Source organism: Dama dama, chromosome 10 (genome assembly GCF_033118175.1).
Source record: "Dama dama isolate Ldn47 chromosome 10, ASM3311817v1, whole genome shotgun sequence".
NCBI lineage: Eukaryota > Metazoa > Chordata > Mammalia > Artiodactyla > Cervidae > Dama > Dama dama.
In genome coordinates this window covers 22,452,397-23,029,112 of record NC_083690.1, presented here as the reverse complement: position 1 = coordinate 23,029,112, position 576,716 = coordinate 22,452,397, and the positions used below count along the sequence as shown (strand labels likewise).

The 576,716-nt window shown below is 44.7% G+C and overlaps 3 protein-coding genes and 3 non-coding genes across 8 annotated transcripts; 1 reads left to right on the top strand and 5 right to left on the bottom strand.

Annotated features, from left to right (window-relative positions):
* Window positions 1–18,874: 18,874 nt before the first annotated feature.
* Window positions 18,875–112,988, bottom strand: CACNG3 (calcium voltage-gated channel auxiliary subunit gamma 3). The gene is made up of 4 exons (XM_061153989.1): window positions 112,778–112,988; window positions 31,707–31,790; window positions 25,165–25,305; window positions 18,875–19,386 (listed from the first exon to the last, which is right to left on the bottom strand). The coding sequence occupies exons 1-4, from the start codon at window positions 112,986–112,988 to the stop codon at window positions 18,875–18,877; spliced, it is 948 nt and encodes a 315-aa protein (XP_061009972.1).
* Window positions 33,624–33,696, bottom strand: TRNAG-CCC (transfer RNA glycine (anticodon CCC)). Its single transcript has one exon. It is a non-coding gene; the product is annotated as a tRNA-Gly (tRNA).
* Window positions 112,989–150,923: 37,935 nt separating the features above from the next.
* On the bottom strand, window positions 150,924–518,448 carry PRKCB (protein kinase C beta). 3 transcript variants are annotated; one of them, XM_061153029.1, is made up of 17 exons: window positions 518,138–518,442; window positions 517,099–517,130; window positions 355,348–355,430; window positions 323,089–323,200; window positions 321,562–321,690; window positions 264,198–264,354; window positions 262,648–262,782; window positions 251,920–252,016; window positions 243,242–243,388; window positions 212,388–212,561; window positions 197,255–197,346; window positions 195,396–195,458; window positions 189,973–190,111; window positions 184,465–184,545; window positions 184,066–184,173; window positions 178,525–178,665; window positions 150,924–151,575 (listed from the first exon to the last, which is right to left on the bottom strand). In XM_061153029.1, exons 1-17 carry the CDS (start codon window positions 518,308–518,310, stop codon window positions 151,423–151,425), a joined length of 2,016 nt encoding a protein of 671 aa, XP_061009012.1. In that variant the 5' UTR covers window positions 518,311–518,442; the 3' UTR covers window positions 150,924–151,422. The 3 variants fall into 3 exon arrangements, with proteins under 3 accessions (XP_061009012.1, XP_061009011.1, XP_061009013.1); XM_061153028.1 differs by lacking the exon at window positions 150,924–151,575 and adding an exon at window positions 156,225–157,595 and having other exon boundaries at window positions 518,138–518,445; XM_061153030.1 differs by lacking the exon at window positions 150,924–151,575 and adding an exon at window positions 157,611–159,725 and having other exon boundaries at window positions 518,138–518,448.
* LOC133064047 (UBX domain-containing protein 2A) lies at window positions 187,809–189,022 on the top strand. The gene has a single exon (XM_061153988.1). The coding sequence runs from the start codon at window positions 187,848–187,850 to the stop codon at window positions 188,622–188,624; it is 777 nt and encodes a 258-aa protein (XP_061009971.1). The 5' UTR covers window positions 187,809–187,847; the 3' UTR covers window positions 188,625–189,022.
* TRNAI-UAU (transfer RNA isoleucine (anticodon UAU)) lies at window positions 334,623–334,695 on the bottom strand. Its single transcript has one exon. It is a non-coding gene; the product is annotated as a tRNA-Ile (tRNA).
* On the bottom strand, window positions 335,779–335,851 carry TRNAG-CCC (transfer RNA glycine (anticodon CCC)). Its single transcript has one exon. It is a non-coding gene; the product is annotated as a tRNA-Gly (tRNA).
* Window positions 518,449–576,716: the final 58,268 nt, after the last annotated feature.

The window sequence follows — 576,716 nt, the reverse complement described above, 5'->3', positions numbered from 1 at the left end:
ACCCAATCTCGGGCGCTGGAAGGGGTCCCTCTTCCGGTAATCCTCTCCTGTCCTCTGCTCTCTTCTGCTCATGGGAGGGATGAACTCTGATCTCCATTTCTCCTGGTTTTGTTGCAGAGAAGAAGCCAATTCTGACTCCATGTTGGAAACGGTTTCTTTGACTTGCTCTTCGTTACTTTTGTTATTATAATCACACATAATAGCCTGCCTCAGAGGACCCTGCCTGTCTGCCTGACTGTAAACTAAAGTACCTTTGTTCAGCTCATAGAAACATAATCTGACCCTGCCACTTGTGAATAGCTACAACAAAAAGAAGACATTAATACACTGCTTTCAAAATCTGGCCGTTCCCAGAGATGTTTTGGAAGGCTGAAGACCCCCCACCTCTTCCTCCCTTTCACTTTATTTCCCCACTGCCTGTGCCTCTCTATCCTGCCTTTTGATTTTAGCTCCTCAGGGCTTCTCTCCCTGACCTGGCATCCAGACCCTGACAAGATGGTTACTCTGAGACCTTAACCTGCCATCTTCTTGATGGGCCAGCTTTCTGAATAAAGTTATGCTCCTTGCCTCAACATTTTGTCTCTCAGATTCATTGGCCTGTTGTGTGGTGAGCAGAGCAAGCTTGGACTCGGTCACAGTGTCTCCATGTGGAGAGAAAGAAGAATCCTTTTCCATGAAGAAGGGGTGCAAAGGTAAAGGGGGTATTTTCCAATTCTGCTTACCTTTGAAACAGAGCAGGACCCTGGGGGTGGGTGGGGGTGGGGGTCCTTCTGGGTACAAATCCTTTCAGGGTTTCCCCATTTCTGTTTGTAGGAAATAAGCTTCATTCAGCCTCCTTGAACTTCCCTGAGTTCCAACGGGCAGATTCAAACAGTTGCTTACCAGGGGAGGGAGGGAATGCAGAAACTTAGGAGGAACAGTCAAGAAGCAATAGTGCAGGGTTAAGACTCTACACTTCCACTGCAGGGGTTCCCCTGGTCAGGGAACTAAAATCCCGCAGGCCATGAAGTGTGGCCAAAAGGAAAAGAGACAACATTTCAGGGTTCTGGTTCCTCCTCATGGAATATGCACAGCAAAATACCTTTGAGTTCTTCTGCTGGAACTAAGGCAGTTCCACCTCAAGGTGGAGGATGGTGACTTCAGGCTGAGCATGTGATTCCTAAAGCACTGCCTTTTTACCTCACCACTAACCAATCAGAAGAAAGTCAGCGCACAGCAGAAGATTTGAAGACTTTGACCTGCTCCCCAAGTGATTCTCCCTTTAAAAGCTTGTGTGTGTTGGGTTAGTCACTCAGCCATATCTGACCCGTTGCAACCCCCATGGACTGTAGCCCACCAGGCTCCTCTGTCCATGGAATTCTCCAGGCAAGAATACTGGAGTGGGTTTTCATCCCCTTCTCCAGGGAATCTTCCTGACCTAGGAGTCAAACCTGGGTCTCCTGCACTGCAGGCAGATTCTTTATTGTCTCAGACACCTGGGAAAACTTCATGGTTGAGCAGAATCTTTGTGATTGGTTTTTGAACACAAGTCAGCCTTCTCCCCAGGTTGCTAGCCTCCTGAAAAAACCTAAGTTTTCTTTCCAATTGACTCTCAATATTTGAATTTGGCTTTTGAGTGGCACTCAGAGTTTGGTAACACCTTGCTTTCTCCTCCAAAAGTAACTGAAATCAGACACTACTTGCTTCCCAGAGAATGGACTTCCTATTGAAGACTATCCCCAATTTAGTAGCCCTCAAAAGACTACATGGAGGAAACGTTACAAAAGGAAGAGCAGTATGGGCTCGTGCCAGCTCTGAGTTATTTGGTAGAAATAAAAGATTTATGACTGTACTGACTCCTGCCCAATGTTGTGAAATATTTAAAATCTAATACAGTGAATACTAACATCATTACTGAGGAATATGAAAGTGTTAATGTTTCAGAGCCCTGACGCTACCCAGGCCTAATATTAATCATGAGGAAGCTTAATATTTGAACAGAATTGGAAAGAACTGGGCTGCTTTAAAAGCCTTCCCTTTGTGTTCAAAGAGGACATTATCTTCTGAGGGATGGAATGGCCTCCATTTGCATAATGTCTCTCCTTTTGTTCCTTCTGTTGTCCCAACTAATTGCTTTTGAATACACGACCTCTGCTCTTTCCCCTGTCTTTCCTGCCAATAATGATGTGCCATCCTCTTCCCTCTTGATATGTAAAATGTAGGTAAGTGGGATACTTCAAAGCACAAGACTTCTTGTGAGTCCCCTACAGCTGAGATGGCAATATGGACACATTGATCATGGGGTGCCTGAGAGTGGATAGAAGTAGGGAGACAGAAGCCAGGTCCCTGGGGCTCCCTGCTAAAAGGAAGCATCTTATTATGTTATGGGAGAGGGTGTGTTTGAAGAAAAGATGAATAGATATAGATTGTAGAAGTTCCCCTTCTCGAGAGAGACTTGTAGTGGGGATGTCAGTGTGATATGAAATTCATATTTTATGGCAAGATTAGAAAAAAGTGAACAGAACATGTCCTCTGCCCTTTGGTCTCCTCTCTCCCCTTACTGTGCATTGCGTACCTGCATTATGCATCGACCAAACTTCTCCATCAGCAAAATAGCAGCATTCTCCTAAGACAACACCTTAAAAGGTAACATTCCTTCTTGCTCTTGTAAGGGGTCACAATGATCTGCCACCTTGTACCTACAGATCTGGATTTTATAAACCGTCAGTAATATGTCATTAAACGTACAGTCCTCTATCTCAAAAAACATAAAACTATGCCTTGGCCTCTAATGGGTGAAACAGTTCTTGGAGTTTTCTGAGATGCTCTTCCCAGGTTATTATCCTTGGTTTGGCTCAAATAAAATTTTCCATTTCTTTCTTAGATGGACGGATTAACTTATTTTGTCAACACCAGCTTTGTTGTAGTTAATAAAACTGGTTACATTTCAGTGACTCAGCTGTTCACCTTTCTCAAAATTGTCCTGAGACCACAAGGGGCAAACATACCAGGGCTGGGGATGAAGATCGAGAGGGCGAGTGATGAAACAAAATTCATAATTTATGGCAAGATGGGAAAAATTTGATAGAGTGTTTCTTTGCCTGTTTGGGCTTCCTCCCTACCCTTTAGTACTTATTGTATCTTTTGTTTCTTTGTTTTGTTTTTTGACCATGCAGCTTGTGGGATCTTAGTTCCCCAACCAGGGATCGAACCCATGCTCCCTGCAGTGAAAGTAGAGTCTTAGCCACTGGACTACCAGGGAAGTCCCTTTCATGTGTTGTGTGCATCTGCATGGGGGCTTTCCAGGTGGTGCTAGTGGTAAAGAACCCTCCTGCCAGTGCAGAAGACATAAGAGATGTGGCTTTGATCCCTGGGTTGAGAAGATCCCCTGGAGAAGGGTATGGCAGCCTATTCCGGTATTCTTGCCTGTAGAATCCCATGGACAGAGGAGCCTGGTGGGCTACAGTCCATAGGGTTGCAAGGAGTCAGACATGACTGAAGCAACTTAGCAGGCATTAATCAGACCTCCTTAGGAGATAAACTTCCTCCTTAATCTCATCAAGATTCATTGCTCCTTAGGAGATAACTTTTCTTAATCTTGTAAGGGGCCATAATGACTCATGACCCCCTACTCACTTTGTACTTGTAGATTGTCAAAAACACATCATTTAATGTACAGCCCTCCCTCTGTCTCAAAAGATTGTGTGACCATGCTAAAATTCTCCATTTGGCTTGAATAAAATATTCCATGTCTTTCCTAGATTGGTTAATTTTTCATCAATAGTAGAATTGGTAATTATCTAAGTTCTCAGTTACTAAGCACTGACTATGAGCTGGTCATGTATTCAGTACTACACAAGCATTTGCTTCATTTAGTCCTCACTGCACAAATAGAAGGTGGGTTCTCTTGTGATTCCCACTTTGCAGTATAGGGGAGGAGAATACTTTTCCTCTTACACTGTTTAACTGAGTGGATGGGTCCATGCAAATTAAACTAAGAAATGCTAGGTAACAGAAAAAGAGGCTGTCGGGGAGGAAGACAGTTTCCTTTTCCCTTAGAGGTTCTTCTGGCTGGCCTAAGAATTAAACTGACATGAGACAGATTAATAGGAGAAAACCAAGCAAAAGTTTAATAACAAGTGTACATGGGAGAGCCCAGGAAAATGGAGTAATTTACTAAAATGACTGAAACCTTCACCTTAAATACCATCTTCAGCTTAAGATAGAAGAGGATGTTAGGGGTAGGGATCTGGGACTGCAAAGGTAAGGAAGGTAATTCACATGGATATGGAAAAGCAAATATTTGGTAAATAAATGTTTGCTGGTCCAGGCAGAGGCAGTGGGACACAGAGGAGTTTTAACAAATAGGCCTTGTTATGTTCCTCCCTGTCTGTATACCTAATGTCTTACTATAGTGTCTATGGTGATATTCCCTTGCTATAACAGGTCCTCTATCTACATTCTTTAGGCAGCTAAGGAGGAGGTCAAGGTTCCTTGCTGAATCTTGTTTCTTAACAATCCCTACCACTTCCTCAAAACAGTTGAATAATCTTCCCACTCATTAGCCTATGAAATTCCCCAGTGCATTAAAACTTATATCCCCTATTTTGGGACCTCTTGCTTTCCAAGATGGCCTACATTCTCTCTGGAGTGTATTTGTCCCTAAATAAATCCACTTCTTACCCATCCCTTTGTCTCTCACTGAATTCTTTCTGGGAAGAGACTTCAAGAAGCTGGGCTTCATTAAGTCCTGAGACCAAGTGTGTGGTCTCAGCTAAAAGACCATGGGTTCAAGTCCCAATCTGAGTTGCATGGTTTAGTCTGAGAGGTTATATACCATTTTAACAAAAAGGTTTGGGCTTCTAAGAGCAGTAGATTGTGGGAAGGTAAATATATGGGAGAAATGATGGACGATAAGGGTTATTTCAATTCAATTTCTTTGTGCAAATTCAAGTTGGCACCATCGCCAGTGTGATAAGAGTTGTTTCCTCTTTTTGGTACAGGATTGAGGAGGGGGCACACCTTCACAGAGGGAAATTTATGCCTTTAGGCAGAAAAGAGGAGGATAAAGAGCTTTCTCTGCATTTGCTGTTTCTTGATTGCCTTCAGCTCAAAATAATCCTCTGCCGAAGTGGCATATTTCAAGATGGTATATCCTGATCCCCTCCAGCAGCTAAGTTAAACTGAAGCAGGAAAGTCACTTGTCTAAAGTCACAGAGCACAGACTTGAACTTGATAGGGAAGGTGGGGTCGAGGCAGCAAATGGAACTTCCCAAGGCATAGCGGTCATGGTCATTGTTGAGGAGGGGCAAATTTACCTCCTTCCCCTCTTGAGTTCTTGCAGCTGGACTCATAATAAAATGGACACAAGACAGATTAACTGGAGAAAAAGAGACGAATTTTAATTTGTATGAACAGAGGTCTTATAGAAATGGAATCTAAGAAGTGGCCAACTCAGGCAGCTCTTATACTTAATAGACAAAGAAATAAAGGTTTGAGGAATGGGTGAGACAAAGAAAGTTAGGCTTTGGGGGCTTCCCTGGTGGCTCAGTGGTAAAGAATCTGCCTGCAATGGGGAAGACCTGGCTTCAATCCCTGGGTTGGGGGGATCCCCTGGAGAAGGGAATGGCAACCCACTCCAGTATTCTTGCTGGAGAATCCTATGGACAGAGGAGCCTGGTGGACCACAGTCCATGGGGTTACAAAGAATCAGACATGACTGAGCAACTAACACTTTCACTTTTCTTAATTAGTGAATTACCTAAACAGAGTTTGGGCTTGGGGAAAGTAAATTAAAGAGGTAACAAGACTTGTTTATACAGTTTTCTCACCTCAAATCCCTTGTTTCTGATGATAAGGGTGTCCTTTTTACCTCCAGATGCAGGGAATGGACCTTTCCCATGAGAAATTTAATGATTGATATACTTATTGATTGACTGATTTTCTTTGACTTGGGGATTCTCTGTCCTCAAAAATTCATTTATTTGTTTTTAATGAAGTATAGTTGATCTACAATGTTATGTTAGTTTCAAGTGTATAGCAAAGTAATTCAGCTATATATATACATGAATATCCATTTTTTTTCCAGATCCTTTTCCCTTACTGGTTATTACATGATACTGACTATAGTTCCCTGTTCCCTTGTTGGTTATTTATTTCATATATAGTAGTATGTGTCACATGGGAAGTTTATTTGCTGCTTCCAGAGAGACACAGCAGAGGGTCTAAGTGTCCTCTTACATCAATTGTTTCTTAACTTTAATTCAACATAATCAGTATATAATTGAGGCCTTCTTTGGGGGCAGTTGGTCCCGATGTCATGTGTCTCAACATTTCTGCTCTCCCAAGCTCTTCAGCCTTAAGGATGCCCAACGTGGAAGAAGAAACAGCTAGCCATCTAAGGAGGCAGGTGTTGGCTGGAAACAAAGATCCAGGGGGATGCGACAAATCAGGAAACGCCCCCCAGGGGGGCCTGGGGAGTCAGGACTAAAGGGTCAGAAATCAGAAATGAATCACCACAGGAGTGGGGAATAAAACCTAGAACTTATGTCTTTAACAAGAGGTAGGAAGAAAAGGGAAAGCAGGGAGGGGTAAGAAATGGACAGGTAAGGCTGAAAAGAGTTTTTATTATCAGTTATTACTTTCACTATTCCTTTAAATATTTATTATTATTATATTTTATTCTTGGCCACACAGTACAGCGTACGGGATCCGAGTTCCCCAAGCAGAGATCAAACCTGAGATCCCTACAATGAAAGTGCATTGAAAGTCTTAACCACTGGACCACCAGGAAAGTTCTTGTAAAGAGATTTTTTGCCTGGAATTGGCTTATGTGATTGCGGGGCAGGCTGGGCAAACCTGAAATCTGTAGCACAGGCTGTTAGGAAGGGCAGCCTGGAAACTTGGGCGGGAGCTGATGCTCCTGTCCTCAGGAAGAATTTCTTTTCTTTTTTTTTTGGCCATGCCACACATCCTGCATTATCTTAGTTCCCTGATCAGGGACTGAACCCAGTGAACCCAGTCCCTGGCAGTGAAAGCACTGAGTTATAACCGCTGGACCACCAGGAGATTCCCCAGAATTCCTTCTTCTTCAGGGTAACCTCGGCTTGCTCTTAAGGCCCTTCAACTGATTGCATCAGGCCACCCAGATTGTTGAAAATAATTCCTTTTATGTAATGTCAACTACAGATGTTAATCACATCTGTAAAATCCTTCAGAGCAACACCAAGATGAGTGTTTGAGGAGGCTACTGGGATATTCACATGAAATGGACCGTCACAGTGCTCAATAAACACTGGCTGAATTAACCAGTAATAATAAGCCAATATTTATAGAGTAGTTAATAGATGCCAGGCACTGTTCTGAGAACTTTGTATGATTAATTTGTTGACTATTCCCAGCAAACTTATAAGGTCAGTATTGTTATTACTCATGTTTGACTTTAGTGCTGTTTGTCAACCAATATTTCCTCTTCTTCTTTCTTTGGGCTTGTGGTAGGTTTTCACTTTGTTGTCCCCTTTAAATTCAGTATAGCCACCTAACTTATTTGATCAATGAAATATGAACAGGAATGACATGTATCATTTCCAGGCAGAAACTTTTAAGGGCCAGTTTAATACCTCTGTATTCTCCTTGTCATTTTGACCAGCAATATCCAGATGGTGGACCCTCTACTGAGCAACATGAACAAAACCCCAGCTGACCCCCATCAGACACAGAGCCTGTATTTTAAACTATTAATATTTGGGGGTCATTTGTTTCCACCATAGAACATAGTTTATCCTGATTATCTCCCTTTAAAGATAAGGGAACTGAGGCATGGAGAGATTAAGTCAGACAAATAAAAATGAAGGAGCCAGGATTCACATCCAACTGTCTAATGGTCCTTGCTGTCTAGAACCCTACAAGGTCTCAGAATGATGCCAGAAACGCAGCCCCTACGCACTGGTGCTGAATAGAATAGAGACAAAGTTTGGATGAAGTAGAAAAGACGAGCTTTATTTCTTTGCCAGGCAAAGGGGAACCCAGTGGGCTTGTGCCCTGAAGAACTGTGTATCCCAACCTGGGAGGATTTGGTGAGGAGTTTTATAGCAATGGTTCAAGCATGGGGTTGCTGATAAGGATTAGGTGTGTGCAGGGCTGGAACTCCTTTAATCTGGCTTCAAGTGGTCTTCTCTGGAATGAAGAATGCTAACATCTTCCATTTGTTGGGGGCTTTATGGCTCAGACGGTAAAGTGTCTGTCTGCAATGTGGGAGACCTGGGTTCAATCCCTGGGTCAGGAAGATTCCCTGGAGAAGGAAATGGCAACCCACTCCAGTACTCTTGCCTGGAAAATTCCACGGATGGAGGAGCCTGGTAGTCTACAGTCCATGGGATTGCAAAGAGTCGGACATGACTGAGCAACTTCACTCACTCACTTAGTTCTATAAAGAGCTCAAAGATATTGTTATAGGTACCCCTTGAGGGGGAACCAGAACCCTGCCTCAAGGTTGCACCACTGTTTCTAGACTGTTCCTTCCTTATCTCTGCAGGCCCCCCTCCATTCCCTGAGTAGCAACAACTTGAATCTGCCCTCTGGAACTCAAGGAAGATCATGGAGACTAGAGTCTGCTCCCTATAAACAAGGAAGGAATGGGGGACACAAGTGCTTCCAGGCCCAGGAGCCCCACAGGGTCCTGCTCTGTTTCAAGATTGCCATCTTTTCTCAGGCTTCATCCTTAAGCCTTTCTGTTAGGAGCAGCTTTGAATTCCCCCACCCCCACCAAAAACTTCTACCATTGTCTGGAGACATTCTGGGTTGTCACAACGTAGTGGGTGGGGCAGGGCAGTTGTGCTCCTGGCATCTGGTGGGTGGAAGCCAGGGCTGCTGCTAAACATCTTGCAATGCTCAGGGCAGCACCAGAGCAGAGTTATCCAGACCCCACTGCTGCTTGTACCACCGTTAAGAAGTTTTGCCTTGCACAAAATTCCTCTGTTGTTTACATTAACCGCAGCTGGCCACTTGCGCTTGCCACCAGAGGCTTGGTTGGGTTGTGATGAGTTAGTTAATCAATTAATTGAAAACAGCGGGGTGTCAGTGCTGGGCTGGGTCTTCGCTGACATTTGCCTGACTGATCCGGAGGAGTAAGTGGTGAGAGCGCCACATGCGCCGGTGACACTTCGCTGTGCCAGGGAGTGAAATGCCAAGCCGCTGGCGACACGTCGTCGCAGGAAGAGCTCACCAGGCTGCGTGAGTGGGCAGAGGAGTTGCCAGGGATGAGCTTTCAGTGTGGGCAAGTGCAAGGTGCTGCATTTGGCAGAAAATAATCCAAGCTATACTTAGAGGCTGGAAGAGGATGGAGCAGGATAGAAGAAAATGAATAGAAATGGAAAGGATTACAGACGCCGAGTCCCGAGACTGATTCTAAGACTCACCTGAGCTCCGGATAATGACACTGATGCCAAGGCCCTTGCCTTGGATGTACTTGGTCAGAGTTCTGGACTCTATTATCAGATCTACTTTTTATTTTCTGCAGGAATACAGACCCTGCTTCTCCAGATTTTCAGATTTTTAAGAGAATTTCAAAATCCTGGCTTTTATATGTAAGTTCCCATCACCCCCCTTTTTTGTAACTTTAAATTTTGATATAATCTCAAGCCTATAGAAAAAAAATCACAAGAATGAAAAGAAAGCTTCTTCCGCTATCCTTTATCCAGATGCACCGGTTGCTATCATTTTCCCCATTTGCTTTATCACTCCAAGTTCCCAATTTTTATAAGCATCTCACGGATCAAGCTAAACAAGAATGTAAATGGACTTGGTTCCTTAATCTGTCATTGGCGACTACTGAAGCTCAGGCCCCCTTTCAACGAATTAAGTTGAGAGCTGCTGGGGTGTCTGAACATTTGTATTTTAAAAAACGTCCTGCAGATGGTGCTAATGGGCATCCAAGGCTAAGAACCACTGGTCTGGATCCCTCATGGTAATTTTATTCCCCTTATCGGTGACTGGCTTATGGGTGGACATGTGGCCCAATTCTGGCCAAAGAGAATAAGGGGAAAATCTAATGGAGTAGCTTCTAAGAAAGATTTCTTCCCTCTTAAAGACACACAGTAAAGAGGCACCATCTCGATTCACCTGTCTATGATGGGATATTGTACCTGGGTATGATGGATAATGGCCCAAGGATGGAAGTCTGGAAAGATGGAAAGTCATTGGGTCCTTGGATTTATCTTTAAGCTGCTGAATTAACTAACCTGTGTGTGTGCGTGCTCAATAGCTGCAGTCATCTCTGACTCTTTGTGACCACATGGACCGTGGCCTGCCAGGCTCCTCTGTCCATGGGATTTTCCTGGCAAGAATACTGGAGGGGGTTGCGATGCCCTCCTCCAGGGGATCTTTCTGGCCCAGGGATAGAACCCACGTCTGCTGCATCTCCTGTGTTGCAAGTGAATTCTTTACCACTGAACCACCAGGGAAGCCATTAACTAACCTGAGGGCCTCTTTATCTTGAGATTCTTTTTTACAAAGGCAACATTTTTTCTTACTTAAGTTGAATGGCAAAGATGAGCAGTCACTTGCTAAAGATCAATCCCTGCCTTACGTCACGTAGCGTTATTACTAGGAAGCAACTCTCCAGCCATGGATGATGTTTTCAACATCACTTCCCCTGGAATCTAGATGGAGCCATGTGACTCTTCTTACTAATGAAATGAATGGGTTGCTTCTGGGTCAAGGTGATTGAGTTTAGGGGCATGATCCTTCGCTTTCTCACCACCACCACTCTCCCCTCCCCATCCCCCATCTACCCAGGTGGATGAGATCAGGCCACCCTGAAGCCACAAGATGGTACAACTGCAGGACAGAAGCAGCTTGGTCCCTGAGTTACAGCTTGGAGCAGAGTCATCCAAGGAGTGTGACTCAGCCAGAAACACCTGCATTGGACTTTGTGTGAGTGAGGCATAAAGGTTTATTTAGTTAAACCCTAGAAATTTGGGAGGTTATTATGATAACTTAGTTTACCTGATCAATACAATCTAGTTAAGTTAGAACTGAGTATTACTTGCAGCCAAGAGGTTTTTACTTAAAGCATCAGAGAAAGACCTCTAAAGTCCAGATCACCATCTCTTTTTTTTTTTCCCCTGTGCCACGAGGCTTGCAGGTTCTTAGTTCCCCCACCAGGGAGCAAACCTGTGGCAGTGAATGTGCTGGGTCCTAACCGCTGGGGCACAAGGGAAGTCCCCACAGACCACCATCTTAAAACTGGTTTTTGTTTGGTTGGTTTTGTTATTCGCAAAGAAGGAATCAGCAGTCCACAAATTTTACCTAACACCCAGGAGGTGCTTGCTTTCAGCTAATAACATGGCCTTGCCATTGCTTTTATGGTGGCTTTGATTTTAGGCTCATGATTTACTGGCCCTCAGACACTGACCCTTGGTTTCTGGTCCCCGGTTCTTTCTCAGTCTTGGTTGTTTCTGAACCAAACTGGCTTTGAGGTTCTGACCCCTCTTCTAGAAACATCCTGACTAAATACTATTCTGGTCCAGCTATCCTGCTGTCCCCAAGAGGGACTCTCAGCTGCTCCCAGATGGCTGGGTGTTTCCCAGCTCTGGATGCTTCAGAAGTTCTAATCAATATTCACTTGGTGACTAGGAACAGAGACCCACTCAAGCTTGCTTGAGGAAAGAGGAGATTGTTGAAGGAATTTAGAAAAAGTCTCCCAGAGATCTGAGGACTACATCTGCAATACGACTGGGCCAGGAGGAAATGGGACAGAGAGGCTATTAGAATCCAAGAAAGCCACTCTTTCCTCTCCTTGGGCTACCTGCTTTCCCCTAAATGGTACTTAATGCATTTTTTTTTCTTTCCTTCACGTAGAGCACTTACCAGCTGAAAAGCTAGAACAAGACAGTTAAGGACACTGGTCTCACATAACTTATCTTCTAGTAAGTAAACAAATACACAAAGGATAAAATGTTACATCCTTCTGAGTGATCAAGGGGATAAGTATGGACTATAATAAAGAATAACAGGGGATCTGCTTTTGAGAGTTGGCAAACAAAGAGATGACTTGTCAGCTCAGACCTGAAGAATGAGAAGAAGACAACCATGTAAAGAGAGAGATTTCAAGCAGTGGTAACATTGGATGCAAAGGCCCTGAGGCAGAAATATGTTCGGCTGGATCAAGGGACCGAAAAGGGAGGACATGTGACTGGAGTGTAGGCCACAACATGAAAGGTGGCATGGAATAAAGATGGATAGGTTAGTATGGTCTTAATAATGCAAGACTTTGGAGATCAAGGCAAAACTTTGGCTTTTATCCAAGTGTAATGGGAAAGCTTTGCTGGGTTGTCTCCTCATGACCCAACAGTTTTGTCTTATTTTTGAAAATAACTTCAGCTTGCCTTTGCCCCATTGTTGCCACCCTAGTCCCAAGGCTTCCTTGTATCTTTTCTGTTTTGCTGCTCCTAGCCAACTAGCAGCTGATTTCTGTGGCTGTTAGTTAAAATTTCCAGCAGAGATCATCTGATTGGTTCAGTTTACCTTTAAAAGTCAAATCACAAGGCCCAGGCCACCGGCCTCCCTATGAATGAGTTGGCCAGCCTTCACTCAGAAGCAAACTGTGACTCAATCGGATGTATCTGGCAGCAAGTGTGTGCATGTGTGTGTGTGTGTGTGTTAGTCATTCCGTCGTGTCCGACTCTTTGCCACCCCATGGACTACAACCTGCCAAGCTCCTCTGCATCTCCTGCAATGGCAGGTGGATTCTTTATAACTGCACCACCTGGGAAGGCCCCATCCTCCAGAGACCGTGCATAAAGCAAGCGATGTAAAAGCTATTAAAGAAGTATTTATTTCTACAGATGAGATTTAGGAAACGAGTATTTCACTAGGTGCCTAACATATAAAATTTCTGAAAATACATGTGAGATTGTCTCTAACGTATACCTAAAATTAAAATTCTCTTTTTATGCTTCAAAGTCTTTAAAAGTTTTTCTAGATTTTTAACTTTATTTTTAAGTTGAAGTATAGTTGACTTACAACATTGTGCCTATCTCTGGTGTACACATATAGACATTCTTTTTCTCATATTCTTTTCCATTGTGGTTTGATCACAGGATTTTGAATATAGTTCCTTCTGTTGTACAGTGGGACCTTGTAGTTTGTCCATCCTAGATGTAATAGTTTACATCTGCTGCTGCTGCTAAGTTACTTCAGTCGTGTCCGCCTCTGTGCGACCCCACAGACGGCAGCCCACCAGGCTCCCCCGTCCCCGGGATTCTCCAGGCAAGAACACTGGAGTGGGTTGCCATTTCCTTCTCCAGTGTGTGAAAGTGAAAAGTAAAAGTGAAGTTACTCAGTCATGTCCGACTCTTAGCGACCCCGTGGACCGCAGCCTACCGGGCTCCTCTGTCCATGGGATTTTCCAGGCAAGAGTGCTGGAGTGGGGTGCCATTGCCTTCTCTGTAGTTTACATCTACCAATCCCAAACTCCCAGTCCTTCCCCACCCCACCCCCCCTTTCCCCTTGGCAACCGCAAGTCTGTTCTCTATGTCTGTGAATCTGTTTCTGTTTTGTAAATAGGTTCGTCTGTGCCATATTTTAGATTCCACATATAAGTGGTATCATATGGTATTTGTCTTTCTTTTTCTGACTTACTTCACTTAGTATGATAATCTCTAGTTGCATCCATGTTGCTGCAAATGGCATTATTTCATTTTTTTTATGGCTGATAAGTGGCTTCTGAATGTACTTAGCGTCAAAATTCCAAATCTTTTACATGCTTTTAATTCTCTGTCCTCTGGATGCAGCTTTTCTCTTGGTTTCATCTGATGCCACCCTTCCTGTAACCTGTATATGTTCCAGTTTTACTGACTTGTTTGGAGTGGGTGGGGGTGGGGGGTGTCTCTCCAGTCTCAGGGCCTTTGCACATGCCGAGGTTTTTTTCCCTCCATGTGTCCTTCTTTCACTTGGATAACACAAATGCTACTTTTAGGTATAACTGTAAATGCCAACTCCTGATACTTGACACTCCAACAAAATTAGAGCCCCCTCTTTACATGCCTTTGTACTTTTGCTCTCTATTTTCCCTTTATGACGTGGATCACAACTGTAAATGATGTTGATTTGTGTGTCTACTTGTTCAGTACTTGTCTCCCATGCTGGACTGAGAGTGGCTTGAGGACAGTGGTTGTATCTGTGGGGATTATAGCTGTTTCTGACACATAGTAGCATCGTAGGTACTTGGTAATAAGTGCTAGATGAATGCATGAAGGAATGAATGTTGTGAAGTGAGAGATTATGTAGCCCAAGAAGCCCCTGAAGACTTCATGGAGGCAGATGAGGCTTGATTTTGCTCTTGAAGAATGGACAAAACTTGGAGTGGGCAGGGGGAAACACTGTAGGCAGGAATGACACTCATCAGCAAAGGCAGAGAGTTGGGAATAAGTATGTAGATGTTGGGGCATCCCAGGTGGCCCTAGTGGTAAAGAACCCACCTGCCCGTGCAGGAGACATAAGAGACATAAAAGGTTTGATCTTTGACTCGGGAAGATCCCCTGGAGGAGGGCATGGCAACCCACTCCAGTAGTCTTGCCTGGAGAATCCCCATGAACGGAGGCGCCTGGGGGGCTATAGGAAATAGTGTCGCACAGAGTCGGACACAACTGAAGTGACTTAGCATGCAGGCATGCATGTAGATGCTGGCTTGATTAGAGGTGTGTGTTGACACAATCTGGAAAATAAGATTGGATCGGTGGGAAATGATCCAGTAGGGACAATGTAAATCTGAGAACAACATTAAATATTAGGTAACCTGATAGCTCAGTTGGTAAAGAATCCACCTGCAACGCAGGAGACCCCGGTTTGATTCCTGGGTTGGGAAGATCCCCTGCAGGAGGGCATGGCAACCCACTCCAGTATTCTTGCCTGAAGAATCCCTGTGGACAGAGGATCCTGGTAGGCTGCTGTCCATAGGATCAGAAAGAGACAGACATGACTGAGCAACTAACACAAACTAGCAAGTTTCATATAGTGCATATTTTGTTTCAAGTATATTTCCAAGTGCTTTATGAAAATAAGCTCATTGAATCCTTACCACAAACCTATGGAGTAAGGATTATTTTTGTGTCCCTTTTACAGCGGGGAAAGCTGAGGCACAGGGAGATTATCTTGTTAAAGTCATCATGACTGATGAGTGCAGAGCTGGGATTCACATCTGGGCAGAGCAGCTACAGCGTCTGCTTGCTTGAAAGGTAGAGACAAAACTTGGCTCTGAGGGTTGCAGAACAGAGACAACTCTGGGGGCTGCAGAACAGAGATACATGACAGAGAAGCCCCAGTGTTCTGGTCATGAAATTGGCCGTAGGATGTTGCTGGTCCAGAAATGAGGGGACTGGGAAGGGGAGCTGCATTTGGGTGAAGGAAATGGTGGGGGGGGGGGGGTAGTATGCGGAACTCAGAGGTGGAGCAAGAGATTTGAGAAGTGTGACCCAGAAGGCTTTGTGAGTGGCTATTGCGTAGGGTTTAGAGTCAGGTAGATGCTGGTCAGAGTACCCGCTTTGCTGTCTCTTTGCAAGTTTCAACATCTATCCAGTGGGTTTAATGATAGTACATACCCTAGATGTTAGGATTAAAAGACAAATTAAGAGAACCTCCTGACACGTTGCTTGGCACACACAGTGGGCGCCTAGTGAATGTGAATACTCTTCACAGGACTTTGGATGACCAGGATTGTCCTGGGTCCTGGCTGTGAACCGGAAGGGTGGATATGAATATGTACTTGATGCCAGCCAGCCCGGTGCATCTGAGCAGTCTTCACGCAAAGGCACTCTGAGGTCTCACGCACCGAAACCTTGCAGGGAGCAAGGAGGTCCTTCCAGGGGTCAGGTGCCCGCTTCTCTTCTCCAGCTCTCTGGCCTTCGCAGAGGGCTTCGTACTGGGTCTCCTGAGCAGACGTCCAGTTAGTTAAGCCCCTGGGTCTTTTCTCTCCATCCCTCATCAGCTCCCCACATGCCCTGTTTTTGGCAAACTCCTGGTTCTCAGGGCTGCAGGTCGCTGCGTCTTCCCTTCACGGTATCCATCACCTACCTGCTCCATCTCTTAGATCCTTCACTCTCCAAGAGTGCCCGGAGCCACTCCTCTCAAAGTGTTGGCTGAGATAATTTGACCTGACACATGGCCGCAGCATTAGAGAGCAGTGTTAGTGAGGAGGTTTTCCCCTTGCTGCTTCTCCCGATTAAGCCAAGGGAAGCATCTTCTTTGTTGCTAGAGTATCTTAACATCTTTCTAACATTTTGATTATGTCCTTTTTTTACAAAGAGCAGGCAGCCGGTCTTTGGCTTACAATAGGCAGCAGCTAGAATATGGCAGGATTGTATTGCTTTTTACTGTAGTTATTCTCCCAGTTACCATTTGCTTATGGTAAGCAATTCCAGTTTTCTTTTTCACAGTAGTGATATAAAGTTCACTTTCAAGATATATTTATTGAAGTAAAAAGCGAGTCAATTTAAAGAGAAACATTAAATAAATAATGGCCGATGTGGTACGTGGATATGAAGCACTTTTGCAAGGGTTGAATTCAAATGTCTGAGGTTTGGGAAATGCGATTGGAGGGAGGACATTGGTCAAATTAGGAAGCAGAGTCTTGGCTCTCAATGCTGGCTCTGTTATCGGCACCTAAGACACTCTCCTCGAGCCTCTATTTCCTCACCTGCTGAAATGCGGATAATAATTCTTCCTACACGTGGGTTGTCTTAAGGATTCAGTGAGATAATTTGATGTATGGGTGTAATTTGCAAGCACTGTCTCTCAAGTGTCAAACAAAACAAATTGTTACTAGTCTGCGCTCTACAATAAAATTCACCGTGGGTGTGAGTGTGGGCACGTGACTAGCTTCCCAGGACTTGGAGCCTGCAGCGAGAATGAAGGCTGGACAATCACACACCCTCTCTGGCCTCAGTTTCCTGCTTGGTAAAATGGGATATTTCTGGGAAGATTAAATGATGCAATATGTGTAAGGTTCTAGAACACTCCCTGGTACTTAGCAGAGTCAGGTAAGCATGAGCGCCTATGACCATAACTCTGTCCCCTTGAGTGGCTGGAGCTGGAAGTAGGATGGAGGTGTGATGAGTTGGTGTGTGCCACACTCACCCCAGGAGTCACTTCAGGCAGGGATGCTATCCATCTCTCGTGTTTTCTGATGAATATTCAAAATATTCAAATGTCCTTCCACTTCACTCCCCTGAGCTCCTCAGAGACTGTGCAAAGTACACCCTTACCCCCAAAAGAGACTCCCTCCCATTTGGCTTCAGTCTTCCTACAGTCGTGCTTGCTGTGGACTGAATGGGATCCCTCCCTGCCATCCAAATCCACACACGGAAGCCCTAAGCTTCAAAATGATGACATTTGGAGATGAGGCATTTGGGAGGTAATTAAGGATCAAGCTCAAGCTCAAGTGTGCATGCTCAGTCATGACCCCATGCTCTTTGTGACCCCATGGATTGTAGTCCATCAGGCTCCTCTGTCCGTGGGATTGTCTAGACAAGAATACTGGAGTGGGTTCTCTCCAGGGGATCTTCCTGATCCAGGGATTGAACTCACACCTCCTCCATCTCCTTCATTGCAGGCAGATTTTTTTTTTACCACTGAGAAATCGGGAAAACCCTTAATGAGGGTGGGCCCTTGTGATGGAGTTAGCGGCTCTGTCATGTGAGGACAGTGAGAACGTGGCTGTCTGCAAGCTAGGAGGAGAGCCCTCACCAAGAACTAACTCTGCTGTCACCCTGATCGGGAACTCCCCAGCCTCCATAACTGCAAGAAATAAATGTCTCGTGTTTAAGCCACCTTGATCTATAGTACTTGTTATGGAAGCCCAAACTCAGATAATGCTCATTCTACCCAGAATTCATCCATAAGGTAAAAAGCATACATACTGATTATGTGTAATGTGCTAATCATTTTTTTTGTGCTAATCATTTTATACAAGATGTTTTATTTAAGCCTCACAACTCCGTTGAGGAGAGTACTGTACCATGCTCCATTTTACAGATGAGAAGGCTGAGGCTTGAAGGTCAGGTGGACCTTCCCCAGTTCCTAGAGCTACTTGGGTACCAGAGCTAGATTTCTGAACACATGTTTGCCCCCAGTAGCTTCTGAGGATTCAGGTGAGGGTTACAGACTCTGCCATTGGTGAGAGCACCTTGCTGTTCTCAAGAGGCGAAGGAGGATCCTTGTGACTGGAGTGTGGATGAGCAAAGCTCAGCTTTCAACATGGACATGAGTCAGCTTGCGGGCAGGACAGTGAGTTTGTGTAGGAATTCCCAAGAAGAAACAAAGCACCCCAGCTCCATGAGTTACAACAAGGCAAAACCTTTAATACATGAGTGCTTATTACATTAGCTGCTTCGGGGCTCTGACATCTTTGATTTCTGGTCATGTTATTCTAACACAGAAAGGTGAATGCCTCTGTCTGGGCCACCTGGGCGGTTAAGTGGCCTGAGGATTTGCATGAGTGGACAATGGGGACACCTGTGCACACACCTGGGGATTTGGAGACCCCCCACACCGCCCCCCCTCCCCCAGCCACCACCTGTGACTTTGAGTAAAGTCCTCTTCCAAGGAGGGAAGAATGAGGAGGTCCTTCCAGTAAAGAAGGAAGAGAGGAAAACATCTGTCACAGATACACACAGAGAGAAACGACATCATGGGATTGGCTTGATAAGTGGAGGAAGGGATGGACCGGTTAGGACCTGGGCGGGGAGGAGCGAAGTGTGGGAGAGGGCTGAGTCCATTTGGTTTCATTCTTTGTAAAAAGTAATACCATCACGAGGACCATGCCATGCAACCTCAGAGACTCCTCTGTCCACTTCCCCCCGGGCTGTGCTGGGGTGGAGGGCAGAGGGCCGAGGTCAGTTCAGACCGGCGTGGTGCGCCTGTTGGCCGGATTATTATGCAACGACTCTTTGAACTCTTTGGGCGTGGAGTTGTGGAACTGTAGAAAAGCGTGGTCCCGGTCGGAGTTGAGGAGGGTCCCCATGGTGATCTTTGAGGGGTCCCGGGAGAGGGTGAACATTGAGATGTCGGTGGAAGGGATGGTGTGGAAGCCTTTGCTGATGGGGGACAGGTCTCGGGATCTGGGTTCCGTGGAGCGGGAACTCGACCGCCTCCGAAATCTATACCTGTAGGGTGGAAGGCGAGCGAAGGTAGATTTCTTCAGGAGCTCCGAGTGGGATTTGGCACGTAACTGCTGATGCTTTTCTATATAGATGTGCACGGCGACAACCCCCACAATTTCCGCGATGATGAAAGAGAAGGCTCCGAAATAAAAGGACCAGCCATAGGAGTAGCTCTTTTTGGAGTCACGCTGCCCAGGGTCTCCAGCGTTGGCTGATATATAAACTATGATGCCGATGATGTTGCTTAACCCTAAGAGAAGGGGAAAGAAAAATACATCCTTTATAAACCTCAGAGGTAACTGTCACTTTTAGGCTTGAACTATTTATTTTGAAAATGTGGAGATGACAGGGAGAGAGGAGAATGGATTTATGGCTGGAAATCCAGCTGCTGAACTCTTCTTGCAGGGTCTGTCTGTGAGGAAATGAAAAGGATGGATCTGCTGATCCATCCCCGGTGGGAAGCATGTAGCTCAAGAATACACCGTACTCCTCCAACAAGTGCAGAAGAACTCAGAGTGCACATATTTTCCCTTAGAAACAATTCATTCCATCAAAACTTAGTCTTTGGCACTAAGTCATGAGAATGGTAAAATGAACGAGATACAGATCCTTGCCCTTGAGTTCCTCACCATTAGTAGGAAAAACTGACATGTAAATGCAATTACAGCAGAATACAGTAAGGGCTCCACCAGAGACACATGTAAAATGGTTCAGGAGCAAAAAGAGAGGATGACTAAGCCACTTTGTCCTGAAGACAAGGTGACGTTTGAGCAGATCCTGAACAGCTCCTGGCTCACTGGGAGATGAAAGGCTATTGACAACAGAGTTGAGAATAACTTAGAGTAGAAGTCTCGCCTGGATGATGGGAAGGTTGATGGCAGCTTGAGCCTCAATAAGAGGCAGCAGAGAGAAGAGGCTTAGAGAAGAAGAGTGGGGTTAGAAGTGTTTATTGAGAGTCCAAATAGGGCTGCCCAGTGGATATTTCTGGGTCTGGAGCTGCAGTTTGGAGAAAGAATGATCCATGGGTAAGGGACAGTAACTAACTATATCTTTTTATCTGCACAGGGGGATACAATAATGTTTTAAATTAGCTATTGTTCAAACATCAGAAATTGGGGAATGTGAAGCTGTTGTTCCCAGCAGGCAAGGTCTGCAGACTTGGTGTCCCCAAGTGCCAACAGGATAGTTCTGGAAAGAGCTGCCCAGTCACTTGGAGAGAAATTGATTCTCTAGGGAGTAGTAAGAAGGAATGAAAGAACCTGAGGGTCTGTGGCTGCTTCTCTCACATGATTGTCCAAAGATGACGATATGTCTTTGTGTCTCTTTGCTTTAAGGGCCTCATCTGAGCCTTATACCAGTAATGACGCAGGGAGGCTTGTACATCAGGTGGAGTCTCCTAGCCTACAAACCCAGGCTGCCTCTAAATGGGAGTTGTCCCTTGTTACAGTTCCCAGTGCATACGTGCTAAGTCACTTCAGTCATGTCTGACTCTTTGTAACCCTGTGGACCGTAGCCCACAATGTTCCTCCATCCATGGGATTCTCCAGGCAAGAATACTGGAGTGCATTGCTGTGCCCTTCTCCAGGGGATCTTCTGGACCTAGAGATCCAACCCAAGACTCTTATGTCTCCTGAATTGGCAGGCTGCTTCTTTACTACACAGTTCCCTGTACTAGTTGGTAAATAACCATTTCCACTGGCCTGCTGAGTATCCCCACCATTAAATACCTCATACTCTTCCTGGGGATCCTCAAGATTTCCCCAGAGTCCAACAACCAAAGAGTTAAAGTGTGTTTTTTGTTGTTGTTGTTGTTGTTGTTGTTCTTTTTAATTGGGGTATAGTTGCTTTGGAACTTCCCACTAGTACTAAAGAATATGCCTGCCAATGCAGGAGACCCAAGAGACGTGGGTTTGATGCTCTGGAGTGGGAAGTGGCAACCCACTCCAGTATTCCTGCCTGAAAAACTCCATGGACAGAGGAGCCTGGCAGACTACAGTCTATGGGGTTGCAGAGAGTCGGACACGACTGAGTGACTGAGCAGCATAGTTGCTTTACGATATTGTATTAGTTTCTGCTGGACAACAACATGAATCACCTATAGGCCTGCATATATCCCCTCCCTCCTGGACCTCTCCACCTCCTACCACTACCACCCATCTAGGTCACCACCGGGCACCGAACTGAGCTAGTAGGAACCTACAGTAGGTTCCCACTAGCTATCTGCTTTATGCATGGCAGTGCACATAAGTCAGTCCCAATTTCCCAGTTCATCCCCACACCTCAGATCCACACGTCCATTCCCTACATCTGCGTCTCTACTCCTGCCCTGCAAATAGGTTCATTTGTATAAAGGGTTAACGTTTGGCACAGCAAGGCCATTCCATTCTACTGCAGTGCTACCGTTCTGATTGGCTGGTGCTCATGCATTAAAGGGATTCCTATTTTGAATATGACCTCTGGTCACACTCCATCTAGGACTCTCCCCTAGAAGGCAGGGCCAGGGTCTGCTTCTTCCCTGTCTCCTCTTGGCTTTACCCAGCACAGGCACTCAGCAGGTAGGCAGCGGATTCTAATCACTGAGCTATTTCTTCATATGGGGGTTGACACGGCCAGCCCTGTGTCAAGCTGCAGAAAACCACAGGGTGAAAAAAAAAAAAAACGGCTCCTCTTTCTGGAGTGTCAGTTTGGCTTGAAGATGAGTAGGGAAGACACATTCTTTTATATTAAAATGAACATGGATATAATAAGGAGAAGAGAGCAGAATTCACATGAATTTTTAAGTATAAATGGGAGACAGACTTCAAAGACATTTCAGCTCATGGAAGGCAGCTTCTGGTGATGCCCCCTGACTCCCCAGGGCCACATTTTTCACTCTCCTCTGCCTGCAGGGAAATTTTGGTGGCAAAGTTTGAGAAGCCCTGGAAAGAAGTCTTGCTGGAAAAAAAAAAAAAAAGCTCAAAGAGATACTCGGATGTCATCGCAGGCTAAAGGAGGTGACAAGCCAAGCGAGTTGCCGCTTATTTCTAGGGCATTGATGATATGCCAGGCGTTGTGCAAAGTCTTTACGTGCATGATCTCAATTAATCATTGCAACAGTCCTGCTTTAAAGAAAAACAAAAAACCAAAAGAACTTTTTTTACAGTTGAGGAAACTGGGACACAGAGAAGATAAATAACTTCCCAAGTCAACACAGCTGGGAAATGGTGTGTGTGCTTGTGCTAAACTGCTTCAGCTGTGTCCGACTCCTTGCGACCCTTTGGACTGTAGCCCACCAGGCTTCTCTGTCCATGGGATTCTCCAGGTAGAAATACTGGAGTGGGTTGCTATGCCTTCCTCCAGGAGATCTTCCTGACCCAGGGATTGAACCAGTGTCTCTTAAGTCTCCTCCATTGGTTCTTTACCACCTGGGAAGCCCTGGGAAATGGCAAAGGTGGAGTTTGAACCCTGGACTGTTTCTTAAAACCTCCTTGAGCGTAGATCTAGCTAGGTTTCTTCATTGCTCTGGTCTTATCTCCTTGCCCAGAGCCTGACCCAAAGCAAGAGCAGAGTACATATTTGTTGAATTGAATCAACATGAGCATTAAATGGTACAACGTATATAATGCCAGCTATTGTGCATCCTAGGTGGTGCTAGTGGTAAAGAACCTGCCTGCCAATGCAGGAGACATTAAGAGATGCAGGTTTGATCCCTGGGTTGGGAAGATCCCCTGGAGAAGGACGTGGTGACCCACTCTAGTATTCTTGCCTGGAGAATCCCAAGGAGAGAGGAGCCTGGTGGGCTACAGTCCATGGGGTCACAGAGTCGGACACGACTGAAGTGACTTAGCACGCACTATGCATCCCACAGTTACTGCCAGCTGGATGCAGTTCTAGGCATTTTCCACATACTAACTATTTACTCCTCTGAGCAGGCTTAAGAGGTAGAGCCATTATTACCCCCATTTTTCAGATGAGGAAACTGAGGCACTGATTGGTTAAGAGACTTGCCTGAGGTTACCACCCAAGGAAGTGGTAGAACCACGATTTGCCCCGGGCAGCCTGACTTCAGAGCCCATGGTCTTGAGTATAATGCCCAGTTCCTGGCACATAGTAGATACTCAATAAAGGGTTGTTGACTGCTTGCCAGAAATCATTGAACCTTAGAATAACTGAGGAAAAGAGCCTTAGGGAGTGCTGAGTCCTACTTTCCTTTTGTAGGTGGAAGAACTGAGGCTCTTTAGGGTCCCCAGGGAGGTCAGTGGTGGGGGGATAGCTAGGATTAGACCCCCAGCTTCTGGCTCCCCCTCAGGGCCTTGTTGCTGCCCCTCGTGTTCCCCGGTTCCCGTGGGTCTATTCTACCTGCTGTCTCTCACAACACCCTTTGTGACAAGACGTTTGCTGGTGACACACTCTCCCTTCACAATCCCCTTGGGGGACAAAATAATGATCTTCTCCTGTTTAGGAAACCCTCATGTCAGCACAACACAGCATCCTCTGGGTCAGAGACCGGGAGGTCTGGAGGGGCCCCCGACAACTAGAACGTGCCTCAAAGCAATGCAAGGCCCTGGGTTTGCCAGCTGTTAGCGTCTGTCCACACAGAGTGTCACCTTTAATAAGATCATAGGCTGATCTTATTCTCCTGACAAGATGGTCTGTGGCTCGAGTTGCTTCCCAGACACTCAGCACTGGATTCCGCCCACCTTCCCCATTTCCGAGAAGGGAAAAGAGTAGGGAGGAAACAAAAAGATCCTAGAGGGGGCTGGGCTTCCAACTTCAGAACTATTGTGTTGCTTTTACCTTGCTGGAAAATAATATTGTGCTTTTTACTTTCAACCTCCTTCCAACAGCCCTATGAAATAAGTACTGGTACTTTTACCCCCATTTCACAGTTGAGGAAATCAAGCTACAGGGAGTTGGTAACATTCCCAGGGCCCCACAAGTTTAGCCAGAATTCAAATCCAGGCAGGTAAGCTATTCTTTTTCTGTGGTTCTTGTTTCGTCGCTAAGTCGCACCTGTCTCTTTTGCAACTCCATAGGCTGTAGCCCGCCAGGCTCCTCTGACCATGGGATTTCCCAGGCAAGAATACTGGAGTGGGTTGCCATTTCCACCTCCAGGGGATCTTCCCCCCCCAGGGATAGAAACCCACATCTCTTGCATTTCCTGCATCGGTGGGCGGATTCTTTAGCACTATCGCCACCTGGAAAGCCCCCATCTGCTTCTACCCCAGTAAATATTCTGCCATTATGGGTTAAAGTCTGGAGGTCATCATCAAAGAGTCAAGCTCTATTCCCTCTTTTCATCTCTAAAGCATTTCATTCAGATGGCATTGACTGAAGGCTGGGGTGGGAAAAGACTGTAAAGCGATGGAGGCGTGGAAACCCAAAAGGGAGGAAGATGAGGGGGGTGGAGGAGGGATGGAGATAAAGAAGGAGAGAGGAGGCAGAAACAGGACCCGTTCTCGAGAGTTTCTCATCCTCCTTACCACCCTCTGCCACCTTCCAGTCAGAGGGGCTATTGATAAGATCTTCCCTGAGAGCATCTGAGGCTGCTGGGTTTTCTGTTGTTCCCAGAGATGCTCTGGACAGCCTGAGGATTTGAGGGCTTGAAGAGCTGTGACCAATAGTTCACCAGCAAACCCAGGTCTCACAGGGCCAGAGATAGTGTATGACCATATCCAAGTGAACAGAAAGTTGGACCCCTTTGCAACACACCGGACTCATCTCTCGGGTCACGCCTTACACACACCATACACGCTCCCTGCCCACTCTTGAGCAGACATACAAGGCACACTCTTATTAATCATTCTCCCATCTCTGAGCTGACCTAAGTACCTCATATCCTCCTCATCTTCCCTCCGTCCACTCTCCAGCTAGATTGTCAGCATCTTTGGTTCTTATTAAAGCCTTTGGTTCTCATTCTTAGCACACAGGTCGAACATTGTCTTGCCCCTTCCCTGGAGGGAACCCTGAATAGCATGGCTTTGTCCTTCTGGCCCTGGCTCAGGTTTGGTGTCTGTGATGCTCTCCGGGCGGAGGCCAAGGTGCTCACCTGCAGAGACAAAAAAGATGCCCGCGCTGAGGATGACATTGTGTCTGCTGCGGTGGAACTCGCTGGCTGCCACGCAGAGCCCGCCGAAGAAGAGCAGAGTGACGCTGAGGATGGGGAAGACGCTGGAGGCTCTCACAGCCCCTGCAGAGAGAAGGAGAGAGGGTTCTGCCTGCACCCAGCCAGCCCTGGGATCCCCCTCCATGGGCATGGGGGGTGACTGGTTGGAGGACAGCACATGAGCAGGAGGAGTCTACATCTAACACCCTGGGCTTGGGGTTAATGGTCTGTAGTCATCATCCTGAAATGTATAATAGCCTTATCTTTGAATGTATTTTTCAAATAAGTCTGATGGGGCAATGGAGCATGCGCCATGGGCTTCGAACCTTGACTCACATGGCATCCCACTCCCAGCCACATTGCTACCTCCCGTTCTCCTTGGGGTGGTTCCTAGCTGCCCCCTCCCCCACGCAATCAGTGACCGCTGCCACCCTTGGCTCCTGGGCATGGACACGGGGAGAATCAGGGTTGGGTGCAAGCCCTGGGCATCCTTGAGAGTCCTCATGCTGGAGGGAGAGTGACATTACATAGCAAGTAAAAGACACCAAGACGGGTGCAGAGAGAGAAGGTAGAAGAAGGGAAACAGCATTTTTGGCCTGCGTTTTGAACCAGAAACCCAGGATTTTCATTTTGCCCTGGGCTCTGCAATTTAGGTAACCAGCAGGGCATCCTGGGATTCCCAGTAGATCACAAGCTCTCTTTCCCAAAACACAGGTACATTCGCTGAGTACTGAGTCTGGCAATGACCATGCAATATCTATTTAGTCACTGGATAAACACACGAATTTAGATATTCATTCATCAAGGCTTCTTGGGCACATACAAAATGCCAGGGGCTCAGCTGGGTCCTGGCATACTGGCAGAAATGTTTAACTACCCCAAGGGGCACAGGTGTGGCCCTTCAAAGGGGAAAAAGGGGATGCTAGCTGAGGCCCAGGGCAAGTCTTTGAAACAAGTGTGTTAGCTCTTGTTGCTGGATCACAAAGAGGCCCTAAGGTTTTGGCAGAAGGGGCTTTCAGGTGGGGATCCCAGTATTTACCCAACCAGCATTAGAGTATTTCGTAGAATACTTGGGCCAGAATTATTCTGCCTTCACTGAGGTACAAAAGAGCTAAGGTCTCACCCTTACAGGGCTTACATTCTATCAGAGATGACGGGTAGGAGCTGCTACCTAATTTGCAGGGCCCTATGCAGGATGAAAATGCAAGGCCTCTTATTCTAAAATTACTAAGAATTTCAAGATGGTATGGTGACTAGACTTATCACGGCAATCATTTTGAAATGTATAGAAATATCAAATCATTTTGTTATGTAACAGGAACCAACATAGCGTTGTAGTTCAGAAAGTGAAAATCACTCAGTCATGTCCAATTCTTTGCGACCTCATGGACCCCAGTCTATAGAATTCTCCAGGCCAGAATCCTGGAGTGGGTAGCTGTTCCTTTCTCCAGCAGATCTTCCTGAAGCAGGGATCTAACTGGAGTCTCCTGCATTGCAGGTGGATTCTTAACCAGCTGAGTTACCAGGGAAGCCCCAATTGTAGGTCAGATCTACTTCAAAAACAAACTCAGAGGAAAACAGACCAGATTTGTGGTTACTAGAGGTGGGGACTAGACAGAGGGGGAATGAAATGAAGGTGGTCAAAAGGTAGAGACTTCCAGCTTATAAGAAAAATAAGTACTATGGATTTAATGTGCAGCATGGTAAATAAAATTAACACAGCTGGACATTATACATAAAAACTGAGAGAGTAACTCCTAAGAGTTCTCATCACAAGGAAACATAATTTTTTCTGCTTCTTTAATTTTGTGTCTATATGAGATGGTGGATGTTCACTAAACATACTGTGGTCATCATTTCATGATGTATGTAAGTCACACCATGATGCTGTATACCTTAAATCTATACAGCGCTGCATGTCAGTTATATATAAATAAAACTGGGGAGGGGGAATGGGATAAAGGTGACTATCAAAGTCTTCTGTAAAAAAAGAAGACTTCCAAGATAGAGCAGAGCATGGGTCCAGGTGGGGGCTCTTGAAAAGTGGGGCTGATGTGGCTGAAAGGGCTGTAAGCACCCAGACTTGAGCTGACCGTGGCATGGACCCGGTTGTAGATGGGTGGTGAGAGACTCAGGATGTATTTTGCAGGCAAATCCTAAAGAACTGACAGGGGGATGTGATAGAAAGAGGTGTTGAGAGTGACTCGAAGGCCTGGTGCTTAGTGGCTGAGCAGACAGTAGCGTCTTTAAAATCATGGTGCATGTGCAGGAGAAGTAGGGCAGCAGAAAAAGGTGGTCAGTGCATTTTTGGCTTTGAAGTTCAAGCTCAGTGATCGGAACTTCTCGCCCCGGGGGGTTTTCTCACGGATTCAGCTGCAGCCCTTCCTATTGCTACAAAGTGGCAGTTCGCACATTCCAAATGCAGCGGGCTGGCCTCTGCTTTTGTTGTTGCTATTGTTTTGTTTTGTCTTTTTCTCAGAAAAAGTTTTCTGCAAGTTTGGTAGCTGATTTGGGATCTGCCTGGGAAGTCCGATGGAGCAGAACTAGGGTGGGTACATTCTCTTCATGAAAAGAAGAAAAGGAAAAAATTCTAGTTTTGTTTAGGGATGACCACTCCAAGTCACCCAGGGTTGGGGTCTGGGCAGACCAGGATCCCAGTAACTGTCCCCTTTGTGATAGGGAAGTTTTGGGAGGGGCTTCAAACTACCTAGAAACCTCGATAGGAGACCTGAAGCATGAAGGGAGGGGTTCTGGCTGTCCTGACCGCTGGGAGGGTGATTAGATCAGTCCCCATTCTGGCTTCAGGTCAGTCAGTCACTGTTCAGGAGTCCTGGGCTAAGCCTGGCTTGCCCTGCACATCTGGGGTCCCACACAGGCTTGCAAGAGGCAGGACGGGTCCTGGTTCCTCTAGTGTCCATGTCAAGGGGTATCCTGGGAAGTAAGCTCTGGGGTCTTTGGCAGGCATAGCTTATTTATAGCATCTAAATATTGACCCACATGGCCTATGAGTTTCCACGTGAACCTTGGCCCTGGGCCCCACAAATATTAGGAGTGGGTCTACCCCCAGTGATATCCAGCAGTCGTTAGGAACTCTTGCACAAATCTCTAAAGCAGCCGTTTGCATTGTGTCCTTGATGGGAATTGCTGGAATATTCAATGTGATGAGTTCAACTGATTAAAGGAGAGCACCTTAAAAACAATTTTTTAAAAAAAATTTCAAAGTATGATTACAGCGTGATTATGCCCGAAGGAGATGATCTGAACGTTGGAAGCTACTGAATTGCGTTGGTTGTGTGTATTTGCGATGTGTGGCTGTGAGATGTGGGAAAGTAGTTGCTTCCTATGTGGGGTGGGAACCATCTGGAAACCACGTGGTGGCCAGATCCCATCTCTGCCCCACAGGCAAGATCAGAGCAGGTTCTAAAGACTGGCTATAGGTGCCAGCCTCATACAGGACGTGCTCTGCTCCCACTTTCTCCTAAGTCAGGTGGTCTACCCTGGATTCATTCATTGTTTTTTTCTTTTGGCTGTGATGCATGGCTTGCGGGATCTTTGTTCCCTCACCAGGGATCAAACCCCAGCTTCAACAGTGAAAGCGCCAAGTCTTAACCAATGAACCGCCAGGGAATTCCCAACCTTGGCTTTGGTTTATCCAGATGAACAAGAAGGTTTTTGTTTGGCTTCAGGACAATTAAAGAGGTCTTACTGTCTTCTTTCCCTGTTTCTCCTTCCTAATCTATATGGGGCTAAGCTACGGTCCTAAGAGTGGGGAGGGAAGCTTGTTCCAGGGTAATTTCACCTTCGGAGTCTGAGCAGGGCTTGGCCAGGTCCAGTGCTATGTTAGGGATTTCTCTAGTCTAGGGATCCCCAACCTACAGGCCCTGGACCACTTCCCATCTGTGGTCTGTTAAGAACCAGCCTGCACAGCAGGAGGTGAGCGGCGGGCCAGTGAGTGAAGCTTCATCTGTATTTACAGCCGCTCCCCATCACTCGCATTAATGCTTAAGGTCTGCCTCCTGTCAGATCAGTGGCGTTAGATTCTTATAGGAGCCGGAACCCTATTGTGCTTGAATCTTCCTGAAACTATCCCTTCCACCCCGCTATCCTTGCTGTCCATGGAAAAATTGTCTTCCACGAAACCAGTCGCTGGTACCAAAAATGTTGGGGACCACTGCTCAAGTCAACAGGACCTGTGGACTAGTAAACCTTCTGGTGTAGGTTTAAGCTGTAACCTCCCCAACCACATATGAGAAAGAAGAAAGACCAGACAAATCAGTGTGGAGATTCCCATCCTCCTGGGGTGTGGTCGCAGCAGGAGCTGACAGCATGTGGACTGGATGGGCTGGAGACCCCTGGCCCCAAGTGACCGGGTCAGGGATTCCAAAATTCCCAGCAGGAAATTCGTGTGCTTGGGACGGTCCCTCCTTAACCTGGTTCTGTGGCTGATGGTGAGGACCCTCACCTTCCAAGAGGGGAGAGATATATTTTGTTGGAAAAGAGGTGCATCTCTTAGAAGAATTTAAAATCAGTTTTGCAAGTTGTGAAATAGAAATCACTGTTCTGTTTCATCCCCAACAGGGCAAACATCAAAATAGGGAAGGAAAATAAAAACTTAGGTACTCTGGTAAAACCCCACTTGTGATGGCTTTAGCATCATTCTTTTTTGATGAAGTCCAAGTATTAATAATCTATGTCATCCCCCAAACTCTGGTCAAGTTCCCTCTCTAAATGGGGCTTCTATTCCCACATCAGATCTTTTTGAGCTGCTCATATAAACCCTAGGCAGCATTGGACAAATCCAAGTAGTTGAGAAAAGAAAAATAATATGTTTACGTTTTAAAATTTAGCTTAGAAGTGTCTGTTTCTTTCAAACTGATCCCCCAGCACCACTTATACTGTTATGTGATTAAAGGCTCATATGAATACCCACAGCCCCTCTGCAGACTAGAAAGCTTGAGTAGAACGAAAACTGATTTTAATTGTAAAACACTCTGCTTGAGTTATGAGTTACAGGCATAATCAGAAAACCACAATTTCTTGAAGTTTTTATTGATATTACTGTAGTAGTTTTTAAAAAAATGTTACATTTAACACTCTCTAATAGTAAATTAGTCAGTGCCTTAAAGATTTCCCTTTGAGGAAACTCAGGCTCCCTGTTGAAGAAATTCTATTTAAATTACATTGTTTCCAATTCTCTCTGTGCCAGGATCAATGTCAGGCCCTTGGCTGCCATTGGCCTTGGCTGTTGTTCATCCCATGCCACAAAAAAGAGCCAACACGTATGGTTTCAGGCGGAGTGTAATGTGCATCAGCTTATTTAATTTTCGTGACCCTGTTGAATGGATGACGTTATAGTCTTCATTGCTGACTATAAAGAACGGTGAGAGACTTTTTGATGATGTAGTTTTGATTTGCATTTCTCCGATTATTAGTGATGTTGAACATCTCTTCATGTGGTGGTTGGCTATCTGTGTGTCTTCTTTAGAGAGAGGTTTATTTTAGGTCTTCCATCCATGTTTTGATTGTGTCGTTTGTTTCTGTTTTTTGATATTGAGCTACATGAGTTCTTTGTATGTTTTGGAGATTAATTCCTTGTCAATTGCTCTGTTCGCAAATATTTTCTCACACTCTGAGGATGGTCTTTTTGTTTTGTTTGTGGTTTCCTTTGCTGCGCAAAAGCTTTTAAGTTTAAGTAGGTCCCATTTGTTTATTCTTATTTTCATTATTCTAGGAGGTGGTCAAAAAAGATCTTGCTGCGATTTATGACAAAGAGTGTTCTGCCTGTTTTCCTCTAAGAGTGCTATAGTGTTTGGTCTTACAATGAGAGGTGAAGCAACTTGGCCCAGATCTAACCTAGTTAGTAGGGCATCAGTGGAGTAAAAGCCCTGGTCGACCAGAATCCATAGCCCTTGCTCAGCATACCCTACTGCCTCCTACATTCTGTGTTCATGACAGTTCCACATCATATCAGGGTTACTGACCTTGGGACAATCTATGGGGAGACACTGGCCCTGCCCCAATGCTGTTGAAACTGAAGAAGGGTGAACCTTGGCTTACGTTTATTCTCCCAGGCCTTGCCCCTTAGGACCTTGCCCATTAGCGCTTCATCCATTAGCACCTCACCCCTTAGCTCTTTGCCCATTAGCACCTCAAATCCACCCTCTGGGGCAGGTGAAAACTTGTACTCAAGTTGAAGAAAACCCTTAGATTTTCTCATAAGTGGACTAAAAAGAACTTTTGAGGTTTGATTCACCTTTTTTTTTTCTTTTCCTGTTTCTAGTTCCTTGAAATGAAAGAGACTCAAATATCAGAACTGCCTGGATGTCTCTGTCTATTAGTAAAGATTTTCCTGAAGCTTCATTGCACATATCTATTTCTGAGGCTAGGTATTGGGGAGCCTCAAACTCAAGACAGCTGGGTGACCGCAGGGCACCCCTCCTCACCACCCTCCCACCAGGGGGACCCTGGAAGTAGGGGAAACTTACGCAGGAGATACTCAGCTGTATCCTGTTCGTAGTCAGCATCTTCGGGGAAGTGATCAATTTTCTTGCACACGCCTCGGAAAGTCCCTGTGGAAACAAGTGTGGCCCTGAGTCGGGGGAGGGGGGCAGAAAGAGCACCTGGGCCCAACCTGGGGCTTCTCTCCCACAGACTTGTGGGCTCTGCCTTGATGGGTCCATCAGCGTCTTTCTTGGGGCACAAAAAGGAGATTAATAGAGGAAAAAAATAAATAAAGCTGGAGACGGAAACTTTCTGTTTAGATTTTGCATGGTCCTGGGTTCTATTTCGAAGGGCAAAGAGCTAGGAAGCATAAGCATTCATCATGAGAGCTGTTATTTTTTTCCCAGTCAATGAGGGGAAAGGGGAAAAGAAAGTGGAATATACATGTGTGTGTGTATGTGCATGCTAAGTCACTTCATCACATCCAACTCTTTGCAACCCCATGGACTGTAGCCTGCCAGGCTCCTCTGCCCATGGGATTCTCCAGGCAAGAATCCTGGAGTGGGTTGCCATTTCCTCCTGCAGGGGATCTTCCTGACCCAGGGATCGAACTTGTGTCTCCTGTGACTCCTGCATTGTAGGTAGATTCTTTACTGTTGAGCCACTGGGGAAACCCAGTGTGTAGGCATATATGTGTGTATATATATATTTATATATAAAAACTTATCTTCCCATTTTACAGATGAAGCAACTGGCCAATAGCATTGTGCTTAGGGACTTCCCTGGTGGTCCAGTGGTTAAGAATCCAACTTGCAATGCAGAGGACTTGGGTTCGATCCCTGGTCAGGGGAACAAAGACCCCCTCATGCTGCAATGAAGCCCCAAGGAGCCAAATAAATAAATATTTTGGGGGGGAGTGGGAGAGAGGCTTACAAGGGAGGGGATATATATTAATATATAGTTATGACTGATTCGAGTTGTTGTATGGCAGAAACCAACACAACATTGTAAAGCAATAATCTTCCAATTAAAAAACAAAACAAAACTGTGCTTGCGCTCAAATGCGTAAGTGGTGAGCCAGGATGCAGTCAAGGTCTGCTGACTCCTCAGTGTGGATTCCAGGCATGGATTTGGAGTAACCCACTCTCCCTGAGAGATAACACAGGATAGTCCCCTTTGACGATCCCCTTGCCTGGAACCACAGCTTGCTGGGCTCTGCTGTGCGGCTCACTCCTTCAGGAGGACAGAATTGCGTGGGTATATCCTGGGGAAGTGACTGTCAGCATTCTCTTCCCTTTTCTTCCCTCGCCACCAGCCTGAGTTAACTCTTTGCTGGTGTTTGATAATCGTGGGTGTTTGCTAACCAGCCAATTAGCCAGTCTCTGGGGCAGTTAATGGCTCTGCCAGTTCTCATAAATGACAAACAATTTCAGAACCTCTCACCACAACACAGTGTGAAATTATGCCTTATTGTTCTTGTCTCTGCCCGTAGAGATGGCGTGGAGGTGAGGGGCCAGGTGGTGTCGAGGACCGCAGACAAGGCTTATATTCACACACAGCTGGGCTTATATTTTCAGAGTAGTACTGTAAGAATGAAATAAGATCATATATGAAGTAAGATAATTTTTGCAAAGCTCTAGGTGCATCATTATAATGGCCAGCACCTTTGAAGTGCTTCCAGTGAGCAAGGCACAGAGCTGAAACCCACATTCTTCTCATTTACTCTCATCCACACCCTAGGAGGTAGGGACTATTCACACTGACATTTGATGATGAGCCAATGCAGGATCGCAGCGGAGAGAGTGTTATCACAGCTGGCGAAGGGAAGAGTCAATATTTGCATCTGGCTTTACCATTACACCATGTCTATTATTACCTGATTAGGAGCCTATGCATTTTAAAAAACATTTTGTTTATTTATTTGGTCCCACAGGATCTTAGTTGTGGCATGCGGGATCTAGTTCCCTGACCAGGAATTGAACCTGGGCCCCCCGCATTGGGAGCACAGAGTCTTAGCCACTGGACCACCAGGGAAGTCCCGTGCCATGCATATTCTTAAATTTTTATTTTATTGAAGTGTAGTTGATTTACATTGTTCTGTTAGTTTCTGCTGTTCACCAAAATGATTCAGTTATACCTATATATATACAATTTTTCATATTCTTTTCCATGATGTCTTATTACAGAATATTAAATATAGTTCCCTTTGCTATACAGTAGGACCTTGTTGTTTATCCATTCTGTATGTCGCAGTTTGCATCTGCTAACCCCAGACTCCCAATCCATCCCTCTCCCTACCACCCTCCCGACCCCGACCCTTGGCAACCACAAGTCTATTCTGTATGTCTGTGCATCTATTTCTGCCTCATGGAAATTCATTTATGTCATATTTTAGATTCCACATATAAGTTATATCATATGGTATTTGCCTTTCTCTGTCTGACTTACTTCACTTAGTATGAGAATCTCTAGGTCCATCCATGTTACTGCAAACAGCATTATTTCATCCCTTTTAATGGCTGAGTAACATCCCATTGTGTATATGTACCACACCCTCTTTATCCATCCCTCTGTTAATGGACATTTAGGTTGCTTCCTTGTCTTGAGGAGTGCCATGTATTCAACCCACACTACAAGTATGCTCCAAGCCAGAGGCGTTTCACAGAAAATGCAATGCGATATGAGCCCATTCTCTCGGTTCTGAGTCTCCACTTACCCGGCAGAGAAGGGAGTCAGAACCAAGAAGGGGAGTCTTGGAGAGAAGTCTTGAAGACTCAAAGAAATTCTTGGAAGAAGGACAAATTCAGAACTCCTTCCCTGATATTGAGAAAAGGCCTTCCTTTTTCTTGTTTGGATTTGAGAGTTTCATCCACAGATTGCTGTTTGTTTTTAAGTCCCATCCCCTTCCATCCGGCTGGATAACAAATCAGAATAAGTCATACACGTGAAGTACTTACCGTATGTCACATGCCGTTCTAAACACTTTACAGGCTTTATCCTCTCTAGCACTCAAGACAGCCTGGTGAGGTACCTGGTATTATGAGCCTTATTTTACAGATGAGGAAATCTATAAAGTAGGTGATTTTCCCAAGGACACAGCTATTAGTGGCACACTCAAATATAAGTCTTTCAGACTCCAAAGCCACGGTCATAATCACTACTCAGAACGTCACTCTCTTCAACACATTTTAGAGTTGTAAGCAAAGTCCTTTGCCAGATGGCTCTGTGACCATTTCATGGTCCACACACTGTTATAAACCAGACCATAGGATGGTGGTTTTTCCATCCACTATGCTTTTTCCAGGATTTACATCAGGGGCCACCGGGCAGGGCAAGAAGAGTGGCTGTGGGACCACCTATTAATAGCTGTTTCACATTCTCCACAAAAGATTTCATAGGAAGGAAAAGTTCAGCTGAAGATTAAATGTGAAAACTACTGAAACGGGACTAGAGAACTACACACACGCCCGCATCTGCTTGTGAAATGGGCCTTACCTAAGGTGGCTTAAGGCAGCTTGAAACTAGGACGCAGAGCCAGCAAACACCAGTGGCTCCTGGAGAAACGGTCAAGAATTTTAAGTGGTCTAAAGCGTCACACCACCTGTTTTGTGCAGCCTACGAGCTGAGGCTGGTTTTTGCACATGTAGATGGTCAGAAAAATCAAAAGAAGAATGTAGTTTCATGACACATTAAAAAAAAACTAGATGAAATTCAACTTTCAGAGTCTGTAAATAAAATCGTATTGAAACACAGCCATGCCCGTTTGTTCACGGTTTTTGTGCCAAAATGGCAGAGCTGAGTAGTTGTGGTAGAGACAGCAAAGCCAAAATTATTGACTGTTTACCTAAGGAGGCTTCCAAGGTGGCTCGAGTGGTGAAGAAGCCACCTGCCAATGCGGGGGACGTAAGAGATGTGGGTTTCATCCCTGGGTTGGGAAGATCCCCTAGAGGACGGCATGGCAACCCACTCCAGTATTCTTGCCTGAAGAATCCCATGGACAGAGAAGCCTGGTATGTTAGAGTCCATGAGGTTGCAAAGAGTCAGACACAGACTGTGTACAAACTGGTGGGGGGTGGGGCGGGGGGCAAAAGTGGGAAGCAAGTAGGAATTTGGGCCCTCTTGGGACTGGAGAACTTAATCCAAGCTGGCACTTCTGAAGCAGATAGTGTTCATCTAGGGCAAATATGGACTATTTGGTGTGTTTGTTTGTTTATGTTCGGTTTTTCACTTGTAGTATTTTATTGTGTTTTGATTTTAAATTTTATTACTATTTTTAAATTAATTAGTTAATTATTTTTGGCTGTGCTGGGTCACATTTGCTGCATGTGGGCTTGCTCAAGGGCTTTCTCTAGTTGGGGAGACTTGGGGGTAGGTGACTACTGTCTTTGCAGCAGCTTCTCTTGTCGCCGAGCATGGACTCTCGGGCCCGCGGGCCTCAGCAGTTGTGGCTTCTGGGCTCTAGAGTTCAGGTTCAATAGTTGTGACTCATGGGCTTAGCTGCTCCTGAGCATGTGGAATCTTCCCAGATCAGGGATCGAACCCATGTCCCCTGCCCTGGCAGGTGGATTCTTTATCACTGGACCACCAGGGAAGTAGTTAAGTGTATCACTGCAATTTAAAATTCAGGATATGTCCCAGGAAAATCTGATTTGCAGCTTCTCTTAAACAATGGGGCGCTCTGTCCCACATGTCCATGTGAAAACAGTCCCCAGCAACTGGGCATCAGTAGCCCCTCCGCCCCTTTGGACTGGATGTGAGCTCTCTAGTTGGCCAAAGCCCCCACCTGACTCTACATCACTTGAGCTACCTGTGGCAAATCACCTCTCCAAATCTCAGTTTCTTCTTCTCCTACAGGATGAAGGTAATAACAATAATGACTTCATGAGGTTGTCATGAGAATTAATCGAGGCTGTGATAGTCGTGCTGTACTCAGCAGTTTCTACAGAACTCTTTTAATCAGGCAATGATGTAAGGCACTTAGTATAGTTCCTGGCACATAGTAAGAACTCAATAAATGATAGCTATCTGTACCATTGGCTTGGGGAGGTATTTTAGGACCAGAAGAGACACATTGGTGCCATGATGAGATTTTAAAAAGCAATATAAAAGGAAAGGGAATCAAGAATTTCCCTGAGGAAGACTCCACACTGAAAATGAAGCTGCTGGCACCATAAGTCATACACTCATCAAAAAGTGAACTTGGCCATTCGTACAAGTAGCATATTGCCAGCTCCCAGAAATAGCCACTGTTTAGCATTTCTGTATGTTTCCTTCCAGCCTTCTCCCCGCACCCCCCAGGCTGTAACACACAAATAGTTTTTTAAAAATCATGATTTTGCTGTTCTTATTCTCACTTATATTTTCTCATCAGTATTTCCCCACATCAGTAAAATCTAAGGAAAACAAAGGATGGGATTGGACTTGCCCATGAATTGCAGAGGATGGAGCCCAGAGAGATGCTGAAAACAGGTACCCTGCAAGGATGAAGTCAGGATACAGAGATAAGCACTGTCCTAGTACAGCTGAGGCTAAGACACGGGGGCTGAGAGAAGCAGAAACCAGGAATATGTTCACCAGGAGAGGACTCAGTGGTGGTTGGTCTAGAAGACAGACCAGTGGTTACAGGCGAGAGGTGATGGGGACCCCAAGTAGAGAACATAGGGAGCTTGGCTGTGAGAACTCACAGACCTCAGGACCCCAAAAAGAGCTCTGGAATGACAGGGAGACCCGACGAGATTTCCTGAAGTGTTGCAGTGTAATTACAGGGACTGGCTTTGGGGTGACAACAAGCCCCATCCTGCAGAGAAGTTTATACTAAGGGCTCATCTCTGGCTCTGACAATAGTAGAATACTTCTTTCCTATGAGGAAGGCACCTCCTTTAAACCAACAATCCTTTTCAAAGGTCAAACCCTAGAAATAGTCCCATTACAATCAAGAATGAGATATGAAGGCCCACAATTGCCTCTATTATGTACCATGGTTCTACAAGCTCCAGTACAAGAAGGAATAAAACAGAATTAAGAGTTATGCACAATAAAAAATAGGGTAAAATTATCATTTCTTTCCAGGTGATCGAATAGTCTATTTGGTAATGGAAGCTGGAGGCAATTTGCTATGAAAAAATAGTAGAATGAATGAAAGAAGTCAGGAAGGTGGCTCCTGGTAAGATATTAAACTGTAAAACAAAGCTGTAATAATTAAGTCATTGTGGTACTGACATTGACAAAGTACATTTATTAGGATATTTTTTCAAAGCAGAGAAATGTTACAAAGAAAATAAGAAGCAATCCATTATTCCGTATTCAGATAACCCCTGTTAAACTAAACGAATATATGTATGTAGTTAGAAAATTCAAACAGTATATATAGAAAAGGCATAAGATTAAAGTAAAAGCGCTTCCTTCATCACCAAAAATTCTCTCACTTGATAACTTCGTTGAGTGATTTTTGCTAACTGAATGTTGAATGAAATCATGTCTAAACTGAGATCTGAAGGTTAATTAAAAGTTAATCAGAGTAAGGGAGGTGTGTGGCTCCAGGCAGAGTGGAATAACTTGTGAGATGATGAGAGGGAGTGAGTGAAAGAAAAACTCATCTGGGTCCTCGGAGTAATTCAGGGTGTTAAGAGGATCAATGATGGCTGGTCTGGGAGACAGATCCAGTAGCCACTGGTGACAGGTGATAAGGTGATGGATACCTGGGGTAAGGCAGGCATGAGAACTGGGCTGTGAAGATTGATGGCTTCAGCCTCCCCCTCCCTCCCTCCCTCCTTCCTTTCCTTCTTTCCATCCTTCCCCCAAATTTATCAAACACCCACAGTGTACCAGAGTTGTTTTAAGTCCTAGGAATTGACTAGTGGCCAAGACAGAGAAGATTCTGGTCCTCAGAATTTATATCCTCGCTGGAAAAGAGAGTCTATAGATTATTCAGTCAAAGCATAAGAAAACTTTGCTATAAAGGAACACTACAGGGTGATGTGATGGTGGGGGAGATGGTTGGCAATTTGGGGCAGGGTGGTCCAGGGGAACATATGAGCTCAGACCTGAGTACAGAGAAGGAGTCAGTGGTGTGAATAGCCCGAGAAAGGGCTTTCCAGGCCAAGGGCTGTGCAAGTACCAAGGCTCTGGGGTTGGGAATGAGCTTGGGGAACAGAAAGGAGGCTGGTGGGTGGAAGAGGGCTTCTTGTGGGGTTGTTACTGGGTCCACCAGCTGCCCTTCAAGCTGTCCCTTCAGCACTGAGGTCTATGGAATATCTCGGAGGTTGGGTTGCACAAGGACCAAGGTCACCGCCATCTCTTCCTTAGGGTCAGGGTAACCTAAAGGATCTACATGGCCTTGAGGGGCTTCCAGACATGCAAGGGAGGCAGCCAGGCTGGGGAGGGAGCCCGGAAAATAGGATGTTTGTGTTTTTAACTCATAAACCCCTTGTCACATGTCTTCAGGGAAAGTGGTGTTTCCACGTTCCCTGGCTCAGTCTCCATCCTGAGTATTTCCTTTCAGATCTGAGTACCGTGGGCACCCAGCCTGATCTTGGGAAGTGGCCATCAACAATCGTGAAGTGGGGATTAGGCTGCTTTGCTTGGAATTCCTTTTTTTTTTTTTTCAAGTTTTTTTAAAATGAAGCATAGTTGATCTATAATGCTGTTAGTTTATACGCACACACACATGCATATATATCCATTTTTTTCTCAGCTTCTTTTCCCTTATAGGTTATTAGAAAATATTGAGTATACTTTTCTGGAATTTTTACAAACAAGTCAGATTCTTATAATTTGGAGAAATAAACGCTGTACCCTCTAAGAGATGGGAATACCAGACCACCTTACCTTCTTCCTGAGAAACCTGTATGCAGGTCAAGAAGCAACAGTTAGAACCGGACACGGAACAATGGACTAGTTCCAAATTACTCCCTTGATGAGAGTACATCAAGGCTGTATATTGTCACCCTGCTTATTTAACTTATATGCAGTGTACATCATGTGAAATGCCGGGTGGAATCAAGATTGCTGGGAGAAATATCAATAATCTCAGATATGCAGATGAGATTGGCACAAAGTGAAGAGAAACTAAAGAACCTCTTGATGAAAGTGAAAGAAAAGAGTAAAAAGTTGGCTTAAAACTCAACATTCAATAAACAAAGATCATTGCATCCAATCCCATCACTTCTTGGCAAATAGATGGGGAAAAAATGAAAACAGTGACAAACTTTATGTTCTTGTGCTCCAAAATCACTACGGACGGTGACTGCAACCATGAAATTAAAAATGCTTGCTCCTTAGGAAAAAACAACTATGATGAACTTAGCATATTAAAAAGCAGAGACATCACTTTGCCAACAAAGGTCCACATAGTCAAAGTTACGGTTTTTCCAATAGTCATGTATGGATGTGAGAGTTGGACCATAAAGAAGGCTGAGCACCAAAGAATTGATGCTTTCAAATTGTGGTGCTGGAGAAGACTCTTGAGAGTCCCTTGCACTGCAAGGAGATACAATCAATCAATCTTAAAGGAAATCAATCCTGAATATTTATTGAAAGGACTGATGCTAAAGCTCCAATACTTTGAATCACCTGATACGAAGAACCGACTCACAGGAAAAGACCCTGATGCTGGGAAAGATTGGGGGCAGGAGGAGAAGAGGGTGACAGAAAATGAGATGGTTGGATGGCATCACTGATGGACTTGAGTTTGAGCAAACCCTGGGAGATAGTGAAGGACAGGAAAGCCTGGCATCCATGGGGTCACAAAGAGTCAGACATGACTGAGCAACTAAACAACAACCTCTTCAGCAGGTACATATTTGATTTAGAAAGAGGTTGTCCAGTGGCACAGTCATAGGAACAAAGCTTTGGAACCCTCAGGCCTGAGTTCAAATCTCTGTTCCGCCACTTACTAACTCACTGGTTGAGCAACCTTGGATGAGTTATTTATTCTACTGAGACCCGGTCTCCTGTGAAAAACAATAACGTGCAAATAACTTCTCAAAGAAGTAAGTATATTACCCGCTGTTTGTTTAGATGTGCCCTGTGCCACGCATCAAGTTAAGGGATCTTTGTGTAGTGCTTGCAAACCCATGAAGCAGTCACACCTGCTGGTTGCAGACTGGAGTGAGGAGTATGGATCCTGGAGCCAGACTGCCTTGACTGTGAGTGCTGGCTGTGTTGCAAGTTACTGAACTTACATGTATCTCAGTTTCCTGTCTGTAAACTGAGAATACTGGTGGTATATAGCTCGTGGGGTTTAGTGAGGATTAAAAGAGTTAATATTTGTCTAGAGTTTTAGAGGGATGGTTACTATTATGTGTTAATCCAATCAATCCATTTATAGACAGGAAACCTGAGGCCTAAAACCAAGGTCTGTCTAACTTCAGAGCCTGAGGTCTTAGCAAAATCCCCTAAATGGTACTAACGTAGTGCTGAGCCCCAAGAAGACATTAACAAAGGACAGCTACTGGGACTTCCCTGGCAGTCCAGTGGTTCAGGCTCAAAGCTTCCAATGCAGGGGACACAGGTTCAATCCCTGGCTGGGGAACTAAGATCCTGCATGCCGCATGGTGTGACTCCCATCGCATCCCACCCCCGCCCCCCCAAAAAAAAAAAAAAAAACCCAAACTAAGGGACAGCTATTAATGTCGTTCTTAACTATTTGGGGCACGGGGGGAGAAGAAGCCATGGGGAAGCTGGAGATCATGTCTCCTCCCTGCCACCCTCACAAGGACGTGTCTACACATGCACAGGCCTGTGTGTGGGCGTGTGCACACGTGTGATCCCACATAGAGATGAGCCAGGCAGGAAGCCCAAGGAGCCGTCACACCCCAACAGGAACAGGCCTAGACCGCCGGCTGTACCAAGTTTGGGCAAGGGCCTGACAGAGCTTTTCTGGGTCAGCTAAAGACAGCTCTGATTTCAGTGTTTTGGGCTTTAAGACGGGAAATGCCAGACCCAGAGCAGAAAGACCAGGGGAAGTGAGAGAGTCATTCAAATCAACCATCCTTTTTTCAAGTTTGCAGTCCTGAAGGGAGACCCTGAATGGAGGGCAGTTGTCTCCAGGGTGTCCATCCTCTGAAGGGATGAGATCGGACTGGCAGAGCCTCTCATTGGTCTTCAGGCGGGTCCCCGCCTCCCGGGGACTGTGAGCAGCCCATGTTGACAGTCCTGGGGCAGAATTTGGTGGCCGTGGCACCATCCGACCTGACAAAGGATTACTTCTGAGCAGTCTCTGGACAGTGACCATGTGCTCAGGGTGAGGGTGGATGCTCCTAGCCAGCCCCACCCAGCCCAGCATCAGTGCCCAGGGTCCAGCCCAGAAATACAGCCAAGCCAGTGCCTGGACGTTGGCACCCATTCCATTTTGCTGCTGTGGCCAAACGTCAGGCCCCCAAACTCCAGCTCAGAATGAAAACCAAGGCTCACTTGAGACGAGGGATCTGGGTCCAGTGATATAGGTCTTTTGTTAAGTGCTCATTGCGATGAATCTGCCTTGAGAAATCAGGAAAGAAGAACAAACATCAAGTTTGTGCCCCGAAAGTACTTGTGTTAAGAAAGCAAAAACCACCACCTGATGGTAAGGATGTTTGGGTTCCTGGTGTTAAAGCAGATCTTTATTACTGAGGATAAGGGTACATTGAAACGGCGCTTCCCAACATGGGATGCACATGGGGATTTCAGGGGCTGAGGGCACAGCTGGAAAATACTGACCTTGGTTCTACCTCTGAAGATTCTTACTTAATGAGCCTGGACATCTGGAGTTTGCTAAGCTGCCCAGATGAGTATAACTGATCAACTAAGGTTGAGACTCAAAGCCTTCAGGGGAGCTCACTTAAGAATAGGGGCCAGGACTTTCCTGGTGGTCCAGTGGTTAAGAACCTGCCTTGCAATGCAAGGGAGGCAAGTTCACTCCCTGGTCCGGGAAGTTCCCACGTGCCTCGGGGTAACTAAGCCTGTACGCCACAACTACTGAAGCCCACATACCCAAGAGCCCATGCTCTTCAACAAGAGAAGTCACCACAATGAGAAGCCTGAACACTAGCCCCCAACTGCCGCAACTAGAGAAAGCCTGCGAGCAGCAGTGAAGACCCAGAGCTGCCAAAAATAAATAAATAAAAACAAGGACCGTTATTTCATAGCAAATAATAAAATTCAAGGTTGTTCTTCCAGCCTTATCTTGAAAATAGAATCATCACTTGTGAGACTATGTTTATTTTGTCTTGTCTTTTCTAACTACACACTAGGATGAACCCAAAAGTCGGTTATGTGGATTTTTGGTGGGAGGGGGCATCCTTTGTCTGATAAAATCGCATGATGGTGCAATAAGAAATCCTTTGCTTTCCCAGCTGGATTATAAAGTCTGACTTTCAGAGCCGGATTGTAAAGTGGGTCATTTTTGCGAAAAATGTTTGAGCATGTCATCATTTTCTCAAGGGCTCCTCTTAATCCTTTGATATTCAAATGGCTGGGATGCGCCTATCACATCATCACTCTTGTCGGTTTTCTCTTCTCCTATTGTTAACCGGTGCCCTTCTGCGGGCTCTTGGTCGCCCTTGGCTGGCATGTCACCCCACACCACCGAATCCCCAACATCCTTCACATCCATCTCATGAAGTCCTGACTATGCTGCGAGACACCCATTCTCACTTTGCAGCCATTTTTGCCTCCTATTTGCGTTGTTGGGTCACATGTTGACATGAGCTGGCAATCAGAGAGAGGCTGCCTGGGCATGACCATGAACCACAGGGTATTCAACAGGGGTGCGGTGGGATGGGGTTGGGGGTGTGTTTGAGCAGAGGTTGATTTTATGAATGGTCAGGTCACGTATTCACAGTAAGATGGGGTTTGCTGGCTCATCCGTGCAGCCTCGCGTGCGCAGGATTTGGATAATGAATTCACCGATAATGAGGACCCTGAACTAGGTGTCTTTGAGCAAGACGCAGCACTTGGGGGTACAGCAATTATGGCTCATGGCTCCTAATAGGAATGAGCGAATTAAGGAGAAATAAACAGGCTCTTCTGAGGCTCCTGAACTGCTGTCGGTGCACATCCGGACTCAGTCTTTTGTTCAACAGATGTCTGCCAAGGTGCCTGGTTTGCATTAAGCTGTGTCCTGGGCACACCAGATTCATCAGTGAATGAAACAGATTAGGTTCCGGAGCTCAAGGCTGTTACAGCCTAGTGTGGAGGGACCAACAGTGAATGAATAAATAAATGGAACAAAGGTTTCTGTAATGGAAAAGGCGATTTCAAATAGTGGTAAATGCCATGAAAATAATAATTCCCAGAGAAAGAGAGTGTCTTGGGAGGAGAGGGCGAGAATCGTAGGATTGGGTGAACAGGGAAGTCTTCTCTGCGAAGATGACCTGAGTGACAAGATTTGAAGATGTGAGGGAAGAACTTTCTAGGAAGAGGACACCCCAAGTGCAAAGGCCCCAAGGCAGGGTAGTACGGAGCATGTTTCTGGAATCAAGAGAAGTGCAGGGAGCAGAGTGAGTAAGGGGGAGACAGGATAAGACCAGGTCCACGAAGGACCCAGAGGATGGAGTCCCTTCGAGGTCAGGGCTGGGAGTTGGAGAGGTGTATGGTCCGTGCTTCCGGAGGGCTTTACATACGTGAGAAACACAATCTGATTTATAGTTTTAGAAGATCTCTTCGAAGGTGGCAGGGGCTTGCAGAGGAGCAGGAAGGGAAGAGCATCATCAGAGGAATCACTTAAAGCTATCATGGACCTTCTGAAGAAGTAACTGCTGATGGGGAAGGAACAGTGGTCCAGCCAGAGTCCAGCCACATCCACCCGGAGAGAGATGCCTGATCAAGCGAGTGTCCTGCTTTAGAACCAAGTGTGGAAAGTTGAGCTCAGAGCAGGGGCCTGTGGAGCTGTCTGTCCTCCTCTGCACCAGTTCTAGGTCTGATTTATATCTGTAGAGCCTGGCATTGGGCATTTTGCTTGACTAGCCCCTTTGCTGAGTTTGGGATAAAATCTTTTCCTGGTCTCTAATTATTTGGTTGATTGCAGGCCCAAATGGAACACCATTCTAACCCGAAGCCTGGGTCTTAGCTGGTTCTGAAATGCAGAGTCAAGAGCCTGGCCCATCCTAGCCAAGACAGCAGTTCTCTCCACTTCTGTATTTTGGATGCCCACTTCAGCACCTGGAACTTCACAGGCACTGGTGTGGAACACCTAGTTCTGCCAACTAGGCAGAATAAACCATGTGTTTGGGGTACCAGGAAAGCAGGGGTAAAAAGAGAGAGAGAAAAAAACGAGAATGGGAAATTAACTGATATTTGACTTTTACAAAATATCATTGAAAGAGCCAAAGAATTGATGCTTTTGAATTGTGGTGCTGGAGAAGGCTCTTGAGAGTTCTGTGGACAACACAGATCAAACCAGTCAATCCTAAAGGAAATCAGTCCTGAATATTCATTGGAAGGATTGATGCTGAGGAAGCTTCAGTACTTTGGCCAGCTGCAGAGGTGACTCATTGGAAAAGGCCCTGATGCTGGGAAAGATTGAGGGCAAGAGGAGAAGGGGGTGACAGAGCATGACATGGTTGGATGGTATCACCGACTCAATGGACATGAGTTCGAGCAAACTCTGGGAGATGGTGAAGGACAGGGAAGCTGGTGTGCTGCAGTTCAGGGGGTCACTGAGTCAGACTTCGTGACTGAACAACAACAAAATTAAAACAGCATGGAAAAAATCCTGAAACGTATTGTCCTTCCTTATTTAACAGCTTAGTATTATTATTTTAACATCAGATTATCTATGAGGGTGGGGGTGATCCCCATAATCATTTTAGTGAAAAATCATCTTAATCTCACCTTGGCAAGCATTGGCTGGAGTCAAAGAACACATCAATTTCCAGACCAAACAGATGGCCATGAAAAAGGTTCTGGGGAAAACCCTTTATCTCTGGATTCCTGAAAAGCTGGGCGCACCCACATGAGAATCACCTGGGCTCTTGGTAGGAAAGAAAGAAGTGTATTCTTGGGCTCTCTACACAAGGCAGTGAGTTAGGGAGAGTCCGAGAAACTGCTTGTTAGCAGGCTCTTGCAGGATTCCGAGGCTCACCAGGGTCTGAGAGCCACATTCTGCAGCCAGACAGACTCGCGATCATTGTCACACACACAAAAGACTTGACCTCTGTGGGTTTGTGAGACCTTGGCTGTGGAGCAGGTCCAGATAGGGTTTGCGAGCGTTTGTGGAAAGCCATCCCTCTTACAAGGTTGAGGTTGAGACCATACAAGTGTTTGGTTCTTTTTTTCAACAAGGGAGCATCGCACAGCCCTGAGTCCCTGCCCTGAGCGGGGAGCTCAGAGCAGCCGATCCCTTGGACTTGGCCTCCGTATCCCCAGGTGCTAGCAGCTCCCAAGGGCAGCGCCACACAGCGTCACAGACACGCTGGCAGACCTGAGAGACAGCCATTGTGCCCCCCTGGAACCTGCTCCTGGCTCCCTGCGTGTGTTCTTTAACACGCGTAAGCCGCGTGTAAATGGCACACTTATGCGTAACAGGTGGAGGTGTGGGGTTCAAAAAGTTATTGTTATTTTTTCAATAGATTGTACTTTTTAGAGCAGTATTAGGTTCAGAGCAAAATTGAGGGGAAGGTCCAGAGATTTCTGATATCCTCCGTCCCTACACACTCACTGCTTTCCCTTTATCTGCATCCCCACCAGAATGGTACCTTTGTTATAGCCAATGACACATGGGTTACACTGTGTAACCCACACTGACACATCGTCGTCACTCAAATTCATAGTTTACATTCTATTTCATTCTTGATGTTGTATATTCTTTGGGTTCCGACAAATATGTAACAGTACGTATCTATCATTAGAGTATCAGACAGAGCAGTTTTCACTGCCTTAAAAAATCCTCTGTGCCAGTGAAGTAAGTCAGAAAGAGAAACACCAATTCAATTTATTAATGCATACATATGGAATTTAGAAAGACAGTAACGATGATCCTATATGCAATGCCCCAAAGGAGACACAGATGTAAAGAACAGACTTTTGGACTATGTGGGAGAAGGCGAGGGTGGGATGACTTGAGAGAATAGCACTGAAACACGTATATTACCATATGTGAAATAGAAGGCCAGTGCAAGTTCGATGCATGAAGCAGGGCACTCAAAGCCGGTGCTCTGGGACAACCCAGAGGGGTGGGGTGGGGAGGGAGGTGGGAGGGGGTTCAGGATCGGGGGACACATGTGCACCCATGGGTGATTCATGTCAATGCACGGCAAAAACCACCATAATACTGTAAAGAAATTATCCTCCAGTTAAAATAAATTAATTTTAAAAAATCCTCTGTGCTTCACCTATTCATCCATCTCTCTCCTGACCCCTGCCAACCACTATTCCTTTTCCTTTATCCGTTTGCTGTGCTTTTTCCAATGTTGTATAGATGGAATGTCATATAGTTTCTTTCACTTAGCAATATGCATTTAAGAGTCCTCCATGTTAGTCCCAACCCCCCAATTTATCCCACACCCTACATTACTATGTATAAAAAAGATAATTAATGAGAACCTACTGTATAGCACAGGGGGAAATAAAAAGAAGATACAGTCTGTTTGTAGGACATATGTTAAGTTAACTTTAAAAGTGCATTCCAATATACTTTAGGTGCAGACAAATACTGCTTGATTCCACTTGTACGAAGTACCTGGAATAGTCAAACTCGTGGGATCTGAAAGTACATTGATATATACATATGACTGAGTCACTCTGCTGAGTACCTGAAACTATCACACCATTGTTAATCAGTTATACTCTAATATAAAATAAAAAGTTAAAAAAAGAAAGCACATTGGTAGATGCCAGGGGCCAGGGGATGGGGAAGGGAGAATGGGGAGTTAGTGTTTAATGGGAACAGAGTTTCAGCTTAGGAAGGTGAAAAATTCAGGAGATGGATGATGGTGAGAGAGGTACAGCAATGTGAATGTAATTAGTGCCGCTGAATTGTACAGTTACATATGGTTAAAACAGTGCATTTCATATTATGTGACTTTTACCACAACAAAAAAAAATTTTTTTTAAAGATTCCTCCATGCCTTTTCATGGCTTCACGGCATTTTTCTCTTTACTGAACAATATTTCATTGTTAAGATGTGCGACAGTTTATTTATCCACTCACATGCTGAAGGATGGGTTTCCTAGGTGGCACTAGAGGTGAAGAACCCAGCTCCCAGTGCAGGAGATGTCAGAGACATGGATTCTATCCCTGAGTCAAGAAGATCCCCTGCAAGAGAGCATGGCCACCCACTCCAGTATTCTTGCCTGGAGAATCCCATGGACAGGAGAACCTGGTGGGCTACAGTCCACGCATGGCACAGAGTCGGACACGACACGCATGCATTCATACTGAAGGACATCTTGGTTGCTTCCAGGTTTTGGCAATTGTGAACATGGTTGCTATAAATATCCATGAGTAGGTTGCTGTGTAGATATAAATACCAAGGAGTATTTGGATAAATACCAAGGTATATGATTGCTGGATTGTCTGGTTAACTGTATATTTACTCTGTAAGAAAGCATCAAACTGTCCTCCAAAGTAGCTCTTCCATTTTGCATTCTCACCAGCAACGCTTCCCAGGTGGTGCTGGTGGTAAAGAACTCACCAGTGCAGGTAAACATAAAGAGACACAAGTTCGATTCCTGGGTTGAGAACATCCGCTGGAGGAGGGCATGACAACCCACTGATCCCGTGGACAGAGGAGCCTGGAGGGCAATAGTCCGTAGGGTTGCAGAGAGCTGGACAATACTGAAGCGACTTAGCACAGTACAGAAGCAATGCGTGAGCGTGTCTGCTGCTCATCTGCTTTTGGTGGCGCCAGCCTTCTGGATTTTGGCCATTCTACTAGGTGCTTGGTGGTATCTCATTGTTTTAATTTGAGTTTAGTGACAACGTTTGTTATAGTTTTTGGCCCATTTTAAAATCAGGCTCTTTGTTTTCTTAATGTTGCTCTTTAAGAGTTCTTTTTTAAAATTAATTAATTGGAGGATAATTGTGGTGGTTTTTGCCATACGTCAGCATGAATCAGTCATGGGTGCACACGTGTCCCTCCCATCCTGAACCCCCCTCCCACCTCCTTCTCCACCCCATCCCTCTGGGTTGTCCCAGAGCATCAGCTTCGAGTGTCCTGCTTCATGCATCGAACTTGCACTGGTCATCTGTTTAACATATGGTAATATACGTGTTTCAAGAGTTCTTCATATATTCTGGGTAATAGCCAGACGTGTCTTTGGCAGATACTTTCTCCCAGTCTGTGGCTTATCATCTCATTTTCTTGACATCGTCTTTACAAAAGGCTGTTTTTTCAGCACTAATTTGGCATTTTATTCACTAAAAAAATAATCCAGAAAAGTTTACGTGCATGTGTGCTAAGTTGCTTTAGTCTGTCCAACTCTTTACGACCCCATGGACTGTAGCCCTGCAGACTCCTCTGTCCACGGGATTCTCCAGGCAAGAATACTGGAGTGGGTTGCCATGCCCTCCTCCAGGGGATCTTCTTGACCCAGGGATGGAACCCAGGTCTCTTACATCTCCTGCATTGGCAGGCAGATTCTTTACCACTAGTGCCACCTGGGAAGCCCTCCAGAAAAAAAAAAATTTTTTTTAAATATAAAGTGACATCTTTTAATTCTTGAGGGACCTGGACTTAGATTTCCACCCCCTGCAATCTCTGAGAACATGTTGCAGGATCAAACCCAAACCTGGAGTCTATGTAGAAACCATCCATGTACAAATCTATACTTTTTGACATTTTGTGCTATTCTGACTCCACTAACCTGAAAAGGGCGAGAGAGAGTCTCCTGCATCTGTTTCCAGCTACCCTGAACTGCTCATTTCAACCTTCACTGGGCATCTCTGCCCAGCCCAAGCAGATCTGCTCCCAGCAAATCTATCCTGGGCTCTGACATTTATCCAGCATCTTTAACTCTCTTCTAGTCATTAAGCATGGGTGGTTGCCACAGCAACCATTAACTGCACCTGACATCCAGGAATAGTTCTGGCGTTTGGAGCAAACTCCATCCTGGGATTTAGTTCTGCAAAGTACAGAGCCTGGCTGCCTCCCTGTAACCTGTGTGGATGTGATGGTTTCTCCCCCATCTCGGCAGGAGAAGGAAGGTGTGGCCTCTTCCTCCAGATCCTCCATTCTCCCTGCCCACTCACCCACTGGAATCTTTCTAAGTTGCAGTATGATGGGGGTGAGGCAGGGGTGTCTCTGGGTGGGATGAGTCTAAAGGCAGGTGTGTGTGTGTGTGTGTATGTGTGTGTGTGTATGTGTGTGAGAGAGAGAGAGATGGGATAGGGATGCCCCTACCTACCCTGAGGAGGGCATCTGAAGTTATCAGTGCTTAATCCTTCATTTGTGTCCTACTCTTTGCAACCCCATGGACTGTAGCCCGCCAGGCTCCTCAGTCCATGGGGATTCTCCAGGTAAGAATATTGGAGTGGGTTCCCATTCCCTCCTCCAGGGGATCTTCCCAACTCAAGGATCAAACCCATGTTGCAGGCGAATTCTTTACTGTCTGAGCCACCAGGTAAGCCCGAAGTTATCAGAGGTGGGTGCAAATATATTTTAGAAAAGCAGGGAATGTAAATGGGCCTGGTACCCACATGTGGATGTGGCTGCATGCCCGTGTGCTGTGTGTGTGTGTGTGTGTGTTGGGGTGTGGTATATGGGTACCTGTGCTGTACTTGGAATGAAACGAGGCCCCTAGAGTAAAGCCCATCTGACCTCCTCTCATCTCTCCAGCCCCGTCTTGTCCTACCTCTACCTCTCTCTCTCACTATACTCTGGGTCAACCATTCTCAAACTTTAACACGGGCACCTTGTAAAAAATGCAGATTGAAACTGGTAGGTCTGGGAGAGGGCTTGAGGTTCTGCCCCCTCCGGGATTTCTAACCAGCTCCTAGGTGGTGTGGCTGCTGCTGGTCCTTGGACCACACTTTGAGTAGCCGGGTCTGACCCAGGGGTTCTCAGTCCTGGCTGACCCCAGAACCATCCTAGAGGTTCTTAAATAGTATTGGTATCCACACCCTACTGCAGACCAAAGGAATCAGAATTTCTGGATGTGGGGGTCAGCCTTTTTTAACTCTCCCATGTGAGTCTAAAATGCTGCCTCTTCCCAGGTGGCACAGTGGTAGAGAAACAGCCTGCAAAGCAGAATACTCAGGATTGATCCCTGGGTTGGGAAAATCCCCTGGAGATGAAAATGGCAACCCATTCCAGTACTTTTGCCTGGGAAATTCCATGAACAGAGGAGCTTGGTGGTCTACAGACCATGGGGTTGCAAAGAGGTGGACATGAGTCAGAGACTGAGCATGCGCAGGTGATTCTAATGTGCGGGAGCTTGAGGAACACAGCTTTCTGCCTGCACCACTCTCTCCTGGCCCTTCTTGGAGCTGTCTCATTCCCAGCATTTAGGTCTCCACCTGCCTCTAGTTGCTTCCTTCACAAAGCTTATGATTATGTATGATTGTGTTTACTATCTTGTTTATATTTATTGTTGCTGTTTAGTCACTCAGTTATGTCTGACTCTTTTTGCAACCTGTGGACCATACTCCTCTGTCCATGGGATTTCCCAGGCAAGAATACTAGAGTGGGTTGCCATTTCCTCCTTCCGGGGATCTTCTCGACCCAGGGATCAAACCCAAGTCTCCTGCATTGCAGGGGGATTGTTTACCACTGAGCCATCAGGGAAGCCCTTCTTGCCTCGTTTAATTTCTGACTTCTTCACTAAAATATAAGCACTGCTATATCTCAGACACCTTGTACAAAGTCTGGTACATAGTAGGTGATTCATCAGTATTTATCAAATGTCTGTTTGTTGTGTATTGTACCTGAGGGAATTTTAGACAAGGTGGCTTCCTGTTGGATAAGGACAAAAGTTCTGCACAGTCCTGTGTCATCTGGCCCCTTCCCAGCTCCAGATTCTTCTTCCCATACTCCTCTTGCACCTGCCTCAGGACCTTTGCACCTACACTCTCTCTGCCTCATATATCCTTCTGTACCCATTCTTATTTGATTAACTCCTCCTGCCCTTAAACTCTTACCATCCACACATACTCAGGCTGATACCATTTGATTATTTGCTCTCACAGCACCCCATATTTTTTCTTTGGGGGGGGGAACATATTATAAATAATTAATTATGGGTTTAATTATATGTCTGTTTATTCTATGCTACCATAAATTCCAAGAACACACTCCCTCTTGTTTACTGCTGTCTTCCCAGTTCCTGGCACGCAGTAGGTCATTAAGTCAATAAATAAGTCAATGAAGGGATAAGTATGGAGTATTTCCTCCAAGTCTGAATTCTTCCCTAAGTTTCTTGTGTTAGCGTCTCTTCACTGCTTGAGACCCTCTTAATTCCAGAGCCTTGCAAAATCTGGGCCCTTGAATTGCCTCCTTGCCTTTTCCTTCTCCAGGACTGGGGCTTTATCTCTTGGGGTCCTCAAGCCAAGCCCACTCCTTAGAGACGTGCATCTTTCCCCAGGAGGGATGTTGAGGTTCACAGCACATTCACTGTGTCCCCATCAGCTGGCAGCGCTGTCCCCTGGCATGGTCAGTCAGCCTCAAGCCTGGAGCCTACAGCCAGCTGTCATTAGCTAGACTGGCTCAGGATCAGGGCATGGTAGGGAGAGCTCCCAGTGGATCTCTCTGATGATCAGGGAGGCTGAGGTCAGTCCCAGGGCTATGGAGGGCACACCTGTTCTATCTGCCTGAGGAGGGTCTATAATCTGGTCTTTCAGTATCAGCACCCTGATTCCACTGTAGGAAATAATTTCTCCCTCACCTCAGCCTGTGTGTTGGGGGTGGGATGAGAAGAGTGATGACTTTATTAGCTTAGAGGTGGACATGTGATAACTGATCAAAATTCCAAATAGGTCTGGCTGTTGTGGTTGGCTGAAGCGGAGAGCACGTGACTTAGGTTTGACCAATCAACACATTCCATCTCCCTGATCAGAGTGATTGGTTCAGGGATGGGCCAGTGACCAAGTTGGTCTAGTGAAGAATGGTCTTGGCTCAAACTGTTAAGGAAGAAAAGTGCTCTTTCCCACTGGGTTGCTAAGGTAGTAAGCTGGAACTGGAGTTTGGCAAGGACCCACCTTGTAGAGGGCAAGCCTGAGGGTGAAACAGAAATAAGAATGTAGAGCTCAGAGGTGTTGAAGGTCTGAATCTTGTTGACATCATTTGAACCCCTGGATGCAGAAATGTCTGAATTAAGTAAACCATTGGGTATTTCCGCTACATAAGCCAGTAGCTCCTCATGTATGCATGCTAACTCACTTCAGTCATGTCCAACTCTTTGTGACCCTATGGACTATACCCCGCCAAGCTCCTGAATCCATGGGATTCTCCAGGCAAGAATACTGGAGTGGGTTGCCATGTCCTCCTCAGGGGATCTTTCTAACCCAAGGATCGAGCCCACATCTCTTACATATCTTGCATTGGTAGGCGAGTTCTTTTCCACTAGTGCCAGCTCTTCGGTCTGTTTATAATTATTTGGGACGGATTTCTGTCATTTACGAATGAGAGTCTTCACAAACATAGGATCACCTTCTTGGAACAGTAAAAATCCTGTTATCTGCCAAGTTCAGTTTTAAGCACATTTGATCTAAGCCTATGAGATAGGTACTCATCTTATTGATAAGCAAACTGGTCATAGAGAAATATGTAACTTGCCCAAGATGACACATCCAACCTGTGGCAGACTCAGGACTCAAGCCCAGAGACTCATTCCAGAGTCCATGCACGTACCCCTCTCCTGCCCTGCCCGTCCCTCTCCTACACTGACTCTACTCCGTCTTGGCCACACATTATTTCATCCTTACACCACATCACTTTAAAAGGATGAGCTCTTGTCATGGCCACATTACAATCTGTAAATTGAAGCCCAGAGAGGGTAAGTATCTTACCCAATTAACACAGCCTGAGAGGGGCAGATCGACAACTTAAATGCAGGTTATTCTGACTCCAGAATATCAGTGTGCTTCCTCGTGACTAACCAAAGAAGGATTCAATAACCAGCCCTTTTCTTGGTTCTCACCGGCTCTAATTCCTCCACAGGGCTTTCCCTGGCTGTGAGAGTTCTCAATCATGTCACAGTCTAAGCCTGTGCTGACCACCTCCCCCCCACTGGCCTCCCCCCCACCCCACACAGGCGCTTGTTTCACCAAGTATAAGTCTCACCCTAAGGAATCCAGATTCTGTTTCTTTACTCAGTAAATGTTTCTTTCATAAATGAATGAGTGTGCCTCCTGCTGGAAGGGTTGGATTGACCATCAGCAGTTACTGATATGTCCAGGAGGTGAACCTGATTCAGGCATGGCTGGATCCAGGGTCTCAAATGAGGTCATCAGGATTTGATTTCTCATTATTCCTCTGCGCTTTCAACTTTCAGCAGCTGTCTGAAAAGCTACCCATTGAATAAAATTGGTGAACCCCAGAGCAAAGCACATCTGTCTCTCAACTTCAGGTTTGCCCCAAAACCATGTTGCAAACCCAGGTAACTCATACAACCATTTCTGGTCTTGGTGTTCACGTTTGTGAAATGAGGATCATCAGTCCTACCTGTCCTGCTTCCCAGGCTTTCTGTGAGAATCAGTGAGGCCATGGCACAGGAACGGTGCTGAGCATGGTTCCCCAGGAGCAGAGCTCACTGGCTTGGGTGAGGCTTGTGTATCTCTGAGGTCTGGCAGCTGGGACTCAGGCTACTGAGTGTGCTGGGTCTCAAGTGTATGAAGGAATAAAGTGGGACAAAGCTGTGTGGTCAGTGACTCTTCTGCTATAAATTAAGTGATGTTCCCCAATCCTTTTATCCCGTCATCCTTCCTTTCACCCCAATGAGGTGAAAGAAATGAGAAAACCTCAGCAGATGGCAGCATGCAGGCAAGATGACCCAGACCAGACATTCCCAACTTCCGAGCTTAGATGCCCTTCAAGGCATCTAAGGAAAGGGATTGGCTGAGATTAAATCCTTCCTCCAATGGAGCAGAGCTCATAACAGAAATTCATTCATGTCACTCAAGAGATAGCTATTAGGGGACTTCCCTGCTTGTCCAGTGGCTAAATCTCCACTTGCCCAATGCAGAATGCTTGGGTTTGATCCCTGGTCAGGCTTCCCTGGTAGCTCAGCTGGTAAAGAATCCTCTTGCAAAGCAGGAGACCCCAGTTCAATTTCTGGGTTGGGAATATCTCCTGGAGAAGGGATAGGCTACCCACTTCAGTATTCTTGGGCTTTCCGGGTGACTCAGATGGTAAAGAATCCACCTGCAATTCAGCAGACCTGGCTTCAATGCCTGGGTTGGGAAGATCCCCTGGAGGAGGGCATGGCAATCCAGTCCACTCTTCTTGCCTGGAGAATCCCCATGGACAGAGGAGCCTGGTGGGCTACAGTCCATGGGGTCACAAAGAGTCGGGCATGACTGAGTGACTAGGCACAGGGAATTAGATCCCACATGCTGCAACTAAGATCCAAAGCAGCCAAGTAAATAAATATTGAAAAGAAAAGGAATAGCTATGAGCCACCTACTAGTTTCCAGGCCTGCAACTACTGCACTTCCACTACTGTTCTGTGACTCAGAAAGCACCCCAGGCCCTTCTGGAGGGTGGGGAGGATGAATGAACAAGTGACTTCGGACAGTGATGGGAGCGGTGAGGAATCTCGAGCAATGAGGGGCTTGGGAGTCACTGAGGGTGACGATCCATCGGGGTGTCTCTGAGGGGGATGTGTGGCCTGAAGACTGAATGGGCAACGAAACAGTCCTATCTCAGGCAGCGGGAAGAGGAAGCACTGGGCCCTGAGGTGGGAGTGAGGCGGACTGTGGAGAGACAGGGAGGACCCAGTAAGGAGCGGGAGAGGAGAGTGGGGAGGAGATGCAGGCTGAGTCCATGGAGGAGGGGAGAAGAGCTGGGGGCTACACAACAGCGCTGGGGTCTTATTCCAAGTATGGGGGGGCTTGGGGAGAGAGAGTAAGTGGGAAAGTGATGTGACTGGATGGACATTTTAATGATGCCTCAGGCTGCCGGGCTTCCCTCGTGGCTCAGCTGGTAAAGAATCCGCCTGCAATGCGGGAGACCTGGGTTTGATCCCTGGGTTGGGAAGATCCCCTGGAGAAGGGAAAGGCTACCCACTCCAGGATTCTGGCCTGGAGAATTCCATGGACTGTATAGTCCATGGGGTCACAAAGAGTTGGACACGACTGAGCGACTTTCACTTTCAGGCTGCCAGGTGGAGGATGGTCCTGACAGAGAGAAGCCTAAAAGCTGGGGCCATGCGGTCCTGGGGTGGGAGTGATGGATGATGGCGACTTGGACTAAGAAGACAGGTCAGGAAGTGGTAGAAGGGCTTGGTTAATTCTGTATTTTCAAGGTAGAGCTGAAAAGATTTGAATATTGGATGGAGAAAAGAGACATCGAGGCTCCCTGCAGTTTTTGACCTGTGAGAGCGCGGTAAGTAGTGGTCCCAGGAAACAAGATGGGAAAACTGGACAGGGAGCATGTTTCAGAAGGAAATTAAGACACTAAATTCAGCTGCAGAAAAATACAATTGTGTTCATGCAGACTTGGGTTTGCGGGCTGAGATCTGTATTCGTCTAGAAATAGAAGCAAAGAAGAAGGGGGTTGGGACCCGGCTCCACCACTTCCGTTCTGATCTTGGGCAGTTTCTGTTGCCCTTGAATTTCAGTTTTTTATAAACAAAGACACTGGTATCTTTCCTAAAGTCTTTACTGTTATTGCTTGTCTTTGGGGGCTTTCAATGAAATAATGTAAACAAAGAATCCAGCAAAGTGCCGGACATACACTAGGTGATAAATAAAAGTCGGCTTTAGCTTTCTTCCTTTTGCCTCTCTAGGCAGAAGTCAGGTTTCCTTTGGTGGATTTTTTGATATCAACCTGTGGAGGTGATAATCTTGTCCCATGCTCAGTATCAACATAAACATGGAGTTCTACATGAACATGGAGTCAGACTGGCCTGGGAAGGCATCTGGACTTAGTCACCTACTAGCTATCCATCCTTGGGTTTTCCTACCTCTCTGAGCTTCAGTTTCCACAGTTTAAATAGGGTATACTGATGCTTTCCTCAGAGGGCTGCTGTGAATATTGAAGGGATAATGTATGAGCTGTAAAACGTGGAAACATCTTAGATGACTCCCATGATGGGGAAGGTTGGTTTCATTGAGGTGTAGCCATGCTATGGACTATCAGGCAGTCTTTGCTCTGACATGAGTCCATTCAAACAGGTGTCCATAAAATTGTGGTTTAATATAGAAGGCTTTATCTCTTTTACCTAATGTGAAGAGCCATCTCATTGGAAAAGACCCTGATGTTGGGAAAGATTAAGGACAGGAGGAGAAGGGGGCAACAGAGGATGAGATGGTTGGATGGCATCACCAACTCAATGGACATGTATTTGAGCCAACTCTGGGAGACAGTGAAGGACAGGGAAGCCTGGAGTGCTGCAATTCACGGGGTGGCAAAGAGTCGGACATGACTGAGTGACTGAACAACAATACCATCTCATTTTAGTAAGGCAAAAAATAAGTGTAAGTGGATTATAAGGCAGTTTTAAGATTTATAAGAATGGTGGCTCTAGGAGTTGAGCAGTACACCACCTAAGCAACTGTATAGAGGCTATTTTGTGGATCAATAGCTAAATATGTAGTTATTGATTTAGACATAGAATAGTCATAGATATAGATCTGGACATAGATATGTCTCAGCAAGGATAGGAAAAGATTGAGAGGGTTACTTTCAACAGTGGTTACATCTGTGGGGTGTGGAGGGGGTAGAATTTGAGTGGCAGAATGGGTTGGGGAGAATTTTCCCCTCTTACTCTGCATTTTAAAGTGGATCATGGATGAGTTTTACATTTTTGGTTTCATTTCCCTATATTTTTCAAACTGAAAACTCTTCTAAAAACAGAGGTGGTGGTGGTTTTAGTTGCTAAGTCATGTCTGACCCTTGCGACCCCATGGACTTCAGCCCACCAGGCTCCTCTGTCCGTGGGATTCTCCAGGCAAGAATACTGGAGTGGGTTGCCATTTCCTTCTCCAGGCGATCTTCCCAACCCAGGGATCAAACCTGAATCTCCTGTGTCTTCTGCATTAGCAGGTGGATTCTTTACCACTGAGCCACCAGGGAAGCCCCCCTCCAGAAACAGAGGTGGTGTATAAGAAAATGTTTAGCTGGTCAGTGTCTGGCATAGGACTTTTATGTTCAATAAAAATGGCAACCAGGGAGGAAAAGAAGCAATGGAGAGTATGCCTGATGGGGAGGGGCAGGTCTGAAAGCTAAAAGAAACTGTGGCCATGAAGCTCACAGCTTGTCTTGGCAGCTTCTGGCGGGTACCCAGGGTGACCAGGGCTCCCTCGAGGTGCTAATGAGATCATAGAGCTGTTCTCAGGCACTGGCTGGGCTTGTTTCTCTTGGGCATCTGGAGACGGTGGCTCTTTTTTCTCACCTAGCTAAGGATTGATGCTGATGTGAGAATTTCAGTGCTAGGAGAGTGGGAATCATCAATAGGTCATGGAGTGGCCATGAGGGTGGATACAGCTGAGTTCCAGGTCATTCTGCCCTCCTCCTCCAGTCTGTCTGGCTTCCAATTCAGGTCCCACTATCATATTAGCTGTGTAACTTTGTTTCCCTTTGGGTTTTTTAAACAAATATTTAATTTATTTATTTCGCTGCACTGGGTCTTAGTTGCAGCATGTGGAATCTTTTTTTTTTTTAGTTGCAACATTCGAAATCTAGTTCCCCAACCAGGGATTGAGCCCTGGGCCCTCGGGATTGAGCCCTGGGCCCTCTGCATTGAGAGCTCAGAGACTTGGCTACTGGACCACCAAGGAAGTCCCACTATCTGTGTAACTTTGGCAGGTGGATTAACCGCTTGAGGCCTCAGTTTCCTCATCTGGAAAATGGGTATGATCACAGTCCTTGACTCTTGGGGTTGTCATGAAGATTAAATGAGATCACACAAGGGGAAGCATGTCACAGGGTGAAATGCTCATGGGCTCCCATTTAGGATTTGTATGAGTGTTATTTCCAAGGTCTACAACTCCTTATCCAAAATTCTGAAATCCAAAAAGCTCTGAAAAAAAAGAAAAGTTCCTTGCTGTGTATTTGGTAACAAAACTGTGAGGTCATGACATGGACTCAGTTGATGACAAAAGCTGACCTAACAATCTAACTTGAGAAAGTACCCGTGGTCTTTACAAATCTCACTTGTTGGAACTATTTTGAAGTTTTGCCGCAGAGTGATTAATGCATCTGACTGCAGGGTGCTGCCCAGGGTCATAAAGCCATCTATGGTAAATGTACCCTAGTCCCTTTCTAAAATTCTAGACACTCTGATGCATGAAATGTACCTGGGTACAGGACTGTAGTACAACTATAACAAACTGTGAGTTCCCCAGCCTTTATGGCCTTCTCCATATGTTTATACCACCTTTTAGTATTTGTCTGATACGTCTCTTTAAATCAAGTTACTTTTTTAAAACCCAATTTTATTTAAAAAGAGGCTTTATAATCTGACTGTAAATGGAGAACTAGTATTGCTGGCCATAAATAGAAGGCCACCTCGAAAATAAACACAATGAAAACAAAATGATGTTATTAAATTCCAGCTAGACACTGTGAATTGAAAAGCAAATAGCTTTCTCGCCATGTGGTAAGATGCTATTTAATGCCATGTCCAGATTCCAGGCATCAGCCATGGTAGCTACCCTCTGCGGCTTGGGAGCCTCTGTGGGTGGGCTGTCAGGTAGCCCCCAGGGAGAAGGGAGGGGCTAGGTAACCTCATTTCATCTAGGCTGGGTGGCACTGATTTTCAATGCCTCAAGGAACAGCCTTAACAAGGGCCCTTTATGTGATTTGCTGTTTTTGCTTAGTTGCCAAGTCGTGTCCAACTCTTTTGTGACCTCATGGACTATAGCCCACCAGGCTCCTCTGTCCATGGCATTTCCCAGGCAAGAATGCTGGAGTGGGTTGCTGTTTCCTTCTCCAGGGGATCTTCCCAGCCCAGGGATTGAACCCACATCTCCTGTTTGGGCAGGCAGATGTTTTACCGTCTGAGCCAAAATGTTCCCTAAGCCACCCTAACCACCCTGTAACAGGCCATTTCCGCCTGATATACAAGGCCCCTCGGGCCTGTGTTGCTGAGACTTTGTGTTGAAAGGGCTATCATAGAATAACCAGACGGTAGCAAGCCTATAAGCTGATGCCAGGCAAGAAGCTGGTTTTTTTTCACTCACTCATCCATAAAAGTGTCTACGGAGGGCCTACTGGGTGCGAAGCATCACACTTGGCTCCAGGAATGCAGAGAAACATTAGATGAATCAAATCTCTGCCCTTGTGGATATGGGGGAGAGAGAGAGAGAAAGAACAAGCCTTTCTTGTTTTAACAACATAGCATGAGGCGGGCCGTGCTATGAAGGAAATCAGCAAGGTGTAACACGGCCAGTCACAGCGGGAGGAGAGGGAAGCTTCTGGAAGGGGCATCTGAGCTGAGGTTGGATGCAGAACATGAGCCAGCCATGCCAAGAGCAAGAAGGAGAGCATCCTGGTTAGGGGACCAGCAAGTGCAAAGGCCCAGAGTCTGGAACCCTTGAGAGCAGCACTTCCCAAACTTCAGGGGCACAGGGTCCCCTGCAGGGCTTGTTACAATGCAGATTCCCGAGAAATTCTGACTCAGCAGATCTGGGGTGGCTTTGAGATTCTACGTGTCGAACAAGCTCCCAGGAGATGCTGCTGCTGCTGGTGGTCTGGGGGCTCCAAAGTAGCCCCCAGGGCTCACCCAACCCTGTGAACAGTGGCTCCTTCACATTCTGTCTGTCGTCTTTGGAGCAGGCTGAGGAACACACCCATCCCCTCCACTCTACCCATTTCACTTCCACCATGTGATTCCATGGGTAGGTGGAGTCTAACTGCCTCAGAGAGGGGCCTCCAAGGTGGCGCTAATGGTCAAGAACCTGCCAGCCAATGTAGGAGATATGAGACACGGGTTTGATCCCCGGGTCGGGAAGATCCCCTGGAGGAGTGCATGGCAATCCACTCCAGTATTCTTGCCTGGAGAATCGCATGGACAGAGGAGCATGGTCCATGGGATTGTGAAGAGTCGGACACAACTGAATAGACTTAGCCTGCACGCACGCGATGGTCTCACAGAGAGCCAGCCTGGCAGCATAACTCAGTGGCTAAGAGCTCAGGCGCAGGCATAGCCAACCTCACGCTGAAACCTGTCTCCTCTCTCTGCCCCTTCTTGCCCATGCAGCCTTGCTCGAATTTCTCAGCCTCTCCAAGCTGCAGTTTCCTCAGCTGCAAAGTTGGGATGGCCAATTAAATGAGATAATATAAATAAAGCATGGAGCATGTCCGTGGGACCTAAGCTATGTGGGCAATAAGGGTGATGATGGTTACTCTGCAGCCTGGTGGGTCACTTATGAGATCCCTTCATTCACATTCATTCATTCACGCATTCCCTAGTTTTGGAAGCTGGTCCTACCTGTCACATGATGTCTGCGTCCTAGGTACTAGAGAAGATATTTCCCCTGTTATGTTATCACTATGTCATAAACCAGTCAATCCTAAAGAAAATCAGTCCTGCATATTCACTGGAAGGACTGATGTTGCAGCTGAAGCACCAATACTCTGGCCACCTGATGTGAAGGACTGACTCATTAGAAAAGATGCTGATGCTGGGAAAGATTGAGGGCAGGAGGAGAAGGGGATGACAGAGGATGAGATGGTTGGATGGCATCACCAATTCAATGGGCTTGAGTTTGAGCAAGCTCCGGGAGTTGGTGATGGACAGGGAAGCCTGGTGTGCTGCAGTCCATGGGGTCTCAAAAAGTCAGACATGACTGATCGATGGAACTGAACTGATGCTATTATTTGTGCATTTTTATCCATATTTCACTAGTGAGGGGACTGCAGATCAGGGGAGTCAAGGAATGCTTGATGATCTAGCCAAGTAGCCAAGCTGGAATTTGGACCCAGGTATGTTCATTTCCGCTCCCCATGTGGTCATCACACCAGGACTTTGCAGGGGGTGCCAAACTGTCCCCCACTCCGAGGATCCAAGGGCAGATCAGGGACAGCTTGGAGTGAGCTGAGGGGCTCCAGGGCCGCTGGGGGTGGGGTGGAGTCTTGGGTGTCTCAGTCAGACTGCTGGGAGAAGTTCTGGGAAGATAGAGCAGAACAAAGCCATGGATGGGCCAATCCTTTGTCACCCCAGCAAGTGACACGGCTGCCTGCTCCGCACTGGCTCTGTGGGGACTCGGGGAAGTGGGCCAGAACCTTCCCCAGGGAGCTCACAAGCACAGGCTCACAAGCTGGAGTGAGATCCCATGGGTTCAGAGCTGCTCGCAGCATGCTGGGCATTCAGGCAGAGGCCCAAGGAAAGGCTGACACCAGAGCTCGGCCAGGGCACTGGTGGGGGAGGGCCCGGGGCATGTGGCAGGGCGGGCACTGCCCAGACAAGCAGGAGGGGCTCCTGCCAGGGATGGTAAAAGGGAGGCTGTTCTGCCCTTGATGTCTCAGGATGGATAAAGTCCAAAGGGTCCCTGAGATCCTCCAGGTGGCGAACACCTTAAGCTGCTGGTCCAGCCTGGCTCCCAGGCTGTGGGGCCTCAGACAAGTTACACTTTCTGAACCTCCGTTTCTTCCTCTGTAAGACAGGGGTAATAACGGTACCACCTCATTAGATGTACCATGCTGTCTGGGACAGACTATGTGCTCAATAAACGCCATCAATCCGATGATACTGCTGATGGTGAGGGTGGTGATCAGAGGAGGGAGCAGTAAAGTGGCCAATGTGTTTTGACAGCTGAAGAAGCACCGGTGTCCCTTCCTTGGATTCAAAGAGCCCCTCTCTTGGGCTGGGAGAGACACAGAGGTGGGTGAATCTCCACCCAAGATACAAAGTGAGTCGGCAGTCTGACAAGTGTGGCCTGGCTTCGGGGATGCGTTCGATGAATACCTGTTGAATTAGTAGAGTTCCAAAAATAATTCTGCAAGGCCCAGAGGAGAGGCCAGGGCTGCTGAGTGAGGGAAGCGCCAGCGTGAGTGGGGCGGGAGTTGGGGGTTGTTTTGGAAGCTCCCAGATGGAGCCACCTCCTTAGGATCTTCAGGTGGGCAAAGCCGCTCCCATGTTCTGGGAACTTCCCAAAGAACCTGGTAGAGAATAAAAATAGCCCGCACGCACCCACAGCTTCCTAATACGGCAGCCCAGGGGGCTCCCACCCTTACAGACTCTCTGATTTCTCAATCACGTAACAGTCAGAGCCCACGGCTTCCATTTTCCACTTCCTTCCTACCTGGATTTCCCAATTGTGGGGGCTTCTGGATGGCGTGAAGGTGAAGGAGGTTGAGTGAGGGGATGAAGGAGGAGAAGGAAAAGGAGGAAAAAGAGGGGCAGAGAAAGGGACAGGGCGCCCCTGGGGGAGTTTGCTGGGTTTCAGAATGAAGCTGGGTTGCTGGGGAATCTGTGGGGACACAGAGATGTCTAGCAACATCCATACTGTAAGGATGGGGGGCGTCCCATACATACAGAACATTCTGATGGCTGACAAATCCTGGGGAAAGAATGGGGCTTTGGCTCACAGCATGGTGCCCTGGGGTGAAAGGTCAAGGCCACTCACAACCCCTCAGTTGACACGGTTCGGCCAGGGCCATGGGGCAGCCCTGCAGGTGGAGTGGAGCCAGGCCACAGCTCACCAAAGCTGGAGTGGGATGTAGATTGTTTTGATGGGCTGAGATGCTGAGCTGGGTTCACACTCCGATCCATTTTAGACCTGAAGCCTCCCAGCCAGGGGATCATGAAATGCCAGTGCCTGGAATCTGCAGCCAGACAGCCCAGGTTCAAATCCCAGCACTCTCACCTCCTAGCTGTGTGACTTTGGGCACATCGCTTCACCTCTCTGTATCTCAGTTTTCCCCATCTGTAAAAGGGGATAACATTACCTTCTCCCTCGGACCGCTGTGAAGCTGAAAGGAAGTATTAACATACAGGAAGTGTTGAGAACAGTATTTAGCAAACGCTGTTTAAGCGATAGCTATTTTCATTGTTGGTCTTCCTTATCTCAGGCAGGTGACTTTTTGATAGATTTCCCCTCACTCTCAAACATCCAATTTGTTATCAGTGTCTGTCAACCCAATCTCCAAAGCATGCTGCTGTTAGGAATGCTTCTTCCTCACACTGGTCCAGGCCACCATCCCCTCCCACCTGGACGTCTCCTCCGAATGGTCTCCTTGCTTCTGGTCTCTTTCACTTCTTTCCCACAGTGATATTTTACAAAGAGGATCACTTCATGTCTTCCCCTCTGCTTTAAAGTCCTCCGGTAACTTCCCACGATGTTTAGAACTAGGCTTCCCTGGTGGCTCAGAGAGCAAAGAATCTGCCTGCCATGCAGGTGACCCGGGTTCGATCCCTGGGTCGGGAAGATCCCTTGGAGAAGGAAATGGCAACCCACTCCACTATTCTGGCTTGGAGAATCCCATGGACAGAGGAGCCTGGAGGGCTACAGTCTATAGGGTCACAAAAAGTCATACACGACTGAGCGACTAAACCACCACCACCACTACATGTAGAACTACATCTGATGTCCCAACTGAATTCCATGATGTCCTCCATGATCTGGTCCCTGTCTACCTTCCATCCCTCATCTCCCACCATGCTATTCCATGGATCAGCATGCTCTGGTCCCTCCAGCTACAAATACACAGAGCTCTTTGTTGCCCCAGGGCCTTAGCACATACCGTTCCTTCTTCTTGGACTGTATCTCCCCTATATTCTCACATGGCCGGCTTCCTCTTCCCTGAAGCTTCCCTCTTGAGCTGCAGGTCTCAGCTCAAATGTCACCTCCTCAGAGAGGCCCTCCCTGCCATCCCTTGGTGGGAATGATCTGATTCACTCTTTGGAGATCAGTTCTTGCTGCTTTGTGGAGAAATCATTACGTATGCAACATGTCCCTCCACTATTTCTATGAAGTCCCACCAGACACGCCTGCATGAAAGTACGTGAACTATGATTCATCTGCTCACTCAACAGGCTTTGTGCTAGGAAGTGTGTGTGGAACCAAGACAAGCAAATATTATGTGGGCCCACCAGGAGGTCACAGCCTGAGCGAGAAGCTTATCTGGTGGTTTTCTCATGCTGAAAGCATTTCATTTCTCTAAAGAATAAAGTTACTTTAACAGGTATCAGGAGGTCTGGGTTTGAATCCAGACAGATGGATGCCTGCTGTGATGACCTTGAGCAAGTTACTTAACCTCTCTGAGCCTCCCCTATCTCACTGGGCAGCTATTGGGAGAAAACGTATTGGAAGGTACCTAGCACATATTAGGCACTAAATAGCATTTGTTTATTGCCTTCCTTTTCTACCCTATCTACTCATCAGTCCTTTTTTCTTTGTCCAAATCACCCTAACTTTGCACACACTGGGGAGATACAAAGTGGTGCTGAAACACTTGCACTCAGAGCCTGACTGTACTACTTGATTAGCTGTGTGACCTCAGGCAGGTTGCTTGACATCTCTGTGCCTTAGTTTCTACCTCTGCAACATGAGAACAATTCATAGAGCTGCTGTGAAGGTTAAATGAGTTCATTCAGGAAAGGTAATTAGGCCAGTGCGTACTTGCTCAGTCACTTCAGTCACATCAGACTCTTTTCAACCCCGCCAGGCTTCTCTGTCTATGGGATTATCCCAGCAAGAATACTGGAATGGATTGCCGTGCCCTCCTCCAGGGGATCTTCTGAACCCAGGGATCAAATCCTAGTCTCCTGTGTCTCCTGCATTGCCAGCAGATTCTTTACCTGCTGAGCCATCAGCAAAGTGCTAATTAGGCCAGTGGTACATAGTAAATGCTTCAAATGCTTATCGTTCGCTTTTACCATTGATAATATCAATCTATGAGGTGCTCACAGTGAGATCAGGCCTGGACAAGAAGATGTGGGAATCCAGACATAAGTAAGACAGGCCGGCGGCAAGGACAGCTTGCAGAGACGATGGATGGTGTGGAAGAGACAAGGGCCCAGCCAGCGAAGCTGTACATGCTGCGCAGATTCCAAAGTGCAGAGGAAGGAAGTGGGCGCGCCGCCTCTGCCCTGGCCACTGCAGACACTGGTAGAGCAGATGGCTTCAGGAACAGCCACACCCAGGCTCGAAGCTGTGAGGTGTGGATCTGCACCCTCTTCCTCGGGGGTGGGGACCAAGGTCACCAATGAACGGGGACACGGTGTTGGGGGTGATCCACCATCTCCCCCCCAGCACGTGGGGGTCCTTCCACCTTTATCGGCCTTCCTCCTGGGTCCCCAGCTCATCTGTTCATTCAAGCAAGGTTTTCGGAGTGTCCACAGAGTCAAAGGCCCTGATGGATGCCCAGGAGTTTCAGATACAAATAAGGCCCACTGGAGAGTTCAGAGTGGAGCTGGGGAGGCCAACACACCAGCAAGATGCCCATCAGGGAACATAGATCTCATGCCCCTGGATAGGCACAGGGAGATCCTTTTCTTGCAGGTCTGCATCTGCTGGAGGGATCATGGCCTCTCCACCCCACCCTGTATTTGGGGAGATGCCATCAGCCACCAGAAGTAGAGCCGCGAGTCAGAAAGAATATCAATGCAGTGAAGTCCTCAGGGGATCAGAGTGCCTGCCTATCACACCCCAGGAAAGATTTCTTCCCTTGTCTCATAGTGTCCTACACCATTAAAAAAAAACATTTATTTTTATTTATTTGACTGTAGCAGGTCTTAGTTACAGGACATGGGATCTTTGATCTTCCTTGCAGCATGAGGGATCTTTTTTTTTGTTGTTGTTGCAGCCTGCAACTAAATTCAGGGATTGAACCCAGGCCCCCTGCAATGGAAGCATGGAGTCTTGGCCACTGGACCACCAGGGAAGTCCCCCTACAATCATTTTGTTATAAGTTATGCTATGTTTTGTCTCTCAGTCCTGTCCTACTCTTTGCGACCCCATGGACTATAGCCCACCAGGCTCCTCTGTCTATGGGGATTCTCCAGGCAAGAATAGTGGAGTGGGTGGCCATGCCCTCCTCCAGGGGATCTTCCCAACCCAGGGATCGAACCCAGGTCTCCTGCATTGCAGGTGGATTCTTTACCATCTGAGCCTCCAGGGAAGCCCTTTGTTATAAATGAGAACATCCAATTTTTCCAAGAGGCGCATGGAGAAGAGGCAGGCTTGGGTTGTTTTCCCGTCTCTGCCTGCTGGGTACTGGGCTGGGAAAACCGTAGGTAAAGTTTACAGACCTCAGAGTCTAGTGTGTGCCTTGGAGTTGTCGTAGTCTGTATTCCCAGACACAGATCCTAGAGATTTGCATGTCAGAGGCTTTTTGGGATGAGTCCCTGGGGATGTTCCCGTGTGCTGGGGGAGTAAGGGAAGAAGGGCCGGCCAGAGGACGTGAAACTGTGATGTGGTTATGTGATCTCAGTCCCCTTTATGGGGACTCTGGAGCTGAGCTGACATCCAGCGATGTCCTGAAGGAAAGCAAGGGGGCAGGGTCTTTGTACCCCATACTTTAAGCAGCTGTTGGATGTGGGATGCCCCTTGGGAAGGGCATGTGACCTTGGCTGAGGCAGCTCTTTATACTGAGGGCAATTTCCAGAGTGAGGTTCAGCTATGAATGGGCCGTGTCTGCAGGTGCAGTCCAGTAGCTGGTCAGATGCTGTCCAGCATCTGTCATTCAGGTCGAACAGACGAGGGTGCCAGTCTTCACTCTGCCACTTACTAGCTGAGAGACCTTGGGTAAGTCAACCTCCAGGAGCCTCATTTTCCCCATCTGTAAAATGGGGATGAGGCCAGAAGGGGCTTCATAGAGCTGGGATGGGGACGAAATGAGGGGCCACTGGTGAAGTTGCAGCACAGGGCTTGGCCGTGTTGTGAGAGGTTGTGGTTATGCCTGAGATGGAGCCAGACATCACACCTAAGGCAAACTGTGGAATTTGTGTTTGTGTGGGGGGAGGGGCAGGAATTGGGGGTGGGAAGAATTGTGTCCAGGAAATCTTCTCACAGCTGGGGACAATTGAATTCTGAAGGCATCGTGGTACCTGGACACGCAGGCAAATGTGTATGTGTTGGGGGTGGTTAGCCAATGGCTAGCCGCCCGGAGGAGGGCACGAAACCCACTCCAGTATTCTTGCCTGGAGAATCCCCATGGACAGAGAAGCCTGGTGGGCTACAGTCCACGGGGTCGCAAAGAGTTGGACACGACCGAGTGACTAAGCCCAGCACAGCATCACAGCCAGTGGCGAGAAGGAATAGTTACCAGCACAATGGTGAGCAAGAGGCCACGGACTGCCGGGTGGTCCTCGAGTTTTGGGGTCAGTGCCAGCGCCCTCTTCCCTTTGTCCCACATGCCTGCTGCACAGGAAACCGTGGTTTAGTACCTCTCTGCTTCTGAAACTGCAATTCAACCTTTTTACCTCGCTCAGCACGGTTGCTTCATCAACTAGAAGGGAAAAAACGAAAAGCAGAGAAGGAAGAATAGGAACCCTGAGTTTCCATGAGGTGAAATATAAGCCCCAGTTAAATGCAAAGAAACCCAAAGGGCAGTGACCACAGTGACGCCAAGAACAGCCTAGCAGTGTGATAATTCCCGCTCCTGCTGACGGGCGGTGGTGCAGGGGGATGGGTACCGTCAGGGGTGGGGGGCAGGCGCCAAAGCAAACCTGCCTCCCTGGTTCCATCAAAAGGCTCACAGACCAACTGGACCTGGAAAATGTGCCATCCATTGCTGGCATCCTAAAGGAGACTGAGGTCAGCTCTGAGCTGACCAATGTTTTTTGGGCATTTGAATTACACATTCCAGCCTCTGAGAGCTGCCCTCTCTGGATTCCCCAGCAGGGGGATGTGCATGGAGATAATTGGAGGAAGTAATTAATCAATGAGCCAATTCATTTATTCAGCAAACACTGATTGATCGCCCAATATTTGCCAGGCACTGTTATAGTCATGGGGCCATAGAGGTGACAATGTTGGGTTAGAACTTTCCAAAAACTGAGCCTATGCTGAATGAGGGCTGACAGTGACCAGAAGGAGCATGAGAGAAGCTTCTAGAAGCTGATTGGTGATGGATACATAGGAGTGTTCAGTTTATGAAACTTTAGTGAGTTTAGGATGCATTTCTCTGTATGCATGTTACACTTTTCGTGCATTTGTGCTAAGTCACTTCAGTTGTGTCTGACTCTGCAACCCTATGGACTATAACACACCAGGCTCCTTTGTCCACGGGATTCCCCAGGCAAGAATGCTGGAGTGGGTTGTACTTTCATTTTTTTAAGTTTAAAATTTAAAAGCTCTAAGTACTAAAAAGATGATTGGTACCTTTTCCCTCTTGTATTTTTTTTTAACTATCTTAAAATATGTATAAGGAAGTACAACAGAGTCTAATTTTTTTCCATGATGACTAACTTTGGTCAGCTTTTGAAATATCAAATCTTGTTTTAAAAAAGCTTTTCTTTCTGTCACTCTCCCCCCACCACATGTTCTTGCGCAAAACACGTCCTTAGTTTACCATGAATCCAGCCTTGATGGTAAATAAAACCTGCAAGGTCTCAGTCTTCCTGAAACTGAAATTCTAATGAACAAAAGCAGCCATTTCACGGGCCAAGAAATATAGAAGCATGTTCATTAACTGCAGATAGCAATAAATGCTCTGAAGGCAATCGAACAGGGCAGTGGGGTACAGAGCCAGTGGGCAGTGGGGCTGACCAGGAAAGGGGACCTGAAACGTTGATGTTGAAGTAGAGTTCTAAACAATAAGAAGACCACAAGAGGAGCTTTCTACGCAGCAGGAACATGAGGGCGAGAGACTGGGGCATTTTTAGAGGATGAAAAAAAAAAGATGGATGTGGGGACCTTGGGGGGATGAAGCTAGAGGGGCAAGCAAGGGTCAGAACAGGTAAAGCAGCTTTTTTGACCCCTAGTTGTATCTTACAACCAGCTGGGGAGTTTTTTTTGGTGGAGGGCAGCTCTGGGTCTTTGTTGCTACGCCCAGACTTTCTCTAGCTGTTGCAAGGAGTTGTTGCAAGGAGTCGTTGCAAACTGCTCTCTAGTTGAGGTGTGTGGGCTTCTCACTGCGGTGGTTTCTCTTGTTTCGGAGCATGGGTTCTAGGCAAGCGGGTCAGGAGTTGTGGCTCACAGGCTTAGTTGCTCTGCCTAATGTGGAATCTTCCCAGACCAGGGATTGAACCCATGCCCCCTGCACTGACAGGTGAATTCTTAACCACTGGACTACCAGGGAAGTCCCACCTGGGGAGATTTAAAAAAATATACCAGAGCCTGGAATCTACCACATCCAGATGGGGGCTGGGCAGGATGTGCTCAAAATCTTCCCAGGTGACTCAGTAAGCAATCAGGGCTGAGGACTACTAGGGTGGCGCCTGGAAGCCCAGAGGTTCTTCAGTTTTGATGTGCAGCCCAGTCACCAGAGGATCTTGTGAAAATGCAGATTCTGGTTCAGTAGGTTGCATTCAGCAGCTGCATTTCTAACAAGCTCCCAGATGATGCTGATGCTCCAGGTCCAAGGACCACACTTCCGAGTAGCAAGGTTTGGGGCTGCGATAAGAAGGCTTATTTTTAAAAGAACCTTGGGAAGCCATTGGAGAATATTAAGCAGAAGGAGAGCTCGACCTTATGGGTGTTTTCAAAAGATTACTCAGGAGACAATGAGGAAAATGGATTAGAGGGAGAAAACAGTGGGAGCCAGAAGATAAGAGATGAGGGAGAAAAAGGGAAAAGCTGAGTGCCTTCTCTTGCTTTCCATGTGCCTGGGTCCTAGGGATCCCTGGCATCAGGATAACAGAAGAAAGAGTCAGAATTTACAGTGTCCCCAGTCTTTAATTTAGAATCCCTCTCTAAGACTTCCCTGGTGGTCCAGTCCAGCGGACTCCTGGTTAGGAGTCCACCAGCCAGAGTGAGGGACATGGGTTCCATCCCCGGTCTGGGTAAGTCCCACGTGCCACTATTATTCCATGAGGAATTACTCATCCCAGTAATGACTTTCAAAGCCAGATCTATGCCCTGAACACAGGAATCTAGGAAGCAGAAAGGAGATGCCGATTTAGGGAAGTCCAGAGGACCAGAAGAAAATACAGTTGTTTAAAAACTTAAGAAAATGATCATGAACATCTCAGCTTTTTGGTTGCCAACTAATAGTGTTCTCTTGGGTGAAAGAACATGGTCTGCATGCCAAGATGAACAAAGAAGTATGGTTTTCATTTGGAGGCTTAATCTTGCTGGAAGGATAATAATTCCCTCGGCTCCATTCCCTGCCTTATGGGATGCTTTTAAATCAATCCCCCACAGCCCTGAAAGACTCATGAGTCAGAAAAGCAGAAGAAGCAATGAAGACCACAGAGGGTGGGCGACATGCCTTCACAGGGTGGGCAGAGGTCCCTCCCTGTCCCCACACCTCTTGTGACTATTTTGGATGGTGGTAGGGGAGTCACATTTCCCCCAACACCCCATGAAGTTGACCTGGCTTATTCTGCCACTAATGCTTTGCTATGTTCCAGTCTTCATCCTTCAGCCTCCAGAGAGTCTGAATTCTAACTTGTTTGGAAACTCACTGACCCAGGAAAGAAATAAAAGTGAATGTTTTCCCACTGGCTATCTTCTGTATAACACAGGGAGCTCAGGCTGGTGCTCTGTGGCAACCTAGAGCAGTGGGAGGTGAGGGAGGGGACAAATGTATACCTATGGCTGATCCATGCTGATGTACGGCAGAAACCAACACAATATTGTAAAGCAATTATTCTCCAGTTGAATAATAAATAACATTTTTAAAAAGTGAATGTTTTGCAGAAACAGACTCACAGAGAACGAACTTATGGTTGCCAGGAGGAAGGATGGGGGAAAGGTATAGTCAGGCAGTTTGGAAAAGAAATGTACACATTATTATATTTAAAATGGATAAACGACAAGGACTTACTGTATAGCACGTGGTGCATATGTGCGAGCTAAGTTGCTTCAGTTGTGTCTGACTCTTTGCAACCCTATGGGCTATAGCCCACCAGGCTCCTCTGTCTGTGGGGATTCTCCAGGCAAGAATACTGGAGTGGGTTTCCATTTCCTTTTCCAAGGGATCTTCCCAACCCAGGGATCGAACTTGCATCTCTTGTCTCTTGCATTAGTAGGCAGGAGGGTTCTTTACCACTAGGGCTTCCCTGGTGGCCCAGACAGTACAGAAACTGGCTACAATGTGGAAGACCCGGGTTCGATCCCTGGGTCGGGAAGATCCACTGGAGATGGAAATGGCAACCCACTCCAGTATTCTTGCCTGGAGAATTCCATGGACAGAGGAGCCTGGTGGGCTATATAGTCCGTGAGATCACAAAGAGTCAGACACGACTGAGTGAATAACAGTTTCAGATTCAGTGCCACCTAGGAAGCCGATGGAACTCTGCTCAATGTTATGTGCCAGGCTGGATGGGAGAGAAGTTTGGGGAAAAATGGATACAAGTATATGTATGGTTGAGTCCCTTTTCTGTCCACCGGAAACTATCATAACATTGTAATCAGCTATATCCCAATACAAAGTAAAAAGTTAAAAAAAAAATGAATGCTTTTGCAAGATAAAGTAATCCAGTGTTATTTGAACTTTGTTTTATGTGGGATCCCTTTATAGTATAAAAAGATGGTCATGGATTCCCACGTAATTGACTTGTTAACGGCTTTCCTATGAACAAGAGAGTGCCAATACCAAAGTCTCAAACAGGAATTCTGAAGGTCATATCTTGCCAGAGGACATATTTTGGCTGGCTCTGACAGTGTTTTGGAAAGATTGCCAATCATCACCACCATTTAAAAACTGCAGGGGTTCACACAAAAATCTAGATTTCTGGCTTCTTCAAAAGAAATCAGAGGGCCTGGTGACACTGGGCCCACATTTCTATAACCAGGCCCTGGGTTTTCCAGTTTGCCAGCACTCTTTACCTCATGTGTGACCCACCTGGTTCGGTAGGCACCTGAGTTTTGTGACCCTTTATACATAGATTCCATAGTCCATTGTTTGCCCCATGAGGTCTCAGGTCCACAAGTTGGGAATAAAAGACTAACTCTTTATCTGGACTTAAAAGCAGTTTGGAAGCCACTCAGATCAAAAGATCTTAGTCATGGCTCAAACACGTACTCTACAAAGCAAGAAATAACCACAGATTTCCACCTGGAGCTCTTCTCTGATGTTAGTGGTCTCTGATTCTCAAAGTGGGCAAGTTGTGCACACAAGTACTTTCAGATTTTGATCTCTTCAAGCAAAAAGGAACTTCATATCTCTCATATGGCACAAGAACTGTTAGCTTGGAATGTGTCATTCTGTGCTGTGTGTGTGATCAATTTTATTCAAACCTGATTGTCAGCAAAGAGGTTCAGGGCATACTTCTCTAACTCCTGTCCTCCCCCCCAAAAAGAAGTTCTTGGAAAGCAATATGGCAGTATAAGTCAAAAGCCTTTAAAATATAGCTATCTTCCAAGCAAAAACACTAATTTGAAAAGATATATGGACACCAATGTTCACTGCAACATTATTTAAAATAGTCCAGATAGAGAAGCAACCTAATTGTGCATCTATGGATGAAAGGATAAAGAAGATATGTTTTATATATATATCTCTAAAATGGAGTACTACTCAGACATAAAAAAAATGAAATCTTGCCATTTATACAACATGGATGGATCTGGAGAGTATTAAGTTAAGTGAAATGAGTCAGACAGAGAAAGAAATGCCATATGATCTTACTTAAACGTGGAATCTAAACAAACCAAACAAATAAAACAGAATCAAAACAGACTTATAGACACAGAGAACAAATGTGTATTTGCCGGAAAGAAAGGGGTGTTGGGGCGGGGCGCAAAATAGGTGAAAGGGATACAAACTTCTGGTTACAAAAGAAGCTACAGGGATTTAATACGCAACCTAAAGAATATGGTGGTGAATAATCCTGTAATAATTCTGTAGGAGGACAGATGATGACCAGATATATTATGGTGATTATTTCACAATGTATGCAAATGTAAAATCACTATGCGTACATCTGAAACTAACATCATACTATATGTCAATTATATTTCAATTGAAAAAATATATAGCTAATGGCAAAGAAGAAAGCTAAAGCAAACCATGTCGTACTGGACTAGAACTGGAGACATGAATATGAACTCATGTTTAGCTTAAAAGAGATACAGGTAGATAAATATAGAAATAATTACAGACACGTCCATACACATGGCTTAATGCACACCTACGTTTTCAAGCTCTGTCTGCCAGGAGGGCCTAGAGCAAAGAGCAAAGTGCATAACCAGCACCCCATCTTGGTTTCTAATGCCATTCTCCTGTGAAAGGAACCGAGAATTCTCGGAAAAATGACTTCTTCTGGGCAGAGAATATACAAGATGAGCCCAGAACATCCTGGAGGCCAGAAAAATAAGGAGGTTCTCAGACACAAACCGATGGGAGAATATCAAAAGGAGAAAGGAGCCAAGTGAAAGGGCTCCCAATGGCTAGAGCTGGGACAATTGGAGGAGCAAAATAAATAATGGAGTCATGAATTATAATCCACAGTATAAAACACATGTCTGTGCATTCATATTGATATGAATGAATGAATGAATAAGGAAGCATGGACATTTCTCCTGTACAGAAGGATTCTACATAATTGATGTAGAGACTGCCGCCTCACGGAAAGGGAGCATGACTCTCCACTCATTAAGTGTGGGAGTCAGAGTAATTGTGTGCAGAGAAACTTCCTTCCAAATAACACAGTACAGGAAGTGGGGGGAGTAACTCTATAGTAGAGAAACCTGATAAACACGACCTCAGCCTGGTGATCAAGGTCAACACCAATAGTGGTGTCATCTGGACAGCACGTACCCTTGATATGATGTGACGAGAATGGCACTTTTAGTGGTTTTTCCTCTCAAAGCCCCATAGTCTCTGATGTGATCATGAGGAAAACATCACACAAAGCCAAACTGAGGGACATGCTACAGAATACCTGGTCAGTACTTCACAGAACTATGAAGGTCATCAAAAACAACAGAAAACTGTCACAGCCTGGAGGAGCTTAAAGAGATGTGATGACTAAACATAATGTGACATCCTGGATGGAATCCAGGAACAGAAAAAAGGACATTAGGCAAAAACTGAGGAAATCAGAATAAAGCATGTGGTTTAGTTAACAATGTACCAATACTGGTTTATGTTACATGTTGGATGCTCAGTCATGTTCAACTCTTTGTGATCCTGTGGACGGGATCGCGAGACTCCTCTGTCCATGGAATTCTCCAAGCAAGAATACTGCAGAGGGTACCCGTTCCTTTTTGCAAGGAATCTTTCCGACCTAGGGACTGATCCCAGGTCTCCTGCATTGCAGGTGGATTCTTTACCATCCAAGCCACCAGGGAAGCCCGATATTGGTTTATAGTTGGAGCAAATATATCATAATCTGAGAACTTAACCACAGGGGAAAATGAATGTGGGAACTCTTTCTACTGTCTTTGCAGCTTTTCTGCAAATATAAACTGTCCTAAATAAAAAGTATATTTTAAAATATGTTTTGACCCAGTGATTTCAGTTTTAGAAATTCTTCATAAGGAGATTATCATGAATGCATGCAAGAATTTATTCATTGCAATGTATGTGTGTCTATTGCTTTTAACTGGAAGCAAACTAAATACCCAACACGAACAGATTAAATTAGTTATGGCACAGCATACAATGAAATATTATCCAGTCATTAGATGATAAGGGAAAACATTTGTCGATATAGAAAAGATGATCATGATGCTTTAGTAAGGGAAATCAGTTCAGTTCAGTTCGGTCACTCAGTCGTGTCTGACTCTTTGCGACCCCATGAATTGCAGCATGCCAGGCCTCCCTGTCCATCACCAACTCCTGGAGTTTACTCAAACTCATGTCCATTGAGTCGGTGATGCCATCCAGCCATCTCATCCTCTGTTGTCCCCTTCTCCTCCTGCCCCCAATCCCTCCCAGAATCAGGGTCTTTTCCAATGAGTCGACTCAGGACACTATAAAAAGTGCATGGTGGGTTTCCCTGCTGGCTCAGATGGTAAAGAATCTGCCTGCAATGCAGGAGATCCAGGTTTGGCCCCTGGGTCAGGAAGATCCCCTGGAGAAGGGAATAGCTACCCACTCCAGTATTCTGGCCTGGAGAATCCCATGGACAGAGGAGCCTGGTGGAGTACTCAAAGTGGGCGAGTTGTGCACACAAGTACTTTCAGATTTTGATCTCTTCAAGCAAAAAGGAACTTCATATCTCTCATATAGCACAAGAACTGTTAGCTTGGAATGTGTCATTCTATGCTGTGTGTGTGATCAATTTTATTCAAACCTGATTGTCAGCAAAGAGGTTCAGGGCATACTTCTTTAACTCCTGTCCTCATGGAGCCAGTCCATGAGATCACACACACGTTGGACACAACTGAGTGACTAACACACACACACAAAATGTATGGTATAACTCCATTTGAGTTAAAAATAAGGGATAACTAGAAAATATAGAAAATGTAAACATATACATTCAATAAGGGTTATATCTCCAGGTATAAGGGATAAGAGAATATAAGGATAATTAATGTTACTTTCAAGCTAACTTTTATTATCTAAGTTTTTTACAGTGAATAGTGTGTTGCTTCTACAGTAAAAGAGCCATTATACATCATAGAGTGAAAAAGTGTTAGTTGCTCAGTCATGTCTGACTCTTTGTGACCCCATGGACTGTGTAGCCCACCAGGTTCTTCTGTCCATGGAGTTCTCCAGGCAAAATACTGGTGTGGATAGCCATTTCCATCTCCAGGAGATCTTCCCGAGTCAGGGATCAAACCCAGGTCTCCTACATTGCAGGTCAATTCTTTATTGTTTGAACCACCAGGGAAGCCCCATAACACAGTAGTAGTTAAGGAGGGTTAATGATTTGATACCTTCACTTAAGAGGGAGGGAGGGAGAGAGGAGATGGGAGGAGAGGTTATGGGGGGACCTGTAGGCCTGGAAACATCCACCAGCATGAGCACTCGTCCCCAACAAACCCAGCCTCCCTTTGCATGGAATGGCTGAGGAGTGTCTTCAGAGATAACAGCAGTATCACCGCAGCCCCCTGAGCTTCTCTTCTGCAGCTCTTATCTCAAAAGTAATTGATTAATTTTTTGTGCACAGCTGGGTGTCTGGTGAGGAAGCGGTTTAATTTTGTTTTCTGCAAGAGAAACTGTAGTTCCGGAAGAGCTGCACGTTCAGAGGACACATTCACAGAAGGAGCCCAAGACGTGAAGTTGTGGAACGCTGTTCAGTGCGAACTGGCCCAGCTGATGGTGCAGAAGGGTAAGCGGACTCCTAGACAGAAGTGACCCCGGAGTGGGGCAGGAGCGGGGCGGGATGGGGAGGAGACAGGACCAGGACTGAGGGCGTTAAGTCAGTGACTGGTGGACGCTGAAAACACCCCTGACCTTGTCATCCTAAGGGCAGACTGGAACTTGAATCTAAGATCTGTATGTCCTATTTTGGTATATGATGGAAAATTCTCCTTCTTAGCGCCTCCAGGAGAGGTTAGTAGTCAGAGGCGATGGCTCTGGTTCAGATCCTGGCTCTGTTGCATAGAGCTGTGACTTAGGAGGGTCACTCCTAGCCTTGGTTTCCTCACCTGTAAAATGGGGATCATCCTAATACTGCCCTCTTTTCAATTTGAGATTGAAAGAGTTACTGTATGAAATATGCTCAGGATAATACCCAGTTTATACATTGATAAATCAGTCAGTAGAAATCAGCTGTTTTATTATTCACACCTTAAAGGATCAGAGAAGCCTTGGTAGAAATCCCACCACCTCTGGGGACTGAGATCTAGCTGCCAATGGTACCAGGAGTAGCAAGCTGAGACTCTACTGGGAATGTCCCCCTCCCAGCAGCAGGCTGGGGGACTTGGCTGCATGGAGGCCCATTTTGAAGCTGGCATCTCGGGTGGCAGCTGTGACATCCCCTCCTCCAGGGAGCACATCTGGGCTCCAGTTCGAGCTGCAAGCCTGGAGGAAGCTGAGTGACCGTTCGGGCCCCAGGAAGCAATCTGGAGACTTAAGAGACTTAAGGAAAAAAATTGTACTTCCAGCTAACCTGGCAGGGGGAGGGCTAGGATGTGGCCTCTGGAGGGTGGTCTGGAGAAACCATTCCTCAGCTCAGGGCACACCTGCCTTCCCCACCTGTATATAAGAGCAGGTACCCCCTAGCACCATCCTATCTGCAACTCCTGGCATCTAGAGAACACGCAGCCTCCATTATTTGAGTAAATAAAGAAGTACAATATATTCTCCCAAATCTTTTAATACCTAGCATCTCATTTAATTCTCATAACAACCCCAGGAAATACACAGAGCAAGAATCACTTATCTAATCTTGCCAGATAAGCTGGGCTTCCCAGGTGGCTCACTGGGTAAAGAATCTGCCTGCCATGCAGGAGTCGCGGGTTCAGTCCCTGGGTTGGGAAGATCCCCTGGGGCACGGCATGACAACCCACTCCGGTATTCTTGCCTAGAGAATCCCACGGACAGAATGGCCTGGTGGGCTGCAGAGTCGGACAGGACTGAAGCAACTGAGCGTGCATGCCAGAGAAGCCAGCGCAGGACTCCTAACTGGCAAGATCCCCAGATATCGACCCCACTTCGTACTTTCTACTAGAGCATGCTGCTTCTCAAATATCTTTCATTTGTTTATTTTGCCAGGAGTTAAGAACAATATGGTTTCATCACTATCATCTGCCTAGACTTCTGGGGGAGGGTATAAAGTCACTTGACCTCCTTGCCAAGCATCCCCTGGCTATAAAGACAATTATCTCCTCCAGTGCCCTGGAACCTGGACCTTCTGCCCGTCAAAGCAGACGGACTTCTCCCACAGCCTGTGGGCAGCATTAATGAACAGCGACTGGGCACCCTGGGGCTTTGGCATAGGCAGCTCTGCTGCCAGTAGGGATGCTGTTATGTCCCTTCACACTGAATAACTCAGGGGATTTCTCGTACCCAAGCCAAGAGGATGCGGGCCCAGCTGCCTGGAGGGGAGATATTCTAGTGTCTTCTTCCGATGTCCTAAGTTAAGAGTTTGCAGAGAAGCAAAAGGAAGCAATTTTACTACCCAGATTTGCCTTCTTGTCCCTGCACCTACGATCAGGTGCACAAACACTAAGTTTGTGGGACAAATATATCTTTTCAGAAGCAGCAAATTTTCTCAGAAGGGAGATAAGGCAAAAGCAGTTTTCTATGAGAACACGTTCCTGCAGTGGAAGAAGAGGCTGTTGATCAGACGGATGGGGATAAGAGGCAGGAGGATTGGAAAGCTCTTGATTCAAGGGCTTGATTTTTTTTTTTCTCCCCTCCACCCATAATGTTTCCAGTATGAATCCCAGAACCAGATGCAGGGTTTAGGAGTGAGAGAGGACTTCCCCTCTCTAGATCTCCCTTGACATTTTCAGTGACACTCAAAAACATCTGTTGGCTGATTTTGGGCAGATAGTCGGGCCTCTCTGATCCTCAGTTTTCTCAAGCAAAGCTGAAATGGAACCAGATCAGAAGCGCCAGCAAATCTCAGCTGCAGAATGTTTCCCTGTCAATTGCAGAAGACATCCCAAGAATTTTATTACCAATAACAGTGTAAGTTCTGAAATATGCATGGGATGTACATTTTATTTTTATAAATCAGGGTAGGTTCTATTCTTACTCAGTGGCTTCCTGATAAGCTTTGTTGAGTGGGATGGGGAAAACAAGTGCAGTGAAAAACCGTACTGTTATCCATTTTACAGATGAGGAAACTGAGGACTCTGAGAGGTAAAAGTAATGTGTGCAGATCCACAGCTGCCAGGGACGGAGGCAATATATGACTGCTGGCGATGTGGTTCCAAAGATCACACTCTTAGCTGGCTGTCAAGTGGAGCGACAAGGACAGAGAGAACCAGAGGCTGAAGGTCACAGTTGGAGGCCTCTTGAGGTTGCCTAGTCTAATCCTCTTATTGTGTAAAGAAGGAAACAGGGGCCCCAAAGGGAATGGTTTATTCCATAGCATAGAGCTAAGGGGCAGAGCTGAGGCTAGAGCTAAGATTCTGGCTTTTCCAACAGAAAAGACTTCAATATTTTCCTGACAGCTCTGGGATCTTTAAATCCAGAGGACAAGGAAGGACTTCTTTTTTTTGGTTTGCCCTTCTTTTTTAAAGAATTTATTTATTTTGAGTTGAAGGATAATTGCTTTACAATGCTGTGTTGGTTTCTGCCACATGTCAACATGAATCAGCCATCGGTACACACATGTCCCCTCCCTCCCGAAACTCCCTCCCACCTCCCACCCCATCACACCCCTCTAGGTTGTCACAGAGCACCAGGCTGAACTCCCTGCGCTGTGCACCAACTAAGGAAGGACTTCCTGACTTGGGATGAGGACCAGGGTGGCCAAGACCTGAAAGGTCAGGACTACACAAGCAATCATCCACACGTTTCCAAGAGCTGGATGTTTGACAGGGGATGGACTTGACTGCCCAACAACTGAACAGATGTTTTACTCTCTCTCTGCTGACTTTCAGGTCTTCTAATCAAACACCTTGGCTTGGTTACCTCTCCAACACACTGGGGTGACATCCTCTCTGTCTTTCCTCATTCTACACCCTGTCCCGGCAGGTGAGGCTCTCTTCCCAAATCCATTTCGTCGTTCAGGATTATTGTCTGGTTCATTCTGGCTTAGATGGTACCCAAATTTCTTAGGACTGACTCAAAGGAAAAAGCATTTTGTTAAAATAGATGCATTGCTTTTAAACAATTTGTCCTCCTACTCAGTTTTTCTTTTTGGAAGACAGAAACTGAATATAGATTTGTGGGAGAGAGATAGAGGGAACCAGAGAAGAGGGGTAGAGAGGAAGAAGGGGAGAGGAGAGAGGCTGGGGAGGGGTGGGGAGAGGAGGCGAGGGGAGGGAGGGCAGGACCGGGGGGATGTGAGTTTCAGGGAATGTACCAGGAAGTGAGCCAGGACCCTTCCCCACTTCTGATTGTGTACAAGCTACGACCCCAAACCAGGCCTCCTTGATGTCAAAAAGGAATCCACTCCCTGCCGATCCACTGCCCCAAACGCCTAGTTTCACTGGACAAAAGGAAGGAAGGCCCCTTCTCTGGTCCCCTGACGGGGGCGGGCAGCCAGTGGCCCGAACCCAGGAGAAATGGGCACACACAGCCCCCTACAGGGGGATTCCTGCTGACTCTGTTTCCCCATTCATGACTCCCTGTGAGGAGCGATTGAAAACCCCAGTCGTTTGGCACCGCGGGAGGACAGTTCATGCATATTCAAATCCCTCCCTTCCAGCGCTAAACTTAGCTGCCACCTTGCTCATCCTGAATGCCTTCCTCCTCCGCAGGCCCCGATTATCCGCTCCACCTGTGCCCAGGAGCCGAGCTTGTCTGGCCCCGGGTCCTTACCTCATCAATAAGCACCCCTCTTTTACCCAAGTCTCCCTCTCCACGGCTCACCCTGGAGTTCCATTCTGACTCCCTTCAGGAAGGACAACCCCCTTAACCCTTTCCGCCACCCCCATAGCGTCTTCACGTTCTCACCTTTGGCACACTCCGTGATAAAAGCAGCTAACACTTAGCCTGGTCCTACTGTGTGCCCCTGTCCAGTGGCATCTTTCGGATTGCTTAATCCTATCATAATCATATGAGGTTGGTGCTGTTATTATCTGTCCCCTTTTGTTTAAGAAATGAGGAATCTGAGACCCAGAGGGGTTAAGTAACTTGGTCCAGGTCACACAGCCAGTAGGTAGCAGAAGAAGGTCTTGAACCCTGAACAGGGTGGTCCCCAAAGCTACGCTCCTAACCATGAAGGCATAATACCTCAGTCCTGACCTACTGGCTTTCACCAACACAACTGTTCTAAGGTGGATACCGAAATGACCATTTATTCAGGTCCAGGCCCTTCGAGGGCACTTCGTCCTCTCCAAAAGGATCCTTCTACCCTTCACTTGATTTAAGCCTACATGGCTTGTCCTCAGTTGACAAGATAAAATAGTTGAACGGTTCCCTGAAAAATGCAGTCTGTAAGTACGTTATCACACAGAGGAGACACCCCGCCAAGCCGGTGGGATATGCAGACCACACACCTACCAGCTATTCTGGGTGTCCCTCTGGACAAAGCCAGACCAGCAGAGATGAATCAGTGCTGTCAACATCAGCAAAAAACAACATCAGGGCCACGGAGTGCTACCTACCTGCCCAAACGATGCCAAATATCTTATCAATCATTATCTCATTTAATTTCTATAACATCCCTATAAGGAAAGCATTGATAGTAGTCTTTTGCTCTTTTACAGACGTAGAACCCAAGTATCAGGAAAGTGAAGCAAGGGGTCCGAGGTCTCACCACCAGTAGCAGCAGAGCTAGAACTTGAACCTGTATTTCTGTTGTGCTCCTCAGGGCTGTGCGCTGTGGCTTTGGGGACTTTGCCATCCTCCCCACGATGAGGATATCATGTTTTATTATGTGAAACAGCATCCTTTTAGGAAGGGAGACAGTCCGTTCTGAGCTTGGTATCAAAGAGAGTGGCAGGTATCTGTAGATTCTGAAATTTACTTATTTTGACAATGATTTATTGGACACTTGCTAAGTGGCTGGCCCTGTGATAAGTGTTTTTCATCTATTATTCCAATTTACACTTGAAATACCCCATGGCCACGCTTAGTGTCCCATGACAGGTGAAGGAACTCCAACTCCAAGAGGTTAAGTAATTTACAAAGGGACAAGCCTTGAAGCATGTCTCGGACCCCAGGTGGGCCTGATCAAAGGTTTCCTTAGCCATCAGGTTTACCTATATTCTAGTGCTGTGGTCATGCATTTGACCAAGCTTCCCCTACTTCAAGGAAGCCTGGTTTATGAGCAGGCTTATGAACCACTTTTCCAAGAACGTATTTCATTATGAGATGCATTTTACTCTCACTCTTGGCTCGGTCCTGTCCCCAATTTTTCTTAATCCAGTTAAAGTATTGGACCTATCTTTTCTTATGTTATGTAGCTAGAAACTGCCTTAAATTCTTTCTGGAAGAAGATGATTGTGCTGTGCTGTGCTTAGCTGTTCAGTGGTGTCTGACTCTTTGCGACCCCATGGACTGTCGCCTGCCAGGCTCCTCTGTCCGTGGGGATTGTTCAGGCAAGAATACTGAAGTAGGTTGCCATGCCCTCCTCCAGGGGATCTTCTCAACCCAGGGACTGAAACCAGGTCTCCTGCCATTGCAAGCGGATTCTTTCCCAGCTGAGCTACTGGGGAAGCCCAAGAAGATAATTATAAATCAACAAATGTGTTAAATATTAATTTTGAATCCCCATAGAGCTTTTGTCACATAGTAGGTCTTGATTATACCTATGATGATTTTTGGCCTGACCTCACCCCTGACTGGCTAGAGTCTAAGCTTCTCTAACCCCTCAGCCCTGGGCTTCCCACCATTTTTAGCCACAAGCCCAAATCTTTTTTTGTGGTTGCATTGTGTCTGCTAATAAATAATAGCCAGCATTATTAAATGTTTCCCAGGTACTTGCTACTGCTCTAATGCACTTTCAAGACATAACTCACTTAAAGTTATGTCATGAGATAGATATTGTTCCCATTTTACAGATGAGGAAACCAAGGCACAGAAGAATCAAGTAACTTGAATAAGGTCCCGGAGTTTATAGGTCATGGAATCAGTACTGTAAACCCAGGTGGTCTGACTTCACAACCTGAATCCTTAGCCAGATGCTGTGCTCCCAGACACTCTGAGGGCAGCGGGGCAGCCTTGGAGGGCTGAGTGGACAGAGCCCCAGAAGATGAGGTCTGCAGGAAGCTGGAAGGGAGGCAAGGACCCAGGCACAAAGGGCCCCCCTGAGAGTGGGTGGCCACCCATTGTGTTGATGGCTCAGGCCCACAGGCTTCATCAAATCCCTCTGAGATGCAAGGCTCCCACTCTTGTCAAACTGAACGGGCTTTGCAGATTTCAGTTTCAATCCTGCCAACTTGAAAGTTTTAGCATTTCAGCTGTTTCAGAATTATAAAAGCCTACAAATGCTAAGGTGCTTTTTTTAGAGTTTTAAAAAAATGTGTCTTTTCCCCACCATCACATAACAATCTGAAGGGTTTTTTTTTTTTTTTTTTTTTCAGATTCTTGCCAAATGTGTATTTTTAAAGATTGCATTTGGCCAAAGACCAGAAGTGGAGACTCTGGGAGGAACGTTGAGGATGTTCTAAGACACGTTCAGAAGGGAAGCTCTTTCCTCGCTGCATAACCCAAGGTCTGCTGGGGTGATGCTGTTTATTTCAGCTTTCTCACTCCCTTGGGTGACAGAGTGCATCCCTAGGACACTGACATTTCAGTGAGTTGGGTGACCCAGAGGACATTAGAACAGCAACTGTGGCCAGGGAAGACCACCATTGCTGTGTGAAAAGCTTCCGGTTCAGCGACTGTCATCAGGAGCCAGATGGCCCTCGGTGGACAGTTACCGCACCCACTGGACCAGGTGCCAGCTCAGTCTTCACTAATTAAGTGTCGTGTGCATGTGTATGTGTGTGTGTTTATGTGTCAAAGACTCTCCCCCGGTGTGAATCAGCTCAATCATCGTTTTGCAGTGTTTCAGCTTCAGATTGCAAACATCTACCAACAAATAGGAGCCTTGCTTTCTAACGAGCTCGAGATGTGTGGAAAATAGAATCACTCACAGTAGTAGGGAGCCACAGATGTTCCAGGGAGGCAGCAGGCTGTGCCAAGCACAGACGGTATGTGTGCCCACGAGACAGGATGCAGAATCTTGCCATGCAAGTGATGCCCACACACCTCAAAAGATGAAGGGATGAAGATGGGTGGGATGCAATCTGGTTCCTTCTTCCAAAGGCCTGGGCTTCTAAACAGCTGCATGACGCAACATTTAGATATGGTCCAACAAGTTGAATGTTTAAATTTGAATAACTGCCACCAAGGTCTTCACTACCAAAGGAAGGGCAAGGTAAGCTTCTAAGGAATCTGAAAGACTTGAGTTCAAATCCCAGCTCCCACACTTATTGAGTGCTCTTGAAAAGCCATTTAACCTTTCAGGGCCTCAGTTTTCTCATCTGTAAAAGGGGTTAATAATAGGGTTCACATGTTGGATGTTTGTTAGGACCGAATGAGGGTGCAAACAAAGTTCTTGACGTAGTACTGACTCACAGCCAATGCTTGATAAACAGTAGTCATCACAACCATCACCATCATTTCTAGTCTGCAGTCCTAGGAAGATGATCTGGACTCTGCTGAGTGTCATTTTTCTCTTCTGTATGATGGAAATAATGATGCTTATGTCACAGAGTTGAGCCAATGTTTACTAAGTTCCAAGACAGTGTTCAATACCTTGGCCCTCAAAGGTGGATTTGTTTCCCTTCTCGCCTGTCTAGCCTTGAGTCTTACTAAAAAACATCATCAGATCTAATCACTGAGAATCAATATTGGCCCAGCATGATGCAGGTTCCCTCAGGACCTAAAAACTGAGAGGCATGGGCATTGACTGGTCCCCAAGGAGATGATGCTCTAATAGGTAAGACAAGACACTGAGGGGGGTGTTTATGCTGCCAGGGAGACCAGGAGGCTTAGAGAGTCTCATGAAACTTGCTGGAGGATAGAGAGCAGGTTGGTTTTCAACCCAGGTCATTCTGACTCCAGAGTCTATACTTTTAACCATGACTGTGTGTTGGCTATCACGAGAGAATGGAGAGAGGTAAAAAGTTCCCAGTTTCTCTTAGTTGCTTCAGTTCTCTGTCTTAAGAAAGAAAAAGAAAGAGAGTAGGGAGGGGAGAAGAGGAGAGAGGGAAGAGGAGGAGAAAGCTGGCTTTGGAGTTGTGTGCAGGGCAAACAAACGTGTCCACTTAGCATCCTGGGAGCTCACTTCTCACTCAGCTCCCCTTGAATAAGGAAGTCCAACGTGAAGGTCAATCAAGCTCACGGCTGTGTTCCTCCTTCCCAGAAGGAGGCACAGCTTAGCCTGTTCAACATGAACATCAAAGGTCACATCATTTTGGGGCTCAAATAAAACAGTGTCCGCAAAGGCATCCTCGGAAGAAATCCCATATGCTGGTTGAGAGCACAGGTCCTGGAGCCCCACAGAACTGGAGTCAGATCTCAGCTACACCACCTACTAGATGGGTGACCTTGAGTACGTGACTTCAACTTGCTAGGCCTGTGTCTGTTTCCGGAAAGTGAGGACGGTAAAAAACAGTATCTGTTTTCTACGGCAGCGAGAGTGAAATGAAAGATGTGTGCTTAAGGTGCTGGCTGATTACGTGGGAACGGCTCAGTAAATGGTTTTGCTGTTGTTTTTACTGTTCTCAATGACTTCCCTGGTGGCTCAGACGGTAAAGAATCTGCCTGCAGTGCAGGAGACCATGGTTCGATCCCTGGGTCGGGAAGATCCCCTGGAGAAGGAATTGGCAGCCCACTCTAGGATTCTTGCCTGGAGAATCCCATGGACAGGGGAGCCTGGCAGGCTACAGTCCATGGGGTCACAAAGAGTCTGACATGACTGAGTGACTAACAACAACAACAGTTTCTGTTCTCAGAGCAGTGCCCCCTGGGTTTTGTGCGTCCAACCAACCCATTCTGGAGAGTTTCCTTCCAAACAAGTGTCTTTGAATTTGTGTGGGCAGGCAGTATTTTATTTTAAAAATTATAGTATTTTTCTGGTAACCATCCCTCACTTGCTAAAATCTTTCAAGATTTTCAAGTTTGTCAATACCTATTAAGATTATAAGCCCATACCTCTATCCGGCAATCTCACTTTTGGTAATCTAGCCTATAAAAATAAAAGCGACATGGCGACATATGTACATGGTGACATATGTGTAAGAATGACTAGAAACAAAACAAAACTGGAAGCAAGGTGAATGCTCACCAATGGGGAAATGGTGGAATACACTGACGTGATTCCATTCTATGGAATGTGATATAGCTATTAAAAGGATTGAGTTATATCTGTGTCTATTGACCTGGAAAGAAACCCATGATGGGTTGAAGGAGAAAAGCAAGTAGCAGCTTATAGCTCATTCAATTTTAAAAATAAAAAATTTCCTCTCCCTTGTGCATATATGTGTGTGTTTTGAGGGTGAAGAAGATGTTGAGGAAACATATCTAGCTGTTAACACAGGTTGCTTTTGAGTAGGGTAATGTGGAGGTAGAGTTGGAATTGAGCAGGGTATATTATTACCACCTTTTCTATGTTTGGATAGTTTCACTGATTACAGTAAACATGATACTCTTGTAGTTTTTGAAGGGGAAACTTTGTGTTTGCTGACATAAGAAAAAAAATAGTGGTGTGAGGCAAGCTTGTGTGATCACATAATTTAAGAAAGGATTTTCTTCACAGCCTAAGTGCCCGAGGAAAGGGGCCACATCTTTTCAGCTTTGCGTGTCTAAGACCAGCAAGGTGCCTTTCTTACCCAGAGAAAATACTCAATGAGTGTATAATAAATGAGTGAATAACACTTAACTCAGCCAGCGTTAGGGGCTCTGGCTTTTCAATGAACTCACTGAACTTGAAGTGAGTTTATATTCAGATGAATCTTCCGATGATCATTAGGCTTAACTAATTCTTTACCACAGATCTGCATTCTTGAACTTTTCCTTTTCAGTGGTTTTATCAGTGACTCTGTGAGAATCAGATTGGCAAGCTAGTCAATCACATTGGCAGGTGACACTTAGCTGGGAACTCCAGTGCCTTTGCTGGATGAGTTGGGATCCCTAAAAGGACTTCTTCCCATTAAAACCTGCCAACCTGAACAAGATGAAACTTTAAATCTGGGTTAAAAAGTCCCAAGAGAAAAAACATGTTGCTCAAAATGCATTTGGCTAGCTGCCTTCAAACAGTTTTTCCCAGCTTCTTAAAAAATACATAAAAAACCAGAAAGAGATGAAACCTCAAAGCTGAAAAATTGAAGGCTGAAAGACAACTCAATGGCATAGTGTTGAAAAAAACAGAACCAACTGTACATGCAGTTGGAGACAAAATGATAAACTAGAGAGGAGAAAAGATAGACTTGGAAAAACACAAGCTTTAAGTGATCACAGTGTTCAACTCTATACCAAAACATTTATATGTTTCTATGAAGTGAATTATTTTCTAGGAAACATAAATGACTCCAAAAAAGGCCTGATACAAACAAATAACACATGAAAGATATTGTCAAAGAACTACTTTCAAAAAGGCCCCAGGCCCAGAGGGTTTTACATGAAAATCTCCATGTCATTCAATCTATTTCAGAGCATAGCAAATCATTTTATCGAACTGCCACAACTCTGATATCTAAGCTTAACATAAATAGCATACAAAAGGCAGACTGCAGATAAATTTTACTGATCAATATAGAGAAAGGTTCTAAATTATATATTAGCAGATTTATTTCAGCACTATAAATCAAAAGTAAAATAAAGCCCAAAAGGATTTATTACAAAAGGCATTAACAGGGTGGGAGGTGGGAGGGAGGTTCAAGAGAGAGGGGACCATTTGTGTACTTATGGCTGATTTATGTTGATACATGGCAGAAACCAACATAGTATTGTAAAGCAATTTTCCCCCAGTTAAAAAATAAACAAATGTTGGAGAAGGAACTGGCAACCCACTCCAGTACTCTTGCCTGGAAAATTCCATGGACGGAGGAGCCTGGTAGGCTAAAGTCTATGAGATCACAAAGAGTCGGACACGACTGAGCAAATTAACTCACTTGAGCTCAGAGTAGGTCAAAGGTATACATATATTGGGGGGGGGGGGTGGAATAAAAAATAAATAAATAAATAAATAAATTTAAAACATATTATTAACAAGTCAAGGGAGAAAAAGCTTGCAATCTCAGTAGATATCAAAAAATGTAAACCTCCAAAAAACAATGTAAACCTCCATACCTGTTTTAAGATTCTTAGTTAGCTAGATATTGATAGAAGCCTCCCTAGCATATGAAGAAAACCTTTCTAAACCAATAGCAAAAACCATGCCTCTTGGTGAAACACCGAAGAGCAGGATTAGGCAAGAAGGAATCACCCTAGGAGTTTGCTAAAATGCAGATTAGCAAGTTTGCATAAATTTGGGGATTTATACCAAGATAAATCACTTTGAGAACTACAGTCCAAAGGCATTTATAGTGAGGGGCAAGGCAAAGTGGTCTTTAAGCACTACCATTGCTGGCCATCATCCTCTGGGGCTCAGTCAAAGGTAAGTGAGCAGGAAGAAAATAAGTTCTATCTATTACTTGCAGATGTCATAATTGTTAACCTGGAAAACCAAGTGAAATTAATATAGTGCAACTGGCAACAATAAGAAAGTTCAAGCAGCTTATAATTGCAAATCAATACCTTCCTCACATACAAACTATTTAGAAAATATCCTGGAAAAGGTACCCATTGACATTAGTAACCAAGAATATAAATGCTACCTGAAAATAATATATACCCAATGAATGCACAAGCTTAAGTGTGGAAACTGGCACAACTTCTCTAAAAGACCTGACAGGAAATGTTAATACATGGGAAATTTATTACTTTTTTGTTGAGGAAGATTTAGTGTTCTGAAGATGTCGATTGTGCCCAAATAACTCTATTAATTAAATTTTTCTTAATATTCCATATCTCTGGCAACTTGACAGAACGGTCAGAAAATTCACTGGGAAAAATCAAAAGAACTGAAAATGTACTGGAAAAGAGGCAGAGAAGGACTTCGCAGGTGGTCCAGTGGCTAAGACTCCCACTTCAGGGTGCCAGGGTTCAATTCCTGGTCAAGAAACTAGATCCCACATGCTGCAACTAAGAGTTCACTTGCTGCAGCTAAAGATCGTGTACACTGCAACTAAAAAAGATTCCCAGTGCTACAACCAAGACCCAGTGTGCACCTAAATAGATATTTTTAAAAAGGTAATCAAACCACTCTTAGGAAAAAAAAAACCCAGCAGCATAATAAGGAAGCACATGCCCTTCTGGCAATAAGAATCTTAAAAACCTGTGGTATTAAGTCAAACAAAAGTATGATAGAACCTCAGAAATAGAAGTATTGAAGTGAAGAATATATAGTCCAGAAACAGATACAGATTTGTTGTGTGTGTGTGTGTGTGTGTGTGTGTGTGTGAACGGAATCAAAGAAAAAGGCCATAATTCAATGTGGATGAACTATTTTATAAATAGCTTAATTTGCAGTTTAAATATCGAAGGAAACTTTGTGTCCAAGTTCTTGAGATTCTCTTATCTGCCAACAACAAAGCCAGAAGGAAATTAACATGATGGTAGCTTCCAGGAATCAAGGGTTCAGGACCAGCCGGCAATGAGTCCAGTAAAGTCTCCAGGCTTTTTAAATATGCACTAAATTTTGAGTGAACTCTGGGAGTTGGTGATGGACAGGGGGGCCTGGCGTGCTGCAATTCATGGGGTCGCAAAGAGTTGGACACGACTGAGTGACTGAACTGAACTGAACTGAACTGAAACTGTCAGGGTATGTAATTGCAGGGTTAGAAAGGATGGCTGTGGGAACTTCCCTGGTGATTCAATGGCTAAGACTATATGTTCCCAGTGTAGAGGCCTCAGAGTCAATCCCTGGTCAGGGAACTGGATCTCACGTGCTTCTATTAAGAGTTCTCATGCCGCAACTATAAGTTGACACGCCTCAACTAAAGATCCTGCAAGCTGCAACAAAGATCAAAGATCCCATGTGCCACAGCTAAGACCTGGCACAGCCAAATAAATAAATAAAATAAAGTAAGAAAAGAAAGGTGGGTGTGGGATTTTAGACCCTGTTCCACTATTTACTTGATGTTTGACCTAGAGCGAAATCACTCAACTAACCTGAACATCAATTTTCTCATCCAAAAATGGGGCTAATGCACCCAGGTCCTGACTCATTCGTAAGGCAGTGAGGGAAATTGAAGTATATATGAAAGCCCTCTGTAACAGTGAAGTGTTGAGTGAGTGTTGAGTGGACATCTAGCAGCCCTACTCTTAACTTAGGGCGGTGTCACAGAGACTGGGCTAAGAGCCCACATGCTGTGGTGAGAGGCTGCCTGAGTTTGTTACATTGTGGCTCCATCATCTACCATCTGTAGATTTGAAGAAGGTTCCTTCACCTTTCTGAACCTTGCTTTTGTCATTTAGCAGCTGTGGGTTCTTGAGAAAGTTACTTATGTTGGTGGTGTTTAGTTGCTAAACTGTGTCTGACTCTTTTGTGACCCCATGATCTGCAGGGGCCTCTGTCCATGGGATTTCCCAGACAAGAATTCTGGAGTGGGTTGCCATTTCCTCCTCCATAGAATCTTCCCTCACCCAGGGATCGAACCCGCGTCTGCTGCATTGCAGGCAGATTATTTACCACTGAGCCACCAAGGAAGCCCCAAGTTACTTAACCTCACTGTATTTTGACTTTCTTCATCATTAAAAGGGTGATATCCATAGTACCTACCCCAAAGGTTGTTCCAAGTAGCAAATTAAAAAGCACGCATACTGCTTAGACCAGTGCCTGACATGTAGTAACTGATGCCTGTTGTTCATCATCATAATTATCTCTGGGATCTGTGCCTTTCCTACTCCAAGGTTTGACCACATAAACCAGTCAGCCCTTCGGGACATCTTGTCTACAGTGATTGGTTCAGTAACAGACATGGACCTTATCAGAGCCAATGAAATGCAATGAGGTTTATACTTGCTGGGCAAGAATCTCCTACTCCTATGTTGAATTCAAGCAAAGAAGCATTTAGCCCTGAGAGTTGCTATTCTGTACCTGTTTCCGAGTCTCTAATCCATTACTCTGAAATGGCGTCGAGAAGAAGTAGAAGAAAGAATGGTAAGAAAAATAGTGTTACTTGTGAATTCAGTACATCAAGTCATACCTTTACTGTCCAGGCATGTGACCTGGTAGAATCTCTCTCTCAATTGGAATTGGGTTTTCTGTCACTTGCAATTGAATGAATTCTAAGTGATACAACAGTGTTATTGGACTGTGATGACCTCAACCCAAATGTTGTCAGGTTCTCCAGAAAAGAACAGATTGGGTCGTGTTAGTAACAGAAACTCAACACTTCATATGTTTTTCATCCTCAGTGTCTGGTCACACAATTATGTATGACAATCCTTTATCCAAATGATGAGCATGTAAAGGATAAAAACAACACTGCCCTTTTCCAATTCTGGTTGAGAGCATGGGGCTAGAAACAAGTCAAGAGCTTCAAGCTCATGACCTTCAAGCAGCAGCCCCAGGGCTGGAATGGAAATTAACCGGAAACCATCATTTCAAATTTCAAAAGGTCACCATTATGAAAAGATTCTTTAATGTTCACCCCAAATCATATGATAAGTCAGCAATGGAAGCAGATGGGGTTGAAACAATGGTTTCACACTACTTGCTTTCCACGACCCAGTAAACTCTATCTGTGCCCAGTTAGATTGGCAGTGACCTCCTGATGTTGAAATCAGACTTTTAACATCAGTTAATCTGTCACGCAGAACCTCATTGAATGACCTGTCCAGGGTGACTCTATTAGAATTAGCAAAGGTTGAAAGGCACACATTTGTTTTCTGATCAAAAAGCTTAGCTACACACATGGAGAAGTAATTAGACAAGACATCTCTTATGAGTTCAGGATGAGCGTATTCAATGACCTTCTTAACGCCCCCAGCTGAATGCTAGATGAGAAGCTATAAACTCAACATGTTCAAAACCAAACTCACCATCCTCCTGTACAAAATTTCCATCAGTAAGAGGTATCATTGCTCATCCAAAGGTGAAGCAAGAAGCACAAGACTATAAAGTCCCATGACTTTATTTTTCTTCACATTTGACAAGCAACAAATAGGAACATCTGTGGATTCCAGTTTTTACACATCTCCCAAAGCAATGTGATTCCCCATCACCAATAGGGGAAATCCATCATTACTCCTGGATTATTGCATTAGAGCCTCTCAACTGGCCTTCTCTTCTCCCATCCACTGTCCACACTCCATCTGCAATGAGCCTCAAAAATGAAAACTTTATCATGTCAGATTTTTTTCTTAATATTCATCCATTTATGTATTTATTGGCTGTACCAGGTCCTAGTTGCAGCAGGCGGGAACTTAGTTGTGGCACGTGGGATCTATTTCCCTGACCAGGGATTGAACCCAGGCCCCCTGCATTGGGAGCATGAAGTCTTAACCACTGCACCACCAGGAACATGCTTCATATAAGTTTTTTTAACTCTCACTTTAAATTTTCCAAAGGATTCCTGTTGCCTCCAGGATAAAGTCTAACCTAATATACTCTCCCCGGATCTGCATGACTTGGCGCCTGCCATTTGTGCTCTCAGCCCACCTATGAGTGTGTAGCTTTCTGCAGCCATTACTGAGTATTTTAGTTTCCCTGTGGTGCCAGCCTCCAGACATACACACCTGCTGTTTCCCCTTCTTGGAACACTGTTCTATCCTTCCATTTTCCGATTCACATTCATCCTTCAGCTCCTGTGAAAGTTGTAGTTTTTATCTTAGAAAATTCTTAGACCAGGAAGGCAGCTTGGTAGTTAAGGGGGAAAGCGATATAGTCATATCTTTTTAGTTCTACTTCTGTCTTGGACAATAGCTAACTGTGTGGCCTTGGGCCAGTTACCTAACCTCTCTGTGCCTCAGTTTTTTTAATCTGTAAAATGGTGATGAAAGCTTTGATAAATGGGTTAAGCGTGATCACGTAAATGACTTAGCATAGTGACTGGCGCATAAACTGTCAGACAATGTTAGATATTATCATTATTTTACGTGCCATACATGGGTGACTTCAAAGGCTCTGTCTTTGGTTCTATTCTATTATCTTTCACAGCCTTATTGGAGGCTATTATTCTCATCCAAGTCTCTACGCTTTGCCTCTGATGATTTGCAAATGTTTATTTCCAAATCAAACTTCATTCCAAACTTCTAGAGTCTCTCACCAGGGTTATCACAATAGCACTCCCGCACCCACTCCCTGTTCCATGCTTTCATCTCTAAAATCTGTTCCCGAATGACACCTGACTATAATTTTTAAAACATCAGTTCAGATCGCATTACTCCTCTGCTTAAAACCCTTCAATGGCTTCCTATTATCTTTCAATCAGGGCTAGCAACCCCTGCTCTGTTGACATGTAGAACTAGAAAATTCCATTGTGGGGGCTTTCCTGTGCATTGCGGAGCATTTAGCAACATCCCCTGATGCCACAAGATGCAGGAGGACTCCCCCACACTTCTACCAAGTCGTGATGACCAAAAATGTCGCAAGACATTGCCAAATGTCCGTCCCATGGGGAGCAAAATTATCCTATATTGAGAACCCCGGCTTAGCCTAAATTTTCTATGACAATTGCCAAGGTCATTCCTGAGTCACATGCTCATCCAGAGGGCCAGGCTGGAGTCAGTTCCTCTCAAATCATGTGGACAGAGGATAGAGTGATAGGGTGACATGGTAACCCCCCCAAAAAAATCAGAGTACTGTTACCAGAAGAAGCGGGGTGGATGTGGGGCTGGCAAAACAACACACAAACAGGAATAGCCATTTCTGGAAGCATCCCCAAGCCTCCCTCTGATTTCCCATTTCCCTCGTTTCCCAGTGCTGAGCAGTGGGGCTGGGCATAGGAAATGTTTGTTCAGTGACTGTCCCAGTAGTCCCTTCCATTTCTGAATTTTTTCATCTTCACACATGGTCTCTTTTAATTTGAGATAGAAGACAGACAATCTATCTATTTAAATCCTTACCCACAGAATCCTGAGGACTCACAGCTCAGTTTTCCTGCCCTCTGCTTGGTCTCACATGTAAGGAATCACACCACAAATCCCGAGCTTTCACCTCTTTGTGAGGACATGGCTAAGCTTTGTCAGCGTTTGTGAACAAAGACGCAAGACTCAGTGAATCCTTCAGACCCTGTCAAACTTGATACCAGCAGGGTTGCATTTTAATCAAAGACACCTCTTTCAGCGCCTGCTGAAATCTCACATTGCCTCTTACATCCCATTGATGGGGGAACAATGGCTGAGTTTAGCTGCAACCAAAGAGGACTCAAAAACAGAGAGACCAGAACGTGCCATGGTCCCAAGACCATGTTTTAGGTCCCAGTGGAAAAGAAAAGACAGAACTAGCAGGAAAGCTTCTGACAAAAGTGTGAACATAGCCTCTTTAGTTTCTCTTCTCGACCACTCGAAGTTTGTCAACAAGAGTAAAAGTTAATCTATAAAGAGATTCTCTTGTGTTTTGGTCTCAGGACTCCTATTACACTTGTGCACATTATTGAGATATTTCTTTCCATTAAATCTAACAGTATTTCCTGTATTAGAAAATAAAACTCAGAAAAATTCATATTCATTTGAAAACAATGATAGACCCAATTGCATGCTAACATAAATAACATATTTATATGAAAATAGCTCTATTTTCTAAAACAAAAAACATGAGAAGAGTGGCACTTGGTTTTACATTTTTGCAAATGTCTATTGTCTGGCTTGATAAAAAAAAGAGGTAAGTTCTCATATATGCTTCTGATTAGATCTGTTGTCAAATGTTTTGTTGAAATATATGAAGAAAACCTAGCCTCATACCAATATGTAGTCCGCAAAGATCAATGAATTTGAATAGCCTTTGAAGATGATCATGGATATCTCCTTTGCTAGTATGCCAAAACTCATCAAGCAGTTTTTTTAATGGCCAGTTGCAATGTGGAGTTTGAAAACATATGCATTAACTTTTTATGCTCTAGTACATTAAAATCCATGGCTCTTTCTAATCCTGCATTTTGAATGAATCATTTTTCCAGGGATCATTTTTAACATCATGCATTGGTCATTCGGGAAATATCAGCTCACTGAGTTATACAAACCTTCCAAATTTGGCACATTTCATTACAAATAGAAAAAAAAAAAAAATTGCATTCACTTATGGGGGCAGATCGAAACAAAATTGTAATTTTACTTGCAACCTTGAATTTTTTTTCCTTGGCAATAAATACTGTCAGTTGCTTTCCTTGAAGTGACAGGCTCACTTAGCTCATTTTCGAGAAAATGTCTGCCAAATACCGAAGTCTGAATAGCCATAATTTGCCTGTCAGTCATCCTTTCAAGTAAATAGGGTGTTTCATGGGGGAAAAGCAGCTAGTTCAGCTCGCAACTCAGTGGTACAAGTGCCTTTGTTGGAGATCAGCGGTGGCCTCTGGTTTATGGTGGGAGAACTTCACCTGTCCTTCCTGTTTTTTTACATACGGAGTGAAACTAGCGCTTTCTTTCACGGGGAGTGAGTGGCAGTGGTGAGCACGATGACGCCTAGACCCACTTGGCACCATTGCCATTATTCCAGACTCCAGGAGTTATCCACCTTTGTTTTTGCATCATCTGTGCAAATGTCGACACAGTGAAAAAGGCAAATCACATTTTATTATCACTATGAAATCGTTTTGACTGTGCAGATCCTATGAAATGATGTTGGGAGGCTCCGTAGTTAACAGCACACATGTTAGGAACTCTTGACAGCAGCCTTAAGGACATCAGTTTTCAGATTTAAAAGACCCAGAGTTGAATCTCACTTCTATGACCACTCACTAGTTGTGAGAATCTGAACAGTTACTTCTCTGAGTTCACATTTGTTCATGTGTGTGCTAAGTTGCTTCAGTTATGTCCAACTCTTTGCAACGCCACAGACTGTAGCCTGCGAGGCTCCTCTGTCCACGGGATTCTCCAGGCAAGAATACTGGAGTGAGTTGCCATTCCCTCCCCAGGTGATCTTCCCGACCCAGGGATCAAACCTGGGTCTCCTGCATTGCAGACAGCTTCTTTGCCATCTGAGCCTATTTGCTCATTGGTAAAGTGGGTATAAATACCCCATAGTGCTCTTGAGAGGGCTAAGGGACATAATGCATAAAAGTACTTAGTATGCCTTGCTACTGTTATTTATTAAGTGCTAATGGTTCCTCACTGTGGCTCAGTTGGGGGATATTCTTGTATACATATTCCCTGACATTTTGACCACCTACATCAACCAGTATGAAAGGAATCAGGTCCAAGATGTATCATCAAAGATCATGAATTTTGTTTCTCGAAATGGTCTGCATCAGCTATATCATTGGCTTTGCCTCAGGGAAGGAAAGACTGTGAAAATTCTTGGGGACTAACAGTACAATGGTAACTACAGCCTGGGTGGGTCCTTGCTATTGGCAGAACAATGCCGATGGGCAGATTTTGTCTGATCTGTTTATCACAGGAGGGTGGTAACAACCAAAACCAAGTTAGTACTTCCGTGTGCCAGGCACTGCTCTAAGTGCTGTATAAGGATTAACTCATTAAATCCCTGAAACAGCCTTATCAGTAATAATCACCACTTTATAGATGAGGAAACAGACACAGAGAGATTAGTTGACACATCCAAAGTTATGCAACTGTATGTGGTTGACCTGGGATTTGAACCCAAGTAGTCTGTCTGACTCAGTCATATCCGTCTCTTAATAACCTGTCCATGGGGTCGTTAAGAGTCGGATATGACTGAGCGACTTCACTTTCACTTTTCACTTTCATGCATTGGAGAAGGAAATGGCAACCCACTCCAGTGCTCTTGCCTGGAGAATCCCAGGGACAGGGGAGCCTAGTGGGCTGCCGGCTATGGGTTGTACAGTCGGACACGACTGAAGAGACTTAGCAGCAGCAGCAGCAGACTGTAGGAGCTGAGTTCTTAACCACTACCCTGTACTGAGGAAACAGGAAAAAAAAAAGAAGGAGGGGTGATTTTTCCAAAACGTTCCTTTCCCTGCCACAGGGCTTCTGTTTAAAAAGCCTAATTTTGCTCTTAAATGACCTGTTAGAAAACTCTTTGAGTCAATCAGAAACTCCAGGAAAAATGAAAACTGTAGCAATAATACATGGCATGATTTTGAACAACTAGTTGAGCGTTAGAAAGGAGACTCCATAAGGACATTTATCTTTGAATGACTCAGAGATTTCAATGACATTGAAACTATAAAGAAAAACATGTAATCCTAGAAAACAACTTAGCTTTGTATCAAACATTGTCTACATAATCATAATAATGTTCATTTGGTTTTCAAACTCCAGAATCAATCTATAGCCCCAGCATGGAAGACATTAGCATATTTATAGAATAGAATGTAAATGGAGTGAATCTTGACCATGAAAAAGTCCAAATATAACTGAGAGACATGGGTGGGTAGGAGGGAGGGTATATGTACATCCTCATTCTGCAAAGTGGGAAGCAAAGATGCTCTCCCCAAGGTGGCTGGAAAAAGAAATGAAGATTAATGTTATTTTTAGAAATTAGAAAGATAATCAATACAAAGGGTAGAGTGAGTTAGCTAAATCCTTGACTATTATGGCAGGAAGTCAATAGATTATAAATCAAAAAATGTTTATAATATGTTTATCAAGGAAGAAACATACTATTTAGAGATGTGGATGTAACCACCAGAGGAACTGAATCAGAAATGTTTTTTGTTTTTTTTTTTCTAAAAAAGCTTGCTCTAAGGAGTGGTACTTGAAATGGGGAGGGGTGAAGCCCCTTGAAGTCCATGCTTGTCATTAAAAGCTCTTCTGTATGATTTGATTTTTAAAACATAGTGTGCACGATTAACTATCTTAATAAATTATAAGATACTATTTTAAAGCTTTGGAGTTAATCATGAATAATTTGAACTGGAAGAGAAAAATATATGCATTCTAATCTCCTTGACATGGTAGACCAAAAAAAAGGGAAATAATATTTATTAGAGATTCATCAAACTGAAGTAGCAATAGCTTGGGGGCAAGAGGATGAGAATGGTGTAAGAGCCCAGAGGAAACCTTGCCTTGTCTATTTTATTTTAAAAGTTGATACTGAGGATATGTTTTTCCATTATTTTTATATTCAAGGTGTTTTAACTAAGAAAATACAATAGGAAAAATACGCCACTCAAAAGAATGTGATAAAAATCAAATATCCAGGATTATTTGTTTTTTTAAAAGTTCAAAAAATTTAGAAAAAGAGACAGATGTGTCATCAGTTAGTCTCCATGGACCTTTAGGTAGACTGTTTTTCTGTTCTCTTTTCCCTCTGCCGAAGAATAAAAAGCCCCGGGCTCTGAATTCATTTTCACTCCAGCCCCCAGCACCTGGCAAGGGGCAGTTCTCCTCTGTGTGCCCTCCACAAGTTTTTTCGTGCATTTGACAAATGTGTTTTGAACACATATTGTAGGCCAGGCACCTTGGGGACACACAAGCCCTAAGAGAACATTGCTGTGACAGTGATTAGTCCCCCTGCCTAATCCAGGATCCCCTAGTCTATGTCCCGGGAGCATCCTGAACGTTCATCTAGGTGCACTCAGCATCTTTCCTACACAATTGTGAACTTACTGAAGATGGGAACTTGCCTATTTTCTGCTGAGTCCTGGGCACCCAGAACAGTGTCTGGCACATAGTGGGTGCTAAATAAGCCCTCATAGAGCAGGAGGCAGACTGGAGGTTCCCCCAAATGCAAACCACTTACTTCGAAGTGTCTTACGGTCTCTTTTTGTCTTATTGCCTCTCCAGGCTGAGAAGAGGGACCGGAGCACAGGAGAAGATGCCAGCCTGACGGGGATAATCTGTGAGTCAGGAAGGGGTTACCCAACAGGAGTGATGACCCCGAGAGCTTTGTAAGATCCGGAAAGCATTAGAAACTTCTGCATCATTGTCATTTCATTTAAACCCCATTTCCTCACAGTGAGAAATACAATACTGAAAACAGTGAGGGACCATGGCTTGTTTTCAGGAGAAGAAGGAAGAGGAGGCTGAAGAGATGCTATTCCACTGTGCCCAGTCTTAGAGAAACATGGGGACCAAGTGGGGCGGAAGTTTTAAAGGTTAGAGCTGAAGCTCTTGCCTGGTGGAAGCAAGGAAGGTCACAGTTCAAAGTTCCCCTTCTATCAAGCAGCAAATAATGCAGGTGAGGCAAAGACTCAGACATGGCAAATCCAAGAATATGTCATTCCTGGGATTCAACTCCAGAGATTTCCCTGGTGGTCCAGTGGTTAAGAATCTGCTTTGTAATGCAGGGGATGTGGGTTCGATCCCTGGTCAGGGAACTAAGATTCCACATGCCTCGAAGCAACTAAGCCTGCCCATTTTAACTACTGAGCCCAAACACCACAACCAGAGAACCTGTGTGCTGTCACGGAAGATCCTGTGTGCCACGACTAAGACCCAACACAGCCAAAGGATTAAATTAATTAAAAACTCTTCCAAAGGCTTCCAGTTCACCCAAAGTCCAAGTTCCCACAGCTTCCTTCCGACCTCCAACTCCCTCACCTGTTCTCTCTTCCTCCTCACTCATCCTGTTCAGTCACACTGACTTCCTTGCTCCTTAAACACCCAAGGCACATCCCCGCTCAGGGCCTTTGCACAGGCTGTCCCTTCTGCCTGGTCGGAATGTCCTTCCCACCTGACTTGGTTCCTTACCTCTTTCAGATCTGGGGCTAAATGTCACCTTCTCAGGGAAGCCGACCTTGACCATGCTGTTTACAATTTCACCCTCCCCTCCCACCCCATTCTTCTGCATGCTTTAAGAGAGTTTGGAGAAAGTCCACGGTCTTGGGCTAAGACTCTCCATTTCCTATGCTCAGCCCCAGGGACTCCAACTGGAAAATCATCTTTGGGGGTGGCCCAGAATGAATTTTCCTTGGTTCAGACCTTATTATCTCTGAGAACCCAACCCCTGCCATTTCCCCACTGCTCAGAGCTAAGCCATCACTCACCACAGAGTGAAAAAGCAGAAAAGAGCAATTATGATGCTGTGCAGAAGGCCTTTGACTCAGATTAACATCATTGCCTGTTGATTTGATCTTTTTCTTTTTCTCTAAACACTTAAGGCATTTTGATTGCAAGCCAGATTCATCTTTGGTGAAAAGCAATATTTTGAAAAGCCAGGACTTACTTGGTAGTACATATTTTAAGACATTTTAAGCTGATAAACAGCTAATTGGTTCTGCCCTCCTGTGATTCGCAAAGGGTCAGAATGATTTGTTGTAAATATGCATCTGTATTAATGGCTCAATGCCAAAATCAATTTCCACAGGTGACAGTAGAATTTTGTAATAGATGAGGTGATGGAAGACACCTCAGCTGTTACCCATGAGGTTCTGAGTCACTTTAATTTAACAGGTAGGTATTATTGTATTCCAAGGCAGCTATGCGTGATGCTGAATAGCATATGCTGCAGAATATAGAGTGGTGGAAATTCCATTTCCTAAATATGCAGGTAACCAAATATATACAGAATCTGAAGCACAAGGAATAGAAACAGTGCCTGCCGGATCTGTACACAATATGTCTCACACAACATGTATTTTCTTTTCTCCTTCCCCAAGTTTGCACCCAGGATATGGAGGGAAATTTTAAATGAGACAGTTAAAATATTCTGGATCACCTTTGAGGGAAAAAAAATGGAAAATGAGTGAGTTATGGACGAACAATATTGAGATCGTCAAGTCAGACTTGTTCAAAATACAGACTGTTGAATTACTATTCATTGTGGCAGGGATTATAGGATATATTATTTTAAAAGTAGTTTGTAAGCACTTAATGGCAGAATGACGATTGTCAGGGATTAGCATAGATTCACTCAGAGAAACTCAAGGTAATGAAATTACTTACTCACAAGCAATAAATTCAATGTATATTTATTAAGCATCAACTGTGTGCCAGGCTCTTGTTCTAGGCAGTGGTTCAGGGAAAAGTGGTGGGTAAAGAGTGTCCAGGAGACTTCCCTAGTGGTTCAGTGGTTAAGAATCTGCCTTGCAATGCAGGGTAGGCAGGTTCAATCCCTGGTTGGAGAACTGAGAACCCATACGCCATGGGGCAACTAAACCCACGCGTTGCAACTACTGAGCCTGTGTGCCACAACTAGAGAGAAGCCCATGTCCCACAACACAGATCCTGCATGCTGCAACTAAGACCTGATGAAGCCAAAAATAAATTAGCAAATAGTTAAAAGGAGTATTTGGAGAACAAAACGTATGTGATAACATATGAGATAGATAACATATGTGATAGTATTTCTCACAACATGAAAATTAAAAGGTGGATCGATGATGTTAAGTCTTGCTGCCCCACGCTCACCTCAGCAGCCCATGGTGAGCCTACTCACGCCCAAGGTCGCTAAGAACTAGAGCTGGTGGTACAATAGTCTTTGGCATGTCCGGTGTGACTCAGGTGCTCTTCAAAGGTGTTTTTGGCCTTGGGTGCTGCAGACCCTAAGTACCAGAGTTACCCAAGTCAGACACCTTGACTCCTCCTGCCTGACACAGAATGTAAAGCTCAAAGAATTGAAATAAATGATGTGCCCAAGTCTAATCCTCAAGAAGTGGGACACCCACGAATCTAATGGCACTCTTAAGCTTGCAAACACCACAAATTCAATGTAGAGGATGCAAGAATCTCCAATAGTTTGCTTATCTGCTTCTAATCAAACTCTGGAAAAGAAACATTGCTCTTCTTCCAAATGTTTGGTGTTGCCTTTTTATTTTTTTCAATTTACCTTTGATTCAGAGGTGGTGTTTCTTCAGAACCTACTGCTACAATATCTCAGTCTCACTAACTCTACCATATCTTTCCCTTGATCTTGCTTCTGGTTTTGTAATAAAAATTGGCAAAGGTTGGGTTAATTATTTTTCACCGCAGTTCCATTTGCTGAATGGTTCAGAGCCAATGACTAACATCAAACTCTCCTGGATGCAGGAGTGGGAAGGTTAGAGAAGCCCAGCCCGCCAGGCTGGAATCTTATATTAAGACAGTGCAGTGTGGAGATGAGGGTGAATTTTCTGGTTCAAGTCCCAGCCCGGCCACCACCTAGCTGGTGATCTTCAATTCTCCAAGCCTCAGTGTCATTATTGGTGGGAGAGGCCTGCCAGTTGTCCACAGGGCTATTATGAGAATCAGTTCCTTCTGTCTATACTAAGTGCTTAGCCAAGCAGGTCAGTTCAGTTGCTCAGTCATGTCTGACTCTTTGAGACCCCATGGACTGCAGCATGCCAGGCTTCCCTGTCCATCACCAACTCCCAGAGCTTGCTCAAACTCATGTGCATTGAGTCGATGATGCCATCCCACCATCTCATCCTCTGTCAAGCAGGCCAAGCAGATAGAGTACAGTAATGAAAGGCAACACAGGGTGGGATTGGAATTTCAGTTCTTCCTCTTATTAACCACATCCCTTCTGGGTCGGCATCCTTTCATTTGTAAAATGGGGAGACTAGTAATGGCTACCTTCTGAAGAAGGCATAAGGATTAAATAATGTTTGTCAAGTGCTCACTTATAACAGTGTTTGGCATAAAGCGTATGTCTGTTAAATGAACAAATAAATGTTCGGGAGTTAGCCCCTAGGTGAATGCTCAGTCTGTCCCAGTAATCGTAGCCTCGTGCACAGAAGGTGTTCATTAAGTGTTAGCTAATTATTATTTTACTATTTCCTTGGCACTTCTTTCTGGGGTTCTCATGACCCATTCTCTCCTTCAGCAACTTCCTTACAAGCATTCTCCAGAGTCCATATTGACTTCTCACCTGCTTACGAATCCCAGAAGGAAGGGCAGACTTACCCTGGAAGCAGGCCCCTTTGTGGGACCCACAAACCCAGGAAGTAGCCCACTGATGTTGACTCTCTGCCTTGCTAGGAGCTATCCAAGCCAGATAGCTTCTAGTACCAGATGTTTCTGCTCATTTGCATTGTTTTGGAGCAAGTCTTAGTAGACTTCAAAATGGTATTTAAATCCTGAATTCTTTCTCCTCTTCAATTCTGTTTTTTCTGGTTGTTGTTGTTTTTAAATTTTCACAGGTTCCTCTGATCCACGGGGCTTCCTGATGGCTCAGATGGTAAATAATCTGAGTGCAGTGCAGGAGACCTGGGTTCGATCCCTGGATTGGGAACATTCCCTAGAGAAGGCAATGGCTACCCACTCCAGTATTCTTGCCTGGAGAATCCCATAGACAGAGGAGCCTGATGGGCTACAGTTTATGGGATCAGAAAGAGTCAGACAACCGAGGAAGTAACACTTTCACTTTTTTTTTCTGACCCTTGCCCCATAGTATTAATGTTACTTAGAGGGGTTCTGTCAATTTCCCTGTTTGTAGTCAACTGGGGTTTCTCTGCCATTTCTTATGTACTCTCATGTCTTCAATTACCATCTATGGGTGGATGATCCTAAGTATCAACCCAGGTTTCTTCTCTGCCCTAAACTCTGTATTAGTGGTTCTTAACACTTTGGGAGAATGAAACTATTTCTTAAAAAGTGCCCATTCATATAATATTTTTCTTGGAGTTTCATATCATATGAACCTAATTCTTGGAACTATATGGATGAATAGCTCTGTCTAGATTGTCAATACCAGCTGCCTCTTGTGGACCTAATTTCTTCACCCTCACTCACCCAGTAACCATGTCTGATTGAGTCTACTTCAGTCTGCCTCTAGGATCTTTTTTTTTTTTTTTTTTTTTTCATAGCCACCAGAATACAGGTTACCAAAGCTTTCTTCTCTTGCCGGCTCCAACAGATATTTTTCCCTACCATACCTTGGCAGGGGCTATCTTCCTTAGATACCATTAGAGAGCAGAAGAACTTGTTGACTTTCTTTCAAACTTTTCATGGCTCAGAAGGAGGACAAGAACTGCCTGGGCAAAGAACTAAATAAGAGTTTTTCAGGAAAGAAAAGAGGACACAACAGAATACCTGATCAGGTGAACAGTCTATGATAAAGCCAACATAGTACCAGAAAAAAAGAAAGAAATTCAACACTCTTGGGAGTACAAAGGGTACTTCTAGAAATAAAATGTTATTGTAGATTCCTACATATCTCTGCAGTGAGGTATAGCAAGGATTGGCAAACTACTTTTTCTTAAGGGGCCAGACAGTAAATATTTTAGGCTCTGCAGACCAAGCAGCAAAATTGAGGATACTATATTGGTATTAACATAACAGGAGAGAAAACAAATTTCCGTAATTTTAAAATATACAACACTAAGAGTTATATACATGCTGAAATTTGAATTTCTTATCATTTTCATGTGTCGTGAAATATTTGGGGATATTGTTTAATTTTTTCTACCATCTGAAAATGTACAAAATAGTCTTAGCTTTTGGATTGCACAAAAATAAACCATGGGCCAAATCTGACCCATTGGGTGTAGTTTGCCAACTCCTGAAATATAATTATGTATCATAGTACAGACATCATTGAGTTTTCAACTTTTAGAATTTTAGAGACAAACTGTGATGACATATTTCCTATTTATTGATAAGTCTCAAATAAGTGGCATATAAAGAGGCAACTTTTATTTTGGCTTTCAACTGTGTTATGTCCAGTCCCTCATTTTCTTAGTGATATTTTGGGCAGATTTCATAACTTTCCCAGCCACTGTTGGTTGTTAAAACTTGCAACTGCATACCTAGTTGCAAACTATTTCCCTACTCTTCCCTCTTTCATTTCAGAGGAAATTCAGTATGCTGTGGCCAAGAACAGGAAGGAAAAGAGGCCAAAATGCCTACTTCATTTAGTAGGTGGGTTTGCAAAGCATTACTGTTCATTGCTACTGTTCTTCTAGCTGACACTGATGGTCATGTTCTCTGCACGCAGGAATCGACACATTGACTTCCTATTAGAAGCATGTGCATTGGTTATTGGAGGCCCTGTGGACCATCCACTGCAACTTCCTTCCCTGATGTGAGAGACCTGAGTCTGGTCAGTCTTTGCCATCCCACCTTGGCTCCCATCACTGGCAACTCATGGCCCCATGCTGCTGGGCCTGCAGTTGCCCCATACAGAACACTTCTGCTTTTAAAGCTCCTCCTGTCTTTGGATAGACTCAGTTCTGGATCAACAAGTGTGGTTTGGGGATTGGCACATGGACTGACTCTTAACCCCTACTTGACCCCTTGGCCAGGAAGCACTGTGCAGGGCAACAGACTGCAGGGCAATCTTCCTGAATATCATGTAGCCCTGTCTAGGGTCTGCTTGCCTAACTGGCTATTCTCTTGGGTGGGATAGGGACAAAATGGCATAAGCTATGGCGGATCTATGGTGGTACCACCATAGATCCACTGAACTCAAAAGACCTCTCCCTTCCAAACAGGCCGCCCCACTGCCATTCTCTCTCTCAGCCCTGGTCAGAAGCCCTTGCCTTCTGACTTCCTTGCTAAAATATGCACATGAACAGATGAGCAGTTGTGCTGCCTCAGCTAGTATCCAATCCAGGAATGAGATGCCAGCTGCCCTCAGTCTTTATGAATGATTCTTCCTGGAAAGCCACAGGTAACTCATTGGGGAACTAAAAGTACTGAAGGAAGGGTAGTGGTATAAGAAAGCAAAATATTTGTCTTAGAAAATGCATCTTGTCTAAAACGCATGAATCAAGGGCTACTAATCAACATATTATTTAGAGGTATGAAGGAACCATAAGACATAAATTAAGAACTAAGAAAGAAATAGGTGAAAGTGCTTGCTACTTTTGCTTCCTTGTTGTACAGGTAAAGAAGCTCATGCTCAGAGGTTTAGCAATTTCTGAAGTCTTATAGCCAGAAAATGGCAGGATTCAGGTAATAAAGCAGGTCTATCTGAGCCCAAAGCCCCTGCTATTATCTAATATTCTTTGGGATCTTCCATAAATTATTACAGGCCCATTTGCTTCTATATTGAAAAATGAGCTCTTGGCAGGGTCATAGAATGAGGGGAAAAAAACAATCTTGGGGTTTTGTAGACTTCTTTATAATCTCAGAACATTGGTTTTATTGGGAATACTTTCACATGTTGGGATAGAATGTTCAATTGTTAAAAATATAATTCTCCTAAAACACACAGTGAGCTTATGTCAAATTTTATTTAATTCATCAGTGAACGGAACCAGCAGAATGACAAAGCTGACTCAAAGGAAGATGTTATATTTTTTTAGATGGAAAAAACTGAAATAATATTGTTAAGTTATATATAAAACTGATTAATGTCTTAGGGAATGGGCAAATCGTCCACAATATTTAGAGTTATCTCCTCTAATGAACAGAAACTATTTGTACCTCCACTGGAAGAAAAGATAAACGTTCATCTTCCCAAGTTTTCTACAAGTAAACATCTAGCCATACAGCTAGACCTGGCTCTATAATAAAAGCTAGGTCAAACAAAGGTACATTTCCAGGGAATTAGATGACCACTTAAGTAAGCTTGTCAGACACTGCTCTATGACATTAAACATTAAAAGGGCATACCCATCTTTTTTGTCTGATTTCTTGTTGTTTTTTTCTCCATATGTGCTGGTAACTCACACTAATCATCCACCCTACTAGCCCACATTGATCACCCAACCTTGGATTGCAGGTCACTTGCCTTTATTCCAATCCAGAGATAACATCTCAAATGATGAAGCAAAAAGTATTTCTGGGCTATCTACTTTCTAAGATGGGTAAAATGCTAGATTCAGAAAGTAGAAGTCTGGATTTAAAGTAGAAAAAAGAGCAATTCTTTCCATCAAGAATGTAAGAGTAAGATTCAAAAATATTTAACCACCAGCAGGACCTAAGATGAGCCAGTTATAATTGATGCTTCCATAGGACTGGAACACGATCATGATGGCCCTACTGGGCCAGCTTTTTACTTTTTACTTGGTGGATCTAATGGCTGTTCGAGAGGTTCCAGGAAGGGCTAGTGGTGGGGGTTTGGTGAGGACTGGTTTTATTGGGGATATTCCACATGTTGGAGTATAATGCTCAAATTGTCAAAAACATAATTCTCTTAAAATACACAGTGAGTTCATGTCAAATTTATTGAATTCATCAGTAAAGGGAACCAACAGATACTATTTATCAACAGATAAGGAAGTATTTCTGCATTTTAACGTCCAGTATGGCTATATAAACATCTTCTGGCTGAATGTTAGTCATGCTCCCACCTCAGCCTCTGCCACTTTCCCAAATCCTAACCTGCCCCCAAACATGGTCAGTCTCTCCCATCCTGCCTTAAGACTCCATCCTATTTCTCTCTTTTATCTGCCTCTTGGATTTTTAAGATCAAGGAAGAAAAGTGGAGAGAAAGGAACAAGGAAGGTCAGGGGTAGGAAAGAGTTCTGATGCATTCTGCACCCACATTTAAGGGAAGGTGCAGCAATAATCTAGGACAGAGGAGCAGAAGTGACTACTTGGTACTGTTTCTAAGCTCTAGGGATATAGTAGTGCCCCCAGTAGGCCAGAATCTCCATCCTTATGGTGTTTATATTCTACTGGGGGGCAGATAGGAGATGTGAAAATTGTAAATTAATATAGGTAAAAGTGCCTAGAATGGGCTTGGTACATGGGAAATATTCATGTCCTTCTCCCATCCCTGTCCTCAACCACATCTTCAAAGCTTCCCCGAAGGCTTCTGAACACATAAATAAAGCTGGAACCCCATCTGGCTGAAAAAGTCAACCATCTGGAGATTTGGAAATATGGGGGAAGTTCTAATGACTGGCTAATTTTTTTTCTCCAGTTTTTCAGCCAGATGTTTGATACCATCCAGGCCCATCTGTAGCAGAAACATCAGTTTATTGAACCTCTTTTTTCATAATTTTAAGTTCCCTATCGTAAAATCCTAAGTGGGTTTTTTTTCTTAGTAGAAACTTTTTAATGAGTTGAAAAAGTGACAGTTCACTTAATGAAGGACAACTTCATTAAGGAAAATATCAGAAATTAGGATTTAAAGGGCCTTTTAGATCATTTTCAGGGCTCAAAAGGTACCCCAAAGGTCAAATTCAGCCATAAAGTGAGTTTGGTTTGGCTGGCACTGTGTGTTTAAAAAGTTAAGCCAAAAAAAAGAAAAGTTAAGCCAGTTGCCCACATTTTAAAAGTCAGACGATTCAACATCTGGCTTTTTAAAATTTGGAGTATTGGGCCAAGTTTGGTATCCATTTCCCCAGAGTAAAAATCAACTCAAGCCACATGGCAATTGTTTCGTTTGCTGCAGTCCCCACCACTCTCTGTTGCCCCCACATTGAGACAAGTTTCAGTTACTGTATATCTTCTCATGGGCTTCCCAAGTGGCACTAGTGGTAAAGAACCCGACTGTCAATGCAGGAGATGTAAGAGACATGGGTTCGATCCCTGGGTCAGGAAGACGCCCTGGAGAAGGAAATGGCAACCTGCTCCGGTATTCTGCCTCGAGAGTTCCATGGACATCTCATATCACTGTTACCCCTCTTCTCACCACAATATAACTGAGCTAAGAGGACTGTGAAATACTTGCTTCACACTTTATATTATTTGCCTAGTCCACGGGGATGTTTGGATTTGTTTCTTCCTAATCTTACCTGAAGCTCTCTCTTTAGAACTGGGTAAACTAAGGTCCAAAGGAGGAAATAACATACACAATTCACATATTCAACTGCTGTGTGTACTAACATGCACAACTGCTAGGGATAGGACTGTGATTAGCACCCGGTAGCATCCTTCCTACAAGGCCAGTGGTCTTTCTGTTATCTAAATGCGTCCCTTTGATGATCTCTACAACTTCAAGAGGTTTCTTAATGAGAGAATCACATATTGAACATGTTCTCATTCAAATTCACATGCCGCCATTGAAAGCTCACAGCAGGTTGGGGTACCGCCTTGTGAATGCCTAGAGTGCTTTCCAGCTGATGAGTCAGGCATTTGTTCTGGCTTCTCAGTGTGGGTGTCTCTACATAGGTCGATTGGTTTTTCATTCAGGGTCCTTTCCTGCCTCGGAGTTTTTGCCTCTCTGGTGTCTCCTACACCCCTGCAGATGCTGTACCGGCATGGTGGGATCTGGGGCTTCTGAATGTAAAAACCTACGTGTTTGGGCTCTCTCACAGGTTAATATTTGTACCAGTAGCAACCTATCCTCTGCTGGAGCATGAATCAATGTTCTCTAGGAAGTGCTAGGTGGAGCAACATGGCTTAGGCAAAGTAGTGTCTGCTGAGTTTAGGCATGAGACCTTGGGCAAGTTCTATAACTTCTCCTGGCCTCAGTTTTCTCATCTACAAAATGAGGCTAATACTTATACCCACAACACCGACAGCCTTTGAAGATGAAGGAGTTAATTTTTCAAAGTTCTTAGCACAATCCTAGCACATAATAAGTGCTACATATATATGATGTTCTGCTGAGTTACAGAAAGGAAAACTGGAAACATCTCTTCTCTCACTTGAGAGATGTGATCCTTCCTAACACACATAGTTATTTCCAGACCCATTGTAAATACTCAATGTGGCTTGGCATTAATATCATATATTGCTTGGAAGACTTTTAGAAAATTGAGATTCCAAGTGACCTACCGGAGACCCATGGAGGCCAAGAACCTAGTTGTGGGGGCCTTATTATCTACTTTTAAAATCTCCCCATGTGAATCTGATGACTAGTTAAATCTGGAAACAATTAATGTAGTTTTCTTATACTTGACTATTTTTGGTGGTAGACAACTCATAACCTCTGAAAGCTTCTTATGCCATATTGGAGAGTTACTTACACTGAGGTAAAACCTGTTTTCCTCTAGCTCCTACTTCTATCCTCTTGAGGCCACATAGAACATTTTGAGTCTCTTTTCCATATGACAGCCCTTCAGATATTTGCAGACAGCTGTCGTGTCCCTCTGGAACATTCTCTCCTTCTTGTACGAAATAGTCATATTCTCTCATGACTCTTAAAAAAGTATGGATGCCCTCTCCCACCCAGTTATCCTTTGACACTTAAAGGGCCAGAAAAATGAAGATGCTGAGGCTTTGGAAGACAGGAGATATGGAACAGGAGACGGCTGTACACCTTCATTCCAGCAGAAGATGGATGCTGCCTACTGCATGTGGCTTCCCATGCAGAAAGCAGATGCTCCTGCAAATTCCTTGAACACTTGATATGTTCATTGCATGAAGGAAAATCTTAGCTTCAGATTTCAGCCAAGCCTATTTTGGTGTTGATTATATGGGTGAACACATAGCTAAAATTTCATTGTGATTGTTGGTGCGGCTCACTGTATTAATACTTCAAAAAGGTAAAAAATAAAATACCTGGGTCACATTGCATGGAGACTGCAAGAAAATTTTCTCAGAAGAATCCACCTGACCAAGAACATATCTTAGAATAATCCAATTTCTTCTTGATTCAAATCCTCACTTCTCCCACTAAGCCCACATAATGCCTGGGTGGGGTTCTAATTCCTTGTACAAACTGTGGGTGTAGGACATGATGTTGGAGAAAAGAGAAACCATCAGTTGAGAAATTTTGAGCAAGGATTCAGGAATTTTAGGACCTAATGAGGGAGGCCAAAATTGGTGCTTAATTGTGTATTCCCAGATTTACATCAAAGAGGCAGAAAATTTGGAAATAACTGAAATATGGTCTACCTGTATGCCATTTTTGGCTTGGAAGCCACCTCAGATTTTTTTTTTTTTTATGTCATCCTTAGAATCACATAGGCACCAAAACATCCACCAAATTGCAGCTTTATAAAGATGACTCAATTCCTTATTGTTAACATAGGAAAGAGAATTACGGCATTTCCCTGAGGTAAATGACTTCACGATATCTGACCACAAATAGATTGTTGTCAATGTTTAAGAAAGAGTTTCCATCAGTACATTGAATATAATAAGACTTTTGGATAGTGCTAATTCCTGAACACCTACCCCAAATTAATCATCTACCAGATTAATATGCTCAGGGTTGGATAGGTAAATGTCTTGGCCAAGGTCACATAGTTTGCAGCATAACCAAGGTCTTCAGACAGCAAGTGTAGTAATCCTGTTGCATTTAAATCATCCTTTCCTACCTGGGCTTCCCACCAGTTGCAAATTTGCGGTGGAAACAGAATCAGCTCTAGTAGTGCTACAGTCAGGAGAGCAGTTGTTCAGAGTGTCAGATCATGGGAGGAAGGCCAGGGAATGATGCAATATTACACTAGCAAGTGATGTCATAGCATGATTTCCTAAGCAATTTACGTAAATGCAACTTCTCAAGAAGCCCTGACAAATGCCAGCCAGTGGGAATGCAGGCATGGAGAACCAATGGCAGGCAGGGGAGGAAAGCACATAGGAAACACAGATTTCCTTGCTCATCACTATGACAAGCTTCACAGATTCCTCAGAAGCCTGAGAAAACTCCTTTCTGCCCCTCTAATCCAGTTCCTTCCCTCAGGCACACAGTCTCTAAAGAGCTTTGATTTCCTTCTCTATTTTTTGATTTACTCCTACTGACATCCAGGCATTGCTCAATGATGCTGAGAGTGACTTCTTGTGTTCTGAAGGCAAGTTTAATAGTGAGACAGGCTTGACATTCTAAGATTGGTTTGTCCTCTTCATTGTAATTTAGAACGAAGCCTCAATTTTTTGAATGAGAAGTGGTATGCTGTGATTCTTGAGAATTGGTCTTATGCAAATGTCATAGAAATATACATTTTGGCTTTGCAAATGCTTTAGGAAAGAAGACAGGTGGACACTAAATACCAAGACTTCAGTTTTGTTTTGATCCCAAATGGAGAAATATGTATTAATGTTTTCATAAAATGTGTGTGTGTGTGTGTGTGTGTGTAGAGGTTCATATAGGTTAGTCTGGAACTGACTGGCAATGGAAGTTCATGAAAATATCTAGTTAGACCAAACTCAGAAGAAACTGATAAGACTGTGTTGAGAAATCAGGAAATAGCTTAGAGTCTGCCAGGCTAGGTCATAACCAATCTCTCGCTCTCCCCCTCCTGCTTTCCCTTCCTTCCCTTCCTCTCCTGTCACCTCTTCTCCACTGAAATGCAATTTAAGCAGAGCCAGAGACCCCATCTCAAGCCAGAGATCAAAGCAAAGTAGTTCACAATATGCTTGGGGATCTTAGATTTGAAGACTTTTCTCAACTGCAGAAGCTGCCTGGAGAGCCACAAAATCTCATCTCATGAAGCTCATACCAAAAACAACCAACAAGACCCAACCCTTTCATCCCACACTGCATTAGTCTTGCTTGGAACAGTCTGGACATCTGCAAATTCTCGGCAACAATTCGAACTATCCTCTTTCCCCGTCACTGCCTCTGTCTCCCCCAACCACACACTGGAATAGCAAAAAATCAGAAACTGGATTGTTAGGGGCCGTTGAGAGGAATTAGTAAATACCTTCTAGGCAGCAGGTCCTCCACAGCCCGGAATGGGTCATTACTTCTTCATTCTTCCTGCTGGTTTCATTATCACTTGTAGATTTAGTCCTGCACACACCTCTGGAATATAACCAGTAGTCCGTGCCCACTGCAATGGTCATTAAACTAAACGCTGCGAAGGCTCCCACAGTAGTGATCAACATCTGGACTCCTCTGTCACACATCCTCATAATTCTTCATGGTACTCTGGACGGCTGGGGGTTGGAGAGGGAGATTCAATGCCAGAGGGGAAAAATCACTCTGCAGCTGGGTAACCTAGGACAGGCTCTTCCAAAAATTCAGGTCTCCTTTTGTCGGCATCCACAGGGACTTTGGGAAAGCTGGGTTTTCCTGTCTGGAGCTCTCTCCAGTCCCCTGGGTCGCCTATGGCCCTCGGAAGGGTGCAGGCTCCCGGGGGTTGGTCCACATCACTGCTGCCTTCTGAGGGTCCCTGGTTTCCTTTCATTCCTCGGGAGCTTGGTAAGGATGAGGGTCCGTGCAGGGCATGGCTCTGGAGCCTGGAGCTGCCAGCTCGGTCTGAGATGCGCCTGGCTCCTCACAGCCCCGGGAGACTCAAGGCAAAGAAATCCAGAGAGGACTATGTGTGTGTGTGTGTGTGTGTGCGTGCGTGCGTGTGTGTGCGAGCGCGTGTGCTGGGGGTGAGGGCGGATGGCAAAAAATAGCACTGCTGGGAGGCGAGTCGCTGAGAAGAGTGTTCATTGCTTCCCCAGCCTCCCAGGAAAGCTCACCGCCTGCTCCCGACACCCCCGCTCAAACTGGAGAAAAGACAGTCCTGGGGCGGGGGCCGAGAGGTTTCATCGGAGGGCAAAGGTCCGCGGTGCTGAAGGGACGGCTCCCCGCCTGTTGCCCCGCCCCCGCCTTCCTAAGGACCAGGCTTTAGGTCCGTGGTGCTGAAGGGACAGCTCCTCTGCTGCCGCTGCACCCGCGCCTTCCTAACGCCCGGGCGAGAGACCTGGGATACTGACGGGTGGGTCTTCCTCCCGCCCCTCCCAGGCCAGCCCACCTGCTCTTCTCAACCTAGTCAACCCACGCTCCGCGCAAAGTTTCGGGAGCCCAGGGCAGTCAGCGCCCCGGCTCCTCAGGCGCGCTGCAGCACGACCCGGTTCCCCCGCTCCCCGCTCCCGGAAGGGTTAAGGAAAGGGGAAGGGGAAAGCAGCCTGCAGCGCGCTCTGGCGCGCTCTCAGCTCCCACCCAACGCGGCATTTCCCCCACCACCAATGAGCCAGGCAAGTTTGCCTTTTGCTGCGGGCGCCGCTGGAGCCCATTGGGGAAGACCGAGTCTTCTTAAAGGGACCGGCGACTCGGGGCAACGGTTCTATGGCTCACTTGGGCGGGCAAAAAAGTGTTGTCACAGGAACATCTGTGTATAGTCTGACTCAATTTGGTTCCCCAGAAAACAAACCAATATGTCTACCCTCCTTTCTCTGGAGCTCTGGTTTACAACGGAGACAACGTGCTCAGATCAGACCCGGAACTGTTCATATACATATGATCATGTATTCCTAAAAGGCAGAAGGAGCCAGAAGTATGTAGACTCTATTATACACATATTAGGGATTTGGGCCCAGGGAGTGTGAGATATTGATCTCTAAACACACATATATTTTCACAACCGTACATTTTGAGGGTGGTGGTGGTGATGGAGTCAAGGTGGGAGAGTCGCTGAAAATGTCAGATTCTCTTCAAAGGTCCCTTGGATGATCATTTGTTAACGTTCTTGTCTAAGTTAGACAGGAAGCAAGTGAAGTTAGGTCTGCTTTCCTTGTTAGTCCCAAGTGCAAATGTTGGTGCACACCCGAAAGCTAGTGAGACTCTTCCTTGGAAATAGTCATTGTTGCAAGTGTTAGTTGCTCAGTCGTGTCCAACTCTTTGCTATCCCATGCACCCAGCCTGGCAGGTTCCTCTGTCCATGGAATTCTCCAGACAAGAATACTGGAGTAGGTCGTTATTCACTTCTTCTGGGGATCTTCCCAACCCAGAGATCAAACCTGGGTGTCCCACATTGCAGGCAGATTCTTTACCATCTGAACCACCAAGGATCAGCATTTAATTCATCTAGCTCTTTATCACCATGTGTCCTGGCATATACTTGAGCATGCCAAGTAGACTAAGTCCACAGAATGCCCTCATTATTTCTGTCCTGTGGCATGATGGGACAGATACCCAGAGGTCGGGCGTTCGAAATCGAGGCTGCTTGGGTTGTTTCTGCAGTCCCTGAGATGTGTTCATAACCAGCTGTCATATTTGAATGTTATTTAACTGGACAAAAAGATAATGGTAGGTAATCGCAGACACGTACAGTCCCCTGGTGACATTTCTGGCTCTCTGTCTGAGAGCTTCTATCCAGAAGACTGAATAGCAACAATTCACAGAAGAGTTCTCAAATGCAGCTCACGACTTCTTGGTGACTTTGCTACTTTGCTTGTATGCTTTTGCTCTTAAATTCACTTAAACATTTGGTTCTTGGTGTTAGATATACCTGCACGTGCATGTGTAGATTTGAATGCATAGTAGTCATCGTGTGATTGTATTTAGATGTTTACTTGTGCTATGTCCAATTTAGTTATGAGTTCTGAATGCCTGGGAATTTGTTGTAGAAGTAAAGCATGTATGTATATATATGTATGTATGTATATATGTGTATGACAGTACCTGCTTACAGTGTTATAAGCCTATTTGTTGCAAATGCATAGCTGTATGCATTTGTGGGTGTACATGCCTAAGTATAGGTGTAGTGTAGGTTTATGCACCTACATAGACTTACTTGCATATGCATGTGTTGTGGATCACAAACACTGATTTGTAGGCAGGAAGTAGAAATACTGAAAGCTTGCCACATAACCAAAATGGAACAGATAAACTTGGGGCCAAGACCACAGCTAGTCATATCCCAGAAGAACGATAGGAGGTAATGGGGGAAAATGCACCAAACCTTCTATAAGTTATTTATTGTTTTTTCTTTCCCGAAATGAAATTTGCTTCTCAATAAAGCTTCCTTTTTTGTTTTTTGTTTTTTTTTTTAAAGGAAAAAGCCCTACGTAAGATGGAGGTGAAGCTGGTCTTCCCTGAAAAGGGTTGCTAGGTTAGTGAAATTTCCCTTCCCCATCTCAAAAACTTAAATAATATGAAATAACTAATAATGACCAAAGCAACTACTCCAGGATCTGTTTTTGCCCTTCCTCTGATAGGAGTGAGAAAGGTCTTTTCCCAAAGCAGGATCACGTGATTGGAAGGTCAATGGGCTTTGGGAGAGTGTGCTGCAATCAATTCATTCACCAAACTCACAGTAAAACAACATCAGTCCTTCTCTCTACCTCCGTGATCTATAATATAAGCCCAGACACACAAGGTGTGATTCCCAGAAGGTCCAGGAGAATGGAATCAAACATCCAGGCAAACTGTGTGGGGTTGGGGAGAAGGGTCAGGAGCTCAGGCAGATGAAGGTGATGATCACGGCTCAGGATGTGGACAATTCTAAAGGAGAGAAGGATCAATATAACAAGAGTGAAAATGTATACTGAGCTTTTGGCTTGGTGAAGCAGGGTTCTCCCCTGCCTCTCCCCTCCCCTGTTCTCCCCTACCCAGGTCCAAAACTGATCACAGACTAGTTCAAAGTTGATCACAGACTAGTTCAAAGTTGATCACAGAGTATGGGAAGACCTGAACTTGTGTTTGGAGAATCAGAACACCTGAGTGGAGTGGGAGTGCAGAGGCAGGAAGGCCGTCAGTTAGTTCCTGATGATGCCTCCCCACTTACTAGGGGGTGACCTCATCCTTTCATTCAACTGAATGTGTAGGTGTGTGTACATGGGTGTGTAGCATCAGCTTCTAAGCCTAGATGTAATTGCTCGTTTCTTACCACTAGAGGGCTCTTTCACCAGATCCATCAGGGACCCGTGATTCAAAGCACTATCTTTTTATAACAGTGATGGAGCCAGGCTCTTTCTGTGTTTGCTGATGACCTTCTTTGATCCAACTAATGTGGCAGGAGACCTGGAAGCACTCAGACAGCTTGCAACTGTTGTTTGAGACTCTTATTAAGGCTTCTTTTTATCAGCTTCCTTTGGATTCTTAGGGGTTTCCGTGATGGCTCAGATGGTAAAGAATCTGCCTGCAATGCAGGAGACCTGGATTCGATCCCTGAGTTGGGAAGATCCCCTGGAAAAGGGAATGGTTACCCATTCCAGTATTCTTGCCTGGAGAATTCCATGGACAGAGGAGTCTGGTGATTGGATTCTTAGCTAGTTGAGTAGCTGGCAAGGTACATCTGTACTTTTTTCTGTTCTTCTTCTCCTAGGTCAGAATTACCTCACCTCAGGAGAGGTCAGGGCCCCTGAAAGTGGTTGTGTCATTTAGGAATGAGTACCAGCAGCTGATTCAATTCAATAAATACTTTGTGAGTGCCTACTATGTACAAAGCATTCTGCTTAGCAGTTTGAAGTATACATAAATGTTTCCTACCTGCCCCTCAAGAAGCCCATTATATAGTAGGGGATATTTTGCTAGTATATTTTGGCTGTAAATAGAAGAAACTCATTGGAGTTAGTTTAAGGGATTGGAGTTTTGATATGAGGATATGGTGCTGCTTCAAGAAACCTTTAAGCAAAGACATTATCAGGCCTCAGCAAGGAGATAAAACCAGGGAATAAAAGCCATCAGGAGTCTTGACAGTCACTCTATTTTTCATCTCTGCCTCTTTCCATATTTTTAGTTGGAAAAAGATTATTTTGTCTTCTCTCCTTGTTAATCCTCAAGAGGGAAGCTAGATGTTGAGGTTTTATGTCTCCTCTATCCAAGAGATCCACCCAGACTCAAAAGGGCAGTTTTAGTCTCAATTAAAAACTTCCAGGGGAAATAAACTGATTGTGTCATGTGCCACTTTCCAGCCCAACCTGCTGTGATCACGGAGACAGGGTTGTGGTAGTATGGACATAGTTACTGGGACCAGCTCCTATGAGTTGAGGGAGGGAGGACAGTTCTTAGAGTAGGAGGAACTTTCCAGACAGCTCAAAAGATTGCTATGAAAAATCCACGTGGTTCACTTCTGGAGCCACTCTGATGATGCCCAGGGGTTCAGCAGTAAAACATGATCATGAATGAGAAGATAACATGTTAGGATATAAGGCTCTGAAGATATTGGAGCCTCTGCCAGAGGTAGAACTGGGCTGAGTGTACCCCCCAAGCTTCACCTTTGTCTATGCCCTTCTTCCAAGGAACATAAGCTGAAAGAGAAAAACTCGTCTGTGGTAAAGTCACCCACATGAATGTAAGTTAAGGAAATGGTGAAAACTAAGCAGATGTGGACCAAGGGTGCCCTGTCTGCCATCCCATAATTCCCCCTTTATGTTCTCACATAGTCTAGTTACGGGTTTTTTCACTTCTAGATTCAAAGTGTTGAAAATGAAATATGGTTATAGAACACATCCTCATGTTATTTAAACTTTAGCCTTACTGACCTTCTTTCAGTAACCAAAATCCCCTATTCTCTTGCGCTCAAATACTTGAAAATTAGGTCCCTCCTATCTGCACCTGTGATAGGAGTTGGATGATTGGAGGAGGGAAGGAATGGTGGGGATGCAACATCCAGGTATTACATAGAGAACAGCCAGGGTATGCTGTCAATAGCTGATGGAAGTTCTAGAGGTTGGAGTATGTCATTGAAAGTTATGAAGGTAATCAATATAGGAACCATAAAAATTCAACAACTGTGTTTGGAGTGGGCTTTCCTTGTGGCTCAGCTGGTAAAGAATCCACCTGCAATGTGGGAGACCTGGGTTCAATCCCTGGGTTGGGAAGATCCCCTGGAGAAGAGAATGGCTACCCACTCCAGTATCCTGGCCTGGAGAATTCCTTGGACTGTATAGTCCATGGGACCACAAAGAGTCGGGCATGACTGAGCGACTTTCAAGTCAAAGCAAAGTGACGCAGATGGTAAAGAATCTGCCTGTCAATGCAAGAGACCCAGGTTCAATCTCTGGGTTGGGATGATGCCCTGGAGAAGGGAATGCCAATCCACTCCAGTATTCTTGCCTGGAGAGTTCTATGGACAGAGGAGCCTGGTGGGCTACAGTCCATGGGGTCACAAAGAGTCAGACATGACTGAACAACTTTCATTCACTCAAGACGAAAAGTTACCAGCTATCCATGGTAACTTTTGGGGAGAGGAGCAGGAGTGGGACCAGGAGCTGCTTTTCCTGACATCCCCTTTGATCCTATTTGATTTTCAGAAAATCTTGAGCATGTATACTTTGATAAATGTTTGAAGTCGATTAAAAAATAAATGAAAGCATTAAGTAGCATGCCACTTGTCCATCTCTTCCAGCCTCCTCCTACTTTATCAGTATAGAAATGCCAGGTGTTTCCTGTGATTCATCCAACCATTCCCTGGAATGCTCTCCCCCGAGATATCCTTTTTATAAGAAAACATTTATTTTGAAATAATTTTGAATTCACATAGAAGTTACTTCCACCAGATGTTCCTTCTCGTGGTTCAGTCCCTTACTTCATTCATATCTCAGCTCAAATGTCGCATTCTCAGAGAATCCTCTTTAACTGTTCTAAAATAACACCTCATTCTTCTCTCTGTCCTCTCCCTCTGCTTTTTATTTCTTTATAGCATTTTCCAATATCTGACACAATCTTATATACATATACACATATGTTCATATGTATGTATATGCATCTATGTGTTTATTGCCACCTCCCCACTAGAGCAAAAGAATTCACGTCTAAATTACAAGACCCTGGGTCAGTACCCAGGATATCGTAGGTGCTCAATCAGCATTTGATTAATCAATTAACTTAATAAATAACTATTACATTTCACACACCACGATAGGCACTGGTAAGTTAATATTAAGCAAGAAAGACTTTGTTCTTGATCACTCGGAACTCAGTCTAATGGAGAGAACAGAAATAATTGAACAAATAAGAACAATTGAAACGGATGCTGTTAGTATCCCATAGATGCCTAGATTCCCTTTGCTAGGTTGGTGCATTTGTAGCCCCAACCTTCCTACCCCTCTGCCAGCCCTTGGTTGTCCCTTCGTGGAAGAACTGCTCTTAGCTGATAGGAGCTGCCTCCCCAAGGGATCCTTACCCCAGGGACAGCCTGCAGTCAATGAGTGGCTGACACAGGGATGCAAAAGTCGTTCTTCTTGCCAAAGGCAGAGAGAATTCTGCGGTGCAATTTATGTTCCAGAGTCCTCTGTGGGTCAGACCAAGGCTAGATTTTACCTGGGACCACATCCTCGTTTGACTTTGTCCCCTCTCACTGTGATTCTCAAACTTGAGTTGTGCATCACTTACAAGGCTGGTTAAACAACAGCTTATGGGACTTTCCTGGTGGTCCAGTGGCTGCGAATCCACACTCCCGATGCAGGTTGCCTGGGTTCAATCCCTGACCAGGGAACTAGATCCCACATGGCACAACTAAGATCCAGAGCAGCTAAATAAATAATTTTAAGAGTCAGCTTACTGGTTCCATTCCCAGAGTTTCTAGGATGGTTCATGAAATCTTTCATTTCTAGCAAGTTCCCTGGCAAAACTAATACTGCTTCTCTGGGAAGTCACAGGTGGGTACTCACTGCCTCTCTGTATGCTGGTTCCCATACTCCACTAGGTTTTTCTTAAAGAACACTACTTCTAGAAGTTACCTGCATATGACTCCCTGCTTCAGGCTCAGCTTCTAAGCAACTCTACCTAAAACATCAACAAAGACTAGTTAGCACTCTGCTAGGGGCAGTGCAAGTCAGCGGCAGTTCATGTCACTGGAAGTCATTGGAAAAGGCTTCACAGAGGAAGTTCCATTTTAACAGAGCCCTTAAGGATGAGTAGCCAAGTAAGGATCAGGGAAAACTGTGTTCCAGGCATTTAGATTGGTATGTGCAATGCCCTGGAGCATAAAGAGCTTGAGGAAATGAAAGGAGTTTAGTATGATTGGAGTGTGATGTGGCATTAGTATGGCATACTCTTCATGCTTGTATATTATGTACAGAGGAGATGTTTGGCCATGAATACTCTTCCAGAAAATGTTACAAATTTATTTGCTTTTTAGAGGAATTATTTTGCCAACTATATCCTAAGCTTGGGTAGCAACCTTTAGACTAGGACACCTCTAAAAAGTAAACTCCTGAAAGATTCTTAAGTCCAAGAGGAAGCATGTTCTCCCTGAATTGATGAGTCCAGGGAGAGAGATATGGACAAAGAAGAATCTTCCAGAGGTCAGAGAGAAAGTGATGGAAAGTAACAGATAAAGGAGTTCCTCCTTGTTAGCCAAAAAACTTCTTCCATTCCCAGAAAAGAGAAATTTTGTTATTTTTATTCAGTTGGGTTGGATAATTTCTATGAACCCATGGATGCTCTATATACCTGCCTTTGCCTTTAGAAGAAGCTCTTAATGTTTACCTGGTTCCACCTGCAAAATTAAATAATGGGTGAACTGGTAGCAAAAGTGTTATCCTTTAGTTTAGATCAAGAGCAGACACACCCAGATCTGTTGAAGAAGACTACAAATTGCCCAGAAATCCTAACCTCTCAGTGAATAAGAGTTTGTGATTGTTTCCTTTGGGAGGATGTCAGTGTGTTCTATTTATGGAAAGACATTCACTGGCATAGGGGTGGACTGTTGCAGAGGCTGATAGTTGCTTCCTTAATGACCTTTCTTCATTTCTTTTTAACTAGTAAAACTCCAGTTGTAGTTGGGGATGCTCTTTGTCTACTTGAAAGAAAATCACACTTTTCAGTCTTCCTTGAAGAGAAAGGTGATCCTGTAACAAAATTCTGACCAATAAAATGTAATTAAAGTGTTTTCCAGACCATAGCCAAAAGGTGTAAACAACACAAGGGTCCATCAACTGATGAATGGATTAACATATGTGTTCTATACATACAATGGAATATTATTCAACCATAAAAAGAAATGAAGCTTGGATACATGCTACAGCATGATTGAACCTTGAAGACATTATGCTTAGTGAAATAAGCCAGACACAAAAGGACAAATATCATACCATTCTGTGTAGAAGAAGTACCTAGAATAGGCAAATTAAATAGATTAGATGTTATCAGGGCGTAAGAGGAGAGGGGAATGGGGAGTTATTGCTTAATGTTTAAGAAACTGTTTTGTGTGATGAGATGTTTTAGAAATAGATTTTGGTGATGGTTACTTAACATTGTGGATGCAATTAAGGCCACTAAATTGTACATTGTACAATTGTACAATGAAAATAATTGTACAATGAAAATAATAATTGTACATTGAAAATAGCAAACTTTATGTTACATAAATTTTACCACAACTTTTTAAATGGGAGAAAAAAAGTTGTTCTGTGGTGTGTAAAATCTCCTTCAAGGGAGCTGGTGGTCAGACTTTACGAACCCACAGTGTGCTGTCCTTACCTTATGTTTCTTCCTGCATGGACCTGGAACTCAGTTTCAGAGGTTGACCAGATGACTTGTTACTGGAAGATGGCAAGTACATGTTTAAGATATCTGAAAATAAAATGAAGTTGGAGAAGCCTGGGTCCATAATAGCATTATGGAGCCACCCTCTAAGGTGGCTTTGATTATGTCCAAAATTATTATCACACGACAAAAACAGACTTCTTAATTTATTTCACCTTTTCAATTTTAGCAGATGAGCATACAGTTGATTCTAGAACAATCAAGGGGTTAGGGGGTGCCACCACTCTGTTCAGCTGAAAATCCACAAAAAACCTATAGTCTGCCCGCCTACACATAAATGCAGTTCCTCTGCATCCACAGATCCACCCAACTGTGTTTTATATAGTACCATATATATTTACTGTATATAGTAAATATATAGTATATATTTACTATTGAAAATAGTATGCAAGTGGAATAGAACATTCAAATCCTGTTGTTCAAGGATCAGTGGTAATTCCTAATTTATACAGATGAAGAGAAGTAGAATTAGAGAGGTAGCTTATTAGTCATGAAATTTTTATTTTATAATATTTTATTAAAGTAGTTGATTTACAATGTTGTGTTAATTTCCAATATACAGTGAGGTGATTTAGTTATATATATATATTATTTTTAATATATAGCTTCTTTTTCATATTATTTTCCATTATGGTTTAATCATGGGATATTGAATATAGGTCCAATAGGACCTTGTTGTTTATCTATCCTATGTATACTAGTTTGCATCTGCTAATCCCAAACTCCCAATCCTTTACTCCCCCACCCACCACAAAGCTTCTGATTAGAACTGACAGAAATCCAACTCAAAGGGTGTACAAAAAGCAAGAGCAATCAATCAGTGCCTGTGACTTAAAAGCACAAAAGTAGATAAGCTCATGAGCAACTGAACCCAAGGCTTCACACAAATGGCATCCAGAGTCTGCTTTTTCATCTTAGCCCTGTCTCCCTCTCCACTGGCTCCATCCTCAGCCTGGCTCTCTTCTCATGTACAAAGAACTCCTGGCTTGCCTTCTACCAGCTGAGCAACCCTAGAAGAAATAGGATATGTCTCAATCAACAGAACAAACGTCTTGGGGATGGTTTCTCATTGACCCATTTAGTTCAGATCTACCTGAATCAATTGTAGTAGCCAGGAAATGAGTTCACTGGTTTTCAGGTCTGTGTTATCAATCTGCCTCTGGACACACAGGGAGAAAGACAAAATTCACCTTAATTTGTGTGAACTGAGAGTCAGTAAGGGGCTGATTCTTTGAGGAATTTGAGGGTGCTGTTACTAGAAAAAGGAAGATTAAAGTGAGATGTTTACTGTGTATTACGGATAGGTAGACCCCAAATCAGGGCCATTTTGCCACGCAAGATCATTCAACAAACATCTATCATGACCCACTTGTTTACCAGGTCTTCTGTAGGCACTGCGGATCCAATGGTGAGCAACACAGATTCCCTGCCCCCAAGGAACTTGCATTCTAGGTTAAGGAGACAGCCAATGAACACATAAGCACACCAAAAAAAAGTAGTGGTAAATACTGTGAAGCAAGCAGTGATAAGTACTGTGAAGAAAAGAAAAGAAAATTGGGTAACTCAATACGATACAGCAGTGTGGGCAGTGGCAGAAGGAATTATTTAGGGAACACAATCAAGGAGGGCATTCCGAGGGGGTGGCTTGAGCTGAGAAAAATCAAAGCTGGAGAAGGAGTCAGCCTAAAGAAGAATCAAGGAAATTGTTCCCAGAAGAAGGATCATCAAGTGCAGAAGCTCTGAAAGGAGAATAAACATGACTTGTTGAAGGACAGAATGGACAGAGTGGCAGGAATCTCATGAACAAGAGGAAAAATCCTAGCCAAGAAGGTCAGCGAGGTGGACTGGGGCTCGATCATATAGAGCGAGTGGGCCAGGGTAAACAGCTTGAGCGTTTCTTTTTTTTTTTTGCCCAATGGTTCAAGACAGTCAGTCAGTTAAGTTGCTCAGTCGTGTCCGACTCTTTGCGACCCCATGGACTGCAGCAGGCCAGGCCTCTCTGTCCATCACCAACTCCCGGAGCTTGCTCAAACTCATGTCCATTGAGTCGGTGATGCCATTCAACCATCTCATCCTCTGTCGTCCCCTTCTGCTCTTGTCTCCAATTTTTCCCAGCATCAGGGTCTTTTCCAAAGAGTCAGTTCTTCGAATCAGGTGGCCAAAGTATTGGAGTTTCAGCTTCAGCATCAGTCCTTCCAATGAATATTCAGGACTGATCTCCTTTAGGATTGACTGGTTGGATCTCCTTGCAGTCTAAGGGACTCTCAAGAGTCTTCTCCAGCACCACAGTTCAAAAGCATCAGTTCGGTGCTCAGCTTTCTTTACAGTCCAACTCTCCCATCCATATGTGACTTCTGGAAAAACCACAGATTTGACTAAACGGACCTTTGTCAGCAGTACATCAAGACAGTACATCAAGTTTTTTTTTTTTCCTTCTTCTTTTTTTTTTAATTTTATTATTTCTTCTGCTGGGTCAGGTCTTAGTTGCAGCATCTGGGATCTTCACATCATCTACATCTGTGTCATGTAGATCTCTCATTGAAGCACACAGACTCTCTAGTTGTGGCAATACAGGCTCCAGAGCGTGTAGGCTCAGTAATTGCAGCTTGAAGGCTTACTTGCTCCATGGAATGTGGGATCTTAGTTCCTCAACCAGAGATCAAACCGTCATCCCCTGCATTGAAAGACCATTCTTAACCACCAGACCAGCAGTGAAGTCCTGGGTATTCCTTAACACTGTAAAGTCATTGCATGGGTTAAGCAGGAGAGTAACAGGAGCTGACCCACACTTTGGAAATTTCATTCTAGCCACTGAATGGCCAATCTCCACTGGGGCAAAAGTGAAGACCAAGAGATAAATTAAGAGGCTATTGCACTAAACTTGGGCTAAAGATGTTGGCATCTTAGATTAAGTTGCATGTGTGCTATCAGCATAGTACACATGAGAAACATAGGAGACATTGAGAATCATGTTAAATCACATGATTTTCCTGAGGGAGGTGGGCAACTGTGAGAGGTTTTAGCAGGAAGTGACTTGATCAGGTTTGTATTTTTCAGTGATATGTCAGAGGCTTGGCTCTGCTCCATGGGATAGAAATGGTAGTGGAGACCAAGAAGATGAAAAGAAAATCATAGACAGAGTCCTTTGTCTTTTGGCCCCAAGCCTCCCAAAGGCATTTGCCTCCCTTCCACCTTCCTGTTCACTTTTATGGGAGAAGGATACTGGCCTTTCTCCAAGACCTAAGGAGATCAGACTCAAGATATAAGACCCCCAAATGGTGTCTTAGACAAACCTCACCAGGAGAACCAGGTCCTCCCCTCATCCTGCACAGATTTGTGAGATAGAGGCTTATATCAACGGAAAGACCAAACATTGTAAGCAATTGGCAACTCACTCCAGTATTCTTGCCTGGAGAATCCCATGGACAGAGGAGCCTGACAGGTTGCAGAGAGCTAGACATGACTGAAGAGACTAAGCACGCATGCACATACTTAATGCATGATGGAAAGTATGGGGTTTGGAGTCAGGGAAACCTGGATTTGAGTCCCAGTTGCATCACTTGCTGTGTGACTTTGAGAAAATGGCTTAATCCTTCTGTGCCTCTCTTTTCTCATAAGTAAAATAATGGGGCCAGTTTCTAAGGTCAGCAGGACTTCCTTATTGTATAATGAGGATTACATATAAGTGCTTAACATAGTTCCTGGCACATACGAAGTCCTCAATAAACCTCAATGTGGCTATAAATAAACCAATGATGCCAAAGAAGCCAACTCTCTTAATGAGATTTGTTTTAATCTGCCACCTTCAGAATAACAAACAACTGGCTGTTAGATGGTTAATCACTTTCCATGGGACACATGTGCCAGGAAAACAAAATGGCCCAAGAGGCAGGTAGAGATTCAAAAGGTGTCTTTTTTGAGAGATGAGATAAACACCTCGACAACTAAGAGGCTTAAAAGCACTTTGGAAACCCTCCTAAAATCAGTAGAACAGGATGTGGTTTAGGGCTTTTCCTGTTGGCTTGGAATGTTGGCCAATGCCCCAAAGCTGAAAACAATAAGCATAAAATATTCCCACATCCAGAGCCAAAGAGCTGCCAAATGACGCCCCAGGGCTCATGAAGAGCTGGCCAGACAGGTCCTGCAGCCCTCTCTCCAGTGACTTCCATGCAGATTACACAGACTGAGGACTGGCGTTCAGTGAGGTGGGGAGACAACCAACCAGGAGCCTGGGGGAGGAAGGTGCTCTGCCTCTTTGTGTCCCGTCACCCTGGTGGAGGAGTAGGTGGCTCTTCGCCCATCAAGTCAAGGGAGAATGGGCCCAATCCACTCACGGATGAGTTGAGGGACCTGCAGGAAGGGAGACTGGCCAGGGCTGCTGATGTGGAGGCTCTAGGCTGGCAGCTGGAGCAAAATGCACTGGGAGGAACCCTGGAGTGAAACGAAGTGTCATCAGGTATATGGAGCACACGTGAACACATGAACACAGAGGCTGGTGCCTGGTTCCCACTTGGAGAACCATGAAGGCATGAGGCTGGCTGGAGCAGCTGTCAATTACAGGGTGAGGAGGGAGGGTGTCAGGAAGGCAGTCTCGACTCCCAGGGTCTGGTGTGGCAAAGATGCACTGAGTACCATGTGGATACCAAGGAAATTAACTCAGCTCAAACTCTCTGCACAGGACCATATATAGGAGAGTTTCAAATGTTGTTTTTGAATGACAGCAATGCAGAGAGCTTCAGCAGTCACAAAAGAACCACTGATGACACCATCTAAGAAAAGTTTCATCTCCTACCCCTTTTCCCCCTCCTCAGCCCCAGTGTAGCCAGCGACAGGAGAGGAGGGGGAAGCAGGAAAGGACATCTCAGCTGCCTCCCCCTCCCACACGGAGCACCTCCACTCACGGTCAGGCTGGGGCTGGAAACAGGGAAGACTTGGAATTGAATGTGGAGTTCATGTTTGACTTCAGCTGAATTGGACTTTAAAAACCTTTCCACTATGAAAAAATTTCAAGCATATAAAATTGGGAGGAATGTATAGCAGATGAATGAATGCCCTTGTGCCCACCACCAACTACAAGAGCCGTCGACCCATGGCCAATCCTGTCTCATCTCTATGTCCCATTAACTGCCCCTCCCCATTGACTTATTTTGAAGCAATTCCCAGGTCTCATGTTATTTCTGCATTGGGCTTTTGAATGCCTAGAAGTGAGTACTCCTTACAAAACTAAGGTTCTTAACATTGAAACTGACCAGAAGACCCTGAGTTTTGCCCATTGTTTATTTTTCACAAACTCTTGAACATAAAGTTCACTGAGGGCAGAGAATTGTTCTATTTTATTCACTACTTTTTTTGTTGTTCAATTGTTTGGTTGTGCCCAACTCTTTGCAACTCCATGAACTACAGCATGCCAGGCTTTCCTGTCCTTCACTATGTCCCAGAGTTTGCTCAAACTGATGTCCATTGAGTCAGGGACGTCATCCAACCATCTCATCCTCTGTTGCCCATTTTCCCTCCTGCCTTCAATCTTTCCCAGTATCAGGGTCTTTTCCAATGAGACTAGTCTTCCTATCAGGTGGCCAAAGTACTGGAGTTTCAGCTTCAGTATCAGTCCTTCCAGTGAGTATTCAGGGTTGATTTCTTTTAGGATTGACCGGTTTGATCTCCTTGCTGTCCAAGGGACTCTCAGGAGTCTTCTCCAGCACCACAGTTGCAAGGAATCAATTCTTTGGCACTCTTTGACTCTGCATTACTGTATCCCCATGCTTACAATATTAATAGCACATGACACACAGTAGGTGCTTAATACATAATTGTTGATTAAATGAATGACTAAATTATATTTTTACCAGAATCGTCCAGCTTGCCTTTGTCAAAGCCAAAGAGGTGCATGGGTTAAGGCAAAAGATGAAATCTTTGTTTTATCTTATTCAATTGACTTGCCTCAGTGCCGACCCAAAGTTATTCAGCAACATATCCCACCCTGAAGCACTGATGGGGGTAATCCTCTCTTCTGAGAAACAGTTTTCAAAGTGATTCCAGACAATGGTATAGAGGTCGTCTCTTCCTAAATCCTATGTATTTATAACATTTCCAGGAGAACTTGCAAATTGGTAGATCATAGGTTCTGTTCAGCCTGCTGATGCTTTTCTTCCCATCTGGTTTTTACAATCTGTGCTGCGCTGAGTTAAACTGTGGGCCCACATTCCAGGCTGCCATTGGTTGGAGGAGTAGCATCTGCTCCTTTAGTGAGGCTCACCCACTTCTCTTTACCCCAGTCTCTAGTCCTCTCTAAGGTCCTCCACCTGTGTCACTCCTAGGCCACCTGCCTGGCTCCTGCTGGACCGCTGGCTTAACCAAAACAGAGACGGGGAAGTACAGATGCTGCCAACCCCTTCTGGTTTGTTTAACTGTATGGTCTCACCCATGGAATCCACTGAGCCCATGGTCGTTCTTATCTAGTTTTTCAATTTCCCCCATGGTTTTGTATATTATTCAGATGACTTTTTTTTTTTGCCATGCTGCTGGTTTGTGGGACCTCAGTTCCCCCACCAGGATGGAAGGATGGAACCCATGCCCGCTGCAGTGGACATGCAGAGCCCTGACCACTGGACTGCCAGGGAGTTCCCTTTAGTCAGATCTTTTCATCCTCCCTTTGGAATCAATTATTTGGCCCATATATGTTTTTCTATAATATAATCTATTTCATCCAAATTTTCTAATTTATCAATATGAAGTTATGCATAATGTGTTCTGCATTTTAAACTTATTTTCCTTAACTGTAATTCTGGTTTTGCTTACTCCTAATGACACCTGTCTTTCTTCCTCTCCTTGATTAGATTAACTAAGCATTTTTTTTTTTTTTCTGGTTATCTCCAACATCACCAAAGATCCAGTTTTAAATCTCGTCTCATCCATATCACATTGGGAATAAATATTTTAAAGTTTCAAATATATGGATGGCAGTCCTCTGTAATTGTCAGCACAGATAAAGCTTTACCCTTCATTTTTAAAAAAGAAAAAACATGACACAAATGAACCTATCTATGAGACAGAAACAGGCTCAGACACATCGAGAGCAGACTTGTGGTTGTCAAGGTGGAGGGGGGCTGGTTGAGGTATGGATTGGGACTTAGGACTGGCAGGTGAAAACTACTGCATATAGGATGGATAAACAAAGTACTGTGTTCAATATCCTGTGAGAAAGCATAATGGAAAAGAATACGAATCACTTTGCTGTGCAGAAATTAACATAATGCTATAAATCAACTATACTTTGATAAAATAAAATTTTAACATATATAAATATATATAGTATACATATATATACATGTGCATGTATGTGTGTATATATATGTATATATATATATATATTTGCTTCACAAGTGGCACAGTGGTAAAGCCGCTTGCCACTGCAAGAGACTCAAGAGACAAAAGGTTTGATCCCTGGGTCAGGAAGAGCCCCTGGAGAAAGAAACAGCAACCCACTCCAGTATTCTTGCCTGGAAAATTCCATTCACAGTCCATGGGGTCGCAAAGAGTCAGACACTGAGCATGCACGCACTGCAGACATATATTAATACATATATGAATATGTATATTTCAAAAGGAGAATCAAGGAGAAGGGAGAAGCAGGTACATATTAGATGCCTATGATCAAGTGATCAAGCTGCCTTCTTACTCAGAACTGTGCCTAGATTGTTTATTAGTTTTAATTAACTTTTACTTTATATGCTTTAATCAATCTGGAATTTACATTGATGTATAATGAGATGAAGATTTAATTTTGCTTTGTTTACCCCCAACATTAATCAATTGTCCCAGTGTCACTGAATATTTCTTTTCTCTATAATCTTGGATGGCCACTTTGATTATCTAATAAAGTCATATACATGAAAGATTGTCTCAGAGTTATCTGCTCTGTTCCATTGATCTATGTTTCAATATTTATGTACTATGCTATTTTAATCTTTGAAATTTTATAGTTTATTTTAATATCTGTATTCAGCGTGTTCCCTAATTACTCTTCACTTTTAGGTTAGTCTTGGCTATTTTGCCCATTCATTCTTCTGGATGAATTTTAGAGTCATTTTGTCAAATTTCTCCTTCTCCATCAGAGGAAAACAAACATAACAAATACAAAAGAAATTGAAATGGGGATGTTTATTAGAAATGTATCAAACCCATGTGTTTATTTAGGAAGAACTGACATTATTAAATAATTCTTTAATTCCATTCATCTGATCTTGTTTTAAATTCCCTTGATTAACTTTTATTTTTCTTTAATATACATTCTGCATACGCCTTGTTATATTTATTTCTAGACAGGGATTGTTTTTTTTCCCATTTTAGAAGTGAATAAGTCAGCCATAATAAAAGAATGAAATACTGCCATTTGCATCAACATGGGAGGACCTAGAGATTATCATACTAACTGAAGTAAGTCAGGAAAAGATAAACATGATATGATATTACTTATTCATGGAATTTTAAAAGTGATACAAATGAACTTATTTACAAAATTGAAATAGACTCCAGACATAGAAAACAAAGCAAAGGAGAAAAGGAGAGGTATATCCAACCGAAGGCAGAGCTCCAAAGAATAGAAAAGAGAGGTAAAAACACCTTCCTAAGTGAGCAATGCAAAGAAGTAGAGGAAAACAATAGAATGGGAAAGACTAGAGATCTCTTCAAGAAAACTAGAGATACCAAGGGAACATTTCATGCAAAGATGGGCACAGTAAAGGACAGAAATGGTATGGACCTGACAGAAGCAGAAGATATTGAGAAGAATTGTCAAGAATTGTCGAACAGAAGAACTGTTCGAAATAGGTCTTAATGACCCAGATAACCATGATGGTGTGCTCACTCACCTAGAGCCAGACATCCTGCAGTGTGAAGTCAAGGGGGCCTTAGGAAGCATTACTACAAACAAAGCTAGTGAAAGTGATGGAATTCCAGCTGAGCTAATTATAATCCCCAAAGATGATGTTGTTAAAGTGTTGCACTCAATATGCCAGCAAATTTGGAAAACTCAGCAGTGGCCACAGGACTGGAAAAGGTCAGTTTTCATTCCAATCCCAAAGAAGGGCAATGCCAAAGAATGTTTAAACTATCGCACAATTGCACTCATTTCACATGCTAGCAAAGTAATGCTCAAAATTCTCCAAGCTAGGTTTCAACAGTATGTGAACCGAGAACTTCCAGGTGTTCAAGCTGGATTTAGAAAAGGCAGAGGACACAGAGATCAAATTGCCAACACCTGTTGGATCATAGAAAAAGCAAGAGAGTTCCAGAAAAACATCTACTTCTGCTTCATTGACTATGCTAAAGCCTTTGACTATGTGGATCACCACAAACTGTGGAAAATTCTTAGAAATAGGCATACCAGATCACCTTATCTGCCTCCTGAGAAACCTGTATGCAGGTCAAGAAGCAACAGTTAAAACCAAACATGGAACAACAAACTGGTTCAAAATTGGGAAAGGAATATGTCAAGGCTGTCTATTGTCACCCTGCTTATTTAATTTACACGCAGAGTACATCCAAAATCACTGCAGATGGTGATTGCAGCCATGAAATTAAAAGACGCTTACTCCTTGGAAGGAAAGTTATGACCAACCTAGACAGCATATTTAAAAGCAGAGACATTACTTTGCCAACAAAGGTCCTCCTAGTCAAGGCTATGGTTTTTCCAGTGGTCATGTATGGATGTGAGAGTTGGACTGTGAAGAAATCTGAGTGCCGAAGAATTCATGCTTTTGAACTGTGGTGTTGGAGAAGACTCTTGAGAGTCCCTTGGACTGCAAGGAGATCCAACCAGTCCATCCTAAAGGAGATCAGTTCCTGGGTGTTCATTGGAAGGACTGATGCTGAAGCTGAAACTCCAATACTTTGGCCACCTCATGTGAAGAGTTGACTCATTGGAAAAGACCCTGATGCTGGGAGGGATTGGGGGCAGGAGGAGAAGGGGACGACAGAGGATGAGATGGCTGGATGGCATCACTGACTCGATGGACGTGAGTTTGAGCAAACTCAGGGAGATAGCAAAGGACAGGGAAGCCTGGAGTCTACGGGGTCACAAACACGGGGTTGCGGACATGACTGAGCAACTAAACAGCAAATAGAAAAAAAATCTGTGGTTGCCAAGGGGAAAGGGTGGAAGAAGAAATTGGAAATTTAGGATTAACAGTTACACATTACTATATATAACCTAGATAAACAACAAGGACCTGCTATATAGCATGGGCTTCCCTGCTGGCTCAGCAGTAAGAATCTGCCTGCATTGCCGGAGACACTGTTCGATCCCTGGGTTGGGAATATCCCCTGGAGGAGGGCATAACAACCCACTCCAGTATTCTTGCCTGGAGAATTCCATGAACTGAGGATTCTGGTGGGCTACAGTCAGAGGGTCGCAAAGGGTCGGACACAACTGAAGCGATTGAGCACATGTACACACACTGTGTACCATAGGAGACCATGTTCACTATCTTGCAATAACCTATAAGGGAAAAAAATCTGAAAAAGCATAGATAGATATCTAACTGAATCACTTTGCTCTCTTTGTGACACACACAAACTCTCAAGGACGAAAGGCACAAATTATCTCCATCATCATCGTTGTTGTCCTCATTGTTTAAAAGCACTGTCAGAAAGGTAGGTGGAGAGTTGCCCAGATGTGATTTTGTAGGATTGGAGTTTATTCTGTTTGTAATCAAATCATGCAAGTCAAGAAGCTCATTTTTAATTTAATTTTAATTTTTGCCAGAGCCCAAGAATGGATCTTTTTTTTTTTTTTTAAGGAACTAATTCACAATAACTGTTCCTAATGACAATCATTTATTATCGTCTCTCACTGTTCTGGGAATTGACTGAATCAGCTATGTGGTTCTTGTTCAGGGTTCATCTCTGGTTGCAGTTGGGTGGCTGGGCCTGGAATTATAGCAAAGTCTTTCCCATCTGCACCTCTGATGGTTAATGCCGGCTGAGAGCTAAAACCTGAGAAGGGGCTTCTATAGGGAGCACCGCCATGTGGCCTCTGAGGGGCCTGGGCTTCCATGAAGCATGGCAGCTGTGTCCCAGTGGGCATCCCAGGACGTGCGGAGCCTGGCAAAAGTTCTGTATTCTAACCTAGCCTTGGAAACCACAAGGCATTGCTTCCATTACCTCACTGTATCCTTTAGAAGCTAACCCATATTCAAGATGAGGGAAATTAGTTCCATCTCTCAATGGGAGGGATGTCGAAGAATCTGTCAACATGCGTCATTTAACATGTGTCATGTCAACATTTAAGACCATCAAACTAGTCATATTAAGAGGAGATGGATGTATGGATCAGATGATTCTAACAATTAGCAAAAATAAATGCAATTGTCAAAGGGCTCAGAAAATTCATGTCAGCTCATCAGTGCATTCTGTCTCCTGGTTGGCATTATAGTATGGTGATGAAGTTAAAGTGCTAGATTTATAGCCTCGATGTTCAAATTCTGGCTCTTCCACCTATCAGCCTTGTGACTCAGGCAAGTTTGTCAACCTCTCTGGTCTTCCTTCTCTGTAAAGCGAATGTTATAAAAGTATGTGCTCAGTCAGGTCCAACTTTTTGCAACTCCATGGACTGTAACCCACCAAGCTCCTGGAATTTTTCAGGCAAGAATGCTGGAGAGGATTGTCATTTCCTGCTCCAGGGTATCTTCCCAATCTAGGGATCGAACTCTTTGTCTCTTGTGTCTCCTCCATTGGCAGGCGGATTCTTTACCACTCAGCCACCAGGGAAGCTCCCATACTACACTTGCTCTTAACCAAAAGGTTAAGATTAACTATAATGATTGGCATTATAGTATGGTAATGAAGTTAAAGTGCTAGGTTTATAGCCTCGATATTCAAATTTTGGCTCTCCCACCAATGAGCCTTGTATGACTCGGGCAAGTTTGTGAACCTCTCTGGGCTTCCTTCCCTGTTAGGCTAAAGTGATAAAAAGCATAACATGTGACAAATGCTGGTCCATGGGGAGTATTTACCATGTGGTGATGAGTACCATAAGCTCCAGGTCCTCCTCCAAGTCCTTTACTGTTACAGACGCTCCTACCAGACGTGAAGCATGCTCCTATCAAAGGAGTGAGCCAGCGTGGAGGGCACCTCGCCCACACCTGGGTCACTTCTAGCACTTTTGAGTTGCACTCTCCTCATAGTTCCTGCAGCTCTCAAGTGAGCCCCTCTAAAGGCTGGCTTCCAGGCTGCTGGGGTGGGTGGGCATGGCAACAGCCCCATCGCAGCCGGCGCGTGGCCAGGGACTCAGATCTGCCAGTGTGGGCGCAAACACTACCTCCCCAGAAAAGCTGCTTGAAGGCATAGACGAGGGGAAGGGAAGGTTAAAAATAAAGAGTGGTCATGTTCGGTTTTGAAATTAAGGAAAGCCTGAACTCCAGGGGCCCTTCAGTGCTCTTGCTTTGGGAAGGGTGTCAGAGCATTGAGGTTGGGGGCATCATGTTGCTTCCAAGATCTGAAATTCACCGAAACACTTGAAATTGGGCAACCGGACCTCCTGGCTCATAGCTGTGGTCTCACCTGAAATATTCGTGTCTCAGTTGTTTTCTGGAGGTTGGAGAGCTTGTAGCTCTTGCCCTTATTTTGCTTGTCCCTCACAGAGATATTAAAATTTAAAGCTCGAATGTCTTTGAATCAGGCTTTTGCCCTTCCAGTGTCTCCAGCACTCCCTATTATCTGTGTCCAGACAGCTCAGCTGAATAGTCCTGAATATTCATTGGAAGGACTGATGCTGAAGCTGAAATTCCAAAAATTTGGCCACCTGATGCAAAGAACTGACTCCTTGGAAAAGACCCTGATGCTGGGAAAGATTGAAGGCAGGAGGAGAAGTGGGGGACAGAGGATAAGATGGTTGGATGGTATCATTGACTCAATGAACATGAGTTTGAGCAAGCTCCGGGAGTTGGTGATGGACAGGGAAGCCTGGTGTGCTGCAGTCCGTGGGGTTGCAAAGAGTTGGAGACGACTGAGCAACTGAACTGAACTGAACTGAGTCAGCTCAGCTACATCAAATATTTTACAGGCCCTGCTAGACACTCAAATTTAGTTTCCATCACACTTGTTTTGGCTTTTCTGGCTTTTCCAACACCAATAATACTTACATGTATGACGCACACATGTTGTTCCCAAAACTGTGCTCAGTATTAACCAGCTATAACCTCAGTTACTATACTGAAGTCCCACAAGAGAAAGATTTCCCCTCCATAGAGGGGGCAATGGAAGATCAGAGGGGTTAAGAGGTTTACCCAAATGATATAGTTTGTAAAAATGGCAGGGCTGCTATTTGAATCCAGGTAGTAGCCGTCCCTGGGGCTCAGATGGTAAAGAATCCACCTACAAAGTGGGAGACCTGGGCTTGATCCCTGATCGGGAAGATCTCCTGGAGAAGGAAATGGCAAACCACTCCAGTATTTTTGCCTGGAGAAATCCATGGACAGGGGAACCTGGCGGGCTACAACCCATGGACTCGCAAAGAGCTGGACACAGCTGAACAACTACCACTTTCACTTTCAGTAGCAGTTGAGTAGGTGTTTTTGAGTTGCCCGTGACAGAAAATCCATTTCAAATTGGTTTAATTCACAAAAGAAAAGGATAGTGATCAGTTAGCTTAAATGGAGTATGTCTGGGTCCAGGGGCTCAAATTCTATCTCTCAGCTCTGGTATTATCTGGGGGCCAGAACTATTCCTTCCATTGGCAAGATGGCTTCTAGCCTCTCCCAGCCAACAACCGACACTTTCACAAACCCCTGCTGAAAAGAAAGCTTTTCTTTCCCCCGCAGTCTTTCTTTCTTTCTTTTTTGAATGCCCAGGATATGATGACTCTAGTAAGAATCAAATCATGCAATTATCTCAGAACCAATCATATGGCCAAAGGTATAAGACAGGTTTAGGTTTGTGCTTGAAGTCTTTGGTGGATAAGCCCTGCCTGAACTATATGACTGAGAATGACAGATGGATAGAACCATGAGGAATATTGCTCTTTCCAGAAGGGGAATTGTCCATACATATGCTAGCAAACAAGTTTATTGCCTTTCTTATAGGCTTCAGAGACACTGAGAACCTTCCAGTAAAAGTGAGGTAGGTCATATGACCCAGCAATCCCACTTCTGAGGAAACCAAATTTGAAAAAGACACATGTATCCCACTGTTCATTGCAGCACTATTTACAATAGCTAGAACATGGACGCAACCTAGATGTCCATCAACAGATGAATGGATAAAGAAGTGTGGTACATAAACACAATGGAATATTACCCAGTCATAAAAAGAACTCATTTGAGTCAGTTCTAATGAGGTGGATGAACCTAGAGCCTATTATTCAAAGTTAAGTACGTCAGAAAGAGAAAGATAAATGTCATACACTAAAGCATATACATGGAATCTAGAAAAATGGTACTGAAGAATTTATTTGCAAGGCAGCAATGGAGAAACAGACATAGGAAATAGACTTATGGACATGGGGAGAGGGGAGGAGAAGAGAGAGTGAGATATATGGAAAGAAAAACATGGAAACTTACATTACCATATGTAAAATAGATAGCCAACCGGAATTTGCTGTATGTCTCAGGAAACTCAAACAGGGGCTCTGTATCAACCTAGTGGGGTGAGACAGGGAGGGAGATGGGAGGGAGGTTCAGAAGGTAGGGGATATATGTGTATTTATGGCTGATTCGTGTTGAGGTTTGAGAGAAAACAGCAAAATTCTGTAAAGCAATTATCCTTCAATAAAAAAAATTAATTAAAAAAAATAAGTGAGGCAGGTAATGCATTAGGGACTCGATGGATGTGTGCCTATAATCTTAGCGCCCAGAAGTAAGTGACTGTACAGTCTGAACTTTTACTAGACACCTGTTATTATTTCCCAGACCCCATTTCCCTTTCTTTTAAAAATTATATCACCAGGCTTCCCTGGTGGTCCAAAGGGTAAGAATCTCCACATTTCTGTGCAGAAAACACCAGTTTGATCCTTGGGCCAGGACGATCTCACACACCGAGAGGCAATGAAGCCTATGCTGCAACTACTGAGCCCACGCACCCTAGAGCCAGCGCCCTGCAAGTCGAGTCACTGCAATAGAGTGTAGACCCCTCTCACCACAACTAGAGAAAAGCCGGTGAAACAACAAAAACCCAGGACAGCCAAAAATAAAACAAAATAATTAATTAACCAAATTTTAAGAAATCATATCACCATTTTCCTCTGGGAAGCCACACCTCCCCGTGTGATTCAAAAGAACAGGGGTGAGTATGTGACCCAGGCTTGGTAAACGCGATATCTATCCCTCTAGCTAAGATAATTAAGTTAGAGATGGCTATTGAAGCCAAGTCAGTAAAACTCAGTCTTGTAGTTTTTATTGGGGCTATTAGAAAAATTAAATTTTCCTCTCATTAGTATTACTGAGCTCTGGGGGTAGTGATTGGAGCTTCTGGGGGCCACCAAGAAAATGAAGAAAATTAGATGCAGGTAGAAAGGGACAGCTTCTGATTTTCATGAGTCCCTGGACCCATCTGTAGATGAAGCCAGCAAGCTCAAGGCTCTTCTAGTTACGTAAACAAACAAACAAACAAATGATTCTTTTTCTTCTAATTACTCCACTTCGAGATGTGTTTTGCCACTTGTAAACATAAGAGGGTCCCACATATAAGTTCAACACCCAGGTTTGGGGATCCAGGAGGTAACAAGGCAGAAGGAGGTTCTTCACATTTAGCCAGAGGGATAAGGGAGGGTCCGTGATCCTCTGGTTTCAGGGTGCAGGGTGTCTGAGGGGTGTCAGGCACTGTTCAGTCATGTGGACTTCTCTATGGAAACTCCGTGGAAGTTACTCCATGGCTGATTAACAATTAGTCCTTATTCTAGTTTTTTCCACCTCCCTTCACAGAAGTCATTCTGGAAGAAACAACTGCCTGAACATTTTAATGTGAGGCTTAAACATTGAGGCTGTAGAATTCAATAGACCTGCATTCATGCCCTCATTTGACCACTTACCGGTTGTGTGACCTTATTCAAGGCATCACTGAGTCACAGCTTTCTCATCTATAAAATGAGTTAAATAATAACATCCAGCTCCTACAGTTTCTATGAGGTGATCATACAATTAACACCGATGGAACCTAGGGATAATCGCCGCTTCCCAAAGCTAGCTATTGTCATCATTACAAAGTAAACTATATCTTCCCCCCCACCTCCAATGTTCAGTTTTGTCTGCAACTTAATGCTAAATCTCTCCTTTGCTGTGTTCTTTCTTGCTCATGGACATTTTTGCAGTGGAGATAATCACAGGTAATTGACATTGTTAATTGATATATGAACGAAATGGAGTAGCCAAGTGCATAGACGGAGAAACTGGACAGCCTGGATTCAAACTCTGCCCCAGTTCGTGGCTGTGTAGATTTGGACACATGGATCCATCTCTCTGTGATTCACCTTTCTCCACATACAATGGACATGATAGGAATAGTATCTGTCTCATTAGGGATTCCCTGGTAGCTCAGATGTTAAAGAATCTGCCTGCAATGTGGGAGACCTGGGTTTGATCCCTGGGTTGGGAAGATCTCCTGGAGAAGGGAATGGCAATCCACTCCAGCATTCTTGCCTGGAGAATTCTATGGACAGAGGAGCCTGGTGAGTGACAGTTTATGGTGTCACAAAGATCAGACATGACTGAGCAACTAATACTTTCACTTTCACTGGGGTTAGGTAATATTCACAGGATGTTTAGAACTGGGACTGACATGTGGTGAGTCCTCTACAACGGTTTGCCATCATCTATGTGATTAATTTAATGTCAGACCAATTACAAATACGGTCAGGGACCATGTACTGACTTCTGGTGGGCACAAGCAACTCCGTCTACATGACAAGGCTCTGCAGAGCTCTGTTTGCTGGGGTCCTCTCATGGTCCTGCTAACCCCAACATCACTCAATGATATATACTATTATAAATACACATTTTGGTGACAGCTCTGTGTGGGTTTTACATCTTTCATGCGATTTGTAACAAATTTTTAAAAGCCAGCTTGTGTTCAGAATCTGGTTCAACCACCTTCTCTTTTGCTCTTTTGTCTTGAGCAAGTTACTCATCCTCTGAGCTCCAATCTTTTCCACTATAAAATGGCAAGAATAATAGTACCTACCTTATAGGGCTGTTGTGGGAATTGAATTATCATTATAAAGCCCTATGATAGGGCATAGCATATTGCAAGTGCTAAATTATTATATCATAAATAATAATGAAAGATGAAATACTCTCTCCACCAGATATCCTTAGAAGCCTTTTAAAAGAGCTGAAAATGGGCATCTGTTGATCTTGTACATTTGAGGTTTCAAGCTTGTAGCCTGCCTGACATATGCATTTAATGGGCATATTTTATTTGCACAGCCAGAGTTTCAAGCTTCCCAGGTGGCTCAGTGGTAAAGAATCCACATGCAATGCAGGCGATGCAAGAGATGCCGGTTTGATCCTGGGTCAGAAAGATCCCCTGGAAAAGGAAATGGTAGCCCACTCCAGCATTCTTGCCGGGAGAATCCCATGGACAGAGGAACCTGGCAGGTTACAGTCCATAGAGTTTAACAGAGTTGGACATGACTGAAGTGACTTAGCATGCATGCACACATACTCTATAGTAACCCCTTTAGTTTAACCGAGGCAAGGTTTTCTGCAGTTATATCAATGAAATGAAAAGCATGTTCCAGGAGGTCATTATTCAGTTCTCATGGTCATGTTAGCCAAGAGGGCTTAGTTATGGGTGCCTAGGGTCATGATTTGGGAATTAACTATGTAATTTCCGTGATACCCAGGGACAGTCCTACTTAGCATAGATGCTCCTGCTGGAAGATATTGAAGTTGGAGGGTCACCCTTATGTCTCCCAACTTAGCCCCTGAACTGCAGGGCGTGGAGGACAAAATCTATCCCCCAGAAGCTGGTTCATTCTGCTCATCATTTACAACCACAGACACACTGTTTTCTAGGTGGCTGTACTTCTAGAAGCATTTCTAAGCATTCTGAGAATCAAGTCAAGGTAACACATCCTTTTATTGAAAAAAAGCAACAAGCGTCCCTTTCTGATAAACATAAAAACTCACCATGGCCAGGAAATTCCAGTAAACCCCTATCCCAGACCCTGCGATTCTTGACTGAGAAATTCCTCCATTTCTACACAGCCTTTTTAGCAAGATTTGGTCAAGCTTTCCTTCCTGAAGTCTGTATTATAGAAACAAGACATTTTATTTCCCTTTTCCGGTTATAAAATTATACGATAATATTTAAAGATGTTGTTCAAAATACAACTCATCCCTGATTCCACACCCTGGAGAATCACTGATCTCTGAGAGATCCTCCTGGATTTTTAAAAGAACGTCTTTACCCAAATGGTAGCTTTTGAGATAATGCCTGACAACTGCTATCAAATGCTTAACATTTGAAAATAAATTCACAAAACACAGAAGATGAACAGATGGTCTGTGAGTTTTGTCCATTCTCTGTAGCTTTCCACCACTCTCTGCAGCATCAGACATAGAGGCGTTTGAGCCAACCCCAAGTGGGTGTATTGTCGGGGGAGGCAAGTTGTCCCCAGGCTTGAACCATACAGAGCCAGGGCTGTCTGTCTTCAGGGGCCCCACAGGAAGGCTTCACCCACAGAGGCAATTTGAGAGGGAAGGGCAGTGCCAATAGAAGGGGTTTAAAGGCATCAGAGTTCCCTGGCTGTCAGAGTGACCTTAGCTTCTTCTCATCTTGTTTCCTGGGATGATGGGGAATCCATCTCTGACTTCACCTGCCTGGGGGCATGCCCACAATGGAATGTTTGCTTTCAGAGTTCTAGTTTGGTCAATTTACCAGCACCTGAGTCAAACTTTACATTATGATCTGGTCCCCACCAGATGAATTCATTTCTTGGGGATGCTATAACAAATGACCACCAACTGGGTGGGTTGAAACAACAGAGATCGGTCCTCTCACCGATCAAGGTGTTGGCAGGTTGCACTCTCTCTGGAGGCTCCAGAGGAGAACCCATTCCTCACCTCTTTCAGCTACCAGCCACTGTGTTGACATTCCTTGGCTTGTGGCCATACACTTCTCTGCTCCATCTCTGCTCTGCCTCCCCTGTGTGTCTGGGTTATATCCTTGTCTCTCTTATAAAGATACTTGTGGTAGCATTTAGGGCCCACCATGGTAATCCAGGGTGATCTCTTTATCTTAGGATCCTCAATTTCATTACATCTGCAAAGAGTCTTTTTCCAAAGAAGGTGACTTTTTACACATTTCAGGGTTAGGACTCAATACCTTGGTGGGAGATTGGGGGGGTGGTGCATTCTTCAGCTTACTTGACCAGATTTTCCCCATCACTGCTAAAGCCCTTTCCCCGCTCATCCCCTGACTGGTCCCTTATTCCCCCACAGCCCTTTATTCCAAGTACCACCCACGGACGGGACCAATCCCCACCCTGCCTATGTCACTGGAGGGGATGTTTCTCTCTCTTCCAGTCCAGGCCTCTTCCCTTCAGAAAAGCCACGCAGACCCAAGTGGTCTCTGTAGAGACTGGTGCTGGGCTAGTTAAGTGTATTCAGCTGGGAGTCAGCATACCAGTTTGGCCAGTAGTCTGAATCAATCATTGTGGTTTTCTCTCTCATCTCTATGACGACCTCAGCAGTCAAAGTAAACTGTACCTTTGCCTCCCCCTGCACTATTGTGATGGCTTCATTGATCTTCCTTTCTCCTCACCCCTATAGACCATGTTCTCTAAGGTCAACCAGATCACATCAGCCCTCTGCTTCAGGTGTCTGTGGGAAGACAGGATAAAGTTCCTCTAAAGGTGTCCCCTATACTTCAGGGATATATATGCTTCAGTGTCTATATATATATAGACACTCTAATACTTTGGCCACATAATGCAAAGAGCCAACTCATTGAAAAAACCCTGATGCTGAAAAAGATTGAGGGCAGGAGGAGAAGAGAGCGATAGAGGATGAGATGGTTGGATGGTTGGATTGCTGATACAACGGACATGAGTTTGAGCAAACTCTGGGAGATGGTGAAGGACAGGGAAGCCTGGCATGCTGCAGTTCATGGGGTCACAAAGAGTTGGACACAACTTAAGTGACTGAACAACAACGTGTGTGTGTGTGTGTGTGTGTGTGCGGGGTTATATATGTATATATATAAGCTCAGATGGGTCTTCGCTCTGATGCATGGGCTCAGTAGTTATGTTATACCAGCTTAGTTGCCCCGAGACATGGGCTCTTAGTTCCCTGATCCAGCGTTGAACCTGTGTCCCCCTGCATTGCGAGGTGGATTCTTAAACACTGGACTACAAGGGAAATCCCAACCTATTAATATATCATCTTACATGGTAAAAGAGACTTTATGGATGTGTTAAGGATCACGAGATGGGGAGGTTATCCTGAATTATCTGGGTGGGTCCAATATAATCACAAGGAAGGCAGAAAAGTTACAGGTAAAAAAGATATGCCAATGGAAGGAGAGGCTGGAGTGATGTGCTTTGAAGATGTGACAGAGGCCACGGGCCACAGGATGCAGGTGGACTTGAGAAGCTGGAAAAGGCAAGGAAATAGATGCTCCCCTAGAAGAAGCTGTCAGCTCTGTGGACAACTTGGGTTGTCCACAACCAAGTGGTTGTCTCCCCAGCTTTAGTCCAGGGAGACTGATTTTGGACCTGTGACCTCCAAAACTACAAGAGCGTACACTGGTGTTGTTTTCAGCCACACAATTTGTAACACTTTGTTAGAGCAGCAATAGGAAACTAATACAGTGTCCAAGGGATTCTCCCTGAACTTAGAACAAAGTTAAACTTCTCATCACCATATACTAACACCTACAAGATCTGGCCCCTGCCTTGCTCTCTGGTCTCATCTCTCCCACTTTGCCGAGTCTGGCCTTTCTCTGGTGATATGGGCTGCTTTCCGGTCTTTGGAAGTCCAGGTCTCATGCTCTGGCACTTGCTGTCCCTTCTGTCTGGAATGCTCTGCTGGATCCTTGTCACTGACCTTAGACTACCAAGGAGGTCTTCCCTGAGTGTTCGGGCTAAGAAGTTGATGACTCAGTCATCCCCACCCCTGCCAGTCTCTTTCCACCACCCCGCTTTGTTTTCTTCATAGAAGGTATGGCTATCGGCACTGTTATTCACTGTATTTAATACGTATCCCTCTCAGAGCATCGACTGCATGAGAAAATGACCTAGGTTCTGTTCCCTATCTGGAATAGACATGAGTCCTAAAGAGAGATGTGATGAATGAATGAAAGAAATCTATTCATTCATATTCAGGTCTAATGATTTCTCTCTGCAGTCATGGGCTGCCTGACATAGTTTCAGCCTTTGAAGCATAATAATGAGTAGCTCATCCTCAGGCCCGGGTTTAAGCAAAGAGATGAGGAGGATGAGATCTGTGAGCTTCTTCTGCTGGCTCCTCTCTCCATTCAGAGTTTCCTCCCCCTTCACATCACATTTTAAAATATTTCACCTTCTTTCCCTCTAAGCCTTCCCCTGGGCTCTGTTCACCCACAGCTAGTAGAATTTCCTGATGATGATCTCGGGGTCAAATATCCCCAGGAGCTCCTCAAACTAAAGTTCCATGGTGCCTTTCAGCTTTCTGATGCCCGATTAGGGCAGAGATGTGAATCCAATGTTGCTTGTGTTTAGGGGGATTCAAGGAAACTACAGGAGTACGTCAAGGCTGTATATTGTCACCCTGCTTATTTAACTTATATACAGAGTGCATCATGTGAAATGCCGGGTTAGATGAAGCACAAGTTGCAATCAAGATTGCCGGGAGTAATATCAATAACCTCAGAGATGCAGATGACACCGTCCTTACGCAAAAAGTGAAGAAGAACTAAAGAGCCTCTTGATGAAAGTGAAAGAGGAGAGTGAAAAAGTTGGGTTAACGTAACATTCAGAAAACTAAGATCATGGCATCTGGTCCCATCACTTCATGGCAAATAGATGGGGAAACAATGGAAACAGTGAGAGACTTTTTTTTGAGGGGGCTCCAAAATCACTGCAGATGGTGACTTCAGCCATGAAATTAAAAAACGCTTGCTCCTTGGAAGAAAAGCTATGACCAACCTAGACAGCATATTTAAAAGCAGACACATTACTTTGCCAACAAAGGTCCATCTAGTCAAGGCTATGGATTTTCCAGTAGTCATGTATGACTGTGAAAGTTAGACTATAAAGAAAGCTGAGTGCTAAAGAATTGATGCTTTTGAACTGTGGTATTGGAGAAGATTCTTTTTTTTCCATTTATTTTTATTAGTTGGAGGCTAATTACTTTACAATATTGTAGTGGGTTTTGCCAAACACTGACCTGAATCAGCCATGGGTTTACATGTGTTCCCCATCCTGAACTCCCCTCCCACCTCCCTCCCCATCCCATCCCTCTGGGTCATCCCAGTGCACCAGCCCCGAGCACTTATCTCATGCATCCAACCTGGACCGGCAATCTGTTTCACACTTGAGAGTCCCTTGGATTGCAAAAGATCCAACGAGTCCATCCTAAAGGAAATCAGTCCTGAATATTCATTGAAAGGACTGATACTGAAGCTGAAACTCCAACACCTTGGCCAACTTCTGTGAAGAACTGACTCATTGGAAAAGACCCTGATGCTGGGGAAGATTGAAGGCAGGAAGAGAAGAGGATGACGGAGGATGAGATGGTTGGAAGACATCACTGACGTGACGGACATGATTTTGATTAGGTTCTGGAAGTTGGTGATGGACAGGGAAGCCCGGCGTGCTGCAGTCCATGGCGTCGCAAAGAGTTGAACACGACTGAGCTACTGAACTGAACTGAGGCTCCATGTTGAGATTAAGGGTGCTTCCACTTTGTGGGATTAAATAAGTGCTGATTTATGTGTTATTTATGAAGGACTCAAAACTTTTGATGAAAGAAAAAGAGTAATATTCATTCAGATGAATGGTGACAGCCTGGCCACCCACACCAGCTCAGAAACTCCTAATCAGGGAAAGGATGGTCATAGTGCTTCTCATCTTCACTGCACCTCTAAGGAGGGTGTTGGTCTGGTTGATCAAGATCGAGCACATCCATTGGACACAGTGCTAAGACCTCCCCAACTTTGTCTTTCATTGTTTTTGTTCAGTCGCTAAGTCATGTCTGACTCTTTGCAACTCCATGGATTGCAGCATGCCAGGCTCCTCTGTCCTCCATTATCTCCTGGAGTTTGCTCAAATTCCTGTCCATTGAGTCTATGATGCTATCTAACCATCTCATCCTCAGCTGCCTCCTTCTCCTTTTGCCTTCAATCTTTCCCAGCATGAGGGTCTCTTCCAATGAGTCCCCATATTACTTCTCTTACAGCAAGGGTCCTCAACTTTCTGCCTGATGTGGAACTGATGCAGTAATAACAGAAATAAAGTGTACAATAATGTAATGTGCTTGAAACATCTCAGAGCCATCCCCTACCCCTGGGCCAGTGAAAAAATTGTTTTGCATTAAACCAGTCCATGGTACCAAGAAGGTTGGGAACTGCTGTATTAGAGGATACTCTTTATACTCATGTGGTAGTATATGATATGACTTCCAGTGGTCTCCGCCTCACTCATGTATGTCCTTATGTTCTTCTCCTTAAGAGTAGACTGGATCTAATGATTTGTTTGTAATGAAGAATACAGCAAATGATGTACTATCACTTGTGTGATTAATTTACAAAAGAATGGAACTTCCCTGTTACTGATATTCTTCCTATATTGCTTTCTTAGCTTGTGCGCCTTGATGAAGCAAGCCAACATTTTGGAAAGACCCATTTGGCAAAGAACTGAGGGCAGCCTCCGGCCAAGAGCAAGTGAGGAACTGAGGTTATCAATCTGATAGCTTGCAAGTAGCTGAATCTTGCCAAAAACCATGTAAGCAAGCTCAGAAGGGGATGTTTCCCTAGTTGAATCTTCACGGAAGATCATAACCCCTGTCAATACCTTGACAGAAGCTTATAAAGCATTCTAAAGCAGAGAACCCCACTAAACTGTGCCTGAACTCCCAACCCACAGAAATTGTGACCTAGTAAATATGGGCTTCCCCGATGGCTCAATGGGTAAAGAATTTGCCTGCAATGCAGGATACACAGGAGATATGGATTTGATCCCTGGGTCGAGAAGTTCCCCTGGAGGAGGAAATGGCAACCCACTCCAGTTTTCTTGCCTGAAAAATCCTATGGACAGAGAAGTCTGGCGGTCTACAGTCCAAAGGGTCACAAAGAGTCAAACACAGCTGAGCACACACACACACAAACGTGTCTTAAGTGTTAAGTTTGGGGTAACTTGTTAATAGCAATAGGTACAAAACACAACCCACCTGATAGGAATTCTCCACGCAATCCAAATCACCTTAGGGTTAGGATCCCACATTGGGATATGAAGTCAAATCTTCCAATAGTGATCAACTTTTCATCTACTAGGCATTTTCTTCTATTCATTTATTTCTCTCTTAGACTGGCTGAAAACAGAATTGAATGTTCTTGCATCTTTTGTCCAAATACCATTGTAATCTCACCCTGACATCTGGCCTGATATTGGCAGACCATATGCTAGGAAGACTAGCATCTTATGGGACAAAACCCATAATGGGTTGAGTGTGGTTCAGTCACTGGGTGAGATGTCTAGACTGCAAACCATTATTGTTTTGGGAAGTCAGGATTCACTTTTGGAACCACCATTGCTTGTCTGGGCTTCCCAGGGGGCACTAGTGGTAAAGAACTCACCTGCCAATGCAGGAGACATAAGAGACATGGGTTTGATCCCTGGGATGGGACGATCCCATGGCGGAGAGCATGGCAACCCACTCCAGCATTCTTGCCTGGAGAATCTCACAGACAGAGGAGTCTTGTGGGCCACAGTCCATACAGCCACACGGAGTCAGACACAACTGAAGCGACTTGGCAGCAGCATCGCTTGTCTAGGAAGTGATGAACAGCAGAATTCCATGTGTGTCAAAGCAGTTTCACACCAAAACCAGCAAAGATATAAGACCTGAGCTATTTGGCTTTCAGATTTTCAGAACTAGAGATTGATAGGTGGTAGTGGATTGGGTGTCCCAGATTTGATTATCATTTATCTCGCTTTTCATTCCTCCCTGAATTCTCCAGCATCTTGGCGTGTATGTAATTTGAGAAAAAGAACCAAGGCAGGAGTAACACGTGAATACTTCAGAACTTTGTCCTCCTGGGTATGAAGAACCTATAGCACCAGTTCTCAAGCTGACTCATTATCCAATTAACCAGCCTGAACTCTGGCACTGTGTCTGTATGTTGAGATTGAAGAAACAGATTTCTGGTGATCTAAGTGGCCTGACCATGGTGCAGCCCAAGATGTTCCCGAAAATTTTTTGATCCCATCTATCTTAACTCTTGGAAGCCCCCCAAGTTCACGAATGGTGCCACTGATGGACTCTGCGGTAGATATAAAGCTGGTCACACACTTCCCCATCATTCTATTTGCCTTTGCAATGTGTTTTTATAGTGCCTCCCATCCAAAAGTAGAGTCCATTTCTCCACCCCTTGAATTTCCCTTATGGAGAAGCAGCAACCATGACATAAGATGAGCCGTATAAAGCGCTTGTGCCCTGGGTTTGCTTCCCACTGCTGCTCTTCAATGGTCGTCAGAACCACCGTATGAGGAAGGCTATGTTCTACCCTGTGTGTGTGCTAAGTCACTTCAGTCATGTCCGACTCTCTGCAAGCCCATTGACTGTAGCCCGCCAGGCTCCTCTGTCCATGGGATTCTCCAGCAAGAACACTGGAGTGGGTTGCCACGCCTTCCTCCAGGGGATCTTCCCGACCCAGGGATTGAACCCACGTCTCCTACACTGCAGGCAGATTCTTTACCCACTGAGCCACCTGGGAAGCCCCATGTCCTACCCTGCTGGAGGGTAAATAGAGCACGTGGAGCAAAACCAAACCATCTCTAGACGGCCAGTCTGTCAAATGCTGTATATGTGAATGAGGTCATCCTAGACCATAAAGTCACCAGCTGTCCTTCTAGCTGACTGAACATCACAGGCAAGTCCGTCAGAGATAAGCTGGGATGGCCAGACCAGAAAAACCATCACTGTGAGTTAAACAAATGGTTGTTGTTATTGTTGTTGTTTTTAAAGACACTAAGTGTTGAAGTGGTTTGTCACTCAGATAATTGATCTTGTATCATGTGTATGTTTCCACCAACTCATCTTCTTGGTGGATTTTTGAGTCCCTGGAAGGCCAAGACCATAATTCACCTGAAGGTCAAAGTCATGCTCTTGTCTTTGGTGGTGAACTTGGCAATGGGGACCTCTGTGGACCAAATGCAATGACAAGTGAGTCATTCCTTTAATTTCTTCTCAGTGTTGACCAGTCTCCCATACATCACCAACCTTAAGGAATCTTTGGGGCTACCCCAAATTTCCATCGTCAGAGAATCCACCATTGCAGTTTGTCTCCTCAGAACACATTCCCCTTGTCCCAAGAACAGCTTCCAAAATTTTTATCCAGAGAGTGGTCCCTCACCCAGCCTTGGTTAATGTGGTTTGGGTGGCACTCTACACATAGCGCCGGGGTTGGAGCTCATGGTGCATGTGGCAGCAGTCTCCAAGATGACACCTAGAGGCCCTCACTTCCTGGACCCCTCACCTTGTATAAGACCCTCCCCAGAGTACAGACTGGGTCGATTGATTTGCTTCTAAAGAACATAAAACAGTAATATGATGAGATGTCACTTCTGAGACTGGGTTGCCACTGAGACTCGATGGCTTCCAGATTAGACTCTCACTTGATTCATTTTCCCTGGGGAAGCCAAAGACACAGTTCCTAGCCAGCTGCTTATCTGGCTAGAAACAGAGGGTGTCAGCATCGTGAGATTAAGCTTGAAGTGAATCCCATGTCCCCCAGTGGAGCCTTCATTCGTAATGCAATCCTGGCCAACAGCTTAACTGCAACCTTGTAAGAGGCCACACCAACCAGATTCTTGCCCACAGACAAGAATTTTGTGTAATGAGTGTTTGCTGTTTCAAAGTTTTGGGGTAATTTGTTACACAGCAGTAGATAACTAATACAATTTAGGCTTGACCAATCAAAACACCCTACCCATGACCTCTCTCCACCCCAGATACAGGGCTTGGTTCAAGGATGTACATGGGACCAGGCAGAGCCACTCAGAGGAAACTGCAAGGCTCTTATAGGAGCTCCCAGCCTTATTTCACTGGATGTGATCCCAGGAAGATGAAAGGCTGGAACCTCTGCAGTCTTCTTGTGCCTGTGTGTAGAAAGTCTTGAACTGTCTTGTTGGTCTCTATATCCCCAGCACCCAGAACTATGCCTGGTTCAGAGCCTGTGGTCAATTATTTATGAAATGAAAGGCAGAGGGAGGAAATATGCAGGGCTGGCAAGAAATAGGGAGGAATCAGAAGTAGCGATAGCAACTTCTGTAATATCATCTTAAATGGAACATGCCATCACACATCTATAGAAATTCACATATTTTTGTTTTCTGAATGTGAGGCACTGAACACACAGTTTCTTCTTTAAGTTGGCTTTACCCAGTGTAACTGGCAGAGCTCTGGAAATTCTGCACAATACACTAGGATCAGTGGTTTCACTGTATCTGCTGAATGCCCACTTCCTGGGGGGTCTTCCAAGGAGGGAGGAGAAGAATAAAGTCTGTTGAGTCATGATGAACTTGCAGCAACAGATCTGCTCTTTTCTGCAACCCCATGACATTAGCAGCTTCAAAGGCAGGTGTTATTGATTGGATTACTACAGCTTTCAAAAAGAAAACAGAAGCCTGGTTTCATTCATTCAGAGAAGGTGTCAGGCTCACACCCAGTGATTCAGTAACATTCTCTGATCTCAGAGAATGGGTCTCCTTATCATGCCAACAGTTTTAGAAGCAATCTCCCTTATTTTTTTCCCTCCTCTTCTGGCTTCTTTGGATAAGTATGGCTGTTGAGAAAAGGGCAAACCCCCGTTTGTTTTGTCTGTTGCAGATATGGACCTAGGAGAAAATATTAGAGGGTAAGCAGTTTTACAAATGCGGGTGACATCCTCACAGACCACAGAAGTCTTCTGTCCTGATGCCAACCTCCCTGTTGACTTCTGTCATGAAACTGTGTCATGTACTTTGTGTTTGAGGACTGACTACATACCAACCACTCAACTGGATGACTGAGCAAAAAACCTAATTATGGGCACAGGAACGTATTAAGGTCATGAAACCTGTGACTGGCAAACAGCAGAGATCTTTACCTCAAAGGGCCACAGCATCCGGGGAAGTGGATGAGAGTGAAGGACAATAGGGGGTGGTGGAGACTGTGGTAAAATGAGAGGATGCACTGCTTTTAAAGAGACAGCAATTTCTCAGTTCTGTTGAATTATTTCCACATGGAAATGTAGGCCCAGTGCTGTCAGTCTTCTGATTTTTTTTTCAACTGAATCTGAAAGCCCAGAAATCTACATAAAAATTCCATTTTTTAATGTTGACAACAATTTCAATTAAATGAAATTCTGTGCAAGTGAAACAAAGCTCATCTATGGGATCTGGCTATGACTTCCCAGTTTGTAACCCCTGTACCAGACTCTATTTAAAAGCAGACATGTAAACAAGATTTGGCATATATTAACTCAGTTTAATCATATCAATTCTTAAACAAAAAATTTCCTCCAAGAGACAATAGTTCACAGTAACTGCAAAGCTTACTCACAATTTTTAAAAATACCAGTCATGCTTAGCATTCAAGGGGGATATTATAGAATAACTGTAAAAACTTTTACCAGGAACATTAGCTTCTGACTTTAAAAATTACAAATACTGAAGCATTTTGGTATCAGACACAGTAGTTTTGACATCGTCTGTTTGTTTGATGAGTTTCTGGAAGTTTGGAAAATTGTACCTCTAATATTGGATAAAGCGCTTATTCTAAACTAAACATTTTCAGATGTAGAAAACAAACTAGCAAGCTACACATACAAAGAAAAGCCCTCTAGGACAAGCTCTCCATGTGTGGAATGCCAGCATATGCACCATGAATCCTGGAAGACTAGAATTGATACATACACTTGGCCTGAAGTCTTACACTCCAGGCTTACAATGGAGTTTGCATTCACCTACACATTAATGACAAACTCTGGGTTAGTATAGGAGAAGCCAGCAAATTCATTTTGGTCCAAGTTCATGATGAAGAGTTTATCAGTAGGCGTGAGTTCCACAGGCTGTCTGGTGAACTCTTTGTCGAAATTGGAGGTGTCTCGCTTGTCTCTCTGCCAAATGGAAAGCAAACACATTAACATGGCATGAGGAGGAGGAAATGTGACCGAGACATGCCAGTTAGCGGGAAGCTGATGACGTCTCATGGGCAGAGTCGGGAGGAGCCCTGTGCTGACCGGTTTTTGCAGCTGCACTGCAATACTGTTCCCTGGCTTTCATTTCACATCGAATGCTGGCTTCTGGAGAGAAAACTTGGTGGACATTTTCTAAGAAAGGAAATGAGACATTGACTTTCTTTAAGGATTGCCAGAAAACATGGGGTGTGTGTGTGTGTGTTGTTTTCTTCGGCTTTGAGATAAGTTGGAAAACTACCTCTTACAAGGTATAATGTCACAGAAATAGTCATGCGGTAGAGTGTCCAGGAGAAAATCATTCAAGAGCGCCCCCTGTGGCTAGGAAGCTTCTTTCTTTAAAAAGGAGAAGAGCTCACAACCACTCAGATCCCCAGAAGGCAGAGAGGCAAGAATGGGGACATCAGATCGCTGCTCAACGAAAGGGGGGGATCACTATCCATCCCACATTCCCTGGTGCAATTGAGGCTTTGAAGGGATGCTCAGAAATCCACCCACAGACTAGAATTTGAGTCTTCATCAGACAGAGGTTCTTCTGATGATCATCAGAGATCTTCTGATGATGCATCTGGTTAACAAACTCAGTCTGGAAAGGCAGCCTTAAAATATTCTATTCTCCTAGTTAGTCTGGAGTTTCATTTTTGAGGGGTGAGGGCGCGGAGGGGACATCAATCCCAGTTTACTAACTATAGTTTGGGCCAAGTTTCACCAGGGAATGTCAGGGTGTGGGCTCATGAAAAGATCTCACAGCTGTATGATGCTCTCACCTCTTCAGGGTCCTTATCAGCCTATGATCTTCCCAGCCTCACCACCCACCTGGGGGCAGGCAGAGCTCCTCGCCCCCAGTGCTCTGACATACGAGAAAACTGAGGCACAGGAAGGTAAAGTGACTTGCCCAAGATTGCACAGAGGGGTAGTGACTTTTACCTGAACACACAATTCCCAGTTATGCTTCACCTTAGCCTCTCTGACTAGGGGACAGTTTGATGGCTGGTGTATTGCAAGGATAACCAAGGATAACGCATGGGTTTCACTGGTACTGGCTGAAGCCAGAGTGGTATCAGATTGTCAAGAAGGGAGAGAACTGACTGATTTGCTAGAGTTTGGCCGATTATCCCTGCTTTAGGTTTAACCCCTAAAGGGCACTGACTGACGAGGATTTCTCATTGCTGGCCTCATTGCCCTTTGCAAAATACCTCTCACAAGAATGCCTTCTTTTTGACTGCTCCCCTGAGACAGATAAAATGTCCCCACGAAGTTCCCCACTTACTCTTGTGGTGTATGTGTGGCGGTGTGGAGTGAGGGGAATATGAGGAATTCAATTCAGTAGGTGTGGTCAGAGGGGAGTGAGCTGAAGATGGTGGTGGAGCTGATTTTTGGGTGGTGGGCATCTCCTGCCATGCCCCACCCACTCTACTTTTTTCTCGTCCTGCCAGCTTCCAGCCTGTCCTGTGCTGTCCCAGGCACTGAGTGCATTCTTTCCTGTGTTCAGAGAAAGGCTTGAATGCCAGCTTTTCCTTTAATACTGTCTGTGCCTCCCTCTCTGAACCCCACTAGTCATACTTAAGCATCTTTCTAATTGTCTTCATTGCACTTGCTGCTGTCAGAAATTGTCATGACTATTTATTGCCTCTTTGCAGGAGGGTAAAGTCCTTGTCTGTATATTTCCACTGCCAAGACTTGGTACATGGCAGGCCTTCCACGATTATCTGCTGAATGAGTGAACTGATGAATGAAGACTTAATGAAAGATGAGCCTCTTGGCTTTTGACAACTTACAGTTGCCCCCAAGCTAGAGATCTCACTCTAGAGCAAAATAATGGAATTTGTTCCCACTGATCCTATGGGTCGCTCACATGGGCCCTTGTCCACTGTGAGCCCCAATATGGATAGAACTGTGTGAGGCTCCTTCAAGATCTTAGAGCTTCAGGGATGGGTGTGGGCCCTGGGAATACCAGAGGCTAGAAGGTAGGCAGCTGCCTCCTTTCAGGTCCCCTGGCTTTCCCTGCCTGTGGGCATCCAGCAGAGGTTCCCTTTGCATCATCCCCATTTGTTGTACTGGTGATGCTTCAATCAGCCACATGGTCCAAACAAGACTTGCCATTGTGGGCAGATCCTCAATAGCAAAGACCCCTGAACTTTACCCTAGAAGTTGGGAAAGAATGGGCCTCTCTGTTGGGAAAATTCCTTTCCGGGCCGACAGTATCTGAAGTCACATGAAAATATTGCACTAAGCCCAGGAAGGTTACTGAACCCGGGTCTCCTGCATTGCAGGTGGATTCTTTACCGTCTGAGCCATCGGGAAGCCCCACTAATTCCACTGGCTTCCTAGTAATTCCCCAAGATGGTCACTGTGACCATGGCCCTGTGCTTTCTTAGAAGAGAAGGTCAGCCAGGAGTCCAACAAAGGAAAAGAGGGATTCTAAGATCCTGGGAGACAACTAGCCATGGCTACCCTGGACTGTGTTCAGGCTTCTTTGGATTTTCTTATTTAGTTTCTTTTTACAAAACGACTCTCCAATTTAAGTTCTTCTGGAAAACATCAGCCTGTCTCATCTAGAAGAACCAGGTGGTGTCAAGCCAGGGGCAGTGTCTCCTTGAGGGCCCGAAAGGGTAATGCCTGCAGGAATCTGGACTAAGGACTTAGAACTGAGTTCTGAAACTAGTTCCCTCTCATCATACTGGCATCTGTCCGCTCACATCTTGATTCTGTGATCAGAACAAATATGGAGACTGTGCCTTTGGCCTTCTAGAAGGAAACTCACCCCAGCTCTTGTCTCTCTTTCCCCACCTTGGCACTATACCACTGGACCAGAAATCTGGGTCGAGAAGGTGCTTCTGTGTCTCCTTTAGCCTCCAATCTGGTCTCCAGAGAGAAAGAACCCCAAAGTCTTCTGATGACTCTTCCTTTCTTAAAAGACGTGTTCCCTGATTAACCTAGAGACAAGTTATCTCTAGATCACATCATGCTTTTAATGACTTGTTTAATGACTGCCTGCCTGGGTTGCATCTTCATGCTCCCCACCATGCTCCCGGCACCCAGGATAGAGCCCAGCACACAGTCAGTGCTCACTAAATGCTGCCTGGATAAATGAAAGGAGGGTGGAATACATGCACAGTCACAAAAATTAATTTAAAAATCTTTCTTGGATGTGTTTGCAAAGTATTCCGCTGAGATTACATCTGTTGAAAGCTCTGCTTCCCAGTCTCCTCTGCACTTGAAATGTTGATGGAATAGGCAACTGCAAGAATTCTAATGATCCCTCCCTTTCACAGAAGGCTTCCCTGAACAACTCTCAGCTCGGTGTATTAGGGGAACAGAGGCTTTGGCTTGAGTATCTACTTCTGCAAACTATTAAACTTTTGAAAAATAATGGCAGCAATTTGGAAAATGTAGAGTGCAGTAAATATAATACATATATATATACACACACAGTATATTCTTTCTATTTATATCTATTTATCTCTATCTATCTACCTATTTATATCTATTCATCCATCCTACATTGTTCTCTAAAGTTGTCTCTAATGACTTGTCGATGGCCCAATGTTTCTCCTTGGTTTTAATCTTCCTGAGAGTATATCCAAGTAAAGGCTTGGTGACCCAACAGCCAGATGAAAGACCTCAAATAACCTGTCTGTTGGTGGGCATGGCTCAGAGACGGCAGTCACAGAGGAGGAAGACCCACAGGGAGAATCAGGAAACTGGGTTTGCATTCCAACTGGCTGACTTTGGGCAAGTCACTTCCTCGCTCCTGATGCCGGTTTCCCAAAAATACAATGAGGAGGCTCTTACCCAGTTTTCCTCCTTCTCTTGCCTCCTAAGCCTGAGAGCTAGGGCTTCGTGTCTGCTTCCCTTGATGTCTAGATTGTGACCCACAACAGTGGCCACAGGGATGGTCCCCAAGCCCCCAGCAAGGAGACAAGAGCAGGCAGAAAGGAGTGAACAGCAGGGGGCTTTGCTCAAGTGGAAATCAAATAACAATTTTCTTAAAGATGAGAAGTCTCCCTTCAAGGACATTTGTCAAGTGTTTTAAGTTTCCTTGATGGTCTCTTAGAAGCCCTGGCGCTTGCAGAAATCACTTGACTTGTGACAAGAGTTGCCTTCATGGCTGCCTGAGGACAGCGGGGAACAGGAGGCTGGGATGGGGGACCACCTGCTGTCCTCATGGAATTTCCCCAATCAAGGAGTTTCCCTGGGCTTCTGGGGGCTCGTGAAGCTATTTGCTAGAAAGAATGAGTCTGAGCTGAGGGGCGTAGTGATTTTGGTAACAAACTCAACAGCCCCAGCCCTGCCCCTAGCTGGCCCCTAAACTTGCCTCTGGTGAGAATGTGGGCCTTGAGCTCTGATCTCATTGGAGACCCCCCCAGTCAGCTCATCCCACCTCATCAAAGGCCCCCAGGAGTCTCTAAATGATCCACAGTTTCAGTCTCTCTGACTGGCTGAACACTGGGGCCAAGATTAAGCTCTAGCTCTAATTTTTTCTGTCCTGAAGCCTCAGGAGGCCCCATTCTTCAGTTCGGGTCCATGTTTTTCATAGACAGCCGTTTTCCTTGAAATAGTATTTCTTCTTCTTTCTTGCTTTTTTTTTTTTTATTGTATCTCGATGCTAGAAGAAAAATGGCACATAACATATCCAGATACAAACATTTCCACAAACATCTTGCAAAACATCAAAGTGAAGAATACAACTGTCTATGCTTTCAAGACATGGTGTCTTTCTCAGAACACTTAATGAGCTTTCCGAAGCCAGCAACAAACCTAGACAAATCCCATCCGAGCAGGCGTGGGTCTGCCAGGCTCTAGAGCCGTCTTCTCGGTAAATCAAAGCAGGTCATTGTGGTTAATAACATTTGGACACGTATTTCAAAGCATGTGTAACAAAAGTGAGTAACTTTTTTTTTTTTTTTTTTGCATTTGAACAACAACAGAAATAAAACCCCAAAGCAAATAAAGTTTGAAATGTAATGTAAAACCATGGCCCTTTGGGACTTTGCTAAAGTGACCATGTCTTTTCAGGGAGTGAGTCCAAATGCCCTGTTCAAGTAGTTTGGGGATGAAGGTGATTGGGGGACACAGGGAACCAGAAATTATAGCATTAAGGTAGCACCCAAGCTGGTTGCCTTATGACTCCTGGAGGTGCCCTTAGATTGAAACTTTCTAAAAGCACACTCTTGGAATTTTAAAAGGGCTTAGATAATCTTCTTAACTTTTGAGTTAAAAAAATAAAATAAAATAAAATATTATTTTTAGCGTGTTTTTTTCCCAAAGCTCCTGGGGCCTCCAAACCAGGAAGAATGGAGGAAATTCCCCCTAAGGCAAAGCAACCATCTACTTGGATACAAGCCAAGCTCCAGGACTGGAAGTGGGAGAATACTGCTAGCATCCGATTATCCACTTGTTTGGCAGGAAGAAAATCTGGATTGGATGGTTGGCATTGGAAAAGGGATGAAAATGGCAGCGCAGGAAAAAGGGGGGGAAAGCAGGCATGTTCTGTCCCCGCTGGATCTACATCGCTGACATGCTGGGGAAAATAAATGCTACAAGGACTTCGATAATGTGCTAATTATGCAGCCACATTGTCAACATGCCATCTGCATAATCCCATCTCACAGAGATGCTCCAAAACTACCTGAGGACATTTGGGTCCTGAAACATGGTCACTCTAGTTTCATCAGCAAATAAAACATGGATGCAACTTTGCAATGAAAAAAAAAAAATGTCACCACAATAGCCGTTGAGCTTGAATGACAGAAATGAAGGACGGAAATCTACACAGCTACTTAGCTCTTGACTTCAGGTTTTAAAAATTCAGAGTTAACAAAGGAAAATCCTTCGAATTCTGATTGGTCAATATTCCTGATGACTTCCTGGTCAGGAGGTGTTAGAACTGGTGGATGGCGGGTGAAAAATCGGTCGAAGTTTTCAGCATTTCGCCCACACTATGAGAGGGGAAGAGAAGAATTTGTGGTGGGTGGAAAAAATAAATGAAACGAAACTGGAAACAGAACAGAACCAAGTGAAACTGGGTGCGGCTTCTCCAAGCCCTTCCCTTTCACTCCCTCGGAGAGATTGTTTCGATGATCAGAAATGAGAGCAACATAAAATGCAAAATTCTCATGACCACAGATTGGCAGGTGACCCTGCCTCCCGACCTTCAGTTCCTGTAGCTCCTGAGCTGCCCGTGGTGTCCTTCTGGGCAGTCAGGAGCTGGATGGCAGCGTGGGATAGTGGGGCTGGTGGCATGTGGCATGTTCTCCCAACTCCACCCCAAGGAGTTGGCCAAGCTCGTTCCTGAAGGAGATGGGATTAAGGTCCCTGAGATATCTTTTGTGGTACAAGATTTGAAGTAACTACCTGTTTATACTTCACCTTTGAGATTGCCAATATTAAGCAGCAGGTCCCTTAAAGCGCTGTCCTTTGGCTCTCAGACATCTCTGGAGACATTCTTCTACTCCACAGATACAAGAGTTTACACACTCCAGTTAATGGAGAGAAACATCAAGACCTGGGTTTGGTGCCTGCAATGGCGGGGCCACCACGAGGCCCTGGTTGGAGGGAGAAGTCATTGACCCTTAATTACAAGGTACCAGGAAGGAAATGTGGCCATTCTCCCTCTAGATGGTGATCTCCCCAAGCTCTCAAGAAGAAATCACCACCATTTCTCATGCATTCTGTTGAAGGTCCTGGTCTGAGGCAGAGTGATAACACGTGTGTGTGTGTGTGTGTGTGTGTGTGTGTGTGTGTGTGTGTGTTACATATGTTCACTCATGCGTGAGTACATACTCATGCACACACCAGTTCCCATCTAATGAGAAGAGCTGAGTCACTAGGCCTGATCTTCCCTCTTCACCAGCAAACCCATTTGCATGAAATCTCTAAGTATGTCAGTATCTACAGGAGGCAACCACAGCCTGATAACGTAGTGGTAGTAATGACAATTGCGATGTGTATGCATGCTCGGTCGCTCAGTCCTGTCTGACTCTTTGCAACCCCATGGATTGTAGCCCACCAGGCTCCTCTGTTCATGGGATTATCCCGGCAAGAATAATGGAGTGGGCTGCCATTTCCTTCTCCAGGGGATCTTCCCCACCCAGGAATTGAACCCGAGTCTCCTGCGGCTCCTGCATTGGCAGGAGGATACTTTACCACTGAGCCACTTGGGAAGATACTAATATTTATGACAGTTAATGTTTATTATGCATTTGGTAAGTTCCAGGCACACTAGAATGCTGTTTCTTTGTATTCCTTTTATTTCATCCTCCCAAAGACCCTATGAAGTGGGTATTAACGGCCATCCCTATTGTATGGATGAGGAGACTGAAGCCAAGGAGGTGATGTAATTTGTTCAGGGTCCCACTGCTAACGAATAGCAGCGCTACTGTATCAGCCAGGTTTGTCTGTCATCAGAGTCCAAGCTCCCGGTGCCATGTTGCTGGGCTGGTGACTGACCACATAGAGTGTGGGGTAAGGGTGACATAGTTCAAATCCTGACATCACTGCCCCCTAGGTGTGCCACCCTGGCCAACTCCCTTCAAGCCTCAGTTTCCTCTTTTGTACAGTAGAGACAACTCTCATTTTTCTCAAATGAGGTCTTGATGAGGATAAAACGAGATCCCGTGTGTGATTGACACCATGCCTGGCACCGAGTAAGCAACCAACACAGCCGAGCTGTGAGCATCGTTGGTTCTTGTTTTCCACTACAATTCCCCCCAGACAGCATCCACTTTCTGTGATGGCGTGTTTCCATGATGCTGAAGTTTTAAACGTTAAGGAAACAGCCTTGCATTTTTAGAGACTCATGTCAGACTTGGAGAAGCACATTAGTTTATTCCAAACTAAATTGTTTCAGCTGTTTTGACAGCTTGGCTTCAGTACCGATAAGGGACCCCCAACCACATGATCAAGACTCAGGTTTTTTTCTGCTGGCCAGCAGGGGAAAACTTTTGTCCACACAAAACTTGCCGTCAAGGTCAACACAGTGTGTTCAGGATTACTGTCCAGATCCTTTCATTGTTCATTCATTTTCTCATTCATGAAACACTTCTTGAGTACCTCCTATGTGCCAGGCCCTGTGTTAACAGTAAATCATAGAAAATCCATGCCTCACAGAGCTTACATTTTACTGGAGAAGAAAGGCAATCAATAAATACATAAAAACATAACTGTAAATGTATATTTTAAGGGCAGATGAGGAATGCCCTGACAGTTGGGTGGTTAGGACTTGGTGCTTTCCCCACCAGCACCCCGATTCCCTTCCTGGTTGAGGGAACTGACATCCTACAAGCTGTGCCGCATGGCCAAAACTCCCCCAAAACAACAAAAACAAAACAAAAAAATTAATAATGCCAGATGGAAATAAATGACATTAAGAAAAATAGAGTCTGGGTAAAGAGTGAAGATGATGCCATTTTTGATAAAAGTCAGCTTGGAGGTGACGTTCTGCAAGCCTCCAGCCAGGAGGAGCTGTGCAAATACTGGCAGGAAGGGCATTCTGGGTAGAAGGAGCTGCAGAGGCAATGGACCCAGGACAGGAGCTTGTTGGGCATGGTCACCGAACAGCCACGAAGCCAGTGTGGCCAGAGCAGTGACCAAGGGGTAAGCAGGAGTCTGAGAGTTCAAGAGGGGATTAGGAGTCAGATCACTGGTGGCGCCAGCCCTGTGAAGACAGAGGCATTTCAGCTCAGCTTGATGAGAAGCGGCTGGAGAATTCTGAGCACGGAGGAGGCAGGCTCTGACTTACGTTTAAGCAACATCACTGGGACTATGTCCCAAACAGACTGATGGGTGAATAGGGGGAAAGGTGGAAGCAGTTAGACCAATCAGGAGGATGCTGCAACAGTCCAGGCAAGAGAGGATGGTGGCCTCGAGGAAGGTGACAGTGGGGAAGATGGCAAGATGCACTGGACTGGGGAGGGGTCTACTCTGAATTGTGAGTTGATAAGATTTGGTGATGGATCGGCTGTGGGGTATGAGAAGACTTGTAGTCCGAGCCGCTTGGTGAGTGCGTGACACTTGGGGTAAAGCATGTTTGGTTGAAGAAATGCAGCCTTGGTTTCATTCATGGTAAGTTGGGGAGTCCAGTGGAGATGTCAAAGGTCAGACAGGAGTCCCCTCTCTGGGACTGGACTGATGGCGAGGCAGCGGGGAGGGTAGAAGATGGCTGTGATCATCCAGAGGAGAGAGATAGTGGACAGGGTTGTGGAAAAACAGGGAGCAGAAGGGATGGAGCTGGAAAAAACAAAGAGATGTCAGCGGCAGGGACTGGAGGAGTGGGATGGCGTGTTACAAGGCAGCCCTGTGCTGGGTGTTGGGATCCCAACCAGCCAGCACAGGAAGCTGAGACACAGAGAGTCTTCAGGGGCCATTCTTCCTAAAAAAAGAGAAAAACCCATCCCTTTCCCATCCACACCAGAAGGCTGTTGCTTTGCTGGGGCCTCCCCAGAGGCTGTGATGGGAGTCAGAGAAACAGCTTCTGGCAGTTCTGCAGCCTCCTCTCCCATCCCTCCCCCCACTGCCTGGAGAACAATGAAATCTTTAAGTGAGATAGCAGAGAGGAGATGCAGGAACAGGGGTTAACCAAGGGGGCACAATACAGCGGGAGCGTGATTTCCCTGCTAATAAGCAGCTTACGAGCCTGGCAGATCACAGCCTCCCTAAGTGTTTCCGTGTTTTTCAAATGGAGCTGTCACTGCCCATTAGCTTCAGGAGCGCTCCCTAAATGGAGACGTCAGCCCTTGGGAGGCACAGCCCGATCAGCTCTGTTCCTGCTGTGTCCTTGGAGAATGGACAGCTCCGCGGCTGGGATCTAATTACAAACGCAGCGTGGACCACACCTGCTTCTCTGGCTGGGGACGCTTCAGCCTCACTCAGAAGAGAACCCAACCCCCTGTCATCACTGGGGCTCCTGGAATGGGAATGGGGCCAAAGCCAACTAGGTTCTTTAAAGTCACACGGAACCTCTTCCATGATTGGAGAGGGAAGTGAGGATCGTGACGTGTTCACTTGATCCCCCAAATTTAAGAGCCAAGACCTCTTGAAAATCTTATCTGTGAACTGTTACATGTGAGCTCTTTTTTTCCCTCTTTTTCTTCCCTTCCTTCTAATTTTTGTTTCCTTGTGTTAATAACAGCTCCAAGCCGAGCTGTCAAATGTGGAGTTGGCTCAGTCACAGCAACCACAGGGATCTTTCAAAGACGCCAACCTGGATATGTCACTTTCCTGCTCTTGTCTGTGGCTGCTCCCCATGGCCCAAAGCCACACTCCTCAGCATGGCTTACAGGCTGTTTAGGACTTGGCCCTGGTCACCTGACCAAGAGCCCCCTCACTGCCCATGTTCCCCTAGCCCAGCTCCCACCCCCAACACACCTCCAGCTGTGTTGAAAGCCTCCCAGTTCCTGGAACGCTCATGCATGCTCACCTCCAAGCCTGAGCACAAGCTGTCTCCTCCACCAGGAAGCCTTGCCTCCCACCATGTTCCCTGCCATTGCCTACACGTCCTCTGTCTCCAGTCACTTCCTCCAGGAGCTTTTCCTGGAGCCCTCCTCTATACACCTGGGTTTAGCCCATCGAAATACAGGAAGAGACTCCCCTGGTGGTGAAGGGGTTAACGCTCCACGCTTCCATCCCTGGTCAGGGAACTAAGATCCCACATTCCAAGGTTCCAGAGACAGAGTGTTCATCAAAGAGTTGTAAGAGGGGAAAAAAAAAATTTTTTTTTAAATCAACTCTTGACCAATAGGGAAAAGAGTTGAATAAATAATGATATAACTATTTTTATGTATTACCATGCAAAACACTTTTAAAAATTAAAATAAGATGTAGAAGAATCTCAACAGTTATATATAATTAATAACAATGTGTACAATATGTTCCCATGTTATAAATTATAGACATAAATGTGTATATACTATCTGCATGTGTATTATATATGTGCTTGTGGAGATTAGGAGAGTTACAGACTGTTTGATTTTTCTTTTTTTTATGCTTATTGTGTTTTTGAAAATTTAAATAACAGCCAAGTAGTAGTATTAATAAGTATCTTTTTAAAGATTTTTTTTAATGTGGACCATTTTTTTTAAGTCTTTATTGAATTTGTTACAAAACTGCTTCTGCTTCATGTTTTGATTTTTTGGCCATGAGGCATGTGGGATCTTAACTCCCAGACCAGGGATCAAATCACACCCTCTCTGTTGGAAGGCAAAGTCTTAACCACTGGACTGCCAGGGAAGTCCCTACAAAGCCTATTTTAAATGAGGGAGCTATTGCAGTAGAGAAAGGGGAGAAAATAGGAATAAAGGGAATGGAAATATTTAACCAAATTGCTAAAATCTGCCTGGTGCTGTTTAATGAGCTTCATGTTAGTTAAAAATCCTAAGATTTCCCTAATAGCTGCCCTAGTGTGTATTTTGGTGCTAACGGAATGATGACGAAGGCTAATATTTAGCTTATCTAAGTGGGCATCTTCCATCTACTGATGTGCTGGGTACCAGAAATAAGGTGGCATATAAGACGTCCCTGTCCTTGTCATCATGGAGCTTCTAGTCCAGCAGTGGAGACAGATGCACACATGGATGGCGTGGCGTGGTGTGGTGTGACACGTGCTGCCACTGGGTACAGAGATGAGGGGCCTGAGAAGACTAGCTCAGGGAAAAAGAAGAAAGTCCAGGGAGACTTTCTGGAGGAGGCGACATCTAAGTTGAGTGCGATCAAAAAGAAAGTTATTGCTTCTTTGGAGGAAGGAAGGAAAGAATCCAGGGAAGAAACAAGTGAAAAGAGATCAGTGACAGCAGAAGACACTGGAGAAATGGATAAGGGTCTGCCCCATAGTTCTCGCTGCTTAACCGGGCTTGACAATGTGAGACCAACGGCACAGGGGAGCTTCCTGCCCAGCTTCCATCAAGACATCAGGGCATCTTCAGGAACTGAGCCTAGGTCATGATGAAAAGATACCCAAGCATACAGTCTGAGTAAAAGACAAAGGAGTCTCTCTTTTTTTAAAATGTGCAAATTCAATGAAATTCGGGATCCTTTTTATGCTGTATGGTTCTCTGCAGCAGGAGAGCGCAGGAGGGTCCCACCCAGTGAGCAGCCAGCCAGCCACGGACAGAGCCGCACACACATTTGATCATTTTTAAAAGTTGTCTGTAGACCAAGGTTTTTCTCCCGAGCAGAGTCAGACAATATTCCAAACGGTCTGGCCTTTGGCAAAGAAGGAAAGATTAAAGCCTCCTTTTCTGATAATGAAGGTCCCTTACTATGGGGAATATTTGATCTCTGTGTCTATTTAGGAAGAAGTCGGCAAGAGAGAGGTCTTCCGTGCGAGATAGCAAGTTTCATTTTTTAACAAATTTTCATTTAAAAAACATGCAATGTTTGTTTTCCCTCAGTCTCAATTTAAATGCTACCTCCTCAGAAAAGCGATTCCAGATCACCTCCAAGTAAAGGAGCTCCCTCTTTTCTCCTCTTCCTGTTATTCTCTCTCAGAATAACCTGTTCATTTCTTCCATAGGAAATAAAATGTGTGAACATCCACATCTACATGTTTATTTCTTTGCATATCTGTCGTTGTCTATACTCCCATCTAGATTGTATGAGCTACTGTGTGACTTTACAATCTCGATGGGAATACAGATGATGACATGGCAACCCACTCTAAAATTCTTGCCTGGAGAATCCCATGGACGGGGGAGGCTGGTGGGCGACAGTCCATAGGGTTGCAAAGAGTTGGACATGATGGAAGTTACTTAGCATGCACACACACACGAGAGCTGAAGCCACATCTGACTGGCCCACACCTGAATTTCCAGATCCCAATACGGAGCTGGGACTGAGTGCTGTTCAACGGATAAAAGGTAGTATATATGAAGTGCTTATTTTTAGCCAGAAACTGTATAAGTGATTTACAAGCATGATCTCATTTAATCCAACAGGTCTATGAAGTCTGCTCCACAACAAGGAACAGATTTAGAGCTTAAGTAACTAAGATTTGTGCTCAGATCTGACAACTGATCCATTTATGCAGAAACAAACAACTTGTTCACAAGTGTCAAGAGAAAGAAACAACAGTCCTTTATAATTCTACCACCCCAATACCTTCCTTATGTTAACATTTTGGTCTATGTCCTGGATGGCTGGGTGAATTGATCGATGAATGCTTTCTACTCTCTAAAACACGTAGAATCGTTACTTTATTCTTTAAGCTGCTTTTAAAAACTAGATGAAATATACTCTAAATGCTTCCCCATGTCAACAAAATATCATATTGTTCTTATCCATTCTTTAAAATTCATCCTAAACCTAAGCTGCTGCTGGCTTCAAATAAACTAGCCCTCAAACAGTAATTGTCCCTTTTACTTGCCTATGTTTTTATAGCCTTGATTCTCACACATCTTTAAGATAGGCAGGAAAGATTATCTCCACTTAACAGAAAATCTGAAAAGTTAACAACTTGGTCAGGGTCATACAAGGTAAACGAGGAGAACCAAGATTCAGAGTCTGGTCTGCTTGATTCCAGGGACCACAGGGTGTCAGCGACATCTCACTGCCTTGCAAATTGCATCTGATCAAGTAACACAGACTTAAAAGTTAAGTTGAAAAAAAAAAAAGTTAAGTTGACCTGGATAATAATCTTAGCACCATCAATCTGCAGATAATCTGTAAGCAAGTTATCTAAATTCCCTTGGCCAGGTTTCCTGCTTTGTCAAATGGATCTGTCTTGCAGGGTGCGGTGAGAATGATTTGACAAAATGCACATAAAAAAATCTGACATGGTAGCTGGTAGCTGCAGTTGAGTTCTGACTCAACCAGTGCCATCCAGTGAGCTAGTCTGATGGGGGTGGCTGTACCCTGGCAACAGAGGGGTCCTATGGACCCTGCCACACCCCAACCTACCCTAGTGAAGTGGGAGGGAGATGGGCCCCTGCGCTGGACAGTTGGAGTTTGTCCAGCAGAGTAAATAGGAGATCTGTTTTCCCTAGACCTCTGAGGACAAAGTGGCAGGAGCTGAGCTCTGCTGGAGCGAAGAGATAAAACAACCAAAAGGAGGGGTGGCCACCCCATAATAGATGCTGTCAAACCTCCCACAGGCCTCTGCGCTAGAATCCATCTTGGCCAAAACCTGTGCAAGCATACTGGGGAGAGCCCCAGGCCAAGTCAGGTGTGGAAAAGAAAGAAGATAGCCAGCCAAAGGTAAACAAAGACCCAGAAGAACTGCCCTATATAAATGATTTAACTGCCTCTTTACTAGGGCTCCTCTCCATTAGGGAAAACGCCCACACCCTCCGGGGTATGTCTCTCTGCCTTGCTTCTTCTGTCTTAAAGAAACAAACTGTTTCACTGTGTGCTCTCCCCCACATGCTACGCTGTGTCTCCGATAATAAACTTTGTACCTGTTTTTACAGTTTTTGTCTGTTTGAGAAATTCATTTTTCAACAGGCAGGAGGGCCAGGGGAATTTTGCTCCAAGCCTCTAGCCCCTGGTGGACTAGCAGCTAGGATTCCTGGTTTCCATCCAAGCCACCCAGGTTCAATTCCTGGGCAGGGAACTAAGACCTCTCTTCAAGACCACTCACTGCTGTCTCTCTGAGATCACCAGAGTATTACTGTTAACAGTTACAGGCACTTAAGACACAAAAATCTGTCCCACCGAGATTGGCAGAGTATGCGGGAAGCCACCAGGTGAAGTCGGGCCCTGGGCTCCTAGTGAGAGACAGGGAAGAAAATATGGACCCAGGCACAAAAGGGATACCTCCCGTCTCCCAACCAAGCCTCACTCCCTTGGAAAGACACTTCAAGCAGATTCACAAGCCACCTCTGAGTTGTTGTTTTTCATACCCTAATTGGAGGGCATTTTGTGATTGTTTTTAAGAAACTGTACTTGTAAATAAACAAGAAATACACTTTGGATCTTTCCCTCTCTGGGTCATGGGCTTGTCTTGGTCCTCCAAGTTCTACTGTCATCAGAAGTCTTCATGGGACTCTGCTCAATGTGATGTGGCAGCCTGGAGGGGAGTTTGGGGGAGAACGGATATATGGATATGCATGGCTGAGTCCCTTTGCTGTCCGCCTGAAACTACCACAACATTGTTTATCAGCTATGCCCCCAATACAAAATGCTTTTGGTGATTAAAAGAAAAACAAAAAACTTAAAAAAAAAATAATAAAGTCTTCATGAAGTCAGTTTTTCAACCAGGAAGTAGGAGGAAAGTCAGCCAGCTCAATGCCATGAAAACAAGGTAGTACTGATTAAAAAAACAAACAAACAAACTTCCAAAATGGAAGGGAACAAATCAAGGGGTGGGAATTGAAGATGAGCACTGACACCCTCATGTGTGACGTGGAGGACCTCTCCAGAAGCTCACCCAGGACGCCGGTCACAGTGGGTGGCTCTAGGAAGAAGAACGAAGGAGCCTAGTTAGGGGTCTACAGGGAGGTACTTAATTTCCCTGCACAGCTTTTGATGTGGCTGGAAGTTTTATACTCTTTCCAGATTTTTTTCTTAAGGAAGAAAGATCAAAGTACCCAGTTTGATGAGGTCAAGAAAGAAAAGACTAGTCTACAAGAGGAGGCAATTTTGAGGTCACTGCTGACTCAATGAGAGGGATTTCAATAGAATGGTGGGGGCAGAAGCCAGATTGCACTGAACCATGGAAAGAATGAAAGGTGAAAAAATGGAGGGAGCAAGAACTCCATCCAGTTTGTATGAAAAGATAGAGGAGCAGTAGAATGGAGAGATCCCAGTCTCAAGGGAAGAGATTTTTTAAGATGAGAGACTTTGCATGTTTCTGTGTTGAACAGAATGAATCAGAAAAGAGCCAGAGTGGGCATCTGCTTGGTTTGCAGGCACAGCGAGCAGCTTTATTTTTCTGGGAGAATCCACTCCTTCCCCTCTGCAAGATGTCTGCTTTAGACAGGGGCAGACCCAGCCCCTTGACAGGTGCCCTGGACCTGGCCAATCAGAACATTCCATCTCCTGGGCACAGTGATTGCTTTAGAGATGGACATATGGCCGAACATCTTCCAACAAGATTGAGTTCCAGGTTGCAGGAAGTTTTAGGAAAAGGAAGCTCTCTTTCAGCAGGAATTGCAAAAATAATGGGACGTAGGTCTGGAGCAACTATGTGCCCAAGAAAAACTTTGGAGAATAAAGAAATCAACAGAGAGGAAAGCAATCTTAAGGGATACAGAGAAATGGATTGCTTTTGACATGGTCCAGACTCTGGATCCAGTCACAACTAAATACTGTTAAGTCAGTTTGAATTGGGTTCCTATTTGCAACCCTAGGAGTTCTGATTACTATATGGAGAAGCTGTGGACACAGACTGGCCAGAGTAGACATGCAAAGGACATGGGAGAATGGGGGTTCATAGCAGAAGGGGAACGTCTTCATGGGGGCACCTGTTTGTTGGAACACAGAGGGAGGCAGGTCAACGAGGTCAAGATGACTGTCCAGGAGCAGGAAAGCCACCCCCCCAGGGGCCTCCATTTGCCCCCAACATACGAGATGGGGCTATCAGCTGAGACCAAGATGACCGGAACTTTAGTTGGGGACCTTCAGGAAAGAGAAGGTTTGGCGACTTGCCCAGGGGACTCAGAGAGGGACTGATGGGGAAGGCTTAAGAGTCTGGCTGAGATCAGAGCATCTACAATCGTGGAGGCTCAGAGGGGTGCAGCTACTTGCCCACCTTCACTCAGCTGCTAAATTGGAAGGCTGATGTTTTGTTTGTTAGGTGTTTTTTTTTTTTGGCTATGCCGCATCATTTGTGGGATCTTAATTCCCCAACCATGGATGGAACCCAGGTCACAGCAGTGAAAGCGCTGAGTCCTAACCACTGGACTGCCAGGAGATTCCCAAAGCTGGCGTTTGAATCCTGGCTCCGCTGACTCTCTGTCCGTATTCCTTCTGCTTGACCCAGTCTCCTTGGATCCATGGGTTCATCTCCTCGAGTTCTCCCAACCTTTGGTCAACAGCTTTCTAGGGCACTGTGATAAGCATTTCAACCTGGGCAGGGTTGATAGTAGAACTGAGGAGCTAGACTTTACAGACATTCACCAACAGTGCCCATCCCCCAGGAATGTATTTAAATTTGGGACTTGACCAAGAGCAGTTCAAATCCCACATCTGTGTAGCCAGGTTGGGAGATGAGAGAAGAAACATCACGGAGGCAAGAATATGGGCTTCGGAGGTAGACTGATAGGATTTCAAATTAAACTGGCTTGTGACCATGGGCAAGTTACTTAACCACTCTGAGCCTGTTTCCTTACCAATACAGGGGAGGTAATAACAGCATCTACTTCAGGGGGTTGTTGTGAAGGTGAAATGAGATGACTAAATTAGATAGTGTGCTCCACTTTCTAGTAAAATTGAATAATTTCACAGAATATGGCTGACCCATTTTATTGTTACTGTCATAAATAGTTGTTATTATTAAGGTCCTGCATGCATTCAATGGAAGGCTAGTTATCTTGTTCTGGTTCTGTCATATTCCCCATGTAAGTCCCTTGGGCAAAACTCGGCCTTTGCTTGCTCATCTACAGCATGGAGGGGTTGAATCCCACTTCTAAAGTATTTTCAATTTTTGACTGCGGTTATATTTCAGTGGTCATGGCCAGATATATCCTAACAGCTTCATGCTCTCTCCAGCATGTGACCTTTCCACCTACCATTTCAATCAAACCACTGGCTCCTCTGCCAGGGACAGTTCAAAGTCACGCACCTGGCAAATGACTTAGAAACTTCATTTGGCCCAGGGACCTGTCAACTTGAACCATCTTTCAAAGGGAGTCCGGCTGAATCCGCAGCTTAAGTAGGTTCTCCATGGACGAATGGAAAGGGAGATAAAGAGATACACAGACTCTAGGCTACGTGTCCTAAACAACTCTTGGCTATTTGTTAGTCGGTGTAGGAAGGTCGCCTAATATTTTGATTAAGATCTCTGCAAACTCCACACTCTGAATAACCAAGAGAACAAACAACTGGGTGGGGAAATGTCTACTTCTTAATGAGCCTGTCCTGAAGGCCTCATTTCAGATGCTGCCATGCCCCGCATCCAGGGGTTATTCAATGTCTGCTGTCTTTGTCAGCCTCGAAATCAACACCTTAAGGAACAAGTGAGATTTGCATCTTTTAAAAATCCTGCCAGAAAATTGTAAAAGGTGTGAATATGCTACTTGTTTGCTGCAATATTTTAAAATAAATTTTAATTCATTTGAACTGTAAGAATACTTCGTCTTTTTCTATTATGTAACGGACACCATTAGATGCTGTTATCAAGGTTCTCTCCCATCAATGCAATCACAGACCTTATTAAAAGGGGCTCCAAGTGCTTTTAATAATTTTTCCAAGATACTGGGCAGGTGGAGTCCATGGGTCCACCTCCTAGCTGCTGGACCTTGAGCAGATGTCCTAACCTTTCCAAGTTTCATGCCCTCATATCTGCAATACGGTGACAATGACACCTACCTCATCGGGTTGTGAGAATTAAATGAGGTAATGCCTGGAAGGCCCTTAATACAGTTGCCTAGCTCTGCCGGAAGAACTCTGTTTTTTCCAGTGTATTTGAATAGCACAGGTTCTACAAAAAAGTATTTTAAATCCTAATATTCAAAAAGGTATTATTCTCTTCAGCATTTGGTACCTTGGGGGAGCTAAGTTCTATTCTTAAATAAATCATATTAAGTAAAAGTTAGCTCCCTTTCTTAAGCCTTGAATTTGGAGTTTTAATAGCAAACATACAAAGGTTATGCTTTGTGGCTTCAATTCAGAAATGTCAGCACATCAAACACACGTTCAGATACACACACAGAGACACTTACTCACACGGTGTAAAGGGCAATTGGCTTTGGAGGAGAATGTCACATGAACAGAATTGCAGCTCATTAAAGCAGTGCTTGACGCTTTTGACCTCAGCTACATAAACAGTGTTTTCAGATGACAGAATTACTAAGAAACCAAGTCCTGTGAGCACGACTGAGTCTCTGAAGCAGTTCGGCATTTAGACGCCCAGAAGATGCGAGTAATGCTATGTGATCCAGTAAGTAACCTATGTGGTATTTTGGAAACAATATTAAATGAAAGGCTCAATAAAATACAATGGGGGATAAGGGGCTCTGTTGGGTTTTTCTGCTTGTTTTTTAGTTTGCAAGATTCCAAGATGTTCCAGCTATGCAGATGCCTCAAAATTCTACAGGGCTTTACAAAACGTGATGAGACTACAGAAGAGGTAAGCAGAGCAGGGATGATTGGCGTCAGCCTGGTGTACGCGTGGGGTTGACACCTGCCACCGAGGCTGGGAGGGAAGGAAGGAGGGGTGAGTAGTCTGATCACCTCTAGATAGTAACCAATGGCCAGGGTTGGGGTTCTTCTTAATGTCTATGTCCCGCCCAGCTGTACTCAACTCCCGCCCAGAGTGAACCGATGATCGGATATGTCTTAGAACAAGAATGGAGCCAGTTCACTAGTGGGCAGATGGCTGTACACACCCTAGCGATGAAGGCTCTCTGGACTGTAACGAAACAGGACATCTTTGCCTTGTTACCAAGACTTTTCTCTCCTTTTTCAATGAGCTGCATTGCCCGTTGGCTAAGTTGACCCAAGGACTGCCTCCATGGGGCAGCTGGAGCCTCAAGCCCGAGGTCGGTGTCCCTTCCTTGCCTTCCCAGTGAGCTCTGCATGAGGTGTCATGGACACCAGTGGACATTACCCGTTCAGGCATTTTGATTTAAAGACCTTATGCTAGCCTGGGCTTCTCTGGTAGCTCAAACGGTAAAGAATCTGCCTACAGTGCAGGAGACCTGGGTTTGATTTCTGGGTTGGGAAGATCCCCTGGAGAAGGAAATGGCAACCCACTCCAGTATTCTTGCCAGGAGAATCCCATGGGCAGAGAAGCCTGGCTGGCTGCAGTCCATGGGATCGCAAAGAGTCGGACAGACGAGTGACTACCACACAGAGGCTAGCCTATCTTGCTAACATCTGTGAGACTATAGCACCTCATACTACAAATTCTCCAATAAAACATGCTCACCAGAGTGGCCTCAATGCACCCTCCACCACAGCACAGCCAAATTCCGAGCTGATTACCCAGAGGGAACTTCCGGTTATAGCCCTTGGCACATGGAGCTTCCCATATCATGACGTCATTCACACGGACCCGAAGAAATATAACCTGCTGGATGACCACGCTCTGCTCTATGCCCTCAAGCTGGCACTCTGGGCTCCAGAAGCTTCCTTGACTATCCATTTCATCAGTTCACCCTACTTCTCACCAGGCCAAACACACAACCATCACTTTATTCCTGAGGGCAATTATGCAGGTAGTCTGGAGTCGTCTTCATCCATTCCTTCATGCCCCTGGGGTAATTACTGAGCACCCACCAGGTGCCAGGAACTGGGGAGGGACTGGGGAAGCCAAGATGAACTCAACTGGGAGGCTAGAACATCATCCTGTCCATGTGTTGAGCACCTCTCACCTGGATCAGGAACCTACCCTTGTCCCCACAACAGTCAGATCAAGCTATTTCTCAGCCCATCTTAGTTGGAGTAAAAGCCAAAGATCCTCCAACGGCCTGTACCATCTGCTCCTCCCATGGCCTCTCTGATCTCATCTCCATTTACTCTCTCCCTTGCCCACTCAGCTCAGCCACCTGGAGTCTCTGCTCTTTCCTGAATGTGCCAGGCAAGTTCCTGCCTCAGGGCCTTTACACCTGCCTCAGGGCCTTTGCACCTGTTAATACTACCAAACCACTTTCACCCCCAGATACACACATGGCTCACTCCCTCCCTCACCTTCTTCCCATCTTTGCTGAAATACCATTTTCTCAGTGAGGCTTTCCAACAACCCTATTTAAAACTGACCTCTTGAGGACTTCCCTGGTGGTCCAGTGGTTAGGAATCCACCTTGCAATGCAGGGGATGAGGGTTTGATTCCAGGTCAGGGAACTAAGATCCCATACATCTCGAGCAACTGAGGAGCCCACACACTGCAACTTCTGAGCCCGAGTGCCACAACTAAGACACAATGCCATCAAATAAATAAACAGAGAAACTATAAGACTGACCTCTCTGTGACCCACCCCTCCATAATGCTTTCTAACAAACATACCCACTGATTTCTATGTTTATTATTTGCCCACTCCCTCTAGAAGATTAAGTTCCACAAGGGCAGAGATTTTTATTATTTTTACTGTTGTGTCTCTATTACCTGGAAGAGCACCTAACCTCAATAAACAGGTGCTGAATGGATGATCCATAACACCCCCACTAGAGGACAGAACCAGAACACACCGCTTCTCAGCCCACTGCCCCACGACACACCCAGTCACATACTCTGCCCTTTGTCCACAAACCAGCACCTCCCACCCACCACACACTGACCCAGAAGACCCTGCCGGGCGTCTCAAGTCACATACCGAGAACACTCTGTACTGAGGCCTCTACACCCCTTCAGCACAGCCTTCACCATGCCACAGGGCACACCAATTATAACAGGATCTACCAGTCAGCTCGCTGGCTGGTGGTACCCCTGCTAGGCCGTGGTTCAGCGGCAGTATCTCATCTGGGAGCATCATAGAAATGCAGCATCTCAGGCCCTATTGTAGACTGGCTGAATCAGAACTCATATTTTAATCACATGCCCAAAAGACCCTGTGTGCACATTAACGTTAAAGAAGCTCTCCTAGGCTACATCATGGCGCATGTACCATTGGCTGGGCAATGACAGCTATGGGAGTCACAGTCCTCCCCATCCAAAGTGCAACAATTCATGCATTGCATCATCAGATCTTTCATCACACAACCAAACGATGCTCTGACAGATACAATTCAGTACCCAAATTATAGCCCTTTATAAATAGGGTAACTTACACAACAACCAATTTATTTGAGCTTCGCTGCTGGGCTTGACAAAAACCCACTCTGTGCTCTAACAAATATCCCTAAAGAATCCAGTATGTTCCTCAGCACAGCGCACTGCAACATCTTATTTGACAGCCTTTCACTGAATCATTCATTTATTCAGTAAAAATTATTAAGCACCCATTATGTGCTCAACCTAACGCTAAGCACTGGGACCCAACAATGAAAAAGACAGTCTTTTAGTCTCTCCAGAAAGACAGACCTTACACGGAACAATTACAACAAAGTGTGATGAGTTTGTTGATAGGACTTTAGCAGATGATCCCTACTCGGCAATTGACAAGAGCTTCCCTGAGTGGGTGACGGTTTACTGATTTGATGAGGAGGAAGGAGGAAGGTACCAGGAGGGTGAGGGAGGGAGGGAGCATGGGACGGCTCTGGGATTTCAGGGTGGCTGGCTCTGCCTGGGAAAAGCCAGGAAGGGAAGGAAGGCACTTCGAGTTTAAGGAGCAGAACGACACTCAGCAATGCCAGTTCTTGCAGTTAGGAGCCTGGGGAGGCAGTAGAGGTTGGTTCAAGGAAGACCCTAAAAGCCATATATGCTGAGGAACAACAGACATTATCCCAGGGGTGGGCAGAGAGCCATTGGTGGAGCACGTTCGGTGGGGAGGGGGCCGGAGGGGGGAGATTTAAGCAAGAGAATGACACAATCGGATGCACATTAAAAAAAAATCACTCTTGTACCCTGAAACAATACATGAAGCCAGTGCATTTCAGTAGTTTCCAACAATACTATGTGAACAGCTCCTGCCACAATAAAAGATGCACTGAGAACGACTTTAAAAATCCATTTAAAATTATTTTAATGAACCTTCAATAATAGCACCCTTCACTGGTGTTTGAATATAATCCTCTGTTATTGCCCCGTGGTTTTTCTTTCTTTTGCTGCACTCTATTTAATAGCATGCATGAGTCAGGAACGCTGACAGATACGTGCACGCTTTTCAATATCCTGAGAGGCACATGGAACTCTGCACACACTCACCAGGGCCTTTCAGAAAGTGTGGGGAAAGGGAAAATGTGAAATCCTCAGGTGGGGGCTGGGGGCTCTAGGGCTGGCAACTGCTATGTGGAAGGCATATACCCAAGTCGAATCGAATGAGTGTGTGATGTATACATTGTGCTGTGTTGTGCTTAGTCGCTCAGACATGTCCGACTCTTTGTGACCCCATGGCCTGTAGCCCACCATGGGCTGTCTTCTGTCCATGGGGATTCTCCAGGCAAGAATACTGGAGTGGGTTGCCATGCCCTCCTCCAGGGGATCTTCCCAACCCAGGGATTGAACCGGGGTCTCCCACATTGCAGGCAGATTCTTTACTGACTGAGCCACAAGAGAAGCCCAAGAATACTGGAGTGGGTAGCCTATTCTTTCTCCAGGCGATCTTCCTGACCCAGGAATCGAACTGGGGTCTCCTGTATTTCAGGCAGATTCTTTACCAGCTGAGCTACCAGGGAAGTCCAGTGTATACATTATTATGTCTATTTTGAATTTACCCTAGGAATTCAAAATTCTTTATCCAGTGTCTCCTCCCCTTAGAGGTGATGGTAGAACATCTTGAAGTCTACAGCCCAGTCCAGTCACTGTACTTTGAAGGTCATTGTTAAAGCACACAAACATTTCAAGACATCAGCTGGTTGGAAACCATATCCAATACAGAACAGTTGAAGGATCCTATGGATCATCACTAGCTGTTGTAACCGTTTTGTGTTACCAATGATAAGAACAGCTCATTTTTCCTGAGCACCCTCTGTGAGCCAGGGTAAATATTCAAAGTATTTAACCAGCCAAAGTGGACTCCGGTTGTAAGTAACCAGCACTTATGGGACCCAGCTAAACATCAACCAGACTCTGTGAGATCGCTACCCTAGAGGTGATAAACTGACAGCCACATGTGGTTCATGGGTGTTTTATTTGACTGGAGTTGTGTTTAATTTTTAAAATGTTGTTGCTGATATGTTTTTTTAAAATAGTGAGATTTCATACAAAGGTCCTGAGGAGGATGCAGCACTGCAGAGCCTGCATCGACCACAGGACCGACCTGGCAGGCCCCTTGCCTGCCTCATAGAAGGTCCCCAGGGAAAGATCACGCTTACTTTCATGAATAAGATAAAAAGAAAATAATAATAATCAGTGATGATCCACAGGACCCTCCGACTGGTCAGCTGGAGATGAATACCCACCTGTTGAGCTTTGAGAACCACCAGCTCCCCCGTCTGCCCCTCCTTAAACCACTCCCACCTCCCTCACTGACATTACCTGCTTGGCCTCTGTAGCCATCTGAGTCTCTGACCTATTCCTGGAAGGCGCCCCTCCTCCCTCAGAAAACCATTGTCTTCCCCTTAAAGAGACTTCTCTCCCTACCACGTTCCTTTGGCCTCTGTCTAGCTTCCCTGAAAGAGCTTTTGACCATGACCTCCACAGCAGTGAGTCCCAGCCTGGAGCGTCCATCAGATTCACCTTGAGAGCCCCACAGCAAGGCTTCTGATTCAGGAGGTCTGGGGTGGGAGCCTGAGAATTTCATTCCTAAAGTTTCCAGGTGATACTGCTGGTCTGGGGACCACTCTTTGAAAACCACTGCTCTTCAAGCAAGGAATGAACCTCAAATGTTCATTTCTGTGGTTCAATTCTGGTGGGGATGGGGGCATGTACATCTCTCCTCTAGCCAAGTGGAGAGAGGTTGATCTGCATATTGAGACCTCATGAATAGCCCCGCAAAACCCAAATAGGGTGTGTGTGCCCCCTCAAGTTCTCAGTTTCCTGACTAGAGAACCCACTCTTGTCTTTCAGATTGCTTTTTGATCTTTTCTTACGTATAATAAAAATGATGATACTGCCTATGACATGCAGGTGTACACACGAACCCCAAGTGCACATACGGACATTATCTTACGGACTAGCACAAGCAGGACCCTATACTGCTCTGCCCCTTCAAAGACCCTGCACCTGAGACACTGACCAACACATGACATGTTGCTAACAAAAATCATCAACTCTCCCAGAGTGCCTGCTGTTTACCAGTCATGTACTGAATGCTTTATGCATCATGACCCTCCCCCGATAGAGAAACTGTCGTCATCCCTGTATTACAGAGGAGCAGAGAGGGGAAACGACTTGTCCAAGTTCTCCAGATGTAAAACAATCAAGAGATGGTTTACTGGACCCACTGTATTCATGAGGGTCAGACACGATTAGGAATACTGTGCTCAACCCTGTGTCTGCATTTCTTTTTTTTTTTTTTCCATTTATTTTTATTAGTTGGAGGCTTTCATTTGAATCAGTTCTAATGAGATGGATGAAACTGGAGCCCATTGTACAGAGTGAAGTAAGCCAGAAAGATAAAGAACATTACAGCATACTAACACATATATGGAATTTAGAAAGATGGTAATGATAACCCTATATGCAAAACAGAAAAAGAGACACAGATGTACAGAACAGACTTTTGGACTCTGTGTCTACATTTCAAGATGGATATTGTTAACCTGGAGGACAACAGGTGATGTCATATGGGACATGCTTACAGGTGGAGAAGGGGCGTGTTGAGCCCAGAAACTGCAGGTTTCCGGAGTATCAGAGAAAGAGACTCTGGTTGACAGAACAGGACTCAGTGATGGAAATTCTGAGGAGGCTGATTTGGTATCACTATATACACTGGCAACAATCAGAAGGACCACAATGTAGAACTCGCTGCCTCTAAAGGACCCCATGACTGAACACCAGGAATTGTCCAGAGAGAAGTAGGACTCATCAGGGACTCTGTGAATCTAATCATTTGAGGTGTGCAGGGCTGGGAGATGTGAGAAGCACCTGGGAGGCTTCCTTCAACTACAAGTCCTTTGCCCCAGGCATCCTGGTATTGCTTCTAACGGAGTCAGACTCTCTGAATCCTCACATCCTCACACACTGGCTGAATGAACTTGGACAGAACACTCAACTTTTATGAGCTTCCATTTCCTCTTCCATGACATGGAATAACAGCACCTGTGTAACATTTTGTTTTGAGGGTTTGCTTAGATGCTATGTGTGAACTGCTTAATATGGCCAGATAAGTGGTCATGAAATTAATAGTATCAAAACAAGCACCACTTTCACTATCATTTTTCACATTTGAGATCCTCATGACTTCTGGTTTCGATGACAAAGTTTATGTTCAGGCTTACTACTTTTCAGCCTTAGCCAGCAGTTACAACCCATAATAAAATCACCAGGTCTCCCGTGTACTTTAACAAAGAAATATCCTTCTAGTAGAATCACGGTCCTGATTAATCCAGAAGAAAACTACTCCTCCCTGCTGAGTCCTTGGGGACAAAAGCGCTCCTGCATGCACATGACCTTGGGAAATGTGAAATTTTCACTCTTAAAACAATTCCCCAAGAGCCATATCCACACCCAGAGCCTCTGGGAGAGCTTTACGATCACGCCAGCCTTTGCTTCATTCTGGTTCGCCTTGGGTGGGAGCTGGCTTGGGGTTCTATCCTCTTTATTGACTCAGATGGAGTATATATTTCAGAATTAAATTTAAATACTGTTGAGATAAACAACATGACCTTTTCAATGTCAGTTTGAAGAGAAAATGACACAGTCGAACCAAGGAAAGACCGAGGGCGAAATTAGATTCTTTATCACAGTCCAAAAATGGATCTGAACTCGGCTCACCCGAAAACCATTCCCCCAAAGCTGCCAGCTCAGACGGTTACAATAATTGAATCAATAAAACAAAAACACAACATCCATGGTCTTTCCCGCATATATCGAGACTGTGCGGACAGAAATCTCCATTTCTGTACCCACTGCCTTTGAGTGTAAATATGAGCACTTGTAGACATGTTCATCGAGGTCCACCCCTCGGAGGGCAGCAAGGGCACACACATCGGAGAGAGGAAAAGAGCCTGTTATGACGTGGACCCAAAAAATGTTATGATGTGGACCCAACCACCTTTAGAGAACAGTTTACTTACGGCTTTCGGCTTATATGGGGGCTGAATCTCTTTGCGTTCAAGTTTCTCCCAGTCAATATACCGGAAAAACGCATGCTCTTTGATGTCACGTTCACCTTCAGGTCCACAACCCAGACGTTTGCCTGGGTGTTTGGTCATCAGCTTCAAGAGAAAGAGAAATGTAGAATGAATTTCAGAAGAGGAGATGTGGGACTCTCCGAAATGATCACTCCTATGAATGAGGGAAGACAGCGCAAAGAAGAGTCCCAACTAAATCTTTATTTTTGGCTTTTCATCCCAGCAGTAATTTCCCAGCCAGGTCTTTCTAATAGGAAGACCCAAGAGTAGTGTCTGCTGCTCCCGGTCCCAGAGCAAAGCCCCTTACAGCTAAGTACACTTCAGCCTGACTGTGGTCCTGAACTTCAAGTCAGAAATATCACATGGTGCATTTTGATTTAAGAATGATTTCTACGCAATTACTGATGCATTTAATGAGAACAGTTTCAATATCTTCAAATTCTCCTCCTGCCACCACGAGGAAACGGGAGTTTGACCAAAGCAAAGGGCACGTTCATTCAGATAATATTTGCATTTCTCAGTAAAGCGCTTGTGAAAATGACAAGACAGAAGAAAAAATATTAGTCAAATGGACCCAAGTTTCAAGTAATTACTTTCCGAAAGCTCATTAAACAGTCAAAACCTAGGCCAGCTCATTTCCCTTGTATCACACATTACACTAAACTCCGCTGAGGTTTCTTTGGTGTCCCATTTAAATTACTTAATTATCAAAACCCTCCATCTTTGGGTCTCTGAGCCAGTGCTAAATAACAAGATGAAACCAGACAGGCTCCCTCTTGTAAATGAGTCCAAAGCAGCAGGAAAATATCTCTGATCTCAAGACTTAAGCAAATGCACAGAGAGTCAAGACGGAGGAGTTGATGATTAATTTTTTAAAAAAGAAAGATCAGCAAGAGGCCATCAAAAGAAGAAACAAAACAACTGAAACACACAAGACCATGAAGCTTCCTGGAGTTGACTTGACACCAAGAAGCCCATGACATCAGACTCCTCAGATTTTTGCCCAGGGCTTGAGGATTATGGGGGGAAGGGGTGAATTCAGCAATTCACACCTACTCTGTTGGACTTTCAGCTCAGCCTGATTCTTGCTACAGATAATCTGTCATCAGAAACTACCCTTCTACACCCACACACAGAGAAGCACATACTTTCCACATATGCTTTATCTTCTAGGGGAAAAATAACCTGCACTTCTGTTTCTAAGCTACTTCTTTATAAATTGTATGCCTAGTCTCACCCGAGTCTCACAATGACCCAATGAGTTGGGTGTTTTAATTTTTCCCCACTTGAGTGACAAGGCAATTGACACCCAGAGGGTTAAGCAACTGGCAAGGACTCACAGAGACAGTAGATGGCAGAGCTAGGATTGGATCTTATCTCTGCTGACCTCTAAAACTCAGACATTTAGACATAGATTCCATGTGGTTCCCCAGGGATGATCTGTGGTCTCGCTTGGTCAGGAAAAGTTTAGGGAGGGCAAGGAAATTGGGCCAAATCTTGACTTTTGTGTAGGATTAGAATGGGAGGAAAGAAAAGGTTACGAGGCTTTGGTTAGCACAACCAGCTTTCCTATCCACAACAGCTCCTGGGGCTTCCCCGGTGGCTCAGTGGTAAAGAATCTGCAGTCAATGCAGGAGGTGCGGGTTCAATCCCCGGTCTGGGAAGATCGGACATGCTGCGGAGCAACTAAGCCTGTGTGCCGATACGACCGAGCCTGTGCCCTAGAGCCTGAGAACTGCAACCGCAGAGCCCACGAGCCGTAACTACTGAAGCCTGTGCACCTAGGGCCCATGCTTCACAGCAAGAAGCTGTGAGTGAGAAGCCAGTGCACTGCAACTAGAGAGCAGCCCCACTCCCCCTAACCAGGGAAAAGCCCGGGCAGCAACGAAGACCCAGCACAGCCAAAAATACATACATAAATAAAATCACATATGAAAAACTAGCAGCTTCCGTGTCCATGTGCCGGGCTCTGTGCCTCAGGCTTCCCAGCTATTTATTACCCGTTACTCTTTCATCTTCACAGCATTAAGGCCCCAGAAACTATTATCCTCATTTTCCACATAAAGACACCGGGTCCAGAGAAGCAGACATCTGCCTAAGATCACCCAGGTAAGTAACAGAGCTGTGCTTTGAACAGATCAGCCTGACCCAGAGTCTTAAAGCTCCATCTTACAGTTTCTTAGTGTCTTCACCCTAATGTATGGCCAACTGGGGCTTCTGTCTGCTTTAAGTTTATTCAAAGGGGGAGTGGTGATCTAAGCAAACTGTATACTAATTTTTTTTTTTTTTTTTATGGTGGAAAATAGGGTCTTTAATGGGATGGATAACAGCAGTCTCCAAACTTTTTGGCACTGGGGACCAGTTTAAAGGAAGACATTTTTTCTGCGGATTGAGGTGGGGGCATGGTTTGGGGATGATTCTAGCGGATTACATTTATGGTGCGCTTCACTCATTATTATTACATCAGCTCCACTTCAGGTCATCAGGCATTAGATCTGGGAAGTTGGGGACCCCTAGATAATAGGATATTTTCAAATGGAATTAGACCTTTTTCAAAAACCTAGCTCACTTTCCATGTAAATAGGAGACTGCTAAGCAAAGTAAAACCACTGCAGAAACACCCCAGCACTAATGCGAAGCTGTGCTCAGCTCTTGCACACTGTGCTCCGGCGCCCAAAGCCAACCATGCAGACAGCTGGACTTAATCACTCTTCCGATCTCTGATCACCTCCCAGATGCATCCCCTGGGGCCCACGGTTCAGGAGGAAGCATTTGGCTGTTCACTTGAGCATCATTCCTTCTCTGGAGCATCAACCTTGAAGAAAAAGCCCACACGGAGCCTCAGCCAACTCAACTCAGAAAGGTCCCCAAACCCAATAGTAAGAAAGTCACCCTCGCTAATCCTGAAGGTTATGGGTCTGAAATTAATAGAAATCTGCTCTACCAGGGAAACTGCTAATTGGAGCTGAAGCTGAATGCAGCTGACCTGGAAAACCCTTTTCTCCATGACCCACTTAGAACCCCAGCTGTCTAGGCAGGCAGGGCTGTGAAGGGGAAAGTCCTGAACATGCATGGAGCACCTACTATGTGCCAACGCTATGCGAGGAGCTTCCTCTTCTGTTACCTCATCATTTAACACTCTTCCAAAATTCTGTACAGTGAGGATTATTATTCCATCTTCGGAGATAAAGAAACAGAAGCCCATAGATGCAAAGTAATATGCTCAAGACCGTGCACCTAGGAAGCGGAAGGGTTGAAATGTACAAATAGTCTTGAGCTCCCAAATCCCCCACTTTAAAAATCCAAGTCACAGGGAATGCAAACTCGAATATCGAGAGGGGGTTAGCGTGTAACATGGCCGTGCCAGCATTAGTAACAGCAGGAGTCGTAACCCAAGGGTTTTGGAACAGAGTGCCAGACTCTCTACTGAGTTCCTTGTATTAACTCATCTCATGATCAGAGAACCCTGTGTGTGGTCCCATATGTGTGTCCCCAGTCTGCAGATGCGGTGGAACAACTTCCCGACTGTCACAGGGTTAATAATGCTTGGACTTGAACTCAGATGCTGGTTTCTTCCCAGAAAAATCAGGAGAGGAGGGGACACATTCTTATCTGAAGGAAAGACTGGCTTCCAATACAGTCTCCCCCTCTCTCCCCACCCTGTATGATGACTGCAGGGGTTTGCCCTGGCCTTGTTCTATGCTCTTTATTTGCCAAGGGCTTCGTTTAAGCTCCTCATGAACAGCTCAGCTGGTAAAGAATCCACCTGCAATGCAGGAGACCCCAGTTCAATTCCTGGGTCGGGAAGATCCCCTGGAGAAAGGATAGGCTACCCACTCCAGTATTCTTGGGCTTCCCTGGTGGCCCAGATGGTAAAGAATCAGCCTGCAATGTAGGAGACCCGGGTTTGATCCCTGGATTGGGAAGATCCCCTGGAGGAGGATATGGCAACCCACTCCAGTATTCTTGCCTGGAGAATCCCATGGACGGAGAATCCCATGGACAGAGGATCCTGGCGGGCTACAGTCCATGGGGTCACAAAGAGTCGGACACAACTGAGTGACTGAGCAAGCACATGAACCTCTCCACGCCCTGTTTCCTCCTCTTCCCTCTTCCTGCCTCATACCCTCAAAAACTATTTTCAAACTATAAATTTTAAGATGTTAGGGACTGAGATGAATTCACATATGCCTTCCCCAGGGATATTTGCATCCTAACCTCTGCAGCTGACAGAGCTTAGGTGATTCACTGAGAGTGGGAATTTAGGCAGCAGGAGAAGGTGCTTCTAGATGGAGGTTGGCCCAGCTGTTACAAACCTCCCGAGTTCAGCTTTCCCTCACTCAGGCCAGCTCACACGCCATCTGATGGGTTAGGAAGGGCAGGGCTGGGCTGGGCAATGAGAACTCTGCAAACACCATGAGGATCTAGAACCAGCAGCCCTGGGTTATCCAGACACACAGGTGGGCATGCTCTAACCCTGAGCCATGCTGGCACTGCTGACTGGTGGGAAGGAAAACTTCATAAAGGCAGCATCCCTGACTCCTGTTCCCTGGGGTCTCACAGTGTTACTTTCATACTTTCATCAGAGTTGAAGAGTTACCGCATTCAAATAATATACTTAAAAGGCAGTGGTTTTTAAGCAACACGGGGACTTTTTCACAATACAGATGGATGCCAAACTTAATCTCTAGGGTGGAGGCTGAGGTGTGTGCCTTTGAAAAAAGCACCACAGGTCATCCTGATGGTGCCAACAGGGGGGACCACTGGTCTCCAGGGATTCACCCAGGTCACTGTGAGCATGTCCTGGCCAAACATGAGATCAAAACAAGCAATCCTTACCCAGAACAGGTGTCCCGCTTTGTTCACAGGTTAATGTGCATACATCACAATGTACAAATTTGCAAACTTTTCAGTCATTTGTGGGTTAGGGGGAGAGTGGGGGTTGGGAGACATTCAATTTGGGTCAACTTATCTAGAGGATCCTTTAAACTCAATACTGTGATTATTTTCTTAGGACAAAAGTCACACGTTCTTACTATTAACTAGACTCGTAAGCCCCAGCGCTGAGTGAGGCTGACCGATCATGCCGCACCCCTCTTGGGTACCTTCCCCGGGTTCCAGCTCTTTGGCAAAGTTTCTGGGCTCCCCACCTCATTCATTCCAACACCTCATTCATTCAGCACTCTGAGGCTCCCCACTTCATTCATTCAGCACTCTCTGCTGGCCTAGAGCCTGGAGCCCAGCCAGCAGCAACATGCTATTGCAGGCAGGCCTCTATGGTGCTTCTGTGTGAACCAGAAGAAAGCTCCCTTTCCTCTAGGAGGCAGCAGGTCTTTACCCAGCTCACAGAGGGGCCAGTGGACCAGGGGTGGCGTTTGACCGCCACTACCCCTCCCCCGTCCCAGGCGCAGCATCCTTGTGCAGGGCACCCCTGCACCCCTGTAGGCGGTGGTCCTGGCTGCCAGCTTTAAGGGGCTCACTCACCCCTTTGCAGATGGCCACAGCTTCCTTGGACATGGACTTCGGATAAGCCACGTTGTGTTCCATGATCGACTGGAAGAGTTCATCCTCATCCTCCCCTTCAAACGGTGCCTGTGGAGGGAGCACAGGGTGGGAGGAGTCCTGCATGAACCACCCCCCGCCCGACTGCCCCAAACCAGCAGGCCCAGCTTCCTGGGGTCCACAGCCAAGCCAGCCCCAGGGCTTCCAGGAAGAGGATAAGGAAAGCTGGTCAACAGACAAGGGTAACCCCAAGGTCATGGAAATCACAGAGGTTCAGAGCTATGTGCTGGTATCCGGCTGACACACTCTCTTAAAGAGAGATCCCCACGGGGATGGGGGTGGGGGAGGACTTCCCTCACAAGTCAGTTAAAATTCAATTACCTGCCCAGCCAACATCTCATATAGCAGGACGCCAAATGCCCACCAATCCACGGACTTCCCATAGGGCTGATAAGCAATTATCTGGAAAACAGAAGGCATCCGTCAGGGAGATGTGCAGGTTCTTGCAGTGGCTGAGAATGAATATGCGCTTCTCTTACAATAAGAGTGGGGCATCCTTGGGGGGTGGCGGGGTGGGGGGAGAGCTCTTCCTTGGCCTGACACCCGCGCATTGTGAAAGATTAAATTGGCCGTCACAGTCCCAGATGTGGGCCTCTGTCTAAAGGAGTGAAGAGGGAGTCCAGGGCCCACCGAAGCTATTTCTTTACCTTAAGAAGATGGATATCCTTTACAGAGATACCTGCAGGCGGGGAAGGCATCTGTGTATGTCACATTGCCTTTTCAAAGCACTTAGTACAGTTGTGTTATTTTTAATTTTAATACAGTGAGCACGGCATTTTAAAGGAGAAAACTCGTCCTTCTTTCTCATGATAAAAGTAATAGCATTTACACAAGAATGTGAACATACGTAAGACTACTGAACTTAGAAATGGTTAAGATGGTGATGTGTTTTTTTGCCACAATTCAAAAATTTTTAAGTTAAAAAATGTAATAGCAGTTATTATTATTTATTTAAAATATAGATAAGCTACGAGAATGCAATTACAATAGTTCTTTATCAAGAGAGACATTATGATTGATATTTGGTCTATTTTCCTCTAGATTTTTTCTATTAGTATATATTAAACTCTGTGTGTATGAGTGTGCTTTACATAAATACTTTAATATATGGAACTTTAATAAAGCATTTTATTCATTTAGCATTTTCATGCTAATACCTGTACATCAACATAACCAGCTTTTACTTCTGCATAATGTTCCATTGGATGGATATACCAAACTCTATTTCATCAATACCCAACTGATTAGGTTCTTCCGTGTAATTAGATATGTGGAAATCTGTCCAATTTTCTTTCCTTAAGATAAACTCCTAGGAGTAGAACTGGTGAATCAAATGGTATATATATAATTTTAAAGGTTTTCATACTTAAGACCAAATTGCCAGAGCATGGTAAAGTCTAGAACAGCTGTGTGACCATCCATTAGGATATAGGGGTGAAACCTAACTGTATCAAAGGGATTAGTTAAGGAGCTGGGGATTGACATGTACACACTGTTATACTTAAAATGGATAACCAACACGGACCTACTGTATAGCACATGGAACTCTGCTCCATGTTACGTGGCAGCCTGGATGAGAGGGGAGTTTGGGGGAGAATGGATACGTGTAGATGTGCGGCTGAGTCCCTTCCCTGTTCACCTGAAACTCACAACATTGTTAATCGGCTCTACCCCAACACAAAATAAAAAGTTAAAAAAGAAAAGAAAAGATTGGAAGGTGATACAGCAAAGGTTAAGAGGTTGAGGACTGAGGGCCACACAGCGCAGAGATGGGATCCTGACTGCTGTTGCCCAGCCTGTGACCCTGGGAGACGTTACTCAATGTCTCGAAGTCTGTTTCTTCATCTACAAAACCAAGTGTATAATAATATCTATGTCATAGAGTTTTAATAGGATGAAAGAGAAATACGTTACCTCAACATAATAAAAGCTATATATGACAAACCCACAGCAAGCATTACCCTCAATGGTGAAAAATTGAAAGCATTTCCCCTGAAATCAGTAACAAGACAAGGGTGCCCACTCTCACCACTACTAAGAGAAATACGTGCCTCTCACATATTATGCCCTCAAAATGTCAGCCATGACTTGAAAGTTCTCTAATTCAGTGATAGTTGGTTTTACTCAACAAATGTGTCTGAGCAAGCCTGCCTATAAAGCTTGGCTATAAAGTCTGTTTATCCACCTCCATCTCCCACCTTGGCTTCTGCCCTGAAATCACAAGTGTCCTCTGAGGGGAACTGCCTGCAACGGATGAAGGAAAGCTTTCTGTGAGAACACTTATTGAAAGTGTTTTCACACTTTTAAAGTACTTCATGTCTCTTTTGATCCTCCTGACAACCTAACAAGTTAATCCTTTTACAAAGGGAAATAGAGCCTGGGAGGTGAAAGAAGCTGCCAGAGGCGAGGGGGTTAGTTAATGGCAAAGCAGGGGGAAACCTGACCTGCAGTTTATTCCTCCCACCAGCAGGCTGTGGGCTGCAGGCTGGAGGAGGATGAAGTTTCCCCGGTAACGCAACTTGGGGCTTTACGGGCATCCAGGAATCTTTGAAAACCACATATGTAGGGGCCCACTCTGCAGTGATTCTGATTCCATTCATCTAGGGTGATGCCTGGCCATCCCCATTTTAAAAGCTCCCCAGGGACTTCCCTGGCCATCCAGTGGTTATACACTTTGAGTTTCCAATGCAAGTGTTCTATTCCTGGTTGGGGAACTAAGATCCTGTGGTGCTGTGTGGAGGGGGAAAAATTAATTAATTAAAAAAATAACAAAAGCTCCCCAGGTGATTGTAAAGGGCAGCAGGCCTTGTGAACCAGAGATCACTGAACTCACAGCAGATCAAGGAACTGTATCTGATATCCTAACTAATTAACACAATGATAATAAAGCAATGTATGTCACACAGGAAAAACTCCATTGGGTCCTAATAAAGGGTTAAGTGCTCAAAGGATTACTTTGCAATTCCTTTACAATTTACTTTTCCTTTGCAATTACTTTGCAATTCCTCAAGTAATACACAAATACATTTACCTTGTGGAAAATTAAAACAGTATACCAATTAAGCTAATTTTCCTTTACAATGGCCTTACCCTCAGAGGTAACCAGTGTTGTAAAAACCAGTCTGGACTCTTCATGCATTTCCTATACTTCTGCATGCATATCTAAATACTTGTAAGAAACATATAGCAGTGTTCCTTGTGTTGTTATTTACCATAAATGGCATCATACTGTATTTATCATTCTGTAGCTTGATTTTTTCCTCTCAACAATATTTCAATATCTGCATATACATCTCATTCACTTTTTGAATTGATGTCTAATAGTATTCCACACTGAGGAGGTCATGGCAACCCACTCCAGTATCCTTGCCTGGAGAACCCCATGGACAGAGGAGCCTGGTGGGCTACAGACCATGGGGTCACAAAGAGTTGAACATGGTTGAACGACTAAGCACAGCACAGTATTCCATACTATAAATCGTTCAGTCTATTGTCCATCCCTTGATTAACAAACACTGTTCAAGTTAGTACAGACAGGTGTGTTCTGATCTTTACAAGGGCTGCATAATATTTCTTAATATGAATTGCAACCCTTTTCCTTCACTGGTAGTCACTGAGACTGTGTCCTATTTTTCACTATTAAAAATAGTGCTGCAGCGGCGCGGCCCCCTCCAGCGGCCGCGCCCGGAGTAAAACAAAAGAGAATGAAAGAAGTAGATAATCTTGAAAGTATAAAGGAAGAATGGGTTTGTGAAACAGGATCTGACCACCAACCTCTTAGTGATAGTCAACAAACAAATTGTGAATATTTTGTTGACAGCCTTTTTGAGGAAGCTCAGAAGGTTGGTGCCAAATGTTTGTCTCCCACTGAACAAAAGAAACAGGTAGATGTAAGTATAAAATTATGGAAAAATGGATTCACTGTCAATGATGATTTCAGAAGTTATTCTGATGGTGCAAGTCAACAGTTTCTGAACTCCATCAAAAAAGGGGAATTACCTTTAGAATTACAGGGAGTTTTTGATAAAGAGGAGGTGGATGTTAAAGTTGAAGATAAGAAAAATGAAATATGTATGTCAACAAAGCCTGTGTTCCAGCCCTTCTCAGGACAAGGTCACAGACTGGGAAGTGCTACACCAAAAATTGTTTCTAAAGCAAAGAATATTGAAGTTGAGAATAAAAATAAGTTGTCTACTGTCCCACTAAACAATCTGGAACCCATCACTAATATACAGATCTGGTTAGCCAATGGGAAAAGGATTGTCCAGAAATTTAACATTTCTCATAGGATAAGCCACATCAAAGACTTCATCGAAAAATACCAGGGATCTCAGAGGAGTCCTCCCTTTTCCCTGGCAACTGCTCTTCCTTTCCTCAAATTGCTAGATGAAACACTCACACTGGAAGAAGCTGATTTACAGAATGCTGTAATCATTCAGAGACTCAAAAAAACCGCTGAACCTTTTAAAGAACTTTCATAGCATTGATTTTTGATACACTAAATGGAAAGTTTCCCAAAAAATGATGGTCATAAGTGGACATGCAAATCAAAACAAGGGAAAGTCAGATTTGCTGGGTTTTGCACTGTTTAATTCCCTGCTGATGAGATTTTAAAATAAGTACAAGTTAGGAAAGTAAACTATTACTGGAAACTATATTCAGTGAACTCTTTCCAGAAGGCTACTCAGAAAGAAAAATATACTTATTTTCAAATACCATTTATTCAACATAAGATATATTCAATAACTATAGCATCTAAAATCTTAATATGGTATAAAGTAGGAAATATGTGCATAGCATCTTTCATTCAAATATCATTCCCAAACAGCAATGATGTGTTTAAATGTTAACTGTCTCAGATTTTTTAAATGGCAATACATTAAAAAAAAAAAAAAAAAAATAGTGCTGCAATGAAGAAAGGACTTTGAAGACACATCCTTCCGAGTACGGTGTGTGTTTGTGTGTCTGTGTGTGTGTATGTTGCAAACTAGATTCCTAAAAGAGGAAGAGCTTTGGTAATAGAATAGGTAGGTTTTAAATTCAGTGCCAAGCTACTTAGTGACACGGGTCCTCCCATCACCATTGTTACATATGAAACCTGAACAGTCAAGAAGAGAGGAATTCTAGAATGTCCATTTCCAAGACTCTATGCCAAGCTCGCAGTTCCTTGCCATAAAAATCCAGTAACAGATTGCAGGATGCCACCTTCCTGAGCACCAATTCAGAGAAAAAGGGAGGCCATCATCTGGCACAAATTTTTGTACCATGACACGTTGGGGAAATCCATTCTGCAACTGACCGCTTCCTCTGGGAAGGGAGGGGGAGGCACTAAAATAAATCTTCACACTTTCATTTATATCTTAATCATAGGAAGAAAAATGCTGAGTCTTTTAGGATTGAGCACAACTTACTGCATACCTATGAACACACAGAACCTGTCTCGGGAATCAATCTCTCTTTCTCTTACTCCTCTGCCTTTCCCTCTCCCCTGAACACACGTTTCAGTGGCATAATTAGGAGGTATCATATGGCCATGAGCCATAGCAGCTTGGCGAAGAATCTTACTGATGTGTGGTGGATGGTTCTTTTGAGTTTTATTTAAGTTTTCTCCCAAACCTTGATGTATTTTGGGTCTGAGCTTCTGGGATGTGTGCTAAGTTAATTTACATGTGTGATCGCAAAGGAACGAGTTAGAGTCTAGGAGAAGGACCAGCCCGAGGTCCCGCTTGTCTGGTACCCCTTGGACTCACCCAGCTGCAGTGTGGCCACCTAGGGCTCAGGGAAGGCATCAGTACAACAGACACGCCTGAGGGGTTGGCGTCAGCTCACCTCGGGGGCGATGTAGTCTGGGGTGCCACAGAAGGTCTTGGTTGTCACCCCGTCCCAGATGTTTTCCTTACACATGCCAAAATCAGCGATCTTGATGTGGCCCTCGGAATCCAGCATCACATTGTCAAGTTTCAGGTCGCTGTGGGGACACAGATTTAGGGACTGAATTTAATGCTATTTCTTTTGAGTCAACCAACATCCACTCACTACGTGCGGAACGCTGTACCATGCCTGGTCGGGGCACAGCAGTAAGCACAACCCAGTCCTCACCCTCCGATAGCTTATAATCTGGCAGGGAGACACGAGGGTCTGCAAACCTCTGTGCTTTTCTTTTCCTGCAGCGGCAACTGTGCCAAGTGTCTCGGGAAGATGCAATGAGACAGCAACTCTGAGAAGAGCGATCCACAGACAGCTAAATAAAATAGAAGCTTCCTCCATCTGGGCAGAGCATCCACAGAAGAGTCCTTTATGTGGGGGGGCAGCTCTAGAGTTGACCTTTGCAACCTCAGGATCCCTTACATTTCATAGGAAGGTTTTACACAAAACTATCATTTAAAAAATATCTCTGAAGAGCATGGAGAAAAAAAAACCTGATTGAGAGCATCTTGTTTACCACCAAGTACCCCAAGCTCCCCTAAGCCAGTTTCTAGGTCATGAACCCAGGGGTTTCTACTGACTTCCAATCAAAAAATATTTGTTGCACACCTACTTTGTGACAGACACTACACTTGGAGCGAAGTATATATTATGAACAAGATAATCAAGCATCTTGCTCTTATTCAGATTAAATTCTAGTAGAGGGATAAAGTCAATTACCAAGTATTCAAATCTACAAGCATGCTTATTGCAGCTTCTGATGAATGATATGAAGGAAATAAGAAGAATGATGAGGTGGACAGGAACAGGGGAGATTACTGTAACAGAGGATCAGGGAGGTATCACCTTCAAAGAGTGATGCCCTAAACGACACGGGCTCCACTCATCCTGTTTCATCTGTGTTGATGGGGAGAGTTTGGTGTCTGGGGACCCCTGCACATTTCCAGCATATCTGACGACTCCAATATCATTACATTTTCCCTTAACACTGATACCAAAGTCATCACTTGGGTGTTTCAGCACCCATGAATAGGTATGATCTACGGGCCAGACTTCCTCAATCCCATTAGAAATCCAACTTCCTGAGAGGTTAAGGGATCTACCATTCAATTCAGATCTCTCCCTCAAATCACCTTCGCTGGGTGGTGGACATCTGTGGCTCTGCCTATTCTAGCATCTTGGGGTGAGAATATCCTAATATTTCTTTGAAGAAACAGCTTCCTTGATTTTCAAGCCATATGAAGTTGGTGATGCTGATCTTAATTCCTGGTTCCAGGAGTGGTCATGTGGGCCTGTCTTGGCCAGTGGAAATACTCCATCCTGCTAGTCACAGTGGATCACAGTTCCTGGTCACAGTTCAGGAATGGCCCTGTGACCCCATATGAGCTGATCAAAGCCTCTGAACATTAACATCAGCCCCAATATTTTTGCTGGCACCATCAGGAAAGAGATGAACTCTTTTTACATCAGGATTGCTCGGCTGGTAGAAACTAAGTCTAGATGCGCAAGGGGTCACCGGGTGGAGAGAAGAAAGCTACTATAGATATAGCAGAACTCAGAGGAAGCGAATAAATGCTCATAACGTCATATGAACCCCAGTCCTAGACTTTTCAGCTATGTCAGCCGTAACACACCTCTTTTAACGAAAGTTCGTTTGAATCGAGTTGCTGTCATAATTTCCAACTAAAAGAATACAAGCTTAAAATATATCCTGGCATCTCCTATCAGTGTCTGTGAGGTCTCTTCACCCAGAGGGAAGCCCATTTGTACCCCACTGTTTACCAACAGCAACATCCTAGGATCTCTAGTGCGGTCCATGGTACTACCCACATCCAATCTTCATGCTTCTCTACAAGCCACAGTGATCTCTGAAGGCCAGGTTAGAACTTAGAAAAGCTAGACTTGGAAGCAATAAACATACCAGGTCTGCATGTGATTTGATTAACAGAGACCCATGACATTTCCCTCAGCCCGACCACATGTCCCTAAACAGGCAGTTGGGGCAACCCCAGAAGTGATGACATCTCCGTCTATTATAGAAAAGGAGCTTCAGGTGCTACGAGCCAACAGGTCATGGGGCCAGAGAAAACTGTCACATAATAATGTCACATAATAATGTTTTGACAGGCCACTCCATTCTTCTGTTTAACGTAATAAATCCTCATCTGTGCTTCTAAAGGGGGCTGGCCGGATGTCTTCATGTTCACAAATCCAACAGGAGCAAAATCAAGACACACTCCAAAGATGGCGATCTACAGATCAGACACTAAGTTTGGAAGGCTTTCCTCTTCCCCTCACCCAGCATCTCCAGCCATGGTCCTCAGAGAGGACAAATCTCCTGAGTCCTCATCCTCTTTACTTAAGAGCTGCCGACATAACCAGAGATCCAAATGAAGAAGAAGGGCATTTATAATATTTAAAAAGACTGTGCATGTGCTTAGTTGCTCAGTCACGTACGACTCTTTGTGACCCTTTGGACTGTAGCCCGCCAGGCTCCTGGGATTCTCCAGGCAAGAATACTGGAGTGGGTAGCCATGCCCTCCTCCAGGGGATCGTCTCAAACCAGAGATCGAACCCGTCTCCTGCATTGCAGGTGGATTCTTTACCCGCTGAGCCATCAGGGAAGCCTCTAAAAAGACTCTGCCACCATGAAATCAATCTCTGTGAGTTTATAAAACCATTTATCTTCTGTCATGTAAATTTTTTGCAGTTTTCATTTGATTATCAATTGCTGTCTCCACCAAAGTTCCTGATTGTGAGCAAAAAAAAAAAAAAAAAAAAAAACCAACTCTGACTATTTCAACCAAAAAAGGAGTTTTTAGAAAGGAATTGGGGGAGCGCTGAGAATCTCCAAAAAGGCTGGAGAACCAGACTTGGAGGCTAGGCAGCCATGAACAATGACTAACCAGCACAGAAATGACCCAGTGAAGATGCCACTGATGTCACCATTGGGTATAGACATTCTCCCTTGTTCCGTGAAGCCCTAATGCTGGACTCTGGATGCTATTCCTAAGAACCACTTCCCCTCACGCCTCTGGAAAATAGACATAGCTGATGACTCCGTCCACTCTCCATTCTACAGGCTCTGCTTCTTGGTCACTAACTTCTGATTCAAGGTCTTCAGTGAATGTGACGAGCATCAGAGTCTGAGTTGTGTGTCTGTTCTTCCTATAGGGAGGCTACAAAAAGTATCTGGTGTGTTAAATCTTTAGAGGAAGATATGGACTCCATTCCTACCCATAAATGAAAGGGGTTCAGAGGGTGAGTGGCTTAAAAGAATGACAAATACAATGGAGGAGGAAAGGAAGAACGTACAGTTAGGAGAAAAAGCTTTGCATTTAGGCACGGTCTAGCACCTAGAATCCTAACCTTTGGATTTTATGACCTGGACCAATGGATCCCAGATTCCAATCTAGTTCCCTGATATATCAGAAACCTTGCCTTGAACCCCAGCCCTGTTGGCAAGAACTCAAATAATTTCCTGTCCTGGTTCCTCCCCTGGGACTGAGTTTTCTTCTAATAAACTTACAGTCCCTTATTTTATCTTCTCAACAATGCTTAAGTGCCTGATTCTATTCTGGTGGAAGCCCATCCCATAGAGGAGTCAGATTCAAGTGTCAGCATGTAAGGAGAAAATCGTGTAGAGTGAACAATTACCTATGATCCCCTGGTTCTTTGGTTTAAGCACTAGCTGAAGTCATCAGCTTGAATGTAGGGGTCTTCATGTCATACGGGAGATAATGTGTACCTTTCAATACCAGAAATACATTCAGTACAACAAGATGCTCCCACTCTGACAGTCAAAGGGGAAACTGGGGGAATCAGAGGCTTCACGGGTCCCATTTCATGCATACATGGTAACACATGTTCATTGAGGGTGAGCATGGGTAGAATGACTACACTATTTACAGCTGAAATTATTCTGATTACTCGCTGTTTCTATTTCTTTACTGAGATCAGGATTGTGCCAGGTAAAGCCACTCTGCTTCTTGACCTTCATTCCTCCGTTATCAGGAGCACAGGCAGAGTGGGGACTCAGTGCACTCAGGATCTGCTACCTCAAGGAGTGAAAAAAAGCCCCAGGACTCCGCAGGATTCTGGCAAGGCCCCTCACCTTCCATCCCTCATACCACCAGGGCCCACAGCCTCACTTCCACCTTCTGCCTTGAGATCACCAAGCTAATCTCTTTATGCCTTTTATTTCCATGTCCTTCAGTTGCTTTAGGAAGACCAGGCTTCTCAGGGTCTTCCCTAACTCTTCAGATTCCAATCTCATGCTCTCTATGGAATGTCAGGCAAGCACCACCACCCAGCCCACCTCAGCCCCATCCCCTGCTTGACTCTCCTCCATAGCACTTCTCACTACAGACAGCATTTTTACGATTTACGGGATCTGTCTTCCACCACTGGACTATGAGCTCTACAAAGGTTGGCCTTTGTTTTCTTCACACTGCATCCCCCCACCTAGAGTAGAGGCCAGTATATGATATGGTGGGCTTTCAATAAATGTTTGTCAACTCAGTGAATCAAATGGACTTTGATGACTCTTCAAGATTGTTTAAACAGACCCTCGCCCGGGCCAAGTGTCCTTTGGAAGCCCCGTGCCACATGCCAGCCTCCCTTGTATAACAAACCAGCCCGAGCCTGCACTGGAATGTTTGCATCCATGTGGTATAAGGAGAATTATACACCCTGGACTCACTGACAAATAGCAGCCCCAGGCTCCACAGTCTGCCTTGCATGAGATATAAAGTGGGATGACTCATCCGACTATGATCATACACTTGCTCCTCCAAAAACGAGCAAATGCCAAGTCCTGAACTTAATCCTGTCTTTTAGGGCAAGCTACTCAGAGATCCATTCCCAAACTGTAGTTACATAGCACAAAAAGAAAGAAAGAAAGGGAGAGAGAGAAAGAAAGGAAAGAGAAAGAAAGAAAGAAATTTCTTTCATAATAGTATGATCCAGCACATTCTGCCAGCCCAGAGTCTTTGCTTGCTTCCCAAATGTGGGGTCCACGGGCAAGAGAAGGACGTGCTGGGTCCCCAGTGGTTAGCCTCCTTCTCTTAGAGCAAATGGTCTCACATCTGAGGCTCCGAACCATCCCTGGAGGCAGAGTCCGTCAAGATCTTCTATCATCATACAGAGCTGCCCAAACTTTGCCAGGGCAGTGGGCGATGCTGCCTGGCAGAGCACATGCCCAAGTTAGTACTGGAGGATTCCTCCCCCACCATGGATTCTAATTTTAAAAGCAGTTAAAGAAAGAGGCAGGGAAGGGAGGAGCCGAGGGAGCCTAGGAGATGGAAAGTACAGCAGTGTTCGCTTACCGGTAAATGATGCCCTTGCTCTGCAAGAAGAACAGACCGATGGCAATTTCTGCAGCGTAAAATCTGAAATTAAAAAAAAAAAAAAAGCAATGGAGAAATTCAAGGACACCATATGCCTGGCAACTCTCAGAATTCAATACAATATTGAACTGGGCGTAGGGCATGAATGTCTCACTATGGATGGTCAACCATACATCTCATAAAACGAAGTATGGGAGTCTGGACGGATGAACAGGGTTTGGAGAGCTATGAGGCTGCTTTAAGGACCAAATGGGGGTGGGCAGAGGTTCAGCAACTGTTTAGTGGGGAGGAGGCCACAGGATATGATGAACTGGCTGGAGAAGGATCGTTTCAGACGATAACAAGTTAAAATATCTCAATGACAACACCTAACATCTGTTGAAGGCTTACCATTGACCTTGTATCATTTCAGGTTATTATCTGATTAAACCTTAACAATAATCTTATAAGGTAGTGGCCCTGTGGTAAAGAATATGCCTGCCAATGCAAGAGATGCAGGTTCAATCCCTGGGTTGGGAAGATCCCCTGGAGAAGGAAATGGCAACCCACTCCACTATTCTTGCCTGGGAAATCCCATGGACAGAGGAGCCAGGCAGGCTACAATCCATGGGGTCTCAAAAAAGTCAGACACGACTCAGCGACTAAACAACAAGGAGGTGCTATAATTACCTCCCTGTTCCTCAAATGAGGAAACTGAGGCTTAGTGACATGAAATACCCTGACCAAGTCACACAGCTAATAAATAGCACAGCCAGAATTGGAAACAGCATCTGGCTGAAGTGTTAGCTTTTCATTTTCAAAATCTAAGAGAGAGATTTGGGGAGAATCAGAAAACCCGGTTATAAAGGCTGGGCAGGGCTTCGGGGAACTCTGTAAAGTGTTCTGACAATGTGTCTCATGGGATAATGGAATGAAGGTCAGTGGTCAATTAGATATTAGAAGTCCTTTTACTTCTAACCAACCCATTAGAATTGTGCCAAGACACGCAAATGGCATGACCTGGAAGCATGGAAATGGTAACCCTCCCAGAATCAGTGCTCATGACCTGGGCAGCGGGGAGGGGAGGGGGCAAGGCTGAGCTGCACGGGAGCCAGGAGGCCTCTGCAATGACAGGATGGGGCCCTGGGTGAGCCCCATGGGCTTCCTAGAGGGGACAGTAGGAGCCCAGCAGCCTCCCTAGGAGAGGTTATCGCTGGCGATCCTGTGACTTGCCATGCTCCTATTCACCAACTGCAGGGAGACACAGGATGAAATGTGTTCCAGAAAAAAGAGACCGGCTGCCTTGTGGACTGAAGGTGATGAAACGGACTCAGGAGGGGAAACAGATCTCCAAAAACCCAGAGTCAGTCTCCCCACTCCAAGAGTATAGTCACTATGCAGCTTGAGCTTTCATCTCCCTGGAATGAGGACAGCTAGGAGGGAGCAAGAACGTGAGCAAGGAAGATCTGGGTCAGAATTCTGGGTCTGCCTCACACGAGCTCTGTGACTGTGAGCAAGTCTCTCAAATCTCTGAGCCTGGCACATGGAAAGCTCTCAACCAATATGGGCAAAGGAAAACACAAAACCTACAGTGACATTCCCCAAGGAATTTTTAGGGCTTTCCTTAAGAGCCAGGGGCAAAATGTGGAGGTCAAGAAATAGCTGTGGTTTTCAAGCTTCCAGCTCTTAGCAGGTGTTAAGCAAGAAACAAGTAGCCCATCTCAGCAGAACACCCTCTGTCCCGGCCACGCATTTCTCTTAAAGAAGCCCAAGATATTTAAAATTCTTATTTGGCTAAAAACCCAAAGGAACTAACCACCCACTCATTCATCCCATGGGAAAAGCAGAGCACCACTTACACGGCGTGAGGCTCCTTGAACCGGCCCACTTGCTGGATGTGGTACATGAGGTCACCGCCGTTCACATACTCCATCACGAAGTACAGGCGATCCTGGAGGAGACAGCAAAGAGTAAAGTCAGCCTTCTGGAGTTTCTTGGGTCCCAGATGGAAAGCAGGTAATAGCTGAGATTTATGATCCAACCCCCTAGGACTCCACGACGGGCCAGGTGCCTTGATTCCCCAAATGGAGTATTTGTGCCACTGGAAGTACACAAGTGAACACAGGAAGAATGTGAAATTTTTAAAAAAATCTTTTTGTTTATTTGGCTGTGCTGGTTTTTAGTTGCGGCATGCAAACTCTTAGTTGCAGCATGTGGGATCTAGTTCCCCAATCAGGGACCGATCCCAGGCCCCTCGAATTAGGAGTGCAGAGTCTTAAGTCACTGGACCACCAGAAAAGTCTCTGAAATTTTTTAAAAAATGAATAACACTGGACTTCCCTGGTGATTCAGTGGCAGAGAATCCACTTTCCAGTGCAGGAGATACAAGTTCAAATCCTGATCTGTGAAGATCCCATATGCCGCAGAGCAACTAAGCCCATGCGCCATAACTACCGAGCCTTGCTCTGCCGCCTTGGAGCAGCAACAAGAGAGGCCACCGTAATGAGAAGCTCACACACCGCAGCTAGAGAGTAGCCCCCACTCACTGCAACTAGGGAAAAGCCCGTGCAGCAATGAAGACCCAGCACAGTAAAAAATAAATATTTAGGAAAAATTAATAATGCTAAATTTACTCGTTTGTACTGGAAAATACAATCAACACATCAACCTTGTGACTTAATGGCCATCATTTCAGAGAAAAATAGTTTTGATAAAGAGTGAAGACTATTACGTGAATAATCGTATGATAGGTAATAGGCAACCGTTGGAGCCAGCCTCCACGAGGCGCCCCCTCCGGTGATTTTCACTGCCTGATGTTCACATCCTGGTGTCGTCCCTTCCCTCTACGAACTGGACTGACTTCTGTAACTAACAGGATCCTGTAGAAGTCCTGTGTGTGGCTTCCAGGACTGGTCATGTTGTGAAATATGTGTTTGGGTTTTATTTATATGTTGGAGTGGCGGGATTGCCAATTTAAAAGAGGGATTTGCTGTCAGAAGTCATGAAGCTATTGTGTGGGGCTGTTATACCAGGAGCGGAGTTAGGAGAGAAGTGATGTGTAGGGCAAAGGGTCCCGATGAAATCAATACAGGACTTCAAGTCTCTCTCCACCATGTATTAGCTCCGTAACTGCTGTTACTTAACCTCTCAAACATCCAGCTTTCTCTCTGCCTGTAAAGTGGACATGATTCACCTGTCCTATGGAGTAAGTACATATATAAAGTATTTAAACATGAGGAGAAGGGGGTGACAGAGGTTGAGATGGTCAGATGGCACCATCAACTCAATGGACATGAGTCTGAACAAACTCCAGAAGACAGTGAAGGACAGGGAAACCTGGCGTGCTGCAGTCTATGGGGTTGCAAAGAGTCAGACACAACTGAGCAACTGAACAACATGATGGTGGCCTTACAGCAAAGGTTGAATCTACCGTTAAAAAACATCTTCCTTACAGCACACAGAACTTGGTCTTATATATAACAGTCATATGTGAATTTGTCAAATGTATACTGAGTGTCCAATAATTAGAATAACAACCATTCAATAAAGCTGCCACCTGTGAGCACTTGCTATGTGACAAAGCGCTTCATATATTTTATCTCATTTATCTCTCTAAACAATTCAATGTGACAAGGATTATCATTTCTGGCAGGATTTGAACCTGGGCAGGTTGGTTTCAGAGTCTACACTTCTAACCTCTTATTATATACAGCTTCCTGTGTGAGGTTCTCACCCAGACACTGCATGGATGTGTGGCTGTGTCCTCCTGTCTAAGAGCTCTCTGTCCAGGGGGGAAGGGAGGGGATATATAAGTCCAACCATGTGTCAGCCACGGCAGACCACAAGGGAAGGGTACGGGTTAATCAATTATTTTTGAACTATCGTAGGACTTTCTCACCCCGATGCTACTTCACCCTCTCAACATCTCTAATGAGAGACAGAATTATCACTTCTGTTCTCAGTGTCCAAGGCATATGAGATTTGCAAAAAGGTCACTTACAAGTTAGTGGCAGAGTGGAGACAGTCAGCCAGAACTGCCGACAACCAACCTCTGGTTCTTAAGGGGTTTTTTGATAGAAAACAAGCCTAAAAATAGCATCTATCTTTGCTGCATGTTGAAGAGAACCAAAACACTTGCTTTTAAAAATTATTTTTAAAACTAGCAGATGGCATTGGCCACAGAGAGAGAAGTGAGGGAGAGATTTCAGGAGCTTGCTTACTGCTTGAAAGAACTCAACTTGCCCCCCACCCCCACCCCCAAACTCATTAGTTAGAATCCCAACATCAGGGAGAGAGCTCCAGGGTGGATAATGCCATGTTCTGTGGTCTGTTTCCACCTTGAACTGTATGTGGGGCCACCCTGAGATCTGTCGTCTCTGAACTGTACCGAGTGTGGTGTTGGCACACTGGCGCTTCAGCTATTAAACGTTACGGCTGGCATCTTGCTGTCCTTTCATTTTCTGAGCAAATACTTAATGATGCCCACTCTATGCCAGGCTCTTCTACTGCCAGAAATGCTGCTGTGAATGATCCGTGGTGCCCGACAGTAAGGATTCCCCAGGCAAGTGGGGAGACCAGATAAACCTCCAAATGGCAACGTTTCCTAAAATGGGGAGGGAGATAATTTTAGGTGGGCTATGGATACATATGGTTTTACCTTTATAGTTCTGTGTTTATTTTGATGCGTACTGTGAAAAAATATCACTAGCACTTGAAGCCCCTGATTTTACAGCTACTGATGTGAAGAGCCGACTCACTGGAAAAGACCCTGCTGCTGGGAAAGACTGAGGGCAGAAGGAGAAGGAAGCAACAGAGAATGAGATGGTTGGACAACATCATTGACTCAATGGACATGAGTTTGAGCAAACTCCAGGAGATGGTAAAGGACGGGAAGGCCTGGGGTGTGCAGTCTATGGCGTAGCAGAGAATCAGACTTGTCTGAACAACAACAGCACCGTTGGTGAGGGAGAGTAGAATGCATGGAGTTCCAAAAGAGGAGTGGGGCCATCCACCCAAACTTCAGTCTTCTCACTTTAAACTGAGTATGTCATCTAACTCATTTACTAAAATTTACTTATTTTGAAATATTTTCTCATTAACTCACTTTTTTTTTTTACTTAAACACAGTTACTTAAAAATTTTAAAACTTCATATCAAATTCACAAATGGAGATTCACTATTTCCTCTGTAAAAAAAATAAATGTCTACTGGGACTCTGTTGATTCTACACTATAACCAGTCTGCTTTTGGTACATCAATCCCTTAAACGCCTTATTTTAAAAACAAACATCCCTGTACCACCAAGTTCATCTCCCACTCCAGAGCAAGGAAGATTAAAATTTGGAAAACACTGCCAAGGGCAACCTAGAGCCCATCCTGAGCAGGGAAGTGAACTTTTTCAGAACTTTTACTGAGCATTTATTTTTGTAAGTCACGGTGTTAGGAGTTAAAGGAACAAAACTGATAAGATGCAGGTCTTGCCTTCAGAGAATTCAGAATCTTGGTTAAGACAAATACATGACTAACTCAAGCCATCATCTAAAGTAGGATGTGTTCAGAGAAACTGCACGGCAGGTACAGAGAGCGAGCTCTGGGGACTTCAGCTCACGAAATGGCCTTCAACCAACACCTCCAATTCTACCATAATTATTCCCCCCATAGATAGTTTGCTCAGTCGTGTCTGACTCTTTGTGATCCCATGGGCTGTAGCCCGCCAGGCTCCTCCATCCACTGAAACCAGAATTGGTAGCCATTCCCTTCTTCAGGGGATCTGCCCAACTCAGGAATCGAACCTGGGTATCCTGCATTGCAGGCAGATTCTTTACCATCTGAGCCACCTGGGAAGCCCGTTCCCCCCCCCCACCGCCCCCCTCCCCCCCATAATGTCCTAAAATTTGACTTTGTTCTCCCACTGTTCCTATAAAATTATTCCAAGGTTTTAAAGATCCTTCTCCTAGTCACGTGCAGTGGGTCTGGATCAGGACCTATGTGCTGGCCTCTCCTACGTGGACATTAGAAAGTATGTATTGAGTCTGGCAGCTCAGACGGTAAAGCGTCTGCCTACAATGTGGGGGACCCTGGTTTGATCCCTGGGTCGGGAAGATCCCCTGGAGAAGGAAATGGCAACTCACCCCAGTATTCTTGCCTGGAAAATCCCATGGACAGAGGAGCCTGGTAGGCTACAGTCCATGGGGTCGGAGAGTCGGACACGACTGAGCAACTTCACTTCACTTTTTTCATTGAGTCTGGACTCCAAGTCCAGCTTGACTCCTGCTACTTGCTCTGTTTTCCAAAGAGGACTTGTCACAGCTCAAAACATCAACTCTCACTGCTCTAGGCTGATGAATCTTGACTTGAGTTTCTACCCTCTCCCTTCCTCCTGAGCTCCAGTCAGCTCCAGCTGGCTACAGGACGTTTCTACGTGGGTGTTCCACTGTCAACTCCAATTAAAGGCTCCGAAAGGCAAGCTCACCATCCTTCCCCTCAAACTAGCCAGTCTGCTCAACTCTCAAAGTGTTCCTCCCTAATTGTCCTCGTTATTGTGGTGATTTTTCATTTACACACTGCCCTTGTCCCTGAAGCGTGAAACGACTTCAGTTAATTTTAAATTTCCTTTCCCCATGACCTCTCATGTTCAATCAGTAAATAAATTAAATATCTGTCTGTCACTGCAGCGTACAAAATGGTTGGATAGCATTTCTCAAATTTGGAGTGTGAGTATGAGGATAATGACTGGGGACTTCCCTGGTGGTCCAGTGATTAAGACTCCATGCTCCCAATGCGGGGGGCCTGGAGGGGAAACTAGATACCACATGCCAGAACTAAGACCCAGGGCAGCCAAAAAAAAAAAATTAAAAAAATAAAATAATGGCTGGGCTGCACGTGCAGAATTCACCAGGGGGCTTATGGAAATGGCAGGGCATTTAAAGAGATAATCACTGTTCCTCTAAGTCAGCTGAAAGTGGGATGTGACACAATGCCCATGGGACTGCCAGGAGGACACCTGGAACTTTTAATAAGGTGCCCTGGACAGAAAAAATCAGCAACGTGGGCAACTCCAAGTGTGTACCCTCTCTAAGGTGAGTGCAGAAAGTGTTAATCTATTTAATGATCTTTAATGATTTTCCAAGCTGGTCGGTTAATCAATCCTGTCTGTAAACTGTTCTCTTACTGCAGAGATCCATCTGTTTCTCCCAAGACACTGTGCAGTTAAGGGCTCTAGCTGCGGCATGAGCTTGTCTTGAGTGCAAATCCTAGGGATCCTGCTTACTCTGAGATCTTGCATTAGTTACTTAAACTTCCTCTGCCTCCTTGAAGGGACAGGAACAGCTTCTCCTCCAAACGGAATTTGCAAAGATGTAACAGATGAGGCACAGGGAGTCTGTGCAAACTGGTGGAGCCTCATTCATATGAGGGTGTGACTCCTTATTTTCTCTGTATTCTGTAGCCTAAGAATCACTATCAGAATCATGCAATCTGATGCTCCTCTAACTGTATTTTCAGCTTTCTAAGCTTTGCCCTTCCACATAGAAAACAAAGTTCTCAAGTTCAGTTCAGTCACTCAGTTGTGTCCAACTCTTTGCGACCCCATGGGCTGGAGCTAGGCCTATCTCTCTTCTTCCTTGGAATTCTATGGACCTTTGATTACTGAATGAACACACACAATGACAGTGAAAGGTCACCATCAAGAGGGCAGACAGAAGCAGGCTGTGTCCATTCCTGCCGACCCCGGCTCCGCATGCCTGGGTTGCATTCCTGGCTCCTTTCCGGCACCCAAGATTCTTGGATGGCTTTAGCTGCCTAAGGCCCAGACACCTATCTCTCCAGCTTCCTCTCCTTGGAGACACTGAATACCCTATTTGTACTGTTCACAGCAGGCTATATCCCGCTCCAACCCAATCGATCTCCTTGGACTCAAGATGCTGTCTCTCACCTGACAAGAGCACCAGTTATTCCTTCCCTGTAGATACAACTCCTTCTTAAAGTTTCCTACTGGGCTAGTAGTCAATTACCAGGTGATTGGACTAGGAATAAAACAACTGACCTATACTGAACCTATCAGATTCTCTTTCCTGAGTATGAACTGGAAGGAATGTGGGGAATTTGGTGGACAGACAAACAAGGGGCTAGGGAAGCCATGTTACCATAAGCAGGGAAGAACAAAGAAAGCAAGGAGAAAGAAACAGAGATTTAGTCTAGAAAGCCTTGAAGTTACAGATTCTAGATCTTCATGAGGCTCAGGTATTGCCTTTCGGTCGTTTCTTTCCAATATTTTCTTTTATAACAGCTAATTTGAAGGAAGGGTATTCTATTTCTTGCAACTCAACCAGAGAGATTACTGCCAAGAGCTTCCTACGGCACTCTTACATCAAACCATATCCTTGGATACCGCTGCCAACCCAAACTTGACACCGAATTACAAGGACCCCTTAGACACTCTTCTTAGACACTCAATGGACATGCCATCAGGGGCCAGCTCTACAAGCGAAATCATCCTCATCCCCTTCACTGTCCTTTTTTGCATTCTGGGTTGACGTTCCTCCCAGCATGCCTTGCAACTGAGTTCTTGCTGGGCCACGACAGCAAATTTGGGGAGGAAGTAACTTCTGTCCTTCAATGACTCATGAAATCTAATTCTATTTAAAAAAAAAAAAGAAGTGCATATGTTCAATTGAAAAGAAAACATTTAAAATAGATGTTTTGCTAAGGAGACTCAACTGCCTGTGCCCACCGGCAGTTGGGAAATTGCATGAATGTGCTGGGCTGTCAACTGTCCCTGGGAAACACTGCAAAAAGGCTGGAGGAAATGCAATCCTTTTGTGCCCAGGCAGCCAGGTGCCCCTACAGCACAGCTCAAAGGGGTAGCCTCATTTATTATTTGTTCTGCACTTTGTATACCATCTCTTTTAATCTTCACTTCTTATGTCACTTTAAAGATGATGAGACCAATATTCAGATCTGTTAAATGAATTCCTGGAGGTCACATAGCCAGAAATCTCAGACCTAGATTTATTTGACTGAGAAGCTCCTACTTATCCCTTTGTACTTCTAGAAAAATGGGCCTAAACCCCATTCTCCTAAGACCAGTTCCTCTAACGAGCAATTCGCTAAAAATTCAACCCCCTTCTGATGGCTTTTGCATCTGTGTATTGATGCTGAAGCTGAAGCTCTAATACTGTGGCCACCTGATCCAAAGAGTCAACTCATTGGAAAAGACCCTAGTGCTGGGAACGACTGAAGGCAGGAGGAGAAGGGGAAGACAGAGGATGAGACGGTGGGATGACATCGCTGACTCAATGGACAAGAGTTTGAGCAAGCTCCAGAAGACAGTGAAGGACAGGGAAGCCTGGCATGCTATGGTCCATGGACTGCAAAGATTTGGACACGACTTAGCAATTGAACAACAATGTCAGTATTAACTTTTGCCACCTTGTAGTACATTCAACACTTTTAAGGTATTTTATCACAGACCCTCATGAAGTAATATAAATTCAAAATTAAGACAATTACCCACAGGCCCCTCCCTAAATCAATGTTTTGATTTGTCTATATCTCTGATTCTTTTCCATGTGCAAATCCAATTTTAACACATTTAGAACAATCTCTTAAATAGAATTTGATATCTTACATCTTCTGTTAAATTGAGCCATGCATATTTTTCAAGGATTTAAAAAATCCAGTTGTCTAAGAATACTTCTGATGTAACTTTGCTTTTCTAAACAAGTTTTTTTTAATTAAATTTGCATCATTTTAAGGATGACAAAAGCTGTTTCGTACATTGGTGGGGCGTCTTTTCCCCTTTTATCTATTCTGACCACCATCAAGATTCTTTTTCTTTTATTAAGAATCTTTTATCTTCCAAATTCTGTCTATACAAGAAAAACACAGCAAGTCTGCAGCATGATATACTAGATCTGTCATTTTTTTTTTAAAAGGTAGCTGATTCATAAAGGAATTCTGGGTCACAAGATACAAAATGACACTCCACTCGGGCTACACTGGCCTGGTCGCTGCTCCTCAAACACGCCGAGCATGTCCCTGCCTGGGGCGTTTACACTCATTCTTCCTGCTGTCTAGAACACTTTGCCCCGAGATATCCACATGCCTTGCTCCCTCATTTGCTCTGGTCTCTGCTCAAATGTCATCCTTATCAGAAATACCGCCCCTGATCATCCAATCAAAAATAGCATCTCTGTCTTCATCCATCATCTCTTGCTCCCTTATTTTTTGTTATTATTGTTTATTGTCTGTCTCCCCCACTCAAATGTAAATTCCAAAGGAACAGGGGACTTTTATCTCTTCTGCTCATGGATGCATCCTCCCAGTGGTGCAGCTGGGTCCTGACACGTTTATGTCAACAAATAAATACTTGTTGACAGAATCAATAAGCATTAGTACTGTCTGCAGACTGGCAGTAATGATCTGACTTTCAGGGATGCTGGCTTTAGGGATATTGTCTACTCCAGCTCAGGCTCCACCTCCAGAGCACCAATCTGGGGTCAGGGGAGATGTAATTCCAGAAGGTAACGATGACCACCTTCCTGGGCTTTCCTGCTCACCTGAGTGGGCTAACAGTGCTCTGTCTCATCTATATGCAGGGCTCCCTAAATCTGAAAATCACTCCGACCATAAAGTCTTTCCAGTCATCATAATATCCTTGTGAGACAAGTGGGTGATGCTTTCCCAGTGAAACGAACACCTGAAGGGGCATTAGGTCACTTGCCACTCACAGTGTCAAAAATCAAAGTCAAAGTGTTAGTCACTCAGTCATGTCCGACTCTCTGTGACCCCATGGATGGAAGCCCGCCAGTCTCCTCTGTCTGTGGAAGAATACTGAAGTGGGTTGCCTTTCCCTTCTCCAGGGGATCTTCCCGACCCAGGGATCAAACCCAGGTCTCCTGCATTGCAGGCAGGTTCTTTACCAGCTGAGCCACCATGGAGACTAGTGTCACTTACAGTGTGACCTGAGCTATTGCAAATTTCTGAGGGTTGGCTTCCTTGGAGGAAGTGTCAACAGTAGTATGTGCTTATGGTGTCTTTGTTAAAATCAGACGTGATCGTGACAGTGAAGATAATTTAAAAGCTAGAAAAAGGAGTCTGGATGTAAGAGGCAAGCTAGCAAGGCTTCAAGGTTGAGGGTTCTAGAGTCTTACAGAGCGAATCCCAGCCCCCCAGCCCCTTTTCACAGATGACAGCACTGTGAATAGTAGCTGGGATTACCATTCCCCTGCTCCCATGTGGCAATGCTCAAGTTACTTTTCAGAGTATCAGTGCCCTTATCTCTACACTGGCGGCAGTTCCAGGGCTCTCCCAGGGTGGTGTCAGGAGGATAAAATGAGAGGTTATCTGTAGAGTATTGAGCACAGAGCCTGACACTCTAACTGACATGCTAACGCCAGCTGCCGCTTTTTATTGTTTTTATCTGTTAAGGCCATTTTGGTAGCGACTCAACATAACCTATTAGAAAAAACTTGGATTCTGGGTTCAGCAGTGCTGTGTCGAGGGCAAACTACCCTCCACATCCCAGATCCTCAATCCTTTCAGCTGCAAGGTGGGATGTCAGATAAATCCTTCCACTGCAAGATTCTTTGTGAGGCTGGAATGAAGCAGAGTATTCACAGGCCCACACGATGGTAGACGCTCAGATGGACAGTCAGGTCCACTGCAAGGGTGGAAAATTGGAGGGGGGTAGCAGGGCTGGTATTTTAAGGAGCAGGTGAGGGATGTGGTTGAGCCCCCGCTGGGGCCGAGAGACAGGCAGGTTGCTGGCAGTTCCACCCCAGGCGAGTCAGATGAAGTGGGAATCAGGGAACACACACTCAGAAGACCTCACCGTGTAGTGATGAAGTATAAAGCCCCCTGGAGCCTGGCTGCCTGGCTTCCAATCCTGGCCCTGAAATGTACGAGCTATATGTATGGCTTCAGTGCCCTCGTCTATGAAATGGGGGTGATGCTGGGACCCATTCAGGGACCATCATCCATGTGACTTAACATGACTGAACCTGTGTCTCATGTATTGTAGAAATTATTCTTGTTGTTTAGTCTCTAGGTCATGTACAACATTTCTGCAACCCCATAGATTGTAGCCTACCAAGCTCCTCTGTCCATGGAATTTCCCAAGCAAGAATACTGGAGTGGGTTGCCATTTCCTTCTCCAGGGGATCTTCCCCGCCCAAAGATCGAACCCAGGTCTCCTGCTCGGCAGGCAGATTTTTTTTTTTTTTTAACCACTGAGCCACCGGGGAAGCCCTATTGCATTATTAAATCTCTGAAATAAGTTGATGCAAACTTAAAATACAAGTGCTTAGCCAAAGGAAAAAGTAAACAAAAACATTTCAATGGGGGCCTTTCACTCAACAAGCATCTGTTGAGTGATGTGGTGTTGGATGTGAGATAGGAGGAGTCTTGGCTCTCCTCTCAGCTGACCCTGCTCAGCCCCCAAGGGCCTCATGCTCAACTGGCAGAAGGGCATCTCCCTGAACCAGGCATAACTCTGCTATTTAAAGTTACAGGTTTTTGTTTTTTTTTCTTAATTTTGGCCACCCCACAAGGCATGTGAGAAGTTACATTTTTTTCCCGCAAACAATACAGACAGGATAACGATTTCATCTGATCCTCACCAACCAGAAAGCAACCAGTTCCATCCCCAGCCTTGCTGGATGGGGCCAGTCTTTAAGAGGAGGCTTTTCTCCCCACACAGGACTCGAATCCATTCAGTTCTCTTGACTGTTAACCTCTCTTCCCTGGCGGGTGTTGGCTCATGGAGGGGACCCAGGATGTTGCACCGTTTCCATGAACACCCAGGCCCTACTCCCCAGTTCCAGAAAGCATACTGAAATTCAAGACTCAGCATTAAAAGAAGAGCCTCAAATCCACTCTATCATGTTTAAAATGGTAAATTACAAATGAAGATACTTTATTTAATGAGTATTAGTCATCAGTGATCAATTTCCCCCAATCTCAACACATCCAACTGAAATTGAAAACTGCTCCTCAAAGACAGCCCAGCCTCTTCCTTGAGAACAAGATCTCCTTCTTAGTCTACCACTGAAACTGTCCTTCATCTGGTGATCTCCACGAATCAGTTTAGGAACTGTCAATGGAAAACAGAGAAGACGCGGGGATGAGGGAATCTAGAGGTCTAAGGGTCTAGTGGTGACTTGAATACCTCCAGGCTTTAACTCCCCAAGGTAACATTAGAGATTTGGACTTGTAAGATTCATGCCCTTCTCCATCTCTGCCAAGTCTCACATGATGTGAATTGTTGCTCACTTAACATTTTTCTTTACAAAGACTCTATTGTTTTACTCAAAAATTTTATTTTAAAAGCAAACTTTAGTCACCTTTGGGGCATAACAGTGAACCAATTCATGAAAACTGTCAAGTAACAGAAAAGTCTCATTTATCTATCCTGATTTCTAGATGAACTGTATCACCAGGGGACAAAAAAACAGGTGAGGGAAGTCTCTCTTTATAAAAACATCCAACTAATAAAGAAAAAGAAACGATAGAATTAGGAAATCACCACCTCACAGTCCTTTATGAATTCACGGACCCAGACACAGAGCATCTCTGGTTGCCAACATACAAAAAGAGAGGCGACTGGACATTATGTGCCTTTGGATTAAAAAAGCCACCTATGGTCTTACCCAAGGGATCAAACTTGAGTCTGGCCAAGCCTCTAGGTCCAGATTCCAATTTTCAAAAAAACAGGGGACAGAGGAAACAGATACAGCAGCTCCCAGACAGCAATCAGCAAAATTCGGACTGTGAAAATGCTGTGGGTCAGACAACCCAGGCTCTTTAGCAGGTAAAAGAAAGGATGGAAGGAATGGAAAAGGAAATCATTATATTAAAGACACATCAAATTTCTACAAATGGGAAAGAGTAAACTATCTTATCAAGGGATGATAAAACTTAAGTGATAAATAAAACTATAGAGACAGGCAAGGAAGTCAAGCTACCATTTGTGGGGAGATGGGAGATTAGGACACAGAGAAGCTTTTAGAGTGGCTGCCAAAGTTCTTTCTTGACCTGGATGGTGGTAAGGAGCTTAACTCTGTAAAAACTCATTATTAAAACACTAATTGTGTGAGGTTTCTTTATGTTTGTCTTATAATACCTCAAAACTTAAAAGTTAAAAGACTTTATAGTGCTGTCTTAAATGAATGAAATCTGTAAAAAAAAAAAAAAAATACATAAAATGAAAGCAAAACAATGACTTAGAAACTGCTACTTAGGGACTTTCCTGTGGTCCAGTGGCTAAGACTCCATCCTCCCAAAGCAGGGAGTCTGGGTTCGATCCCTGGTCAGGGAACTAGATCCCACATGCCATAACTAAGAGTTCCATGCTGCAACTAAAGATCCCGCATGCTGCAATAAAGACCCAGCACGGCCTAAATAAATATTTTAAAAGAAACTGTATACTTATGGCTGATTCATGTTGACTACAGCCAAATAAATATTAAAAAAGGAAACTGTATACTTATGACTGTTTCATGTTGATGTATGGCAGAAACAAACACAGCATTGTGAAGTAATTATCCCTCAATTAAAAATAGGTAAGTAAAAGGAAACTACCATTTGTCAAAGCTCAGAACCTGACTCCTGGTCCTCTCCCTCTTTGTGAAAAAGGCAAGTATTAGAAAGATGTTAATGGCCATGCTAGCACCAAATAGAAACATTCTCCTCGAGGTACTCAGAAGAATGTACAGCGAACTAAAAAGAACACAATTTAAAATTCGTGCAGCACCCAAAATCACCCTTCAAACTGCCCAGCATCATACTGCATGGTGGTACATGCTTCACACTTTGGTAAACATGACTTCAGCTCTTAGTCTTGCCTGCAGTGGAGTGAAAATCTTCTTATAGCCTGTTTTCACCAGCAGACCCCGAAAAGAGGCTGGTGGGTCAAAATCCCCAAAAGAAATACTGTACACATTTGCCAAGAATGTTCCCTCTCTTGATGACTTGTGGCAGGGAGATTGGGATTCAGGGAAAGGCCCCCAGCAGAAAAACCATCCCTTCACCCAAAACGCAGATGCCGCTGTGGCATCAGGGAACAACCTAGGGATCTCTTTACTTCTCCAGATTCTGCTATCACAGCATCATTACATTGTTCGGTAATATCCCCCTGTCTGTCGCCTTTGCTTTCAGAGGAGAAAACAGGACCCAGCTTCTCAAAAAGAGGACTTAGCTTCCTCAGCTCTATACCTCAGGACCAGTCTAGGCCAAGGCCAATGTTAAATGTCTGTGAAGTGGATAACCAGTGTTTATGAGTGTTTGGGGCCTTCCCAGGAGGTGCTAAAGTAAAGCAACTGCCTGCCAATGCAGGAGATGTGGTTCAATCCCTGGGTCAGGAAGATCCCCTGGAGTAGGAGGTGGTAACCCACTCCAGTATACTTGCCTGGGAAATCCCAAGGACAGAGGAGCCTGGCGGGCTACAGTCCATGGGGTCGCAAAAGAGTCAGACACAACTGAGCAACTGAGCAGAGTGCTAGAGTGTTTACCAGGTAACAAGCACTGCATTAAGCACTTCTCACATGTAATCGCATTTCCTCCTCATAGCAACCTTGGATGCAGCTACTATTATCCCTTTTACATATGGAGAGGCTGAGGCCCGGGGGGGTTGCATAATTTTCTCAAGGCCACTCAGCCAGAAAATGACAAAGCTGAGATGTGAACCCAGGTCCCTCTGAGCCCAACAGGTATCAAGAAACTCTCACAACAAGGAAGGAGCCGGGTTCTGACTCTGCCCCTCTCACCACAGGGAGTTTTACCCCTAGGGTACAGCCTGCACTGAGAAAACCCACCCCAAACCCAGTTCCGGGTCTTTCTAGGCTGGCGGGGGACTCAATCAAACTTAGCGGAGCAGAGGACTTGGGGATGCTGGAGGAGAAAAGAAACTTTAAAGCACACACAGCTTGCAATGGCATCCCATCACGCACAGGAGTTGGGTTCTAAAATCAGAACGGAGGGTGCAAACTGGAGCAAGTCAAAATAATCTTGAACACGCCCTTAAAACGTCTTTAAGACTCTGAGGCCTTTGGCCCTGAGAAGCTTCCAAAGCAAGAATTAACTCTGTATCTCTTTGCATTTGGGCTCTGCCCTGCCTTCCTTCCCCTACTCCCACGCCCTCCACACACACAGTGTCTGGTACCTGGGAAAGGCTCACAGATGAGGCAGATGGCTGAGAAAGCTAGGTCCTATTTCTGAGAAGGTCGTGCTCTTAAAGCAAAGGAGACAGACAGGGGGAGAGTTACCAGTCAATGCTATGGGGGCTGTGATAGCAGAGCCCGGTGAGGTGAATGGGTCCCCAGATTGTGGTCTGATCGCCACAAGCACCCGCTTAGGGATGGAGACCCAGGTCTAGTGTGCAAAGGGGAAGGTAAGAGGTTGTTCAGAGGATGTCTCATTCTCACAGATGAAAGCAGAATCACGGTGAATAGCAGATAGTACACAGATTCCCTCTTCTTCTTAGAAGCCTGGCTCTGAGCTCACCAGCCCCTGCCCAGGCTGCGCCCCCTGCCCCAGGAGTCCTATGAGGGCCATGGAACCTGCAGCATGGAATCACGCATTTATCTGAAGGGTCTGGAGGCCTGACTGTGACCCTGTAGGGGCACCCGTGAGGACCTCTGCCCTCATCCCCATCTGTAACTGCTGCTAGAACATCTCAGATTGTGGGACTGAAAGTCCTGAGTTCCCGTCCCCAGGTCACCTCTTGCTGCCAGAGGAGGGCCCTGCTCAGTTGGTTATAAAACCAATTGCCTGAGTTCCTTCCTTTATCTTTTTTGAAACAGCATCTGCCTCAGGGGAGAGCGTTTCTCAGTGGCAACCTCAGAAAAATCCTCCGCGGCCGTCCCTGGGCCTGACAGCTTTCTGTCTCCAGGATGGGAAGGGCCCGGGTGCCTCTTTGGGGTGGCCAGTGCTAGAACCGCTCTGGCCAAAGCCTGGAAGCCTGGAGGTGGAGGGGCCCGGCCCCCAGGTAGTTACCATGGTCTGGAAGCAGGAATGCAGCTGGGTCAGGAAGGGCGGCTTCCCGGGCAGGGCCAGCACCCGCTTCTCCACCATCGTGCACTCCACGTCATCATCTTGGATGACCACGTCCTTTTTCAGGATCTTCACGGCATATAGTTCATCTGTGCCTTTTCGCTCTGAGAGCATGACCTGCAAGACAGCGGGCGTGTCAGTGTAGTTGAAGGGGCTCCCAGTGAAGCCACGGTGGCTGAGGGTCATTCAGATCCATTCCAAGCTTCTTCCACACCCCCTCAGTGGACGCTGGTAAGATACATGAAGTTTCCCACGGACCTTGAACCTTGAATGGCTGAACCCAATCGTAAAGAGGGTGGTTCCAAGACAGAGATAGACTCACCGGCAGAGAAAACAAATTTATGGTTACCAAAGGGGAAAGCGGGGGTGGTGGGATAAATTAGGAGCTTGGGATTAACAGAGACACACTGCTATATATAAAATCGATAAACAAAAGGAGGCTTCCCAGGTGGCTCTGTGGTAAAGAATCTGCCCATCAAGCAGGAGACTCCAGTTCGATTACTGGGTCAGGAATATTTCCTGGGAAAGGAAATGACAGCCCACTCCAGTATTCTTGCCTGGGAAATCCCTTTGACAGATGAGCCTGGCAGGTATAGTCCATGGGGTTGCAAAAGAGTCAGACACAAGTTAGCATCTAAGGAACAAGAAAAAAACAGGATCTACTATACAGCACAGGGAACTATATTCAGTATCCTGTATTAATAATAACCTCTAATGGAAAAAGAATCTGCACAGGAGTATAGATAACATAAACTGAATCACTCTGCTCTACACCTGAAACTAACACAACATGGCAAATTAACTATCCTTCAACTTTTTAAAAGAAAAAATTTAAAAATGGAAGACGGTTCCAAGAGTGATGAGCAAGATATCCCTCGGGGATACGTATCAATGCCCAGGCAAACATAAACCCCGCGAGGGCAAGCATCTTTGTCTGTTTTGTTCGGTGGTATACCCCCAGAGCCTGGAATAGTGTCTGGCACACAGCAGACGTTCAAGAAGTATTTGTTGAAGGAAGGAATGATTGAATTCCTGATAAAACTGAATTGGGCTCAATGGTTCTCTTATTCTTTCAGTTATTTAATATTTACTAAGAGCCTGCTAAGCATGGAGAAACACCATTAGATGAGCAGGCACGTTTCCTGACGCTGCATTCCAGGGAGGAAGGAGGACGCTGGACATTAATTACAGGGATGATTAATGTAATATTTTAACATCCCCTCCTGTGGTCCTGGGGCTTCCTTCCACACAGCCGTGGCCGCAATCAGAGCATGTTAATCAGCATGGCTCGTGACACATCATTATTTTCACTGGTTGTGACTATGCCAGACGGAGGAGTGACCACAGGTACCGTTCTCAAGAGGCCTCTTAGGAGCATTGGGGCAGGACCATGTTTTTCAAGACCTAACCTGGTCTGGGGGCTTCTGAGAAGGCTTCCTGGAGGAAGAGGCAATCAGATCGAAGTAAGTGCACACTGCACGCACTGGGTCAGATATTTTGCAGTCAATAATATCAATCGCCACATTGTTTTGAGTACCATGTGCCTGACAATGAGTGGTTCTCATGTATTATTTCTCATTCACTTTGCCTAAGACTCTGGGAAGTCAGTACCATTAACAACTGCATTTCATAGGGGAGAGGCAACATAGGGGTGGGGGATTAAGAAGTACAGACTATTAGGTATAAAATAAGCTACAAGGGTATATTACACAACACAGGAAAGACTGCCAATATTTTATAGTAACTATAAATGGAGTTTAACCTTTAAAAATTGTGAATCACTACAATGTACACAAGCAACTTATATAATATTGTACATCAACTATGCTTCAATAATAAACAAATAAGAGTTTTAAATTAATGAATTAAAAAGAAAAGAGCTCTATCTCATAGGTGGCTCAAGGAAGGTAAGTGACCTGTGACACCAAAAATTCAGTTAGGGACAGTGCCAGGATTTGAACCTGGTCTACCTGAACTAGAAGAAATGGAATAGCCATCAGAGTTCACAAAAGAGTCCAAAATGCAGTACTTGGGGGCAATCTCAAAAATGACAGAATGATCTCTGTTTGTTTCCAAGGGAAACCATTCAATATCACAGTAATCCAAGTCTATGTCCTGACCAATAATGCTGAAGAAGCTGGAGTTGAATGGTTCCATGAAGTTCTACAAGACCTTCTAGAACTAACACCCAAAAAAGATATCCGTTTCATTATAGGGGACTGGAATGCAAAAGTAGGAAGTCAAGAAATACCTGGAATAACAGGTAAATTTGGCCTTGGAGTACGGAATGAAGCAGGGCAAAGGATAACAGAGTTTTGCCAAGAGAACACACGGGTCATAGCAAACACCCTCTTCCAACAAAAAAGAGAAGACTCTACACATGGACATCACCAGATGGTCAAAATGAAAATCAGATTGATTATATTCTTTGCAGCCAAAGATGGAGAAGCTCTATATAGTCAGCAAAAACAAGACTGGGAGCTGACTGTGTCTCAGAACATGAACTCCTTATTGCCAAATTCAGACTTAAATTGAAGAAAGTAGGGAAAGCCACTAGACCATTCAGGTATGACCTAAATCAAATTCCTTACGACTATATAGTGGAAGTGAGAAGTAGATTCAAGGGATTAGATTGGATAGACAGAGTGCCTGAAGAACTATGGATGAAAGTTCATGACATTGTACGGGAGGCAGTGATCAAGATCATCCCCAAGAAAAAGAAATGCAAAAAGGAAAAATGGTGGTCTAAGGAGGCCTTAAAAACAGCTATGAAAAGAAGAGAAGCAAAAGGCAAAGGAGAAAAGGAAAGATACACCCATTTGAATGCAGAGTTCCAAAGAATAGCAAGAAGGGATAAGAAAGCCTTCCTCAGTAACCAGTGCAAAGAAATAGAGGAGAACAACAGAATGGGAAAGACCAGAGATCTCCTCAAGAAAATCAGAGATACCAAGGGAATATTTCATGCAAAGATGGGCACAATAAAGGACAGAAATGGTATGGACCTAACAGAAGCAGAAGATACTAAGAAGAGATGGCAAGAATACACAGAGGAACTATACAAAAAAGATCTTCACGACCCAGATAATCACAATGGTGTGATCACTCACCTAGAGCCAGACACCCTGGAGTGTGAAATCAAGTGGGCCTTAGGTAGCATCACTACGAACAAAGCTAGTGGAGGTGATGGAATTCCAGTTGAGATGTTTCAGATCCTGAAAGATGATGCTGTGAAAGTGCTACACTCAATATGGCAGCAAATTTGGAAAACTCAGCAGTGGACACAGGACTGGAAAAGGTCAGTTTTCATTCCAATCCCAAAGAAGGGCAATGCCAAAGAATGTTCAAACTACCACACAATTGCACTTATCTCACATGCTAGCGAAGTAATGCTCAAAATTCTCCAAGCTAGGTTTCAACAGTACGTGAACCAAGAACTGCCAGGTGTTCAAGCTGGATTTAGAAAAGGCAGAAGAAACAGAGATCAAATTGCCAACATCCGTTGGATCATCGAAAAAGCAAGAGAGCTCCAGAAAAATATCTACTTCTGCTTTATTGACTATGCCAAAGCCTTTGACAGTGTGGACCACAGCAAACTGAGGAAAAGTCTTCAAGAGCTGAGAATACCAGACCACCTGACCTGCCTCCTGAGAAATCTGTATGCAGGTCAAGAAGCAACAGTTAGAACTGGACATGGGACAACAGACTGGTTCCAAATCAGGAAAGGAGTACTGTCACTCTGCTTATTTAACTTATATGCAGTGTCCATCATGAGAAATGCTGGACTGGATGGAGCACAAGCTGGAATCAAGATTGCAGGAAGAAATATCAATAACCTCAGATATGCAGATGACACCATGCTTATGGCAGAAAGCGAAGAACTAAAGAGCCTCTTGATGAAAGTGAAAGAGGAGAGTGAAAAAGTTGGCTTGAAACCCAACATTCAGAAAACTAAGATCATGGCATCTGGTCCCATCACTTCATGGCAAATAGATGGGGAAACAGTGGAAACAGTGACAGACTTTATTTTTTGGGCTCCAAAATCACTGCGGATGGTAACTGCAGCCATGAAATTAAAAGACACTTGGCTCCTTGGAAGAAAAGTTATGACCAACCTAGACAGCTTATAAAAAGCAGAGACATTACTTTGTCAGCAAAGGTCTGTCTAGTCAAAGCTATGGTTTTTCCAGTAGTCATGTAAGGATGTGAGAGTTGGACTACAAAGAAAGCTGAGAGCCAAAGAACTGATGCTTTTGAGCTGTGGTGTTGGAGAAGGCTCTTAAGAGACCCTTGGACAGCAAGGAGATCCAACCAGTCCATCCTAAAGGAAATCAGTCCTGAATTCATTGGAAGGACTGATGCTGAGACAGAAACTCCAACACTTTGGCCACCTGATGCAAAGAACTGACTCATTTGAAAAGACCCTGATGCTGAGAAAATTTGAAGGCGGGATGGGAAAGGGATGACAGAGGATGAGATGGTTGGATGGCATCACTGACTCAATGGATGTGAGTTTGAGTAAACTCCGGGAGTTGGTGATGGACAGGGAGGCCTGGCGTGCTGTGGTCCTTGGGGTCACGAAGAGTCAGACACGACTGAGCGCCTGAACTGAACTGAACTGAACTGAACCTGACCTCAAGGTCTCTGCCTTTATACGCTCCACTTGTCACAGCTCCAGAAGAATCCTCCAGGAGTTTAGGTAGCTGAGGAAACGAAAATACTCACCCCTGACTTGGCTGGAGGATCAGAGACAGCAAGAGAGGCCTGGGCCCGAGGGAGCCTCGGGGCAGGAGGGCAGGTCCCAGGCTCCTTGGGCTCCTGCCTGGATGTGAGAGGCTTCCCTGGATTCCTGCAGGAAGCTCTGGGCTGAGCTGCCCACCCCTCCCTGTGGTCTCCTGGCCTCACCATTTTCTCTCTCATCATGGCCAGGGGTGGCCGTGGGTGACACAGATCCAGGAACTTAGAATTCTTAGGGAGAAAGTCCCTGACACACATACTTCCGAAGCAAGAGGGCTTTTGCAGCCTCTTTCTCCCCCAGCCTCGCCACAGAAATACGAGCTGCCAAGCTGAGCAGATCCTCCCAGGAGTTGCTTGGGCAGAGCAGGGCTCAAAGTGCTGGAATGTGTGTCTGCACACACATATTTCCCATCTCTCTTTGCTCCCTCACAGGTACCCAGAGCCGTTTTTCCTTCCCTAGCCCTCACCAAGGCAGAAACTGTGACTCCACTAAGATGTAAAGAATAGGCTGAAGACAGGGGTTTTCTGCTCGCAGATTCCCCAGGAGGCCAGGGCTGGGACAAGAGCAGGGAGGGCCATGACCAGAGGTGAATGTGTAGCGGGAGTGAAGCCGAGCCGTCAGCTGGGAGGACCCCCCAGGACTCAGGAGGGGCTCAGCGCTGTGAGTGTGGACAGACCTGCTGTCCCGTCACCACTGCTGAATGTACAGTCTAACAATCCTGAATACTGTGAACACCCCACCCCACCCACCCACCACCACCCCAGAACCCAGGAAAGGGGCCCTGGGCTTCTTGAAAGTCAGTGCAGCCCCCTGCCTGGAGGAGGAGCAAGACAGATGTCTGGGAATTTCCCCAGGCACCAGGGGCAGGCAGCATATGTCTGTCTCAACTACCCCCATTCTACAGATAAACAAACTGAAGCTCAGAGAGATGAACCTGCTCAAGCTAGTGACGGTTTAGTCCAGGTTTGATGCACAAGACAGGGCTCTCAGGGCCAGTGTACTGGGATGACCCAGAGGGATGGGATGGGGAGGGACGTGGGAGGCGGGTTCAAGATGGGGGACACGTGTACATCCGTGGCTGATCTGTGTCGATGTATGGCAAAAGCCACTACAATATTGTTAAGTAATTAGCCTCCAATTAAAATAAATTAATTAATTAAAAAATGCAAATCTGACCAGGCTACTCAAATGCCTTAAGTCCCTCAGTGGCTCCCTCAAGTGAAACAATTCCATGGCCACGTCCTGTTCTCTCTTTCCCTGTGGCTATTCTATTCCCGCTGCCTGCAGCGTCCTCTCATACTCGTTCATTGCCCTGAGAATCTGAGATTCCACTCAGATGTTACCTTTGTCTATATCCCTCAATGATCCACGAGACCAAATGGGTCACTTCCCTCCTCTGGATCACGGGACTGCTTTGCAGCTGTGTCAGGGACGTTATGCAGGTGTTTCCTAACTTCAGTCACCATTCATGTGCCTTTTTTTTTTTTTTTCACATTTTTCCTCTACCACATAAACTGGTATTTCATCAGTATTTTTAAAACCTGGTCACATCTTTACTTAACCACACTTATCTGAAAAGGAAACTCTGGATCATCACCATTAATGGCAAGCCTATCGCATCCTTAAATGAAAGATGAGCAGAAAAATAAATACGAACAAAGCAGCACTAGGAGATTCTAGCTGGATGCTTCTGGCTGCTGAAGTTCTGAGCCAGGTCCTGCGTTTGCTCCTTGTTTAAGGGAAAAAGTGATATTAGCAAATGTTAGCTATCAGCGGCATGTGGTCAACAAATGAGGCTCTCTGGTTCAAGTAATTAGAAAGACTAAGAGAAAACATAAAAAGAGAGACTAACCTTATCATGCTGCAATTTAATTTTATTTCATATTGCATCTGCTTACCACCTTTAAAAACTCAAATTACTAAACTAAAATCTTCTTGCAAATCATCAATACTGTGTGCTTTACAACTTAGAAAATACTGTTGCATTTGGAGTTACAGTTATTTTTTGTGTGAAGATTCTCAGTGCCTTGCTTTGTCCTAAGCTACAGGGGTAGGGGGAGAATAAGCCAGAATCAGAAGACCATTCACACAAGTGAATAGTGTGGCTGTGTCCCAGTAAACCTTTATTTATAAAAACAGGCGGTGGGTCCAGCACTGGTAATTTGCTGATCCCTGTTCTAGAACATGTATTTCAAAAAAGATCGATAAAAATCAAGAGTGACTACATTATCAAAAACAGCTGAAGTTTAACTTGGAAATGGACCCTAGCATACTTCTCAGTTCTTCCAGATCCTTACCAGAATCTTCTGATTGGGCAGGGGGACCTATCTGGCCACAGCTGATTGGATCAGAGGTAGAGAACTGACCAAGGTCGAGCCAATCAGATTCTCTCATTTAAGAATGTGGAATTAGGATACTCCCAGCAGTTAGTCTGGGGTCCTGAAGAGAGAAACAGACAGATCTGCCTAAAGTGGTCTTTTCCTACACTTGATCTTAGCTAAAAGGCCAAGAAGCAATAAGTGTTCCTTTCCTGCCACACACAGGCAAAGAAAAATGGCCCAGATGTGGTGGTGGGGGTGTGGGGTGAGGACAAGAATGTCAGGGAATGATCAAAGGCTTTGCTTCCCAGTTCTTGGTTCCAATCTCTCAGGAGGCTTGGCTGTTTCCATAGAAACCTCTGTGTCTCCCCAATAAAGTTATTATTTTATTTATACTACCTTGAATGGATTTTTATTTCTTAAAGATCCTGTAAGACAAAATTATTGCTTGAGGAGCTCAAATTCTTAATACAAAATAAACATTTTGGGAAGTCAAATAGCATCAGGTTAGTACATGATGTAAAACAAGGCAAATTCCATTCTTTATAAACAACAGTGCCTCCAGTATTCTTGCCTGGAAAATCCCGTGGACAGAGGAGCCTGGCAGGCTACAGTCCATGGGTTCCCAAAGAGTCGGACACAACTGAGCACACACCGCACAGATACCCGCCTATCTCAGGATTAAGTGGGGATATCTGTTTACAAGACAAGGTGCCAAGCACCACCTCTGGTCTAGAAGCTCTCACTGTGGCCTGGGAATGAGCATTTTAACAAGCACCTCCCCTTGATTCTAATTACTAAATTTGTTGCTCTGAGGAACTGAGTGTGTGTGTGTGTGTGTGTGTGTGTGTGGTGTGTTAGTTGCTTATTCATGTCTGACTCTGTGTGACTCGATAGACTGTAGCTCTCTAGGCTCCTCTGTCCCTGGAATTCTCCAGGCGAGAATACCACAGTGGTTTGCCATTCCGTTCTCCAGGGGATCTTCCAGACCCAGGGATCAAACCCAGGTCTCCCACATTATGGGCAGAGTCTTTACCATCTGGGCCATCAGGGAAGCCACTGAAAGTCCAAGATATTCGCTATTTCTCAAAGGGCAGAGTCTGTACCCTGTCCATGTGAACATGGGCAGCCTCTAAGGCACTATCAAATCGACTCATTTAATACAAGAGCGAGGACGTTCTACAGGTAAAACAGAACTCTTTTGAGTTTCCCAACACTTTTTCTGCAGTCAAAGGAACTGTAAGACAAGTCAAGTTAATATAATCAAGCTTTCCTTTCAACAGGAATTCTTCTGTCCTTGGAGGGCTTTTTGAGAGCTTCCCGGGAGCTTTCCTCACATCACGAGGGAAGTGATATTCTGTGATGGTTTCAAAACATATCTACAGATATCTGCTGTTTCTCAAAGGGCAGAGTCTGTGCTCTGTCCCCTTGAATGTGGGCAGCCTCTGTGACCGTTCCAGTGAATGGAACACTCTGTGACTCGGGAGGCAGCAGCTTCTGTCAGTTTCTCCTGGGACACCTGCCTTTGGAGACCTGAGGCCACCGTGCCAGCAAGGCTACAGAATGAGGCCATGTGGAGAGGAGAGGCCTGGGGAAAGGGCAAAGAGCTTGCTGTCCAGACAGCACTGGGAGCTCCAGCCCTAGCCATCCCAGCTCCAGCCACTGCAGGACAGACCCCAAACCACAACCTACCAGGGGCTGTTCCCAATCTTCTGCCTGTCAGAAACCATGAGAGGTAATAATATACGAGTGGTGTTGTTTTGGGATTTTTGGGCTTCTCTGGTGGCTCAGACGGTAAAGAATCTGCCTGCAGTGTGGAAGACACAGGTTCGATCCCTGGGTTGGGAAGATCCCCTGGAGAAGGGAATGGCTACCCACTCCAGTATTCTTGCCTGGAGAATTCCAGGGACAGAGAAGCCTGGCGGGCTACAGTTGTTGTTTTAGACCTCTGAGTTTGGGGACAATTTGTGGTACAACAGGAGCAACTAGAATAGATTCATCTAAGTTCACATGTGCCCTAAAGCAACCCAGCCTTGTCAGCTGTGGCCCCTGTTACCTGGCTTTATTTATGTTCTGTGTTTAGTTATGCACACTCTTTTCAATCAAAAAATGTTTAAGGCTTCAGTGGAGATGGGTAACGGAAATAGAATTCATTCTGCCTTCCAAATGAATCACCTTTCCTAGTTTCATCCAGGACTCAGAAGACTGGCCAATTCATTCATTTGTTCAGTAAACATGAGTTAAGCATCTGGGATATTCTGGGCGCTGAGGATGCAGAATGACAATGCCTTCAGGAAGCTTACACACCAGCACAAATGATTCCCATTCAATTATGATTAAACTCCTGAAAGAGAAATGCATGGCGCCCATGGTGAATGTTCACATGGAGGACTTAACCTGATTTGGTGGGCCAGCAAAAGATGCCCTGGGGAAGTGATGGTTAAGCTGAGACCTGGAGAACTGCCAGGACTAGCAAGGTGGAGATGGGGGAGGCATATTCCAGGCAAAGGGAAGCAAACTGTTTCCCTTCAAATTAACCAAAGCTGGATCCATAAACCTTGATAGGAAGTGAGTGCTCAAGCTCTAGAATTCAAATTCCAGATTCTAACTCCCAGCTCTCTGAGATGTAGCAAACAATCATCTGCAACAGACAGAGCGGCACTGACACCAAGATGGGGTGGTGGCTGGACAGAGAACAGGGGACGTTCAAAGGGAATGGGCCCGTGTATGCGCCAGGAAGAAAGCAGGCCATGTTGGGGGACCAGCACATAAGGGAAGGTGGCTAGTTTGGGGCTGATAATGATAACTACCCCGACTTCTTATTTACATGGTGCATCATCTCCTATAATTCCACACAGATGGAGGGCAGGCCCTGCTACTGCCCCTCACAGAGGAGGAAGCCAGGGCTTAGAGAAGTGGGGCGAGTGGTCTAAAGTCACTCTACTAGGAAGTGACCCTTGGAGCTTATCTGTCTCCAAAGTCCATGCTCTTAACCATCTGATTCTCTGAGCCCTACGAATCAAGGGTTGAGTCATGAGGCTGCACTGTCTGTATATTATTGCTGGAGTATTTCAAATCTGACTCCAGATCCTGGCCCTGTTCTCCTTTCCCTACCCACCTCACTTGTTGAGGCTTCGGCCCCTATGGTCTAACTCACGGCCAAAGACAGAACAGTAGGTCATTTCTCCATTTCTTATACAGCCACTAACAAATTAGTCATCTCCTTGTCAAGATGAGCTTAGTCTGAGTTAGTGCTGCGGCCATGATTCCAGTTCATCCATCCAGTCCATGAGCTTTCCCGGGAATTCTGTGTCAGCCAAGACGCTAGGCACTGGTGATGCGCCTACAAATGGGATTGACATGGCCCTACTTCTAAGCAGTAAGTGGCTGAGAAGATCTTACCCCCCTCCACCTATGCCCTCAAGTAGAGTTGGAACAAGAGAAAGAAATGGCAGAAAAACAGCCGTAGCACCAGCAGTGGCAATGGACATGCTCTAAAATGTTCCTTTCTGTAGACATGATTTTTTATTGTCTGCAGTTTCTGGAGCTTCCACTTCAGTTAATACCATCATTGAGGGCGTGGGCTGTTTGTTCAGCTGTCCCTCCATCTCCCGGGTGAGGATTCCAAACAGACTGAAAGACTGTGCTGAAGTGATGTTCTTATCAAATTCCAAGCCACATCTGTTCCCCGAGAATCTTTTGGGAGAGATGTGATAAACAGCAGCAGCTCCAATGATAGCAGATAAAATGGAGAGTAGCCCAGGGATTCCTAACTGGAAAGTCAGTGGAGATGAACTTTACTGGGAAATCCAAACAGCAAAATGTGCCTGGAACCTTGGCTCTTGGGGGATGGGACAAGATGGCATTATGGTTAGGTCACGGACTTTAGAAATAGGAGACCTGGTAAATATCCAAGTTCCACCACATACTAGCCGTGGGGCCTTGGGAAAGTCACTTACCTTTTCTGAACCTTAATTGCGTCATCTATAAAACAGGGAAACTACCAATGCTCAGCTTTGGGTGGTGCTAAGGAAACTCGAGGGGATAAAGTAGGAAAACGGTACATGTGAATTCAGCACCGTGCTGGAGAAATGTGGAGTACTTAGGAACTGGTACTAGTTATAATAACAAAGAACCAGAAGTCTATTCTTGCACACTTCAGGAGACCAGAAATTGAGGTAGGGTTGGTTCCTCCTTAAGGTTTTGAGGGATGATCAGTTCCAGAGGTCTCCCCCAGCTTCTGCAGTTGCCAGCAATCCTCAGCCAGTGGACACACCACCAGAGTCTCTTCCTCCGTCTTCACATGCTGTTCTTCCCTGTGTCTCTTTCTAAATGGCCTTTTCTTATAAGGACATCTGTCATTGGATTAGGGCCACCCTGAACTCATCTGAACTTGACATCTGCAAAGACCCTCTGCCCAGGTTGGGCTTCCCTCATAGCTCAGTCGGTAAAGAATCTGCCTGCAACGCAGGAGACCCGGGTTCAATTCCTGGGTTGGGAAGATCCCCTGGAGAAGGAAATAGCAACCCACTCCAGTATTCTTGCCTGGAAAATCCCATAGACAGAGGAGCCTGGTGGGCTACAGTTCATGAAGTCACAAGAGTCGGCCACGACTTAGCGACTAAATCACCATCACCAGGTTAGGTGGAATTCACAGGATCAGCAGTTAAACTTGAATATATATACTGGATGGAGACAATTCTGTCCACTAGCCTTGCCGGTTATCTCAGCTTCATCTTTTCAGAGAATGACCAAGGAGACGGCTTGTGAGCCCTGAACACAACTCTCAACTGGCTGAGGAGCCTGGCCCCAAGGGAATTGTGGGTCTGTGTGCTTATTGACAGGAGAGGGCAGTGATAGTTGGAGACCAAGGCCCCACTCCCTACTCCTCCAAGTTCAACCGACGCCTGCTGAAAGCTCAAAGCCGAACTGAGCCTCCCTCAATTGTGCTCTCTTCCATCTGTCATCCAGTGCATCAAGTTTTGTCAACTATACCTTCAAAAAACATCCATCCCCCACCTCCTTCCTGATCTAAGCCACCATGATTCTCACCCTGGTCTCTTGCAATTGCCTCCTGCATAATCCTCTGTTTGCACTCTACCTGCTCCCAACCTCCACGGACACTCCCTGCAGGACTCCTCCCTGGAGATGCTCAACAGCGTAATTTCTTACCTCGTTCAGTGTGACTTCCTCGCAGAGGTCCTCCCTGACCACCTTCTCTAAAGTGGCAGCCCCTCTGTCACTCCCCACTCCCTTCCTCTTCCCAGCACTCACCACATCTGGCATCTTGTTCATTTCCATTGGTTTCTTTTCTCCCTCCCTAGAAGGGAAGCTCCAGGAGAGCAGCTGTTGGGTTTGACTGCTTCATTGTCATGTTACCAATATCTAGACACTCAATAAATATTTCGTGAATAAATAAATGAAAAGATCTGAGTGAAGGGTGTGCATTCTGAGTTGTTTCAGTCATGTCCGACTCTTTATGACCCCACGGACTGTAGCCAGCCAAGCTCCTCTGTCCATGGGATTCTCAAGAACACTGGAGTGGGTTGCCATGCCCTCCTCCAGGGGATCTTCCCCACCAGGGATTGAACCTGAGTCTTGTATGTTTCCTGCATTGGCAGGCGGGTTTTTTTTACTACTAGAACCTGGGAACCTAGGAAGCCCATGAGTGAAGAGAAAAGAATTTTTAAAAAAATCCCTAGGCCTAGGTCACTAAAAGTCTCTAGTGATTTAGCTCTCAGCATCATTTAATTTATCTATGGTTACATCCAACTTATAATTCACAATATATTTGAGGCGGCATTCAAGATTACATAATATTAAACAAGTGGACTTTATGTTATGTTAATTATACCTTGGTAAAGCTGGTTAAAAATGATTATATAGCATATACTATGTATTTAAGAATGGTACAGAAAAACCCAAATAAACTTTTTTCCCAACCCAATATATGTGTGTATTTTATAAATATAGTATGTGTGTTTGTATGTGTTGTACTATTAGCTTCCTAAAGGCCAAAGCAACCAGAATTACATGAAATGATGACAAAAGTTTATATTTCCTATAAGGAAAATCATTGGTTGCAGAGAAAAATAAGTTTTCCCTGGAACTTAGGTCTAGAAGAAATGTCTCGTGTGGATCATGAAGATGCAGCGCTGCCATGGATGATGTTCTTAGCAGCATCTCTGCGACAGAGTCAGAGGAGGTAGAAGTGAGACTGTACCATCGAGCATGGTCAGTGCCCACAAGCTTGACTAATATACAAGGGTCAGGAAAAGACAGTAACTGGATGAACTCAGACGGTGCATCTGAAAGAGAGAGAGAGAGACACGTCTGGGGCTCACAGAGTCCCCAAGCAGTACTTCGGAAGGAGAGGATCTGTAAGGTGCAGGGAGCTGAGGGTGCACGGGAGAGGGATGCAGAAGCACGTTAAAGCAGAAGCACGTTAAAGGTATGTGGAGTGCAGGCCTCCAGGGGGACCCTGAGCCCCTCTGCCCTCCTCTCCCACACCCACCACAGTACAGAGCTGGCTTGTGGACAAGGTTGGATGCGAGTCTGCGGAGGGACGGTGGGGGGTGGTGGTGTGTGGAGCTGATCTCTGGCAAGCGTGAACCCTCCTCTATTTTAGGGTTCCATCTCTTTGAGGGTCCCCTTGCTCTCTATGAATGTCTCCTACTTTGGCTCCACTCTTTCCCTCTGAAGAGCTAGAGTACTTTAGACCAGCTCAATTCTGTCTTCAGGCAAATCCAGTCTCCCCCCACTCCCCTACCCTTTGCTTGGCTTTGCCTCGCATGTCTGCTTATACTGAGCTCCTGTTTCTCCAGGCTGGACACTGGAACTCCCTGCAGAGCTTTTACAAGCTGATGTTTGGACCACACTTCAGACCAATTAAGTCGGAATCTTCTAAATATCGGGGGCCTTCCTGTGCCAGGCCTGGACTGCCCTAGGGGAGGATGAGGTGGTGAGTTGGCAAGAGGCCATCAGGATGGTACTGTAATCAGGGGCTGGAGCGCTGGGCAAACACTGGCCACTGTTCTTCTTGGGGCTTTCCCCCACTCAGGAGGAGGATTTTGAGAGAGACTTGGGTGCCGCCGGGTTACAAGATGAAGGTGAGCGTCCACATCCTCTTCTCTTTACAACACAGCAGGTATCCTGACAAGCTCTTTGATGTAAGAATGAGACTGTGACCTTGACAAAACTGATAAGCTCGAAGTTTATATCTAATTAGAGCTGTAAAATCACAGTAGGTACAAGTTCAGTTCTGAATCCAAAGCATCGCTCTATCACGCACTTGCTATGTGATCTTGGGCAAGTTACTCAACCTCTCTGACTCTTGGTTCCCTCATACATACAAAAGGGGCCTAGTGACAGTCCTCCTTCCTAGGGCTGTTGTGAGAGCAAGTGACATAACTCAAGTGAAGTTCAGAGTCTGGCACATATCAAGCCAATTTTTTTTTATGGCTCAGACAATAAAGAATCGGCCTACCCATGTAGGAGACAGGGGTTCAATCCCTGGGTCAGAAAGATCCCCTGGAGAAGGGAATGGCAACACACTCCAGCATTTTTGCTTGGGAAATCCCATCAACAGAGGAGCCTGGCAGACTACAATCCATCCATAGGGTGGCAAAGAGTCAGACACGACTGAGCCAGTAAGCACAGGTCTTAGATGCGGCATGTGAACTCTTGGTTGTAGCATGTGGGATTTAGTTCCCCATGGAGCCTTAGCCACTGGACCACCAGGGAAGTCCCAGGCAATGTTGTTAAAGCGAAAGAATAAATACAGAGAATAAGAGGGATGCTCCGGCTCCTTCAGTGGGGACAGCAGTTCCTTCCCACATTCTCCAGATGGCAAGGAGTGAACCAGAGCCATAGACCAAAATTTCTGCAAAATCTATTTCCCAGGAGATCCTTATGAGCAGCCCAGAGTGAAAGGCAAGGTCGTACTGTCTGTGTTTAGAGGTGGGGCTGGCACGAGCTCTCCTGGAGAGGCTAAAAGGACTCTCCCGCAGGGAGCGGCATGTTCAGGCCAGACGGGACTTCCCCGCAGAATCAGCAGACCATCTGTCATCTTCTAACATTCTGAACGGGAAAGCGATGATACACCCTGAACTCCAGGCCCCTCTAGACTCATCTTCTCTGGCAAAGCCCACCTTCAGACTGGGCTGGGTTTGAAGAGTTGGCTTAGGCCCCCCAGCATCTGATAGCCAGAGGCATGGAATGAGGGACAGAGCCATTCCAACCAGGAGACCCTGGAGGTGGATGTGGGGGTACATGTAGACCACAGTCTATCGTCACAGGGTCGTGAGAGTGATTCAGTGATACACAGCATCTTAGAGAGAAAGTGTGCATGCTTAGTCGTGCCTGACTCTTTGCAACCCTATGGACTGTAGCCCACCAGGCTCCTCTGTCCATGGGATTTCCCAGGCAAGAATACTAGAATGGGTTGCCATTTCCTCCTTCAGGGGGTCTTCCTGACCCAGAGATCGAACCCACATCTCCTGTGTCTCCTGCATCTGCTGCATTGGCAGGTGGATTCGTTACTGCTGGACCACCTGGGAAGTCACATGTCATCTTAAGAGCTTAACACCTAGAACCAGAACTCAATACACCATGCTCATCATGGTTAATGAATTGTTTCTTTACCTTGTGAGGTTCTCCCAAATTTCAACTTTCACCAGACATGAGGATGTCCTAACATATTCTAGGTTATCATGGAGGCCCTAATTTAATTCTTCAAAGTGTACTGTTATTATTTAAACTTTGGGTCATATTTTCTAAGCATAACATATCCACGCATATGTGTGTTCAAATTTTGTATTTGATGGTGGACTCATAAAATAGAATACAAAATCATGTGGTTTAAGGGAATTAAATACATTTGCTTCTAGCAGCAAACTGGAAGTTAGCCATCTAGAAATGGTTTCTGGCTTCTAATAGCTCCTTTTGGAGGAGCAACTTGGGTAGACTTTCAAATTGAAGAAGTGCTTCAGGAAAAATTGAAAAGTGGTATAGTGGGGAAAGGATGCTAATCGGGAGTTAATAGAGTGGATCTGGGTAGGACTGCATCACTTTGTGGATACAGTGTTCAAGTTGGCAAGACAAAAATAAGAGCAGTGATACTCAGCATGCAGATCAACTGGGTTATTTCATGATTTATTATGTAAGGTTTTCCTTATTTAAAATAAAATCTCTTTATATGGTTACATACTGTATGATTCCAACTATATGACATTCTGGAAAAGGCAAAACCATGGAGACAGTAAAAAGATCAGTGGTTGCTAGGGGGTAAGGGGGTGGGAGGGATGAACAGGCGGAGCATAGAGGATTTTTAGGGCAGTGAAACTACTCTGTAAGATACTATAATAGTTGATGCATATTGTTATACATCTGTCTAGACATGTAGAATGTACACCACCAAGAATGAACCCTAATGTAAACTGTGGATTTGGGGTGATAAGGACATTGACCATGTGGGTTTATTGATTATAATGAATGTACCACTCAAGTGGGAGATGTTTATAATGGGGGAAGCATGGAGTTGAGTGATAGATAAATTGAGTTTTCAGATCAGAGGTCAGGATGACAGGTGGGATTAAGATTTAAGCCTTTTAAAATGATGCCATGTCACCCACTAGATTTAATCAAGTGTCAACTTTTTCCCCACTAGCAGAGAAAGCCAATGGAAGTGTGAAATGAAGTTTAGAATGGAGGTACTTTTGGCCTAGTCATCTCTGGCTCTTGTGGACCTGCTATTGTTAGGCAAATGTCACTACACCCATGGAAGGAATGACTCATAGTCAATGCTGGGAAGAGGAGAAGGAATATGAAGATTTAAACCTGAAACGCCGAGCCCTTGTGTTTTAAATGAAGATGGTTCACTGGATTCCATAAGAAGTGTCTGACTGGGCTGTAATAAGAAATTCAAAACAACTATTATACTTCAAAACTCTGGCTGTATTACTTCTAATTATTCATATCAGAGAACTGATACAGTGGAAATGATAGGTATCAATTCGAGTTACTGACGTGCTCTCTTGAGCTCAAATCAATGTTGGTGACCTGTAGGTTGGCTTAGTTAATGTTCTTTGAATCATCCATTGTATTTGACAAAGCTAGATGGTTAAAATAAAAGCAGATTTAATTCAACTGCTTTTGAAACAGTCTCAGGGAAGACAAACCAACAATTGATGCCTTTCATCAAAAGAAAACACAGTGAAACCCTTAAGGGTTCATCATTCATTTCAACAATTAGGCGGACAAAGGAATCCCATTTCTCTATAATCTGATGTGCTCTGCATACACAAGCCTCCCTTTGTGGCTGGTGTCACAGACTGAGACAGAACGGGCTTTCCCCGAGGGGAGCGGAGTATGCTGAGTGCCCTAGAGACTGTGTGGCATAGTGGCTATACATTCAGGAGCCAGACTCAGGTTTGAACCTGCATCCACAGTTGCATGATACTGGAGCCTCTGAGCTCAACCCGGAGCCTCCACTCCCTCATCTGCAAAATGGGAATAATGACAGCACCCACCTCCTAAGATCATTGTTAAGATTAAATGAGCAATGCATATAAAACACTTAGACAGGTTCTCAGTGCTCAGAATATATTATCAATCTCTGCAGTGATGTTCAATGAGGTCAATGCATGCATATATGCTAAGCTGTTTCAGTCGTGTCTGATTCTTTGTGACCCTATGTAGCCCACCAGGCTTCTCTGTCCATGGGGTTCTCCAGGCAAGAATACTGGAGTGGGTTGCCATGCCCTTCTCCAGGGCATCTTCCCGATCCAGGGAGTGAACCCGCATCTCTTACATCTCCTGCATTGGCAGGCGGGTTCTTTACCACCAGCACCACAATACATAATATGAAATGGAGCTGAGGGACGGGTAAGGATTGAACAAACTATGGCATGCTTAGTTATATTAACCATCCATACTTGGCATTCAAAATATTTACCACGGGCATTGGATGATTATAATCTATAGGCTTCTGCAATCATGTTTGTTGTAGAAAAGATTATGGGTTACACTTAGTAAACAGGGATTCATCTTAACAGGGCAAGAATTTCTGAAATAGCATGTAAAAATGCGGCTGAAATGGATATGCAGAGGGTGCACTATGACAGCACAGTAATTGGACCAGAGGCCATGAATTATCGCCTGAGACAGAGATTCCATGTTAATAGGCTCTATCTGACCCTTCAGTAAGAGAACTAGATTTAACTTCTTATTATTTTCCCCAAAGAGCCAGGCAACGTTTTGAAGAATATACAGATTTGAAGGAAACACAGGCTGTGTGCCATACAGTCCAGTATCTTCTTCCTTCTCTTTGAGGAACTTCCCAGACCACAGCTGCTTTTTGGAGAGTCCATTCCTGTTGTCTTTCCTGACAGATGGTTGGAAAAGTGACCTGTCCTCCTGGCCATAGCTAACTGGATCTCATGAGCCCTGAGCCATACTGGCCCATCAGTCTTTTTCCTAGGGCTTTAAATTCTAGGCTATTCTAGATTTGGGGATTCTATTGAGAATGGAGAAGTGCTAGGGGCTGAGTGAGGTGTTGCTGAGGCACAGTCACAGCAAGAGACATCAGCAAGAAGCTGGGGTGACAGATGGGGGGTCCCCAGGATGAAGACAATGATGACTGGGTTCCTGGAAGCTTCTCATCCCAGCTGCACTTCCTGCCTTTGGAAGCTGGGAGATACACAGAAAACATGCCGTGTCTGCCCAATAAATCCGCCCCCCCCCCCCTTCATCACTCTGGCTTGACAAGAAAGCTTGAAATCCCAAATGTTTCACTTTCTTTGATATAATTAATTTTATCAGGAAAATAGACTCTTATCCTTTCTTGTTCTGTAATTTACTATCTCCTGAGGGGTGAATTGGGGCTTACGTGGTGGCTCAGTGGTGAAGAATCTGCCTGCCGATGCAGGAGATGTGGGTTCAATACCCGGGTCAGGAAGATTCCCTGGAGGAGGAAATGGCAACCTACTCCAAAATTCTTGCCTAGAAAACCCCTTCAAAGAGGATCCTGGCAGGCTACAGTCCATGGGGTCGCAAAGAGCCGGATATGACTCAGAGACTGAACACCGCACACAAGGGGTGAAAATAGGGGCCACAGAAAAGCAGCAAGTCACTTCATTGATGAGAGACCTGGACGATTTCAGAAAGTGACTGGGGAAGATGAGTTGGCAAAAATACTCAGCAATCAGAATTGCATACGAAAGACTGGGGGCTGGGAGGAAGGAGCCATAATTGGGATAGAACCAAAGAGAAGGCAGGAATCCAAGATCAGACAGCCAATGTCAAAAGGTTCTCTGGAAAAGGATTAAGGGAACAGGTAGCAAAGACTTTGAGCTATCTGTGAACCATATGATAAAAGGACTCACCATATGGTGCAGGCAGATAGCAGAGCAGGTTGAAGTAAAGGGAAGAGCTTTTGTCTGTAGGATTATATAACCACCTCTAATGTATGGACGTATATGTGTACGTGTGAATCCATACCGCTAATGAGATTAAAATTAGGATAGACTCCCACAACGGGAGCTCCGAGACTTTAGAAAAGGCCTTTGTTACTGGTAGAAACTAAACTGCCTTTTCATCTCTTCAGGCAATTTCTTCCTGGGGTAACTCAATGCTTTACTTGGATCCAGAGGAAGACACTGGAGTCTGGGGGTGGAGCTCTGCATTTTTCTCTCTCGTGCCCAAACTCAAAGCACATGCTAGTTAAGCACCCCAGTAGCTTTGAGGGAGAGAGCTTGAAGGTTGCACTATTGGGGCAGGTGTCAGCAACCAGGGCCAACTTCAAGCACACTGGGGACCATGATCTTTTCAGGGGCTCAGGAAAGTATTTTTCATTTCTTTCCAAATCACGAGGGAAAAAGAATTAACTTTTAGGCTGAAGAAGATGCTGTAACATGCAGTGTTAATATATTTGCCTTTGTATTAGTCATAAGATAGAGTTTTTCTTTTCATGATGTAAGGAGGAGCCATAAAGTCTTCGTTTTAAACGGTTTCAAAAAAGACTAGCAGTGTGGTGGAGATAAGTGGACCCCAAAGTAGAGAAGAGTGCTGTCAGAGATGGAAAAGAGGCAACTGGAATCATAAAACCTGATTTCAGGTCCTGGTCCTACCTCCTCCTCGCTGTTCAAATAGGTCTAATAGGGTTAACATCAGTAACTACCTTGCAGGGCTGTGGTGAGAATTAATACATGTGATCCATGTAAACCCATAGCTTGGGGGCTTCCCTGGTGGCTCAGTGGTAAAGAATCTGCCTGCCAATGCAGGAGACGCAGGTTCGATCCCTGGTCCCAGAAGATCCCACATGTTTCAAAGCAACTGAGCCCATGGGCCAGAACTATCGAGCCTGTCGTCTAGAGCCTCTGCTCCACAACAAGACAGGCCACTGCCGTAAGAAGCCTGTGCACCACAATCAGAGCAGCGCCTCCTCACCACAACTAGAGAAAACCCCACAATGAAGATCCCGCACAGCCAAAAATTAACAAATAAAATTATTTAAAAAAAAATAGCATGGTCCCTGGCCATGCTCAATAAAATTTGGAGGCAGCGGAGATAGGTGAGTGGAACTGTACAGGGCGGGGATGGCTGACAGAGCTGGTGAGGGTTAGAAGAAATGAAAGTTGACAGTTGAAAAGAAACCAGCTGAAAAGTTACTACACACACTAGAGAGGCCTCAAAGACTTGGAGGATCCCACGAGCAAAGCCTGCAGAGGAGGTAAGAAGGGAGGACGCTAGAAGAGAGAAGTAAACTCTCAGGAGCCCTCCTAGGAATCCCTGCTGACGAGCACTGGCACATAGACAGGTGATCGACAAACACGAAGAAAGGAAGGAGAACAGAAGGCCGGGAGCCTTCCATCATGATGGGCATGCCGTCTATCTAATAGCAGAGGCTCAGTCTGAAAACAAGGCATGCAAACTCTGCTTAGACTCGGAGGGAAAGAGAAAGGGGTGGAGGATGAGAAAATAAGAGGGGTAAACAGTCAACTTTCTAGAATATACTTGTGACATGGTGAGACGACTGCTGTTGAGACTAGAAATGCAAGTGTTAAAAGTATCAAGCACTTAAAAGCCTCCGATCATAAGTATTCAAACCAAACCCGGTCTGTTAAATGCCACTGACTAGCTCTCTGACATTTATTTCAACTGCCTGCATCTCATTTCCTCAACTGTAAAATGGGGATATTAGCAGCTATATTACAACAGAAACATGAGCCAATATATACAAAGCCCTTACAACAAAGCTGGCATAGAGTGAGGACTCAAAACGTTAGCTGATAGCATCAGCCTCTTCACCACCACCACCATGAGAATATATGTTCCACGAGGGCACATAATTTTGCCTGTTTTGTTCACAGTCATTTTCTCTGCACTTATGGTACCGTGCAGGGCCCTGTGGGGCTCCTAGGCACAAGGTCTTTCTGTGGCCCCCACTTCTTTGATTACAGGAAACAGCCTTCATTTGACCTACATGACCTTCCCTGAGTTCCAATGGGCAGACTCAAGCAGTTGTTAATTAGGGAAGGGAGGGGATGCTAGACCAGGGAGAAACAGTGAAGAGCAGCCTTGGGGCAAGGTCCTATATCTGCATCAAGGGGTACACACAACAATATCTTTGAGCTATTTTGCAGATACTGAAACCCTGTCCAGGTGGGAGAAGTTAATAATTAATGATGGTATGCTGCCCACAAGCATGCAGACCCCAGACAAGCTGGACTGAAGGTCGGTGATGTTGACTCCTACCTATCTCACCACCAACCCATTGGAAGAATATCCACAAGCTTGATCACACCCTCTGTGAACAATTACTGTAAAACTTATCAGTATCTTCCCCAAGTCGGGGCACTTGGTTCAGAAGGCATTAACCTGCTGTGTCCCCCTTTGCCTGGAAAAGCAATAACCTATCCTTTTCTACTTCACCCAAAACTCTGTCTCCAAGATTTGATTCGGTACTGGTGTACGGAGAAGCTGAGCTTTCAGCATCACCTAGAAGGGTGCCTGACACATAGTGAAAGATCAATTAATACCTGTTGAATGAATAAATCCTTAATTACGCTGTCAGCAGGCAGTTATTATAAAAATGATGACTTCTCCCAGGTATGGGTTCCAACCTTAGCCCCAATTCCTTTCCCTCATGTCTGCCCGCTGCTTTCATAAGCAGCCACCATGCCTCACACTCAGATCTGGAGAGTTAGGAGTTACGAGATCACTGATAATGGGTGAAACAGAGGTTCCTGAGGGTAGAAGTCACAGGTGAGTGGGAAGGAAGTGGAGGCAGCAAATCTCAAAAGAGCAGTTTGATTCTCCGATACAGTCAGTGAGTAAAAGACAAGAAAGGGAAAGTCAAGATCACAGAAAACATCTTTAAGGATTCAGGAAACAGTGAGCATGAGGAAAGGACATAGGGGAGAGGAAAGATCAGAGACTTTCCGTACCTTCTGGATATAAACAAAAATGCAACAAAAGACTTCATGTTCTTAGGAATACAATGGTAACTGAAGTACCAAATTGTCATGTGAGTGAAAGACCTTTAAGACAGTTTTCTTTTTGTAAAATGTGGTATTTGTACCATCAGCAATACAAGGACAAAATTACTTTTCTTTTAATAAGTTCTCCAAAGATATATTAAAACAAATATGTAACTGCTAGATCAAGCCTGGGATTTCACATACATTATTACTTAGGGCAATGCTAAGAAGAAGATAAGGAAGTCAACTAAATCATTTAAAGAAAAAAAATTTAAGATAATATAAAGGAAGTACATACATGTTAAAAAAAATTACAGGTGCATGAATAGCTAATAGCTGGGAAATTGGCCAAGGCTATACTCAACCCTGTTATACAGTCTGAATCTTGAGCTATGGGTGATGGCGTGTACCACCTTGGAGGGTGGTACACAAATACTGAGTCTCCGGGGGCCACTGGGTTAACCCTCAACAGCTGCCTCAGTGACATCCAGGCACTCAGTATCATCAGCCTCTTGGTCATTACTCGAGGAAAGTCAAACACCAGAAGAAGCTTCATGGTTTTGCCTCTCGCTTCTTGGCTTTTTATTTTTGATCATCTTCGATGCATTTAAAGCAAAAGACCTGAATGGGGCTTTTTGAAGAGATAAAAGTAATACCTGCTTTTCCAAAGACTTTCCACTTTTCCTTTTCATTTCATAAGCTGTTGACTTCTTCCTACTTGATTTATTCCTGGCTTATGCTATGCTTCAGGAAAAGCAGCAGTAACACCTGGCATGTTCCATGATGTGAACACAAGGAAATGTCATCAAGAGAGGCTTAATGTTTTTTGTTTGTGGGGAATGAAAAATGGGGCGTTCTAAAGGTTAAAGTCAGAAGGTCTTTCCTGTCACCAAGAAAAATTCCAATCAGGCTGAAAAGTGGGGAGCATGGCTGAGGCCACTATCCTTCCACCAAAACTGCTCTCCCAGCATCCCTTGCTCTGAGGCACGTGACTGAATTTTCTGTAACAGCGTGTAGGCAGCAGTGACGGGTACCACATCCACACCAAGGCTTTTAAGAAGCAGCTTGTGCCTCCTCTGTGCACTCTTTCCCCCTCCGCTCTCTGAGTACAGACAAAAACAAGGCTGTAGGGACTGATGGAGCCGTGTAAGGCAGAAGGAACCTGGGTCACTTAATCACCATATGGAGAGCGTGGGCAAGGCCAGAAACACCCGTCTGGGACTTTGCATGAATGAACACTGAACTTCTATTGTGTCTGAATCGGCACAGATTTAGGGGGTCTGTTGGCTATGACAACTGAACCCACCCTACCTAGTTTATGTGCTTGGCTGCCACACAGATCAAACAGGCCTGGTCTTCAGTGGGGTCAGGAAGAAGAGACCTTTTTTTTTTTTTTCATTTTTGGTCATGCCACACATGAGATCTTAGTTCCCCAACCAGGGATTGAAACCGCGGACCCTGCATTGGAAGTATGGAGTCTTAACCACTCGACCACCAGGGAAGTCCCAGAAGAGACACTCTGAGATTTTCCACTTACTCCCTCCCTTCTTGGCACAGTTAACTTAGCTCATCCTTTAGAAAAAGCTCAAGAGCCTGTTTCTCCAGGAAGCCTTCCCTGACTGCAGCCAGAGCCCAGCCCACTCCCTCAGGCTCTCCCAGCATACAGCAAACATCACAGTTGTACTTTACCTGTTAGTGTGATATGTTTTGATTAATGTTTATACTCCCATTAGGTTTGTAAGCATGCATTTTTCAAAATTCACAGAATGACACAATACTTCATGCATTTTGTTGTATGCAAATTTTACCTTAAAATGATCAAAAACAAATATTGAATTCTGGTGAAATGAGGTGCGTGCTGAAGAGTTCAGGGGTCAAGTGTACTGATGTCTGCATTTTGGTTTGAAATGCATTAAAGATAGGTTGATGTAGAGACAAAAAGAAGGAGGGACATGTGATCAAGCATATACACAGTCAGGGACTTCCTGGGTGGTCCAGTGGTTAAGAATCTACCTTCCAAAGCAGGGGATGCAGGTTCAATCCCTGGTCAGGAAACTAAGATCCCACATGCAGCAGAGCCACCAGGCCCCCGAGCCATAACTAGCCAGTCCAAGAGCCACAATGAAAGATCTTGCAAGATGCAACTTAAGGCCCAATGCAGCCAAACAAACAAATAAATATTTAAAAAACAAAAAAGTATATATAATCAAATGCTAAATGTAGAATCTAGGTATCGGGTATTATGGATGCTCACTGTATAATTCTTTTAACTTTTCTGTATTTTAAAAAAATTTTTCCTAATAAAATGTTGGGGGGAAGTTCAGTGAGAGTAGGGGCTCTGACTATATTACCTAAATGAAATGATTCTGTGTACAGTTTATCTCTCACTACTAATCATAGCATTCTGTGATTTGCTTCTATTTTTACTTGATACTATGTCATGGATGTCTGTCCACAATGACAAATAGCAATATGAAAGACAGAAAGACCGTATTCTTTTTGAAAGTATCATGGATACACCATTATATGTTTAACTTTCATACTACTGACGAACATTTGGGCTATTTTCATTTTTTCTATTTCTGATCACTTCCTGTGATAGATCTTTTGTACTGCTGGATTTGAGCTTTTTTATGTTACCTATATGTCCACCATGACATGTACCTGCCCTCCCTACACCCCCAAGCCCCCAGTTGGCCAGTACCTTTCATGAGCAACAGTCCACAAGTATAAGGACATAATAAGAAAACCCTCACTCAAACTCCCCAGCATAATTTTCAAAAAAGATCTGGATCAGACAATTCATTACCACAAGTACATCGGAAGTGTCAGAAGGCAAGTGATATTAGCATTAATTAAATATTCAATGGATATTCATCACGGTGCAGGCATGCATGCGTGCATGCTAAGCTGCTTCAATCATGTCCGACTGCATGATCGTCTGGACTGTAGCCGTCCAGGCTCCTCTGTCCCTGGGATTCTCCAGGTAAGAATATTGGAGGGGGTTGCCATGCCTTCCTCCAGGGGATCTTCCTGACCCAAGGATTGAACCCATGTCTTTTATGTCTCCAGCACTGGCAGGTGGGTTCTTTACCACCAGCACCACCTGGGAAGCCCATTTATCATGGTAGTACTTCAGAATTAGGGGAATCAAGTTTGTAATGTAGACCTTATCAGGTCTTCCCAAGTGGCTTAGTGGTAAAGAATCTGCCTGCAATGCAAGAACTGCAGGAGACGCAGGTTTGATTCTGGGTTGGGAAGATTACTGGGAGGAGGAAATGGCATGGAGACTCCCAAGGACAGAGAAGCCTGGCGGGCTACAGTCCACGGGGTCACAAAGAGTCGGACATGACTAAGCGACTGAGCTGAGCACACACAGACCACACACACACACACATACCTTATCGGGGACTTTCTCTGTTCACTTTACAAACTCCACTTGTATAATTGGTCTGGACAGTGTCTATCTGTCCAATTTACACATTTGGTGCACCATTTTAACCACAGAACTCACTCGACAACCACAGAGGTTAAATTCTTGTAAAGTGTAAAGGTGGGCAAAGCAAGAAATCAAAGATTCAAGAAATCATGAAAGGGACTTTCCTTGGTGGCCCAGTGGTTAAGAATACATCTTGCAATGCAGGGGACAAGGGTTCGATGCCTCGTCGGGGAAACTAAGATCCCACGTGCTGAGAAGCAACAAAGTCCACGCGCCGCAACTACAGAGTCTGCGCGCTGCGGTGCAGATGCCACGTGCCACAGCTGAGACTCGACACAGCCCAACAGATAAGCAAACATATAAAAAAAGAAATCATAATAAATAGAGCAAAGGAGCAAACTATAAAAATTAACGTTAAACAACAAAAGAATAACACATGCAAATGCTCTGCAACAAGAGTTCTGGAGGGCATCAGTCTCCAAGGAAGGCAGAGATGCGGAGTGCGATGACCTAGTATGATGACCCTCCCGGGCAAACACTCTCTCAGGGCCAGGAAAGCAAACTAACTCTCCCAACTGTGTCTCTTCTTCAAGTTCTTGAAACAGGGTTTACTCATTTGGAACTCAACGGCCTTCACACTTGTTTTGTCCCTTGCTTCATTTTCACAGGTCTTAGCAAAACACTTGTGTCACTCCCAAGTCCCTCCACAGATCAGGGCTGTGCTGAAGAGCAGGTTTTTCTGAGCCATATCTGACACTATGGGCCTGGGAGAGGGGAGGCGTGAACAGATTACCCCAAGGTCCACGTCTTTCATCTTTGGAAGGGGGAGCATTACTGCTGCCGTGTTCTTCCACGTATGGGGTTTGATGTATACAGCCTACAAGATTACAAAATGGTAAAAAGCAGACATTCAAATATAAAACCACATGCATTTAAAACCGTGGTTGGCAAAACGCGAGTTGCCCAGGATTGCTCTATGTTTTAACGGATGGCAGAGGTTTTTGTTATCCTAGTTGCTTTCATGACACATTGTTGTTTTCCTCCGTGATTCATTTGATGCCACATCCCAGACTGGAACAGAACTCTCAATTATTATAACCGTTTCCATGGAAACACATGATTTATTCTCTCTAATTCCCTCACTGTTCCCCAAGGACCTGCTCTCCAATTTCTCTACATGCCCCCCTTCCCCAAACCTAGTCCTTTTTGCAATACCCTCCAGAACTTCCACTCCTCAGGCAAAAACTTTCCAATCAGGGCTTCCCTGGTGGCTCAGCGGTAAAGAATTCACCTACCAATCTGACACAGGTTTGATCCCTGGTCCGGGAAGATCCTACATGCTGAGGAGCAATTAAGCCCGAGCTCCACAACTACTGCGCCTGGGTTCTAGAGCCCAGGAGCTGCAATGACTGAAGCCCAAGCGCCCTAGAGCCCAGTGCTCCACAAGAAGAGAAGCCACCCCAAGGAGAAGCCTGTCCACCGCAACCAGAGAGCAGCCCCTCCTCGCCGCACCTAGAGAAAAGCCCACACAGCAATGAAGACCCAGCACGGCCAAAGAAAAATCTCTCCAATTTGTTGAGTGAACCAAAAGGTGAAGAATTGTGTGCAGTCTGCTAACTTTTCAGACAGCAAGGACAAGAATAAACATGCATATTTATATTTGTTAAATGAGCAGGGAGAACACTGGAAAGATGCAAATTAAATCAACAGAACAGCTTATATATGGAGGGGCAGTGGCAAGGAGGGGGCACAGCAAGATGTGAACCTGGGTGGGAGCCAGACTTCTCAGTGTTCATCCTTCCAATATCCTTTTAATTATGAACCATGTGAATATACTGCTTATTAAATATATAATTTAATTTTTAAAACTGCCTGACAGCCTCAGCTTATTAGAACCTCTTCTTCATGTAGGCCACCTTCTTCCTTGTCATCATGGAAATCACCCCATCTTTGAAATCCAAATGCCCCTAGTCTTTCTAGCATTTTAAAATCTCTTAGCCTTGGGACTTCCCTTGTGGTCCAGTGGCTAAGATTCCATGCTCCCAATGCAGGGGACCCAGGTGCAATCCCTCGTCAGGGAAATAGATCCTGCACCCCGCAACTAAGTGTTCGAACGCCGCAATAAAACCCCCTTATGCCCCTGGAGAAGGGCATGGTGACCCACTCCAGTGTTCTTGCCGGGAGAATCCCCATGGACAGAGGAGCCTGGCGGGCTACAGTCCATGGGGTCGCAAACAGTCGGACACGCTGAGTGACTAAACACAGCACAAGCCACAGCGAAGACTCAATGCCACCAAATAAATAAATCTTAAAAACTAAAACTAGAAAGCTTCCAGAAAGAAAGAGTAGAACATCTACAAAAGAGCAAGAATCAGGGTTTTAGAATCTAACCCTTTTCTCTTTATAAAAAAAAAAAAAAAACTCCTGGCCTCATCCCCTTGTTTCTCATCCCTAGGCCTCCAGACGTCTTTCCCACACCAAGGGGATAAACCTCTTCCTGCTACGACTTCCTCCGGTCTAGATGCCACTGTTACTCATTTATTCAGTACAGTTTTCCCGAGCACCTGCTAGAACAGGCTCTTGTTGGATCTGCAGTGGACGTCCCTCTCCCCTGAGACCCTGACTGCCTTATTACCGTGATCTTCTAGGGCTAATCCCCATCCTTAGCTCAAATCCACCATCTATTGACGCTACTCCACCTCCACCCTCAGGCCGCTCAGAGCTGCTGGCAAAAAGCACACAGTGGCATGGACCTCTACCATCACCACTGCTGAGTCTCTAGCTTCTCAGACCTCCAGTCTGCTCAGCAATCTTATTCTGGGCTCCTGCTCTCTATTCCCACTCCCTGCCAAGGCTCTTCCACCTTTGGGCCACCAGCTCAGATTTCTTGCTCCACCGCAGTATCAGGACGGACCTTGTGGCCCTTTGAGAAAATTCATGCATTCAGTCTAGGTCCTGAACGAATTTAACCCACAAGCACTGGAAGTAGGGTGGTGAATATGACACAGCTCCTGGCTCTTGTGGAGCTCAGATCTTAGCATGAGGAGACAAATTAACAGACAGGCAAGGGAAGTATCAGTTGGTGGTGGGTGCTGGGAGAGTTAAATATAAAGGAGAACAAGTGCATGGCTCTTTGAGCGGTGGTCAGGGAAGGCTTCTCAGAAGAGGTGACATCTAAGTAGAGATGGAAATTACCAGAAAGAGCCAGTTCTGCAAAGAATAAAGGAAGGGAACAGCATCACAGAAGCGCTAAGAGAGGAAGGAGCTTTGTACGTTTCAAAGAACCTCCATGTGGCCCAAGCACAGTGGGTGATGGGGAGAAGGAAAGGAAAAGAAGGCGTCAAACAGAGAACAAGGATCAGAGTTTAAAGAGCGATGTAAGCCAAGGACACAGGATAGAATGTATTCTGTTTATGAAGCCACTGGAGGATTTCAAGCAGGGGAGTGATTTGACCTAGTGTAAAGTTTTTAAAAATAACTATGGCCGCTGCATGGAATCGGATTAATTACAGGACACCAGAGTGGAAGCAGGGTAACCAGTTGGGAACATTTGCAGTGGTCCAGGTGGTAATGTATGGTATAGATTAGGACTGAATTAGTGAAGATGGAGATAATTCAGTAAATTCATGATATGCTTTGTAGGAGGACCTGTCTAGACTCACTATTATGCAGACCTGGGGTAAGAGGGGGGCCAAGGAGGAGTAGAGGATAATTCCCAGATTTCTGACTTAAGCTATGGAGATGAGGAAGAAATTTGATATTTTTCGCACACCTGAGTTCAAGGAATGAGATTGATGTGAGACGTGTTGGTGGCACACACAGGGATTAAAGGACTCAAAACAACACTAAACAAGTCAGGAATACTTATAACACAATCTCAACTTCAGTAAAACAGCATCTCCTGGTGTCTATAAAAGCATCCAGACTCACTCTATGAGTCCCAGGGACATCCTTCAACATGCAGCTGTTTGAAAAGAACCACTTCCATTCTCAGCTGCAAGAGTGATCTTCTCCAAAACCGAATCTGATCATGCCACTTCTCTGCTTAAGATTCTCAATGGCTCCCCACTGCACTGTGAATCAAATCCAAACTCCTCATCACCACTCTTGAGGCTCTGCAAGATCCGGCCCCTCCCACCTCCGCAACCTCACATCACACAAGCTCCCCCAGCTCATGGCGTTTTGGCCCCAGCACCTTCTGACAGTGCCGAGAATGTGCCCAGCCCTTCCCTACCTCAGGGCCTTTGCACTTGCCATTCTCTCTGCCGCAAACAATCTTTCCTAGGTCTCTGAACGTATGGCTGGTTAAGTCTCATCCTTCAGGTCTCAGATTCTACGTCACTTTCTCAGTCTGAGTAGGTCCTTTCTTTTTTTAAAACTTTTTAATCAGAGTATAATTGCTTTACAGTGATGTGCTAGTTTCTGCTATACAACAACGTGAATCAGCTGTAAGTATATATAAAAGCCCTCCCTCTCGAGCTTGCCTCCCACCCCCCCCCCCCATCCCACCCCTCTAGGTCATCACGGAGCACAGAGCTGAGTTCCCTGTGCACTGGGGACCACTAGCTAGCTATTTTATACATGGTAGTGTATTTATGTCAAAGATACTCTCTCAATTCATCCCATGAGTTGGTCCCTTCTTTATCTGCCTGTGACATAGCACTCCATTTATTTCCTTCACAGTACTGGTTACCAACTGGAGTGTAGCTCTATTTACTTTTCACTCTCTCCCTCACTGGAACATAAGCCCCATATGAACAGCAAATGTGCCTGCCTTGTTAGCTGGTTCCTTATGCAGCAGGTGCCTCCACCCAGCCACACTGTACCTTGCCAAAGCTGCCTTTTCCCAGCACCATCAGGAAGTTAAAATCGGTCAGTTTCATCCGGTCCCTGTTGCCGTTGTTGTCAAATTTGGAGATGGTGTTGGTCGTCTTTTCTTCAGGGGTCTTGGGCCCAGGACCGATCTTGGCTCTCTGGAAGGGGAAGCACACAGAAAATATCATCAGAGTTTGAGGATGTCTGTGTTAAGTGTGCAAACTCCAGCACGGAGGCAAGCTATGGATCCTGCAATTTATGCCCTGACTCGGTGAAAAGCATGGCCCGTATCCACAGTGCAAACTCAAAATGTGAAGGCCAGACTTGGCATCTCCACTTTTCTTTTATCCCTCGTGTCTCATCCACCACCAGAAACAGTCATTGCTTCCTCCCAGCTGTCTCGAGAATTCCTTCTCCCTTCCATCTCCACCTGTCACCATCTCTCACCTGGACAACCCACCCAGGCTCCCTCCACACTGGGCTTTACATGCAGCAGCTGTGACTTTCACGGCCTCTCTGGTGGTTCAGATAGTTAAGAATGTGCCTGCAATACAGGCACTCGGGTTTGATTCCTGGATTGGCACTCCAGTGTTCTGGCCTGGAGAATTCCAAAGACAGAGGAGCCTGGCGGTCGCAAGGAGTTGGACACGACTGAGTGGCTAACACACACACACTGTGACTTCCGCTTCTTCACACTCAACCAAGTCAACCAAGCTTAAAATGCTTCAGTAGTGACCCATCATTTTTAAGATCCTCAGGGCTTTCATGGGCCCAGACGACCCAGTCTGATCAGGCTCTACCCGCTTTTCCAGTCTCTTCACTTCTTGGGTCCTTCTTCCCTACAACCCAGCTTCATTGTCCTTTCGCATCCTTGAGTCCCAGGGCCCTCCTACCTCAGGGCTTTTACACTTACAGTTGCCCCTGTGTGGATGACTATTGTCTCCCCTTCACCAACCTGGTTACCCCCTGCTCCACGTTCTCACTTCCTCAGGGAAGTCTTCCGGGATTCTCTGTCTGGGTAAGATGTCCGTATCTGCTCCCTTCATCCACCTCACTTTCCATTTATGCTGCAGGTAACTGTCTGTTCACTTATTTCCCAACAGACCGGAAACCTTCCGGGGCAGGGAGTAAGTCTTATATTCCACAGTATCCCAGACAACCAGCAAAGTTTCTAGCTAAATATTTTGTTGGATGAATGGATGGATGAGGCCCATGTTGGTCCTCAGTGCAATCGGGGAGAGGCTTGCTGTTGTGAGTAGCAAAATGATGCCTCCGAATGGCAACAAATTCCGTGAAATCAGGGGACAATAGGAGATTATCATATTTATAACTGGAGTCTAAAGTTGCAGGGGGAATGTCCTATAGGACTGAGCCCTTAACCTATGAGGTTTGTGCTGACTCTGAGTAGCTAGTGTCCAAACTGAATTAAATTGTAGAACACCTAGTTGGTGTCCATAGAGAACTGAATAATTTCTTGGGATAGAAAACCCACAGGCTTGGCTTTGGATGTACTGTGAGAATGTTAAGTTTTCCGCCATGGGGTATGTAGTTTTTCGCGCCTGGCTTCTCTCACTCATCATAATGGTCTTGAAATTCACTCATGTTGTTCGCTGCATGCACGAATCAGCAGTTTGCTTTTGTACTGCTGAGTAACATTCACTATTTAAGTTCAGCCCTTCTCTTATTTACAGGCATATGTCTTGTCTCAGCATTTTGGCTACTAGCAAGGTATTCGAGAGGATTCTTGGTCCAGTTATTTTTTAATAAAGATCTGTCGAGATTTAGATGTCTCTGGGACAACCCAGTGAAAATAAATACCCAGTGAGCTGTTGTATCATGTGGGTTTCAGGTTAAGAAATGACATAAGAACTGGAGATGGATTTGAGGGTTAAAGCATGGAGGGGGTAGTTAAAAGCAGATCGCCAGGGAAACTGCAAACAAGAAAAGTGTAGGGACCTCCCTGGTGGTCCAGTGGTTAAGACTTCACCTTTCAATGCAGGGAGTGTGGGTTCGACCCCTAGTCAGATAGCTAAGATCCCACAGGCCTTGGGGCAAAAAAACCGAAACATAAAACAGAAACAATTTGTAGCAAATTCAATAAAGACTTTTAAAACAGTCCACATTAAAATTAAAAAAAATTTTTTTTTTTTTAAAGAAAGAAGAGAGTCTAGAACAGAAGCCACATTGCTTTTGGAGGCCATGTCCTCCCATCATCCCAAATCCTCACCCTCCAGCTCCCAGACATTTTCCCAGGCTGTCCTGATCCAAACACGTCCCCTCCCTTCCTCCTGCCCCACTATCTCCCTCCCACCCCACCATCCCCTTGCTTTATTATGATGTCTCTGAACCCTGACTCAGGGCCCACCTGATTCACACACTCCAATCTCCAGCCCATGAAGATCCATGTCCTGACCATGCCTGGTCCCCAGTCCCTGTTCCAGCCCTGAGATTTGCTTCCCTCCACCTGGAGGGCCCAGCACGCCCCCCTGAAGGGGAAGGAGTGAGGCATGCTCACTTTCCCATTTCTCCCTTTGATTGCTTAGAGGAAATTTTTTTCCCCTGTTCTTCAAGGAGCAGCAAGAGGGAAACAGCTTCATTCCTCAGTCCTGCAAGCAACCTTCTCTCTTCTGAATTCCACACCCCATCTGAATTTGCTTGTGTGACTTTCCTCTTAGGTAAAGTGGGCTTATGCTATAGACAGATGTCTGTGTCCTCCCCAAAGCTGACACATGTTGACATCCTAACCCTCAAAGGTGATGGCGTTAGGAGGTGGGGCCTGTAGGAGGGGATTAGGTCATGAGGGTGGAGCCCTCATGGATGGGATTAGTGCCCTGATTAAAGAGACCCTGGAGAGTTTTGCCCTCACATGTGAGGACACAGTGAGAAGACGGCTATAAACCAGGAAACAGAACCTCACCAGACAACAATTCTGCTGGCACCTTGATCCCAGACTCTCCAGCCTCCAGAACTATGAGAAATAAATGTTGCTTAAGCCACTCAGTCTATGGCTTTTTTGTGATCAGAGCCTGAACTAAGGATGTTATCTTAGCCTCTAGAGGCTAGATCAGAAGTCGAATAGCCTGTTGGCCTGGTCCGCACTAATATTTAAATTGCTTGACATCTGTTAAAAATTAGGAGCTGCTGCTGCTGCTGCTACTAAGTCGCTTCAGTTGTGTCTGACTCCGTGTGACCCCATAAAGGGCAGTCCACCAGGTTCCCCCGTCGCTGGGATTCTCCAGGCAAGAACACTGGAGTGGGTTGCCATTTCCTTCTCCAATGCATGAAAGTGAAAAGTGAAAGTGAAGTTGCTCAGTCGTGTCCTACTCTTAGCGACCCCATGGACTGCAGCCTACCAAGCTCCTCCATCCATGCGGTTTTCCAGGCAAAAGTACTGGAGTGGGGTGCAGATGTCCTATTAAAAACCCAAATCCCTGCTTCTAAAGAAGTAGATCTGGCAACACTGGGCCATCCATAAGGCACAGTGCCTGTAGATGGGACATACGGGCTCCAGTTTATCTCGTTTACCGCTCTCGCCACCAGCCCTGCTGTCTCATACAAAGCTCTCCTCCCCTTATTGTTATCTGCCCAGATCCTAGACACATTTGGGCTTGTGATCTTTGGAGGACAAGAATCCTGTCCTGTGTCCCTTGGAACTTCCAGCCACCTCATGCTTAGCAAGGTCCTCCATCAAACAGCAAACACATTTTAAAACTGAGGCCAGCCCAGGTTGGATGCATGAGACAAGTGCTCAGGGCTGGTGCACTGGGAAGACCCAGAGGGGTGGGATGGGGAGGGATGTGGGAGGGGGTTCAGGATGAGGAACACATGTAAATCCATGGCTGATTCATGTCAATGTACGGCAAAAACCACTACAATATTGTAAAGTAATTAGCCTCCAACTAATAAAAATAAATGGGGGAAAAAAAAAAAACTCAGGCCCAAATTTAAATGATCTTCTGTCTTGCTGGGCTGGATATACCTTCAGAAAGAGGAATACACTAATGGTTGCCTTTTCATGTCTGCAATTTAGAGCCCCAGGACTCGGTGCTCAAATAGAGCAGACAGAGGCGCTTCTGAGAGACAGCCCTGCCTCTTGCCAGGCTGTGCCAGGGGAGAGTGAAGGCACCTGGGCTGCCAGGCTCCAGGGCTCCGTTTCAGATGAAGAATGCCTGTCTTGGCTTAATCTAAACTCCTCTACCACCCCTACCCTCTGCAAGGAGCTCCTAGGGCACTTCCGTACCCAACAGTGGTGGCAGAGACTCCAGTAGGTTACAAGTCTATGTTGATGCTCCAAACCCCCAAGAAGCCCTTCCAAAGACCAGGAGGAGCAGGTCTGCAACATTATTTATTCTGTATGTATTCTGGGAGGATGACAATGATGCGCTGACACCTGAATAATATCACACGCCAGGCTAGTTTATTTATTCTTTTTTTTTTTTTTGGCTGCACCAAATAAAGGTCTTAGTTGCCACATGCGGGATTTAGCTTCCTGACCAGGGGTCGAACCTGGACCCCCTGCACTGGGAGTACAGACTCTTAGCCACCGGAGCACCAGGGAAGTCCCCAGACTGTTTAAAGTGCCTCATTTCATTTACTGCCATAGACCCTCGAGAGAGCAGAAGTGTCATGATACCCCCCCCCACCCCTTTGCAGATGGGGAATCAAAAGCTCAGAGATAAAGTAACTTGCCTTCAGCACCCAGCAAGGAAGGGACAGGGCTGGGACTCAAATGCAGGCAAGCTGGCTCTTGAACCACCTGAACGGCACAGGCTATGCTGCACAGATGTAGCCCCAGTCATCCAGCCAAGACACATCGGCTCCCCGCCCCTCCCCTCTACACCTGGGCTGCTGGCCGCTGACACCTGTGACTCTGTCTCCAGGCTCATTTCCTGACTGCAGGAGCAAGCATAGTCACTGGCAGGCCAAGTTGAAATTGCTGGCAAGTTAATTCCCCAGAAGCAGCCAGTGATGGAAGGGGGACTGGTGGATAATAATTCAGCTGCCTGCTCCTTGACTGGAAACCCTGCGGCCCATGCTAAACCCCAGCTAGAGAAAGATTAAACCCCAGTTGCCCACAGTGGTAATTTGCTGATAGTACATCCTTTCCCAACTCGCTTCCTCTCCCTGCCTCACGTCCTCACTACGCTAGATGCTTACTTGGGTCACTGCCAAGCTCCTCTGTCCATGGAATTCTCCAGGCAAGGATACTGGAGTGGGTTGCCACGCCCTCCTCCAGGGGATCTTCCCAACCTAGGGATCAAACCTGAGTCTCTTATGTCTCCAGCATGGCAGATAGGTTCTTTACCACTAGTACCACCTGCTGCTGCTGCTGCTGCTAAGTCGCTTCAGTCATGTCTGACTCTGTGCAACCCCATAGACGGCAGCCCACCAGGCTCCCCTGTCCCTGGGATTCTCCAGGCAAGACACTGGAGTGGGCTGCCATTTCCTTCTCCAATGCATGAAAGTGAAAAGTGAAAGTGAAGTCGGCTCAGTTGTGTCCGACTCTTCGCGACCCCGTGGACTGCAGCCTACCAGGCTCCTCCGTCCATGGGATTTTCAAGGCAAGAGTACTGGAGTGGGGTGCCATTGCCTTCTCCAAGCACCACCTGAGAAGCCCCTAAAGAAACCATGTGTGCTTGAATCCTGATAGTCTGTTTCTGGGGAAACTCAAAGTGAGACAGTGACCAGCTGAGGGATGTTAGAAAGTTGCTTAACCTCTCTGGGCCTCAGTTTCCTCATCTATAAAAGATAAAGGGGGATGATAGGAGTACCAACCAATCAAGGTGGTTGTACGGATTGAATTATATGAGTTAATACTTCTAAAACACTTAACAAATGGCACATAGTGAGCACTTTATTAAATCAAAAATTGCTATGTAAATAGATAGCCAATGGGAATTTGCCGTATGACTCAGGAACTCAAACAGGGACTCTGGAATAACCTAGAAGGGTGGGAATGAACGGGAGGTGGGGAGGGAGCGGGAGGGAGATTGGAGAGGGAGGGGATATATTCATGTTGATGTGTGACAAAAATCAAACCATTATTGTAAACCAATCATCAATCAATTAAAAATAAATAAACATTAAAAAAAATAAAACAAACAACCAAAAAAAAAAAAAAAATGTCTACGACTGTCAGAAGACCCATTTGGAGCCAAGCAAAATGGAGCCTTCCCCGGCTGATCAGCAAGGCCATGGCCGGACAGAAGTCCCTAAACAGCCTCTTCCGATGTCCTGAAACAGACCACGAGTAGTAACTTCACCAAGCTCACCCTACCATGAAATTCTATTACGCCAATTTCTGCAGCTCGATTTTACCGTCACTCAGAATTTCTCCAGATAAGAGGCTTGAAAGTAATTTCTGAGTCATTCTGGGTGCTAATTGGTTATTGCACAGGGATTACATTTCTCACGTTCAAGGTCAACTGAAATTCCTCTATGTGTCTGGGAACAATTTTCAGTCTCTTGGAAACATTTTTTTAATCAACAAACTATGGTGTGGAGCGATTACCACTCAGGCATAAACAAGCGTTTGCAGGCTCTTGCGGGAAATAAAGGGACACGTTTTGTTGCAAGCAGATAAAACAACCCTTTCCTTCAAGCCAATAACTGGCCCAGACAAATGCTCTGTGCATGTAAGAAATGTTTTCCTGGGTGTTCTGAAATGTCACCCCAGCTGCCCTAAGACAGAAGAAATCATTTTGCAAAACTGAGACTTCATTTTATATAAGAAAACACTGGTCTTTTTTTTTTTTTTTTCCATCCACAAGAGGACATTTTTAACTCTGCAGGAAACGGACACCACTCCATCAGAAAGTTGAGAGAAGGAGCTGGAAAGAGCTCTGTGGAAGGCCTGCCCTCCAATCCTACCTTTTTTAAAAAAAAAAAAATCAGTGTCCAGCTCTTATTTATTTATTTTTGGCTATGCTGGGTCTTCGCTGCTGCACACGGCGTTTCTTTAGCTGCAGTGAGCAGGGGCTACTCTTTAGCTACAGTCCTCGGGCTTCTCACTGCGGAGACTTCTCTTGTTGCGGAGCACAGGCTCTAGGGAGCGCAGGCTTCAGAGTTTCAGCACACGGCCTCAGTAGTCATGGTGCTCAGGCTTAGCTGCCCCGCAGCATGTGGGATCTTGCCAGACCAGGGATCAAATCCGTGTCCCCTGGATTGGCAGGCGGATTCTTAACCACTGGACCAGCGGGGACGTTCCCAGTGTCCAGTTCTTAACTCTCCTAGGAGGGAAAGTCCTTCCATCCACTCATTTGGGCTTGAGTGGCCCTGTGAGGATGAAGCTGTGATCAAGTTCCCTGGAGAATGACTGAGGAGCCCAAGGCCAACATGTTTACTCCACTTGCTTCCATGATAGGAAGTCCCACTGGGTCAGAACCATCAGCAGGTTTTATGGAGGGTGCAGGCTCAAGACAAGGGTCAGGATCCAAGTACTGTTTCTATCTAGCTGAGGGGACTCTAAGAGGGTTCTTGGAATAAATGCCCAAACCCTTGCCAAAGCCAGCACAGTCCTTCTACTCTGACCCCCACCACCTCCCAGCCACACTTTGAACTTACACTTTGCTCTCTCTGCTCCAGCCACACTGGCCATCTTTGAGCATTCCATAGTTGCAATAGATCGCCCACCACAGGGCCTTTACACCTGCTCTCCTCTTGGAATGAAAGGCTTTTTTCCCCTCTTTACTTAGTTAACCTCCCGTGTTTCCTCAATGGCTCCTTCCCTGTCCTCTCAGACGACGTTATATTTCCCTCTTACGTCGTCTTCTCAAAGCACCAAGGACCTCTCTGTCACAGAACTTTACCTGGTCACATTCAGCCTCTATTTACTTGTGTGATTACTTGATGAATAACAATGACAGTAACCTATTTCATTTTAGATACTTCATACATTTTTTCAGTTAGTAGGCCATCACTGCTTATCTAGAATTGATGATTTCCCATCAGACTTCGTATATTAAGTTCCTGTGAACAAAATAATGTGTTTTCCCTTATGAAACTACTTTAGAATCACTCAATACACACAGATTGAAAGAACTCAAACCTATTTCCCCAAAGCATTTTCTTTGTAAAACTGGGATATGTCCTACACACCTTCGCGTCCTATATATGCCCCAAACTCCTGGAAAATGGAGTTTATGTGGCCCCACAGGGGAGAAGGGGTCTGCCTGGGGTAGAAACGGGCCAGCACTGCTGCCCAAGGTCAGAGCCAAGGGCTCTTAATCTTGGGAAGATGCACCTATAGGTATTTCAGGGAGTTACCAGCACAGTCAATTCCATTTGTTAACACAGCACCATCCCACCGACAACAGATCCAAATCCAGATTCCAGACCTCAGCAAGCCACTTGACTCAGCTTCCAAAATAAAATCACTACCCTATCCACTGTTTTCATTCATTGTTACTGACATTCCTGTCCAAGCCACCATCCGAATGACCCAGGCAGCGAATGAACACTTTAAGGAACGGTCTAAATCTGACTGAAGACAGGAAGGCAGAATGATGTCACAAGGCAGGGAGCACTTAATTGAGATCGTGAAGGATAAGTAGTTTTCTGGGAGGTGGAACCACATTTCAAAGGCCCAGGATCGTGTAAGGCCTTGGTAGAAATCACACCATGAACAAGAAAAACAGCACAGAGGCAGACTCAGCCGGGTCCCACTGATGCTGAAAGAAAGCCATCTCACCTCAAATTTCTGTCGCAGCTCCTCGTTGCCCTCACTGCCTTCCGGGGGCACGGGCACGTTGAAGTACTCTCCTTCCTCCTGACTCAGTAACTTAAACCTAGAGGGAGCAAAGGAAAGACAAACTCCATGATGCTACTTAATATTCTGATGACTTGGATAAAGGAGGGGTCTACAGAAAACTGCTTTAAAAACATGTGTTGATGGGTTTTTATTTCGGGATGTATCTCTCTCTCTCTGTGTAGCTAGATATACTATGTGTATGTGTGTATATATATATATATATATATTTATATATACATGAGCAGAGAAACTTTTGTTTGGAGCAGAGAAAGGTTTATTGCAGGGCCACACAAGGAGAACAGGTGGCTCATATACAAAAAACTCAAATTCCATGTTGGTTTTCCAGGAAGAGGTTTTCTTTTCTTTTTAACTTTTTGTTTTATATTGGAGTATAGCCGATTAACAATGTTGTAATAGTTTCAGGTAGGTGGAAAAGGGACTCAGCCATATAAATATATATATATATACACACACACATACATGTATTCATTCTCCCTCAAACTCCCCTCCCATCCAGACTGCCACATAACATTGAGCAAAGTTCCCTGTGCTATACAGTAGGACTCTGTTGATTATCCATTTTAAATATAACAGTATTTGCATGTCAATCCCACACTCCCTATCTCTTTAATTTATATTTTTATAACCATCAGAAAGACATCATGAAAAATACGTTTATAGAATGCAAAGTTCTTTGTCAGCCTCTCTTCACACACATAGACACACAGGATTTTCTTGGTTATAACACTCAGTGTTTCTATCCATTTTTTTTTTTTTTTGGCCCATTAATGGATGTTAAGAGTTGAACCATAAAGAACGCTGAATGTCGAAGAACTGATGCTTTTGAACTGTGGTGCTGGAGAAGACTCCTGAGAGTCCCTTGGACAGCAAGGGACCAATCAATCCTAAAGGAAATCAACATTGAATATTCATTGGAAGGACTGATGTTGAAGGTGTAATACTTCAGCCACCTGATGTGAAGAGCCCACTCACTGGGAAAGACCCTGATGCTGGGAAAGATTGAGGGCAAGAAGAGAAGTTGAGATGGCTAGATAGCATTACCGACTCAATGGACATGAGTTTGAGCAAACTCCAGGAGATAGTGAAGGACACAGAAGCCTGGCGTGCTGCAATTCACAGGGTCGCAAAGAGTCGGACACAACTTAGCGACTGAACAACAACAAAGTGCTTTCTGATTCTGAAAGAAGGCTGAGGCTCTCCCACCGTATCACGTGTCCCAGCATTTCTACCCCCTTTCACTGTAACACACTGCCACCTGGCCACTCAGCACTCGGCAGCGCTTGGAAGACTATGGACTTCACTCAATGATGCTGTTTTTCTACACAGACACCTTCCCAAAGTGTCTGGTAGTCAAGCTACTGAGAAAGTACACAAGTCCTGGAGTCAAACCATGCCTAGGTCCAAATTTCATCTCTTCCTTTGCCTCTTAGGGTGATTGAATAAGCTAGGAAGATCCCTCAAGCCTTGATTCTTTTCATCTATAAACAGGAATAAAAGCCTTTTCCATAGGATTATGGTGAAGTTGACACGTGATAATGTATGTAAGATGATAAGCCTGGTGGCTGGCATTTTGTTGTTGCTCAGTCGTGTCCATCTCCTTGTGACCCCATGGACTGCATCACAGAAGGCTTCTCTGCCCTTCATCATCTCCTGGAGCTTGCTCAAACTTATGCCCATTGAGTCGGTGATGCCATCCAACCATCTTGTTCTCTGTCGTCCCCTTCTCCTTCTGCCTTCAATCTTTACTGGCATCAAAGTCGGCTCTTCACATCAGGTAGTCAAAGTACTGGAGCTTCAGCTTCAGCATCAGTCCTTTCAATGAATATTCAGGACTGATTTCCTTTAGGATGGACTGGCTGGATCTCCCTGCAGTCCAAGGGACTCTCAAGAGTCTTCTCCAACACCACAGTTCAAAAGCATCAATTCTTCGGCGCTCAGCCTTCTTTATCGTCCAACTTTCGCATCCATATGTGACTGCTGGAAAAACCATAGCTTTGACTATACAGACCTTTGTTGGCAAAGTAATGTCTCTGCTTTTCAATATGCTGTCTAGGTTGGTCATAGCTTTTCTTCCAAGGAGCAAGTGTCTTTTAATTTCATGGCTGCAGTTACCATCTGCAGCGATTTTGGAGCCCAGGAAAATAAAATCTGGCATTTAGCAAGTGTTTAATAAAAGGCATCATCATCATTGTTACTGATATTCATATTATTATAATAAACAAGATGGTTTCAATTTGTTTCTAGACCACAAAGATATTTTCATCTAGTCAGACTGAGATGAGCGCGAGGAAGGAAGAGGGACGTTCCGAAGACAATTAAGTCATTGGGCGAAAAAAGAACCCCAAATTCCTCACTCCCAAAGACTTCCTAAGCAGAATTTACAGTTTTCATCACAATGTTTTTCTCCATTCACAAATCTTCCTCAGCAGCTTCTAAAAATAGACAGATAGGTGACTCAAAGCCAAGATGCCAGTTTGAGCCCAGATGCCTCCACATTTAATAGTCAATGCTCATCTTCCAAACTTCCACTGAAATTACCAAAGAAATATAAAAATAAGAGAACATCTGTATCTTTGCTGGAAATCAAGAAGGGTGCTATCCACAAAGCAGGAACTTCCAGGAAGTTCCACAAATTAAAGTACCAGTAAAAGAGCATGGAACAGTCTTTGACAAACTTCATCCACCTTTGTGGATTTTGCTAAATCTGGATGTTATTATCAACTTAATGTTTTCATTTAATCGTCTCTTTTTTAAATAATAAACTCACTTTAAAAGGACACTCTATATCTCTTCCTTGTAAAGAAAATCAGTATCATTGGTTAAGCAGAAAATACATATCTGTGAAAAATTAAACATATGCAAATCAAAGTTACTCATACGTGTGGCTGATTCACTTTGCTGTATAGCTGAAAATGACATAACATTGTAAAGCAACGATACTCTAATAAAAAGTGGAAAAAAACAAACAAACAAGTAGACGGTATTGCTTACCAAAGGCTCTGAGACTAACGCCAGCCCCTCTACTTTGTTAAAATGGGAGCTCAGCAAACAGCAAGGGTTAAAGTGCATTTAGGCTACATCAGGGCCCTCTGAGACTTTCTCTGCAGTAAACTCAAGAACTGAGAAGGATAGCTTTGTCCCGTTACGGTTCTATATGGCCAACACCTCAACCATGCACTACCTAATCCATTTGGGGTAGAAAGTATTTTGGAAGATATACATTAAAGGGGATTGACCAGCTGTGATCAGTCAATGGGAACCTCACAGGACCCCACTAGCAACCCTGGATCGGACCACCAGAGATAGGATGAGGGTCACCAATCTCGATCCATATTCAGGAGGTGCAGGACACCCCAGCACCTGGGGCACTGGTCAGAGCAGGCGCCCCCCACCCCTCACACTGGCTGTGGCCAGGACGCTGTCACTATGGCCTCTGGATATGGACAGTGAACCCATCAGAAAAGAGGAACAGGGGTCCCTTCCAGCTTTGAGACACACAAACCCAGCGGGCAGGAGACAGCCCACCATCAGGCAGCAGGGCTGCCTGCCGTGTAGCTGTCTCAGGCCATGGCCCTCCCCCCAGTATCTACAGGACCGGGACCCCAGACCTGACAAAGAACAATTTCAAAAATACAAATGACTTCTTTGTCCCTTCATCTGGATATGATAGATTAGAACAGGACACTCTGGTTCCTTGGGCTTCCCTGGTAGCTCAGACGGTAAAGAATCTGCCTGAGATGCCAGAGAACTAGGTTCAATCCCTGGGTCAGGAAGATCCCCTGGAGAGGAACACGGCAACCCACTCCAGAGTTCTTGCCTAGAGAATGCCATGGACAGAGGAGCCTGGAGGGTTACAGTCCATGGGGTCGCAGAGTGTCGGACACGACTGAGCGACTAACTCATACACACACACTCACACTTCTATGTTCATCCTTCCATATGGAGGGCACGGGAAGAAACTCACTCACATAAAGTGAAACAATGAGGAATTCAATTTCCAAGAAACAGAACCAGTGTCAAAAGAAACAAAATTCCAAAAAATATCTAACTCATATTTTCTGTGAGTTCCAAGAAGTGACTGCATCTATGAAGCAGGAACAATTTGAACTTAGGAAAAACTACTTTCAGAAAAAAAATATATAATTACTAAGTTTTAAAATCCACTGGAGACAGTGAACACTAGGATGGATAATCCAGTAAACAATTAGGGCATTAGAGGACAAACTTGAGAACTTTTCCTGGCAGTTGGCTTGATATTTATTATGCTAATTAGATTTGAATGGAATGTTTTATATATCACTAACAAAAAAAATGCATATTACCAAAATTAACATACAACATGAAAGAAGGGAATATTGCAACCTATATTTCAGGAAAGACAGTATTATCCCTCTTATATAAAAACTTCTAAATTAGTAAGAAAATGGTAGGCAAAACACAGTACATAGTCACTTATGAAAACAAAATAAAGGCAATATACAAATGAAAGTATTCAACGTAATTAGTAACAAATGTATGTAAATAATAAATATTTATATTATAAAAGTATATATAAAATATATATCCCATTATGCATGTATATTATCTAAATATGTATATATAATTAGTAACAAAATATGTATAGCTTCTGCATCATCTTTCAAATTTATAATACCAGATGTTGACAAGCGTGGGTGAAACTAAAAGTCTCACACAGCACTAGTGAGATTGTAAATTGATTGAAAAAAATGATAGAACTATATGGTAAATACTTTAATAACGCATATATCCTCAAAGCTATTGATGCCAGGCTTAAGAATTTATTAGGAAATAATTAAGGCAAGGGCTTCCCAGGTGGTTCAGTGGTAAAGAATCTGCCTGCTAATGCAGGAGACACAGGTTTGATCCTTGCATCGGGAGAAGGAAATGGCAACCCATTCCAGTATTCTTGCCTGGAAAATCCCATGGATAGTCCGTGGGGTCACAAGAGTCGGACACGACTTAGCAACTGAGATATTTAAAGCAAAGATTTCACTATAAGTATGTTTACGGTAGGATTATTTATATAGGTAAACACTGCACATCTTATAATAATATTATTATGTAAATTGAGGCATAGCCATAAGAATGGACTATGTGAGGCTATTAAAAAGATGTTGCCCAAGATTACAAATAGTAAATATAATCTTTCTATTGAAATGTACACAGAACAATTAGCAACATTGACCATACACTAAGCTAAACTGAAGAAAAAAGAATGGCAAGGAAAACATGAAAAATGCACAGGCCATATTCTCTGGCTATAAAGCACGAAAACTGTCACTGAACATTAGTAATAAAAAGGTAAATAAAAAGTTAGGACTAGAGGCTATAAAACATGACTAAGGAAAAGCACGTTAGAAAGAAAATTATAAATACAACTGCAGACTTCGAGTAAGCCACAAAAGCTCAAATGCAATGTATCAAAACAAAAATTTCTGTTCCCGCCAATGCTTGCTTGTTATTTTTAAAGAGCAGAGTAAGTTAAGAGAGAAAAAAATAAATTAGCCAAATATTCAACTGAAATTCAAAGACAACCACAAAACAAACCTACGGGAAAGAAGAAAACAGAAACACAGAACTGATATACAAATCCCAGACTCTTTGAAGAAAGAAAAAAAAACAACAACAGTGAAACAGATAAACTTCTGAAAAAACAAGGGGAAATAAAGAACATGGTATAAAGACACAAAATTAGAGACAAAGGAGGGGGTTTGACAACAGACACAGAACCGGCATCAGAGCAGCGGATGGGGGCCCGGGGCTGGTGCGTCACATCTGGACGCCTTCCTTGCTGTTTCTGCCAGGCGGCCTTAAATGAGAACCACAGAAGAGCAGGGAGCGCTCAGCCCCTTCCAGAGGGGCACATTGAGCCTCACAGAGGGAATGGGACACACCCTAGATCATGCAGGGTTAACAGAATTCCTGGGTCGGGACTTCCCCGGTGGCCTGGTGGTTTAGAATCCACCGTGCAATGCAGGGGGTGTGGGTTCAATCCCCATTCAGGGAACTAAGATCCCACACGCCGTGGAGCAACAAAGCCCCTGCACCCCAACTAGAGAGTTCGTGCGCCACAGTGAAAGATCCCACATGATGCAACTAAGACCCGATGCAGTCAGATGAATAAATATTTTTTAAAAATATATCTGTTTAAAAAAAAAATTCTTGGGTCAAGAACCCAAATTTCTAGTATCTGGTATATTTCAAGGTAAGATAGCATCATAGATGTCTTGGCCCTCAATCTGAAGAGGACTTTTATCTACAGCATCTGAAGAGGGCTTTTATTTTTGCAGAAGTTCCCTTCCTACTATTATTTCATCAACTTCGCAACTATCCCAAGAGATAGATGGAGGCGGTTGCTGTAATTACTCCTGATGAATGGAATCAGACCTGCTAAGCAGCCTGTGGTACAGGCGGCGGAGTCTGAGGTCACAAGGCGTCTCACCGGTCAGAAGAGCCAGGCTTCCAGTCTGCCTTTTAGGCCTCCACCACACCAGGGGGTAGAATGGGATGTGTAGGTGCTTAGATGCTGGCATCACAGAGACCCGGACCTGATCTCCAGCAATGTCACTCAGGTCTGTGTGCGCCGCACCAACTGATCAACCACTCTGATCCAGGGAACAATGTTCCACCCAGCAGTGCTGGGAGAAGTAAAGGCTGACGGAAGTGTAAACGCAGTCATATTGGACTTACTCCTCGTGGCCCGTCCCTTATCAGCAAGCCATTCTGTCTTCTCTGCACTCTGCTGTTTGCTTCAGGGGGGAAGACATGGCAGGCGCTGGCCCAGGAAGAAGGATGTGGCCCTTGCGGGAGACAGCCCTGCCCTTGGGGGCCTGGAGAACCACAGGAAGGAGACAGGGGAGGATGGGGTGAAAGCAGAGGGTTTGGGGCCGCTGCCTCCAGAGCCCTGGGCAGAGACCTTCATGAGGGCCACAGCATAGCAGCAGCTACAGGGGGAAAGACAGAGGGATCCGAGATGGAGCTCCTGGATCTGCACGCAGGAGACTCAGAAGTGAGAGGCCATGGAAGCGCTGAGCAGGGTGGGGCCTGGCAGGGGCCCACGCGGTGTGACAAAAAGGACAGGCACTGCAAAGGGACCTCACAATCAGAGGCAACAGCCGAGGACCTGGGACTCCAACACAAAGCCAGAAGGATGCCCCCACAGCTGGGGGACTTGGGGGAGAACTGTCCTGCCTCTCTGGGTGCTGGTTCAGGGACCAGGCAGGGTTGATCACTCTGCAGCAATGAAGCCCAGGAGCCACTATGTGCAGTGAAGGGTCCCTTCTCCTCGGCCGCCAAGAGGTCACAAAACCGCATAAGAAAGTCTAGGTCCATTATAGAAAATAAAGCAGCTATATTTTTTCCTCACATCTGACTAACGCTGTATCAATGCATGATTTCAGGACACCTGGGAAGAGATCAGCCCAGAGCCTGGCACTAGAAAGAGTCAATAAGAGGCAGCTATTGTTATCATAATTATTATTATTATGTTCTCTCCTGTCTCATTTATACCCTCAGGGATCATGCATTCTTTCTGTTTAACCTCTTTACACTTGATTTAAAGAGGAAGGAACAAGCAATCTGAGTAGCAACGCTGAGAGCCTGCAAAGTCAAATGATCCGGATGTCAAGAAAAATTATCCAGAACTTGGGAAAAAGGCAAAAGGATGATGGTGTGACCTTTTAATGTCATGCCTGAGCATTTTCTAATTAGTTATCTCCTTCCTCTTGGTTCTATTATTAATTATTCACAATCCAGTAAGATACAGATGGTCTCCCAAGTCTGCAAAGACAGATGTCAACTTTTAGAAATCCGAGGTGAGATTTTGTTCTTCAGTCTGGTAGATACGATAACCTCCAAAATTGTGATTTTACTGCCCTGTCTAATAGCAGCCAGTTTTACATCTAACTTAGCCAAGTTATTTCAGCGTTCCTTTGTCTGAAAGTGTAAGTGAAAGTGTTAGTTGCTCAGCTGTGTCCAACTCTTTGTGATCCCATGGAATACAGCCCACCAGGCTCCTCTGCCCGTGGAAGTCTCCAGGCAAGAATACTGGGTAGCCATTCCCTTCTCCAGGGGATTTTCCTGGTCCAGAGATCAAACCCATTCTTTACCATCTGAGCCACCAGGGACCAGAGATCAAACCCATTCTTTACCATCTGAGCCACCAGGGACCAGCCACCAGCCCAACAAAATTTCCTCAAACCTATGGAACCAGGCATTCATCTTCCCACCTTCCTCACTCATGAGCTAAGGAAAACTTTAACAAATGTCATTATCTTTTTTTATGAGAATTATGTCTTTTAACTTTTGTGATTGGGCTTTAGCACACTTCTGTTTAAAATTTAAAAAAACTTTTTTTGGCGTATAGTTAATTTATAATGTATTAGTTTCTGCTGAACAACAAGGTGAATTAATTATACATATACCTATATCCACTCTTTTTTAGATTCTTTTTCCATATAGGTCATTACAGAACACTCAGTAGACTTCCTTGTGCTATACAGTAGGTTCTTATTATTAATAGTTATCTATTTTATATGTAGAATGTGCATGCCTGCTCTTTCATGTCTGACTCTGTGACCCCATGGACTGTAGCCAACCAGGCTCCTCTGTCCATGGGATTTTCCAGGCAAGAATACTGGATTTTCCAGGCAAGAATACTGGAGTGGGTTGCCATTTTCTTCTCTAGGGTATCTTCCTGACCCAGATATCAAATCCACGTCTCTGGCACTGGCAAGGAGATTCTTTACCAGTGAGTCACCTGGGAAGCCCCATTTTATATACAGTAGTGTGTCTATATCCATCCTAGTCTCCCAATTTATCACTTCTATCCTTCCCCCCCACCCCCAGTAACCATAAGTTTCTTTGCTGCTTCTGTAACTCTGTTTCTGTCTTGTAGATAAGTTCCCCCAAAAAGGGTACAAGTGAACTTATCAGCACACTTTTTCTATGGTCTCAGCTTCTGCATTCTTTCACGTCTCTCACCATGTTATCACTGATTAGTTATTTGTGTAATTTCTTCTTCAAGGTTTCTCATCCTTTTCCAGAAGCTAAGTTCCATGAGGGCATGTCTGTCTTATACTTGATGCATTTCTAATGACTAGGATGGAGTGAGCACAAACAAATATCTGAATAAAAGCCTATGATAAACGTGCAGGAGAGACAAGGAAGTTGTAAGGTGGACAGTGGAAAGGATGTGAGGTCCCTTGTGAGGTCCTGATGATCCATTCTCTTTCTTGCTAAACCGGTTTGATTCTGACTGTCTTTCACTTATAACTGAAAAAGTCCAGAGCAAGGACCATTCAGAAATGAGACAATTTCTCTTAAAGAGACAGGAGCACCCTCCCTACCCCTGCCAAATAACTACTTCTCCCATAGTTCTAGTGACAAGGTGGACCATCTCTTCTGACTCCTCTGCTCAGATAACTGGGAAAGAAACAGTCACCAAAGAGGACCTATCCAGCCTCTTCGCTGGGAATACTGGGCAAAGATTTTGTTGTTGTTAGAAGCAAACATGGCAGAACAAGGGAGATACTGCAGCTGACTGTGAAAGTAACCAGGGCTTCCCAGGTGGCGCTGGTGGTAAAGAACCCACCGGACAATGCAGGAGATATAACAGATGTGGGTTTGATCCCTGGGTCAGGAAGATCCCCTGGAGGAGGGCATGACAACCCACTCCAGTATTCTTGCCTGGAGAATCCCCATGGACAGAGGAACCTGGCAGGTCCACTAGGTCACAAAGAGCTGGATACAACTGAAGCAACTTAGCATGCGTGACAGTAAGCCCCCAGCACTGTAGCCAGGCTTGGTAAGCAGTCCCGATGAAGAGGCATCTTCTTAAGGAGTCAAAATCTAACAGTGAATTAAACATACCTTTTAAGTAAAGTGTGAGAGCCATTTTAGTGCCCATGGGCCTCTCAAGTCATACAGTTGTGTAATGTGGGACAGATGTAAAACAATAGGGACTATTGAGGACCGCAGCAAATGGGCTTCCCTGCTTGCTCCATTAGTAAAGAATCTGCCTGCAATGTAGGAGACCTGGGTTCAATCTCTGGGCCAAGAAGATCCTGTGGAATAGGAAATGGCAACCCACTCCAGTGTTCTTGCCTGAAACATCTATCTCATAGACAGAGGAGCCTGGTGGGCTACAGTCCATGGGGTTACAAGGACTGGACACGACTTAGCCAACTAGACCACCAGCACCACCACATCCTGTCAAAAGTAGGTGTTAACTACTCAACTGTCTGTATTTGTTACCCTGTAGGCCTAAATTTTTATGGGAAATTTCCTGAGTTTGAAAATACTGACAACTAATTCTTCTTTCTTCTTCTTCTTTTTTTTTTTTTGCATGGAAAAGTCTAGGAAAGTGAAGTCGCTCAGTCGTGTCCAACTCTCTGTGACCCCATGGACTGTAGTCTACCAGGCTTCTCCATCCATGGAATTTTTGCATGAGGACCAAATTAAATGTTATCTATGTGGCAGAGCCAATCTACCAGCTTTCACTTGTGATTCTGCTTTAATCTTTAGGACAAAAAGGAGAAACATTTAGGAGAAAAAGGGAACCATTCTTGATCTCATGTTTCGATGGATCAAGCTGTACTGTTGCTCTCAAAGTGAAAGTTTCCTTACCAGCCATCAACACCAGCTTTCTGCAGTTCAGAAATCCCAAACGACAAAGATCCCATGAAGTCATTCCTGCTGGTCAGATCCCAATCCCAAATCTCTACAGACAGTCTCCTGTCTTTGTCCGACTCTTTCAGCTGGCTGCAAGAAGGAAAAAAGTCAGTGATTACAGTGATTTCTCAAGCAGATGAAATGTACAAGAGGACAAAGCCCAAAGGTAGGAATGTTTAAAGATTACAAGCTGTTCCAAGAAACAGATTCAGTTTTCATCCCTGGCAAGCTCCCCAGGGAGGCAGAGCTTTTCTGTTCTACAGCCTGTGGTTAAATAGGAAGAGGACCCAGGCCAGCTCTGACCAAGCAGTTCTAACCACTTGCACTGCCTTATGTCCAGGATCCACGATGTTTAGGAAATCCTATTGATACAGTCACTCTAAGAACTATGAATGCCAGTCAGGTAATCATGTGAGTGTTTCCACACATGCAGGTTGATGACGAGGTTGAGGAAATGTATGAAGGAAAGAGCCTTGCTGGGGCCAGTCTGGGGACAATTGTTCTAGGGCATGTCCTTGATGGAGGCTGAGATGAGCCCCCAGTTTTGCTCTGAGAGGGGAAAGAGGAAACGGGGCACCGCAAGAAGTCATGCTTTTGGCCCATGATCCCTGAAGCTGGAGGGCTTCCCTGGTGGCTCAGAAAGTAAAGAATCTACCTGCAATGCAGGAAGCCTGGGTTCTATCCCTGGGTCAGGAAGATCCCCTGGAGAAGAGAATGGCTACCCACTCCAGTATTCTTACCTGGGGAGTTCCATGGACAGAGGAACCCGGCAGGATACAGTCCATGGAGGTCGCAAAGAGTTGGACACGACTGAGCGACTAACACCTTCACTTTTCCCTGGAGATGGACTGTCACTGAATCCCATCCTACCCTGTTCTTGCTGTGGGACACTGGCCTGTTCTTTAACCTCTTTAAGCCGCATTGGCAAAATGGGGATGAAGTGACCAGTGAAGCCAGATCACTTACTACAGTGCTTGCTATACACAGCACACGCTCAGTAACTATCAGCTGATGTATCTCATAACTGTTAGCTCAGATGCACCAAAAAGTGATCCCATGTTCTTGGAGCACTAGCCAGGGAAGACCCTGCCTGGCAGCTAGCAGGTGGCTGGCAGCTGGCCCAGCATCATCCACACACACAGCTCTAAGCAGGTCATCCCCACACCCTATGGGTTGCATTCTATGTTTGCTGAGACCCAGAGCAACTCCCACAATTTGGCTTCGCCTAGCAACACATCACAGTATTTTCCACTCCCCCACATCAGAGACATTCTCAATATTGTATATGAAAAAAAGTTCCAATTTTTACTTGGCTTGCAATGCAAAACTGCAGGTGGAGAGGAAGGAAAGAAGGAAAAAAGGAAGAGAGGAAGGGAGAAAGGGAGGGAGAGAAGGAGGCAGGGAAGGATGGAAGGAAAGACAGGCTGGTAGAGGACCTTCCCAACCTCAGGTGGCCCACAACCCAACCTTGCCACCCAGGCTGGGATGCAATAATCTTAACTTACAATCTAAATGTCTCATTCCACTCGGGGTTGAGGGAGCACTTGATGGTCTTGGTCTTCTGCTTGCTCTCACTCTTGGGATCAGGAATCAGCTTCAGTTTCACGTAAGGATCTGACAAGCCATTAGGATCCATAGGTACAAGGTTTTTAGCATCTCTTACTAAAAACAGAAAGAAAACAAACAAACCAGTTTTAGCATTAATAACCATAAAGAAAGCTGAGTGCTGAAGAATTGATGCTTTTGAACTGTGATGTTGGAGAAGACTCTTGAGAGTCCCTTGGACTGCAAGGAGATGCAACCAGTCCATCCTAAAGGAGATCAGTTCTGGGCGTTCTTTGGAAGAACTGATGTTGAAGCTGAAACTCCAATACTTTGGCCACCTGATGCGAAGAGCTGACTCATTGGAAAAGACCCTGATGCTGGGAAAGATTGAGGGCAGGAGAAGAAGGGGACGACAGAGGATGAGATGGTTGGATGGCATCACTGACTCAATGGACATGGGTTTGGGTGGACACTGGCAGTTGGTGATGGACAGGGAGGCCTGGCGTGCTGCGGTTCATGGGGTCACAGAGAGTTGGACATGACTGAGTGACTGAATTGAATTGAATATCTGCTTGCATGAATATATCCAATTTTGTTTATCCATTCATCAGTTGATCAACTGTTGACTATTGTAAAAGGTGCTGCTATGAACATGTGTATACTCGGACATAAACATTTACATATTCTATGATTTCATTTATATGAAACATCCAGAACAGGTAAATCCAAAGAGACAGCAGACTCGCAGCTGCCAGGAGCTGGTGGTAGGTGGGATGGGGAGTTACCACCTAATGGTTATAGGGTTTCCTTTACAGGTGACAAAATTCCTTGGAACTAGATACAAACGATGGTTGCCCAAAATTGTTAATGTAGTAAATGCAACTAAACTACACACTTAAAAATGGTTAATGGTGCATGTTATCTGAATTCAAAAAGAAAAATAGACAACTGATGTGAACATACAGTACCGCATGGGGAACTCTACTTAATGCACCACGGTGACCTAAATAAGAGGGAAATCCAAGAGGGAGGGGATCTATGTATATGTATAGCTGATTCATTTTGCTATGCAGTAGAAGCTAATACAATATTATAAGGCAACTACACTCCAATGGAAGGTAATTAATAAAAAAGTAAAAGCTATTAATAAAAGAGAAAGAATTGCCCTCTAAACCAAAATGCACCTATTATCCAGGCAGCACCCGTTAACTAGCACCTAGACAGCCAAAGGAGAAAGGGCTGGAAAAATAGCAGCTTTACAGCTAGGCTCCACCTGAAACCAAGAACACCTTGGGTAGAGGAGGTTTAGCAGGGAAAGGAAGAAGAAGGTCAACAGTCTGGGATGCAACTGAGAATAGGAAGGATGAGGTAGCATAAGACATCAGTCTGGAGAAATGGGAAGAAGTTAATTAGGAGTCAGTTCAAACACCAGTAACACAGATGGCCAAGGGGAGGAGATAAGAAAATGAGGTCTAGATCTTGAGGATACTGTGCCAACCATCTCACTTGTGATAGGAAATCCCAAGGTAATATATTGATATTAGCAGACTGAATCAAACTATCTGCTAAAAGGCTAATAAACAGTGACTCCTACCCAGAATGCAAAGATGGCTCAACCTCAGTAATCTACTATTAAAATATTCATCACAATTATAGGTCAAAGGAGAAAACCATAGGATCATTGCAATTAGCTAGAAATAACAGGAAATCTCCACAGAACAAAGGACATCTGAAATAATAGCACCAAAGTTAATGGTAAATGCAATCTCATTGAAGTCAGGAATATGACAAAGATAGCCATTACCACCGCCATCATTCAATATTTGCTCTAAGTGTTTCACAAGTGCAACAAGTTAACAGAAAAGTAAAGAATAAAGCATCCCCTTCACTCCCTGAAACCTCTGCTTCCACCTCATCACAGTCACCCCCTTCCTGGTGCTCATCATCCAGAAGTTACACTACTTTCTTAAACTCAACTTCATGTACCCCACAATCTATGCTACTTCCCATTTTCCAGTTCATTAACTAACTCTAGTACCCCACTGCTACAAATCTTTCATCACCAATCAATCTATTGAGCCCAATACATTTTCTCTTTCTCCTCATTCCCTCTTGTCTTTATTCCATTCACCCCCAGCTTAAAGTTTTGGGGGCATTATAGTCACTCCCCCAAATTACTCTCAACTCCCTTGCTCCTCTTTCCTTTCATTTTATCTGACAACTAACCACTGCCTGGGATGGAGTGGTTGGGGGCTGACTTGCCTAAGATTATATAGCTAGTGAAGGGTTGAGACTGAATAAAGGGAATGAAGAAAGGGCTGAGTGGACTGTCAGAGGAGTGACAGGGACCCCAGGAGGCAAGCTATAACTTATTCTTCACTGACACCATTCTGTAGTCTAGCACGTGGCCCCTTCTTCTATTTATCCACAGACTGAATTCCTACTCCATGTCATCTTGCAAGTTGTATCTCATTTTTGTACCAAAAGTAAGAATTTTTCCTCTTTGATTCAGTTAAGTTCAATAAGCAGGTCCCTAATGTGTTTGGCATTCTGCTAAGTACCGGGGACAGGGGTGCCAACATAACATGTTGATTTTGTCTTCAATATCTTATGTTGACCCCCTGTCCCCAGTACCTAGCAGAATAAAACCAAGTTATTGAAGGGAATTTGGGGATCACGAAGAGTCGAACGTGACCTGGAGACTGAACAACAACAACAAATTCAAAGTAGAGTTGATTTCTAAGGACACAGTAGCCAGGTCATATAGTATAGTGGATACAGGGCTGTAAGAATCCAGGGTCTGCATCTTGCCTAGCAGTTATTTCACATTTTTGAACCTCAAATTCTTGATCAGTGAAATGGAAAGAATATACCTTGTTTGGTTGTTAAAAGGGTGCAATTAGATAAAGAATATATATTGTTAGCACAGAAACTGGCTCCAAGGGAATAGTCAATAAATGCTAGCTATATTATTGCTTCCACTTTCATATTATTGCTATTTCATTGTTATTACAATTAATATTCAGTGCCCTCTTTTACTACATTGGTTTATTTTTATTATGAAGACTTAATCATTTCCAAATTTTTTCTTGAGAATAAAGCATCAGACTTTTCTATTTGAACCCTTCCAAAGGAATGCTTCTCAACCCTTAGTGTGGACAAGGGTCATCCAGATGACCAGTGAGACGCATATTCCTATGACCCACTCCCACAGACAAGATTCTGATTCATTAAGTCTGGAGTGACACCTGCTCATCTGTTTCTCTAACAAGTTCCCAAGTGATGCCGATACTGCTGGCCTATAGAGCACACACTAGGTAAAACTTTCCTAGATGATATAATTTCTTAATATGCCCATACACTTTCCCCATGGACTACATACAATCTCCAACTGTTACTTTCTCTCATTCACTGAGCCTTCCAAGGAAAACAGCATGTGCCAGTTTCCAGGCTTGGATATTGGAATGACACATCTATCACCCCAGTGAGCTGCATAAAAACATGATTTGAGAGGCTCTGAAGTGCCAGAAACGTGTCTGTCTGGTTGATTGGCAACACATATGCAAGTGAAAACAGCTTGTCTTTCTTCAAAGACCACACACTCCCTCCCCTGTCTTATAAATTGACAGCATAGGACAACCACCAGAACATTCTTCTATTGTAAGTATGCAACCTCACAGCTCCTTCAGAGTACTCTTTGTAGGACAAGTATTCTTGAGCCAATCTCATAACTAATGGTTTAAGAATGACCTCTCCCTGGCCATCTACTTCCCATGAACTTTCCAATCCTAACTGAGGCATGATTCCATCTCTCCCCCAACTCTTATAGACCTTTTCTTCTACTTCTGTTCCTTTTGGGTCTATCCTCTCCCAAAAGGGCCAAAAATTTCTATGAAAAGGAACAAAGTGGAATTGATTCTGGGACTGTCGGTATTCACATCCCCAAGTGCTCTGGCTACTAAAGTCACTGTATCATGAGCAGTTGAAAGTAGCTGCAGGCTAAGATCCAAAGGCCTGTCCCTCCTGAAGCTTTTCAAAGTAGAGTCATGTTTCCCAGCAGCAAATCTCTCTAGACCACACTTGGCGAGACTGACTTTGATTTTTCTTGATAAATGTTTCTTTACTATCTCTGTTGAAATTCAGCCAGCCCAGATGGTACAAAATGCTTCACACAAAGCAGAAATAGCAACTGTCCCCCCTGGTGGAAGTTTGCTAAGTGCACAGGAGAAAAGTGTCCCAATCAAGAGAACATTGCTTGCCTTGGGAGTGAAGCTGGTTGGGGGGTAAGATCTGGCTGTTTCCATCAAAGGGCCTTCAGAACAAACAAGGCCTCTGCATTCTGGTGCAATCACCTAATACAGTGCTGAATCCATAAAAGATAGCACTACTGTTAACTATCTTCCTAAGGATTGCTCTTCACCAAGAACTTTCCTAGTCTTTTTTTTTTTTTTTTAACAACTATTGGAAAGTCTGAATAACTGTGTTACTTTAAAGTCATCACAATATACTATGTGAACCAGGAGCTTCTCTGTATTAAGAACGTCTCCTTTTGAAGGTACTTTCTTCAACATCATGAGTCTTTATTTGTCCTCACTATAAATGTCCTTAGAACAGTCATCCAAAGCAATCCCCACTAGCATTCAGTTATGTTTGAGGATGTTTGCAGAGATAAAAAGCAGGAAATGCAAATTGATACAGCCACTGAGGAGAACAGTTTGAAGGTTCCTTAAAAAATTAAAAACAGAATTATCATATGACCCAGAAATCCCACTACTGGGCATATACCCTGGAAAAAACAAATTTAAAAAAAACAAAACACATGCACCCCAGTGTTCACTGCAGCACTATTTAAAATAGCCAGGTCATGGAAGACACCTAAATGTCCATCAACCAATGAATGGATAAAGAAGATGTGGTACATATATACAACAAAATATTACTCAGTCATAAAAAAGAATAAAACTGGGTCATTTGCAGAGATGTGGATGTACCTACAGACTATTACACAGAGTGAAGTAAGTCAGAAAGAGAAAAATCAATGTTGTATACGAACTCATTTTATCTACGTGGAATCTAAGAAAATGGTACAGATGAACCTGTTTGCAAGGCGGAAGGAGAGACAAGACGTAGAGAACAAATGTATGGACACTAAAGGGGGGAAGGGGGTGGGATGAACAGGGAGACTGGGGTTGACATATATTCACTAGTATGTGTAAAGCAGATTATTAATGAGAACCTACTCTATGGCAGAGGGAACTCTACTTAATGCTCTGTGGCGACCTAAATGGAAAGGAAATCCAAAAAGAGGGGATATATACACATGTGTAATTGGTTCACTTTGCTCTACAGTAGAAACCAACACAACATTGTAAAGCAACTATATTTCAATTTAAAAAAAATAGGAAATAACGTGAATGCCCATCAACAGGGGAAGGGGTAAATAATCTAGAGCATGTTCACACTGTGAAATATTATGTATGGGTCTATAACACTGGGCTATCTACATGTACTAACATGTTAAACAAACCCGCAAGATGAAGATTGACTATTACAATGTAATACTTCTTTGTTTAAAAAAAAAAAAAAAAGCCAGCAGTTCAACTGAAGATCAACAGCAGTGATCTGGACTGAGACTATGAATTAAACAGGTCAATATTAGGTTGCCAGAGTTGGATAACTGTACATATGCAAGAGACTGTCCGTGTTCTTAGGAAATATACACTAAATTATTTAGGGGAAAATGGGGACCATGATTCCAACTTATTCTCAGATGGCTCACAAAAAAATATACACGCATATGAAAATATTTAATAGAGAGAATGATGAACCAAATGAAACAAAACATGAACAAATGGTAAATCAGGTAAAGAGTATACAGAAATCCTTGTGCTGTTCTTGCAACTTTTCTATAATTTTGAGATTGTGTTTAAACAAACAAGGCTTTCGAAATCTTTGAGACAAGTATAATAAATTTCCTATAAGGTCACATGTGAATGCAAACATATAGAAAAGAGTCTAGAAGGATAAATCCAAAATTGGCTTGAAGAAAGGGCTACATCTGTGGAAGAGGTAAAGGAACTGGTTTGTGGGCAAAAGAAACTTTAGCCTTAATTTTCATTTTCTGAAATTATTACAAAGAGAATGCATTCTTGTATTAACTATGTTATTAAAACTTAATTAAAAAATCAATTCAGCTGTGGTCCATTTACAGCCACCAAGAATCCATTGTTCTGGCCTTCAAAGACCCCTATTCTCTTCCCCAGAGACTTTACAGAGCAACCGAATCTGCAAAGATCCTGGTCTGAATGGCTGAGCCCTAGGTGAACAGACCCAGGATGGCCTTACTGACCAGCTGGACGCCCCTGGCACACACACCCCAGGACCAAAGCAGGACTGAAGCAAAGAGATTGATCAGATGAAAACTTTGGGAGCCATCCACCTGTTTTCGCTCTCCTGCTCTGCACCCACCTCCTTCTCTTTCAGTGACCTGATGGATGACAGTTCATTGGGCCTTTGGTTAACCCCAAGTCCCTCCCCACTGCCCTGTCACACTTCTTTAAGCTGAAGCTTCTTCAGCTGTCTACTCCTAGACCTGCATCTTTTTGAGTCCTATTCACTTATCATGGGCTTCCTCAGCGGCTCAGTGATAAAGATTCTGCCCGCTATACAGGAGACTCGGGTGCAATTCCTGGGTCAGGAAAATCCCCTGGAGGAGGGCGTGGCAGCCCCCTCCAGTATTCTTGCCGGGAAAAATCCCATGGACAGAGGAGCCTGGCAGGCTACAGTCACAGGGTTGCAAAGAGTCAGATATAACTGAAGCGGCCGAGCAGCAGCAGCATTCACCCATTGCTTCTTCTAATCCCAAACTTCTCTGATGCTATAGCTTTTGTGAGCCCTGGATCCATCAGCATCCCCTCCCATCATCTTAACTGGCCATCCCCGGCCTCATCTGATGGAGTCTGATTACAAAGTAAGCAAACCTGGGGTCTCTGGGTAGCCCGCACTCAGGATGTAAGGCATCTCAAGTGCATTGTGGCCCAAGGCTCTGAGAGCAGCCGGCTTCCTGTCACTGCTGGCATCGGCACAGTCATCACACATCGAATCATCTGTGTTGAGACAGACTTCCAGCTGGGACCGTCATAGTGTCTGTCTGGAAGGGAGCCTGTCAAGCCAAGGCAAGTGAGATGATGATGGGGAGCTAATGCAGGTGAGCCAGGAACTAAGTTAGCAACAGTTAGACTTCAGAGTCACACACACCTGGGTCTGAATCCTGCCTCTGCCTTTGACTCTCACTAACTGGACTTCCCTGGTGGTCCACTGGTAAAGAATCCATCTTCCAATGCAGGGGACACAGGTTCAATCCCTGGTCCGAGAAGATTCCACATGCCACGGAGCAACATGTACCATGCCAATGTAGTGCAGCTCCTGAATCTGCATGCAATTACTGAAGCCTGCCTTAGAGTCAGCGCTCTGAAACAACAGAGGCTACCGCAATGAGAAGCCTGTGCATGCAACAAATACCCAATGCAGCCAAAATAATAAATAAAAAAAGACTTCTCTGAGTCTGAGTTTCCCTGTCTCTGAAATGCTGATAAAGTCACATACAACTCAAAAGGATGCCTGATAATTATAGGACTGCCATCCATGCCAGTTTACCCAGAACAACCTCAGTCTCTATCTGTTGTTCTTTTACTCTCAACAGAGTCTAGTTCGGACAATAAATTACATGGTTCCTCTAATTACAGAGGATAATGGTGTTGAAGTATAGTGAAAAGCACATGGCAGAGACTCAACAAATGTTGATTTCCTTTCTCCTTTGAGAGAATTTAGATCAAATTACATAACTATTAAGATCAATTTCAAGGCTAAAAGAGTATCTCTCCAAAGTGATTTTCATATAAATGAACCTGGAGGAGGTAGTCAGAGAATGATAGACGATCTGAAGCCAACTGTGATAAATTCCTCCCTTCCTCTAACATTATGGCTTCCTCACCATTCCAGTTCAGCCACCTGGAGTCTCACCTGGAAAGGCTCTTCCTCTGAACTCCCCAATAACCTTTTATCCTTTTAATCCTCTTTTCCCTTTACACCATTTTTTAAATACACATCAAACCCTTTGATCCCTGAACTCTTTCCTTTCTTCTGGTCCACCAGTGCATTTCTGTGATGTTACGTTTCCTCCTAGCCCTGCCAATATGGAAAGCCCCTCCAAGCACTTCTGGCCATGGGCTTCAATATTTTGTCTTTTGAACAACATCCTGTCTGCATACCTCTGACTGTCAGCGACATACGGCTTCGAGAGTACACCTGAGAAAAGAATCATACGTGGAGAGCTTGATGCATGACACACCCATGACCTCCAACCACCACCTGGCAGTCCACATCACCTGTCCACCCTACTGGGCATGCCTGGTCAACCCCTCCCACTCCCGACAGAAACAATCTCAAGAGCTCATCATTTTAAGGCTCCCGTCTGATTTCTGTTCCATCTTGTTCACACAATGATCTTCTGTATTATGTCTGTGGCATGGATTTCTAGTTCTATCACGTTTTCATCAGAAGATGTAGGCTGAGCCATTTCTGGGGCATTTTGTGAAGAGGTCTGCTTTGCAAGTTAACATATCATCAATTTTGTGCATACTAGGGAAAAGGTGAGTCTCTTAAGGAAGAGTTCAGGCTTCAAGACAGAAGTATTTGGCACTAGCTTTAATAATATTATTTAAGTTATTTATACTCATATTTTTTTTACCTCTTTTATCTGTCAAAGACTGACACAGTATGTTTTAAAACCCTCCCTCAATGGTATTTCTATAAATTTCTCATTTCATTTCTAGCAGTTCTTGCTTTTATGTATTTGACCCTGTGTTACTTGAGGCACGTGACTGTTTTTTTAATATTGGATTTTATGTTTTATTCTTTTAAAAATTCTTTTTTGTACTGTTTACTACTTGCTTGTCTTGAGCTCTGCTCTCAAAATAGGTGCTTTTCCATTTGCCCTGGTTGTTTCTGCAGGAACACCTGATTCCATTTACCTGTGGATCCATGCTGTTTGTCTTCCACACCTTTTTTTTCCCCATAATTGTAGTCATCTCTTTGCTCCTTTCCCCTGCCACCTGGGAGTATTCCTTAAGCCTATTTCCATTAGACTGATTATATTTTCTGCAGTAAGCATTCCTCTGTTAACTGTTTCTATGCATTTTAATTTACTTTATTTTTTAAATTATTTTTTATTATCACAATAAGATATCCTTCTTGCTTACACCTTCCCCTTAGCCAGCTCCTCTTTCATCTCATGCCTACTGCCTTATCCTTCTGCCCTCCCCCACTCACAGTCTCTCTCTCTCCCTCCGACCCACCTTTCCTCTCCTTGTCTTTTTTGTGTGTGTGTGAAAGTTTTTTTTTTTTTTAATAATTATTTATTTTTGCCTGTGCTGGGTCTTTGTTGCTGTTTGGGCTTTTCTCAAGTTGTGGGGAGCAGGAGCTATTCTCCAGTTGTGGGGCATGGGCTTCTCACTGCAGTAGCATCTCTTGTTGGCGATCATGGGCTCCAGAGCATGCCTGTTTCAGCAGCTGCGGCACATGGGCTCTAGAGGGCAGACTTGGTAGTTGTGGCTCACAGGCTTAGTTGCCCTGCAGCATCTGGGATCCTCCTGCGCCAAGGATGAAAGGTCTCCTGCATTGGCAGGTGGATTCTTTACCACTTAGCCACTAGGGAAGCCCTCCTTTTCCTGTCTTTTATTTGTTTATTTTCTGTCTATGGCATTTATTTAACCAGCCTACAGTAATACTGACTTTTTGTATATATTTTCGTTAATTTTAATGTATGTATAGAATCATGTAACCACCATTCTACCAGGACACAGAACAGTTCAATCACTCCAGAAAAATCCTGTGAGCTGCTGCTTCATAGTTACAACCCACCTGCTACCCTCAGACCCTAGCAATCGATGCTCTATTTTTCATTTACTATAGTCTTATCTTTTTAAGAATGGCATATCTTCCATATAAATGTGTAATCAGACAGGATGAAACCTTTTGAGATTGGCTTCTCTAACTCACTAAAGTGCCTTTGAGAGGCAGCCAGGTTGCGTGTATGAATAGTCATTACTAATTTCTTTCCATTGATGAGGAATATTCCACTGTATGGATGAACCACAGTTCATTTATCCATTCACCTGTTCAAGAACATTTGAGTGGTCTCTAGTTTTTGGTCATTATGAATAGAGCTGCTACAAATAGTCAAATGTGAACATGAAGTTTCATTTCTCTAGGGTAAATTCCTAGGAGTCGGATCATTAAAGCATATGGTAAGTGTGTATATACATACATTTATATATATATATATATATATATATATATATACATACATGCACACACATAGGTTATATATATGTATAAATATGTATGTTTTATAAATATATACCAAAAGGTTTTCCAGAGAGACTGTACCATTTTCCATTCCTGCCAGCAATAAATGAAAGTTTCTTTCACCTTGCATCCTTGCCAGCACACTGTATTCACAGTATTTATTACTGTTTTTTAATAATTTTATTTATTTATTTTTGGTCGTGCTGGATCTTCGTTGCTGCCTGGGCTTGCTCTTGTTGTGGCGAGCAGGAGTTCCTCTATCATTGCGGTGCACGGGCTTCTCCTGTTGCACAGCACGGGCTCTAGGGCACATGGGCTTCAGTCGTTGTGGCGTGTGGGCTCAGTCATTGCAGCTGCTGGGTTCTAGACCATAGGCTCAGTAGCTGTGGCACATGAGTTTCATTTCTCTGTGGCATGTGGAATCTTCCTAGACCAGGTATCAAACCTGTGTCTCCTGCATTGGCAGGCAGATTCTTTACCACGGAACCACCAGGGAAGCTCTATCGTTATTATCTTAGCCATTCTTATAGGTATATAGTGGTATCTCATTGTAGCTTTAATTTGCATTTCCCTGATTTCCAGTGACACTGAACCTCTTCTTGTGAGTGAATCTGCCATCCTTACATCATCTTTTGTGGTATTTTGGCCCATCTTTTTCATGGAATTGCTTGCATACTTAAGACTCTGAGAGTTCCTTACTCTGGATTCAGGTCTTTTATCAGATATGTGCTTTGCAAATATTTTCTTCCAGTTTGTAGCTTGTCTTTTCATTATGTAACAGTGCCTTTTGCAGAGCAAAAGTGTTTTTTTTTTATTTTAATGAGGTCCAGTTAATCATTTTTTCTTTCATGAGTCATGTTTTTAGTGTCATGTTTGAGAACTCTTTGTTTAACTCCAGATCATAAAATTTTTTTCTCCTATGTTTTCCAGTTCTATACCTTTACATTTTACATTTAGATCTATAATCCACTTAATGTTAGCTCTTAAATAAGGTTATGAACAAAAGTTGAGGTTCATTTTGTTTGCATACGAATGCCAGTCATTCCAACATTATTTGTTGAAAGACTGGGTAGTCTTTCCATTTCTTTGTTTTTATATCTTTTTTTAAAAAAATCAGTGGGCTTTATTTGTATGGGCATACATCTACACTCGCTCTTCTGATTCAGTTATTTATGTATTTATCCCTTTGCCAAAATTACACTGCCTGATATCTGAAGCTTTGTCTTAGGTCTGAAAACTGAGTACTGTGATTCTGCCAACTTTATTCTTCATCTTAAAAACTGTGTTGGCATTCTAGTTCTTTGGCCTTTTCATTAAATTTTAGAATCACCTTGTCCATATCAATAAAAAATCCTGCTGAGATTTTGATTGGAAATTTAGTAAGTACATAGATCAATCTGAAAAACTGAAAACTTTACTATATCCTGGGTCTTCCAATCCATAAACAAGGCATATCTCTTCATTTATTTAAGTATTCTTTGATTTCTTGCAGTGTTTTATAATTTTCAGCATACAGATTCTAGACATATTTTGTTAGATTTATAATAAAATATTACATTTGTTTTGAAGTTATTGTAAATGATATTTTAAAAACTTTAGTTTCTATTGATATATGAAAATACAATTGATTTTTGTGTGTTGACCTTATATATTGCAAGCTATTTAAACTAACTTACTAGTTCTTGGAGGTTTTTTGGTAGATTCTTTTGGATTTTCTACATAGACAATCATGTTTTCCATGTATACAGGCTGTTTTATTTTTTCCTTTCCAGTCTGCATTTCTAAACCTGTTTTTCCAATTTTTTGCTTCTCTTTATCATCTTATTGCACTGACTAGATCTTCCAGTATGATGCTGAATAAACTGGGTAAAGGTGGGTGTCCTTGTCTTGTTTCACAGCTTATCGGGAAAGCATGCTATTTTTCATTACTAAGTATATTGCAGATTTTTCTCTAGATGTCCTTTAACACCTCAAGAAAGTTCCTCTCTATTTCTAGTATGATGAGAGCTTTTATCATAAATGAATATTATTAATAAATCTATCAAATGCCTTTTCTGCATCAAACAATATATTTATATGCTTTTTCTTTCTTTATTAATACAGTGGAATACACTAATTGTTTTTTTTTTAAATTATTGAACCACACTTACATTTCCAGGATAAAATTCACTTGGAAGTGTTAGTTGCTCAGTCGTGTCTGACTCTTTGTGATACCATAGACTATAGCCTGCCAGGCTTCTCTGTCCATGGAATTCTCCAGGCAAGAATACTAGAGAGGATAACCATTCCCTTCTCCAGGGGCTCGTCCCAACCCAGGGATCAAACCTTGGTCTCCTGTATTGCAGGCAGATTCTTTACCATCTGAGCCACCAGGGAAGCCCATTCACTTGGTCGTGGTGTATTCTTCTTTTTACTTATTTCTGGATTTGATCTGCATAATTTTGTTGAAGGTTTTTGTATTTATAGTCATAAGAGATAATCATGTGTAGTTCTCTTGTGCTGTTTTTGTCTGACTTTGGTATCAGAGTAATGCTAGCCTCATACAATAAGTTAGAAGTGCTCCCTCCTCTTCCATTTTCTAGAAGAATCAGGGTTATTTCTTCCTTTGATGTTTGGTTGAATTCCACAATATAAATTTCATTTCAAGCACTTCTTTATCTGGATTCCACAAATTTTGGTGCGTTGTATTTTCATTTTCTTTCATAGATTCAAAATATTTTCTAATGTTCCTCGAGATTTCCTCTCTGAACTATAGATTAAACATAAGTTTACTTTTGAATTTCTACATTTTCCCTACTCCCATGATTTTTATTATTACTGAAAGCTCTTTACTGAGCTTTAGAACAGAATATGTAACTATCTACCATATATCTGGTACTAAATGCCCCACAGATACATCATTTCCAAGAATACTCATCAACTCCTTGTCATGAACCCCACCCACCGGCATACAGATCAGAGCATATCTGCTCCCTCTCCTCAATGCCATTCTTGATGAGTGCTTAACCATTCACCCAATTGCAACAAGAAATCTGGAAATCACCCTGGTCACCTTCCCTTGGTACAATCTCTGACTATATACGATTCCTTCTACCTCTTTATCATTTCATGTACCTGAGCCCTTTTTCTTCTTCTTTTGTATTTTATTTATTTTTTTTTATTTTGACTTCACTGGCTCTCATCACGGCGCACCAGATTTCTCCAGCTGCAGCACACACGGGCTTCTCTCGTTGCACAGGTCCAGCTCTAGAGCGCACAGGCTCAGTAGTTGCGGCCCGCAGGCTTAGTTGCCCCACGGCAGGTAGGATCTTAGTTCCCAACCAGGATCAAACCCCCATTCCCTGCCTTGGAAGGCAGATTCTTAACCACCAGATCAACAGAAGGGCCCCTGAGCCCTTCTTACTATCCACACTGTTATCTAACCTCAACAATAATCATTGTGTCATAGGGTTATGTGATTACTGAGTGACATTTGAAGCCGGTAAACCACCTGATGTTGTCCTTGCCAGGTAACAAGTGACTGGTAAACCGCAGTCACGCATGTGGTTGCCGTGTGAACATTCCCTTGCTCTCTCCTAGCTGGTTTCTCGCCTACAATCTTGCTCCATCCTGCCCTTCCTCCATGTCCCTACATCAAAGCGAGCTTTCAAAAACTCAAGTCTGATTACAGACTCTCTAAACAAAACCCTTCATAGTTTTAGAAAATCTATTAATATTATCCACTATAAAACTAGGTCAAAGGAGAAAAACATGTAATTATCTCAAAAAATGACAAAAAGACAAGCGACAAAATTCAATAATCATTCTTTTTTTTAACCCTTAGAAAAACAGGAAGAGACACATGTTTTTCTTGGCATAATAAATGCATGGAAGGTTTTCATTGTGCTTACTAGTGAACCTCTATAGAGGCATGTCTAGTTCCCTTAAGGCCACAATCAAATTAAAAATGCCCACATCACCACTATAATTTAACATCATTCTGGAAGCACCAACCAATACAATTACATAAAAGAAAAATATTAAGCGGCTTAGATATTGGAAAAGGGAGACAAAATGAGCTTGCATTGTCTCAGCTGTACCTTTCAGAAATTCTTTAGTGGTTCTGGCAGGCGATCGACACTCTCTGGTCTGCAGTTCTGATAAATTTTTCCCATTTTTAATCTCTTAGTCATTCAGTGGGGATTCAGAAGAAGGAGAAGTTAAATATATGGTCTCTGTTGAGCATGAATTACTTTTTTAATTAAAAAAAAAGTTACTCTAAGATGACCAAGAAGAGTGAGATGGTGCTGGTGGTGTGTGGAAGGGAGGATCAAGGGGGAGGGGACAGATGTATACTTCTGGATGATGCACAGCAGAAACCAACACATCACTATAAAGCAATCATCCTCCAATTCAGAAAATAAGTTATTCTAAATCTGGAAGAAAGAATTCTTGGCTTAATGGGAGGCCAGTCTTGTACACAACTACTCTCAACAAACTGGAATTGGATACAATGTGGATGACACAATCAACTAATTCCCCCAAGTCTGTACATCACTGCCTAAACCATGCAACTTTCATGCTCTGTAACTGGTTTCATCTCGGAACCAGAAACTTGAAAAGCCAACCTTCTATAATCCATTGAACCCACTTTAGTGTCATCTATTTTCTACAGAGGGCTTCCCTGATAGCTCAGTTGGTAAAGAATCTGCCTGCAATGCGGGAGATCTGGGTTCCATCCCTGGGTTGGGAAGATCCCCTGAAGGAGGGGAAGGCTACTCACTCTAGTATTCTGACCTGGAGAATTTCATGGACTGTATAGTCGCAGTCGGACACGACTAAGCAACTTTCACTTTCACTTCACATTTTCTGCAGAGGTTTCCCTAGTCATTCAGGGCCTTGCAGTTTCCGGGGCTGCTCTGCACCTGCTATGACCCTGTAGAGCCTCAAGACCTAGAGGTCCAGAGACCATTCCCCTCCCTGGAGAGGATGTGAGTTAGTCACCCTTTGGGGTCTCACAAGTACAGTCTCCAAGTGCCTGATACGCCCCGATTGTGTGGGCAATGTCACCAGGTCCCTCTGGTGATGCAGGGAGAGTATGCAGGGATTCAGGCAGATAGAGGGGATGCTCTGCAGACCAAGCTCTGGAAAAACAAGAATAAACCCTGCCCCCATGAACATCTGTTCTCCTCGGGCCAGCCCTGGGGGGGGGTCTTCCCTTATGCCCAGGACAGATGGTTTGTGAGTAAGACACCCAACAAGCTAGCTTTATTTCTCATTTGGAGACCACGTCAGGCCTCCAGTTGGGAGAAAACAAGGACGGACAAGGCTTACGGCTTCTTCGCCTGCATCCTCAGGACAGGAACCCTACCGGGTTCCTAGACGGTGTGCCTATTCCCGCTCCACCAACCCATGCCGAGGAGACGCAGCAGAAGCGCCAGGCGGGTGACGTTCAAACCCTGAGCTGCAGTAGCTGCTGACATGGCTTTGGGCGCTGCTTCACAATGTGATTATTTCTAAAGATGTGACATAAATACTAACATGGGGTCCCTGGAGCTGCAGAGTCGCTGCTTGGCAGCTTAATTTCGACATTCAATCAAAACTGTCCGTCGGCAGCTTTGCGCAACCCAAGCAGCAGTGGCCAGAAGCCCCACAATCTGCTCTCTAAGTGATGGCTTTAATTTCCAGAGGCTCTGGACAAAAGACCCCCCAGCCCCAAGGAAGGCGGGCTTACTTTCCTTCTCTGGAGAACCAGTGCATATTTTCTCATTTCTTCAGTGGGCTCCCTGCTTTGATAGAAGAGCCCTATCTACATTAACCACATCACTGAATCATGGGATCCAACGGATTTTTTAAAACCTGACAGCCACATTCTCATGCCATGTTCCCCAGGCAGCCAGAGGAGAAGGCTGTCATTTGAAGATAAGTTTTCTGTTTCTTCTACTGTCATCTGGGGATGATGAGGGAAGAAAACATCTGTTCAGAGAAGTCCCAACAGAGGAATGTTCCCCCTTAGGTACTGTCAAACATCCTCAATGGCACAGAAGCACTGAAAGAGGGAGAATTTTCCTGCTGGACCTATTTGTCCTAAATGGATGGATGGATGGATGAATGGATGATTAAAGCAATGGGTCTTAACCAGCCTTTAGGAAACAGGCATCCTTCCCACTTTCTATTATAATTTTACCAAAATATTCATATCTCAAGCTCATTGAAGCAAATACTGAATCCTCCCCACTGTGTGTACGTACCTATGTACGTACTAATACAAACACTTACACATACGTGCTAAGTCACTTCCATCGTGTCTGACTCTTTGTGACCCCACAGACTGTAGCCCAGCAAGCTCCTCTGTCCATGTAATTCTCCAGGCAAGAATACTGGAGTGGGTAACCATTCCCTTCTCCATACACACACACACACACACACACACACACACACACACATTATATGCAAAATAATTCCAAATGCCACAGGTAACATCTCACCAGTACTGATGCCATCATCAGCATCAGAACAGGGTCTTGGAGGTCCCTCTAGATGCCCAGGTGTGAACTTTAGCTGCTGGGCTGGGAGGAGGTCCAGGGAGGGACTCAGGAGAGCCACTGGGACTGTGGGACAGCCACCTGAGGAGGGTCCAGCTATTTGCTGGCTGGTACAGAGAACATTCTGGAGTGACAGTTGCTCAGTCATGCCTGACTCTGCAACCCCAAAGACTGTAGCCTGCCAGGCTCCTCTGTCCATGGAACATTCTGGAAGAATGTCCTAATTGCTCTCACACATATCCGATGAGCATACAGAAAAGGACTCACAGCTGGCGTGGGGCAAGTTTTCCTGCTTCCGGTCTATCACAGCCCCACCCTAGGTCTCTGCCAGATACTCCAAGCTCAGCTCAAACCCGGTGAACATTTCAGGGACCCTGCCCATCAGCGGATGCTGTCCCCTGGCTCACTGAGAACGGACTCTACGATGTTTCTGCAGCTCAAACCGTGGGTGTGAGGCACACGGGCGGTGGGTAGTAGGGATAATACGTTGAGGCTTTAAGTGGCGCGCTTCTCCCACTTCCCGCTTCATTGATTTCTGAGGCCCTTATACCCTGAGGCCCTTCCCCCCACTCCCACCCCACCCTGCAGCTAGACATGAATCATTGGTGCCTCGGGGAGAAAGCTGTCAGCGGGGGACCGAGGGACAGACACGGCACGTTCTCTTTCTCTACCGTCCTCTCCAGCAGACGTCAAAGTAGACTCCAGGCTGGCAGGCAAGCACAGGAGCTTTCGGGGATCACTCCTCGCTACCGGATCAGTCCCTCTGTCCCCAGATTCCAAAAGAGACCCACTTACTCCTCCTTCAGCAAAGGCTCCTATACACATCCCTTCACAAGACAGACCCCCCAGCAGCACCACTGCCTGACTGTCTCGGGAAGAAACTCAGTCCACATCCCAAACAGGCTTAGCTGGGCCATATAAACAAGACATACAGCCATCAACAAGCTCAAAACAACTCCCCTTCCTTCTTTAAGGAGTTTGGGATGGACACGTACACACTCATATTTTAAATGGATAACTAACAAGGACCAACTGTATAGCACAAGGAACCCTGCTCAATGTTACGTGGCAGCCTGGATGGGAAGGGAGTTTGGGGGAGAATGGATACATGGATATGCACGGCTGAGTCCCTTCGCTGTTCACCTGAAACTATCACAACACTGTTTATGGGCTATATCCCCAATACAAAATTAAAAAAACAAAAAACCCTTCCATCACACCAGGAATTGAAAACTGCTGATCCAGAGAGTGGGCTCTGCAAGGGAGAAAGCAAAGGTGTCCCAGACCGGCAGGATCAACATCTCCTGGAAACGCGATGGAAATGCAGATTCCCAGCTCCCCGCCCCGGACCTGGAAACTGACAGGAGGGGGAGGGGATACCCAGGGGAGGGGGAGGGGAGCCCAGCAATCTGGCCGCTAATGCACCTTCTAGGTTATCCTGATGCCCACTCAGGGGTGAGAACCTCTGCTCTCCACCAGCAGCATCCAACAGCACCTCCTGGGAGGATGGAAGTGTTCGCTGCCCCACGTGGCATGTCACTTAATGTTCATTCATTTAAATGTACGTAGCCATGCATGACCGGGGGCTGATCAGTGGCTGCCATACTGTGAGCCACGCTCAGACTACCGTGTGAACCTCCCTTCACCCTCTCTTCCTTCTAGGTCAGCCTGCGAGCTGCAGACAAATTAATCTTCCCAGAGCAGAGACCTTATCATGTCATTCTCACTCTCAAAAAACCCTCACTGACTCACCAGTGCCTACTGATTTTAAGTCCATGTTCTTTTTGTTCTTTTTTAGGAAGCCAAAACACGATTTATTCCAAAATATGATAGAAGTCAAGATTAAATTCTAATAGCTAATGGCAAATGAGCTCTTACTATGAGCCAAGCACTCCTTAAGTGCTATACACAAACTACCTTGTGTAATCCACACAGAAATCTTATGACGTGCGTATGACTCTTTTCCCCCATTTTAACAATGTGGAAACTGAGAGCTGAGGAGGTTAAATGTCTTGTCCAAATGGTTAACAGTAGAAGAGGGCTTTGAACTCAGGCTGTCTGGCTCCAAACACTACACCCTTAACTGTGACATCACACTGCTGCTGAAAACCCATTCGTTAGAGAGAGTCCTCGAGCAGCAACAATGACCCAGAGCAGCCAAAGACTTAAAATGAATAAATAAATACTTTTAAAATAGAAAACCATTTTAAAAAATGATGGGGAGGGGGAAATACTGAACTTTAGATTAAGACATTTAAAAAGATGATACACCTGTTGAAGGCAGGTGGGATGCAAAGAAGGGAGCAATGGAAGGAAGTCTTTGAATTAGAAGAGATTGTTACATCTGCAAGAATTTGAATGCTCTCCTCAGCCACAGGGCTAACAGGCAAACATTGAGCAAGCAGCGCTACCCAGCAGAATGGACACAGCCAAAGCCCTGGAGTGGATCTGAATTCTCCCCTTGGACCAGACGTTCACCTTTTCACGGGAAAAGGTTTGAGGGGTCCTGGAGAGGAGACCAAGGAGACAGAGGGCATTGGGCATACTGATGATTTGCAAACTGACGAAGAAGTAATTTAGATGTTGTGACAACCTGCCCTAGATGGGGGTCCCCAACCTTTTTGGCACCACGGACCAGTTTCGTGGAAGACAATTTTTCCACCAACTGGGAGGAGGGGGATGGTCTCGGGATGAGTCAAGGGCATTACATTTACTGTGCACTTAGGCTTCACTGGTGGCTCAGACGGTAAAGAATCTGCCTGCAATGCAGGGGACCCAGGTTTGATCCCTGGGTTGGGAGGATCTCCTGCAGAAGGGCATGACTACCCACTCCAGTATTCTTGCCTGGAGAATCTCATGGACAGAGGAGCCTGACGGGCTACAGTCCATGGGGTCACAAAGAGTAGGAGACGATAGAGCAACTGACACTTATTTCTATTATTATTACATCAGCTACACCTCAGAACATCAGGCATTAGATCCCAGTGGTTGGGGACCCCTGACCTAGATAACCAAGCATTATGTTATTATCTTTTTCAAAGGTACTTGAGGTACCAAATAGTTTTGTTTTTAAACAGTCTTAAAAAGAGAGAGCTCAAGAAAGCCGATCAATGGTTGCCAGGGGCTGAGGGCAGAGGGGAATGGGGAATAACTGCTTAATGGATGTGGGGTTTTATTTCAGAGCAATGGAATGTTTTGGAAGTAGACAGAGGTGGTAGTTGCACAAATGTACTAGATGCCGCTGCTCACTCTAAAATGGTCAAGTTAATGTTACGTGAATTTCATATCAATACATTTAAGAAACAAAAGAAAGAGCTAGAGAGTGAGTTAACCTTGACCCAAATTGCCACGAGCCCAGAAGAGAGCAGCAAGCTGCGTCGGGCACCTCTGTGATGATAATAGCACCAGGCACAGGGCCCAAAGATGCCCATGGTCCCTCCAGAATGTGTCCATCTCGCTGATTTTGGGAAGAGCATCTCAGGTACTTGTTTGGAAACTGGTGATTTTAGAAGAAGCCACTGGTTTAGGATTGCTGGTTTAACAGTGGGTTAGACTCCCCTGGTGGCTCAGACAATAAAGAATCTGCCTGCAATGCAGGAGACCTGGGTTTGATCCCTGGGTCCGGAAGATCCCCTGGAGAGGGGAATGGCAACCCACACCAGTATTCCTGCCTGGAGAATTCCATGGACAGAAATGGTTGCTGTAGTCTCTAGATCCCGGACATCAGCTCAACACGTCCAGCCTCCAGCCAACCCTATTTGCTTCGGACTGAATCCCACAATCCGAACTGCCTCTCTGGCCAATCTGTCCTGTTACTGTTTGTCCTGAATTCACTGGTTTTTCTGTAGTGACAAGACTCCCTCTGTTCATCTCAAATCTGAAGTCAATGGAGATTCTGTCAGCAACCAAGGACCTCTGTTCAGTTCTGAATGGCGGGTTTTTCCTCCAATTCCAGGGCCTGGCCCTATACTTGTAAACCTAAGTGTATAGCTATGCCATCCCCTAGATTGTCTAATTGTTGAATATACTGTGTAAATACATTGCACCCTTAAAGCTGACTGTCCATTTACCTTTTTTTGGCCACACTGTGTGGCTTGCAGAATCTTAGTTCCCTGTCCAGGGACTGAACCTGGGCCACAGCAGTGAAAGCCCAGAATCCTATCCACTAGGTCACCAGGGAACTCCCTGTCCATTTATTTCAAAAATCTAAACATACGGACAGCATATTCTTAAGCTCATTTTTGGTGAAATTTGAACATCAGTAAAATAGATACCCTTCTCTAAAGAATGTCCATCATAAAAACTGGCTCCTTTCCCCATGATAACTCTCCCACCTTCCCTGCCCCTTCCTCCTCTCATGGATCCCGAACTCCTGCCCTGCTTGACCCCTTGCTGCTCCCTGCAAGCTCCAGTCTCTACTGGAGGAGATGGACAGGACCAGGATCATGTCCATCAGCAACTTCCCAAGGGATCCATGCAGAGTGCCTGAGTCAAGCAGATGTTCACTCTTTCCTGCAAGATCACCTTTATTCCAAATCACAGTACAACCAATGGCCCTGGAGAGCTGGACTGCCCTAGAGTTCTCGACTCTAGACACACGTAAGCATCACTGGAAATTGGACGAGCTCCTTTTGCTTCCTTTCTCCTAATCCTGTTTGGCTTCTTGGCGACCCAGAGGATGCAGTGTGTCCCAGGAAGAGGATAAGCCCAGGCCTCTCTCTACACCAGCCATATGGAGCTCTGAGAGACACAGGAAGCCTCCAATAGAAGCCCAAGACAGAATATTAAGGGTGTATCATGATGATGAAGTTGTTAAGCTCCTCCTCCTCTCCCTGGACCCCACCAGCCCTTGAGACAAGGCTTAGGAACCAAGAGCATCAGCCTGGTCCTGAGCCCTGACCCACATCCCCACATCAACCCAGGAGTAGAGACGAGCTTCCAGCTTCCCCCTTGGTGGTGGCTCAGGTGGTAAAATCTGCCTGCAACGCAGGACACCTGGTTTGATCCCTGGATCAGGAAAATCTCCTGGAGAAGGAAATGGCAACCCACTCCAGTATTCTTGCCTGGAGAATTCCATGGACAGAGGAGCCTGGCGGGCTACAGTTCATGGAGTCGCAAAGAGTTGGACACGACTGAGCAACTAACACTTTCACTTTCCAACTCCCCCCAGAGGCCAGCGTGTACACCACCCAGCAGATTCCCTCCCTTGGCCCTTCGCTCCTCCTTACAGATAGCTCTCTAATGTCACCTCTTCCTGGAAGCCTCTCCTGACTTCACCTGACCCACCCAGTAGGATTACTCCTTTCTTATGTTCAGCAGCACAGTATGCTTTAAAGATATGTGCTCTTGCTTTACTTATCCTGTAATATTTAATAGAACTCTTGAAGGGAAGGGATTGTGACTTTCTACTATTTCTGGAAGGAGCATGGTACCATGGCTAAGAACTTGGCCTCACACAGACCTGGATTCGAGTCCAAGTGATACCGTTTTCTAGTTGCATGAATCCTTGAAATTTTTACTTAACGTAAGCCTCAGTTTTATTTACATTTTATTTAAATTTTACTTAATGTGAGCCTCAGTTTCCTCATCTGTAAGACGAGAATGGTCACTGTGCCACCTCACCAGCTTGGGAGGGTTTAGGGGCCACTGTGCAAGCTAAAGGATCAAACCTATTACACACTCAGCAACGCCTGGCTGGTATTATTATACTGACCCATCAACTGCCTAGGACTGGGTTAAAGACGTAGTATCTATAGGTGCTCAATAATCTGGTCATTAAATGTCATTATATTCTCTGATTTCACACAAGGTTAAAAGCTTCATTAGAGGGTGGTGGTCCAGGGGTTAAGAATCTGCCTTCTGCTGCAGGGGATGTAGGTTTGATCCCTGGTTGGGAAACTAAGATCCCACAGGCCTCGGGGCTACAGAGCCCACATGCCTCAACTGGACAGAAGCCACACGCCACAGTGGAGACCCCACGCAGCCAATAAACAAACAGCTAATTTTTTAAAGCTTCATGAGAGGAGAGTCTGTCTGTGGTCACTTTTGTACTCCCAGGCCGAGCACGCATCTGGCATGTAGCAGATGGTTAATCAGTGTTTGAGGGATGAACTGATACAGGATGAGTGAGGTGTTCCCTTCCCTCTCCATGCCCCAAAACCACTGCAGAGCTCCAGCGGCAGCACGGGTCGGCGCCCCTCCTGGGGTTTCTTAGAACATCTCGTCCTGTTGCCCGGCACAGCACATGTAACCCCTGACTGTGGTTTTCCATGGACCCGCCTGAGTGATGGTGGTGAGCCCACAGCCCAGCACAGCCCAGCACACTCCTGAAGGGGAGAAGGACCGTGAATCTTGTCACCTTGGGAGGAGCCCAAGGCCTCAAGCCCAGAAAGAATTTACCAGTTCTGTGATTTGGGTTGTTTGGGCCAATGATGCCGGTGATGCTGACAACAACATTCATTGAGCACAAGTTATATGACTGACTGTATACACACACTGCTCGTCCCTGGAGCCGAACTTCACTGCCACACTTCACTACCTCTCTCTGGGAGGCAGGAGTCCAACCTGTTCAGAAAAGGCAAGGTCTTGACTGATTTAAGAACAGACTGTTCTGAGAATTTCTGCTTCATTTGCCCCCAGATATGGGGACTGGACGAAACTTCCTCCAGCACAGCACCTCCTGCATTTTAAGTACCTTTATCTGATCTAAAGCCACCGTCCTGAGCAAACTAGGAGACTGGGCGGGTGGCAAAGAGCTCAGGCAGAAAGCCAGAGATCCTGGGCTTTAATGCGAGCCCGGCCACCTAGCGCTGGGTGCCCGACATGTCACCTAACTTCCCAGGGTCTCGGTCTCCTTGTCTAAGAAATGGGGCTAACCTAAGGATGTGATAATAATTACATGAGTTGATGTTTGACAGAAAACATCAAAATTCTGTAAAGCAATTATCCTTCAACTAAAAAAATAAAGTTTAAAAAATAAATAAAATAAAAAATAATTCCATGAATAAATGGAATGTCTGGCACAGAGCAAACATTCGGTAAGTTTCGTTGTTACTATTGGCTGTCATTCTGGTTTTGTTCATTTGTTTGGGCTGCGCTGGGCCTTCCTTGAATTGTGCAGGTTTCTCTACTTGCAGCATATGGGTGTCTCTTGTTGCAGTATTCGGGCTTCTCTAGTTGTGGCCAGCAGGCTTAGGTGCTCCATGGCATGTGGGATCTTATTTCCCTAACGAAGGATAGAACCTGCGTCCCCTACATTGGAAGGCTTCATTCTTTACCACTGGACCACCAGGGAAGTCCCTTGACTATTCTTCTGTATCAATACTCCCAGAAGATATTTAGTGACTTTAACCTCATTGTCTTCATTCCCTAGAGTTCTTAGGGTCTCCCTACCAGCACCTAGAAGAAACAGGCATTCTTTACAGTATCATGGATACTCTCACCACCTCGTCTTTTAAAAAAATTTTTTTAAACTTAATTATAGATCTAACAGAATCCAAAGCAAATATTCTCTTTGATCTTATCCTAAAATCAAATAAATGCTTTAATTTGTAGATTCACCTTCTAGTCTTCACCCACATTAACATTCAGTTTGTACATAATTATAAAGCCATACATCTATTTTATATTTTACATTTTCACCTAACATCACACTACTTTGGTGGTGATGAAGTAGCTCACAGAAGCTCAACTCTCCAGCTGAGAACAACTATAAAAGCCAGATAAACAAAATATTTTTTCAAGGAACTGGAATGTTGAAGGAATTGGAATTGAGATAAGCACATTATTCTGTGTGCCACTTTTTCCTTAGGGGCAGAAACCATTCTCTGCACAGGGCAAAAGGCTGAGAAGCCAGGCAGAAGGCAGCTGCTAAGAAGCAGTTAGAAGCCTTGGAGCCAGGAATAGAGCTGCCAGGGAAAGCGGGACTTGGGGGGCTGAGATCCTGGCGAGAATGGAGGATCAAAGAAGCTAACTTGACACGAGGCGCTGGTTCTTCCCCAGGGGCTTTGCCAATTCAAAATCAGAGGTTGAGACACAACACAGAAATGTGCTGCTGATTTCTGGTGCTAGAGAAACAAAAACTGGAGTTCAGGACCTAGTAAGGAGGAGGGCCCGAGGAAGTCTGCAGCCTCACAGTTGGAAACCTCTAGTGGCTCCATCACTGGACTGAAAATGAGCAAGAGGAAGAAGATAACTTCATCCAAAGCTCTATAATTTGATACATGAAATGTCTGGAATTCAAACCAAAGTTACAGATATATCAAGAAACAGGACCAGAAGGAAAAATAGGCAATAGGACAGACCCACAGGTGACCTAGTCACTGGACCTTAAGAATAACTATGTTCGAGAGGATTAAAAAAGGGGGGGATGACAACATAGAGAACTTCACTAGAGAGCTAAAACCTATTTGAAAAATGTGAACTTAAGAACTAAAAATACAGTAATTCCTGAATTGAGGGGAAATCTACAAAACACCTGACTGGAACTCCTCAAAACTGCCAAGGTCATGAAAAACAAAGACTGGGAAATGGTCATGAACAAAAGGAAACTAAGAAGATAACGACAACTAACTAAAATTTGGTATCTTGGATGAAGTCCCAAAACAGACAAAGGATGTTAATGAAAAAACTAGTGACATCTAAATAAAATCTGGAATTTTGTTAGCAGTAATGTACCAATTATTGTTAATGTTTGCATTTTGACAAAGGTACAATGATAAGGTAAGATGTTAATAATAGGGGAACCTGCATGAGGGGTTTATGAGAGCTCGGTACTGTGTAACTTTTTTTGTAAATCTAAAAGTATTCTAAAACAAAAAAGGTTTAAAAATACAATAATTAAAATTAAGAATCCAGTGTAAGGGTTAAATAGCAGATTAGAAGCCATTCAAGGGCATATAAGCGACTGGAAAAATAGTTGTGGGATGACCTAGAGGGGTGGGATGGGGAAAGGGGAAGGAGAGTCAAGAAAGAGGTAATATATGTATGATTATGGCAGAAACCAACATAACACTGTAAAGCAACTTTCCTCCAATTAAAAAATAAATTAATAACTGTTTGCCACTTAAAAAAAAAATAGCTCACTTAGATCTATCAGACTAGGGAATTCCCTGGTGATTAAGACTAGTGGTTAAGACTCCACCTTTCCACTGCAGGGGGCATGGGTTGGATAGCTGGTACGGGAACTAAGCTGCCCAGCGCAGTCAAAAAAGAAGGAAAAAAATACAGAATAGAATCATCAGACTAAAGCACAGAGGATAAAAAGGATGGAAAGCACTGAATACAGTGTCAGAGACGGTAGGACACAGTGAAAAGGGCTAATCTACGTGTAATTGAAAACCAGGATGAAAAGAAGACAAGGAATGGGGCAGAGAATGCACAAGAATTTTCCAGTACTGATGAAAGATGTCCAGCTAAAAATTCAGGAACAGAATAAATATACACATATGCGCACGTGCGCACGCACACACACACACACACACATTACTAAGAACACCATAATCAAACTGTTGAAAATCAAAGATAAAGAGAAAATCAAAAGAAGCCAAATGAAAAAAAGGCACATTACCTTCAAAGGAATAGAAAACAAGAATAAGAACAATGGGGTAACATCTTAAAAGTGCTGAAAACAACTTCTAATTTTGAATTCTATACCCAGCAAAAACATTCTTCAAAAGTAAATGTGAAAAAAAGATATTTTAAAATTTATTTCCAGCAGGCCCAGACTAAAGTAAATGCTTAAAGGGGTTCTTTATAGAGAAAGAGAATGGTTCCAGATGGAAATGTGTATATGCAGGAAGAAACCAAAAAACAACGAAAAGGATAAATATATACTTAACTCTAAAGGAATATTGATTGTACAAAGCAATAATAATGTATAGTTTAAATGACATGTAAAATTAAAATAGGGTGGGACAGGGTAAGTGGAACTAAAATGTTTAAGGACCTAGGGTTATTTAATAATATGTTGTTGTTTAGTCACTAAGTCCTGTCCAACTCTTTGTGACCCCATGGACTGTAGCCTGCCAGGCTCCTCTGTCCATGGGGATTCTCCAGGCAAGAATACTGGAGTGGGTTGCCATGACCTCCTCCAAGGGATCTTCCCAACCCAGGGATCAAACCCAGGTCTCCCACATTGCAGGTGGATTCTTTACCATCTGAGCCACCAGGGAAGCCCATTTAGTAATATAATGGACACTATAAACTGTCAAGGATGGGACTTCCCTGGCATTGTGGTGGTTAAGAATCGCCTTGCAGTGGGAACTAACAGTCCATGAGCCTCGGAGCAACCAAGACCTCACGCCACAACTAGAGAACCCTCACAGTGAAACAGAAGACCCTGTGTGACACAGCAAAGACTCCATGCGCCACAACTAAGACACGACGCAGCCAGATACACACATAAAATAAAAACACATCAGTGATGTATGCTGAGCTCTTCAGACCAACATGAAAATAATAATACATGGTTAACAAGTTAATGGACGTGAAATGATAAAATAGACTCGAGTGATTCAAAATGAGGCAAAAATAAAAGAGGAAAAGGAACGTAAAACACACGGGACCGATAGAAAATAAATAGGAAGATCACATAAACTAAAATATATCAGAAATTGCATTAAATGTAAATAGTCTAAATGCTCAAATTAAAAATCAAATAACTGGATTTTTAAGTTATGCTTACAAAAGACACATCCTGAATCTAAGGATTGAAAGCAAAGGGAAAAGAAGATACAAATCTTCTTCCTTTTCAATCATTTTCACTTTACATATTTTTTCTCTTTCCTTTCACTTTCAATTTTTCTGTATCCCTACATTTGGGGTATTTTTTCTTTTCACTTCCAGTCACTCACTGTCAACCACTTTCATGAGAGAGAGCTCACCAAACAATAACCAAAAGAAAACCTGTATCTTTATATGAGACAAAGAGGCAGTAAGGCAAGAAGTATCTTTGCAATAAAGAGATACATGGTAAAATGACCAATCTACCAAGGAGAGAAAACAATGATAATTTATGGTAATAACACTGCTTCAAAATACATAAAGCAAAAATTGAGAAAACTAAAACTAAAACTCTTGCAGTCAAAACAGGAGACCTGAACATAGCTCCTTCAGGAACACAACAAGCAAGCAAAATAAAGGTCAACAAAGATACCGAAGATATGAATAACACAATGACACAACCTTAACCTGATCTGCCCACGTGGATACTGCATGCAACCACTATGGAGGAGATATTCTTTACAAGGGCACATGGAATATTTACCAGAGTTTCAAGAGAATGAAATGATGTGTGCTCTCTGACCACAGGGGAAACAAACTAGAAATCCGTAACAAAAGATAACAAGAATATCCACAAATGTCTGAAAATTAAACATACACTTTTAAATAGCCCATAGGAAAACGAAGATATCATAATATAAATGCAAAAGCTTCAAACCTTGTGAAAATTTGCTAAAGCTGTGCTTAGAGGAAAAAGTTCATCTGAAAATCCATGATCTAAGTATCTCAAAAAGTTAGGGAATAAAAGAGGAAACTCATGCCTACTTTCCCATTGTGCTTTTTGCTCCCATTCTTTCACATGCTACCTTCTCCTCCGCCCCACATCCCAATCCCCCTCCCCAGCAAACCCAGGCTAGCAACCTGTGTTTATCCTTCCCCACTTTCCCCTTGCTGTGACAACTGCCTGGAAACAAAGGGATCGGGAGAGTTACTCCACAAAAATGGAATCAGTTAGCCGGCAAAGTGCTTTTCCTACCTAACAATACATCTTGTCTATTTCTCCATGTCAGTCAATTGAGAACAAACTCGTTCTTTTCAAACTGCCTATTATACCACCGCATGCCTGGACCACAAACTATTCAGCCATTCATTCTTTCATCAACGGGCATTCAGGATGCTATTAGCTTTTCGCCACCACACAGATGCCAGAAACACCCCTGAATGCCCTTGCCAGAGTCCTCAGAATTCCGCGAACAGAGCCCAGACAATGCCAACCCTCACCCTCCAGCGCTGAAGTTCTCAAACACTCTTCCTGCCACACAAGCATCTATGGAGGCTACACACTCCTCTTCGTGGGCATGCCCAGCAAGAAACTCACTTCCTCAAAACACATCCTGCAAACTCTATTTTCTTCTCTTCTTATAAGAAAATATAACCGAGTGAAAGTATATCCACATAGGCCTGAGCAGGAAACAGAATCCGATTCAGATGGTTCAAGAGGCTTTAAATAAGGAACTACCCAGAAAAATGAGGCCACAGTTAAAGGAATCAAGAATGGATGGGACTTCCCTGATGGTCCAGTGGTTTAAAATCTGCCTGCCAAAGCAGGGGACATGGGTTTGATCCCTGGTTCAGGAAGATTCCGCATGCCACAGGGCACCTAAGTCCATGTGCCACAAGTACTGAGCTCACGTGTAGCAACTACTGAAGCCTGCATGCCGAGAGCCCAAGCTCTGCAAGAAGAGAAGCCACTGCAATGAGAAGCCGGCACACCGCAACTGCAGGAAGCCTGCACACAGCAACGAAGACCCAGTGCAGCCAAAAATAAAGTAAGTGATTTTTTAAAAAGAATGGATGGTGAGGCACCCAGAGACTAGCACTGATGTGAATGTCACTGCCAATCTTAGGCTGAAAGGCAAAAGGAGGAAACAGTGTTACCAGAGCCTGGTGAACCCTGCAGCTGGGACGCAGAGCAGAGAGATGGGGGAAGAATACCTGGTGGTTCAGACAGGACAGAATCTGCCTGCAATGCGGGAGACCCAGGTTCAATCCCTAGGTGGGGAAGATGCCCTGGAGAAGGGAAAGTCAACCCACTCCAGCATTCTTGCCTAGAGAATTCCTTGGACAGAGGAGCCTGGCGGGCTACAGTCCATGGGGTCGTAAAGAGTCAGAAATGACTGAGCAACCTCACCTTTGCTCTCTTGCAATCCCCTTGCCAGCGCTTCTTACTGCATGAGCTCAAGCAGAAGCCAGAGGGCCCAGATGATGCCCTCCACAGGGGTCAGTCTCCCGAGGCACAGGGAAGAGCAGATGGGAGACTAGACATGCAAGCAGAGAACAACCCTCAGGGCAGGCAAGTGTGAGTAGTAACTGGTAAAAGAGGAGCATCGCTCCAGGGCTGAGTGAGGGGCCAAGACCCTAACAGACCCCCAGAGAGCTGCCCTCCTGGATGTCAGGGTGGGAGAGGGATTGAAGGAAGGGGAGGCCGCATGCAGCAGCGCAGGCTGAGTTCACTCACACTGGCTGGTTACACAGTGGGTGCTTAGCTTGCTGTGTGGCCTCAGGCCAGTTGCTCAACCTCTCTGATTCTCAGCTTATTAGCTATACAATAAGACTACTCACCACCTTCCCTGCCTACATTCTCCTATTTATGCCAGTGAAAGAATAAATGCCTAATTTTTCTTTGAATGTAGACTTGGTCATGTGAATGCCTTCAGCCACCAAAACATTGGTCAATGTGACACAAGCAGAGTCCTAAAGGGGCTTGTGAGGTGAGGCTTGAGTTAGATTGCTCTCACTGCTTCTGAGACACCTATGACTACAGCCACACCAACCAGCTAGAGCTAGCCTGCGGAATGATGAGAAACACAAGGCTAGGTCAGCCCTGCCGCTTCAGCTGACACTGAGCTAACCACAAGGCATGAGACTGAGGTCACCCTAGACCCGTCAGCCCCTGACAAGTCAGCGCAGGTCAGAGGGATCTCTGGGCAGACTCACCATGTGGGCAGAAAGAATGTTTGTCTTTTTAGGGCCACTCCCTTTGGAGTGATTTGTTACACAGCAAAAGCTTACTGATACAATTACTAATGACATTACATTTCCTCCAGTAGCAACACAGGAGAAGCAAATCATGGGGCAATGCTCTAGAATGTCCCATGAAGCTGTCTCTAGTGAACCTTCTCAACAGCATGGGTGTTTTCAAAGTCTAGCAAGACTCAAATTAGAAGAAGGAGAGAGAGAGGAAAACAGATACAATCTAAATGTTTAGATTGCTTTGCCCCTCCAGGCTTCTTGTTCTTCTCTTTTTTAATAAATTGCCCAGTGTAAAGAGTTCTTTTCCTTCTTCCCTCCCGGGAAGTTATTTATTTTTATGGGCTTCTTTGGGGAAATAAAAATCAATTTTGGGTTGCAAGTGATACATTTTACTCTCCCAATAATGAAAGTTAGAAAATTAAAGGCCCTAAGGAACAACCTCTCTGCACAAAAATGATGTTGATGCAGCCCTAATGTTCCTGTGTGAACATTTTATAAATTGTGACCACTGTTTGCTGATATAAATTTGAAAATCACTCACAGAAGACACAGAACTATTGAGAGGGATGGCTTCCCACAGGGTGGCCCCAGGCAGTCTCACGTGCCCACAGAAAGGCACTCGTGGATAACGGTGACCTGTAATTCACACCTCCGGAAACGTGTATGTATCAGGGCACTCCTGTGAGTGTGTGTCTAAGAAATCAGTTCATTCATTTCTTCAGCACGCAATTAATGAGCATCTATTACGTGCCTAGAACTGCTGATACAATGAACAAGATAGACATAGTCAGTGCCTTCAAGATGCTTACAGTTGAGGGGAAAGATGGAAACACTATACAGGGAGTCTTAAGTCAAGTTCTCTAAAAAGAGACTCTGAGATGGAGATTTGTGTGCAGGGATCTTGTTGGGTCTTCTCCTTGGGAATAACCCCTGCAGAGAATGACAGAAGCAGAATAAAACAGGAGGAGGAGTGAAATGACAATGAAGTTGTAACAGGCCTCACCCGATCTACTGGGGAGTTCTGAGGTCCGGGTGTTTTTTCAGACTATCCCCAGTGGACAGGTCTGTACCCAACCTCCACCAGCACCCAGTCACTGGGTGTGGGCTGCCCCTTGCGATGCGGCTCTCCTCGGGGCAATTCCTGGAGGACTAAGCCCTGAGTGGTCAGCTGCCAATGCTCCGCATGCCTGGGCAGACGTGCTTCCGTTAGGAAAGGGGGGTCGGGGTAGCACCTCATGTTCTCCACTGTGCAAGACTCTTGATCACTGTCGTGAGTTCTGAGTTTAGAACCGGAGCCACCTAATTCGAACTAAGGGTTAACAAGTATCGCTGAGGTCTCTTCTAAATGGCATCTATAAAGGAGTTTGGGAAGAGTCCAGTACCTCAAATCTCCCCAATAACTAGGTTCTGTAAAGACCACGATACACTCCCCCGGCACTCCTGACCCCGTGAGGCATATGCACTCGCTGTTTGCCAGACCAGGAAGCTGAGTCTCTGAGGAGCTGACTCACTTGCCCAAGACCCATGGCTGGTAGGTGGCAGAGCTGGGATCGGAACACCTAACTATGTGACGACAAAGGTCTAGGACCCCTTCTGCCTACTTTCTGCCTCCGTTTCCCACGCATCCCGAGCCCTTCCTTCACACTCTCTTCCATTCACACTATAAAAATGACAGAGTTTTTCATAAATAACTTTCTCTCCAGCTTCCTTTCCTGACCCCTTCCTTTTACAGCCCACATTTTCTTATGAGTTGTCCACACCTTCCTTTCCACCTCCCCCTCCTAGCACCCAGCATCCTGGCTGTTCCTCCCACCAGGCCATTGAACAAGCACTGTCCAAATCCCTAAACTGAATAATCGACTCCCAGACTGTCTTCATGTTTAGCCTGTTCCTGCGACCATTTCCAGTTGGTAGCATCTAACCGGCTGGCCACATTCACCTTCTTGAACTCTTGCTTGCTTTGGTTCCTGTGATCCTCAATCCTTCTGCTTCTCCTTCTTTCTCTCAAAGCACCATTTTTTCTTCTCCTTCAGTGGCTCCTCTTCTCCACTCACCCTTAAAGTGGCTCCATTTCCCAGGGTCCCAACCCTGATGTACTTCCAACTCCCCTCCCTCTTGTATCTGGCATGCACAACCACTCCGTCTCCACTGTTAGGCTACTGGTGCCTAAACCTATGCTATCTGCTCTGTTTTCCCAGTTGGGTGTCTGGATATCTAGTTCCATCCACCTGCTGGACATAGTCACCCCTGTGAGCCCGAAACATCGAAGACTCAGCCTCTTTACAAACCCAAGAGCATCGCCTTTTCCTCTAAGCGAGCTTCTTTGATTTCTAACCCTGCTTGCTTATCACTATGCACACATCTTCCTGGGCCACCAATCTCAATTAATTCTTGACTCCTCCATCCTCTCTGTGATTCTCCACATCAATTTACTCTCATCTGTCCATTTCTGTTGTCACTTCCTTAACTCAAGTGTGCATCTTCTCATCCATCCTCCTGAAATCCTTCTCGTTCACTGTCACCCGCAATATCCAGATTAGGTAATCACCACCCCCAGTGAATGGCTCATCAACTACTGAATAACATCCAAAATCCCTAGAATGCGTGAGCAAGGTCTTCTATGACCTGGCATCAATCACTCTTCATAGACACACGCCGTATTCTCAACACATCAGAAATCCAATAGCCCTTCATGGCCAGGGTCTTCATTCATGTGGCCATTTCATCCTGACAGCTTTCTATTTAACCTACTTTTCCACCTATTTAATCACCTGTTCAACAAGCATTTATTGTGTATCTGCACAGGTGCTAACACACAGTGGTATAAAAAAATAAGACGAGTTCTTCCCTCCCTCCAGTGGAGGGAAACAGGTAAGAAGCAAAGAAACAAATAAACAACATAATAACAACATGAGACAAATACCATGACAGTACCAGAGGGTGTGTGTGCATGCACGCTCAGTCATGTCTGATTCTTCCCGACCCCATGGGCTCCTTTGTTCATGGACTTTTCCAGGCAAGCATACTGGAGCGGGTTGCCATTTCCTTCTCCAGGCAATCTGCCCAACCCAGGGATCGAACCCAGGTCTCCTGCATGGGATTCTTTCCCAGTTGAGCCACTAGACAGGGTAAAGGGGGAGAAAACCTGGGAGGAGATTCATTCTTTAGAGAAGGCTCCGCAGTGGCCTGAGAAGGTAACTTTTGAGTGGACAACTCGGGGGTGACCGGAAGCCATCGCGTGTATGACTCAAGGAAGGACAATCCAGGCTGAGCGAAGATCAGCTGCGAGAAGGAAGGACACTCACGTGGGGGAGAAGCGAGGAGGTTATCACAAAGGACAAGGGAGGACAGAGAGGGAAGATGAGGTTGGAGGGAGGCTTACTGGGTGATGCTGCTCCGGCAGGCTCTCAGAGCAGGGACCGCGGGTCTGGATTTCAATGGAAAACTCTGAGAGGCCTCGGCCTAGTCTAGGCAGAGGAAGGGCACAGTCCGATGATTTACATTTTAGAAGGATCCCTCCGGCTGGGTGTGGAGAGTGGATTTCAGAGGGCCAAAGCCCATGAAAGCTTCTATTCATCTTTCAAAGTAAGAAACAGACAAAGCTCCTAGCTGAGTCCTAGCAGGGGGCTTGTCCTCCCCTTCCAGAACGAACTCCGTTGCCTTTGACTCTCTGAAGCCTTTCCCAGCCTCATAGGTTGGAATACTTCCCTCCGCAGCAGGGACCTCCCACAGCGCGTGCCTTCAAGCTGGGTTATCACTTCACCCACGCCCCCGTTAGAGTGAGGGCTCTCTTCCTCCCTCTCTTCTAAGTTGCGAAACACTCTGGGCAGAAAGGGCCATACTCATTCACAGAGCCCTCTTGGTGTCTGGCACGTGGCCTCCCACACCAGAAAGACTCAAAAAACAATGGAAAGAAGGAAGGGAGGGAGGGAGAGATCAAGGGAAGAAGGAAGGAAAGGTGGAAGGGAGAGAAGGAGGGAAAAGGGAGGGAGAAAGCCTAAAAGAAAATACCTTTGTGTTCCCCAGGAACGCTGTGCATTAAGAACCTAGGTTTATAATCAGTCACATCTATATTTTAATTCAAGCCCAGTTTCTCCCAGCTGCAGGAATTTGTGCAAGTAAACTCACCTCTCTAGGCTGCACTCTCTTCTGTAGAATTAGAGTAATAATGGGAAGGGGACAGGTATTATCTCACAGGGTTGTCGAGAGGATCTAATGAGACCAAAGAGATACTAGTGGCCCTTCCCCTTCCCAAAAGTTTCCATTTGGGAAGGGCATGACGGCACAATCTAAAACATGGCCCCATGGCTATACGATACTGTTGATGAGGTTCTGTCTTCTTGTTCAGAGTTTTGTTTTTAACAAATGTCTGTTGAGTACTAGCCACGGACATCACTCCCATGATATCTGCTATAAACACTTGCACGTCCGATGTGCTCATGAATGAGGGTTGAGTCTAGCCCCTGTCAACGTGCCATGGACCCAAGAAATGTCCAGAGCAAGGCCATGGCAATAGACCCGTCACATTTCAGACCCCAAACCTCAATCACCAGGCCCTCCCTGGAGACCCAGCAGGCAGCCCCTTGCTGAAGAAATCTGGAGACACGACATTTCAAGCCCAGGATCTGCCTCCCTACCCATCACGCCCATCTCGGCACCCTGTAGCCCTCAAGCTGTCTCTTGAGCTAATGATGAGCAGAGACAGTGACGAGCCCAGGTCTGTCTCTCAACAGGAAGCCTGGATGAGGAGGCCGGGAAAATAATGAAAGCTCACACAGCCCTCAGCTGAAATCACCGTTTCAGTTCCTAAAGCCTCAATTTGTCACAGTGGTTAAGGGACCTGGGATTCAAGGGATCAAGCATCAGTTCTGCCACCTCCTAGCCAAATGACCTTGGGCAAGTCAGTTAAGCTCCCTGGGTCTCAGTTTCCCTACCTGCAAATGGAGATTAAATGCACTAATGCAGGTAGAGAGTTCAGCAATGTGCCTGGCACTTAGGAGGTCCTTGCTGTGTGCATTTTATATTTGCATTTAGAAAGATGTTAATGATTTGGCCAGGGGAACTGCACGGTGCAAGCCCCTGCAAAACAAGAAGAAATAAGCCGAAAGATGCCATGGAGCATCCTTTGGAGCTGCTGGCTCTGTGCATATACCCACGTGTCTTTCTCCACTATTTCATAATTTCCTGCTGTTTTGTTCAGTTTTCTTTTCTCGCTTCAAAAGGCTGCTTGGATTGGGATTTCTCAAGCTACAGGCGAAGACGGTGAGTTAGATTGGAAGAAGAAATAAAATCAAAGCATCATTGATCCTCAGCTGGGGGGGGGGGGGGAGTGGGAGGGGCAGGATAGAGGAGAGACAGGCTCTTAGCTCTTATTCCAAGTCCCTGGGGAGACCCATTCTCTGAGCCTAGGCAGGCAGCCAGTGAGGACCACAGAAGCTGGCGTGAGAGCCCCAAACCCAGCCATCCGTGGCTGCCTCACGCAGCTCCACAGGGGAGGAGGAACAGACAATAGCAGTCTGTTAGCGCCATTTCCCTTCTGCCCCAGCCCTTCTCAGAGCCCAGCAGGCAGCTGATGACAACTCAGAGGAGTCTGACAGCCCGTGCAAAGTGCACCATCTCTCCAGCTTCCAATCACCAGGTATCTGAAGAGGACGCAGGAACAGTCAGCTTCTGCCCTCATTAAGAACCCTTTGGTGGGCAGAAAGGATGACCGTCAAAGGACCTGCCAGGTTCATCAGCCTACTGATGAGGAGGAGGGCAGAAGCCCCCAGCGCTCTGACCTCCCCACCCAGCCAAGGCAGCCCCTTCATTTGCATCTCATTTGCATTGCATACTTAACAGGACTCTAGCTTATACACACTGGGAGAAATCATTCTGTCACGGGCTGAAAAGGGGCTCTGCCATCCTTGTATTTGCACAAATGATCCCTTGGGAGCAGGGTCTGCAGAGCAAGTCCACAGAGCCGTCTCTGCCCTCCAGGAAAACAAGACCTCAATCAGACCACGGTGATGCAGGCAGATGTAGATCTCGCTATTCTGGGATGGATGACCAACTAAATAAAGCCACGGTTACATCATGCACAAGGCCAGACAGAGGGAAAATTCCAAATGTTTTCAAGAGACTGTGTTAGAACGATTCAGGCTAATTGCATGCAAGTCTTGTACTATGAATGTCAAACTACACCACCATCACATAAATGAGCTGTCAGAGGCTTGGTCAGAGTTCCCACAGAAAAGAACCTTTCCCCTCTCTCAGAATACTTCCTGTTTTGTCTGACTGATGCACACACCCTTGACAAAGGTTTTGCATTTTATTATCCAAAAGCCACAGGTTCCCCCAGTCTTCCTGAAGGATTACAGTATTGCCTGTCAGGATACTGTGGGTGCTAAGATCTCTAATAAAGGCAGACCTGGGTTCAAATCCCAGCTCTGGCACTTACTAGTTGTGTGGCCTTAGCCAAGTCAATGAACCTTTCTGAGCTTCGGTTTCCTCTTCTACTGAATGGAGAAATATTAGTCTTTATCTCATAGGAATTAAATGAGGTAATGCATGTCAAGGGGCTGCCCAGGTGGCATTAGTGGTAAAGAACCCACCTGTCAATGCAGGAGACGTTAAGAGACGCAGGTCCAATCCTTGGGTCAGGAAGATCCCCTGGAAGAGGGCATGGCAACCCACTCCAGTATTCTCATCTAGAGACTCCCATGGACAGAGGAGCCTGGTGGGCTACGGTCCATAGGGTCACAAAGAGCCAGACACAACTGAAGCAACGTAGCATGCATGCAGGCAATGCACGTAAAGTGTTTGTACAATGCCTGGTACCTCTGACAAAATAAAGTCAAGAGGTACCTCTTATAGTTGAGGAAACAAGAAATGGAGTTGTAAATATACATCTGGCCCTCTGTATTTGCAGACATGGGTCAGGAAGGAGAGTCGACTATAAGGAATCTGAGCACCTGTTGAGCACCTGTAGACTTTGGCATCTACCAGGAGTCCTGGAACCAATCTATGCAGATACCAAGGAGTAAGAGGACTACTAGAGCCACAGTGTGCTCTGGGAACATATTACTGTGGCTCAAATTCCTTGCAAGGGATTGCAAAAACTTCCAGCAGCGGCCTCCCTGTCACCTGGCCGCCTCTCCTGCTCTCCCCACCTTGGCTCACTCCGCTCACACTCAAGAGCCTGCTTGCTGTTTCCACAAGCATGCGGAGCCCGACACTGCTACAGGGTCTTTGTACTGGCTGCACCTGGAATACTCTTCCACTAGGGAGCTGCGTGACTCCCTCCTTCATCTTCCAAAGTCTTTACTCAGGACTTCCCTGGTGGTCCAGTAGCTAAGACTCTGTGGTCCGAATGCAGGGGGCCCAGGTTCGATCCCTGATCAGGCACCTAGATTCCCCCATGCTGCCACTAAGAGTTTGCACGCCGCAACTAAGACCCAGCGCAGCCAAGTAAATTAATAAATATTTTTAAAGTCTTTATTCAATTGTTCCCATCTCAGTGACATTTTCCTGCCACCCTTATCTAAATCTGCAAGTCCTGCCGCCTCTCTCAGACTCCCAATCCTCCTTTCCTGCTTTATGTTTCTCTTAACCCTTGCCGTCTGACATACTGTATATTTTAGTTCTTTATCTACTTTATTTTTTTTGACAGTCTTGCATAAGTTTATTGCAGTTAGGATTTATTTAGATACATAGGCTTTCTAAGATGTCATATGAACTAGGGCTTCTAGAGGGACTCTGCTTGAATTCCATGCAATAACTTGATATAAGAACTTGTAGATCTCTTCTGCTTTCTTTCTGTCTTCACACTTAAAGTAATTAGCCTCCAACTAATAAAAATAAATGGAAAAAAAAAGCAAAAGACAAAAATACTAGTTCTTTATTTACTTTAGAATCCGCCTGCCAAGGCAGGAGATGCAAGAGATGCAAGTTCAGTTCCTAGGTAAGGAAGATCCCCTGGAGTAGGAAATGGCAACCCACTCCAGTAGTCTTCCCTGGAAAACTCCCTGGACAGAGGAGCCTGGCGGGCTACAGTCCATGGGGTTGCAAAGAGTTGGACATGACTGAGCACACACATCAGACTTACTTTATTGTCTGTCACACACCCTACAACAGAGGTCTAACTGCAGCCTGCAGACCAAATCCAACCCATCACCTGTTTTTGTAAATACGGTTTTAGTAGAACAGAGCCTCGCCTACTCATTTACATACTGTCTGTGGTCACTTTCATGCTATAGCAGCAGAGCTGAGTGACTCTGACAGCATCCACACGGCTCCAAAGTCTATCAGGTCCTTAAGAGGTAAGGCCCGTGGAGCCTTGCACTAGAATAGAAGCTCCATTGAAAGCAAGACTGTCTTGCTCTCAGGCAACTCCCAGCAAGCAGGTCAGTGCTTACAAGATGCTGGATAACAAGACCCTTTTGCTGAAGGAGAGAACTAGAAGTGGGGACACACCTGTGCTGCAGGTATGTGGGGGAGGGCACCAGAGGGATGCTGTCAGAGAGCTAAATTCTGCTCAGGATGCTGGAACCATGAAGTGAAGTGAAACGGTGACAGAGCGTGTCATTAAAACCTAGAGCTCAGGTACCAGAGGAAATGCAAATGATGCCCTACAAGGCAGCAGTGCTCAGAGCACTTCCAGGTTCCCTGGAAGGATCCCCTGGGAACTCACTAGAAATTCAAGTGCACCCAGATCTGCTGAAGCAGAATCCCTGGGACACTAGGACCCTCTGCGGGTGATTCTGGTTTCAGGAGCACCACTCTAAAGAGTGGAACTGGGGTGGGCGAGGGGACAATGCTTTCCATCATAGACTCTGCAATGTACATTTGGGTTTGTTTTTTAATTTTATGAATAATTGCACCTATACAAGTGTGATGATACCATTAAATAAAAACGGACTTAAATGTATGAATCATAGCTTTTTATTTTCTGTATTTCTGTTTTCTTCGACACCTGGGGCCTTGCTGACCCAGGAGAGACAGTGCTTCCCAAGGTGGCCAGTTCCTAGAGGTAATAAATTCAGCTGCAGGTATACCTTTCCCACCACCTCCCTCGTGGAGCTCTCTCCAGCCGCCATTCGCTGCACTGATCGGGCCAGGGCCAGACAACTAGAGACAGCCCCTACACTCCAGAACCTGCTAAAATTATCCAAACTAACCAGTCCCAAAGGAAATCAATCCAGAATATTCATTGAGAGCACTGATGCTGAAGCTGTAGCTCCAATACTTCAGCCACCTGAAGCGAAGAGTCAACTCATTAGAAAAGACCCTGATGCTGGGAAAGACTGAGGGCAGGAGGAGAAGGGGACGACAGAGGATGAGATGGTTGGATGGCATCACCAACTCGATGGACATGACTTTGAGCAAGCTGCCGGAGATAGTGAAGGACAGGGAAGCCTAGCGTGCTGCAGTCCAAGGGGTCTCAAAGAGTCGGACACAACTGAGCGACTGAACAACAACAAAAGCCAGCCCCAAGTCTGCTTCCCCTGCCTCACCCACCCCTCCCCATGGAAGCCACAAGAAAGGCCGTCTCACTGGCTCTGCCTCCTGACCGATCTGGGTGCTTGCCCAGGTGGCCCTGTGTGCCGTGACATTTCCCCTTGTTGTTCAGTCGCTAAGCACCACAGTTGGCAAGCACCAGTTCTTCAGCGCTCAGCCTTCTTTATGGCCCAACTCTCACATCCATACATGACTACTGGAAAAATCACAGCTTTGACTACAGGGACCTTTGTCAGCAAAGTGATGTCTCTGAACTATAAGTTATAAACCATCTTTTCACTGGCAACCTCCTGATCCACTGGCTTCACCATGCCTGAGTAAGACCTACATTTTAAAACAAAAAAATAAACAAAGATGGGGAAGGGAGTGGAGAAATGGCAACAACCTGATACAAAGAACAGTGTCGGGGTAAGTGGCATTCAGAAGACTCTGGCCCAGGGTGAGAGGTTACACAAAGCTCCCCATACCACCCTACAGCAAAGATGAAATCCAATAAGATGAAATGCATCTGGCCCAACCTCATGTCTAAAAAAAAACAAAACAAAACTAAAAAGCAGCAAAGATGTAGGAAACACAGGTTAACAGCACCTGGTGGAGTTGGCATAGGCAGTTTAACGGACTGTAAACCTAAAATAAATCAATGGTGTGATGTGGCTGGCCTTACCCTGAGCCCCAAAAACAACAGTGTCATCTGAGGACACAGAAAGAGAATGATGCGGTCCAGAGCAGTGTTGTTCAAACAACGTCACGACGCACCTGGCGATGGTTGTTGAAGAATTCAAAACCTGAGAGTCAAGACCATTTTTCTTATAGGATTTCTGAAAGGAACAGGGATAGGACAGAACAGAATAGAGGTGACACTGTACCCGAGCGTCCACTGTGCGTAAGTAAGGGTGAGGATTACTTCATGATGCCTTGGCTTCAGCTGCGAGTGTGCACGTGTGTTGTGCGTGGTGGGTAAAACCTGCCTCTCGCAGCAAGCTGCCGTCAGCAAAGCATGAGATCGCTGATCAAGAACAAGGAAGGTAACGATCCCTCTCTCCTCTGCCACCTCTGGGGGGTTCTGTCTCAGTCAGGCCAGGCTCGATAAGGACGCCACTCTGATGAGCGCTCTGTCTGGGAGGAGCTCTGGGTCTGTGTTGGTGAGGGGACACACAGCTCTGCGGTGTGGTGTCTGAAGTTGTAGTTTGTGGATTAGGGATTAGATAGCAAGCTGGAGCTTCCCTGGTGGCTCAGACGGTAAAGAATCTGCCTGCAGTGCAGTAGACCCAGGTTCGATCCCTGGGTAGGGGAAGGGGCCTAGAGAAGGGAATGGTTATCCACTCCAGTATTCTTGTCTGGAGAATTCCATGGACAGAGGAGCTTGGTGGGTTACAGTCCATGGGGTCATAAAGAGCTGGAGACCGCTGAGTGACTAACACACATGCAGAGAGCAAGTGGCTGGGAGTTGAGGCAGCTGTACCTGGGAAGTGAAAGATTCTGGGCCCCCCAAAACTGTCCTCAAATGAGTAAGAAGCTGCCAGCCTACCTGTACTGGGTGACCCATCGGATGATGCTAGTAGAAGCGTCATGAGGTTAATTAATAGACCCTTTGGGCTTCCCTGGTAGCTCAGCTGGTAAAGAATCCTCCCTCCTGCAATACAGGAAACTCCCATTCAATTCCTGGGTCGGGAAGATCAGCTGGAGAAGGGATAGGCTACCCACTCCAGCAGGTGGCTCCGCTGGTAAAGAATCTGCCTACAACATGGGAGACATGGGTTCAATCCCTGGGTTGGGAAGATCCCCTGGAGAAGGGAACAGCTGCCCACTCCAGTATTCTGGCCTGGAGAATTCCATGGACTGTGTAGTCCATGGGGTCGCAAAGAGTTGGACATGACTGAGCAACTTTCATTTTCACTTCTTGGCAGCCTGACTGAACTCCCTACCAACTGCACCTCATCTGCCTGAACCACTCACCACTCTTCCTCTGACCCCAACACACCCTTCATATCCCCAGCTTCTCCAAGCTTGTGCAAGGTCAAAGGCCTCCAGTGAATCCTTTGTTCCAGGGTCTTCGTGGTGGCTCTGGTTCCCTGAACAATGCAGGAGCCTTGCGAGGCCCAGCATCCCTGATGCCAGCTGGGAAGTGGGTTTTCCCGAGATCTTCTTCGCCCAGAAGCTGAAACCACTTTGTATCTTGATGTTTCCCTGTGTAACCTGAACACCTTTTTATTTTAAAGTGAAGACGCTTTCTCAAGATAACTGCTGTGAGCTTTATTCTACCCCCTCCCTCTCTCCTTCTGGATGCCCTCAATTCCACCAGCTCAGGCACCCAAGGAAGCAGGACAGGGCAGAGGTTAGGAGCCCAGGCTCTGGAATCAGACAGCCCGGCTTTGACCATGGATCTGCCACTTCACGACTCTGTGACTTTAAATGAATTACTTAACGTCTCCAAGCTGCACCTTCTTCACCTGAACAAAGGGGGTAAAACCTCCAGGGTTCAGGTATTGAATGTGATGCTTCTTTCTTAAAGTGCCTGGCACACAGGAAGTGCTTACTACATGTTGGCTGCATATATAACTGGAACGTGTCTTAAAGTGGCAGGCTTAGCACCCAAGTTCCCTGAGCTCCTCAGCTGGGCAGGTACCCCCTCTCAGATCATTTCAGGTATAGCCAAATGCCTCCCTTCCTCATCAAAGAGTCAGATTAAGTGTAAATCTTCCAGGACATACGGTACCCAGGAGGGTAACAAGTGAGGTAGAGCTGATACCTATTAGGGTTTTCCTGGTGGTTCAGATGGAAAGAATCTGCCTGTAATTCAGGAGACCCGGGTTCAATCCCTGGGTCAGGAAGATCCCCTGGAGAAAGGAATGGTAACCACTCCAGTATTCTTACCTGGAGAATCCCACGGACAGAGAAGCCTGGTGGGCTACAGTCCATGGGATCACAAAGAGTCAGACATGACTGAGCAACTAACACACTGACCCCTCTCTGCCCACCCATTACTGACTGGGTCTCCAAGAAGCCGGACTTCTCATCTAAGAAACCACGTCCTGAAAACATGCCACTCTGGGAGGAAATAAAAAGGTCACCAAACAGGAAAGTCTGAATTTGGCAAATCCAGCAAAAATCAGCCAGGGAATTCGTACAGGGCTGGGTAAACCATGCTGAGCAGAGTAACAGCAAATACATATGGCATCCCGACTACGTCCCAGGCGGTGTTCTAAATGCTCACACACATGGCCTATGGCATTCCCACAGCCACGCAGTTCTCAGGTGGGTCCTTCCACCAGCCTCATCTCATCCTCCTGAGCCACCCAGGTACTCCTTACCTTCCAAGCAGGAAGGGAGAGCCCCTGGCCCTTCCACAGTGAGGCCGAGAGAGAAGGCCTCCCCCACTGGTCCACCTCTCACAACCGAGGGATCCAGCCAGACTCTTGGGTAGGTCTTGGCCAATGACGCTGGCCTTTCTGCAAACAGGCAGGCCGACCTGAAGAAGTGTCACTGACATCAGCCTCACAGCCCAGCAAACACTGGCTCGCATACGCTCAAAGGAGAAAAGTGGGCAAGTGGAAGATACTAGAAAAACGGAGCCCTAGGAAGCAAAGTCTCCATCAGCAGAAGGCAGCTGAGCTCTGCACCGATTCCTCCTTGGCAGCCCGGGGAGAGCTGCCCTAACAGCGGAGGTTGCGCTCGTGGAGTTGGGCATGGCCGGCACACAGAAGTGTTCCAGAAAAGAGTTGCTGCTAGCGGCACCCACCACTACCTCCCCCCACCCCTGAGGGGGGACAGAGAAGGGACAGAGGGCGATCAAGAGCCTCATACTCTGCAGGGACTTCCCTGGGGGTCCACTGGTTAAGACTCCACACTTTCACTGCAGTGGGTGCAGGTTCAATCCCAGGTCAGGGAGCTGAGACCCTGCATGCCTCACATTCATGACCTGACACCTGGGTTCACATCCCAGCTCTACCCCCTCGGAGCCGTGGGACTCGAGGGAGTTACGAACCTCCCTCTCTGTGCCTCTGCTTCCCCACCTGGAAAATGGAGACGGTGTTAGTAACTATCTCATGGGGCGTTGGATAGGATTACATGAGAACACTGGGAAAGAGCTAGCCTTCTGCCTTATTTCATCTCCTTCACAGCCTGGAGTAGGAAATGGCAACCCACTCAGTATTCCTGCCTGGAGAATCCCATGGACAGAGGAGCCTGGCGGGCTACAGTCCACGGGGTTGCAGAGAGTAGGACCCGACTGCAGCGACTTAGCACGCACGCACACACAGCCGTTATCACTACGGGGAAGGGACTCTGTTTGCTCAGTGGTCACCTCCCTCATCAGAGAGAACACGGGACAGCAGGCGCTGTCTCGTTCGTGATGGCAAGCGGTGCCCAGCACCCAAGAGACATCAAGAGATGAGCGTTTGCTGAAGAAGTGGGGGAGGCAGCATTCGAACCAGGCCTGACTCCAAAGCCCCTTGCTCAGGCTCTGTGATCCTAAACTCTGTTGGCGTGTCTGCTGGGCTACACTGTACAGACTTGCAGCAAGTCAAGGAGAAGAGCAGGTGGGGCTGTGACTGGAAAAGGAAGGTGCGCCTTCTCCCCTTGCAACAGGAGACAGAGGCAAAGCAGAGAGGGGCTCCGGGTCATGTTACAAGAGCCAGGCGCTCTGTGCTGCAGGGGGATATCCCAGGGCACGCAGGCAGGTTCAGATCGTCTATGAAGGGGGATTCTGGGCCCAGAGATGCTGACAGGTGAGATGTCCTGGCCGCAGTGGGCTGGGGGCACTCTCCACCCAGACTTGCCACTTGTGGCCGCAGAGAGCGGTAAAGCCTGCCACCTAGTGGAAGAGATGCATCACTGAGCTTGTCTGCAGTAAAAGTGTATGGAATTTTAAAGGGCACGGGTATCTGAGGTTGAGCTGCTTGTGTATTTTAGAAATTAAAGCAGCTCAAATGGCAGCCCACTCCAGTATTCTCGCCTGGGAAATTCCACACACAGAGGAGCCTGGTGGGCTACAGTTCATGGGGTCACAAAGAGTCAGACACAATTGAAGCGACTAAGCATGCATACCTGCAGCTCAACAGAGAAACCAACAATCCAATCAAAAAATGGACAGAAGACCTAAACAGACATTTCTCCAAGAAGACATCCAGATGGATAATAAACACATGAAAAATATGCTCAACATCGCTTATTATTAGAGAAATGCAAATCAAAACTACAACGAGGTATCACCTCACACTGGTCAGAATGGCCATCATAAAAAAATCTACAAACAATAAATGCTGGAGAGGATGTGGAGAAAAGGGAACCCTCTTGCACTGTTGGTGGGAATATAAATTGATACAGCCACTATGGAGAACAGTATGGAGATTTCTTTAAAAACTAGGAATAAAACTACCATACAACCGAGCAATCCCACTACTGAGCACATACCCTGAGAAAACCATAATTGAAAAAGACAAATGTACCACAATGTTCACTGAAGCACTATTTACAGTCAGGACACGGAAGCAACCTAGATGGTCAACAACAGATGAACGGATAAAGAAGTTGTGGTACATGTATACAGTGGAATATTACTCAACCATAAGAAGGAATGGCTTGGAATCAGTTCTAGTGAGGTAGATGAACCTCGAGCCTGTTATACAGAGTGAAGTAAGTAAAAAAGAGAAAATATATCATATATTCACGCATGTATATGGACTCTAGAAACAATGGTACTGATGAACGTATTTGCAGGGCAGGAATAGAGACTCAGACATAGAGAACAGACTTATGGACAACAGCAGGAGAAGGCGAGGGTGGGATAAGTTGAGAGAGTAGAAATATGAAATATATACATTACCATATGTAAAATAGAGAGGTAATGGGAAGTTGCTGCATATATAGCGCAGGGAGTTCAGCCTGGTGCTCTGCGACAACCTAGAGGGGTGGGATGGGGTGGGAGGTGACAGAGAGGCTCAAGAGGGAGGGGACATGTGTACACCCATGGCCGATTCATGCTGATGTCTGGCAGAAGCCAACACAAGGTTGTAAAGCAGTTAGCCTCCAATTAAAACAAAGTGTACACGAATCATACAGGGATTTTGCTGAAATGCAGATTCTGACTCAGCAGATCCAGAAGGAACCCAGGGTTCGGCCTTTCCAGCCTCCTCCCAGGGGACACTGATGCCGCTGGTCCACAGAACACACTTCGTGCAAGCAGGTTCTACAATTTCTGAAGCCTAACACCCCCAACTTGGAGGCTTGGGGAGGTGACACCATGGGAAACAGAGTCAGAAGTCAGAGTATTTGGAGTTTTTTAAGTCAAAGCAGTTAGAGACCTGCAGGTGGGGTTGAGAGTCAGGTCAGCGTGGGCTGCCTCCTGGAGAAGGCAGAAGGGAGGCAGAAAAGAAGAGGAGGCGGAAGGAAGAAGAGGACGTATTGTAGTGATGCTGGTGACGAGAGATGCGAGATGGTGACAAATGGGAACACCATGAGGGTCACAGAACGGGCCAGCTTACAGGGTGGATGCTACCCAAGATTCTCACTGGTGAGGATGAAAGCTGGAACGCACACTCTGCCCCAGCTGAGGACCGCCCCAGCTGAAAACTGCCCCAGTCATCCTCAAAGCCACAAACACCCATCACTGGCATCAGCCACTTGGTTTTCACTCCAATTGCTGGTGGAGACATTATTAAATTAGTTTTTTCTATTTAGAGATTTTTCTGGTTTCATTTCCTCTTTTTTCAAAACTTTAGGGGCTTCCCAGGTGGCTCAGTGGTAAAGAATCCAGATGTGGGTTTGATCCTTGGGTTGGGAATTTCCCCTGGAGAAGGAAATGGCAACCCACTCCAGTATTCTTGCCTGGGAAATCCCAGGGACAGAGGAGCTTCGTGGGCTGCAGTCCATGGGGTCACAAAGAGTCAGACATGTGAGCATGCACGCAAGCAAGACACATTAAGAGAAGATATCCAGGCTCTCCCAGCCCAGCCTCTCTCCACCCCCACCTCCCCAATCCTTCTGTGATCCTAGATCCTAGCGTTTACAGCCTGCTTTGTACCCTTCCATACCTTTCTTCCCACCCTTATAAAAACATCCAAACATAACTTCACACATGGGAAGTGCTCTGGCTGTTATTTCTTGGAAATGAGATCATACAAAATATATTGTTATGCAACCTAACCCTCTCACTTAATAATACATCAAAAATGTGCCTCCAGGTCAGGGATTGGCAAATGTTTTCGGAAAGCACCAAAAAAAGAAAAATAAAAAAAAATACTTTTGGCTTTGTAGGCAATACAGGCTCTGTCACAACCACTCAATGAACTGACCACTGTGCTACCGAAGCAGCCAGAGTCAATATGCAAATAATGGGTGTGGCCGTATGCCAATAACACTTTATTTACAAAAACAGGCAGTGGGCTGTCTGTTCCAGGTCAATAGCTATAGCTCTAATCCATTGGTGTTTTATATTGACTTTGATTATTTAGAATTTTATTATTTAAACTTCTCAGTTAATAAAAGTATACTATGAAGAATAATATACATATAGAAAAGTGTACAAATCATAATGGCACAATTTGATGAATTTTCACAAACTGAAATATTTCACAAAGTGAAATACATATATTTTGTGTAGCAAGCTCCCACATTAAAAAACAAAATGACCTGCTTCACAGAAGCCCTACACACCAATTTTGATTCACTGTTTTCAACAACTGCATAATATCCTATAAAATGGATATAAGCCTAATTAGGCTGATTCCAATTCTTTGCTGCTGCAAAGAAAACATCAATAAACATGCTTATTCTGGACATTATTTCCTTACATGCTAGTGTTTTATTTCGATAGGCTAGATTCCCAAAAGGGAAATTTGAGAGTCAGAGTGTGCATAGATATACATATTTTAATAGATATTGCAGGACCACTTCCCTCAAAGGCAGTAAAGAGTCACAGCTCTGAAGGTCCTGGCTCCATCCCAAATCATGCCATTCAGCAGGCATTTAGGAACAATGACTGCATACCCAGTATGTGCCCAGTTTGGGGGCCTCAGACAGTGGTCTGGGCTTGACCTTTCTCATGAGACTTAAACATTCAGGGGACAAGAGGAGGAACACTTCAGCTCCCTCCATCTCCTCAAGCCAACTCCATCTCCTTCAGTGTCCAGAGACCAACTCCCACCTCACAAGTCAAGGCTTCCCATGACGGGTGGGCAGGGAAGCCTAGCCTCAGGGGTGAGCAGACAACTATCTATAAACTTGTTTAGAAAGATGGTTCCACAGACAGAGATAGGATTTAACTCAACTTCATTACAAAAACATTAAAGAGAAGCAAAATAATGTGGGTGTCTTGATAGGTTTGTTTTAAGGGAATTTGCTCTCTAATGAGTACACAGTGAAGTGTTCTGAACAAACCTATTTTACTGCATTACAACTTATCCCCCCCCCAAAAAAATTAACAATTACTAAGTGTGATGTAATCTAAAAGATCTGAAGCCCTAATTATTGAAACTTGGAGGGGTGTGTGGGGGTAGGGGGCCATGCATATCTGTACAAAAAGGAATTTCTCTGAGAAAGGTGTTCACAGCTTTAACCAGATCTTCAACGGCAGCTGTGACATTGAAAAGAAAAAAAGGATTAATATCATAGGGGTTCAATTCAGTTCAGTCGCTCAGTCGTGTCCGACTCTTTGCGATCCCATGGACTGCAGCACGTCAGGCTTCCCTGTCCATCATCAACTCCCAGAGTTTACTCAAACTCATGTCCATCAAGTCGGTGATACCATCCAACCAGCTCATCCTCTGTCAGCCCCTTCTCCTGCCTTCAATCTTTCCCAGCATCAGGGTCTTTTTAATGAGTTGGTTCTTCGCATCAGGTGGCCAAAGTATTGGAGTTTCAGCTTCAGCATCAATCCTTCCAATGAATAGTCAGGACTCATTTCCTTTAGGATTGACTGGTTTGATCTCCTTGCAGTCCAAGGGACTCTCAAGAGTCTTCTCCAACACCACAGTTCAAAAGCATCAATTCTTTGGCGCTCAGTTTTCTTTACAGTCCAACTCTCACATACATACACGACTACTGGAAAAACCATAGCTTTGACTAGACGGACCTTTGTTGGTAAAGTAATGCCTCTGTTTTTTAATATGCTGTCTAGGTTGGTCATAGCTTTTCTATAGGGGTTAGGGCTATACACATGTCAAAACTCAGCCACTGGTATGCCTAAGATAACGGCATTTCATTGTATGTAAATTTTACCTCACAAATTTAAAGAAACTACAAATTTGTTTTAAATTCTTGAGGATGATGTGCAGGCTGAAAGGTTTAGGGGGAACTGAACTGATGTCTTCAATTCCCTTTGAAATGTGTCAAAAATAAGACAAAGTGACGGATGGAGAGCGAGATGGATAGATACATGATTAAGCAGTGTTAATGGCAGGATCTAGGTGATGGATAAATGACTGCTGTAAAATTCTTTCAACTTTTCTGTATGTTGGACATTTTTCATAACAAAATGTTAGAGAAAAATAATAACCCGTAATGTATTAAAGGCGTGAGAAAACCCAAAAAACTGAGTCCTATCCCCACTCCAGGATGTGTGACCTTGAGATATTACTTTCTTTTTCTGAGCCCCATTGACACAGCTGTTTAGCGGGGGAGAAGATGGCTAACTATTGCTGTGAAACCATCCATTATGGACAAAGATGGTGGTCTGCAAATCTGGGCATCTCCGAAAAGAGAGCCTTTGGGAAGGAATGGCTTTGAAAGCAAAGACTGCCCTCTAGTGGGCGCTAGCAGCCTAGCTTGTGGTCATTTTACCTCCTTGTAATTGTGGGGTGGTATTTTGAGATATTAGTCATTTTGAGATATTAGTCCACCTGAATTTTTCTTCTTTACATTTCCTTTTTCCTCTCTCCTTCCCTTTATCCTTAAATCACAGAACCATCTCGGGGAAGAATGTGACAGGGCAAAAGGCAGAAATAGCCTTCAGGTCTTTAGGAGTTTTCCAAACTCCCAAAGCACAAAGGTTTCAAAGAAAAATGGACGGAGAGTGTCTGAAAAAAACTCAAAGGGCAAGGAATGTAACCTGACAAGAAGGACATTCTCCATGGCGGACAAAAGGAAGAAAGATGAGAAAAAGTTCCAAGAGTCTCTTGCAATTGGCAAGACCCCAGTTGTGATGTTTGTCCAGGAAAAGAGATTTGATTTTCCCCATGCTGGGTCCCAAGTGTCTAGAACATGCCTGACAAGCTGTGGAAACTCGAGACACATTTTCAAAGGATTTTTTGGGTTTTTTTTATGTGGGCCATTTATAAAGTGTTTATTGAATTTGTTATAACATTGTTTCTGTTTTATGTTTTGGTTTTTTGGCCAAGGGACACGTAGGACCTTGAAGCAAAACCGGCGCCCCCTGCATTGGAAGGAGAAGTCTTAACCACTGGCTCACCAGGGAAGTCTCTCTCCATACACACCGTTAATGAGTAAGTGAATGACTGGGAGAGTGAGTGAAGATTCTAGAGGAGCTTATAACCAGAACGAAGGGAAGGGAAGCCACACTCAGCCACTAACAGCCTCCCCCACCCCCTGCCATTTCCAGCTTCCAGACTTCTGTGCACCATATTCCCTCTGCCTGGAACTCAGCATCCCAGTGGGACCCAGGGCCATGGAGCCGGGCTGCCTGGGCTCAGATCTGAGACTTACCACTTACTGTGTGATTCCAGGAAAAGTTACTTAACCCATTCCATGTGTCAGTTTTCTCACTGGTAAAATGGGGACAATAATAAAACCTCCGACAGAGGATTGCTCTAGAGATTAATGAGTTGCCGTCTGTAGAGCTCCTGGCATGTAAGAAGAACTCAATAAACAGAGCTGACATCATTTTTCTTCTTTTCCTTGACACAAAGCGGCCCAGATAAGCCTTACACATCTTATAGAGTCAACTCAGCCACGGCTTCCTTCAAGCAGCTTCGGGTGCCCTCTGGGTGCTCCCGGGGTACAATCACATCATTCGCCACACTGCGATGTAATTATGTGCCTCTGTCTCTCCCGCTAAGCTGTGAGCTCCCCGCGGGCAGAGATCAGCTCTTCTCTGTCCGTGGATACAATCTGGTAGTCAGCCCCTTCCTGAATGAACATCTATGCTTCCTGAGCGCATCCCTCCCTCCTACCTGGAACATGCCACCTTTCTCACACTGTGAACACCCGATCACTCCCAACTAACCCCACCTCCCATACACCCCTCAGGTACAGACTGCCTTCTGCTCTTCCAGTCTGGTTCTGCCATATTGGTTTTACACCACTGACCATCAGCGAAACCCAGTCTAAACTAGAGAGCAAGGGTGCTAATTGATACAAACCACAGAGGCTTCCCTGGTGGCTCAGAGGATACAGAATCTGCCTGCAATGTGGAAGACCTGGGTTCAATCCCTGGGTTGGGAAGATCCCCTAGAGGAGGGCATGGCAACCCACTCCAGTATTCTTGCCTGGGAAATCCCATGGACAGAGGAGCCTGGCGGGCTACAGTTCATGGGGTTGTAAAGAGTCAGACAGGACTGAGCAACTAAACCAATCCTTTCACATACAAGTTAGGCAGTTCTTTGCATAACAAGAGGGACTTTACATAACAAGAGGGGCTTCTTACATCAGTTTCCTTTCTCCTAAAAAGGCTTTTAAAAATCTCTCTTGGAGTCTAGTCTATAGATGGATGGGAACCTCACCCTTTCCTAATAGTCTGTCAAGAATTTACATCTCTCTGATGCTCTTTTTTTTTTTTTTTTTCCCAATTTTTTAAAATACTTTTTTGGCAGCTCTGCACAGCAAGTGGTATCTTAAGTTCCCAAACCAGGGATCGAACCTATGCCCCTTGCAGTGGAAGCTCAGACTCATAACCGCTGGACCACTGCTCTTCTTTTGATGTGTGGATGTCAGATGTTGGGAAGTATTTAAACACAAAATACTGGGAGTTCCTAAGTCATTCCGGGAGATGGTTTGGTGTAAGGAGGTTTTGTACAGCACAGTGAGAAGAACACTGAATGGGTGTTCCAAAGAGAAACATCCAAAAAATCGCTCCTTCTGCTTTATGTAAGGACAGTCCCAATTTCTGTGAGATAAAACTATGAATATGGCTAAGGACTTGTAGATGGCTGCAATGTAGACAGAAATATAAATAATGGGACATTAGTTGGTGTGTTAATAGGGAGATACTCAACTGAATGGGGGGGTATTTTATACATAAGGACATGGGCTTCATAACCTCCAGGAGCATTTCACAACTCTGATCATGGCTTCTGATTGTACTGCCTCCCACCATAATACCACAGGGAGTCATGATGTTCAAATGATTACCCATGATTCTACAATATCCACTGTTTTGTGTTTTTTCCCCATTACCCAGGAATAAGGGTGGTCATCATTCCCCAGGGTGGGTTCCAGTCCCCGTAACTCGTGCTGTTGATCTTGGACCTGATCCTGAGGACTCTGTGTGGTCTCCTTCCTCTAAGAATAATGCTGTGCAAATTACAAAAAACCAACAACAACAACAAAAAGAATGCTGGCATTGATTGGATCATCTAAATTGCAGCTCCTCACTTTAGAAGGCACTGACTGGGAATCATCTGTGAAGCCTGGGTATCTATCAGGATCCTCCAGTGTTGTCTCCTTCATACATACACCCACTGACGCCCCAAATATTTAGTGACGCCCATCATACTAGGTGCTGGGACAGAGTGGTGTGGAAGCCAACACAGCCCTGTCCTCATGGAGCTTAAATGTCAGTAGGAGAAGCAGACACTAATCAACCCAACATAAAACCACAACTGACACAAGTTCAAGTTCAGGATACAGAGAACGTCTACAACAAGTGGAGATCCAGGGAAGGGTCCTTGTCTGTGAGACGGAGCTGAGACCTACAGGAAGGGGAAGAGCAACTGCTGGAAAAAGACAAAAGGGCGGACACTCCAGACCAAGGGAGCAGAGTGTGCAGATGTCCGATGGTGGGTGGTGGCCTGGAGAGGATGAAGGATTAAGAGACAGGATAGACGATGAGATCACCACCGTACATTTCGTCTGCCCTAAGAGCAATGAGGGGGCTTCCCTGATGGCTCAGACGGTAAAGAATCCATCTGGAATGCGGAAGACCCAGGTTCGATCCCTGGGTCAGGAAGACCCCCTGGAGGAGAGCATGGCAACCCACTCCAGTATGCTTGCTTGGAGAACTCAATGGACAGAGGAGCCTGATGGGCTACACAGTCCATGGGGTCGCAGAGTTGGACACGACTGAGTGACTAATACACACACAGGGGCAACGAGACACCACTGATGAGCTCTTCAAAGAAAGAGAACTGATCAGATTCCCACCCTGAGCTTTGCCCTGCAAGATCCTTGACGGCAGATACGAAGCCTGGATTTCAGGAGCCAAAGGAGATGAGGGAACCCTCAGATCTTTCGGAGGCACGTGTAGCCTTCTGTCTCTGGAGACAGCGGGATTTCAAACAGCATGTGACATTCAGAGCAGATGACTGATCTGTCTGCCTGAGATCAAGGAGCAGGGCCTGGAGTCCCAACAATGACATCAGAAGGATGCTGGGGAGATCAGAGGGATACCCAGGTGACCGGACTCCTCCCAGGTCCCCTCCACACTGGCCACCGCGCCCAGCTCCCAGCTGCAGTTGAGTGTTGGCTGTTAGTGGCTCAGAGCTGCCCCGTGTCCAGAGAGCTGCCCTCAGCCACACAGAAGCCGCAGGGCCTGGGAGGCAGCACCTCCCTCCTGCTTTCAATCCCAGTAGCTGGGAGTGAGGTCTCAACAAGCCCAGCCTGTAGTAAAATACCACCGACTGGGCGGCTTAAATGGCAGATGCTTATTTCTCACAGCTCCGGAGGCAAGAAGTCCGACGTCAAGGTGCAGGTGATGGTGACAGCCCCCTTCCGGGCTTGCAGGTGGTCACCTCCTTGATTCGTGTCCTCCTGTGGCCATAAAGCCACCAAGCCCCTCACAAGAGCCCACCTTCGTCTAACCCTAATTGTCTCCCAAACACTCCAACTTCAAACACCATTTCACTGGGTTAGGGCTTCCACATGTGAGTTTTAGGGGGACACAATTCAGAACAGCCCTCCAGCCTCTAGGAGGGGCTGACCCTGCACTGTCACACGTGTTCCCGAACTCCACGGGGTCTGCCTGAAGCTGGTCTTCAGCGGAGATCACACTCTCATTCAGCATTTCCCTGCTCCATCCTCACTCCTCATTTCCTGAGCAGCTCCAATAAATCACATGAACAAAAATCTCCAACTCAGGTCTATATTTAGAGAACTGCAGTCCAAGCATTGGGTTCTTCTACCATCAATCAATCAGCTTTCTCAGGCCAGGTTCGGACCGCGCCGGGCATGGTGAGCTAGTCCTAGCAGAGCCCAGCGACCTGCAGGCAGGAGGCTGGGTGCTCATCCCTGCTTTGCACGTGACATCAGGCAAGTTGTCTTAGTTTCCTTGTCTGTATGTTGGCAACCCCACTACCTGCATCGGATGACCCCATTATCAAATCACTTGGAAAATCACAAACTGCTATTAATACCCTGGGAGCTACTCAGTCAGTGCTAGCAGAACCCTGAGTATGCAGATATTCCGTCCCTAACTTTAAGGGAGCCCCCACTTCCCTTCCTTCCCCTTGTTATAGACTGAACTGCGTCCCCCTAAAAGAGATGCTCAAGACTAATCTGAATGTGACCCTGTTTGGAGATAAGGGCTTTGCAGATGCAATCAAGTTAAGATGAAGTCAGACTAGATTAGGAGCTTCCCTTGGTGGCTCTGATGGTAAAGAATCCACCTGCAAAGCGGGAGACCTGGGTTCAACCCCTGGGTTGGGAAGAGCTCCTGGAGAAGGAAATGCCTACCCACTCCAGTATTCTTGCCTGGAGAATCCCATGGACAGAGGAGCCTGGTGGGCTACAGTGCATGGAGCCGCAGAGTTGGACATGACTGAGCACAGCGGTGTGTAAGTCAACAGTATACAATGTATTGATTTGATACATTTGCATAATGCAATATGATTACATCCCTGTATTAGTTAAGGCCTATATAACGTCACATAATTACTTATTTTTTTATGGTGGAAACAATGGATGCACCTTGAGGGCATTATGATGTGCTTTGGTTTTAAGCACTGTGAGTTCAACAGGTTTGGTTGAAGATGGGGCTGTCCATAGTAACATATGAGCCAGTGTAGTTCCTAGAAAATTACAGTAGAGGGCAGCAGAGTCTCATTTTTGCCCCGTCTGCCCAGGAAGTTTATAGACAGTGGGGGAGTTCAGCTTTTCTTGAGGCTTATACTTCTTGAGTGAGTGATAGTTACTTAGTCGTGTCTGACTCTGCAACCCCATGGACTGTAGCCTGCCAGGCTCTTTTGTCCATGGAATTCTCCTGGCAAGAATACTGGATTGGGTTGCCATTTCCTTTTCCAGGGGATAGTCCAAACCCAGGGATCAAACACCCGTCTCCCGCATTGCAGGCCGATTCTTTACCATCTGAGTTACCAGGGAAGCCTACTACTAAGAGACATTCTACTCCTTGGGGACCCTCAGGGATTCCACTGGGACAAAGTCAGCTGCTCACCTTCCTTTCAGAGGAAAAAGCACATCAAATGAAATACACATTCCTTAAGAGCCCACTGGGTGTCAGGAACCTCACTTTAAAACAGTTTATATTTTACAGGGATATTTTTCAACTTTTACGTGGTATAGGCACAATTCTTCAGAGCAGCTGAACCATTCTGGACCCTGAGATCAATTTTTGCAAAATCAATCCCTTCTATGATCAGTCTCCTAAGATACTAAGTCACAAAACCTTGTTTAAATTAATTAGTGATGAAGTCTAAGAAGTTTAACACAAGCCTTGGGGAGAGAATTCCTTCAAAGTCCCATTATGACCCAGTTCAGTATTGGATTTATCACAGCTCTATGGCTAGGTTGGGCTTCTCCAGTGGCTCAGAGGTAAAGAATCTGCCTGCAATACAGGAGGCGCAGGAGACGTAGATTCAACCCCTGGGTTGGGAAGATCCCCTGGAGAAGGGCATGCAACTCACTCCAGTATGCTTGCCTGGGAAATCCCAAGGACACAGGGGCCTGGCTGGCGACAGTCCATGGGTTGCAAAGAGTCGGGCACAACTGAAGCAATTTAGCACACCCACGTATCACACGTGGCTAAGTTACCCACCCAGCCAGCTGCATTTTCATTCTGTTTGAGCTGGATGTGTCTGAGCCCCGTATTTCCTGAATGCTCCATTAGGAGGGCCAGACACCATGCTGCACCTCTTCAGCAGGCTTTATTATCCTTCTTTCTTATATTGTAGCATGAAGTATTTCAGAATTGCAAAAAGGATGGAGAATAACAGAACAGGACCAGAGTGGTAACCATCAGGCTTAAGAAAGAAACACTGCAAATACCCAGAAAGCCCCAGGGATGAATACCGCATCTCTTCTCTTCCCCAAGATGTAACACTCTCCCAAACTGGTTGTTTATCAGCAAGACTCTATTTTCCCACTGGAAAAGTTCGGGAAAGAACCAAGCATCCGTTCTCTGCTATGGTAATAAAGGAGACAGAACTGCACGCTCCAAAGATAAGGAGTGGAAGAGAGAGGCCGGGGGCGGTAGAGAGCGGAAAGGAGGTGGGGAACAATAAAGAAGTTGGAAACATTCCCCCCCCCCCCACCCATGTAAGAGATAAACCAATTGCACTGCCCATCACTATGTTATACAAAAATCTAGAAATAATAGATCTGCAGGGTAGAAATAAATGAAAATTAAGAAGGCAACAGAAATAATCTAAATTCGAATAATATGTCACTGTTATCAGCTACAGTATCTGGCTTCAGAGTAGGTTTAGTCCACCGGCCAGAGCCTGCCATAAAATTAAGGTGTTCAGCATCTTGTCTGCTTTACTGGCTCGTGACAACACCTCTGAGGTCTTGGAGAAAACCAACGTCCTCCCGCGGCGGCTCCAGCACTGAGCTCCAGCGCACAGGAGGTGCTGAGAGCCTCGCCCTGCGGGGTGCAGTTTCTAAGGGTGCCAAGGGGGAGAGGCTGGAATGGGGTGGGGTGGGGGCGGGGATCGAGGCGGAAGGCCGCATCGCCGCACCTCCCGCCGCGCCCCCGCGCCGCCCGCCTCGCCTGACTCGGCGCTCCAGCCGGGTCCGGGTCCCGCGGAGCCGGCGCGGGGGCCCTAGCGCCACCTACCGACAACAATGAGGACCTCCCTCTCGATGTGGGCTTGGATGTAGATGCGGCCCCGGCGCTCCGTGTGGTCCGTGCCGCAGAGGCTGGGGACGTTCATCACGCAGCGCTTGTGGACGTTCATCATGCAGGCTGCGGGGACACAGGCAGGGCGCGCGGCTCAGGCTGGTGCAGGCTGGACCCCTCCGGTTCCCCTCCTTCCCTCCGAGGCGGGCGGAGGCCAGCCTGCCCTGCCCGGGTCTCATCCGAAGGGCTTGCTTCTCCAACTTCCCGGCTCCCAACCCCCGACACCCCAGGCCCTCATGGACAGAGGAGGCGGAAGGTGTCTGTCCTCCCGGAAGGTTGGGGTACCCGGGACACCCGCAACGGCTCTGAAGCCAGAGTCACCAACTCCAGTGACACCGGGTTGTCTAACATAGTGAGGGAAGGTGCGGGTGTGGTGGTCTTGGACAACTTGAGGGCACAGTGGCGCAGGGTGCCCGCCCAAAGTTGCCAAGATTTTCCCATTTTTCAGGCTTAAGCAGGAATCCTGATCTCTCCCGATTTTTAAATATTGACGATAGGTTGCTTCCCCGAAAAGAGCCTGAGAATGGGAGTTGTGAGCAGATTTACAGTGAGGGGCTCTGTGGGGAGAGGAGGAGCTGGCCCATGAAGATGCCCTGAGGCTGATAGGAGGAGGGACTTGGGGGCTCAGATGATGCTTCGGTGTTGTCCCAGATTGCCGCAAGAGGGCCAGGCCTTTGCCCCTGCACCTGCCAGTCTGTGGTCATGAACCAGCCCTGGGAGGGGCATCATCTTGGAACCTGAGCTGAGCCTCCACAGTACCCACCGTAACTAACTGCAAGAAAAAAACTTAAGACCCAGGGCAAGATGAATAGAATATGTCTGCAAACTGAATCTGACCGGCTGAAGTCTCCTGTGTGATGTGATAAATACTGGCTCCCTGCCCACACTCCCGGAGCGCCTCTGTGCTTCTTTCAATGGGTGGCTGGTTTCCCCTAAGCCCCATGGCTGCTCCAGGCATGCCTGGAGTCCCGCGTTCACTAGGGGTCCCTCGTATCAGTCTGAGAAGTCAGGAGAGGTTGGATCATCCCATGGGACATTTCAGGGGACTCCATGGGAGCTGGGGGCACGGCACTGCAGGGACGGGGGTGGTGAGGGCATCCCTTCTCAGCCCACCCAACCTCCAGGAGGCAGCAGGCAGATTAAAAAACTGGAAATGAGTTGTGGGGAGAGAAGGATGGCGAAAGGATGGACAGCCCCCTGGAACCTGCGTGCCCAAGTTCAGGGTCCTGCGTCAGCACCAACTTGCTAACCCACCACACAGGTATGAGCAAGGCCAATCCAGGCCCAAAGGAGAGCCTTGAATCGTGCCCTAAATAAACGGTTATTGCTGGTTATTGTTACTCAGCATCACACAAGGGGTACCCAGCCCACCCAGGACTTGGGAGAATGTGCTGCAGACTCGGGCCCCAAACCATGAGGAAGCAGCCTGGGCAACAGAGGCTGCCCGAGGGCACATGTACTTACTGTCACATTTCATCCCCTGGTGGATAAGTCCATAGAGCAGTGACCCGCAGTGGTCACAAAACGTGGGGCTGGAGTATGTGTGGATCTTGAACTTGTGTTTGCTCCGGGGGTCCTGAGGGCCAAAGAAACAACAAAAGAGGCCGGCGTCAGTGAGGCATGCCAAGGTTTCACGCTGCACTCAGCATCACTGGAGGACTCGCTGAGAAAAGAACTTGGCCCCCAACATCCATCACACCTGCTGGGGCCATCGCAGGAGCGCTGTACCCAAACACCATGCTTGATAAGCAGTCACTGAATGACTAAGATGGCTGATGGCTCCCATTCTCACCCCAGCACACACACTCACCGTGCCTGGAAGCACTCCATCGGGGAACCCAACCTACTGACTCCTGCGGGCAGCAAGGGCTGCAGAGACAGCAAACAAAACTCCTGATGCATGAAGTAGAAGGGTCGGTCCCCTTGTCTACTCTCTCCTTTATCTTCCGAGCAACTTCCAGATGATCTAAAACCCAAGGCCTGAAACCTCCCCACTTAGAGGCCATTTGCTAGGACCTCATCATCTAGTCTTCCCTTGTAGCTCAGTTGGTAAAGAATCTGCCTACAATGCAGGAGACCCACGTTCAATTCCTGGGTCGGGAAGATCCCCTGGAGAAGGAAATGGCAACCCACTCCAGTATTCTTGCCTAGAGAATCCCATGGACAGAGGAGCCTGGCGGGCTACAGTCCATGGGGTCGCAAGAGTCAGACATGACTTGGCAACTAAACCACCACCACCATCATCTACAGGACAGAGTTCAAAGTCCAGTGAATAGTCTGCAGGTTGTGTCAGGGACTACTAGTTTTCCACCAATACCCAGTCTTCCTTTGAATAAGAGAACCCTTGAGTTGCAGCAGAGCGCATGGCTATCCAACTATAGACCACATTTCCCAGCCTCCCTTGCAACTTGGTATATCCATGTGATTGAGTTCTCACCAATGGGATGTATGTGTTTCAGTCATTCCTTTAAAAGGAAAGTGTACATCCTCAGGCTTCCCTGGTGACTCAGATGGTAAAGAATCTGTCTGCAACGCGGGAGACCTGGGTTCAGTCCCTGGGTTGGGAAGATCCTCTGGAGAAGGGAATGGCAACCCACTCCAGTATTCTTGCCTGGAGAATCCCATGGACAGAGAATCACATGGCTACAGTCCATGGGGTCACAAAGAGTCAGACACGACTGAACGACTAAGCACATACATCCTCCCAGGATTCGCAGGTGGCGCTACTGGTAAAGAACCCACCTGCCAATGTAGGAGATGTAAGAGATGTGGGTTCGATCCCTAGGTTGGGAAGATCCCCTGAAGGAGGGCATGGCAACCCACTCCAGTATTCCTGCCTGGAGAATCCCATGACAGAGGACCCTGGTGGGCTACCATGCATAGGGTTGCAAAGAGTCAGACACAACTGAAATGACTTAGCACCCTGCATGGTACAGCCTCCCAGGCCCCTTCTTCCATTCCCACTGGCTGGAAGATGGTGAGAAGTGCAAGTGACCACCTTGGACCCACTGGCCCTGCACTTTGTCCCTTTAGACAGACATCTGAGAGAAAACCTACCTTCTGTCTTATTCAAGTCACTATATTTGGGGGTTATTTGTTACAGCGGCTTCCATGGTTCCCTAACTAATGTACCCTTTCTAACCCGGCAGTGTAGTACAGAAGCTAAAGGTACAGACTTAGGATCATAAACTGCCTGGGTTCTTCTTAGATGCATAATTTTGAGCAAGGTATTTAATTTCTTTGTGCTTCACTTCCCTTGTCTGGACAATGAAGAAACTGATAATGCTGTAAGCTTACAGGATCATTGGGAATAATAAATGAATTAGCCTATGGAGAGATCTTAGAACCGCCCGGCACACAGTAAGCAGTGAAAGCTTTTGCATTATTATTACACCTCCCATGTGATCCCAACGATGCCTCCAACACACACTATGGTTTTCGTACACAGGATTGGTTCATACTCCCAAACATGCTATGCCCTTCATGACTCTGGCTCCACATGATGTCTGTCTCCTTCAAGAGATGCTCTAATTAAAAAAAAAATTTCTTCTTCTCTTTCCCATCCCAGCCTGCAAGTTGCTTCTTCCATGAGAGAGTATATTGCAGAAGAGAAGACAAGGGCCCCCGGTTCCAACCCGAGGCTGACCTGACATTCTAGCCTTTGTCATAAGCTACCCATCTCTTCCCTAATCCATTCATTCATCCGTTCACATGTATTTATTGATGCAAGTGCCTTTCCAAAACACATTCTAATAGAGACAGAAAATGAACAAATAAGGAAACAGACACAATAAGTAGAAATTATATTATGTGCTATAAAAATAATGAGCATTTCTCCTTAGGAAACTGTTATTTTCAAAATGTAAAAATAATCTTTATATCTTCTAGGATGGCTAACATTTTAGGAAACTGATAGTGACAATCCCAAGTGCTGATGTGGAGAGAACAGAACTGGCACTCTCTGACAATATTGGGGGGATGCAAAATGGTAGAGTCACTTTGGAAAGTAGCATGGCAGTTTCTTATGAAGGTAAACATCCCCTTATCATGTGTGACGCAGTATTCCCACTCCTAGGTGTGAAATGAATACATGAATCTACAGAAAAACCTGAAAGCTTATAATCACCTTATTTATAATATCCAACGTCTGGAAACAACCTAAGCACTAAACATTTAACATGTGAATCGATAAACAACGTGTGGTGTAGCCACACAATTGAATACTTCTCAGCAGTAAGAAGGAATGAACTTCTGATACAGGTAACCTTTCTGAATCTCGAAAGCATTAGGGTAAGATAACGATGTCACATACATGCTGTTTAATTCTGTTTAAATGACATTCTAGAAAAGGCAAAACTAAAAAGAAAAGAAAAAGCATAATTATGGGGACAGAAAACAGATCGGTGGTTAAGAAGGATCAGAGGAGAAAAGGAAATTGATAACAAAGGGACAGAATGTGGGAACTTTTATGGGGTGACTGGAATGAGCTATATTATCAACCATGTGAATTTTACTGTATGTATGTTTTAAAACGTGAATTTCGCTGCATGAAAACTCTTTCAACAAGTCTGCCTAAAATATCCTCCATCCCTGAAGGCTTTTGTTGGCCTGCATCTTCTTAATGAGCTACAGTGTTTCTTTCCTGATTTTCCAAGCCTCTGCGGCCAGGTCAAGCGGGTGAAGGGCCGACCCTTGCACAGCCCTGAACAGCCCAGGTGAAGAGGCAGGGTCAGCTCTGCTGTGGGGCCCCAGAGCTCCAGGATTCAGAAGGACCCCAGCCTCCACGTCTCCTGCTCGAGGACTGAGCTGCTACCCCACTAACAACAGCAGGGCTGGGAAATCACAAAGCAAAAACTACAGGCTCCCAGTCCATGGCTTAACCAGCCATATTTCCATCCTTGGGCAACGAGGCTAAAAAAAAAAAAAAAAATCAGGTTCCTGGAAACAGTCCCAGTGCTCTGTGCCATAATATGCTTCCCGCTGCCTGCCTCATGTGAATCCACCTTAAAAGGTGAGAAATGAGTACCTCGAACCCACCTGTTCATGACCCGCATTGCCCTGAAGGGGGAGCTCAAGGCTTCTCTCACTCCCCTCGTGGGCTCAACTCTGCAACTCCATAGACTGTAGCCCGCCAGGCTCCTCTGTCTATGGAATTTTCCAGGCAAGAATACTGGAGCAAGTTGCCATTTCCTACTTCAGGGGATCTTCCGGATCCAGGGATCGAACCCGGGTCTCCTGTGTCTCCTGCACTGGCAGGTGGATTCTTTACCACTGTGCCACCTGGGCTTCTAAGGAAGACCAGAGCCAGTCTGGTTGGTCAAATTCCAGGACGCTAACTGGTCCGGCCTCAGTGGGTGGAGCTTTCAGAGGCCTTAAAGCCACGCCCACTTAAAGGTGGGCGTGGCTTTCTCTTTCTCACCTGTAGCTCCCGCCTCTCCAAGAGGCGGCTGGGTCCCGGTCCCATGGTCTCACACTAAGAAGGGTGGGCATGAGTGAGTGGCCTGGACCAACTCCACTCCAAGTCCTGAGGCCAGGTCTCTCTCTCCTCTTGGTTCCTGTGCTCCCTTCTGGGTTCCCTGATATGTTGACTTTATAGGAGCCAAGAATTAGCTTTGAGGATGTTTTAACTGCCCTTAGGCCTACCTCATGCTGAAGCTGAAAACTCCAATACTTTGGCCACGTGATGTGAAGAACTGACTCATTGGAAAAGACCCTGATGCTGGGAAAGATTGAAGGTGGAAGGAGAAGGGGACGGCAGAGGATGAGATGGTTGGATGGCATCACTGACTCAACGGACACGAGTTTGAGCAAGCTCTGGGAGCTGGTGATGGGCGGGCAAGCCTGGCGTGCTGCAGTCCAAGGGGTCACAAAGAGTCAGACACGACTGAGCGACTGAACTGACTGACGAGGCCTACCTCTACTGAAAGAAAGGAGCCCCAGGGGCCTCATGAGCTCTACTCGGCGATCTGAGGCAGAACTCCACTAACAATAAAGCTGCTCTTGGCTGGCACTGCACTTTCCCCCATGCATGTCTCTAGGTGGGGAGTCTCAGGGAGAAGGATTCAAGCACTCCTAACCAGACACTATGGAAGGGAAGAGCAGAAACAACAGTGCAGCCTTCAGGCAGGGTCCTGGTTCAAGATCACCTGAGACCGGATTAAAGCGATGTAGAGCCTGCACACCCTCATCCTATCAGCAACCCCACCCTTGAACCATCGCTATAAAACTCCTCACCAAAGTGTCCTGGGTTGGGACACACAGTTTCAAGGGCAGGAACCTGCTATGGCCCCCTTTGCCTGGCAAAGCAACAAAACTATTCTTTTCTACTTCACCCAAAACCCTGTCTCCAAGGTTCAATTCAGCACTGGTGCACAGAGGCCAGGCTTTCAGCATCACTATCAGTAAAACAGATAATTAGTGAGAAGCTGCTATATAACAGGGAACCCAGACTGGTGCTCTGTGATGACCTGGAGGGGTGAGATGGGGGGTGGGAGGGAGCCTCAAGCGGGAGGGGATATATACATATAGTTGTGACTGATTTGCACTGCAGTACAGCAGAAATCAACACAACATTATAAAGCAATTATCCTCCAATTAAAAAATTTACAAAAAAAAACAAACCCTCTCCATCTTAGCAAGTCTCTGCCGCATCAGGAAGTGCCAAGATGCACAAAGAAAGAGGAGGAAGAAAACACAGTGATTGCGAGCTGTCCATATGCCCAGAGACGGCCATATGGAAGGTGTTACTCATCCTCATTTCAGTGACGATGAAAGGAACCCAGTCTAGAGAGAAGAACCTTCTCCAAGGTCAACCAGATGGCCCCTGGAGGGCTGGGACTCACCCCAGGTCTGCCTGGTTCCAAAGTGGGTTTACAGCAGGGTATTCTCTCTTTCATCTGCAGCCCCCAACTTCATTAATGCCTCATCCTTCAGGTTCAGCTAAAATAGCACTTCCTTTCTGCTTTCCTTTGTTCATTCACCCAGTAAGTGTTTCCTGAGAGCAAGGTTCTTCCCAGGCACTGAGGGTACAACTGTGAGCAAAGGAGACAGTTCCTCTGGTGGAACTTATGTTCTAATGGCAGAGAGAAAGCAAAAAGAAATAATTGCCATGACCCTCACCCCTTTGGGCTTCCCAGGTGGCTCAGGTGGTAAAGAATCTGCCTGCAGTGGGTTTGATCCCTGGGTTGGGAAGATTCCCTGGACAAGGGCACACCAATCCCACTCCAGTATTCTTGCCTGGAGAATTCCATGGACAGAGGAGCCTGGCGGGCTACAGTCCATTGGGTTGCAAAGAGTCGGACACGACTGAGTGTCTAACACTCATCCCTATCTTTCCCATCACGGTATTTATACCACTGTGTTGTAGCTGTGTGTTTAACTGCATTTCTCTCATGCTTAGCTGCATGCAACATGAGGGAATTTTGCTCTCCATGATATCCCAGAGCATATATTGTACTTGGCATATAGAAGGTACTTGATAAATATTTAATGAGTGAGAGTTAACATTTATTGAGTGTTTAATTCATGCCAGGAGCCACTTGCAGGGACTTATCAGACATTAACTCACTTAATTGTCATAACACCTCTGTGAAGTTTGTACTGCTTACTAACCCATTTTACAGATGAGGAAATCAAGGGACAGAGACGTGCAGTGACTTGCCCAGGGCTCCCCAGCCACTGCGAGCGCTCCTTGTCACACAGTAAGTGGCACATATTTAGAGGTCAGTGAGCTGTGATGGCAGCAGGGGGTCGCAGTCATCGCTACGAAGCACAGACAGGCCCTAGATGATGCATGTGGCCTGGATAGTCCTATGCAAGATGAATGACACCAGACAGGAGAAAGAAAGGCCACTCAGGCAAGATGCAGAGGAAAGTCTGTTTCTCTGTGGTTTATTTAGAGGCTGACGGAGGCTCCTCCAATCTCATTCCCTTGCCTCAGCTTTTAAGGAGGGCTAAGGCTTGTAAATACCAACTCCACCCATCCCCACCCCCACCCCCACACCCGCTCTCATCTCTCAGACCACCCAGAAAACCAGGTCATCTCCTGATTGATTTTGGTCCCTTCCTTCCACTTGGGAGAGCTTGGAACAAAGCCACACGCCCACAGCTGGGGTTCTTAGGACCTTCAAGGAGAACCATTCAGGGTGCCTATCTATGTCGGCCCAGGCCCAAGGGGCAGGTCTGCACCTGGAGATGACCCTCCCCCAAACCCGTGGAGAGGTGGATGCTCGGCTCAAGTGTCAGGGGCCGGGCAGTGAGGACACGTGGAGCCCTGGGGCTGAGATGGTGATTACTGACAGCAGGCTCCAAGGAGAAAGGAACAAAGACAAAGGCTTCATGACCCCAGGGATGGAGCTCCTGGTTGCAGTCTCCTAGGGGCCTGGCATCATGCCCTCAGCTCCATCTGACTCTCCTGTGTCCTCTAAAATTTCTCCTTCGTGCTTAAGCCAACCTAAGCAGGCATCTGCAACCTGCACTGGGAGGAGGGGAGGGGGTGGAATCATTGTCAAGATATTTACAATCACTTTGGCTCAAGTATGGGCACTACTGCCCACCTACCGATCAGAATGGACTGCAGATCAGAATGGGCTGCAGAGCCTAGCTACGCTGGGAGTTAACCCTTTAGTTGCCCGATCATGGCAAGGTGGGGTGGGGAGGAGCTGCTAGGGAAAGAAGTGGGTGGGTGGAAGGTGGGAGGGGGAGGTTCCGAGGGCCCAGTAGCTATTCACCAATCAGCAGGTAAATACTTCATCATTTTCACAACTAGTCCAGTCGTGCTGGTGGATACAGGTTAAATGGCAGCCCTGCCTTTAGCTGAAGTACATTCCTTTCCCAGCCTCTGAGGCTGTGGCTACTGACCAGGATGAGGTCAGGGATCCACGTGGCCTCTAAGTCAGAACTCTCCCCCCAGGTCTGTCTGGATCCCAGTCAAAGAGGCAATGCCCACCCCTGCTTCCTTCCCTCCCCGACCTTGTTCTACCGTTGGCCTCCCCAGCCCAGCCCATACCGGCTGGACCCCCTCAAGTGCACCCGCAGCCCAACCCCATTCCTGGCCCGGGTCCTTCTTCATGTTCAGAGGTTACCATCTGGATGCCAAGGGCCACACCAAGTTTACAAACAAGCGGTATTTGGCCCATATGGAGCGTCTTAAAAGTATTTTAAAAATCCTGAAATGTCAGACAAAAATGTAGATTTCTGGCTCCTTTGGAAAACTCACAAGTTGGGGCAACTCTGGACACAAGTTCCTCTGGGCAGAGCAGCACTGGCCCTCTTTAGATGAAGGATAAGCTTCCTCGTTCTCCACAGTCCCCATCACTCTCTATTGTCTCACACCTTGCCTGCTTCACTCTCTTCCCTTCCCCACCTGGCCCCTGTAGGAATTTGGGTTTGTGACTTTTGCCAGACTCCCCATCCTCTCTCCCTCGGAGTCCACTGACTGGGTCCTCTCTCCCTAGCAGTCACTGGCTGGGGTCCAACCACATGTGGACATAACGTCATACTCCTGAATGATGAGTTCATGCGACTCAGTGCCAAGAGCTTTCAGAAATTGGCTTGAAATTTCTGTATCCCTCCCTCAGCATCACCACTTGACCTCCAGTGTCCCTGGTCATCTCTCCCACCCCTAAGAAATCGGGTTCTCACAGGATCCTGGCATGATGCCTCTACCCACTGTTTCATGGCGTTGAGCTCTATCATGCTTCATACTAGGCAAACGGGGATTTCCAAGTTTTCTTCCACTTCTGATGCTGATGCAAGAGATTGTCAAATAACAACAATAAAACGATAATCAACTACTGTGACTCTCACTACCACCATGAATTCAGCACTCTGCCAAGCACTGTGCTAAGGGTTCCACATCACATCATTATTGTTGTTGTTTAGTCGCTAAGTCCTGTCTGACTCTTCGTGACCCCATGGACTGCAGCCCACCAGGCTCCTCTGTCCATTGTCCCAAGCAAGAATACTGGAGTCAGTTGCCACTTCCTTCTTCAGGGGATCTTCCTGACCCAGGGATCGAACCCTGTGTCTTTTATGTCTCCTACACTTGTAGGCAGGTTCTTTACCACTAGCACCACCTAGATATCATATCATTAAACTTTCGTAAAGGCCAAGGACATAGGAGTTATAGTCCTGGTATTCCAGATGACCAAATTGAGGCTTATTGAAGTAACTTATCCAAGGTCACAAAGCAAGAAAGAAGAAGAGATAGGACTGTAATCAAGTTTGTCAGGTTCCAAATATGCAGTAACAGAGAGGGGACACCTGAGTGTCACCTGGTTGCTCCTCAGCCTTCCCGGAGGGTCTCCCACCCAATAGGGAGTTACAGATGATGACACCCCTCATCCCACACAAATGCAGCACCAGCCACCTTCAGGTCATTCGGAACTCCCCACCCCCACCGCCAAACCAGAGTCTTCACTGCGAACACCTACTCCCCAGGACCAAAGGACAGGCCCATCCCAGCTCAGCATCTTCCGCTCATCACCTGACTCCAGGCTCATGCAGCTAAGGATGAAGGAAGCACAGATCAGGGGGAAAAAAAGAACTTTAAATCTCTAAATCACAACCTAAAATAGCCTCTCTCAGTCTGAATGGGCTGTGTGGCTTTGTGCACAGGTGGGCTGAAATTTGGCTGAGCTGAGGCAAAGCTGCAGGAATACGGAAGCTGCATTGAATCGCAAAGGTCAGGAAAGCACACACCAACAGCATCAGTCAGAGGAGAAAGTCAGGGCAGCCTGTAAATTCAGACTGTGTCGTCCCTGGCCCTTTACAGGTCACAAAAGCCTCGAAGGTATGTTTCCCAGGAGGTAGACAGGCAAGGCGCACCTGGAGACGGCAGCTGGAAATAGTGTCAGAACAAAAGGAAGCTTGCAAACCTGGGCTCTGGAGTTAACTGTGAGGCCTCAGGCAAGTGACTTAAGCACTCTGCCTCTCTGCCTCCTTGTCCATAAAGCGCAGATAAACACAGTACCTACCTCATTGACTGGATGTGATGACTAAAGCTCCCAGCACAGCGCCTTGCACGAAGGACGTACAGGCTCTGTATTATTCCAAAGCGAAAAGGTAATCATGGTAACACTTCCCAAACTTCAGTCTTGAGCTGTCATATTTTAGCATGCCTACATTCTACCTATAAAATTATTTATTAATACTTGGCGCTGTTTTTTCACTCAGCATGCCACTTTTACCTATTTTTAAAACCTATTTTAACCTATTTTAAAATAAAACTAAGAGTGTGAACTTGTGGGATTGGTGTGCAAATTGTGTTTTTTTCTAACACACCTTAAAAAATGAAATAGACAACCCTTACAATGAAATTTTAAGATGTTCATCCCCCTGGACTGCATTAATAAGCTATGGAAACACAGACACACATATGTGCAGTGAGTAGGCCGATCGGCATTACCTTGTCGGGGCAAATGGGCATGCATATCAAAAGTCCAAATGCTTCTCTCTTTTTGACCAAGCCGTCCCACTTCTGGGAATTGATTCTGGAGATAAACCCACATACATAGGAAATTTTATACACACGTGATTGTTCACTGCAGCATTGTTTATAATAGTGAGAGATTTTAAATGAGCCAAATGTCATAGGAATGGAGATGCTCAAATAAATCTTACTGCAGTTATACAATGGACTACCATTCAGGTGTGAAAATGAAGTTTTCTGCACTAAAGTGGACAAAATCTTAAGGGTATATTTTTAAGTGAAGTCAAAAAAGAAAAAAAAAATAGCAGAACTCAAGGTGCAGAACTATGCTGCAGGCAACCTTTGGGTTAAGAAAGTGAGATAGGATAAGAAAGTGTATTTTAAATTACTCAGATCTGCAAAAACAAATGCTAGAAGGAGAGGCTGCAAGAGAAGTTAATAAAAAAGTGTTTCTTTAGGAAGGCAGGAGGGAACAAAGTGGAAAGGAATACGACTTCTCCTTATATAGCTCTGCAGAGTTTTGATGACAGTAGAATATTTTCGTGTTTATCTGGATACCACGAAATTCCCACAGCACGTACCAGCCCGCTGGGTAACCCAACAGCATCGCCATGTCCCAAACTGCAAACAAAATGCGGAGAATTCCCGAGACACAAAGAGGCAGGGAAACCTTAATTGGGACGATGTGGATTGAGATTTTGTGCCCAAGAAATGCGTAGAATGTTAGAAGCTGTAATTACACAGTTGAAAGGGGGACACTGTAATTTGGTGAAGATCTTTCATTGTGTTCCCGGAGAGCAGAGTGAATAGTGCTTATGAGCTGTTGTAGATGCTCCAGTGCCTGCGGAAGGGTGTGATACCCACGCCTGCTACAACCCCCGCCCCGTGGGCAAAGAAACAATTGTTCCACTTAAAGACAAGCTTCCGTTGTGTCAACTTCAGTAGGATTTTAAATATGATTTCCTGGGTTACAATCTGCAATGGAGTCAGTGTCAACATTAGGGGTTAATTAATAGCCACATTCAAATTTAAGACACAGCTCTCATAGTTATTAGCTTCTGGACTACAAGGCAAATTATTTAACCCTTTCTAGTTTTAGTTTCTACATCTAAGAATTGGATAATAATAATAATTACTGCCTAAGTTGATGGGAGAGTTCAATGCATTACTGCCTGAAAACTGCCTAATAGTCATTGGTGGAAGTAAATATTCTTAAATGTTCACTGTTATCATTCATTTTCTGTCCACAGCCTTTGTCCATGTTTAAATTCAAGTTTGCTTCTTTCTAAATGATTTGTGACAAGCTTCCCATACAACTCAAAGAACATTACCCACTCACCTATGATATACACAGTAAATATTTTCCTGGTTTTTCACTTGCCTTTTAAATTTTGTTGATATTCTTTCTTTCAAGATCTAACACTGCAAGTGTGTTTGTGTGTGGGGTTTGTTTTTTTTTTAATATTTATTTTTATTTTATTTATTTGACTGTGTTGGGTCTTAGATGCAGGACATGGAATCGTTAGTTGTGGCATGCGGACTCTTGGTTGAGGCATGTGGGATCTAGTTCCCTGACCAGGGATCAAACCTGGGCCATCTGCATTATAAGCACAGAGCCTTACCCACTAGACCACCAAGGAAGTCCATGTGTGAGTGTGCATGCTCAGTCGTGTCCGACTCTTTGAGACCCCATGGACTGTAGCTCACCAGGCTTCTCTGTCCATGGGATTTCCCAGGCAAGAATACTGGAGTGGGTTACCATTTCCTTCTCCAGGGGATCTTCCTGACCTAGGGATCGAACTCGCATCTCTTATGTCTCCTGTATTGGTAGGCAGGTTCTTTACTACTAGCACCACCTGGGAATGATCCACTTATTCACCAAGTATTTGTTGAGTGCTTGGCATGTGTCAGAAGCTGGATGAACAAAAGCAAACACAGGTTCTGCCCTGATGGGCTGCCAGCCTAGCTGGGAGGAGACAGTGAAAAGGTACAAACAAATGCACACTTCTGAGTGCCGTGCAAGAGAAGCTCGAGGTGCTTAAAGAGTTTATGGTGAGGGATTCCGGCATCAGATCTGGGAGGCTTCCCCGAGGAGGTGAAGTCCGCACTAACTCTGAAGGACAGAGGGTGGAACGCTGGACCTGGGGCACTGGACAGGGCCCCGCACGCCCTGGGGGCTACTATTCAGCTGCAGGCATCCTGCTTCAACACAGGCAGACCGGGCTGATCCACCCCTCGGCCCCCTGCCTGGCTCCAAGCTCTGCCTCAGCCCCCATCCCCTGTCTTCAGCTCGGATCCCTCAGCCGTGAGACCCCAGCCCCCATGAGAGGGGACTTAGTAGACAGCTTGTGAGCCAGAGCCTCAAGGTAGATGGTCCAAATTCTGTCCCAGCTCTGCTACTTCCCAGTCATGTAGCTTTGAGCAAGTTCCTCAAGCTATATAAGCCTCGATTTTCTCACCTGTAAAATGGGGAGACACTACAGCAGGATGGCACATACTGCAAGGCTGGGCTTCCTGGACGGAATCCCAAGCTTAACGACTTCTCATGCGACTTGGGGCAGATTACCTAACATTGCTGTGCTTCCACCTCCTCATTTTCTAAAAGGTATTTATCTATTTGGCTGTGCTGGGTTTTAATTGTGGCATGTGGGATCTTCGATCTTCTTTGCGCATGCAGGATCTTTGTGGCATCAGAACTCTTAGTTTGGGCATGTGGGATCCAGTTCCCTGACCAGGGATCGAACCCGGGCCCCCTGCATTGGGAGTGCAGGGTCCTAGCCACTGGACCACCAGGGAAGCCCCACCTCATTTTTAAAGTAGAAACAATAATAATAGCACTAAATGTTCACAGGATCATGAGATGCTATTGAGTTAATTTTTGTAAAAAGCTCAGCCCGGTGCCTGGCAGGTAGTAAAGACTCTATGTGGGTGGAATACAATAAATAAACACGTTTCGGCTTTTAGATTTGTGAGCATTCATGAAATCATGATTATACCGTGCTTATCAGCACAGTGACTGGCAGACAGCGTGCACTTGACTGATGTCAGCTTAAAATAAAAACTACACCTACGATCTTGGCCAAGTCACTTCCATGCTCTGGTCTCAGTTCCCCCTTGCGAAAACAAGGGAGTTAAGCTGGGTATTCCCCAAGGACCCTTCAAGTTCTTAGACTCTGCCTTCCGGGCTGTTCACACAACTCTGCCTTGCCTCTTCCTGTGAATTCACTGCTCAGAGTGTACAGTAGCCTTTCAGGGACCAGACACACTGCCACAGATCACACCCTTGCTTTATAAATAAATCCTCCATCAACCACAAAACATGCACACCCAGCCTCTCCCCTAGCTTCCCCTGTCCCCCGCAGTGCCATCAGCCAACAAAGGGAGGGGTACCCCGCTCCCTGCTGTGTGCAGGTCACCCAGATGCAGGGCCAGGACACGAGGTTACTGAGGTTACTTAACTTGAAAGATGCTTCAGCTAGATTCCTAGACTCAGAGCACCATGCCAGCTTCCTGACAGCTTCCTCTGCCACAGAAGCCCTGGGCACCCCCATGCCTGCCTTTCGAAAGAGCTCTTACGTAGAAGGACATGCAGGACGCTGTTGAAGCGAATGCCTGCCGGGCCACCTGGGACACTGGACAGCACAAGCCCGTGTAGGTCTGATCCTAACGACTCTAACTCTGGGCAGTAGAAACACGGATCCTAAACCAATAGGTCCATAGCGACAAGGAACCTAACTGAAGTAGACAAGTCCTGTGCACGCCAACTGATTACCCTGTCACCAAGAACATCACTGGGACACCACTCTGTCAGCAGTTATTAAAGAGCTCTCATGTGCCATGTGCTGCCCCGGGGCGGCGGTGGGGGGGGGGGGGGGCGGGCAGCGATCCAACAGCAGACGCTGACCCCGCCCCTAGGGCTCTCTAGATTCCAGTGGGGGATAACCACCATCATCACCATGATCATCATCATAGTAGGAGCTAATGCCAGACACTGTTCTAAGAGCTAAGGGCTAGGTCACTTCAGTCGTGTCCGACTCTGTGTGACCCCATGACCGTAGCCCACCAGGCTTCTCTGTCCATGGGATGCTGCAGGCAAGAGTACTGGAGTGGGCTGCCCTGCCCTCCTCCAGGAGATCTTCCCGACTCAGGGATCGAACTCTCATCTTGTATGTCTCCTGCATTGGTGGGCAGGTTCTTTACCACTGGCGCCGCCTGGGAAGCCCTGTAAGAGCTTTACATATAATTAATTCATTTGACCCTCATTCACCTTGTACAATAGGTTTATTATTCTCATTTTACAGGGGAGAAAACTGAGGCACAGAGAAGTTAAGTGACTTGTTCAAGGTCACACAGCTAAGCTCTTGGTCATCATACAAATTAGTGACCCTATGGTGCCTAACAGTAAGGAGAGGTGTGCGGGGCTTTGGGAGTGCAAAACAGGCAGAAGTGACCTGATCAGGGAGGGCTTCCCTAAGAAGCTGAGCTGTGGCCTAGAGGATGAGCACAAGTCAATCAGGGTTTTTAAGGCTCAACGCACATTAAAATCAACTGAGAGGCTTTGAGTCAATAAAGTCTGACTTCATTTGTCTGCAATGGGCCCAGGCACCGGCATTCGGTTATAAAGCTCTGCAGATGATTCAAACATGCAACCAGAACTGAGACTCACCAAGCTCAAGGGGAAGAAGAGACAAGAAGCCGCTGGCAGAGAGAAGAGCAAGGCATGTGCCTTGTGGGGGAAGAGCTGTTGGGGAGGACAGGAGACTGAAGGAAGGAAGCTCAGTCTCGGGGTGATGAGAGAGGGGTCAGGAAGAGGCTACAGGGATGGATGGGGCCACAGCATGCAGGGCCTGGGAGCAGGGCGACCACATCCTTCATCTCCCAGAGGGGACCCTTGTGAGCACAGTGGGAATAGCAGGGGCACACATTCCTTAGGATCCCAAGGAATAAGCAGGTGTGTATGTGGGCCAGTGTGACAAAGAAGGATATATGAAGATCCTGCTTATGGACCCATTAGAGCATCAACTGTGCCTCTAAAACTGTGGGAAGCACTGACGTGTTTTCAGCAAGAACGATGACAAGATCACATCCGGTTTTTGGAAAGATGACTCCGCAGCAATACGGAAATGACAGGCTGATGAGACAGAGAGGAAGCAGGGCGTCGGGACAAGATGCAGCTGGTCCAGGGAGAGTGGGCAGGGCCTGGCCAAAGGTCCTGTCTGTGTGGATGGACAGAACTGTCTGTGGGGGGTGTGCCTCATTTCACTTTATTACACTGCAAAAAAGTTTCTTACATATTGAAGGTTTGTGGCAATCCTGCATCAAGCAAGTCTATCGGCGCCATTCTTCCAACAGCATTTGCTCACTTTCTGTCTCTGTCACATTTTGATAATTCTCACGATATTTCAAACCCTCCACCCACAAAACGATTACGGCCTGCTGAAGGCTCCCATGATAGCATTTTTTAGCAATAACATATTCTAAAATTAAGATATGTACATTTTGGGGGGGGGGGGGCTACCCTGCTGACTCAGATGATAAAGAATTCCCCTGCAATGAGGGAGATCTGGGTTCAATCCCTGGGTTGGGAAGATCCCCTGGAGAAGGGCATGGTAGTATTCTTACCTGGAGAATCCCATAGACAGAGGAGCCTGGCAGGCCACGGTCCATGGGATCACAAAGAGTTGGACACGACTGGGCAACTAACACTCACTTCATTGTTTTTTAGACATAATACTACTGCATACTTAATAGGAATACCATAGAGTATGAACGTAACTTCTACATTCAATGGAAAATAAAAAAATCCATGCGATATTTGCATTACTGGTGGTCTGGAACTTAACCCACGGTATCTCCAAGGTACGCCTGTAAATGTTAGCTTTGATTATTATGTAGGAGGTACAAAGCAATGCAGAGAGTATGAGGGTGGGGAAAGTCTAGGAACACAGAAGAGGCCCAAGAATTGACCCACGCTCAGGAGAATTTTGGAGATCCACAGTTAAGGGGGGAAGAGGATCAAAGGCAGAGAATTGCACAAGGAAGGGCTGAGATGCAGAATCAGAGGAGAGTCAGAACCGATGGGCTGAGTTTGAACGCAAACAGGTCCAAGATTCTGAGTCAAGCAAACACTTACATAACATGCAAGGCGCTGTTTTAAGCTCTTTGCATGAACCAACTTATTTCACACAGCATCCCCACACAGTAGATAGATTATTGTCCTCATCGTAAAAATGAAGCAACTGGGGCCCAGAGCAGTTAAGCGGTTTATCCAGAGTCACGCAGCCAAGATTTGAACCCAGGCAGGCTGGCTCCAGCGTCCATACTTTCAAACAACAAGCAGGACCAGAAACCTGAACCTGAACATTTCACTCTACTCTTACCTCCAAACTACTGCTGAAAGTACCAGAAGGAACTGTTTAAAAATAGGAGAATCTATTTCAGCCCAGAAAATCAGGGGAAGGTGCCAAGTAAAAGACAAAAACTCTTGAAATGTTTCTCAATATATAGAAAAGGTGAGGCTTGAATTGAGGGAAAGGCATCATGGCCCAGGTCTCCCTATTCAAAAAGGATGGCAAGGTCTGATGCAGGGTGGGGGTAACCGAACAAATATAGAAAGCTGAGTTGAATCCTTGCCGAGCAGTCCCTGGCAGCAGCAGGCACTTAATAAATATATGGAATGATGAATGATTCCCCTTGAAGACTGCATGTAGGAGAAGCAAGCAGCTGCCAGATACCCCACCTCCAAAACACTACACCCCAACCCCGCCGCAGGTCCCATTGGACACAGAGAGTTCAATCAGCAGGGGGATGCTGCAGCAGCAATTTCCTTAATCAGGTGACTATATTTTTCCTACTCTCTTCATTGACTAGGCTGGGGACATGAGACATGACCTTCCACCGACAGTTCCCACCTTCAGAGGTTATAAACTGGTGGTAGACAGGATGAGGACTTCACTGCTTAAGAATTCGTCTGCCAATGCAGGAGACATGGGTTTGATCCCTGGTCTGAAAGATCCCATGTAAAAGGAAATGGCAATCCACTCCAGTATTCTTGCCTAGAGAAACCCATGGACAGAGGAGCCTGGCAGGGTGGGCAGGGATAACAGTCCATGGGATTGCAAAGAGTTGGAGACAACTTAGCAACTGAACGACAAAATATTCAGAATGGAATCCAGTCCAATCATGTTTTTTTAAATACACCATACATGTCGTTCTCGAACTATCTGTCACCACCCACATTTGGGGGATTCAGACGTCTCTTTAAAAAAATTGGAAAACCTGGATCTTAGTTGTTTAAAGAACAGGAATTAAAAAAAAAAAAAAAAAAGGAGCTGCCCGTTTCAGACAGAGTGCACACACTCTAGATGCAATGTCCCTGTTATCACACACTTGACTCATTTACTTACGTGCCCGGTCCTGGCTGGCTTTGAAGTGAGACATCCTGATGAATGCATGGACCCTTTCACAGTCACGTGGCCATAAACAAAACATCAAGGAAGGCAGCCGGACACAGGAGAGGGTCTCTCCACGTGTACGGAGTTCAAAGCAGGCACTCTCCTTCTATAGCGGCTGCACTATTTTGCATTTCCACCAAGAGTGAGCAAGGGTTTCTCTATGCCCTCACCAACACTTTTCTTCGGAGTTTGTTTTGATAATAGCCAACCTGTCAGGTGTGAGGTCTCACTGGCGGTTTGATTTGAATTTTCTGATGAATACTGAGCATCTTTTCAGATACCAGTTACCCACCTGTATGTCTTCAGATAAATGTCTACTCAAGTCCTTAGCCCGTTTAGAGACGGCTCAAAAAGTAAAAAAGAGAAATACCATATGATCCAGCAATTCCAGTTATGGGTATTTATCCAAAAATAACTGAAATCAGGATCTTAGAGAGACTTTACAACTCCTGTGTTCACTGCATCATTATTCACTGGTGAGGAAACAAACTGAATGCATACAGATGAATGGATAAAGAAGACAGGGTATATACATACAGTGGACTATTACTCATGCTTAAAAAGGAACGATACACTGCAACATGGAACAACACGGATAAACTGTGAGGACATTATGCCAAGTGAAATAAACCAGACACAGAAAGACAAATACTACATAATTCCAATCATACCAAATTCACAGAATCAAAGAGTGGAATGATGGGTCCTAGAAGTTGGAGTAGGGAAAATGGGGGAATTACTAATCAATGTAAAGTAAGATGAGTGAGCTCTAGAGATCTGCACCCCACTGTCTGCAGTAAACAATACTGTATCATACACTTAAGAGTTTAAGAGGGGGGCTTTCCTGGTGACTTAGTGGTTAAAAAAAAAAACAAAACCCACTTGCCTATGCAGGAGACACAGGTTCGATCCCTGATCCTGGAAGATCCCATGTGCCATGGAGCAACGGAGCCTGTGTACAACTACTGAGCATGTGCTCTAGAGCCCGGGAGCTGCATCTACTGGGCCTGCGTGCCCTACAGCCTGGGCCCCACAACAAGAGAAGCCACCGCAGTGAGAAGCCTGAGCACCACAAGTGGAGAGTGGCCCCCGCTCCTCCTAGCTAGAGAAAAGCCCAAGCAGCACAAGCAGAAATCAATCAATCAATAAATGTTTTTTTAAGTGTATTAAGAGGGACTTCCCTGGTGGTCCAGTGGTTAAGACTTCACCTTCCAACACAGGGGGTGCAGGTTCAATCCCTGGTCAGGGAGCTAACATCCCCCAGGCCTCTGGGCCAAAAAAACAGAACAGAAAAACAATAGAAGCAATATTGTAACAAATTCAACAAAGACTTTAAAAAAAACCTTAAGTGTATTAAGAGGGTAGATCAGATGTTGTGTTCTCTCCACAATAAAATGAAATAAAATAAAACTAAACAGCTCAATAAAATAAAGCAAGCAAGTAAACGGCCACTGGCCTGGGTAGTGGCTACCTTGATGGAAGGGGCTGGAGATATAGGGATGACAAGGGTGCACAGGAGGGCTTCTGGGGTTCTGGTTACAGAGAAATGTTCACTGTGTGAAAATTCATCAAGATGGACCCTTTCCTGTACAAGAAACAGTTTGCAAAAACCGTGTGACCAGCCCGGACTAAAAGCAGCGCCTCTGAATCCAGATTCTAAATTCTTGGAAGAAGGAGTCTGATGGGTCCAGTTTGGGGTAGGTGTCCATGTGTAGCTGGACCCAGCGGAACCCAGGCCACGAGGTCAGACAGTCTCTGGGGGCGCGGATCTGGGAAGGCGGTTCTGGAGAAAAGGGCTGTCTGCTTCAGTTAGCTTTTCCAAGTGAACGGGGCTGAAGTAACGAGGCAGCCTGGGTGCTGGGTAAGAACAGGAGCTGGGCCAGACTGCCTGGGTGGGAATCCTGGCTCAGCTACTCACTGGTCATGGGACCCTGGGCAAGTCCCTCAGTCTCTTCAGAGCCTCAGTTTCCTTATCTGTAAAATGGGGCTGACAACAATGGAATTCACCTCCTAGAGTGTAACAAAGGATAAAGAAAGATTCTTAAAAAAAAAAAAAAAAAAAAAGGATTCTACGGAAAGTGCTTAAGACAGAATCTTATCTATGAATGCTAGCTCTTGGATATTATTATTTAAGTAAAACATTGCTACTCGGACATCCCAGGAGTCCAGACCACTGGAGTTGGAGGCAGAGCCTTTCTGACTCCAGGACCAGCGCCTTTCATGTGAGGGATGTCTCTTTCTGGGTCAGCTACCTTTGAATGCTCTATTTCCCCCACCGTCTGCAGCCTCCACAGGCTGAGGTCTTCTGGGAAATTGCCTTTATCAGCCTCTGAGGCCGGTCCCTCCCCTTAGGCAGGAGAAGTCAAAAATCATTCATAAGACAGGACATGCCTGCCTCATTTAGTCTCAGCACCTCTCGTCTTTGTGCACCGGAGAAACAGCTCTTTCCATCCTCCAGACGCTGCACACTGGGGACGTGCTTCCTCCTCCACAGCACGAAGTTCTGTGTCTTTCTGACAGTGAGGGACAGAGGGCTGCAGAGAAGCAATTCGCTCTGACCTTTACACGCAGGCCCCGCACTGCGGATGCCATCAGTGGCACATGGCAAATGGGAGAAGAACTGGGCAGAATTCATTTCACCGACAAAAGAACTGCATTTCAGCACATGACCATCATTTTCGTTAGACTTTCCCCCTCAACCAGCTCATGGGAGGTGCCTTTGTGTATCCATTTTGTGGCAAGCAAGATGGATGCATACCATGCCAAAAATAAGGCTCTCAGTTCAGTTCAGTCGCTCAGTTGTCTCCAACTCTTTGCGACCCCATGGACTGCAGCATGCCAGGCTTCCCTGTGATGGACAGGGAAGCTTACTCAAACTCATGTCCATTGAGTCAGTGATGCCATCCAACCATCTCATCCTATGTCGTCCTCTTCTCCTCCCACCTTCAATCCTTCCCAGCATCAGGGTCTTTTCCAATCTTAAACTCACATTCTAAGATTCAAAGGGACCACTGGTGGTAGCAATATTAACTACCACTTACTATTTGCCAGGCACGGTGAGAAACCCTCAACATGGATTAACTCATTTAATCCTTGCCTGAACCTTGTTAGGAGGATGCTATTTTATCCTCTTCTTACAGATGAGAAAACTGAGGCAGAGAAGTTAGGTAACGAGCCCAAGATTATTTACTCAGCTAGTTAGTGGCAAACCTTGAATTCAAACCCCACCATTCTGGTTCAGAACCTTCTGAGATAGGACCTTTTGCTGGCTTCCAAACTTGGCTCCCCAGGAGAATTACCCAAAGGACATCAAAATGCAGATCCCCAGACCCTTGTCTGTATCTCTTTAGCTGAGGTCTGTTCTGAGTGGGCTACCCAAATACTCCTTAAGCATTCAACCTGTCTGTATTCTGCAAAGTAGCATTGAGAAATTGTAGTGGACATGTGTTGTTTTGACCTGCAAACATCTCTGCCTCAGTGATGAGGCATAAGTGTCTCAATTCTCCTTCAAAAAGCCACCCACCCCAACGTATTTAGTTCCCTAAAGAGGGAAGACTTTAAAAGCCCAAGAAAAGGGCTGGTTAAGTAACTTAAGCTTCAGAGAATAATGTTTCTTCTTCTGGAATTTGAATTTAGGGCCAAAGCAACACAAGAACCAGATACAACTGATTTGGTTGTTTGGGGAAGTTTCCTCCAGTTCTCTAAAGTACGTTATACCTTTTTCAATAAATTTCACTGTGTTTGTGTGTGCTCCGTGGTTCAGTGGTGTCCAACTCTTTGCAAACCCCTGGACTGCACCTGCCAGACTCCTTTGTCCCTGGGATTTTCCAGGTAGGAATACTGGAGTGGGTTGCCATTTCCTACTCCAGGGGATCTTCCTGACCCAGGGATCAAACCCATATCTCTTGCATCTCCTGCATTGGCAGGTAGATATTTAAGCTAACTCAAAGTGGCTCTGCTGCATGTAACCAAACAACATTAGTAAAAGAACTGTGGAAGAAACCCACACCTACTACAGATATCCATCCCCTCTACAACTGGTGACAACTGGTCTTTGTTCTACTGGGATGAGATGTTAATATTCTTAAATAGGAACCAGTGAGTCAGTTTAGACTGTTCTTCCTCAGCCTGCACAGATGGTCCTCAGGCCTGTTTCTGTCTTCCGAAGTTACATCAAAAATCTATATAATAGCTCTTTAAATGTTAAATGGAAGCCTAGCCTTTGAGCAAGTCAGGTCAACTCTCAGACTCTGCCTTGTAAACTGTTCTTTTCTCATTTGGAACATGCACCCTAATTATTGAACACTTTCATCGTGAATGTAGAAGTTATAGACTACAGTGTTAAGTAATAAATAATAGTCCTGGTGCCCTGCCAGACTTAGATAGGTAGTAGATAGATGAGAGAGAGTCTGCAGTGTTTATAGACTGAATTGCCCCTGGTACTATTTATCCTTGAGAGATACAAATGAGTTCTGCTATCAGGTGATGACGCGATCGTACTATGATGCCAAGAGGGATGTTCAACCCTAACTGTTGCTTCACCTCCTCGAAGAGCCAGATAGCCTTGGAGCATCAGCAGAACGGAATGGTGGGGTGTCCCTGCCTGGAGTTATGTAAGACTAAGCAACCCAGGCTTTGAGAAGAGTGCAGCCAACTGGTACATGGCTTTCTCGGAGCCAGAGAGACCAGACAATGCCAAGGAAGAGGAGGTGGGCCCTTTATCTGAAGACAGGGCTGTCCGACTCCACTGGTGCTGAGGCAGGAAGTGAGTGAAACTCAGACTGGCAGAGCTAGGACCTCCCTCCTTGGGGGCCAAAGGTGAGTCCACCAGTGGGGCCAGAATCTTACCAGGAGCACCTGAAGAGGCCCATGTGGGGGACTGAGCTGGCTCCCAGCTGATGGAGTATCTTAAGAGTGACCACATCCAGAAGCAACTATAGTTACTTACAGTTATACCCAAGCCTTCACTCAGGTTTGATTTTAATCAAATTAAGCAGGAAGGAAGCCTGAGTCCAGGCTGGAGGTGAAGTGGCACCAAAAACAAGATCACAGGAAACAGTTACAGAAATTCCCAAAGTGATCTTCAGAGTTCTGCCAGCAGTCTGGAATAAGATACTGAGAAGAATTGACAAGGGGACATCAAAATGTGTTCAGAAAATGTGGCCTTGTGTTTTCACATGAGTGTATGTTTGTAGACATATCATGCCATATATGGGCTTTGTTGTCTGTTTTCTTCATAATGACTACATAGTCCTATGTCAATAACATTTTAATCAGGTGACTTTATTGAAGTATCATTGACATACAGTAATGCACAGACTTTCTTTTCTTTTTTAAATTAACTTATTTTTTAATTGAAGGATAATTGCTTTACAGAATTTTGTTGCTTTCTGTCAAACCTCAACATGAATCAGCCATAGGTATATATGCCCCTCCCTCTTTTAAGCACACAGTTTCATGAGTTTTGAATACAGTGTGCATGTATATAGCCGCCTACTCAACAAGACACAGAAAGAACATTCCCATCACCCAGACATTGTAACATTTAAATCACCACGCAGCCTCCTGTCACACGGATATGTTTTATTTACATAAACCCTAATTTCCAGCCTTTTAGATTGCTTCCAATTTTTTGTAAATATATACACATATCCTTAAATAATTTCTTAGCAAAATTCTTAGACTAAAAAGGTCATTAAGGCTTTTGATACATGTTGGTAATTATCTCTTGAGGAAGATTACATTGGGTTGGCCAAAAAGTGCATTTGGGTTTTTCATCACATCTTACAGAAGAATTCAAACGAACTTTTTGGCCAACCCAATATTCATTTACATTCATATCACCAGTAATATATCAGAGTGCACTTTCCCCCTCTTACTCCTGTTTATGCTTTTTACTTTGAATCCTATTTCTTTTGATATTACTATTAAGATCATGTTCCACATGTACGTGTATTTTTGGGGGGGGGGCGCTATATCTTTGACTCTTTTATTTTTAACCTAATACATTTCTTTTGTACAATGCCTAGAATTATATATTTCTCCAGTCTGATTAGTCTTTGCCTTTTAGTAGAGAATTTCAGCCCACTTACGCTGGGTTAGTTCCTGATGGCTCAAGCAGTAAAACATCCATCTACAATGCAGAAGACACAGGTTCAGTCCCTAGGTTGGGAAGATTCCTGGAGAAGAAAATGGCAACCCACTCCAGTATTCTTGCCTGGAGACTTGTATTGGCAGAGGCTACCGTCCATGGAGTCGCAAAGAGTCAGACGCGACTGAGTACACATGCACAGGCAACTGATAAACTGAAATTTTTCTTCCAAGATTTCACAGTTCCTTGGCTAATTTTTATCTTGTTCCTATATTTTGTTATATTAACCAAAATTTTTCATTATTTTCTATCTCTAAATTGTTTCTTTCATTTTAAAAAAGTCTACTTGAACCAGTAAGTCTATGCCAAGAATTAAATAGTATTACATGTCTTATTTAGGATCTTTAAATTTACACTCTAAGTTTACTACAGTTTAGTTTTGTGAGCCAGCCTTATTGGGTTATGCTGGTTACCATGGTCAAGATAGCTTATAATAATAAAGTGTGGCAGCTATTTATTTTGTCAGCTCCTCCAAGTCTCCCATTCCTTCTTCTTATATGTTGTTCTCTGAGTCAGAGGGATGCTAGATGGTCCAGACCTGGTAAACTATAAGAGTTCATTCCCCTAACAACTGAGGACCAACCAATCAGAACCCTTTTCTGGGACTGATTTATGAATGCAGGAAGAAAGAAGGCCACTGTGTCAACTAGGGCTTCCATCTCTCCCTAGGGTCAACTACAACCATGTCGTCAGACATTTACAGGCACGTCCTGTCTCCAGTAGGAGCAAATAAAGCAAGGACAAGTCAGCTGGGGTCCTGGCAGGAAAACAAATGGCATATTCAGATTAGGAGAGTTTAAGGCAGGTTTCATAAAAGGACTGTTTAGAAAAGTGTGGGCATGCTGTTGAGAAACCCAGAGGGAGGGTGCAGTGACTGAGGGCCAGTACAAGCAGAGGGACAAGAGAAGAGAGTAGAGGCCTCCTGGAAGCCAGGAAGGGAGACTGTGTCGAGGTGTTTTTGGGAGGGAACAGCTGCAGACTGCCTTAGGAGGGGAACACTGTCAAAGGGTAAAGCCAAGAAGACCTCATGACAAACACCCTGGGCTCACCCTCCAGTCTCCTATCAATCCCTCGTCTTAAGCCCAGCTAGAAGTCAGAGAGTAAGGGAACCCCCACTGATGCATCCCTTGCAAGTCAGTCTCTCAAGGAGAAAGCAGAGATGATCTGGAAGGACCAAGGAGACAGCTGGCACAGCAGACGAGGGCCAGCTGCAAAATGGTAGACTGCAAAATGGCCACAAGTCCCCACTTCCCACGTGCTTCTCTACAACGAGACTTTGCAGCCCCTACCATCCAGAGGTGAAGTCTGTTTTTCCACCCCAAATCTGATCTTGGCCACAACCACTGTGACACAAATAAAAGCTTGGAAGACACCCATGCTGTGGGGGTTTTCCTTCTTGCGGTGCTTGGAACCCTGAGACCAGTGCGCAGATGAACCTAAACTAATGGAGGAAAGGAGACCACATGGAGGAGGAGGAACAAAGGGCCCCAGTCAAGAGGCTGCCAAGTGTCAATCACGTGCCTGAGGCCACCCTAGGTGATCCCACACCAGGCAAGTCACAGCTGACCAAGTGCACGAGAGAGCTCAGCAGTGATCAGCTGAATAGACCCAGATCAGAAGAATGACCCAAGAGGCCTGTACAATCACGGGACGTAATAAATGTCTTAAGCCACTAAATTTTGGAATGGTTTGTTACGCAGCAAAGCTGACTGATACAGCCAATAATGAGAAAGCATCTTACAAGTATTGTATCCTCAGTTTTAGTGTCTGAGACTCTTATCCCTGAAGCTCTTAATTCTTCTCAATGTCCTTCCCATGAGCCAATCTCTTTACCTAGTACCAATCTGAGTTGGCTTTACCTCACTTTTGATTTTTTCAAATTGTGAACATTTACTTTCTCTCTATAATTTGATATAGTTTAAAATGAACAGATTAGGTATAAGATAAGCTACAAGGATATATTGTACAAGACAGGGCATATAGCCAATATTTTATAATAACTATAAATGGAGTATGGGCTTCCCTGGTAGCTCAGCTGGTAAAGAATCCACCTGCAATGCAGGAGACCCTGGTTCGATTCCTGGGTTAGGAAGATCCCCTGGAGAAGGGAATGGCTACCCACTCCAGTATTCATGGGCTTCCCTGGTGGCTCAGATGGTAAAGAATCTGCCTGCAATGTGGGAGATCTGGGTTTGATCCCTGGGTTGGGAAGATATAGGAGGGCATCACAACTCACTCCAATATTCTTGCCTGGAGAACCCCCATGGACAAAGAAGCCTAGCCAGCTACAGCCCATGGGGTTGCTAAGAGTCGGACACAACTGAGCAACTTAGCGCGTGCGTGCGCGCACACACACACACACACACACACACACATAAATGAAGTATGACCTCTAAAATTGTGAAGCATTATATTGTATACCTGTAATTTACATAATATTATCCATCAGTTATACTTCAATAAAAAAGTAAAGCATGTCACAAAAAGGAAACAAAGATATTTTAAGACAACAGGCTCACTGTTATGAAAATCAAAATCAAATCAAATGAAGAGAAATTCTTCATTCTTCTAAAGTTTAAAATAATTTACCCATGAAGCCTATTATTCTGGAGCTTTGGGAGAAGAAAAGCAATGTTCTCATTTCTCTCGATTATTTGCCTGTTATGGTTTTCAATTTCTTCTTGAGATAAAATTGCCAATTTAAAATTTCCTGGAGAATCATCCCTTTCAACCAGATTTTCAAAACCATTAGCATTTATATGCATATTCTTTCAATACGTGAATTTTATATATTCTTTTTAGATTTTCCTTTATTTCTCTTTTATTAAGTCTTCAACATCTAATGCATGATTTATCATTTTTAATATATTTCTTCATAAAGTAAGACTTGATTAAGAAACACAAAACGATATACTCAACATTACTGCCTGCATCTTTCACTGACCTGATTTAGTGATGGAATCAGGAAGGTACAGCGCATAACAATGAGTTTTATTTGGTACTTTGACCATGAATGATAAGAAATTATTATTCCTAAAACCATAAAATGCTGGAGAAATTATCTTTAGATGAACCAGCTAAAGAGTCCTTTTATACTTTTGTAATGCCTGGCGCAGAACCTCTGCTCAAGAAAGTTAGCTATTATTAGCTATTATTCCTTGGCAGGTCAGAATGTAACCTGCATCCCTTCTTGAGTAGGAGAGACTCCTCCAGGGATTAATCATAATTTAGGAACCATTTTCCGAGTGCCTTCTTTGTGCCAGACACTATTCTGGATGTGATTCAAGTAGCTTTTCATTGAATACTCACCCCAAACCTATGATTTATGTATTATTTGCCCCATTTTAAAGACACAAACTAAAGATCACAGAACTGAAATAATTTTACCAAGATCAGTGGAGCTGGAAACTTCAGCACTGTATTTTGACACCAAGTTTTCTGGCTGAAAATCTAGGTTCTTTTCCTCAGCATTGCATTGCAAAATTTCAGGTTTTGTATAAAGTAATGGAAATGGAAGGGATTCCCAGGCTTCCCAGATGCTAGTGGTAAAGAACCCGCCTGCAAATACAGGGGATGTAAAAGGTTCAGGTTCAATCCCTGGGTCAGAAAGATCCCCTGGAGGAGGGCATGGCAACCCACTCTAGTATTCTTGCCTGGAGAATCCCATGGACAGAGGAGCCTGGTGGGCTACAGTCCACAGGGTTGCAAAGAGTCAGACACGACTGAGTGACTTAGCACTCACACAATGGAAATGAAAACACAAGTGCATGGTGTAGGTGGGGGAATGGAGAGAACTATCAGTACATCCATGATTAGGGAGATTAATGGAAATGCCATCAGCTACCTGCACCAAAGGCTTAGGACCTGTGCACACTGCTGAGTGCTTTACACAAGGGCTTCTTAATCCATCTGTGGCTAATCCTTTTGATGCTGGTGTAGTTAGCTCTTTTTCATTTTAAGGTTTTTTTTTTAAATTATTACAACAGATCTATGTGGTTGGTACTAACATCCTAGTTTGTGGATAAGGAAACTGAGCCACAGGGAAGGAAAAAGACACATCTAAGATCATCTCATGTGTAACTGACAGAGTCAGGACCTGAACTCACGTATGACTGACTTCAGAGTCCACATCCTTAACCACCATTTTCTCTGGGTGGTGTGTGTGTGACTCAGTCGCTCAGTTGTGTCTGATTCTTTGTGACCCCATGGACGGTAGCCAACCAGGCTCCTCTGTCCATGGAATTCTCCAGGCAATACTGGAGTGGGTTGCCATTTCCTCCTCCAGGGGAACTTTCCAAACCAGGGATCAAACCTTTGTCTCCTGCATCTCCCGCATTGGCAAGAGGAATCTTTACCACTGAGCCACCTGGGAAGCCCATTGTCTCTGGGAGTGATCCATAAACTGCCCAACTTTCCATTTGTAGATGGAGGGGGCTAAGTCAGTCAGGGACCGGGGCAGGGAATACATGAGGTCTGTTGTCCTACTAAGGCTGTCTGACTCTCTAAACCACCGTGAGACCTGAGAGTCCTTTATGAAGTCCAGTGTGATGGCCTCCAGGGATTCTGTTTCACAGTGACCACCTGAGTCAACATGATCTGCAGTAGCTTGACCAGAGATTCTTTCCCTCCCATGATGAGTGAAGTCTGTTTCTTTACCACTTGAATTTGGGCTTAGCTATGAGACTACTTAGGGGCTTCCCTGGTGGTTCAGTGGTAAAGAATCCGCCTGCCAATGCAGGAGACACAGATTTGATCCCTGGTCCAGGAAGATACCTTGGAGTAGGAAATGGCAACCCACTCCAGTATTCTTGCCGGGAGAATACCATGGACAGAGGAACCTGGCAGACTACAGTCCATGGGGTCGCAAAGAGTCAGACACGACTGAGCTACTGAACAATAACATGAGACTACTTGGTCCAGTGGGACATTATCAAACATGATGCATGAGCTGGAAAAGCACTGGTGCATCGGGATGTGCTTATTTGCTCTTCTTGGAACCCTGAAACCACCATGTGAACAAACCAGAGCTGGTCAGCTGGAGGATGAGAAGCCATGTGGAGGAGAATCAAGGCACCTAGGCCAACAGCCAGCTCACTGCCAATCATGTGAATGGGGCCAGGCTAGATCATCCAGCCACCAGGCAGACACAAGCAAGAATCCCTTAATCTTTGTGCCCAGGGCAAGTCCCTCACTTGACTTATCCTAGTCCAACCCCTCAGAGGCAAGTCTTCTCTTTCTCATTCTGAGAAGACCTCAGAACCAGCAGGATCCCTACAGATGATCAGAAGTACCACCCAGGAACTCTGCCACGTTTTGAGGTCCCCCAGTGGTGGGTGCCCATATGAATTGTCTATTCCCACTGGCACTGAATGGTTGGGTCAGCAGCTGGCTTCACCAGGACAGAGCTTGATTCACAAAATTCCCTCAGGTTGCCTAATATGCCATGATGGAGACCTAGAAGGCTGCCAACCACACAAAGATCTACTAATACCCAGAATATTCCTCAACTTAGGTTGGACTTGGAATAGCAGGGGGCAGAAGACAAAAAGAACAATTCCTTTTTCACAGATGGAGGCAGCGCTTTTCTACTCCATGAGCTCGCTGCATACCTGCTCCTCCAAGGTCATACAAGAGGAGGGCACCCCTCCTGATCTGCATGAGCCTCAGAGAGCCTGGCCAGGTAGGCGAACAGGTGTGGCCAGATATTTAATCATGTCTCCAACCATGGACAGAAAAAGGTCAATGAACCAAGTCAACCCAGTTCAGGAGTCTGGACCAATTCATCATCCTCGGTGCCAACCGGCCTTCTTGGAACTGTGTCCAGAGATCGGCTGCCAAATCCTATGCACGCCGGCTGCAGGGAGGACTCCCTACTCTCCTCGTGCCCAAGGCAATGAATGGCTACACCATTCCATTCACACAGAGCAGGGGCCCCTACAACTTATGGCGCCTACACATGCCTAGGAAGGATGACTGCCAGGTGGCAGGCAGAGGACCTATTCATTCATCAGACTTACCTGGCAGACATCTGTCCTCACTGTCTACCCAGCACACATTCACTGTTATTCATTACCATTGTCATTATCATCTTCAGTATGTACCAGACACTGTCCTAAACATACACACCAGATACTCCTAGCAAGGTTATTAGGTAGGAATGATTGTTTTATTCATTTTCAAATGAGCAATCTAAAGCATAAACAGACTGAAGTACTTTGCCCAAGGTCAAGCACATCAGAGCCTCGAAATGCTGGCTCCATCCATAGTGTAAGTTTAACCAGTACACAACACTGCTTCTCTAATTTTCCTCCGAGGGACCGACCGCCTCTCTCCCACTCTCAGACCTCTCCAGTGGTAAGCCCCTAACCAGGCCTGCCAATCAGCATAACCATCCTCAGTTATATATGACCCAGGATTTACTGAGACCTCAGCTCTTGTCCCTAGAATTGCAGCACTGACAAGATATGAAGACTAAAGGTACCACAGCCAGCATGCTCCCATAGGAGAAAAGCCTTCTTGAAACAGGAACCATGATAGAAGAAAACTGACCCAAGAAGTGGAGAAAGAGATCCCTAAAGAATCTCATTTCGCCACCTTGATTCACTGGGTCGAGCTTTTCAGTTTCAGGGACCAAAATTTCCCTTTCCACATAAAACAGTTTGAGCTCTTTCTCCCTCAGGCAACATAAAAAGCCAAGGAATAAAGAGGGGCTATGGGAAACAGCATCCTCCTGGCTGCTCTCTGAGTATCATGCCTCGGTCTGCATGAACATTCAGAGCTGCATAATAGAAGCAGGCTGTCCCCCAAACTTACCTTCTCTCCTGGGGACACAGGAAGGGATTGCACTAAAAGGGTCAGGGAGTGTGATCTGAGAGAACAAAACAGGCCTGTGAGGGTTTTGGTTGTTCTCTGTTGCCTGGAGTTCTTAAACCCAAATAGCACAGTCCACAAGCAAAACAACTGCAGTATCAGCTCTAGAGGGTGCATGGCCTGCCCCTGATTTGCAGCAAAATGGCAGATGACCACTATTAGAAGGCCAACAAGAGCACGTGTAACAACGGAAGGCAGTGACTACCCACTTCGAGCAAGCTGAGATCAGCTGTCAAGTCTAAGTGATCAAGACAGGACCAGTGGGAGACAAAGCCAATGGGGAAAATTCCAGGAAGGTGAACCAAGGCAGGAGCAAAATAAGAGAAGTAGGGGTGACAGATGCACAGAGTCCATGACTGGTCCAGCAGCAGAGTGTGCATGGTAGAAGGTCCAGGACAGTTTCAACTGCATGGAAAAGAATACCCTACACTGTGAGACTTTACCAATAAGAGGTGCTTCTTATCTCATACACACAGTCTGAGCATAAGAGAACTCAGCGTGGGCTCAGCAGTTCATCAATGTCATCCATGACCCAGCTTCCTTTAACTCTTCCACTCGGCCCTGCTCAGGATATCAGTCATAGCTTTCTCATTGACCCGAAGGATTGCCACAACTCCATGCATTATGTGCTCACTCAAAAACGTCCACTAGAACAAAGAAAGGAATATCTTCCTTGATCAGAAAGGAAAGTCTTTCCTAGAAGCCCTGCCCAGACTTCCCCTCAGGTCCCACTGAGCAGAACTGGGTCACGTGCTCACTCACTAGCTACAAAGGAGCCTGAGAAAGAAGCAGCAGGCATCTTCAACGTCTATACTGAGAGGTGGCCTTTGCCAGAAAGAAGAGGGTGAGGGTTAGGAAAGGCTGTTGGATAGGCGATCCACATGGTACTCCAAACTTTAGGCAAAAGTGTTCCAAGACTTTAGCCACAGAGCACTCAAACATAGTACTCAGGCTGTCACTCACTTAATATTTTCCTTAAGTCAATTTATCTTTTTCAATTTTTATTTATCTATTTTTGCCCACACCACACAGCATATGGGATCTTAGTTCCCCAACCAGGGATTAAACCGGCGCCTCTTGCACTGCAAGTGTGAATTCCTAACCACTGGACTGCCAGGTAAGTCCCTATCTTTTGAAAGTGAAAGCGAAAATGAAAGGCACTCAGTCGTGTCTGACTCTTTGTGACCCCATGGACTATATAGTTCATGGAATTCGCCAGGCCAGAATACTGGGTAACCTTTCCCTTCTCCAGCGGATCTTCCCAACCCAGGGATCAGACCCAGGTCTCCCACATTTTGGGCAGATTCTTTACCAGCTGAGCCACAAGGGAAGCCCTATCCTTTGTTTAACCCTAAACACCTTTACTTAGGTAGGAAATTTTATATCCTCACCATAAATGACAAACCACTACTAGATACATTTTTCAAACCATATTAAAATAAAGCAATAATGATCAAAACAAAGTTTATTTGCCAGTTTTACCCAGTAATCACATTTTGGGTTGAATGGAGCAGGAAAATCTTAATTCCTCCTAATTCTTGGGCCCTGACAAAGAGTTCATGATTTAACCTCTGCCCATCAACCTCATGCCTCAGCCATAAAGATGAAGACACTGTGCTAAATCATAGTAGAGAGACTGGTTTCTTGAAGTCATGCACCCCTCTCAAAATGTTTTGTTTTGTTTTTTCCCATTAAGATAAAAATAGTCTCAGAGGCTGGAGGGACCGTGACACACTGACTTTATGACTCCATATACTCAGTCACCCAAAAGGATGCATTGACTGTGGACAGAGAGGTGACCAGTGCCCGATACTTACGTCAGAGGCTGGGCCCTTGTCAGCGCCCGGGCAGGAGAAGGTGACAAATTCATGGCACCGCTTGTGCACGACAAAACAGCAGACTGCAAAAGAGAAAATGAGGGTAGGAGGGAAGGGAGAGGGGAAGTGGGGAGCAGGAAGGGAGGGGAAGAGAGGAAGACATCATTAGGCCTGGACTTTGTACTCAAAGGCTTTATAATCAAATAAACAATGCCTTTAGCTTCTGCCCCTTGTCTTCTATTGAAGTCAAACTCCTGGGGTACACTGGTGCCACAACTTGCAAATTACTAATTATATTGATGACTATGGATGACATGGTAGTGACAACTACATTTAGAGAACCTACAGCTATAAACAATGGCTTTTAGTTAATAACAATGTATCAATATTGGTCCATCAATTGTAACAAATGTACCACACTAATGCAAGATTCTTTAAAAGTGCTTTACATATATTAATTCACTTAATATTTCTAACAACACTCTAAGGCATGCTATTTCATCTTTTCACATTTTTTAATATTATTTTCCATTATGACTTATCATAGGGTACTGAATATAGTTCTCTTCATTTTTTAATTGACGTATAATTGATATAACCTTATATTAGGTTCAGGTGTATAACATAATGATTCCATATGTAGATTTATAAATGATCATCACTATAAGTCATCAATATCCATCACCACACATAGTTGTAAATTTTTTTCTTGTGATAAGATTTTTTAAGATTTACTCTCTTAGTGACTTCCAAATATACGCTGCATGCTCAGTCGTTGTGTCCGACTCTTCTGCAACTTCATGGACAGGAGTCCGCCAGGCCCCTCTGTATGGGATTTCCCAGCAAGAATACTTGAGAGGGTTGCCATGCCCTCCTCCAGCGGATCTTCCCAACCCAGGGATTGAACACGTCTCCTGCATTGGCAGGCAGATTCTTTACCATTGAGCCACCAGGGAAGCCCAAATATACACTACAGTACTGCTAACTATAGTCACCATGCTATTTATTACATCCCCTGAACTTTTTTATTTTGACCACTTTCACCCATTTCACCTGCTCCCCACCCTAATCTCTGGCAACCACCAATCTATTCTCTGTATCCACAAGTTCACTTCTTGGTTTTGGTGTTTTGGGTTTCTTTTTTTTTTTAGATTCCACATACAAGTGAGTTAACATGGTATTTCTCTTTCTCTTTCTGATTTATTTCACTTGCAAATGTTAATAATAGGGGGAACTAGGGTGGGAATGAGATTGAGGGAATGTACAGAAACTGTATTTTCAATCAATTTTTCTATATGCCTAAAACTGCTCAAAACACCAATAATAAACAAACGAAAATAGAAAACTGCAGGAGGAAAACAGCAGGGCAGAGTAGGAACATAATAAAGAGATTTTAAAAAGGTATTAACTAAACACAATATGTAGACGTTGTTTGGGTCCTAATTTAAATAAACTAATAGTTTTTTTAATAGTTATGAGACAATCAGAAAAATGAATGTATTCATTTTTGATAATATGAGGGAATTTTTGCTATTGGTATTAGGGAATTATAATTTTTTATATAATAAGAGTATTATGATTTTTTTGTTATTCTTACTTCTAAGGATACATCCTATAATCTTTATGGATAAAGTGATTCAATTCAAAATAATTCAATATGACAGAAAGGAGACAGAAAGGGTAATAGTTGGGAAAAAAACATTAGTCTTGACTGATTATTAGTGAACCTGGAGGAAATTCCCTGGTAGTCCAGTGGTTAGGACTCCATGCTTCCACTTCCAGGGGCTCAGGTTCAATCCCTGGTCAGGGAACCAAGATTCCACAAGATGGCAAAACTAAAGAGAAGAAGAAGAGTTCCAAAGGGGTCAATTTCTTTCTCCTCTTTCTGTTATTATTTATTGCATTTTGTAAGTAATATATGCTTTGTATAAAGACATCTGTGTCAAACAGCATATATATGTTTCTTGTGAGTGGCGAAGTCCTCTACGCCTATATGTCTGTGAATGTTGAGAGTAATATATGAGCAGTGGCCAAAAAATGCCAATGATGGTTATCTCTGGGCAAAAGGACTACAGATTATTTTTACTATACATCTATACATCCCTTACATCTATATTGTTTGAAATGTTGACAAAAGAGTATATGTTAATTACATAATATCAAGGGAAATAAGCCTACTTTCATTTTGAAACTAAGAGTCAAAGAAAAACAAAGATCAGGAAATGAAAAATACGATTGCCCAAACTGGAAATTCAGTGGTTGGGCTGATACAAAATGGAGGACAACTAAAGAGGAACTTAGCAAATTGGAAGTCTAATTTGAGTGATTTCCCCAGAATTATGCAAAAAAACAAGAAAAAAGAAAAAAAGCAAGAAAGAAAAAAAGAAATGACTCAAAACATGCAGAACAGATCTCAAAATTCTAATATCTATACAGAAGGATGTCCAGGAAAGAACAGAAAGAAAAGTAAAGAAGGTGTAATTGAAGAAAATGAAAGGAAATTCTCTAAAGATCAAGAGGGATTTGAGCCATTAAATGGAAAGAAACTATCAAGTGTCAATAGATATGAATAAAAAGAAAAATGACTATAACAGTGAGAATTACCACAGCTCAGATATCGCTGTGAGGATGTGTCCAGCCGGGATAGGAAAAGAAGACAGGAAAGTTACTGACAAACGAACAAAAATAATTTTAACATCAGATTTCTCATCTGCAACTCTGAATTCTCGGATACAATGGAGGCACTTCCGACTGTCAAGAGCTCACCTTCTAAGGCAGGGGGTCTGAGTTCGAGCTCTGGTTAGGGAGCTGAGATTCCATATGCCTCGCGGCCAGAAGACCAAACCATAAGACAGAAGCAATACTGTAACAAATTCAATAAAGACTTTAAAAATGGTCCACATTAAAAAAAAAATCTTAAAAAAATTTAACTAAATTGATTGTGGCAATCATTTTTTTTTTAATTAAAAAAAATAGAATACAGTGGAGCAACATGGTCAAAGTTTTAGGAAAAGTCATTTGAACCTAAAATCCCATACACAGCCAAATGAGCATTCAAGTGAAAGAACAAAATAAAGACATTTCCAAAATACAAGAACTCAGAAAATTTACTTCCCACAAAGTAATAGAGAATATACAGTCCACAAAAAAAGCAACAAAATGAATCAAAGAGGCATAAAACAGTGGTAAAAGAACAAAAACAAAAGCAAGGTGAGCGTGGGGGAACAAGTTCTAAGAGACAGAGATGGGAAAAAGACTATAAAATTGCAACATGCTAAGATCTTTGTCTTATTCCTCAAGAGTTAATAGGTATGGAGAAACTGCATTTAGGACATTGTAAGTTTAAATAGTGTGCTAACAAGAATAACTTGCAGACTACCAAAAGAAAAAAACTGGACAAAGAAAACTTAGTCCAACTACACTTCAAAAGGCCTTCCCATATGATCCAAATTCCTATCAATACCATTCTTTTCTCCTTACTTTTATCTGGCATCATATGCACTTTAAACTTTCATCGATTTGTAATTTTTTTTTTTTTGTATCTGAAATGACATGGGAATTCAACTTGCCATTTTTTTCCCAAATAGGTAATCAATTGTGCCAGCATCTTTTATTGAATAATTCATCCCCTCATCACTGATTTCAAATGCCAACCTAATTATGTACTAAATAATTATATACACTGAGGTCTGTCTTTGGGCCTGCAGTTTTGTTCCACTGATCTGTCTTATAATAAAGCAATACAGGATTTAATTATAGTAGCTTTATAATATGTTATATCTTGGCAGGGCAAGTCCTCTCTCATTATCCTTATTTTCAATATTCTCTTGGCAATCATTGCAAGTTCCAAGTGAACTATAGAATCAGTTTATTAAGCTTTTAAAAATACCAATGGAATTTTTATTGGAATTGTATTTAGTCAGCTCCCTACCCTCACCCCCAGAAAAAAATTTATTGGGTCTTTGATAATTGACACTTTCATAACAATGAGTACTTCTATCAGGAATAGAGTGCCCCCTTGTTAAAATTTTATTTTATGTCTCCCAGTAAAGTATTTAATGTTCTCTATGCGTGTGTGTGTGCTAAGTTGCTTTGGTCGTGTCCGATTCTTTGCAACCCCATGGATTCTGTAGCCCTTCAGGCGCCTCTGTCCATGGAATTCTCCATGCAAGAATACTAGAGTGGGTTGCCATGACCTCCAGGGGATCTTCCCAATCCAGGGATGAAACCCATGTCTCTTATGTCTCCTGCATTGGCAGCTGGGTTCTTTACCACTAGCGCCACCTGGGAAATCCAATTTTCTCTATAGTTCTACATATTTCTAACTTAGTATTATCTGAGAAGTCCTACTTCTCTGCTATTGTGATTTTGACATCTTTTCCATTTTGTTTGCCAAGTGGTTATCATTTACAAATAGGAAAGCAATAAATTTTCAGAGTATTTATTTTCTAAGTATTTCTAAAATTCATGAGAGTTGCTGTGGGATTTCAGTTGCTTCCTTTGAGTTTTCCAGGTAGAGAATCATATTATCCCCAGTAATAACATTTTTCTTTCCTCCTCCCTGATAGATATGCCTCTGGTGTTTCCCTTTATATGTCCATATGTAAAATTTCCAGAACAATGTGGAATAAAAGGGATGACGAGCAAAGAGTCCTGTCCCGCTTGGAGCTTTTACCAGCTTCGTTTCTCCCTCACGCTCTTCTCAAACTAACTTTGGGAATTTATATTTTCCTTTGGAATTATCCACAGTGTTCTTCTCCATGTGTTTCAACTGCATCATCTTATCTGAGATGGTGCCATGCCCTTTCTCAAGCTTTCCTCTATTATATTGTTGAGGAGTCTCTCTTTTTATTTTTTTCAGAGGTTTATCTTCCTTAGTGTCCATTTTATTATTCTTTCATTTTAAAGAAGCAAATGATGAATATATTTCTCAATTTTACTTTTTCTTACTTGACTGTTAGTTTCACTTTTACTTGTCCTACTTATTTTATTTGTACTTGTTCTTATATTATTTATCAGGTTGCAAGTATGAATTCTGGAGTCAGATGGCCAGGTTTTGATGCTGTTTTCATCATTTGCAAACTATAATGTTTGGGCACATTATCTTATCTGCCTGTACTTCAGTTTTCTTTCTGAAAAATGATGGTGATAATTGTAATAATACTCATATCACAGCAGTATTGTCAGAATTAAATGAGATAATCCATGCTCAGAACTGAGCCTAACATACCATGAGTATGCAACAAATGTCTCCTGCTGTTATTCATTATTCATCGTAAAGCTTCTTTTTTTTTTTTTCTTTCTTTTTTTTTTTTTTTCATCGTAAAGCTTCTTGAACTGACTGCTCAGTTAATTTCTTCCCGTTCTTCTTCATTAAAAGTTTAACATCTTAAGGCCAAAAACTTTCAAGCACAGCTTTGGCCACATCCTATGTTTTATACTGCCACCATTGTTGTAAGTTTCTAATTGGCCTGTTACTGAAGTTTTCACTTCTCCCTTAACCCAGAAATGTTTAGGAAAGTTCCTCTCCCCCCAGCACACCACTGATAAGCAATTACTTTAGTCTAGAGCCCTTCTTCAGAATATCTAAAATATCAGTTATGATGTTATCCATCCTTACTCTCTTTGAGGGAAGCTCATCTCTCGCTTCCTAGTGTCTACCACATGTCCTGGCACATACTGAGTAAATAAATATTCGGTGAATGAATCAACAAAGAATGGGCATTATCAGTCACACAAACAGAAGAAAACCCAATCAACTTAATGCTAGCTATAGCTCCTGGCTGGCCTTCCACATTCTACCACCATGGTCAAGGGTAGGACTACATTAGTCATTGACAAGGTCTCTTCGGGCAGCCTTCCAATTAGCCATGAAAATAAACAATCTACCTCCACCTGGGTGGACTCAGTATGCCAAGGGTCTTGGCTATACCCCAGCGTGCTCTACAGAGAAGCTGGGAACAGGCTGGGAAGTTGATGAGCTTCTAGTGCAGGCATTTACTTTACATAGCGTGTTTCTGAAAAGTTCTGCAAATCAAATTTCCCATTAACTAAAACACTTCAAAGAAAAGGAGTAGGGCTTAGGCTATTTAAAGAAACAAACTAAATCCTTTTGTGATACAAATAAACACCCCCTCATTTCTGTTTGGCAAATTCAGGGTAAGACTAGCTTTTCTTAAATAAGAGCCAGCATTCACAGAAACTGCTGAAACACGTACCAGGTCTTGCTTTCAAACAGGTACCTGGTAAGAACCAAGAATTCCTAGATGCTTCATGGTTTATGCAACAACTCCATGACCCGTAGAGGTTAGAAGCCTGCAGCCTATAGCCTTCTGAATCTAACTAGTAGTCATGCTTTATTAGGACTACATGATGCAGTCTCAAACCCAAATGTATATGGATCAGATGAGCTCTGCAAATGTCTGAGTGTCAGGTGGGAGAATGCATGCAAGACCTATTTTAAAAGGGGAAACTGCTGGGCATCCCTGGTGGCTTAGTGGTGAAGAATCCACCTGCCAATGCAAGAGACAAGAGTTCGATCCCTGGTCTGGGAAGATCCCACGTGCTGCAGGGCAACTAAACCCATACACCTCAGCTCCTGAGCCCGTGCTCTAGAGCCCACGCCCTGCAACAAGAGAAGCCACCGCTCTGAGAAGCCCATGCACCACAGCTAAAGAGTGGCCACTGCTCTCTGCAACCACGGCAAAGTCAGCACAGCAATGAAGACCCAGCAGAGCCATAAATAAATACATTTTTTAGAACAAGGGGCAGGGAACTGCTCCTTGGCTCCTGCAGAGAAAGAGATCAACGTTCCAAGCACCATTTATCTCCAATCCTCCCGCTACATTAAAATCATGAGGGTCATAGGCCTATAGGTAGAATAACGTCTTCCCCCAACCTCCCCAAAGATGTCCACGCCCTAATCCCTGGAATGTGTGAATGGTGGCTCAGACAGTGAAGAATCTGCCTGCAATGCAGGAGACCTGGTTTTGATCCCTGGGTCTGGAAGATCCCCTAGAGAAGGGAATGGCTACCCACTCCAGTACTCTTGCCTGGAGAATTCCATGGACAGAGGAGCCTGGCAGGCTACAGTCCATGGGGTCTCAAAGAGTCAGACATGACTGAGCGAATAACACTAACACGTCCTGGTGGGTTTAATGCAATTACAAGAGTCCTTTTATAAAAAGAATACTTTTTTCTTTTTTTTTCCTCAAAATTTATTTACTTGGCTGGGCTGAGTCTTAGTTGCAGCATGCAGGATCTTCTATCTTGATTGTGGCATGTGAGATCTTTACGTTTAGCATGTAAACTCTTAGTTGTGGCATGTGGGATCTAGTTCCCTGACCAGAGATTGAACACCCAGGCCCCCTGCATTGGGAACATGGAATCTTAGCCACTGGATCCTTATTAGAGGGAGGTATGAGGGTCAGAGTCAGAGAAGGAGGTACAACTACAAAAGTAGAGGCTGGAGTGATGCCACTGCTGGAAACGAACACACGCCAAGAAATGTGGACGGTGTCTAGAAGCTAGAAAAGGCAAGGAACAGACGGTCCCCAGAGGCTCCGGAAGGAATGACGTCCTGCTGACAGCTTGACATCCTGCTGTCTTGATGTTAGCCTCGTGAGACCTATTTTCAGACTTCTGACCTCCAGAGCTATAAGGTAATAAATCTGTTATTTCAAGCCATTAAGTGTGTGGTAATTTGTTATTCCAGCAATAGGAAACTGATATGCCAGCCAAGGATCAGAAACACTTGGATGATCCCAGAAGCAGAAGACTACAGACAAAAGCCCAAGAGACCTCTCTGGAGTATCTGCCCCCAGGAAGCAACGGGACCCAAACTCTGCCTCATACTGCACCCACCCCCAAATGCCCAGCTCCAACCATTACAATTTATTTGTTGTATCCAGAGGAAACTAGATCAAGTCGTTACAATTTTTCTTTTCTCTCTTTGGAGTCGATCCATCTCTTGTACCCTATTCTCACTAGAGTCTAAAATGGGCAACTGTCATCTTTTGGAAGCAATCTTTGTCCCTGAATCCATACGAACTGGAGGTAGACATTCCAGCACTTTCTGCAGATGTCTGTGTTGGAATAAGAGACAGAAGGGCCTTCAGCACCTTCCTGAGCTCTCGTCTCTCTCTGGAAGCCCCAGACAGCCATTCCTCAAGAGAGAAATACACTGTCTGCAAGACTTCCAGGCCAGGCCTCTGGATCAGATGAACTTCAGTTTGAACTCCCATTAAAAAAAACTTTTTTTTTTTAATTTACTTATTTGGCTGTGTGAGGTCTTGGCTGCAGCACGTGGGATCTTCACGATGTCATGCAGGATCTTTCGTTGTGATGCACAGACTGTCTAGCTGTGGTACTCGGGCTCTGGCGCGCACAGTCTCAGCAGTTGCAACTCGCAGGCTTAGTTGCTCCATGGCATGGGGGATCTTAGTTCCCTGACCAGGGATCGAACCCATGACCTCTGCATTACAAGGTGCATTCTTAACCACTGGACCACCAAGGAAGTCCCCTGAACCGCGATTTTATGACCCACAAGCTGAAGGACATCCACCCAATTACTGTGCCTCTCTGAGCCCCCATCTCCTCCAAATGGGAAAGATAGCATTATCTACTCTTAGAAAGTTGTGGTGAAGGTCAAACGAGACACACACACAAAGTTCTTGGTGGAAAGGGGCATTTGAGGTGGAGGCATCAGTGTGCAAATGTTGCTTTGCAATGGGTGTGCAGGATCCCTCTTTCCTCCTGGGTCAAAGACGATTCACAGGCATGAAATTCTGCCCAGTGTCCAAGATGAGGTGGTGCTCCCTCACATGCTTTCTGGAACCATGATCAAAGGCAGACAGGCCTGGTCACCACCTCCACAGAGCCTCCCTAGCATTCAGAAGCATGACGTGATCACAAGACCCATGGACTTGAATTGGCAAAGGACTTTCACATCCATGGTTATTACAGCTTAGCCCCATCACAGCCCCCAGGGGAAGGTGTTTTGATCCGTGCTTTAACAACAGGGATGCTGACGCTCAGAGGGGAATGACTCGCCCAAGGGCATCCAGCTAGTCAGTGGCCACACTTATATTTGAAACCACGTTTGTCTTCCTCTAGAGCCCACACACTCTCAGCTCATACATACAGCGTGGCTGCATTTGTGTTTGTCACTCATCTCACTGTTCCAGAAGAAATCCTCCCCCGCTTTCCTCACCCCAGCCATCCAGTCAGTTGCTAAATCCTACTGATTCTTCCTTCGCAACATCTTTTATACCATATCCTCCTGTACACTCCCGGCTGATTCCACCCTAACTGCCCTCAGTAACTCAGAAATGGAATTTTGCAATGACGCCTTAACTGGTTTCCCCCGAAACTGATAAGCCTGCCTTGATGTCTCATCTCTATGAGCCAAAGCTTCCATAATCACAGAGGAGATAAGGTCATCAGTGTTATGTGATTGCTATGAAATCTAAATGAAACATCGTGTATCAATGTACAACATCAGGGCACAAAGGAAGTTCTCAGTGAAGGTTTATTTACTTCCTTCCAGGTTAGAGAGGTTTACAGTCTGAACTCTGCAGCCAAGCTGCCTGGACACGATACCAGGCCACACTATTTATTAGCTCTATGACCATAAGTTCACTGACCTTGTTGTGTCTTGTTTTCCTAGCCTATAAAATAGAAAAAAATAATAGTGCTTTTCTTACAGAGTTGTTGTGAGGGTTAAATGAGGTCATGTGAGGACAAAGTAAGTGCCTAACATATACTAAACACCATTAATTATTATTTCTGCCTACTTCCCTCACCCCATACAGCCTCCATACTCCTGAAAAATTCATCTTCTGAAAACTCAGCTTGATACTATCTCCCTGCTCCAACACATTCATTGGCTGCTTATCGTCTAAAGTTGCACTGTCCAACATGGCAGCCACAGGTGATGTGGGGTTATGCCAATTTAAATTAATTAAATGAAATTTAAAATTCAGTTCTTGGGACCTCCTTGGTGGTCAAGTGGGTGGCTAAGACTCCATGCTCCCAAAGGAGTGGGCCTGGGTTTGATCCCTGGTCAGGGAACTAGATTCTACATGCTGCAACTAAAGACTCTGCATGCCACAATGAGGATCAAGGATCCAGCATGCCCCAACTAACATCTGGCACAGTCAAATAAATAAACATATGTTTCTAAAAAATAAAGTGAACAATCCATTGTTTAAAAAATACTTCAGCTTTTCATTCACACTAACCACATTTCAAGTGCTTACCAGTCACATGTAGCTAGAAGCTACAGTACTGGCCACTCACTGTAGAAAGTATTACTGGACAGCACTGGCCTAAAGAATAAAGTTCAAATGCAACAGGCTGGCATCCATTCACAATGAAACCACCGTCCAACTTTACTCTTACCTCCTCTCGCTCCATTGCCCCACATTCCTGCCAGGCTGGATGACTGTCCTTTTCTATATTTCACTCATTCTCCACTGTGCAAATCTGTTCCATAAATACATCACTACCAACAGCCCATCCCCTGATGGCCACGAGGAAATTTAAAGGCAGAGAGCTTAGTTCTCCAACCAGCAGACCGAAGGCCAGATTGGAGTAGAAATGATATGCTCCACAGGATAATTCAGCTTGAGAGCCCCAGGGGACAGGTAATGGTTGGGTCATCCTACCTACTTCATTGGGCTTCCCAGTGAGCTCCCCATTGGGCTTACTCAGCAGTAAAGTGTCCATCTGCCAATGCAAGAGACACAGGTTTGATCCCTGGGTCAGGAAGAACCCCTGGAGGAGGGCATGGCAACCCACTCCAGTATTCTTGCCTAGGAACTCCCACGGATGGAGGAGCCTGTCAGGCTACAGTCCATAGGGTCACAAACAGTCAGACATAACTGAAGGGACTTAGCCCACATGCACCTACTTTATTGCAAGGGTTATAAACTTAAAACCCTACAGACGCCAGGCTATGTGACTGAGTGAAGCCAGTCTGGTGTAATACAGCAAGGAAGGGTGGCTGGGATGAACTGGACAGCACACGCCCATCCCTGGGATACTCAACTCTGTCCAGCAATGGCCCTGGGCGCACTGGTCCAGTGTTGCCAGATGGGATTTTTTGAAAACTCCATGCCAACCATCCAAAGACATCTGAGTCCTGCCAGTTCACAATCTCTGTTTTAGCTAGTCTTCCTGATCCAAATATTATCACCTTGGTTACACATTATCTCTGAGCTCAGATATCCCCAACCACAGAATGGGGACAAGATCAGCTACTGGTTCGATCCCTGGATCAGGAAGATTGCCTGGAGGAGGGAATGGCAACCCACTCCAATATTCTTGCCTGGAGAATCCCATGGACAGAGGAGCCTGGTGGGCTCCGTGGGGAGTCCATGGGGTTGCAAAGAGTCAGACACGACTAAGCGACTGACACTTTCACTTTCACTTCATGTATAGTCATGAGGATGAGACCAGATTCCTTTGCTTGGCACATCAGATACCCCGTATCTGATTCTTAATAAAAACATGAATGAGTACATTGACAATGAATGAATAAATAAATGACTGGGCTTTTGGTCACCTCTCTCACTCAAGAAGTCACTCTCAACAGCTGAGTCAAGAGGAAGGCAGCTGTGGCTGGGGTGGTGGGTGGTTTGTGCACGTCTGTGGGCACGTCTGGTCCCAGCACAGTCAAGCTGCATGAGCTCAGAGTCATCTCCCAGGCCTGCCTGGCCGGCCTTGGGTGCGCAGTTAGGATTTCTTTTTTAAACTGTTTTTCATGCTTAAGGCTTAAAATTCGAACATTACTGATGAGCATATGTTTGAGAGTCAAGGCTCTACCCCACTACCAGAGGGAACTACTCTTTCTCATTTCTTATCTGTCTTCTAGTGATATTCTCTGCAAGTGTGTGAGCACAGATGAGTCCCTGCCTAAATGTGGAGTATAATTCTCTACTTCCTCTTTGGTTTCATCTATGCCCCTTTAGTTTCATCCATACGATTATAAGACTACACCCTTGGTTCTCAGCCCGGGCTGCATGCTCAGCCACTTGGAGCTTTCAAAACAAAACAGGGCTCAAGTTCCACCTCCAGAGATTCTGGTTTATTGGGAGGAAGACTGGAGAAGCTGGGAGGGCTTCCCAGGTGGCCCTAGTGGTAACAAATCCACCTGCCAATGCAAGAGACGCAGGTTCAATCCCTGGGTCGGGAAGATCCCCTGGTGGAGGAAATGGCAACCCACTCCAGTATTCTTGCCTGGAGAATTCCATGGACAGAGGAGCCTGGTGGGCTCCATGGGGAGTCCATGGGGTTGCAAAGAGTCAGACACGACCAAATGACTGAGCACACACAGAGAGGGTAGGAACAGGTTATTCCAATGGTGCAGAGCATTGCTGATCTGCACGCTCTCCTCATGCTTTTTCCCAAACTAACACATCTGGAGGCCCATGCCATCTCAACATGTAGACAGTGACCTCATCCTGTCTCCACAACTGCATCTTACTCCATCATATGGGCTGCCGACCATTTACCCAGAGTTAAAGCGAATTCACAGAGTTCTAATGATGGTGATTTCCTCCCGTAAGAGATGGAAGCAAGAGCAAACGTCATTTCTTTAGCAGCAGCCTGGCACTACACAGCAAGAGCCTTGCAAGGGTCAGCAATTGCAGGAAAGGAATGCTTTCGTTCACAACATTACCAGACTTATTTAACTAAGCCAGACAAAGCAGTGGAGCCAACAAGAGGTAAAGGATAGGACTCAGAAGTAAACAAACTTATGAGAAGAAAGTCCCCCCTCCCCCACTGCTACCACCTTCTGCTATAACCCTGGGGAGAAGGCGCCTGGGCAGGACAGCTGCTGGGAATATCCTGCTTGTTTGGATAACAAATGGAGACTGCTCTTGACCCCATGGCCTCCCAGCTTTGATCATGCCTCAAAGGCGGGGGCAACAAGGTAAAAAAGCCAAGGCCTAAGAGGAAACATCAACATCCCTTGTTCACCAGACACATCCCGCCCTAGAGCTCTCACATCAGGAGGACCAGGAGAAGAGCTCGTCCCGAAACCAAGTGTGGTGAACATGCCCAACCAGCATCCATCCTCTCTGCTTCTATTTGGGGTATCAGACCCCCAGTTTCCATGAGCTGGCTAAGGATGCCCTCCCCTCTCCTGGACGCCAGGGGGACCCAGGACCCCAGCCACAGCATGGATTCAGGGATGGGCATGTGTCTCAGCCACCCAGTGAGAATCAGCTTTAGGACTCTTGCTAGAATTTTTAGGAAAAAGGATTTATTTTCCAGGAGTACTGCTCAGTTGGGTGGGGAGTAAGTCTGCATCTGCCATCTTTGGGCTTCCCAGGTGGCTCAGTGGGTAAAGAATCCACCTGCAATACAGGAGACATAGGCAGATGTAAGTTCGATCCCCAGGTCAGGAAGATCTCCTGGAGGAGGGCATGGCAACCCACTCCAATATTCCTGCCTGGAGAATCCCTATGGACAGAGGAGCCTGGCTAGCTACAGTCCACAGGATCGCGAAGAGTCAGACACGACTGGAGCAACGGAGCTCACATGTATGCATACTGCCATCTTTATTATCACAAAGGAAAAGCTCTTCTAAGAATGAAGCCAACAAGGAGAAAAGCAGAGCCAAGAGATATCTGACAACCACACAGGAGCACCTGGATCCAACCACGCCTGAAGGGAGAACCCCTCGACTTTTTTGTACATATCAACAAATCCCTCTTTGTCTAAACCAACTTGAATTGGGTTTGTGGTTCTTGAGACCAAGAACTTACGACTAATAAACCAAGGATGAGAAGTTGGAGGGTGGACAGTGAGGGCCCCTCTTTTCTCCTGTGTTTCATGTGTTCCTGTAGATATATCTCTTTTCCTTTTTATTTAGGGAGTTGATATTAAGAACACGCAGGTGGATCAGTCCATGTTGGTGAACTGAGGAAAGCTGTGATACAGGGTTTCATCCTCCCCTTATCCTCTAAATAGTGTTAGTTGCTCAGTTGTGTCCGATACTTTACAATCCCACGAACTGTAGCCCATAAGACACCTCTGTCCATGGGATTTTCCAGGATACTGGAGTGGGTTGCCATGCTCTCCTCCAGGAGATCTTCCTGACCCGGGGGTCGAACTCATGTCTGCTTGTGTCTCCCGCATTGCAGGCAGATTCTTTACCCACTGAGCCATCACGGAAGCCCATTATCCTCTAAATACTGCAGTCCTACAAGGATGGCTGCACTTAGAAGCTTGCTCAGGTAAGAGAAAGTGCTGGAAGGTATAAGATTTGACAGGTCTCCTGTATCCACAGATGCCAGTTACTTGGGCTTCTTTTTAGTAAGTGCCTGTAGGATGGCCACACCCACCTCACTGATGCAACAGAGATTTACACCATCTGTCTACTACCAGCTCCTAGCCTTGCTCATGAAGGAGGGGCCATATAGCCACAAGGCCAAGTCTTTTCTTGACTGTCATGTCAAGAAATAACATGAGTCTTATCTGCCAAACTGAGCCTCCAGAGCTAGTGGCTTGAAGCCCAGAGATAAATTCATGTCAATCCCAGTCCCCATACTTACTCTAAAAAGCAAACAGAGAAACTTAATCCTCTAGCAGGCAAAACAGTAGCAACAGCTCTGCAAGAAGGCAGGGCCTGTTATGGGAACATCACAATATCATCCAGTCCAAGGCAGGGCTGTGGAGTTTACAGTGGGCATCTGTGGGTTTTGCCTGCACAGTAGCCACTCTCCCTTATGGTAAGTGGCATCTTGACTTTCCTTTGGGAAACCAGCCTGGCTCCATGATGTCTAGTCTTGGTGGCGCTGTCAGTCAAGGTGCCCAGCTCTCCCCCTGGCCAGGAGTGGCATGTGACCCAAAATCAGCCAATCACACTCGTTCTTCTGGGAATTTGATTCTTGAATCAGTAGTACTGCCATAAGAAGGTGGCCCCTGAGTTCCTGCCACCTAGAGCCAAGAGCCACTCTGGACCCTGTTCTTTCTAAAGCTTGGCCGTGACATGAATGTAGAACTCCATACCCTTCCACTTGGTTTTTAAGACACCTACAGTCAATTGTTGCTTACAAAGAACCAAAAACCTCTAGCCAATTCAAAGATATCTGACCCCACCCCTTTCTACAACGTCCCTGAGCTTCCCATTTCATTGCAGGACAAGGAGCGCTCCACCTCCTAAGGACAATTCTGATACTAGAAAGTCCTTTAGACTGCACAGAACTCTGCTTCCCTATAACCTCCCCATCCTGCCCTCGGGGCATCTCCTACCTTTCCCTGGCTCCTCCTCCTGTTTCCCCCCCACCGTTAAGCTACTGGAATTCCTCAAAGATCTATCCCAGGTACTGGTCTATTCCCTGTGAACACTCTCCCCGCAGGCCACCTTGTCAGTCTACAAACTTCATAAATTTGTTCTTGCTGGTGGCTCCCAATTGAACCTCTCAGTCCAGAGCCCTCCCCTCCTTGCTAAGTACCACCATTTGGATCTCAAACTGAAAATGCTTCAAACCAAATCCTTGTTCTTCTGCCTCATTTCCTGTTGTTTGTTTTTTTTTATAAAACAATTTATTAAACATGATGGAATATATACTTTAGAGGAAATGACAACTACATCCTAAAGTCTTAGAAAAATATGTAGTAGCCAATTTTTAAAATTAATAGCAGTTACATTCCTTCTCCTTCACCCTGTTACTAGACAAGTTTGAATTCATATAAAGTAAGATATCCATAGAGACGAATTTTTCCCAAGCATACTGATATATTTTTCTTTATAACTCTAGCATAGGTAACAGTGAAGCTATATATATCCAGAAAACTAAGTCCCTTGTCTCCATCCCCACTTTTTATTTATGCTTTCCCGACTCTACAAAAGGGATCTGAATATTCAAATGTGTGCATGTTCAGTCACGTCCGACTCTTTGGGACCCCAAGGACTGCAGGCCACCAGGCTCCTCTGTCCATGGGATTCTGCAGGCAAGAATACTGGAGTAGGTTGTCATTTCCTTCTCCAGGAGATCTTTACAACCCAGGGGAAAAACTGCATCTCTTGAGTCTCCTGCATTGACAGGCAGATTCTTTACCACTGTGTCACCTGAAAAGCTGAACGTTCAACTAACAGTATCCTATCTCATCAAAGATCTGGGGGAAGTAAAGAGGGAATTTTAGGAAAATGCTTGGTTTTTCAACTACTTTAGTCTCCATTTGCGTCCACCTTGTATCAGTTCCACATTAGAAACAAGTGTGTTGAGGGAACACACTGCTCTATTTCAGGGGTACACTTGTAGTTCTTTACATTAGACACTTATAGCACTTCACCTCTGAACCCAACCTTAGAGAATTAACTAAACAGGATTTCCCCAGTGGTCCAGTGGCTGAGATTCCACATCCCAGTACAGGAGGCCCTGGTTCAATCTTTGGTAGGGGAACTAGATCCCACATGCTTAAGAAAGAATTCGCATGGTGCAACAAAGACCCAGCGCACCCAAACAAATAAACAATAAAGATTTAAAAAAGAATTAGCTAAAGGCTATAAAATCAAGGTTTTTCAAATTTTCAGAAGTTCATCAGTGTTCACAGAAAAAAAAATTATGTTGATACTATCTGAAAGTAGTATTTGTATTTTTGACACAGCGGGAAAATAATCAAGAGCTTTGGTTAGAATTTAAATGCTACTTAAACTTCTGCCTTACTTCTGATGTTTCCTCTCACTCACCCTAGGAGCCACCCTTGACTCACCTCAGCGTCACTACTCACTTCCGGTCACCAATTCTGTCCAATCTGACCCCAAATTATCACTCAAAACCAGCCTACTTCCCTCCATGAAAAAAAACAGCCCCTGTCTATGTTCTCTGAAGCCGGCATTGTTTTTCTCTGATGTCTGTCATCCTTCAGATCGCACGTGAAATGTCATTTCCTCAGAGTCTTCCTGACCTGCTAGCCTAGGTTTAATCTGCTTACTGTACAATCCCGTTTGAAACGTTCTAAGCCACTTTATTCTTTTCAATAATAAAATGAGGATTAGAAAGAGTACCTACTCAAAGACTACTGGTAGATTAAATGGAACAACATATTAAAAACTTGAACAGAAAAATTAAGCCTTAGTGCCTGGCACATAGTAGGTTCATAATAAATAAATATTAGTGACTGCCATTGTCATTGTTATTATCACTATTAATAATAATACCTTTCCCTCCCAGACTAACTCCATTCAAGCAGAGAAACCACATGCTTTATTCACCTCTGCACTCCTAGTGTGGGCTCATGAAAAAAGCTCAATAATATTTAACTGACTGATTGGTTAAGATTTGAAGCCAAAGACCATGCCCCCATCCCACCCATTTCCCCAATCTGTCTCCTTCAGCAGACCAAACATTTTCATTTCCTTCCAGTATATTTGGGATATAGGACACAAGCTTCTCACCATCACTCTAGGTGCCTGAGACAAGTAAAGTCATAACAAAAATGCCACAGGATGGAGACTTTCCACTTGCTTTCCTTTTTATTTGAATAAGACCACTGAGGGTGGAAAATCTAAGTACAGAAAAAAACTGGAATATACATGTGAAATGTTGGTGGTGGGAGTGATCTCTGGCTGTAAGGACTTTGAGGTCTTGATCTTCTTTTTATAATACTTTATTTCCCTAATATGTTTAAATGATAAAGCAAATGCAGAATTTAATCAACTTCATGAGGTTAGGGGCTTTTTCACTAGACAAAGAATTAAGCAAACTTATATCGAAGCTTAAATTATCACACAGAAATACATTTCCACTCATTTAAGTCCAATACCATGAAGCAAGAAATTACGGCCCTCAAATTTTCCCTCCCTTATCATGTGTTGTTGGGTCACTAAATAGTATCCGACTCTTTGCAACCCCATGGACTGTAGCCCACCAGGCTCCTCTGTCCATGGGATTTCCCAGGCAAGAATACCGGAGTGAGTTGCCATTTCCTTCATCAGAAGATCTTCCTCACCCAGGGATCAAACCCAGGTCTCCAGAATTGGCAGATGGATTCTTTACCACTGAGCCACCAGGGAAGCCCTATATACCAGCAACAAACATTTAAAAAATAAGTTACACAATAGTATCATTATACCTAGGGATACATCTAAAGAACTGTGTGAAATAAATCTGCACAGAAACTGTAAAATATTGGGAGAAATTAATCTATATATACCATGTTCATGGATCAAAGGCTCAGTATTGTAAAGATGTCACTTGTTCTCAAACTGACCTATATATACCATGCAATCTCAGTCAGAATCTTAGTGCATTTTGCACACATATTTGCATTTCACACACATTTGCATACACATTTGCATTTCACACACACATATACACATGTGTGTGTGAAAATGAATATGCTGAGTCTAATATTTATATAGAAATGCAGAGAACCAAGGATGCCTGAGGAAGAAGAAAGCTTAAGGACTTAGAGCACCATATATCAAGTACTATTATAACTCTGCAATGATGAGACAGCCTGGTATGGTGCAAGGACAGACAAACAGACCAATTGAACAGAAGAGAGAATTCAGAAACAGGTCCACGAATATACATGTTGTTGTTTAGTTGCTAATTCATGTCTGACTCTTTTGCGACCCCATGACTGTAGCCCACCAGGCTCCTCTGTCCATGGATTTCCCAGGCAAGAATACTGGAGTGGGTTATTTCCTTCTCCAGGGGATCTTTCTGACCCAGGGATCAAACTGGGGTCTCCTGCATTGGCAGGGGAACTGTTTACTGTCTGAGCCACCAGCGATGCCTAGCAGATGTATTATACCCATGTAAACCCACAGTCAAGAGACAGAACATCTGAATCATCCCAAAAGTTCCTGTTTACAATTAAACCCCTCACCCCAAACGCTGCCCTTCACAGCCATCTATCTGCTCTCTGTTAGCACAGATTAATGGGACCACATGGTATAAACTATTTTGTGCCTGCCTTCTTTCACTCTGAATAATGTTTTGATTATTAATGATTAATAATGCAGTTGTCAATATCAGTAGTTCATTTTTATTCCTGAGTAATATTCTCTTACACAGTTATTCCCCAGTTTGTTTATTTGTTCATCTGTTGATTGCTGTTTGGGGATTTTTTTCCTCCAGCTTCTGGCTATTATGAATAAAACTGCTATAAATATTCATTTGCACGTCTTTGTGTGGGCATATAATTTAACCTATCTTGGTAAATACCTAAGAATGGAACTGCTGTGTCATATAGTAACTTGATGTTTAACTGTATAAGAAACCGCCACTTTTTCCAAAATGATTGTACCACTTCAATTTTTAGAATGAAAACAATTCAATACATTATTTTTTAATAGGTTTATAGGTCTCTTGGAGTCTCTGTGGGAAATAGAATTCACTCTAGATATTCAATTAAAACACTAAAAACTGTGGAAAATTGTTACCACAACCTAGGGCTTCAGGTATAATCTAAAGAAACAGGGTAACAAGAGCCCAGTGAGAGCTGAATCAAGGAAGGACCACCGGCCAGGAGCTGTCACTGCAGGAGAAGGGCAGAGATGGAGGGAGGGAGATGAGCGTGGAAAGAACCCCAAACCTCCCGCATCCAGCCCTTCAGCCTCTGGCTTCCACCTCCCATTGGCCCAACTCGGGACAAAGGCTGTCAGCAGGAGAGCCCAGGAGATGCGGCCCACAGAGGTCTACCTCCCCAGGCACAGGGCAGGGGAGAGAAGGGTGGACAATAGCGGCCCTAGAAAAAGGATCATGTGGAGAGTAATTAGACACTGTCTGTGCTCAGAGGAAGGGAGAAGAAGAACAAAGATTTGCAACGCTGCCAGAGGCCAACACTCACAAACCAACGGAACCCTGCTGTATCATTACTGCTGTTATTACCACAACTGCAACAACCACCAAGACTACTGTTGCTACCACCAGCAATCCTGCTAACAGTAACAACAACCGTACTGTACTGAGCGCTTACCATCTCCCAAGCACGGGCTGAGTACTTATATGGTTATCTCATGTAACCCTCACGACAGCCATAGAAAGCAGGCCTATGATTATCCCCACTTCACAGACAGAAAAAGGGAGACTTACTAGGCTTGGAAAACCTGCCCAAGCGACTCCAGAGGGTAGGTAAGCCCTAACCACTACTCCATACGGCGTCCCTCCGAGGAGGGCCCAAAGACTCGGGCACCACTGCTCACCCTGGGGTGAGTGGTATGGGCAAGGTACTCACCGCCTGAGTCTCCCCATTTGTGGAAGGAGGTCTACTGATCCCCCTGGGCCTATCTGAGCACTGAACATAACAGGGCAGTCCCACCAAACTGTTTTGAGTCCCAGGGACCCTGTGACACCATGATCTCTAACCCCATAAGGGCTGCAACAATTCTTTTCAAATGAAGAAACAGTGGTTCAGAAAGACTCCAGGAATCTTTTTCTTTTTTAATTTATTTTATTTTAATCGGAAGATAATTGCTTTACAATGTTGTGTTGGTGTCTGCCATACAACAAAGCGAATCAGTCATGACTACATGTATATCCCCTTCCTCTTGAAGCTCCCTCCCACCCCCCAACCCACCCCTCTAGGATGTCACAGAGCACGAGAATCTTAAAGCCACTTGCCAAAGACTAAAGAGCTAGTACGAGGCACAGAGGGCTTCCTAGGCAGTGCTAGAGGTAAAGAACCCACCTGCCAATGCAGGAGACATGGGTTCGATCCCTGGGTCAGGAAGATCCCCTGGAGGAGGGCATGGCAACTCACTCCAGTATTCTTGCCTGGAGAATCCCATGGACAGAGGAGCCTGGTGGGCTACAGTTTGTAGGGTTGCAAAGAGCCGGACACAACCAGAGCAACTTAGCATGCATGCAAGAGGTAAAGAAGGGACTGAAACTCAGGTCTACCTGCCCCCAAAGTCATTCCCTACCCTTCAGGAAAGAACAGGGAGGGTAAATAAAACATGACATTTCTAACACAGTGTGTAAACAGTGAGGGTTTGGCGCCTTCACGCTTAGATGCACGTATTCGCTGCACACCAGGAGACTCCAGTGTGGTTTTGGGCTTTGCATCAGCAGCAAAGCTTTGGGGGCATCGGTGCTCCCGGGCTTCCCTCCATCGCCAGCTGCTTCACCCGCAGCGCCCTGTGGCCCGGAGCCTGGAGTTGCCCGGGGCAACCACCCACTCATTCTGGCATCGTTTCCTGATCTTTCGGAGTGTATTTATGGTGGGGGGAGGGGGAGCGGAATGTCAGCGGGTGTTTCTACCCTTTGGTGCCTTCTTAGAGATGACGTTAGCCTTTGGCACCTCCGCTGATTTCCCAAGAAATCCAACGAGGGCTAAATACAAACGCACAAGCTGCTGCAGTCTGGAAACTCAGCATTCTTGTCATGTCTTAATACCCTGTCATCTGAGCAACACTCATCCTCCATGCACTTTGAAATCTCTTTTGCTTTACATTCTGCCAAAAGGTTCCGATGTTTCCGTACTGGCATTGACATGATGGAGAAAGGAACATGTGAGGCATGAAGGCTTCAAAAATAGCCTGGAACTTTTCAAGGAAGGGGCTCGTAGTGGGATGACAGGCAAGCTATTCTGCATAACAAAGCACCGTGTCCCCAGAGTCAGGCACAAGCCCACCCTCCCCCACGTACACACACACACACCCATCAATCACTCCCTGAAATATCATATCTGTGGGAGGACGAGAGGATTAATGGTATGATCAATGAAGCTCCCAGGAGAGCTGGTGGATGGACTCCATGCAATGGGAAATTCTTTAATGATAACAGGTCAGTTTTGCTTAATGCACAGTAGGTAAGGGTTCCCAGGAGGCACCAGTGGTAATGAACCCATCTGCCAATGCAGGAGACCTAAGAGACTCAGGTTCGATCCCTGGGTCAAGAAGATCCCCTGGAGGAGGGCATAGCAACTCCAGTATTTTTGCCTAGATATCTTCCCATGGACAGAGGAGCCTGCCAAGCTACAGTCTATAGGGTCGCAAACAGTCAAACAGGATTGAAGTGACTTAGCACGCGGGTACTCAACCCACAGTGATGGTGATGGTGATGATGGTGGTGGCGGCGATGATAGAAAAGTAGAGGGGGGAGGAGGAGGGGAAGATAGCAACAGCAGCAATAGCTACTATCTATTGATTGTCCATTATGTTCCAGGCACTGCTTTAAACTCTTTACATTTAATCCTAACAACTCTGATTCAGGAATTACCAACAGCCCCACTTCACAGATGAAAAAAAATGGACCTTGAGAAGCTAAGAGATCTGACAGCAAGTGACAGTCAGGCTAGAACCTAGACTATCTGGCTCCAGAGTCTTAATTCTTACCTGCTACCTTCCACCTCACATGCTCCCCAAAAGAAGCCATCATCCCAGGCTCTCATTACAGGGGATGGAGGGGAAGATTTCTTCATCCTAAAACTGTATGACAAGACAACATACAGAACACTTCTCTCTGGGCTCTTGGTCCCTAGGAAGGCCTTGTAACCCACAGAGATTCTCAGCATTTACTGGGCAGGCACCCTGAGGGAGTATTTTCACCCCAAGAACACTCCGAGGTAGGCAGCCATATTATCCTCCACTTTCAAAGTTAGGAAACTGAGGATCAGTGAGCCCGTTTTCCTTGCTTCTCTCCCAGATCCAATCTCCACCTGCCTCTGCCGTGACCCGAGCCCTGGGAGGCTGACCCCTACAGAATGAATCATCCAGGCCCCTTGCCTCCTGGTTTCCAGCCGGCCTCAGACAGGTGGAAACAACAGGTGACTGGAGAGGAGGAGAGAGGCTAGGTACCTCCCCCGCTTCCTCCTTGAATTGATGGTACCACCGGGAAGCAGTTATGTCCCTTCAGGACCACCACTGTGCCAACAATTCCTTCTGCCTCAGGCTCCAGGGTCCCCACAAGTTACCTCCACATGTTTCTTCCTCCCTGTTGTTGGTGTTCAGTTGCTAAGTCGTGTCTGACTCCTTGAGACCCCATGAACTGCAGCACGCCAGCCTCCTCTGTCCTCCACTATCTCCCAAAGTTTGCTCAAATTCATGCCCACTGAATCAGTGATGCTATCTAACCATCTCATCCTCTGTCACCCCCTTCTCCTTTTATCCTCAATCTTTCCCAGCGTCAGGATCTTTCCCAACCAGTCGGCTAAGGGCATCAGGTGGCCAAAGTATTGGGGCTTCAGCACCAGTCCTTCCAATGAACATTCAAGGTTGATTACCTTTAGGACTGACTGGTTTGATCTCATTGCAGTCCAAGGGATTCTCAAGAGTCTTCTCCAGAGTCTTCCCCGCTAGAGGTGTCAAAGAACCCCTTCACTGAAGGCCTCTGGGGGAATCTCGGTTTCTTGCTGGGATCCTGACAGGTGCCATCATAGAGGCAGAAGAACTTGTCCAGAGTTACACAGATAGTACAAGGCAGATCAGGCTCATTCTAAGCCTAGAGTCCACCATCTCAAGCACTCTGTCACATGGCCTCCACAGAGCAGGGGCCACCAGCTCTAAGACCTATGAAGGTAAGGACAGAAGCTAAATGAGTCAAACAAGTGGGTGAAGTACAACAGTGGGAGGTGGGGGACAGAGGCAAACCAGAGAGTCCATGCCCCACTTAGGGGTAACCACCTATAAAAGCTAGCCTCGCAGCACCGTGCTCCCCGAACACAAAGCACCTCCATAAGCATGTCTCACATTTTCCCAGGAATCTCACCACTCTCTCCAAACCCTCCCGCTGTTAGGAACCGCTCCTGGTAGCATCTTCAAGTTCTTTCCTCCTCAATCCTATTCCCCATCCTTCCCACACAGGCTTTTAGATCAGTTCTCCACTTTAACAAAGATTCAGGGAACAAACATAATTAATTCTCTGGCTTCAAAGGCTGCTTCCTGGACCCACTGCATTTTCTCCACGTCGCCACGGTCACCGCCCTCTTCCCCCCACGGGTAACTACGGACGCTGCTTCTGTTCTCTTGATACAGGCTGTATGGGGGCTGGGAACAGGAAGGATGAGAGAAGGAATATTCACACTCGCTGCCTGCAGTCTGCAGCATGGCAGCGTCATCTGTGCTGTGGGCAGAAACGCCACGGGAACCTCCCTGCAGGATGGGGAGGAGACGCCCTCTGCCCCGATGACCTTGACATCAGCCCGGCTGCTGGTGTGAGGAGCAGAGACTCCCCTCCTCCCAGAGCCATCTGGGGAGCACCTCACAGCAGGGGCTGCCAACTGGAGGCCTGGGGATCCCAGTTTGGCCCACACTGCTGGCTCAGACAGTAAAGAATCCGCCTGCCACGCGGGAGACCCGGGTTCAATCCCTGGGTTGGGAAGATTCCCCCGGAGGAGGGCAAGGCAACCCACTCCAGTATTCTTGCCTGGGGATGCCCCATGAACAGAGGAGACTGGCAGGCTACAGTGGGCTATAGTTCATGGGGTCACAAAGAGTCAGATATAACTGAATGATGAAGCATAGCACCATGCTTCACAAAATAATATATAACCACAGCCAGTGCTTAAAACCATTGATGGTTCATAGCTGCTGTTGTTGGTTTTTAATTTTTTGAAGTATAACTGATTAACAATGTTGTGTTCATTTCCGCTGTATGGCCAAGTGAGTCAGTTACGTATATTCTCTTTCATATTTTTTCCATTACAGTTTATCACAGGAGAGTGACAACAGTCCCTTGTGCTCTATAGTAGAACACGCTGGATATACTAGTTTGCATCTGCTAATCTCAAATTCCCTCAGGGTTTTTAAAGAATCCAGATTTCTGGCTTTTCTTTCCAAAGAGCAGAAGTAATGGCAACGGTGGGCCCACATTCTTGTATGGTGACAAAGCCATTAAACCTGAGTCCGCTAACACGTAAACTGCAAGAGGGCAGAGAGTTCTGTCTGGTTCATTCTCTGTCTCCACACCTAGAACAGTGCTTGGCACATGGAAGATACTCAATAGACAAGTGTTGAAAGCAAGAATAATTGCTCACCCTCCCAGACCACCTTGGACTCTCCACTTCACAGCAATCCCCACCCAGCTCAACTCGCTCAGTTAACTTTCCTTCCAGACCCCTGCAGATGACTGAGTATGAGATTGCCCCAACTCACAGCATGGGATTTAAAGGCAGGCAAGACACAGTCCGCGCTCATCGGAAGGAAAAGATTAGGGGACAGGATTATCATCATCCCTTACAGAGTGGGTACAAGGTGCCAATAAAGCAGGCTGAGCACCAAAGAATTGATGCTTTCAAACTGTGGTACCGGAGGAGACTTCTGAGAGTCCCTCGGACAGCAAGGAGATCAAACCAGTCAATTCTAAAGGAAATCAACCCTGAACATTCATGGAAGGACTGATGCTGAAGCTGAAGCTCCAACCCTTTGGCCACCTGATGTGAAGAGTCAACTCACTGGAAAAGACCTTGATGCTGCGAAAGATTGAAGGCAGAAGAAGGGGGTGACAGAGGATGAGATTGTTGGATGGCATCACCAATTCAACGGACATGAACTTGGGCAAACTCTGGGAGATGATGAGGGACAGGGAAGCCTGGCGTGCTGCTGTCCATGGGGTTGGGAAGAGTCACACAGTTTGGCGACTGAACAGTGACAACACTAGATGCCAAGCACATATTGGCTCCTTTAATCCTCACAACAGCCATGTGGTAGGTCCTACTCTTATACCTGCTGTGCAGGAAAAGAAGGTGAACTCAGGAAGAGAAAGCAACTTAACCGAGATCACACAGCATCAGGCTAGGAGGGCAGGATTCAAATCCAGGCAGGTGAGCCCCAGAGCACATGATCATAACCCTGCAATGAAAAGGGAACATCCAGGCCACAGAGATCCCCCTGCGATGTTGAGAAGGGAACGTCCAGACCACAGAGACCCCTTGCCTTAGTCATCAGACCCCTAAATGAAGCCACTGCCCAGCAGAGATGGAATTCTGGGACTTCACGGCTGGAAGCAGCGATGCTCTGGATTCATTTAATGCATCTTTGACTCAATTCAATGGGGAAGCCACTGTGAGCAGATGTTCTACCAGGAGCCATCTGAGAAGATGTTTAAGGCACACAGTTTCACATGGTCTCTGGCATCTCAGCTGAAGATACCCCCACGGTCCTCTGAGTTTCTATCTAAGAAAAACATCAAATCACAGATGGTCTTTCCTCAAACCGCAGGAGCTGCAGTGGCCAAGAGGGAGATCACTGCAACTTGGCCGACCTACTTGGACCCAAGGGCCTCAGCAGGAGCAAGGAAGCATCCGGTCCAAGAGCACCACAGAGCAGCTGAGGCTAGCAGCTGGAGATGAAGACACGCACAACTAAACAACCATCTGGCTGCAGCAGGGGGTGGTGCATCCCCGTTCTGCATCTGGGCAGCTTCCAGAGGGGGCGGAGTGGTGGCGGGGAAGGTTCAGGAAACACACAGACGACTCAGCTAAAACCCCAGCTTACACATCCAGCCGCACGTCCTTCTGACAAGGCAACTCCCCTCTTGAAGGGCCTCTGTTTTCTCCTCTGTACAATGGAGCTGATCAGATTTTTGTATTTGTTCGTAAAGACATTACAGGGCCCAATGGTAAAGAACTTGCCTACCAATGCAGGAGACCTAAGAGATGTGGATTCCATCTCTGGGTCAGGAAGAACCCCTAGAGGAGGTCATGGCAACCCACTCCAGTATTCTTGCCTGGAGAATCCCATGGACAGAGGAGCCTGGCGGGCTACAGTCCATGGGGTCGCAAAGAGTCAGACATGACTGAAGCAACTTATCCTGCACATAAAGTTCATTTACACATTTACTCATCGATTCATTGTTCATCAAACATGCACTAAATGTCTACTGTGTGCTAGGCACTGACCCAGATATAAGGGTAAATGACAAGTGAGATGGGTAAGATCTTTGCCCCCCTGGAAGGTGCTGTATAGAACTACAGTCCCATTTCCCCATCTCTGAGATGGAGAGAATAATGACTTTGAAAGGTTATCTAGGGAACTAAAGTTATTTTTATATAAGTAAAAAATAGCACACATTTCCTTATCAAGCACAAGGCCAGAGGTCAGGAAACCTTTTCTTCAAGGCTAAGAGAGTAAATCTTTTAGTCTCCACAGGCTCCTCGGTCTCAGCCGCTACTGCTCAAATCTTCCTTGTAGCCCAAACAAGGAGCCACAGACAACATGTGAACTAACAGACACGGCTATGTGCCCCCAAAATTCTGTTTACAAATTGAGCCAGGAGATCCATGAGCCAAAGTCTGCCGACTCCTGCTCTAGACCAGTCCTGCCCAGGAGGTCTTCCTGCAATGAGAGAAATGTTCTCTATATGCACTGTCCACTTGGAAGGTGGCTACTGTGACTGACAATATTGTGTCAGCAAAGACATCACTTTGCTGACAAAGGTCCGTCTAGTCAAAGCTATGGTTTTTCCAGTAGTCACGTATGGATGTGAGAGTTGGACCATCAAGAGGGCTGAGCACCGAAGAATTGATGCTTTCAAACTGTGATGCTGGAGAAGACTCTTGAGAGTAACTTGGACTGCAAGGAGGTCAAACCAGTCAATCCTAAAGGAAATCAACCCTGAATATTCATTGGAAGGACTGATACTGAAGCTCAAGCTCAAGCTCCCATACTTTGGCCACCTGATGCAAAGAGCCGACTCATGGAAAAGACCCTGATGCTGGGAAAGACTGAGGGCAGGAGGAGAAGGGGACGACAGAGGATGAGATGGTTGGATGGCATCACCGACTCAATGGACATGGGTTTGGGTAAACTCCGGGAGATAGTGAAGGACAGGGAAGCCTGGCGTGCTGCAGTCCACGGGGTCTCAAAGAGTCGGACACGACTTAGTGACTGAACAACAACAATTGTGACTGAGAAACTGGATTTTTTCATTTTAAAGATTTAAGTAACCGCATGTGGCTTGTGGCTACCATAATCCACAGCACAGAGAGACATGCCTTGTAAGGCATTTAATCCTCCTGGCAGCCCTAAAGCCCTCGAAATGTCAGCACGCTGTCACAAGCACACCCTCAATAAACCCTGGAGAGGGTTTACTATAATGACAAGGGTGATGCGGGAAGTTCTCAAACTGAGAGTCAAGTCCAAGGATGACCCATTCCCGTGGCTGGCCAGAGGGAGAAACATCGTGTAGAGATCTACAGCAACTAATTGAGACAAAATGAGTCAAGGGGACCTCCTCACGCGGCCACCCCAGGGAACCCTTGGAAGTCCTTGGAAACATACCCCTCACCAACCTTAATAAGCCTCTTCCCCAGAAGGGGCAAGGCCACCCTCCTTAGATCAAACAGGCCAACAAGTGCTGGCGACACTCCACCAACCTGGACACCCCAGCGACATCAGAGAAGACCACCTCCCATCAGAAGGGCAGGGGCCTCCACCCCCTAAATGAGACTCCCCTGGCCCCCGTCAAGGAGAGTAACGAGACGGCTGCTGCTCACTGATGTGCCGCAAAGCAGGCATCCCAGCCTCTCCCTCTCTGCCCTGAATTTTCAAAATGCAAGTTTCAACTCTCCATGAGCCTGCGAAGTTTCAGTTTCTGCCCCAGGCTATTAAGAGCTGCCACTTGTTGAGAGTATATTATGAGCTCAGCACTGTTCCTGCTGCTGAGTCGCTTCAGTCCTGTCTGACTCTTCGCTACCCTTTAGCCCACCAGGCTCCTCTGTCCATGGGATTCTGTCCAGGCAAGAATATTGGAGGGGTTGCCATGCCCTCCTCCAGGGATATTTCCAACCCAGGGATCGAACCCGGGTATCTTATGTTCCCCTGCATTGACAAGTGGGTTCTTTACCACTAGCACCACCTGGAAGCCCAGGGAGACACTGAAAGTGCCTAAAATTGAGTAATCAAAAAAAAAAAAAAAAAAAGAAGAAGAAAAATCAGTGAATGAGAAAGAAAAGGAGGCAGCAGAGGAAGAAAGAGAATCATACCAGGCGTCACAGAAACTGCAAAGGGGAAGAATTTTAAGAAGGGAAAGCCATCAGTCATGTCAAATGCCATAGGGAAGATGAAGACATAAAAGGCTATTGAAGTTAGGATCCTGGGCCACGGTTTGGGACACCCCAGAAGCAGATCCTAAGATGCTGCCTGAAGGACAAGCAGTTCCTCTGAGAAGTGATTCCCGGGAGTACCAGTACGGAGTCGGGAAGTGAGACGAGGAGGGAAGGTGGCCTAAAAAGGATGCGTTTTCAAGCTCGTTACCACTTTGGGCAACTAGATCCTCGTCCTGCTGGGGAACTCTAGGAATCACAAGCCTCAGAAGTATTTCTCCCTCAGGCTCATCAGTTACTGTTGGGAACTGCTCCTGGGGGAGGCGTCACGCTTTGCCTGTCCAGCCTAATATGCAAGTAGACAGAATGAGCCAATGTCCAGAGCAAGCCCTCAGACAAACAGATGCAGGCACTGCCAGGCGGGAGTCAGGCCAGAATGCAATGACATGGATGGGGGAGGGACACGAGCAACCCCCGGCAGTGTCTGCCACGGCATGTTGCCAGTCTCTCTGCACCTCAGTGTCCTCATCTGTAAAATGGGGGGGAATATCACCCAGAACTGCTGTGAGGATTAAATGAGGATAAATCCATACTTAGCCCAGCACCTGGGAGATGGTGCTAATAAACACATGCTGATATTTTTACTTGGGGTGACCTCTGGGGAAGTGGTTTCTATGCAGGGTTATGGAAAGGGAGACGACAAGGGGCAGCAGAGAATGCAGACTGCTAATTTGAGGTGGCATCAAACCCAGGAGGCTCCGACTGGATAAATAATAATTGCTAATATTCTATTTAAACAGCAAGCAAACTTGTGCCTATTTGTGTTCAAAAGTCCTCAATTTAGCAAGAAGGCTTTCCTGCTAGGCTCTGCCTGTCCACCCATCCCTTTGGAAAACATCACTCACTCCCACTACTGGAAGCTAAACAGCAACAGTACATTCACTCAGTAATTTTTTTTTTTTTTTTTGGTCCTATCCCGAAGATGCATTAGTGAAAGGTTTTAGAAGATCAAATAGAGAGGACAAAAAGAGATTCAGAAATTGCCCCCACGGTGTCAGCTTCTCAACAGTTAGAGCTCCTTTTTTGGCCGGGGTTGATTCTAAAAGCAAAATGGAAAGTGTCCAGGCACATAATGATGAATCACCATAACACCTCTCACATGCACACAGCTCACCAGGGTTTTCAGCATGCTGTTTCCTTTATCCTTGACATGATCCACAGGGGGTCAGTAATGTATCTAAGTGTTTATTTTGTAATTATTCTAACAAACATTTATATAACACTGACAATGAGCCAGACAGTCTTTAACTGTTTTATAAATATTAATTTGTTTAATCCTGGTAAGAACTATATTAGCTTCCATTATTATCCTCATTTTGCAAATGATGAAAATAAGGCACAGAGATGCTAAGTAATTTGCACACAGGCGGAAGCGGCAAAACTAGGAGCTGAATGACGGACGGCAGTCTGGATCCAGCGTCTGGCTCTGAACCACCACTGTTACCCCTAAGGCAATGAGTGAACTTGAGCTCTCCCTAAACCCTAGCGCGAAATCAATCTATTTCTGCAGGCATCGGTAAGGAGCCACTTAAAGTAACAAAGAAAGAGAAAAAGAAAGAACCATCGCCAATAGCTAACATTTATCAAGCATTTCCTAAATGCCAAGTGCTACACTCAGCAATAATCACAACAACAATCTTCAGAGCAGTGCAAGGAGGCAGGACTATTTTGAACGTGAAAGTAGTCGCACAGTTGTGTTCAACTCTTTGCAATACCATGGACTGAAGCCGGCCCTGCTCCTCTGTCCATGGAATTCTCCAGGCAAGAATACTCGGGTGGGTAGCCTTTCCCTTCTCCAAGGGATCTTCCCCACCCAGGGATCGAACCCAGGTCTCCTGCATTGCAGGCAGATTCTTGACCAACTGTGCCACTAGGGAAGCCAAGGCCATTTTATCCCCGTTTTACAGATGAGGAAATGGAGGTTTAGAACTTTTTATAAGGTCATTCATCTCAAGAGTGGGAAAGCAAGCACTGGAAGCCACATCTGCCTGCCTCCTTCTAAATGTACTGCTAACTTTAAGATCAGTGGGCCCTGCAGGTACAGAATAACGGAGCTAGGAGTTGAAGGAGAGTGGGTCCATCAACCACCGTTCCCCGGTGATAGCCAGACAATGTGTTCGACTCTTTGTAATGTTTTGGACTGTAGCCCACGAGGCTCTTCTTTCTATCGATGGGATTTTCCAGCAAGAGTACTGGAGTGGATTGCCATTTTCATCTCCAGGGAATCGAATTATTTACCCACTGATCCATTGAGGGAGCCCTTACAATGGGGAAAGTTTAATACAAAGAAGTGTCTTCAGGGCGGATTCAGAGGATGGTACAAATACTGTGGTGCATGGTGGGGAGAGGGGGTTTGCTAAAAACTCCAGGAACAGCCTGAGAGACCCAGACTTCAAGAAGGACAGGGAGGCCTGAGGTTTCAAGTAGGACCAGGCACGAAGGGAAAGGAGCTCTGTGTTCCCTGAGAACTAGAATGCGTGGCTGAAGCTTTGTTTTGATGGAGTGTTTTTGTCTCCTCTCTCCTGGGACAACTGAGGCTTTGGGTGGGTACTCAACTTGTTCAAAACAATAAAAAATAAAAGAAACAGAAAACGTTTCCTTCCTTTTTCTTTACTCTTTCAGAGCTTACTAGGTTTAGGGGCCATACAATTTTTAGCTTATCATCCAACTCTACTTAGAATAAAAACCATAGACTTTCAACCCTTGACCAGTGTCCCCTGGACATGTGTATGTCCTAAAACTTTTTTCTTTTAAAAAACTATGCAAATGTTTATAGCAGCTTTTTGAGGTAGCTGATTTACAATATTAAGGAAGTTTCAGTTGCGCAACACAGTGGTTCAAAAATTTTAGATTATTCTCCATTTAAAGTTATTATAAAATGTCTATCTTCCCTGTGCTGTACAATATATCCTTGTAGCTTATTTATTTCATACATAGCAATCTGTACCTCTTAATCACTACTTCTCCCACTTTCCTTCTTTCCAACTGGTAACAACTAGTTTGTTCTCTATGTCTCTGAGTCTGCTTCTCTTTTATTACATTCACTACTTTATTGCATTTTTTAGATTCCACATATAAGTGATTAACATACAGTATTTGACTTTCCCTGTATGACGTACTTCAGTAAGCACAGTGCCCTCCAGGTTCATCCACATCGTAGTAAATCGCAACATTTCATTTTTTTTTTTACATCTGAGTAGTATTCTACTCTTATGGATACCACATCTTCTTTATCCACTCATCCATTGATGGATACTTGGGGTGCTTCCGGATCTTGGCAATTGTACATAATGTAAATAATCACATTAACATAAACACTGGGGTGCATGCTGTTGTTCAGTCACTAAGTCATGTCTGACTCTGCAACCCCATGAACTGCAGCATGCCAGGCTTCCCTCTCCTTCACTAAATTTCAGAGTTTGCTCAGACTCATGTCCATTGAGTTAGTGATGCCATCCAACCATATGTCACCCCCTTCTGCTCTTGCCCTCAATTAGTGTTTAAAAAACTTATTAACTTCAACTTTATTCATACTGGATACCATTGTACATTATCTACTGGGTCTATTTTCAATTGTATCTCTTAATTTAATAAGCAATTCATGAATACATTCTCCTTCCAAAAGCTTAGATCATTTTTACAAAATCAAAAATTAGTTTTCTAATCTTTTCCTTTATGGCTTCTGGGTTTCCCCCACTCAGGCTTACCTGTATATGCTCCTAAAATTTCCTCTAATATTCTTTATATTATTTGCACTTTTTTTTTTTTTATTAGTTGGAGGCTAATTACTTCACAACATTTCAGTGGGTTTTGTCATACATTGATATGAATCAGCCATGGATTTATATGTATTCCCCATCCCGATCCCCGCTCCCACCTCCCTCTCCACCCGACTCCTCTGGGTCTTCCCAGTGCACCAGGCCCGAGCACTTGTCTCATGCATCCCACCTGGGCTGGTGATCTGTTTCACCATAGATAGTATACATGTTGTTCTTTTGAAATATCCCACCCTCACATTCTCCCACAGAGTTCAAAAGTCTGTTCTGTATTTCTGTGTTTCTTTTTCTGTTTTGCATATAGGGTTATCGTTACCATCTTTCTAAATTCCATATATATGTGTTAGTATGCTGTAATGTTCTTTATCTTTCTGGCTTACTTCACTCTGTATAAGGGGCTCCAGCTTCATCCATCTCATTAGGACTGGTTCAAATGAATTCTTTTTAATGGCTGAGTAATATTCCATGGTGTATATGTACCACAGCTTCCTTGTCCATTCATCTGCTGATGGGCATCTAGGTTGCTTCCATGTCCTGGCTATTATAAACAGTGCTGCGACGAACATTGGGGTGCACGTGTCTCTTTCAGATCTGGTTTCCTCAGTGTGTATGCCCAGAAGTGGGATTGCTGGGTCATATGGCAGTTCTATTTCCACTTTTTTAAGAAATCTCCACACTGTTTTCCATAGCGGCTGTACTAGTTTGCATTCCCACCAACAGTGTAAGAGGGTTCCCTTTTCTCCACACCCTCTCCAGCATTTATTGCTTGTAGACTTTTGGATAGCAGCCATCCTGACTGGCGTGTAATGGTACCTCATTGTGGTTTTGATTTGCATTTCTCTAATAATGAGTGATGTTGAGCATCTTTTCATGTGTTTGTTAGCCATCTGTATGTCTTCTTTGGAGAAATGTCTGTTTAGTTTTTTGGCCCATATTTTGATTTGGTCATTTATTTTTCTGGAATTGAGTTTCAGGAGTTGCTTGTATATTTTTGACATTAATCCTTTGTCTGTTTCTTCATTTGCTATTATTTTCTCCCAATCTGAGGGCTGTCTTTTCACCTTACTTATAGTTTCCTTTGTAGTGCAAAAGCTTTTAAGTTTCATTAGGCCCCATTTGTTTAGTTTTGCTTTTATTTCCAATATTCTGGGAGGTGGGTCATAGAGGATCTTGCTGTGATTTATGTCGCAGAGTGTTTTGCCTATGTTCTCCTCTAGGAGTTTTATAGTTTCTGGTCTTACATTTAGATCTTTAATCCATTTTGAGTTTATTTTTGTGTATGGTGTTAGAAAGTGTTCTAGTTTCATTCTTTTACAAGTGGTTGACCAGTTTTCCTAGCACCACTTGTTAAAGAGGTTGTCTTTTTTCCATTGTATATCCTTGCCTCCTTTGTCAAAGATAAGGTGTCCATAGGTTCGTGGATTTATCTCTGGGCTTTCTATTCTGTTCCATTGATCTATATTTCTGTCTTTGTGCCAGTACCATACTGTCTTGATGACTGTGGCTTTGTAGTAGAGTCTGAAGTCAGGCAGGTTGATTCCTCCAGTTCCATTCTTCTTTCTCAAGATTACTTTGGCTATTCGAGGTTTTTTGTATTTCCATACAAATTGTGAAATTCTTTGGTCTAGTTCTGTGAAAAATACTGTTGGTAGCTTGATAGGGATTGCATTGAATCTATAGATTGCTTTGGGTAGAATAGCCATTTTGACAATATTGATTCTTCCAATCCATGAACACGGTATGTTTCTCCATCTGTTTGTGTCGTCTTTGATTTCTTTCATCAGTGTTTTATAGTTTTCTATGTATAGGTCTTTTGTTTCTTTAGGTAGATATACTCCTAAGTATTTTATTCTTTTTGTTGCAATGGTGAATGGTATTGTTTCCTTAATTTCTCTTTCTGTTTTTTCATTGTTAGTATATAGGAATGCAAGGGATTTCTGTGTGTTAATTTTATATCCTGCAACTTTACTATATTCATTGATTAGCTCTAGTAATTTTCTGGTAGAGTCTTTAGGGTTTTCTGTGTAGAGGATCATGTCATCTGCAAACAGTGAGAGTTTCACTTCTTCTTTTCCTATCTGGATTCCTTTTACTTCTTTTTCTGCTCTGATTGTTGTGGCCAAAACTTCCAACACTATGTTGAATAGTAGTGGTAAGAGTGGGCACCCTTGTCTTGTTCCTGATTTCAGGGGAAATGCTTTCAATTTTTCACCATTGAGGGTGATGCTTGTTGTGGGTTTGTCATATATAGCTTTTATTATGTTGAGGTATGTTCCTTCTATTCCTGCTTTCTGGAGAGTTTTAATCATAAATGAGTGTTGAATTTTGTCCAAGGCTTTCTCTGCATCTATTGAGATAATCATATGGTTTTTATCTTTCAATTTGTTAATGTGGTGTATTACATTGATTGATTTGCAGATATTAAAGAATCCTTGCATTCCTGGGATAAAGCCCACTTGGTCATGGTGTATGATTTTTTTAATATGTTGTTGGATTCTGTTTGCTAGAATTTTGTTACGGATTTTGGCATCTATGTTCATCAGTGATATTGGCCTGTAGTTTTCTTTTTTGGTGGCACCTTTGTCTGGTTTTGGAATTAGGGTGATGGTGGCCTCATAGAATGAGTTTGGAAGCTTACCTTCATCTGCAATTTTCTGGAAGAGTTTGAGTAAGATAGGTGTTAGCTCTTCTCTAAAGTTTTGGTAGAATTCAGCTGTGAAGCCATCTGGTCCTGGGCTTTTGTTTGCTGGAAGATTTTTGATGACAGTTTCGATTTCCTTGCTTGTGATGGGTCTGTTAAGATCTTCTATTTCTTCCTGGTTCAGTTTTGGAAAGTTATACTTTTCTAAGAATTTGTCCATTTCATCCAAGTTGTCCATTTTATTGGCATAGAGCTGCTGGTAGTAGTCTCTTATGATCCTTTGTATTTCAGTGTTGTCTGTTGTGATCTCTCCATTTTCATTTCTAATTTTGTTAATTTGGTTCTTCTCTCTGTGTTTCTTAATGAGTCTTGCTAATGGTTTGTCAATTTTGTTTATTTTTTCAAAAAACCAGCTTTTAGCTTTGTTGATTTTTGCTATGGTCTCTTTAGTTTCTTTTGCATTTATTTCTGCCCTAATTTTTAAGATTTCTTTCCTTCTGCTAACCCTGGGGTTCTTCATTTCTTCCTTCTCTAATTGCTTTAGGTGTAGAGTTAGGTTATTTATTTGGTTTTTTTCTTGTTTCTTGATGTAAGCCTGTAATGCTATGAACCTTCCCCTTAGCACTGCTTTTAAAGTGTCCCATAGGTTTTGGGCTGTTGTGTTTTCATTTTCATTCATTTCTATACATATTTTGATTTCTTTTTTGATTTCTTCTATGATTTGTTGGTTATTCAGAAGTGTGTTATTTAGCCTCCATATGTTTGAAGTTTTAACAATTTTTTTCCTGTAATTGAGATCTAATCTTACTGCACTGTGGTCAGAAAAGATGACTGGAATGATTTCAATTTTTTTGAATTTTCCAAGACCAGATTTATGGCCCAGGATGTGATCTATTCTGGAGAAGGTTCCGTGTGCACTTGAGAAAAAGGTGAAGTTGATTGTTTTGGGGTGAAATGTCCTATAGATATCAGTTGGGTCTAGCTGGTCCATTGTGTCATTTAAGGTTTGTGTTTCCTTGTTAATTTTCTGTTTAGTTGATCTATCCATAGTTGTGAGTGGGGTATTAAAGTCTCCCACTATTATTGTGTTACTATTAATTTCCTCTTTCATACTCGTTAGCGTTTGCCATACATAGTGCGGTGCTCCTATGTTGGGTGGATATAAATTTATAATTGTTATATCTTCTTCTTCAATTGATCCTTTGATCACTATGTAGTGTCCTTCTTTGTCTCTTTTCACATCCTTTATTTGAAAGTCTATTTTATCTGATATGAGTATTGCGACTCCTGCTTTCTTTTGGTCTCCGTTTGTGTGAAATATTTTTTTCCAGCCCTTCACTTTTAGTCTGTATGTGTCTCTTGCTTTGAGGTGGGTCTCTTGTAGACAGCATATATAGGGGTCTTGTTTTTGTATCCATTCAGCCAATCTTTGTCTTTTGGTTGGGGCATTCAACCCATTTACATTTAGGGTAATTATTGATAGGTGTGGTCCCGTTGCCATTTACTTTGTTGTTTTGGGTTCAGGTTTATACAACCTTTCTGCATTTCCTGTCTAGAGGAGATCCTTTAGCATTTGTTGAAGAGCTGGTTTGGTGGTGCTGAATTCTCTCAGCTTTTGCTTATCTGTAAAGCTTTTGAATTCTCCTTCATATCTGAATGAGATCCTTGCTGGATACAGTAATCTAGGTTGTAGGTTATTCTCTTTCATTACTTTCAGTATGTCCTGCCATTCCCTTCTGGCCTGGAGGGTTTCTATTGATAGATCAGCTGTTATCCTTATGGGAATCCCTTTGTGTGTTATTTGTTGTTTTTCCCTTGCTGCTTTTAATATTTGTTCTTTGTGTTTGATCTTTGTTAATTTGATTAATATGTGTCTTGGGGTGTTTCGCCTTGGGTTTATCCTGTTTGGGACTCGCTGGGTTTCTTGGACTTGGGTGGCTATTTCCTTCCCCATTTTAGGGAAGTTTTCAGCTATAATCTCCTCGAGTATTTTCTCATGGCCTTTCTTTTTGTCTTCTTCTTCTGGAACTCCTATGATTCGAATGTTGGGGCGTTTCACAGTGTCTCAGAGGTCCCTGAGGTTGTCCTCACTTCTTTGGATCCTTTTTTCTTTTTTCCTCTCTGCTTCATTTATTTCCACCATTTTATCTTCTACCTCACTTATCCTATCTTCTGCCTCCGTTATTCTACTCTTGGTTCCCTCCAAAGTGTTTTTGATCTCATTCATTGCATTATTCATTTTTAACTGACTCTTTTTTATTTCTTCTAGGTCTTTATTAAACATTTCTTGCATCTTTTCAATCTTTGTTTCCAGGCTATTTATCTGTAACTTCATTTTGTTTTCAAGTTTTGGATCATTTTTATTATCATTATTCTAAATTCTTTTTCAGGTAGATTCCCTATCTCCTCCTCTTTTGTTTGACTTGGTGGGCATTTTTCATGTTCCTTTACCTGTTGGGTATTTCTTTGCCTTTTCATCTTGTTTAGACTGCTGTGTCTGCAGTGGGCTTTCTGTATTCTGGAGGTCTGTGGTTCCTTTTTATTGTGGAGGATTAACCCAGTGGGTGGGGTTAGACGATTGGCTTGTCAAGGTTTCCTGGTTAGGGAAGCTTGCGTCAGTGTTCTGGTGCGTGGAACTTGATTTCTTCTCTTTGGAGAGCAATGGAGTGCCCAGTAATGAGTTTTGAGATGGGTCTATGTGTTAGGTGTGACCTTGGGCAGCCTGTATGTTGATGTTCAGGGCTATGTTCCTGCGTTGCTGGAGAATTTGCGTGGTATGTCTTGCTCTAAAACTTATTGGCTCTTGGGTGGTGGTTGGTTTCAGTGTAGGTATGAAGGCTTTTGGACGGTCACTTATTACTTAAAGTTCCATGTAGTCAGGAGTTTTCTGGTGTTCTCAGTTTTTGGGCTTAAGTCTCCTGGCTCTGGATTTCAGTTTTATTCTTCCTGTAGTCTCAGGACTTCTCCAACTATACAGCATTGATAAGAAAACTTCTAGGTTAATGGCTAAAAGATTCTCCCCCGCTAGGGACACCCAGAGAGGCTCACAGAGTTACATGAAGAAGAGGAGAGGGAGGAGGGAGATAGAGATGAACAGGAGGAGAAAAAGGGGGACTCAAGAGGAGAGAGACAGATCTACGCAGCTGTCTGTTCCCAGAGTGTTCTCCGTAGCCCAGACACCCACAAAGATTCACAGAATTGGATTGGGAAGAGAAGGGGAAAGGAGGAAATAGAGGTGTTCTGAGATAGAAAACAGAGAGTCAAGATTGGGAGAGAATAATCTTCGGTTAAAAAATAGGGCTTCTCTTTTTTTTTTTTTTGTAAGGTTATAGTGTATTGAAAATGAAAATTAAGGAGTAGTAGAGGAGTACTAGAGGACTTTAAAAGAAATAAGAGAAAAAGAAAAATAGAAAATAGAAGAGAAAAAGGAAAGAAAAAAAATATTTGTACTTTAAAATCATTACTCTGTCTATAATTTACTCCACCCATAATTTCCTTTTTTTATAAGATGTGAGTTAGGAGTCAAATTTTGCATGCTTCCATGTGGCCATCCAATTATGCCAGCACCATTTATTAAATAAACCATTCATTTCCCATTGATCAAAATGTCACCTTTTAATACATTAAGCTCCCATGTTTCCCAAGACCTTTCAGTCCTTCTGGGACGCTCACATCTTATGCCACAGCTGGAAGAATTTTCAGTAATTATTTGAAAAGTGTTTCATGGCTTAACAATAGGTATTTTATCTTTTAAAAAACATTTCTTAGAGGCACTTTCACACACTGCCAGTGGGTGCATAAATTGGCACAACCTTTTGGAGTGCAATTTAGCAATATCTACTACAAGTGAAAGTGTTCACATCCTTTGCCCTAAAAATTCTATTTCAAAGATTGCTCTACAGAAATAGTCACTGAAGTGACCAAGAATGTTCACAGATTCATGCTCAAAAAGAGAGAAATTGGATCCGATCCAAATGCCCATCAATAGGATATTGGTCAAATTATAAAATAAATACCTAAGATGGTAGCCATCCTAGTATGAAATACTCTATCACCATTTAATAAAGTTGAAAGTGAAAGTCAGTCACTTAGTTTTGTGTGACTCTTTGTGACCCTATGGACTGTAGCCCACCAGGCTCCTCTGTCCATGGAATTCTCCAGGCAAGAATACTAGAGTGGGTTGCCATTTCCTTCTCCAGGGGATCTTCCTGACCCAGGGATCGAACCCAGGTCTCCCACATTGCAGGTGGACTCTTTACTGACTGAGCCAACAGGGAAACACCATTTAATAAGGTAGATCTAAATAAGGTATTCATATAGGAAAAAGTCCAAGATATAACAGCCCCCCTAAAAAAGGAAGGCTGTAAAAATTGCATATAGGATATGTTTTCATTTTTGTTAATTAGTAATATATGTTTATATTTACAAGTAAAACATTTCACAGGATAATACAGCTAAAGGTTAAGTCTGCACGCTCTATAAGGTAGAAACTTTCTATCTAGGCTACATAGTTATACACTGTTACATTCTTTTATAATAAATGTGTCTTCGGTGACCAAAAATGCAGAGATAACTAAAAAACACAAAAACAGAAATGCAGACCACAGCCTACGAATGAGTGAGTACGAAGTAGTCCCATCTGCTGAATGAGGATCCCACGGCACCAGAGGTCAGTGTGGGACACAACTCAAATTCAAAGGAAAAGTCCTATCGGCCCTGCCAAGCAGAGGCCACCCCGGCCCACAGCATGTCATCCCCTCGGCAGGTCAACCTCTCTCTGGCCTGGCTCCAGCTGCGTGGCCTTGGTTATCCCACATCTACCAGGCTCGCCTCCATCAGGACCCCCTAGTCACTCGTGGGCAGTTCAGGGCCGAGGCAACAAAAGGAGAGGTAAGATGACCCTTCCCAGGTCTTGCTCATAGTGAGAGAAGTAAATGCCTCACTGCAGCCTGCTGAGGGCCTCAGTAGCACCCAGTGCAGGGGAGCAGATGGGCTGAGTCCAACACTTCTCGATACCCAACCCTGGAGGGCCAGGGGCCTGCATCTCATCTCTCCAAGTGCTTTTGTGATGGTGTGTGTGTGTTCAGTAGCTCAGTCATGTCTGACACTTTGCAACCCCATGGGCTGTAGCCCACCAGGCTCCTCTTGTCTATGGAATTTACTAGGCAAGAATACTGGAGTGGGTTACCATTTCCTCCTCCAGGGGTTCTTCTTGACCCAGGGATTGAATCTGTGTTTCCTGCATTGGCAGGCAGATTCTTTACCACTAGCACTACCAGCGAAGCCCTCTGTGATGTTACAGTCAACCTTAGTCATTACTCTGCCCGCCAAAGAATACATCACCTGCCCTAATGCACACATATCCCCCGATACAGAACACTGGGCCAGGCTAAGACACTGTGCTGTGTTGGTGATGGGGGCAAAAATGGGGCCACAGAATCAGTGAAGAACCTGCCTGAGAACAGTAATAAACTGAAGTACTCAGATAGGAAAGATAAGTCTTTATGTATCATACATATGGGACGAAAGGCCACAGTTACGGTCCACCAAAGAAAGAGCTGTCAAAAGCAGACAAGATTGGCTGACACCATATTAGCAATCATGATACTCAAACTAATGACTGACATTTAATAAGTACCTACCTTCGTCCTGTGCCTGGCATTGTCCTAAGTGCCTTATATCAACTCACTGAATCTTCTATCACTCTAACCCTATGATGTGGGTATTTTATTCACAGTTTATAGACAAGGAACCGAGGCATGAAGCCACATCACACAGCAGGCGGTACAGCTGAGTTGAACCAAGGTGTTCCGGCTCTAGTGCCCACGATACACTGTCAGTTCAGCGTGTGTGCGCTCATCACTGACCACTCCCTAACACTTTCATTCCTCTCTTTACTCCGTATCATCTAGACTGACTCTCATGAAAAGGCAAAGGTAAGCTTACCCTCATTGGGGAAAATCTTCAACCGCGGGTTGGGTTGATACCTCGATATGACATCTCCCAGAGGAAGTACACAGAGCCTGCAGAGCCCAATCCCGCTTCTGAGGAATTCCCCCTGGAAGAGCCCCTGGGACTTCTGTTCCATGAAACTAACAAAGCTCCCCTGGACACAAAAATCAGCCTAGGAGGCTTTCCACCCATCCATGTCCCACTTGTAAGTCTCAGGTTTATGTATTTCTTAGTTCTTTATGCCATTCATCACATTTAATGTCTGACTGCCCTCTGACTATATACTCTTTAAGAACAGTGACTGTAGCTGTCTTATTCATTACTGTAATCCCGAATCCAGCATAGTGTTTGACAGATGAGTAGGTGCTAAATTTACATTTGTTATGGAACTAGATGGATGGATGGATGAATAGACAAATAGACAGATGGATGTATAAATGGATAATGTGGCATAAATTATCCATACTGGATACAGTCTAAGTAAACCAATGAGGGCCTCTCTTGGGTAGAGGATAAGAAACGCAAGCAGATAGCTTTGGTGAGCTAGAATGTACATGGGTAGATGCCCACAGTCCCAGCTCTAGAAGAGGGGTGGTAAAGAAGTCTGTCTTGGGGTAACCATATGGCTGAGGAGAATGTTGTCCCCTCCATCCCATTTCCCCATACACATCTGCAGTTAATCCTCACTCCACCCAAGGTATTCTAGACAAGTCTTTCCTTTGCAACCTGAAGAATCCAGCTAGCACTCAGAGATATTTCACTGTATTCTAACTTCAGACCAAGATTCAAGCCAAAGGAATAAGTTTAAGGAGAAAAATTTCAAACAGAAGGGAGCCTTTCTAAAAGTCCTCAAAACACACCAAGAGAGATGTGCTCTACCAAATAAACCTAATAAAGCTGCTCCTTAATGGCTGTAAAATGATCTCTGTAGCCCCCAATGCTGCCCCCAGACTTAATTCTATTGTACCCCATGGGGCTGTTTTCCCACCAACCTGGTAGCCCTGTGCCCAAGAGAACTTGGACCAGGAGATACAAATGACTGTGTGATTTTACTTATGGACTGAGTATCACCAAACACATACACACACACACACACACACACACACACACACACACACACTGCTTCAGCCATACTGAACTCTCAGGCATTCTCTACACGTACCAGGCTCTCCCTTCCATCAGCCTGAAATGTTTTTCCTCTAATTATTCTTTGCTTGGTTAACTTGATTATCAGTAAACATCCCCTCTTTTTGGAAGGCCTCCCTGATCTATCCCCAAGATGTGAATAGATGTCCTCTTGTACACTCTCAGAATCACCTGGGAGCACCTCAGTCATGGTATTTCTGCATTGTTTTGTAATGCTGATTTACATCTTTCCCAATTAGATAGTGAGCTCTTTGAAGGAAAGACTATTGTCCATTGTAACTGCAGCATCTAACTCTCAATGAACATGTTGAATGAATATACAAATGAATGAATGAATACATTAACACATCACATCTCCTGTTGAAGCCCTTTCTTCCCGCCATGAAGTTCTTCATTCAACCACTCACAAATTCTTGAGACCACAGGAAGAAAATCAAATAATCCCCAAAGCTCTAATTGGCAAATGAAAACAACAGCTAAAATGAAACATCATTTCTAACAGGATGAAAAGCTCTCAGTAGCAAATTCTCAATTAATTCCAACAGCTCCTGAGTGTGATGCTCAGATCTCACCCAGCTGCAACAGGAGTGGGCCCAGTGCTGACTGGAGAGCAGGCGCCCCAGCTGAATTGGGCAGCCTCTCAGGAGCAGACGCTCAGGAAGAGAAGCCCCCAGCCAGCAGCCAGCTCATCCACGTTTTCAAGAGAAGCTGGAAACAATCTATGGTTTCTGAACATTGGCAACAAATCCAACATTGGAAAACAAACCCACTGTGGATGGCTAGATAGCTTCCTCTGGAGTAAATCATGGAGAAGGCTTAGTGGTGAAGGCTCAGGCTCTGGAGAATCATGGTCATGGGACTCTCCCATTCACTGACTGAGTCCCTTCCACAAGCTGTTCAAGCTCTGTGCCCCAGGAAATGTGTCAGTCACTCAGTCGTGTTCAACTCTTTGCAACCCCATGGACTGTAGCCTGACAGGCTCTTCTGTCCATGGAATTCTCCAGGCAAGAATACTGGAGTGGAAAGCCATTCCTTTCTCCAGGGGATCTTCCTGACCCAGGGATTGAATCCAGGTCTCCTGCATTGCACACAGATTCTTTACCATCTGTGCCCCCAGGAAGCCAGGAGGATAATGGCATCTCACAGGGCTGGTATGAAGATGAAATGCAATAAGGCACATCGAAGGCTCAGCACAGTACCCTGCACGTGGTAAGCAGTAAACAAATGCCCTCTCTCTACAGGCCAACTGGGGACCAAGGTTTGCAGCCTCACCCAATTGCACTGCGATTCCAAACCCACAGCGCTCACTCCTAAACCTGCCAGCTCCAGCTGCATCACGTCCAAACGCTCCCCTAGCTCCTGAGCTAGCTTCCCTCCATCACCCAGATCCGCGTGCAGAGCATTTCCATGGCAATAACCTGCTCCACAAAAGGTACAGTAAATATTTACTATTTTTTTCACACATTTCCACTTATTTGGGTCTAACAATCTAACTGGCACTCTCCACGGCTTTGGAAAATGACAATGGAGAAGCCAAGCCTCTGGGAACGAAACGGAAGCGCCTGCTGCAGCGGGGACAGCAGCCAGCCACGTGGCGGAGGAAGAGCATCACGTGGCCACAGATCCAGAGATTTCAGGAAGCCGGGCTTAAGGATACCTCCCAGAGTGGCTGAACACCCTCCAGCCGCCCCATCTTCCCAGCGGCAAATGCAGTAAGCAGTACGTGGCAAAGATTCTTCACACGCCCCCAGCTCTCTCTCTTCCTCTCCACTCAGTGTCCCCAACACCCACACACAAGCACAAGTCCTCTCGGAGAATGTTTCAGCCTTGTTCACACACAGAGAATGCAAGACCTACTCAGTTTTAAGTGATAAATGCCCTACATGTGCATGCATGTACACACATACGCACAATAACCAGCAGAGCCGCACTGTGCCTGCTCAGGAAGTGAGTTGAGGGTGGGGGAGCTCCCTGGAATGAGGGGTCTTCTTTGCTCTGCTCTGGGTTCTTGAAATGTCAGTTGAGCCAGGGAAGAGGCTCTGATTCACACCCTGACTCACTCCCTTCTCTGCAGCAAGACCCCATCTTTGCAGGGAGGGCAGCATACGGCTTTTTCATTCACTCCCTCATTCAGGCATAAAACCTGTTTTCAGAAAAAAAAAAAGGGGGGGGGGCGGCAAACTCATTCAGGCACAAACTCTGTGCCCAGCCTTGCATGGGTCCCTGAAGAGACAGACATGAAGACATGAATAAAATGTAGTCCCTGCCCTCAAGTTTCTCACTGTCTGGCAGACGGGAAACAAACAAGTCAGCACAAATTACAGTGCTATCAGAGGGGAGACGAATCCAGAGCCATTCAGAAGACTGAAACATCTGACCATGAAAGTGACAGGTCCACGTAGCGAAACGATTCATAAACAAAAAGGAAAGACATGCGGCAGACCAGGGGGATTTATTGTTAACATATAGCACAGACGAGGGTCTGGTCTCCACTATATCTAAAGACAGCTAGTATCCATCAGTAAGAAAAAGCCCACTAGAAAAATGGACAAAGTAATATGAAGAGGGGATTCCCAGAGAAAGAAATATGAATGGGCAACAAGTGCATGAAGATATGCCAAACTGCATGAATACCTGGGAAATGCAAACAAAAACAAGATACGTTTGCACCCATTCGATTGGCAAAAACGGAGAATAGTAAAGTCCCAGCGTTGCCACCCCTGTGGGCTGACTGAATGGTGATCGGAGGAGTACAGGTCCCGTCAAGCCCCTCACAGGTTGGGGGATGGATATTCCATTTCTTTTGCTACCTCTCCCCCTCCTCCCACGTGCTTTGAACATGACAGATACTCAACAGTCCTCTGTGAATCGGGTGAAATGGAACGTTTTGCTACCTATCTGAGCTGCAGAGGTTTCTTATTATTCAAATGCCCCTCCCCATTGCTCTTCTGGGATTGGGGATGACTCAAGGAGGCTAATGGATCTGGGAGCCGGAGCTGGAGACAAGGAAGAAAAGGGCTTTTTACCCAGGGACCCGAGTGTTCTTTCGATGATGGCCACTCCCCCGTCCTCCCCAGAGGTGAATCAGGGTGTTCTGGATGTCTCTCTCTCACAGACAGAAATGGGGACCAGAAAAAAAAAGGGGGGGGGGGGTTGTGTGTGATTGTCCACCATGGAGAATAGGAAGGAAATAGACCAAGAGACAAAGCAGAGAGCAAGGAGACGCCTTTGCTAAAATGAAACTGCAGGGAGGCCCCGCCCTGGAAGGCAGAGAAAAGCCTTAGACATGGGCGTCCTAGGCCTGAGGGGCCTGCAGACACCAGGAGAGATCCCTTCTGTTCCACCCAGTAATGGAAATAGCCAGCATTTATTATTTACTGTGTGCCGGACACTGAGCTAATAAGACCTTCGGGTGCCTTATCCCTACAGCCCTCTGATGTTGGTACACCCATGCTTATTTCACAGAGGAACTCAGAGAGGTTAATTAACTTGTTTGAGGCCATACAGCTTGTCAGAGGTAGCACTGGGATTTGAGCCTAGGTCTGTCCAACTCCAGGGCCCCCTTCTCTTAACCACACTGCTTGGCTTTTAGCTGGTCTAGTACTAGGAACTTGGGTCTCAAGCAGGAAGTCTTGCCCAACAATGAGTTAGGACTGGAAGGAGGTTTATCTACCAGAGGAAAAGCAGGAACACAACAGGGTGGGTGGGGATTCTGGGGGGGTATCTAGGGGGAAGTTGGGGCCTCCAGTGGCCCACACATTTCAGAAGGGAGTCTGGAACCTGGGGTACTTCCGGGCTTAGGTGAGTATGGGTGTGCCTACCACCCTCCCCACCCACATCTGTTTCCCCTCGAGGGATCAACAGGAAAAAAAAAAAAAACAACTTCACTTCAGAAGGGCTGAAGCTGCTGTTGGCAGAAGCAGCAAGGAAGTGGGCAGCCGGGGGGACCACATCCGCCCCACAGCCAGGCTCCTTGGGACATATGGGTGGTGGTAACAAGGGGAGAGGGAAGGAGTCTGGTCCGTCGGCCCAAGTGAAGAAGGAAAAAAAAAGGCTCAGAGTCCCATTCCAGGCTGAGATGCAACCTGGAGTTGGGTTTAGTTGGATTCCTGTGGCTCTGACAGAGCTCAGAGAGATCTGGTCCTAACTGTGAGACCCTGGGCAGCTGACTCAAGCTCTCTGGCTTCAGCTTCCTCATCAGTGAAACAGGGATGTGAATGGTCTATTCCCAGGGAGCAGAGTTAGGACTGCGGGTGGAGATACCCCTGAAAACAGCTTATACCTGCTGGCTTTGTGCTTACCAGACCACCTCCTCTGCCACCAAGTCAGACACTATGAGAGCTTGTCTGCCCACTTCACTGCTCTGCTTCAACACCTACAACCAAGTGTGGCACACAGCATGCACTCAATAAACATTAGCTGAATCAATAAATACCAGATGTGCAAAAATATTTATTGAAGAAAACTACAGGAGGTGTAAGAAGGAATGAAAGGAGATAAAGAAAAAGAGGAGAAGGCAGGAGAATGAGCCCCAGGAAAATTCCCAGCCCATGAGAAACAGTGGAGATCGACCAGTTAGCCAAACCACTTCTTTTGGAGTTCTCCTCTCAAGGGTATTAAATGCTTTGTCATAGTAAACAGTACGGCTGATTAGTAGGTGGCAGCCAGACTTACTTTCTAACCAGTCTCTGAGCAAAGACTTCCTTTCCCCTTCTTTTCTAAGAAAGCCCCAGAGGGCAGTTCTTTCTTTCCCCTCTGATTTTTGATCTCATTCTCAGCCCCCAGCATCCACCCATAGACTCTGGAAGAGTATAATCATCTAATGTTCGCAGAGTGCCGAGTGCAAGCTCTGTGGCAGAGTGTATAGCTCCAGGCCAAAGTCAAGTGTACATGCCTAAATCACTGTCATTAGAACAACCGGCTCTATTACAACAACTCCTCAGGTAGTCAGTGAAAACCCAACAGATGTGACCAGGCCTGGATCTGAGGAAGCCCATACTATTTACGAATAATCTACAAGGGCCTTTCCACATCCACAAATCTCTTACAGTAGATAGATGGTGGTTTAAAACATGGACTTTGGGGCCAGATGCTTTGGACTCAAATCCTGGTTCCTTCACTTACCAGCCATGTGACCTTGGGCAAGTTAGTTCACCTCTTCAGTTGTAAGAAGAGGGTTATTACCATATATTACCATGCTGTTGTTTAATCACTAAGTCATGTCCGAATCTGCAACCCTGTATACTGTAGCCCAGCAGGCTCCTCTATCCATGGGATTTCCCAGGCAAGAGTACTGGAGTGGGTTGCCATTTCCTTCTCCAGGGGATCTTCCCATCTCAGGGATCTAACCCATGTCTCTTGCATTGGCAGGCAGATTCTTTAATACTGAGCCACCAAGGAAGCCCTCACAGGTAAGAATACTGGAGTGGATTGCCCTCCTCCAGAAGATCTTCCTGACCCAGGGATAGAACCTGAGTCTCTTATGTCTCCTGCATTGGCAGGTGGATTCTTTACCACTAGCAACACCTTGGAAGTTTGGTTATATTATCATGCAAGTGAAAGTCACTCAGTCGTCTCCAACTCTTTGTGACACCATGGACTATAGAGCCCATGGAATTCTCCAGGCCAGAATACTGGAGTGGGCAGCCTTGCCCTTCTCCAGGGTATCTTCCCAACCCAGGGATCAAACCTAGGTCTCCCGCATTGCAGGTGGATTCTTTACCAGTTGAGCCCCCAGGGAAGCATATTATTATATTATTAATACCTCACTGGGCTACCATGAGACCATGCATATTAGAGTGCTCTCAACAGCTAAGATTCTTATTTACAAAGAACGGAAACCCACTCTAACCAGTTTAGGCAGAAAGGCATTTAATCTCTGGGAGGCTAACAGAATCTGACTGGAGGCCCCACAGCCCCGAGGAACATCTAAACCACAGCACAGAACCCATCCTGAGAGGAGTCACTGCTGCCACCCTAGAACCTAGCCCACTGACACTGTGAATATCCAACGTCCACATGCCGCACATCCTGCTGGAAGCCTTTCCTCAGCTGCCTGCCTGGTCTGGACATACCTACCACCTCTCTCCAGAATGGATCGCCAGTGTCTGCTTATTCTCATCACTGGAAGCTGATTCAAAGTCCGACCAAGATGCAACCAACTGGCAGACCCCAGGTCACGTGTCTCTGCTCTAAGCTGCAAGGGGGGCTGGGAAAGTGGATTTCTGAAATCTACATTCAGGGGGCAGGGGTTTATAAGGCTGGGAATCCCCCAACATAAAAATGATGCTTAAGAGTCCAGAAAGCATGACAATTGTCCCCTTTTAGTTTGTGGCACAGCATCTGGCACATATATACTCAATAATTAGTGGCCATTCCCTGGAAATGTGGTTTAGGCCCCAAAGCAAGGAGATTCCTGTGCCCTAACATTTCCCCTCTACCTCCTGGCCTACCTGTCATCTTTACAGAAAGTCTGGATTAAATCCTTACCCTTCCTCCCCCTAAGCCCTAACTGTACTCCTCTAAATGCCTTTGGAGACCCTACTGGAAACTCAGAGCCCAGGAAAGGAGTCCAGTTCTTCTTATGACCGAGAGGTAGAACGCACCAACCAGCTGCAATCACAGATTCACAGAACTTCAGAAGCCCCGATTGGAAGGTCACTTTGTCCTACTATCTTATTTTGCAAATTTAGAAATTAAATCCTTTAAAAAAAAAAAGAAGAAGAAGAAGAAATTAAATCCTAAAGAGGAGAAGGGATTTGGCAAAGATCTCACAGCAAAGCCCTGGCAGAACCAAAACTAAGCTCAAGGAAAATGAAAAAGAGGGGAAACCAGATTCCCCGCAGCTAGCTGGTGCTGCAGCACAGAAGATGCCCCTGGAAGGCTGAGCAGAGGGCTGCTCAAAGGAACCGGGATCCCGCCCTGTGAAGAGTAATCTTGGAGGTCCTGGGGAGAGACGGCAGAGAGTTTTAGTAGCAGGACACCAAAACGCCGTGTCAGGGTGTCCCAGCCCCTGGCGACTCAAAGTGTGAGCTGTGAACCTGCTGTGTGTGTGCGGAGTCGCTTCAGCCGTGTCTGACTCTGTGCGACCCTACGGACTGTAGCCCGCCAGGCTCCTCTATCCTTGTAATTCCCACCATCTGCAATCCTGTTTGAAATGCTGAATCTCAGGCCCCCCCACCCCAGGCCTGCTAAATCAGAATTTGCATCTTAACTAGATCCCCAGGTGACCCAAATGTATATTAAAGTTTGACAAAGCCTGAAGAGGAATTCAAGTAGAGAAATTCTGCTGAAAATCAGCATTTATGTGAATCCATTGATATTATGCGGCAGGCATGATATCAAGTGCTTTACATACTTCTCACATTTAATCCTCTTAACAAGGCTTTGAAGGAGAAGTTCAGTTTCCCCCTTTTACAGATGGGGACACTGAGGGTTAGAAAGGAGATATAACTCACCCTTTACCACTGTACCCACCTGGTAACCCAGGCAACTCTGTGCATTCTTTGGTCACCTCTTTAGCAAAGCCATCCCTGAATAAAGCCTCTCTCCAATACTGTGTTGGCAGAATTAGCCAGCTCTGCTAGTCTCTAATATCCAAAGGCGCCCTATGAAACTCATCCTGTGACCTTGAGCTTGAGTCTTGATGGCTCAGTGAGTTGAGTAGAGAGGACACGGGCCTTAGAATCCACTCTGTTGCTGGTTACAATAGCAGATACATTATTTAACCCCTCTGAGCCTAGGATGCCCCCATCTGGAAGAGCAGGAGGGAAATCCCAGATTCCAGAGTTACTGCAGGGATAAACTGAGAGGGCATACGCCACGCGCACAAAGCTGGGCTGGGAGGGAGCCTGTGAGCTTTTGACTGCTGTTCATGTTGCCCCATTCATACTCCCTCCTCCAGGGGTGTGCTAGAGGCTTGCGCATCTTCTCAATTCGGTATTCAGGCACAGCACATGAAACTGACCAGGGCAGGATATTTACACCGTGGGAATTGGCAATCAGCAGGTGGCTCAAGTGGTAAAGAATCTGCCTGCCGATGCAGGATCTCCTGCCTCAATCCCAGGGTCAGGAAGATCCCCTGAAGGAGGAAATGGAAACCTACTACAGTATTCTTGCCTGGAGAATTTTATGGACAGAGGAGCCTGGTGGGCTACAGCCCATGGAGGTCACAGAGTCTTACATGACTAGGCACACACAAATCTTACAACACCAGAGTTGCGTTTTTGCTTTTGTTTTTTAACCAGAGAGCCAATTACTGAACAGTTATCAGATGCCACTGCTTCCTCCATCCCTCATTGATCTCCAGACCAGTAGGCCTCCCCAGCATTAAGATTCTACAGCTCCTCGTCTGTGACTTCCAGGAAGCCAAGCAATCACTCAACAAACCCTTCACTTACTCATCCAACCAATAATTACTGGACACCTATTCTGCGCAGGCATAGCCTATCATCCCTCCATGAGTGTTGCAGGTGCCCTGCCATCTGTCATCCATCAGATCAGAAGATGGATTTTCACAGCTGTGACAAGCGGGGAGAGGAAATTAATAATAAGTCCCAAAGGTGGCAAGGGAAGGATCACACATATCATTTCCAGATCATCCCCCATCAGTGGTAAATTACCTCCTGACAACAGGATAACCTTCCCCCGAGCTCACCCACACACACCACACACAGCAGGAATTGAGTGAAATAAAGAAAGACCTAGCCTTTCATATTCCCACAGCCAGAATTGTCAAGCTGTCCCCGAGGTGCCCGAAAAGTCCAAAACTTAATCTTTGGTCACTGAAATGAGGGGGCTGCTGCCCCGTGCTGCTCAGAACCCCACTCTCCACCCCCTCATCCTTCTCCACAGCCTCCTCTCTGCCTCCAGCCCCTTCTCTTTTTGCTCATCAGCACCCCTCCTTGCCCCTCAGCCCCATCCTCACTCTGCCCTTCACTACCCCCTCTCATTGCTTCTCAGCCTGAAACTACAGGGAACTGGGATGAAGACAAATCAGACAGTCCCCAAAATGCTGATATGAAACTAGTCAATTCGAATTAATTTCAGCAAACTGACTTTTAGAAGGTTGACCTAGAGTTGCACCATGAACTAGAACCCATGAGAGTTTACGAACAGGTGATGGAGAAAAATTAGTGAACTCCCAGAATCTAGTCTGTCAAGACCTGTCTCTGACCCCTGAACGCTGTCACCCTTTGTAGTCCCCCTCCAGTCACTCGAGGACCAGCGCCAGCAGGAAGGGGACCTGGCTGGTGTAATGCCTGGCATACCAGAGCCCACCTGCACCTCTAAGCCCTACCAAGAAGAAATATTTGGCCAAACAGCACCATCTGAGACCATGAAGACCTTGGCTTCCGCAGGACCGCCAGAGTGCCCTAACATTTGACTTGGATGACTCAAGCAAGCGTATGTCATTTCAGCTCGCCCACAGCCGGGTGAATAAAAAAAATCTAAAGATTTAACTTAAAAAAAGTTTAACAAGTTAATTTTCTAAATTTAAAACGTTTCAGAAAGACACACAACCTACAGAAGGGTAATTTTAAGCTATATTAAAGCTCAAAGATGACATCATGGGATTCTAATTATACAGACTTTGAGGCAATACAGTCAGGCAACCTTTCCGGATACAGTTTGAAATTTTTCACAACTTGCCAATACTATGTTGGTATCCCATCTTCTGGATACACTAAAAGCCCCTCTTGTAGATTATTCGGGAAAGTGGAAGTAACAGCACCCTTCTGAGACTGCAGGCAAGCCTAGAAGCCTCCAGCTTCAGTGTTTTCTCCAAATTTTTCTCCTAAGATAGGAGTATATCTCAGCGCATACAGGAAGATGAGAGTTGAGACCAGACCAAACCAATCATGCATTTAATCCAGATCCATATGGAAAGAAGCTGCTACCTCCATGCCAGCAGTGACCTGTTGCAAAATCTGAAGACCCAGTACCTTTCCCCTACCATCTCTTTCCCTCCATGTTGTGAGGGGGGAAAATGAATTCATTAACAAGATCCTAGAACAGCACCTGACATGTAGTGAACCCACAATAAATGTTAGGTTTGATGATACTGATGATGAAGATGAAGAAACAAAAGATGATAAAAGCAGGGGGAGGAAGAACCGCATTCCTAGATGCCTGTGGGGTTTAAGCTCATTGTTATTTTTATTTTTTTTACACACGTAAAATAAGACATTTATTATGCTAAAGAACAGGTTTTATTTTTCATTTCCCCAGAACACTAACATAGCACATGGCAGAGTAATTTAGCACACAATATAAACTGATATATGCAATCAATAATTCCGAAAATGGGGACGTCTTACTCTAGGACTCCTTAGAAACTTCTGCTCTTCAGTGCCTTTTATCAAAGTCATCAACACACGGCAAAAGGAGTTATCTCAGAAAAAATTAGTGTAGGAGATCTCTCAACTCCTAGAAACTGGAGACCTTCTATAAGGGGAAATACTTGCTTTTTTTTCTCTAGACTGAGCTCCAGTGGAGCTCATTTTTTATTGTGGGTAACACTGCCAGGGTTCCTAGTTTGAGGAAGGGTTATCTAAAGGTAATGTTAATATTGCAACTTTCACCGTAGGGCCTCCATGTAAATTGCATGTCAAGTGGAAGGAAAGGGATGTGAGAAAAGACATCAGCTTTTTGCTCAAATTATTCTACAAAACACAGAAATGACAACAGCTTACCATCAACTTGGCCTGGCTCAGAGCAAGCCCAGCAGGGTTGACTTTTACAAGTACCTACTCTCGTCAGATGGTCAGAGAACAGGCTGGAGAGATAGTGCCTGGGACGGCAGCCCTGTTGGATGGGTGCTGAAGGGAAACTTAAAACTTGCTGTTACATCTCTGATTCTAGTCTGATAGGTGTATAAGGTAATATCAATAAACTCATTGTTATTTCATGCAAGAGTTGTGTGGCAGGGTGGACAAAATGTAAATCACTCCATTCAATAACTTTTCCTATAAAAGTCACCCATTGGTGACCTGAATGTCAAGTAAGTCCAAAAGGGAGAGGATATATGTATATGTACGTCTGGTTCATTTTACTGTACAGTAGAAACTAACAGATATTATAAAGTACCTATACTCCAATAAAAATTAATTTAAAAAACACATTCCCTGTTTCTGAGTTGTCTTAGGCATCTCGGAAAGCCTTCCATTTTTATTTATTTACTTATGGCTGCACTGGGTCTTTGTCGCTGTGCACGGGCTTCTAGTTGTGGTGGTTTCCCTTACTGTGGAGCACCAGCTCTAGGAGCATCACCAGCTGCAGCATGTGGGCTCAGGAGCTGTGGCTCCTGGGCTGTAGTTGCTCCATAGCATGTGGGATCTTCTGGGACCAGGGATCAAACCCATGTCTCTTGCATTGGCAGGTGGATTCTTATCCACTGTACCACCAGGTAAGTCCAACTTTACATTTTTAAAGGCACATAGTCTGTATAGTATTTATACATGAGCTATTAACCCACAAGGTTTTTATGTATGAAACACAGTTAAATAAAACACATTCACATATGTGTAGTCTTTACAAGAATGTCTTGAAGTAGATGATACCATTTTCTCATTTTACAACCCAGAACACTAAAGCTTCAGAGTGGTTCAATGGAATTCCCCAAGCAACAAAGCTGGTCGATCATAAGCAAAGACTTGAATGTTAATACTCATGACATCTGAGCCCAAGATCTTTCTCCATCACCATAACCTCTCCAGTTTCTGCCATTCCTCTTTGCCTTCTTCTTCTTCTTCTTCTTCTTCTTTTTTTTTTTTTTTTTTTTGGCCACACTGTGCAGCTCAAAGGATCTTAGTTCCCCAACCAGGGATTTAACCTGAGCCCTGGTAGTGAAAGTGCCATGTCCTAAGCACTGGTCAATCAGGGAATTCCCCCTCTTTGCCTGAGTTTATCTCTACATTCCTATCCCCAGGATTGTCCTGAATGCTCCAGGGGAAACAAGATGAAAGAGATAGTTACTGCCCTGAAGAAAGGATCACTGTGAATCATTTATTTTTCTCCTTTCCTGAAATAAGAGTAAAGTTCAGAAGTGGCAGCAGTTAAACCAGACAAGGAACAGAAGTTAAGACGCCTCAAACTCTGGAATCCGTGCTTAATTTCCCAAAAGGAGTCAAAGACCAGGCTTCCTGGTGTTTTTCAAGTGCCAAGGGAATTAGTCAATCCAAGGAAGGTAAAAAGCCGACTCCTTAGAAAAGCCCCTGATGCTGGGAAAGACTGAAGGCAGGAGGAGAAGGGGACGACAGAGGAGGAGATGATTGGATGGCATCACCATCTCAATGCTCGTGAGTTTGAGCAAACTCCAGGAGATGGTGAAGGACAGGGAAGTCTGGTGTGCTGCACAGTCCATGGGGTAACAAAGAGTCGGACATGACTGAACAACTAAACAACAACAAAGGAAGGTAGCAGAAAGGGAATTAACTTTTAATGAACGATCATTGAGATGCTATCTCTTACAAAAAAAAATCAGAGTTAATGCTCAGTACCATAGAAGAGAGGTTTGATTATGCTCATTATGCAGGCAATGCTGCAGCCACAGGGCAGAGGTGGCTTTGCCAATCCATGGTTAATATTCAAGTTTCCACATGTCCTCCTGTCACTGAGGGTTCTAGCACTCTTTGCTGGCTGTCTGCCAAGCATGCAGATGGAGGACAAGGAGCTGGTGGGCAGTGAGGTGGTACTGGAGGTCGGCAGGGATTATTTTCCATTATGTCATTTATCCAACTACTTACAAAGTTATTGATTTGGGTTGATATGTTTTGTTAACTAACCCCTTAGCTATAACTCTTAAGAGTACTAATAGTTTTCCAATTGATCCCTTTAGAGTTTCTAAAATAAATACTATGTAACCTATGAATAGTGTCAGTTTGGCATGCTTTTTACCAATATGTAATTACTACTTACATCTGTTTCTTATTTCATTGACCAGAACATTCAAAACAGTAACAAATAAGTGTTGATCCTTCAACCACCATTCATTTCTTCTTGACTTTAATAGAAATGCCTCAACTATCACAAAACAGCGCATTTTGACCACTGGTTGGCCACAGATAGTCTGTGAAAGTATATTCTTATTCTTAGTTCTTTCTCTGAGAGTTTTTACCCAAAACTAATGCTGAAGTTTTAACAAATGCTTTTTGGCATCTATGAAGATGATCACACTTCTTCCTCTGAGATATTGATGGAATTTATTAATAGACTTCCTAATAATAAGCCATGATGTATTTCTAGAATGAATCTTCCTTGACCATGATACATTGTTCTTTTAATATTAAAAAGATTCAACTTGTCCAGGTTTAATTTAGGATTAATCTTTTCTGTATTTACGAGTGATATTATATTATGCTTTATATACTGTGTGTTTTGTGTGCCTGTATAATGCTAGGTCAGAGGAAAGAACTGAGATTGTTTTCTTCTTTTTCTATGGTTTAGGGAAAATTTTTGAAAGCCAAAAGGATCGCTTGTCCTGGAGGTTTTGCTAATGGATTTGAAACTTTCATCATTTCCTTCTTTGCTCTTGATCTAGACCAGACACCAGTAAACTACACCCTGCTGGCCTGCCACTTGCTTTAGTAAATAAAGTCTTATTGCAATACAGTCATGTCCACTTCTTTACAAATTGTCTATGGCTGGTTTCACGCTACAATGGCAGAGCTGAGTTGTTCTTGGAGAATGCCCCACACAACCTAAAATATTTACTGTCTGTCCCTACAAGAAAAACTTTTCCAGCCCTAGTCTAGACAGGCTCTCTTTTATGGTTGATAATTTGGGCATTTCTGTTTTATTAGACATTTAACTATTAACAAAGCTAATATCAAAAATTAACAACAGCTAACATCTGAGTTGTATGAAGCACATAGCAATGGTTTGAGCTATTTAAACCTATCATTGCACTGAATCCACACAAATGTTGCATTATTATCCCCATTTTACAGTGGAAGAGACTGATCTTGGAGACAGTAAATAATTTGCCCAGTATCAGAAGAGTGTAGTAGAAAATCCATGGTAAGACTTCCCTGGTGGTCCAGTGGTTAAGAATTCGCCTGTCAATGCAGGAGACACAGGTTGAATACCTGGTCCAGGAAGATCCCGCCTGCTTCGGAGCAAAACTAAGCCTGTGTACCGCCTGGACAACTACCGAGCCTACACACTTAGAGCCTGTGCTCTGCGACAAGAGAGGCCACCCCAGTAAGAAGCCCACACACTGCAACAAAGAGCAGCCCCTGCTCGCCACAGCTAAAGAAAGCCCTCACAGCACTGAAGAGCCAGCACAGCCAATAAACAGATGAGAAAAGCGATCATATAAATCCACGTATACCTGCATAGTATTATGTCTGAGCTTACAATGTTTTCTATCCTTGTACTCCTGTCCTTTTTCATCCCCAATTTGCATACTGTGGATATACATACATTCATTATATTCATTTTATACGTGTGCATGCATGCTAAGTCACTTCAGTCGTGTCCGATTCTGTGTGACCCTATGGACGGTAGCCCCTCAGGCTCCTCTGTTCATGGGGATTCTCCAGGCAACGATACTGAACTGGGTTGCCATGCCCTCCTCCAGGGGATCTTCCTGACTCAGGGATCAAACTCGCATCCCTTCTGTCTCCTTCACTGGCAGGCAGGTTCTTTACCACTAGCGCCACCTGGGAAGGCCATTTTATACATACGATTAGTTAAAAGTAGATCTATTTTATTGGCTTTTGTTGGTTTTGCTTTTTCCTGTTTTCCAGGGCTAATTCTTTGAGTTATCAACACAATGCTTTTTGTACATTCTAGTGCTTTATTACAACAGGATATAAAATGTTATAGGGCTTCCCAGGTGGCTCAGACGGTTCTAAAGAATCTGCCTGTAATACAGGAGACCCAATTCTGTATTTTTATTCCTACTTTCCTTATGTTTCTCTTGTGACTTTTTGTCCCTTGCTTCTTGAGTGGAATGCTTAACTGATGGTTTTGCAATGGAGCAGGACCCTATGGTCCTTCCCGCCCATCACCGTCCTCAGCCTGCCTTTTGTCTGTGGACAAAGTTTAGTCAAAGAATAAATCTGATCAGAGAAGGGAGAAAATGCAGAAACAAAGGAAAATAGTCAAAGGAGCTCAAATAATAATGGTTTAGTCATCAAGCATACTCAAGGACCTTTAGTTCCTTCTCAAGGGCTATAGACAATATTCTGAGCCATATTCTGTGAGCTGTCCTATAGATACTAAAAAGTCCTACCAGGTGCAAGAAGTTAACTATCCGATGACCAGACTGTAGCCATGACATACGTGGCCACAATTCTGAGAACTGGCCTCAAGGAAATGGGAACAAACTGACCCTGGAATTAAAGATTAACCGTATTTAAAACAATCAAGATAATGCAAGTCAGACCACCAATGATCAATTTCAAGATGACTGTCAGAACTGACTGTATTGTTTCTGTATGTTTGCCCCGCCTGCAGCCTATAAAAGCTCTTGCCCACTGACTGTCACTGGGGGGGAGTCGGCCTTTGGACAGGCATCCGTCCTCCCCCACACCTTCATGGCAGCATCCAAAATCAAGCAAACTTTCCTTTCTACCAACTCTGCCTCTTCATTGGCTTCTGAGCAGCAAGCAGTTGGACCCCACTTCTCGTTACAGTTTGTTGATATGTAACGAGAAGTGGGGTTGTAGTTATAAAAAGCATTTATGACTATGAATTTGGAATATACTGACTTGGTGTCATCTATAGTTTATAAACTATATTAAAGAACCTAATTTTTTAAATTTTACTTAATTTTTTTTTATTTTGAGACAACTGTAGATTCCCATGCAGTTATAAAAAATAATAGGGAGAGTCCATACATTCTTTACCCAGTTTCTCCCAAAGATAACACCTTGCACAAGTATAATATGATATCACAGCCAGGATACTAAAGTTAATATAGTGAAGATACAGAACATTTCACAAGGAGGCTTCATTTTGCCCTTTTACAGTCACATCCACTTCTCTCTGCTCCCACCCTCTCCTCACTCCTGGAAGTCACTAATCTGTTCCCCATTTCTATAATTTTGACATTTCGAGAATGTTATATAATTGTAATCATACAGTAGAGTAGAACCTTTGCGGATGAGCTTTTTAACTTGGCATCATTCTCTGGTGATTCATCCAGGTCGCTGAGTGTATCTGTAGTTTGTTCCTTTTTATTGCTGACTAATAGTACATGATGTGGACAATTTGTTGAGCCATTTACTTACTGAAGGACATTTGGGCTGCTTCCAGCTATGGGCTATTATGAATAAAGACACTATAAAGATTTGCACAGAGGTTTTACTATGAGCATGAGTTTCCATTTCTTGGGAATATGTGCCCTAGAGAATCATTCATGGGTCATATGACAGTTGCCTGTTTCATTTTTTTTTAAGAAACTGCCAAACTATTTTCCAGAGGGGCTGTCCCATTTCACATTCCCACCAAGAATATAAGAATGATTGAGATGCTCCATATCCTCATGTGTATTTGGTACTGTCATTATTTATTATTTTAACCATTTTGGTAAATGTGCAGTAGTATCTCATTGTGGGGTGTATCTGTGCATGTGTGAGACTATGTGCTTATGTTACCATGTGTATCCCCCCTTCAGTGAAATGTCTGTTTATATCTTTTGCCCATTTTCTAATTAGGTTATTTGTTGAGTTTGGTGGGTTCTTTATACATTCCAGATCATAGTTCTTTGCAGATATGTGGTTTGCAAATATTTGGTCCCAACCTGTAGTCTGTCTTTTCACCCTCTTAACAGGATCTTTCACAAAGCAATAGTGTTAAAACTTTGATGAGGTCCAACAAATCAATTTTTTCTTTTATGGTTCACGCTTTCAGCGTAATGTCTAAAGAACTCTTTGCCGGGTCCTAGATTCCAAAGATTTTTCTCCTATGTTTTCTTAAAAGTATTATAGCTTTATGTTTCACATGTAAGTCCATGATCTATTTTGAGCTAATTGTTCTGTAAGGTGTGAGACTTGGGCCAAGGTTCATTTTTCTGCCCTAGGTAAAGAACTACCCCAGCACCACTTGTTGAGAATGTATTTCCTCCACTGGATCGTTTTTGTGCCTTTGTCAAAATCAACTGGGCGCACTTGTATGGGTCTATTTCTATTCTCTATTCTGTTCCAATGATCTTTGGGTCTACCCTTCCACCAATACCACCAAGTCTTGATTGTTGTAGCTATTAATATTACAATAAGACTGATTCCTCCCACTTTATTCTTCTTTTTCAAAACTGGTTTAGCTAATCTAGCTCCTTTGCCTTTTCATATAAATTATATAATAATCTCATTTTATCCACAAAGTAATTCTGTTGGGATTTTCATAGGAATTGCATCAAATCAGTATATAAATTTGGGAAGAATTAATGCTGAGTCTTTCATGTCCATTGCTAGTATATAAAAACATAATAAACTTTTGTAGTTTACCCTGTACCCTGCAACACTGCCAAACTCATTCATTAGTTGTAATAGGATTTTTTTTGTCTTCTTGTTCTTGCCTTGTAGGTTCCTTCAGATTTTCCGTACAATCATGTCATCTACAAATAAAGTAGTTTTATTTCTTCCTTTATCTGTATGCCTTTTATTTCCTTTTCTTGCCTTATTACATGCTTAGCACTGGCTAGAACATCCAGCACCATATTGAATATGTCCCAGGGTTATTAAGGAAAGTGTTTCAATCTGAAGTTCTTGAGTTTTATAATCTTTTTTTTTATTAACTTCTAGTTTTACTTCGTTTTTAACAGAGAAAGTTGATGGCATATTTTCTGATTAAGTCTTCCACATAAAAGACAGTAAACTGAGTACATTTTTCTTATCCTCACTCCCCTACTATCTACTTTGCAGTCTTCATTAACATAAACTAGGATTTTAAACTGAAATCTTCATAAAAGATTATGAAGTTATTTTTACACCATATTGCCTTTCATTCACAAATATTTTTGACATCTAATATCTACTTTATTTTATTATTAAGACTTTAATTTTTAGAGCAGTTTAAGGTTCACAGCAAAATTGAGGGGAAGGTGCAGAAATTTCCCCCACACATACCCCCACACATGCATAGCCTCCCTTATTATCAACATCCCCCACATTTGGATGATACACTTGTTACGACTAATAAATCTTCTGCCATCTATTTTAACATAAGACTAAGAGTGATTATTTGGACTCAATATTACATTTAATAACTTGAAGGATTCATCCCATTTCCTCTAAACTGTAACTCCATCCTGAAATGCTTAGTATTAGACTTCTCTCAATCAGAGAGAGGACCTCTTCACAAAACTCTTTCATTGGTGGTAGATTTCCAAAACCTTTTTATATCCGAAAACTGGCGTTCTGTTGCCTTTACACATTAATGACAGCGTGACTGAGAATCCAACATGTAGATGATAACATTGTCCCTCAAAACTCTGCAGACTGCACTGTCGTAAGCTCTGTGTTGCTCATCACGAATATACATCCAGATCCTGTATTTGTCAGAAGATAGTTTGCATAGAGTATCTTTGGTCCTGTTCTCTGTCCACTTTGCATGCATGCATGCATGCTAAGTCACTTCAGTCCTGTCCAACTCTTTGCAACCCTATGGACTGTAGCCCACCAGGCTCCTCTGTCCATGGGATTCTCTAGGCCAGAAGACTGGAGAGGGTGGCCATGCCCTCCTTCAGGGGATCTTCCCAACCCAGGGATCAAACCCATGTCTCTGCACTGTGGTGGATTCTTTACTACTGAACCACCGGGGAAGCCCTCTCTGCCCACTTTTTTTTTTTTCTGCCCACTTTAGAGATGGTCAAATCCCCTTGTCAAGCCACACTGGAGGGCAGGCCAATGTAAACAGCACCAGATTTCTAGCAAGCACTCATCCACTGCAACTCTGTTGTCCTTAAACAGACTCTTTTCCATTCTCAGCTACAAGGTTCTCCGATCCCCAGATGCACACCCTAGCTCCTTTGGTCTCTCTGATGCACCTTACCTTCCAAAGGGGATCTTCCTGACCACCACCACAACAATGCACCTTACCTATGCAAGCCTCACCCCTCAAGGATCAGTTTGGTATCAACAGCTCCCTACACCAACCAGTGCACAAGTAAATTGCCTCCTTTACCTGTCTGACCTCTCTGAGTGAATGTGGGAAGATCAAGGGTTGTAAGAAGCCTTCAGTCATTTCAAAAAAATATTCTTGAGTAGAAGAAGGATGACTTTTCACTTGGGTCTCTTAGTCTAGGAACAGGATGATGGCAGAGAGACAAAGGGGTTTTCTACTGTTTCCAGTTGGTCTTTGTATCCAGGGGTTATGCCTAGAGTGAGTGAACCCAATCCAGCCCCATCTGTCTTACAAATAATGGAGATATCACTGAGATTCCAACAACTTGTTATTAATTTTTAAGTTGTCTATAGTGTTTCTCGTATTATATATTATCTTAGTCATGTGAGGGCAAAGAGGGACTGATAGTCAAATGTTATATTCAGCCTATGCCACGACCAAGTCTACTTGGAATCATAGAGCTTTTGATGTTCACAGCAATTACAGATCGTGGATGGGATAAACTAGAGTGGCCCTACTCTGTAATCATATGAGAGGGTCTCCTCCCAGGGCGCCGCTCCAAAACAAATCCCCACAACAGTGGTTCTCAAAGTCCAGTGAACAGAAGCATCACCTGAGGAGCCTATTAAAAATGATCAGGCTCCACCCAAAAGTTCTAGTGAAGCCTTGGGTTTGTAGTCTTCACAAATGCTACAGGATACATGTTGGTGGTCCAAGAACCAGCCTTGGAGAATTGAAGCACCAGAAACATCTCCTCTAAAATCATCAGATGAGAAATTTTCAACTGCTGCTTCTGATATTTCCTCAAAGACAAATGGAAAAAAGCAAATATAGCTGTTCATCTAGTACAATTCAGAAACAGAGTTTCCTGGCACAGCAATGCTGGAGAACATGAGATCTTCTCCATATTTCTCATTGCTAGTTTGACTCCAGAAAATGCCCTTTCACCACTAAATAGCACTTACAGGAATTCTACAGATGAATTTCTACGTATCTAAATGATACGTTTACTGCATTCTTCTTAATAGCATTGTTTGAAACAGCCCCAAATTGGGAATAATCTGAAGTCCATCACAGAGGACTGCTCTAATAAATTATGAATCATCCATACAATGGAAAACTTTGCATCTAATTTTAAGTTTAAGGAAGCTTTCTTTGGGGCACTTCCCTGGCGGAACAGGGGCAAAGACTCCACACTCCCAATGAAGGGGACTCAGGTTCAATCCCTGGTCAGGGAACTAGGTTCTTAAGAAATGAAGTGAAAATCACTCAATCTTGTCTGACTCTTTGGACGCCATGGACTATACAGTCCATGGAATTCCCCAGGCCATAATACTGGAGTGGGAAGCCTTTTCCTTCTCCAGGGGACCTTCCCAACCCAGGGATCGAACCCAGCTCTCCCATATTGCAAGCAGATTCTTTACCAGCTGAGCCATCAGGGAAGCCCAGGTTCCAAATACCACAACTAAAGATCCTACATGCCACAATTAAGATCTGGCACAGACAAATAAACATTAAAAAAAAACAAAAAAGAATCTCTCTTTGTACTGACATAGTTCTCCAAGATGCAAGGTCAAGAGGTAGGCAAGACTAATTCAAATATGTAAACACTGGCATGGCATATGTGTGTGTTAATCACTCAGCAGTGTCTGACTCTGCAACCTCATGGACTGTAACCAGCCAGGCTCCATGGGATTTCCCAAGCAAGAACACTGGAGTAGGTTGCCATTCCCTTCTCCAGGGGATCTTCCCGACCCAAGGATCAAACCCAGTTCTCCCTTATTCCAGGCAGATTCTTTACCGTCTTAGCCACCAAGGAAACCAATCAGTGAGGATACCCAACAAACAAATCAGAACAAACGCCAGCCATTCCAGCACACTGGAGCCTACCAACCAAATATTAGCAGAAAAAGCAAAGTGGAGAATACAGGTTGCAGGATGCCACCTTCTTCTGTGAAAACAAGGGAGTAGAAGAAAAACTTCTGAAAGGATACCCCAAGAAAGGGTGGGCAGTGGGTGGGTGGAGGAAAGATGTGAATGAGAGAATTTAAAACCTGTATATGTTACTGTATTTTTTTGAGCTATAACACTGCATTTTTTTAACTTCAAAGGTTTTTGATATGGAGCTGGGATATGGATGCCCAAGGCTGACGTGATTTAACTTTCATTTTATATTCCTTTTGGGTCCCTGTGGTTTGCTATTTCTCCAATGTGCCCATTAGTAATAGTTTGTTACAGTCACGAAGGTGGGGTGAGCCTGTCTTGTCTATACTAAGTGACTATGGTCCAATCAGTGATGTTCAAAAGATTGACTGCATCAGGATTTGTAGAAAGTCCAGATTATCTCCCCCTGTAGCTCTCAAACCTGGCTGCTCCTTTTAAACACCTGAGAGCCTTTACTAAACTAGGCTGCTATTCCAGTCTCATCCCCAGATATTCTGCTTTAATAGGTCTGAGGTAGGGCCAGGGCACTGGGACTTTTAAAAGCTTCTCAGGTTAGCCTAACACACCGCCACTCATGACAACCTCCTGACTGGGCAGATCTGAGGCAAGTCTTCCAGGTGAGCCCTTGTTCAGCCAGCATTGTGGCTGTCACCCAAAACAACATCCTCTTACCTGCACTCAAGCAAAGACTCAAGCATCAGCAAAGGCCAAGTTCAGAAAAGAAAAGCCCACTTGGCTCAAGAAGTAAGAACTGCGATTGCTAAATAAAATCAGATTCGGTCATTCCTGAGCATGTGGTTCATATTCCTATCACCCTAAGTTTCTCCCTGTTCTCTTTCCTCCCCACATCCAACCCCAAGGACCTCCAACAGAAACCACCAGACAGGCTACCAGAACGGGCATCCCAGCCTCGAGGAACCCCATCACCACCACCCCAGTAACAGCCAGGCCAGGCCAAGCACACATACAAACACGTTCCATTCTAACCAGAAGTAAACAATGGTCCAAGATGGGCACAAATTTTATCAACAGGAAATCTTCTACGGAATTGATTTTTGAAGCAAAGGCCAGTGCATCTACTTAAGCAGATACAATTCGTAATAATCAGAAAATAAAGAGTAGGGGCTTCCCTGGTGGCCCAGTGGTTAAGAATCTGCCTTGCAAAGCAGGGAACACCAGTTCAATCCGTGGTCAGGGAAGATTCCGCATGCCGCGGGGCAACTGACCTGACCCCTGCACCTCAACTACTGAAGCCAGTGCACCCAGAGCCCACGCTCTGCACCAAGAGTATGTGTGTGTGCATTCTCAGTCGTGTCCGACTCTTTGCGGCATAGCCCGCCAGGCTCCTCTATCCATGGAATTTTTCAGGCAAGGATACCGGAGTGGGTTGCATTTCCTTCTCCAGGGGATCTTCCCACCCAGGGATTGAACCCGCGTCTCGTGCATCTTCTGCACTGGCAAGAGGATTCTTTACTAGCTGAGCCACCAGAGAAGCCAAGTAAGACAAGTCACCACAATGAGAAGCCTGCTCACTGAAACTAGAGCGCAGCCCCCGCTTGCTGCAACTAGAGAAAGCCCGTGTGTAGCAACAATGACCCAGTCCAGTTCAGTTCAGTCACTCAGTCATGTACGACTCTTTGTGACCCCGTGGACTGCAGCATGCCAGGCTTCCCTGTCCATCACCAACTCTTGAAGCTTGCTCAAACTTAAGTCCATCGAGTCAGTAATGCCATCCAACCATTTCACCCTCTGTCGTCCCCTTCTCCTCCTGCCCTCAATCTTTCCCAGCATCAAGGTCTTTTCAAATGAGTCAGTTCTTCGCATCAGGTGGCCAAGGGTATTGGAGTTTCAGCTTCATCATCAGTCCTTCCAATGAACATTCAGGACTGATTTCCTTTAGGATTGATGGGTTTGATCTCCTTGCACCCCAAGGGACTCTCAAGAGTCTTCTCCAACACCACAGCTCAAAAGCATCAGTTCTTCAGTGTTCAGCTTTCTTTATGGTCCAACTCTCACACTCATACATGACTACTGGAAAAACCATAGCTTTGACTAGACAGACCTTTGTTGGCAAAGTAATGTCTCTGCTTTTTAATATGCTGTCTAGGTTGGTCATAGCTTTTCTTCCAAGGAGCAAGCATCTGTTAATTTTATGGCTGCAGTCACAATCTGCAGTGATTTTGGAGCCCCAAAAAATAAAGTCTGCTACTGTTTCCACTGTTTCCCCATCTATTTGCCCTGAAGTGATGGGACCGGATGCCATGATCTTAGTTTTTTGAATGTTGAGTTTTAAGCCAACTTTTTTACTCTCCTCTTTCACTTTCATCAAGAGGCTTTTTAGTTCTTCTTTGCTTTCTGATTTAAAAAATCAGAGGTACCAAGGGAACATGTAAAGATGGGCACAATAAAGGACAGAAATGGTATGGACCTAACAGAAGCAAGAAGATATTAAGAAGAGGTGGCAAGAATACACAGAAGAACTATACAAAAAAGATCATCATGATCTAGATAACCACAATGGTGTGATCACTCACCTAGAGCCAGACATCCTGGAATGTGAAGTCAAGTGGGCCTTAGTAAGCATTGCTACGAACAATGACCCAGTGCAGCCAAAATAAATAAATAAAATAAAGAGTATCTTCCCCCTTAAAACTGCTATGAAAACAGTAATTATTTCCTGAAAGCAGCACTCCTGAGTTAGTCCTACACGATTTTTCTGCAGACAGACCCTGGCCCTTTCCAGCCAACAAATCCAGGCCTAAAGCTGACAGTGCTTGAATATATTTGAGGAAGCTCCAGGGAGTGAAATAAGGGGACGTAAGAGATTTTAACGTCCTGAGAACTGAAGAGACACTTTCCCCCCAATGTCTAAAAGTCAACAGTTCTCTTAAGATGCCAGACACTCTGAAAGACCAGGTGTCCCTAGAGAGAGGCTGCTGCAGAACCTCCGTCACACTCTGCTAAGACCAGCTAATCCCATCTCTCTAAACATGACCTAATTGGAGAAAGAGAAGCATTTATACTGAAATGACAACAAACAGAATCAAGCAAGGCCAAGAAGGAAATCCTCCATCGCTCAAAGGGAAAGTTTCATAAAAAGAAAGTCAAATAGAGAGATGGACCAACGAAAGGATGGACAGGTGATGGATGGAATGGATGGATGAGTGTGTGGATGATGGATGGATGCGCAGGTGGATATCAGTTCACACAATTCTCAGAGTCAAGGCTTTATAAACCAGCCTTTAATACCAGAGCTAAAGGTCTTCATGTAGCAAAGCATTAATTTTTCTGCTTAAAGAGATTACTGTACATGCCTTGCTTTCCTCCCAGATCTCCAAATCACAAAGCCTAACTGTCTCAACTGAAATGCTTTGGGCTTTACTGTCATATAGCACAGGGAGCTCTGCCCAGTGCTCTATGAAGACTTAAACAGGTGGGATGGAGTGGTGGGAGAGAGACTCAAGAGGAAAGGGATCTCTGTATACATATAGCTGATTCACATTTGTTCAGCAAAAATTAACACAGCATTGTAAAGCAATTATACGCCAATTAAAAAAAAAAAGATGCTTCAGGCTTCAATTAACATAACAGCCAACTAAATGCTGCTTAAACAAAAGGGGCTCATCAACAAATATCACACACAGGAAATGCTTGAAGCAGGAAGTTTCTGGGGCTGTGAGTGGCACTAGGCATCCATGTATAGTCATAAAGTGGTCGTCATAGCGCCAACCATTATTTTCATATTTGACAACCTCCAAGACAGGAAGAGGAAAATGAGTTATTTTCTCTTTTACACTGGCCAAAACTAGGTCCCATGCCCACCTCAAGATCAGTCAATGAGGGTGGAAACAGAACTATCTTGGGTCACTCATACTTCGTCCCTTGGGCACGCTGTCACTAAATAAAACCAGGAACGATGGGGGAATGGCTGTTGCATGGACCAACATCTTCTGCCAGAGCATCTGTTCCCACTTTCCAATACCCGATCTCTCAGATACAAGACCCCCCTCCAGTCAGAAATGCACTCTGATAATTCCCAAAACGTGCCCTCCAGAGAGATCGCAATAACCTCACTCCCTCATGGCCAAGGTTTCCACCTGTATCGCCTTAGCCTCTTCCTCAGGGCATCTAGGATTACAACTAGCTCAAGCAAAGAAATAAACCTGTTACAAGGAAACAAAGTAACTCACAGAAACCAAGGCCAGCCACTTAGTTTGGCTTCAAGGCAGGACCATCAAGAACCAAGACACCCACTCCATCTCTCTGTCCACACGACCTCTGAACCCAGCCTCTGAACCCGCTCCAGAAACAGTGAGGCTTTCCCTGATTTTTGGTGTGCATCGCACAGTCCCTGAGACCACACCGCCTTCCAGTCTGGAGTTGTTAGAGGCCAGCTGGCATTGCTCAGGGGGAAGTCGAAGTCCCAGAGAAAGTATCAGGTGAAGACATGCCTGGTCCATCAGCAATGGGCAAGCAACTTCATCACATGGTTCAAAGGTGGATGGTACGGGTCATTCCTTGGGGCCTCTTTACCAAAAAGTAGGGAATGCCTAGACTTTGAATCACCCTAAAGGGGCTGTACAAATTCTCTCTGCAGGAAATTCACCCTTCTCCTGAGACATCAGTTTCCAAGACCCAGCAGGCCAGAGGAATTGGAAGGGAAAAAACAGCAGGCATGCCAGTGTGACCACCTGACCCTCTCGTCTCTGGGAGCACACAGCTGGCAGGCAGGGCTGCGGAGGAGGGAGGAAGCCCTACAGATGCTCCCCACGCCTTCCCCCTCCCTGCCCTGCCTCACGCTGGCTCCCTCCCAAGTCCCTTCTCACACGCTCACACCCACCTAACTACACTCGTCCTCACATTCAACGCTCCACTCCGGGCTCTGTTCTGCCAAAATGCTTTCCCACACAGGGGTCCCTGCCTTCCAGTTCACTCTCCACGCACATGTCTACCTCAGAAGTGAGCTCACTCTATTTTAAACTCCTGGAGCTGTCTGCCATCTGTCTCGTCTGGGGGGCCTCGTGGTCTACTGACAGAAGAGAACCGAATTTGGAAACCTAGAAACGGAAGTCTGGTTCCGGTCCCACCAATAGCTCCAGGACCTCAGGACAATCGAGGCATCCTTCCCACGGCTGATAGAGAAAACTCCGCCCTTGGTTAGTTCCTGGGGCTGTGAAGAGCATCAGGGGAAATGAACGACAAAAAGCTTGGATGGTGAGGTGACAGTGGACACCTCGAGTGTCTCAAGTGGTCCTTGAGAGCATGGTCTTCACCAACCCCCGAGCCGTGGCAGGCACTGTTCAGGAATAAACCTCTTTCTTTACTTCTCTGACCAGACACTCCTGGCATTGGGGAGCAGCCTAATGCCAGACTGGGAATCCTCAAGTCCACCCTAGAGCGCTGATGCTTGGAAATGGTTACCATGGCAATCAGCTCTGCTACTTGCTTTGTGAATGATCCTGAGCCAGTCATCAACCTCTGGGAGCTTCAGATTCCTGCAGGCATGACCAGGCATCTGTTCAGCTACAAGGTATGACCACGAAATTGTCAAGGTGTGTCTCTAACATCAACACTGTGACAGTACCGACCACTAATGTTGCTGCGGGAATTAAGTGGACTTGGGGCTAAGCAATAATAACATTGATAAGATTAAATGCCACTTGTGTCTCAGATACTGCACTAAAAGCCTTGCATGTATTCAATCATAACAACCCAATGAAGCCCATAGTAAGTACTAAATGCTCTTCGTTTGGAGTCATAACAAAAACGAGTTAAAAGGAAGAAATCTAGAAAGGCAGACACTGACAACCAAATTTAAACTTCTTTCCTAGAATCTGCAGACAAGTCATTGAAATGCTCTTCAAAAGAGCAACCCCATAAACTCAGGTAGGGAAAAAAAAAAAAGACAGTCCCCCTGGAGCACCAGTCCATCCACACAAAGTGCGGATACCTTGTGGGTGCATCTCCATCCCCACCACACACTTCCTTGGGCTGTTCTCCTCCCCCAGATGCAAGCTCCCACATCCAGAAGACACTGGCTAGCTGGGAGGCAGCTGCCTTCCCGTGGAAGCAGAGTTACTAGGAGGCCTGAGAGTCACATGCCTCTACAAATCCCATTTGGACCACAGCAGATGGCAGACGGAAGCATCACAGATGCAAACTGTTACAGAAAGTTTTAGGGGGGCTCCCTGGGGGGGGGGAGGCACATTTCACAGGACACTGTCTCTTACCCCCTCACCAGCTCCCTCCTGGATGGTCTCAGGAATCCCCCCAAACCTCCCCCTTTCTATTTTGCAGAAACATCAGCCTCTCATCTCTGAAACCCAGGCACCAGTAGAAAGGGAATTTTCTCCTTCTCCTGAAGCCTTTATCAAAGTATTTTTCCAAAGATCCCTTCCAAAACAAAACTGGCATAATTCATCTTTTATCCAAAAAATATTTATTGAGCATCTACTATAGGCCAGACACGATCCTAGGCCCTGAGGCGCCCAAAGTAAACACGAGGACAGCCTCGGTGTTCCTGTGGGTACGATCATGTCTAAAATGCAGCAGGTACCGAGGGACTGCTGTATTCCTGCACTGCCAAGCGCTTTCTATACGTTATCTTACTTCACTCCTCACAGCCTCTTCTGAGGCATTTCATTCCTGTTTGACAGATGAGATTATTGCCCAAGATGACACAGCTAGGAGGCAGCAGGACACAGCTAGGAGGCAGCAGGAACCAGCCAGGAACCAGCTAGGAACGCCAGGACTGTCTGGTTCAAAAGCTCACACGTTTAGCCAGTGTGCTCTGGAGGCCACCTCAGCTTCCAATTCCTACCGACAGTAAGTTCTCCACACAGAAACCTTCAAGTTGTGAACATTCAAAGATGCTAACGTGCCCAGAGAAAGAACATAGACAAGAGGAAGAAGAAGTAACTTGAGGAATCAAAGAGATTTACAACACAGGAAATGGCGAGGGGGTTTGCTTTATTTGAGGAGGCACTGTTAGTTTTTGAGACACATGACCCAAACATAGAACAGTACATGAAGGATGCAGTAGCCATTCAGAATGCAATCCAGTGCTGCAGCGTCGATTATGACGAGAAAAAAAGACCTACTACCCAGACATCGCTGGATCATTTTTTCAAGAGGGTAGACAGAATTGAATCCAGCAAGGAACCAGAACCTGTACCATCAACGTCAGGCATCAGCGAAACTGCAGCTTGCCCTCCACCTCCTATTGCTGACCATCCTTCATCTCTACCAGCTTCCACTGGTACCTCTCCCTCCTCCTCAGTAACTCTCATGGCCTGTTCATGGGATGCCAGTCCCTGAATGCCAGCTGGTGTACTGTAGGGCACCGTACTCTAAGATTTAAAATGTTTTCTTTGTTTTTTATTATGACTTGTATGAAAAGTATTATAAATCTATTATGGTACAGTACTACAAAGCCAATCATGTTAGCTGGGTAGGTGGCCTAACTGTTGGACTTATGAACACATTGGACTTATGAACACACTCTTGGGATGGAACTCATTTGTATGTAGGGGACTTACTGTACGCTGCCTTCATGCTGGACCCCAGACTCTGCAGCACGGGCCCTCAAAACCTTCCTACGGCTTTCTACTCTGGTGTCCCAGAATGTCTTTCAGCCCCCTGGATTCCTGCCACGAGGAAGGACTCACATTTCCTGAAAACATCCTCATGCCTTCTCTTCCTCCTGCAGCGACCCTGACCCACCTGTCCTCCCCAGTTCTCCTCCATTCCCAAACTCCAGCTCCACCTGACAAAAGATCTCTTTAAACAAAAGTTTAATACAGAAGTTACCTTCTCAGTTTTGCTTATGAGGAAAGAGCAGCTACTCTATTATTTACATCCAAAGCCAGGCCAGAATACTAAATGAAAACCATGTACTGAGGTTATTTTTCCAGTTTAAAATGAAAGTCACCTCTTCCAGGGAGCCCTCCAGTCCCCCCAAGAGCAGTGTGTTTTCCAGCCTATATTGTTCACTGCCCTCTTTTTCTTCCTGGCTTCTAGTCTTTATCACCATCTCTTTTACACTATGGGCATTTACAAAAAGTTTTTGAACTGTGGTGCTAGAGAAGACTCTTGAGAGTCCCTTGGACAGCAAGGAGATCAAACCAGTCCATTCTAAAGGAAATCAGTCCTGAGTATTCATTGGAAGGACTGATGCTGAAGCTCCAATACTTTGGCCACCTGATACAAAGAGTTAACTCACTGGAAAAGACACTGATGCCGTGCAAGATTGAGGGCAGGAGAAGAAGGGGGCGATGGAGGAGAAGACAGTTGGATGACATCACCGACACAACGGACATGAATTTGTGCAAACTCCGGAAGCAGTGAAGGACAGGGAAGCCTGGCATGTTGCAGTCCATGGGATCGCAGAGAGTCAGATGTGACTTAGCAACTGAACAGCAACAACAAAAAGATTCTCTGCCCCAACAGGGATCACTTCCTTACACAACGCCGCGCTCCATCCATCGGAGGGCCTCCCACAATACACATGCCATCGTGCCTTGCACAAGCTCTTGCTCAATAAATGTTTGCTGAAATAACTCTGTAAGCACTTTCATTTTTACACATTTCAACAACATTTCCAAAGCCAGGGTCCTCAGCCTGGGGCCTGCTTCTTCTTTCACCAGAGTCGACATGAGCTCTTGGGGAAAGCTCATCACACTCCACGACGGCAATTACCATTGACAGGCATGCAGGTTCCAAATCTCTGTCCTGAGCCCAGATCCAGCCCAAAGCCCCAGGTCTGAGGATCACACGCCAACTGGCCTGTACCACTTGGACATCAACTAGGCACCTACCACAGGGACTCTGAGTTCCCTCAAAACATGTTACTCTGCCTATGGTTCCCGTCTCTGAACTGCACCACCAACCCACCCAGCGCCAAGCTGGAAGCCTGGGAGCCGCCCCTGACTCCTCCCTCTCCCACGCTCCTCCCACTCCCCTGCCAATCACCAAGGTCTCTCAAGCACATTCCCCAAACATCCCTCCAAGCTTCCCTCCGCTTCGCCTTCCGGACTGCAATCCAGGCATCCTCAAGTCCAACCTGGATCACTATACCCGCCTCCCCACCCAAGCCCCTTTTTCCAGCCTTGCCACTGGGAAATTCACCTTTCAACTGCAGCCAGGGTGGGTCTAAAAGGCAAATCCAATCACGTAACGCTTTATTTTAAAAAGACTTCTGCACCATCAGAATAACATCTACACTCGTTAATGGGACATAGGACCTGTTTATGAGCAGGCTCAGGCCTTCCTCTTTCCCGACCAGATCCCCCACCTAATAAACAGACAAGGACAGAGGCTCTGTGCCAGTCGAGACAAACTGACTTTGGTTCCTGAACCTTCCTGCGGCCCTGCATTCGCTGTTCCCTCTGTTGAGAACCCCCTTCTCCTTCTCTTCACGCCCTCCTGCTTTACTGAATTAAACCTGGCACCCTGAAAGCTAGGCTTGAACATCACGTGGCCCTGGAAGTTCCCTGAGGGCTTTACTTAGATGCCCCAACTCTGCTCACCTCAGGATCCCACACTAAGAGGGCCACAGCAAGGAGGCCCTGCATGAGTGCCCGCCTCTTCACAGGCCTGTACTCTCTACCAGACAATGCTTTCATCACCGCAGGGACCTACCATTGTGATCACCATAGGACAATGCCCCACCCCCCCACCAGCTGACACAGCAGGGATTCAATTAATACTTCAATGGATAAATAAGTCAGCTAATTGTACATCAAGGCTTCTGAGAAAATTCTTGACTGAAATAATCTTGCCGGGCAATATTCTGAAGCCCGGAAGCTGTCAGGCAGACTGAGATCCTTGCTTCAGGTTTTTAAGAAATCTCCTTGTTTGGAAGAGGGACAGGACGATCTCCAGCAGCTGGGGTTTAGCATCACAGGACTGACAAGACAGTGTCAAGGATGGAGTCCCTGGCACTCTGCTAGAAACTGCAGGAATACAAGCTCTCTTTCCAACCATAAGAAGACACACACTGTGGGACTTCCCTGGTGGTCCAGTGGCTAAAACTCTGCATTCCCAAAGAAGGGGGCCCAGGTTCAATCCCTGGTCAGGGAACTAGATCCCACATGCTGCAACTAAGAGTTTGTATGCGACAACTAAAGATCTCCTGTGTCTCAACTAAGACCTGGCATAGCCACATAAATAAACAACTAAAAAAAGAGAGAGAGAGAGAACACACACATCATGGTTAATTAGGGAGAGTCAAGATGTGACGAGGACAGGAGGGGCATCCACGGCCACAGATATACGATGACCAGCCAGGCCTGAGGGCATCCCAGAGGTGTGTCCTACAGAACAAAAAGGGAAAACGATGCCTCTCCCTGGGTAGTGATGCACTGAGACATTCCCAGAGTAAAGGGCAAGAATCCGAATGGAAGACACCCCAGGCAGAGATTCTGAAACGAGAAATAGCTCCAAAAAGGATGATTTCTATGTGTTCCTATTTAGGGCACTTTCTGTCTTCTTTTTCCTTTCCCCCATCTCTCAGCATGCTTCTAGGAGCCATGTTCCATTCTCCCTGCATTAAGGGCTCAGGATTTGAGGTAAATTACAAAGTGGTTAAATAAATGGACCCAAAATGTACTCATGGTCAGATGCTGACCTAGAAGGCTCTGTCTAATGGAAGGCAAAAAGGCTCAAGGAAATAGTCAATCTCAACAGCCTGTTAAAGAGTTTTACCCAGATCCAGAACAAAGCTACACAGGGTCTACTCACTAAATGAGCAAATGATGTGCTACTAGGTGGGTGTAGAGAGGCTTTGAATATTAAAATTAGGAACTAGAGCTAACATGGGCTGTTAGGAAAACAAAACAAAGATGACTATTAGACTCATGCTCAGTCTTAAAAAATTAATTATATATGTCAATAGAAGAAACAGAAATGGTGAGTAAGAGGAACACAGAAACAGAAGTTCAGTTGGCTAGTGGACAGTAGGGCCAAGGTTCTGATTACCCTTCCTTCGAAGCACAGGGCAGTATGGTGCCTGCCCACATGCTTTGGAGGTAGGTATGGCCACGTGACTTGCTTCAGCTGATGATATGTGTTTGGCAGTGATGGGAACAGCCAGGGAGAACTTCAAGAACCACTACAAGATGTGCCAAGGTCTCCTTTCCTTTCTTAATGATTATGTAAGCATACTTCAACTTAGAGGTCTGTCGGCCAGGTCCCTTTTGTGACCACAATGAGCAGTCTCTCTCTTCCCATCCTAGATAAACCATGCTGATCGTCGCTGGGACTAGAAAGAATGCCAGGGACTACAGTGATGCCAACATCAGCTCAGTATCAGAAAACTCTCTGATGACTTGTGCAAATACACTACTTTGAGAGTATAAGTTAGTAACTCAAGACTGGATGGTCACCATGATACAGTGGGAAGCATTAGATGGTACAGTGAGTACTTACTTAACCTTCTTTTAAAGATATACCTATTTGAATGCAGAGTTCCAAAGAATAGCAAGGAGAGATAAGAAAGCCTTCCTCAGTGATCAGTGCAAAGAAATAGAGGAAAACAACAGAATGGGAAGGACTAGAGATCTCTTTGAGAAAATTAGAGATATCAAGGGAACATTTCATGCAACGATGGGCACAATAAAGGACAGAAATGGTATGGACCTAACAGAAGCAGAAGATATAAAGAAGAGGTGGCAAGAATACACAGAAGAACCATACAAAGAAAATCTTCACGACCCAGATGATCACGATGGTGTGATCACTCACCTAGAGCCAGACATCCTGGAATGTGAAGTTAAGTGGGCCATAGGAAGCATCACTATGAACAAAGCTAGTGAAGATGATGGAATTCCAGTTGAGCTATTTCAAAGCCTAAAAGATGATGCTGTGAAAGTGCTGCACTCAATATGCCAACAAATTTGGAAAACTCAGCAGTGGCCGCAGGACTGGAAAAGGTCAGTTTCCATCCCAAACCCTAAGAAAGTTGATGCCAAAGAATGCTCCAACTACCACACAATTGTACTCATCTCACACACTAGTAAAGTAATGCTCAAAATTCTCCAAGCCAGGCTTCACCAGTACATGAACCATGAATTTCCAGATGTTCAAGCTGGTTTTAGAAAAGGCAGAGGAACCAGAGATCAAGTTGCCAACATCTGCTGGATAATCAAAAAAGCAAGAGAGTTCCAGGAGATCATCTATTTCTGCTTTATTGACTATGCCAAAGCCTTTGACTGTGTGGATCACAACAAACTGTGGAAAATTCTGAAAGAGATGGGAATACCAGACCACCCAACCTGCCTCCTAAGAAATCTGTATGCAGGTCAGGAAGCAACAGGTAGAACTGGACATGTAACAATGAACTGGTTCCAAATTGGGAAAGGAGTATGTCAAGGCTGTGTACTGTCATCCTGCTTATTTAACTTACATGCAGAGTACATCATGAGAAACGCTGGGCTGGATGAAGCACAAGCTGGAATCAAGATTGCCAGGAGAAATATCAATAACCTCAGATATGCAGATGACAGCACCCTTATGGAAGAAAGTAAAGAGGAACTAAAGAACCTCTTGATGAAAGTGAAAGAGGAGAGTGAAAAAGCTGGCTTAAAGCTCAACATCAAAAAACTAAGATCACGGCATCTGGTCCCATCACTTCATGGCAAATAGATGGGGAAACAATGGAAACAGTGACAGACTTTATTTTAGGGGATTCCAAAATCACTGCAGATTGTGACTGCAGCCATGAAATTAAAAGATGTTTGCTTCTTGGAAGAAAAGCTATGACCAACCTAGACAGCATATTAAAAAACAGAGACATGACTTTGTTGACAAAGGTCCATCTGGTCAAAGCTATGATTTTTCCAGTAGTCACGTATGGATGTGAAAGTTGGACCATAAAGAAAGCTGAGTGCTAAAGAATCGATGCTTTTGAACTGTGGTGTTGGAGAAGACTCTTGAGAGTCCCTTGAGGTGCAGCAAGAAGATCAAACCAGTCAATCCTAAATATTCACTGGAAGGACTTATGTTGAAACTGAAACTCCCGTACTTTGACCAACTGATATGAAAAACTGACTCATTAGAAAAGACCCTCATGCTGGGAAAGATTGAAGGCAGGAGGGGAGGGGGAAGTCAGAAGATGAGATGGTTGGATGGCATCACCAACCTGGTGGACATAAGTTTGAGCAGGAGTTAAACTCCAGGAGTTAATGATGGACAGGGAAGCCTGGCGTGCTGCAGTCCATGGGGTCACAAGCAGTCGAACATGACTGAGTGACTGAACTAAACTGAAAGATGAAATGAGAGAAACCATATCCTGATAACATAATGAGTCCCTGAATCAAACTATACCTGAAGGCAGATACCCTTAGATTTCTCAGTTACATAAAGCAATGAATTTCCTTCTCAGTTAAGTCAGTCACCTGATATGCCTTTCAATAAGGCATCTACTCTGCAGCTCAACACAAGTCCAAACACCATCACTGGTTTACACCCAACCTACTTCACTCATTTATGCCTCCTGCCTGACTTGTGTAGGATCTGAGTTCTATCCTTTTACATTTACATATGTGTTCACAGATAAATATGAACATGTCATTTAATCAGCCAAAGTCTTTTCTGACCATTGAATTTCAGTGTTTTCATGATCTTACATAGTGTTCCATGTACCATAACACTAAACATCTCAGTGTAATTAACCATGAACTATCATGGCCGCAACCCTTTGCCCTGCCTGCCCCCCCCCCCCAATTTTCCTAAGTCTTTGTTGGTTGGGACCCAACTGAGCCTGCAAGAGTCAGCTCAAATGCCTTCTTCTTGTGAAGCCCACTTTGATGCCCGCCCAAGAATTATGACTCAGAATTAAGGTTCATTCCCCAGCATTCTTGTCACCTGAGAACATATCACATCTTAGACTTTATTTCTTCCCACTATGCATTTTATAGGAACCAGGCTGTCTCTTCATGAGACCAATAGATTTCCAAGGGCCAAGACCAAGTCTCTAGCACCTTCTCAACAACTTAATCCCTCACTAGGTGCCAGCATTTTACTCACCTTTCCTTGTTTAAACCCCACCACGACCCCTATGAGGCGGAGCCTATTAATGTTCCCATTTGAAAGATGAAGAAACTGAGGCCTAGAAAGACTCAAAGTCTGTCAACTACAAATTGGCACTTGGCATGGGTGCTTGCCATCTACCTCTACAAGGATTAAATCACGTGCTGCTGCAGCTGCTGACCTTCAATACCCGCCCCCACCCCCCCCCCCACCCCCCCAGCCGAAGAAGTTCAGGGTGGAGAACAGAAATGAGGCACTCTGTGCTCTCGGAAAATTGGCAAGAGAGGTCCTCAGATAGTTAGATGTTCTCAAGAGCTGATTTTATAAGCCCAATTCTTGTATCTCCTCATATCTAGTAAAGCACTAAAATGCTTCATGGTGACAACTTTCTTGTGACAAGCAGAAGCTTCATGAGACCAGCAGAAACTTTCTGCAAAAAAATATGTGCTTGATTGCATGTACTCCCCCTTCACCAAAATCACATATATACCGTCTTTCCCCGCTACCTCTTTGGAACAGTTTAGCAGAGCTATCTGAGGTGCTGTCTCCTAGGCTGCAGTCCTCATATTGCCCCAAATAAAACTTAATGCTCATGTTGTGCATAATTTTTAAGTCTACACGTCCAAGAGCAGTTTTCTTAATCAGCATGCCACCAAGGCATACAACCTACATGACCCTGTACTTAGAAGGCAGTGGAATCTATTGGGTGAAAGAGCATTTCCACCCAATTCTGCAGGACTCTTGTAGGATTGCCTTTCCCTTCTTCCATCCTCTTTCCCTGGACTCTGCTCCAAGCCCTTGGGGGCCTGCAATGGGCTGTCTCACCCACCCTCCTCCCTAAGAAGCTACGGAGAACACCGCTCTCTGCTCCCACACGCCACCTGAAAGCAGAGCTGGGTAACCTTCCCTCATCACACAAGCCTTTCCAGCAGCTCTGCTTCCCTCTGAAATTACATTAAATTGTTCCATTAGTGTCAAAAAAAAAAGGAAGATGCATGATACTTTTATGAATTTCCTTTTTTAAAAAAGTTATCTTCAGAACTGGGCTCGTGCTGACTGCTTCCAGAAAGTTGGAGGTTATTTGGGGGCAGAATTTATTTGCAGAAAAACCACAGTATCAGTCTAAACGCCAGAGTTTATTCCAGTTGACTTGCTTGAATCAATACAGATGCGATAATGCAAAGTCATGAAAATTGACTTGAACAGACATTTCTCCAAAGATGATACACAAATAGCCAATAAGCACACGAGAAGATATTCAACATCACTCATGCATGCATACTAAGTTGCTTCAGTCGTGTCCAACTTTGTGACCCTCTGGACTATAGCCTACCAGGCTCCTCTGTCCATGGGATTCTCCAGGCAAGAACACTGGAGTGGATTGCCAAGCCCTCCTTCAGGGGATCTTCCCAACCCAAGGATTGAACCCGCATCTCTTATGTCTCCTGCATTGGCAGGCAGGTTCTTTACCATTAATGCCGCCTGGGAAGCCCCCTCAACATCCCTCATCAGTAGGGAAATGCAAATCAAAACCACAATGAGATATCACCTCACATCCATTAAAATGGCTACTATCAAAAAACAAAAAAAGGAGGACTTCCCTGGTGGTCCAGTGGTTAATACTCCACAAGGGACAGGTGTTCAATCCTTGGTCAGGGTACTAAGATCCCACATGCCACATGGTATGAAAAAAAATAATAATAACAAGTGTTGGTGAGGATGTGGAGAAACTGAAGCCCTTAGACACTGTTGATGAGAATGCAAAATGGTCCAGCCACAATGGAAAACAGTATGGAGGTTCCTTTAAAAAATTAAAAATAGATGTACCATATGATCCAGCAATTCCACTTCTGAGTATATAGGCAAAAGAAAAAATGCACAGCTTGAAGAGATATTTGTCCACCCATGTTCATAGCAGCATTATTCAGAATAGCCAAAAGGCTTCAGAAGCAATCCAACTGTCCAACAGTGAATGAATCGCTAAACAAATTGTAGTATACATATACAATAGAATATTACACATTTTTTTAAAAAGTAAATTCTGACACCTGCTCCAACATGCACGAACCTTGAAGACACTGTGCTAAGTAAAATATACCAGTCACAAAAATACAATTCCTTATCTAAGGAACCTGGAGTAATCAAAACCACGGAGACAGAAAGTAGACTAGTGGTTGCCAGGGACTGGGGGGAGGGAGGAAGGAGGAATAGTTGTTGCTTAATGGGGATAGTTTCAGTTTTGCAAAATGAAAAGAGTCCTCTGCACTTAGAAGCAGTTACGACGGTAAGTTTTATGTTGTGGGTATTTTACCACAATTTTTAAAAATCATGGAAATCAATAAGTACTCTCTCTTTATGGTAAAAAAAAGGTGCTTCATGGATGCCCTATGGGCTTCGGGAGTTTGGGTTTATGTTGAGGGTGAGGGGTTGGAGACAAGCTGTCAGGAGCAAATTGCTATTCTCAATGAGCCATGATCCCAAATATCAAACAAAGACAATGAGGCTCAGAAATCTCGCGGGAGTTCCTGCAGCTCCCCACACATGGCATGTGGTGGAGGAGAGATGCTGAGGGGAAGAGGCACAGAGGAGAAACATCATGGTGGCTTTAAGCTGCAGAGGCGGGGGGGTGGGGGTAGCTTAAAAGAGACTGATGTGGGGAAGCGCAAAGACGAAGCTGTTGCCCTCTATCTCTGCTCCCTCTCTCCCCCTGGCCACTTCCGAGTATCTAAGCTGACAAAGTCAATTCCCAGAGGTCTAAAATTTCTCTTCTCCTTTAGTCAAACACTCAAATGGTGAAAAGAGAAACGCCCAAACTCTTGCAAAACCCATCTCAAAGCTCAACACCAGACAAATATAGACCATCTCTCTCTGCAAAGAACCAGGAACAGGAAAGCCCCTTTGCCCCTGAGTGCATTCATTCAAAAGTATATTTATTATCTCCAAATAAAAATCAGAAATGATCTCTGTCCAACAGAGAAAATAAACTAAAATTAGTCATTTTTTTGTCTGGTAAAAATTAACAATTATAAAGCCAAAACATATAGAAAATGCTATGAATGAAACAAATTTGCCACACTGATGAAGACTAAGGGCAGGAGGGAAGTCCTTCCTTGCCAGATCTGCAGGTGCACACCCAATGTGTATTCCCTTTCCTTCTTACTAACAGAACCCAGATACTGTTCAGTGTTCCCAGATAAAAATATTCTAACCTGTTTGCCCTGCAGTCTTGTCCAATAAAGATAGAGACGGATCCCCTGGAAAGAGTATAATTATCCCTTCTCCAGTGAAAAAGACAAAAAGCCTTGCAAGAAAAAGGGTGTAGGCCATTCCATATTCTATATGCCTGGAATGTACATTACATTCTAGGAGGTTCTGCAGCCATTTTGTCACCATGTGACAGAAAACTACTTGCTAAGGCTGATGGAGCAGGAAGAACAAAGGAACCCGAGTCCTTAAAGATATCATTTATCTGCTACACAAGTTTTGGTTTATCTAAATTCTTACCTATCTTTTTTTTTTTCTTTTTGTTTGATCCTATTTTCTTACTACCACAACGCTGATATGTTGTTTTGTTTAATAAGAAAAACTAGTAAGTGGGGCTTAGAAATATATTTAGTGGATAATATAGTTACATGACTATCTCAAAATATGTAAATTTAAACAACAAAATGAATGCTTTGCCTTCAAAATGTTCACCTTAGAAGGTTTAATAAAAAAAACTGGGTCTACATGAAATTCCTAAAGAGGTATACCAGAAACTTTTTCAAGTGATGACAGGTGCACTAGAATTAGTGAGTAGCCAAATTATGTTCAAAGCAGAGCATCACACAGATCTTTAACCATAAAAAGTGTTAAGGCTATAAACTTCTCTCTAAGCATAGCACTAGAAGTTTTTTTTACATAGCACTCTATTTTTCTTCATGGACAGCCTCTCTGCAATTATAGTTTTGAGTCTGATGTAATTCAATAGCTATGTAAGAAAGTAATTTTTAATTGTTTAATGATTAAGTTTGGTTGGATATTTGTTTCATTCCACCCCTCACAAAACAGGTAACATAATATACAATGAGCCTTTATTCTTGACTTGATTCCACTCAATAATGAAAACTTGGTCATGCGGAATTGACTGAAATTCAGGGGGAACATAATAGAGCAAGTCTCTCCTGGTGGACCTAGCCTGATTCATCAATGACAGATCATTACTTCCTGGGTGTTCCCATAGAAACCCTCTCAGTTTCTCATCAGCACCATCCTGGTTTCCCCTCATCCCGTGGGTTCCCTCCCATCCTCCAGGTGTGGGAAATGCCCCATTCCCGAGTCAAATCGCCCCTCCTGTTTAGAGAGTCACAAGATTCATTTACTCACACAAAATGATCCCCACTGTCTCTAGGAGGTCTTCACTACCCTTGCTGACAAACCCCATTCAGTAAGACCCCCCATATTTCCCTCTGATCACACTAACTTGACGTGTTTCCTCAACCTATTCAAAGCATCCTGGGCTAGCGACTTAAGACCACCAGGAAAGACGAAGTCCAACAGGAAATGCTTTGATTAGTCCATCACATGCCTTCAGCTGGGAGCAAGTGGATGTCTCTAAAGGAGACACATGGTTCTTTCTCGCTCTGAATCAGTTTTATGAGATCACTTACCTTCTGACACCCTTCAACCTCTTGCCAGAAAGTGTAAGAAACATCTGATCCTCTCTCTGGGCCTCTGCTGAAACCTTTTCTCAACCAAGTATAAATGAAGGTCAGTGCCTCTGTTTTAAATGTGGTCCATCTGGAGAACGGTAGATAAGACACAAATGGCCTTTTGCCAGTGACCGCCACCTGGCATGTGGCTCAACCAGCTCTGCTCTTTGTCACTCAGATCCATCCAGGCCAATCCCATTCATAATCTGGACCTGCGGGCCCTCCTAATCTCTGAACGGGGCTCCTTCCTTTAGCTGCCCCTGGCCAGGCCATATGGACAAGGAGCTTGGACAAAACCACAGGAAAGGTTTCTCTGAGTCAATATAGGACAATTTTAAAAACATACCCAGAGACATTCATTCCATGGACCACGATGCACTCATAAAATAGAATAAGGACAGTCTTTATGTAATGATACAGAACAAACTCCGAGGTATATTAAGTTTAAAAAGCAAGGTAAGCTAACATTTGAATGTGTGTGTATATGAATGTGAGAGAAAACAAATGTATATGATCTGCATGTATATTATGGGGCTACTTCCAGAAGTACACACACAAGATGGGTAATACTGGTTGCTATAGGGAGTGAGACTGAGTGGCCAAGGACCCAGGTTAGGAGAGAGACTTTTCAAGGTAAATTCTGTTGTGTCTTTCAATTTTTAACCCATGAGTGTATATTAGTACTTGAAATTTGATTTAATTTGAACTTTCTCAAAGAGATTCAAGTACAGCCATATCAGAGGAGACAATGATGCCTGATAAAAGATGCCACTGATCTATGTTTCTTGTTTTGGAAAGATGTTCATATTATGTTAATTGCAGGGAATGAAAAGCTGATTTCAGAATAATGTGTTTTAATTTTGGTTTCTAATTTTAGTTTAAAATACTTATAAGTATTGATTAAAATCTGCAAAAATATAAACCAAAATGTTAATAATTGGTTTTTTCCTGAGTAGTGGAATTAAGGGTGATTTTTATTTTCTCCTCTTGGTATCTCTTCATTTTCTAATTGAAAATAAGTTTTTAAATATTTTTAAATTTTTAAAAACGAACAACCCATATTTATGTTTTTGTCCTAGGCAAAGGACTCCTTTCTAGGCAAGGCAGGGGTTCCAACACCACAAGACCTCACAGTGGAGACCTTATTTAGAGGGATGGGAGAAGAGTTGCCAGGAAACAGCCCCTTGGCCAGAAGCAGAGTGAAGGAGGCAGGATTTTTGATGGCAGAGCCGTAAACTTCAGCATAAAATAAGCAGCCAGACTCTCATTTCAGCCATGTAAACAGTAATGTGTATTCATTAAAACTGCATTAGTCTAAGGAGTCCCCAGAGATTGGGGCTAACAGGCCGGAGGTGGGAAAAGAGGCTGCCAACTGCACCTGCTGTTTCCTAAGGCAAGGCAAACACTCAGAACAGCCAGAGCAGGGCCACCCAGAGAGGCTGCACGGCTCTCATCAGCTTTGTTAAAGGTAAACAAGGACTGAGAAAAAGGGAGCAACCAGGACCCTAGACATCTGACTTAGCTGGCCCCAACCTTTCCTGTTAAATGGTTGCCAAGGAAAAGGTAGGCCTAGTGGGCATCCCTGCACAGCTGGACCAGATCACAAAGACAGCATCACAGGCAGGCTCCCCCTGTCCACCTGGAGGCCAGGCATCACCTGAATGAATGAAACCGGCCTGGCAGAAGAGCTGTGGCTAGCATGTGTTGAGGCTCACTGTTCCTAGGGCTATACTCATCTTAACTCATTTAAACCACCCAAAGTGCCCACCTTGTGAGATGGGTACTATTACCATTCCATTTATGGGTAAAGAAAATGAAGCATAAAGTTAAACAATCTGCCCAAGGATATCCAGCTATGGGGCAGTGTCCAGACTTGGAAGCAAATCTCAGTCCCTAGACCACAATCTAGGTCACAACACCATTCTGTTTCTTCCAAATCTTGCCAAGCAACCAATTCAAACCAAAGCTTTAAGATGATGACCCAGGACCATGGCCCAAGGATCTTCTGGGCAGCTAATGAGATTGGAACCACAATGACCAAATCCACAAATGCCAACAGTGGGCTGCACGTGCCCCATTGTACAGATTAAGTAACTGAGACTTAAGGAGTTGGGTATATTTGCACATACGGGGAAGCATTCTCAGCTCCTCAACAGGAATGGAAGGTGGACCAACCTCTGCCCTCAGGAAGGTGGCACAACAGAGAAGAGTGGCAACAGCCCCCAGCTACAGGGAACAAAGTTTCCTTCTCATTCCCGGTGCTCAGAGTCAAAAATCACCTGAGCAGGAATTCTGAGAAAAAAACAACAAAGAGAAGGAGCTAGGAGGTTCCAACAGATGTTTCAACACCCCCTCCTCCCAACCAAAGAGCCAGAAAAATCAAGAGAGCTTCCTTTCCCAGAAGTGGAACTGACCAGCAGCTCCACACTTCCCCTCCCTCCCCTAAGATATCTCCATCCGGAGCTTTCAAGGTTACCAAGTCTGATGTTAACTGTTTTTGTCACATCCCGCTCTTCTCCCACACTCCCATGATTTCCCTAGAGGCTGGAAAAGAAGAAGCTGAGGTTTACAGCTCCAGAGTGCTCCTTCACCCAATAATGAAAGCTACTGAGGGCTCAGCTCCAGGGACCTCACGCTGAGTACTCCACAGTACCGCTGCTATAAGATACCACTGCCCCAGTTCCCCAGCCACCAGGTCTAAGCTGAGCCAATCAGATTCTTTCAAGGACTTTAGAATGGAGGCTGAGATGCCAGGGGTTGTCATCCTCCATCTAAGATGTAGAGACAAGGAAAGCTGGAGGTGAGTATGGTGAATACAGATGAGGAGAAGCAGAGATGAGTGATGGAGGCCCCTCAAAGTCTTTCAGTTCCCAATGCTCCTTCCATTCACCAGGTTGACCTTCCTCTTGCACCCAAGAAATGTCCCTGTATTCTTAATATTTATTTGTTTCTATTTATGTATTTGTTGGCTGCATTGGGTCTTAGCTGCAGTATACAGGATATTCCTTATGGCACACAGGCTTCTCTCTGGTTGAGGCGGGGGGCTCAGTAGTTGCAGGGCACATGTTTAGTTGCCCCACTTCAGCATGTGGGATCTTAGTTCCCCAACTGGGGGTCAAACCCTTGTCCCCTGTATTGGAAGGTGGATTCTTAATCACTGGACCACCAGGGAAGTAAGTCCCTGTCCCTGCTAAATTCCCCTTCCAGCTGTAGCTGACTCAAGCTGGTTTCTGTTTCTTGCATCTAAAGAAGATTAACTAATCCTTCTCTCTCCTGGGAGGTGAAGACCTCTGGCTGATACACCCAAACAGCTGGAAATAAGTTAATCGAAGGGAAAACCACAAACTCAAAGTAACACAAACAGGGTAAGAACCAACCCTGAGGCTGGTTCCAGGCTGAGGGGAGACTCCAAGGAAGGGCAAGTCACCAAGTGTCTATTAAGCACCCACCAAGCAAGGGGAACAATGAACTACTCAAATATAGATGCAGCTGTCAAGGGCTTACAGTGGAGGGAGAAGGTTCACAAATAAAACCATTAGTGAGAAACAAGAGGGAGAGAACACGCAGTTGAGGGTTAAACTAGATTCAAGCAAAAGGTGCATTTATGCAAAAGGTGCATTTTGAGAAGTCTAGTTCTCTGGAGGATAAGCAAGAGTTGGATCGCACCACAGGTCAGGGCAAGAAGCGGCATCTTTGAGGCAAGAGTGCTTCTTAGGGACAATGAGAAAACCAGTTTGGCTTCACTGAGGCTCCAAGGAGTGGAAGGACATAAAGGTGGAGAGACAGGTGGAAACAGTGCAAGGAGGGGGTCACGTCCAGGTGAATGGACTGCACCCCACTCTCCGGGTATCTGTCATATTAACATGCCACTTACAATGCAATTCATATTTTTCTTTAAATTAACTTACTTTTTAAATTCCATATATATGTGTTAATAGACAGTATTTGTCTTTCTCTTTCTGACTTACTTCACTCTGTATAACAGGCTCCAGGTAATCCACCTCGTTAGAACTGTCTCAAATGTGTTCCTTTTTATAACTGAGTAATATTCCATTGTGTATATGTACCGCAACTTCCTTATCCATTCATCTGTCAATGTACACAAAGTGTTTTTAAAGTGGAAATGGTCTGGAAAAGGTAAACACAGAACATAAATCATATGGCCCAGCAATCCCACTCTTGGGTAAATACACAAGAGAGTTGAAAACATGTTCACATAAAAGTTGTATGTGAATGTCTTAGTAGTATTAGTTATCATAGCCAAAAGGTGGAAACAGCCCAAATGTCCATCAGCTGATGAATACATAAATAAGACATGATAAATCTTGGTGGAAAATTTTTCAGCCATAAAAAGGAATACTGATACATGCATGAATCTTGAAAACATTAAACTAAGTGAAAGAAGTCAGTCACAAAGGACCACCTCTTGTATGATTCCATTGATATGAAATGTCCCAAACAGATAAAAATTTGGAGACTAAAAACAGATTAGTGGTTGCCAGTGGCTAAGGGAGGGAGAAATAAGGAGGAAGAAATGGGAGTGATCGCTAATGGATTTGGGTTTCCTATGGGAGTGATGAAAATGTTCTGAAATTTAGATAGTGGTAATAACTGCACAATATTGTAAATACAAAAACCACTGAATTCTACATTTTTACATGGTGAAATGGTGAATTTTGTGTTATGTGAGTATTCAAAATTTTTTATAAAATTTAATGATTTTAATAATAATAATTTCTTAAAGGGAATGAAAAAAACTAGCATCTCTTAACATGATCAGAAGCCAATCACAAACACACACAAAGAAAACAAAATAATGTTAGTTCATTCTGTTTTGACATGGTCCCATGAATGGAATTAGTACGCTTATAAGAAGAAACCCGAGAGAGCGTGACTCCTCTCTCTGCTCTCATCAGATGAGGAAACAACGAGAAGACAGCTCTGAGACTCAACAAGAAAGTCCTCACCACGCTGACACCTGGGTCTTGGCCTTCCAGCCTCCAAAACTGTAAGAAACAAACTGTTAAACCACCCAGTCTGTGGTTTTCTGTTACGGCAGCCTGAACGGACTGAGGCATTTGTAATGGAGAAGCGTGGGGAAGAAACTCAAAGAGCAGGAGGACTTGGCCCAGCACAATATGACCTTGGGCATGGCACAAGAGTCTGCACCATGAAAAACCTGTGTCACGGAAAGGTATCTACTGCCATGGAACATGGATTGTGAACCATGAAGTGAAAAGGATAAGTGACATCAGGTTTGCAGTCTGGATCTGTTCATCCATCAAATGGGTATTAAGAGTCAGCTGGGGACTTCCCTGGAGGCCCAGTGGTTGGAACTCTGCTTTCACTGCAGAAGGCAAGAGTTCGATCTCTGGTTGGGGAACTAAGATCCCCCATGCTCTGCAGTGTGGCAAAATAAAAATTAAAAAAATGCCAAGCACTGTTCTAGGTACTGTGCACAAAACCAAACAAAGCTCTGCCTTCAGAGGATATGTATTCTAGTGGTGTGAGGGGAGCACTCGAATGACATGTGGGAGGAAAGGGGGTGGTCCCCGGGGGCAGGGGAAGGTGACAGTGGGCTGTTCTCCACTGTCTCCTTGTTGCACACCTTCCTCCTATAGTTTTCCCATATTGAGTAGCTGAGGGGGGCTTTGACATAAAAGAAACCTGACCCCTTAGCAAGGCATCCTGAGCCTGGCTCTCTCTCTCTCCCATCAGAAGCTGCATCCCATGTTGGAGCCACACCTGGGAGGATGCATGTTGGTGCAACACGCTCCACACAGGTGCCTCTGCAAAAGCTGTTCATCTGCCAGAGCCGCTGTCTCCACACTCTCTGCTTGATCCACCACACTCCATGGGACCTTCAGGTCACTCTTACCCACCGGCATGGCCATGCATGTGAGCTCAGTGGTTCAGTCTTGTCTGACTCTTTGTGACCCCATGGACTGCAGCCCAACAGGCTCCTCTGTTTATAGGGGTTCTCCAGGCAAGAATACTGGATTGAGTTGCCATTTCCTTCTCCAGGGGATCTTCCCAACCCAGGGATCAAACCCACATCTCCTGCATTGGCAGGCAGATTCTTTACCACTGAGCCACCTGGGAGACCCTACCCACCTCCACTCTCCCCCTCCCCCAGTAACAACTGCCCCTACCCAGCAGTTGTCAGGAGCAGGTCAGGTCCCATTCTAACCTGCTAATCTCAGCAGTCACTGCTCCCCTCTGGTATCTTCCTTCTCCCAGGTTCCAGGGACTTCACCCACCCTCTCTTTCCTCTTTCCTCTCACGCCCACACCTGCCTATTTAATATGGGATTTCTCTCCCCACCTACCACCCCAATCTCCCAAACACATGGCTCTTTTACTCCTAAAACAAACTAAACTGACACACCCTCAAGTCACAAAACTTCTGCCATCTCAGGTTTCTGAGTCACTGCTCCTGGATGCCTGGCCAGGTGTGGCCCTTAGACGGGGGTACACTTGGCAAGAGAAAGGCTCCGGCTGGCCCAAGAGAGTCCCAGGAGATTCTCTGCAAGACCCGGGGAGTGCGGGTGGCGGGGGGCAGGTGGGAACTGCGATCACTGGTCTGTGAGATAGAAAGGCAGCTCCCATCCTGGCTCCTAGCTGTCTGGCACCCTTGAGATTGTGGATGGCGGGGTATCAGAACAGGAAAAGGCTTGACTTTTACCTAATCAACAGTCTGCTCAACCCAGGTCTGATTAAGCAGTGGTTCTCAACTGGAGATGATCCGAGACTCCTGAAGACATTTTGGTTACATCTGGAGACATTTTTGACTGTCATAAGTTGGGGAAAAGGTTAATACTAGTAGGCAGAGGTCAGGGATGCTGCTAAACATTCTATAATACACAAGATAGCCCCGAATAAAGATTTATTCAGCCCCAAATGTCAATAGTGTCAAGGCTGAGAAATCCGGCCCTAGGTAAACCCCTCCCACCACTGGGAATTCACTTTCCCCTCTTGTCCCCTAAGCAGCCCCTGCCCCAGCACACAGAGCTTGTCTGAACCACTGCGGGCCTTGGTTCCACGTCCTCCTTGAGGTCATCAGGGCTCTGCCTCTACTCAGCTGAAACCTTCTAAATTCCTTGCTGACTTCAGAGGCTCTCAGAAAATGAGTACAAAATCCCTCCTCCACAATTTAATATATGATAAAGGCGGCATTTCAATTCTGTGGGAAGCGATGGATTATTCAATAAATGGTATTGGGACAACTGGCTGGCCATCTGGTAGAGAATAAAGCTAGATCCTCACCTCCCTCCTAAAACCAAAATAAATTCCAGATGGATTAAAGATTTAAATGAAAAAAAAAGTTAAAGTAGTAAAAGAAAATGTGGGAGAATTGCTCTATAATCTCATTGAGGGGGAGGCCTTTCCAAGCAAGACACAAAATGTAGAATATATGAAGGAAAAGATACATAAATTTGACTACTTGAGAATGTTTAAAAATCTGCAGAGTAAAAAAAATTTCATAATAAACCAATTTTTTTCAAAGTTAGAAAAGATTTTATATTCTATACTACACTATTATATTATATATGAAACGTAGGTCAGGTTAACAGATGTGTTCTTCAATAAATAAAAACCTGTTAAAAATTAATAAGAAAGTAGGGGGAAGAAAACAGGCAAAAGACAAGAGGCAGTTCACAGAAAGAGGAGTACAGAGAGTTTTCAAACACAAAAAAGGTTCTCATAAACAAACAAAGGCAAATGAAGGAGACAGTGAGATGCCAGTTTTCCACTGATCAGGTTGGCAAAATGGAAAACTCTGATACTATTTTGTGCCAATAAGGATCTAGGGAGGAGCTGTCTGATGCAAGTGCAAACAGACCCGCTATGGAAAGAAATTCAGCAGCATCCGTCCACATCTTACATTTATTGTATTTACGTATTATTTGGTTGTGCCTGGTCCTAGCGGGAGCACACGGGATCCTCGAGCCTCGCTGAGGCATGTGGGATCCACTAGTTGCAGGGATGCAGGATCTTTCAGCTGTGGCGTGCAAACTCCCAGTTGGGGCATGTGGGATCCAGTTCCTCGATCAGGGATGGAACCCACAACCCCTGCATTGGGAGCACGGGGTCTTAGCCACTGGACCACCAAAGAAGTCCCTCCATCCACCTTTTAAAGCACATACCTCTGCCTAATCAATGCTATATCTATCCTTGCATAGCACCCAACCCAAATCCAATGGATAAATACAGTGAGGAATATTCATTACCACATTGTTTATAATCGCAGGAGACTGTCAACCCTGCCAATGTCTCACGTCAAGGGACCGTGCGTGGGCGTGTGCTCAGTCATTCAGTCGTGTCTGACTCTTTGCAACCCCGTGGACTGTAGCCCACCAGGTTCCTCTGTCCATGGGATTCTCCAGGCATGAATACTGGAGTGGGACTGCCATGTCCTCCTCCATGGGATCTTTCTGATGCAGGGATGGAATCCAAGTCTCTTACATCTCCTGCACTGGCAGGTGGGTTCTTTACCATTATTGCCACCTGGGAAGCCCAGTCAAGGGACCATAGTATTCATCAAAGAGAACACTATGAAAAAACTCTTAAAAATAACTGAGGTAACTATCAATCCCATGAGACTGCAGTCCCATGAAGAAAAGCAATATGAAATGTTTTCATATTTTCAACTGTGTAAAGAAAAATGGGTGGATACATTCAGTCATTCATTCAACCAACATTGATTAAGCAGCTACAACTTTCCAGGTTCTGCTCCAGATGCTGGGGATTCCCCCAGCAGTGAGTCCATCGAAGTCTGTGTGGGTTGCACAAGCTTGGAAAATTACTAGAAAGAAACACAGGAAACTGATAACAGGGGAGGCTCTGGGTTGTCACACTTGGCAAATAAAAAGTTTGTCCTACTTGTATGCACTGCTATATTTAAAACGTGTAACCAACAAGGACCTACTGCATAACACATGGAACTCTGCTCAATGTTATGTGACAGTCTGGATGGGAGGGCGTTTGGGGGGGTGGAGAATGGATACATGTACATGGATGGCTGAGTCCTTTGCTGTTGACCTGAAACTACCACAACATTGTTTGTTAATCGGTTATGTGAAGTGAAAGTGAAAATGTTAGTCGCTCAATCATGTCCGACTCTTTACAACTTCATGGACTGTAGCCTGCCAGGCTCCTGTGTCCATGCAATTCTCCAGGCAAGAATACCAGAGTGGGTAGCCTTTCCCTTCTCCAGGGGATCTTCCCAACCCAGGGATTGAACCCAGGTCTTCTGTATTGCAGGCTGATTTATGCTGTGCTTAGTCACTCAGTCATGTCCGACTCTTTGCAACTCCATGCACTGTAGCCCACCAGGCTCCTCTGTCCATGGGGATTCTCCAAGCAAGAATACTGGAGTAGGTGGCCATGCCCTCCTCCACGGGATCTTCCCAACCCAGGGATTGAACCCAGGTCTCCCACACTGCAGGCAGATTCTTTACCATCTGAGCCACCCTGGAAGCCCAAGAATGCTGGAGTGGGTAGCCTATCATCCCTTCTCCAGGGGAACTTCCCGACCCAGGAATCAAACCAGGGTCTCCTGCACTGCAGGCGAATTCTTAACCAGCTGAGCTACCAGGGAAGCCCAGGCAGATTATACCTCAATACAAAATACAAAGTTTTAAAATTAAATAAATATTTTTTTAATGTTTGCCCTATACAATATTAGAGACAGACTTATACAAAGTTATTCTTTGTTTATCCAAACTTCAGATTTCACTGGGCATCATGCCAACTGGGCAATCCTACTCTGGAAGTGAGGGAAGGGGAATGAGGCAGCCAGGATAGAAAGGAGGTTTTCTTCATGCTAATACATGTGGAAATGCATTGCACTGTTTGGAATGATAAGCAGGCATGCGTATTAATTTATTTTTAAAACTGACACGAATAAAGAATAAGAGAGGAGAAGTTCCATGGACAGGAGACCCAACTGTGTATAAGCTGCAAAGTGCATTCCTGGGCAGCCTGGACCCTGGAGTCAGCCTGGCAGGCCCGCAGCCGCATTCCAGGGCTGGCTGCTTCTCTAAATGGAAGTGCTCTGCTCTGTCCCAGGCAGCAAGCTAGCAAGCAAGATTCCGAACTATGCTATTTAAAAAAAAAAAAAAACAGGCCCAATGCAAAGAAACAAATGTAGAAAACAGTGGGAAAAGAAACACCAGGCGAGCTAGAAACTAGCTTTTTCCAAGAGAACAGGGAGACATGAGATGTCACATTTCTTTAATAGCCTGGCTTTAAGGATCTCTGGGGCCTCTCAGATCATCTCCATCTCTCCTCACCTCATTCTTAGGGGAGATTTTATCAAAGAGGAAAGGGCCTTTTACGTAAAGATTCCCCAACCTTCACATCCCAAACACATTTTAAGTTCTAACAACAAAAACTGATAGTTATGAAACACTCACTATAGGCCAGGCACTCTTCTAAGTATTTTAACCAGTATTAACTCATTTAATTAACTCAGCAACCCCAAGAGACAGATGCTAGTAGAATCCCTTTTGTACGCATGTGGAAACTGAGGCACAGAGGGACTCAGTAACTGATGAGGATCACACAGCTTATAAGCAGAAGATTTGAACCCAGATAATCTGAGCCCAGAGCCCACACCCTTCACCACAGGCCAGGCCTGTCATAGGCACTGGGTGGTGAATGATACTGACAGACTCCTGCAGGCTCTCAGTTAGGGAGGGGATCTGACCCTCCACGGGAAACAGACAAGCTAGTGGCTGAAGGGCTGAGTTCTAGGACAAATAAGGACTGGAAATAAACCATCATTCATTTAGTAAACAAAGACCTAGTAGTAGTGAAAGCCACTCAGTCGTGTCTGACTCTTTGCAACCCCGTGGACTGTAGCCCGTCAGGCTCCTCCATCCACGGGATCGTCCAGGCAAGAATACTGGAGTGGGATGCCATTCCCTTCTCCAGGGGATCTCCCCAACTCAGGGATCGTACCAGCTCTCCTGCACTGTAGGCAGATTCTTTACCATCTGAGCTAACAGGCAAGCCCTAACATGCACCTAGCCTTGCTCTGAGCAGTGGAAGACACAGCTGGAAAACAACAAGCAGATCCTTCATACTGTGAAGCTTACGGTCCAGTGACTACGTGGGAGGGATTTTTTTTTTTTTTTTAATTTTATTTATTTTATTTTTTGGCTGTGCTGAGTCTTTGTTGCTGCCTGTTGGCTTTCTCTAGTTGGGGTGAGCAGAAACTATTCTTTGTTGCAGTGTGCTGGCTTCTCCCTCTCTTGTTGGGGATCACAGGCTCTAGGCATGTAGGCTTCAGTAATTCCAGAGCACGGGCTCAGTACTTGCAGCACATGGGGTTAGTTGTTCTGTGGCTTGCGGGATCTTCCCGGAGCAGGAATCGAACCCGTGTACCCTGCATCAGCGGGCGGATTCTTAACCACTGGACCATCAGGGAAGCCCAGGAGGAATTCTGGAGATTGTGTCAGCAAAGACCTGTCTAAGGGGAGGCCATCTGAGCTGGGGGGTGGCGGGGGGTGGTGGGGGGAGGTTGAAAGATGAGAATGTACAGAAAAGGGCCCAGCATTTGAAAAGTATTCCAGGCAGAGGGACCCACGGGTTTGCAAAGACCCACAGAGGGCTGCAAAGACCTTGGGTGGAAAACGAGTTCAAGTTGATTCCCATCCCCAACCCCAGGAACCCTTCCCCTGCCACCTGGGCCCCCCGCAGCATCTCCTCCTCTCAATCCAAAACCCATGGACCACACTTTGCTTGTATGCTCATTTCCCCTGCCAGCTACCAACAAGATCTAAGGCAGAAACATCTTAGCCTCTCACGGTCCTTGAGGTATGTGCCTGCTGATTAATTCAAGTGTGTTTTTCAACTCTCAGAATTAAGGTACTCTGCCTGTTCGCGTTCTGACCAAGCTTTGAGTATCTTTGCCGCTGATGGAAGAGGAATGAAGTACCAGCACCAGCAGGGATGTGTATCTTTCTCCTAAGCAGGAAAACAAAGCAGTGCATCTTTTACCAGGGCCCTCTGAGTAAGAGGAAGAGAAAAACGAATACCATATATTAAAGCATATATGTGGACACTAGAAAAATGGTAGGTGCTAAGTCACTTCAGTCGTGTCCAACTCTTTGTGATGCTGTGGACTGTAGCCTGCCAGGCTCCTCTGTCCATGGGATTCTTCAGGCAAGAATACTGGAGTGAGTTGCCATGCCCTCCTCAGGAGATCTCCCTGACCCAGGGACTGAACCTGCGTCTCTTATGTCTCCTGCATTGGCAGGCAGTTTCTTTAACACTAGCGAAATGGTACAGTTGAACCTATTTTTCAGGGCAGAAGTAGAGACACAGACATAAAGACATGTGAACACAGGAAGAGGAAAGAGAGGGTGGGGTGAATCAGGAGATTAGGAATGACATATACACGATCATGTGTAAAACAGAGAGCTAGTGGGAAGCTGCTGCAAAACACAGGGAGCTCAGATAGGTGGGATGGGGGTGGGGGGGGGTGGGAGGCAGGTCCAAGAGGGAGGGGATATATCTACACATAGAGCTGCTTCACTTTTGTTTAACACAGCACTGTCAAGCAATTATATTCCAATTTAAAAAAATACATGTCAAACTTTGAGTCCAGCTCCTGAGCATATCCACATCAAAAGATGACAGCTATTATCATCATTTTGCAGAAAATAATGGTGGAGAATGAGAGTCTGGAGCCAGACAACTTCAGTTTTCATCCTAGCCAGAAGCGAGCCACGGAGAAGGCAATGGCACCCCACTCCAGTACTCCTGCCTGGAAAATCCCATGGACGGAGGAGCCTGGTGGGCTGCAGTCCATGGGGTCGCTAAGAGTCAGACACGACTGAGCGACTTCACTTTCACTTTTCACTTTCATGCATTGGAGAAGGAAATGGCAACCCACTCCAGTGTTCTTGCCTGGAGAATCCCAGGGACGGGGGAGCCTGGTGGGCTGCTGTCTATGGGGTCACACAGAGTCGGACACAACTGAAGCGACTTAACAGCAGCAGCAGCAGAAGTAAGCTGCATGATCAGTCTGCCCAACGCCTCTGCCTCAGTCTTCCCATCTGTAAAATGTGCGTCTTTATAAAAGTGCCTATACCTCACAGGACAATGAGTTCCAACAGGGAGAAAGGCTTAGTACAGGGCTTGGTGCTGAGTAAGTACTGTCTTTTTTTTTTTTTTGTAAGTACTGTCTTAATTGCTAACCTCCACTAATGCCACAACTAGTATCAACACTTCGTTGTTGTTATTATTATTAACATCCAAATCAAAGGCACTGGTGAATTCTCAAAGGATTTCTGATTAACTATAAAACAGCAGAGGCAAACATGCCATAGTCATGCAAGACCAGCATCAGGGGACACTGGGTGAGGGGTATACAGGCACTCTTCTGTATTGACTTGGCAACTTACCTGAGAATCTAGAAGTATTTCAAAATAAAAAGTTGCTTGTTATTTTTTTTAAGGGCAGAGGCAACTATTTTCTCACTGCCTCCTCATATCTTTTCCCTCATCAGTGAAGAAATCCAAGTTTCAGAAAGGACAGAACACTGTCCATACAAATAAGTGCCACGCACACCCCCGCCCACTCCACACCAGTCCATCCTCTGCTCTGTAAAGCCAATTATCAACTGGCTGTGAGTTAAAATCAAGTCTCTCCCCAGGGGTAAAAATCCCAACAGACTCAGACCTCTACATGCCATCAAGTTTCTCCTTTTTCAATGAATACTTATTGAGCACCTACTGCGTACCAGGCACCCCCTCCAGGAGCTGAGAAATACAATGAGCAAGACACACACACAGCCCAGGTTATCATTTTGCACCAGGGACGGGAGCTTGGAGAATGTATGTGCAGACCAGAGTTCTGTAGCCTCCAATGCTGGGAATTGGTTACTGTAGAGTTTCTTTTTGGCCCCTTGAACGTTTGGGACTTCAGAGCAGGTGCTGCTACCAGCCCATTCTTACAAGAGAGACTCTGGGGAGGTGGGGAGGGGGGGTGGTTACCCAAGCAAGCTCAGACAACAGTCTGAAGCCTGGGAAACCCAACCAGGCTGGCTCCTGGGAAGGTCCAGCAGAAGCAACCCAACTTCTCACTTCACTCATGTTTCACATGCCAAAGAGATGGGCAGAGATGTCTTTAAAATAAGACATCTCTCTCCCACGGCTTCCTCCTCTTCTAATTCCCTCAGCTATCCTTCTCTCTCTCCCCTTCCTCTGCGAGCTGTTTCCTGCAGATAAAAACACCCCACAACTTCCAGTCTGCATAGCAAAATTGCAGCCAGCAAGCTCTAAATGCCGACGCTCCCAATCAAGCAGCAGGCGCCCCCGTGGAGTTAACGCTATTTTTTTAAAGCAAAAGAACCCATGCCTTCTACTTACCCTTAGGAGAAAGCCCACTGGGGAAGTGGGGGTGGGATTGACCAGGAAGGACTGGCTTCAGAGAGGGGCTCTTGCTGCGCTTAAAGACTATGAGCAATTTGGAAAAATTATATCCAAAAAATCACAAGCTCAGAATGACAGACATAATTCCTAGCATCCTTGGGCACTGCATTTTGATGGGGAAAAATGTTCATCTTCTAGGTAATCAGTTCCAAATGGGGGAGAGGTAGAGGCGCTGCTTTTAGCTCAGACACCCCACAGGAAAAGGGACTAGAAGTGGGGCCCACGAAGAATGACACACGGCACACAGAGTCAGATCGTATTGCTCTCAGAACTCTCCGGCCAAGTTTAAAATGCGTGTGCCTTTTGGCCGAGAAATTCCATTTGCAGGACTTTGGGTCAAAGATGTGTTCACACATGTGTGTCCACAGCTAGGTACCAGGATATTCACTGCAGCCTGTTTGTTAGAGCAAACACTGGAAAGAACCCAGTGTCCATGAGCAGAAGACATGGGACATCCGTAGAAGGGAACTCGGTGCAGCTATTCAAATGAACTCTGCGGCTCTGCGTGTGCCTGACGACAGAGCTCTAAGATCACTGTCAAGTACAAAAAGGCAACAAACAAAAACAATGTGCATCAGGCGCTGCTGATGGTATAAAAAAGATCCATGTGTGCAATTTCTCTTTATTGTTGTTGTTTAATCGCTAAGTTGTGTCTCACTCCTTGGGACCCCATGGACTGCAGCACACCAGGCTTCCCTGTCCTTCACTATTTCCCAGAGCTTGCTCAAACTCATGTCCACTGAGTTGGTGATGCCATCCAACCATCTCATCCTCTGTTGCCCTCTTCTCTTCCTGCCCTCAATCTCTCCCAGCATCAGGGTCTTTTCCAGTGAGTCAGCTCTTCCTATCAGGTGGCCAAAGAAGTCTCTTTATTAATACATGAAAAACTAGCAACAGTGCTATCCTCTGGAGAAGGAACTTAAGGGCCTGGGGACAGGGCTGGAAGGGAGATTTGTTGCTACTGAATACCTCTGTCATAACTGTAGGATTTCAAACTTTGCATCATATTCTCAAAATGAACTATTTTAATGGCTAGTAGATAAATAAACACCCAGGAAAAGAAGATAAAGGAATTATATCAATTAAGATCAACACATGCAGCAATTATCTTTCAATTAAAAAATAGATACTTTTTTTAGAAAAGATCAATTCATGCATACACACACACACACACACGAAATTCCTTAGAAATGGTGATAATTGATGCCAGCCCCTCTCTGTTGGTTTTACAAAATTGGTTCTTCATAGAGTGAGATCAGGGTTTCTCAACCCTGGCACATTGCCATTTTGGAATCTACAAAATTCTTCGTTGTGAAACTGTCCCGTGCGTTGTAACGTGTTGAGCAGTATAACCTGGCCTCGACTTTACTAGATTCCAGCAACAACTCTCCAGTAAGGACAAACCTAATGTCTCCAGACAGGCCTTGGGGACAAATCACCTGAGTCAGATGATGGAGTGCCTTCTTTACTTCTTTCTCTCTCCACACCTAATAACGTGCAGACAGTTCTTATGGATAAATAACCACAAACGGCAGAAACCAACACAATATTGTAAAGCAATTATGCTCCCATTTAAAAAAAAAAGAAAATTACAAACGGACGAAAGACATTCACAAGGGTTTGTTCAAGTTTTTACACGTACACACACACGCAGTTTGGCACTGCGGCTGTCTGAATGCTGAGAAGGGTACATCTATCATTCTGTTTATATCAGTGAGTTTATATTTGATATTTGTAACCAGGGAAATGGCCCTGGTTCTCAGCAGAGAGATTTAGGGGAAATGTCTTTCCGCAGAGAAAGAAAAGGGAACTGTATGTATTGATCTCACCAACAGATAAGGAATGGAATGTCCTCTTTGCCCTAAGCTGTCTGTTCTTTGATAATTACTACCCCTGACCTCCACAGTGCCAACCAACGTGACAAATGCCAACAGCCACCCCTGAGGTCCACGCTGCCTGACACCCCCTCCTCCCTCAGAAGCAGATGGAGAAGCAGTTGTTTCACATGCTCGGCTGTGCTGAGTGGCAGACTTCCACTTCTGCAGAAACACCAAGAGTGACCCCCAACAAAGAGATCACCCACAGGATGGACAACAGGTCCTAAGCCCCAGGGAGAACGACCTCTCACCCAACACTACCCATCGAAGAACAGTAATGAAATGGGGCAGGACCCTATGGGTCTTGTCCCCACCCCGTGTCCTCTGCAGGCCTTTGTGGAAAAACTTTAGCCAAAGAATATGTTTAACCAGAGAAGTGAGAAAATGCAGAAACAAAGGAATACAGTCAAAAGAGACCAAATAATAAAAATGTAGTCATTATGCATACTCGGGGACTTTTAGTTCCTTCTCAAGGGTTATATGTTCTGAGCCCTGCTCTGCGGGCTGTCTCATAGACACTAAACCCCACCAGGTGGGAGAAGTTAACTACATGATGACCGGATCAGAGCCAGGATATAAGCTGCCACCATTCCAAGCAGTGGCCTTGAGGAAAGGGGAACAAACCAACCGTGGAACTGAAGATCAACTGTACTGAAAATAATCAAGATGACGATGGTCAGGGACTTCCCTGGTGGTCCAGGGGCTAAGACTTCAAGCTCCCAATGCGGGAGTCTGAGTTCGATCCCTGATCAGGGAATGAGATCCCACATGCCACAACTAAGTCTGCGTGCCGTGACCTAAGACCCAATGCAGCCGAAAACATAATTTTTTTCTTAAAAAGATGACAGTAGTCAGACCACTGATGAGCAACTTCAAGATGACTGTCAGAATTGACTGTGATGTTTCTGCATGGAGCCCCTCCCTCAGTCTATAAAAGCTCTTGCCTACTGATTGTCAGTAGGGTGGGGAATCCAACTTTGGACAGGGGCCCACCTTGCCCCCGCCCCATGCACCCAGTTGCTGGCATCCAAAATTAAGCAAACTCTCCTTTCCACCAACCTGATCTCTTTACTGGCTTTCTCGAGCAGTGAGCGGCCGCACTCCACTCTCAGTTACAGTAACAACTCTTGTCTTTGGGGGGGCACTTACTATGGTCCAGTCATAGTGCTAAGGACTTCACAGTCATTACTTCATTAGATCCTTAAAACAACCCAACGAAGTAAGTATGATCAAAATCAGCCCCACTTCGTAGATGACACATATTAAGGCACAAGGAGGTGAAATGGCTTGATCTAGATCACACAGTGAAGGACTGCATAGTGCCTGGCAGACAGTAGGTTCTCATAAAGTACTTGTACTATTATCTGATTAATGTTGCCACACTCCTTCCTGTCTCAGGGCCTTTGCAAAGACCATGCCCTCTGCCTGGGATGCTTTTCTGTCCGTCTTCACGAATTGTTTGTTTAAACTTCCCTTTATGAAGACAGACTCCTCTGACCCCCCCAAGTAAGACACATCACCTTGATACACACGCCCACCCATTCTAGTCTTCTTATTTATAGCACTTACCATAACAGTAATCATATTATCTGTATAATTATTTCCTTGTCTGTCACCCTTATTAAACGGTAAGCTTCATGAGGTAGGGACTGGGTCTAATTTGCTCACCACTGGTGAGCACCTAGCACAGTACCTGGCACACAGTAGGCCCTTGACTAAGTACTAGATGGACATACAAACAGATGGAAGAAAGGGAGAGAGGGAGGAAGGGAGGAAGGAAGGCAAGGAGGAAGAGTGAGTGAACAAACGACTGAACTTTAAAAAGATAAGGGTTGGGAACTCCCTAGTGGTCCAGTGGTTAAGACTCTGCACTTTCACTGCTGAGGGCCTGGGTTTAATCCCTAGTCAGGGAACTAAGCTCTCATAAGCTAGACAGTACAGCCGAACAACAATAAAAATAAATAAAGATAAGCAGGGTCTCAAGAGATGAAATAATCCACCCCCTCGTCATCTGAGAGTTGAAGACAATAAGGTTCATGAAGGTGAGGGTCAAATAAGACAGGATCCAATATTAGGATCTGTTCGGTTGCAGAAAAATCAGTTTCCAGAACTGGAGGACAAGGGCTTCCAGGTGACCGCCGGATGTACCAGCATTAGGTGCCTAGGAGAACCCTCAACAGGTTACCTGCATTTGACTAGGGCTCCACCCAATACAATGGGTGCATTCAAATTCACCCCAAGTACCTTTTTCCAGGCTTATAAAAATCAGTCTGATTATGTCCTCACAAAGTCTAAAAAAGCAAAAAAAAAAAAAAAATTTCTTTCACACATCAACAAGCTGTAGTCTTTAGATTCAAAATGCCCTTGCAAACCCACAGGAAATGCTGTTCTTATGTATCATATCACAGCACGAAGTCCCCACTTCCTTCAGGGGGAAGAATGAAGCCATCTGGCAGGAGTTGCTCTCAGCTCTTTCCCGACACCCCCCTCCTGCTCAGGGCTCTGCAGAGCTTGCACATGCCTCCCCCACCCCTGGTCCATCCCACTCCTACAGAACCACCAAGCTTTATCCTCACGGGCCCTCTACCCTGTTTATACAACTAGGTTCTGTGCCCTAAGGGGTGCTTATCTTATACAGTCAACACCTTGCACAGAGCCTGGCACAAGGGTGGCACTCAATAAACGGTTATTGGATAGATGGACAGATGGATGATGGATGGATGGGTGGATGGATAGATGGATATATGGGTGGAGACCATTCCACTTAGCTTCCAAATGCCCTCTCCAATTCTACATTTGGTAACCTACAAGAAATTAGCTGTGCTTCTGTGTATGCCTTTCATTCAAAAGATAACTGATGAATGTAAAAAAGAACTAACAGAAGCTACATTAGAATAAGGCTATTTCATCTCTCAGGGCCTTCGCACATGCAGGTCCTTCTGCCTGGAAGGCCCTTCTTCCTCTCTTCATTCACAGAACTAATTCTACCTCTTCCTTAAGGTGCCAATATAAATGTCCCCTACACAAGAAGCCCCCTGATTAAGCTTCCTACACAGATCCCCACCCCCATATGCTCACTATTCTCTCCTCAAGCCCCTTATCCCTTTCCTTTAGCGTTGTTTTTGACTTTCAATATATTTTTCTGTTTCCTTCTCTTTTGTCTCTCTCATCCTCTAAGGAGGTCTGATGAAGACACATAGTTCTACATCACACACTTTTGTTTCTATAGCACCTAGTGTGGTGTCTGCAGATAGTATGCACTCAGTATGTGTTGACTCAATTCATGAATCAATCAAACTCATTAGGAGGGAAATGGGCCCTCCAAAATAAATGGTGAATAATGAAACAAGAAAATTTTAGGAGTTGCATCTCAAAAAGTCCTCTTGAATCGTATGAAATAATGCAAATATTAATAACAACTCATGTGAAATGAAATTGTTGTTGTTGTTCAGTTGCCCAATCATATCCAATTCTTTGCGACCCCATGGACGCAGACACCAGGCCTCCCTGTCCTTCACCATCTCCCGATGTTTGCCCGAGTTCATGTCCGTTGCATCGGTAATGCCATCCAGCCATCTCATCCTCTGAGGCCCTCTTCTTCTTCTCATTCGTTTATTTCATTGGAATGAAATAAAATACATCCCAATTTTTTTCACAAAATTTTAGTTGTTAAATCGTCAAAAGAAGGAGAGTAGATTGAGAGAGGGAGGAGGTAAAAGCTTTCAAAATCCCTTGTCTTGCAAAAGTGTGAATGAGTTGAATCATTCCATTAAAAGACAAAGATTCATAATTTGGAGGAAAAAAAATCAAAATTCAAATATATATGGTTCACAACAGACGTGTGGAAAATAAAAATGACACAAAACGAAAATGAAGAAATGAGAAAGCTGCCATGAGTAGAAACATTAATATCACACAAAGAAAATTTCAAGCATGAAAATATTACACAGAACAAAGATGGGTGCTTTATATTCATAAAAAGTACATCAGGGGACTTCCCTGGTGGTCCAGAATCCACCTGCCAATGCAGGGGACATGGGTCCATCCCTGATGTGGGAACCAAGATCCCACGCGCCATGGGGCAACTAAGCCCACGTGCTACAACTCCTGAGGCTGGACTCTGGAGCCCAACTAGAGAGCAGCCCATGCACTACCACTGAAGGGGCCCACAGGCTGAAGCAGAGTCCACACGCCACAGTGAAGACCCAGTGCAGCCTCGCCCCCCAAAAAACAGTACATCGGTAATAAAAAGCAACAGTGATATGCATTCCACGTGCCCGGTATTCTGTTAAGCCCTTTATATTCATCACATCATTTAACTTACAAATCCTAAGTTACAATGGCATCATTATTATCACCAAGCTTTTTGGAGAATATGAAACTGGCCCATCATTTGCTTAGAACAGCCAGGAAGGATTTAAGCTTAGATCTGTCTGACTTCACAATGAAGACCGAAACTCCTACAATATACAAATAAATTCAAAATTCTAAAGCAAAATTTGTTTTAAAAAATACAGAGATGGTTTTAAAATTTAAAAAATCACCATCATAATGGGAGACTAGCATACAATCCAAACTTTGACAAATCAGTAGACATCACTAAAATTTGATGAGAACAGTTAGCCCAAGAAACTAGAAAGAAGCCACAAAACTGAAGAAGAGCAAGGAGGAAACAGGAATTAAAATATCAGGAAACAGAACAGGACAAATTTAAAGTGTGGTTATTTGAGGGAGAAAATAAAACTAACATTTTTGCAAAGCTCATCAAGAAAAAATTCAAAAATCAAAAATAGGAACTTTGCAGTAAAAATGAGAAAAGAGAACTACAGGTGGCAAGGAGATTGTTCAGATCGCTACAGAATAATATATATAGTTCCATACTAATAAATTAGAAATTCAATTAAATACTTATTCCTGGGAAAACATATTTGAATGTGTATCAATAATGATCATGGAATAAATTATTAAATTTGTCAAATAAGCAATACCCAAAAGGGCATTAGGCTCCCAAAGCTGTCTTATTTAGAGGTACAGAAAATTCACCCAAATTTTTAAAGAACATTATACATCCTTTGCAATTTAGACTCTTTTTAAGTCAAAAGAAAGAGAAAGGACAGATGCTAACAGCACCAAAAAAAATAAACCACAGAACAATTTCACTGAATATAATTTCCCAGATTTTAAATATAAATAAATTTAGCCCAGTAACATAGGAATAATGTCAGAATGGATCAAGTATTGGGAAGATAGTAACAATAAAGGTCACACATTGTCTTGGTTTTTTACAACAAGCATGTATTTTTCAAAAGCAACAATCATATTTTCTAGGAGAAAATTAAAACAATGATTATATGCAGTGATCAAGAAAATTTGGAAATGTGTGCTCAGTCGTTCAGTCATTTCCAATGCTTTGCAATCCCATGGACTGTAGCCCACCAGGCTCTTCTGTTCATGGAATTTTTCAGGCAAGAATACAGGGGTGGGTTGTTATTTCCTCCACCAGGGGGTCTTCCCAACCCAGGAATAGAACCTGCATCTCCTGCATTGGCAGGCAGATTCTTTACCACTCTAGGTGAGGGTATAAATGATTAATATTTAGAACCTCTCTGTAGAGCAACCTGGAAACACAAACTTTTTAAATGGCCATACTCTTTGACTCAGAAATTCCAATTTTGGGAACTGTGATGGGCTGACTGCAATAAAGGTCCTGTTTGGGTTTTGTTTGTTTTTTTTTTTTTTTTAAATCTAGTAGCTTTGCCCATTGGTAATGTCCTCTGAAACTAGCTCAGGGCTTGGCCATGTCACATGCTTTGGTCTATGGGACAGAAGCAAACTTGTCACAAGCACAACCTTTAAAACAGTTTGTGTATCAAGGACTTCCTGCTGCTCTTGCATCTCTGTCACAGCTGTGTAAACAAGGTTGGTGGGCTGGAAGATGTGATACCAATCGTCCAGGGCAACCCACCAGCTGACAGGACGCAATCCACCAAACGTACGCTCCAGCCTAACATACATCTGCTGATTCCAGCACAGACCAAAAGAACTGCCTGGTCCAAACTGCAGAACTGCGGAGCTAAATAAATAGCTGCTGCTTTATACCACTAAACTGTAGGATTATTTGTTATGCAGCAAAAGCTAACTAATACATGAATGTATCCTTTGGAAATATTCAGAAGTAGCCATATGTAAAGATAAATATACAAAGATGCTATTTATAACAGTGATTATATAATGTTAAATAATAGGGGCTGCTTAGGTAATTGAATATCTATTCAATGAAAGTCTATGGAGCTATAAAACATCTTTTAGAGAAAAAAACTTGAGGCTACAAAATATTTACAAGATATCACTCAGTGCAAAAGAAGATATAAAATCTATAAAGTAATATTATGTTATGAAACTATTTTTATAAAAAATGAGAATATACATATTTATATGCATGGAAAAAATACTGGAATGACAAAAATGTTAGCTATCAGTCTCTAAACATGATTTTTTCCTTTTCCCCCCTCCTATACTCTTCATATTTTCTGCACTGATCCTAGATCAGGGCTTGTGAATAGACACTGGGCTGCTCTGGGAGCTGAACCTGGAATACTCTGAGCCCACTGAAGGCCACTGCTGAGAAATCAGATAAGGGGTAATCCAGGCATGGATGTTAGAAAATCCTCCTAGTATAATCCCTATTAAAGCACCCTAAGCATGGTGCTTGTCAGCATAGCTGGGAAAAGGAAAAAGAACTGAAACAGGCCACCATATTGCTGGCAAAGGCCTTTACCATAAACAATCTATGGACTCCAAGCCCAGCAAGATTACTTGGCTTTTTCCTTCTATTCCTCAACTCTCAATCTCTCTTCCAGCTTCTCCCTTCTTCTCCCTGCCATGTGTCCTTCTTACTTTTCCCTTTATTTACTCTTAATTTGGATTTTCTCTGAGTCCCTTTAAGAAAAAGAGGAGGGACTCAGTCAGGGGGGTGGCAGGGAATAATCCAAAGATGAAGCACATCCAGGGTCTTAGCATGGCTTCCACTACTCTCCATCAGACTATCCCTGGAATTCAAGAACAAGCACCAGTCATTCCAAGTTCATCCTATAGACTAAGTGACCCATGGAGGCAAATTTCCAATCCTGCTGAAAGGATAATGATGGACCTACTCCCATATAATAAGCTGGTTCCATTCACATGCTACTGCGGAGACAGGACCTGGTCGGATGATAGGCTGAGATCAGAAGACCTGAATAACAGTCTAGTTCTGAGGCTAACTTGATACAGAACCAAGAATTCACTTCATCTCTCTGAGCCACCTTTTCCTCCTCTGCAAATCAGGTGTGAGAGCTGGACCATAAAGAAAGCTGAGCACCAAAGAATTGATGCCTTCAAATTGTGGTGCTGGAGAAGATTCTTGAGAGTCCCTTGGACTGCAAGGAGATCAAACCAGACAATCCTAAAGGAAATCAACCCTGAATATTCACTGGAAGGACTGATGCTGAAGCTGAAGCTCCAATGCTTTGGCCACCTGATGCGAACAGCCAACTCACTGGAAAAGACCCTGATGTTGGAAAAGATTGAGGGCAGGAGGAGAAGGGGGTGACAGAAGTTGAGATGGTTGGATGGCATCACTGACTCAATGGACATGAGTTGAAGCAAACTGCGGGAGATAGTGAAGGACAGGGAAGCCTGGTGTGCTGCAGTCCATGGGGTCACAAAGAGTCGGAGACGACTTAGCAACTGAACAACAAACAACATCCCCTTGGACTCTGTTACACTGCGATGAAAACTGATGTTTGTCTTTTCTGTTCAGTGCTATATACCAACAGGTACTCAATATGTATCTCTTGAGCAAAATAAATAAAACTACCTATCTATTCACTCACACAGGATTTTGTGCGAAGAAGAGAGAAATGAGAACGCAAGGGCTTTGGCTGTATAAATCACATTATAAAGACAATGTATGTTTTAATAATTTTTTTACTAACAAGAAAGAGAAATAACACTGTCTTGGAAATAACGTGCTCATCCCTTAGAGAAAAGCTCTTGGGCTTTGCAAAACAAGGTTTGAGAATCACTGAAGTAAGAATTAAAGCTCATGACCTTAAAACGATTTAATCCACCAAGTCAGCCAACACTGCATCCTGAAGCAACAGTTTTATTTTCTTTTCTTTAACCAGCCATGTTGTCAGCCTCTAAAGTCCAGGACACAAAGGACAGAAGGGCAAAGGGTATGCTATTTCACACCATTCTTACTGAAACAACTAGGGGGAAAAAAGCAAGCTTTCCCAACACATCAGTCTACCACCAATTAAAATGCTGCGTGCTGAGACCCTCGCCAAAGGTCTCCTCTCGAGGGCTCCCAGTAACAGGTACATCTTTATCGTTGAGACCAAGGGAGTCATGCCACTTATTAACAGGCATTTGTTTCAGAAAATCTCCCCAGGAGAGGTGGGATCCAGCCATCTCCCAGTCTGCACACTCTTGAGACCTGTTGGTGTTACAGCTCTGGGGGGGGTGTAAGCAGGAGGCCTATGGTTTTTCACACATTGCCCTAGAAAGGATTCTAACTGCACAAGGAGGTAAGCTGTGGGATGCCAGCCAAGATAAACACTGACAAATACCATAGTGGTCAGTTCAGTTCAGTCGCTCAGTCGTGTCCGACTCATTGCGACCCCATGGACTGCAGCAGACCAGCCTGCAAAACTTTTGTGCAGCTTAGGTGAAAGCTCCTTTCCTGGGTCAATGTGATGGGCAGACACACAACATCTTTTTCCACAAGTGGCTTCCTTTAGATGCTCATCAATCTCCACAGGTCATCAATACAGCCCTGTGCAACTGAACATTGGATCTAGAGCTGAAATCACCACAACTGACTAGTTCCTCTAATTAAAAACTCATGCTGCATTTTTCTTGAACTGGGGAGTCTAGAAAAAATAATAATAATAAACCCTGACAAACTCCTGATGTCTGTGTGTGTGTTTAGTCACTCAGTTGTGTCTGACTCTTCGCCATCCCCTGGACTGTAGTCCACCAGGCTCTCCTGTCCACGGAACTTTCCAAGCAAGAATACTGGAGCAGGTTGCCATTTCTTACTCCAGGGGATCTTCCCAACCCAGGGATAGAACGCACATCTCTTGTGTCTCCTGCATTAGCAGGCAGATTCTTTACCACTAGTGCTATCTGGGAACCCCGACAAACTCCTAGAGATATATACCCAATATAGGAAACTGGGCAATGTACCTTAGGAAATAGCCAAGAGAGCCTCGTGCATATCAGTTATGATTTTTATTATTTAAAATATATATATTTATTAGTACATGCATAAAGAGAAAAAAACTAGAGAAAGATGCATGCCCTGCAAACATACACACACACACACGTATACATACATACACATATATAATACATACACATACACACACAAACACTAGCACACAAAACCTCACCACTTAACAATAAGCATGTATAAAAACATACAAGCTCACATTATGTTCCTTTGCTTTTTCCCTAAGCATACATATATTAAGATAAACATCTTATTTCATAACCTGATTTTTTTCCTGCTTAGCCATGTATCATGCCCATTTTTCTAAGGAAGGCAACAAGTATTTTTTTGTAACAGTGTAACAGTCTGTCTTAATAATAAATAATAAATAATGCCTTAACATTATTTACCTATTGGATAGCTTGAATATTTACAATTATTCTGTGTTACAAATAGCAGCACACATCTTTGGTATATCTCTCTTTCCTAACGGGCTCTGGGAGTGAAGATAATTTAAGTAAGGAAGTAGAAAAATTATAAAGTTAGGTATGCCTTCATGGATGGCCTTCCCAGGTGGTGCTGCTGGTAAAGAACCCGCCTGCCAATGCAGGAGACATAAGAGATGTAGTTTCAATCCCTGGGTCAGAAAGATCTCCTGGAGGAGGTCATGGCAACCCACTCCAGCATTCTTGCCTGGAGAATCCCATGGACAGAGGAGGTTGGTGGGCTACACTCCATGGGATCACAAAGAGTCTGACATGACTGAAGCGACTTAGCATGTACACACACGTGCACACACACACACACACACACACACATACATGCCTTTGTGGATACTGAAATATCCTAAGATGACGGTAGGCATTGGTGTGGGAAGGAAGATTATGAGTCAGATCTCAGTGTTTTCCATAAATGAGAGGAGAGGCTGGTGGTCTATAGATAAAAGAGAGGAAGAAGCAAGGGGTCACTGAATAAGAGGCCTAGAGGAGAGTGGAAAGTCCAGGAAGTAGCAACAAAGAACAAGAGGAAAGCAAACTTCTGACTCCAGAAAAGTTGTTGTTCCTGAGTGGACTGACATCCCAGGAGAAAGCCAGGATCCTCTGCAGGCAGGGGGAAGGGAAAGCATTCGACAGAGGCTAATTCCAGATGGTAGAGTGGTGGACTCTTTCCACCAAGGGATCAACAGAACCAGGAACCAGGTATGAAGGGGGCAAGCAATGTCACAGGAACCAGAGCTTACCTTTCAGCCCGTGACTAAGGATTACTGATACAAAGATGGGAAGTGTGGTTGGACATGACCAGTCTTCGAAGTCTTCAGTGGGGCACAGGTCATTCTGCTTCCAGAAATAGTTAAGAGAGTATCTCTCCTACTTTCAAAGAAGTGACCAAAGATATGCTTAGGCTTACAAAGACATTCTGCTCTGGGTGACAGCTGTCACAGAGAGGGCAGAGGCCCCTATGAGGTTCACAGCAAGAGAACAGAGTCTAGATCTGGACACGGACAGTCTCATAGGATTCGGGCAGCTTCTTGCAGTAGGCTAAGGGCATTAGGAGGCTTGCACAGAGACAATGAGATCTGAGGGATTTTTTTTTCTTAATTCAGGTAATAAAATTGGGAAATGAAAGGTCAATGTGTTCCTTCTCAAATATTAGTTGCCTCAGTGAGGATTTTCAAGGGAGCTGTGGAATGTAGGATTCAGTTGAACTTTCTAAAAGTTAACTAAACCCATTCATTAATTGACATTCATTTAAAGAATATGTATCGAGTATCTACTATGTGCAATGAATTCTCTGATGCTCAATTCTAAATACTAGAATTAGAGAAGTGAACAAATGAGAATACACTGTACATAGTTAACAAATGAATAAACATAATAAAATGCCAGCTAGTAATAAGTGCTGCAAAGAAACGGAAAAGGAAATAAGACTGTGGTGTTACTTTATACAGACAGATGAGACAAGAGTTAGAGGGGAGAGCTGGGTCATACTGCTGGGTAGTACACAACCCCCAAACAAAAGGTTTCTTTTCCTTTCACACTACATGGTCATGCCAGATTGGCTAGGGGATTTCCTCTATGTCTCTGGGATCAGGATGATAGAGAAGCCTTAACTCAAACATCGCTCTGGAGAGTCGAGAATCAGCAATGAAATTTTCCAGCAGGAAGTGACATACATCACTCTGGAATACAACTCACTGGGCAGAACGACTCATATGGCCCGGCTTACCCACAAGGGAGCCAGAAAGTGCAATTCTACCAATGGCTTGCAAAGACAAAATCCAGAAACACTTAGTGAAAAGCATGAGTGATCATGAAAGACAATAGTTAAATGGATGGACAGATGTAATAATAGTAATTGTTAATACACAGCACCACCTATGAGGCATGCACTATGGAAAGTGCTTATACATCCAGACTTATATAACGCTCACAACAAAACTATGAAGTAGGCTCTATTATTACTTTCAACATCAATCTCATTTTACAGCTGGGGAGGCTGAGATAAGGAGAGGTTAAAAAAAACTTATGAGCTATGAGGCTTCCCTCATAGCTCAGCTGATAAAGAATCCGCCTGCAATACAGGAGACCCTGGCTCAATTTCTGGGTTGGGAAGACCGCTGGAGAAGGGACAGGCTACCTACTCCAATATTCTTGGGCTTCCTTTGTGGCTCAGCTGGTCAAGAATCTGCCTGCAATATGGGAGACATGGGTTCGATCTCTGGTTGGGAAGATCTCCTGGAGAAATGAAAGACTACCCACTCCAGTATTCTGGCCTGGAGAATTCCATGAACTGTATAGTCCATGGGATCACAAAGAGTCGGACACAACTGAACAACTTTCACTTTCACTTCACAAAAAAACTTAACCAAGATCACATACTTGGGAGTGGCAGAGTTGGGATTCCAACCTAGGCTGTATTATTGCAAAATCTATGCTCTTAAACATTACCCTATGTTGAATATGGATAGAGGATGGAAGGATGCATGGATGGATGGATGGATGGATGGATCAACAGGTGGATATATGGATATATGGATGGATGGATGGCTGGATGGATGGATGAGTGGATAGGTGGATGGATGAATGGGTATGTGGATGGATGAGTGAGTAGATGGGTGAATGGATGGATAGGTGGATGAATGGATGGAGGGAGGGATAACCAGTCATGTTGACTAGCAATACTGAAGTCAACTAGGAAAATAAAAGAGCTTGACTCATGCCACCAGCAGAAGGGGACTCACACACCTGCAGGCCTCACATTCATTTCACCAGTCTTGGTCATCCAACTGTGTCACCACTTAACATTCTGAACAGCTCCAACAGTTAAACAAGCTGTCACAGGCTTACAAGCAGAAGGCCTGAGGCCCACATAAACACACTGCATGCTTGCTAGCAAAACCCTTTCCAGCCATCTTGGAAGCACAAGCCTGCTACCCAGTCCCCACGCAGAAATTCCTTCTTGGCAGGTGGGGTGCAGTAACTCCGCACAGACAAAGACAGAGACGGCTCAGACAGGCTGTGGTGGAGAACAAGCAGACGTGACTAGGGTGGTGGAGGAAGGGGGACAAACTGGTGGTTATTGGCAAAACCAAGGGTGCTTGAGTCAAGAGCAGTGGGTTTTGAGGATTTCCCCTTCTCTTTCCATTCTTAAAATGGGAAGTACTTAACTAGCAGCATTGTGCTGGCTAACAACTTTCAGTTTTCTGGATAAAGAGAATACAAAAAGACACCAAGAAGGAGAGCCTTGAATGTTCTACCCCCGAAACACAGGCCCCGCTACAGCCCACAAGGGCCTATTATCTCCCGGGGGAGGAGGGCTTGTCTGCCAACTCAGGAAGCCAGCAGGCCCACCCAAAGAGCTTTTACGGAGCTTCCTCTAGCTGAGCCGAGCTGTGCTTTCCACTGCTCAGCCCAAGAGTCTCACCAACTCAACAACTTCAAAAGCCACCCAGATGCAGCCTCTGTGCTAGAAAGCAAGCTGAGTCAAGAGAGAGGGTCAAGTTTATCACTGAGGCTGCAGCAGTCCACCAAGGAGAAACGACTTGCCTAAAGTTCCCCTCTAGCAGGGCCCTGGAAAACCAGGCTGAGCAAATGGAAAGGCACCCTGATGCCCTAAAGGAAAAGCGGAAAAGCAGAGTGAAGCAAGTCAGATTCTTGTAGTTAGCGGTAGCACCCAAGAACACTCAAGAAAAAAAAAAAAACAGGGACTTCCCTGGTGGTCCATGGTTAAGACTCCACGCTTCCACTGCAAGAGGGCACAGGTTCGATCCCTGGTCGGGGAACTAAGGCCCCTCATTTCACTTGGCCAAAAAAAAAAAAAAAAATCCAGGCCTAGAAAGACACCTGGAACCCAGCTGGGGAGAAAAGAACCAAATCCACACAACTGCCAGTCATGGGGTGGCACCCCCAAGTAAAGAGATTCACTCAAGGGTACTGCCTGTCAGCTCACATTATGCAGTGCCTGGGAATTTGGCAATTACTTCCAGAATCATCTTTGGGAAGGGAACGGTATGAGAGAATGTTCATGGCCCAAGTGACTCCCGACTGAAAATAAACCAACAGTTAGAGAACTGAGTCAGGCTGAAATGTACGAACAGCAGAAGGAGAGCCACGGACCCAGAGAAAAGAGACCACCATTGTGCGATGCTCTAGGCAGAAAAGAATGGGAAAGGTACAACCTGAGGCGCCAAAGGGAAAAAAGGGAGCAAGAATAACCCTTAACTGAGCACCTACTGAGGCCAAGAACTCTCTTCACTCCTGAACATGTTATATTGCAGCCCTCTTGATGACTCTAAAAAGGTGAGATGAGGTTGAATGCCTTGCCCAAAGTCACACACCAAAGTCCAGGGGCAACTGGAACCTCAGTCTCTCTCACTCCAGAGCCGTTTCCTAGAGTAACAGAAGCAAACAGAGAAACCAGGCAAGAAAAGGCCCTCTCAAGGGAGGACCTAATCCATCTACAAGTCAAAGTGAATTCCGTGGCAGACTCAGTCAAATGCCAACAAACAGCAGAGATGTGGGTTAAGAATACTTTTTAGTGGAAGATTTGGGTTCAAATCCCAGCCCCCTGACCTCAAGCAAATCTGTCAGCCTCTTAGAACCTCAGTTTTCTCATCTTTAACACAGTAACAACAACATATTTATCAAAGGGTTGGTTTGAGGATTAAAAGGGAAAACAGATGTAGTGCTACGTGCATAGTGCAGGCACATGGCAATCAATCAGTGAAAGTTAGCAAGTGCTAATGTTATTACTATCATGCTCCTCAGACCTGCTGGTGCCTGACACAGAATCAAAAAGAAATATACCACAACCCAGGCCACTTCATTACAAGGTCAATTTGGTGGGGGCTCCGAAGAGCTTACAGGTTCTAGAAAGACATCCAGAACATACTTTGCCCACCAGGTTCCTATAGCCTGAAATATACATTTCCCAGCACACAGGAAATACACATTACCCATTTTAAAACAAGTTCAGTGCAGACATAGGTTACACTGGAGGGAGCATGGGTGACATGGCTGAGGGCCAACCAGGATTGTAAAGAGTGTTTAAAAAAAAAAAAGTTGAGGAAAATAGTAAAAAGCCTCAAAATCTCCAGTCTGTCTAAGAAACACAAGATTAATTAGGCTAATAAAAAAGTGTAATGATTAGTGTATCTCATCCCTAAAGAAACAATAAGAGTAGGGGACTTCCCTGGTGGTCCAGTGGCTAAGACCCCACACTCCCAGTGCAGGGGGCCCAGGTTTCATCCCTGGTCAGGGAACTAGATCTCACATATCGCAACTAAGACTTCACATGCTGCAACTAAGAGATTCTGCATGCCGTAACCAAGACCCGACACAGCCATATAAATAAATGAATATAAATAATAAGAGTAAAGAGGGAGGAGGTTAACATCATTGGGATAGTGACTGGTACATAGCAAGCTCTAATGAACAAAATTTATTATTATTATTAAATAACTGTTATATAGGATTAATAATAATTATCTCTGCTATTATTTCTATCCTTATTATTATTATTGATTCCTTTGAGTGATACTTTACATGTATCATCTAGCATCATTTTCACAATAACCCCCTGAAAGGTAGATGTATCATTTTCTTTAGTTCCCTGATGAGGAAATTGGAGTCCCCCAGAGAAATAAAATAACTTGCTCTAGATCAACCATCTGTTGAACTTGTTTCTCAAATCCAGGTTTGTCTGATCCCAAAGCCCCGATATCTCATCTCTACTTATTATATCCATCCAATCATCAGTATTTGCTGAACAAATGAACAACCCCATGGGCAAAAAGGCTGCTAGGATGCTCCTAAAGACAAGGAGATGGCCAAGCTCTCAGTGTCCTCAGAATGCAGCGCGCCAACAGAAAGACAAAGAGAATGATCACATTTTTCTGATGAATTAATGTTTACAAAGAGAAGCCTGAGCTAAGGGAAGGGACTTGGGGTTGATCTGTTTTAAAAGGAAAACATAAACTTATGACAAATGTAAGTTCTTGGCCCCACATGTTTACAATATAGGGGAAGGTCTACGGAACTTCCTATGAGCTTTGCTTACGTCGTGAAGGCCTTAGCCACTGGAGATGGGCACAGTGCCACAAGCTTAGTATGGATTCCAGAGTCAAGTTAGGGCTTACACCCCAATGCAATTTAGAGGAAGTAACCTACACTTTCTGATCCTCTGTTTCCTCACCTACAACTGTTGCCAATACAGTAGCCATCAGCTACATGTAACTTCTGAGTACTTGAAATGTGGTTAGTTTGAACTGAGACATAGGACAAGTGTAAAATATGTGCCAAAATTTGAAGACATCATATTTTTAAAAAGTAAAATATTTCACTAATCATTTTATATTGATTATATGTTGATATGTAGTATTTGGGATATAATGAGTTAAAGAAAACATTAATCAAAATTAATTTCATCTGTTTGACTTTTTAAAACTGGTTACTTAGACATTTTTAAATTACATGTGTGGCTCATGTTATACTCCTATTAGCCAGCACTGATCTAAAAAATGTTAGGAGGCTGACATGAAGTCAAAGAAGACGTTATATGCTAAGAGCTCTAAAAAAGTGGACAGGACTTCCCTGGTAGTCTAGTGGTTAAGCTTCCACCGCAGGCGGCAAGCATTTGATCCCTGGTCAGAGAACTAAGATCCCACATGTCTCACAGTGCAGCCAAAAAAAAAAAGAAAGAAAGAGTTCTAGGCATCCAGTTTTGTGTTCATTTCCCTCCCCACCTCCATCAGATCCAGCAAGTCCTTTCAACTCCCAAACCTGCCAGTGTCTCCCCAAATATAGCATCTCTCTCTCATCATCTCTCACCTGGATGTCTGCAGCGATCTTTTAACTCATCATCTGGTCTCTACCACTCAGCAGCCAGTGGGAGATGTTTTAAATACAGATCCAATCCTTTCCATCCCCCACCTAATACCCACTCCCACTGCATTCAGCACAGAAGCTTATCCCTGCCTAAAAGGCCCCAGTGTGACATGGTCTCTACCCACCTGCTTCTCCATCCACACCCACTGGAACCCAGCTACACGATCATGCCAAGTCGGCTTCCTCCTCATGGCCCTGACATGGCTCATCCCAAGGGCTCAGAAAAATTATTTTCCCCATTCTGCATGGCTGGCTCCTTCTATTTTGTGGTTCTCAGGTCACATGTCACTTGGTTAGGAAGATCTTCCCTACCCAAAGAAGCCACCTGCCACATCACTCTGTTGCCTTCTCCTGGTTCAGTCTCTCCATGGCATTTATCACAAATGGAATTCATCTTTTTTTTTTTTTTTCAATTTGCTTACTTGGATATCATCTGCCTTCTTGCTGGAATATCAGCTCCAAGAGGGCAGGGATCTGTCTTAGCCATCCTATCTCCACAGCCTGGACTGGTGACAACAACATGGCTGGTGCCCAGTAAACGTCAAATGATCGAATGAATGTGTCAGCTGGAGCCGTGGAGGAATTAGGGGCCAGATCCCCAGAACAGTCTGCCAGAGACGCTTCCACTCCAGCCATGCCAGTCTGGATACGCATCCAAAAGAAGTGAAAGCAGGTTCTCAAAGAGATGTTCGCACATCCATGTCCACGGCAGCATAATTCACAATAGCTGTAAGGAAGAAACAACTCAAGCGTCCACCCTCAGATGTAGAAGCAAACTATAGTGAATGTGTAAAACAGAATATTATTCAGCCTTTAAACGGGGGGAAACTGACCAACCTGATACAACAGGGATGAATCTTGAGGACATCATGCTAAGTTAAAGAAGCCAGTCACTAAAAAGACAACTACTGTATGATTTCACTGTATGCTGCATCTAGTATAGTCAAAATCATAGAAACAGAAAGTAGAAGGTTGGTTACCAGGGACTGGGGGTAAGGCTTAAAAAGGAGTTGTTTACAATGGGGACAGAGTTTCAGATTTGCAAGATGAAAAAGCTCTGGAGCTCTGCTGCACAGTAATATGAATATGTTGAACACAATTTACTGTATATTTAAAAATGGCTAAGGTGGTGAATTTTATATGTTTCTTTACCACCAGTTTAAATTATCTTAATATTTTTTAAAACAATAAAACTTCTACCTATCTCAGGGAACTAAGTAGAAAGCTGTACCTAAGCCAGCTAAAAGGAGAAGGAAAAAAAAAACAACAACAGAATTGGGGAAAGAGCCAAAAGAAAAGAAGTTAACACAGAGATCAAATAACCATCCTGTCCATTTTCCGACTTTTGCCTTGGGAAGATGAACACAGAACCTCAAGAGTCTGGGCCCCCATGAGTATCATGGGGAGTCAAGAGGAGGCAAATACTCCTATTAGCATCACCATTAAAAATCTGCTCTGAGGACCTAATTAGGGATGCAGGCACGGGATGAGCTTATAAGGTGAGAAATGGAAACAGCTCTATGACCATCCTTGGGGCACCTTTTAAATAGAGGATAGTCAAGCCATGTCATAGAGATTCTAGAGTCACATGAAAAAAAAAACAAAACAGTGGGGTTTCCCTGGCGGTCGAGTGGCCAAGAATCCATCTTGCAGAGCAGGGGACACGGGATCAAGCCCTGGCCCGGGAAGATCCCACAGGCCTTGGGGCAACTAAGCCTGTGCACTGCAACCACTGAAGCCTGCATGATTAGAGCCGGTGCTCCACAGCAAGAGAAGCCACCCCAAGCAGAAGCCCATGTGCTGCCACGAGAGTAGCTCCTGCTTGCCACAACTGGAGAAAGACCACATGCAGCCAAAGATAAATAAATACATAAATCAAATAAAAAACACACACACACACACAATGAAATGTGACTTCACAGGCAGTCTCAAGAGTCATCATGACCCCATTTGTGTGACAGAGATGGAGAAGGATACACCAAGGCATTCACATTTGGGGGAGGGGGTGAGATTATTTGCTTTCCGTGTATTTTACAATGTTCTGTAATGACTATGTATTGCTCCGGCAATGAGCAGGCATTATTTTAAAGAAGAAAGTATGGCAGAAGAAGGTTTACAAGAAAACACTAGGGATCCCAAAAGAAAATTCTAGTACCCCGAGAGTCAAATTATAGCACAGAAAAAAACCCAAGCAAGGAACAGAAAATACAAAACTTCAGTTATGTAATTCAGAGAGGCCCGCAGAGGCTGCCAGACACCCACAGAGACCCAAACAGACCTTTTGGAACTCAAAGCAGGGCAGAGAAAACACATAAAACAGTAACAGAACCCATCCAGAGATGAAAGATTAGGCATGCAGAATCACAGGGATAAAAGAGGGTGTGAGAAAGAGGAGGCAAGAATCAACGTTCAGACTTCTTTCAGGTACCAGTGGGGGCTGGGGGAGGGGAGAGGAGGGGAGAGTTGGTAAGCGTACTACCCACACCCCCTTCGAGGGAGCCCCTATAATTAAGCTAATGCTAAGAGAAAAGAGCCCTTTTATTTAGCTGTCATCTGCTAAACAGGAGGAGAGTCAGGCAGCCCTTCAAGCAGAGTGGAAAAGACCCAGGAGCTGCCAGCTGACCCAGCTTCCACAGCGATCGCTGAATGGGTGGGGATACACACACCAGTGTCTAGGGGGTGAGTCTCAGAGCTGGGGACAAATAATAATAGTAGTAAACACTTTCAGAGCACGTGTTCTGTGCCAAGCCTTATTCTGAATTTTATACACACGTGTGCATGTATGTGCTAGTCACTCAGTCGTGCTGACTCTTTGTGACCCCCCTGCCAGGCTCCTCTGTCCACGGAATTCTCCAGGCAAGAATACTGGAGGGTTGCCATTCCCTTATCCAGGGGATCTTCCCAACCCTGGGATTGAACCCGAATCTCCCTCACTGCAGGCAGATTCTTTACCATCTAAGCCATCAGGAAAGCCTCTTTATATATATATCTCCCCATTTAATCTTCTCAATGACTCTATGAGATAGTTATTACCATTATCCCCATTTTACAGAGGAGAAAACTGAGGCACAGGGAGGCTAAGTAACCTACTCAAGGTCACACAGTTCATCAGTGGCAGAGCCAGGATTCAAACCCAGGAAGCTGAGGCTCCAGAGTCTATGCACCGAACCATTCACTGATCTCTCTTAGAAATCCAAAAGACCACAAACAAGTGTTTTTCTCAGACTACTCTGACATCTGTTTGTAGGAAATTCATCTCAAGGAGAAATTACATAGAAAACCTCAGGGTTGCATATCATTGCATCTCATCACAGGCTATGAAAACAGCCCAAGTTTACCCAAGAAAACCACATTATCACCCCCACTGCCCTCTTTCTTCAGACCATTGGCCTAAGTAATCTCTGCTTCCTAAGTGCCCACAACACATGAAAACCAGTTCTTGGCAGGGGCCACATTGTACTCACCCACCACACTCCACGGTCTTAAGAACAAGACACCTCTGCAAGCAGAGTGAGTCGAACCCTGCTCCACAATCCCCGCCTGCATTACCCTCAGAAAGCTAATTCATCTCTCTCTAGCCCTCCATTCCACTTCATTTGCAAAATAAGGATAGAAGTATTAAAGCCAATACTCATTACTCACAGATTCCATATCTGCAAATTTGCCTACTTGATAAAATTTACTTACAACTCCAAAATCAGCACTCATGGGACTTTCATGATCATTCTTGGACACACACAGTGATGAAAGATTTGAGTCATCAATGTACACATTCCCAGTTGAGGTTGGACAAGGCTATGTGCTGCCTCCTTGTTTCAATTTTCATGCTATAAACAAGTATTCTTTTTTCGGGAAATCAGTACCATGTTTTTTGCATTTCTGTGCTTTTTGTTGGAAACTTAGCTATTAAAAATGGCCCCTAAGGGCAAGAGGGTTGTTACACCGCCTTTCGAAGAAAATACACGTGGTTAGGCATGTTTCAGTCAGTTGTGGTGCTGTTGGCCACGAGTTCAATGTTTAAAAAGTCAACAACAGATTAAATAAAATGATTTTTAAACATAAACACACATAAAACAAGGTTACAGATTAGTTGACAAAAATGTCATGGCCAGAGGCTCACATGAACCTGACCCCATAATTCCCCTGGGAGCAACGGTTCCATATTCACTAATTCAGCATTTGCAGCAACTTCATGGAAACTACCGACCACAAGTAGCAAGAAGTGACTACTCCATAGTATTGTCGGTCTTAAGTGAGTGGATATCACCAAGGCATTTAGAATAGGACTCCGGCAATACAAAGGACCATGTAGGCATTTTTCCATTATCACTTATACAGATTCTTAGTTTGAAGACTAGAATAAATGAGAACTAGAGCCCCACCCAGAAAAACTAGCACTCTTGACCTGAATCAGATAGGACAATCTAGTGAACCAGAAATACTCAGAAAGAAGCCTTGATGGCATGGCACACCACTGGGGATGCGCTCAATAGTGAGTCGACAGTGGTTTTAGGTTGAGGAAAGAAGACTCAAGGAACATCCACGAGGTTCACCCACCTGAGATCCACTCTCCTTGGTTTTCCTTGAGGAGTAGTATTACATGGGATCTTGGTGGGGTCAGCAATTATGAGATGGTCATGTGACTCAAGGCAGGCCAATCAGAAGCTCACTCCCTGGATTTTTGCCTCTTGAACAAAGTTATTCATCCTGCCTATGGTGTCTTCAAGGAATGAACCATTAAATCCTGCTTTCTGCATCCCCAGAACATCTCTGGTTCCAGATCTTTCCAAAGTCTAAATCTTCATCTTTTCCTTCACGTATCTAATTTCTCTCATGTCCCGCTAATAAATTCATTTCTGCTTAACTTAAAGTCAGTTTATGCTATTTGCAACCAAGGATCCTAACCAAGACAGGAATTTCAAGGGATAACCTTTTTCCCATCCACTCTTCCCTTAGACCCAAACCTCAGAATAAAGGAAATTCCAGCACAAATCACATTCCCTACTTGTTTTGAGTGATGGTATCCTGAAGGGAGAAAGCAGAGCAAATACATCTTTAAATCACCCCCAATGCTCTTATATGCTCCCAGTTTGGGGGCCCAAATGAATTTCATATCAGGGTCCCAACAGATCTCACAAAGGAGATCTCCAAACCACTGCCTTGGACCCCCAAAGAATCCTGGAGAACAACAACAATAAAAACATAACAACACTAAAAGGTACACCAGTCATCTTGTTTTTCAAAAGAGGAAACAGTGGATTGTGTAGACAAAAGAGCCCACATAAGGAGAATGAGGTTTGAGCCATATCAGACAACTTCATTTACTTTTTGTGTTTTGCTTTCTGTGTTTTTGCTTTGCTCTAGGATAGTTGCTAATCTGGTGGACCAGGGAAGTATGATATGGAATCTATCTCTGGACTTTGGCAAAACCTTCCTCAAGGTCACTCATGATGGTCCGTTGGGAAAGTGCAAAAAACGTGCCCAGTCTTAGACACTTTGGTGGATTAATGAACAAGCTAAACATCTGAGTCAAGTGGCACCCTAACACAATTTGCCTTTGTGGCACTTCTAAGGAATATGACTGACATCATCTTTTCATATCTAGCTTCCCCAGGAGACTGTGGGGCCCTTGAATAGAGGCATCTGTCTTGGTCACCTCTGTACCTCCTCCAGTGAGTGCTACACCTGCCAGCCACATAGAGCAGGCTTCCAAAACTACTGCACGCATGCATGCACGAATGAATGAGTCAGTGAATTTATGCCAACCTGGCGAGAGACCTCTACAAGAGTAACAAACGCAAATGCCTACAGGGACAGGCTGGTCACAAAAAAATGCAGCAAATAGAGGGACTGGAGGAGTCACATCCAGCCAAAGGAGTCAACCACGTTGGATGAGGCCCTGCTGTCTGATGAGCTGCCAGTTATCAGTCTTTCAAAAGGTCCCTAAATACAGGTATTTTATTGTGAAATTCTGTTCTGAAATACAGCTTGCTAGTTTTTAATATTTTATCTCTTTTTAGTTGAAGCTGTCAGGGAGAGGAAAATACTCCCCCCTCCCATTCTCTCCGGAGTTCTTGTGGCTGAACTAAGAATAAAACTGACACAAGGGACTTCCCTGATGCTCCAGTGGTTAGGACTCCATACTCCCAATGCAGGGGGCACGGGTTCCAAGCCCTGGTCTGGGAACTAAGATTCGACATGCTGCATTGCTCAGCCAAAAAAGAATGACACAAGACAGATTAACAGGAGAAAAAAGAAACAAATTTTATTCATGCACGCAGACGTCTCCTAGAAATGGGACCTAAGAAGTGGTCAAAGCAGGCAGTTTTTCATACTTTTTAGGCCAAGAAACAATAAATTTGTGAGCAGTTGACAGGAAAAAGGAACAGGTTTTGGATGCTCGATGAGTGAAAAATATAAACAGAGTTTGGGCTCTTGGAGCAGAAATTAAAGAAGTAACAACGTTGGTTTCTTTAGCCACTCAGGTTGAAGTCCCATCTCTGGTGACACAACTGAGTGTCTTCCACCTCCAGAGGCAGGGAGGCCCCTTTCGCATGAGAGATTCATGTCCTGCCTTCACAGAGACAGAGAGAGGGGTCAGAGCATCCTTCTTGTGTTGGTTGTTTCTGAAATAACTTTAATTCACAATAATCAGTATGCCATTGAGGTACATTTAAGGGCAACCTGCCCTGGATCCCAGTAAAGCAAAATATATGCAGGAGCAACAACTGAGCTCTGCTAAAGGGGGACCCCGCCGCTGGTCCCCAGTTCTGTCTCTCTTGCCATTTTTATGATAAAACTTGAAGACAGAATCAAATTCGTGGGAAGACAGAAGTACCATCATTTTTTTTTCTCAGAAGTAGCATCTTAAGCACACGTAACAGGATGGTCTTAGCACAAGCAAACAGAAGGTCCAGAAACCCAATTTCCAAGTCCAGGAATGAAACTTGGATTAAGCAGATTTTAGATTAAGCACTTTTGAATCACTGAAGGATTTCATTAGACAAAAAGCTAGTGAGTCAGCAGTACGAGAGGGCTGCCAAAATAGTTAATGATTTTAGACTCATTGAAGTATATTATCTACATCAGTGATTACTAATTGGTGGCCCACATCTTGTTTGGCCTGAGAACTGTTTTTTTCAGTTTTAAAAAAGTAAATAAATGATCAGTACTCCTAAATTAGAAGATTTCCCATAAATATTCTGATTTCCTGTCTCTGCTGACAAAAAACAACCTGGTAGGGCTAGGCCAGTGCTCCCACACTGGCAACAACAGGCCTGAGTTACGTGGCCACTCCTTTGAGATGGGGCATGCTCCATTCATTTTGCCATAGTCCCCACCACTCCCTGTGGTCTCCCCATTACCAAGACTTGTCAGCTGTTACCTCTCATTACACTTGGATGGTTACTTTCCCTATGGTGCACTTAAAAGAAATCATTCTTCTGTACCCATATCTTATAAAAAGAGCAAAAATAAAGCTTGCACTCAAAAAAGTGCATGTTACAAAAAATTATATACCTCCTTGGATAAGTGAAGAAAATTCTTAAGGTTTAATATACAGGTATTTCTTAAATCTAGGATGTTTCCTGCAATTAAGTTATCTCCCCAGGCACCTGCAGGAATTTGAATCTGTGAATCCCAATCTATAACATGAGATGTCATCAATTCAGTTGAGTCGCTTAGTCGTGTCTGACTCTGTGACCCCATGGACTGCAGCACGCCAGGCTTCCCTGTCCTTCACCAACTTCCAGAGTTTGGTGAGATGTCATGGTTCATCTCTGTTCAGGGATAGACCGACTCTTGCTGAAGTGTTACACAGGGTTTCAGAATTCGTTATTTACAAAGTACATGGACAAGCTGGAAATTTAAGGACAAGTTCAAGAACTCTTAGTTCATGCATACAATGAAATTCACACATAGGCTGCCCATTCCTTTCAATACCTATATGCTGACATGGAAAGATAAAACATTTTTGGTAAAGTCAGAAACTTGTGGAAATGAATGTTTAGCCTAATGCTATTTTAGTAAGTACACGAATATGTGGGTGTGGGTGTCTATTTGTTAGAGGCTTAGAAGAGCAGTTTCCCCACCCAACCTTGAAATTAAGAGACTCTGTGACGTTTCCATATTCATGACAGCCAAATATAAGATTGGGAAATGACCAAGTGATTCACAGAGGAAGAAGGCAAGAAGAGTCTAGTATAATTAGAGGTAGGAGTGCTGGGGAATATTTAAAAATAATAATTTTGATGAGACTGAGTGGGAATACATGTTCGAGAGCCTCAACAAGCAGGCAGAAGAGAAGCCTTAAAGTAGATATATTGCTGACATCTTTTGGGTCTCTGCCAATCCCTGGAAGACTGCTCTGAAACTTATAGGGGAAGGATCCCAGCTAGAGTGTCTTCCATAACCATACCCTCTACACACACACACACACACACACACACACACACACAGCTAAATGGCCCAAGTGTAGGGCACCTGACCCAAGGATGGGCCATCAGATTATCCCAGAAACTTAGATCTAGACCTAAGAGATGCAATCTGTCCCAGGTGGAAAATAGTGTGAGTACGGTCAGAAAGACCACAGCTGACCCAGGACAAACACAGGCTGAGAAAGCCAGAGAGAGGAGAACAAGGTAGACACGTGGGAACAGGAACTCAGCTACCAGAGATAGAGACAGTGAAAGAGCACAGTTTCCGAGGGTCGGTTTTCCAGTTCTTCCATCCAGTCACTCCTGAAGCCTGGCTGAACTTCATGCCCTTTGATCAGCCGGGAGAGCCTCCAATGCTGACTATAATGACAGCAACAGTGTCTCAATTCCGAGATCCTTCCCATCGACTCAGCAGCAAACACTCTACATATATGAACTCTTTAATTTTCCTGAAAACCCTGAGGCAGCTAACTGTTTCCCCTCCTTCCCCCTCCCTCGTTTGTAGGTGAGGAAACTGAGGCACAGAAAGTTTAAGTAACTCCCTGTAGAGCATCCAACTAGGAAGTGGCAGAACCAGAATCGAATCCAAACAGTATAGCTCCAGAGACCTTGCATGTAACTCTGAACTGTTCTACCTCTTGGCCTCAGGCTGCATGAGTGAATTTCCACCACCTGTGACCCAAAAAGCCCTGCCTGAGACACGAAGAGGCCACATGGACGTGGGGGAAAGCAGCCGCCTGGAAGGCGCTGTCATGGGAACCCTGCCAGTCCGCCCTGCTAAGCTGGCCGGCAAAGGATGACTTCCTGCAGTCAGAGTGGCTGCCGGACAAGGCCTTCAGACACCAGCAGAGCCATGGGGAAGCCATCCGGACACTGAGATAGCATCCCCTGACCCCATCTGTGTTTTGTGCCAGCTTCTGTTCTAGGAGCTGCAGAATTAACAGAGAACAAGACAGGCGAGAGCTCTGATCTTCTAAAGCTTACTTTCTAGAAGAGAGAGATGTGCAAATGATTCTATTAGGGGAACCAATGACTGAAACTGCCCACCCTGACCAGGAAAGACAGTAACCCCTTTCCTGAGTTATCTTACAACAGGAGGTCCTGGTAAGGAAGGCAGAACTAACCAACTCCCTCTGACCAGAAGAATTTGGGAAAAGTCAAAAGGAGAGTGGAAACATGAGTCCACCTGTCCTACGAATCTCCCAGAATCCTCTCCCTAGAACATCTTGGCACCACCAGGAAGGACCCTGAGTCAGAATGATTGGCCAGGGACAACCCAGAAACTAATTCCATCACCCTAAAAGGCAAGACCGCAAGCCACATGGCAGAACAGTTCTCCTAGGTTCCCTTACCCTGCGGCTTTCCACCCAGGCAACCCTTCCCAATGAAGCCTCTTGCTTTGTCAGCATGTATGTCTCCTCGGACGATTCACTCCCGAGTGTTAAACAAGAGCCCCCTTTTGGGCGCTGGAAGGGGTCCCCCTGCCTGCACAATTCTACATGGTTATTGATGCCACGGAAGGAAAAACGGGAGGTGGTGTGATGAGTGTTGACAGGGACACTTAGGGAGGGTAGGTGGAGAAGGCGTCTCAGAGAGGTGATGACTGAGCTGAGATGGAGATGATGAGAAGCCTCCTGACTCCAAAGAGGAGTCAGAGGCACCGAGGTGGGAACAAGCGTGGCAAACTCAAGGACCAGGAGAGGGCACGGTGGCTGGTGCACAATTCATTCTACCTCTTGGGGGGCCGAGCGTGTGGACAGAGAGGCGATCCCGCTCCACAGCCTGAGCTCATGTGACTCAGAGGCTAGTGAAGGAGCAGATGCAGTAGCTGCAAAGATGGCCAGGTCCACATTCCTCCCTGTGCCCACAATCTCTGCAATGTGGCTTGATGGCTCCTCTCCTCCATGCCCCACTTCTCAAGTCCAGAATGGCCCATGACTGGTTTCTGTGCAGGAGCAGCAGCAGAAGGGACAGAGTGCCAACTCTGAAGCATTTCTCAAGAGTCCTTGCCTGCTTGTGTTCTTAGGACCCTGGAACCTTGCCCAACCACCCATGGACCAGCCTGAGTAGCGTGGTGGATGGGGAGACACACAGCATCCAGTCTCTCTTCTGCTCTAATAAACACACATCCCAATGCTAGACATGTGAGTGGAGCCATCCTAGGCCTTCCAGGCCCCAGGTAACCTGCCAGTTGACCACAGACACACAGGTGAGCCCAGCCAAAGTCTGCAGAACTGCCCACTTCCATGCAGTTTGGGGGTAGCATGTAATAAAGAAATAGCTAGTTCATACACTGGGGTGTATGGCAGGAGAGAAGGGGATGACAGAGGATTCTGATTGGTTGGATGGCATCACCAACTCTATGAACATGAGTTTGAGTAGGCTTCGGGAGTTGGTGATGGACAGGGAAGGCTGGCGTGCTGCAGCCCAGGGGATTGCAAAGAGTCGGACACGACTGAGCGACTGAACTGAACTGAACACCAAGGTGATGCCCGGCCAGAGGAAAGCACAGGGGACTGTAAGAACAGCTGCAAACAGTCCATGACAGCCTGCTCTGTGGCTGTGCTTGGCAGCCTGGCCAGGGTCCAGATCAGCGAATACTGCTGCAGGGAGACCCTGCCAGGGCCCCAGGCTGATGGCCTGGAGCAGCAGATGCTCTGACATCAGGAAACAGCAACACCCAGTGGCTTCATTCATTGAAACTCCCCAGTGAGCAGTGAGAATCAGACACACTTGGCTTTAAATCCCAACCCTGCCTCTTGCTAGGGGCTTCCCAGCTGGCTCAGTGGTAAAGAATTCGCCTGCCAATGCAGGAGACACAGGAGATGTGGGCTCGATCCCTGGGTCAGGAAGATCCTCTGGAGAAAGAAGTAACAACCCACTTCTTGCCTGGAAAATCCCATGGATAAAGGAGCCTGGCTAGCTACAGTCCAAAGAATCACAAAGAGTTGGACATGACCGAGTAAGTGATCATGAATGCCTCTTGCTAGGCTGTGGCTAAACCTCTCCCATCTCTGTTTCCTCACCTGATAATGGGGTAAATACACAAAGCACATTAGAGAGGACCTGTCACATGAGGTTTACAATCATTAACATATAAACAAAAGGGAGGGAAACTCCCCATGCAAAGAGGCACGCATCACTCACTGGCCATATGTGAGAGAATTTTAGGTGGAACATAGACATGGCATTCAATCACAGCAAACTGTAATCACTGGGAATTGTTCCCTTTTAAATTATCTGCAATCCTCATGATTCCGTCAAAAGAGAAAGTCTGTTTGGTGCTTGTATGTTTGGAACACCACTTTATATCCGCTAAATTCCCTTTTGGAACAAAGTTGAGGGATGTTTCAAATTCAGATCCTTGTCAGCCAACAGTACCTTGCAAGAATTTCATAATATTTTTAATTATGTTCATTTTTTATAGTTACTAATTCTTTATGGGTGATATTGTTTTTCCATTTATATAGTGATAAAGTTTCTTTGAAATGAATGTGCTAAATGAAAAAGCAGACCATTAAATAGACATTTTTTAAAGGACAGAGTGCACACAGCAAATACTGTTAAAGCAGAATACCAGGTAAAACTGAAATAAGGAAAAGAACATTGATGGAATTGATAGAATTGGGCATTCAAGCTGACTCAAATTCCAGCTTAGCCAAATTACTAGCTACACAACTCTATTAGTCAGCTTTTGCTAGGTAAGACTGCAATGACAAGCAACCTCAAATTCCAGTAGGGGTTACAACATGCAAAGTGTAGTTCTTGCTCATGCTACATGTCATTGCAATTGTCTGTGGCTCTGTGGCTTTGTTTCGTGTGTCTTTTTTCTCTCTCTCTCTTTTTATTTTTAATTGGAGGATAAATGCTTTACAATTTTGTGTTGGTTTCTGATGTATAAAGTGAATCAGTTGTAAGTGCGCGCACACACACACACACACACACACACATCCTCCTTGTTGAAACTCCCTCCCACTTTCCCCCAACTCCATGTGTCTTTTATATGCCAGGATACAAGCCAAAGAAACAGTCCTCACTTGGTCCCAAGGCACAGGGGAAAAGAGCAAGGGCCAAATCATGCAATGACTCTGGAAGCTTCTACTTAGATATACAGTATATCATGGCTGCTCAATTACACTGGCCAATGGGTATCACGTGGCCACACCTCACATCAACAGAACAGGAGAGTTCATTCCTCCTGTAGGTAGATACTATGTTATCGCTCAGTGGGTGAGAATATATAATCCTCTTACAGTGAGAAAGCAAATAATTGATTCAATAATATAATCCACCATAATGACCCTGTGCAAGTCACCTCACTTTTACTTCTCCATTTTTGAGATGAGAATACCTACTTCAGAGTCAAGCTCAATAAATATGAATTCCCTTCCACTTCTGAGATTCATTCAGAGCAGCTCAAACCAAAATTAGAATAAAGAGCTTGGTAGACAAGCTGCATTCAAACTTTAGTCCAAGATCTGTAACCAGTTAAAAATAAACCCCGTGAATGTTCACATGAGATGAATGTACTCCCCTCCTAAGCTGGCCACAGTCCCCTCCATGTCACTCATGTCAACACCTTATGAAAATCTTCCTGGAAAAACACCCGTTTCAGAACTAAAGAAAAAATGTAGAGAAAATGGTTATATTAACTGACATCATAATATTAATGTCATGATTAAAAGCATATATTTTGGGACTTCCCTGGTGGTCCAGTGGTAAAGAATCTGCCTTGCAATGCAGGGGACAGAATTTGATCCCTGATCCAGGAAGATTCCGCGTGCCTCGGAGCAACCAAGCGACAACTACTGAGCCCATGCACCAAAACTACTGAAGCCACCATGCCCTGGAGCCCGTGCTCTGCAACAAGAGCAGGCACTGCAAGGGGAGGCCTGTAAATGACAACTAGAGAGTAGCCCCTATTCACCACACTAGAGAAAGCTCATAGACAGCAACGAAGACTCGGTGCAGCCAAAAAATAAAATAATAAATAAAATTTTTTTTAAAAAAAGCATATGTTTCAGAATTGGAATCATGGCTGTTACTTATTTGTATATGACCTTGAGGAAGTTAAATAACTGAGCCTCAAATTATTCATAAAATGGGACAATGGAACAACAGACTGGTTCCAAATCGGGAAAGCAGCAAGTACATCAAGGCTGTATATTGTCACCCTGCTTATTTAACTTATATGCAGAGTACATTGTGTGAAATGCCAGGTTGGATGAAGCACAAGTTGGAATCAAGATTGCTGGGAGAAATATCAATAACCCCAGACATGCAGATGACACCACCCTAATGGCTGAAAGAGAAGAGGAATTAAAGAGCCTTTTGATGAGGATGAGAGAGGAAAGTAAAAAAGTTGGCTTAAAACTCAACACTCAACATTCAAAAAAATAAGATAATGGCATCCAGTCCCATCACTTCATGGCAAACAGATGGGGAAACAATGGAAACAGTGGCAAACTTTATTTTCTTGAATCCTAAAATCACTGCAGACAGTGACTGCAGCTATGACATTAAAAGACACTGACTCCTTGGAAGAAAAGCTATGACAAATCTAGACAGTGTATTAAAAATCAGACATGACTTTGCCAACAAAGGTCTGTATAGTCAAAGCTATAGTTTTTCCAGTAGTCATGCACGGATGTGAGAGCTGGACCATAAAGAAAGCTGAGTGCCAAAGAATTGATGCTTCTGAACTGTGGTGCTAGAGAAGACTCTTGAGAGTCCCTTGGGGTGCAAGGAGATCAAACCAGTCCATCCTAAAGGAAATCAGTCCTGAGTATTCATTGGAAGGACTGATGCTGAAGCTGAAACTCCAACACTTTGGCCACCTGATGCAAAGAACCAACTCACTGGAAAAGACCCTGATGCTGGGAAAGACTGAAGGCAGGAGGAAAAGGGGATGACAGGGGATGAAATGGTTGAATGGCATCACTGACTCAATGGACATGAGTTTGAGCAGACTCCGGGAGATGGTGAAGGACAGGGAAGCCTGGCATACTGCAATCAACAGGGTCACAAAAAGTCAGACACAACTGAGCAAATGAACAACAACAACAGAACTATTTAAGTCATAGGTTACTATGAAAATTAAATGAGATAAGTCATATGTATGGCTTATTACTGTGCCTGGTCCAAATAAATACTCAAATAGAAATTCTTAAAAAGCTGGTACACATCCCAAAGTATCATTAAGTATTTCAAATCAACGTCTCACATCCAGTATAGGGAGGTCCTCGCTTACACTAGTTGGAGAAGTCCGAGTTCAATTTTTGGTTCCCACTTTGTGACATGGGACAGTGCACTGCTCCCTGGAAACCCTGCAGACATGCCCTGACCTTGTCTCTAACCATAAAGGACTTTCAATTCTTTTTGTGAACTCGAAGAAGTAAAAGATACAAAAGTCATTTCTGAAAGTGATAAATGGATATGGACCATGAATGGCAACATTGGTATCCCCAGCCTTCTGTTCACAAGGCATTTTAGCAAAAGGCTGCTGTCAGCATACAAGGAGACCCTTGGAAGACAGAGCCCCAACGAGAGAATCTTCTTTTACTCTTCTTTGGCTGGAATGTCTGTCTTATGTGTCATGGACAATTTTAGCAATAAAGTGTATTCCATCTCCCAGCTGGAGAACATGTCATCAATTACTTGGAAAAGAGATGAATAATTAAACAGACTTTTCTCTCAAGACAACTAAGTGGAAGTGTCTGGGTAATAGTGAAAGGTCAGAGAAGATGATTTCCCTGTGGTTCACAGCAGTTTGGTCTATTTCTCTTTTTTCTTTTTTGGCCACACCCTACAGTTTGTGGGGCCTCAGTTCCCCAACCAGGGATGCAACCTGGGTCATGGCAGTGAAAGTTCTGAGTCCAAACCACTGGACAACCAGGGAATTCCCAATCTAGTCTATTTCCAGGTCTGCTCAAGCTTGCAAAGTTTCCTCTTGTCTGCACCAGCTCAGACTCTGAGTTAATCACGTATACTCTCTGAGCCTCGGTTTTATCACCTTTCAAGCGGGAATTATGGATTGCTTGGAAACACTGTTAAGTTTTAAGAGCCAAATCAAGATAAGGGAGTCTCTCATTTCAGATATTAGAGTGACATGGGACTCAGGATTTGATGAAAATAGAATGGCACAAACAGACACAAATCACTAGTGTAAAAACACAGAATGTGGCTCATCGACCAGTTCCACGAGGGTGGAGTCATCAGCCATCGCAGCTGCTGGCCAGCAGAGCACCCAGAGGAGAATTCAGACCAGACAGGACACGGCACTGAGCCTTGGGAAAACAGGCCCCTTTGATAGTCAGATATGTATCTCAGGAAGAATTTTAATGAATCCAGAATCTTGCATCTGCCCATAAGTAGAAAAGCATCAAAATCATTAACTTGGGATATCTGTTCCTTGTGACTACAGTAATCTTATACTGAGATGTATGCATGACACATACACTCCCCGGTCAAATATCATGCATATACTGGCCTCTCCCCCATCTCTGCAGAGCTGGTCCCTCAGATCTGCCTAGAGACTGTCTCCCAGGCTAGAGTCCTCAGCAAGGTCCCTGAGTTAAATTCACAACTCCTTTTTCTTTTTTAATGTTGCTGACCGGTTTTGTTTTTGTTTGTTGGCTGGGCTGGGTCTCCGTTGCTACACACGGGTTTCTCTCTAGTTGCAGCGAGTGCAGGCTGGCTACTCTCTAGTTGGAGTGCACAGGCTTCTCACTGCAGGGGCTTCTTGCTGTGGGGCACTGGTTCTAAGGTGCTCAGGCTTCAGTAGTTGGGGCACAGGGGCTCAGCAGTTGCGGCTCCTGGGCTCTAGACTGGGGACTCAGTAGTTGGGGTGCACAGGCTTAGCTGCTCCACAGTATGCAGGATCCTCCCAGATCAGGGATTGAACCTATGTTTCCTGTATTGGTAGGCAGACTCCCCGCCACCAAGCTAGCAGAGAAGCCCTCACAGCTCTTAAGATCTGCATTTTCTTTCAGTCAACATGACTGAATGACTGGTGTTTAGTAGACTGAAGTAAAAAATTCCTACAAAGTACCAAGAAAATGTGAAAGGGGAGCATTTACAGAAGACGAAATGCAACTGTTGAAGAAATACATAAAAAGAAACCTCGTTAGTAATCAAGAAAATGCCTATTAAAATTAAAAGCCATTTTTTTGTCCCTTCAGATTGGCAAAAATGTCAAAGTTTTGAGGCAGGAGATAGATGGGCCCCAGGCTGAGCAGCTGGAATTCGTCCCCTGTGGACAGACACTCTGAGATGAAATATAATAGGAGAGGCTGAGGCCTGCCCAGATAAAAGAGAAAGACCACATATTTCTCATTCTCGAGGTCAAGGAGACCTTCCAGACTATACATGTGCAGAAAGACTCCATGGAGGTCAAAAAGGGAGTGATGCTTAGTGATTCTAGCCTATTTGCTAGAATCCATCTTGGCTAAGAAATGTATGTGCACACACAGCAGGATCCTGAATTAAAGCAAATACAGACTCAAAACCAGACAAAGCAAGATGACTGATCAAAGGAAACCCAGAAGACATGATGAATATAAGTGATTTAAACTACCACGAAAAAATAAATAAATAAATAAACTACCACAAGCGTTCGACTCCCTCTCTCTGAGCTCACCTGCGTGTGCCTATTCACACATATTCTTTTTCCTCCTAATAAACACTTTGTTTCACTACTTTCTTTGTGGGAATTCATTTCTACAACACGAAGAGTCAGGGCCTTGCCACTGGTCACTAATCTAGTGGCTAGGATTCAGTGCTCTTACTGCCTGAGTTCAATTTCTGGCCAGGAACCAAAATCCTGCTTCAAGCCGCAGAAGGCCAAGGCCACCCAAGATCAGCCTGACCATGCTACAATTTAAGGAAGACGTAGTAAAAGAGAAACACACATTGCTTGTGGGAGTAACACCAGTCACTTTGGAGGACGTCTGTTAAAATCTGAATTGTGTACGCCCCATGCCATTTGACCTCTCAGGAACTAGAGAAACACATGCATGTGTGGACATGAACAAGGATGCTGACTGTAGTACTGTGTGTAACAGACACTGTCAGGGGAAAGACCGAAACCGCCCGCCCTGGCCAGGCACCATAGTAACCACTTGCATGAGTTATCTTAACAACAGGAGGTCCTGGTAACGAATGCAGAACTAATAAGCTACCATTAACTGGAAGAATTTGGGAAAAATCAAAAGGAGAGAGGAGATGCCAGCCTATATGTCCCACCGACCTTCCAGAATCCTCCTCACTGGAATCCATCTTGGCCAAGAGATGCGCACGCCACCAGGAAGGACCCTGAGTCAGAACAATTGGCCAGAGACAATCCGGAAACTAATCTCATCACCATAAAACCCTAGACTGCAAGCCACGTGGCATAGTGGTCCTTCGGGGTTCTCTTACCCACCTGCTCTCCACCCAGTGCCCCTTCCCAATAAAGTCTCCTGATTTGTAAGCACATGTCTCCTCCAACAATTCATTTCCAAGTGTTAGACGAGAGCCCACTCTCAGGTGCTTGAAAGGGTCCCCCTTCCTGCCACAACACCACCCCTAAAAGAATCTTAAAGTTGCTAAACACAGAGTAGCCATAAAAAATGGGAATAAAATACTAGGGAGTACATAGTTAAAAGCGTAACAACAGAGGCTGCTCTTCAAGACTCTGCAACGTGAAAAATCAAGTTCCAAGATGATGAGTGATATATGACACCATTTAGCAAGACACATACACACACACAATACCATATAATCTGTATGGATACAAATACGAACAGAGAAAAGGTTCTAAAAAGAGAAACCAATTATGCAACCTCTGGGAAAGGGAGAGAGGACCTAGACCGAGATGTCAAAAACGCCGAAAAGATCTTTACTACCATGTCTTATGATAGTTAATTCATCTTAATGAGGTGTTGTTGTTGTTGTTTAGTCACTCAGTCATGTCCAACTCCTTTGCGACCCCATGGACTGTAGCCCACCAGGCTCCTCTGTCCATGGGATTTCCCAGGAAAGAATACCGGAGTGGGTTGCCATTTCCTTTTCCAGGGGATCTTCCCGACCCAGGGATGGAACATACGTCTCCTGCATTGGCAGGCAGATACTTAAAGCATTTCTTATGAATTTAATTTTTTCCTTTAACACAGTAGGACGATCTCACTGCCTCACCCATGGTGGGTCACAAAGTCTGGTTGATTCCATAATCGACAGAAGAGCTATGCTTACGGGGATAAATACGGCCATAATCATTACCACATGACTGAGACTTCTGTCTCCCCTGATGCTTTCTCTTTACTCTGAGAAACTGGAAGCCAAGGCACACCTGGTTTTGTGCTCTTCTAATTGCTGAAGGCCTACAGGCTTAATCCCTTCCCAGGGGTGATAATTGACATTTTTAATACAGGCACTTTACAATCAATGGAGTTAACAACTGCTGCTCTTATCTACTTATACTCAGGTGTGAAAAAGAAAAGCGGATGGGATGGATGCTTTGGTGCTGCTGCTGCTGCTAAGTCACTTCAGTCGTGTCCGACTCTTGGCGACACCATGGACTGCAGCCCACCAGGCTCCTCTGTCCATGGGATTCTCCAGGCAAGAGTACTGGAGTGGACTGCCATTGCCTTCTCCGATGGATGCTTTAGGGATGGAGAATAAGAGAAAAGGACAGAATTCAAGAGGAATCCACAGACCCTGGGGGCAATCTGGCGAGGCAAAGGTTCTGAACCCTGGAAGAGGGGGATGCAGGGTGAAGACCAACTTTAAAAGGCAGATTCTTTAGCATGACATCCAGAGCTTTCCATATTCTGGGCTTATGTCTACTATTCCAGAACCTTCATTCAGCTCTATCTAGCATGAAGGGGTGCCAAGTGTGAAGGGTAAGACCTACGACAATGGAAGGGAGTAACCAACCATCCCAGAGGCATCAGTTGAGACACAGGAACCAGCCCCAGCAGCACATACAGGGGTTTCCCTGGTGGTCCACTGGTTAAGACTCCACTGCCGGGAGCATGAGTTCAATCCTTGGTCAGGGACCAAGATTCTACATGCTGCATGGCTGCTAAAAAAAAAAAAAAAAAAAAAAAAAAGGGCAGCAAAGCAGCAGCAGCGCATTCATCCACAGCTTCTTGCATTATAAGATTTCATGGGATCAGAACTATCCTATCTCCACTAAACGGCCTGAAGGGTGGGGAGATGGAAAAGAAGGGTCTCTCTTTTGTTTCCCATTTGATCACAGCACCTCAAAATAGGTGTCTGCTTTAGGAAATCTATTTTTCCCTAAGTTTTTCTCTTTCCCAACGCTGATCATAATATAATGTAATGATCTCTTTTTTCCTTATGTGCTTGTTTACAAACAAGGAAAATGTAAGTTACATGAGGAGAAAGGACTGTTCCAGTCTTGTTCACCACAGTTTTCAGGGGTTTTTTGGTTCAGTTTGGTTGGGCACACTGAGCAACACGTGGGATCTTAAGTTCCCCAACCGGGGACTGAACCTGCACCCCGCTAGGGTGGACGCAGAGTCTTAGCCATCAGACCACCAGGGAAGTCCCTGGTCTTGCCCACCACTGTATCCCCACTGTATCCCCAATCTGGCATACAGCAGGTGCTCAATAAGGCTTCTTTTCAAATCTTGAAGGTGGAGATACTTCCAGAAATATAGCAAGAAGCTTGAAGCATAGTACCTGAGGGTGATACAGATCACTGAGCAGAAAGGTTAAGAAAGAGAACTGGAAATGACCATTTTGGAGGGGGCTTTTTCTGTTCCTACAGGAACAGTAAAGGACTTAAAATCACAAGATTTCACAGGGATTCTTCTCTGGGACCCTGTGGGTTGTTTAAAAGTTAGAAACATCCTGCTAGTGGCTCCACAAAGGAGACCCTTAAAACAAATTTTCAAAGCTTGACCTCAGCTTAGCTAAGATCTTAATCCATATCCATTAGTGACAAGACTGGTACAAAAATAAGAACAGTCACTTCCTCTTTTATGTTTGAAAGAAAAAAAAAAAAACTTACTGAACTCTGAACTTCCTCTCTTCTAACCACAACTTACTACTGGCTTACTTTGGTAAAATAATTGCCAACAAAATAATAAGGAGGCATCTTATTGGCGCTGCTAAATTTCTATCCAAGACTCTGCCTACAACATTGCCTGCTGATTCCAAGTTTTGCAAGGAGCCCATCCAGGGATCCTGATTGAAAGGGGAGAAAAACTGTCCCAAGGCTGCCAAGAAACTGCTCAGCTCAGCTTTGTCGCTATAGCAGCTCCAATTCACAGGGCGGACACCTGCCATGCCAAAATGAAACTGAGCCCAAACCGGCGGGCTATTCCGAGGCTCAAATCTGCAGCCAGATACCTGAGATGGAGCTTGGACACGGGGTGCGGCAGCCTGGGTCTGGGCCTGGACCTGACACTTACTCACCAGTTCTGTGATGTTGAGGAAGTGGCTTAACCTCTCTGGGCATCCGTTTTCTCATATGTTAGAAAGAAAAAAGGCTTTTGCTTCTGGTACAGTTGAACAAACTCCAATTGAACCCAAATTTCCTACAGATAACAAGTTTAACTCTGGACCCAAAAAAAAAAAAAATTTCTTTTTTTACCTGAAAGTACTGAAGAATGAACATAAGAAGGCAGATGCTGGAGGGAGGGAGCTGAAATTTGAAAGAACAGAATAGCCATTTTGCAGCTTTTACCCTGAGAACAGGCTTCAGTCTGCACCAAATGGCAGCTAAGACTCCAACATAAAACCTTAAGTCTTCCTGACTTGCAGAGCCAGAGGACATATTTCAGGTCAACCACAGCTACTGGAAAGTGCGGAGGGAATCCAGGAACAGAGTAAGCTCAAAGAGAAGCCTCAACTCCTGAGTACAGGCAGACCTCAGAGATACAGCAGGCTTGATTCTAGACCACCACACTAAAGTAAATATTGCAATAAACCGAACCACCCATTTTTTCTGGTTTCCCAATGCAGATTAAAGTTACATTTACACTATACTGTAGTGTATAAAGTGTGCACTGGCACCCTGTCTATAAAAACAATGTGCATACCTTAATTTAAAAATGCTTTATTGCTAAAAAATACCAACACAATTATAGTAGTAACATCAAAGTTTACTGATCACAGATCACCATAACAAATATAATGAAAATGAAAACATTTGAAATAGGATGAGAATTACCAAAACATGACCTGGGGACACAAACTGAGCAAATGCTATTGAAAAAATGGTGTCGACAGACTTGCTGAAAACCTTCAATTTGTAAAAAAAACAAAACAAAACAAAACTACAGTACCTTCGAAGCACAGTGAAATGAGGTATGCCTGAATAAGGGTTTCCCCCGTGGCTTAGCGGTAAAGAATCTGCCTGCAATGCAGGAGGTGTGGGAGATGCAGGTTTGATCCCTGGGTCAGAAATATCCCCTGGAGGAGGGCAAGGCAACTCACTTCCGTATTCTTGCCTGGAGAAACCCATGGACAGAGGATCCTGGCAGGCTACAGTCCATAGGATCACAAAGAGTCAGACACAACTAAAGCAACCTAACATGCACACACATCCTGCATAAACTCTAAGTGTCCGACTGACTCTCGAACCATGCATACATAGGGTAGCCTTAAAGAAGCCTCAGAGATAAAATAAAAAACAGAACTGACATCTAGCTGGTGTCCAAGAAACAGTTTACTGTCCAAGTCAACAGCTTACGAAGGTGAAAACATCAACATTCCTCAGAGAAATACAACAGAATCCATAGTCCCCGCAATGTAACACTCACGATGTCCAGGATACATTCTGAAATTATGCAACATGTGAAAAACCAGGAAAATATGACCCACTCTCGTATTTGAGAAAATAAAATCAACCAAGGAAAAGAAGGGAGGAATAGTTCCTATTAGGTTAGGGTAATAATCTGAAATTGTCTGAGGTACAAGGCATTCAGCTGCAGGTTACAGAGAACCCATCTTGAAATGGCTTAAGCCATAACAGAATTCATTGTCTAAGAAGACCAAATTTATAGAAATAGGGCTATATAAGGGTTATATAAGAGTTATATCAGGGCTATATCAAGGTTAATTAATTCAGTGGCTCTGTGACATCATGAAAAACACAATTCCTCTCTATCTTTTCACACTATCACTCACAGCATGTCAGCCTTGTCCCTCATGGTCAAAGATAGCTGCCATGTTCCAAGGCATGACATGAGGTCCTTGAAGACAAATCCTCTGTCCTGGGTACCCTTCCTTCTGGATTTGTTTGCTGTCCTGTGAGGATATGACTCTTGGTACTTATCACAGTCTTCCTGGGACTAAGAAGGCAGATACTGATGACACTTGGAGGATGGTGGATCAAATAACTGGGAGAATCCTCAGTCTTTCATGACCCTGTTAAGCCTCTGAGTAACCCTCAAATCACCTACCTCCAGATAACTTGTTAAATGTTCTACTGTGAACATCCAAAGCGTACTATCGGAAACAATCAACAAAACTGGAAAACTAGTAACATTAGCTCTAAATAGAAGACAAGCACAAAAAACACAATGAAAATTATAATTACTAATCCCAGCAGCCACATATCTCTGAGCCTGAGGTTGCCTCATTCTTTTTATTTAAAAGAGAAATTAGCATGCATTAGAAAAGTGTCTAAGACATGATAGCGCTACACTGAGAAATTCTCCTTAACAACCAGAAGAATTAAAAAGAGAATTGAAGGGGGGAAAATATATGTGTGTATTTCTATTTAATGTCACATACAACTATAATCTTTGAATACTGCCAGTAATATGCTTTAGGTATTTTGAAAAAAAACAGCCTTGTATTAAAAACTCCCAAATATTTACTGTCGTCTCTGACTTCTCATTATTCCCAATTACCTTTTGGACATCTACACCTGGATATACTACAGGCATTTCAAACTCAAAACAGCCCATGTAGAATTCACTATCTTTACCCCTAAGTTTTCTCCTCTTCTTGAATTTTCTGCTGCTCTTTATGATATCCCTCTTCATCAGGTACCCAAATGAGAAATCCCTCAATAGCTGACAATGATTCATACTACTTTTATTGTTCACTGTGCCAAAGTGAGGCTCTGCCTCACACAGACATTATTACATGTGACTGTCACAAATCTTTATAGAAGGTACTGTCCCTTATCATTTACCCTTGTTTCAAAGTGACCAAGTCAAAGATAAGAAATTTGCCTGGGCTCACAGGATCAGAATCCAGATCTGTCTAATCCTCTCTTCCTACTTCACAAAGCAAGTAGAGACCAACAAGCAAGAATCCCTCAACTGGCCTTGTGCGTGCATGTGCGTGCTAAGTCACTTCAGTCGTGTCCAACTCCGACTCTTTGTGACCCTGTGGACTGTAGCCCGCCAGGCTCTTCTGTCCATGGGGATTCTCCAGGCGAGAATATTGGAGTGGGTTGCCATGCCCTCCTCCAGGGAATCTTCTGAACCCAGGGATTGAACCCACGTCTGTCTCCTGCATTGGCAAGTGGGTTCTTTACCAGTAGCATCACATGGGAAGCCCCAACTGACTTTAAAATTATTTTATTTCTGGCCCATTTTCCCTTCTTTTTTAATTCTACCTGTGCTCTCCCCTCTCATTGATAGGGACAGAATAAAGAGACAAAGTAGGTGATTAAGTAGTCAAACCCGGGTCTCCTCCATTGCAGGTAGATTCCCCACCATCTCAGCCACTAGGGAAGCCCAAATCCCAGTATGAGATTGTAGGTAGAAAAATATGGAAGATCCCTGTAACTTAATCACTACTCAAGAAAGCAGGCTTGCTTAGCAACACAATGGTGCAACAGAAGCACGGGACATGTACCCAAACAATAAAATAATGGTGGTGTGAGATCCACAACCTGCCCAGTGAGCTCAGTAAGGTAGTGATCCCCAGGACACCCTCTCTGCACACACACAAAACAATTTGTGGACTTAGCCTGACCATGTAGGGACAAGGAAACTGCCCTGCTCAACCGGGAGAAGGAGCTGATGATGGAAGCATGACGTCCACTCAAGACAAACAAGGGGCTTCCCTGATGGCTCAGTGGTAAAGAATCCGCCTGCTAATGCAGGAGACGCAGGTTTGATCCCTGGTCCTGGAAGATCCCCCATGCCACAGGGCAACCAAGCCTGTACACCACAACGACTGAGCCAGCACTCTAGAGCCCTCGAGCCACAACTATTGATCCACAAGCTGCAACTACTGAAACCTGGGCTCCGAGAGTCAATGCTCTGGAAGAGAAGCCACGGCAATGAGGAGCCCACGCACCACAGCTAGAGAGTAGCCCCTGCTCGCTGCAACTAGAGAAAGGCTTCAGCAGAAACAGAGACCCAGCACAGCTAAAAAAAAATTAAATCAATAAAAACCTCACACTGGGTATAGGGCCAGAGAGAATCAGGAGTCAAGAGAGGGTGTCAGAAGATATAGGGCACTGTCCCAGGATACTTAAAAACAAGAAGAAAGAAAGAAAGACAAACAAGTTCTTCTCCCACTCCCCACTTTTCCTTTGATTATGAAACTGTAGTCTAAATTCTTGGGGTGCCACATGTCTCAACCTCCTGCCTGTAAACCTCACCAGCGTCCCATTCTAATATGTGACTTCTTCACTATCACTCTGTCCCTCGCTGAATTCGCGTCTACACTGAGACACAAAGGACCGTGGTACCGGAGCTCTTTGGAGCCCCCAGAAATGACACCAAACGGTTTCACCATGTCCCGGAGAGATGCCCTCCTTGGTCCTCCGTTACTTCACCATGCTCTCACTGTCAGCCTCACCACGTCGAGAAGAGTCCTGCTCACTCTGAACCCTGGAGAGTTTTCTCTCCCCTTTCAACGTTTTTCTGCCTTCTCTCTGCCCCTCCAAATTGTCTCTTCTTCAAGTTTAATGTTCCTGATCCTTCAACTACTATTTCTTGGCCAAGGGTCCCTTCTCTCTCCCGCTTCTCCTCCCCCTTCACTGACACTCTGCTTCACTCTCACTGCTTCCACTTCCTCAAAACTCAACTTAGAACCTGGGCTCCCACATGCAGTGGCTGGGAGCTTGGCAGCAGCTCCTTTATCTCCATCCTGATGGCTTGATGGCTGCAGCATCCTTTGTTTGCTGACATGGAAGGCAACGTTTTTCATTCACATAAACCACACCACGACACTGTCACAATGCCCTAGCCAAAGGCTGATCGAGGGTCCTGGCAGAATCCTTGAACTACAAGCTTCAGAACAGATGGACTGCGTTTGTCATCCTCTTCAAATTCTTCTTAGTTTCAAGAACTGGGGCAGGGACTTCCCTGGTGGTCCAGTGGTTAATTCACCTTGCAGTGTAGGGATGCAAGTCCAATCCCTGGTCGGGCAACTAAGATCCTACATGTCACGGGGCAACTAAGCCCTCACACCACAGCTAGAGAGATCCCACATGTCACAACTAAGACCGGACACAGCCAAATAAATTAATAAATACTTAAAAAAAAGGGGGGGGGGGGCCTGGGGCAAGTTAATATCCCTGAATCTCCATTTCTTTTTTTTTTTTTTTACTTTTTTGAGCATGCTGCATGGCTTGCAGGATCTCAGTTCCCCGACCAGGGATCAAACCTGTGCCCCCTGCAGTGGAAGCATGGAGTCCTAACCACTGGACTCCCAGGAATTCAGTTTCTTCATGGAGGGAAAATGAGACCCATCTCCTCGGGTGCTGTAGACTTTAAATGCAATCATGTGTGAAGCATTCAGCTCAGGGCCTTGATAAATGAGCACAGCTCTTCAGGGAAGGATTATTATCCCACAGACATGTCTGCAGTATGTGAACCCTTCCTTCCAAACGACACCAGGACTTCATGCTTCTCAGCCTGTCCTCCCAGCCCAGCAACTCACACACAAAGAAATCAGCTGACTGTGGTCACATGACCATCAAGAGACCGCAGACCTAAAGCCACTTTCTGAATTCCTTATTCAGGGCCACAGCTAAAAATCTACCGACATGCTAACTCCTTCACTGGTCAAAAACAATTTACTGAAAACATTTTCTCCCAGAAAGGAGTTTTCTCGTCCATCAGATTTTGCCAGTTTCACCCACTGCTATGGCAGACAGAGGACAAGCTAGATCATCTTCAAGCACCCCAGAGCCTGCCTGACCACAGTTCCCCCTCCCTCTGCCAGAGCCCTCCACCCACCCAAAGGTGCTCTCCCACCCAAGCCCTTCACCTTGGTGACTGGGAACTCAGAATCTGACTCAGAAAGTGAAAGTCGCTCAGTTGTGTCCGACTCTCTGCAACCCCATGGACTATACATATACAGTCCTTGGAATTCTCCAGGCCAGAATACTGGAGTGGGTAGCCTTTCCCTTCTCCAGGGGATCTTCCCAAACCAGGGATCAAACCCAGGCCTCCCAGATTGCAGGCAGATCCTTTACCAGCTGAGCCACAAGGGAAGTCCAAGAATACTGGAGTGGGCAGCCTATCCCTTCTCCAGCAGATCTTCCTGACCCAGGAATCAAACCCGAGTCTCCTGCATTGCAGGCAGATTCTTTACCAACTGAGCTCTTGAATTCAATCTGGGCTCTGCAGTTCTCAGGAAAACTCTTTACCCTTCCTAAGCTTGTTTCCTCACCGATGAATGGAAGTGATAATAAGGATGGTGATTCAAAGGGATGAAGTCTGAAATCTCCAGCTCACTGCAAGCCCTCAAATATTAGCTGTCATTGTCATCACTGTCACCATCATCACCTCTCCATGCCTTTTATGCAGTCCTGAACTCAAATCTATGTTTGAACCTGTAACTTTGGAAACAACTCTTTAACTTTGTGCCTAGTTTTCTCAGCAGAAAACGGGAATAATAAAGCAGTAGCCTCACTGGGCTGTTGTGAAGATTAAAAGGGCTCAGTTCAGTTCAGTTCAGTCGCTCAGTCGTGTCCGACTCTTTGCGACCCCATGGACCACAGCACGCCAGGCCTCCCTGTCCATCACCAGCTCCCGGAGTTTACTCAAACTCATGTCCACTGAGTCGGTGATGCCATCCAACCATCTCATCCTCTGTCGTCCCCTTCTCCTCCCTCCCTTAATCTTTCCCAGCATCAGGGTCTTCTCAAATGAGTCAGCTCTTCGCATCAGGTGGCCAAAGTAAAAGGGTTAATACACATAAAACACTTAGAACCATGCCAGGAACACAGTAAGTACTCAATAAACGTCAGTGTGAGTCAGCAGCATTTGAAAGCCTTATTTGAAGATGTCCAGGAAATGGAAGTTTCCCTGGCCAGTCTTCCCCTGCTGATAGAGACTCTCCTGAGGACACACACACACCCAAACAGGAACAGGTCTAACCCAGATTCATTTTTTCTTCTTTTTGTAAATAAATTTATTATCTTTCATTGGAGGATAATTGCTTTACAATATTGTTTGTGTTAGTTTCTGCCATACATCAACATGAATCAGCCACAGATATACATATATCCCTTCCCTCCTGAACCTCCCTCCCACCTCCCACTTCCCACCCCATCCCACCCCTCTCCGTTGTCACTGAGCACCAGGTTTGAGGTCCCTCCATCATGCAGCAAATTCCCACGGGCTATCTATCTTACTCAAGGTAATGTATATAAGGTGTATGTTTCAATGTTACTCTTTCAGTTCCTCCCTCTCTTTCCTTCCCCCGCTGTGTCCACAAGTCTGTTCCCTATGTCTGCATCTCCACTGCTGCCCTGCAGACAGGTTCATCAGTACCATCTTTCTTTCATTAGGTCCCATTTGTTTGTTTTTTCTTGAACCTGATTTTGTTGTTGTTGTTGTTCCATTTGGAGTGCCTTGGCCCCCAAGTGGCCCTTAGGCCCCCAATCAGAGAAAGCCAAAAGAGAAACACAATGAGGTCAGCTGTCATCGGAGCCCCTACCTATCAAGGACACCAGAGAATAGAAACACACGCTGAGTCCCAGCCCTCGGAAGGCCCAGCTGGAGGCTGCCCTCGGCAGAGAGTCACCCCGGCGACACAGCCCACCTCTTTGCCTGCATGCTCTTCCCACATCTTCCGGCAGCTCTGTGAAGCCCCTGAACACCTCCTCCTTCCTCCCCCTGTGCTGATTCTGTTCATAAAACACTTCTTCCTCAACCCACATTATCCCCCAGGATAACCAGTTCTCCATCTGCGGAAGAGGGACAGCTCTCTGCCAGCACTTGATGAGCACTGGGACACTTCACCCAAGAGATAGGTCAGGCCAGGCAGTTCCATCAAAACCAATCATTTCACTTGAAAAAAGAAAAGAAAAGAAAAGAAAAACTCCTATCCCACACTTAGAATTCTATGTGAAAAAGTAACTTTCATCAGTGATATGTTTAAAGCTCAGAGATGATCATTAGAATAATCTTGGGATAGCATGATGGGATGAGAACACAATGTCTAATTATAAAGGATTGACAACAATGCACGTATATCATCTCTAAAAATAAGTAAAGCCTCAACAGTCCATGAACCTCAAGAGTCAGTTTCACGAGCCTCCAGACTTCTTGTCTGTATTTCTCACAATGACTTTCAAACCACGTTGACCGTCACCCACAGTGAGAAACACATTTTATATCTGGCCCAGTTCATACATGCCTATAAATGTTCACAAGAAATAAAAGTTTTATGAAACCATACTTGTGAGTGTTATGCATTCTGATATTTTCAAGTTTATTTTTTTCATGGTGTTCACGACCTAGTAAATTGATTTCATGACACCCTAATAAGCGATGATCCACAGTCTAAGAAACATATTTAAAGGAATTCAAGAAAACTCCCAGCGTGGAGCTGCAAGAAGGTGTAAGGGTGAAGGTCAAGGCACCAAGGTTACAGAGTCCAGGCTTAGAATAAAGTTGGAATCCCCTGTGACTCAGGAGAGCATGGTAGAAGGAAAGTAAGGGGAGACATGTAAACCCAGGTCTCCGCCTGGTAGCAAGATGACCATAGGCAAGTCATTCCCATGTCCTGCTTGGATTAAGCCTACTTAGATTAAGGCTCTCTATAAACGGTATTTCAGTGCTGGAAGATACAGCCTATGAACCTACTTGGCAAGTAAGTCAGCTTTGGGAAGGGACGAAGGATGAAAGCCCACAAGACGGGATTTGGAATGTCTCTAAGAGACACCTGGAAGCAGGCTGTGGACCCCACAGAGGATCCCCTAGACCCTCCTCACACCTGCAGGGTCAGGACACTCATTCCCTCAGAAGGCCAACGGTTCACAGTCCTCCCTAGGACTCCTCCCTTGAAGAAAGCTGCTTTAGGCTCCCCTGGTGGCTCGGTGGTCAAGAATCCACCTGCCAATGCAGGAGACACGGGTTCGATCCGTGATCCAGGAAGAACCTACATGCCACAGAGCAACTAAGCCCAAGGTCCACAATTACTGAGCTGGTGCCCCGGAAACCTGTGCTCTGCAACAAGAGAAGCCCACGAATGCAATGAGAGAGTAGCCCCCACTCACTGCAACTAGAGAAAAGCCCACGCAGAAACAAAGGCCCAGCTCAGCCACAAATAAATAAATAATTTGAAAAAGAAGAAGAAAGCTGCCTTGCCCGAGGTAATTCCAGCTCCCCGAGAGCAGCCCATTTGGTGCAGATGCCCCTGTCCCAATTCTGAAGGACCATCCCAGCTCCAGCCACCAGACTGGCTTCGGCCTCTGTTACAACAACTGCACTGCAGTTCAACTTCTCCCCTCCCTGCTTCCCTGCCTCCCTCACAGATGTTGTTCCCAAGAGCTCCTCCTCCTATAAGCCATCTGTCGGCAAATCTCCACCTCTGAAGACAAAGCAGCAATGACACTGGCCAGAGTCACAGGAGGAGGTTTAAGTAAAAATGGTACCTTTAAGACAGTTTTCAAAGATGTTTTTGAGAAGTGTTTTTCAGAACTAACATTGAAAGAGCAATCACATGTGTTTTTTGCATTCCAGGTCTTAGTCAATCCACGAGGCATCCTGGGAGGCGGGCTCTGTGTTGTTACCTCCATGTCACAGATGAGGAAAGCAGAGATTCAAGAGGTTAACTAAGGCACCCAAGCCCTCACATGTGATCAGTGGAGGCACTGGGGTCTGAAGTCAAGCCCTAGACCTCATCCCACTCCACTGCAGCTCTGTGATCACACGGGCCACATGGAGTGACACGGATTCACTCAGGTCTGTCTCCTTCTCAAATCTCTCCCTCCTCGATGGCAGGGGCCCCGTGTTATGGATCTTAAGTACTTAGTGTAGTGCCAAGTCCACAGCAGGACCCGGGTAGTGGTAATGTGAAAGTATTTGGTGGTGCACTCGGTAGTGATGGGGATAGTAGTCAGTGCTTCGTATGCACTCAGCCCTGGGCTCTGTGCTTTACATAAAGCATTTGGCCCTTTCATTTCTCTGTGACTTGAGTCCTTTTATGAGGTCTAAGTGGTGAGCGGGCTTTCCTGGTGGCTCAGCAGTAAAGAGCCCGCCTGCCAATGCAGGAGACACAGGTTTGATCCCTGGGTCGGGAATATCCCTGGGAGAAGGAAATGGCAACCCACTCCAGTATTCTTGCCTGGGAAATCCCACGGAGAGAGGAGCCTGGCAGGCTACAGCCCACGGGATCCCAAAGAGTCAGACACAGGCTGCAGTCCATGGGGTCCCAGAGACGGACAGGACACAGCGACTAAACAACAGCAAAGCTCACTTGGGACCCGCCACAGATTCAAGTTCTGTCCGGCAGATGCACACCGTACTGGAACTAAGGAGTCATGAGGGCCACGGTGAAACTGGCTTGGTAGGGTTCCCCAAAATGCCACATGGTTTCTGTGGCTTTTCCCATCAAGAGGAAGAGGCTCTTCCCCTTTTCTTTCTTCCTTTATTGCTTGGGTGGGCTTGTGATCTGCTTTCACTAACAGAATATGGAAGAAGGGCCACTGTGTAAGTTCTGAGTGTAGACTTCAAGAGGCCCTGTGACCCCTTCTCATGCACTGGGAATGCACCCACCACCACGTGGCCGAGCTCAGGCCAGCCCGCTGAAGGTGAGACCACCTGACAAAAGGCCTCGGGCGTCTCAGGTGTGCCTGCTGAGGCCCCAGACCCCAACAGCCAATCCTTGCCTAGACCAGAAGGACCGCCCAGCTGAGGCCAGCCCAAATTACTGATCCACAGAAACATGAGCTAAATAAAACGGTGGTGATGTGATGCCACTAAAGACTGGGGTGGTTTGTTAAACACCAGATAATTGTGTCCAGTCAAATATCCAAAAGTAGAACCACCAAAGGATTCTTCCATAGGAGAGATGACAAATGAGCAGAAGACTTTTCCAAAGAAGTAACTGAGTGAGCTCATCTCTGACTCAAATCAAAGTGTCTGCAATGTCCACTGGCAACCAGAAGCAGCAAGAATTCTGACTGGCTGGAAAACTGGAAATTCTGACAAGAACCAGATTGTTCTACCAGCTAGAAGCAAAAAAAAAAAGTGTCTCTTTATTTCATCCTTAGCAACACAAACAGACTGTGTTCTCCCCCAAACATCTCCTCCAGTGTTTGATGAGATAAAGAGGTCTAGCATTTCACTTCTCAGGTTTAAAGAAGTCAAGTTAGAGGTAAAATCGAATACACCAGCTCCAAGGAAGTCAAGGGAAACCACGGTTCTGGGGGCTAGAGGAGGTTCACTGTTTCTCAGCAGGCACCCATTTGCTTTTATTTGCTTGGGAGAGCTGGTCGACACATTCCAGGACCCCCTGAGGTTGACACACCCCTGTGCCCAAGCTCTGGCCAAGAGAATGTGAGCAGAAGCAATACACATCCCTTCCAGGCTGAAGTGGCTGTGAAATGAGTGTGCTTTCTCGTATTCTCTTTCCCCATCTTCCTGCCCAGTGGCGAGTGGCCTGGGTGACCTGGGGGGGAGGCTGCCTGACCAGGGTCGCCTGCAGTGGATCTGTGCCATGAGTGAGAAATAAATCCCTTCCCGTCAAGCCACAGAGGTGTCAGGGCTTATCTGTTACAGCAGCTTTCATGAACTCTGACTAATACCTTAGCAAAGAGAGAATGTTTCAAATGCAAGCCTGAAAAGTAGTTTATGAGCTCAAGTTCTCCTGGTAATAACAGAGCTGCATTACTGGGTGGGAAAACTGTCAGGATGCCCTGGCTTCCTTGTTCTACAGTTTGGAGCCAATGGGCAACATTGAAATGAAAAGCAGATGTCCTCCCAAGAAGGCAAATGGCACCATCCCGCTATGGTTGATTCCAGAAGGTGCGTGTCTCCCCTACAGATTTCACTTCTGTGTGCAAAACTGAAAAAGTCCCCACTAACATTTCTCAGATTCTCAGTGACTTAAAGCTCTGTGCTTTTTTTGGCTGCACCACATGACTTGTGGGATCTTATTTCCCCAACCAGGGCTTGAACCCATGTCCTCAGCAGTGAAAGGGCAGAGTCCTAACCACTGGACCACCAGGGAATTCCCAAAGCTCAATGTCTTTTAAATGTTTTTGTTGAAGTGTAATATCATAACAGAAGATGGGTACAATTCGGAAGTTCAATGGATGGTCATAATCTGAACCCACCATGTAACCAGCACCCAGGTCAAGAAACAATATCACCCACAGCCTAATATCCCCTCTTAGTCCCCACCAGTCTTCCTGTGTGTAACCGCCATCCTAAGTGCTATTGCCTATGATTACTACAGATGATTACTTTCATCTGGCCCTGAACTTCAAGTGGGAATTCCACAGAACATACTCTTGTGCATCTGGCGTTTTTTTGCTAGTCATCCATGTCGTATACAGCTGGAGTTTACTCACTCTCAATACTGTACAGTATTCCACTGTGGACTGCTGATGGCCATTTTAGCAGCTTCCAGTTTATATATTGTTAAAGGAAATTATGGTCACTCTAGCCTACCAGGGTCCTAAGATCAGGGACTTCAGCGGAGAAACTCTTTGTCTTTACCAAGAAACATGGCCAAACCTGAGGTTAAGAGTGAAGCATTCACATACTTCTGAAAATCACTCCTCAACAGGCTTTCATGAGGACAATTTTGTTGTTGTTGTTGTTCAAACAAAAATGATCAGAGCTTGTAAACTAGGAAGTGATGGACTCTTTAGGAAAACTGCAGATCAAGCTATAGCAAAACTAGCTCTAAAACCCAAATCAAATGACTTCCTCAACGGACTTATGTTCCCCAAACCATTCATTTATTTAAAAGGTATCTACGAGTACACATCATGTGCCAGGTATGGACCTGGGTACTCCAGGAACAGCAGGAAGTGACAGAGATGGAGTCCACCTCTCTGGAAACTTACATTCTGGTGGGGAAGACAAACACTAAACACTCAAATAAACATACAATTAGAACATGGAGGGGCTTCTGTGGTGGTCCGGTGGTTAAGAATCTATCTTCTAATGCAGGGGACGCAGGCTCGATCCCTGGTCAGGGAACTACTAATAAGATTCCACATGCTGTGGGGCAACTGAGCTCACACATGGCAACTACTGATCCCCTACACATCACACCTAGAAAGAAGCTAGGATGCCATGGTGGAGATCACACAAGATGCAACTAGAACCGGATGCAGCTAAATAAATAAATGAATATGTTTGTCTTAAAAAAGAAAATGTGAAAGTGACAAGGGGTTATGAGATTGTACCAGGGGGAGAACCTGATTTGAAAGATCAAGGAAAGTTTCTCTGGAGAAGTGGCAGCTTTCTGAACAATGAGTAGGAGGGTGGTGGGGTCAGAGGAGAGGGGAGAGCGATTCAGGCTCAAGATAGAGCAGGTGCAAAAGCCCTGGGCTGGGCAGAGCTGTGTCATACTGAGCAAGACCAGCTGGAGTCTTCAGCTAGAAAGTGAAACGCAAGTTGCAGCGTGGTTCAAAGAGAGGCTTGTGAGGGCCCAGAGACGGCAGATGTTAAGGATGCTGACTTAACCCTGAAAACAACAAAGAGCAAGCCACCAAAAAAGATGGATGTCTAACCAAAATGGAAAACGGTCCTTCACCACCCTATATGCCAATGCTGCTTTCCAAAGAATAATGTTGCCCCAGATAGAATTATTAATACCTCCAACCATACATTTTTCCAGGCACACAAAAAAAAATCCAGATAACTATCAAAATTCTCCTTTGCCATATTGTCTAAACTCTAAAGAATGGTCCCCACCTTTAGGGAGGGAAAGTCTTCAAAATAGGGCTATTCCATAAGAATCACCACCCCCACCACCACGTCAAGACAAGAGACAGTCCTGCAGACCTCACCCTCTACCTTCACCCACATGATGCAGGAGTCTTCTTCAAAGGGCAGGGTAGGCATCCCACCCATAGCCTAAAGGGACCCCCAGATTTTAAAGGGAAACTGGTCCGAAACCTATTTAAAGTTGAAGTGCCATCAACACGTTTTCAAAATGAGGCAGCAGGTGGGGCAATCACAGACTTCAATTCAGCTTTCTGAGGTTTCCCCCCAACGAAAGCATCGAAAGCCAGGAAACTAGCGTGGAAAGCACTGAGCTCTCACCCACGTTCAAATCACCTCTGACCGCAGCTGAGCGCTCCACCCTCAAATCCACTGTCAGTTTCCCCAAGTGCTCCTGACCATGACATGTAAGCACCTTCATTCTTGCATCATGTCCTTGACTCGGGAGCATTCATCTTGCCTCCCAACAAGATGATAAATCCAGCCAAGAACAAGACAGAGTCCAGCCGCGGAAATAATGGAAACAACTCTGTTTATCAAGTACTTACTGTGTATCAGGCAAGGAGCTCAGGGAACACTGGTCACGAGCCCTATAATCTAGGTTCTAATGACAGCCTTTGACCTCTGAAAAAACCAAAAGCTCAAAGAGCTTCAGGAACATGTTCAAGGTTCCACATGTGTGTACTCATTTGCTCCATCGTGCCCAACTCTGCAACCCCGTGGACTGTAGCCCGCCAGCTCCCCTCTCTGTGGAATTTTCCAGGTAAAAGCGGATTGCCACTACCTACTCCAAGAGATCTTTCCAACCCCAGGGATCGAAGCTGCATCTCTTGCGTCTTCTGCATTGCCAGGCGGATTCTTTACCACTGCGCCACCTGGGAAGCTCACTATAAGAAGCCAAGATTTAGGAACTTCCCTGCTGCTCCAGTGGTTAAGTCTCTGTGCTTCCAATTCAGGGGGCATGGGTTCCATCCCTGGTTGGAGAACTAAGATCGCACATGCCACCCGGCAGAAAAAAAAGAAGCCAAGATTTATATTGACGCCATTCTGTCTCCAAAGCACAAATCCCTCACCTCCAGCACAGCACGTGCTCAATAAACACGAGCTGGGTGCGTGAGAGCAGGAGAGAAGGAGAAAAGAAGTAGGAGGATTCCTTCTAGAGACAACATCATTTCTGTGGCCTTCTATGATTAAAGATGCAGTGAAGAGTGATATCCCTATTGTTAGAACCATAAAAATAACCCAGTAACCGCCTCCCAAAATAGAATCATCAACAATATGACTGACATGAAAATCCAAATGTCTCTTTAGGATGTGAAAAATAGCAGCAGCCCCTCCACGCTCTGGGAACACCCCCCCCCACCCCGCCCTGGCCCCATTACCACCACCAGTGCTTCTAAATGGTCATTTCAGTTTCTCTTACCTGACCTCCAACCCCACCAGCCTGGAATTTCAGGAACTGAGTCACAGCAATTACGGTTTCAGAATACATCTCATTCTCTTTTTTGAACATTTGGCCATCTCACTCACCCCCACACAGCAATGACAACAGCCACTTCCTAGTCACTATGCTCCTTCCCAAGGTCCAGACACCCCCCAGCCCCCCACATGACGTTTTCCTCCCACCAGCTTCTCCCACGCACACACCCCCCACTTCCTGTTCCCACTGGAGCCCCGTTCACTCTTCCAGGGCTCCCCGTTGCTCTCCTCTGCCCGAAACACCCGCCCCAGCCCCCACCCCCCTGTCAATCTGGGAACTCCCACTCCTGCTGGAAGACTGTTCCCAAATGTCAGCTCCAGTGTGGAATCTTCCCCTCCCCTCCCAGGAGTAAGGATGTCACTCAAAGCCTTTTCACACCCTTGGTGTAACACTTCTCATTTATGTACCGGAAGCAACTGGTCCTGCTGTTCTCCTCTCCCCTCCGAAGACCTGGGAGATTTTCAAGGGCAAGCGAAGTGTCTTATTTCTTTCCAAAGCCCAAATGGCAACCTGATGTTATACAATATATTTCTTCTAAGTTACTTAATTGCTGTTCTTCTAATACATGTCCCTGAGGGCAAGGGCTTTGGCTTCTTTACTGCTCTAGTTTTAGTTCTTAGGACAGTACCCAATTCATTGTAGGCACTCAATAAATATTTACTGAATGACTGGATAGATGGACAGATGGTCAGATGGATGGGGAAATGGCTGGATGGATAGATGGATGGATGATGGAACGGAAAAACAAGCTGGGTGGATAGAGGAATAGATTGGTGGGTAAATGGGTAGATGGATAGACAGATGTGAAAGGGAAAGTGAAAGTCAGTCTTTTCCAACTCTTGGCGACCCCATGGACTATACAGTCCATGGAATTCTCCAGGCCAGAATTCTGGAGTGAGTAGCCTTTCCCTTCTCCAGGGCATCTTCCCAATCCAGGGATCAAACCCAGGTCTCCCACATTGCAGGTGGATTCTTTACCAGCTGAACCACAAGAATGCTGGAGTGGGTAGCCTTCTCCAGCAGATCTTCCCAATCCAAGAATTGAACTAGAGTCTCCTGCATTGCAGGTGGATTCTTTACCAACTGAGCTATCAGGATAGATGTATAAAGGCAGGATCATATTTCACCAGCCCAGGGTCACAAGACCATGGAAAGACAAAGCCAGGATAGGAAATCATGTCTGTTTGATTTCTGAGCCTTCACTAGCAAGTCCACTTTTTACTGACTATCTAGAGACCCAAAGTTTGGTTAGCTGGGCAATGGCAAGGTGAAAGAAGAGTCTAGAATTTCCCCCAGGAGCATTGTTACTGTTGAGCAAAGTTAATTTCTGTTTGCTAAGTGAAGGCCAAGACTCGATAAGGAGGATCAGAACCCTCCTAGTCTGGATCTGAATTCCCCTTCTGACCCAGTAGGGCAAATTTTTGCGTGTAGGCTGCGGGGGAAAGAGACATCCAGAAGACACAAACAAGCAAGCAAAGGACAATTACTAGGACTGACATATATACACCCCATGTGTGAAACAGACAGCTGGGGGAACCTGCAGTATAGCACAGGGGATGACCTAGAGGGGTGGGATGGGGAAGAGGGTGGGAGGGAGGTCTAAGAGGGAGAGGATACACACACACATAAATATATATACACACACGTATATATATACATATGTAGCTGATTCAGTTTACAGCGGAAACCAACACGACACTACAAAGCAACTATGTATGCACACTAAGTCGCTTCAGTAGTTGTCCGACTCTTGCCAATCATACCAACCGTAGCCCGCCAGGCCCCTCTATCCATGGGATGCTCCATGCAAGAACATCGGAGTGGGTTGCCATTTCCTCCTCCAGGGGATCTCCCCAACTCAGGGACTGAATCCGCATCTCTTACGTCTCCTGCATTGGCAGGTGGGTTCCTTACCACGAGTGCTACCTGGGAAGCCCCACAAAGCCACTATACCCTAATTTAAAAAATAAAAAAAGAAAGTAAAAAAGAAAAGGTAGCAACAACAGCAACGATAACAACTGTAACATTAAGAAAGGCCATCATCCTGCACAAAGGTTATCATCTCTTCCAGACACTGTCAGAGTCTGAACTGCTGTGCCTTTCAATTCTCTGCAACACAGCTTCCTTCCAACACCAGACGTTTCTGGGAAGACACTGAAACCCCCCCTTCCTGACTCACAAGGAGGAAGAGCCAGGAAGAAATGAGGCCCAGAGGTAGAACAGCGTGAGGCTCAACATTAGTTAAAAGTGGATTACAGGTAGAAACTAATACACCTGTATGTTTCTATAATTCCCTGTAGTCCCTTTATTAAAAAAAAAAAAAAAAAAACACTTACAAAGGACTCAGATTTGTATGAGAGAGACTGAGACTTTCTTCCTGAAGAAATCAGAAAGATGGAAAGAGAACTGACAAAGGATCTTCCTCTACATGTGAGTCAATGCGGCTTATTGTGAAGCTACTTAAAAATTATCTTCCCAACGAGAGAAAACACACTGCCCAAGCCAATGGACCAGTAATAGGAAATCAGTCATGGACCCTGGGTGAGGAAGGTATTCAGCAGAAAATGCAAGTAATCATGTGCCCCTGAAAACTGGCTTTTAGCTCACAAATGCCTTTCACTGATAGATTTTGCTTGCTTTCTCTCTCTCTTTGATTGAAATATAGTTGATTTACAATGTTCAGTTAATTTCCGGTGTATAGCAGAGTGACTCAGTTGTACACTTCAATATCTTGTAATGAACTAATGGAAAAGAATCTGTGTGTACACATACACACACACACGTATAATTGCTCTATCTCTATTCTCAGCCTGCTGCCTCAGACTTGCCCCTCCATCTCTGAAATGGTGATTTTTCTCCTTTAGAACAACCTCAAACGGCAATCCCTGAACAAAACGGAAGTCAGCTCATCACCTGAGTTAAGAGGAGACAATGTTCTCTGTCTGTCAAACTGAGAGAGAAGCCATCTTTACGTAATTGTCTAATTCGACTAAATATTCATCGTACTTGCAACCAAGGCACAAATAGATTCAGGGCTTCTCCACAGAATGTCACAGAGATAAGACCTCCCGTGTATCTTTATCTAGGATACGAGCAGCTTCACAATACAGATTTTTTTTAGCTCCCGTTCCTTGACAACTCAGACTTTCTCAGATTACCTCTAAGAATGAGAAGCTGTTTGATGTTTAATTCCCTGACCAAAGAATTCCCTGATTCCACCCCAACTGTTCCATAGGTTAGCATCCCCTACATGCCCCCACAGCACACTGAACATTTCCTTCAAAGTCCTTAACAAGGGAGAATTTTTTTATTGGAGTATAATTGCTTTAACGTTGCATTAGTTTCTGCTCTACAATGAAGTGTGGACACAGTGTGGAATCAGTTATACACATACATATATCCCCCTCTCTGGACCTCCCTCCCACCCACCCCCATCTCACCCCTCTAGGTCTTCACAGAGCTCCGTGCTGAGCTGTGGTTTACAGCAGGTTCCCACTAGCTATTTTATGCAAGCTGTTTTATGCAAAGTAGTGTATATATGTCAGTCAATCTCCCAATCCATCCCACCCTCCCCTTTCCCCTCCCCTTTGTCCACATGTCTGTTCTTTAATCTGTATCTCTATTCCTGCCCTGGAAATAGGTTCATCTTTACCATTTTTCTAGACTCCACATATTTGCATTAATATATGATATGTTTTTCTAACAAGAGTGAAATTAAATATTGCTGCAATGATTTGTATCAATAGAATGTCTTATCTCTCCCATTACACTGGAAGCCTCATGACAATAAGAACCTTCTCAATCTCATTCACCATTGTGCTCCTAACACAATTCCTGACACAGGGAGTTTAATGAGTGAATACTTTTTGGAAGGAAGGAAGGATGGATGGATGGATGTGGTAAATAGACAAATTTCCCACCAGATTTCCAAGCATTTGTCACACCTCCAAATGCCACATGTAAACGCTCTGGATTTTGTATATGCTATAAAAAGGTCAACAGTCTATCACACAAGTCTTTTTTTTACTTTTGTACTACTTTATTTTTAACCATGTGTGTTTTAAACACCCCTCCCCCATAAAGATAAATGTCTAAAAGAAAGATGAGAAGGACACAAGGTTGCTATTTCCCTGGGGTCTCTCTGGATCCACTCCTATGGGGACCAGTGAGGCCTCATCTGTTTCTGGTATGTGTCTTCAGAATATAAGCAAGTGCTGGACCAAGTGGTAAGCAGGGCCTCCTTCCCACCTCATCACCAAATCCCCTTCTCACCTGCCTCTTTTCTAATTTTATCCATTTTCTTATCTTTTGTCAGTTTTTATGTCCTCTTTTCTTTTAAATTTAATCTTAAATTTGGTATTTCATATAAAGAAGAGTTAAGAGTTGACAAAGTTAAGTTAAAGACGCTCACATTTGCTGTCCACTCGCTCAGACATGTCTGACTCTTTGTGACCCCAGGGACTGCAGCACGCCAGGCTTCCCTGTCCATCCCCCTCTCCCAGGGTCTGCTCACATTAGGATTATTTTGAAACCTACTGCTAGGGTCTAAGGCAGCTCTAGCCAACAGAACTTTCTGCAAAGCATTATACAATTTCAATGGAGACACGGGATGAGTGAAGCCAAAGAATCCTTGAGATTAGATCAAATGCCAAGAATGATAAGGGACCAAGCTTTTGAAAACATCAGCCACAGATAATGAAATTCTCAGCTGGTTCCCCTCTCCAATCCAGGAATTAACTGGACTGCAAAGACAAAAGACCAGAGGATTAAAAATTATACTTAATAATTTAACTACCTGTAGCTGAAGGGCATCCAAAGGAGATGCATGTTATCAAAATGGTGACATACTGGCCTATTTATGTGTGTATGCACTTGTGTGTGTACCTGTGTGCATGTGTAGAGAGAGATAGAGACAGAAACAAAAAGATAGGGAGAGAGATACATAGGCAGAGGAAAGAGACCCCAACAGCAAGAACATGTACAAATTACTTTCAAACCTTTGACCGGTTAAGTTCTCCGAATCTTTTTCTTTACTGACCCAAATACACCATAAGCATGCTACATCTGCTTCCGGGCAGTACTTGGAGTGTCACTGGTACTCAGAAATAATATATTTTTTAATGAGTTTCTAATAACCGGTATATCATATCAATGTGATTTTCAAAGGTCACATTTTCCATATTTACTTAGAAAGGCATTCTGTTGCCCAGTGACCAAGCTTCAAGCTCTCCCTGAGTGCTCTACAGATCAGAATGAATTGGCCGCTGCCTTTTCAACAAATCAACCTTTCTTCTTGTGCAGATCCAGCGTTAATCTACCCTTAAAATTTTTTACTTCATTTGGGACTTTGAGCCCCAAATGCCACTTCAGGTGGGAAAAAATAAAAAGTCAAACCAACAAACACAAATTCGAAAAGCCTGTGCCTTTTATCCACCTGGGAGCCCTAGAACACATTCAGAAGAAGCCAAGAGATAAGAGGAGTCTCACTCACAGGCCTCTGGGATCTACTTCTGGGACGGGAGAGCAGTGGGAATAATAGAGGCTCCAGTAACCTATAGCCTGACATGTGACTGCACACACAAAAAAAAATGCCCTCTTGGTACTTCCCTGGTGGCCCAGTGGTTAAAACTCCACGCTTCCAACACAGGGGGTGCATGTCGATCCCTGGTCGGGGACCTAAGGATCCCACATGCTGCGTGGCATGGCCAAAAAAAGGGGGGCCCTATTAATGATTTTACTGAGAAAGTTCAATGTGAAATTCAGGATATCAGAAGTTCCTTGGGAAAAATATGCCAAAAATAAAATGAACTTTTGATTCATCTTTGTTGTTTTTAAAAAGTACACATTCTAATTTCTATGTGCTAATTACAGACTAAAATAAACTTGAATCCTATAAAGTCGATGTTGATGAAACCAACAATGACTGGATTCATGCAATACGTGGGGGATTTTTAAGAATAATGTCTATTATAAGGTTTTAAAAAAGCAAAGGGAACTATATTCAATATCCTGTGATAAACTATAATGGAAAAGAATATTAAAAAAAGAAGGTCTATATGTGTGTAACTGAGTCACTTTGTTGTACAGTAGAGATTTGCACAACATTGTAAATCATCTGTATTTCAATAAAAAATAAAAATTAAAAAAGGCTTAAAAACATGTTTTCTAATCTATGCAGGAAAGGCAACAGCTGGTTGATTCATTATAATCATCAAAGCTAGGTTTTCATAGTCAGAAAATGAGCGCACTGGGGTTTTTCTAGCAAGTCCATGGCAAGTTTAGATTTTTCTCACAAGAAGGGTGAGAAAATATAATCTAAGCAAGCTGGCTGTCTGAGGCCCCACTGGTGTCACCTGAAGTCTACAAAAAAACATACCTAAGAAGAAAACCCACCTAAATATATGAAAGTCACATAGTCATTTAATGAGTTCCCAAATTAACTCTGTCCCCTTTTGACACAGTTCCCTACAGTTAGAGAAGTAATAATTATCATCTAACTTAGAATTATCGACAGTGGATATTTCTCTTGTACCAGCTCATTACTTTTCACCATAACCCAATAAGGTAGGTACTATCAACCCATTTCACAACTGAGCAAACTGAGGCCACGACATATGGAAGACTTGCCTGATTTCACACAGTTGTAGGTGGCAGAGCATTGATTCAAACCCAGTTCTTTCCGACTCCAACCACATTCTAGGAACTCTAAATCTCTGTATTTTATTGTCTCCCTACTAATGAAGTCACTTCCTTTAAAAAAATTTTTTTTTCCTTCTCTGCCAAACTGCAAAAACTTCTTCGGGTAAGAGTCGAATTCCACCCAAAGCCTTGTCTTAATTACAACGAAGGCACAAATGCAGGCCTGCAGCTCCTCTAAAGAATGCTACAGAGACAAGTCTGCCTTGCTTATCTGAGGGGTCCTATTTCTTATTCAGAATTTAGGCAGTTTCATAATAGAGATTCTCAGCTCCAGTCCCCTGTCACCAGAGACATTCTTAAACTACCTCACCGAGAATGGTTTTATAGAAAATACAGAGAGTGGGAAAAAAACGGGAGAAATTATGTGGCAGTCAATCTAGATTTTTGTACAAAAGCAAGAAAATCTATTCTTCAGCTCCCTGAGCACACAGAAATTTACAATTTCCCATGGTTTATGGACTTTCCGTCCTAGCATCCCCAATTTCCACGGCAGCACCATGGAGCCTGGGGCTCAGTGGTTTCCTTGCCTTATGATCATCCTACACACCTCCTACCCAAGAATGGCAGAGGCTGGATCCCCAGTCCCTTCTATTTTTAAGATGGAAAATCCCCCACCCTAGCTTTTAGCTGGGAACAGGGCTACCTGAAATTAACATGGCATTTCCCACACACTCCTTTGCAGCAGGGTGTGGGTATTCGATTAAGTTCTAGCTAATAGCATTTAGGCAGAAGTATAAGAGATAACCTCCAGGACAGTGAATATGTGTTCTTCACCTTGCTTTACCATTCCTCCTACCATTGACTGAAACAAGGATGTGACAACTGGATAGTCCAGCATCCTTCTTGAACCATGAGATAATTTTCACTTCTGGGATTGTAGAGTGGAAAACTGAAAAGAACATAGGACCCTGGCCTTTGGACTTCTGACTTTTGTGAGAGAATAAAACCTTAGGCATTTTCTATGCAATGCTGATCCCATTTTAATTAGATTCACCCTGAGGAAATACCCGGTGCTGAAAATGCTAGGATAAGGAATAGCTCTGAGGTTCCAAATATAGTCCCAGGTAATTCTGAGCATATCTGAGAACATTCTTAAGTAAGAAGTAAGTGTTAGTTGCTCAGCCATGTCTAACTCTTTGCGACCCCATGGACTGTAGCCCACCAGGCTCCTCTGTCCTTGAAAATCTCCAGGCAAGAATAATGGAGTGGGTTGCCATTCCCTTCTTCAGGGGATCTTCCTGATCCAGGAATCGAACACAGGTTTCCTGCCTTGCAGGCAGATTCTTGACTGAGCCACCAAGGAAGCCCCAGGTTAAGAGGATAATCTTTCCCCTTCCTGAATATCCCTAAGCATGAAGTCCTAAACAACTCAATTTCAAGGGCTGTCAAATTGCCCCTTCTCCTCTCTTGCTCCTTTCCATCCAGCCCAGTTGGAATATATGAGCAAAGCAGCAACACAGGTGACCACATGTTCACAGCCGGATTTTGACTCTCACATGGCAGCTGGTTTCATAGCAAAGTAACCCTGCAGCCCAGTCTCCTCTCACACAAAGCTGCCCCACCTCTAGGTTAGTTTGGAGACAATCCTAGGAGCTGATACTTCTGAGTGCTCAGTCTGTGCTGAGCTCTGGTCCAAACATCTTACTTACTGTAACAATCTGAGCCACTTAGCAATTTTTAATTGTTGTTACCGGACCCATTTTATAGATGAGGAGTCTTAGGTACAAAGAGGCTAAGTAACATAGCTGCGAAGTCTCAGGCCAAAATTCCAAGCCACAGTGATAGCCTGACAGGCTGTGCGCATGCCCCCTACCCTACATCGCCTGGAGAGGAGATAAAAGAAAAGCGATTAGAAGAATTAAGCATGGCAATCTCTTAAGCTGCCATATTTCATTAGAAACTTTCATTCTGCCTTACTAGCTGCACCAGAAAATGCTGACCACTCTCCCTTCTTTGAATAAAAGGATCTCCCGCTTCAGATGTATCATTACCCACATGTTGCAAGCAATGTTCCCACCGTTAATAACTGCAGAGCAGGTGGGATAGAAAAGCCGCATAAAAATGTTCAAAAATCACCCCGGACCTCAGCAAGACACAAAGACAGAAACTGGTTCATGAAAGTGAGAGGTAACCTCAAAGATCCACGTGTTCCTGGGCTAAGACACCACTGGCATTCTGCTCGAGGGGTTAACGTTCTAGAAAACAATCCAACAGTTTGCACCAGGACCAAAATGTTGCCGTTTAAAGGGATGTGGGAAATCCTCTCATGCAGTGTGTAAAACTGGGGTTCCAAATCCTGGTAAAGGAGGATGGGGATGGGGGTCTATGACACTCACCAGCTGAGCGGGCTCTGCTCAGATCTCAGGTTAGAGGACATAAAAGTCTCAGAAGAAAGCAGTGCTTTGCTGCAAGCATTATATACAACTGACAATGCCACCCACACTCACCAGGGATCACTTTACTTTCTCTGGAGGGTGGAGGTGCTACAACTAAACCGTCAGTGCTAAGTCACATCTCAGACTCTTTAATATTCAAATGCTTTCTTCCCCTGATCTCTGCCCAGCTTATCCGGGCAATCAACTTGTTCCTAAGACACTCCCCAGAAATGTGACATTTCTCACCAAACTCAGCCATAGCTGGTCTAAAAACGGGCACTTTCCAGACCAGAGGTTGAAACTCGAATGCCTTACAGGGGCCAAAACTGGGTGAAGCAGGCCCGGTCGCTATCGATTGAGACAAAACGGTGAGTGCACCCTGCCTATGAAAACAGCTGCTCTCAGCTCCAAGTGGTAGTTCTAAAAAGAAAGTGGGACCAACAGTCAGCAAACTTGAAGCTGCAAAGTCAGATACGTTTGTGAAATCTTCAGTTCTAAAATGTTGACATCAAATTTAAAAAATGTTTGACACCCTAAAGGCTAAACAAGACTACAGGTGGTTTGGCATCTGGAGAGAGAATCTGCAACCAGCGACAGCCGAGTCACCCCTAGGCTGGGCATCCCTGGCTAGGGTCAAGGATCTCAGGCCAGATGCAAGGACCCAGGTAAACAGTCACTTGGAGTCTTCCTGTACCTAGCCGGAAGAGAGAAAGTGCAATTTAAACCAGGATCTGAGAAGCACTCCATCTGGAACCACTTCTTCAGAGAGGGCAGAAGCCCAGGGGACAATGACAGTCGCCTTTCTAGGGGATACACCATCTGCAGAGGAAGAGGCCACCTGTAGAGACCTCCGTGGGGCAAGGGAAGTGGAAAGGCATGAGAGCAGGAATTGGTGAGGAAGGGCTTCCGAGGAGGCACTAGTGGTCAAGAACCCGCCTGCCAATGCAGGAAAGGTAAGAAACGCAGGTTCGATCCTTGGGTTGGGAAGATCCCCTGGAGGCAACCCACTCCAGTGTTCTTGCCTGGAGAGTCCCATGGACAGAGGAGCCTGGTGGGGTACAGTCCATGGGGTCGCAATGGTGGGGTTGGATATGACTGAAGCGACTTAGCACGCATGCGTGCACCTATCTAGCAACTGAGCAGGCAGGACAGGTTCACTCTTCGGATAGCTGCAGGCAGGGAGAAAGGGTGGATACACTTCCTTGGCCAGCTGGGCCTCTCACCAGCCGTTCCTGGATGGAGCATCTCTGCCCCACATACAGCACCCCTTGTATTAATAAGACCTTCCTGTGATGAATTTCTAGTATGCGAGGTCACTCTGACAGCGTGGTGCCTTCACTCTCTGCCTAATTCAGTCACTTCTAGGAAGTCTTTTTTTACCTTCTCTTTGCACAAATGGGCCAGAACCCCACAGCCTACCTTGGCACTGGAATCCTTGCTTCCCGAAGCCCCTGCAAATGTAGAAAGAGGCATGTCAGACACCCCGAGGGGCCCAGCCGCCGGTTAGTTCCCCCGCAGCCACCCCACTTCCCCCTGCCCCTCTGGCCCAGGTGCAACCTCCCAGCCGCAGGCGGGTGCCCAAGAGTCTTCCGCCTTTGAGAGGGAGGGGGGAGGTTGGAGTTCAGCGGTAACCTCCATCTCCCCTCAAAAGGCAGAAGAGAGGAGGTTGCGACCACCAGGTGGCGGGGTCGGGGGAGCGTTTCCGTCGTGGTGGGGGCGGAGGGCAGGCAGGAGATCTGCCCACAGAGATGCCCTCGTACCCTCGGAGAAAGAGAAAAGAAAAAGACGCATCCGGAGGGAGACTGGCAGAGCCCCCGCGGCGGTGGTGTTCCCGGGAGGACAGGGAGGGAGAGAGGACTCCCCATGCCTAGAGGGACAGGGGGCCGGAGGGTTCCCGCAGTGACCTGCACCAGGGAACCGAGGAGTGGAAAGGAGAACCCGGGCCCGCAGGGAGGAGCAGTAAAGAGATAACACAGGGCGCTGCCCTCGGAGACACGGAGGAGGAGGAAAGGATGCCCTGTGCCCGCAGGGAGATAGAGAGAGGACACTCAGGGCGCTGCCCCCGTAAAGGAGGGAAGGGGGTGAGGGTGCCTCCAGCCCGGAAGGAGGCGGAGGGACAGGGAACCCCGTGCGAAAGGGCACTCGAGACGCTGCCCTCCCGGGAAGGGACAGCCGTCCGCGCCGCGGCCCCAGGGCGCTCCGAGGCGGCTGGGAGGGAGACAGGGCAGAAGGCACCCCGCGGTCGGCCGTCTGGGACCCAGGGGAGCGGGAAGCCGCAGCACCGTCCACCGGGGAGTCCAGGGCAGCAGGGTCCGCAGCGGGGAGCTCCGGGGATGCGGGGCTTCTCCTCCCTCGGAGGCGCAGGGCGGAGGGAGGGGGGGGCGCGGACAAGGGTCCCCGCGCGCGCGGCGCTGCCCTCGGGGCCCCGAGAAGGTGCCCTGCGCCGGCGCGTTCTCACCAGATGAAGTCGGTGCAGTGGCTGCAGAAGGTGGGCTGCTTGAAGAAGCGGGCGGTGAATTTGTGGTTCTTCACCTCGTGCACGTTCTTCTGCCGGAGGGCGCCTTTGCGGGCGAAGCGCACGGTGCTCTCCTCGCCCTCGCTCGGCGGCGGCCCCACGGCCGGGTCAGCCATCTTGCGCGCGGGGAGCCGGAGCCCGAGAAGTGCCGGCCCGGGGCCGCGGGACCGCGGGTTGCGGGCCCGGGAGGCGCGGGAGGAGGCGGCCGCTTAGGCGCCCGGGGCCGCGGGCGCTTCCTCTGCGCCGGCTCTGGCGGCCGCGGCGCGCGGAGCTGGAGCTGTCACTCGCCCAGCTGCCGCCGTTCGTCCAGCTGCGCTTGGCACCGCTGGCCCCAGCTGCGGGGGAGGGGGGCGGAGCCCCGGGCAGACCCCGCCTCCCTTATTTGCATCGCTTCCAGGCCCCGCCCAGCGCCGCCAGCTGCTTTACATATTAGCACCCCGAGGCTGCCGGCCTCCCAGCGAAGCGTTCTCAGCCGCAGCGCTGCGGCGGCACCGGGGACCGCAGTCTGGAACCGCCAGATCTGAGCCTCGGTCCCCCCGCGCCCCGCACCCCCGACCCTGTCCTCGGCCTGGATTGCAAGAAGGCGATAAGCACCTTGGGTTCGCCCGGGGGAACCGAGAGCGGAAAAAGACTGATGGAGCTGGGGTGGGGTGGGGTGGGGGTGGAGGAAACCGGGGAGCGGTGGGGAGTGGAAGGGGTGGGTGCGACGGTTTCCAACAGGGCTTCTGCAGAGACTGGTACCCATCCACAGCCTATCTGTGCCATTGGTCACTCTGCACGCGGCTCCTGGAGGGACGGGTTCCCGCTGTCACTCATTCGGAAAGGCCTGTGGCTCCACACACTTACACACACAGACGCACACACGTACTGCAGAGGGAAGGGAGGAGCAATCATTATTTTATACATACACGTCTAACTCGACCACGAAGACAATTCTTGGCTTTGCTCGCCTGATCGTTTAGAAGAAAACTCCCTACTTTCTGTCCATCCCCTCCACAAGGACACTCAGTTTCTGTCAACTTTAAAGTGGGGCCATTAAAGGGAGTGGGGAGGTGGAGGGAGGAATAAATTGGGAGCTTGGGCTTGACATATATAACTACTGTATGTAAAATAGATAACTAATAAGGACGTACAGTGTAGCACAGGGAGATCTACTCAGTACTCTGTAATGGACTATTGTTGTTTAGTCTCAGTCGTGTCTGACTCTTTACAACCCCATGGACTGTAGCCTGCCAGGCTCCTCTGTCCATGGGATTTCCCAGACAAGAATGCTGGAGTGGGTTGCCATTTCCTCCTCCAGGGGATCTTCCGGAACCAGGGATCGAACCCAAACCGTCTGCATTGCAGGTGGATTCTTTACCACTGAGCCACCAAGGAAGTCCTATAGGAGAAAAGAATCTTAAAAAAGAAAAAAAAAAAAAAAAAGAGTGGATATGTATATGGATATGTACATATATACCTGATGTGGATATGTATATATGTAAACCTGATTCACTTTATTGTACACCTGAAATAATACGACATTGTAAATCAACTATACACCAAGAAAAAAATGTTTATAGGTGGGGAGGGGGTTGGAAGCAATTTAAGAGGCCAGTGTTTCCCCAACTTTCACTCCTGACCCATCTTCACAAATGCTGGTCATATTTGTGCCCCATCTAGGGAAAAAATGTTTATCTAGTTTCTGAGTTTGAATAGCAAGAGGTATACATACTATGAAAATCTCTCCAGATGCTGCCACTTGCCCAAAACACCTACGCCTGAGGCTTTCTTTTGTTTAAGGGAGATTACCAAATGTTAGAGAGATGTCAAAGACACACTAACATCTGACTGGGACTCTCCCCTGGATGGAATCTGAAAGATAGAAAGGCAAGCGAAGAGTGATAATTATCTACACGAGTAATGCAGTGTGATTTAGTGCCCCATCCAAGAAGCAAACGGCCTGGGAAGTCCCATGGACAGAGGAGACAGGTGGGTTACAGGCCACAGGATCGCAAAGAGTCTGACACAACTTAGTGACTAAACAACAGCATCCATGCACTGCCTTTGAACACTTACCCACCACGCTCCACACTCTGGGAACACAGTGCATTAGACTGTGAACTCTTGCACTAGACCTAGGCTCTGAGAGCAAGCTCTGCTCACCATTATGTCACCTTGCACCAAGCTCTGTGCCTGACACCTCCTCAGAGCTCAATAAATATTGGTTGAATGAGTAATTGTGTGAACAAGTGAATGAATGAAAACTTAAAGGACATTACCCCTTTACCCCCACCCGTGTCCAGTAAGTGTTCAATAATAATAAACATCAAGTGCTAGGTGAGTGTCACAGATACTTGCACTGTCTTACACAGCCCTCTCGGTAACCCCGTGTCGGTTTAGGAACTTTCATGATGGATAAAGACAGCAAGGCTCAGAGTGATTAAGAGCGACACCCAAGTCACATTGTTGTTGAGTGGTGGTTAAACCTGCTGAAGTACAAAGCGTACTGGTGACAAAGGGCTGAAGGAGGGCAGGATGGAGTTGAACCAGTTACGCTGAACTTCTGCCTAATGAAGCTCGGGTCCTCCTAGAATGATTTTGCCTGGAAGCTGCTGAGTCTTAAATCGTTATTAAGTGGCATGTGGAGAGCAATGATTGTCATAATGGAATGTCCTTTCCCTACGTACTAATTCAAAGGTAACAAGGAAAAAATAGCCTTCACTTTTAAGTTTAACATGTTTGGGAAACTGGACGTGTCTGTCTATTATTAGTCCTTTAAGAGGCCCCAGCATCTTCCAGGGAGGCTTGCAAAAACATCCCAGGAGACATTGCTGCTGAAGTAGGTTTTCTTTGAACTGATGAGCTGGAAGCTTGCAGCCCACATCCTGCCTTTTGAATGAAGAGTTCTGGATGATTTTGGTCTATAACAACAAACAGGACCTCATGGGGCCTGGGCCTAAAGAGGCAAAAGTTGGTAGATCCTGAAGAACCACTCAAATCTTGGAGGGGCTGCACTATCTGAAGATGGGGAACACAGTTCCCAGTGGGCCCGGATCCTATAGGGCAGGGGTCTCAAACAGGTGGCCTTGGATACATTCTTTTAGCCATCCCAGTGAACATATACTTTTTGGTTCACATTGGTAGAACTTCACCTATATATCCAGATTCTGACTTCTCTAGGGAAAAAGTTATGATTACATGGAGCCTGCATGCTTCTACGTCCTCATTCATTTGTTCACTCATTCAGGATTGAATTTATTGAATATTTTATGTGTTATTCTGCACACTGTTAAATAAAAGACAAAAGTCCCTGCTGTCATAGAGCCAAAGGTGAAGATGGACAAAAACCTAAGGAACTAATAAATCTATACTAAGTGGCATGGGGATTCATCCTGTAAAGAAAAATAAAGCATGGTAAAAGAATGAAGAGTGACAGCAACCAGGGAGATCCTTTATGAAAACAGAACATCTGAGCAAAAACCTGAATAAAACGAGGGGATGAGCCGTGGGGCTATGAGGGTAGAGAATGTTCCAGGGCAGAGAAAACAGCAAATGTAACAGGCCTGGAGAAGGAGTGTGCTCAACATGTTGGAGAAGTAGCAAGTTCTCTGTGGCTGGAGTGAACAGGTACAAGCAAGGTCCATAAAATAGCAGGGCCTTGTAGATGTGTGGTAGGGAATTTGGACTTCACTCCAGTGAATGGGAAGCCACTAGAGGATTGAGAGCAGAGAACTGGCCTGATATATTTGAAGTTTGTGGGGGGGGGGGGTTGTTTTTTTTGTTGTTGTTTTTTTTTTTTAAAGATTACCCTGGATACTATGCATAAAAAAAACTGAGGGTGGAGAGAGTAGAAACAGAGAAGGCAGTTGAAGTTACTTGAGTAGATGAAGCAAAGGATGATGACAACATGAAATGGTGTTCCTTGGAGCGAAAGGGCAGTGGCTCGCTTTATAATGGGCATGGGCCCTCTAGGTCATGTGGTCCACTCTGCTTGTAAAAGAATGAATGCTGGCCACTTGAAAGATTTCAGAGGCAATAAGAAAGCAGATTGCTCTGGCTGGGAATGAAATCCAGGAGCTTTCAAGTCCACATCTTAAACTTGCTGTTTAGTTTCCTGTGGCTGCCATAACAAATTACTGCAAAACGAAGTGCCTAAAAAAACAGAAACTTATTCTTTCACAATTCTGAAGTCCAGAAGACTGAAATCAAGGTGTCTGCAGGTCCTACTCCCTCTGGAGGTTTTAGAAAAGAATCTTTCCTTGCCTCCTCCAAGTTCTGGTGGCTATCAGCTTTCCTTATTTTCCTTGGTTTATGGGCACATCACCCCCATTGCTGCCTACGTCTTCACATCAATTTCTCTCTGTGTACCAGTCTTCTCTTTGGTTTGTCTAATCTTCTTTGCGTATCTCTTTCAAGGACACTGGCCATTGGATTTAGGGCATGCCCAGATAATCTGTAATAGTGTCTTCATCTCAAGATCATTAACTTTATTCCATTTGCAAAGACTGTTTTACGAAAGGAATTAAGGCATGGACATATATAGGACTCCTCTGGTGGTTTAGTGGTTAAAACTACATACTTCCAATGTAGGAAGTCTGCGTTCAATCCCTGGTCAGGAAACTAGATCCCACATAGCATAACTATGACCTGGAATAGCCGAAAAAAGACATGGACATGTCTTTGAGGGGGTGACCATTCAATCCATAACAGTGCATACCCCTGAGCAAGTCACTTCCTCCCTCTGGGTCTCGCTTTCCTCAACTGTAAATAGCAGCAGGGATACAGTTTGCCTTCCAATTCTTTCATTAGAAGGCTACATTCTCACAGTACAGTAGTCAATTAGCACATATGGAATGTAGCTAGTCTCAACTGAGATGTAATTGCAAGTGTAAAATACACCCCAAAATATTACATACCTAGCATGAACAAGAATATAAAATACCTCAAAAATAATTTTCATCTTCATTGCACATTGAAAACATATTTTGAATATATTGGGTTAAATAAAATTTCTCTCTAAAATTAATTTTACCTGCTTATTCTCACTTGTTTAATGTGGCTTCTAAAAAAATATAAAGTTATGTATGTGCCTCACATTATATTTTTTGGACAGCTCTATTCTAAAGAATGGATTTTTTTTTCAATTTTGGCCACACTGTGCAGCGCAAGGGATGTTAGTTCCACAACCAGGACTTGAGTCCTCACCCCCTGCACTGGAAGTGCAGTCTTAACCACTGGACCACCAGGGAAGTCCCATCTAAAGAATAGATTTTAAAAGTAAATTTAAAAATTTAAGTAGAAAATATAAATAAAAGCTCATCTCTATTCTTTGTGACATCAGTAGTGATGCCTTGAATCGAGGCTGAAGGACCTGCTTTCAAGATGCTCACTCACATGGCTGATAGATTGGTGCTGAATTTTAGTTGAGAGGTCACCCAGGGCTTTGAGTCAGGGAACTTGGTTTTTCTTTATGTGAGCCTCTCATCAGCAGCTTGAGCTTCCTCAGAACACAGTGGTTGAATTCCAAGAGTGAGTGTCCTGAGAGATAGAAAGTAGATGATAGCTCCTTAAAGCCTGATCTGGAAACTGCCACAGTGTCATTTTTGATATATGCTGTTCATCAAATAGCCACAAAGCCTAGATTCAAGTGGAGACTCTAAGTCTCAATGAAAAGAGTATCAAAGAAATTGGGAGCCACCTAGGAAGAGCTCAAAATATATTTACTGAGTTAATAATATGTCACAATTCCCACTCGCATACAAGGAAGCAGAAATTTTAAAAAGTTAAGTCATGATCCTTCTAGGACTGCTGCTATTAATGATTGTGTGTGTTTAGTCACTCGTTCATGTCTGACTCTTTGCAACCCCATGGACTATAGCCTGCCAGGCTCCTCTGTCCATGGGATTCTCCAGGCAAGAATACTGGAGTGGGTTGCCATTTCCTTCTCCAGGGGATCTTCCTGACCCAGGGATCAAATCCAGGTCTCCTGCACTGCAGGCAGCTTCTTTACCATCTGAGCCACCAGGGAATTATTATTGATTAAAATTATTATTACAAATTTTACAAATATTACAAAACAGGAAAGTATGGCCCATTCAAAAGAAAAACATGAACCAACAGAAACCATCCCAGTGAAAGACTACATGTAGAACCTACTAGAAAAAGACTATAAAACAAGCATCTTAAATATAATCAAAGAATTAAAGGAAGACATAGAGAAAGTCAAGAAAATGTTGGATGAACAAAATGTAAATATCAAGAAAAAGAGAAAAAAACTTCGAAAGAAACCAGAAAGAAAAAAAAGAAAGAAATTAATATTTACTTAAAGACAAATAAGCAATAATTGAATACATGAAAAAAAATTTTTTTCTAGACTAAAATATTTCATTAAAATTACACAAGTTCTAAGAGAAAAAAGAAAAGGAACCAGGAAGAGATTGTAAGGCTGAAAAGTACAGAAACTGAAATGAAAAGTTCACTAGAGGGATTCAAAGGCGGATTTGAGTAGACAGAAAAAAGAATCAGTGAACTTGAAGATAGAACAATTGAAATTATTGAGGAACAGAAAGAAAAAACATTGAACAAAAGTGAACAGAACCCAAAGGATACAATCAAGAAATCAAGATATATTCTGTGGGAATTTCAGAAAGAAAAGAGAGACAGAAAAGGCAGAAAAGTTATTTGAAGAAATAGTGGTCAAAAACATCCCAAGTATGATGAAAGACATGAGTATAAACATGAAAGAAGCTCAAATAACGCTAAGTAGGATAAACTCATAGAGATTCCCACTGCACCAGGTTATAATCAAGCTGTCATAAAACAAAGGTAAAGAGAGAATCTTGAAAGGAACAAAAGAGATGTGACTCATCACATACAAATGATCTTCAATAAGATTTCTCATCAGAAAGTTTTGGAAGCCAGAAAACAGTGGACTATATTCAAAATGCAAAAAGGAAAAAAAAAAAAAAACTTTCAACCAAGAATCCTAACTGACAAAATTGTCCTTCAAACTTTGAGGGAAAAATTCACACATTCTTAGAAAAACAACAATTTAGGGACTTTTTCTTAACCATTAGATGTGCCCTGTAAGAATTGCTGAAGGGCGTCATATAGATTGAAATGAAAGGATACTAGAAGGTAGTTCAAAGCCATATGAAGAAATAGAGATCTCAGTAAAGGTAAACAAATGACTAGTTTAAGAGCTAGTGTTACTGCAGCAATGGTTTGTAACTCCACTTTTTGTTTTCTACATGATTTAAGAGGGTAACACACAATTTTTTACAAAAGAATGATTAGCCTAAAGCTAGTATTATTGTAACTTTGTTTTGTAACTCCACGTTTTATTTTCTACATAATTTAAGAGACTAATATATCATGGAAAACATTATTAGTTTATGTTTTTGGACACACAATGTAAAGAAATGTCATTTTTGTGGTATCGATAAGTAAGAGAAGGGACCAGAACTGTGTAAAAGCAGTCTTGTATATTGTTGAAGTTAAGCTAGTACAAATTAAAATTAGAGTGTTTTAACTTTAGGATGTTAAATGTAATCCCCATAGTAACCACAAAGAAAATAGTTATAGAATACACACAAGAGGAAATAAGAATAAAATCAAAATGGTCCACTACAAAAAGCTAAACACGCACACACACAGAAACAGCACTATTGAAAATGAGGAATAAAAAAGCTGTAAGGCATATAGAAAAAAATAGCAAAATAACACAAGTAAGTCCTTCTTTATCACTAATTCATTTAAGGGTAAAATACTCAATCAAAAGACAGATATTGGCAGAATGGATCAAAAATGATATGTTCTCATTATAAGCTATCTACAAGAGAATCAATTTAGATCCAAAGACAAAAACAGATTGAAGAGGAAAAGCTGGTGAAAGCAGGATCTTAAAGAGATATTTTTACACAGATGTCATAGCAGCATTACTCACAGTAGCCAAAGTGCGTAAGCAACCCAAGTGTCCAGGGACAGATAAACGGTTAAGAAAATGTGGTATAGGGCTTCCCTGGTGGTCCAGTGGTTAAGGATCTGCCTTGCAATGCCAGGGGCACCGGTTCGATCCCTAGTCTGGGAAGATCCCACATGCCACAGGGCAACTAAGCCTGAGAGTTGCAGCTACCGACTCCACGCACTGCAACTGCTGAAGCCTGCCCACCCAGAGCCCGTGTTCCGCAGCAAGAGAAGCAAAGAGAAACCCCCGCACCAGGAGGAAGAGTAGCCCCCTCCCACCCCATCCCCCAACCCCTGCTCACCACGACTAGAGAAAGCCCTCCAGCAGCAACAAAGACCCACCACAGCCAAAAAGTAAAATAAATAAATAAATATTTTTTAAAAAAAAGAAAGAAAGAAAGAAAATGTGGTATGTTTTTATAATATAATGGAATATTATTCATCCTTAAAAAGAAAGGAAATTCTAACATATGCTACAACATGGATAAACTTGGAGAACATTATGCTGAGTGAAATAAGCCAGTTACAAAAAGACAACTGTGTGATTTAACTTGCATGAGGTATCTAAAGTAGTCAAAATCACAGAGACAGAAAGTAGAGCAGTAAAGCTGGGAAGAACCGGGGCTTACTGTTTAATGAGATATTGAGATTCACTTCTGCAAAATGAAAAGAATTTTGGAGCTAGATGGTGGGGATAGTTGAACAATGATACAAATATACTTTATACCACTTAACTCTACACAAAATGATTAAGATGTTAAAATTTGTGTTGCATGTTATTTACCACATTAAAAAACTGAAGGGGGAAGTAAAAGGATTAACGGATACAGAATTTCAGTTTGAAAAGATGGAGATGTTCTGGAGTTGGATCGTGTTGATGGCTGAACAACAATAAAAATGTTCTTGATGCCACTAAACTGTCCACTTCAAATAGGGGTTAAAATTGCAAATTTCATGTTTTGTATTCTTGTCCACAATAAAAATAAGTGAATGGGGGAAAAAACCCTAATATCGATTCAGTTCAGTTCAGTCCCTCAGTCGTGTCCGACTCTTTGCGACCCCACGGACCGCAACACCCCAGACCTCCTTGTCCATCACCAACTCCCAGAGTTTACTCACACTCATGTCCATCGAGTCAGTGATGCCATCCAACCATCTCATCCTCTGTTGTCCCCTTCTTCTCCTGCCCCAAATCCTTCCCAGCATTAGAGTCTTTTTCAATGAGTCCGCTCTTTGCATCAGGTGGCCAAAGTATTGGAGTTTCAGCTTCAGCATCAGTCCTTCCAATGAACACCCAGGACTGATCTCCCTCAGGATGGACTGGTTGGATCTCCTTGCAGTCCAAAGGACTCTCAAGAGTCTTCTCCAACACCACAGTTCAAAAGCATCAATTCCTCTGCGCTCAGCTTTCTTTACAAGTCCAACTCTCACATCCATACATGACCACTGGAAAAATCATAGCCTTGACTAGACGGACATTTGTTGACCAAGTGATGTCTCTGCTTTTTAATATGCCATCTAGGTTGGTCATAACTTTCCTTCCAAGGAGTAAGCGTCTTTTAATTTCATGGCTGCAGTCACCATCTGCAGTGATTTTGGAGCCCAGAAAAATTAAGTCAGCCACTGTTTCCACAGTCTCCCCATCTATTTCCCATGAAGTGATGGGACCAGATGCCATGATCTTAGTTTTCTGAATGTAGAGCTTTAAACCAACTTTTTCACTCTCCTCTTTCACTTTCATCAAGAGGCTATTTAGTTCTTCTTCACTTTCTGCCATAAGGGTGGTGTCGTCTGCATTTCTGAGGTTATTGATATTTCTCCCAGCAATCTTGATTCCAGCTTGTGCTTCTTCCAGCCCAGCATTTCTCATGATGTACTCTGCATATAAGTTAAATAAGCAGGGTGACAATAGACAGCCTTGACGTACTCCTTTTCCTATTTGGAACCAGTCTATTGTTCCATGTCCAGTTCTAACTGTTGCTTCCTGACCTCCTGAGCTGCATAATATCGATTAGACACTAACACTGACCCAGATCCTGCGCTAAATGCTTTACACGCATTGGTGTCTCCACTGAGTGATTCCTGTGCTGTATACAGATGAGAATATTAAGGTACAGAGAGATTAAGGAACTCTTCCAAGGCTCAGCTCCATGTTATAAACCAGCAGAACTAAGACTCAAGTCCAGGTCTCCTCACTCCGGGGTCCATGCTTTTTTCTTTCATCTGTGCCATGTCTAAGTTGGGGCTTGCATGATATTTTAGTTGTGACATGTGAACTTTTAATTACAGTATGTGGGATCTAGTTCCCTGACTAGGGATCAAACCTGGGTCCCCTGTATTGGGAACACAGAGTTTTAGCCACTGGACCCCCAGAGAAGTCCCCAGAGCCCATGGTGCAACCATGATAGCTGCTCTGAGGACATTCCCTGTAGTCCCCACAAAGAAAATCATTATAGAATATACACAAAATAAAATAAGAATGAAATTAAAATAGCTCCATACAAAAAGTCAGCTAAACAAAAAGATAGTAATACAGGAAATGAGTAATTTTTTAAAAAAATAAGGCATATGTTAAAAAATAGCAAAACATATTCATATCTGGTAAGGGGAGGACACTTCTGTATAGGAAGATTCTACCAGAAAAGATAACAAACTCCTTTAAAAAAAAAATGAATGAAACTTTTTGTTGCAGTAAAACATATATACTACAAGGTACATTGATTTTAAGCCTATAACAGTATATGCTTTTACATACATCGAGATCTAAGTTCCACCATCAAATACAGAAAAGTTCTACCTCCCCAGAAAACTTTCCTCTTTTCTCAGGAAATATCCCTTCAGGTAGAGGCACTATCTGACTTCTCTCATCATAGATTAGGTCTATTTATTTTTATGAATTGGTATTATATATATATATATTATGTTATATATATATATAACATAAAATTCACCATCTTAACTGCTTCTTTTTCCCCATCTTTATTGAGATACAATTGACATATAAATTATATTATTTTAGGGTGTACAACATAATTATCTGATATATGGATATGCTGTAAAATGACCTCCACAGTAAGTCTAGTCAACATCATTCCCTTCACATAGTTTGTTTTTTCACTGTGATAAGAACTTTTAAGATCTACTCTCTTAGCAACTTTCAAAAACACAATACAGGGTTGGTAACTACAGTTTCCTGGGTGAACATTACATCCCCATAACTTATTTAGTATTGAACTGAAAGTTCGTGCCTTTTGACCACCTTCACCCATTCTGCCCACCCTCACCCCTGCCTCTGGCAGCCACCAATTTTGTCTGTGTTTCTATGAGTTTAGTTTTTTTTAAGATTCTACACAAAGGTGAGATCACACAGTATTCATGTTTCTCTGCCTGACGTTGCATTTACCCTGATACCTTGAGATTCATCAAGTTGTCACAAATGGCAGAACTTCCTTCTGTTTGTGGCTGAATAATATTCCTTTGTATGCATGTATGTATGATATATATATATGCATGTGTATGGATGTGTATGCAGATATACACGTGTGGGGGTGTATATATACCACATTTTCTTTATCCATTCACCCACTGAAGACACTTCGGTTGTTTTTGTGTCTTGTCCATCATAAATAATGCTGCAATGAACGTGGGGGTATAGACATATCTTTGAGGTAATGATGTCATTTCCTTCAGATATATGTCCAGCAGTGGGATTGCTGGATCACAGAGTAATTTTAATTCTTTGAGGAACCTCCATAATGTTTTGCATAGTAGCTGCACCAATTTACATTCCCACCAACAATGCACAAGTGCTTCCTTTTCTCCACATCCTCACCAATGCTTGCTATCTCTCGTCTTTTTGATGACAACCATTCTAGCAGGTGTAAGGTGATAGCTCATTGTGGTTTTGACAAACTGTCTCTAAGTGTACAGTTCAGTAGTGTTAACTACACTCACAACCCATCTCCAGAATTCTTTTCATCTTGAAAACTGAACCTCTATTCCCATTAAACCACACTCCATCCCCCTACCCCCCAGTCACTGACAAACATCTTCCTACTTTCTGTCTCTATGAATTTCACTATTCTGAGTAATTCACGTTGAATAATTCAAGTTGAATTATGTAGTATATATCTTTTTGTGACTGGTGGTCTTAGTTCAGGCTGCTAACAACTTATCCTAAACTGAGTAGCTTAAAAACGAACATTTATTTCTCATGATTCTGGAGACTAGAAATTTAAGATAAGGATGTCAGCATAATCAGATTTTTGTGGGAGCTGTCTTGCTGGTTATGTCCTCACGTACCCTTTTGTGGTGCATGCAGAGAGGAGAGGGGAGGAAGGGATGGAGAGAGGGAGGGAAGGGGGAATCTGTGTCTCTTCTTCTTTTTATAAGGGTATTAGTCCCATCGTGGGGCCCACACTCTCACAACTTCACCTCGACCTGATTGGCTTCCAAAGGTGCCGTCTCCACCTACCATCTCACTGGGAATTAGGGCTTCAAAAGACGGATTTGCTCCAGCAGGGACACAACCACTCCATTTGTAGCATTGACTGATTTCACTTAGCCTAATGTTCTCAAGGTCCTTCCATACTGTGCCATGTGTCAGAATTTCCTTCCTTTTTAAGACTGAGATCAAAGATTAGCCTCATCTATTCTTTAACTGCATATAAATGGGGACAATACCATTTCCAATTTTTTGTCACTGTATATAATATCTGTGAGGCTCATCTGTGCTTTTTATGTATATATATGTCAGTGTTCATTCTCTTTTTTTTTTTTGTTCTGCATGGTGCTCAGCTGCCAAGTCCTGTCCAACTTTTTGCAACCCCGTGGACTGTAGCCCATCAGGCTCCTCTGTCCATGGGATTTCCCAGGCAAGAATACTGGAATGGGTTGCCATTTCCTCCTTCAGGGGATCTTTCCAACCCAGGGATAGAACCTGCATCTCCTCCATCTCCTGCATTGGCAGGAGGATTCTTTACCACTGAGACACGTGGGAAGCCCCCATTGTTCTGCTTGAATACAATGTGCTTATCTAGTCAACGTCAATGGCCATTTGGATTATTTCCAGTTGGGGACTACTTCAGAAAACTCCACCGGGAACACTCTTATATGTGTCTTGGATAAATAACCAAAGTGGGATTTCTACAACCAGTTATTTTAAGTCCTTTGGCCTGACTCCAAACAGCTGGTGCTGGTTGCAGCTATAACGTCATATGGTCTGTACATACCCTACTCTCTTGGTTGAGGAGTCCATCAGGGAGGAGGCTGTCTCCAGTTTCCCCTTCACTTCTTTCAGAGCCTCCAGTGTCTAGGTGGGTTCTCAGAACATAGCAACAAACAGGAGCTTGAACAGGAAGTAATTGTGGGTAAACGCTCCGTAATAATGAACGCAGCACGCTTAGACTCAGTATTAGGTCAGAGAAAGTTCTTGTTTGGTTTGCTAAATTCTAGAAGAGGAAACTGAGAAAATGAAGCCATGAGGGCACAAACATGCAGACCACAGGCACTGTTCCCATTACAGTCCTCCAGTTCTCCCAGAACTGATAGCACAGTCACGGCAGCTCAGCTCCCAGGACAGACTTGCTCTTGGAGGGTTCCAGCCCTGCCACCCTCCTCATTCAAGGTTTGAAGGAAGAAAGTCAGAGGCCAGCTCATTCTTTGCTAAAAGAAGCCTGTGCATGCATACTCAGTGACTTCAGTCGTGTCCAACTCTTAGCAACCCTGTGGACTGTAGCCCAGCAGGCTCCTCTGTCCATGGGATTTCCCAGGCAAGAATACTGGAGTGGGTTTTCATGCCCTCCTCCACGGTATCTTCCCAACCCAGGGACTGAACCCACATCTCATGTCTCCTGAACTGGGAGGTGGGTTCTTTACCACTAGTGCCAACTGCTAACAACCCACTGGGACCTAATGGAAGCTTTCTCTTTGGTGTTTCCAGAATAATTGATACCTAGTTAAATCAGGAATGACTCTCATTTTGAGATTGAGTGGGATTTGGTGTCATGTGAAAGCAACATGAAACGTCATGGCAGGGTCCCCATTTGGGGAATCAAGATACAAGAGACTAAGTCTGAATAGGAGGTGCTTTCTCTTTCCTCCCATGATGCCGTCTGAAAAGAAGGAACTGGAAACGCCTTCTGCACAGAGAACTTGAAGTGGATGGAATAGACACTTCTGCCCTAAGCCTTCCTCACTCATCATTTCTCAGCAGGACGAGGACTAGGGTGAGGAGCGTGACACACTCAACTTGAGTCCCAGACTTAAGGGGCACCAATCAATCAGTAAGTAAATCAATAATAGTTCAATGTAATACAATTAAAAATTGAAACTAATGCAAAAAAAAAAAACCCATGATGAAGAAAACATCAACCTTTTAAACCAAGGTAGGATGTCTTTTCCAGGATCAGGGTGAGATAAGTGAGGCTGAATCAAGTAGGTTCAGGGTAGACCCACAAAGAAGTTGTTAGGATTGAATGAGCTAATGGTGTCAAGAGCTTGGAAGGGGCGGAGATATGGGGACTCCCCTGGTGGTCCAGTGGTTAAGAATCTGCCTGCCAGTGCCGGGGACACTGGTTCCACTCCTACTCTGGGAAGATTCCACATGCCACCAGGCAACTAAGCCTATGCAACACAATTACTGAAGCCTGTACGTCCTAGAGCCTGTGCTCCACAATGAGAGAAGCCACCGCAGTGAGAAGCCCATGCAACACAATTAGGAGTAGCGCCTGCTCACCACCACTAGAGAAAGCCTGTGAATAGCAGCTGAGACCCAGTGCAGCCAAAACAAATAAATAAATAAACTATTTTAAAGTCATAAATATGTTTAATTATTATCATCATTATTATTTCATAATCATAATTAATTTTCTATATCATAATGATTATATATATTTTTTTAATTTGCAAGCAAAGTATAGAGAAGTTCATTAATCAGTGGCATGGAAGTATTAAAACCTATGTTCTCTGGCAGCCTCACCGCCACTGAAGTTTACCTTTGTGCTTTTTGTACCTCAAATTCTAGAATTTTTAATTAATTTTGTGGAGTATAGCTGCATTTCATAATTATTATTACATCATTACTTAGTTATTATCATTGTTTCTAGGAGAGGGAGAGTTGTTTCATCATTTGGTATAGTGGTGGTGTATGAGATGACAGCATCATTTGCTACCCATCCCCGTCTCTAAGAAATCTTTCCAAGTTCCTTGAGTTTAAATTAGTTGCTCCTCCCTGTGTCCCCTCGAATTTTGAATCGACCTGATCAATTGCACTTACCCTGGATTGGGTCATCTGTTTAACTCGTCCGTCTCCGCAGGTAGCCTAGGACCTCTGGGAGGGTAGAGGCAAGTCCTGGCTTGTCAGTTTATCCTCCTCAGAGCTGAGCACAGTGCTTGCCACATTATAGCCCCTGAAACTGTTTTTATGATCTTAGAGGACCGAGAATTGGTGTCCCAGAGACCTCTCCTCAATCTTTCTTCAGTAAGATTGCACCGAACTGGTCGGGAGTGGAGGGTGGGGGAGATGGCAATGTTTTACCTACCTGCCAACTCTGCTATTTAGCCTGAAGTCATATTATAATAAAATTATCACTACTCTTTGTTTGAGTACTAGCATTTTTCGGGAACTTCATATGTGCTAAGCGTTCTTCTAAACTATTTTTTATAGGTTAACTCCCTTAATCCTCCTGATAATCACAGAGAGAGAATTTTCTTATCCCCCTTTCAGTGAAACAGAGGTACAAAGAATTCGAGTGTGTGCCCAGGATCACTCAGTCACCACGTGGGAGAGCTGTGTTCCAACACCTCCATCTGACCCCAGAGGCCACGCTACCAGGCACTCACTGAGACTCGGCTCCCTGGGCTCACACAACCTGCTACCCACACTTGTAAGAGGATGCCAGCTCAATACCCAACACCCTGCAAGCAATCTTTACTTAGCCTCTCCTATAATGAGAGTGCCAACAGCAAGAATATACTAGGAAGAGAAAATAGATTTTGTCGTTTCTCTATGAGGCCACCTGATCCCTGCAGGTTGGAAAGAAATCTTTAATATAACATCTTTCTTTGTCTGGCAATTCTTTTATATGCTTGGCTGGTCAGCTTAATCTTTGGCTGGCCGAGCAGAAATACCCATATCCATAAAAATCAGGCTTCTGAATGCAGTGCAGCCTGGAGAGGTAAGATTTCAACAAGCAGTCATAGTGCCAAATGTAGGAAGCACCCGAGAAGCTATTTGGTGAAAGGGATAGTTCTTGCACATCTTCTCTGTTTTTGGATTTTCATTAGTACATTCCCGATTTAAGTGTTTTTATGAACAAGTAGTCAGGTATCAACCTAGCATGTTTTCTTCCTATCACCCTGAATTCTTCAGACAACAGAATAGAATAGAGTGATAGAATATTTTAATTGGAAAATGATTTTTTGCTTATGCTCATTTTCAGTAATGTGTTCACATTTGCAAAAGCCAAGATGATATATCCACCTCAGCCATTTTTTCTAGCCCCTAGAAGTAACCAGGTTTATTCCTTTCTTACTTTCTGTTCATCTTTCCATATTTCTTTATTAAATTTACCCATCTAAATATTTTTAAATGAGAATACATATTCTTAGATATTCTTCTTCCTCCCCTTTCTGACACCAAAGGTATAATATGTATAATATTCTGTACTTTTTTTTAAACAGTCTATCTAAAAGCTTTTCCATATTACAGCATAGAGAATTTCATTAATTTCTACAGCTGCATTGTATTCCATGTGAACTTGTACTGGGATAGTTTAACCAGTCCTTTGTGGGTTATATTTGGGTTATTTCCAGACCTTTACTTCTCCAAATGAAACTATACATGCACCATGTTCTCCCCACCTCAGTGGATCACTAGGTCAAAGGGCAAATGCATTTTCAAGGTTGATGATTGCTGCCAGTTAACCCTCTGTGGGGGCTACACTGTTGTGTACTTGAACCAGTCGTGAAAACAGTGCCTGTTTGCCCACAGCCTTACCAACAAAGTCATTAGGCTATTCTCTTTTTGCCAATCTGATAAGTGATAAATGGTATCTGAGTGTAATTTCCTTTTGCATTTATCTTATTACGAAGAAGGTTGGGCATCTTTTCATAAAAACAGTGAGTTTAAAACACTTTTATTGTGAGTGACAGAAGCTCATTAGGGCTAGCTCAAGCAAATGAAGGGGAAATTAGTTATAAGAATTATGGAAGTGTTTCATGAAGCCAAGAACAGAAAGCTAGCCAAGACCCAGGAAAGACTGGATCTAGAAAATGGAAAAACAGTAACTCAATTCCCGCTCTGTCTCTCTACACCCCGCCTCACTGTTGTGAGATACAACCTCCTCATAACCCACTAACATATCTGGTACATTTCCCACCTCCGTAGACACTAATACAATTCCAAATACATAGAGACTCTCATGGATTCATCTTTCTGCCTCAGTGCACCCCTAGTCTGATCAGCCATAGTTGAAGGTGGGGAGAATGAGAAGATTCAAAAAATGCAATTTCGGGAGCCCGCCTGTGGTAGATGCTTACTGGATGCCCATGAAAAACCCAGTGCCCCCTCAGGGTCCATCCTCCATGGGGCACTCTGCCAAAAAGACAGAAGGTTTCTATTTTTTGGCAGAGCCCCATTTGGGGGATAATCTGCTCCTCTCTGCATGGCCCCTGTGTGTTTCCAAGACAATCATAGTAATTCTATTCCCGTTGCAAGGGGTGGGTTTAGGAATAGACAGATGAGGTTCTAGCCAATGATTCAAAATGAAACATACCTCACTAAAAACAGACACAGTGTCAAGATGGGCACTCACCTGTTACTGCGTGTTGTTATGTCTGCATGTCATTAATCAATTAGCTTGTGCTACATAACTAACCACCCCCCAAATCTAGTGACTTAATATAGAATCATTTATTATTTCTCATGATTTTGTGGGTTGGCCAGGTGGTTCCTGTGGTCTGGGCTTCCTCAGCTGGCGCTAGATGGTCTAGAATGGCCTCACTCACATGTCTGACAATTGCCAAGCTGGTTGGTCTACAGGGAGTCAGCTGGAGGGGTCGGGGTGGCTCATTTCTATTCCACCAGCAAGCTAGTCATTAAATAGTGTCTCAGGTCCCAAAGCGCAACAAAAGAGAAAACAACAAAAACTCAACGTGCAAGCACTTTTCAAGAGTCTTCTTTTGTGTCTCATTGCTATTGTCCCATTGACCAAAGCAAGTCACATGACTAAGCCCTAATTAGATGGAGACATGGACTATATATATACATACATGTGTATGTATGTATCTTGATAGGTGTAACTACAAATGAGAGAGCATTTTTGTATTCTATCACAGTGATACCTGGAACTCTGGTGTAGATACAAATGAGAGAGCATTTTTGTATTCTAGCATGGTGATGCCTGAACTCTAGTCATCTTGGGACCATGAGAGGTGCTAGCCTGCAGATGGTAAATGAGAAGATGGGAAGGATTCTCAATGATGATGCTGAACCAATGACTTTATTAATCCTGTGGAGATGCTACCCTGAAAGTCCTGATTATGAAAGATAATTAACTTTCCTTTCTGTTTAAGACAGTTGACTCAGTAATATATTATTGTTGTATATCAGTTGAGGTGTTGGGCATGATAGTTCCCAGACAACAAAAGATGGTTTTGCCCATAGCCAGACTGCTCAAGCTGGCTGGATATAAAAAAATTTCTGTGAAGGAGTTCTGGCTGATTCTATGCCTAATATGAGCCAGTTGTGGCAGGGGGCAGGGAGGGGAATTACCCAAAAATCAAATTTAAGCATCCTTAAGATAATGTTGAGTCCAGAAAATTACAAAGCCCAGATCTGGGGTTCAAAATTACAAATACACACATGCATAGTTAAGGAGAGGGTATAAAATGTAGGGGCTTCCCTGGTGGTAAAGAATCTGCCTGCCTGCAGGAGACACGAGTTCAGTCCCTAGGTTGGGAAGATCCCCTGGAGAAGGAAATGGCAACCCACTCCAGTGTTCTTGCCTGGAGAATTCCACGGACAGAGAGGAGCCTGGTGGGCTAGTCCATGAGGTCACAAAGAGTCAGACATGACTTAGTGACTATAACAACATGTAGAGGATGTGAAAGGATGTGCTTGCTTCAGTCATTCCCGACTCTTTGCGATCCCATGAACTGTAGCCCGCCAGGCTCCTCTGTCCACAAGATTCTCGAGGCAAGAATACTAGAGTGGGTTGCCCTTTTCTCCTCCACAGGATCTTGCTCACCCAGGGATGAAACCCAAGTCTCCTATGTCTCCTGCATTGGCAGGCAGGTTCTTTATCACTAGCGCCACCTGGGAAGCCCATGGAGGTTTTAGCTCCATGTAAAGATATAACAAGTAATGATGCCTCTCATGGTCTCTGATGTGTGGAACCTAACATTTGGCCAATTCTAAGGAATATAAAAAAGAAAAGAAGAGAAAGATGCTATAGGAATATCAGGAAGCAAGTAAATTTGACATTTACTTAATGGTAAATATGGCAAGGAGGTTAGAAACAGAGACTGTAAATTTTTTGTCACTAGTCACCTCAGCAAAAGCAGTTTCAGAGTTGTGATATGATAAGAAAAAATCCTGTGAATTAAAGGGTAAAATAAAAAAGAGGAAAGAGGAATGATAAACATAAAATGCTATATTACCTAGAAATTTTTTGATTGTGTGCCTTGTAAACCTAATTTAAGCCAGCTTGGTGAGAGAGTGGAGACTTGGTGGGGTGGCTCTTATCATTGATTTGATATCTCTCCAATCACAGAAATAGCAAAAGGTATGATTAAGACATACCTGGATTCAGGCATTTAAACTGCATGACTGAGGCCTTCCCTGGTGGTCCAGTGGTTAAGGATCCACCTATCAATGTAGGGGACACAGAGTTGACCCCTCGTCCCAGAAGATTCCACAGGCCATGAAACAACTAAGCCCATGTGCCACAATTACTGAGCCCTTGAGCCTAGAGCTCTTGCTCCAAGCAGCAAGACAAACCACCACAATGGGAAGACCACGCACTGCAATGAAGACCCAGAGCATCCATAAATAAATAAATAAAAATCTAAAAACAAAAAAAACCACTACATGACTTAAATACTGTGTCCTTTACTCTCCATTTCTCAGTTTTGCTGGTCTTCTTTTCAGAAAAATCTTTGTCCACGTGGAGAAGTAGAGAACATCCTTCCCAACTGGTCCATGTGAAAGACACTGGAAGGGCTTTTAATGGTCCAGTTTGGGAGACCTGACTACCTTTGAACCAATCACTCTGGCCCAGGAGATGGAGTGTTCTCATTGGCCATACCCTTGTTAGCTTCCCTTCCACCAAACCACACAGAACACTTTTATGAAAGAAAGAGAGCAATGATTCTCTAAAAGAAGAAAAAAGGGGGAAAGTATAGTAGAGTTCTTAAATATGACACCAAAGCCAACAAAAAAAATGATAAATTGGAGATTTAATCATAAACATTAAAAAATGTTTTCTTTATGAAAGCCCCTGTTAAGAGGATGAAAAGATAAGCTACAGACTGGAGAAAATATCTGTAACCCATAAAGGACAGGTATCTAGAATATATTAAAAACTCTCAAAACTCAACAATAAAAAAATTAGAAAGTGGGTAAAAGACATGAACAGCCATTTCACATCACAAATAAGCACATGAAAATATGTTCAGCACCATTAACCATTAGGAAAATGCAAATTAAAACCACAAAAATACATTACCGCATACTCATCAGAATGACTAAAATTGAAAAACAGTGCTACTAGCAAAGGTTGGTAAGAATTCAGAGAAACAAGATCACTCATATATTATTGGTGGGAATGTAAATTGGTACAGCCATGATACCACTCTAATGGCAGAAAGCAAAGAGAACTAAAGAGCCTCTTGATGAGGGTAAAGGAGGAAAGTGAAAAGCCAGCTTAAGGCTAAATATGAAAAGAAACTAAGATCATGGCATCTGGCCCCATTATTCATGGCAAAGAGGAGGGGAAAAGGTGGAAGTAGTGACAGATTTCCTCTTCATGGGCTCCAAAATCACTGCGGACAGTGACAGCAGCCATGAAATCAGCAGACGGTTGCTTCTTGGCAGGAAAGCAATGACAAACCTAGACTGTGTGTTGAAAAGCAGAGACATTACTCTGACGACAAAGGTCTGTATAGTCAAGGTTATGATCTTCCCAGTGGTCACATATGGTTATGAGAGCTGGACCATAAAGAAGGCAGAGCACCAAAGAATTGATGCCTTCAAACTGTGGTGCTGGAGAAGAATCCTGAAAGTCCCTTGGACAGCAAGGAGATCAACAGTCAGTCTTAAGGGAAATCAACCCTGAATATTCACTGGAAGGACTGATGCTGAAGCTGAAGCTCCAGTATTTTGGTCATCTGATGTGAACAGACAATTCTTTGGAAAAGTTCCTGTTGCTGGGGAAGATTAAGGGCAGAAGAAGAAGAGGGCATCAGAGATGAGATGGCTGGATGGCATCACAGATGCAAGGAACATGAACTTGGGCAAACCCTCAGAGATGGTGAGGGACAGGGATGCCTGGCATACTGCAGGCCAGGGGATTGCAAAGAGTTGGACATGCATAGGCAACTGAACAACAACAGCCATGCTGGAAAAGGGTATGTGGCTTCTTATAAAATAAGATATGCTTAGGACTATACCAAATTTTAAAACTTTTGTGCCTCAAAGGGCACAACTAATAGAATAAAAAGACAATCTACAGAGAAAGAGAATATATTTGCAAGTCATATATTTGACAATATCCAGAAAATATTTTTAAAAAACACTGTAACTCAACAACAAATAATAAAATAACCCAATTTAAAAGTGGGCAAAGAACTTGAATACACATTTCTCTAAAATCGATATACAAATGGCCAGTGGGCATATGAAAAGATGCTCAACATCTCTAATCATTAGACAAATGCAAATCAAACCCACAATGAGCTATTACCTCACCCAGTTAGGATGGAAACTATTTTTAAAAACAAAATAAAACAAAAAAATAGAAAAGACCAAGTGCTGGTGAGGATGTGAAGAAATTGGAACCCTCACACACTGTTGGTGGGATTGTAAAATGGTGCAGCTGCTATGGATAACAGCATGGAGGTTGCTGAAAAAAAAACTAAAAATAGAGTTATCCTACAATCCAACAACCCTACTTCTAAGTATATAGCCAATAAGTGTCTCAGAGATACTTGTATACTCACATTAATAGCACGAGTATTCACAAGAGCCAAGAAGTGGAAGCAACCCAACTATCCGTTAGTGGATGAATGAATAAAGAAAGTGTAGAATACATATACAATGGAATATTATACAGCCTTAACAAAAAGAAAATTCTGGGACTTCCCTGGTGGTCCAGTGGGTAAGACTCCATGCCCCCAGTGCAGGGGGCCTGAATTCAGTCTCTGGTCAGAAAACTAGATCCTGCATGCCACAACTAAAAGACCCCCACCTGGTGTAACTAAGACCCAGCACAGCCAAATAAAAATGAAAACAATTTTTTTTAAATTTTATAAAAAGGAAGAAAATTCTGACTCAAGTTATAACATGGATGAACCTTGAGGGCATTATGGTAAGTGAAACAAGCCAATGAGAGAGAAGACCAATACTGTATGATTCCACTTTAAATGAGGTACCCAAACAGAGTCAAATTCATATATATATGAAGTAGGTAGTAGTTACCAGGAGAGAAAGCAGAGTTGTTTATGGGATATGGCTTCAGATTTACAAGATGAAAAGTTCTGGAGATCTGCCACACATCAAACGTGAATATACCTAGCACTACTGAACTATACACTTAAAAGTGGTTAAGACTGTGAGTTTTATGTAGTGTTTTTTTTATGATAAAATACAGTGATAGATGATAGATAGATAGTTAGTGTATGCTCCATTACTCAGTCGTGTCTGACTTTTTTTAATCCTATGGACTGCAGCCCGCCAAGCTCCTCTGTCCATGGGATTCTCTCAGCAAGAACACTGGAGTGGGTTGCCATTTCCTCCTCCAGTGGATCTTCCTGATCCAAGGGATCAAACCCGAATCTCCTGCATCTCCTGCATCGGCAGGCAGATTCTTTACCACTGTGCCACCTGGGAAGCCCAGATAGATAGACAGATAAAAGTAAATAGGTGCTTGTTGTATGAAATTAGCAACTGCACTGCACTCTTGGATATTTATCTTAGCTAAGTAAAAACTCGTTCACACACTAACCTATACACAAATATTCAAAGCAACTTTATAATAGCAAGAAATTGGAAACAATCAGACGTGGGCAAGTTGTTAAACTACAGTACATCCATATCATGGAATAGGAATACTACTATTTTTTTTTTTAAATGTTGATATATACAAGTTGGATGGAATGTACTAGTGGTTACCAGGGTAAGGGAGAAGGAGGAAGAGAGGTTGTGGCCATAAAAAATAGCATAAGTCCTTATAGTGATGAAATTGTCCTTTATCTTGACTGTGGGGGTGTTCACAAAAACCTAAACACGTGATAAATCACATGATGCTTTATGTAACACTGGTGACATCTGAGTAGATTAGTTGACTATATGTGATATTGTGCCACAATTATACAGGATGTATACAGTAGAAATACTGAAGGAAAACGGACAAAAGCATATGTATCTCTCTGTATTATTTCTTACAACACATGTCCATCTGTAACTATCTCCAAATAAAAACATCTTTAAAATGCATGCCATATGGGACTTCTTTGGTGGTCAAAGGGCTAAGACTCCATGCTCCCAATGCAGGGGGCCTATGTTTGATCCCTGGTCAGGGAACTAGACCCCACATGCCACAGCTAGAGATTGCACACACTGCAATGAAGATCAAAGATCCAGCATGCTGCAACTAAGACCCAGAACAGTCAAATAAATTCTTAAATAAATAATTTTAAAAATAAAGTGTTCGATGCATGTGTGCATGCTAAGTCTCTTCAGTTGTGTCCGACTCTTTGCGACCCCATGGACTGTAGCCTGTCAGACTCCTCTGTCCATGGGATTCTCCAGGCAAGAATACTGGAGTGGGTTGCCATGTCCTCCCAGAGGGGATCTTCCCAACCTCCAGATTGAACTCACATCTCTTATGTCTCCTACATTGACGGGTGGATTCTTTACCACTAGCGCCACCTGGGAAGCCCCAAAAGTGTTCAATGCAGTGGTTTAAAAAAAATGTATACCACATGTACTTTTCTAGAAGTTTGAATGGAGAGTGATATGATCACCAATTTGAGGCAAAGGTAGTGTTAAGAAAAGGGATTTGTTGGATTTTTATTTTTAGATGATAAGACATCATCACATGGGGAGAAAGAAGGTGAAGATGAAAGTTCAGAAGGTAGAGATTCACTGCTGTAGCAAGGCCGCTGGGGAGAAGCAAGGAAATACAGTGGACGAAGAGATGGAACAGCTACCCCTGAAAACTGGAGAGGATCCTTGTCCTAGAGGAACAGAATGATGGTGGTAAGGACCGGGAAAATACAGATGTTTACAAAAGGGAGGAGGGAGAGGTTGAGGTTGTCTTAGCTTTGGGGCCTATGTATTTTTGAAGAACTAACTCCTTAGAAAAGACCCTGATGCTGGGAAAGATTGAAAGCTGGAGGAGAAGGGCACGACAGAGGATGAGATGGTTGGATGGCATCACCGACTTGATGGACATGAGTTTGAGCAAGCTCTGGGAGTTGGTGATGGACAGAGAATCCTGGCATGCTGCAGTCCATGGAGTTGCAAAGATTTGGACACGACTGAGCGACTGAACTGAACTGAGCTATATATTTTCTAGAAGCAGAGTCATAACCTGGGAATAAGGAGACACAATCGGGTAGGGGTTTGAGGAACGTGGCAAAGCCTTGTGTCATGGAAAAGAGAACAACTAAGGATTCATAAAAGGAATGTTTACCAGCAGAAGGATCAAGCTAAAGATGATGCGTTTGTCAGGGTTTTCCAGAGAAGCAGAACTAACAGTATGTGTATATAGAAAGAGTGATTTGTTATGAGGAGTTGGCTCATGTGATTGTGGAGGCCGGAAAGTCCCCAAATTTGTAGGGTGGGAAGGTAAGCTGGAAATTCAGCAGAGATGATGGTGTAGCTCCAAGTCTGAGCTGGAAGGCCTGAGAACCAGGAGAGGTGATGGTGTAAGTTCCAGCCCAAAAGTACACAGGCTGTACACTGAGGAAGAGTCAATGTTTCAGTTCAAGTGTGAAGGTAGGGAAAATCCAACATCCCAGCTCAAAGACCATCGGGCAGGAAGAATTCCCTCGTACTCGGTTGAGAGTCAGCCTTTTTGTTCTATTCAGGCTTTCAACTGATTAGACAAGACCCACACACATTGGAGAAGGAACTGGCAACCCACTCCAGTACTCTTGCCTGGAAAATCCCATGGACAGAGGAGCCTGGTAGGCTATGTCCATGGGGTCACAAAGAGTCGGACACGACTGAGCAACTTTACTTACACACATTGGGGAGAGCAATCTGCTTTAGCCACTCTCTGATTCAAATATGAATCTCATCCAAACTCATCTTCACAGACATATCCTGAACAAGTTTGACCCTGTTCCTCAGCCACGTGGACACACAAAAATAACCACAGAAGATGGAAACTAAGAATTTTTCATAAAGCAAGAGAGAATGGTCCTGTGACTTCTCTCCAGTCAAACTGAAAAGCCTGGGAACAGGAACTGAGAAAAAAGATGGTCAGAAAGGCAGAGGTGTGGAAGAATTGGGAGTATTTACCTGAGAGCAATTCATTTGACTGATCATAGGCTTGCAGCTGGTGAAAAGGGTGAATCCAAAAGTGGTTGAGGGACCCAGTGGCCTTGATGAGAATAAAAAATAGGTTAAGTGGGAATGAAGGTGTGGAAGAGGCGGGAAGATGGGAAGCTATGATCAGTAGGTAGAAGTGTCCCTTTTAATGTTTTTCAAATAGAGCAGTTTTGGCTGATGCCCAAGTAGTGGGGTGGCCAAGAGGGAGTAAAGGAGAAGTTGGTTGGTTGAGATCTGTAGAGCAGTCATCCAGTGCATTGGGAAATTGATCTGTAAGGACACTGAAATTGCTCACAGCAGTAATGGACAGGGGAAGAAGAAATTACCTCGAGAGAGAGCCAGGCTCCAGCTAAGGCAAAGCATAGAGTTGGCTTCCTGTGAAGACTATTCTACAACATGGTGGTTATGAGTGCAGGTTTCAGATAGATAGGTAGATGGATAGATGGATGGATGGATAGATAGATAGATACATGATATAGGTACATGTATTCTGGCTATTTAGATCCTTAGATCCCTGATCCCTGGCCTCAAAGTCTGACCTTCAGTTTTACCTGCAGCTATTTAAAAAATCCACTATTTCTTTTTTGCTAAGGTTAGCCAGAGTCCATTTCTATTGTTTACAATGAAAGTGTACTGAATGATCCACTAATGCACTTGACTCTTGCTGCCATGATGTGGCGACAGTTCTCACAGACATGCCCAGATTCAAGAGCCACACTTCAAAGTCTCTGACAAAAGAAAGCAACACTGGAGACTTTGATTTCTTTCCAAGAGAGGAGCCTAGGAACAAAAGATATGAGTTACCGGAAGGTTTTCAATTCTCCGTAAAGACCTTCCTGTGTGTTAGAGGTGCTCAGCAGTTTGATGGGATGAATGAAAAGAAGGAGGGAATGAGACAAGTTAAAATCCTTTGACGTCACTGACTTTGCTTCTTCTTAGTTGGGAAACCAGGTCATGCATGGGAACCCCAGGCATCTGGATCCTCTGGAAGACAGAAGGCAGGCTCCAGGTTTGAGTTTCTCCTTGCATTGATCTAAATCAGGCTACCTCCAACTTCCATACATTATTCCTCACTCCAAGAATAAATCTATCCCTGCTGCCATATGACAACCCTTCACACGTTGGGAAATAACTCTCACAACCATCTCTCACTCCTAGCAGTTTTGCCACCAAAACCTTCCTACTTCTTTCTACATCATAGTAACAAGTCCCTGAAGACCTACCTGACCTTCTGTCTAAACATGCTGCGATTCCATTGCCTTCATCAAAGTGGAGTGTCCACAAGAGACACAGTGTTCTGAGCAAGGTCTGCTCCACAAAGGATGGGGAACTTTTTCCTCCTTTGTTTTTAAATGCTATTCTCCTGGTAACGTGTCCTAAATTTGCCACACTCAAGGTTGGGCCTCTCTCTCTCTCTTTTTTTTAAATTTATTTTGGCTGCATTGGGTCTTAGCTGCAGCACAAAGGATCTTCATTGCCTCATGAGGGATCTTTCAACATGGCACTCAGACTCTAGTTGCGGTACACCGGCTCCAGAGCACGTGGGCTTCAGTAGTTGTGGTGAAAAGCCTCGGTTTCTCCATGGCACGTGGGACCTTCGTTCCCCAACAAGGGATAGAGCCCACATCCCCTACTTTGCCTGGTGGATTCTTAACCACTGGACCACCAGGGAAGTCCCCTGCATGTCTCTTACTAGGCCCCAACCTCATTCTGCTCTCTCGCTGGCCTGTTTGGAATTCTTCCTGAGCCTTTCTTTTTCCCTGTCTTCTGGAACCACCTCATTGAATAGTAGCATCAGTGACTCAGGGGCACTGGAATAGTCATGGAAGAACCAAAACTTTGGTGGAATTCCTTATTTTTCGTTATTGGTTGGTAAATGGATACACATACACAGAGGGCAAGGAGAGATGGCAGAAAGAGGCAGCCAGCCCAGACTGGTGGAAGGCAGGTGTAATAAGCCCGGGGACTTAGATACGAGGCTTGTCCTAGGCGACAGCAATATGGGTAGATCTCTGCACCCACATGCTAAAATCTGGAAAGTTTATGGAAAGGCCTTAACGGGGCTCAGTCACGTGACCAGCCCAGACAGTGCTAACAACACAGTGCTCACTCAAGGCTGCATCCTTGGAATGGCACTCACTGTGGGAACAGTGGGCTGAACACACATTCCAAGGATCGGGTGGAGGCGAGGAGTCTCCAATTTCCTGGGTCCATCAGCGATCCCACTTCTGGGCATACACACCAAGGAAACCAGATCTGAAAGAGACACGTGCACCCCAATGTTCATCGCAGCACTGTTTATAATAGCCAGGACATGGAAGCAACCTAGATGCCCATCAGCAGATGAATGGATAAGGAAGCTGTGGTACATATACACCATGGAATATTACTCAGCTGTTAAAAAGAATTCATTTGAATCAGTTCTAATGAGATGGATGAAACTGGAGCCCATCTTCATTACAAACAGAGTGAAGTAAGCCAGAAAGATAAAGACCAATACAGTATACTAACGCATATATATGGAATTTAGAAAGATGGTAATGATAACCCTATATGCAAAACAGAAAAAGAGACACAGATGTACAGAACAGAATTTTGGACTCTGTGGGAGAAGGTGAGGGTGGGATATTTCGAGAGAACAGCATCAAAACATGTATATTATCTAGGGTGAAACAGATCACCAGCCCAGGCTGGATACATGAGACAAGTGCTCAGGCCTGGTGCACTGGGAAGACCCAGAGGGATCGGGTGGAGAGGGAGGTGGGAGGGGGAATCGGGATGGGGAATACTTGTAAATCCATGGCTGATTCATGTCAATGTATGACAAAAACCACTACAATATTGTAAAGTAATTAGCCTCCAACTAATAAAAATAAATGGAAAAAAATAATAATAAATAAAGGCCAAGAAACCTCATTAAAAAAAAAATTTCCCAGGTCCAGCTCGAGGGTCAACTGCCAGTCACATCCTCCCCATGATCTCCTCCAACACTATTGTCTCAGGCTCTGTTCCTCAAAAGAGCAGAGCGTAGGACTTCCTTGGTGGTCCAGTGGCTAAGAACCTGCCTGCCAAAGCAGGGTTCAATCCCTGGTCTGGAAAGAGTCTTCATGCTGCGGGACAACTCAGCCTGTGCATCACGACTACCGAGTCCACGCACCTAGAGCCTGAGCTCTGTAGCAAGAGATGCTGGTGCATCTCAATGGGGAGGAGCCCTGCTCAGCGCAACTAGAGAAAGCCCGCATGCAGCAAACAAGACCCAGTGCAGCCAAAAGTATATTGATTTTTAAAAAAGGAAAGGAAGGAAGTGTTAATCACTCAGTTGTGCCCGACTCTTTGCAACCGCATGGACTGTAGCCCCCCAGGCTCCTCTGTCCATGGAGTTCTCCGGACACAAATACTCCACAAATGGAGTGGATTGCCATTCCCTTCTCCAGGGGATCTTCCTGACCAGGGATCGAACCCAGCTCTCCTACACTGCAGGCAAATTCTTTACTATCTGAGCCACCAGATTCAGACCATTTTTTAAAATGGTTCATTTAAAAAAAAAAAAAAAGAGCAGAGCCTGAAAGGTAGGGGGCGGTGGCTTGTACACAGCTGGTTTAACTTGGAAAGCAATTCCAAAGAGGTGGAGGATGAAGAACAGTGAGGCAGAAGGGTGAGAGCCCCCCGAGGACAGGTTACAAGCTGGGAGCATGTGAGTGGAGAAGGCTCAGGGCTGCACAGGTCCCCCGCAGGAGCCGTGGGGGATGCTCTTAAGAACATGGGACTCAAGAAGGGGGTGATTCATCCGTGGCTCCCATCCTTCCTTTCTCAAGAATTGCCCTGTGGCTGCTCAGCCCCTTGCATGTCCAGGTGTGTGACTGAGTCAGAACAGCTGAGCAGATCCTTACAGTTGCACTATTGGGAGGTGGCAGAAAGTGACACATACAGAGTCACTAAAGTGAGATGCTCTCTGCTTATACCTGGGCATAGCTGGGTACCACAGTACTCGCTTGAGCAAAAAAAAAGTGAACCCACAAGGATGGCAAGGAAGGGCAAAAATGTGTCCTAGGCATTTTTGTGGTTTAGTGTTGGGGTTTTTTTAATTATGAATGGGGAGAGTGCGTCATGACCAAATATCTCAATCCAGTCTTGATAGCAACACGGAAGATTAAAAAAAAAAAAAAAAAAGCATCCCTCTCCATCCATCCTGCTCTGGAACCCATGCCCATCTCCCAGGGGATTTCGCTCATCAAATACTCCCTAAATCCATGAATCTTCAACTTACGCTACCATGAGACCCCCAGAGCAGTTTGGTTTTTTCTCTTCCCTCCATCCACACAACAGCATCAGGCAGCCTTCTTCTCCATTGTGCTTTATCTTCATGCTTTAACGTAACCATGGAGTTCTTCTCATGGTCTGGCTGTTTGTAGCTTCAGCTCCAAGATTGCTTTAGAGTCTCCTGTTAGCAGTCCACACCTTACCTCATCTCTATCATTGGTAGCTTGTCCTTCTTTCCATCTTTCACATATGTCCTCTAAAATCCAGCTTCACTGAAACACTCTTTTTTGTAATCACACTACTCTGCTGGGTATGCTTTTTTCCTCATTATTCTAATCTCCCATTGTGAGCACCTCTCAATTCTATTGAGCACTGAAGAATTGATGCTTTTGAACTGTGGTGTTTGAGAAGACTCTTGGGAGTCCCTTGGAGTGCAAGGAGATCCAACCAGTCCATCCTAAAGGAGATCAACCCTGAATACTCATTGGAAGCACTGATGCTAAAACTGAAGCTCCAGTACTTTGGCCACCTGATGCAAAGAGCTGACCCTTTGGAAAAGACCCTGATCCTGGGAAAGATTGAGGGCAGGAGGAGAAGGAGGCAACAGAGGATGAGATAGTTGGATGACATCACTGACTCAATGGATATGAGTTTGAGCAAACTCCAGGAGATAGTGAAGGACAGAAAAGCCTGGAGTGCTGCAGTCCATTAGGTCACAAAGAGTCAGACTCGACTGAGCAACTCAACAATAACTTCCTCTCCAAGCCTCAAATTCTCTCTCTCTTTTTTTTTTTTTATTAGTTGGAGGCTAATTACTTCACAACATTTCAGTGGGTTTTGTCATACATTGATATGAATCAGCCATAGAGTTACACGTATTCCCCATCCCAATCCCCCCTCCCACCTCCCCTCTCCACCCGATTCCTCTGGATCTTCCCAGTGCACCAGGCCCGAGCACTTGTCTCATGCATCCCACCTGGGCTGGTGATCTGTTTCACCATAGATAATATACGTGCTGTTCTTTCGAAACATCCCACCCTCACCTTCTCCCACAGAGTCCAAAAGTCTGTTCTGTACTTCTGTGTCTCTTTTTCTGTTTTGCATATAGGGTTATCGTTACCATCTTTCTAAATTCCATATATATGTGTTAGTATGCTGTAATGTTCTTTATCTTTCTGGCTTACTTCACTCTGTATAGTGGGCTCCAGTTTCATCCATCTCATTAGAACTGATTCAAATGAATTCTTTTTAACAGCTGAGTAATATTCCATGGTGTATATGTACCACAGCTTCCTTATCCATTCATCTGCTGATGGGCATCTAGGTTGCTTCCATGTCCTGGCTATTATAAACAGTGCTGCGATGAACATTGGGGTGCACGTGTCTCTTTCAGATCTGGTTTCCTCAGTGTGTATGCCCAGAAGTGGGATTGCTGGGTCATATGGCAGTTCTATTTCCAGTTTTTTAAGAAATCTCCACACTGTTTTCCATAGTGGCTGTACTAGTTTGCATTCCCACCAACAGTGTAAGAGGGTTCCCTTTTCTCCACACCCTCTCCAGCACTTATTGCTTGTAGACTTTTGGATAGCAGCCATCCTGACTGGCGTGTAATGGTACCTCATTGTGGTTTTGATTTGCATTTCTCTGATACTGAGTGATGTTGAGCATCTTTTCATGTGTTTGTTAGCCATCTGTATGTCTTCTTTGGAGAAATGTCTGTTTAGTTCTTTGGCCCATTTTTTGATTGGGTCATTTATTTTTCTGGAATTGAGTTTCAGGAGTTGCTTGTATATTTTTGAGATTAATCCTTTGTCTGTTTCTTCATTGCTATTATTTTCTCCCAATCTGAGGGCTGTCTTTTCACCTTACTTATAGTTTCTTTTGTAGTGCAAAAGCTTTTAAGTTTCATTAGGCCCCATTTGTTTAGTTTTGCTTTTATTTCCAATATTCTGGGAGGTGGGTCATAGAGGATCTTGCTTTGATTTATGTCGCAGAGTGTTTTGCCTATGTTCTCCTCTAGGAGCTTTATAGTTTCTGGTCTTACATTTAGATCTTTAATCCATTTTGGGTTTATTTTTGTGTATGGTGTTAGAAAGTGTTCTAGTTTCATTCTTTTACAAGTGGTTGACCAGTTTTCCCAGCACCACTTGTTAAAGAGGTTGTCTTTTTTCCATTGTATATCCTTGCCTCCTTTGTCAAAGATAAGGTGTCCATAGGTTTGTGGATTTATTTCTGGGCTTTCTATTCTGTTCCATTGATCTATATTTCTGTCTTTGTGCCAGTACCATACTGTCTTGATGACTGTGGTTTGTAGTAGAGTCTGAAGTCAGGCAGGTTGATTCCTCCAGTTCCATTCTTCTTTCTCAAGATTACTTTGGCTATTCGAGGTTTTTTGTATTTCCATACAAATTGTGAAATTCTTTGGTCTAGTTCTGTGAAAAATACCGTTGGTAGCTTGATAGGGATTGCATTGAATCTATAGATTGCTTTGGGTAGAATAGCCATTTTGACAGTATTGATTCTTTGAATCCATGAATACGGTATGTTTCTCCATCTGTTTGTGTCCTCTTTGATTTCTTTCATCAGTGTTTTATAGTTTTCTATGTATAGGTCTTTTGTTTCTTTAGGTAGATATACTCCTAAGTATTTTATTCATTTTTGTTGCAATGGTGAATGGTATTGTTTCCTTAATTTCTCTTTCTGTTTTTTCATTGTTAGTATATAGGAATGCAAGGGATTTCTGTGTGTTAATTTTATATCCTGCAACTTTACTATATTCATTGATTAGCTCTAGTAATTTTCTGGTAGAGTCTTTAGGGTTTTCTATGTAGAGGATCATGTCATCTGCAAATAGCGAGAGTTTCACTTCTTTTCCTATCTGGATTCCTTTTACTTCTTTTTCTGCTCTGATTGCTGTGGCCAAAACTTCCAACACTATGTTGAATAGTAGTGGTGAGAGTGGGCACACTTGTCTTGTTCCTGATTTCAGGGGAAATGCTTTCAATTTTTCACCATTGAGGGTGATGCTTGCTGTGGGTTTGTCATATATAGCTTTTATTATGTTGAGGTATGTTCCTTCTATTCCTGCTTTCTGGAGAGTTTTAATCATAAATGAGTGTTGAATTTTGTCCAAGGCTTTCTCTGCATCTATTGAGATAATCATATGGTTTTTATCTTTCAATTTGTTAATGTGGTGTATTACATTGATTGATTTGCGGACATTAAAGAATCCTTGCATTCCTGGGATAAAGCCCACTTGGTCATGGTGTATGATTTTTTTAATATGTTGTTGGATTCTGTTTGCTAGAATTTTGTTAAGGATTTTGGCATCTATGTTCATCAGTGATATTGGCCTGTAGTTTTCCTTTTTGGTGGCATCTTTGTCTGGTTTTGGAATTAGGGTGATGGTGGCCTCATAGAATGAGTTTGGAAGCTTACCTTCTTCTGCAATTTTCTGGAAGAGTTTGAGTAAGATAGGTGTTAGCTCTTCTCTAAAGTTTTGGTAGAATTCAGCTGTGAAGCCATCTGGTCCTGGGCTTTTGTTTGCTGGAAGATTTTCGATTTCCTTGCTTGTGATGGGTCTGTTAAGATCTTCTATTTCTTCCTGGTTCAGTTTTGGAAAGTTATACTTTTCTAAGAATTTGTCCATTTCATCCAAGTTGTCCATTTTATTGGCATAGAGCTGCTGGTAGTAGTCTCTTATGATCCTTTGTACTTCAGTGTTGTCTGTTGTGATCTCTCCATTTCCATTTCTAATTTTGTTAATTTGGTTCTTCTCTGTTTCTTAATGAGTCTTGCTAATGGTTTGTCAATTTTGTTTATTTTTTCAAAAAACCAGCTTTTAGCTTTGTTGATTTATGCTATGGTCTCTTTAGTTTCTTTTGCATTTATTTCTGCCCTAATTTTTAAGATTTCTTTCCTTCTGCTAACCCTGGGGTTCTTCATTTCTTCCTTCTCTAATTGCTTTAGGTGTAGAGTTAGGTTATTTATTTGGCTTTTTTCTTGTTTCTTGATGTAAGCCTGTAATGCTATGAACCTTCCCCTTAGCACTGCTTTTACAGTGTCCCATAGGTTTTGGGTTGTTGTATTTTCATTTTCATTCATTTCTATGCATATTTTGATTTCTTTTTTGATTTCTTCTATGATTTGTTGGTTATTCAGAAGCGTGTTATTTAGCCTCCATATGTTTGAAGTTTTAACAATTTTTTTCCTGTAATTGAGATCTAATCTTACTGCACTGTGGTCAGAAAAGATGACTGGAATGATTTCAATTTTTTTGAATTTTCCAAGACCAGATTTATGGCCCAGGATGTGATCTATTCTGGAGAAGGTTCCGTGTGCACTTGAGAAAAAGGTGAAGTTGATTGTTTTGGGGTGAAATGTCCTATAGATATCAGTTGGGTCTAGCTGGTCCATTGTGTCATTTAAGGTTTGTGTTTCCTTGTTAATTTTCTGTTTAGTTGATCTATCCATAGTTGTGAGTGGGGTATTAAAGTCTCCCACTATTATTGTGTTACTATTAATTTCCTCTTTCATACTCGTTAGCGTTTGCCATACATAGTGCGGTGCTCCTATGTTGGGTGGATATATATTTATAATTGTTATATCTTCTTCTTGGATTGATCCTTTGATCATTATGTAGTGTCCTTCTTTGTCTCTTTTCACATCCTTTATTTGAAAGTCTATTTTATCTGATATGAGTATTGCCACTCCTGCTTTCTTTTGGTCTCCGTTTGTGTGAAATATTTTTTTCCAGCCTTTCACTTTTAGTCTGTATGTGTCTCTTGCTTTGAGGTGGGTCTCTTGTAGACAGCATATATAGGGGTCTTGTTTTTGTATCCATTCAGCCAATCTTTGTCTTTTGGTTGGGGCATTTAACCCATTTACATTTAAGGTAATTATTGATAGGTGTGGTCCCGTTGCCATTTACTTTGTTGTTTTGGGTTCACGTTTATACAACCTTTCTGCATTTCCTGTCTAGAGAAGATCCTTTAGCATTTGTTGAAGAGCTGGTTTGGTGGTGCTGAATTCTCTCAGCTTTTGCTTGTCTGTAAAGCTTTTGAATTCTCCTTCATATCTGAATGAGATCCTTGCTGGGTACAGTAATCTAGGTTGTAGGTTATTCTCTTTCATTACTTTCAGTATGTCCTGCCATTCCCTTCTGGCCTGGAGGGTTTCTATTGATAGATCAGCTGTTATCCTTATGGGAATCCCTTTGTGTGTTATTTGTTGTTTCTCCCTTGCTGCTTTTAATATTTGTTCTTTGTGTTTGATCTTTGTTAATTTGATTAATATGTGTCTTGGGGTGTTTCGCCTTGGGTTTATCCTGTTTGGGACTCTCTGGGTTTCTTGGACTTGGGTGGCTATTTCCTTCCCCATTTTAGGGAAGTTTTCAGCTATGATCTCCTCGAGTATTTTCTCATGGCCTTTCTTTTTGTCTTCTTCTTCTGGGACTCCTATGATTTGAATGTTGGGGCGTTTCACATTGTCCCAGAGGTCCCTGAGGTTGTCCTCATTTCTTTTGATCCTTTTTTCTTTTTTCCTCTCTGCTTCATTTATTTCCACCATTTTATCTTCTACCTCACTTATCCTCTCTTCTGTCTCCGTTATTCTACTCTTGGTTCCCTCCAGAGTGTTTTTGATCTCAGTCATTGCATTATTCATTTTTAACTGACTCTTTTTTATTTCTTCTAGGTCTTTATTAAACATTTCTTGCATCTTTTCAATCTTTGTCTCCAGGCTATTTATCTGTAACTCCATTTTGTTTTCAAGATTTTGGATCATTTTTATTATCATTATTCTAAATTCTTTTTCAGGTAGATTCCCTATCTCCTCCTCTTTTGTTTGACTTGGTGGGCATTTTTCATGTTCCTTTACCTGTTGGGTATTTCTTTGCCTTTTCATCTTGTTTAGATTGCTGTGTCTGGAGTGGGCTTTCTGTATTCTGGAGGTCTGTGGTTCCTTTTTATTGTGGAGGATTAACCCAGTGGGTGGGGTTAGACGACTGGCTTGTCAAGGTTTCCTGGTTAGGGAAGCTTGTGTCGGTGTTCTGGTTCGTGGAACCTGATTTCTTCTCTTTGGAGAGTAATGGAGTGCCCAGTAATGAGTTTTGAGATGGGTCTATGTGTTAGGTGTGACCTTGGGCAGCCTGTATGTTGACGTTCAGGGCTATGTTCCTGCATTGCTGGAGAATTTGCATGGTATGTCTTGCTCTAAAACTTATTGGCTCTTGGGTGGTGGTTGGTTTCAGTGTAGATATGAAGGCTTTTGGACGGTCACTTATTACTTAAATTTCCATGTAGTCAGGAGTTTTCTGGTGTTCTCAGGTTTTGGGCTTAAGTCTCCTGCCTCTGGATTTCAGTTTTATTCTTCCTGTAGTCTCAGGACTTCTCCAACTATACAGCACTGATAATAAAACTTCTAGGTTAATGGCGAAAAGATTCTCCCCCATTAGGGATACCCAGAGAGGTTCACAGAGTTACATGAAGAAGAGGAGAGGGAGGAGGGAGATAGAGATGAGCAGAAGGAGAAAAAGGGGGACTCAAGAGGAGAGAGACAGATCTACGCAGTTGTCTGTTCCCAGAGTGTTCTCTGTAGCCCAGACACCCACAAAGATTCACAGAATTGGATTGGGAAGAGAAGGGGAAAGGAGGAAATAGAGGTGTTCTGAGGTAGAAAACAGAGAGTCAAGATTGGGAGAGAGTAATCAACACACTGCTGAATATAAATGGGAACTGAATATTGGATTCTTAAATGTTCACAATTTATATCATATACTGAAAAACAAAAATTAAAAATCTAGAGTAGAGGTTACACTCTTAAAAATACTATATTAAAAACAAAAACCAAAACACAAAAAAATTTTAGAAATATATATGAAGTTCGGTTTAAAAATAGGGCTTCTCTTCTTTTTTTTTTTTTTTTTTTGGTAAGGTTATAGTGTATTGAAAATGAAAATTAAGGAGTAGTAGAGGAGTACTAGAGGACTTTAAAAGAAATAAGAGAAAAAGAAAAATAGAAAATAGAAGAGAAAAAGGAAAAAAAAAGAAAGAAAGAAAAAAAAAATTTTTTTCCCTAGTTAAAAAAATCGTAAAAATCTCTGAAAATGAAAGTTAAGGAGTAATGGGGGAGTAATAGGGAATTTTAAAGAAAAATAAAAGAGAAAAAAGAAAAAAAATTTTTTTTCTTACTTAAAAAAAAAAAAAAGTTAAAATATATCTAGGAACTTCTCTGGAGCTGTTGTGGTCAGTGTGGGTTCGGCTCAGTTTCAGATAGCTCCTCGTTCCAGCTTACACTTCTCGATATCTACAGGCCCCTTCCATTGTAGTCGGTGTTATCTACAGGGATTTTAATCTGTTGCACCGGTCCCTTCTGAAGCGGTTCCCTTTGTTTTTTTGGCTTCTGTTTGCCGGTCTCTTCAGAGCCTCATTTCCGCCCTGACACAGGCGGGCGGAGATGGACTCTTATTCAGGTAGCTAGTTCCGTCGCGCTGCCGGGAGGGGCTGGCGCTGCAGGGAAGGGCTGGCGCTGCAGGGAGGGGCTGGCGCTGCTTTCTCCGGCTGCGCTGCTCAGGCTCCCGGCTGCTCTATATGGAGCGCGCCCTGTGCTAGGCGCGATTCCAGCTCTCCGGTGTTCCACAAAAACGCGGAACAAAAAGCTGCGCCTGCTCTTTGTGCTTTCCCCGTCAGAGCGGTCCAGGCAGCCCGGGGCTTGACGGGCGCACTCTCCTCGGGTGCGGCGCGCCCACTCCCTTCGGCGGTCCCAGTCTCAGTTTCCGCTGGCGCCAGTCGGGTGCGCGCGCCTTCTGCCCTCCGTGTCCCCAGCCCCAGTCCCCGCCCGCGCCGGTTGGGTGCCTGCACCCTGTGTCTCGCTGCGACCCTCCCGGCGGATGTCGACCATCCAGAATCTCAGGAGGTCTTTGATTAGAAAGTGGAGGCCTGTTTGCAGTGCCGCAGGGGATGAGGTCCTTAGGGCCGAGCCTGCCCCCTTCCCCTCCCCCCTGCTTCCTGCCTCCGGCAGGGCTGGGCCGGTCCGCAGCCTGCGAGCTCTTCTCTGGACTTTCTCGGTCCCTTTGTTCTGTGAACGGCCAGCAGTGTGTTCGGGCCGGCTAATTTTCTCTCCCTCTTTTGCTCTCCCACAGTTCAAGTTGGCAACTCACAAAAGCTCCCTCCGATTGTCCTCAGGGCACTCAGGCCCGGACCCTACCCCAAGCAATGCCGCCCGCTCCTCTCCGTTCTGCCCCCACTTGCTGGTGGCGGATGCGGGTGTCTGGGGGTACTTTTCTGCTGGGAGTTGCTTTTAGGCTCGTAATCTGTGGGTTTTATTTATTGTTTCCCTCACAGTCAGGTTGCCCTCCAACATTCAAACACTTCCCCCAAGCCCGCCAGTGCGAGGGTTTCCCAGTGTCTGGAAACATCCTCAATTAAGACTCCCTTCCCAGGATGGATCTCCATCCTTAGCTCTTTTGTCTCACTTTTTATCTTTTATATTTTGTCCTACCTCGTTTTGAAGACGATGGGCTGCTTTTCTGGGCGCCTGATGACCTCAGCTAGCGATCAGAAGTTGTTTTGTGAAGTTTACTCTGCATTTAGTTATTCTTTTGATGAATTTGTAGGAGAGAAAGTGGTCTCCCCGTCCTACTCCTCCGCCATCTTGGCTCCTCCCCTCCTCAAATTCTCTTGATTGTCTGATAGCTGAGTAGTAGTTAGGACCCTTTCAGATGTGTGTGACAGAAACTAAATTTAAAAACTGAATTGAAGATTCAATTCAGACTTCACATAACTGAAAAATTCAGGGCTAGAACTCAGCTTCAGGTACAATTTGATCCAGGTTTTCCAACAACATCTTCAAGAATCACTCTGTTTCCCTCTCTTAGCCTTGCTTTCCTGGGTTGGTTTCATCCTCAGATGGGTTCTACCCAGATGGTGGCCCTGGCCACTCTGAGCTTAATCCTATTGGCTTAGTAACTCCAAAGCAAAGACAAGTTATCTTTCTCCAGGGTTTCAACACATGTCCTGAGCAGAGCCAGCTTCAAGTGTATATTAGTTTCTTGTGGCTGCCATAACAAATTGTTACAAATTAGGTAGCTTAAAAACACCAGAAACATATTCCCTCATCGTTCTGTAAACCAGAAGGCTGAAATTAAGGTGATGGAAGACCATGCTCCCTCTAGAAGCTGTAGATAGGAATTCTCCCTTGCTTCTTCCAGCTTCTAGGGGATGTCAGCTTTCCTTGGCTGCCTTGCTTTATGGCCCCATCACTCCCATCTCTCCCTCCATCTTCACACTGCCTTCTCCCCTGTGCACTCTCTTCTCTTCTCCGTTTGTCTTCTCTTATGGTCTGACTTCCCCTGTGTATTTCTTATGAGTACACGTGTCATTAGATTTGAGGTCTATCCAGATAATCCAAGTGACTTCTTCATCTCAAGATCCTTAGTTCAGTTACAGCTACAAAAATCCCTTCTTCCAAATAAGGTCACATTTTCACAGGGGCTGCCGATTAGGACATGCACATAGCTCTCAGGGGCCAACATTCCACACACTCTCATGGGCATGCAATCCACGCAGTCTCAGGGGACTCCACCCTCAGAGGGGCCCAGACTGGGTTTAATGCTCTGCAGTCACCATCTTGAGATTCATAATTATTGATCAAAGGACCCCACAGTTTGGATTTTGCACTGAGCCCACACAGTATGTAGCAGCCCTGGTCCTCGGCCAGATAGGCTATGAGAAATCTCCATTTGAGATTTCTACCCCAGGCCACTTTCCAGACCATTGGACTCCTGGAGTAAGTGTGGCTTTTCCATCTCCACCCCACCGGTCTTGGATGAAGACTATGACTGGAATATGAATAGCTCCCAGGTGGTGCTAGTGGTAAAGAACCTGCCTGCCAGGGCAGGAGATGTGGGAGACTCCAGTCTGATCCCTGGGTCAGGAAGATCCCCTGGACGAAGGCAGAGCAACCCCCTCCAGTATTCTTGCCTGGGGAATCCATGGACAGAGACGCCTGGTGGGCTACAGTCCATAAGGTCGCAAAGAGTCAGACACAACGGAAGCCACTTAGCACAGAGCCCAGAGCTTAGTGTCCACAAGGGAAGCAACCTTTAAACTGAGAAATAAAGGCTGAAGAGCCGTAAGCAAAGAAAGGACAGAAAGAGTTGCAGGCAAAGGGAAGGATGTGTGCAACGAACTGGAAGGAAGAGAGGGAAAGGTGTGTTTGGGGAGCTTGCTTGTCAGACTTCCTGTTGCTAGAAGCAGAGCCAGGCCTTCAGGGATGCCGACCACAAGGGTGTTGCCAGCTGGGCTGGATGAAGCTGGAGGGTGAACCAACATGGGAGATGGCAGAGCATCTAGAATGACACAACCACTTTCTACTGAGGTCCTGGTCACTTCCCTTCATCAGCTTGTTCCGCCTGCTTGGCCAGAATTGGCCCAAGGCAACGGTTCCTCTAGACACTTCCTCTACCTTTTGAAAGATAACAGTATTAGCAAGAAAAATGAAGAACTGACCAGAATCTCAGAGTTTCGTTAGCCAAGACTTTCTGCTGGTATCCATATCAATCAGCTTCTGCATAAGACTTGAGAGAGTGTTCGTTGCTCAACCATGTCCAACTCTTTGCGACTCCATGGATTGTAACCCACCAGCGCCTCTGTCCATGGGATTCCCCAGGTGGGAATATTCCAGTGGGTTGCCATTTCCTTCTCCAGGGATTGAATCTGGGTCTTCCTGCATGGCAGGCAGACTCTTTACCATCTTTGTCACCAGGGAAGCCCATATGAGAAGCTTTTTTTTTTTTTTTTTTTTCGCCATATCATGTGGCTTGTGGGATTTTTAGTTCCCTGACTAAGGATTGAACTGGGTCCCTCAGCAGCAAAAGAGTAGGGTCCTAACCACTGGACCACCAGGGAATTCCCAAGAAGCATTTTTTTTCAATGGATTTCTATTTTCCACATGGCTTATTATAGGATATTGAATTTAGTTCCCAATATTATAGATACTGAATATAGTTCCCTACTATATAGTAGGCCCTTGTTGTTTATCTATCCTATAAATACTAGTTTGCATCTGCGAGTCCCATACTCCCAATCCATCCTTGGCAACCACAAGCCTGTTCTCTATGTCTGTGAGTCTATTTCTGTTTTGTAGATAGGTTCATTTGTGCCATATTTTAGATTCCATATATAAGTTATATCATACAGTATTTGTTTTTATGGGAGGCATTGTAAGTAATTGGGTAGAAGACACAGTCATCAATAAATGTTTTTAGAAGATATGGGTAACCATCCAAATTGACAAAAGAGGGGGTAGGTTCCTATCTCACTCCTTATATCAAATTAATTCTGGATGGGGCAAAAATGTTAAAGCAAAAAAGTGAAACAAAAATAAAACATAACAAAAAGAAATAAAGTCATTAGACTACTAGAAAAATGGTAAATTTTTTTCATAATCTTGGACAAGCGAAGACCTTTCTAAGAAAGACACAAATTTGAGATGTGATAAGAGAAAAGACTGGTAAATTACAATAGGTAAAAATTTTAATTTCCATACATATACACTAAACAAAATTAAAAGACAAACTGTGTATTAAGAAAAATATTCATAACACATATAACAAAGTGTGGGCTAATTTTCCTAATATAAAAAGACCTTTTAAAAATTAGTATATGGAAGACCAACAACCTAACAGCAAACAAATTTAAGCAGAACAGGTACAAGTTGTTCCCAAGAAAAGAGATTTAAGGGATTTATAAGCATCTTTACAGATATGCTCAGCTTGGTCACCAAGTAAAGAAACACAGTGAGATACACTGTGTTCACCCAACAGAACCACTAAGATTAAAATGTTTGACAAGAGACTAAGCTTAAAAGGAAGTATGAACACAGACATCTTCACACATTGTTGGTATGAGCACGCGTTGGTACAACTTCTTTGAAAGGAAATTATTAGATAATCTCAAAAGTTTAAAATGGCGGGGGGGGGGGGGCGGACTTTGACCCAAGAACTCTATCTAGTTTCAGGAATTTATCTTAGACATACTCTCAAATCTAAGATGTGTTTGCTCAAGGTTATTTTTTCAGTCACTGTTTGCAGCTAAAAATGGGAAATAATCTTTTCTAATTAATGGGGAAAGTGTTTAATATATTATAGAGCTTACACATAAGAATATTACAAAGCCATTTGTTAATGAGGTGGATTTTTATGGGATTATATTAAACAATTCCCCAGATATACAGTTTGGGGCTTGAAAGTTTGCATATGATACACCCACTAGTGAAAAAAGAGTCAAGGATGACAGAGAGAAAGAGATAAGAGACAGAAATATGAGAGATAGACAGACAATACACAGAAAAAGTCTGAAAATTTACAAGAGAAACTGATACTAGTAATTGTTCCCGAGGATTCAGATAAAAGACACTTCATTTTCACTATATATACTTTGTTACTCTTCAAATGTTACCTTTTTTTTTCCTATTAAATATTTCCATGAAAACTATTAAGAGGAAAGAAAGTAAAATTCACCCATAATCTTAATTTTTTAAAAAAAATTTTCTTTTTACAAAGAAAGACATAAGATCCCCTCCCCCAAGTTAACCACTAACAAGTACTGAGTTCAGGTTCTTGCAGAATTGTTTATACAAACTGATGGAATGATACTTTGGCTTTCACTTATGGATTCTTCTACACTTTCTCCCCACTGTCTTTCCTGCACCCTCACAGGCAGAGAGCCAGCTTTGAAAGTCCTTGGCCAGAAGGTTCCTTGTTGTTGTTCAGTCACTTGGTCATGTCCAACTCTTGGCGACCCTATGGACTACAGCATGCCAGGCTTCCCTGTCCTTCGCCATCTCCTGGAGCTTGCTCAAACTGATAACCATTGCATCAGAAGATGCCATCCAACAATCTCATCCTCTGTTGCCCCCTTCTTCTCCTGCCCTCAATCTTTCCCAGCATCAGGATCTTTTCCAGTGAGTCGTCTCTTTGCATCAAGTGGCCAAAGTATTGGAACTTCAGCTTCAGCATCAGTCCTTCCAATGAATATTTAGGGTTTCTTTCCTTTAGGGCTGAGTGGTTGGATCTCCTTGCTGTTCAACGGACTCTCAAGAGTCTTCTCCAACACCACAGTTCAAAAGCATCCGTTTTTCAGCACTCAGCCTTCTTTACAGTCCAGCTCTCACATCCATATGTGACTACTGGAAAAACCATAGCTTTGACTATACGAACCTGTGTTGGCAAAGTTATGTCTCTGCTTTTTAATATGCTGTCTAGGTTTGTCATAGCTTTTCTTCCAGGGAGTAAGCGTCTTTTAATTTCATGGCTGAAGTCACCATCTGCAGTGATTTTTGGAGCCCAAAAATCATGGGGGTGTCTGATCCACCTCACAGAGGCAGAGAACAAAGCATGAGTGTTTGTACATGTAGCATGAGGCATTTACACACTCAAATAGGAGGAAGAGAGCAGCAGAGGAGCAGGAGGAAGAGGAAAGAAGAACTTAGAGCAGCTCAAGTGTGCCAAAAATAACCGAGAGGAGGCAGCTGAGTAATAATGCAATCAGATAAGAAAAAGAAAGTACTGAAGGGGAGAGAGAGAATTTCCATTAGTGTGAAGACATGAAAAGGCAATTCACAGAAAAGGAAATACAAACGGCTTATACTCATAGGGGAAAACATTCAATCTCTTACACAATTAAGGGAATGCAAATTAAAACAATAATGAGACCCCATTTTCCTCTGTTGGACTGACAAAAGGAAGGTAGATGCCAGCTGGTAAGTGCCTCTGAGAAATGCAAGAAGGCAAAATGGTTGTCTGAGGAAGCCTTACAAATAGCTAAGAAGAGAAGCAAAAGACAAAGGAGAAAGGGAAAGTGAATGCAGAGTTCCAGAGAATAGCAACTGAAGGCAGAGCTCCAGAGAACAGCAAGGAGAGATAAGAAAGCCTTCTTAAGTGAACAATGCAAAGAAATAGAGGAAGACAATAGAATGGGACAGGCTAGAGATCTCTTCAAGAAAATTAGAGATACCAAGGGAACATTTCATACAAAGATGGGCACAAAAAAGGACAGAAATGTCCAGGACCTAACAGAAGCAGAAGATATTAAGAAGAGGTGGCAAGAATACACAGCAGAACTATACAGAAAAGATCTTAATGACCCAGATAACCACGATGATGTGGTCACTCACCTAGAGCCAGACATCCTAGAGTGTGAAGTCATATGGGCCCTAGGAAGCATCACTACAAACAAAGCTAGTGGAGGTGATGGAATTCCAGTTGAGCTATTTCAGATCCTAAAAGATGATATTATAGTGTTGTACTCAATACGGCAGCAAATTTGGAAAACTCAGCAGTGGCCACAGGACTGGAAAATGTCAGTTTTCATTCCAATCTCTAAGAAAGGCAAACTGTCATATAATTGTGCTCATTTTACATGCTCACAAGGTAATGTTCAAAATCCTTCAAGCCAGTATGTGAACCAAGAACTTCCAGATGTTCAAACTGGATTTAGAAAAGGCAGGGGAACCAGAGATGAAATTGCCAACATCTGTTGGATCATAGAAAAAGCAAGAGAATGCCAGAAAAACATCTACTTCTGTTTCACTGACTATACCAAAGCCTTTGACTGTGTGGATTCCAACAAACTGTGGAAAATTCTTAAAGAGATGGGAATACCAGACCACCTGACCTGCCTCCTGAGAAACGTGTATGCAAGTCAAGAAGCAACAGTTAGAACCGGACGTGGAACAGTGGACTGGTTCAAAATTGAGAAAGGAGTACGTCAAGGTTGTATATTGTCATCTTGCTTGTTTAACTTCTATGCAGAGTACATCATGTGACATGTTGGGCTGGATGACTCACAGGCTGGAATCAAGATTGCCGGGAGAAATATCAACAACCTCAGGTATGCAGATTATACCACTCTATTGACAGAAAGCAAAGAGGAACAAAAGAGCCTCTTGATGAAGGTGAAAGAGAAAAGTGAAAAAGCGGATTTAAAACTCAACATTCAAAAAACTAAGATTATTATATCCGGTCCTATCACTTTATGGCAAAAATGGGGGAAAAAATGGAAACAGTGACAGATTTTATTTTCTTGGGCTCCAAAATCACTGCAGATGGTGACTGCAGCCATGAAATTAAAAGACGCTTACTTCTTGGAAGGAAAGCTATGACAAACTAGACAGCGCATTAAAAAGCAGAGACATCACTTTACCGACAAATGTCCATACAGTCAAAGCTATGTTTTTTCCAGTAGTCATGTATGGATGTGAGAATTGGACCATAAAGAAGGCTGAGCACCGAAAAATTGTTGCTTTCAAACCGTGGTGCTGGAGAAGATTCTTGAGAGTCCCTTGGACTGCAAGGAGATCAAACCAGTCAATCCTAACGGAAATCAATCCTGAATTTTCATTGGAAGGACTGATGCTAAAGCTGAAGCTCCAATACTTTGGCCACCTGATGGGAAGAGCAGACTCATTGGAAAAGACCCTGATGCTGGGAAAGACTGAGGGCAGGAGGAGAAGGGGATGATAGAGGATGAGATGGTTGGATGGCATCACTGACTCAATGGACATGAGTTTGAGCAAGCTCCAGGAGATGGTGAAGGACAGGGAAGCCTGGCATGGTGCAATAAACAGGGTCACAAAGAGTCAAACACAACCGACAGATTGAATAACAACAACAATGACAGTATTTTTATGTCTTAATTTATTAACTTGAAGCTATTTGTCTTTATTGCTAAGAAAGAAAGATAATTTAGCTCAGCTTTGCTCTCCTTTTCTGGTTCTCCAGTTTCATGTGATACTGTTTGTAGTGAATTCCTGCAGACAGTGAATAAATATATTCACTGAGTCTACACACAGTAGGTTCTTTTCTGGGTGCTTGGTTGGTCTTGCAGCTTTCTTATTTTTATCTTTTTTTTTTTTTTGCCTTTATGATTTTAAATAATACATTTAATCCTTTATTTTTTATATCCACAAAAGTCATCCTAAGTCATTTGAACTCAGGTTTTTGCTTTTGTGCTTTTGCAAATAATAGAAACTAGCTCTGATTAGAGCTTTCAAAGGAGTGGGGAGTTGCAGAAAGAAAAGGGTGCGGGCTGGTTCGTGGAGTGTTTTACAGAATCCACAGGTGGGCCGAACAGCTGGGGCTCAGCAGTGAGAGCAGACAGGACAGCTTTCAAGTCAGAGAAGCAGCAGGAAGGTGCAGACTCCCTCCAGCTCCACTTGGGTCCAGCGGGGATAGGGTCATGTGGTGTAGTTCAATTCAGTTCAGTTGAGTCGCTCAGTCATGTCCGACTCTTTGCGACCCCATGGACTGCAGTACGCCCGGACTCCCTGTCCATCGCCAACTCCTGGAGTTTACTCAAACTAATCTCCATTCAGTCGGTAATGCCATCCAACCATCTCATCCTCTGTCATCCCCTTTTCCTCCTGCCTACAATCTTTCCCAGCATAAGGGTCTTCTCCAGTGAGTCAGTTCTTCGCATCAGGTGGCCACAGTATTGGAGTTTCAGCTTCAACATCAGTTCTTCCAATGAATATTCAAGACCAATTTCCTTTAGGATGGACTAGCTGGATCTCTTGCAGTCCAAGGGACTCTCAAGAGTCTTCTCCAATACCACAGTTCAAAAGCATCAATTCTTCGGTGCTCAGCTTTCTTTATAGTCCAACTCTCACATCCATACATGACCACTGGAAGAACCATAGCCTTGACTAGATGGACCTTTGTTGGCAAAGTAACGTCTCTGCTTTTTAATATGCTGTCTAGGTTAGTCATAACTTTTCTTCCAAGGAGCAAGCATCTTTTAATTTCATGGCTGCAGTCACCACCTGCAGTAATTTTGGAGCTCAAGAAAATAAAGTCTGCCACTGTTTCCACTGTTTCCCATCTATTTTGCCATGAAGTAATGGGACTGTAGACACAGCTGCTAAGACAATCTGGAGAAAGGTGGATCTTTTGCACAGCAATGCCCAGAACTGGTGCTTGTCACACAAACAATCAACTCTCTATGCCTCAGAAGGTCATTGAATAGAATGGACTCAGGATCTTTCTGGAGGGAAAACAATATGTTCCTACCTCTAGCGACAGAACTACCTAAAGACCAGACTGCCCATGCCCCCAGAGGCCTGGTCCTCTCTCCTCCACAGAGCCCCCAAGTTTATTTGCACCCACTTTTCTAGGCAGACCCTTGCTTTAATGGACTGAGTTTATAGGCGATCTGTACAGAGGGACTTGACGTCAGTGTTCTCCTTTCTGGACACAAAGGCGCAGGTCTGCCCCCTGGTGGAAGTGAAGTGAAGTGACAGTTGCTCAGTCGTGTCCGACTGCGACCCCATGGACTATACAGTCCATGGCATGCTCTAGCCCAGAACACTGGAGTGGGTAGCCTTTCCCTTCTCCAGGGGATCTTCCCAACCCAGGGATCGAAACCAGGTCTCCCACACTACAGATGGATTCTTTACCAGCTGAACTACAAGGGAAACCCAAGAATACTGGAGTGGGTAGCCTATCCCTTCTCCAGGGGATCTCCCTGACCCAGGAGTTGAACCAGGGTCTCCTGCTTTGCAGGCAGATTCTTTACCAACTGAGCTATCAGGAAAGCCCCTGGTGGGGGCCGCCAGATAACCTCAAGGAGGGAATGACTGCTGAAGCCTGTTGAGGCTGGGGAGGCCTGCTGCAGAGAAATAATGTAAAATGCATAGAAAAGAGCCTGGCACTGGCTAAGTACTATATAGGTGTGAGCTCAAACAAAACATCCTGTTAACCTTGGGGTCACACCTACCTGAGTTCAGCTGCCAGCCCCGCCACATACTAGTTGTGAAGCTTTGAGCTGTATATGGGTTTCCTGTGTGCATGCTCGTGACTCAGTCATGTCCAATGTTTTGTGATCCCCTAGACTATAGCCCACCAGGCTCCTCTGTCCATGGGCTTATCCTGGCAAGGACACTGGAGTGGGTTGCCATGCCTTCCTCCAGGGGATCTTCCCGACCCAGGGTACGAACCCGCATCGCCTGTGGCTTTTGCATCGGTGGGTGGATTCTTTACCACCATGCCACCTGGGAAGCCCACTGATTTCCTAGGCCTGCTGAAATGTACCTCAAAGTGTTGGCTTTATAAAAATACACGCATACATACCTGACTAGACTGTCTCACAGTTCCCCAGGCTAGAAGTCCGAAATCAAGGTATTGGCAGGACCCTGTTCCCTTTGAAATCTGTAGGAATCCTTACTTGGCTCTTCCTAATTTCTAATGGTTTTCAGATTTCTTCCACATTCCTCGGCTTATAAGTGCATCACTGCTATTCTCCATCTTCACATGGTGGTCTCCCAATGTCTATTATTTAGTTTTCCTTCTGCAAATGTCTGTATCTGCGTCCACATGTCCCCTTTATTATAAGGATACTGATCATATTGGGTGAGTGCCCACCCTACTCCTGTATGGCCTCATCTTAACTAATTACATCTATAATGACCCCTCTTCCAAATGAAGTCACATTCTGACCACTGGGTTAGGACTTCACCATCCCTTTGAGGGGATTACACAATTCAATCAATAAAGCATGTTTCTTTACCTCCGAGGCCTCAGCTTCTTCAAGTGTAAAATGAAAATGAAAATAATTGTGGCTGGTTCATAGATCGATATATCTAAACATAGAAAGATGTTGAGATATTTCACTCAGATAGGTAGAAAGTTTCACAGTAAAATGTATTCTATGGGTTGTATGTTTGGATATGAACAGAAAATTTCTGGAAGGATGCTTAAGAAATACACTGCGTTATCTCTGAGGAGGGGGATAATCGAGGTTGATGGGAGGGGAAGGAGGGAGTGAGCCTTCCCATTAGTCCTTTTAGTTCTGCTTGAATTGCTTTATTTTATTTTTATAGTTTAATAATAAAAAGTGGAATAAACCACAGTGGCTTCTGCCTGGTTGGGTTGCTGTGAGGATCCAATAAATGTGAACTGTAAACCTCTCAGCCTGGTCAGTGCTCGTTTGAATAGTGACTGTGGGTATTCTCATTGCAGTTTTCACCAAATCATCCATTTAATAGCTCAAATGGAAACAAGCTCAATTGTCCAATGAATGGGAAAGATTTATTCAGGAAATTACTGTACAGCCACTTGATCTATTATTAAGCAGCATTAAAAACTACTTTCACCAGAAACCCACACTAACAAGGAAAACTATTCACAATATAATGGAAAGGGAAAAATAAAAAACAGGATAGAAACTTCAAATTTTGTAGCATTTTTTAAAATAATGTAAAATTAATATAAGTATATTATAATGTAATGCAAATATAATATAAAATATAATGGAATACAAATACAATGTAACCAATATAAAAGAGTAGTTTTGCAGTGTAGCAGAATTATGATTTTTTTATCCTTCCTTTTTTGTTTGTTAATAGTTTCCATGTCTTTCTTTTTTTTTTTTTTTTTTTTAAGGAATATGCCTTATTTTTACAAGAAGGGGGAAAAAAGTCGTTGGAAGTAAAACAAGAGTGAGAGATTAAACGACATTTTAGTGACATTATTTCCCCTTTAGAAGGACTTACTATCCAGGCAAGTGATCACCCTCCCTACTCTACAGAAACCCTCATTTTCCAGAGAGAAAGAGCCATCTCCAACATCATGTCTGAGAAGCTGATACCAAGCAGGACCCTGTGGGACTCCTAAGCACAAAAGCCTTTCTGGGTCCCCTATTTCTTTGATTATAGAAAATAGGCTTCATTCAGCCTCTATGGCCTTCCCCAAGTTCCTGGAAGGTTCAAGCAGTTGTTAATTGGGGAAGAGAGGGTCTGTAAGAAAAGGGAAGAACAAGCAGTCGTGAGAAGCAATAGTCAGTCCTGGGGCAGGGTCCCGGCTCCTCATCAAGGCACACCTCCAGTGCCGTCTTTGAGCTGCTCTGTAGATCCTGAAAGCCCCACCAGGTAGGAGAAGTTAACGGCTAAGGAGGAAGTTAACCTGCCCACAAGCAGGTAGACCCCAGACCACTTGGAACCAAATTGGTGATGATGCTCACTCCCATATACCTCACCACCAACCAGTCCGAAGAATGTCCATGAGCTGACCATATCCTGCTCCTTGAACACTCTCAGATTCCTCACTACCCCTTGCAAGTTAGGACACACAGTATTTAGGGCATTAGCCTTTTGTGTCCTTTTCTTCCTGGCAAAGCACTAAAGCTGTTCGTTTCTACTTCACCCAAAACTCTGTCTCCAAGATTTAATTCAGTGTTGGGGTATGGAGGCTAGATTTGGCTTCAAAGCTACATTTTTGAATTTGCAGTGATGATCTCTCAAGTCGTTAGATCTTTCTCAACATTTCCTTCTTCCTGCTAGTTCCACTGGCCCTATTTAAACTTTTAAATTTTCCTTTCCAAATGTTCCAGAGTCTCTCCTGTCTTTCTTTGACCCAGAAGCCCTTGCACTGGGTGAATATGAGAAACAGTCTGCATGATCATTTTTCCACCTTGACTCCTGGCAACTGGTCAAGCCACCTTGGTGGTTGCTTCTCTAAACAGACCCAAAGCTGTCTACTTCTGTAATTCTTATCTGAGATCTTAAATGTCCTTATTGTTGAGTGCTGAGGGAAACCGCATGCTCTTCTCTAGTGGTTTTCCCCATCCTACAGTTTAGGCCCTGCCTCAGGCCCCTGTTTCTTTCTTCCCTCTTCTTGGCTGCCGCCTAGAGATGGTTCTCCAGAAATAATTTTGTTCTCGGGGGACCTCAGCTTGCAGCAGCTTGAAGCAGGCTTTTGGTTCCCAGCCAGAACTTAAGGCTGGGTCACAGCAGTGAGAGCAAAAAATCCTAGCCACTACACAAGCGGTCAGTGACAAGGCCCTGGGCTCTTTGGCTTTGCAGAGAAAGAATCCCCAAAAGATGAAAAGTAGTGAAACAAGTAAAGTGTTTGTTATTAATAGGAGGAAAGAAAAGTTCAGTGCGTATGGATAGACACACATATGGACTGAGAAAGAGCCATGCCCTGTGGAAGTTTAAATCCTGTGGGGAAGTTAAATGCCCTGTGGGGCATTTCTTCCTGGTTTCTTTTGGCCAATCATTTGAATTTCCCTGGTTCAAAGTCCATATTTGGTGTATCTCAGGATCCTCCCATATGTGCCCATGCATTTCTTAGCCAAGATGAATTCTATCAAAGAAGCCTATAGGTAGTTAGTATCACTTAGCATCACTTGCCTTTTGACCTTCAAGGAGCCTTTCTGCCCTTGTGTAGTCTGGGAGATCTCCTGACTTCATGAATGACAACTGTTTGGTCTCATTTCCTATCTGGGCAGGGCCCAGACTCCTGCTTCAACTGTCCCTTTCTCGTCTTGGAGGATCTACCCTGGGGGGAGTCTCATCTACCTCTTGCCTCAGTTTCTCTTAATTCTCTCAAATGGGAGCTTTCGCTAAGGATAATTCCCAATTCTGGGTCATGAGGGCCAGGGTGGGGTGGGTCATGAGGGTCATAAATGCCTTCTTTCACTCCACTCTCCCTTTCTACCCCGTGTTCACATTTATTATTTATTTATTTTTATGAAATAAAAGTTTATTATTTCATTTATTTATTTATTAGCTCGCATTTATTATTATGAAAACATATAATTCATTAAGTGCTTATTAATACCTTATCTTACTTAACTAATTAATTAATGCTTATCTGATGCCTAAGCTATCTAAGCTCCTGCTTCCTCCCTTCTCCTTCAAAAACTATCTGCCTCTGAAATATTTGAGTAAGATTTTAAGACTTTGTTAAGAGGATGAAAAGACAGATTATAGATAAGAGAAAATATTTGCAAACACATATCCACCAAAAGATGAGTATCTAAAATACATAAAGCGCTCTTAGGCTTCCCTGGTAAAGAATCTGCCTGCCAACGCAGGAGACATGGGTTTGATCCCTGATCCTGGAAGATCCCACATGCCATGGAGCAACTAAACCCATGCACCTCAACTACTAAGCTTGCTCCAGAGCCCAGAAAGCCGCAACTACTGAGCCCACTTGCCCTAGAGCCCGTGCCCTGCAATGAAAGAAGCCACTGCTGTGAGAAGCCTGCACACCACAGCTAGAGAAAAGCCCATGTGTCAGCGAAGACCCAGGACAGCCATAAGTAAGTAAATAAATATTAAAGCACATAAAGAACTCTTAAAACTCAGCAACAACAAAACCCACAAACAATCCAATTAGAAAATGGGCAAAAGATACAGAGACTTTTTACTGAAGAGGAGATACAGATGGCAAATAGGAACATGGAAAGAGGGAAATGTAAATTAAAACCATAGTAAGACATCACCTCACACTTATCAAAATAACTAAAATGAAAAATAATGACAACACCAAATGTTGCCAAAGATGAAACATACATCACTAGTGAGAATGTAAAATGTTATAGCCATTCTGGAAAACAATTTGGCAGTTACTTTAAAAAACTAAAAATGCAACTGCCATACGACCCCAGCAATTGTGGTCTTGGGCATTCATCCCAGAGAAATGAAAATTTATGTTCACACAAATATCTCTACATGAACATTTACAGCAGATTTATTCATAATAGCCCCTAACTGGAAATAACCCAAATGTCTTTCACTAGATAAACGGCTAAACAAACTATGGAATACCCACGTCATGGAATACCATTCAGCTGTAAAAAGGAACAAATCTTGATACATTCAACAACCTGTATGAATCTCCAGAGAACAATGCTGAGTGAAAAAATGCCAAACCCCAAAGTCCACGGTCGCTCAGTCATGTCCACCTCTTTGCAGCCCCACAGACTGTAGCCGGCCAGGCTGCTCCATCCATGGGATTCTCCAGGCAAGAACACTGGAGTGGGTAGCCATTTTCTTCTCCAGGGGATCTTCCCGAACCAGGGATCGAACCCAGGTCTCCTGCATTGCAGGCAGACGCTTTACCTTCTGAGCCACCAGGGAAGCTAAACTCCACCTATTAAATGATTCCATTTATATGGCATTCTTAAAATGACAAAATCATAGAAATGGAGAACAGACTAGTAGTTGCTAGAGATTAAGAAGAGGGTGGAGGTAAGGAGAAAGTAGACATGGTTATAAAAGGGTAAAAAGAGAAATCTTTGTGGTGATGGGAATGTCTGTTTCCTCACTGTAGCTATGGCAATATTCTGACTGTGACGTTGTATGAGACTGTTGCAAAATATTACCATCAGGAGAAACAGGGTACATAGTGCATGGAATCTCTCTATATATTTACTTACAACTGCATATAAATCTATAATTATCTCAAAATGAAAAGTTTATTTTTTTAACAAAGGTAAATTGTAACTTATATGTAAGGGAAAAACAAAAGTGATTGTTAAATATTCCTTGCCTCATAGTTAATATTTGTGTAGTACTTAGCATGGGCTAGGTAGTTCAGATTACTAATTTAAGCTTTTTAAATCCTATTATGTAGTACTATTATGATCCTGTTTTACAGATGAGGAAACTGAGGTTAAGCAACTTGCCCAAGGCGACATAGTTAGTTAAGTGGTGGACCTGGACTTTGAACCCAGGCACTCTGATTCCATTTTAGCCCCTACACTGTGGTATAAAGGTCATGCGGCTGTAGAGATACAGTCCAGATCCTAGACTTGCTGTTTTGGCCTCAGGGTCTCCTTCTCTCAGAACTTTCTCAGGCCTCCAGAGTTACATCTCCATCTCTCTTTTTATGAAACTTTCAGCAGCAGGAAACCTACCAATGGATCTGTCTTTAAACTTTGAGGGAATGTAATTAACTCACATAATAAAGTGACGACTGCAGAGCTGATGGATTCAGCAGTTCTGTATTGTCCATAAAGCCCAGCTTCTTTCTGCTGTTCCTTTCTACCATCCTTGACCTAGGAGCCTCCTCATGACCTCAATATGGCTACCCAAGCTCCAGGCAACATTTTCTCACAACAGTATCCAGAGTCAGGAGAGAGATTGTTTCATCCCTTTGTGCCTCCTCTTGATCAACAAGGAAAACCTTTGCCAGGAGCCCCAGCACAGTCCCCACTCATGTCTCATTGGCCAGAAATGTCTCGTGTCCCCACCCCTAAGCCCATCCTAAGCAGAAGGAATAGGAAAACATGGTTTGTTTAGACCAATAATGCTACTTCCTGGGGGCAGAGACCACCTCCCCTGAAGAACAAGATCCCATGGAGTACAGATGGTAGTTGAAAGATGAAAAATTTAAAAAGCAAGTTCTATTACAAAAGAGGAACAATGCTTGCTGTCTAGGGAAAATTAAATTTTCATTACACTTTGTTTACAGGAGTGGCCCACCCCTTGGGAGTCACCCTCTTCAAGTACAAGCGCCTGGGGTTGAGCACGAACCGTCAGAAGCAGGACAGGCCAGCTCAGCAGTTCTCAAACATCAGTGTGCCCAAGAATCACCATAGGAGACTGGTGGATTGGCTGGAACTTGAACCGAAGCTCATGTAATTCTAACATTTGGGTTTAAAGCCACTGTCTTCTTGAGCTCCTATGTGCTTGCTATTGTCCTAGAAGGTCCCTTAACGCCTAGAGGCTAAGAAGTTTCCCTTAGTTAAAGGAGCTCCTGAGACCTGGTTAAGCTCTCAAGTCTGTTGCCCAATGAGGTCTGGCTGTTTGCTGCTTGAAAATCAATATGAAAGAGAGAGGGAGAGAGAGAGCGGTGTTGGTAGAAAGATGCTTTCAATCAGAATGCCAGCAATCCTGGGAGATGGTGGACTCAGAGTCCCCAAAAACCTTCTCCAAAGATTCTGCTCAGAGATAAAAGCTTTTCAGGGGGAAAAGGGAGGTAGTCTCAGTTAATCATTGAGATGGGGTGAAGGGAGGCAATTAGAGTCAGGGTCATCCCCACTTTGTGCGGGCCAGCGTGCAGGTTTGGCAATTTATGATTTTTCTTTAGATGCCATCTTGTTCACAGTTTGTCCCCACGATTACTGAAGGGGGAGCTAGGGAAGAGATCTGCTTATCTGTGAAGAACTCATTCTTCATTTTTACTTCTTTGATCTACAAAAAGGACCAATGGGTTAAGCAAGGTAGTATGTGGTCAAGAGATTTGAGAGGTGTGCCAGGACCGGAGGTGGCTAGAGCTTGGGGCTGCCTGGTTTCAGGTTAGTGACAAGACAAAAGGGTCTCCTGCAGAGAGCTCTTTCTCCACAAAAGCTGCTTACTTTTCTTGCAGGCCGAAGTTATGCCTGGCCCCATTTCTCCAGCCCTTCAGGCAGAGAGGTCTGCTCTCCTTTGAAAGTCTCATCCCGGGATCGTCCACAAAGTGGTGGCCCCATTGTATGTTTCCTTTCTGCCCTCAGCCCATCAAGAGTCCTTCTTTTCAACAAAGGGAGAGTGTGTGATAAACAGATTCTCTCCTGACTTCTCAATTGTTTCATAAGTAATGTCCTAATCAAGAAATTCCTGCTGTGGCTGCTACATCGCTTCAGTCGTGTCCAAATCTGTGTGACCCTATGGACAGCAGCCCACCAGGCTCCTCTGTCCACCGGATTCTCTAGGCCTACAGTCCTTCAAAGTTTTGACCTCCTACAGCCCTAGAAATATAGGGGAGTCTGAGGCATGTGTGAGTGAAAAGGAGGAAAAGGAGACTACAGTTATCCCTGCTGAACATTGCCTTTCCCTGGGGAGAAACGGTGGGAAATGATTGTGGCCTCTGGATCTCATCAGACACCAAGCATCCCTTAGAATACTTATTGGAATCTACAAAACTAATGAGCGATTGCCAAAGCTACCTTCCTGCTAATGGTGCGGCATTGTATTTCCGCTAATGAGCACTGATTGGCACCACATTCAAATGCAAATCTAGGTCTTTGTTTCTTACAAATAACTTTTTTCGTTGGTTTCTTACAAATAACAAGCCCTGGGAGACTGAGAATTTCAGCTTGATTGCAAATCTAATACGGAGTTTGGAGATATTTTATCCTTCCAATCCTTACCCCAAACCTGCCTGCTCACCCCATTTTCCCAGAGTCATCAAAAACATGTCCTTTTGGAGTAGACCTCAAATTTAAAAAGAGATGGTGGGCTCAAATATGCATAGAAGTCGTAACTGATCTGGGGTGGAAAAAAGAGTACATGTGGATGGACACATGGGTGGATCAGAGAGTCACACCCTCGTGGTAGTTTGAATCACTTTTATGGGGCATTTCTTCTGGGTTTCCTCTGGCCAATCATCTCACTTTTCCTGGATCTGAGTTTGTATTAGGTTTATCTCAAGGTCCTCCCCTGTGTGTGCACACATCTCTTAGCCAAGATGGTATCCAGCGATGAGGCTTATGGATAGTTTGACATCACTTACTACGAGGGGATGCCCTCTTCCTTTCTGATCACCAAGGAGCCTTTCTGCGCATGAGTAGTGGGTAAGGCCTCCTTGACTTTGAGAATAAGGTATAAGTGGTCTTTTATCTCTTATCTGGGCAGGGATCAGCTCCTCTCTCCTGCTATTTTGGAGCATATGTCCACAAGGGAGAAACCCCAACTGCTCAGTCTGGGACCCATCTATCTCCCGCCTCAGTACAGGTTCTGACAACCTAATAAGAGGCTGTCTGCACTGGCAGTATTATGAAAAGATGTCCTGCTTCTCCCATCTCTCCTGAATCTTAAGATCTTACTGTCTTGTAGCTTCCAGGTCTAAGAGTCTTTCATCTTAGTCTTGATATCTATTGTTAAAAAATAAAATTCAACTCAACAAATCATGAATCAAGCAGTATTCAGTCTAGCAGATAGAAAGGAGCTCCAAAGAATAGACAAGGCAATTTTGTGGGCAGAAGGGAGCAGGAATCAGGAAGCTGCACCAGGTAAAAAGTAGATCAAGGTTATTATCCTTACAGGGGATGTCAGGGGTCTGTCGGGCCACCTAATTAATGCTGATCAGGCAATTTCTGACTGATTGGTGTAAGATTCCGTTTCTGGGAGAGTCAAACCTACAATTAAGTCTTGGTTTGGTTGATATGGGGCTTGGTATTGGAGAAGGAAATGGCAATCAACTCCAGTATTCTTGCCTGGAGAATCCCAGGGACAGAGGAACCTAGTGGGCTAAGGTCCATAGCGTCGCACAGGTGACTTCATTTGGGGACTCTTGTCTTTAACATTGTCCGGTGTGTGCATTCCTTTCCCTTGGTTTGGTCTCATCACAGCAAAGCTTTGAAATGATGTACCAGTGTTACGGCTCAGTTAACAGCCCAAGAGTTTATTAAGCAGATAGCAGATAGTACACCCAGGAGAAGTGAGGGAAGACCGCCCCAAAGGAGTGGCCTCAACCTGTCTTGGCTTCCCATTTTTATACTTTTTGTCTCCTCCCCATTGGAACCTGATTGGTTCTTGCATATGTAAAATAGGGCTCATATCTGTAAAGCGAGTGCAGAGAAAAAGAGAGCGAATTGGGCAGTCAGGCAAGAAAAGGAAAATGTATTAGAGGGAAAAGAGAGGGTGACTGGCCCTTAACGAGAACCAGCGTCCTCGGTTTCTGATCGAGACCTTCTTATACCCCACCAATGAAAAATCCTCTGGCGGGATGGTCACGTAGCCGGAGGTCTGGAATCTGGTGGCCTCGCAGCTTTGAGAAGATAGGCACCAGTGAGATAACAGGATGCCATTTGGGGAATTTGGTCAGTCTCACAGATCACTGTGATTTATTCTTTGTTTGCAGGATCGACATAATGAGCCACCTTATCAATGAGACCCCATGTGGGCCCATCAATATCCGCCATTGATCAGGAAGGGGGTGCTTTTTTCCCACCGGAGGTTCCCACTCCAGTCCTTGGACTTTTCCTTTGTTCTCTTTTTCATCTGCTTTCTAACCACCGTTTTGAACTCCCCGTTTTTTCTGCTCTGACTACCTAACAGCACCATCATGTCAACACGTTACCTTAACACACATTGTTGAAAACAGCGCTTTAGAGAATAACTATTCCCCTGTCTGCACTTCTGAGCAACCAGGATCTAGCTCAGACACAACGGGTGTTTAATGGTTACCCATTGAGCTAGTACATTTATGTGCAGCGTAATGGCCCATTTCTACCGTCATCTTTTATTCTTTCCATCTATTTCCTACATTCTATGGAATGTGATCGCCCAAGACTAATCCAGGGGAGAGAATCCAGTGCAATACCTGAATTCATGAGGACTTTTTCTTCAGAGCTGCAGAGGATGCTAAGGCCAGTTGGCTGCAAAGGCAACTGCCAGGCTCTATGGCTGAGTGGCCCTTTGGGGGAGGCTGGTTAATTGAGTTCATCTCTCCTCTCTGGAGCTGGTGCACGGGGACACAAGTGCTCAGGTCTGAGGAAGGAGGCAATATAAATAGAAGTTGTGGTATCAGTTTAACCAGCAGATAGACATGGATCTGAACCTGAGCTCTTTCCAATAGGAGCTGTGTGAGCTGGGGTGAGTTCCTTAACTTCTCTAAGCATCAGTTTCCTCATCAGCAAAATGGGGATGATAAGAGTCTAGAGTGAATTGATTACCATAACTTGAGAAAGTTTCTTCCATAATCTAATTTTAGTTGTGCAACTTGCTTTGACCAATGGGACAGCAGCAAATGCAATGCAAGCAGAAGCT

What these genes read in the sequence shown, in the direction of transcription:
- PRKCB (XM_061153028.1), bottom strand. Translation starts at nt 518,310, where the DNA reads ATGGCTGACCCGGCCGTGGGGCCGCCGCCGAGCGAGGGCGAGGAGAGC. An exon ending in AAAGCTGGTGTTGATGGCTG is followed by an intron (nt 252,017 to 262,647) that starts GTAAGGAAACTT and finishes TGCTCCCTCTAG; the next exon opens with GTTTAAGTTACTGAGTCAGG. An exon ending in GAAAAGGCAGCTTTGGCAAG is followed by an intron (nt 212,562 to 243,241) that starts GTACAGTGTGGC and finishes GCTGTCTTGCAG; the next exon opens with GTCATGCTCTCAGAGCGAAA.
- CACNG3 (XM_061153989.1), bottom strand. Translation starts at nt 112,988, where the DNA reads ATGAGGATGTGTGACAGAGGAGTCCAGATGTTGATCACTACTGTGGGA. An exon ending in GAGGACCTGCTGCCTAGAAG is followed by an intron (nt 31,791 to 112,777) that starts GTATTTACTAAT and finishes TTGTTTCCACAG; the next exon opens with GGACTTTCCGAGGCGTGTGC. An exon ending in TACAGCTGAGTATCTCCTGC is followed by an intron (nt 25,306 to 31,706) that starts GTAAGTTTCCCC and finishes TTCTCTCTGCAG; the next exon opens with GGGCTGTGAGAGCCTCCAGC.
- LOC133064047 (XM_061153988.1), top strand. Translation starts at nt 187,848, where the DNA reads ATGAAAGAAGTAGATAATCTTGAAAGTATAAAGGAAGAATGGGTTTGT.